Consider the following 576,716-nt stretch of genomic DNA (forward strand, 5'->3'; position numbering starts at 1 on the left):
TAATTAAATATAGAAGCATTTTTAATTAAATATAGTGTTTATAAGTAAATCTACAGATTTTATATTCTTTAATAATTTATTCCTTACAAAAGTTAGAATATGAGAAGTAGTAGGTAACTTCTCAGATTCTACTTTCAGCATAATTAGAATTTTAAAATTAAAATTACTATGATATCTTTCAACTAATAATAAAATTTATTTTACCAATTTATATATAGTAATAATATACGTATATCTATATATATAATAAAATAATTATTCATATTTATTTTAATCATTATATCTAACTAAAACAGTTAAGTAGGATTTTACCAAATGCTTAAATTATAATTTATAACTTTTAGCAATTTTAAAATATTAGTTTACTAAATACTAATCAGATTATCAGAAGAATTAATTGTTGTTTCGGTAGAACTTTTACTAATTCTTTCATAACCTTCACAACCCCAATCTAAGCCATCCTATTTTGAGGTAGTTTTTTATTCTACTTTTTTGAAAAGGCTTTTTGAAATGTAAATTTTGAGATAGTTTTTTATTCTACTTGTTTGAAAAGGCTTTTTAAAATTTACATTTCGTTGGTTTCGACTAAATAGTTTTCTGAAAATCTATACCTTTTCGCAAAACTATCCAAATTAAGCTATTATTGAACCCTAAAATAGAGATAATTGCATTTTGTATCTCTAGTTCATAATGACTATTTTAATTTGCCTTTCTAAAATCTTTCTAAAATATTACACGTTAGATCTTTAATTGACAACTTTCGTAATTCGGTCGTCCAATTGAATTTTTAGGCTTCTTGTAGTTAGTAGTTCATCCCACACAATTTGCTTAGTATTGAAATGATGTTAAACATATCAAGATATGTAAAATTTTAAAACTAGAACTTTTAAATTGCAGTAAATTGAAATAAATTGTGTTTTAGTACCGATCATATATTGCTTCAAAAATAAATAAATAAATAAATGGAAAAAAGTTGTTAACCATATTCGTTAAAAAATATTCTATGAGATCAGATTTTAACAAATTGTAAATCAAAACCACAATGCACCATGTAAGTTATAAAATTTCAAGACCAGTATTGAAAAGACATCCCTTTGTACAGAAATTTTGAGAAACTTTATGCATGCTTCCTCAAGTCTTTGCGTGACAACCTATCTCAAAATTAAAAATTTTGAATTTAAATTTTATTTGTCTTGATTGGAATTGATTAGTTAGATGGTAAATGCCCTCTAAATTTGATTTTTTATTGGTCAATAAATTTTGGATTGATTAGTACACCATGGCATAAAATTATCAATACAAATTTATAAATTAGCAATATACATAATTCTAAATTACGATTAAAAATTATCACTATTTCTCTGTGTCCAAATCAATCTTTGATTTTGTTATTCAGTGGACCTTAAGCCTACATTTATGCATTGGGGAGTGTGCCTAGCAGTAAACAAATTAGAAAATACCTAAAAAGTTCCAAAAATCCTCTAGACCCACGAACTTGACCCGACCCAATCCCAACTCACAACTTGTTTAGCAGCTAACCAGGTCAAGGCCGATTTGAGCCATCTCCGACCAACGGACAACAGCATGCATGGGCCACAGGGGTAGCCCAAATCTTGGCAAAGAAAACAACCAAATCCCATGGTCGATCACTACAATACGCACCAACATTGGTGGTCCAACGTCGGCGATGGTGCCAATGAGTTTCATTGAAGTTTAGCCATTTCCAATCATTCTAGGCTGCTACATATACCCCCTCATCTCCATTTTAGACCCTTTGAATTTAAATTCGACCTCCATTTGTCAAACCTTTTCATAGTTTGAGAGATCCATCAACATTAAATTTGGCCAAATCTTGAAGGAGGTTTTCCATATTCCTTGTCTCTTAGGCATTTTCTTGATACAAAGTTCGTAAATTTTGAACATCATTTGACAATTTTTCCATTTTTAGCTTGAATAATTCTAGAAAAATTCAGGCTATATTTGGACACAATGAGACAAAATTAAAGTTGGATTAGTATAATTAGGTGTTCATGGGACCCAATAAATGGTTTAATTTTATTAAATTTGCCTTCAAATGAAAATCCCAATTTTGTATATCAGGTTTTAGGGCTCACTTTAAAATTGAACTGTTTGGGATCCAATTTTAGAAATTTTAGAGTTATTAAATTACTTTGGGACATTGGTATGTGTCTGATGTCTTCATTTTAATTTTTGGAGCCTACAAAATATTTTATTATAATTTTGGGTACTTAGACTAATATTGGAGGTAATCCAGTGGGGGAACTAATTTGAGCTCTGATATGTAAGTGAACTTTATTTTTTAAAATGGTTTTGGGAATTATGTGTCTGATTATATGTGATAGATAAATTATCCTATTTATTATTATTTTTGAAGTTATTTGAATTATATGCTTTATCACATGCTATGAAATAATTATTTAATTTATCATATTCTGGTATATAAAAAAAATGGTTTGACATAAATAAATTATAGTTTATAGTTTTACAAGTATATATATATATATATACATGTTTTTGTTGGTATATGTGGAGATATTGTAAAATGATGATTATGGGCATTATCGAAATAGTTATATGAATAAAATGGGTTATGAGTTGGATGCTAGGTTGTGGATAATTGTCTACCATACTTTGTCATGGATATGGATTTGTTAGAATATGATTATTATTTAACTATCCTCTACTAGGTCACGTGATTTTTGTGGTTTGATGGGAGATCCTAGTCTGAAATGCCTATAAGAAGCCAAAGGTTTCATTGACAATTTTCCCCTCCCCTAATAGTCGATGACACAATGGGACACTAGTATGGTCATGCGACAAGTTATAGTAATGTATATGACACATAGAGTTGTTGTTACAATATTATTGCATTATATAGTTATTTACTTTTTTTAGTACCGATATTAATAAATCATGACTTGTAAAAGTATTATTTTTATAAGGTGGTAGATATTATTTGGTTTCAACTTTTTTATCCTATGACAGATGAAATTGTTATGTTGGGGATAATTATGGATTTTACAAAAACTGTAGGTCAAAACAAGGAAACTTTCAAAGAGTAAAAATGAATTATTTTAAAAAATAATGTTTATCTTCATAACATCATACTTGTTCATCCATTGAGCTCGTATCATAATTTTGTATTTTTAAATTGTTCTCCTAGACCTCAGCTGATAATTGATGCATACTACATCTGACCACCGTTTCATCCTCATCATCATATATTTCATCATTATCGCATCTTCACCTTCATCAAATTTTTGTTGTGGATGTATTATCTTTTTCCTGCTTCATATAATAGTACTATTTATTTTACTTTATTTATATTTAGATTCATTTACTTTCTTTTAGTATGCTTTGGTGGATTGACATGATACATATGCTTATTTTTAATTTTCTTTATCTTGAGTTGGAACACTTGATTGGCATGACTATGGTTTCAAAATTCCTATTAAAAGCATTTATTTTTCTCCTTCATACTATTGAGTTATATCCAATTTACGAGGAGGTCAACTCTTGGTATTGGTTCAATAGGGTTTTTCTAGGCTAGACCATCTTGGATGCCTAGAAATGGCCCTGTCAAAGCATTAGTTTTTTTTTTTTTTTTAATTCTTGTACATCCGCACAATTATGTGCATTGTAGCCTTTCAACATTATTTCTACCTCGTAGATATTGTCTCATTCACTTAGTTGATTTAATTAAATATCATATTAAACTGAATCCTTCGCTCATATCTAGATTTTAATATGCCTTCTAAACATGGTAGACCTAGATGTTAGTAGGAGCCAGTAGAGGGTATTGGTGAAGCCACATTAGGGGTTTGAGCATATAGAGAGATTGGCTAAAGTGTGGCAAAGGATATGTGTACTAATGTTTCAAGCCCCACAGGGAAGTAGGCTAAAGGGTCGGGTACACTAACATTTGAGGGCACCATTAATCCATTAATAGTATTGGCTTGGTTAGCTATAGTTGAGAAGATTTCGGAAGAGGACATGTAATGCCCAATGAGGATAAGGTTAGGATCATCAATTTCCTTTTGGGAGGTAATGCTCATACTTGGTGAGTTGATGAGAGAGCGGTATAGGATCACACATGGGAAGAGTTCAGGAGGCCTTTGATGTCGAGTTTTGTCCTCCAACTTACAAGCAGTCCAAGAGATTGGAGTTTGAGATATTGACTCAGTAAACCACTACTGCAGAGTATGAGAAAATGTTCAAGGAACTCTCATAGTTTAGCTTTTTCATAATTGTTAATAAAGATGTGAATAAGTAGGTTCTTGAATGGGTTGAGTGAGCATATTGCTATAAGCATCCTAAGAGCTCACCATCCTACTTATCAAGCTCTGCGGAAAGTATCCTTACAATCTAAGGCTCAGATGGAGATGCATAGGCCACGATGACAACTCTCGAAGGGTATATCCTTGGGTGATCCTAGTTAGGGGTGGTCCAAGAGAGGCAGTTTCAGCTCTAAGACATCTGATAGATAGGTAGTAGAAGACGAAGACACAATGCAAGTAATTGTAGATTTCATGGGGGTATTTCCAGTTAAAATACCAGTTAACAGTTTTTTGGTCGCAATGGTGGCTTTCATCATTTTAGACAGCTCAATAGTTATCAAGGATGCCATTTTGGTGCTTCATCTCACTCTCCATGTAGCTCTTATGGCAGGTTCCACTCAAAGATGTGCCAAAGTAGCAATAGAAGTTTTCACTATGGATAGCATGGTCAATTCAAGAGAGAATGCCCTCTTCTATTTGGTGGTATGGTAGCTCTTATGTCTAACGATCCTTATCAGTATATTGGATCCTATTAGCATACTAGCTCTAGCTACTTTCAACAGCAGTTTAGTGGTGTTGGCAAGCAAGTTTTCAGGTAGGATAGGTCGACATTACTTCATTTGGTAGTAAAGCACCAGCATCACCTAGAAGTTAAAAGAATGGTCAGCGGGGACAATCACTAGTCAGAGGTAGAGTCCTTTCGATGACATGGTAGAAGGCTTTAACAAAACCTAAAATGGTTACAGGTATGATATCGATTCTTATGGTTGAAGCCTACATTCTTATTGATCCTCATGCTATGCATTCCTTAATATCATGTAGTCTAGTAGCTTGGGTGGGTAGAAATCATATTCCTTTTGATTTGATCGAAGAGGTTTTCAAACCCATGGGAGATTCATTATAACTAACTAAGGTGTGGAAAAGATGTGTGATCACAATCGAGGGGGACCAAAAGATGAAGGCATATTTGATTTTATTGAAGCTTCAGGATTTAATATTATTTTGGAGATGGATTGGCTGGCAGCCAATCATATTTTTGTTGATTTTTTCAATAAGGAAGTCACCTTTAGGCTACCAGGTTTACTTATAGTTATATTTTGTGAAGAGCGTAGGATACCTTTTCAGGCTTGATTTTTGTATGTAAAGGACTTTTGGCACACATCATTAATACTCGAGCAAGTAAGGTGAGGCTTGAGGATATTTGGATAATGCAGGACTTCTCTGATGTGTTTCCTAAGAATCTTCCTAAGCTACCTCTGAAAAGAGAAATAAACTTTACTATTGGTCTTGTTTTTTATGCTAGTCCTATTTCATTACCACCATACCGGATGACCCTAGCAAAGTTGAAGGAGTTAAACACTCAATTGGACAAGTTAGTGATTAAGGGGCTTGTGAGACCAAGGATTTATCCTTAGGGTACATCGGTTTTGTTCGAGAAGAAAAAGGATGGAATTTTATGGTTGTATATTAATTATAAGCAGCTGAATAAGATTAGTGTGTAGAACCAGTATCCTTTGCCTCGTATTGATGATATTTTTTATCAGCTCCAAAATGCCAAGGTGTTTTCTAAGATTGACTTGAGGTTAGAGCATCACTAATTGAGGATTAAGAAATCTAATATTCTTAAAATTGTGTTCAAGACTCGATATTGACACTATGAGTACTTGGTAGTGTCCTTTGGTTTGAACAATTCTCCTTGGCTTTCATGAATCTTATGAACAAGTTTTTTTCATCCGTTCTTAGATTGATTTATCATAATCTTTATTGATGACATCTTAGTGTATTCTCAGAATAAGGAGGAGCATGAGGAGTATATAAGGTTGGTATTGCAAACCTTAAGAGAGTATCAATTGTATGCTAAGCTTTCAAGTGCAAGTTTTGATTCTATAAAGTGGGTGGGCATGTCATTTTTGTTGATTGCATTTATGTGGATACTTAAAAGGTTGAAGCGGTATTGAATTGGGAGCAGCCTGCTACATTGACGGAGGTATGGAGTTTCCTAGATTTAGCAAGATATTATCATAGATACATAGAGGGGTTCTTTAAGATAGCAAGATCACTTCATTATCTAACCAAAAAGGGAGTTAATTTTGTACTGATAGATGTGAGCAGAGTTTCCAAGAATTGAAGAAGAAGTTGACTTTGACACTTATTTTGACTTTACCAGAAGGTAACAAAGGGTTTAAGGTTTACGGTGATACTATTCACCAAGGTTTAGGATGTGTATTGATGCAGCATAAGGGGTTAGTGGCTTATGCTTTAAGGCAGTTAAAGATGTATAAATTAAACAATCCTACTCATGACTTAGATCTTGCAGCAATGATTTTTGCTTTGAAAACTTGAAGATGTTACTTGTATGGAGTTACGTGCCAAATTTATACCTACCATAAGAGCTTTAAGTATCTGTTTACACAAAATGAGTTGAACTTAAGGCAAAAGGAAATTAATGGAGCTATTTAAGGATTATAATTGCACCATTGACTACCATCCTAGTAAGGCAAATGATACGAACCTAGGACGACCTGGCCTAAACCCGTATTATATTAGCCCGGATCTCAATTAAGTTCAAGTTCTAATAGAATGGACCTCAACCCCTGACCAACCTGTGGTTAGAAACCTTGGTATAATGTAGACGCCACAATAAGGGATGGAAAACCTATTGATAAGTCAAGCTAAAACAACCAATTCTCTAATGGTGTTTTAGGTGTTCTCAAAGAACAAAGAGATAATTAATCTCACAAGTATTTTCTTAATCAAATCAAAGTTATGTTCTTATTGAAAAATAAGCCTTTAAATAGGCTTTGAAAGAAATAAAATAAACCCTAAAAACCCTAGGAAAAGCCAACCACACACATAAGGAAACCTAGTTGGCCGAAATTATACTTCCTTTCCTAATCTAAGTTTAATTAATTAATTCCTTTATATTAAATTAGGAATTAATTAGCTTACAATGGAAAGAATAAAATAAAAACCTTCCTAAAGTTATTTGTCCAGAAAATAAATAAATAAAAACCTAAAAAGAAAGAAAGTCAATTGCAAATTAGGTAACGAATTGACTTTGACATCTAGGCTGAATTATGTCTTCAACCGAGCTAACTTATGTCTGCCTGATGTCCGAGCTAACTTATGGCCTATCCGAGCTAACTGATGTCTATTCGAGCCAAGTTATGTCTGGCCGAGCTAACTGATGTCTGTCCGAGCTAAGTTACATCTGATGTCCATAGTCCGAGATCAGATGTCCGAGGCAAGGCTCCGATGTCCGAGACAAGGGTGTCCGATATAAAATGTCCGATGTATGGGTATCTTGACCTTGTGTGCCCAAATGATTCAATTAAAAGTTTCGCGATGTATCAGCCTCCACCACTTGGATACTTAAAACAAGTCTTTTATCTTCAGGTATGGACAAGCCCTTTTGAGAATGAATTACTCTCTGGATAAAGGTAGCAAGGTTATCTTTAAACCTCTTAGCTTGAGCCCTAGTGATCGGTCCAGTCTTCATCCGTATCGGATCAGTACCCTAATGAGTTGTCGGTGGTGCGAGCTCAGGCGGGTTCGTATCAGCAAACATAGTAGCCAATGCATTTTGAGACAATTAAGTTTGCTTTAGAATGGATGCACTATCATGCAATATACTCACAGAGTTGATCTGGCAATTTTAAAGTAAAACTGACCTTCTAAAATCATATGCAAATTATATTCAACGATTAAATTTCCAACTTCTAAAATGAATTTAATCATATATATATATATAAATACATACATACATGGCAATCAAAACAAACAAAACCAAAATTATTTCACATCAAATAAATTAAATGAATTGCATATGTATAAGATAGAGTCAGATAAGAAGACAAACTGGCTGTCCATTCATTAGTGATCAGAAAAGACTCTGACCGTTGGAGAAATATTATTATTGGAAAGTGGCAAACAACAAGAAACAGATTTTATCATATCAACCCATATTCAAGAAAGTGGCAAACAACGAGAAACAGAATTATCATATCAACCCATATTCATAATTTGGCGTATTTATATATTTATTTTTTTAAATTTTTTTTTTCTAATTTCTAGCTTCCCTTTTAAAAAATAAATTGATAAAATGATATGGAATTTGAACCACATAAAGGAGATTAACCGGGTAAATAAAGAAAATTAATAAGTAATACAACAAGTCAAGAAAAAAAAAAGGTGATATATTAAATAAATTAAAAGCAAGGATATTACATATTTAATTTTTATCCTTTTTTTGTGTAAATTTGTTTGCAACTTACTGCTTAGTAGGAAAGTCCCATATATTTACACACATTGTCATATCTATGTATTTTGTTTATAATCACCAAGTTAAGTTCATCTAAGGTTATTAGTCAAGTTCATTGTCATTTAGTTGGATTTCATAATTTCCTTTGTCAAAATATCACATTATGTCTCCTCGTGTGTTTTGATGTTTTGATGGCTAACTAAGCTCTTTAAGGAGGTGGCTAGTTCGTGAGGTAATAGGTTAGATTACTAGCATAGGTGAGAGCTCTTGTTGTGTACTTGTAGCCCCTTGTAGGCTCTTTCCATTGAGATTTTAATAAAGTGGATGCATTTCATTTAATTCCTTTGTTGCTCTATGTATTAGTAACTTTTATCATCAGTCATTATTATTTGCTTTGTACTTGCATTATACTAATATTGTATAGGTTATTTGTTTGTGAGGGACATTGATGGTTGATTTACTGCCTACATGGAGTTAGTAAGCATCGCATTGTCCACTTATATGTGCCTTAAAAATTGGACAATGATAGTTGGAATCAAAGTAAGGTTGTGAGATATACCACATGGATATCGAAGATAAGTGATCAATAGTGATTTAATGTCATTGATCAGCAACTCAAAGAGCTTGTTGGAATCGTGGATGCGCCCATCAAACACCATGATTGACAAGAGCTTTTTGAAAAGATGAAGATGATTGACAGAGTGAGAGCTCTCATGTAAGAAACAAAGTCTATAAACACCAATTGGTGCTTCGAGCTCTAATAGAGGGTAATTAGAAGAAACCATAGAAGCAACAATAGTGAGCTTGTCCGCTATTGTGAATGACTTGAGAGAAGATTTTCAAGCTATCATAGAGGCATTCAAATATGAGTTAGGGCAAATGAATATCAAGTTCTCTCTCACCAAGCATACAGTGGGGAACCAACCTACCACCTCAATAGGGATGGAGTATAGGAGGTTCAAACTGTCAAAACTCTAGGCATATAAAGGTGCACGAGATGCAAAAGAGCTTGTAAAATTTCCATTTGACTTGGAATAGCACTTTTAATACGAACCTAGGACAACCTACACCTAAACCCGTATTATATTAGCCTAGATTTAATTATGGTCAAATTCTAATGGTCACCTTAACCCCTAACCAACCTGTAATTAGAAACCTTGGTATATCGAAGATGCCACAATAAGTGATGGATTTCCTATTGATAAATCAAACTAAAACATTCATTCGCTAATGGTGTTTTAGGTATTCAAAAGAACAAAGAGAATTCAATCTCACAAATAATTTTCTGTATAAAATTCAAGCTTGATTTCTCATTGAAAAATAAGCCTTTAAATAGGCTAAAAAGTCACAAATAAAACCCTAAAAAAACTAAGCTAAAACCTACCATACTTGTTGTTTCCTAAAGGTGGCCGAAATTTGCATCATTTCCTAAACTAATTTGGATTAATTAATTCCTTTATTTTGAATTAGGAATTAATTAATTTACAATAAAAATAATAAAATAATAACTTTCCTAAACTTATTTGTCCAGAAAATAAATAAATAAAACCCAAAAAGTAATGATATTTTCCTAAAACAAAAAGTAGAATCAAATTAGGAAACTAAAAACTAGCTTTTTGACTAAGTTGACTTTGACCAATCTTTGACCAATTTGAGCTCCAAATCAGCTTCAATATGCTTTTTAGGATGCCAAATAATCTTATTATGGAGTCCCTCATGTTGCCCTTGCTTGGAGGAAAGAGAAAAAGACAACTCAGCAAAATACAGTAAAGTCAGCACAAAATACAGTAAAAACCGGCCAAATTTCATGCCATGCGCACAGCCCCTTTTTGTATACCTATGAATCTACCTCAAATTGATTCCATGACTGCTTATACATATGTATTGAATCCGTAAAGCATTGGAATCATTTCATGCTGCCCGGACTCCATAGATGCACCAAATCCGTTACCCGGGTCCGTACCAGCTTCCACCACTTGTATGCTCAAAATGGGTCTTGTTTCTTTGGGTATGGACAGGCCCTCTTGAAAATGAATTACTTCCTGGATAAAGGCATCAAGTTTGTCCATAAACCACTTAGCTTGGGCCCTAGTGATCGGCCCGGTCTGCATCTGTATCCGGTCTGCACTCCAGCGGGTTGTCGATTGTACAGGTTCGGGCCGATTCGCATCATTCCCCTCCTCCTGAAAAGGATTTGCCCTCAAATCAAAATCATCACCTACAGAAAAAGAAAACAAATCAAAAACATTAAAGGTAAAACTAACATTATACTCACCCGGCAAATCAAGTTTAGAAGCATTGTCATTTATCCGCTCCAAAACTTGAAAATGTCCATCTCCTCTCAGCATTAATTTTGATTTTCGCTGCTCGGAAAACCTCTCATTCCTTAAGTACAACCAAACCCAATCTCCAGGTTCAAAGATAACTTGTTTTCAGCCTTGGTAAGCATTCCTTGCATATTGCTCGGTCCTCCTCTCAATATTTGCCTTAGTCTTTTCATGAATCTGCTTCACAAAATCAGCTTTTTGTTTTCCATTTAGATTAGTACGGTCACTTAAAGGTAAATGTGTTAAATTTAATGGAGTCAAAGGATTAAAACCATAAACAATTTCAAAAGGAGTAATTTAGTTGCTGAATGCAAAGACCTATTATAAGCAAATTCAACATGTGGCAAACATTCCTCCCAAGTTCTCAAATTCCTACTAATTAATGCTCTCAACAATGCAGACAAAGTTCTATTCACTACTTTGGTTTGTCCATCAGTTTGTGGATGAAAAATAGTTGAAAATAATAGCTTAGTACCTAACTTAGCCCACAATGCTTTCCAAAAATAACTTAAGAACTTAGCATCCCTATCCGAAACAATAGTTCTAGGCATTCCATGCAATCTTATAATTTCTTTGAAAAATAAATTAGCAACATTGGATGCATCATCTGTTTTATTACATGTAATAAAATGTGCCATCTTAGAAAATCTATCCATAATAACAAATATTGAATCCTTACCTGTCCTTAACCTAGGCAAACCAAGAATAAAATCCATAGACAAATCTACCCAAGGATAGGAAGGAATCAGCAAACGTGGTTACAATCCGTGCGGCTTCAACATGGACTTGGTCTTTCGGCATTTCAAGCACCTTTCACATATTCTCTCAATATCTCTCTTCATGTTAGATAATAAAAATGTTCTTGCAGTAAGGATAAAGTTTTAAAAACACCAAAATGATCCATTAAACCACCCCCATGACCTTTCCGAACTAGTAATTCCCTAATGTTACAACTAGGCACACAAAGTTTGTTTTCCCTAAACAAATACCCCTCAAATATGTAAAATTTATAAAATCCATGTTTCAAACAGGTTCTACATATTTCTCCAAAGTCACTATCATGCTCATAAAGTTCCTTTAATTGTTTAAATCCAAGCAATCTAGCATCTAAGGTAGAAAGGAGTACATACCTTTGGATAATGCGTTGGCAACCACATTTTCCTTACCTTTCTTGTAGCGGATCACATATGGAAAGGTCTCAATGAATTCAATCCACTTGGCATGACTTCGGTTGAGTTTTCCTTGGCCTTTAATGTGCTTCAAAGATTCATGATCCGTATGAATTACAAATGCTTTTGGCATGAGATAATGCTACCATATTTCCAAAACCCTCACCAAAGCATACATCCCGTTGTCATATGTCGGGTAATTTAGTGCAGCTCCATTTAATTTCTTACTAAAGTAGGCTATGGGCCTTCCTTCTTGCATTAATACAGCTCCAATACCTACACCCGAAGCTTCACATTCAATTTCAAAAGTCTTAGAAAATTTTGGCAAAACTAGTAAAGGTGCATTACATAATTTTTCTTTCAACAAATTAAAATATTTTTCTTGTACTTCCCCCCATTAAAGGCCAACATTCTTCTTTACAACTTCATTCAAAGGTGCTGTGATGGTGCTAAAGTCTTTGACAAATCTTTGATAAAAACTAGCCAAACCATGAAAGCTCCTAACTTGAGTGATTGATGTTGGTGTCGGCCACTCCTTGATTGCTTGAACTTTAGATTGATCAACCTTGATTCTTGCAGAACTTACTACAAATTCTAGAAAAACAAGCTCATCTTTGCAAAAGTCACACTTTTTCAAGTTAGCAAACAACTTTTTTTTCCTTAGAATATTTAAAACTTGCCTAAGATGTCCTACATGCTCATCTAAGTTTCTGCTATACACAAAAATATCATCAAAATACAAAACCACAACTTTACCAATAAATGAACGCATAACATGGTTCATAAGCCTCATGAAAGTACTAGGTACATTAGTTAAACCAAAAGACATGATTAACCATTCATACAGCCCATATTTAATCTTAAATGCGGTCTTCCATTCATCACCTTCTTTCATCCTAATTTGATGGTATCCACTCCTAAGATCAATTTTAGTAACCATGCAAGCACCATGAAATTCATCAAGCATATCATCTAATCTAGGAATTGGATGTCTATATTTAATGGTGATATTATTTATAGCCTTACAATCAACACACATTCTCCAAGAACCATCTTTTTTAGGCACTAATAAAACAAGAACAATACATTGACTCAAACTCTCACGAATTTAACTTTTATCAAGTAACTCACTTACCTGCTTTTGTAGCTCTTTTGTTTCTTCGGGATTACTTCTATATGCAGGTCTATTTGGTATAGCAGCCCCTTGAACAAAATCTTGCAAAAGAGAAAGAACTTGAATTTGGCAATTCGAGTTCTTCAAAGTTAGCTTGATCATTAAAATAATTATCTTTATAAATCATAACCAGCAATGGTTTCTTACCCAAGATAGCCTTATTAACATCCCCAAAACTCAAATAATTTTTTTTATTTTTCCTCTCTATTCTTTCTTTTTCTTTCTTTCCCTCGGTTTGGCTCTCACTCTCGGCTTTTCTCACTTCTCTCACACTCTCGAGTTTCTCTCCCCTTCTCGCATCACTTTCAACTTTCCCATGATTTTTCCACTCAATTTGAGTCTTAGAGCAATTACCTAGTTGGTCTTGCACAGCTTGGACTCCTTGGTTGGGTGTTGTTGTCGTGGGGGCCATGCTCGTTCTCTCCTTGAGCTGTTCGACCACCCTCCTTTGTTGTATTTGTATTTGATCTTTATACAACTCTTTGGGACTTAATGCCTCCAGCTTGACCTTTTTACCTTTAAATCTAAAAACAATAATATTCTCTCTACCATAATGAATAGCATCTCTATCAAATTGCCAAGGCCTACCATGTAAAATATGTCCTTCATGCATACGCACAACATCACACAAAACCACATATTTATCAATACTGAATTTTACTTTGGCTTGTTTATTAACTTTCATCTCACCACTATCATTAAGATATTGTAACCTATAAGGTTCTGGATGTTTAATTGTTATCAAGCCTAATTTATTTAATTGTTGTCAAGCCTAATTTATCTACCACAAGATTACTAATTACATTGGTACAACTTCCACTATCAATAATCATACTACAAATGTTACCTTGGATTTCACATCGGGTGTGGAAGATGTTAGCACTCACCTAGAAACCAAGCTTAATTTAGCATGGGAAGCATTCAAAGGTTCGGCCTCACCTTCAAGCTCTTCCTCCTCCTCTTGCTTGGTTTCATCACCACTTTCCTCACTTTCTGATTCTAGCTCACCATCACCCTTCAACACAATGATCCTTCTATTTGGGTATTGGATAGTGATGTGTCCTCATACCTGGCACTTAAAACAAATAATTTCTCTTGACCTTGAAGGTTTAGGATCAGATTTTACCTTATTCTTTGGTGCTTTGACAAATTCGGTTTTGGACTCCCTTTTTGGTCGATTGGAACTTTTTTCACCAAGTTTTGGTTTTGACTTTGAATCATAGATGGGATTGCTTCTCCAAACACTTGGATTTGATATTCCATGGTTGGAAACACCCCGAAATCGTGAGCGTACACCCCTCCTCTTGAATTGATGCTCTAACTTAATAGCCACATCCAACATCTCCTTCAATTCCACATATTGTTGCAATTCTAGTTGATTGGCTATCTTACGATTCAAACCACCAAGTAATCTTTCCATGGTTGCTTCTCCATCCTCATTCATGCTTAACCTCATCATAAGCATCTCCATCTCCTTGTAATAATCCTCCACGGACCTATTTCCTTGAGATAAAGATTGAAGCCTTAGATGCAGCAACCTATGATAATGTGATGGTACGAATCACTTCCTCATGGCTCCTTTCATTTGTCGCCATGTAGTAATCAAGTCATCACCAACTCTCTTTCGGGTGCTTTGCTCATTGGTCCACTATTGGAGTGCATAATGACCAAATTCCATTGCTGCCAATTTCACCTTCTTAGCCTCCGAATAATTATGACAATCAAAAATCATCTCTATTCTCTCGTCCCATTCCAAATATGCCTCCGGATCACTTTTTCCCATAAAAGGTGGAATGTTTACCTTGATATTCCCTAGATCATCATCTTCATTCCTTGCTGGTCTTCCATGGATTGGCCTTTCTTGAGGTTCAAAAATTTCATCAAATCCCTCATCTAAGTCATCTCCAAAGTTACTTCCCCCAAATTCCTCTCTCGGTCGCCCTCGGCCTCCTCGACCTCGACCGCCATGAGCATCTAACCTTGTATTCGGCCCTCCTTGTGATGTTTCTATCATATCCATCCTTTTATCTATGTTATCAAATCGGGCAGTCATCCGCTGCAATTGCTCCAATATAGCCTTCATGTCCGTTTGCTCACTACTCCTCATAGCTCGGGAACCACCATGGAATCCTACGAACTCTTCTTCATTAATTCTTAAAGGTGGATCTCCTCTTATCACCCTGTAATCTGCCATGCTAGTATGAATAATACAAAAATAAAATAAGACCTCACCAAATTCACTCCCTCATGTGTTTCACTCAAACAATAACTCGACACTCGTGTTTGCACACTAGTTTTGAGCATACACTCTCTTCCCTTTTTCCTCTCAATGAATTTTCTCAAAGTTCTACTTAAAACATCCACAAAACAACAATTAGACCACAAGTATATTTTAATTAAACTTATCAACAAAACAGTAGCGAAAAGTAAGCAATACCGAATGAATTAACAAAACCTAGTTTTCAGCTTTCTTGGCAAAATAAAGCAAAATAATAAGAAAAATTTCAGAATTAGCAAGAACTGGACCAGATGGTAAGATTAAGGATTCAAGAATAAAATTTAGGAAAAAGAATTTCAAACACAAACAAGAATCAAATCGAAAAAAAAATATAGAATAGTGTTGGTTGTTGTCCTTGTAATTCAAGTTTTGTATAAAATCCTTTAACTAATTTTAATCCAAAAAATTTAAACACCCAAAATTCAAATATCCAGCAACAAAAATAATTCTCCACGAAGTCCAAATATCAAATAAATAATCAACAAAACAGTCACTCCAAGAAATTTTCAGCAACAAATTTCAATACCAATTCAACAAACCAATTTTTTTTTTTTTACTCGGCTTTTTTTTTCTTCTTTTTCTTCTTCTTTTTTTTTTTTTTAAACTCACATAAGACAACTGCAGTAGCAATAATCAACACCAAAATTGCAATTTCAACACCAAATAATCACCAAACCCGTGACCACCAACAAAATAAAAATGTGCAGTTTTTTTTTTTTTTTTTATGTTGCAGCAAACCCCTTTCTCTTTTTTTCTTTTTTTTTCTTTTTTTTGAATATATGAATTCAAATATTTAAGACTAAAACATCAAATAAAAATCAACAAAAACCCAAATTAACAAGAACAATAATGAAAGATTACCAACAAACTAGGAAATAAAAATACGGTAGAACAAGAAAAACCTAATTTGACTAGGAATGAAATATTATTATTATTATTATTATTATTATTATTATTTGAAATATACAGAATGTGTATGATGATAAAAGCAACCTTAACCTAATGCTCAAATTGTAGAATAACACAAAACCAAATAAAGCAAATAAAGATCGATCAAACCTGAACAAAATTTGGCTCTGATACCAAATGATACGAACCTAGGACCGCCTGTACCTAAACCTGTATTATATTAGCCCAGATCTAGTTATATTCAAGTTATAATGGTCACCTCAACCCCTAACCAACATGTGATCAGAAACCTTGGTATATCGAAGACGCCACAATAGGTGATGAATTTCCTATTGATAAGTCAAACTAAAACACTCATTCGCTAATGGTGTTTTAGGTGTTCCAAAGAATAAAGAGAATTCAATCTCACAACTAATTTTCTGTATAAAATTGAAGCTTGATTTCTCATTGAAAAATAAGCCTTTAAATAGGCTATAAAGTCACAAATAAAACCCTAAAAATCTAAGCTAAAATCAACCATACTTGTTGTTTCCTAAAGGTGGCCGAAATTTGCATCATTTCCTACACTAATTTGGATTAATTGACTCCTTTATTTTGAATTAGGAATTAATTAATTTACAATGAAAATAATAAAATAATAACTTTCCTAAACTTATTTGTCCAGAAAATAAATAAATAAAGCCCAAAAAGTAATGGTAATATCCTAAAACAAAAAGTAGAATCAAATTAAGAAACTAAAATACTAGCTTGTTGACTAAGTTGATTTTAACCAATGTTTGGACAATTTGAGCTCCAAATCAACTTCAGTATGCATTTTAGGATGCCACATAAGCTTATTATGGAGCCCCACACATTGCCCTTGCTTGGAGGAAAGAGAAAAAGCCAACTCAGCAAAATATAATAAAGTCAACATAAAATACAATAAAAACCGGCCAAACTTCATGCCATGCACATAGCCCCTTTTTGTATGCCTTTTAAGCTGCCTCGACTTGATTCCATGACCTCTTAGACATATGTATTGAATCCATGAAGCATTGGAATTATTTCATGCTGCCCGGACTCCATAGATGCACCAAAATCGTTACCCGGGTTCGTATCGGCTTCCACCACTTGTATGCTCAAAACGGATCTTGGTTCTTTGGGTATGGACAAGCCCTCTTGAGAATGAATTACTTCCTGGATAAAGGCAGCAAGGTTTTTCCTAAACCATCTAGTGATCGGCCCGATCTTCATCCGTATCGTGTCGGCACCCCAGCGGGTTGTCGGTTGTATGTGTTTGGGCGGATTCGCATCAACTTTTGAGCAACGAGACCCAATTGAAAAGATACGAAGGTGACAATGGCCATAATGAATTTAACAAATGATTCAAAATTATGATGGTGATCCAAATATAAGGACATCAAAGATAATATATGTGTAGTTGGTACATAGGAACAACTATAAAGAAAACTCAAGAACAAATTGCTACATAAAAATGTAGACTACATTGCTCACCATAATCTAAGTGAGCTAAGCAAACAAGCAATGTAAGAAAACAACAAATAAACTCTTTTAGTCCCTCAAAAGCCTAGAACCTTAGGCTAAGACGTAACATCAACGGCAAAGAATACAAGATGTAGCCACAGCGTTAGCAATAGCAGAGCGCCTAATGGATTATGTGTATAAAAATTCCAACAATAAGAAGCTTCAATATGATTCATCAAATACCATCAATGGAAGGTCTTTTAAGCTTGCTTAACTCTATGAAGAATGGGAAAGGCAATAACAGGAGGCCTCCAAATGCAAGAGATACTCAATCTCGAGCTTTTGATGCTATTGGCAAAAAGCCTAGACCAATATCTTGCTTCCTAGGTAATGGTCACACCAGGTTGCCAAATTTCCTCATATAACTATTATAAATGCTTTACATGCCTTTGTCCACTCGTATGAACCAGTAAAAGAATAAATCAAAATAGCAAGGAGAGGGATGACACTATCCACGTGAGTGCATGGAGATTTTTAAATGCCATAAGAAAGCAAGTTGTGTGGACAAAGATTAACAAGAAAGGTCTCATGTTCGTTGATGTGATGATCAATGAGAAGGTCGCCAAAAGCATAATAATGGACACTGGTGCCATTCACAACTTTGTTAGAAGCTAAGGAAAAAGATTAGGCCTAAAACTATAAGTAGGATTGTCGTGGGAAATATAAGATAAAAACATTGGCACAATCAAAGTTTTTCATCTTTAAGACCAATAAATATGGCGATGATGATAGTTATCTAGATGAAAGAGTGATCTCTTCTACTAACCAGTGATTGGTCTCGTCTACACAGCCAAATATTGGTCTTGTCTACTAACTAACGATTGGTCTTATTTACTTGACTAGGAACTGGTCTTACAATGATTGATTATAATTTTTACCATCAATATCACGGATGTAACGTAGTGAAGTCTACATATGCTTGAAATTCAAATGATAATGGATATAATCTATATTTAAATTAACTATTTCCTATTTTAATAATACAATATTTAAGGAAAATAGATAATATCCCATGATGCTCTCATGGTTTGATCTATGACTTGATGAATTCAAATTCAAATGGAATCGCCATATTAAAAGGTCCAGACACTCATTAAATAGTGTTCATTTCTCCTAAAATGGTACAATTTAAAAATACTCTCTACAATCTCTTTTACTAAACACCATAGTCAGTTTTTGTCTTGAGCGTTATAGTATGTGATGAGAACCTGCCTGTACCCGTACAATCAACAACTCGTTGGAGTGCTGATCCTATGCAACTGAAAATCGGGCCAATTACTAAGGCACAAGCTAAAAGGTTTAAGGACAATCTAGTTAACTTCATTCAAAAAGTAATTAAATCTCAAGAAGGCATATTAATATCAGAAGATTCAAAGCCCCTACTGAGCAACCAAGTTATGAAATCTAAAATGAACTCGGGAAGTTGTTTTAGTACATATGAGGACTCCAAGTAGCAAGAGATGAGTTTGAAAACTTATGAACATGATTGAGCTCATCAAGAGGCCATGGAATCATGCTAAGGCAGAAGCAAGGATTTCCAAATACATCATTTGTGCACACACTTCAACTTTGGTCGAATTGTGCATGACTGGCGCTGGGAAGGAGTTATCTTGTAATCCAATCAAGATTTGATCATTCCAATCAATGGAAACATGTGGGGATGAGTTCTAATCCTACTAGGCATCCTATATGGCATATCAGATCTAATTTGGAGCCTAAAGATTGGACAAAAATAACTTATTTGGAAAACTAATAAACTACTTTTCAAATCTAAAATTTGACTTTTAAATTAGGAAATAGTATTTTATTTTGGTTTTTGTTTAATTATTTGCTGGAAAAATTTATTTAGAAAGGTTGATATTTTAATATTTTGATTCTAAATAAATTAATTTCTTTTTCAAAATTAAGGAATTAATTGATACAAATTAGAATAGGAATGCAAGTAAAATTTGGCCAGACCATTGGTTTCACCTTACTGGCCAGTTTTTACCTAATTTTTTAGGATTTTATTTTTATTATTCAAACCTATTTAAAGACTTATTTTCTCAATAATATTCAGTTCATCATTCATACAAAAAATTACTTGTGAGAAAAATTTCTCTTTGTTATCTAAGAACTCCAATTGAGAACTAGCGTTCTAACTTGACTTATCAATAGAACATTCCATAATCTATTGTGGCATCTTTGACATATACCAAGATTTATAATCACAAGTTAATTAGGGGTCAAGGTGACCATTAGAGTCTGAACTTAATTTTGGTCAATGTTCATATCAGTACCTTTGGTCAGTATCACACTAGTATCCCAAGAGTTTAATTTTGTCTTTGGTTTCAAGTTAATAGTCTGATAGTGACGAAAAGCAATTGAATAGCAGTCAAATAGATATTGGAGGTTATATTTTTTGCATCAATGTTTACTGCTAAAAGGAGGGCTACACCACTCTAATCAGACACAATTCTAAATCAAGTTCACAATAGTATGTTGAGAATGTTGACGGTTATTGAAGACTCTTCTCCTCCTATTGCTCAACTAAGGGCAACGAGAAAAGGGCTCAAATCATCCATCAGCCAAAAGGAAAAAAAGTTGAAGTGTGGTTATATTACTTGGCTTGCAACACTAGATAACAAAATTGGAGACCTCGATCAGAACGTCAGGATTCTACTTGACAAATCCATCATAATCAAGAGGATAGAGATCCGAGTAGTAAAGGAGAAAATATTGATCCCTCATACTACCTAGAGTAATAATCAACTACCAACTAGTCAATGAAAACATATCGAAGGATAGTGCAACCCGACCTACATCATCAACTAAAGGCCAAACGTCATGATCGATGCGATAGATCTAGAGGATTTGTAGTTTTTTCTTCTACTGAAGTTAGTCAACAAAACAAGATGGAGGATGACCTGAAAATTTAAAGGAGCAGGTAAGAAACTTAAGACTCAATGTTGCTTCTAGATTAGCTTAACCATATGTTGACAAAATACAATTGCCATTCACGGAGTTGATTCTATGTACACCGCTATTGTGCAAGTTTCAATTGCCACCAATTACCATGTATTATAATGTTAGTGATTTAGTTGAACACATGAAGATATTCTGTGAGTTAATGGTTCTTCATTAAGTAAACCACTCTCCAAGCTCAACAAAAGGTGCTTGGAGTTACTCAAAAATAGATCTGCTCATATGATACCCAATTATATGGTATCTAAGCTAAGTAATTCTATGACACCAGTGTGAATTCAGGTCTCTCAAATTCAAGTAGGACCATAGTTCCTGAATTTCTATGCAAATCAAGATTGAAAAAAGGAATTTTTTCAATCATTGACTGGAAAGGCGGTTGACCAAGCATCAGATGCAAAGGCACATGTAAAGGTGGAAGGTTGGTGTGGCACGTAAGGCCTAGTCCCGCTTGAAGTATCACCCATAATTGTATTTGATTGAGTTTAGGTAGAAGAGTGTTTTCCATCACGTTGTCTGGAGTAGTAAGCAAATGGTTTCGAAAGTTGAGATTGAGATATATTAGCTCATTTTCTCAATTAAACTGACTATTCATCAATCAATTTGCTGGAGAAAATCATTAATGACATTTGCTACCCATATTTTCTCAGTTAAATGATGGACATGGAATTGTTGAAGGATTGTATTTCACGATTCAATGCTCAAATGGCACAAGGAGATAACTACAATGATGAGATAGTACTTGTTGCCACGATAAAAGGTACTAGTACTAAGACGAATCTTTTGTTCCAGGTGAGTATCCACCAGAAAATTTTTTTATTTGCCCAATAAAGCATAAAAATTCATTAATGCATAAAAATTCAAGGCCAAAAGTGCAAAGAAAGCAGAATCTGACAAGACTTGTGTTTGAAAGAAAGGAAGCAAAATCATAGTAACAATAAAGAGAAGACTGGTGATCAATTGTCTGGTAAGAAATCGCATGTGCACCAGAACCTCTTTCCAAAGGTATACTCTGCTAAATACAACTCATGATCAAGTACTAATGCAAGTTAAGAATTATAACATATTATGATGATCTAACAAAATGCCATCAGACCCTCATACTAGAGATTGTCGAAACTATTGTTACTTTCATAATTACCACCGTCATAGCATTTACAATTATTATAACTTGAAAAATGAAATTGAAGATATAATCTGAAGGGGTTGCTTACATGAGTTTGTGGTAAGAGATGAAAGAGATCAAAAACATGGTGGTGAAGGATGAACATATGCTGAAGAGCTACCACATGTGGGGAGGAACATAGACAAGTCATGTAGAAAGGAAATACATACCATCTTTAAAGGACCAATTGTTGGTGACTCAAATCGAGCACGATGAAACAATGCTCGTCAAGCCAGGTTTCTAAAGGATTGCTTTGTCTATTTGAACTGGAAGCCAATTAAGGAAAAGAAGAACGAACCATGCTCAGTCACATTCATTGAGGAAGACATCAAAAGCATCCATTATAATCATAACGATGCCCTTTGTTATCTCCATGACCACCATAGGTCATCCATTATAATCTTTGCATCGCTATAGGTCATCCTCAAAACCACCAATGCTCCATGTTGGAGGGATTTGATAGTTAAATATTTAACGATTGAGTACTCCCTAAGTATAAGCTAGAAGTCAAATGATTAAAGATATATAGCTTTTTTTTATACTTTAATTGATGGAGTCTTATACAAACAAGGGTTTTCTCTATCATACCTTCATTGCTTAAGACCAAAAGAAGCTAATTATGTTATGAGGGAAATCCATGAAAGAATATGTGGCAATCACTCTAGAGGAAGAGCTCTAGCTAACAAGTCTATCAGGCTAGGCTACTATTGGCCAACTATGTTCACTAATTCTAAGTTCTCTAGGAGTTATGATAAGTGTCAATGCCATGAGAATGTTCCAAGGTTACCACCTTAAAAGTTGACTGCAGTCAATGGAACATAGCCTTTTACTCAATAGAGGGGTTGACATCATTGGACCACCTTCCATAGGTAAAGGCTAGACAAAACTTACAATTATCACCATTGACTACTTCACCAAGTGTATCAAGGTGTAACCATTGGCAGCCATCTCTAAGGACAAGACAACCAGTTTCGTCAAGAAAAATTTGATCTGTCAATATACAGTACCTCATACCATTGTTACTAATAATGGTAAGCAGTTTGATAACCCTAGTTTCAGAGACTTCTATGACCAATTTGGCATCATTAATGCATTTTCTTCACCAGCTCACCCTCAAGCTAACTGCTAAGTAGAGGCTACAAATAAGATTATTAAGGATAACTTGAAATTGAAGTTGGAAAATTAAAGGGTGCTTAGGGAAATAAGACAATCCAATGTCCTCTGGGCTTATAGGATGACTGAGGATTTCCACTGGAGAAACACTATTTTCACTAGCTTTTGGTGCCGAAGCAGTCACTCCAATTAAAATAGGGATGACAAACTTAAAAAGGATCTCTTTTTCTCCTAGTGAAAATAATGATGAGTTGAGAATTAATATTGACTTACTGGAAAAGAGAAGGAAGACTGCACAGATCAAGATGGCGGTCTACCAATATAGGATGGCTTAGTTCTACAACTTAATGGTAAAACCACAAAGTTTTTTTGTATGAGATTTGGAAGGTGATGCCAAACACTAGGTGGTTAATTATGGTTATTTTGATCCTAACTGGGAAGGCCCCTACAAGGTGATTAGGATAGTGAAACCAGAAACTTATCAACTAAAGGATATGAACATAAGATAGTTACACGTCCTTGGAATGTAGAGTATTTGAGAAAGTATTATTAGTAACTTTGATTGATGTCATCTTGGTCAAAGACATTTTAATCAACAAGGTTATTTGTAAAATTTAGATTTAGTCAATAAAATCTTCATCTCCTAATTCATGTATGTAAGATCTTAATTATTCAACAAAGTTTATGTTTCTTTGACCACAGCTGATGTTGTTCACACAAATTTCGTTCGAATAATTTTGGTTGTGACTAGTTAGCTTAATGCAATGGGTGGCAAGATAGATTACCCTAGTAAATGACTATTAGTATGGACTAGTGGATAGTAAAAGACTACTAACACAGACTAGTAATTAGTGATCAGTACCATATACTACTACTTGACTACTCTTGTAGAAAAGTGGCTTCAAAGTTAGATCTACTATTTGGATACTCACAGGGTTGTTTCCACTAAATCATTGATACTACTACACGAGTAAAATTTCTACAACTACTTCATGGCTTTTACATGTAATGACCAACTATTAAAGCCCAATAATCGATTATCACTTTATGAATTTTTATTGTTTGAGTTGATAAGTCCTTGCATCAGTTAGCAAGCTCACTGAAGTAATTTTTCATTAAGTTGTAAGTCTACGTTGATGTTACATAGGCTTCACTATACAATCACAATTTAAGATCTCTATGGAGATTTAAAATATATATATATATATATTAAACAATGTCTATGAATGTTGTAATAAGTTATGGTCATTTACTACTGTAAACTATTTTGTTACCCATGATTGATAAAGTAAACTATTGTGGTATGGTATAGTAGCATTTTATAATATTTATTGTAGGAATCAAGGCTAAGCATATTGTTCACAACATCATAAAATTCTTATTGAAATTAAAAAGCGAATGAAGTTTGTCGTGGTTGATGAAGGCAATCATCCTTATTCCTACTAGGAAATAAAAGTTGTATGGTCAACGAAGATGACCATCCTAAGTTCTATTGGAAAAAAAAAAAAAAAAAAAAAAAAAAAAAAAAAAACAAGATTACTAGTTTGATCCCTTTGAAACAGTACTACCACTTCCAGTTCTTCATGATTGGATGAGCTGAGCGAGCTCGCAACTTCAATCGAAGAACTCTGATCTTCTTCTTCTTCTTACTCCTTATCCAAACACATCTTCGTTTCTTGGTACATCATATATCCTTTCGCCCGCTCCTCCTCCCTGATTTCTTTCATCTCATCAATAGCTTTGAACTCTTCCGACCTTTGGTTGATTAAAAGTCTCATCTCATTAAAGGCCTTAAAATCTTCCAATCGCTAATGGATTAAAAGCTGTAAAACGAGGATATTTTGGTACGGGTTGTTACATTAACGATGGGTGCCATCAGTAATTTTTTCAGCAACCTTGCTAACTAAATTTTAGAAGGATTACCAACGGCATCAATCGGGAATATTGCTGGTCCTTCTGTAATCAAGATGATTCGAAATTTTTTGCACTTTTTTAACCTATTTTTGTGTTTTTTTTTTCTTTATCATATTTTTTATACTTAAAGAAGGTTGCACTAAACATGTTTTATACACATTATAAAAGTAGTTATAATGAATTGTGATGATTTGTAATAAAAAAATTTAAACTTACCAAATGTCCACTGGTAAGTATGTTACTTCAAAATATATTTGTTGTTTGTTGATGCTTTGAGAAAGGTGGTGACATGCTTCCACCGCATCTCTTCGGTTGCAGCTTCTTACTTCCCTTCTTCGATAGAAATCATAGTTCTTCTTTGGTGTCATTCTAAAGTACAGCTTATAAATATAAATTAACAACACCAATCAATTTTTATCCACATCCAAGCACATAGTCAAATATGTATATATATATATATATATATAAATAACTATAACCCTAAATTACAAATAATATATATATATTTATATATAAATGAAACCAGTAAAAAATAAACCTATAAATACAAATTGCTAACACTAATCATTTTTCATCCACATTTTAAGTTCATAGATATATATATGTGCCTATATATATATATATATATATAACTATGTATGAATGATTTAAATAGCATAAAAGTTGATCAAACACATTTATTTATGTATATTCTTCTAAATTATTCCCATTTTTTTATCACATATATGAGTCTTACATGAATCTTATAAAATGAATGAAAAAATATTAGTACAATGCATATTGGTCTGCCATATTCATTAAGAGAGATCATAAGTTACCAATAAAAATAAATAAATATATAAGCAGTCCGTCTATGGTGCAGACGGTCCTCATGCGGACCACAGTATTGGTGATGATTTTCTAAGAAACCGTCGTTAATACTATGAAAAACCGTCACTAATACTGCGGTCCTCATGCGGACAATCCTCACTATAGAATTTCCGAATATATAAGTATTTAGCTTCCAAAAGAAACATGACCGACAACCAAATAAAGTTTGATGAGAATCAAAATTAAAAATCAGAGAATTATGTACGCAAAAAAATGGTAAGCCAATGGTGTCGTTTAATTGCATATTGATAGTTCATCTGGGGTGGTAGTTATCTGATAATAAATGTGGTTTGTTACTCATTTATATATACTGGATATGGGTGCAGAGCTAGGAAGGCACATTCATAACTCCATCAATGGATAATATTTGTTTTTTTCTTTTTTTGGGGTAAAAATGGATAATATTTCATTAATATTTCATCCGGGGTGGTAGTTGTCTGATAATAAGTGTGGTTTGTTACTCATTTACATATACTAGATATGGGTCCAGAGCTAGGCAGGCACATTCATAACTCCATCAATGGATAATATTTGGTTTTTTCTTTTTTCTTTTTTTTGGGGGGGGGGGTAAAAATGGATAATATTTCACTAATGGAAGAACTAGCTGGGAAAATATAAAAATATAGTTTCATAATCTATTTCTAACCACTCCCCATCTCTTACTCTTACTTTCCATTCTTCACATAAAAGCCATTTATGCATGCATGTTTTGTTTTGGATAAATTCTTATTCTTCTTTTGAAAAGCTTAATAAACTATATTGGCTTTGATTTTAAAGCTTTTCTGAAGGCCTAAAAAGTTCTTCCATGATAATAATTTCCATGGTTTAAAAGGGAAAAAAAAAATTACACTTACATATGTTTTGTTCATTTCTTTTAATTTCTATACAGTTATTTGTGTTTGGATTTGTACTTACAACTATTATATGATATGCGTATTTGATTACTTGTAAACCATGGAACTTCAATATTGTTTACCACCTTTGACCACCTTTTTCGACCAAACCGGTCTCTTTTTTTTTTTTTTTTTTTTGTCTTTTCATTTATGATTGATACCCAATATTAATTTATCTTGAAAGCTAGTTTATAATAACTTCCATTCAAAAAACTAAATTAACATAAATTTATAAAATTTTCAATTTTAAATCCATTTTCAACCCAAATAAATCGATTTAAAATCCTAAATGTATCACAAATTATTCAAAAAATGTTATGTACCAGCTAAATCCCAGCACACTATCTAAAAATCAATTCTACAATATACATAATATATACAACAATAATATCAATGATTTACAAATAATCTAGTTAAAAAAATAAAAATAAAAATAAAAATTATGCTTATCTAAGGGATACTTTTTGAGGGAAAATTAGAGATGGGCAAAAACCAAACTGGACCGACCAAACCGACATATTTGGTTTGGTTTAGGTTGGTTTTAACTTATTAATCGGTTTGGTTCAATTAAATATATAAAAAAAAATCGAAACTGTCAGTTCGGATTGTAGGTTAGATGAAATTTTACCCAACCCAAACCATACCAAACCGATCATCAATTTAACTAATATTTTAGTTTACTTTTATATATAAATATAGTATATAATTATAAAATAAAACTATTATTTTATTTATTGTGAGAATGGGATTGAAAAGTGTGGAAGAAGACTTTTGAAAATAATTTTAATTTTTATGGATTGTTAGTTTATTTAATTATAAGTTCATTTTGAAATTTAAGATTTCAAATATGGGTTGTATTCTATTTTATAATTAATAATGGTTGTAGATTTGTTGTAGAATTTATATGTTGGTGTATGATATATTTGCATAATTAAGTTGTAGTTGTAGATTTATATTGTAGTTGTATAGTTTTATGTTGTATTATTTTACTTATATTGTAGTTGTATGGTTTTATATTGTATTGTAGTTAATAGTTAGTTTCTTTGGTATTTTTGCTAGATGAATGTATGTTATAATTATTTAATTTAGATAATAGTTTGAAAAAGATATTTAATTCAAAATAAAATGCATGAATATGATTGAAGATTGATAATTAAAAAGGCCTAAAAAAACTTTATACAATTTTGAACCCAATGTATACGATTTCTATATCAAAATAGCATAACTAAAAAAATTTGGACCGAGGTTTAAACCGGCCCAAACCGTTAATCCAATCCAAACTGACCAATGATCATCGGTTTGGTTTGGTTTCGAATTGAATATGACGGTCGGTTTGATTTGGTTTCATACCCAATCCAAACCGAATTTATCAATTCGGTTTAAAAAAATTCATAAAACCAAACCGACCCATACCGATCCATCCCTAAGGAGAATGATGAAAACCATGAGTAAAAAACCAAGGAAAGAAAGAAAGAGTTTTTGCTCGTTTTGAATGGAAAGCTTTGCAAAAAACAAAATGATATACTGGACAAAGGAAAAAATAAAATAAAGAATATACACATCATTTGCAATTTTCACTAAGATTAAAATGGATATAATTGGATAAAAAAAAAAAAAAGATCATGAAAACAGATGGATAAATATCCTTAAAACCCTACAAACAATGGTATTGGATCAAATTTCCCCCAAAAGAACTCCTATCATCGAAAGCCGGTCAAAGCCCCAAAAAAAGTGATTTTCGAAAATAAATTCATTAATGAAGGAATTCTAGCCATCCAACAGAAATTTGTTTTTTATATGTGAATTTATGGACGAGTTTGAATTTATTAATCCTCATACAAAATAGTTGTTGGTTTGGAAAAATAATTGAACATGAACAACAATGTCGTTCGCATCCCAAAAGTGAAAAAGAAAAGAAATAAAAAAAGGAAAAACGTAATTTTGTAGCTTACATAGCGAAACACGTCGTCTTCTACATAAGAAAACTTGACTACTGTTTACCAGGAAAAAAAGAATTAAAGGAAAAAGAAAACTTGACCATTTTTGTAGAAGAAAACAAATAAAGTGACCACCATGTTCTTGAAACAAGTGAACCGTCGTCCTCCACGTCATCTTCTACATGAAGCTTTTAAACACTGTTCCCTTCCCTGTGCGCCATTATTATTCATTCATATATATATATATATATATATTTTTAATTATTCATTCATATATTTTGTCCATTAATAATATTATACAAAATATAGATTAGATAAATATATTAACAGAGAGAGGTGTTTAAATCCATAAGCAGAGAACTGAAACATCTATTATATTGCTAAGTTCTTTTCCTTCTTTCACTTTCAGACCAAGAACCCATTTGAGTTATCACCTTCAAAAATCGAATTCCAGCCATTTCTCTGAAAACAAAAAAAAAATATATATATATATATATATATATATAGTTTTGAGAGATGGGTTCTGATCATCACCACCATATAGTGATGCTTCCATTCATGACTCTTGGCCATCTCATACCATTTCTAGAACTCGCAAAGCAAATCAAGCAGAGAACAACCGGCTTCACCATCACCATTGCCAGCACCTCTCTCAACATCCAGTACCTCCAATCCACCATTTCTTCTTCTTCTTCAATTTCATCATCCTCCGGCGAGTCCACCATCGACTTTGCCGTCCTACCTTTCAACAGCTCCGACTATGGCCTCCCACCCAATACAGAGAACACCGAGAACGTCCCGCTCACCGAAATAGGAGAATTCGTCAGTGCATCTCTAAATCTCGAAGCTCCTGTCCGTAAACTCATCGCTGATATTACCGCAAGAGAAGGCACAGCACCTCTTTGTATAATATCGGACCCGTTCTTCGGTTGGGCGACCAATGTTGCTGAGAGTCTTAACACTGTCAATATCACTTTCACCACCGGTGGTGCTTATGGTACCTTGGCTTACATCTCGCTGTGGCTTCATCTCCCTCATTTTCACACCGATTCCGAGGAATTACAGTTCTTGGTTTCCCGGAAAGATGTAGATTTCATCGATCTCAGCTTCATCCATTTATGAGAGCAGCAAATGGGAAAGACTTGTGGTCCAGATTTTTTCAGCCACAGATTTCGCTCTCTTTGAAATCTTCTGGTTGGTTAACGAACACAGCTGAAGAAATTGAACCATTTGGGATGGAGATCCTCAGGAACTATATCAAGCTTCCATTGTGGTCCATTGGTCCTCTTCTTCCTCAATCAGCTCTCAAAAAATCATCATCAACTTCTGGTTCGAGTATTTCTACACAACGAACTGGGAAAAAATTAGGAATTCCTGCAGAAGAATGCTTCCAATGGCTGAATCTTCAGAGACCTAATTCTGTTTTATACGTTTCTTTTGGTTCTCAGAGCACAATCAGAGCAACCCAGATGATGGAATTAGCTAAAGGTTTGGAAAAGAGTGAGAAAAATTTCATCTGGGTAGTTAGACCCCCATTGGGTTTCGACATTAAAGGAGAGTTCAGATCAGAATGGTTACCAGAAGGGTTTGAAGGAAGAGTCAGAGGAAATAAACAGGGCTTGGTGGTGAGAAGCTGGGCACCCCAGTTGGAGATCTTGTCCCATGAATCTACTGGAGCTTTTCTTAGCCATTGTGGATGGAATTCAGTGGTGGAGAGCTTGAGCCAAGGAGTTCCAATCATGGGTTGGCCAATGGCTGCTGAGCAAGCATATAACTCGAAGATGTTAATGGAGGAAATGGGTGTGAGTGTGGAGCTGACAAGAGGTGTTCAGAATGAGATTGTGGGTGAGAAAGTGAAGGAATTGATTGAAATGGTGATGGATGAAAATGGGAAAGGAGGAGAGATGAGGAAGAAAGCTGGTGAGATTAGAGAGAAAATAAGAGCAGCAGTGAGATATGAAGGAAATGAGGTTGGATCTTCTGTTAAAGCCATGGATGATTTCTTGAATGTTTTGGAAAATAGACAGGAAAGAGAATCCAAAATTCAAGTAGTTTAATATGGAGAAGACATTGATGAAACTTTTGTTAATCTTTTATATGTCACACGCGTTATGAACTTTTATGCTTTTCTAGAAGTAAATTTAGACAAATGAAAGAAAGTGAATTTGTCATTCTTGTTTTGCTTATTTTACCGTTCAATTGTTACCGGTCTCTTGCTTTGGAAGAACACTCCTAATGGAATTCATTTTTATCAGAAAGTCTCTCTTTTATTGCTTGGAGAGAGAATATCATTTCATTGGAAAGGATGGATTTCTTTTTCTTTTTCATTTAATTATTTTTGGTTTGTAAAAGATTATGTATATGTATAGGTGTATAAATCGTTTATACTTTTTCAATTTTCTTCTAATTCACCTAGCATAATTCATAAAAATAAGCCCATGTATTACTTAGATCAAATTTAAGGCTTTTTTTAAAAAAAAAAAAATAATAATAATAATAATAAAGAAAATCAATGCTATGTAATTGAATAATTTTATAAAAATAGAATTTCAGTTTTTGATTGATAAAATTATCAAAAATGATAAATGAATCTATTTTGTTAACTTATTAAAAGTAAAGGGAGATCAATGATAATTTTAAAAAATATAGGGTTTAAATATAATTGAGGTAAAATTAAAATGGTGTAAAATGAAATTTGCCTTGTATAAAAATTGAGCATCTTCCCCTAAGTGTTTGATTACCTTTTCTAGGGCATTTCCCTAATGATTCCTAGCAACCATTTTAATTAAATATAGGAGCATTTTTAATTAAATATAGTGTTTAGTAAATCTACAGAGTTTATATTCTTTAATCATTTATTCCTTACAAAAGTTAGAATATGAGAAGTAGTAGGGTAACTTCTCAGATTCTACTTTCAGCATAATTAGAATTTTAAAATTAAAATTACTATGATATCTTTCAACTAATAATATAATTTGTTTTACCAATTTATAAATAGTAATAATATACATATATCTATATATATAATAAAATAATTATTCATATCTATTTTAATCATTATATCTAACTAAAACAGTTAAGTAGGATTTTACCAAATGCTTAAATTATAATTTATAACTTTTAGCAATTTTAAAATATTAGTTTACTAAATACTAATCAGATAATCAGATTATCAGAAGAATTAATTGTTGTTTCAGTAGAACTTTTACTAATTCTTTCATAACCTTCACAACCCCAATCTAAGCCATCCTATTTTGAGATAGTTTTTTATTCTACTTTCTTTTTTTGAAAAGGCTTTTTAAAATTTACATTTCATTGGTTTCGACTAAAAAGTTTTCTGAAAATCTATACCTTTTCGCAAAACTATCCAAATTAAGCTATTATTGAACCTTAAAATAGAGATCATTGCATTTTGTATCTCTAGTTCATAATGACTATTTTAATTTGCCTTTCTAAAATATTACACGTTAGATCTTTAATTGACAACTTTTGTAATTCGGTCGTCCAATTGAATCTTTAGGCTTCTTGTAGTTAGTAGTTCATCCCACACAATTTGCTCAGTATTAAAATGATGTTAAACATATCAGGATATGTAAAATTTTAAAACTAGAACTTTTAAATTGCAGTAAATTGAAATATATTGTGTTTTAGTACCGATCATGTATTGCTTCAAAAATAAATAAATAAATGGAAAAAAGTCGTTAACCATATTCGTTAAAAATTATTCTATGAGATCAGATTTTAACAAATTGTAAATCAAAACCACAATGCACCATGTAAATTATAAAATTTTGAGAAACTTTATGCATGCTTCCACAAGTCTTTGCGTGACAACCTATCTCAAAATTAAAAATTTTGAATTTAAATTTTATTTGTTTTGATTGGAATTGATTAGTTAGATGGTAAATAAGCTCTAAGTTTGATTTTTTATAGGTCAATAAATTTTGGATTGATTAGTACACCATGGCATAAAACTTGTCAATACAAATTAATAAACTAGCAGTATGGATAATTCTAAATTATGATTAAAAATTATCACTATTTATCTGTGTCGAAATCACTCTTTGATTTTGTTATTCAGTGGACCTTAAGCCTATATATATTCATTGGGGAGTGTGTCTAGCAGTAAACAAATTAGAAATATCTAAAAAGTTCCAAAAATCCTCTAGACCCACGACCCTGACCCGACCCAATCCCAACTCACAACTTGTTTAACAAGCTAACTAGGTCAATGCCGATTTAAGCCATCTCCGACCAATGAACGACAACACGCATGGGGTAGCCCAAATCTTGGCAAAGAAAACAACCAAATCCCATGGTCAACCACTACAGTACGCACCAACATTGGTGGTCCAACGTCGATGATGGTGGCCAATGAGTTTCGTTGAAGTTTAGCGATTTCCAGTCATTCTAGGCTGCCGCATATACCCCCTCATATCCATTTTAGACCCTTTGAGTTTAAATTCGACCTCCATTTGTCAAACTTTTTCATAGTTTAAGAATCCATCAACATCAAATTTGGCCAAATCTTGAAGGAGGTTTTCCAAGTAAGTACGCCATCATATTCCTCATCTCTTAGGCTTTTTGTTGATATAAAGTTTGTAAAATTTGAACATCATTTGACAATTTTTTCCATTTTTGGCTCGAATAATTCTAGAAAAATTCAAGCTATATTTGGACACAATGAGACAAAATTAAAGTTGGATTAGTATAATTTGGTGTTCATGGGACCCAATAAATGGTTTAATTTTATTAAATTTGCCTTCAAATGAAAATTCTAATTTTGGATATTGGGTTTTAGGGCTCACTTTATAATTGAACTGTTCAGGATCCAATTTTAGAAATTTTAGAGTTATTAAAATTACTTTGGGACATTGGTATGTATCCAATGTCTTCATTTTAATTTTTGGAGCCTACAAAATATTTTATTATAATTTTAGGTACTTGGACTAATATTGGAGGTAATCCAGTGGGGGAACCAATTTGAGCTCTGATATATAAGTGAACTTTATTTTTTAAAATGGTTTTGGGAATTATGTGTTTGATTATATGTGATAGATAAATTATCCTATTTATTATTATTTTTGAAGTTATTTGAATTATATGCTTTATCACATGCTATGAAATAATTATTTATATACCATATTATGGTATATAAAAAAAATGGTTTGACATAAATAAATTCTAGTTTATAGTTTTACAAGTATATATATATATATACATGTTTTTGTTGGTATATGTGGAGATCTTGTAAAATGATGATTATGGGTATTATTTAAATAGTTATATAAATAAAATGGGTTATAAGTTGGATGCTAGGTTGTGGATGTATTATCTTTTTCCTGCTTCATATAATAGTACTATTTATTTTACTTTATTTATATTTAGATTCATTTACTTTCTTTTAGTATGCTTTGGTGGATTGACATGATACATATGCTTATTTTTGATTTTCTTTATCTTGAGTTGGAACACTTGATTGGCATGACTATGGTTTCAAAATTTCTGTTAAAAGCATTTATTTTTCTCTTTCATACTATTGAGTTATATCCAATTAACGAGGAGGTCATTGAACTCTTGTATTGGTTCAACAGGGTTTTTCTAGGTGAGACCATCTTGGATGCCTAGAAATGGCCCTGTCAAAGCATTAGGTTTTTTTTTTTTTTTATAATTCTTGTAGATCTGCACAATTATGTGCATTGTAGCCTTTCAACATTATTTTTACCTCATAGACATTGTCTCATTCACTTAATTGATTTAATTAAATATCATATTAAGCCGAATCCTTCGCTCATATCTAGATTTTAAGATGCCTTCTAGGCATGGTAGACCTAGATGTCAGTAGAAGCCAGTAGAGGGTATTGGTGAAGCCACGTTAAGGGGTTGAGCATATAGAGAGATTGGCTAAAGTGTGGCAAGGGATATGTGTACTAATGTTAGAAGTCACATAAGGAAGTAGGCTAAAGGGTTAGGTGCACTAACATTTGGGGGCACCATTGATCCATTAATAGTATTGACCTAGTTAGTTGCAGTTGAAAAGATTTTGGAAGAGGGCATGTAATGCCCAATGAGGATAAGGTTAGGATCACCAATTTCCTTTTGGAAGGTGATGCTTGCACTTGGTGAGTTGGTGAGAGAGCGGTATAAGATCATACATAAGAGCAGTTCAGGAGGCCTTTAATGCCGAGTTTTGTCCTCCAATGTACAATCAGACCAAGAGATTCGAGTTTGAGATATTGACTCAGTAGACCACTATTGCAGAGTATGGGAAAAAGTTCAAGGAACTCTCATAATTCAGCTTTTTCATAATTGTTGATAAAGATGCAAATAAGCAGGTTCTTTTTCACCATCCTACTTATCAAGCTCTAAGGAAGGTAGCCTTATAATCTAAGGCTCAGATGCATGGGCCACGATGACAACTCTTGAAGGGTATATCCTTAGGTGATCCTAGTTAAGGGTGGTCTAAGAGAGGCAGTTTCAGCTTTAAGATGTCTAACAGAGATGGAGTAGAAAAGGAAGACACAATTCAAGTAATTGTATATTTCAAGGGGGTATTTGTAGTTATAATACCAGTTAACAGTTTTTTGGTCGCAACGGTGGCTTTCCTCATTCTGGATAGCTCAATAGTTATCAAGGAGGCCATTTTGGTGCTTCATCTCATTCTCCATGTAGCTCTTATGGTAGGTTCCACTCAAAGATGTCCCAAAGTAGCAATAGAAGTTTTGACTAAGGGTAGCATGGTCAGTTCAAAAGAGAATGCCCTCTTCTATTTGGTGGTAAGGCAGCTTTAGGTCTAACGATCCTTATTAGTAGATTGGATCCTATTAGCAGATTAGTTCTAGCTACTTTCAGCATTTAGTGGCACTGGCAAGCAAGTTTTCAAGTAGGATAGGTCGACATTACATCGTTTGGTAGCAAAGCACCAGCATCACCTAGAGGTTAAGAGAATGGTCAGCGGGCACAACCACTGGTCAGAGGTAGAGTCCTTTCGATGACACAGTAGAAGGCTTTAGCGAAACCTAATATGGTTACAAGTATGATATCGATTGTTATGGTTGAAGCTTGCATTCTTATTGATCCTCATGCTATGCATTCTTTAATATCACATAGTCTAGTAGCATGGATGGGTAGAAATCCTATTCCTTTTGATTTGACCAAAGAGGTTTTCAAACCCACGGGAGAGTCATTGTAGCTAACTAAGGTGTGGAAAAGGTGTGTGATCACAATCGAGGGGGACCAAAAGATGAAGGCATATTTGATCTTACTAGAGCTTCAGGATTAAATATTATTTTGGAGATGGATTGGCTTACAGCCAATCATATTTCTGTAGACTGTTTCAATAAGGAAGTCAAATTTAGGCTACCAGGCTTACTTGCAGTTATATTTTGTGAGGAGCGTAGGATAACTTTTCAAACTTGATTTTTATATGTAAAGGACTTTTGGCACACATCATTAATACTCAAGCAAGTGAGGTAAGGCTTAAGGATAATTGGATAATGTAGGACTTCTCTAATGTGTTTCCTAAGAATCTTCCTAAGCTGCCTCCGAACAGAGAAATAAAGTTTAGTATCGATCTTATTTCTGATGCTAGTCCTATCTCATTACCACCATACCGGATGACCCTAGAAAAGTTGAAGGAGTTAAAAACTCAGTTGGAGGAGTTAGTGACTAAAGGGCTTGTGAGACCAATGGTTTCTCTTTGGGGTACACCAGTTTTGTTCGAGAAGAAAAAGGATGGAATTATGTGGTTGTATATTAATTATAGGCAGCTGAATAGATTAATGTGTACAACCAATATCCTTTGCCACGTATTAACGATTTTTTTTATCAGCTCCAAAGTGCCAAGGTATTTTCTAAAATTGACTTGAGGTTAGGGCATCACTAATTGAGGATTAAGAAATCTAATATTCTTAAAATTATGTTCAGGACTCGATATAGACACTATGAATACTTGGTAATGCCCTTTGGTTTGAACAATGCTCCTTAGCTTTCATGAATCTTATGAACAAGGTTTTTCATCCATTATTGGATTGATTTATCATAATCTTTATTGATGACTCATAATCTTTATTGATGACATATTAGTGTATTCTCGGAATAAGGAGGTGCATGAGGACTGTATATTGTTGGTATTACAAACCTTAAGAGAGCATAAATTGTATGCTAAGCTTTCAAGTGCAAGTTTTGATTGGATAGAGTAGGTGAGCATGTCATTTTTGTTGATGGCATTTATGCGGATACTTAAAAGGTTAAAGTTGTATTGAATTGGGAGCAGCCTGCTACAGTGACAGAGGTATGGATTTTCCTAGGTTTAGTAAGATATTATCATAGATTCATAGAGGGGTTCTTTAAGATAGCAAGATCACTTCATTGTCTAACCGGACAAGGAGTTAATTTTGTACTAATAGATGTGAGCAGAATTTCCAAGAATTGAAGAAGAAGTTGACTTCGACACTTATTCTGACTTTACCAAAAGGCAACAAAGGGTTTGAGGTTTATAGTGATAGTATTCACCAAGGTTTAGGATGTGTATTGATGCAACATAAGAGAGTAGTGGCTTATGCTTTAAGGCAGTTAAAGAAGTATAAGTTGAACTATCCTACTCATGACTTAGATCTTGCAGCAATGATTTTTGCTTTGAAAACTTGAAGATATTACTTGTATGGAGTCATGTGCCAAATTTATATTAATCAGAAGAGCTTTAAGTATTTGTTTACGCAAAATGAGTTTAACTTAAGGCAAAAGGAAATTAATGGAGCTACTTAAGGATTATAATTGCACCATTAACTACCATCCTGGTAAGGCAAACATAGTAGCCAATGTAGTGAGTAGAAAGGCTATAGATTCTTTAACATACGTTCAGAAGTTGCAATTTCCTTTACTAGTAAAGTAGTGGAAGTTAGGAATTATGTTGAGAATGAACCCACAGGGAGCTCTTTTAGCTAGTTTTTTAGTTCTACCCATATTTATTGATTGTATTCTTGATGCCTAACATCATGATTCATTTTTGATGAAGTTGGAAGGCATGATGGTAGAGGCTTCAACTAAAACTTTCATAGTGAGACATGATGGAGCTTTGGTTATGGGTTGTAGACTTTGCATTCCTAAGTATGAGGAACTTAAGAGGGAAATTTTTAATGAGGCTTACAGCTCAGTTTATGCCATGCATCTTGGAGGCACCAAGAGGTATCACACTATATAGAGTATTACTGGTGGCAAAGGATGAAGAGGTTACTGATTATCTATCCAAGTATTTGGTATATCAACAGTGAAGATAGAGAGGCAAAAGCCTTCAAAACTTTTGTAACCTTTACTCTTCTAATATGTGGGACCATATCACCATAGACTTCTTGTTCATGCTGCTTCGCACTTAGTCAGGTCATGATGATATCTAGGTGATTGTTGACCAACTCACAAAGTCCATGCACTTTTTGCCAATTTACAAGACTTATACATAGAATATTATGAGTCTACATGAAGTCCCTATATCTATTATCTTAGATAGGGATATGTGGTTCACATCCAAGTTTATGGAGAGTCTGTAGGCATCTTTTGGTACTAAGCTATATTTTAGTATTTCTTTCCACCCACAGACAGATGACTAGTTAGAGAGGACTATACAAATGTTGGAGAATAGGTTAAGGTCTTGGGTGTTACAGTTCAAAGGGATTTAGAAGTCTCACATATTTTAGTAGAATTCACCTACAACAACAGCTATTATTCGAGCATTGGTATGATATCTTATGAGGCCTTATATGAAAGGCAGTATAGAGCTCCTATACGTTGGATTGAGGTTGGTGATTGGCAACACAAAAGTCCTAACTATATGTAGTAGACAGTCAATAAAGTCAAAATCATTCTTGAAAGGCTAAAGTTAGCTTAAAATAGATAGAAGAGTTATGCAGATATTAAAAGTAAGTACCATGAGTTTGAGGCTGAAGGTAGAGTGTTCTTGGTGCTGTTACCTTGGAAAAGAGTTCTGTGTTTTAGGAAGCAAAGAAAGTGGAGTCCAAGATATATTGAGCCATATGAGATCACTAAGAAAGTTAGACCTATTGCCTATTAACTCGCTTTACAGATGGAGCTCTAGATTCATGATATTTTTTATGTGTTTATATGTTAAAGTATAGACCAGACCCCTTACATATGTTGAAGACTTAGTGAATTCAGTTGAGGTTTGACATATGTTATCAAGAGTAGCCATTATAAATTATTGACTATAAAGATCATAAGCCTCATACCAAGACCAAACCCATGGTGAAAGTCTTGTGGATGAACCATGCAATAGTGGAAGCTACATGAAAGCTAAACGACTATATGCAAAATCAGCATCCTCAACTTTTCCAGAATTAAGATACAAATTTCATGGATTAAATATCTTTAAGGGGGTATGTTTTGACAACCCATCTTAAGATTAGGATTTTGAATTTAAATTTTATTGGATTTTGTTAGGATTGATTAATTAGACTGTAAATGAATCCTAAGGTTGACTTTTTATTAGTTAATAATATTGGTTTAACCGGTATATCGTAGCATAGAGCTCGTCAATACAAGTTCGTAGACTGGTGGCATGTCCAATTCTAAGTTATGGATAGAAAGTTATAGTTCTTGGAAGTTTTTAAATATTAGTGTTTATTTGTGTCTAAACTAGTCCTGGGTTTTATCACTTATTGGACCCTAGGATTGGGAGTGTGAACAATGGTAAACAAATCAGAAAATACCTAAAAAGGCCCAAAAACCCTGTAAACATGCGAACCCAACCTGACCTGACCTAAATCATGATCCATTTAATGGGGAACATGTAACACCCTGTCACGAAGTATGCTGGAATATTTTCGCGTTGATCAAGTTTGACCGCCATTGACCAAGTTGGTTATGTTTTAACTTTGTGATTCAGATGGAATTCTATGTTGAACAAGGCATGGTTGGGAAGTACAAATCTACCTTAGTTCGTAGACTAGTGGCACGTTAAAAATGAAGCTATGGTTTGAAAGTTATGAGCAAAATAGAATGCAGTCCAAATTGTCTAAGGATGTCAATTTGACTTTTTATTTTTGTAAAATTTATCTTTGACTCATGTATGATTGTAAAGTACTCATCGATACGAGTTTATAGACTAGCGGCATGCCTAATTTGGACATTTTGTTAGAAAGTTACAGACCTGCGAATTTTTTCCGGGATAGTGTTTAATGTGTATCAATCTATGTATGTGGACACTGGACACTGTGCCACACATTACATTTTGGGCTAACCTGTGAATACACAGTGGCACCCACGGGCATTTTTCATTGGGCGAGAAGGGAGAGAGAGGAGGAAGAGAAGGAAAAGAGAGGAGAAAGAGGATATAGACAAAGAACCGGCCAACCGCTATTGCCAATTCTTTGACCACCTTCCATCAACACACACCAAACCACCACCACCCTCCCTTCATTTTGGTCCAACCACCCAAAAATCAAGGCCAATCGACTGCCAATGCACCTGGATCGAGGCTTCCGTTGGTGGCGCCGTTTCCTTCTCCGGTCGATTTCTCTCAAACTAGCTGTCCATTTTTGACACCGCCAGTCCCATTGAGTCACCCATCCCTCGCTCTACCTTTTCATCAAAAATGATGATCATTAGCCATCAAATGCGCCACTGGCGATGACCTTTCGTGGTGGGCATGGTGGCTCGTCGTAAAATCTTGTTCCGATAAGTTCCCGATGGTTTCACCTACCCTTCCCACTAATTTTACCTCCTTTAGTCCAAATCCGAGGTCCTTTTCATTTCAATTATCCAGGATTTTGAGATTCAAGGACATTAAGTCTAGAACCTTTCAGGTGAGATTCTGGCCACCACAAGTCTGATCTCTGGAAGGAGCACGTATGAGTTGTGGAACCAATCCCTTTGAAGATCTTGATTGATATGCATGCTTGAGGTGAGTGATCCAGTTTCAAATTTATTTTCAATTTTAAATTATATATATATTGTGTTAATTAAATATTTGGATTTGATATTTTATCTGTTGAATAATTAATAAATTTCTATTTGAAATGTTTGAAGCCAAATTTAGGGTGAAACAAACAAATGTGCATAAAACTTGTATTTTGATTTTTTTAGAAATTATGAATTTATTTTTTATTGAATTTAATTGCGGATTATTTATGTTTGATAAAAATATATTTATATGAATTTATGCATTTGTAGATTTTTATGTGATTTTAATGAAATTTTATATACATTGAATTTTTAAGATTTGAGGGAATATTTGTTTTAAAATTTTATGCTCAAAGAATATATTTATGCATTTGATTATTTATGGATCTGATTTAGCTATGGTGGAATTGATGGATTTTCATTCATGGATTTTAAATGATGGATTTATGATGATGATTTAGAAGAAAGGTGGAATTTTACGGGTTTAAATGGATGAAATGAACCCAATGGTATTTACGCAAATATTGATTTTATGATTTTTAGATGTATCATGCAGTACTGGTGTATTCCATATACGTACTCATCCTTCCATTCCAAATTTTCTATAGGATTTTAGTTAAGGACTAGTTGGATGGCCAAATTTGGAAGTGAGTTTCCAAATGGACGGTTGAAGTTAAGTTGTATTGGAAACTAATTGGACTATCTCTTATGTATTTGGATTTTATATGTAATGGTTTTATAATTAGATTTGTCACATTTATGTTATTTTGGAGATTTTGAAATAGCGTTATATTATGTGGTAAAGTATGGATTTTAAGTCGTTACAATATACATGTCACATAAGTAATTTGAACTGTTTTTAACGAAATCACTTTCTAATGGTAATATCTAAATAAAAGTCAAACTAATTTGTCTTAAATATTGTCAAAGTGAATATCTCTAGATGCTTTATTAGACATTGTAAAGTTTCCTAATTAACAAAATTTTTTAAAATAAAAAGTTAATAAAATATATAATTAATAAATAGTCATAAATAATTTTTGTGCACATTATAATTGGATAAAAATTTTAAAATTGATTGTTTATTTATGGCACTTAAATTTAAACTTAGTTATTTTTATATCACATCGAGAACAATATATATTTACCATTGGAGTGTGTATTGCAAAAATTAACATGTCATATAAGTAATTTAGACATTATTTTAAAAATAATGCTATTAAATGAAAATATTTATAGTAAATGTGAAGCTGATATGGCCTAGACAGTATCAAAGTGAATGTCTATTTTTGAAACTACATCAAACATTATGTGTTTCTCTTAAAAGCAAAAAAGTTAATTTTTCAAAAAAGAAAAAAAGTTAATGAAATAACGAATACCCATTAATAGCATTTTTGGGCAATACCGTTAGTAGTTGTACATTTTTTATGCCAATAAATATTAATACCATAAATTTTTATACCATATAGACAACAGTCTATATTTACTATTAGAGATATTAGACTATCTCCAACAAAAATAGAGTATAGAAGTTTGAAGAACTTGCATTTTATGTGACACAAATATCTAGCTTAGAAAGCAAATTTTAAAAATTAATCTCAAATGGTTTTTTTTAATATTAATTTGACTATCTATTCTTTTTGTTAAAAAAAAAATTATATTGTTGATAAGGACAGATTTTATTATTGATAACGATTGTTTATAATTTTTATATTAAGTTGCACTATCTAGCAGACCTTTTAAAAATAATCAGTCAACTTCAAAATATCTTCTTCTTTTTTTTTTTTTTTTTTTGACCACATTAATTTGACACAGTTTTTAGATATTTCCATTCGAAAACACTTTGTTTAAATGGTTGTATTCATATTTCTAATATGGCAAATGAATTTTATTAATCTCAAGATACATTGCAAATGCTCTAATTTGTTTCAATATTAATTAGCACTACATATATATTATTTGCAGCCGGATTGATGATGAAACTCATAATTTTTTTTTTTTAATTTTGTGCTTTGTGCTTAAGTATGAAATTATATATAGCTATACAAAAACCAAAAACAATAAAAATAAAATAAGGCTATTTCATATATATATATAGATATAGATATAGATATAATTTTGATATGTTAGGAATTTAGCTCCTATTTTTGTTAAACATTTAGTAACAGTGTAAGTGTTAAAGGTTGTTACTTGCCTAAATAGAATTTTAATATTAATTTCGTTAATTGAGACAACATATCAGCATTTGATACATTATAATGTACCCACCTTATATTGAAACATGTTTCCAATAGAGGAGCTCTCTCTCTCTCTCTCTCTCTCTCTCTCTCTCTCTCTCTCTCTCTCTCTCTCTCTCTCTCTCTCTCTCTCTATGTGTATGTATATTAGATGGCAATTATGAAATATTTTAATTTTTGTAGTTTTTATTAGGCATGTGGTGTTAATATTTCTTAGTTGCTATCCAATTAATTGGTGTTGATTGTAAAAATTTGCTCTCTAAATTAATGGTTTAAAATGAATAGATATGGTTCTTAGATAATTTTACTTTTCTTGTTCTCCAATTAATTAATTTTACTTTTACATATTTATCCTTCATATTTATGGTTATAAAATGAATGTAGTATGGTTTTTAAATCTTTTTGTTTAATCTCATCTCTTATATACATATATAGAGGCTTATATATAGAGGCTTATGTTATGGTTGGTATATCAAGAAAGCATTTAATGCTTGAGTATTGTAGAGAACTAATGGCATTCTGAATAATATTTGTCCCTACAGCTTTTTCCTTTTATTTCTTTTTAGCATAACATGTAAAGTCCAACAATATTCTTTGTTTTATGTAGAATATCAGTATCATATTTAATTCATTCTTTCATTTCTTTATTTAAGGAGGATATAGAAAAAATTTAAGTCAAAAGATTTATGACTACAAAATGCTTTCCCACATCTTTTGTCATGTTTCAAATTTAAATGATAAAACATATTATCAATCACTTTTTAAATAAGCAACATTTGAGCTATTGCAGTAGCTACTATAATTTAAAACAATTGATTTAATTTTTGTAATTTTTATGCAAAATACTTAATTATTCTGTATTTCTTTATTGAGTTGGAAAGCAAGTAGATCATGTACTTTGCAAGAGTTCAAACTTTAGAACCTCAATTTTTCAATAATTTTAATTCACTTTTTTTCTTAGCAATAAAAATTCATAGATAGAATAAAAATGATTTGAAAATAATTGATTTGGTATTATTATTATTTTTTTTCCATGTAGAAGGGAAAATTTCATTCATTCGCTATTTTATATATATATATTATATGGAAAAGATTGTTATACCCTTTTTTTTTTCTTTACCCTTTTTTAAGAAAAAAAAGAAAAAAATTGTTGAGTTCTTTTCAAAATCTCAAATATATATTTTATGTTTTCAAAATATATTTTTAAATATTAAATACTGATATAAAAATAAAAAATATTAACCAAAATTTTGACAAGAGAAAACTATAGTAAAGGCAAATTAACTTATGTTGGATTTGCTTTAAAAGTATTAATGTTCTTTTGACACTATTATAACAAATATATATATCTATCTATATATATATATATATAACATCTTAGTAGGCTTAACCTATTAGAATATACTTTTATGTGTTGGATTAAACCACATATGGATGAAATCCCCTTCATTTTTAATTTAGACTATATAATCTTGTTCAAATATATATATATATATATAAATATATATATATGTACAGTCCGTCTATGGTACGGACGGTCCTCATGCGGACCACAGTATTGATTACGGTTTTTCATAGTATTGGTGACAATTTTCTAAGAAATCGTCGTTAATACTATAAAAAACCGTCACTAATACTGCGGTCCTCATGCGAACCGTCCTCACCATAGAATTTTCGTATATATGTATATAATTTTTCTTTTATCTGAGAATCATAAATGAATTTTCATACAGAATAACAAATATTCTAAATAAAATTCAAACATAAATAAAATACATGCATATCCTAAAGTGGATAAATGTTGTCCTAAATGACAATATGTCCAAGATTTCCATATCAGAGAGTTGTTATATATATATATATACTCCTTAATATCAGGATTGATGTTAAAAAAAAAAAAATTAACTCTTAATCATATCAAAGGTTGAGATTTAAAAATATTTTTATCAATTATTAGATTTGATAATTTTTTTTTTAAATAGAATTTTAATATATATCACTTAATTATATTTTATCATTTTTAAATTTTAAATTCTAACTTTAATGTAATTCAAAAGCTAATAAATAACTAATTAATATTAAAACTATCACATTGTACTAATGTAAAATTAACTGTATATATGTAATACTATTATATCTTTATTATATATGTGGAGCACAAAACCAAACACTAATATATATATATATATATATATATGACAAATAAAGGTGATTAAGTTTCCAATCCAAAAATAATAAAATAAAATAAAATAGAAAAAACTAAACATTAAAACAAACAAACTACTCAAACCCAAATTGTAAGTAACATTCAGAAGCCCAATACAAATGCAAAAGGGCATGAATCTAGGAATACCAATATTAGCAACCAGGTACTTTTACTATTGAAATTCCTCTCCTTTACCAACTAGCGGTCATTACATAATTTTTTTTTTTTAATTGATTTGCTTCATATGGAAACCGATATAAAATAGTATATCTCAAAATACCCAAAAGATTATGATATAATGCTATGGATATTAGAATTCATGGCTCTCTTGTCCAAGTATATATAGTATATATTTACTTTTCAAACAGTGAAATAATAATTATGATCTTATGATATCACATAACAATTAATTTGGAATCTGTAGCTATAAATATATATATATATATACATATATATGTATATGTATGAATATGTATATATGTATATATATATGTATATGTATGAATATGTATATATCCATTTATAGATAGGGATAGATTGGATTATTTAATAGATTGGATTATTTTAAATCTGATCCGATTAAATTTGGTTAAGTTTAAAATAGTTTTAACTTAATTGAACCAAATTAAATAGTCCAATTAAATCCAGGTCAATCTCACATTTCAAGCATACCCTCTTTTTTCTTTTCTTTTTTCCTTTGTTTTTTCTTTTTTCCTCCTTTCCATCTGTTTTCCTAACAAATATTATATACTCTCATTGTCATGGGGGACGTTTAATTCCCTTTATGTGATTCACTTCCTTTATTTTATTTATTTTCCACTCCATCTACAACTTCGGCAGTACGGATTAAAATATTGGTTCTTTAATTTGATCAAACAACCAAATGCCACACCAATAAAATCATTTTATGGATCACCTTCAATTGATGATAACTTAACCAGTTATTACCGAAAATAAAATAAAAAAATTATTTTAATAAAAAACAAACTATGTTTAGCCAAGTTAATGAGAGAAAATGTTAGGAAAATACAAATAAAATCTCACATCAATTAGGAACTCAATGAGAACCCATCATATAGCCCAAATGATTACTCCACTCATTGTCAATTAATTTTATGTTAGAATCTCACATGCACTTGAACAAGTCGAATGGTGACATTTTCTGCAAATTGGTATCAATGCCTTAGGATTTGAAAGTTAGGATTTCAACAGTTGTTGGGTATTGAATGCTTATAGTTTCCCAATTCTTGGACTTTGAGATAATGTCTTGAGGAAAGTGTTGTAGGAAACTATTGCTATGCCAAATCGAATCTATTTGAAGCAATGCTTCTTGGGTTCAATATAAGGCATGAAAGATGAAGAGAAGAAAGATTTGTCAGAGAAGGCTTATAGTTTCCTAATTTTTAGACTTGGAGACAGAGTCTTGAGGAAAGTGGGGAAGGAAACTAGAATGGCTAGAGTTTGGAAGAAGTTAAACGAATTCTATATGTCAAAAATTGTGCCAAATCTCATCTATTTGAAGCAACGCTTCTTTGCATTCAAGATGACTGAAGGAAAGCCTCCAAAGGGAAAATTTTGATGAGTTAAGAAAGTTGACTCAAGATTCAAAAATTTTTCAAGTTACTATTTTTGGATGAAGATCAGCCTGTGATCTTGTTAAATTCCTGTCCGAATGGTAATTAGCATTTTGTGGATATCTTGAATTATGGTAGGCATATCGTGGAATGAAAAGAATTGTTAGATGCTATCAATGCAAAAGATACCATAAAAAAGAATACGCGGCAACCCTGGTGAAAGTGAAGGTCTAATGATTAGAGGTAGACCTAAATGAGATCTAGTAGTTATGTTGGTAGTGTAGAAACAAATCGAGATCAAAGCATATGGTTACATGCTTTCGTTGTTAAAAAAAGGTCATATTAGGAGAGAGTGTTCCGAGAGGCTTTGAAAGAATAAAGTAAAGGAATTGTATGATGGGGATATAAGTGTTATGCCTGAGAGTTATGAAAGTGTGGATGTACTTCTTGTAGCAAACAACACAAATAGCAATGATTGTATGTCGAATTCCAAATGTTCATTTCATATATGTCCTAATAGTAGTTTGTTTGTATCTTTCACTAAGATAAAAAGTAAAAAAATAAAATTAAAAAAATGGAACATGTCAAGGTGAAGACTCCATGAGGACTCCACGATAATACAGTGGGTCCCATGTGAGGGTGCCGCAATGGAAATATGCAAATATCTCAACGAGATGAAGACGAAATGAGTCGTCAGTTTAAAAGGATGTCAAATGGAGAGAAGACATATGTTGTTATTGGTTCAAAGAGGGGATTGTTAGGAAAATACAAACAAATCTCACATCAATAGAGAACTCAAAAAAAATCCATCATATAACCCAAATAAACCACTTTTTACCTATTGTTAATTGGTTGGATATAAACAAATAGGGTTGGACAGAGTGGGCCATTGACAAGGCTATTTATCAGGATTTGCTGTTACGTAGAGATATGGGCTTTATGAATTGTATTGTTGTATCTGATTACCTGGGGAATTTGGCCCAATACCCCTGTAGGACCGAGCTTCATGAATTTTGCCCCCTCAATTCATTTCTTTTTTGATCTACCCCTCCAATCTTTTAAAATCCCAAAATACCCTTATGTGTTTTTTTTTATATGTTTTTTTCTTTCCTTTCTTCGACTTTTCCCCTCCATCTCTTTATCCATAACCAGACCTTAGGAGCCCTCTGTTTCCTTTCATGAATCGGCCGGATTGTAAGCGTGGAGACTGCACGTTTTGAAGGAGATGGTGAAGAGGCGACTCAGAGAGAAAACTGCAGGATTTTAGAGAGCCCTAGGAGCAGAAACAGAAGCAACAGGTAGGCAACAGCTCTAATTTTGATTTTCTTTTAGTGGTTTTGGGAATTTTTTTTTTTTTTTGGGAGAAATTGTGAAAGAGAAATTGTGAAAGTTGTGTTCTGTTTTTTTTTTTTTTTTAATAACGGTGGTGGTAGGCATTTCTTGCTGAGAGATATGTATGATGATATGATGCTGGATGGAGTACAGCCAACTAGGGATACATTCCATTCTGTCATCAGTTAGTGGAAAGGTGCTTTCATGTTTGTTATCATGGACTTTCATTCTTTCTGGAATTTTCCGTTTGGTTGATTTTGTTTTGTTGCAGGTGGATAAGCAAAATGCTCATTTCTTTGGTGTTACGATCAAGCAACAAGCCGAGTGTGGTATTGTAGTAAGAGTTACTTCAAATGCACAAAGCAAATTTAAGGTATGTATATTTCATATTTTTGCATTTAAATTGTTTATATACCATGTTTGATGACTATGAACTCTCCCTCTCTCTCTCTCTCTCTCTCTCTCTCTCTCTCTCTCTCTCTCTGCATCTGCATTTTCTTTTGTGTTGCTGATGTGACATTAAATTTATAATCTAATTGCTTTATTTTCCAGTTACTTTATTTCGAGCAAGATGTGAATGGTGGTTATGGTTTGGCCCTACAGGTACCATATCTTCTTTCCTATTGTGTCTCCAATCCATTTTCCATTTTATAGTGCATATGATTTTTGTATTCTGAAAGCTGTCATGGTTGTTTAAAAAATTTGAAGCATAGATAGAGTCAACAGTGCCAATGATCATATACAATTGGTAGAAATGTTTTGTAATACTCTTGTCATGTTAAACTTTCTGCTGTTATATCATTCAATTTCTAAGTACTATGTGTCTCTAATTTATTTTCAAAGCATAAAATTGTGGCTGTGAAATTGTGATTTTGAATATCACACATGGGTAGAACTTAAAATTAGTAACCTACCTGTGAATGTGACAATGATGCTCAACTTCTCTTTTCAAGTGAATGTCATTGCATTGTTTCAAGTGGTCAAGTGGTATTGGTGTGGCATTTCAATGTATTTCTGTTCAGTCCTCTGACCTCATTCCCAAGGGCTTTCTTACTTGCAATTTGACTACAATCCTTTAAACAATTGACTTATATAATTGTACTATGATTTTATGTAGCATGCTTCTTTTTATTTTACTTTGGTTCAGCAAATCTTTACCTTTAGTCAATAATTTTGTCATATGGAAATGCTTTTTTTCCCCCCACCCCTCATCAAGCCATCTAAATTTCAATATATATCATTGACACACAAAAATCATGACAGTCAATTGCCTATTTAATTAAAATTCATTTAGCAGAATCTCTTCCTATGCACATGCATTTGACATTAGTGTGGTCTCTTTACAGATGGATAATTGATCCTCCTCTGAAGGTCAATGTACCATCAAAACACACACCATGGCCTGATGCCCCTCTTGAACTCCCTACCAATGAAAATGTAGTGTTGGGCATCCAAGAGCATGCTGTAAAGCATCCTACAAAGACCCGCACATCTAGATCAAAGAGACGAAGCAAGAGAAAGCATGACACAAGAACGGTGGACACACAGGTTGCTTCAAAGCATTCTGAACAAATTTGAAAATCTTAGCACGAAGACGGCTAGAAATGCATGCTGCTGTGTGAATTTTAGGCATCATTCTTCAACATCATAAAAAAATTTGAATTGCAAAGGCTTATTAGCACAGAGGCAGATGGCCTAACCTGGTATATGTGAAAAGAATCCTTCACGCTGGGCCAGTTGATAACAGGCATTGGAGTTTGAATTTTCACTTATTTTTTCACAAATTTTTTCTTTCTTTTATATATTTTTGTTTGGGATATCAGGATTCTGGTTCAGCATGAGGTATGCCAGCAAAGTCTTGCCGTGTCTGCTACCTTGTAGGACTTTGTATCCAATATGTTTCGAATCTTATACATAATCTTAGAACATAGGAATTATAGAGTTGTGTTCAGCTGGATTTTCGTAGAAAAAAAGATACCAAAATGTAATAAACAAAAAAGAAAAAAAAAATGAAAACTTCCATATTTGTGAAAGGATCCAATTTCTTCCATATTCAGATTTTGTTTTTAGTTTTTGTACTTGATTCACGTGTCAATATGATGTGTAAGGATCCAATTTCATTATTAAATTATCCATATTATTTGATATGTGGAGAAGCAATAAATAAGAAGGATGATAATTTAAATGGATGGTATCAATCACTTTTACATGAATGGCTCCATGGTAGTATGTCCAAATGAGACTTGTTAGGAGGGAATTAATTGTCTGGCTTTTGTAAACTATTTAAATACATGGATACCTATGAAAGTGTCAAGTAAAAATAACAGCTTTCTCATTGACTGTCTCGAATACAGGTGATAATATTAAAACAACTTTTTTGACCATCCCTCATTTCTATCTACCCCATTAACTTCTGTCCTGCTACCACATTAAATGTATACTGTGTCTTCCTCTCTCTTTCTCTTTTGTTGGTTGGGTACCTTTCAGCCTTCTTTCTTTGCATTGACGAACATTGCAGAAAATCCCAAAATCTCTTTAGTTCAATTCACTCTCCCTGCATCATCTGAAAATATTCATTGTGGAGCCCATACACTTCAAAAGGATGTAATTAAATTGTACGTTTCTGCAGATCGGAGTTAACGATTACCTGGTATGTGGATATATATACATATATATATACATAATTTGGCTTTATGCTACTTCTTTACATAATTGTTTTTATCATTTATAATAAATTTTTTCCATCTTAATGTTTTGAAATCATGAACTCCCAATAGTAAACATAAATGGCTTAATAAGTAAGCCAAAAAATAAATACAATATACTTCATATTAATTTTGTTAATTGATTTTACGAAAAAAATTTCCTAAAATATATTTTACGTATAGGTTATAGATAAAGTCAAAATCAAATAATGACTTAGCCTTATCACAATACTAGTAGTGAGGAAAAAGTATGAATTGGTACGAACAAAGGAGGCGTTATAAACTATGAACAAAAAATTAAATATAATATTATAAAAATGAATCAAAAATGTTTTATTTGAATTCACAAAAAGATGATATCGAGGTCAAATTTAGAGCATTAGACCTTTCAATGGATTGATATAATTAATAAATATATATATATATATATATATATATATTAGCCTAAGAATAAGAATTTAATTAGTCAATATTGTATTAAAAAAATAACATTTACTAGAATTCATATCGAAATGGTCTCACCGATCATTATTTTCCTACCAATTTACATGTAAGGTCATTGTTGACAGCTCCACTTAATAATGAATAAAGAAAAGGAGCAAAGGTTTTTCGCCTGGACCATCTCCAAAAGACCACAAAACTTTCTTTTTTTTTTTTTTTCCCTAAAGCAACTGGGTTTCAAATTTCAAACCCATAATTTATTTATTTATTTATTTATTTCCAATTCAGTTCTGGTGAAAAATTGTTGTCCAGTTAACCAGATAAGTGAAAATTCGCCGAAGGAGCATGGATATGTACCTTCTGCATTGGAAAGGATCGAATAATAGGACTCCTTAAGTCAAAACTTTGTACCACAAAAAAAAATTACTTTGGTAATTTCCACAAAAAGGATTATTCACCGAAACCGTGTATTATTATTATTTTTTTTTTTTTTTTTGTTCTAGATGGGAGAATAAAGTTGCAGAGAGAAATTATTAGACAGAGAGTGTGATTTATGAGTTGACAAGTACTTTTGGCTTAAAGTGTAGCAAATTCACAATGAATTTGGGAGGAGTGAAGCGGGACAATTTACAAAGTGACAAGGAACACCTCAGGGTTATAGGAAAGATAAGATCATTGGTTTCCAGTCAAGATTTTGGATGACTCAATTGGACTTGGATTTTGGAACACAAAATTTCATTTAAATTTAATGAGTGTAATTTTCATTATTGTGGCTTGCAAACCATGACTTTTTTTCTTTTTCTTTTTTTTTGGCTTTCATATTTTTGTTTCAGGAAAGACTATTAACATATTTGTTTCCTTTCTTTTACAATTTTCATATCAGTCAATTTCATATACCTACATGAAAACGATATATTTATGTTAAATATTACAAATACTAAATTTAAAAAAGCCAGTCATCTTCAAGTAATTAGATCTCAGATTGTATAAGATTACGAAGCTAGGTAATAGGGTTCCTTTTTTAGTAGCACTTTAGTACCAAGAAACATGTTCTCATTGTAGGGTCCTCAAAACTCGTTTGTCTTCTCTATCCAGCATCTAGTACCTTCTATCAGATTTCACAGGGTGTGTTATAAATATAAATATGTGTACATATATGGCAACATTTTTCCCTTAATCAGCATTTGTACTCATTTACATAAAATGCATTCCTATTTTATCTTTACTCATTTACTGAAAATGCATTTGTATTTGTATTTAAAATGCTATTCCAGTAGGCGTTAATAACATAATTGTTTGGCTTATTTTATGTACTCATTTACTAAAAATGTATTTGTATTTTTTCATTACTTTTGCTTCAGGATTATAGTTAAACCTTCCAGCAAAGATTCTACGATTGCAGAAGTAGATACTTAGTATGTTTTGAATTGGTAAACTCTTTGTGCTCAATGTCACAAATTTCAGTTTTATTGTTCTACGATGGAACATGGAGTGTATGGTAAACAAAATTTGCCTTACATTGCTATTGGAGGAGAACCAATTATGGACAGCAAAATGGTTCGGTTGCCTTGGAGTATGCCATCCAAGGATCCTCGGACAACGGGTTTCCAACCGGTCGGCAAATTGGTTACCAAAATCAGGGATTGCTTCAAACCCCCACACCTACAAAATACAAATTATAGGTTATTAAATATAAATTTTAAGTAAACGCTACATGTATTAAATATATTACCATACCTGAAACACCAATGGAAAACCTTTTAGGTCATAATACTGTGATATATTCTTTACTGCACGTCCTCGTCCTCGTTGCTGGAATGCATTGTGGAATGAGTTGATCGTCTCCTTGTAGCTCAGAATGCCCCAAGGGTAGGAATTAAATACGTCGAGATCAGCAACCAAATCAATGAATTTTTTTTTTATTTGAACCTTCGGATCCATTCCGAGTACACCATGAACTAAGAAATATAGTAACGCAATTCTAACAGCATCCCAATCATCCACAAAAAGTGTATCCTTGAATAGTCATTCCAGTTCGGGCGGTTTCAAGTCACTCCTGTCATCTAGCAACCTCGTGCGCAGCTCATTTCCTTTGGAAATTTGCATATCATACATCGAAGGGTACCTACAAAACTTTAACCCACTAATGAGTGCGAATTTCCACTTCGTAAACCGCACTGCAGATCCGCCAAAGTTAAACTCCAGTACTTCTGGATTGTTGGACTCAACTTATCTGCAAAGCAGGTGATGCACTAACTGACCAGAGAACCGAAGGTTCTTCATGTCAAGTAAGTGTCCAAAACATGTTTGTCTATACTTTTCGAGCTGCTCACTTGTGAGGACACTTGTAATTACTTTGTTCGCCCCTATTGGATTCCCGAATGAATGTGCCCTACCTTTATTTATATCAGCATCCTGCAACATCCGTTCCTTTGGAGCATCGATGGGTTGCAATATGAATTACATAAATGGAACTGACATCAACGATTTAATCATACCCTATTTTTCCACCCTAACTTGATAATAATAATTTCCAACTAAATCTTAAGACATATGGGTTCACATTTTTGCACAAGTGGTAATTACCAATGAAACCATCGGTAATCAACCTACAATGAACTAAAAAAAAAGCCCGATGGCCTATCGGCAATTACCGATGGCCATCGGGTGAAGTTTTTCTTCAGTTTTCACATTCATGAATAAATACTGTCACATGTCTTATCATTTACCGCACAAAACAACCTCAATGAATATAAAACTTACCATATTAGATGGGGGAGAGGAAAGTGGAACGTGCCCTCGAAGTTTGGTGCTTTCCGTCTCAGATTTGGATTTCTGCCTAGTAGTACGTTGACGCTTAGAGTCGGGTGCTGCTGCTGTGCTACCACCGCGTCTCTTACTTTCCACCTTCTTAACTCCCTTCTTCGGTTGACGTCGCAAGTTCCTCTTTGGTGCCATTATAAAGTACAACCTACAAATGTACATTGACAACATTAATAAACTTTTATCTACCTTTAACAACATTGTCAACTATGTATACATACATGTATAAATATACGCAATCCTCAATTTCATACGCTCTCTTCCTAAGGATATTGTGCATGCCATAACATTTACTGAACATTTAATGTATAGCAGTGTGCATGCCATCTAAATCTTTCTATCTTCTTCTTCTTTAATTTTTTATTTTTTTCTTTTTTGGGGATAAAGTGTTTGTGTGTTTGCTTCTAGCTAACCATGTACCTAAAATTTTATGCATCGATCTTCTCTCTCTCTTTCTCTCTCTCTCTCTCTCTCTATATATATATATATCTATACCTTTAGAAAGTACTAACTCTGGAATTCTCAACTTCAATTCTAATTAATCATAAAGTATTTTTCTCTTTTCTCCTGGTCAAGGGCCACCACCAGGAAATCCAAATCCAAGTTGGGGTGCACCAACAGGGAACCAAGGGAAATGGGGAAGCGATCGGAATCATAATGCAGATAGATACTCAAATCAGAGGGATAGAGGATCTCACGGTGGGGATTCTGGTTATGGTGGGGGTAATAAACCTTGGAACAGGCAGTCATCGTTTGGTAATGGAGGGGGAGGGGGAGGGGGAGGTTCTTCAAGGCCTCCGTTTAAGGGACAGAGAGTTTGCAAGTATCATGAGAGTGGTCATTGCAAGAAGGGTGCTTCTTGTGATTATATGCACACTTGAGAGGTTTTAGTTTTAACATATCCATAGCAATAGCATCAGCCAGCAGAGGAAGAGCACTTTGATATTGTACAGTTTATTCCCCATTGGAGAGTTTTGACATGTATAAGCATTTTTTCTTTTCTATTTATTTGTAGAACAAAGTGCAGTCTTCTAGTAGTCGGCGACCTCACTTCTTTTTACTCTCTCTCTCTCTCTCTCTCTCTCTCTCTCTCTCTCTCTCTCTGTGATATATATATATTATGGTAATTTAAGGGTTTCAGCATGTGTTGGAATTTGTGGAAATGATGGGTATGTTGATGTTGCTGCTTGTAAGGGTCCTTTTGGTCTTAGTCAACAACCGTTAAAACATATTACCTTTATCTAGACAGGATGCTTTTATGCTTTTTGGATCAAATAAACGCCATCCTAGTTTTCATACATATTTGTGACACAAAATTCATAATATATTTCATTATTTTGTATATGAATACAAGGAAAAAAATCTAATAGGGAATTCTTGACGGTATTACATTCCTTTATGAATTACTATTAATTTCTCTCTCTCTCTCTCTCTCTCTCTCTCTCTTTCTCTCATTCTTTCCCAAAAAATACCCAAAAAAAAATAATCATAAAGTATTTCTCTCATTTTTTCTCTAATTAATTTCTCTCTCTCTCTCTCTCTCTCTCTCTCTCTCTTTCTCTCTTTCTCTTATCTTCAATTCTATATATATATCTATACCCAAAAAAAAACATTTTTTATAAAAATTTAAAAAAAAAAAAAATGACGTGTCGTCTGGGTGTCGTTCATCCCAGACGACATGTCGTTCAATCCATCTTCAACCCTTGTCCGGGTCGACCCGAACCCGCCTAAACCAGCACCGACCCGATTCTTGACCCGGTTATTTCTTCCACCTCCGGCCACCGATCAAGGCCAAACCGGTCCCATTTTTTTCCTCTCTTCATTTCCTACTAATGCCCAATATCAATCTATCCTAAATCTTCAAAAAATAAACCCGCCTAAACCACTACCGACCCGATTCTTCACCGGGTTATTTCTTCCACCTCCGGTCACTGATCAAGGCCAAACCGGTCCCATTTTTTTCCTCTCTTCATTTCCTACTAATGCCCAATATCAATCTATCCTAAATCTTCAAAAAATATAAACACAAAAATTATAAATAAAAACCCACTCCACAGCAACAAAAGAAATAAACATAAAGCCAAATCCACACAAAAACAACCCACACCGATCCCACGGCAACAAATAAAGAAAAAGATTCAACCAATTACCTTATTCCCTGTGCTGAGATGAGATCCTAATGTTTGGCTTTTCCACGACAGTTTCGGTTTGGTTGTTTGTATTTGTGTGTTCGTGTATAAAGCCCTTTGTTTGCTTTTTTTATATTTTTGTATTTGTATGAAAGTGTAAAGATGTTTAGAAAATGAATAGTTGATTTTTGTTTGGTTTTAAAAATAAGAGGATATGTAAGTAATTGTTTTTTGTTTGAAGGTTATAAGAGATATTAAGGGGTAAATCAAAAAAGAAATGAATTGAGGAGGCAAAATTCATGAAGCTCGGTCCTACAGGGATATTGGGCCAAATTCCCCTTACCTTAATGCTATTAATATGCAAAACCGAATAGATCAATACTGTGGATCAGAATTTCTTATTTTGGAGCTATCGGGCTCATTTTCTAATGTTCTGTTTATCTATTGTCCGAGAGATTGTAATTAGAGCAGCTCACATGCTGGCTCCTCATGGCTTTGACTTTACATATGTTGAGAAAATCTAGTATGGAGGCCACATGGGCTTTCCAAAGGTTGTACTTTGACAAATTTGGCTAATATGCCTAACAAAATCATCACCCTATTGTGTTTTAAAAATATATATATATATATATATATATATATATATATTATTACAAGAAATTAAAACTGGAAATTCATGGACTATGTAATATGACCGAGTCAATAAAACGTACGGAGGTCCAATTTTGTAACTTATTTTTAATTTATTTGTTTATACTATATATACACATTAAAAAAAAAAAAACTACTATGTATGTATATATATATATATATATACACATTATATTTTACATATTAGATTATTAAGAAACAAATTGTATGTCTCTTTTGTTCCCTTGAGAATAGGGGAACAGCCTACCCGCTTATAATAATAATAATAAATGGAAGTTCATCAAATTTGATCAAACTAGAAATTAAAGATTATTATCCGTGATTACTATAAACAGAATTGTATGAAAGGTTGGTTCATCAAAAATAATTTATATATTGATATTTAAATATAGCATATGTAAAAAAATTTTGGAGGAACTTTATAATACAGTAGATTTTAGGGTTGGACTCAATAAGGGTGGTATGTCTACATAGATAACAGATCCATACCAACCTTAAAATAAAATTACAAAGTTAAGAAACCTTAAAAAACAAAAAAATAAAAATTTCTTTTTTTTCTGCTTTTTAAAATTTTTTTTAAGACCTTTCTCCGTTGTACTTACTAGTAGCCACTACCAGAAAGAGAATTTTTTTTTTTTTTCTTTTTTTGATCATGTAACTATAAGACATAGAACTTGACAGCTGCTGTTATTTATTTTAATTTCTTTTTGACTAAGCTTTCAAGCACGAAACTTACATGGTCATGGAATTACAAACCTCCATATGAATAATATTATGATTTAACTCCATTCATTCTTTTAAAATAATAAAACGAAATATTTTAAAATAGCAAATCCTAATAGAAAAATATCTCACCCATGAAAAACTATATTTCAACCGAAAACCAATTAATTTGAAAACAATCCCCTCTTCTTGCAAGAGAATTTAATCTTTTATGATATATTAGCCACCTAAAATGAAAGAAAGCTAATTAAATTAACTATCCAATTAAACCCATACAGATAGGACTATATACATAGGAGATTTTTTAGGGCTTGTTTGATAAGCTAGATTATATTAACCTGTAATATATTGATTTATATTGTATTATAATTTTATAGTGTTTAGTGCATCAAACAAAACTAAATAAATTAATATTATTTTATTTATGTGGTCTTTTATCCATTATTTTTAATAAATAAAGGAATAAAAATAATAATACACAAAAAATAGCCATAAATAATATGTGCAAATGAAATATTTAATACATCAAATTACATTAATACAAATTACATTAATACTCAAGTAACTTATTTAAATAAAAAGATTATTTATAATATATTACAATTGAGTTTGTATTATTGGTCATGATTATGTTATCTGATATTATATAATATTATAAGAATTAAGAACAAGATTAATATTAAAAAATAAGAAAATAACTATATATATATTTTTAGTATATATATATATTATATATAGAGTGCTAGTTAAACCAACCATTTTTGGATGCATTATCTATTGAACTTTAATCATTATTCATAATAATCATAATTACATTATCTAAAATTATTAAGAAAAAGATAAGATTTTAAGAAAACAAAAATTAAAAAAGAAAGAATCAACATAAATGTGCAGTGCAGCGTTTACAAAGAAGAGTAGAGTTTTAAAATATAAAAATAAAAAAATAAAAATAAAAAGTGAATTTTTTTCCTTTAATATCAAAGTGCAGATTACACCCCAAAAAAAAAATTTAATTAATTTAAAAAAAAATTTAAAAAAAAATGAAAAAAAAGAAAGAAGCAGATGTGCAGAAGTTATTACAAAGAAAGCATCAGTTTAGTGAAAATCAAAACCAAAAAAAATTTAAATTTCACAATCAGGTGATAACCCAACCCCCCTTGGGTTTATCTTATACAATGTGGACTCAAGAAGTATTTAAGGAAGGGGCGACCAAGGAGAAGAAGATCAGACGAGAAGACGAAGACGAAGAAGCAGCTTCAAGATCTTATATGCCTAGATAAGATAAACACATATGCATTGCAACATTGTGATTATTTAATCCTGTCCCTCCCTTTTATCCCAGGTACCAAACGTAGCCTTGAGGCATTAATTCCTCCTCTAAAAATAGTGAAATATTATTGATGAAAATGACGACTACTTTAATAGGAAGGGAGTGTTAGCCGCTGTCTAGTCATAAATTCTCTCCTATCTACATATATTGATAGCTTAGGCTTGTTAATTTACTCCTCCACCTACTTGATTTATAACTTTGAAAAGAATGAAATTTACCAAAAAAACAAAAACTTTGAAAAGAATGATAGAGACTCGTATATCCTGGCTTTTTGTCCTCAAATGATTTCTCTTCCTACTTTCTTAATTATTAAGGCTTCCATTATATGTGTGTGACTACATAAATATATACCTATATACACATTCTGAAATTTTTTTTTTTTTTTTTATTGAAGTACAAATTCTGAGTTTAATCCTTAGACTCTAAGTGATTGTTTTTGTTTTTGTTTTTTTTTTTTTTTTTAAATAAAATACATGGATACATGTAAGCGGGCTAAATACTTAGTTACTAAGGCTTAATTTGGGGGTACGCTAAGATTGTAAAAAAAAATCTGCTGTAAATGTATTGATAAAAAAAAATAAAAATAAAAATAAAAAATCAGCTTTTATGGTATTAAAGGAAAAAATCACTGAAATATTTAGTAACTTGTATTATTGTATTATTGAAAGTGCTATAAAAACGTAAAAGTTACAAATACTTAAAAAATATATATTTTTTTTTAATATATTTTTTTAGTGTATTAGAAAAGTATTTTTTTATGTTACAAATACTTAAAAAAATATTTTAAGTTAAAATAAACTTCTTAAGAACTAAAAGTTTATTTGTTCCTATGTGTATTATATTTATTTATATATTAAAGTAATTAATTTATGTTGGACTTTCTATTTGGAAAGTTTTAATTTGTATATGATTTTTCTGTAGGATAAAGGTTTTATACAATTTGATATTATACTAATTAATTAAAGGTATTTTGAAAATTTAAATTTATCTATTATGATTATAAAGGGAATAGATTTTGAAAATCTAACTTAAACTTGATTTTAAAAACTGTGTGATTGTCAAACTTCTCAAATAATTAGCTTTACTAGAATTTTATCGAACACCAAAATGATCTAAAATCATTTTATAATTGATTTTAGAACTCCTAAAATCATTGGCAAATGAAGCCTAAATAGGTTAAGTAATTAGCATTTTAGTACCCTTTAACTTAGACCCTGTGATCAATACTATTTGTGAGAAATTGGATTGGACGAGAATATAAAAATGTGAAACTTAAAAAAATTTAAATTATGACATTTTAAACTTACCGGTTAAAAAATATACTGATCTCAAACTAGAGAATACTAAATGCAATTTCGTACCCTTAATGAAAATATTACTTCACCTATAAATTAACCAAGATGACCTCACTTTTCAAATCCATACTCGAGCTTATTCCTTATCTATTAGCCAAAAAACAAAATAATAATTATAATAATAATAATAATAATATAATATAATTAAAAGGTCTTCTCTCTGGACATGCCGTGTATGCATTAACTCAATGATTAAGAAAATGGTAGGAAGCTCTCCACACCACAACGACGTGTCTCGTGACACTACAGTACGGGCACTCATATGCATTTATAACCACCAAAATATTGGTTCACGGGCCATTAATCCTCTCTCTCTCTCTCTCTCTCTCTCTCTCTCTCTCTGGCTCTCTATATATATATATATATCATACAAACGGATTAAGCTATACAGATCAAAAGAGAAGAGAGAGACTTTACTCTGAAGATCATATATAAACATATATACTATATATCAAGAATGAAGGCTTCTTCTTCTTCTCCAAAGATAATGGTAGTAGCTTTGCTGCTAATTGCCATGGCTAGCCATGGAGTTTTTCAAGTCTCAAATGCCCAAACCATTTGCAAAGTGTCAGTTTCAGGTTTGATGACCTGCAAACCTGCAGTGACAGCACCAAACCCTAGCCCACCATCTGCCAACTGCTGCTCTGCACTTTCCCATGCAGATTTCCAGTGCCTCTGTTCTTACAGGAATTCCAACCTTCTTCCTTCCCTTGGGATTGACCCTAATTTGGCAATGCAGCTTCCTCGAAAGTGCAAGCTTCCTCATCCTGCTAGTTGTTAGACTAATAATATATACACAGTGATTCTCTTATTCAGAATCTTGGAAGTTAATGTGATGTGCTTTCAATGTCATTAACTTTGAAAATCCTGGATAAAAGAATTCTTAAATATATATATATATATATATATATATATATAGATATATGTGTGTGGCTATATAATAAGTATATGAAACTTGAAATGCTTTTCTCAGGCATTTTAAGTCATGTTGCTCCTTATAAATCATTATTACTTTGCTTGTTTATGGTATTGATTGCTAATATGTTGTTCTTGCTATCTAGCTTATGCTAGTAAGCTGGAGAGTTTCTTTCTATATCATGTGCTTCATCTATCAAATGTACTTACTGTTATTGGCTTTGGATCTGAGAGTTGATTGTGGTGATTTAATTAATAGATGTTACGGGTTCAATTTTTCATATCGATTTTTACTTTTTTGACAAAATTAATTAATAATTGTTGCATTATCAATAATAATGATCATTAGTGATAGTGATGATAAATAACAATATTTAAAAAAAATGTCTACTATACAAGGGTCATATACAGATGGTCATATATGCATCTGGGAGTCCGATCATATATGGGGATAGGGCTCAAAAGGATCCAAATTCTGAATAGAGGTATGGGAATACCTATAAAAAGAAATTGAAAAAATTAATAAAATTTAGGGTTTTTGGCATTGTTGTCCCGTGGACTTTCAGGAAATTTACAATTTGTACCGTGTATTTCATGTTTAACACCTATTTCCCCTAAATTTGCAATTTTGTTTTTTTACTACAATACCATTCCAGCTTGGTGGTGCCAAACCTGCGAAAAATACATGCTTCGGCGAATTGCTGTTAAAAAATTCTAAGTTCAGAAGGTATAGATGCTAAACATAAAATACAAAGTTCAGAAGATAACAATGTCAAAAATCCTAAAATTTAATATGTTGTAAATTTAAACATAAAATTTTAATAAGAGTTTGCGTAAACCTAAACTTTTAATAAAGAGAATAAAACTTTTAGTAAACCTAAAGTTCTAGTTTTCCAATACTCTAACTATACACGTCTTTTTAATTCTTTTCTTAACCAAGCCACAAAAAGTAGATCCTATTGCAAATTCAATATCCAATGTGTATCCCGTACACATAACCGTGTCACACCGTGTTGACACGAATATTTCACCATTTTTGCTGAGTCCGAGCAATATAGGTGTTTATCCATTTCCCAAAACAGATTATAATTGCATTAGAATTGTTTTGATGAATTAGTAATTGATTGTTTTCTACCCACCCGAAAAAAATATATATAGTTAACTGTAATTCATCAATAAATGAAATGTTGGGTTTTTTTTTTTTTTTTTTCTTGGAGAGAGTTAATAATAATTAACTCTATGGTTAATTAACTCGGTTGTACAACTATGAACATAGATATACACAGTAGACCTGGCAATTTGGATCATGACACGGCGACACGACTCGAAAACGACACGGAATAAATGGGTTTGGGTTTATTATAAATGGATTTGGGTCATAATCGGGTCAACCCGTTTAACACGATTATTAATCGTGTCATTTTCGGGTTGACCTGTTTAACTCGAAATTGACCAGTTACGACCCATTTATTAAACGTGTCAGTTTCAACCCGACACGATTATATACCTATTACAACCCATTTAAATTTAATTTTAAATTAATATTTTATCATTAATATAATATTTAATAACTAAAAAATATTATAAATTAAAAATTTTATAAAAATAATTTTCTATTACTAATTTTTTAAAAACAAAAAATACAACTTTAATAAAACAAAAACATAAAAATTTAAAAAAATTAAAAAAAAATTTCGGGTTAATAGGTTAATTTTCGGGTTAACGGGTTAATAGGTTAGTTTTCGGGTTAATAGGTCAATTTCAGGTTAACGGGTTAATAGGTCAACACGACCCGTTAAAATAATCGTGTTAAACGGGTCGTGTCGTGTTGACCTGTTTATAAACAGGTCGGGTTAGTGTTTTAGGTACCTGACACGATTAATAAATGGGTCGTGTTCGGGTTAGATATTTTTGACACGATTATTAAACGGGTTGACACGAACACGACCCACCAACCCGAATTGCCAGGTATAATACACAGATTGTCCAACCAACACAAATTTAATCCACCACTTGAAATTGCAAGGCTATGCCAACATCTATCCTTTCAATTTTTTTTTTTTTTCTACAAAAAGAAAAACTAACAACAGATAAAGTCTAAAGGAGTAGTTGTGTTGAACCAGATGGGTACTGTTACAAAAGGAAAAGAGGGTTATACACTCAATGGTTAATGATAGCCTCTAAGAATTGTGTATGCTGGGGGCAGACTAGCCCCTATAAGCTACTAGTCTTTTTGTCACATCCCTAACCACATTTTTGTCTATCCTCGAACTATTTTATTCTTGTATACTTGTTGAGGCATTTGCCATTGATCATCCAGCAATTGACATGACAATTTAATTAACAAAATATTGATTCATTTTTCACATATAATTTTCTAGTTTTCGAAAGTCAAAGAACTTAAACAATATTCATGAATATCGTTTCTATCAACTCTTCGTTTCCAATGGTAATGGTTACTACCTTACTTATGATTTGACTTAGAAAACCATAAAAGAGATCAACAATTACTTATGATTTGACTTAGAAAACCATAAAAGATATTTAAAAAAAAAAAAAAAAAGCTTTACAAGGATAAGAAAGAGATTTGAACTTAATACATACCGTCCGGAATTATAAAATTACATGAACCAATCAGGGTGAACTTTTTTGGATATTACAAGACTAATAAAATCATTTCAAACAGAGAATTTTTACAAGATAAACAACAAGGCAGTGGTAGAACTAACTCTGGGCCAAAGAGATACCAATTATGGTAAATACACATGAATAAAAACCCAAGAGTGAATATAGCCATGTATGGAATAACCCTGCCTATCCAATTACCACCGATTTCTTCATACATACTGTCATAAGATCCCTATTCAGAAGAAGAATTAACGAAGCAATTTCTTTAAACTGCAAATTTAATGGAAATCGGCATGATTTCTGAGAGTATGTGACCGTGGGGGACCTCGAAACATCTAAAGCTTCAAGCCTCACTAGAAGATTCATGAGATTCCTCTGTGCCATAATTCCAGAGTTCCCTCAACTCACCTCTTATCGAACCCAATATAACAGTAACACCTGATAACAAAGAAAACAGAGAGAATTTTGAAAATGGGAAGAACAATGCATGAGATCCAACAATTATATAGACAAAAAGAAAAAGAAAAGTGAAGCTAAGGCCGTAAAGAATACTCAGAAAACTGATTAGATGAGATCTATAAACCAAAAAAAACATCAGAGTGAAAATATTACCTAGTGTACATGGAACAAGATAGAGCAGTGCAGGTTGACCATGCCCATTCATTATATATAATCCCAGATATGTAAGGAAAAGGCCTGAAAACCAGCATCAACCCAATCAATATCAATGGCAAATAACAAAATAGAAATGCATGGATCAGTTAGTTTCAACCTACTTGGAAGTATTAAGAAAGTTATAGACTACACCATGGTTTCTAGCAAAATGTTTATCAAAGTATGAACATATACACTAGGAAAAAAAAAAGACTGCTATCTGAATTCTGCAAATAAATTAATTTGGATAAATGTGTCATAAAAGCACTCACCTAAGCCATAGCCTGACATCAACCAAGGAAAGTATGAAGTTGAAAAACTCTTCTTATTTGCTTTGTCAAATCTGAGACAACAACAGAAATTTGCAAATTTAGGGATGCATAGAAATAGTCTCGTATGAGAAAAATGTTGCATTTGGAAGCACCAAATACAAATATCAAGGAACACTGCATATATTCAACAAAGTAAATACTGGAAATAAATAAATAAATAAATAAAAATCTAACTCTTTGACTTAGCTAACATAATCATCAAGGAACACCGGAAAAAATTGACCAATATATATATATACAATATATATATATATATGGTTTTTTTGGGGGGGGGGGGGGGTGTGTGACAATATCCCACAGTCCAAAACACAATGAGATTTTTCTATCAAGGCATCTGGATAGGAAAATGATACTGTGCATTTGCATATATATGTAACTCGTGGAAAATGTACCTTATTCAACCAATATTTAGAACCTCAAAACATTGACAACTAGTAATTTCCGTTTCTTCTACCTAGTTAGCCTTTCCCTTGATAAACAAATGAAGATATTACAAAGAACAACAGAAAAAATGTATAAATGAGTTACAGAAAAACTCGTCTTACAAAAAAAAAAAAAAAAATGCAGGGACACCAGAAAACATTGCTCAACCCGACAATTTTAGAGGTGATATAACACAACCCTCTATTAGAGGACTCCATTTGATAAATTGGGCTCTTAGAGTTGAATGAAATGGGAAAACTGGTAGATATACCTAAGATCTGTAGACACAGTTGTTAGAAATGACATGACATGACATGGTCAAAATATACCCACTTGCTAAACATCTGTTGGTTGTAGGTATTCCATGGTTTTAACATCCATTGGGGTAGACAAAATTCCCCCATGTTTATTCTATTTCAGTGCCAAAACTATGCATCTTTCAAATATAATATAAATAAATAATAATTCCAAAACTAAAATTCAATTACCATAATGCCAACTTATTTAGGCAGTCTTAGAATATTATAACATGATTATACAACTAACAACTTGGATAGGATAAGTAGAATATGTAAACCTACTCAAAAGTAAAAATACAAAAATACAAAAGGAGGCTTAAACGTAAATCAAAACAATTACTTGAGCATTAACTGCTCCAACAATAACCTTTAGCCACGGATAGAAACTGGGAGAAAAAAAAATAAATAAAAATAAAAAAATTCTAAAATGCAAACCCCTACAAAACAACAGTTCTGTGAGCTGTTAAACCACAATTTTTAAACCACAAAACCCATCATGAATGCAAATATAGGCAGATCCTTAATCAGTAGGGGTGTCACCAACTAGGACGACATTTTTGTCAAAGAAAATGTGTCCATGGTGTTTATTGAGTCACTTAGTAGCAATAATTTTGTGATATATGCAATTTATTTTCCCAATATTTGTGGTTAAAATTGAACAGAAAAAAGTGACCTCCAGTAACAACTCTAGAATCATTCAATTCATATACTAGCCTTTTGCCCCATTGTAATTAAAATTGACAGAGTTTAAATATCAGAACAAATTTAAGATTATGCTAATTGCAAAAGCATTTTCACTCCATCTTTTTTATAGATGTCATATGTAAGAAACAAAGATGACTACTCTTACCATACAACAAATCATAAAAATTAACTTCCAAAGTGTGTGCTAAGTTTCTTTGCAACAGATTCTGATCCCTCCATTTTCATTTTTATTTTTATTTTTGCAAACAGCCTGGCAAAAAGGGAATTTTTGTTCCTCGTTGAGATGTTCCTCGGCCATCTGAGGTAAGTGGTTTAATGTGTCGTAACTATCCAACCTCAAACATTCTAAAACTATTTATGTATATACTCTAGAAAATGACCAAAGTGAAAGAGCCACTGAAAGGATGACATGCCTTAATCTATCACTTGGAAAACATAAAGATTAAGAAACTAGAATTTAAAAACTTCTAATATTCTAGCAAAGAATATGACCTTATATGACAGTAAAACACATCATCCAATCCACAAAAAGGCTATTTAAAAACAAAAAGTGAATCTTGAAATATTTATGTAGTATTTGAACTTGTAATTATTAATAGAAATTCAGTACAGAGTGAAAACACTACCTATGAGAAAATGAAACAAGCAAACCAGGAAAGAGAATATCCCCAAAGCCAACCATATCATAACCACCCCAAGGGTCAAAAGTACGAGGTACTCTTAAAAGCATGGGCATAGCTTCTCCACCACTATTGTCACCTCGAGCAACCTATGAGCAACAAAGAAATCCCATATAAGGAAACAGTCAAAATACAACATTTTACATGACTCCACATATTGCAACACTAAATTCTAGTCAACAAAACATCATCACCAAAGAACTATGAATCAATCTCACTGCTTAGCATAAAAGGATTGCAATTGGTAATTTAAAAACATAAGAAACAAAAATAGAAGCTAATATAGGAACTTACTGCAATCATGACACTCTCTTTGAACAACACTGGTGATATAAATACCCAAAAGATGTCATAAACAAACGCACAACATAGAAGTATAGTAGCAACCTGAAATATATGAAAAGAATTGTAAAGATAAGGTGCAGCATGCTATCAATTAGATAAGGAAACGAATTAATACCCTGATATTAGGTAATCGAGCAATTTGCAAGACTGTTATCATCAAGCAGATACCCTGTCATAACAAAGTTGCACGTAAAGGAGCAGACTGACATAAGTAGGTTCTCAAAGAATTAGCATGGCTACAAATACTGTGTAGAGAAACATTTAGTATAAAGCAGTCCACCAATTACAAATATTGGGGAGAACTTATAAATTGCAACAGTAGAAAATGCACAACAATATGAATATCTTTCTGCACTTCTATAAAATGCTTATTGGAATTATTGCAAGATACCCACATTATACTAGAGAAGATGTTTCAAAGGGAGATCAACTACTAACATCAACAATTTTAGGTCATCTTTATCATGAACATGCCTCTATCTTTTAGTTCACCTCTTGCATTAATTCAACTTCCACTTCTAGGATTTAGATTTTTTAAGAAATTTTAGGGACTGCACCAAATGGTCATCTCTTCTTCCATTGCTTGAAGGAGTTGTTTCTGATCCCAGTGTTCCAACTAAAAAGATTATGGACTATCAGACTCTCCTAAGTTCTTTTGTCATATATACTGTTGAAACTTTTTGATAGATGATCATTCTTAATGGGTTTCAAACCTTTACCAGAAAACTTGGAACTCGCTAACTGAAATTTTCTAATAGGGAACTGGACAATGATACCCCCAAGATGGCCAAGGGCGATTAGGAGTGGCTTGCTTGATAAGGGAAACATAAGATGCACCCCTCAAAGCCCTAGGGGTTTTCTCATCTTCTATTTCATTGAACAGAAGTCCCTCCACTTAATTTGTTTTTTTCTCCTTATCATTCAGAAAAGATAAGAAAATTTCAGGGTAATACAATCCATCCATAATTTAAAAACCAAATAAAAGGTGAATATTTAGGGTTCATTTTTGCATATGGACCATGACAGGTCCTTCTAAAAACCATTTGTCCCAACCACCTAATTAACAAGCTTCGCCAACTAATTGCAGAAAAGAACATTATCTTATTTGGAACAAAACTTGCCTGATACATTTTCTCAGAACTTCCTCAGCAAATTGGATGTTATTCCAAAAATCCTAAACACACTCATCATATCACCACAGCTATATTCAACATACCAAAAGTGCTAATTTGTTGGTTTTCTAGAAACTGAGCAATTTTGTTAGAGATGGAATGAAGAGTAATTAAATAAGCTAAAGATGAAGAAGTTCTCTGCAAAGAACTGATCAACTTGCATATCTTCCCCCAGGAATAATAACTTTAAAGCTTCTACCATAAACTAATAACTTAGAGGCCTCTAATAGGTCTTCTTTAAAATTATAGTATTCTTTCAATACATAGGAAGTAAAAACTTACTCAAAACTCTCTAACAAATCTCCTGCCTTTATGAAATTCTCTTCAGCTTCTTTTATCATCTAACACATCCAAAAAATCACCAAAAGTCCAACTTGAAAATACACGAGCAATGCACCCCATTCCAATCCTCACCAAAGCTCTCCCCTTGTTCAACTTCCAAAACAAAAAATCTTACTGCTAAGTTTTAACAAACTATGGCTAAATGCCAATAAGCATAAGAACCCTTTCTATTCTCAAACTCAATGTCTCAGCTCCAATTATTCAGCTAACCATTTTCACTTGATCCTCATTTGAGAAACTCTCACAAACTCTTATTTCGTTCCACTTATGGTTGAGTTCAGCAGTTAAGTAAGTTTTCTTTTTAAATAAAAAGTAAAAAAAATAAAAAAATAAAAAATAATCTTTCTTCTGTTCCCCTGCCCCTTTCCCAAAAGGAAAAGAAAATTTAAAAATAAGAAAACAAAGAGAAGAAGATAGCAGAAAATTATTCTGATCCGGAGATTGACTCTCATTCAACTAAGACTAATAGAACCATGTAGATGACAATTCTACCAAAACGACTAAAATAAAAATAGGTAACTAAGAAGAAAAGCATAAAACACAGAACTATACATTACGAATTTTGCAATATAAAGCAAAATTGACATCAACAATAATGGACCACTGGTATAATAGATTGAATGTTTAGAAAATATCTCATGTAATATCCAAGGACATAAACAAAACTATAGGATTTCCAAGGCAACAAGATATAAGCACTGAAAATATTCAGGAAAACAGGGACTAGACCCAATAATCTGCACACTTAACCACTCTTATCTCAAATGATTTTTTTAACCTTATCAATACCAAAAGCTTAAACATGTACAACACAACAATGTAACAAAAATGGCGTAAGAAAGATCAAACATATGACCAGATTAGTAAACTATGCTCTCACAAGTTACACCTAATGCAGGATGGAAACAAGGAATTGATGCAAGATGGAAACAATTTTCGAAAACTTATGAAAGGAGGGAAAACCATATTCTAAGGCCTAAACTTTGATTTGGAATGATATAGGATGAAGATGGGCCATTTGGGACCTTTAAGGATCCAAGTAGTTTTAGTTGAATTTAGCTTCTATATTTAATTAGATTTATTTTATTATTTTAGTTTTCTTATGTTTATTAGGTGGTTTTATTATTTAGTTTCCTTATTTAATTAGGGTTTCCTATTATTTTAGTTTCCTTATGTTGTTAGGTTGTTTTATTATATAGAGGTTATAACCCTATGAGACAGTTGATGAATAATACAAATATTTTTCTGAGATTATTTTCTCTGCTTTTGTGTAATGCAAACCAAAACTAGGTGTGATGCCTAGTGAAAACCAAAATTAGCTGTGATACCTAGGGATTTTAGGAATGATTCCTAAAATTGTTCTAGTGTGATACTAGAGCCCTATCTTTTAATTTTCCGTTTTCTTTTCTTCTCTACCTGTTCTACATCAATACCATGTTCCATCAAACCCAAAAGCTTAGAACCCGACTATGTACGAAGTACAATTAGGCTAGCACATAGAACCAAAGACACTGATACATGAAACTTACAAGAATATCTTGCCCAATCCAAGCATGTGAAGATTTTCTCTTGATAATCCAGACAATTGCAAATGCCATACAGAAAAGTAATACAATGAATGAGAGGATAGAAATCTCCCCCACAAGAGGCAAAGTCAACGTCTTCCTCCCACAGCTTCTGCATTTACTGCTCCACAAATAGTAAAAGAGTAAGATAAAAAATTAATAATAAACTATTATACATAATGCAGCTAGTAACAGGTTCAGCAGGAGGGGTGAAAAAATTTTGGATGTACCTTGAAATCAGGCTTACTATAACATTATGCATTCCCTGTATGCAAAAGCTATACCAATAAGCTGGAGACAGAAGTATAGTGATAGCATTGGTTTCCATAATGGAAATATGCCATTCAAGGTGACAAAGTATATATAAAAAGAAAAATATTAAAAAATAATAATAAAAGGAAAATGGAAAAAGTAATGTGTATGCGTTGTCCCCTCTAGTTAGGGTAACCACTGTATCTGACTTCTAATCTCATGTATGATCAAAACTTTGGTCTAAAGATCACATTTAAAAGGTTTAAGCACCTTTTTGTTGGAGCAAAGTCAAAATATAAAAAGATGCAGCACACTGCCACTTTGATGTACATAAAAAATAATAATAATAACAATAATAATGTTATGCCAACAGATTAAAAAAAAAAAGGGACATACATTGGTAACCAACTTGAGGTTAATGTAATTTCTATAAAATTGTAATTTAATATCATACCAAGAAACAGAAAAATGAAAATTGCATCTATTTCTTCGTATAAGATGCATTATTATGCATCCTATGGATGAAGGCACACATATATGAATTTTTCTTGTCCCAGCTCCCCAAATTTTCATGCATGGCAACCATCTTATCAATTATCATTCAGCCAAAAGTACCATTTCTTATTTCAGCAAGAAATAACATAGCAGACAGAACTGTCTTACCTCAATACCACCAATGGAGAAAAGTATAATCAGCACCCAGACAAACCAAGATGACATAAAAAAATATAGAAGCACCAGAAAAGTTGAAGCTGTTAAGACAAACACTACAGCACCCTTTGCATTAATATCAAGAATGTCACTCTCATCATCTTTACTTGTTTCATCTTTAGAAGATCTCTGCAGATGAAAGAAGAGGATATTCAAATGCCAATATTATCCATAATTACTGCACTCCAACAATAATCAAAAAATAAAATAGTTTAAAGATACAAGTAAAGAAGATACAAATATATATATATATATATATTGTTTTGGAAGCCTTTACCCTGGCTCCTAGATTTGATGCTCCATTCCCACCAAAAAATAGAAAAACAGACACAGTAATAAAGTAAACTGTATAATATACAGGGAGAAAATCAAAGTCACATCTGAGATACAGGCATTTAAAAATGACACCAAATTTGTTTACCAAGTAATATAGAAGTTTGTTTGGTTGACAAATTAATATAACCTAAAATCATGGAAAGTGAACCAAATAAGATAATGCCACATCATTTGGTATCAAGATTTGGTAAACAAATTTGGTGACTCTAATATTATTGTTTGAGAATAAGAGGCTTGTATTTAAAAACCTTTGGCGATAGCTCATTATAACGCTCATCGGTTTCCTCAACAGAAGTAAAATCTGACCAAAGTGTAGCAACTGCAAGTGTCCCAACAGCCATCATCCATAAGAATACCACTGAGAAGTCCACGACTGGGCGTTTTGGAGAATACATAGCAACTTCCACTGCATTAGAAAAATACAAATGAGAAATACATATAGCACACCTACCTTTATTAAAGGCTCCTTAAAACAGGCTGTCGGCTCCAAGTGCAAAGATGAAATATCAATCAATATTCATTGTCCGTCCAAAAATAAATAAATAAATAAATAAATAAAGAGAAGATTTCACCTTATACACCAGATAATCTTAGATTCTAGCCCTTTAAAGTTAGAAGAAATGAAATCAATCCTCCACCTAATGAAATAGCTTAGCAACAGTGTGCCATTAGCTCACAATCTCAAGATCAGTATTTGAAAAGGTGAAAACAGAAAAAGTCCGGTTTTCTACATGGTACAGGGCATGGCCTAAGTCACAAGACAAAGAGGCATGTGCCTTTTAGGTATTAAAATGATTTGAAAATCAAAAACATACATTTAAATTGCAAGACTGTTAAGACTGTCAAACGTACAAAAGTGATGCAAAAATTAGAGAACATAGTGGAGATATTCTTAAAAGTACAAGAGGGAATGCTGGAAAATGTAAACCAGTACCAGAAGTCATTGGAAACTCAGAGAATATGCTTTTGATAGCATGCAGCATGTAGCTATCTGGGCTGAGATCTCAAACTTGGGCCTTGTTGCTCATCTTAATTTATAGGAACTCTACTAAAGTTTGAACATGGTTAAGAAAAATAACTAGTGTTAAGTGTTACATATAAGGCCTACACCTCACTTATTGGAGATTATGCTATGCACCATTTGCACCTGAATTATAAATAAGGATTATTTTGAGTAGGCCTGTCGGATGTTTCACCCAAAAAATTGTGCCTCAAAACACTTTTGAGAACAGTGGTAATGCAACAATTGTTATACTAAAAGTGATATTGTGCTTAGATATGACCAGGTACAGAAAAACAATTCATATCGAGGACCAAAAGAAGCTTCGAAAGGACCTCTATAGCTACCCAAATTCTGTGTTTTGGATAAAGGATTTTAGCTGACTAAGTTGAATGGAGTCACAGACCCTAATATTCACCATTGTGACCATTATTAACAACTCATATAGCCATATAAAGAACAAGCTATCTCAAAAGTATAATTGGTCCATGTACAAGTATGTATGAAAATATTTATAAGGGCGTCCACAGTCCACAAAATGATACGGTTTTAGTCCAAATCACTGATTATTCTTCTGAAGTCTCTCCAAATAAGAACACGACTGTACTGTAGCATGAGATCTGCAGGTGGCATTCAATTTCCTATCTACAATCCACATTCAGAAAAAACAGAGTTTAAAAGTGTAAGAATTTAAACTGACCTTTTTTACCACTTGATAAAGAATCGTTTAGCTTTTCTCCTCCTGACTTTGGAATCATCACAGTAGGTATTGAAATATTTAAAGTAGTGGCATTTTCAGGACAAACCATCTTGTAAAGGTCTGAAACAAGAGAAAACAGTACAGAATTAAGTACTTGAAAAGTTGGTTGGACCTTACAAACTTACCATCATATTCATATCACCTGTCTGCTATTGCATTATTTTTTTCATCTTTTTTGACACATCAACTATAATGCATGTCGAGCTAAGACCCATTTCAACACCATATACAATTTCCTAAGAAATTTTTGGTAATACTGTGACTGCAGTTACCGAAGAATTAGAAAATCATTTTAAAAAAGGAAAATAAATAAATAAACAAAAAAATGAAAAAAAAAATACAAATAAGAATTACTGCATAAAACAAAACATAAATGCATGTCAAAGAAAAAGGGGAAAACATGAAGCAGAATTTCTTCTAGCAAGGTTAAAGATTCACAAACTAAACTGAAGACTAATCTTTCTCTAACATAATATGTGTCTGACTGGATCGGATAACATTAACAAAAAAATGTGCATGAGAATCAAAAAGTAGTTTTTCAAAATAAATTTTCATAAGCTAGAAAATGTAACAAATAATTTTAGACCCATTTAATTTATTGCTTGGATCCTTTTGTTAAAAAGGTCCCATTGATACTCAACTTAAGGAGGACACAGTTACAGGATATTCATTAGCGTGATTAAATACATAGATATTATAGTAACACAGTTTATTGAGTTTAATTCAACAAAGATATATAGATACATAAATATAAGCAAGGAATTTTTTTTTTTTTTTAAATTTCTGGAACAAAATTGGAAAAATGCAACCAAATGGTTCATCCCATACTTAAGATTCATCATGTACAAAAGAGCCAGCCTATTCAAGCTAAAGCCAAATGCAATTGAAAAAAAATATATCAGAAAAATAACAATAACAATAAAGCAAAAATCCCAACCCATTATTCCCTCTTACCCAAAATTCCAAAAGGCAAGGAATTTGATGTTTAATACTTAACAACTACCAGCAGCGATGAAAATAATATGTCAACATATAGAACATATGTTTTGGATTAAGTATTGAGGTTTAAGAGATAACAGATAACAATTTACCATTTCAGACTTTATGTCAAAATATTTCAGTATGGTTATACCAAACAACAGATAAAATATTTTAACCTTTCTTTTCGGTGGACAGTACTGGAAATAACACCTACTTAAAATGCAAAAATAAATGCAGGACGACCCAGTGGCAACCTGTTTAAAAAGAAATAAAGAAATAAAGAAAAAGGAAAAAAAGAAAATGCAACAAAACTTATGGATCCCCAAATTGAGGTTAGAAAGCCCCTTCAAGATGGAATAGTGATGCTTGGCACACTGGTTGTAATTGGATAAGTAGTAAAGGCACTAATATTTTAGTGTGAAAACATAAAGAAAGACAGATAGAGATAACAAATAGATAAAACAAAGGAGAAAGATAATCAAGGCATCACACCACATTTACAAGAATAAAAATGTTAGTACGATAGTACCTTTGACTTCCAAACCCTATACTACCTCTAGCCATCCCATTGAACAACCTTATTCCTTTCTTTTAGGGGCTATCTCAAATTACTTTTGACTGCTCTCTTCCATTAGTTATGCTACAACTTTCTACTCTGCAACAAAGCTCTACTATCCTACAATAAAAGTTCTAATTGCAAAACCTAACATAGCAATATTCCTTGCACCAAAACAGGAGAGCATAAACAGATTAAGCAATGCAGATGATATATGTAAGCGCATTGATGTTAACAACCTTCTTTGTCATTTATCACCATCAGTGCAAGGGCACCTCCTGACTCTGCATTCTGTGCCTTAACTGTGAAGTCACAATCACCACGTACTGACAATGCAACAGATCTAGATAACTGCAAAAGGGAAAACGTGACCATATCCACCCAAATGCTTTAGAAAAATAAATAGAACAGTCATTTTTTAAAATTAGTTCATCAAACATCAATGCTTTATACGATCACTTTCCAAAAAACTATAAAACAAAATGTCAAAGTTTTTCCAAACAATTTTAAAATTTTATAAGGCATATTTTGTTCCTGAACTTATAAAATTAACAAGGATTCTTTTTACAACCTACACAGAGGCATTTAAACGCCGCCTTGAGAGCTTAAAAATTCTTAAGCGTCAGAAAGCATAAAAGACAACTGCAATCAAAAGAAGATAATGTATAACCTGTGTTGTGGACTTAGAACAGCCATTTAAGGGATTTGTTAAGACAACAGGCCATTTGAGAGTAGAGTTATAACGAATAGGCAATAAAGACCCAAATCTTGCATTAACCCCTACAAAAGTATCCCGTTCTACACCATCAGCCCAATTCTTAACCTTGACCTGAAAAATGAAAATGCAGTGAATAAACAACAACAAAATTTCATGGATAACAAGAAAACCGAGCATTTTTACAATTTGACAAAACAAACACACAATCCAAACCGAATCGAAACAGAAAAACAACAAAATCAACAAATGGGTATGAGAAAAAATCACAAGAACATTAAATCAACAAAATGGGTATGAAAGTGATACCAATTTGAAAAGGTTGATAAAACAAGGAACAAATTTCATACAATCCAACACTAAGCCCAAAATAATTTCAAATTAAAAAAAAAAAAAAAAGAGACACCAAAATTAAGAAATGGGTATGAGGAAAAAAAAATTTGCAAAACTCAATCTAAGAAAATGGGTATGAATTAAAGTGTTACCAATTTATAAGGGTTGTTACAAGAGGGGGACTTAGGAGACCCATCGTCGTCAAGGGTGACATCGCTGGAAGCTGAAAAGGAGAGAGAAATGAGAGAGAAGAGAAGAATTAGGCGGAGGAGGCTGGTTGAGAAAGACGCCATTGGCCACCACCGCCAATTTCTCTTCCAAGGGAGAGAAAACGGAGAGAAGAGAGAGAGAGAGAGAGAGAGAGAGGAAGCAAAGAAGAAGAAAAAATAACCAAAAAAAAAAAACTTGGGAAACAAATTTTTTTTGGTTCGCGGAACAAAAATGCAAAGCCTTAATAAACTGTATTTCGGAGGATAATACCGTTAACGGTGATAACCAATATAGGAATAGGCTGAGAATGGCTTTTATTTCATAACAGGATGAGAATGTTTTTTTTCTTTTTCTTTTTCTTTTTCTTTTCTTTTTCTCAATTATTAGGTGTTTAATACTTAAAATTATATTATATATAGGTGTTTAATCTTTAATGGACCTTTATATTTATTTACTTATTTATTTATCTAAAATACAAGCTTCAATTTCCCTTGCTGTTTTCTTATATAATAAGTTCGAATCTTTCTATTACTTATAAAAAATAAAAATAAAAAACGTTTGAATATTTCATTTTCAATAAAATAGTGACACGTTAGTGTGTAATTAAACCTTGATAAACAAATTTAGTGACTGAAAAATTACTGCATATAAATGTGGTATTTTAGTGAGAAAAAAAAAAGGGTAATACAAATATTGTTTAGTAAAATCTTTATTATATATATTTGATAAATAATTTATATCTCAGTTGAAAATTTTGTAAACGAAAAAATTGATAAAAAATAAAACAAAATTGATCAATTTACAATGGATATTTTTTCATCAATTTTTTAATTAAAAAATTATAAGAAATAAGTCAACTTTAGATTGTTCATAGACCAAATATTTGTTCCAGCATTTAGAAGAAAAAGAAAACGCACATTGCTATTTTCTGAATTTAGTTGAGTTGAGGACTTCATAGGAAGAAAACAGTTGACTATTTATTTTAGGGTAAATTTCACTTTAACCCCTCAATTTTGCATTTTTTGACATAAGTACATTTTCGTTCCAAAAAAAAATTAATAACAGTCCCTCATATTTTATTTTGGTTTTAGTTTAGCCCACGTTATTTTTCATTTTTATTTCAGTTTGATCCCTTAGGTAGTCAAACTGTTTAACAACTTATATATATTTTACTCCAAATGATACAATTAACATTTTTATATATTCATATTTAAAATACTAATACAATTTTATTTATTTATTTATTAACTAATCCATTTCTTCATAAGATATCTATATCTAAGACAATTATATTATAAAAATCAAAATTGTCATTTGCCAAAAAGTGCTCGTATAAAATAATAAATTGGTTATCTATATATGAATTGGAAGAAAAATATTAAAGTGTCATTTTTAGGTAAGATATATTAGTTTGCTATCAGTTTGATTTACATAGGGTACCAAAATGAAATAAAAATAAACTGTGGAAGGGTGGGGAAATATTTCAAAATAAAAACTACTATAAAATCTACACTTTATTTTTATCAATATTTTCAATTCCGAAACATGGGATGACATAAATCAAACCAAATTCATGAATCATGATAATTAACTGTCTCAAACCAAACCAAGAAATACATATATAAATATATATATCATTAACAAAGACTATACCCTAAACATAGTAGGTGACTTGTCCTAGTTTAATAACTTCTTGCATATATTATAATAGCCTTCACGTAATATGATAAAAGCATGTGTATTTAATAAGATAATGAAAAAAAGAGAATACCAATTACAAAAAATAAAATAAAAACTAAGCATTGGTCAGCCCAACTGACAAATGACATCGTTACATGTATCCATCATAAATAAAATTTTAAAAAATTGTCATTTCCATATAATTAGGTCAAAGTATTCAATCATAATGATAAAAATCCACCTCTCCTCAATGTGTTGGCATATCTAAATACCCACCAAACGCAAACAACTCACCACCTTTGAAATTGCCACATAAAATATCATATATTTCCCTGCTTCCTACGGTTTGGCCAAAACAATAGACAGCTCAAAATGTAATTTTCATGCTACTAGGAAAACATAATTCCAATCCCGAAATCAAAACTTTTATTGAAGGTTTTTCCAAGTTGAGCAACAGCCTACGGGAAAAGACCTAATGGTACATTCTACATTTTGGTACAATCAATTTTGCCAAAATTGTCTTTTTCTCAGTTTCAATTTTTTGTCAGAGTACAATATTTGATCCACATGGCTTTTTATATAGACGAGTATGACCCAATTTGTACCCAAAGATCTCTAAACTAGGCTGAGTGAGAGAGTTTTATGTGTGGGGTACGTAAACTTCATCTGGTTGAGGTATTACTATAGCAGTAGTACTAACTTATGTATCTAAGCTACATTTCATTATTTTCTATCTAACTAATAAATTCCATAGCCACCAGGACTTTTTGTAGGGATGGAGAATTTCAGGAAAGGGAAATAGAAAGTGCTACGTCTCATCTAGTAGCTCTCTGCCTCATCCATTTTGTGGCTGACCACTTTTCTCCGCCCAGTACCTCACATCCTCCATGTAAGCTATTTGGATCTGATTCTCCATCAAGACCCTGAAACCAATAACAGAAATGGAAAAAAAATAATAATAATCTGAATTCAACGCCTAGAGATTAAGGAAAAACAACCAAAAAAATCGCACGAGATCATTAGCCAACAAGGCAAGGCACAAGCTTCTAACACACCTAATAACTAATACTTATTAGCATCTCAATTTTGAAGGCATCACTTTCTAATTTTTATTGTTCAATTTAATAAAATGTACATTTTACCTTGTGTTCTAAAAATGAAGGTTGACCCTATCACTCAAAACAAAACTCTGAGGCTTGGTCTGCCTTAATTAGATTTTCTTAAATATTTTATCTACTTAAGATGAGGTAACCACTAAAATTATTTGAAATGTCCTGCTTCTTACATGTAACTTTCCAGGCATAAATCTGTAAATCATTAACAGCATAATGAAATTTGAAAAGCTATCTACCTCTTAATAATTATAAATCTAATGATTCTTTTGGAAGAAATTGCACTTAAACTGGAGCAAGTGAAAGCAGAATCAGTACTTACCTAGTATTAGAACAATTACAAATATTTTTGAGCCATTTTAAAGTTGTCACTTCTTATAGAATTAAGGGCCCTACAAGCTTTGGAATTCAATGTTCAAAAGGACTCATTATGAGGATCAGCTAAAGTTTCAGTCAAAGATCAGGAAACTAACCATGCTCCAGAAAAGTATTGCATCTCCTTTAATTGGTTTCACAGATAAACCTTTGACAGTTTTTCCACCACAGCTACATTCACCAGTACCAGCCTGAGATTATTCACACATGACAAAACACAAAAGTAATGGTAAGTTTATCTCGCAAAACAATATACTAGTAGGAACATGACGAATTAGAAAATTATACACAAAAATCCCATGCCAAAATAAACAATTTACAAGTAGGAACGCAAAGATAACATGCAATTAGAAAATTATAAACGAAAATCCCGAGTTAAAATAAACTTCAAATGGGTTAATGATTAATTACCCACAAGTAGACTTAGGCTTTAAGTTCAGGGAGAATAAATGGGGATCGATGACTTGGGCTTCAATGTATATTTTAGGTATAGGTGCAAGCATGCAAAAGAAGGTTAAGGTTATTAATTATATTTCTCTTCACGTCATTTTAGGATTTTTTTATTGTCAAACTTTTGCCCTGGTGTACTTGAATTTCATAGCATTATGACAATAATAGAAACCCTAATTTTCTCCCTCATTTTTTATCATCTCTCTCTTCTCATTCTTCTTCTTTATCATCCTCCACATTATTTTCTATCCTTTCCAATTTTCTCTAACTTTTGCATCTGCAATTAAATAACAAAGCCATGTGGTAGCATGCAGACTTTCTCTAAATAAAATTCCTTCTTTCTTATTATAAATATCCCAGCATGCAAGAATCTACATATGCACATTATAGTTTCAGCAATCATATGAAGGCAGCATGCATCCACGATAACCATTAAATTACAACATCAAATTACAAAAATATATTACCATAGGGAAATATGTTTCTCCTCCCACAACATCTTCACTTAAATACATTAGTACTGTTGCTATTCGCTGGCCACCACGCTTCAAGTTAAACTGTCAAAAAAGAAGGAAATTAGCTAGTTTTTTCACATTAGAGTAGAGGATTCTATCATGACTGCTAGAAAAGCAAAGGGCTGTACCAAGTAACTAAAACGTGCAATGGAAGGGGGAAGTACTCACAGTGTCAGAGAAGTAGTCATGATGGGGTTTGTAAAACTGACTCTTTTCGTACCTGCGCTGCTACGTATGTTAGCCTTGATACTAAAAGATATTGGTGTTTCTGTTCTAACACTAGCATGTTGGTGAATATTATGCTCACCTTAGGACTTGAATCAGCTCCCCATTTTCTATTGGTATTTGCGCATAGACCGAAATGCGCTTTTCAATAGCCTTATGAAGGACAGATAGATACCATAAGCATCACTCATAACAGCTTAAGGGGAATAAATACAAACAAAAAAGAAGCATTTTGATATCATCTATTGGATACATGGATCAGGACAGAAGATACAATCATCAAATATTAGGAAAATGAAAACTCTGGCATAATAAACTGCAACATTGATTTTTCTTTTCTCCATTCAAGAGCATATGTAAAGTATGATATTAATGGAAAAACATTTTTGAGAGGACCGTGATTAAGAAACACTGCAATGACCAAAGTCACATTGAAATTGAATTAACTCAACAATGAACTAACCTGTATCATTGGATATGTTCTTTCATCAGGATTCAAAAACATCCCAGAGCTTGTCCTGACATTGCTTTTTATTCCCTAAAATTGGAACACAACAAGATGAAGCACAAATCTAACAGGAAAGTAATGAAACTAACTATTTCCATATGAACATACATGTAAAATAATATGAACATACATGCAAAATAATATAACTAGAAACCTTAACTGCCACAAATATTACAATTTATTTATTAGTGAAAAAAAGAAAAAGAAATAAATGCATAAACATTTCGTAGTTATTCCCTCAGGTTCCTCTGCTTTGTGAGAATCATTTGCAGAAGTTCCTTATACTGAGATCCTTATATACTTTGTATGGAAATTATTATATTTAAAATAGTAAGATAATTTGCAGACATTTTTTTATAATGAAGATATGTTATTTGCATAAAATTTAGAAAAAAAAAAGTTAAAAAACACAACTGAAATTAGAAAGTTCTGATTAATTTTATGATTTATATGATTATTCAGGGACATGGTTTACATGTACATTTAATAACCTATTTATGAAGATATTGAAAGAAAACAAATTGAGGAATTAATTTTAAACATTTCCTTTACTCATTATCTTTCATACATACCTTCCCCGTTTTGGTGTCCACAACAGTAGAAGTTGCAAGTCGAGGGAGGGCGATAGCTCTAAGATAGTTACATTCCTGAAAGGGCCATAAAACTTTTAATCCTAATAATAAACATCAGCTTCATATAAAAATAAGATATTCCACCAACACACAAATTAAGCAAAGAATTTTCACCTCCACACTTCCACCAAAGGTCAAAATACTTAATACATATGGCCAGGTAACACTAACAGACTCAGCATTTAGCCACTTCAGATTAATCACTCAATGTGGAAGATACAAAAAGAAAAGATGAAGAAAAAATTTGGAGAGAACAATGCTCCATTGGCTTTGATATATAATATGCATTACATATGATACAAGTGTGTATATACGTGCCCATGTAGAGAGAAAGAGAACCTCCATTGATTCCAGACTGATTTTTGAAATAAGCATGCTTTCAAAACCCAATAGCAATACCACGCAAAACAAATAAAGTAACTAAATGTATTGAAAGGTCAGTCAAACCCATGATTCAACACGAAATACTGAAGCTAATGTTCAAGATATACATAGCACCTAGAAGAATTTATAAACTTCATGCACCAATAGACATGCAACCAAAATTATTTTTAACTAGAAGAATTAACTCTGTTTAGCCATAATCTTTCATTAATTAGAACACAGCTAATTCAGTAAACCCTTAGCGATAAAAGCAAGTCTACATTCACAGTTTTCACATATCAACTACATCAAAGCCATTCACCCAAAAAAGGAAAAATCAACTTCATCATCGCTAGACAAGTTCAGGTGGTACCAATAATTTGTGCTCTCCTAAATTATATCTCTTTTCCTTTTGAAGGTACAGATTGGTTTGATGCCAACGTTCTATACTGCCACTTAAAACCATTTACAAGAACAAGGATATTTTCCTACCCATTTGTTTTTGGCAGAGGTGTAACCATGAAGATGATCTGGAAAATGGTTATTTTATCTTTCTGTCAAGTTCTATAGTGCCATTTAAACATAGAACCATTTACAAGAACAAGGATATAATCCTACCATTTGTTTATGGCAGAGGTGTAACCCTGATATTTTCCTACCCATTTGTTTTTAGCAGAGGTGTAACCCTGAAGATGATCTAGAAAATGGTCACTTTATCATTCTGTTGAGTTCTTGTTTATCATTTTCACAGTTTATCATTTCTAACAATCAAAAAAGGAACTTGAATTCCATTCTTAAACTTCAGAAGATAACAACTGCTTTTTCAACTCTACGCTTTCATTTTATTAAATATAGTAGGGCTTTAAAGAAAAAGTAGGCGGTTCGTATATGATTCAACCCTTTATATTAAGAGTGGATAAATTTCCATTTCATTAATTAGCAAATATGTACTCCTTAAAAAATAAAGCTCATGAATATTGATAAAAGATAACGTCCTAACATCAAGAAAAGACGACTACAATACATATATTAAAAATGCATACCTCCATACTCAGAAAGTTGTGAAGCACAATAATACGAGGTGACCAGCTAATTACTTCAGGCTTGACCTACATCGATATGATAAGAAGCAAAAATTACATTAAAGATACGAGAATCAAGGCACATAAAACATTTTCCACCCCTCTGCTAAAAAACACAACTTCTAGAACCATTTCATGGAGGGAAGAAAATGAAATGTGGCATTTTCCATATGAACACATACAAAAAGCAAGGAAGAATAACAATAAGGTCAAAATTTTATCATGTATTCATGTGTCTATGTAGGAGGCGTGAGGGGCAGGGAAGAAGAGGGGGAGGAGGGCCCCGCGTGGGGGGAGGGGGGGAAGAGAGAGAGTAACATAGTATCCCTATCTTTGGTAAGATAATTTTTACAAAGGGACTGTCAAGCACTAAAAATGATGACCATAAATCCACTCCCAGTGCTATTAATAAAAAATGTTCCACCTTCACCACCTATTAACTCTGAAGACTTTGAAGGACTACCAACCATCATATTGTCAGAAACTAGGAAACTTTCTTTTTAAGTGTTTTATCAAGATTTATTTGAACGCATGTCAACAGAACAGAAAATGTTGTATTCACAAAACATAACGTGTAATTTTTGCTGATATTTCAAGATTTAAGACAGTTTTTGTACCCAACATGCCATATCCGTATTAATATGCAACATGATGGCCATGTTCACATTTCGTAGAATGTTACTCTACCACACAACTGAAAGCATGCAGACCACAACTAGCAGGGTTCCACTATAACATACCATGCAACTAAAAGTTCCATAGATGTGGTATAAAGTAGTACCAAATTTAATTTACCAAGAATAAAGTAGTTATTAGACACAAACTGCGAGAATAAAATAAGAACAGGTCCTAATCATGTAGCATGGGCAAGAACACCTAAATGACTACAGATAGAAAGTGATGTTCTTATTATTTTAATATCTCTGCAGAAATATCAAATTAACTTTCTGTTTCAAGCTCAGTCAAAGATTTAAAGCATTGTCTTCATCCTTGGAAGGAATAAAACAAATCTTTGGGACATTAAAAATTAGACATAAATTGTTGAAAACTTAATTGCAAACATACATATCCAAGACGTAAAATTTCTGCATCTTTGTCATCACTCCACCGCTGAATACCTGAAAATTGAATATGCGAAAGAAATAAATCAGTCAAAATAAACTGAATATGCAAAAGTAAAGGAACAAATTAGATCCATTTGATATGCAATCCTTTTGACAAAGCTTGTGCTTATTCTATATGTCCTTAAGAGAAGCGTTGTTTCAAAAACTGAAATCCCATTGGCCAGGGATCATTTTGATAGAATGCTGTAATAACTGAAGACCATTTATATTGACTGTCCTTCAATCAACATGTTGCTACAGTTGAAACAATATGTCAAACATACCAATGGTCAAAACAAAACAAAATGTAAGTCCAAACACTTTACTAGGCATTGTCCAATGAAAACCTTAGAGCATCTTCAATGGAAACGTGGATTGCTATCTATGTAACATAGAAATTAAAAGTGAATCTTGTTTCCAATGGCGCTGTCCAAAAAGGCTATTAATTAATTACATTCTTTTAAAAAAAATTGACTTTTCAATGAAAATTTTGTTTCTAAGGAAAATTTACAACGTGAACCTCTAGAAGTAGACATTCACGTTGACAATATCTATGTCATATTAGATAGACATTCATTCTACACATTAACCCTGAAGGGCATGTTAGTTTTCACAGTCCGTATTTCAATTGGAGATGCTCTTTAGATCCTCAATAACATACCCATCATTTTAGCCACCCATACTACCTTTCAAAACAACCTAAAATTTACAAAATTAGTCGTAGCCCAGAGTTTTTGGATATTAGTTTTCCACAGAACAGGCCACCCTTTGACCTTAAAACCTAGTCATTCAAGTCCTAAATTTCTAATTCAAACTACAAACCATGCTTTTTCTACCACTAAAATCCCTGAAACGACAAGTTTTATGAAGGCTAAAGTGACAACAGTGTATAGTTGTTAAAATCAATCATAAAAGTTTAAGATGTTATGAATTTGGTCCAACTTGTACATCAAGCTTGAATGGAAAGAATATTAAAATCCTTATAGCAGTCCCATAAAGTTTATAGCATTGGATTATAGTCATTTTCTTTTTCTTGGAAGGAGCAGCTAATGCAAAATAAATATGTCAACAAAATAGCAACTACAATTTGAAACTTTATTGAAGTGCAAAACTATATCTTCTTAAGTAAAATCAAGTTTTGGAATAAGTGTAGTTCTTAATATATCTTCTATGTGAAACTACAAAAAGAATACAAACCTCTGGGAAACCCAATATAGCTGTCAATTTGACTTCTGTGTATTCTTTGCCAAGTTGGAAACTCAGAACCTATAAAGGAAAAAATTTGTAACCAAGACATGGAATATTTAACAATAAAACAGATATAACTTAATTTGACACATAACCAGAAGAACCAAGAAAAACTTATGGAATCAACATAATATAGTTGATGGGTTTCAATGCAAAAATTAAGCGAAGAGAAAATGACAACAAAGTTGCTGTAAACAGAGTAAAAGATAGGGAAAATTAAATGAGAACACAGGAAAAAGAAAAGCACACATTGAGGAGGTAAAGTGTACCACCACAACAAGATTATTAGCCCAACAACATATTCCTGGAACCCAAATAAGTAGATCAAAATGGAAAAGTAATTAAATATGAGAAAAGCAATAAGATACAGAGCATTCAGATTAAAAGCTGTTCAAAGCAACTATTACTAAAAACGTTTAATCAATCCTTTCATGAAAGCAAGAAAAGCATTAAAGTTTAACAAAGAGAAGCCTTCAAATTATGGAAAAATCAAGATAAGCTCAGATAATAAATGGACACAAGGTGCACAATCTCTTGAAAAAACATCGCAAATTACTCATGGATGACTACACCACTTTTCCAAAACAATGTTCAAGCTGTTTTCGGTCTATTTAATGGTAAAAGTTACGTTTCTGGATCAGTAACTGCTTTCACAATAAAAGATAAATGGTAATACATATTTCATTCAAAAGCTTGTAGCATAAGGTTTCCAAAAGTAGTGGTTCAGTATGATAAGTAATGAATTAAGTTTCAGGTGTTATATATATATATATATATATATATATAATTTTGCTGTAAAAAATGTATGGCCCCCTCCATGGTATGTCAAGCAATATGTTGCCCGATGAAGGTTTACCGCAACATGTCGTCTGACATTAGGTATGCACACTATGGAGGGGAGCAGGCTCTTTCTAAAGCATAACTGTAAATGTGTGTGTGTGTGTTTGTGTGTGTGTGTGTGTATATATATTTGGTAGAACAATTGAAATATATTTAAAGAAAGAGAAAGTATGACTATGATGCATATTGTATGGAAGCTACATGCATTATGGCTAAACTGTGCTCAATAACTCAACCAATATTCAATTTTGGTTGATCCTGACAACTTTATTTTACATCAATGATAAATAAATAAATAATCAAATGAATAGACAAAAAGAGTGGTTATCATTTTCACAAGAGTAAGCCAAAGAATTAGAGTTCATCTGCATGCTATGCTCACTCACTTAAAGTTAATTATTCTTGGACCCCCAGTATCCATTGACTGTCTTTGAAACTCACTTCTTTTTTTTTTTTTATCATAAAACCACTTAGCCTCATGCACAATTTTCTTTGCAAACTATTTATGAGAAAAGATACATACTGGAATAAGAGTACTCTAAAATTTCGTAAAAACCAACAGAATAGAAGCATAAGGCAAAAACGTACAACGACAAAATCACAACATGAGAATGACAAACAAGAATGAAGAGAATAGAGAACTACATAAAGTAAGAAAATTTATCAAATCGAAGATACCATATGAATCTTCCAGTCTATGTATAAACGCCAATTGAAACAATGCACCTGCAATTCCAGAAGAAAAACATAAACAACAAATAAATAAATACATTTTTTTTAAGTCCTTGAAGATTAGTACGGTTCATTAAAGATCTCACAAGAGTGTTGACTAAGCAATTTCATAATTCTACTAAAACCATAAACTTTAAATAGCTTAACAACTAAAATCAGTCCATGATTTACAAAGGAATTTAGTTTTTCTTGTATGGCTAGAAAAAAAAGAAAAAGAAAAAAAAAATTGAGAAGAAATCTATAAAAGATAGAAAGCACTAGAATTGCATAAACCTTTCATAAATTCTCAAACAAATGCATCAAAAAGTCCCAATCACAACTCTAAACTCTTTAAAAAAAAAAAAAAATTGCTGAGAATAAATCTATAAAGAAAGCACTATAATTGCATAAACCTTCCATATATACCTAAACAAATGCATAAAAAAAAATAAAAATAAAAAATCTCAATTACAACTCAAAACTAAAAACAAAATCAAAAACAAAAAATTCAGTCTACGCTTCACCTAATATAAATTATTCGCTCGGCTTATATGCAATTGTGATTGAGATGACAGAAAACGAAAATGATTCACAAAATAAAAAATCTAAAAGGAAAAAAAAAAAAAAAGGACAGAAAAGTTAGGAAGAATACCTATAATCATTCCTATAGTGACGAATGTAAGGAGTCCGAAAACAATCCTCATCGCGACAGCCATGGCTGACAAAAACCACGAAGAAGAAGAAGAGAAGTAGATCGCTTTGATATGAATGAAAACAGAAACAAAAACTAATACTGAAAGAGAAATTGTGTGAAAAAGAAAGCGTTAAGAGAGACCAAGATAGAGAGAGAGAGAGAGAGAGAGAGAGAGAGAGTCACTACGACTACTACTAATACACCTATACCTTTCTCTTTCTCTCTTAGTCTTTTATTAGTCTTTAACGCCCATGGTTTTTCACTTTCATTTCCATTTTTAGTTTCTATTATCATTCTTTTTCTATTTTCTTTTTTTCTTCATTCCGGTTTTCTTTTTTTCTTTTTTTCTTTTTTTCTTTTTTTTTTTTTTTTTTTTTTGTCTTTTCGGAATTCGTATGACTGGGTTCGTTGACTCTCGTTGTATTTCTATGAATGACGCGTCCTTCACATTAATCTCGGACCTTGTCTTTTCCGACTTCTTTTTTTTTTTTCGTTTTTTTTGGAATAATATTAAAATTTTCTTTTTTGGTTTTTCTTGTAAAATACCAAAGAAACTTTTATTTATTTTCCAAAAAAAAAAAGGGAAAATATATATTTTTTCATTTTTATAGGTAAAATATTAAAATGAGTTTTCTTAGAATTTAAAAAAAATTAAAATATTCTGCTTTTCTTTTTTTTGAAGAAAAATAGTATTACGTATTAGAAAAATTAATCAAATAGGTGAATCCCAACTTAACTACATTAATTATAGATTTTATTGAAAATATTGATTTATTGTTTGAGTGTTCGAGTGTTGTTAATGATTATTATTAATTTATATGGTAAATTTTTGTTAAAATATTTAATTTTATTATTTTTATATTAAAATTTTAAAAATAATTTTTTTAATGTAATCAATTAAATTGTTATTCGATATACAGGTTCATAATTATTGAACATAATTTAAATCTAATCCTGCATTTTTTTCCTTTAAAATATACATCTAGACTCGAGTTATACTGTTGTTTCACAAATTAAAAAAATGACCTTTTTTACAGTCAAAATTATAATCTTTTGCATATATCATTTTTTTAAATCAATTGCTATTGCTAATTCTACTGTAGGCTTTCAAATTTTAAATTTAAAATGTTACAATTTAGGACATTAGTTTTTGTCTTTTTTTATTTAATTACATTTGTCTTCTTCTTTTTTCTTCTTCTTTTTTTTTTATTATTTGCTTTGCCAACTTTTAGTAAACTTTTAAAACTATTCAAATATTGTTAATTTTTATTTTTCAATTTTAACTTTTTTATTGATTCTTTTAATAATATAAATTTAGTTAATTTAATCACTTAGAAAAGTAGGATTTTTTGGGCTTGAATATAATAATATGAATAAATATTTTTGAATAAATATAATTATTTATAAATAAATCTCTGAATAACAGTTGAAAAATAACTTTTCTACTTTGAATAATATAAATATGTCCAAAAAAAATAGACTCATATAATAAAAAAACAAATTTATATTTTGTTGTTAAAGTTAGTTTTTGTTTAAAAAATTTAAATACGTAAGTTTCCTAACCAAATCTTGTATAATACTAATACAATATAATTTATTATATAATTATACAATTCAATACGGTATGACATGATTAATACATCATAATCCTCCATACAAATGTATCACGAGTTAAATGTCATTTTTGAAAATATCTAACTGGACCAAAACACAATAATTAAAAAATTGAGAGCTTAAATTACATTGATATTTTAAATTTGAGAGTTTAAAACACAATTTTCCTGAAAAAAAAAAAAAAAGGGCCTCATTTAATTTTCACTTAATTTGTTCTCAAACCTTTTTTTGTCTTGAAACAATTTCCTACAGAAACCTTGCATAATAAGAAATCACTTTCTTTTTTTTTTTTATTCTTTTGCTAAAATTGGCCAGATTAAATCACTAAAGCTCAAATTGGTTGCTTATTTTAACCATATGTGTTTAAATCAAAACTATTTTTGGATCAAAATTGATAGAAAAATTAAAAATAACATTAACAATAAAATTATTTAATGTAACAAGTAAAATTAACCTAATGGTAAACCCTCTAAACCCACATTTTAAGGCTTTATGGATTTGAAGGGAGTTAAAAATTTTAAATGAATTTATTGATTTTCATAGAATTCCATAGAATCTATACAAAGTCTGTGGTAATTCTAAACAAATATATGAAATCTTTGTTATAGGGGATGAAGAGGATGCATTTGAAGCACAATGTTTTATTTCTACTTTTTCTTTTAAAATTTCACTAAATCCATTAAAATTCATAAGTTTTTAAAATACTTTAAAATCAATAATATTTTAAATAGCTCTAGATTTTTATGAAATTCTATAAAATTGTAATTGAACAACTTGATTCAATTCAGTTTTTTAGTATCATAACTAACATCAGAATTTTTTTTTTAGCTTTTAAATTACATTAAATGCTAAATTTAAAATTATATTTATCAATTATAGGGTTTAAACAAAAAATATTTTTTCTAAATAAAATTTTATTATCTCACTAAATCTATATTTTATTATTTTTGAATTTTAAACTTTAAATTTTAATGTTATCTAAAAGCTAATAAAGAAAAACTTTATAATGAAATTATCGAGTCATTCTAATATGAGTCTAACTTCTTAATTGAATGGCAATAAAGCATCTTCAACGACTTTGTTTATTATTAGATTTTTTTTGCCATATAAAAAAAAAATAGATAGCCACTTAAAAAAAAAAAAAAAAAAGCTGTAATGGATTTGTCTAAATATCATATTAAATCGATGTGATAAGACCCAAAAAAAAAAAAAGGGTTTATCAAACATTAAAATTTTTTTTTAAAAAAAAAAATTCCTTAAAAAGTTAATTTTATTTAAAAAAAAAGAATAAAACTTGTGTAATTAATTAACAACCATAAATACAATTTTGCATATTAATATTGAATAACAAATTTTAAAAAGATAGTCTATTAATGTTATTTAAATTTTAACAATGTCAATTTTTATATTACCCAACTAGTAATCTAAATTCATATTGAACATGCTTTTAAATTTTAATAGGCTTTCCAAAAGTCTATTGAAATTTAAATTAAATATTCCTAAACATATATGAATTTCATTAAAGTCTTAATTAAATACTCATAAACTTTTAAAATCTTTTGAAATTTATTAGATTCGGAATTAAATACATTGTTTCAAGTTATATTCCCTCATTTTTAAATTAAGAAAGTATTGCAATACTTACCAAAAAAAGTAAATATCAATATTTAATTCTATCAATTTTATTCCCAAAAAAATGTATAAATATATTGTTTATAAAAATACCCAATTTGGATTTTAATCAATTTCATCAAATTCTAACAAAGTTTTTGAGAAGGGATAATTTGATACCATACAATAGTTTTGAAAGGATTAACCAACCAAAAAGAAAAAAGAAAAAACAGTTTTGAAACTTTCAAAAAGGGTTAACGATAGAAATTGGAATATGGATATTAATAAAGGAATATTTTTATAATATTTTCAAAATTATTTCACATGATCAACCTAATCCATCCAAAAGCCAAATTGGATAGTGTTAAAAACCAAATCCAAATTAATCATTTTGGACTTTTTTTTTTTGCAAGATTGCTTGGATTATATCAAAATTGTAGTTTCCAACATGAAAGCATAACCTATAAAACGAAGGTTAAAAAAACAAACACATAAAACAAAAAACAAATTCAGAAATAATATAATATCAACACAACCGTCTTTGCTATTTTAAAAAATAAATATAATATAATAATAATAATAATAATAAAGCATAAGGACAATAACACTAAATGCCCGCAAACTATACTGTCAATAACATTTAAATCCTCAATTTATTATTATTATTATTATTATTTTTTGTATAAATTGATTTTTGAACTTGTTAATTTGTAGCTACTTAGTCCCTAACTAACTTTCTATCAAGAATTCCGTTATATGAGGGACCAAAATGATATTTTTATACAGCATAGGGACCACATGTGCAATAAACACTAAAAATACATAAATAATATTTTTAAACATATTTTTAAATAATATATTGAAAATTATTTAAAAATATTAAAAATGATTTTTTAATAAAATCATGAAAATAAAAATGGAAAATAACTTTATTGTTTGAAATGTTTTTTAAAAAGATAAAAATTTTAAAACCGTATAAATTATTAGTTAATAATTTTTTATTTTTAAAATCAAATGTCATTTAGTGAAGTTTCTTCTTGCTTCATTTATTTAATAATTTTTTTTTTATAACTTATGGTAATAATTTATAAACAATTTAAAATTTTATATTGTTTTCTATTTTATATTCTCTCAAATAATTTTAAAAATTTAGTACTCATACTTATGCTGAGAAGTCATTGATTCAAGGCATACTTAGGCTGAGACGTCATTGATAGGGATGTCAACGGGACGGGGCGGGGTCGGTTTTTAAAATCCCGTTCCCGTCCCCGCGAGGAATTTTACATCCCATCCCCGCGATTTTCTCCGTTTTTTTAGGTGCGGGGCGGGATCGGGAATTTTGCGGGGCAAGGACGGGGCGGGACGGTTTTCCCCATTTTGTTTTTTAATTGATATTTTTTTTAAAAATTTATATAAAAAAATTATTTTATGATTAAAATATAAAGAAAATGACTACAATGCAATAAAAATATAATAAAATACATTAAGGAACAAATTTACAATTATAATAAAATACATATTTAGAAAAATAAATTAAAAAAAAGAAGAAAATGATTTTACATAAATAAAATTTTATAAAAAAAATAATAAATAAATAATATATATATATATCGGGGCGGATTCGGGGCGGGGTTATTATTCCCCGTCCCCGGCCCGTTCCCGACTCGGTTTTTAGGTATTTGCCCCGAGCCCGCCCCGCATCTCCGAATTTTCGGACAAAAACCACCCCATTAGGGGCGGTGCACCACGGTTTCGGGGATGAGCGGGGTAAATTGACATTCCTAGTCATTGATTCAAGGCATTGAGCTGAAGGGAAATTATTATAAATGGTTAAAAAAATTCAATTTTTTCTTTTTTATTTTTTAATTCAAAAATATATTTTAATTACAATAAATAAATGAAGTATATTAAAAAAAATTAACTAAATGGCATTTGATTTTAAGAATAAATTTTGGAAAATAAGATATACATAGTTTTATATTTTTATCTTTTTATGATTTTCTAGGACGAAAAATATTTTTTGACATTTTTAAATAATTATTGATAAACAATTATTTTCTATTAAAAATATATATTTAAAAAATATTATTTAGTTTTTTCTTTTTTTTTTTTTTTGTGATCTCTAAATTATACAAAGTTTTACTTTGATCACTAATAATAATAATGGAATTATGGATGAAAAATTAGTTAACAACTAAAGATGTAATAAATTATCAAATTAGGAAGTAGTTTGTCCTTCAAATGATATTGACTTAAATTGATAAACCATTTATATCTATGACTAAAAGATTATAGATTTGAAAAACCAAAATACAAAAAAAAAAAAATAATAATAATAATAATAATTATTGTAAATGTTCCAAAAAAAAATAAAGAAGCAATTAGGGATGTTGGCGAAAATTATTGTAAATATTTCAAAAAAATAAAAAAAGGAAGCACTTTGTCACCCAAAAAACAAAATAAAAATAAAAATAAAAATTACAAGACCAAATGTTACTAATAATATAATTTAGAAACCTCTAGTAACATTATCTTTAAAACAGAATCACAAAAATATGTAATCTTTGTGAAAGCAGCTCCTTACCGAAATAAAGTTTTGTTCATGGTTGTGAAGGAATTTGGGAAGGAACTCTCTCCATACAGGAACAATTAGTGACAAAACTACTGTTTCCTCCACTTATTTTACAAAGATTTGAATGGTCACACCCCAATAACAATTAAAAATTAAAAAATTGCAAAGGCTATTCAATGCGGAGCTCCATCAGTTTTCATCAATGCTGGTGAATATGGCTGCCAAAACAATCCCCTTTTTTTTTTTTCTTTTTTTTTGGGTCATTATTCTAGAACCTCATTCTACAATGCTAAAGAAGAGAAGATCTTTTATATCTTAAATATCCATAAACAGTGCCTGCTAAAAAGCATTGCTGCAATTTGATGCTGCCCACAAAATGTTACCCGGAATAAGGTACAAATTTGATTTTCTACTCAACAGTTGGAAAAATCAAAGGCGGATAAGAGCTCTCTTAGTCACTAGAAATAATGGGTACCAAAAAAAAATAAAATAAAAGCAAAAAAGAAAGAACAGAACAGCATCAGGTCCTGATAATCTACTACTCTCCGACGGTCATTCCGAATCCAAATTTGTAATCTTTCCTCTTGTGATCCAACTGCGAGGGGAACAAAAAAAATATTTCAAAATGAGAAAATTAACAATACAGGAAGGACTACAAAAAGCAACAGTCTGAATAAGACAGGTTAACCACACAATCACAGCCAAGGATGATCAAAGAACCTCGATACGCATATTGGGTGTTTCCCTCCGTTCGTGCCAAGTTTTTCATATAAACAATATTAAAGGTATAGTTGAAGGTCTTAGTAAAAGAATGGTTGCCCTATTTGCTGTATATAGACATGAATAATCAAAAAGTTGATCCTTACCTCTGCAGAAAGAATAAAATGAAGACCCATACTTAATCGCTCTTCCAGATAAGCAGACGTCACACCATTGGAATCTATCTTTCCTCTAAGACGGCACTGTAACAACAATAACAAAAGTCAAGAAGACTGATGATTCATGAAATTTTAAAAAAAGACAACTGATGATTATCCATCCAAGCACAAAATTCTAGTCTAGTATCAATTTCTTATGGGAGTAAGAAATCATGACAAGCTCTTTGAGTTGATCCGGAAACAGCAATTTGTCCCACTTTTTCTATTGGTAGGACTAAATTAACCATTAAAAAAAAAAAAGAAAAAAGAAAAACAGAATGAACTGCAGCGAATGGCATGGTGGGGGGAATGAGCACTATTAACTAACCTAGACAATCTCATCAGCCAGACCAATCTATAACAATTACTTGCTGGTTACAATTTTTCTACATTCAATAAACTTTGTCAAATATTATCATCAAATCATAGCGTAACAATCATTCTTGTCCCATATGGGGAACCAATAACACACACACACACATGCACACACATACATAGAACATTAATTTTGACTATTTCTTGCTCACATGGGACCCCAAATATAAGACACTCTTTCTCATTGTTTCTTGTTCATATGGGAACCAATAATATGAGAGTATTTTGTAATTGTTACAAGTTCATATAGGAACCAATAATATAAGTTAATAAACACTGAACAAAAAAGGCAAGTTTTTAATATGCTTGAACAAGATAGCTTGTGGCAATTATCAAACATTAATGGTTTCTGGAGCATTCAGATGCTCAAGATCTATGGCTAAATACATTATTCAAATATTTACCAAAAAGAAATACACTTTTCAAAACCCATAAACAACTATGTGAATCATATTCGCAACAAAATAAATTATTAAGATCTCCAGAATATAACCTGCCGAAGAATATAATCATAACCAAAACTGGTTGTGGCCTCCCTCGTAATGTAGTTGTACATGAAGTCTGTTGCTAGAGAAACCTGTAAGGGAGACAAATATGTAAAAGATAAAGCTTCATTAGAGAAACCTGTAAGGGAGATAAATGTGTAAAAGATAGAGCTTCATAACCAAAATATTTGTTTTTGCCTATCAATTTACTTACCTTCTCGCATACTTTTTGAACATAGGTCAGAGCGACAAGTCCTGTACTAGCAACTTGCCCTGTGGCAACCTGTAAGAAGACATCACATAACCAGTTAAATCCTACTGCATGTCTCAGATATCCATCAAATATATGTGAGAGAGGGATAAAGGATATTTAAACACAATTAAGAGAGGACAAGCCAAGAATAATTCTTTAGTAATTTCTAGGTCTACTTATTTGAAAAGACTTATAAAAAAAATTCCATAATCAAGAATAATTACATAAAGCAACTGAATTTTAGGGTAACTTTTAGGTCTTCATGCACCACCTTCCTGATGGAAGATTTAGAACATGTAAGAAATATAGATTATTACATAGAATAACTACATAATTAGAATAAAAATAACAAAAATTGCGAAGGCAAAAAAATTTAGCCACAATGATCATATAGCATTTCATGTAACAAACCATCTTGTCTGTGTTGTATCTAGCAGCATATCCAACACCAGACCTTCGAGGCTGACCGGCCCAAAACACTTCGCCACCCAGAGACAGATGGGGAGTCAGACTCTGAAAAACAATAAGCAATTTTGTTTAGAGGGAGAAGCTGCTAATGCAATTGGCTAAACCACATAAAATTTTTGGCACTTCTAGAATGCCATCTACATTAAACTATACTGAAAAGAAAGGTGTGAATAAATGCCACCATGCCAAAAACCTTAGTAGGAGAATAATCAAATACTAGTATTCATGCATCTGGTTCATAAAAATGGAATTAACATACTTAGGTCTTATATCAGGGTTGAAATAAATTGTCTTGTTGCTACTATTAAAACAATCAATTGAAATTCTTGACAAATCAATGAGAAAAATTATAAAGACGAAAAGAGGACACCACTCTTTCACGTTAGACAGTGAAGAATTATGTGTTTCCTAAACCAAAAACACATTCCCAATTAAGCATGGGGACCTCTTCATCATAATCATATATTCATGAGAAGAAATTTTTTAACGCAAGATTCTAGACAATCCAAATTAAGATTAGATATGCAGACCTTCTTTTGTAATGCATTATATAAAGCCAACAGCTTACCTGAATGTAATTTGCCCCCAAATATGCACCATTCCCTATTTGAAACTGTGTTTTGTAGTCTCTGCCCTGTACCGATAAAAATGGGTTCATAAGTGGTTCATAAGTTTGGAAAAGCATTACATTTTATAAGTTAAAAAATATAGCTCAGAAAAATTACCAAGTATACACCAACTCAAATTAAATAACAATACTCATATATAAAAATAAATAAATAAATAACCAAAATGTGTATGCAAATAATTTGGCGGTGTCAGCGATGAAAGTGAAAATGATACTAAAGATAGCACAACCAATTAATCAACAACTTGAGGCTCTGATCAACTTAGTTCTTGAAAAGTATAAATGTATTAAAAGCAACGTGTAACTCTAAGTATCTATCTAATGGATGTACCAGATTCAAAGGTTGCTATCAATGTCATTATATCTGAGAGATCAGATAACAGAAACTTACCATATAGTAATTGTACATGTCCTAAAACAAGTAGAAGAACTAAAATGCTGCTATAAGTTCACTGGATGTGAAAAGAAAGATGCAGGAAATACCACTTTATGAACAAATCATTTTTTCTTTTGAGATCAATCATAGAAAGGTTGTTAGAGTAGTTGCACATAAAACACCAATTGACAAGTACAACTGCCCAATATAATTGAAGAGTCATTAAAATCTTCCCTTTAACAAAGTCAAAGGTGAAAAAAGACATCATGAGTGGCACATTTACATGCCAAATTTCCTGGCATGGCAACAAATACAGTTGAAGACAGTTAAAACTAAAGCCTATAAAGAAAGATTTTATACAAAGCTTCTTATGGCCAAGCACACTCAACCCTACGAAGTCATCTCTTCTCTAAACCTCTCATGGTTGCATCATAATGTTTTGATAAAGTCCAGAACCACCGTTAGCTCCTAATCGTTCATACTTCTCATAAACATCAGATTTTAATAAACAAGTTGGACAATACCTCTTACCAGCCTACTTGATACCAACAACAAATGCAACACAACCACAGACAATAATAACAATTAACAAAGCTATTAAAAACCACTTGTAAATGAGCACTGCAACACAAGCACACTAACAAATACTAAAGCAATTTAAACACTTGAAAATTAGCACATGTAGACATCTACTACAATAGGAATTTAGTGTCTCTCTCCCTCTACCCCTCCCCCTTCCTCTATACTCTCTCACTTTAATGTGTTTATTTATATTATTGAAATGGAAATGAGAATCTGAAACATAACCTTCCCAAAATTAGTGAAGTGTAATATATTTTCACAAAAACAGAACAGTACCTGGTAATCAAAATGGATCATGCCCTGTGACATATGTGGCTCCTTGACAAGCTGGAAAGGAACACGAGAAAAAGTTAATCAACTAGCTTACAGATGACACTTCACTGTCAACATTGCATCAATCTTTTTTCATATTACCTGTGCATTAGCCTTCAAAGCAAGATTTTCTGTCAAATCGCACTTCACTCTTGCAGTTACCCTCCCATCAGTCGCTACTCTCCCGAAAAGCATCAACTATAAGACACAAATCCATGCCACGCAGTTCACATGAAACTTGTTATGAACATAAAAAGGTCAAGAAAGGACAACTTAAATTAAGTGCTCAGTCACCTTTGGGTCAATAAAGTTGGCGCCAAACTCATAGTTAGAAATGGGGATTTTAACGACTTCAGAAGACTGGGAAGGTATCTCCGATGGTCCCATCGACAAACTGGTTTTGGGTTAACAAATCATAGTTATCAACTTATCATCAAGATTCATATTTCAAACAAGGAAAGAGTAACAACAAGTGAAAACAGAACCATATTGAGGAAAGGCCGATACAACCTGTGACTAAGTGAGAACTTCTGATTTAGTCCTTTAATAAAATCAAAGCGCATCCCCTCAAATAGTTCAGGCTTTAAAGACGCTGCACACACACACAAACACAAAACACTTTCAACATAAGTTTGCCAATACCAGAAATAAGAACCCACCAAAACCAAACGCTGATTTTCAGGAATTATACTTCCTTTCATCCCAAATTCTCAACAATGCAACTCCTAGTACAAGCTCTTCAAACACAAGATCGAAGTATAAGACTATACATCTTTTCTACAATGAGAAACAGAAAATCCAAAACCATCCCCAAGCAAAAATCATATTTTTTACAAAATAAAAGATACCCAATAAAGCAAGAAAGCAATCTTGAACTGAAAAACAATGAATTAAAAAAAAGACTCACTCAAAGCTTCACGATGGATTTCTTCATAGGGTATAGGACAAGGGAGATTCAAGTAATCAACTTTCTCATTCTTTTTCGCATCAGGAATTGCAGTGGCAGTAGCAGAAGCACTAGTATTAGAAGCAAGACCCGCCATTGCTGCTCTCTACTATGCTTTTTTTCTCAATTTACTTCCTTCGGAAAAAAGACGCTAAAGAGCTAATACAGAGAACGAAATCTGAGCTATCTCAAAGAAATATTCAATGAAAAATAATATTCCATATATATATATAGAGAGAGAGAGAGAGAGAGAAGAAGAAGAAGAAGAAGAAAAGGAAATCTCCCTCTAAACCCCAAAAAACGATTTCTTAAATAACAAAAAAATAAAAAATAAGGCTACCATCTAAAACCCTAGACAAGCCCCTTTTTTGGGTTGGTGGTAAGTGAGCAAGTCAATGAGATTGCAAACAAACACGACCCGTTTTATCTTACCCATTGACCCGATCCAGGTCCAGCCCTCTTTGATTTTTGTTTCCCCTAGCCTTGTAAAACACTTTTTTTTTTTTTTTTTTCCAAATTCTAATAAATTTTTTTACAGAATTAAGATATTAAATGCAAGTTCTAACCCGAAATTTGGTACGGTAATTATAGAGGTAGTGAGATCAAAAACATAATTTGTTTTTAATTTTTCTTATACAACATAAATAGAACAACTAGATGATAATATATCTTTACTTACACTTTATTAGAATAGTCTTTTATCTATTAAAAAATGAAGGATAAAAGGTTTTTTTTTTTTTTTTTTCTTTTTCTTAATATGAATTTGATGTTCCACCATCTTATATAAGTATTTATAAGTTACCAATAACCACTTTATAAAACCAGTTGAATCATGGCATGGTGTCCATCATCATTGAAAATCTATAGTTTCTATGCAAGAATTACTTTACATATCAATGGACTTAAATTGGTATGGTTTGCTTTGATGCTAAAGAATAATGTTACAAAAACCAAGATGTTTATCAACTGATATAATATTATCAAATTGGCTTATCTATTATTGAGTTTTAATTATTAATTCAAAAGTTTACTTGTTAATTGTTGCCCCAAAAAAAAAACAGTTTATTAATATTTAGTTTTCTAGTAATTTTTTCAAATAATGTAACTTAGTAATCAAGTTTGGTTTTGTAGTGTGTTAGATGTAATTGAGGTGTGTTTTTTCTATACTTTTCATATGACTATAATTTCTCGGAAAACAATTAACATGAAATAAGTTTAATTTATCTTGTTTTCGTTTTTATCACAAGCTAAAATTAACAATATTTATTTATACAAATGATAAATCTTAAAAGAAGAAGGAAAAAAAAGAAAAAGAAAAAAAAAGAAACCATAATTGAAAAAATAGATCTCCTCAGCAACATTGTTAAGTTTAGACCAAAATTAGGGCCAGCACCAGTCCTCAAATGCCATATGATATCATGTGGTGTTGCAATTGTTGATTGGTGTCAGCCCAGCCGTAGATTTTCTACTTTTATACTTTTAGTAACTTAATTTTTCAAAAAAATTTTCACCCACCACATATATTTGAGCTCTAATTGTTTGTTTATTTATTTATTTATTTTTTAAAACTCATCTGTTAATTTAGAAAATTTCATACATAAATATATTTGTTATTGTGAAGTGCCAAAAACAGTTCCACTAGATGGTCACTTGTATAAAGACATCTTTCTTTATGCCAAAACATGTATTATATCATATACATTGTTTTTTTTTTCATAATAAAACTTGTATTATAAGGAACATTACAGAATTCGACAGTAGTTTTCAAACCCAATAAAATAATACAAAGAAGGTTATACATCTAAATGAAAAAGAGTAAAAAATAAATAAATAATTTGTGAAAGAATGGACATCTCACACAAGGTTTAAAATAGGAGCATATTATTAGAAAAATTTGTTTTTGAACTAAATGAAATACTATATATTAAATTTTATTGAGAAGATTATCCTAATTTACAATAAACACACACACACACATATATATATATATATATATATATAATTAGACTCAAATTATACCTTTTTATATTACCTTAAAAGTTAAAATTTAAAGTTATATTTAAAAAAAAGGGGCATGAATGCAAAATAAACTATATAGTTCATTTTTTTTTTTCGATTATTTCAAACTTATGCAATTGCGAAGGAAAGAGTTCGGCTTGATCTTTCAGCTTCTAAGATCTGTAATAATGGCTGAAATCTTTCAATTTAGGGGACAGGAAATGCAAGTGTAATGAATTGAAAACTCAATATCTTCAAAATGCAAGAAAATCATGAGAATTTCAGAATATATAATTATAACTCTTTGTTGCTAATATTTCTCCGACAACTATCAAATTCAAGATTAAAATCTCTTTTTAATTGCTCTCATTTTTCATGTTGGAGATGTGAAGAATGCTATTTTCATCTACAGAATTTCCCAACACAAACCTCATGAAAACCAAAAGTCTCAATTTTAACAGCAAAACCCATGAAGACACAGAGTAAAGATCCAAATTTTTTTATTCCTCTGCACACACTTCCATTTGATAAACCCCCAAAATAAAGAAAGCATTTTCTAACACACACAAAATTGCAGAGAAGACAAATAAGAAGAGGCAGGTCAATGAGTGGTCTTGAGAATTCATGAAAACGGATTGCCAAACCTCGGCCATAGAGTAGTTTATCGGATGCGCAATTGATATGTGTACTAAAAATGAAGAAATTAAAAAGAAAAAGGAGAGGAATGTAGATCTTTTTTCCTCAGGCCAATATCTCTTATTTTTATTAATAGATTTTAATATATCATTATATCCATATTTTACCATTTGAATTTGAAATAATTAATATGGCTCCAAAGAAAGAAGACCTTACATTGAACCTAATTCTATAAACATATCTTTATATATATATATATATATATATATATATATATATTCGTTTGAAAACTCCATCTTAATCCCATGAATGCAAGAATTCTTTCTTTCTTTCTTTCTTTCTTTTTTTTATTTTTCTTTTTCTCTTTTTAAGCCATATGAACTATCTATGAAGGACTAAAATAAGTTAATGATAAAGTAGAGAAGAATAATAATAATAAAATTAAATAAAAAAGGCTAATGCACTTCTAATACACAAAAAAAAAAAGGGAAAATACATGCCTCATAAAACACTCAGGCTCGAATGCCAGCAAAACAGAAAAATACTCGGCTCAAAATTTTTATAATTTAAGCGAAAATACTAACTCATTCATCAGGCTTCCTCCTCTTTTTCCCCTTAAATTCAGTCCCATTTGGTAATTGACCGAAAAGGCAAAGACGCAGAGAACCTTGAAGAAGTCGCTGGTGAAAATAGTTCTTGTACAAATCCCAGAATTCATCTCTGCCAAGTAAAATGCATAAGCTATGTCTAGTGTAAAATCATAATTATAAAATGAAAAGAGAGAGAGAGAGAGAGAGAGAGAGAGAGAGAGAGAGATTCTGATGAATCAATGGACATGTAAAAACAATAAGGGTGAAGACATACTTGACTTGTGGAAGTGAAAACAAGGAATAGCCTTTAACATCAGGCTCTATGTCAAGCACGATAACAGCCAACCGCGAAAGCCCCAGTGCTTCAATATCAATTAACTTCTTTATCCTGGAATTGGGAGAAGCATGCAGCAAAAAATATATATTATCCAATTTGAACACAACTTAAAAAAATAATAATAATAATAAAACGTACAGAATAGATCGAAGACATGTCATTTGCAATATGACTCTACAAACTCAAAATTAAAACAAGAACAACCATTGAGTAAAGAGTGGGATTTAGTTCCTCCAACATTTTCCAACTTTTGAAATAAATTCTAAAACAATTTTCCCATTTGAAACAACTTGCTAGCTATACAGGTTCCAAGTCCTATATCAGGACTATACTAAAGACTTCTCTTGCTAATGGCCTCCCCATCCACTGAATATATTCCAAAATTACAGCCCCCCATTGGGTAGCTACTGTGGCTTTCCAGCGCATCCATGGTAGCTCACTACAAGATTTCGGACTTATCAACTACTTTCCCCAATCCAATCTTCTAGCTCACTTAAATAAACTTTACTTCATTCTTTTCGAGTTGAATGTGGTCTTCACTATAGTTCTCACATATGGTTGATTGTCTACAATTTGCTAACTTAGCACAGTCTATATGTACTCTGGGCAGTCATCTATACAATTAGGGGTTCACACAAGGCTTTTCTGGTCATTTTGATGTTGCTTAAGCTGAATTCAATTGAGGATGCCAAAAAACCTTCATATGTCAAAGATCACTAAAGTGGATGTCAGCAGCAATAAATACACAGGGGAGCAAAACCTTTTTCCGGCTTAGGAGTTCCCAACTGATGACATCAAACCATTGACTCGTTTCACAAACAATAATGACTTGTTTCACAAACAATAAAGTTGACCAAATATATCATCTGGTTAAAGTTGAACACATTATTAAAAGGAAAGAAAAGGCATCTAAGCACAAGTATCAGAAGTTGCTGGTGTTAAACTGATGCTAAACTGTAAGCGACTAAGTAGAAATAATGTCAAATTAGTGAATACTAATAATTAACCTGCTTGGTGTACCACTGGCAATGTTAACACGGTTCTTTAACAAGGATACCTGCATCAAGTGCAAAGGGAAAGTATTACAAACAATGAAACACAAAATTTTTTGCCAAACTCCACATTATGAATACATGAAATCCAACCATCTTTTATAAACTAAAACAAAATTTGTTAGTAAAATGATGGATTTTGGAAACAGAAAGGATGGTGTGCCTTCAAATAAAACTTCCAAGTAAAATTAATCCTTTATTCTGTGTCTACATGAGGGTTGCGATCAGACCGGCATGCAAGTAGACAATTCAGCATTGCTGATACATTTGATAATTATGTAGTCACATCATTTCCCAAATTCCAGAGTAAGCACCTAAATAGGGAAGCAAGATATGCTTCAAAGCTCAACATGCTGCACGATACCAGAAAGATGCTAGTAAACCTAGCTGTGAAAATTTTTAAAATATTACATGAATTCCAACCATCTTTTAAAACTCTAAAACGAAAAATGTTAGTGAAGTGATGGATTTTGGAAACAGGAAGAATGCACCACCTTCAATAAAAACTCCCAAGTCAAATTAATACTTTAACATGCCATTTTGGGAGTTGGGATCAGACTGACGTGCAAATAGCCAATTCAGCATTGCTGTCGCCTTTGATGATTATATAGTTGCATCATATCCCAAACTCCAGAGTAAGCAACTAGTCAAGGAAGCAAGATAAACTTCAAAGTTCAACATGCTGCATAATACCAGAAAGATGCTAGTAAGCCTAGCCTTGATATTTTAAATTATTACAACCATAACATGTTATGATCAAAATCACATACAAGAACATCAAAGATAAAGCCAACAATGTCAAAGTACAATCTTCTCAACCTTCAGAGATCAAATTTCAGTTTTTACCGCATAATTGGTTATGGGCCTAGAAGTTCAATTCAATCCCAATCCTCAAAAAAAGGTAGTTCTTAAGACCTTGGCCCATCATATAACTGAACGTGGTAAACTTTCCTAATTTTTCTATGTTTATAACGCATGTATGAAATTCATAAATGACTAATGAGTAGTATGAAATTCAAGCATTTGCCAAAACCATGCATTTCCAGTCTCATTAAGCAACCCTCATGTATTGGTTACTTATTCCTTCAAGCTTCATGAATCATGCAATTCCCACTAAAATATATGAACAAAAGTTTCATGGCAGAAATAGTTTAAAAAAAAAAATGGTAAGCATTAAAAATAAATTGAATCACGAAATAGAGGAAACTACCTGCTCTTCAACCTTCATATGCTTTGAGAATAGCTTTGCTGCATGACATTCCTTGGTCAAGGATCGCATGCCCCTAGAGGAACAAATATCATTAAATCATATTCGTTTTAAGAAAAATGGAAAAGTGTCACATAGACATTTTTGTACGGAAACGAATCCATATGAGACAGACCGTCCAGAAAAATTATAAAATTATATTGAAGAAGTGCTATCACACCTTAGTAACTCAATTGATCTCAAGGCAGATGAACTAATAACAAGGATCACTGGACTCCCCGGCTCAATTTTACCTTCTGAAAGCTTCTTTTCACAAAGTACTTCTTTCCATGATGAGCCAAAAGCCGCCTTCATATGTTTCCCCAAGGTATCCAAATCTTGGTATGTGCTTTGAGTTAGTTCCATCATACTTGTATCTGCATGATTAATAAATCAATATATTAATTACATAACTATTTGTTACTCATCTAACACATAATGACCACTAGACATTTTGTCTCCAAAGAACAAAAAAATCAGAGAAGAAAAGCCAACCAAATGCTTGAAATAGCATAGTAATGAACAAAAACAATTCCCACACTGCATATGGTCATGAACCCAAATAAGTAAATCAACAACAAACTGGTGTTGCCCTTAGAAATCAAAATAAACAGTGAAAGAAATAACTGCATGCTTTAACTATAATTCTGTGATATGATTATCTAACTAACCACCTTTTAAAGTCAAAATTACATGATTTTATATCAATGTAATAACGGGTTAACATAGCTTCAGCAGCGATCCCCAAACCACTACCACCAAAATGTCATTAAACTTTCTTCTTTCTTTCTACACCTTTCTACTCCTTTCTTCCCTTTTCCCACATTGGGTCCACTATAGGCGCATTGGATAGATGAGAATCACAAGGGAAGGTACTGTTCATCCATAAGACCCAATCTCCAAAATAATTTAGTATTCAAATTTAGACATTTTGTTCAAAACTCGTATGAACAAATAACACAGCTCGAGAACTCTGAAGGGAAAATGGGATATATACTGGCACGAATCCATATTCAAACTTATAAAATTTTTATCTCATTATTCATCAAAATGTCCATTTATCCAGCTTCATGAAAGCCTTTTTTTTTTTTTTTTTTTTTTTTTCATTTTTGTAGTTAATGTGCCAAATTTCTCAACTTTCTCAACAATTTCACAGCAACCAAACAGAAATACAATCACATAGCCACTAAACCCTAAAACCCAAAAAACAGTAGATACCTTTGATGGATTCTAATTCTATAGAAGAAAGTTGGAGGCCGTTAGCAGATTGAAACTGTTCCAGAAAGAACCTAAGCTGAGCTGACCCTGATATCGGTTGAAGCTTCTGGTTGTCGTCGTTTTGTGAATCATGGTGTCGCTGGATTTCATTGTTTTGAACTGGGTTTTCATTGTCGTTGGTCTTACCAAGGCGTTGCTTAATCTTCTTCTTCTTCTTAGACTGAACTGTTTTTGGACCAAGAAGCTTTCTTTTGTTAGGGTTAGGGTTTTTCTTCAAAGATGGTTTTGAGGGCTTCTCTGCTTTTTGGCTCCCCATTTTTTTTTTCCTTTTTCCTCTGCCTCCGGTTTTTCCCAAGTAATAGGGCTTGTAGATTGACAATGGTGACCAAAATTTCTCAAAATATATATATATATATATATAACTGTAATTATTTAAAAATGCTCTTGTATTTTCGATCAATAATGCATATTTTTTTTATTCACATCTTATGAAATTAAAGTAAAATTATGTTAAAGAAGATTAATATATTCCTTTTTACTAATGACTGGTTTTTTTCAAGGGTTATTGAACATATTTTAACATTTTAGTTTTAAACTTCAATTTTTGACATTTTAATTATTAAATTCAATTTTTGGTTACACAAATGTTGTGTAAATGTTTTTTAAAATGAATTTCACTTCTATAAATAGTCTTTAAGCTAATCATATTTATACATTTTAAAGAATATTTTTCAAATAAAATACGATTTCAGAGACCCAAATATCAAAAAAAAAAAAAAAAAAACATTTAGTGATTAACAAGTCAAAACATTTTCCACTCAAAAGTAAACAACATCAATCATCCTATTTTCCATTGAACTCCAACATTTATCCCAAAAAAATAACATCTAAAAAAAAAAAGTTTAATTCTTCCCAAAATAAAATAAAAGGAGTTCATTCTATTTATGATTTTTATTGGGTTCACTTTTTTGAGAAAGTAAAGCAAAAATATGTTAAAAAAAATAAATATTTTTCATAACAACAATTGCAATAGCTATATATATAAAAGCAAAGGCACAATGTTACTTGTGCCCTCATCCTAGGGAAAAAAAAAATCAACTGTGCTTCTGATAGCCAAATCATGGATGATTGATACATTGTCTATGTTCAACTTATATATTTTTGATGCTATATCTTTTTATATGTCTATCTATTAATTTTCTATAATGGATACTGATTTTTTTTTTTTTCTCAATGGACAAATATGTCTCAAACATTCAATGGGATTTGAAGATTAGAATAAATGTAGATAGATCTTTTTGCCGGTCATACAATGGAAGCAGGACCAAGTATCATCACTATAATTGTTTGGAAAAGAGGGGACAAATATTATTTTTGATGGTGACTCAAATGGGTTAATGAGGGGTGTTACTTTGGAGAATGCCAATTTATCCATTTTTATTTTGATGGAAGATAATATACAATATTGATTTATAAGTTTTTTTATCCTCAGGGAAATTATAAGGCTGTGATTTGGATGACTAAGTTAAAGTTTTTTTTAAGGAATGGGATATTGATCTCCTTATGATTTTATTATCATTTTGACCAGCAATGTAAGTTCATATACTGTTTATTATCATTTTTTATGCTATGATTCTAATAATGGAATAACAAGGTTGGATTTAGATTAGTAAGTCAATTAGATGGATAATTGCTTTTTCACTGAGAATATGTGAGAGTTATATTTGAATAATAATAATAAGAAGAAGAAGAAGAAGAAGAAGAAGACAAGCATCCAAGATAAAGAAAGAGCTAGAGGACATTTGGCACCTCCATCACCTTTCCCAAATCTAAGATAAATATTGTTAAAATAAAAAAAAATAATAATAATAATAGAATTATAAACATATAAAAGTACAACCAAAAGGTAGAGCTAGTGGAAGGTATCCACCGTCCCATAATCTTGCAAATCTAAAATTGTGGGTTTAAACATGATAAGCTTCATTTGTGATTAAAACCATTTGGATAAAAAACTTATGGAAAAAGTTATCATGTGGAAAAAGAGTATATATCATACCAAAAAAGGTCCAACCATTTAATAAAATTTATAATACTCTCATTTCTAAATACCCAAACAAATAACAAGGAAAAGAAGTATGCTGACCCAAAAGGCCATTTTTTTAGTTAAAAAAAAAAAAAAAAGAAATTAAACCAACAATGATCAAAACCAACCCAAAATCGATCTCACTAAAACCATTTGGATAAAAACCTTCAATGAGGAAAGTTATCATATGGAAAAAAAAGTATATATCATACAAAAGAAAGGCTAACCATCAAATAAAATCTATAATATTCCCATTCCTAAATATCCAAACAAACAATGAAAAGAATAATAGAAGTCATGAAGCTGAACCACTTATCTGACAAAAAAGAAACATCCAAATTAGAAAAAAAAAAAAAAATATATATATATATATATATATATATATATACACATATATATATCAGCAACACAATTATCTTTTCTGAAAAAGATATGTGAGACCTAAAAAGTCATTTTGCTAAGATAGCAGAGACAATTAAGCCACCTTACCCTCAACCACCAAGGAACATCAGTTGAACAAAATTGTAGTAAATGAACCACATAAATTAAATCACACTTAATCCAAAGACAATCCTAAGAAATTTTTTTTTTAGGAAAACCAACAATATTGATCACAGCTAGCAATTCACTTTCAAAAGCAAAACGCATACCAAAGGAATTGCAATAAGACCAACAACAATAATAAATCATTCAAAAGTGATGTATCCAAATGCTTGGGAGCCTCCTCTTGTGGAATAGGTCGAATAAAATAGGGCTAACAACAATTTAGCATCTTGAAGTTTAAAAAAAATTGCATTTTGAATCTTCAAATTTAAATGTTGTAGTGTAAGCTTTCAAATTTCAATTTGTTATATTTTGATGCAATTGAACTTTTTAATTACTAATGCTAGTTTGTAGTTTCTTCCCACGTTACAATTTTGTTTACTTTATTATAGTTTTGGCCATCTAATTTGAATTTGTTATAGTTTAGACCTTCTAGTTTTAAAAATTTGTATTTTAGTACTCTTTATTTAGACTCCATATTAGCTGTTGTTGGCCAAAAAGCAAATGATTTAACCAAAATACAACAAATCAAAATTTAAAGGATTGAAATTGCAATGTTTTAAAATTAAGAGTCTAAGACATAATTCTTGGATACTAAATTGCAATTAATTCAATAACATACTAATTATTGTTGCAAAATGGAAAATGGTATTGCATGATTTATTATAAATTTTTTACCCCCAAAAATGGAAAATATTATTAGTAAGAGAAATTGATGATTGTTTTATGGATTCAAGTTGGTGTTTTATCTTGGAAAAGTTGGCTGGGATCATAGATTCATTGCAACGTACTTGTTGGACAATGTTGAAAAAGCTATAATTTGACTTATTCTAGAGGTGACATTATTTTGTCTTTGAATGTCTCTTAAGCTATTTCACTTTTGTTGTTCTAAAAAAATTAAAAGAAAATTAAAAGGAAAAAAAAAAAGAAAGCTATTTCACTTTTGTCATCCAAACAAATCCTTAACAGATTTATTTGGAATAATTGCATTTATATTTTTTAATTTTATACTCACTCTAGTTTCTCTTCTTTCACACTTATTTCAACCTTAATTATATATTATTCTTTTCACAATTATTCTTAAACTATATCTCTTTCATTATATATTTGTCAAAAGAACAAAAAAAGAAATCTCTTTCCTTGTATATTATATAATTTTTCATATAACATAATTTTTTGTTCTGTTTTGTTTTTGAATCTTTTTTCCCCCCTAAAAAGACTATTCTTAAACCACAATAGCCGGCAAGAGTGGGCCACATGGTTATTCAATAACAAAGCCCATTCCAAAAATACAAAGTAGATTTTTTTTTTTTTTTCAACAAAGTGGAAAAAATGTTTGTTTAAAGAGAAAAAAGGCAAACGCAATGCTTATGTATGGTGGATGTCATTGACATTTTAGGTTTTATCTTGATCTTAAAAGATTGAGATCCTGTTCTGACTTCTGTTTTGGAATCTGGGTTAATTTCCAACTATCAAAATATAATTCTTGAGGTGGAAATTATTTATTTATTTTTCAAAGAGTAAAATAAAATATGAGATAACCAAAAGGTTATTTGCAATAAAAAAAATAGAAGTTTGGCATGCCTCATCACCCGTCATGATGACCAAATCACGCTTATTAATACTTTTCTGCTTTTCTCTTGCTTTGTTTCCAAGTGTGGAAATTGGAAAAATCTTTAAATATAATTTAAAATTTCAAGTCAAATAAAGCTTTTCGGGATAATTCCCATATGGGTCCATTTTGGGAACTTCCATGTTTGGGTCAAACAAAATTTTTTTGGGATCGCTTTGTTGGCTCTTTTCTTGAATGGGATTCCTTTTAGAAGTCAAAACATAGTTTTTGTATAAAAATAACATACAAAAATAACTTGATATTTTCAATGCATAAAAATGACATGATATTTTCAAATTTATACGTAAAAAATTCTTTATTATATTGAATTGACAAAAACCAATAATCTAGTAAAACTTATTTTTTATTAAAAAATGATATTAAATCTACCTATTTTATTTTTATACATGTTGTATGCAAAATTTAAAATATATTAACAGTTCAAAATATAAAAATATTTACAAAAATATAAAAAATTATTAAATATCGATAAAAACTCATTAAAAAAAATTATTAAAAATTTATTTAAAAATAATTTTTTTAATAAAAAATTAAAATTAACTTATTTAATTAATTAATTATCAAATTGACTATTAAAATTGTAAAAATATTTAATAAATATTATATTTTAATCAATTGATTTATAATAAACGTTAATAGTTAAAAAAATATTATTATTAATAAAAAAATATAAGATTTAATAAAATTATTTATTAATTAAGATATATAGAATAATTATTATAATTACATTATATTTTATAAATATTATTTCAATACTATAAAAAACTCTTAATTAGTTGTGAATTATTTGTATCTTTTTCATTTTTATTTAAAAATATGAAATTTAAAAAGTAATTACTAAAAAATATATCTCCTTGATAATTTTGTATATAATGGTTAATATACCATCGATATGAATATTTGAAAGTTAAATTTGTACGTCTCAAATATAATTAATACTGAAATTTTGAATTTTAGTTTACTGAAAATATATTTTCTACACATCTTTTAATTTTTGTTTATGTTTTATTATATTTATACAAATATTAAATTTATTATTGTAAAAAAATTAATAATAGGTAGGTAAACTTATAACTTGTGATACTAATTTTGTCGAAAAATATGATAGGTAGATTTAACTAATAAAATTTATAAAAAAATTTAACCAAAAAAAAATCATAAATATTTTTAACATTTTTATGGAAATTTATAAAAATTTTTAAAATTTCTATGGAAATTATGAATTTTTTAACCAAATTATGAAGGATTTGATGCAGATATTATAATAAAAATTTCTATAGAAATTATGAAGAAGTATTAAAAATTTCGATAAATATTATGGAAATTAAACCTGTTTCTGTCTTAAAAGTTGAATTTCCTTTCAACATATTTAAAAAATAGAAATTTTGCAAAAATATTTGATGTTTTAAACTATGATTATATGTAATGATTAATCATTATGAACGTCAAAATATATATATATATATATATATATATATATATATATATATAATATAATATAATTTTTCTCTTATGATAATTTGGGATGAATTTGATTTGCAAATCACCGTAAAATAAAGACGATTGTTTTTTCAGAGTTTTAATAGAAAAAAATAATAATTCAAATATAGAAACAAATTCCCATTCATCATAAATAATAAATAATTGTTCGTTGATCCTTAGCTGTCTTTAGACATTAATGAGAACTTGTATCTGTCTTTATGCATTAATGTGAACTTATATGTTAAAGTTCAACTTGTTTAGCTCCAATTCCTATTAGAAAAATGGGTTGGCTGTCACATGCATGGCATACTATGAATAATTTTATTAGGAACATGGTCAAAACAAAAAAAAAAAAAAAAAAAAAATCACCTATTCTTTTGTTTATCTAGTTTAGGCCAAAAGAAAATAAATTATAGATAGCATCACATGGATGTTGAATTTTGTTTTTTTTTTCGTCGTGTATATATCACATGGATGTTGATGTGAACAGATAATCCATGACTGTTTTATATTATTATAAAATTTGACCATTTCTTACTTCATTTATATTGATTATTGTGGGAAAAAAAATATCTTTATTAGTTATTTTATAAAATAATTAGGAAATCAAATAAAACATTTTTTAATCTTTACATGTATCATATATAGGATCAGTATTTGAGATAATGTATATTAATTAACATATATCTTATTTTTGTTAATCTTTACTCTTCTAGGTTTTTTCTTTGTAAAATCATTGGTTACATGCAATCTCTATTTTAGTTATACATGATTATAAAGTGATTGATTTAATGTAATTTATTTATGATATATTGATTTCTAAAATTGTTCCATAGCTTACAAAAATAAAAATTATAATGCCATGCAGTCTCACTATTGGCCAGTGTGAAATATATTGTTATTTTCTTTAAAGTTGAGCTTGTGTTGCATAATGATCAATTAAGGGATAGACGACCAACATGAATACCAAACACAAACTCTTTAAATAATCATATAAATAATACAATCAATCATATAAAAATATCTATATGAGAGGCCTTCTATCTTATAACGAGGGATATGATGATCTAACAAGTTATTATATTCGGCACCTTAATAAATGAATTTAAAAATTAAAAAATTCCATGTGGCAATTTTAAACGTTTATTTATTATGTTTTTCATTATAAACTGAAAATAATTATTCAAATTCAAATGTAGAGAGATTCTATGGTCAGGACCGACCAGATAAAGTTTCATGTGGATTAGGAGCAAAGCCGAGCAAAATCGGTGTTTTTTAGAAAAACTGACATTTTTTTTGTGTAGCGTTTGCTTTTTTCTTAAAAGAAAAGCCAACGTTTTTTTCTTGTGCAGCATCTACTTTTCGTGGATCCGTATGCAATTCCATCTTGACGATCCTGACTGTAGAAAGACTATATATATATATATATATATATGTATACCCTAATGCATTTTTGTTTAATATGCAACATGCAAAACTCTTGTATGTGAGTGCGTGTGTGTGTTTATAAATATTATAATTAGTTAAGCTAACATTTTAGACCTATGCATACGTCTTGATGACATGGTTGGCTGCGTAACGCACCTGCATATCAGACAAAATATTGGTTATTTAAAAGTGTTATATAGACAAAATATTGATTATGTAAAAGTGATATATATATATATATATAAATAATTCCATTTTAAAATTACCACAAACCATATCAAATAGTTCCTAAAAAGTGACCATGTCACAAATTCTAGTTTTACTTTTATAAATATGAGAAGATTCCAATTCAAAATATTTATCTAGAAAATAATGGTTTTGTTGTTAGGTTATCTTTAAAATGACGATTATATTACAGTTGAATGAGTTATCAATTATAAGATTAAACTATACAAAAGAATGAAGAGAGTCAATCTTGAAACTTTTATCCAAGAAAATAATCGCTTTATCATTAAGTTATTCTTAAGGCCTCATTTAGAAAGTGTTAAAGTTGAGAGGGAAAATTATTATCAGGATTTAGTTTTTTGAGAATTAATTTTTCTCTTGGTTTGTTTGATAAGTAATAGGAAAGTTGAGATTTATAAGTAATTAAATTTAACATTGTATAATAAATTAAGGGTAAGTATGTATTTTAAAAAAAATTCAAAACTATTTTTTCTGAATTCTCAAAATAACACCTATATATATAGGAACAACTTTTCCATATATTTTTCTACATTGGTGAGAATCTAATTCCCTAGACTCACACTTTTCCACCTTACAATAAATATCCAAAAAAAAAAAAAAAATTATCAGTTTTCTAAAGGATCCACTAACTTTACCTCTATCCAAATATATGTTAAAGGAATAACCTTGTCATAATTAAGTGAATTATCCAAATACATATTAAACAATAATAATAAATATTAAAATTTGAATTTAAAACCTTTGTCCGAAAAAGTAGTGCTTTGCTGCTAGGCTCTTAAAACCATGTCATAATTGAGTGAGTTATCAACATATAGATTAAACCATACTCAGAGTTTAATTTATGTAGGTTTCCATTTTAATATATGAAGAAAAAATATTAAAATTTAAAGCTTATTAGTGCATCTATCACTACTTACAATTTTCTTTTTTAGGAACAATTTCAAAACTATTTAATAATTACTTTATCACCTATCTATCACTAATATCGAGTAAGAAGCCTGCTTCAAATTGTTTTAAAACAAACGTAGGTATAGATATGAAACTTGCTTTGATATTTGAGATTCTTTATAACAATAAAAAAAAAAAAAAAAGAAAAGAAAAGATATTTAAGGTTCTGTGCATAAATCGTTTGCAAAAGTTTTTAAAAATTTGAGTTCTCTGATAAGTTGTTTTTTTCTTCAGCAAATACTTATTAACTACGGCTAATTTTAAAAGAGTTTTTGGTTTTTGTCTTTTTAAGTAGAGCTTTTTGATTTAAAAAAAAAAAAAAAACTACTATACCAAACATATTTATCCTAACTGGTTAATTTATTATAGGAAAAGTATGGGAATTCTAGAATTTGTCAATTCAATATTTGAATTAAAAATTGATAAAAAAAACATTTAAATTAAAAGTTGACCCGAAAAAATAAAAAATATTTGTATTTTTGTTAAAAAAAAAATGGTATTTGTTTTATTTTTTTTAAAAAGAAAAAACTATTTTTCTACAAACAAAAAATATATTTTTCTACAAATAAGTAATAGAAAGTATCATATTTGATTCCTTTTAGAATACTCGCTTACAAATTTCATATAAATTTGAATAAATATATTTTTCAATCTTTTAGAAAAGAAATATTTGATTAAAAGTTTTTTTTTTCTTTTTTTGGAAATATATATACTAGGAGTTTGGAATTTATTGAGGGATAAATTAGGAAATGAGATTTAAAAAAAAAAAATTGAGAATGTTAAGAGTATCTCCAATTGTACTTTCTATTGAAGCTTATATCGCAAAAGGTTTGGACTATATTGATGTTTGAATGGTATAATATCTATCAATAAATGATATTTTTTTTAAAATTCGTCTCCATTAAATTTTGTTTAGAATTTTAATGAAATGAATAGGCATGTTGAGAGAGGAGATAAGAGGCGAAAGGAGAAATACGGGACTATAAATTGATAAGGTGAGAGAAAAGAGAAACAGATTGAATTTGTGGCTTACACGGTGTAATAAGCCTTCTACAGGTAAAAGGTCTATTAGATATTTTCTATTTTTTTAACATCACCTCAGCTTTATAGAAGTATTGCACAATACTATTTAAAATATATATTTTTAAAAACTATCTGTTAGTATGATGTGATAAATAATAAATAGGTTTAATGGACAAGCTATCGGATATGCTCAAAGTAAATATGCTAAAATAGTACTAATTGTGTGAGATACAATATAGCCCAAGTAATTTCTTCTTTGAATGCCATGGATGAATCGAGCATGGATGATATGACCAAAGTAGAAACGTAAATGACCATGGAAGAATAAATAATAGATGAAACAACATTGGTAGTTAAGACGTATTAGATTCCATATAAAATAGTTAGAAGCATCCTTGGATGAACTAGTGGAATATCCATTATTAGAGACACCATTATTTGATGCGCCATGACTAAATATATCATGATAGGATACATCATGGTTAGAAACAATAGGGGAAGAAAACGAACATGTACTATACATTAATTATAGGTAGAAATAAATGGTGGCATGAAATGGTGTGGTTAGATAGAAAATGAGATGAAACAATAGGTTGGAATGAAACGAAATAATGGGTAAAACGGTGGAGAGTTGGGTTAAGATGAAGTAAGATAATATTGCGTGGCCATGATATAAAAGTATATGTAAAATATATATGTGGTATGAAACAAGTGTGTGTCACACATGAGATATGAAACACGTGTGGTATGATACAACTAATGGGTATAACGTGAGGTTTGATTCAATATGGGAAGAAACGGCATGGTTTGAATTAAATAGGTTGGCATATGAAATAACAAGCAACGTGGATGAAATAAATTACTATGATTAGGTAACACAGCTAAGCGTATAGAAATAAAGAGTTTGGTCCATAATGGATTCATTATTAAGAGGGATGAATATACGTCATGCTTAGATAATCATAACAAATGCAAAAGATAAGGATACAACCAAGCATAAGGATTCTTCTATAATCCAAGTATCAATCCTGAAACGATTCTATGGTCTAATCCTTCTTAGAATTAAGGGTATGAGTCTCAATAGGATACAAGAAGCTTAAAGACACTTTATATAAGAACAGTATCTCCATTAGAATAAAGTGCGTTATTCTAAGCTTGCACTGAACATTAAAATGCTTCAAACATAGTGTTGATTTGAATGTTAGAGTGCCTTTTAAGATGTATCATATTAGTGCCCCAAGATACATCACATTTTTTCATTCTTTTGCAGCTCTAGAAGAAAATATTCAAATATTCTAGAAATTTAGATTTGTACATAAACACTAATATAATTACTAAATTTGGTAAATTATTATTACTTTCCTTTTTTTTAAAAAAAAAAAATTATGATTGGATAAAGGTTAAGTTAATTTAGTTAGCTAATAAATCACTTTTACCTACATCTTGAGTGGTTTTTGGGTTCAAGACATCGAAAACATGAAAATTATTGTAAATAATAAAAAAATTGCACAATTTAAAAAAAAATAAAAAATTACTGGGACCTAAATACATAATAATTTAATCCAAGTGATATCACTTTTACTTTTATTTTTTATTATCATTCTTTTTTAACTAAGATGTCATTTGGTGTACTGGTAAGCTCCTCACCCACCTTATATGGTTATAAGTTCAAATCACAACTCCTCCTTTCTAACCATCAAGCTTGAAATTTAAAAATATGGTTTTTAAGCTGGTTATTATATCTTATGTAAATCGAACATTTCATAACCATGGACATTAAAATAAAATATGAAGATCTTAGAGTGGGTAAATCAAACATTTTATAGCCATGGGCATTAAAATAAAATAAAAACATCTTAGAGTGGAGCTTTCTATTTTAAAGGTTATAATCTTTAAAATAAAGAGCATATTGAAAAAATCGAACAAAATAAAGAATAAATTTCTTTATCAATTCCAACACCATTCTTTATCATTACTATTAATTTTTCATTTTTCAATAAATAATTGCTGTTTATCGTCAAACGTTCAATTGCATCAAAGTGTTTTTTTTCCCCATTCTTTTTTATATATACAATAGTAGTAAAGTTACGAAAATATTTACTAAATTTATTTATTAAATGATATGACAGATGATATGATAATATTTAATTAATTTATTTATTTTTATTGCTTTTCCATTTGATAATTCACTTTTTAATATTTAGATTAAATATACCAACTAATAATATTCTAACATGTATAATTTGGTAAATAAATTTAGTGAACATTTTGATACTTATAGCATATATATATACACACATTCATATAAAAAAAATGAAATTAAATAAAGGTATTAATTGTGCATTGAAAATTATAGATGTATTAAATAAATATATTAAAAGTTTTATATAAAAAAATTGTTTGAATCTCTAAATTTGGAAAGGCATCTTTAAATATACTCTTTGAAATATAAAGAGCAATCTTCATTATAAATAGTATATTTTTAGAGAAAAAATAGACATGACAAAATCTCATACGATAAGATAACATAATATGAATCTGGACAATAATTTGTGGGTAGGTAATATGAATTAGTATGATAATTTGCGGATTTGGATTGATGATATCATTTTGAGTCTGTATCAGTGTTATCCAATAAAACCTAATAAATTAAAGAATTTTAATAGGTGAAATATGAAAATACACAATAAACTCATTAAAAAGAAATATTTTTATAATTATACAAGTTTTCTAATATTAAAATTATTTAATTTATTGTTAAACATATATTGATTTGTTCTTTTTTAGTTTAATTTTTTAAAAATCTAAAAATAAACAAGTATTTTTGCAAGATTTTTTTTTAAAAATATTATGTTATTATTTGAAGGCTAGTTAAATTTTAATTTTCAAATTTATATATACTCTTAATGGGTTAATGAGTCCGATAACGGATTATATGATAATTTAACGAATGTGTTTGAATATATTTTTTACCAGAAAACTTAATTGGATAGTATTTGGATTAATTAAAATTTTACATGAACATGATATGACACGATACGATTCAAAATGATATAGTACCAGGTCTAATAAAAAATAAATTTTCAAAAGATTTTTTAAAAACACTTTTTATTTATGGTCTTTAATTTTATTTTTTCTTTAAACATTTATTATTTTATTTTTAATTTTTTTTATATGAATAATTTATTAAATATTATTAACTCTTTAAAATAAAATATATAATACATTTAAAAAGTTTCCTGAAAATATTCTAAATTTGCATTCTATTTTAACTTTTTAATTTAAAAAACATATTAAGGTTAAGAAAAATAAATGTGAACTTATTAAAAGCTTTCAATACTCTTATAAAATAAAAGTTGAACGCTGCGGTAGCACCAACATGAAAAAAAAAATAAAAAAATCATAATATCATTAATTAGTTATTAATAAAAAAATAGGAAGTCAAATCCCATATTGACATGGAAAAGAAGGCCCAAATGGCTTTCCATCCCTCCATCACGATGACAAGAGCTTGACATCATCAATCATGATTGGTCCATGGAAGGCAACTGGGTCCCATCTCCAAATTTCCCCACGCCTCCAACTTCTTTCTGTCAGACCCTACCAACCAACCCCCCTCTGACCTCTCTCGAGCCTTTTCTTCTTCTTCTTCTTCTAATATTCTTATAATCTTCTTCTTCTTCCATTTCTTTCTCAAAGCCATTTCGTTGTATATATAAATACCAATGTTTCATTCAAATCTTTTACATCCAAAAAATCAGATTTTGTTAACCGCTTTATGAGAGCTATAGCACATAGATTACTGTTCATTACAAAACCAATTACTTCTCCACCAAACAATTTCAAAGTCCCTTCTTTTATAAGAAACACCATGTCTCAATCAGATCAAGCTCCCAATTTTAGCAATCCCAGATTGGTTGTCAAGAAGGTTTTGGCCAAGCTTCAACATGAAGGTGATGGTGCTCTTGTTAGGAGAGGCATTGGAAGGTAATTATTTTTTTGTTTGCCAAATTTCTTGTTTCTTTTCTGGGTTTTGGTTTTTGCACGTGTATCTTTGTGATTATGACTTTTTTATTTTTATTTTTTTTGAGGGTTTGATTTAATTTCCCTGTTTTGATTCATGGGTTTCTTGCATTCTTGAGATTTGGCATCTGGGTATTGATTTGTTTCATGGGTTGCATGTAATTTCCAGGAGTGATTTGAGAAACCTGGATCCTTTTCTCATGCTGGATGATTTTTCAGGTATATATATTATAGATGATTAATTGTAATATTTGTCATTTTCCATGATTAAAGTTCTTCATTGAATGAAAATCTTAGTACTAAAATTTGCAACTCTTTTGACCACTTTTTGCAGTGAGTCCTCCTGCTGGATTTCCTGATCATCCCCACAGAGGTTGTTCACTCTTTTCCTTAATTCCATTGCTGTTGTTGTTGAATCATTAAGCCTCCATGACCATTTCTGGTAGTTGGGTATTCATATTTATATGTATTTTAAGTTCTTAATATTCTAATTCAAATACTGTTTTACAGGTTTTGAGACTGTCACATATATGCTACAGGTAATACTTGTTTTGTGCAAAACCTGTTAGAAGTTGTGACCGTGAAGAGGTTAAATTTTGTGCAGTAATTTATTTTATGTGTTTTTTTACTTATCTTTCGTCGGGGATTTTCAGGGAGGCATGACTCACCAAGACTTTGCAGGGCATAAGGGTACAATCAGAACTGGTGATGTGCAGGTAAGAAAGTAACTTCAACCACTTTTTTCTTGAATAAATTGTCTATTAAGACAAAAATTTTTGGTAGTAAAATTGTCTTTTTTTTTTGGACAGTGGATGACAGCAGGCAGAGGAATAATCCACTCTGAAATGCCTGCTGGAGAAGGAGCTCAAAAGGGTTTGCAGCTTTGGATCAATTTATCCTCTAAAGACAAAATGTATGATTTTTTTAATTCTCTGTGTTTTTTCTTTTCTGGGTGATAAATAACAGAAATCTTAAAAACAACTTTAGAAATACTGTTTCGAAAAAAACTACTCTCTTTCTGTATGCTTCTTGATTCACTTTTCACAAAATCTAATAATTTAATTATTATAATGACAATATTATTGTCAACCAAAACCATAAGTTTTGGGGTAAACTTTTATCATATTTGTCTATTCCTTCTATTTCCGGGTAGATGTTGGTGGAGGGTAAAGCTGTTTTATTTTTAACATAAATATTTGATTTCTTTTCCAAAACCATATCATCTTATCCAAACTATGTTTTCCTCATAAATTTTAATCAAATATCCTAATCTTGAATTGATTCTGGTGCTGAATAACAAGACCACGTTGAAATTTACCTCTTTTTGATCATGCAGGATTGAACCAAGGTATCAAGAACTTCTAAGTGAGGACATATCAAGGGCAGAAGAAGATGGTGTTGAAGTAAGAGTTATAGCAGGAGAGTCAATGGGAGTCCGGTCTCCGGTTTATACCCGAACACCAACAATGTACCTTGATTTCACTGTACAACCCAGAAGGCAAGTTCATCAAAGCATCCCAGAATCATGGAACTCCTTTGTGTACATAATTGAAGGGGAAGGCGTATTTGGCACCCCAAACTCCTCACCTGTATCAGCTCACCATATCCTTGTCTTGGGTCCTGGAGATGGTCTATGTGCTTGGAACAAATCTTCGAAGCCGTTGAGGTTCGTGCTGATCGCTGGACAGCCGTTAAACGAGCCTGTGGTGCAGCATGGTCCATTTGTGATGAACACACAAGCTGAAATTGATAGAGCAATTGAGGACTATCATTATTGCAAGAATGGATTTGAAATGGCAAAATATTGGAGATCTCAATGAGTCAGCAAAATTAAAAAAGGTACCCAAAAATCCATTATAGAACCTTCCAATCCTTGGAAAATAGTGTGAAAGAAAAAAAAAAAAGTAAATAAAGGAACCATCTTTGTCAGGTGTCACCATCTTCATCCATAAGTGCAATCAAGTAGGACGTGGAAAAAGAAAAAAAGAAGAAATTTTAGTCATTGGAGCAAAAGCTTCTAGAAGATATTCAAATTGGAGTTGGATCAAACTTTGGAAATTTATCACTAAAGTCATGATGGGGTTAGCTTATTGTTATTGTTCTTATTATTTTATTTTTCTTTTTCAACAAGTATATTTTGTTTGTTTTGGTTATCTTTATGTGGTAGTTGATGATTATAATTTGGATTTGTGTTTTATCTCCATTTGGTTTTGCACTGGGGATTCCTTTTCCATTGGGATTTGATGGTGGTATGATTTTCTTGTGAGTTGGATTCTTAATCATATCCAACACTTGGCCGAAGGGCAAGGCCGCTAAAGGTCTTTGCCTAAGGACCCACAAAAAGGAAAGGGCCCCAAATCATCATAATAAATATGGAATATATAGGGTTTTTTTTATATTTATGTCTTTAAAATTGTTAATTTTTCATATAAATTAATGATTCCAGCACATAAGACTTCTTCTGAATGAATCTTATCTTCCTAGTTAATTTTAGGAAAATTTCGAACATCCAAAAATTTCTATGGAAAATTGACTAAAAAATCCCAACCATCAATTCATGGGTCTGTTAGAGATAATGCATAAATCTGAACATTATACCATATTGTATCACATTAAGATTGATTCTTCAACTGGGTATCTGACAAATTCGTGTCTCCATGCTTAACAAAATGCGAGTCTAGCTGCTGCTGGGTATCCAAACATCAACAGTACACAGAAATCTTTGTTTTTGATGCTGTTACTGCAAACATAAAAAATAAAGATTTATATGGAACACTGATAATTATCAAATTTGTGATAGTTTCTTGAGGAAACAGTGGTTTATATGGAACCTAATCAATAAGCTAGACCCATCAAATAGCAAAGTGCGCATATTTTCAGACAAATCCTTCTTTTATTTATTTAATAGTAATAGCAGTTTTATACATAAAACTACACTACTTGTAAGATTTTAACAAAACATGATGAATGCAAGCAAAAATTAAGCAGAAATCATTCCCCAATGAAGCTGCTTTTCTTGGATGTGTTCATGTATGGTCTGATCACCCATTCAGTCTGTGCTCAACTTTTGTCCACTGTTCCCAACTTAATCTGCAACATAAAACACAAAAATATACACCCAGGTTTCTTTACAGTGGAAAACGAACTCAACTTTTGTCCACTGTTCCCAACTTAATCTGCAACATAAAACACAAAAATATACACCCAGGTTTCTTTACAGTGGAAAACGAACTAAATGGTGAATTAAGCAGCCAAGCTACCTGAAAAGCTGCAACTCAAACCGAAGGCCTATCTCCTTCAGCTCAATGGATTTCTCACCTCCATGTTTCTCATAAATATGATGTCTGTTATATGAAAATTGATAATGGATACAATTACAAACTGTTCTCCTTGTGACCTATTTGTACGCCACCGAACAACGATAAAGACAAGCATTAAACAAAGTGATACTTTACCAACCTGAATGAGATATAGTTGGACTGGCTAGCAGAAGTAATTGATCGTTTCATATCTGGCTTCAGTGCTGGGAAAAGATGCTATAGAATGGTCGATTTTCACCAAGCTATAGAAAATCAAAAGAATAAATAAAAAACTATAATGCTCAAGTAATTAGATGACAAGAATAAATAAATGTTCATAATATCGAAATTGTATGAAAGCAAATCCTGACCTACTGCCCATGAGAAAAGAGAAGCTATAGAGGAATAATGTCCATTCACTTATTGCTATTATTCTTATGATAACCTATGAATGCAAACAGTAGCATCAGCTGATTCAACCACGTTTAAAGATCATTATGTTTGTCTTTTCATACACTTCATAGTCATATTGGATAAGTTTGTAACTAATTTTGATGCTAATAATATATCTCAAAGAAATTCTCTTTAATTGCAGTTTAACATTCTCCATTTAGCAATGCTGGCAATAAAAAACATCTCCAATAAAGATGCAATACCTTGGCTGTGAAATTGCAATGTTAGGAACTAAATGTGGGTAAGCTTGATGCATTGTTCCAATGGTTTTCTTGTCCTAGATGTCATGTCTTGTAACCTGCAGGTAAAACACTAATAACATATCAATGCCACTAACAAGTAAGGAGAACCAACAATAAGCCAGCTTAAAACTGATTAAAATACTTACCGCATTAAGCAAGTGAAAACAAGCAGTTGGACCAAAAGGCAGATGGCTAACGATTAAACGAGCTGGTACACCACGGTGTTCATGAACCAGCACAACATCCGTAAAATCACAAGTACAACAAATTTCAATAATCTCCAGAAATAATCTAGAAAAAAAAAAAAAAAAGGTCCATTATTAAGTAAAGGACAAAAACATTACAATCATGTTTGCATACGTCCTTCACTACAATATCCTAGCCCAAAAGCCCCATTCTTATCAGAACGAAAGAATCTTCAAAAGCATTACTACTAATCTGGCAAGTCCTTCACTACAAAATGCTGTCCAAGACACTTAACTTTTTTCATTCATTCTTATCAGCACCCCACGTAGATGGGTCACCAAGCAGTTGAGTATAAAACTACAACCAAATGAAATAACTTACCCTTTACCACCACCAGCCTGATTCATTTGTTGTGCATTGGGAAAGTCAAATTTTAGTTCCTACAAGAACAGTATCATTCTGAATCAAAATTTAATGTAGGAAAAGTATCATTCTGAATCAAAATTTATTATCAAAGTTAACTACCAGACATAATCTAAACGAATAAGTAAGAAAATGACCAAAAAAAACCTTAGCAAATAGTATTAGTAAAGCACTTGGATTCCTGGATGTAGTTAACAAAATTTTATTATCTTTATCAATTGCATTTGCATTACTCATCATCTATATGTGTTCTTGGGGACTAAAGATATAGAAACAATGTCAAAAAGAATTTCCAATAACATAAACTTTTACATTTACAAATCAAAATTAGTATTATTACTATTATTTTATAAAAGACAAATAAATAAATAGTGTCTGGAAAAATGAAACTGGAGAAACCCACATAGTAGAAACGAATTTGCAACCAATTTTTCTCTCAATCAAGAAGAGAATAAAAAGAGAATGCTCAGAAACCCATTAATTGGTTTGGTCAATACAAGCCAAAAAAAAAAAAAAAAAATGTTGAAATTCACTGACAGAAAATTAACAAGAAATTATAAAAAAGTAAAAATGTAGATTACTATTATACAATAGGTATAGATAATAGAACCTTAAAGGGGTTTCTCTGATTTTGCTCTTCTTTGTCGAAGAGCAATGTTGCATTTTCCTTCCAAGCGTTTTTACTATACAAATATTTTCTTCTTAGCCAAATGTTTATTCGTAGCAACATGCTTGGTCGCCAATCGGAACCGAAGCAAATTAAGCAAATAAGCTCTCTATAGGTTTGTGGGTTCCCATTCCAAAGAAAATAAAAACCAGAAGCCTTTTGAGGCTCTGAGTTTAGGCGTGGGAGAAGGAGGGTTCAGATTGAAAAATTAAGTAACGGAAAGGGGTTTTAGTTGAAATAGCTAAAGTAGTTTATTTGCATCGTAGATCTTGAATTATACCACATTTTATATTTTGGTCCCTAAACTTTTCTTTTATTATTTTGATATTTGCCCTCTACGTTCTTTAATTTGTTGCACCGTACAACTTCCTGGCTAATCTTTCATCCAAATATCTTTTAATTTGTTTTATACGTATACATACACGTATATACATATATACACATTGTTTTTTTTTTCTCTCGTAAATTTGTTAGAGGGACTATATGCGTAATAAATTCAATTTTAAAAAAATGAAAATCTTTTTTTTTTTTTTAAAATAATAACAATTTTAAAATATTTTAACAAATAAAGTGAAGTAGGAAAAAAAAAAAAATCTGTGACAAAATTTACATGATTGGACAAAAATGATAGGAAAATTATAGCTTAGAGTGTAATGTAAACGTATACTTTAGAGGATAAAGTGCAAAAATTTACATAGTTGGAGGGAGTAAAATGTGGTTATTTGAAATAATATATATACATATATATATATATATATATTTTTTTTTTCTTTTTAAAAAGTTTATTTTTTTTCAAAAATATTTTAATTCTTATTCAATTGATATTTTTCGATGATTTTATATATAAAAGTTTATTTTTTTCAAAAATATTTTATTTCTTATTCAATTAATATTTTTCCATGATTTTATATATATATATATATATATATATATATATATATGTATATATAACAACAGGAGGCTATGTTGTTTTGTATTGAATGGGGGATCTATGGAGGTGATTTACAGATGCATTCACAGCTAGCAGTTCAACATGTTGAGATAACCTTAATCATTTAGGTGTCAATTGTCTTCTAGTTAATGATATTAAAAGTATTTTATCTTTTTTTCCTAGTTGGAATATATATCTATATATATATATATATATATTTTGTTCGCAAGGGTTTTAATTGTGTTGCACATGCTATTGCTCAGTGTGCACTTTCTTTGAGTCATGTAGAATCTTGGAGCATAAGGAGTTTTAGTGGTTGCTTTCCTTGCTTACAAGAGGATTTATGTAACTTTACTTCTTGATAAAGTTTGGCTACTTTATTTCCAAAAAGAAAAAAAAAAAAAAAAAAAGAAAAAGAAAAAGAAAAAAGCCTACTTTATTTCCAAAAAAAAAAAAAAAAAAAACTACAGTATGCCAAAAACTTCTAAATAGATCAAAACGCAATAAATTGAAACTTTGGTGTAAATTGTAATATTCTAAGAAAACGATTAACATGCAATTCCTTCATACTAAATTTACTAAATAGTAACTAATCTAAGCTTTTGTGATCTTGAATAGAGCATAGCTACTTTACTTATCTTCCTAAGATTTTATTTTTCATTTTAGCAGCGTTATAGTAATTTCCATAGCTTTCTTGGACAAAGCTTGATGCTCAAAAGCAGTTTGAAACAGTAATAATGTGTGATTGGACTATAATTATATTAGTAAAATTTGAAGTAGCTTAATTTGATTGAGTTGGACTTAAAGTAGTTAACTCTAATCTAGTTTAGTTGAGCATTTCAAAGGTGTCCAAAGAAGTAATAATGTATTTATCATTTTTATGTCTTCTGTTGACTCTCTTTTGCATCATTCATTTGGAGTTAGAATTCTCTATTTGGTGTTTTGAGCTTTTATTTATGCTTTTTAATCATAGTCATTCATTTTTAATTCATTCCATCTGATGGTTAAGACTAAAACACATCATTTAATATCACATTTTTTTTTTAATAAATAATAATTCATTGCGAAATGCACAAAAGTCTCCAAAAGGGGGATGATTATAGAAAAAGGCCATTTATGGGTAAATCAAGGCCATTACATCCAAAATGTCCTTTGGAAGAGAGTCTAAACAACAATTATTTAAATCAAAAAGCACAATTGCATGGAAAGCATTCTTGGCTACAAGATCTACCAGACCATTAGAAGCTCTAGAATTCCAAGAGATATTCCAAATATTCTTTGCCAACATGGTTCGTAGCTGAATGAAGTCATATCTGGTTGCCCAAACTGTAATGTCCTCCGGGATGTTGATGCCCCCAACCACCAATGTAGAATCCAAAGACCAGCTTAGCTTATCCCACTTTGGTTTAGAAGCCACGCTCACCACCCACACAACAGCTTTTAGCTCTGCTTCAAATGAAGCGTTACAGATAACATGTTTTGAAGCTAAAAGGAGAAGCTTCCCTTTCTAATCCCTGACAACAAAAGCAAGACTAGCTTGTCCATTACAGAAAGCAGTATCCGTGTTAATCTTCCACCATCCTTCCTAGGGCACCTTCCAGCACTCAGTCTTTTGAGTGAATTCCTCAGTGGCATCACCAGTTATCATAAACTCCTCAACCATGCGGTTAAAATGAAACACTTCATCTTGATTGAAACTAACACCAGAAAATAACTTTTTGTTTCTACAGTTCCATTCAAAGTACAGCATAATGGTGAAGAAGATTATTATCGTTCTTCCTTCCACGTTTTGGAAGCAGACTTCCGGCTTAGGATTAATACAGAATTTCACAAGTTCCCCAATATTATAAACCACCCAGCAATCGAGTTTACAGCTCCACTTGCTAGCAAAGGCTAGCCTTCTTATGTTATGGCACTCCTTGAAAATATGGAAAGCTATTTCCACCTTAGCATTGCACATCACATAGCTGCAATCACCTTTTCCGACTTTGTTGACCACTGACTCACGTGTGGGAATGACACTGGAGAGGAATCTCTGGAGGAAAATTTTAAGGCGTTCATGGATCTTAAGCCTCCAGGGCTTCCTTCATGTTCCATTGCAATCATTTGACCAATCATTTCTAAAAAGCAAACTATAACAACTTTTAACTGAAAACCTTCCCTCTTTGTTTCCCTACCAAATGAGTTTATCCTTGCAATGGATATGGGGCCACTCTATACGCAAGATAGCTTCAGTCATTTCAACCTTACAAAGGTGTCGAATCACACTTTCATTCCAAGAATGGCTCCTATCATCCCAAATTTCATATAGCCTCCTCCAGTTGGTTATATCTGCCTCTTCCTTAGCTATAGGACAATTATTGGGAAGCCTAGGTATCCAAGGGTCCTTCCAAAGATCTATAGAAGTGCCATCACCAATTCGAAAGCAAGATCCTTTACGAAGGAGTTTCCCTGATTTCACAATCCCTTGCCAAACCCATGAGGTCTCTCTTCAGTGTATAACCAAAGAATGTTTCATTCTGAAGATACTTTGCTTTTAACATCCTCGTTTATAGGCAGTTCTCACCACTGGCTAGTTTCCACTGAGTTTTTGAAGAGCCAAACTCATATCCTTAAATCTTCTAAACCCTAGACTGCCTAGCTCCTTTGGTTTGCAAATATCCTTTTAGGCCTTTAGAGCAAGGTAGCTTGACGTATTTGGTTTAGCCTCCCACCAGAATTTGTAGACTAAAGCATTAAGATCCTTGCACACCCTTAAAGGCAAATGATAAGTACCATTGTATAAACTAACATACCTCGCACAACCCTTGAATCATTTAATATCACATGATTTACACATGATCACTAAAACTTTATTCATGTGCAACTTACATGAGTTTTGAGTAGAAGAGCTTTTGGGCAAAGAAAGAAAAAAAAGCTATATCAAACTTGATCCAAAAGGGCTTTTGGGTAAAAAAAAAAAAAAAAAAAAAAAAAAGGATAAAAAGCTATATCAAACATACACTTGATCCAAAAGGCCAAATCAATAGTTGTGTTACATATTTATATTCAATCAGGCTAATATCATGTAGACCTGATAGTTTTACCCACAATTTTTCCTTTATTTTAAAATAACTCTGTACTAAATACTTAACTCATTCTTTGTATAGCTTGTCGACGATTTTCGTATGGATTTTTGAGGAAATGTCAAGGAAATTTCGGTTGTTTGTGGAAATTGAGTTGTCTTTTTGCATTGCCTATACTTCTGTTTCATTACTTTCCAACCACCATTATCAAAGCCTCTTCACATGATTACTTTGACCTCTCGACATTTACAGTATTCTATCATTTTGTTGCATTTTATCATTGTGTCATGTTTCATTGGTCATAATTATTTTTCTTTTTTCAGCTTAATAAGATAGCAATTGTGACAAAAATTGCTTTGATTTCAATTCCCACTTGCTCTAGATCAAGTCTAGGACCGTGATCCAATTTGGTACTACTCCACTAAAAAAATTAGATTTGAACTTCTCAACCATTGGATCACTTTAATGGATGAAATTTAAAAATGCTTATATGCATATAATATATATATAATCTTGATCACATTATAATATTTTGACTTTATACAGTCTTAATTAGGATATCTTATTGATAATTATTATAAATATATATATACACAGCTATGCATGATTTAACTATTAAAATTTTATTTATCAACCCTTAGATCAATTCAATGACTGAAATTTAAAAATACATTTATAGTTTACTAGATTCCAATGAAATTTACTTAAATAAGATTTTAACTATATTAATCAATCAAATTATTGATTTTTAAATTCCAACTCTGAAAGCAATCAAAAGGCTTATAAAGGAAGATTTGATGCTAAATCATGAAGCCAACAAATTTAAATTTGACTCATATAATTAGGGCTCAAATAAGTTGCAACACTTAATCATAATTAGGCTTAAATTGGATTTTTTTTTTTTTTTGGTTTTTGTTTTTGTTTTTGGTGAATTATAGTCATTAGATTTCATGTAATTATAAGGTCCGATTCAATTATGTGGAATTCAATAGTTATAATGTTAGGAACCACTCTTCAAAATGTAAGGTGCATTTTACTAGGCAGACTCTTGATATATATATATATATTTTTTTATGTTAGGGTTAATTATACTTTTGGACCTTGTTCTCGGTTTGAAGTTAGTGCCTTAATTTTCAATTTTTTCAATTGGGTTGATCGTGTGTAGCCGTTTAATTAATGTAAGTATATATTTTTTCTTTGGGATTCTATTTTTGCTTTGTTTGTTTGCTGCTTTTTATTTTTATTTTTATTTTTTTTTTTATCATTTTGAGGAACAACCACAATAGAAAGATTTTTGCTAGCATCAGTGGAACTGTTGGTTAAATGAGGACTTTTAACTCTATTTTAGTTTTTTAATACTTAAATTATAATATTGAAAAGTAAAACGTGAATATTTTAGTTGTAGTTAATTAGGTATTCCATCATCAATGATAATAAAGAACATATTTCTATGGCTGAGAGTTTTCAAAATCTTCATTAATTATCTTGACCTCAAGTTTTCATTATTATTATTACTATTTTATTTATCAAATTGATCTATTAAACTGATGAAGTCTCTTTAGAGGTCATTGGAATTGCTTTATTGGTTGAGCAGGGAAACTACTCTACTAAGGTGATGAAAAACTTCAGGGATCAAGCTCCTCAATCAATGTCCACAGAATGAGTGTAAAAACATAGACTTTTTTTTTGTTTTTGTTTTTTTCTTTTCAAATAATGCTTTCATACTATACAAAGAAAGGAAATCCAAGGAATTTAGCTGCTAAGCTAGGAAAAAAGTTCTCGATTATATGAAAAAAATAAATAAAAATAAAATAAAATAAAATTCCCTATATATAGATGAAACTTTCATGTGAAAAAACCTAAAAAGGGACCATCTCTATCTCTTTGGATAGTCTCAATCCAAAAGGCCGAATCAGTTTCCCAACAATTTCCTAATCCATAAGTGACACAAATTTGTTCTTTCAAGTCATATCTTCTCAAATAATTTTCATCATCAAAATAGTACACTGAATTTTCTTCTAGCTCTGGAAAATCACTGATCAATACCGATACCGCGGAGTTTCCACACACGAAAAATGCTAGTCCAGAAGGAAGTTTTTCAATTGGTATACAATTTTTCTCACTATAATAATTCAACTTATGCAATATGAATCTCATTGTGTTGGTGTAATTAACATCAGTGGTAATTCTATCCAAAATCAAAAGCTTTCCCAATGATTCAACCAAATAAGACTTTGTCAATATTCGTTCAGGAAAACTTGTAGGCATCCATGGCTCTAATCTTGCAGGAAAATTTCCAACATCCACAGCTCCCACGGGAAAAAGACTATGAAAATCCCATACATCAATTGGACCTGTTTGAGATAATGCATAAATCTGACCATTGTGCAATGCTATATCAGAATAACGATTCTCTAATTGGGCATGAGCCCATTTTTTGTCTCCATGTTTATAGAATGCAAGTCCTGGATATCTTCCAAACACCATTAAAACCACACGGAAAATATTGTTACCAGAAGAGACTATGATGGCCTTATAAATATCATAACTTTTTTCCATACATGGAAGTTTGATTATGGTTCTTGAAAAGGGATTGAGAACATGGAAATAATTATTTCTTTTTTTGTGATGGATAATCAACCAACCATGTGAAGATCCAATGCAAGTAGCTTTGCGAAACTCTTTGAACATGTTGCTCAATGTGTAAACTAGTAATTTCTCTGCAATGCTGAAGAAGCGGAGAGAAGAGGAATGTTTGTCTTTTTTGCTGTTGTTGTTTTCTCTCCGAGGAAGCGTCATCAGCCATGGAGTCTGATGAAACGGAGAGTGATTGGGCACCGGGGATGGTGAGAGAAGATATGTAGGTGCTTGCGGCCTTATCCCAGGAAGAACAAACGGATTTGAAGTGGACGAAGCCGATGAAAGAGAGGTTTTTCAGGATTATAAAGAGGAGTTCCTGTGGAAGCTCGGACCAATTTCTCTTTGCAGCCATTGTTGGTAACGTGTGGAAAGCTTGAAGGAGGCGTATATGTGCATACTTATATATGATAGGGTTAATTGCATTTTAGTAGCTACCAAAAAATTAATATATATATATATATATATATACACACATACAAATTTCATGTGTTATTATTTGATTAATCTTTAAGATTGGTTTGTCCATATATAAATTTTATTAGTATTTCAACCAATATAATAATAAGAAGTTCGCTAATAATGTGTAGATAATATTAATATTTTAACTAATATAATAATCACACATATACATCTAGTAAACAAGTGGTTAGGCTTCTCAATGGCAATTTTTACTTTTGGTAAATAAAGACATTTTTACTATCCCTTGATATTTCCCTTTTTGATGGAGAGCCTGTAAAATATTTCCTATTTTCCAATTTGTTGCATGTCAAAATCTTAAACTCACAGCAAAATTTTAAAGGAACCCAAAAGTAGAATTTCAAACTCACTGCGGTTTGATCACAAAGAAAATAAACTCACAATATGATACAAGTTATTTTGATGGTTTAGTTTTCTAAAACTGATTTCAGAATTGGTGACATGGTCACCGGAAAAAACCTTATCCACAAGCTCTGCCACTAGGGTTGTATTAAAAATTTGAAAATTTTTCGCTATGTTACGACAAATTGAAAAATTGAATAGAAAAAATTAGAGCAGTTATAATAGTATCCACAATGGGGAAAAATACAAATTAAAAAAAAAAAAAAAAAAAAAAAAGTACCACTCAAAGAAAAAGGCTGTCTGCCCTTTTTTTTTTTTTTTTTTAAGCAGTTAAACCAGTATCTGCAATACAAAAATTTGATCTGTTCAATGAAATTAACAATAATAACAAATTCTTTCTATAATATTGTCTTATTTGGTCATATAATTGAATACAAATCCAATAACAAACAAACAAACAAATTTAACCAACCAAATTGAATTGACAAACCCATTGAAAGCCCTCATCTTGTACACTTTTTTTTTATGAGACATGAAATAGTAGTTTAACTTGAACAGCAAGAATAGAAGCTTTGGTTTTTCTTTGATGCATCTGCCCCATTATTAACGAGGCTTACCCGGTTCACCGATAGTTCTGCCTTGTAAGTATCTGAGTTTAGGACCTTCCGGCTAACATTGTTATATATTTCTTTAATAACAATCTCGAAAGCCTTTTTAACATTTGTTGAGTCAAGGGCAGATGTCTCCATGAAAAACAAGCCTTCTGTTTCTGCAAGGCTTTTCCCTTCCTCGACACTCACATCCCTTATATTCTCCAAGTCGTATTTGTTCCCCACTAGCATCCTCGCAACTGTTGTATCTGAGTGAGCTGCATGATAGTTTCAATCAAATGCTCAGACATCTATATGATACATGCATGAAAAAGGGCATACGAGCATAAGAGAGAGGAGATGGTAATAAAGGGAACTAAAAGTTATTCTTGGACTATATTTTAAGAAAAGCATATGATGAAGGTGGCATCACACTATATGCTACACAGGCCACAAATAAGTTAACATTCTCTTACTCTTATGCAATAGATCTTATTGTTAAACTCATACTCAAATATAGAAAGAACAGCAGATCACAATTTTATTCAATAGGTAACTCAGTTTCCCAATTTAATCTGATTAAACAAAAGTGGTACAAGACACATATAAGCTTAATCAGAGGCTATTCTTCCATCCCTATATGGCATGAAAGCGAGCTCAAATTTAAGCCTAAGTTTATTTTCAATAAGACTCTACTTTATAAGATAGCATACAAATTGAATTCAATTAAAAACAATTAACAAGGCATGCTACTGGAACTGACTTTTATTTTTTTATATTTTCAAAAAGAAAGAAACTAAACACATAACTGCTATAATTGACCACTGGCACTGAAAATATCAGCAATTTTTTGTTTAATCTTATTTCTTGATTATATTAGGAAAATTACCATCAGAAAGGTCCTGAAGGGCTTTAAAGAGCCTTTTTCTTGTGGTAGGATATAAACTATTATTAGAAAAACGAGTAAAGATTATCATAGCTATAAACATGAAACTTCAATAAATTCTTTTGATTTCTTTGTTGTGAGACACATTAAGAAATACTGGAATATAGAGAAAGAGTTATGGAAGAGAGACTAAATACAAAGAGTTAATTCTAAGAAATTGTGCCTCAACCGTAGAAATTGTGCCTCAACCGTCAAGAGGCAGTCACCTCATTCTACATAGACACCATCTCAAAGAATATTGTAAGCCTACTAATAGACTAAACTGTAAATAGCCTGACATCCTAGCCGACTATATCAATCATGATCATCCACCAACTTCAAATACCTTTGATAGCAAACAGGTAACATGACAAGAATACTGCCACATGAACCAAAATACATTCACATGAAGAAAGCACGCCAAAAAAAAAACAAAAAAAAATCATCATCTGCCAAGTTAAATTTAAGATAAAAACTTTTTTCTAGTTGTCTATGTAGAATGAGATGACTGCCCCAATCCATTCAAAGAAATCTAAGTGAAAAATACCGGACACAAAAGTAGTAACTAAACTTAAGCATACTCTGTTGGATCAAAAAATACAACGCTTAGCCTTAGGATTGCATAATGATTAATTCTCCTCAATCCATTCAAAGAAATCTAAGTGTTGAATGTAGGTTGAGACATGCTGGCAATAACAGTGATTTCCTAATTTCAATCTGAAAACGAGGTAGAGAACTAGATAACCATTTGACGCTATATGAATCGAAAACAGACATTAGAACTGAAGATGTGTTATGCATAAACGGTTAGTCAACTATGCAGTCAGCACCATAACGTAGTTATGTGCTATTTTTATGTAGTTTGTGGTGTAGTTGATGAAGTAATCTAAGATTATATATTGGTTTGGGAAGGGGTGAAATGTCTTTGGGGCTATCTATTTCTTGTAGAGACCTAGATGCAAATCTGTAGAAGGTTAAAACCATTATTGGGTGAACTGCTCCTTCAAGGATTCATCACTATAAACTTTCATCAGTTAGCCACATTTGTCAGGCAATTTCTGCAAAAAATCATCAGAAATTTGTGAATAATTGTGGGACTGTAACAATAGGCATAAAACATTTGGCCCCTTTATTTGCATTAAGGCAGAAATAATTTGAAGAAAGCCTAAGAGAGTAAAGAAAGTGAAGGCTCCTGTTTTAAGATTGTGAAACTTCAAAAAAGTTTTGAAAGTGCATGAGACATATAATGAGCCAAGAAAGGAATCTATTGATCTATTACAGGAAGAAACCCAATGATACAAAGATATACTCTAGATACAACGTTACCAGAGCTTGTGTCTTAGTTCAAGCTGCTAAAAGATTTGTGGCATTGTCCTTATCTCAAAGAAATTTGCTCGATATTTTGACTCCTGACCTTGAAGCTTTGTGCTACCTTTGACTCCAAAAGTGACTTAATTTAACGCATACTGTTCACCTTGAATATGATACATGGAGAAGGAATAAAAAATAAAGTAGTTTGTACTCTATGAAACAAGGTTTGGCTTTGGTAAATATGATGCATTAAGTTCACCTTGAATATGACGCATGAAGATGGAATAAAAGATAAAGTAGTTTGTAGTCTATGAAACAAGTTTGGCTTTGGTAAATATGTCAGTATCAAGTTTAAGCTTTGAAGAGCTAAAGCATTGCTATGATAATACAACGCCAATTTTGGGAATATTTAACTTATTTCCGAAGTTATCTGCATGGAGTTTGTTTAAGAGGATAATTTTGGCCATGACAAACTAATGCTCTTTTGGAGGATCAATTCTATTTGCCTACTCTGAAGGATGAAGTTTGGCAAATTATAGAACAATGTAGTGCTAGGCAATTAGGAATTTAGGAATCAATGTTGTGCTCAACTTTAAAAACTTTCCTCCCGGGAAACAAGCATCCTCTAACTTTGTCACTATAACCATCGAATTATGGCTTAAATAAACACATCCTCAGTAGCATGAAGCTAGGTTCTAGCATCTCAGTACAGAGACTTGATGAAAAAACAAAGGGTCAAAACATACAAACTATAAAACAGTTTAGCAAAGTCAAAGTATTTGTTAGTTTTACTTCCTTACCATGATTATTTGGTAAAGCAGACGTGCTGATTTACATGGGACTCACCAGAGAGAGTGAAATTTGGATGTTCCTTGACATAAGATCTATTAATTCCGAAAAATTAGGATCAAGACAGGCAAGAAAGAATGATTTTTGAAATATCATCTATTTCTATACAAGTCTTATCAAAGAACAAAGACTACATCAAAGTACAATGTTGCCTTTACCACATGGGAATTTCACTCATATCACACTTCCATAAAATAGCAAACGCAGCATAAAGAAAGCATCCGAAATTTTTCACATAAACCAATTAACAAACTCATGCTGCTATGTCATCTAAATTTAGCCCCTTACTAAGATTTTGCCTGGGCTAATATTCACTTATAACACTAAAAAACATGCAAATTTTCACCAGAAGTTTGTTATCTCAAACCATTTTACGGGATTCAGATCATGCAGAACAGGGTGACCCTGTTTCCATTATTAACACCAACACATCCACAAAAAATGGATAAACATAGATTTTAACTAATTGACGTGCCTCATGATTAGGCATATACAATGACCATAGACTATGTCAAACAAAAGAGATAATGCTAACCACTGGGGCGTTACACACCTAGCATTAGTTTTCTTGTTACATTAATATCATTTACTTCTTCAATATGCTTCTTTACCACTCCACCCGAACCCAAAAATTAAAAAAGAAAAGGGTCAATCTTTCCTTTCTTCTAAATGAAGACTTCTAATAGAAGAAACACCATCATTGGCTCAGATCTAACCATCATAGGCATCAATATATATCCAAATCGAATAAGAAAAAACAAAGAATCTTAAACACACACACACACACACACACACACACAAAAAAAAGGGAAAAGAAAAACACATAAAACCACCAACAAAACCGAAAAGATCCACTAAACCCACAAACAAAAGAAATCAAAAAGCAAAACAAAAAAAGACCCACGAATCAAAACAATCACCATTTAAGCAAGTAGCATTACAGCTAGCCAAAGCTCAAACAAAAATGCTACACACACACAAAAAGCAAAAGCTAATTGCTTTGATCTCAATTAGCTTACTATTGAGCTCCTCAAGCCAACGGCCGACACTGTCAAAGGTTGTGCGGCGAGTAATGTCATAGACAATAAGAGCACCGACAGCTCCACGGTAGTAGGCCGACGTGACCGCCCTGAATCTTTCTTGTCCGGCGGTATCCCAAATCTGGGCTTTGACCTCTTTTCCATCAATATCCATACTCTGGGTCTGAAACTCCACCCCAATGGTGGCCTTGGAATGCATATTGAACTCATTCCTAGCATACCGAGAAAGCAAGTTCGATTTGCCCACCGCAGAGTCTCCGATTATCACGATCTTGAACAGGTACTCCTCTCCAGACCCTTCATCGTCTGAAGACGACATGCCGTTTTTCTTCTTATCCTTTTCTTTTTTCTTCGTCTGGGTGTTTGGCTTTTTTCTGCTTTTGGGTTTTGAATTGGGAGAGAAAGGGAGTTCAGAAATGTACAGAGTATTGCAGAAAGCAATTCCCCCTCCGCTTCAGAAGAAGAAGAGAGAGAGAGAAAGAGAGTGGAATTGATTTCTCTTCTGTTTTATGGATTTTGGGTGTGCAAATTATGAAGAGAGAAAGAGAAAGGGAAAGAGAGCAGGTAAGGCAAATCAATGATGAAGAGATTGAGCTGGCGCCTGGACATGCTTGCGCATGTTCTGCCACCATCATAGATTTTTGGGTATCCCTTTTTTTTTTTTTTTTTTTTTTTTTTTTTTTTTAAATTTTATTTTAAAGAATTATTTATAATAATTAATTCATTATAAAATATATTATTCTATTTGTTGTGTCCATTTCTATAATAAGTTTTTTCTTTTTTTTTTTAATGAGTTAATTATTGGGGAAAATAAAGTAAATAATTCTAAAAACAAGTAGATCTTCTTCGCTTTTTTTATTTTTTATTATTTTAAATCCAATATAAGAAGTTACAAATAAAATATAAATTTTTTCTTGGGAGAAGTAAGCATTAATGGATTTTTTTGGGGATATTCACAAAAATTATCCTTAATATTTTTGTGTTTCAGTTTTCCTTTTAGTTTATTATTATTGGTATTATCATTTTTCATTTAGGATAGACCATTAGATTTTTTTTGAAACAATTTATAAACAGTGAAGAAAACTACGACATCTCAACTATATTTATATATTTTAGAAATTCAAAACCAATTTAAGATAGACCATTTGATTTGATGAAGAACACGTTCACCAAAAAAAAAAAAAAAAAAAAAAAGATTGATCAAGAACGTGTCTAATTGAATTATATATTTTTTTGGTAAATTGTCTAATTGAATTATATTGTTTTCTAATTTGCTATTGTTAATGTGATCAAGGCCAATAATAATAATAACAATAATTGGAAAAAAGAGTAAAGCAGCAGAAAATAATAGAGGGTGACTTGGAATTTTGAAGATGGGTGGCTAGTTGAGTAAAATGATGTTTAAAGTATTAAGGGCATCTTTCATAGTACTTTTTCAAAGTATATATTTTTAAAAATAAAGTACTTTAAATTACCCTTTTTTTTTTTCTTTTTTTTATTATTTATTTATTTATTTATTTTTTTTATAGTGGAATTAACTTTTGAAAGTATAGACAGATTTTGTGAGCTGAACAAGTTAATAGACGTATACACATTCATTTTATTTTTATTTGGTCTGATGGTAAATCCACTTAAAATACCTCTAATCTAAAGTTCAAATTTTCATTTGAACGAAAATTCTCCTTCTCCATTTATAATAAAAAATTATTTACTTAAATGAATTATTTTTATCCAAAAATTTAGTTGATAAAAAATGTATTATTATTTCTTTTATATATTTGTTAGGGTTAACTTCAATTATAATCTCGAGATTTGCCATAAATTAAATTTAATCTTTCAATTTTCAAACGTTTCAATTGCAGTTTTTATTTTTAAACTTTGTTTAGGCACCTAATATTACATATAATATAAACCCATTTTGTCCATAAAATGAATTTGTTTAGGCCATTGATAATTGATTTAAAATTTAATTTATTGAATAATTACATGAATTATTAAAAAAATAAATAAGTTAAAAATATAAAATAATTTTGACAGAGTGATAATATGCAGCAAATAGGGAAAAGGATATAAAAATTTGTAATATATTTTTGTCAATATGATTTTGCATAGTTTCATTATGAAAAAAATTAGAAACGATTAATATAAAACTAAGAATACATTTTAATTTTACATTTAAAAAAGTAATGTATCCATCTCTGGTTTCTAAAGAAACCCAACCATTTAAAAAAAAAAAAAAAAAAAAAGAAAAATTTATTTTTTTTCTTCCCTAGCCTAACATCTTAAATAAAAAAATTATATAATATCATCAATCTGAATCTCTTCAATTTTCAGTTTAACAAATTAAATAGAGAGATTTATCTTTAATATTTAACCAAGAACAAATTCACAACAATCATTGCAAAATGTAATGAAATCAAATATTAAATCATTGAAAAAGATAAATCAGGAAATTATGAAATTTATACTTCTTGACAACTTCTAAAACTATAAATTAAACAAAGGAATTGAAAAAAAATAAACATGATAGAATTGGATTTGATTCTTCACCCAAGCAAATCTCTCTTATTTCTCTCTGTCTCTCCATCTCTGTGTTTCTTTATCAAAGGCGCCTTTAATTAAAATTCAGAATTCCATAATACCAAATTCAAACAAGACCAACAATTTCCTAAATCATTGAAAGAAAATAATCATAATAATCAATAATTTGTTACAGAGGTAACAATTAAAAAAAAAAATAGTATGGGTATTATTTATTTTTAATTTTTAACCCAACTAAAAAAATAAAAACAATTATTTTGTGAAATCACAAACTGTTTTATTGTCATTCTCAGCATTGATAAATCCATAGAACGGAATCGACATTATTTACTTGCTCAATTCCTTACTTGCTCTTCATGCTGGAAAAATTGACATTATGAAACTAAAATATATACATACACATAAGTATATATAACAACTTTATATATTTATCTTTTTTTAAACCAAAAAAAAAAAAAAAATTTACTTTGCAAATCCAAGTGTCATGGCCATTAGTTATGGAAAGGTCGATATGGGAGTGAAACAGGTGCCTTTGACAAAGTTGTAAGAAATCATCCTAACTTAGGGATTCCTATCTAGTTGTAATCGATGGGTTGAGGTTGAATAAATCAAAATAAAAGTTCATCTACCATACCCTAAGAAAGAAAGTTACAGGATAAAAAAGGAAAAGAACGGGCTGAGAAGGAAAGAGAATGGTGCTTTCTGATTCCTTCTTTTTTATTTTATTTTTTTATTATTAAAAGATTTTTGGAAAAAAGAGAGACGAGGACGAAGAGAGACATAAGATGGAGGAGAGCATATAATTTTTAGATTAAAATATTGTTTTTTGAAAGGGTATATGTATATATATATATTTCAATTTTATATTGCTTTTTAAAATATTTTATTATAGGATATATTTTCCAGTATATCAAAATATATTTAAATAGTATTAGTTTCATATAAAAAAGATGCATTTACATTTCAATTGTTAAATATAATGGTATGTTACTCATGGTAGGGGTTAAATATGAAATGTTTGAAAGTTGATGGATTAAAATTGAGTAATGATGATTTCAGAAATTGCAGTTGAAATTAATCCTATTATTTTCTGATATTCCCCTTTACTTATAATGTCAATCTTTTTAACTCTTTTTGGGTCTTCCAGAAGTGAAATATCATTTGTAACTATCAATTGTTTTAAAAGCTTATGATATAAAAATAACTTATTATTATTATTATATGTTAAATGGTTTGAGGCTAGGTGCTATATATATATTGAGTTTTATTATAGAGAGGAACAAGTTTATGGAATGAAAATCTAATATTGAATATTATTTTAGGAGGATCGATTTTACTCAAAAACTAGACAAGTTGAATCTGTAGATATGTTATATAACAAAATCTTCACTCTAAAACAAAATTTACCCTTTTAAAATAATATTCGATATTAGGTTGTTATCTTATAGACTGAATCTAATAATTTTCATAGTAAAACTATATATATATATATATATATATATATTTATATATGTGCTGATCACTTGCAATAATTTCTCCTTCATGGGTGTTTTGAGTCCATGTGTCTTGAGTCAATCTCATTTGATAGGTACAGTCTTGTTACATGACCCTTTTTTCTTCTCTACCCCACTGTATTTTATTTAAATTTTCAAAAATACTTTTTCTTTTTAATTGAAGACAAAATATTTAGTTTTATAATACCAAACATTCAGTTGAACAATATTAAAATATTCAATATATATCAATTGAACTTATAGGTATATCCAGCTATTTTTTACATTTAAAAGATAAGTTTTTATAGTAGAAATATAGAACTTTAATCAATTCTTATATAATACATTTTATCTATATACCTTTTTTTTATTGATATTTTATCTATATATTCTATTTAACTGTTTTAAGTATGATTATAATTGATAAAAGGAGAATTTAGATATCCTTCAATTTTCCAATGCTAATCATTATTTTTTCTGTAAAAATTTTTAAACATTTTCCATCAAATATAATTATATTTATTACAATTTTATGAAATTTATGAATATATTCTACTATACTTTGATAAATTAAAGATTTTTGTTTCTTTCATGATAAGATAACTTATTTTTTAATGTAAAAATATGTGGAGTTCTAGTTAGTTGAACTTATCTATATTATTACAAAACATGTTAATATTGTTTAGCTATAATTTACCAAACATCTAAAATAATGTTTGATACTATAAAACTAAATAGTCATCTTCAATAAAAATGGTATTTTTTTTTTTTTATTACAACTTATTGGCGATTTGCACCTAGAGGTTACCTTAGATCTAGAAATATGTTTTTAGTAGTTTGACCACTACAAAACCATATATATATATATATATATATATATATATATATATTTGTTTTTGTTTTTTGTTTTATATTTTTTTTTAGACCTTTTAATTTGTTTCCAATTTTAAAATGGTTCTTTTATTTTCATTGTTTCAACAAAGTAAAGTGAAGTTCGCTAAATTGATATGTTATTCTTATCTACACTAGAGAATTATTGATTTGACATGCCATGAAAAGGGAAAAAAATTATTGTAAATAATAAAAAAAATTGTTTCAATGAAGGTCCTCTATTATTATTATTTTTTTAAAATTTCAATATAAATAAGTTGGAAACAAACATTTGGCTGGTGTTTGAGAGCTATACAAAAAACACATTTCTTATTATTTAACCAATGTTTTAAAAATCAAAATTTCCATCAAAATTTTACTGACATTTTTATATTTTCAAAGGGTGAATAAGAAATTTTTATACCAAATGAAAGCCGATGAAATTTTCAAAATTTCTATTGGAATTTTTGATATTTCGACAAATTTGTTTATCAAAATTTCCATTACATATCTAAACAAATTCATTTAAAATATTGTCAAAAAATTCATAATTTCCATAAAAATTTTGGTGGAATTTTCCAAAGATATTTAAAAATTTCTATTAAATTTATTTTTTAAATTTTTATCAAAAAATTAATAAATATGAATAATGCTTAATTGTCTACTTATCCACTATTTGTTTTACCATAATAAATTTATTATTTCCATAAATATTATAAAGTAGATATAAATTATAATATAAAGAAAATTATAAATTTGCATGAAATAAATTATAAATTTATAGTGGATAAATGTTATAAAAATGTGTAGGGAATAATTCTTTATAAATATAGTTAAATGAATTGATGGAATGTTGTTAAATAGTAATTCGTGGGTGTTATCTCAAAATTAACCATTAGTGGATAATAATTTTGTATATGGTTAGCAATATTATATAATGATTATCACTAAGGACATCTTCATTTAATACATAATCCATATGATTGATATATTAACAATTATATGTAAAATTTTTAATAATTAATTTTCATATTTCATATTTTAAAATGAGGATGAAGAAGAGATTGACAATATTCAACCACCTAGAAATTCTATGTGGCATTGAGACAAAATGTTTGAAATATAATTTAATTATAATAATTATTTCATATATCTTAATTAATAAATATTATAATCAAATATATAATTTTTTGCATTTTTTATTTATAATATATATCTTTGTTCATTAACACTTATTATACATTGACTAACTAAGATAAATATAAAATTTAGCAAATATTTTTATAATTTTTATAATCAATTTGATAATTAATTTATTAAATAAGTTAATACTAATATTTGAATAAAAAATTTATTTTTAAAACAAATTTTAATCAATTTTTATTATTTTTATGAGTTTTTATCAATATTTTAATGGATATTTCCATATGTTAAAACCTTGATATTTTTGTCGCTATTGATTTTTTAAATTTTATTTCGTTTCCGATTCTTTTTTTCTTTATCTCACAAATTTTCTAATCATTTATTCCTTTTCTGTCCTCTCTCTATATCACTCAGTTTCAAAATGAATTGTGCATCTTGGAATATGAATACAAAAAGAAAAAGGTGAAGATGAATAACGAAAAATAAAACCATAAAAGGAGTTTTGGTACCATTCATTAGCAGTGAAGAAAAAAGAGGGGAGAAAAAAAAGAAAAATCAAGAAGAAGATAAAGGAGAATGGGAAGAAGATGAAAAGAGGGAGAAAAATAAACAACTTTAACAAGACAAGTAAATAGTAAAATTATATTGTAATTTTTTCTCTTAAAGGTATAACAACAATTTAAACAGTTATGTATGAGAGAGTGATACACTGTATATGGTGTTATAAAATAAGGGATGGAGATGATTTTTTACAAATTTGAGGGAGGTTTTGAAATTATCTTAAACTTCAAAAGTACAAATGAAATAATTCCTATGTTTAATTGTTTATGATATATGTCTTCATTTATTTATTTGCCTAGATATTTTTCTTTTTTGGTATTTTTATTGTATGTTATTTTTGTTAAAATACTACTGATCCCAAAAGCTTAAGCTTATAGAAAGTAGACTTTCATTTGATTTATATTTTTCTATAACATTTCCCTTTAAATATAGATATGTCTTTTTTAGACTTTTCTCTGGGTCCTTACATTTGTGTTTTTTTTTTTTTTTTTTTATTTTGGATGGAGTTGTTGAATTCAGGATTTTTTGGATTTTTGGCTCGATACCATGTTAAAGTATTAATGATCTCAAAAATTTAAGTTTATGAAAATGAACTTTCATTTTATTTATATTTTTCTCTTAACAATTTTTTATAGAACACAAAGTATATGAATGTATTTTTTGCTAAAAAAGAGTATAAGGTTTATGAAGATTATATGATATGTTTACATCAGTACAATGGATTACAGCAAATGATAACAAAATAATCTATAAAACAAAGGTAATTAAATTAGTAGAGACAAGCCAAGTGCCTACAAAAAGCTAAAGCCTGTCCATCAAGTACGTTGAGGAAGATATTAGTATTTATCTGCATCAGTTTTCTTAAATGTATACTACATACCATGCTTGCTGTTTCTTTCATTAATTAATAAAGTTGACTTTCTGTTATTTATAAATTGTTACCAAAAAGTTCACTTCAATTTTGATTAATACGAATATCAAAAAATACACACTATGTATATATTTGATTAGTACGTATATAGTATGTACATATGTGTATATATTATTATTATTATTTCACATTTATTTTGGCTCAAGTAAGGCATGTACAAAAAGAACTCTGCTTTAATGGAAAAAAAAAAAAAAAGAAAGAAAATATTTCCTTTATAGAGACAGACGCTATGGCACAGATTGGTTTGACATAAATCAAGAAATCAAAAACGAAGTGAGAAAGATCCATATATACCACCAAAATACTAATAAAAATGCAAAAAGAAAAAAAGTAATTAAATGTCTCTAATACAATATATATGTATATTTATAAATGAGAATTTTTCAATAAATATATTCATATTTTAATAAAATATGGATATTCTTTTTGACTATTATCTTCCAAAATACTATTATTAATAATTGTATCATTTAAAATCATATCCTCATTTTAATAAAATGCAAATGTCTACATTGAAAACTGTATTTTTTTTTTTTTTTGATAAAAACAAAACGAACTGTACTTATATATATTTTTCAAAAGAGAAAATTATATATATATATATATATATACATATATAGTTTTCAGCCATAATTTTGCTTTTGCTTCTTCTTTAGTAATCCGGCTTATTATACAAATAGGTTTTAAAATGGAAATTAATACTAGAGATTTCCTTTTTATAAACTTTCCATATAAAAGAACATTAGCCAAAGTAATACACAATCACACACACACACACACACACACACACACACACACACACACACATATATATATATATATATATAAATATGTACAAACAATATGTATTACCCAAAAAAAAAAAAAATGTACAAACAATACGGTTAATTAGTTTCCTTCGCTCCAAAATATCATGATCTAAAATGAAAAATCTAATATATACATATATATATATATATATATTTTACTGTTTTTGGGATTTTCTTTTACTTCTAATTATCATTTTTTATCCTAGCTCTGATGTTAATTAATTAACCTGCTCATACACATTTAATGCAAGATCCGCCTATGAAGATTCATACAGATCATGTGCACATATTCACCCAAAAAAACAAAAAATCATGTGCAGTTAAATTTCTTGAAAGGGTTCCATTATCCCATATATACTCCTTGTTTTACCTTCCATGGCTACCTTCTTCCTCTAAATGGCTTCCAGACCCATTTTTTCATCCATTAATTTCTAATCTTTCTTCCATTAATTCTCAACTTTCTTCTTTCAATCTCATCATCAATGGAATATATTTTCCTACCTTTTGAAGAGTTTTAGCATTTTCTCTGTTATTCACCGAAATAAAATTTTCTATTCCATGTCATTTTTTGCATGAACTATTTTTCTAGATTTTTGGAGATGGAAAAATCATCAATGGTGATGGGAAAATACTTCAATAACAATCCAATCTGGTTTGTCTTACTCTCTCCCTTTCTTTTATGCTTCATCTTGCTTCTACTGAATCTCTCAGTTTTTGATCCTGGAAAAGATGGAGTCACCACTTTAGTCCATGATTTTGCATTTCCAAACCCTCCAGATCAGAAACCAATTAGAGATTTTCTTGGTAACCAAGCAACCCCAAATCTTACCGCTAGGACTAAGAGCAATGATCACTCTGTTCAAACCAATCAAGGAAAAATCAACAACACAACCCAAAAAGGTATTAGCGCTGAAATTAACCAATTCGATTCATGCTTGGGCCGGTACATTTATGTTCATGATCTTCCAAGCCAATTCAATAAGGATTTGCTCAAGAATTGTCGCAGTCTTATGAAATGGTTTGACATGTGTGAATATTTATCAAACAAGGGGTTTGGTAAGAGGATTGAGGATAACAATTCCAAAAGGGTTTTGATGAAAAAGGGTTGGTTTTCAACCAACCAATTTTCATTAGAAATCATTTTCCATAACAGGATTAACATGTACAAATGCTTAACCAATGATTCATCCATGGCATCAGCAATCTATGTCCCCTTCTATGCAGGACTAGAAGTTGGACAACATCTTTGGGACCTAAACATATCAAAAAGAGATTCTTCAGCTCGAAAACTCGTCCATTGGCTATCGAAAAAAGCTGAATGGAATACAATGTGGGGAAGAGACCATTTCTTGATTGGAGGGAGGATTGGATGGGATTTCAGGAGACAAACAGAGGAAGAAACTGATTGGGGTTCAAAGCTCATGTTCTTGCCAGAATCAAACAACATGACACTTTTGTCAATCGAATCGAGCTCGTGGAATAACGACATTGCTATCCCATATCCAACATATTTCCATCCTTCAAAGGAAAGTGAGGTGCTTGTTTGGCAAGAAAGAATGAGAAAGAGAAACAGGAGGTATTTGTTTTCTTTTGCAGGAGCACCAAGGCCTAATTCCGATGATTCAATCCGGGACAACCTGATCAAACAGTGCAAATCTTCTTCCAAACATTGCAAGTTTATGCGATGTGATGTTTCAAATCAATGTGAAGAGCCTGCGAAAGTGATTGGATTGTTTCAAAACTCAATCTTCTGCTTACAACCAACAGGAGATTCATACACAAGAAGATCAACTTTTGATTCAATCTTGGCAGGGTGTATTCCAGTTTTCTTCCATCCGGGTTCTGCTTATGTGCAATATTTGTGGCATTTACCAAAGAATTATAGCAAATATTCAGTGTTCATATCACAAACTAATATAAAAGAGAACAGGGTCATCATCAGTGAAAGATTGCTTGGAATTTCCAAAAATGAGGTCAGGGCAATGAGAGAGGAGGTCATTAAGCTGATTCCAAGGATAATATATGGGAATTGGAGGTCTGACATGGAGAGGAAACTTGAAGATGCATTTGATATAGCTGTAAAAGGTTTGCTAGAAAGAGTGGAGAAAGTAAGGAAGAAGATCAAAGAAGGTAAAGATCCAAGTGAAGGTTTTGCAGAAGAAAGCAGTAGGAAGTTTGATTTGCTAGCTTTTGAAGGAGTAGTTAATCCCTAAAATGAAGGGCAAATGTTTAGAACATTTGAGATATCACTTTTTTATTGTCTTTTTTTTTTTTTTTTTTTTTTTCCTTTTTCTCTCTCTATTATGAAGATTTATTGTTTATTTGTTGTACAGCATATACTGAACACATGAACATGGTGATTATAAACTTTTTAACCAATTCTAATGATCAATTAACCATTCCCTTAGGATGATCAATGTTTTTTTAGATAATTATAAATCGGATTTTCAAATTTGGAAATAGAAAAAGTAAATTAGGGATCAATGACGAGCATTTCCTGTTTGCTCAAAGGATAGGCAACGTTCCTACATGTCAATGGCATTTTTTAAAAAAAAAATTAAAAATTTTTTTAAAACATTTTTGTTTTAAATTTTTTAATAACCTTAATGTAAAACTGAATTTTAAATTGAATATTAATTATAAATAATTAATCAATTTTCAACTATTTATTAACCTTGATGGAAAATTCTAGAGAACTTGGAAACTCCTGAACAGTGCATTTTGAAGAAAAAAATACGGAGCATCTTTGTTATATAAATGGCACCCGGATTGAACAATTTTTTTTTTTTTTAATAAAGTATGAAATTTATTTGTGAAATAAAGAAACTGATAAATATTGTTGAGATTGATTCAGTTGGTAAACTATCACAGCTATACAGCAATAGTGATTTTCATTGGTATCGACGGAAATGTCAGACGTATAATTTTATATAAATATTAATAGAAATATCGATAAAATTAAAAAAATTATAAATATTTAATTTAAAATAAATATTTTTGTGTATGAAAAAATTAATATAGTAAAATAATATAAAAAATACATTAACTAAAATACAATTATTATAAAATAGTTTATAAATATTAAAAATTATTATAAATAAAAAAATATAGTATTTGTTAGCATTAAAATATAGAAAATTTAATAAATAATATTAAAATATATATATATATATATATATATATTTTAGTGGAAAAAAACATGTTTCTCTTACTGTATGTATAACACATTTTTAAAAATTTATAAAATATCATAATACAAATCTTAACTTTAAAATCAATAAATCATAAATGATAGCAATACTGTTCCAAAAAATAAATATACTATTCATCTAAACAAAAAAGTAAATGCATGTCAATGATTTTTTTTTTAAATCAATAAAATTAAAATATAAATTTTGAAAATTAACATGCCATGTAAATTTCAAACTAATATGGCCTAACATTATTAAAGAATATTTACTTTTAATATGATAAGTTTTATTTAAAAGCAATTTAAAAAAATCAATAATTAATTTCTTAATTTAATAAAATATGCCTTTTTACTCAGGTTAAATTTTGAACTTACTATATATTTATATTACTTTAGGCAAAAAATTTGTAATATTAAAGTACCACACAGCCGGATACTCTTTACACTATTTAATCCCACGTGGATTATTTTTTCACATCAAATAACAAGTCACTTTCTTCATTATGAGATCTTTCTCTCCCAAATACAGTTCACTTACAGCTCACATTCTCTATATTCTACAACCAAACCCAAACTCTCTCTCTCTCTCTCTCTCTCTCCTCTGCAACCAAAGCTGATTTTCACTCTCTCTCTCTCTCTCTCTCTCTTTCTCTCTCTTCTACAACCAAAATTCCTTATCCTATTTCATTAAAAAAAAAAAATTCAAAATATCACACAAACTCTTTTTCATCAATATATTGCACAGTAATCAAAGATTCACATATGAGTTTTCCATTGTGAATGAGAATTGGGATTATCTTATGAGCTCTCTGCACAATATTGGGGACATTTTTCCCCCCCTCTATCGGTGTCGATGCTTATTGAAATTTAACATTATTGTCAACATTTTGCTAAAGTCGATGACTTTTTCTTCACTGCACAACAATCAAAGGGAAAAATTATTTTAAATTGTCAATAATTTATTTCGTTTTCTATAAATTTGTTAGGAGCTCTTGCTAGTATCATATACACAGCGGAAGCCTGATCGAGATTGAATAAAGTGTGCAATAAATTATGTCATTATCCATAAGTTTACTAACCTTTAGTGTAGAACCTTCCTAACTATTCTATAAGCGACAGATCTGCGTGTGGGTGCACTTGATCACAAAAGAAATAAGAAGATTAATCTTAAAAAACCTCTGAAACTCACAGTTTCTGTTTTTCTCAGTTTCAGTTTTTCTCTCAAGGTGTTTTATTTTCTACTGTGATTCTAAATCTCTAAAAAATAAAACGTTAAACTTATTAACTGGAGGCTAGTAAACAGTATATTTATAGACTGCTAACCCTAATTCCCCTAGGGTTTAATAACACCTTGGGCCCAATTAATGGACTCCTTCTTGTATCTTAATAATAAATTAAATTGGGCTCTGTCAATTAATGAGCTAGTTTGGGGATCTTACGGCTCATTATTAATTAAGGCTCCTAATCATGGATTAGCTTGCTTCAAGAGCATTAATCCAACAATCTCCCACTTGTTCTGAGCAAGCCTGGGACCGTGATCTTATATGGTGCTATTCCACTAAAAGCCCAGATGTGAACTCCAAGATTAATAATATTTATATTAAATGTATTTTTCCTTTGTAAAATATTAATAATTAATTGATAATAATTTCTGTCAATCAATTAATTATTTATTCTCTTAACTTATCAATTTCTCTAACGGATCCAATGCACTGGCCAGTGACTTTCAACATCCGAGTACCGAAACATGTCAAGAGGATATTTCATACAAATTTCTTTTTTCCCAAATCATCAAGATACTGGCCGTTCAAAATTAGACCTCATCTATTGATAATTTAAAGAACCATAGTCACTTAATTACCTATTTATAATATACTCAGGATTAAGAAAAATAACATATCTAATACCTCCTGCGAATTAATACATTTCACAGAAATTTATCCTTAATTAAATCTCTTTCGATCCTCTCAGAATGACCATAATTCATTCCAATATTTTATAATAACCAAGACAGATTATTTCATAAAATATTGCAGTCTAAATAAAGTGCCCAACTTTATTTAACAACTGTGAGATAATTCATTAATTATGAGAACTTATGACCATGTCTTTTATGGACATATCCATATGATCATATACTACATAATTAATCTGGACCTTATACGTAAAATAAAACGTGCATAAGAATTGAAAATCCATACATTAAATTAGAAAATGAAATTACAATTAATCTTGCTCCTAGAGTATAAATGTAACCAACTCCCACTTACTCTAAAGTAAGTCTGGAATCCTCTTAAGACCCATACAATTTACATGCTTCTCAAACACATGTTTAGGAAGAGTCTTAGTAAAAGGGTCTGCTAGATTCTCCTCAGATGCTATCTTGGTAACCACTATATCTCCTCTATCAATGAAATCACGGATCAAGTGGTACTTTCTTAATAGGTGTTTCTGCTTTTTGTGAAACCTGGGTTCTTTGGACTGTGCTACGGCTCCACTGTTATCACAGTAAAGGGTAATGGGCCAATCTGCACCTGGTATCACATGGAGATCCAAAAGCAATTTCTTAAGCCATACAGCTTCTTTTGTAGCTTCAGATGCAGTTACATATTCAGCTTCAGTTGTAGAGTCAGCAACACAAGTCTGTTTAATACTCCTCTAACAATGACTCCTCCATTTAGGGTAAACACATATCCTGATGTTGATTTGCTAGAATCAATATCCCCTTGAAAATCAGAGTTCGTATAACCAAGGGTTTCAAGACTCCCATTGGAATACACCAACATATAATTCCTCGTTCTCTTTAAATACTTAAGTATATGTTTCATGGCAGTCCAGTGTTCTACTCCGGAGTCTGATTGGTATCGGCTTACTACTCCCACCGCATGGCAGATATCTGACCTGGTACATAGCATGACATACATGAGACTACCAACAGCCGAAGCATAAGGTTTCTTACTCATGAGTTCTTTCTCTTCAGGAGTTTTTGGTGATTGCTCCTTAGAAAGATGAATTCTATATCTGAAGGGTAGAAGTCCCTTTTTGGAATTTTCCATGCCGAACCTGGTCACTATTTTATCAATATAGGAAGCTTGGGATAGAGTTAACATCTTCTTCTTCCAGTTTCGTAAAAATTTGATTCCTAGAATATAGTTAGCTTCACCCAAGTCCTTCATATCAAACTGCTCTTTCAGGTAACCCTTTACGTCTGACAACACTTTCACACTGTTTCCAATTAACAGAATGTCATCTACATAAAGAACCAGAAAAACAACCACTATTCCTTGAATCTTTTTATACACACATGGTTCATCAGGGCTTTTCTCAAAACCATATAATTTGATAACTTGATCAAACCTGATGTTCCATGATCTGGATGCTTGCTTAAGTCCATAAATAGACCTATGCAACTTGCAAACCATGTGCTCTTGACCTTTTGTTATAAACCCTTTTGGTTGCTGTATATAAATGTCCTCTTCCAGCTTCCCATTTAGAAAAGCTGTTTTGACATCCATTTGCCAGATCTCATAATCGAGAGCTGCTGCTACAGCTAAGAGAATCCGAATAGATTTAAGCATGGCTACTGGCGAAAAGGTTTCATCATAATCGATGCCCTCTTTCTGGGTGTAACCTTTTGCCACTAATCTAGCTTTGAAGGTTTCAACCTTCCCATCTGGTCCTCTTTTTCTCTTGTAGATCCACTTACATCCAATTGGTTTTACCCTTTAGGTGCTTCTATAAGAGACCAGACTGAGTTAGAATCCATAGATTCCATCTCACGGTCCATGGCTTTTCTCCATTCTTGCACATCAACATCCTCCAATGCCTCTCTGTATGTGGTAGGGTCGTTATCAGGATTATCCAAAACGACTTGATAAGTCTCTCCTAACAAGGCATACCTTGCAGGTTTACGTATCATTCGCCCACTACGAGTTTGCTGCACTAGTTGTTGTACATGTACAGGAGGATCCAAGTTTTGTGGTTCAAGTGGATTATCAATCTCTTCATTATATCCTTGTTCTTGAGTTTCTTGAATTTGGTCCTGAACTATTTCCTGTGTTTGTTCAACTTCGGGTACATTTTGTACATTTTCCCTCTTTGAACATTAACAGGAAACAGGGGTGGGAAAATAGGAGTTTTTGGTGGATCTCGAACTGAGTCAAGCTCTTCAAGAACCACTTTACTCTTAGGTTTAAAATTGTTCATATAATCCTCTTCTAAGAAAGGGGCATTAGTACTTACTATCACCTTCTTTTCCTTTGGATTATAAAATATTCCACCTCTCGTTCCCTTAGGGTAGCCAATAAATATACACATTTCTGTACGAGATTCCAATTTATGAGATTTCTGTGCCAAGACATGTGCTGGGGCACCTTAAATCTGAATATGGTTTAAGTTGGGCTTGCGCCCTTTCCATAATTCTGTGGGTGTCTTTGAAACAGATTTAGATGGAACCAAGTTTAGTATGTATACAGCTGTTTCTAAGGCATATCCCCAAAACGATTCAAGTAATGATAAATAACTAAGCATCGACCTCACCATATCTAAAAGGGTTCTATTTCTCCTTTTAGAGACTCCATTTTGCTGGGGCGTTCTAGGAGATGATAATTGAGAAATGATCCCCTCTTCAGCCAAGTAAGACTTGAACTCTCCAGACAAGTATTCACCGCCTTGGTCAGACTGAAGATGTTTGATATGGACACCTAATTGCTTTTTGGTCTTAGCCTTATACTCTCGAAATTTATCAAAAGCTTCAGACTTATGGCGCATTAGGTAAACATAACCATATCTTGAGTAGTCATCAGTAAATGTGATGAAATACTCATACCCGCCTCTTGCTTGAACGCTCATTGGTCCACATACATCAGTATGTACCAATTCCAATTGTATGGTGGCACGATTTCCTTTGGCCTTGAAAGGCCTCTTTGTCATTTTATCTTCTAAACATGATTTACATACTAGTATAGGTTCAAAGATCAAGGAATTTAAAATTTCACTTTTAACCAAACCATAAATCCTGCTAGAATTAATATGACCCAATCGCAAATGCCATAGATAGGTTTCATTTGAAGCCTTCCTTTTCTTAGATAAGGGAAGTTGCTCATCATCATTAATTTCAATGGCATTAATACTATAAGGTAAAGGAGTTAAAAAATATAGACCATTCATCAATAATCCAGAACAAATAAAAGTATTATTACTTTTTATTGAAACTGAGGAATTAAATTGTACTGTTAAACCATGTTCAACTAAACAACTAACAGAAACCAAATTCCTCTTAAAATCCGGAAAAAATAAACAGTCTAATAAACTTAAAATTTTATTATCAAAATATAACTCCACTAGTCCTAATGCCATTACGGATACATATTCTCTGTTTCCCAACTTCAAGCTTCTTTGTCCTTTATTGAGTGGGCTGCTTTGTTTGAACCACTGCAAAGAGTAACAAACATGGTTAGTGGATCCTGAATCAATGATCCATTTGTCATTGTAATTCTCCACTCAACATGCCTCAACAACATTTAGGTTACTCATACCTGATTTAGGACAGTCTTTCTTCTAGTGACCTTTCTGTTCGCACTTGAAGCACTTGCCTTTCGGCTTCTTCATTACAGCCGGTTTGACAGCTGGACCTGTTCCCTTCTGCTTCTTGTTCTTCTTTCCACCCTTAGGCTCCCCTTTAGGCTTTGAAGAACTTTCAGCATGATAAGCACTTTTTTACTTCCCGAGAGACCTTTCAGCACTCTCAAGCTCGTGCATCAGTTCAACAAGAGTAAGCTTTAGTTTGTTCATATTATAGTTCATTTTGAACTGACTAAAGCTATTCGGTAATGATTCCAAGATCATGTCTATCTTCATCTCTTGTTCCAGCTTAGCCCCCATCACTTCCGCAGTACTGATGTGCACCATCATCTTTAAACAATGGTCCCGCATACTTCCTCCAGTTATGCGAGTGTTCATTAATGCCCCTATAGCTGCTTGTCTAGCAGTACTGCTACTTTTAGCAAACATCCCATCTAGAGTTTGAATCATTTCTGACACACACTCTAGACTATCAAGTTGCTTCTGCAAATGTTCTACAACGTTGGCAAGAATATAACAGCGAGCTGTTATATTTGCCCGTTGCCAATCTGCAAATTGCTTCTTAGTTTCCTCTTTAGCAGCGGGCTCCTGGGGTTTCGGAGTTGTTGTAATGAATTTAATTCTCTCAAAATCAAGGACAATATAGAGATTGGTTTTTCATAAGTCGTAGTTATTTCCATCCAATGGTTTTTGATTCAAAAATGTAGCTAGAGGATTAAAGGATACCATTTTCTGAAAATTAAAATACACACATATTAACACGTAATCAACACAACAAACATACAAATATGTAGATCCCTTAAACTACTTATCATTAATGTTTATTGCAACAATAATTTAATTTCCATTACAAATACTTATGTTGGGTAAAACATTTGTAATAAATTAAATTTTGAACATGGTATATTTTAATGTCCTACTAAGTTAGCTCCCAGAAAAGGTGAGGTGGATCTCAGACTCCTTAATAACCTACCTCCTTAGACAGAGCCTTCTTAGATAACCCCAAAATATACCACTCAAAATTAATTAAAAAATTAAAACTTTTTGAACCCGATATGTATAGTGTCCTACCAATTCAGCTCCCAGGAAAGGTGAGGTTGGTCTCAGACTCCTTAAAAACCTACCTCCTTAGACAGAGCCTTCTCAGATAACACAAACACATATAATTCAAAATTAATTTTAAAATCAACCATTGTTTCAATAATCTTTGGGCTTTTAATAACACTAACAGAGCCTCGTTGGGAGGATTATTAATGTCACTAAAATTGAATGTAATAACCATTAATTTTAATTTCAAAATTATCTTCAGTATCTAAGTATTGTTGACGTTTGGCCGTACAACCTTATTAAAATTTTGAAATTATTTTAGATCCAATCCAATAAAATCTGGTCATGTTTATCTGTTGGGGCATCACATAACCATTTTCTTATTGGACCCTTAATGTAGCCCGCAGGTTTCAAATTAATTAAATTAATTCTTTAAAACCTTCACTCATTCAATATTTTACATTAATTAATTAGGGTTTTCCATAATAATATTATCTAGATAAAACAAATATTATTATGTACATGTATATATCAAATGATGCAATTATATGGCACCACCTATTCTAAATGACATGTTAAGCACATATCACATGTTATATCCATATAATTTAAACAATTATAAACATAGAATAATTAATAGGCCCTAATCCATGGTTTCCTAGAAAAGAAAAATTACAAGCCTAATAGGCCCAAAAAGCCCAACTTAATATCTGGCCTGTACTTCTTCTTTTCTTCAGATCTTGCAAGTCAATGGGGTGTGGGCCAAGTTAGAATTGGTTTCTAGGGTTTTTAGCCTAAAAAACACAAAACCCTAACAAGTCCCCTATTGATCCCGAGCACCAAAACCGCCGCCAGTCGCCACACAAAACTCGGATCACCATAAAATTTTACAGGAAGGTAGATAGCCAAATAATGAATCTACCCACAAAAACTCATCAAAATTTGATCATGCACGCACCTCCATGCGCCTGATGAATTCAGGCGCTTGAATCCCACTCTCATCCGCTTTGAGTGGAGCATGTGGGCGCATGCAGGTGTTTCCGGTGACCGTTCTCCTCCCATCGATCCTCCTTCGTGTCCTTCAACTTCTTATGATGTTGATCTATCAAGCCCCAGCTCCAATACACATGAAAAACGATGAACAGCAACGAGTATACAGTTTTTTTTTTGGGTACTTTTACATATTTTTCCAATAAATCTGAATTTACATAAAACAAAAATCAAATAAAATTGCAGGAAAAATAAATAAGTAAATCAATCAAGGAGGAAACCCTAGTCTTATAATTAGCCTCTTTGTTACATCCCAAAAAAAAAAATATGCAAGCAAAAATCTACCATGGATTAAGGTCAAAACCAAATCATTCATTCATAATAAAAAAATATAAATAACATGAATAATAGAATCCTAGGTGCCATATATCTAATATACATCATATATACATGAAAAATAAAAAATGGATTCGTTTTATCAGACACTGATTCAATCACGGTTCTGATACCAATTGCTAGTATCATATACACAGCGGAAGCCTGATCGAGATTGAATAAAGTGTGCAATAAATTATGTCATTATCCATAAGTTTACTAACCTTTAGCGTAGAACTTTCCAAACTATTCTCTAAGCGATAGATCTGCGTGTGGGCACACTTGATCACAAAAGAAACAAGAAGATAAATCTTAAAAAACCTTTGAAACTCACAGTTTCTGTTTTTCTCTCAAGGTGTTTTATTTTCTATTGAGATTCTAAATCTCTAGAAAATAATACGTTAAACTTATTAACTGGAGGCTAGTAAACAGTATATTTAAAGACTGCTAACCCTAATCCTCCTAGGGTTTAATAACACATTGGGCCCAATTAATGGGCTCCTTCTTGTATCTTAATAATAAATTAAAATGGGCTCTGTCAATTAATGACCTAGTTTAGGGATCCTACAGCTCATTATTAATCAAGGCTCCTAATCATGGATTAGCTTGCTCTAAGAGCATTAATCCAACAATGTCTCATTTCATCTTTTTTTTTTTTTTCTTTAGCAATAATCTTAGAAGTATCAAATAGAAAATTGAATATTTCTTGTTAAATAATAAAAAAATAATATTTCATTAGAGATTGGATTCAATTCTCTACATTATTTTGAGTTCAAACCCCACTCTTTTATTTTGATTTTTTTAAAGCAGTAACGTGAAAAAAGAAAAAAGTGCATTGAACTTGCTCATAAAACTTTGATTTTTTTGGCCAAAAAAAGTTATATAGTTTGAATAAAATAATACAAAAAGTTTCAAATCTAATATGAAATTCTTTTTGGGCCTTCATTTTCGTGAGGTTGCAGGCACAAACCCATCCCTTTTGATCTTGAAGCTATTAAATTAGGAAAATTTGACCCAATGCCCTCATGAGGATGAGCTTAACGATTGGTACCTTTTTATTTGCTATTTTTTTTCTACCCTTCAATATCCTTTTTAACCTTTAAACAATAAGAAATGACTTGGGTATTCTTATTTTACTTTCCCAGCATCACGTTATTTTCACCACACCACACCAGTATTCCAAAACATTCAAATTTTGCAGTCCCAAAACATACTCACCTCTAGCTTTCCCTTCTCTTGCTCTAATCCCCAACCACTTTCTCTTACCTACTGTTTCGTCCTCTCTCAGTTTTCTCCACAGACCCAATACTTTCTTCTCTTTCCACTCCAACCTTGACACAGAGCCCAAGTCGTCGAATCGACCACCTCTACGGAGACTAATGTGCAGGAAGAAGGTCCCATCGAACTCTTTCAATCTGATTCTCCTATTTTTGCCACCAATGATGAACCTTCTTCTATCCAAGTGGCCACTAGTGTTCTTCTCACCGGAGCCATATCTGTTTTCTCTTTCGCTCTCTCTGCTGCCGTGCAAAGTGTGCCAAAGAATTGGTATAAAATTAGGCTACCATTTTATTTGTTGTTCTCAATTTCAAATTTTAGGAATTGTTTTTTTGTTTTGTTTTATTTATTTATTTATTTATTTATTTGTTTTGGGTACATGATTTTGTTTACTTTAATTCTTGATTTTGTTAGTGATGTAATAATTCAGCCTTACATTGTGCACTGGGTGTTCTTTCTTCAGTTCAATGTTGCATTTTTATTTTTCGTTTTCCCAGATTTCATTTTTTTTTTCTTCTTCTTGTAGTGCTGTGTCTATTGCTATTCTATTTTGCGTTGATAGTCAAATCCCACATATTAGCATGTAAATGTGATTCTTCAAGTTTGGTTAATACAAGAAATTGGTTTTGATTTTGGTTAGTCACTTTGATTTTGTAGTTCTGCTGTATCTAATTGTCACAACATAATCTTGGGGAACTGGGTTTTATATTTTGTCAATTTATCCATTCACTTCTATATGCTTCTAGTAAGGACAATTTGATTACCGATGGTTTCATTGGTAATTACCGAAGGCTCAACGGTAATCAAATTTTTTGGGCAATTTCAGAACTTTTTCCGAACTTTATGGGGATTTTGCTGTTTAGGATCATTGATTAATGTATATTTTGCATGTTGTTGCATGAAACACACATTAAGGGACTTGTGGGACTCAAAAATTTGTCAACTGTAATTATCGAAAGGCCTTCAGTAATTACCGATGAAACATTTGGTAATTTTTCCAGCAAGGGCAATTTGATTACCGATGGTTTCATCAGTAATTACCGAAGGCCTACGGTAATCAATATTTTTTGGCAATTTTAGAACTTTTTTCGAACTTTATGGGGATTTGGCTGTTTAGCATCATTGATGAATGTATATTTTGCATGTTGTTGCACGAAAAATGCATTAGGGGACTTGTGGGAATCAAAAACTTTGTTAACTGTAATTACCGAAGGGCGTTCGATAATTACCGATAAAACCTTCGATAATTTTTCCAGCAAGGGCAATTTGATTATCAATGGTTTCATCAGTAATTATCGAAGACCCTACGGTAATCAATTTTTTTTGGCAATTTTAGGAATTTTTTTGAACTTTATGGGAAGTTTGCTATTTAGGATCATTGATGAATGTATATTTTGCATATTTTTGCACGAAACACACATTAAGGGAATTGTGGGAGTCAAAAAATTGGTCAACTGTAATTATCGATGGCGTTCGGTAATTACCGATAAAACCTTCGGTAATTTTTCCAGCAAGGGCAATTTGATTACCAATGGTTTTATCGGTAATTAAATTTTTTTGGCACTTTTAGAACTTTGTCCAAACTTTATGGGAATTTTGCTGTTTAGGATCATTGATGAATGCATATTTTGCATGTTGTTGCATGAAACACAAATTAGGGGACTTGTGGGAGTCAAAAAATTTATCAACTGTAATTACCAAAGGCCATTCGGTAATTACTGATGAAATCTTCGGTAGTATTTTCAGCAAGGACAATTTGATTACCGATGGTTTCATTGGTAATTACCGGAGGCCCTACATTAATCAAGTTTTTTTGGCAATTTTACAACTTTTTTCGAACTTTATGGGGATTTTACTGTTTAGGATTATTGATGAATGTATATTTTGCATGTTGTTGCACGAAACACATTAGGAGACTTGTGGGAGTCAAAAAATTTGTCAACTGTAATTACCGAAGGCCCTTTGGTAATTACTGATGAAACCTTCGGTAATTTTTCCAACAAGAGCAATTTGATTACCGATGGTTTCATTGGTAATTACCGAAGGGCCTATGGTAATCAAATTTTTTTGGCAATTTTAGAACTTTTTTCAAACTTTACGGGGATTTTGCTGTTTAGGATCATTGATGAATGTATATTTTGCATGTTGTTGCATGAAACACACATTAGGGGACTTGTGGGAGTCAAAAAATTTGTCAACTGTAATTACCAAAGGCCATTCGGTAACTACTGATGAAATCTTCGGTAGTATTTTCAGCAACGACAATTTGATTACCGATGGTTTCATTGGTAATTACCGGAGGCCCTACATTAATCAAATTTTTTTGGCATTTTTAGAACTTTTTTCGAACTTTATGGGAATTTTGCTGTTTAGGATTATTGATGAACGTATATTTTGCATGTTGTTGCACGAAACACACATTAGGGGACTTGTGGAAATCAAAAAATTTGTCAACTATAATTACTGAAGGACCTTCAGTAATTACCGATGAAACCATCGGCATCGGTAATTACCGATACACCATCCGTATTCATTTTTTTTTAAAATGTTTTCACTTCTTAAGGTCTGCTTCTCTCTTATTTGGTTTTGGATAAACACTATTTAAATGTTTTCACTTCTTAATGTTTTTTTTCTTTTATTTTGGCAATGGTTATCATTAATAAAGCTAGATTTAGCACGTTCTTGGTGGAAACACACACTATCGAAACTGTCGGATGAAATTGTGATGATTCTTTTGTGACGGTGGACAAATGTTAATTATCGACGATACATCGGTAATTACTATTGGGCATTAATAGCATCCTTGTCACAGTAAGAAACTTACAAAATACTGAACAGAAAATGACATTTTACCAACGTAGTACGATAGATGGCTTATAAAAAAGAGAAATACAAATTTAAAAGAGATTAGAAGAAGCTTTCAAGCTGGGAATAGTCTTCAATCTAAAACTAACTAAATTTCAATGCATACCATTCAAACAAGGTCAAATGGTCCCAAACTAGAGAGCCAATATTTGAGAACTCAATTACCATTTAAATTCTGATCCTTCTTATTTCTTGCTTTTCCATTTCTCAAAAAATTTGGAGAATTTAATAATGACATTGGGTGCTTAAACTCCCTCTTGAAATGAGAATCATGTAGAAAAACTAAAAACTAAATCTGATTAGTAAGACAAAAATGTACAAGTGTTTTATGAATAAAAACTAGAGAATATTACAAGATGATTTTTTCCACTTACTGTATATAAAGCTTTGACAAGAAGCAAAAATTCTCTGCCGCCAACTGAACATTCCTCTGCCAACAACTATAAAATTGCTAAAAACTATTTTCATTTTCTTGGTGAATCCACCATCAATATATAAACAATAAATGTTGCCCCGCCCGCCATTGAATAAGACAGTTTTCTAAGCATCCAATTCTGTGAACTGACCTTCATGATTTGAAGAATTAATTGATGAAGTAAAATGACTAAAAATTAGTTCCTTCTAAGCTGCACATTGCAATATCAAGGATTGAAAAGACTTAAACCACCTATATTTATCGCAATTAGCACTGATATGCTTGTAATCACAGCAAGCCAAAATAAGGCTGATCCTATAAATCACAAGTTTTTTCTTATCATGCATCAGGAAATTAAAAGTTTACAAACCAGCATTAAACTGAAAGTAATGTCAGAGAATTACCTTGGGAATGTTTTAAACTATTGTTTGAATGTTGGGGTGTGGATTCATCATTAAGACCAAGCGATATTGATATTCTTGATTCTACCCTTGAAACATTATTCAATATTTTGGTAGTTCCAGCTTCTAATGCTACTATTCCTCGAAATTCTTCGCTCACAATTCCCCAGGCTCTTTGCATCCACATATGCTTTTCTGGTTTCCCCAGCTAAAGTAGTATTTCTGGTTTCCTAGAAGCCAACTGACTCTCAAGCTGCAAAGAAAACATAATAATTAACATGTTGGTATGTACCTCGGGATACAAGCTTTAGGAAATTATAACTTAAATGAATAATTTAACAACAACGGTTACTTAAATGTATGTTACCTGTGGCGAGGGATAAAAAGTTGTAGCAATCAATGTCTAGATACCTTTGATCAGGCTTGAGCCTTAAATCTATAGGAGACAACTTTTCCTGCACCCAAAATCAGGATTGGGAAGTCCTCATCCACTCACACAATAGTAAAATTTAAAGCAGCTGAGTGATTTTATTTTGTTTGCATGTTCTAAAATCTCTTGTCATCAATTCATGTCCATGCTAAAAATGCAATTGGGAAAAAGAAAAAAAGAAAGAAAAAATGTTCCAGTGCAGTGTTTCAAACCAGGGCGTTAAGTCATAGTATTGAAGTCATCGAAACTACCTTTAATCCAGGGTAGTTCATTCATGGTGATGGCAAAGCGTGTCAAGTTATATCTTGTAGGAAACTGGGGTGGCTTGCTCCTCTTCCAAAGCAACTGGGCATCAGGTCAAGACTCCAGTCCTTTTCCCTTCCCAGAACAATTTCCATCCACATAATGATACGAACCTAGGACGACCTGCTCCTAAACCCGTATTATATTAGCCCGGATCTTTAATTAAGTTCAAGTTCTAATGGAATGGACCTCAACCCCTAACCAACCTGTGGTTAGAAACCTTGGTATAATGTAGACGCCACAATAGGGGATGGAAAACCTATTGATAAGTCAAGCTAAAACAACCAATCCTCTAATGGTGTTTTAGGTGTTCTCAAAGAACAAAGAGATAATTAATCTCACAAGTATTTTCTTAATCAAATCAAAGTTTCAAGTTATATTATTAATGAAAAATAAGCCTTTAAATAGGCTTTGAAAGAAACAAAATAAACCCTAAAAATCCTAGGAAAAACCGGCCACACAATGAAGAAGTCTACCATGGCCGAAACTTTCCTTTTCCTAATCTAATTTGGATTAATTAATTCCTTTATTTTGAATTAGGAATTAATTAATTTACAATGAAAATAATAAAATAATAACTTTCCTAATCTTATTTGTCCAGAAAATAAATAAATAGAAACTAAAAATAATGGTAGTTTCCTAAAACAAAAAGTAGAATAAAATTAGGAAACTAAAATACTAGCTTTTTTTGATCAAGTTGACTTTGATCAATCTTTGACCTCTTTGAGCTTCAAATCAGCTTCTAGATGCTTTGTAGGATGCCAAATAAGCTGAATATGAAGTCCCACACGTTGCCCATGCTTGGAAAAATAAGAAAAGGCTAAAACAGTAAAATACAGTAAAGCCAGCAAGCAATACAGCAAATTCGGCCAAATTGTTGAGGCTGTCCGTACAAGCCCTTTTTGATTGCATTTGAGGCTGCTTTAACTTGATTCCATGACCTCTTAGGCATATGTATTGAACCCATAAAGCATTGGAACCATTTCATGCTTCCCGGACTCCAAAAATGTATCAAAACCGTCACCCGGGTTTGTATCGGCTTCCACCACTTGGATGCTTCGAATAGGCTTTGTATCTTCAAGTATGAACAAGCTCTGTTGAGATTGATTAACCTCTGTATAAATACTCCCAGGTTGCCTTTAAATCTCTTAATTGGAGCTCTTTTGATTGGTCTAGTCTTCATCCGTGTCGAGTCAGCACCCTAGCGGGTTATCGGTTGAGCGGGCTCGGGCGGAATCACATCATTCCCCTCCTCTTGAAAAGGATTTGTCCTCAAATCAAGATCATCACCTGCAGCAAAAGGAGTTAAATCAGCAACATTAAATGCAGCACTCATGTTATACTCACCCGGTAAATCAAGCTTGTAGGCATTCTTGTTATTCTGCTCCAAAACTTGAAAAAGTCCATCCGTAGGCGGCATGAGCTTTGACTTTCTTTGTTTGGGAAACCTTTCCTTTCGTAAGTGAAACCAAACCAATTCTCCTGGGTCAAACACTATTACAACAAAATCTAGAAATACATGCTCATTATGGTAAACATTACACTTTTTAAAGTTAGCAAACAATATTTCCCAAATTTTCAAATTGCCACTAAGTAAAGCTCTCAACAATGCAGATAAAGTTCTATTCAATAAAGACATCTTTAAATAAGTATCCTTAAAATTCATGGTCAGCAATGATTTCTTATTCATAATTACTTTATTAACATCACCAAAGCTAAGATAAAAATTTATATTTTTCCTTTCTTGTCTTCCTTTTCCTTTCTCACTCACGGCCATCTCACCTTCCTCACTCTTGGCTTTTGCACCAAATTTCTCACTCTTGGTTTTATTAAAATTTTTCCACACAACCTGAGTATTAGAAGACTTACCTTGGACAGCAAGCTCACCTTTTCCCTCTTGAATGAATGGTAGTCCACTTGGAATTTCATTTAGGAAGACATCTCCAAATTCCTTCAAAAGATAAATCATTGAACTTGGCAATTCAAGTTCTTCAAAGTTAGTTTGATCATTAAAATAATTTTCTTTGTAAAGCATGACCAGCAAAGGTTTCTTACACTCAATAACCTTATTAATATCTCCTAAACTCAAATAAAAATTCTGGTTTTTCCTCTCTTTTCTTTCTTTCCTTTTTCTTTCCTCGGTTTGGCTCTCATTGGCGGAAATTTCCAGTTTTTTTATGCTCTCGGGTTTGCTCTCTTTTCTCACCTCTCTCTCGGCTTTCTCTTGGTCTTTCCACTCAATATGAACCTTAGAAACCTTACCTTGGTCAGCAACCTCTATCTTACCTTCTTGAATGGATGGTGAAGCCGTTGGTGCCATGCTTGCTTTTTCCTTGAGCTTTTCGGCTTCTCTCCTTTGTTGCATTTGTAATTCTTTCCTCGGTTTGGCTCTCATTGGCGGAAATTTCCAGTTTTTTTATGCTCTCGGGTTTGCTCTCTTTTCTCACCTCTCTCTCGGCTTTCTCTTGGTCTTTCCACTCAATATGAACCTTAGAAACCTTACCTTGGTCAGCAACCTCTATCTTACCTTCTTGAATGGATGGTGAAGCCGTTGGTGCCATGCTTGCTTTTTCCTTGAGCTTTTCGGCTTCTCTCCTTTGTTGCATTTGTAATTGGTCCTTGTAAACCTCTTTAGGAGATAATGGTTCCAGCTTGATCTTCTTCCCTTTAAACCTGAAAACAATACCATTTTCTCGACCAAAATGAGTAGCATCTTTATCAAATTGCCATGGTCTACCTAATAGTATATGTCCAGCAATCATAGGCACAATATCACATAAAACTACATCCTCATATCTACCTATATTAAATTTTACTTTGGCTTGTTTGTTTACTTTCATCTCACCACTATCATTAAGCCATTGTAATCTATAAGGTTCTGGATGTTTAATTGTTTTCAAACCTAATTTATCAACTACAAGATTACTTATCACATTAGTACAACTCCCACTATCTATAATCATGCTACAAATTTTACCTTGTATTTCGCAGCGAGTGTAGAAGATGTTTTCTCTTTGTATCTGTTCTTCATCTTTGTAGACAGCAAGTACTCTCCTTGAAACCAAGCTCAACTCGGCTTTAGATGTATCTACAGGTTCGGTCTCATCTTCATTACAATCCTCCTCTTGCTCGGTTTCAGCCCCACTTTCTTCACTTGCGGATTCCAGCTCACCATCACCCTTTAATACCATGATTCTTCTATTTGGGCATTGGCTGGATATGTGTCCTCTTCCTTGGCACTTAAAACAAATTATTTCTCTAGATTTTTGAGGTTTAGGATCAGATTTTATCTCACCTCTAAGTGCTTGGACAGATTTGGTCTTGACCTCCCTTCTTGGCCGGTTGGTAGATTCGTCTCCTAATTTCGGCCTCAACTTGTTTTCATAAGTGGAATTGTTTTTCCAGCCACTTGAACTTGTCCTTCCACTGCTAGAAACTCCTCCAAACCGTGTACTAACACCCCTCCTCTTGAATTGGTTCTCAAGTTTGATGGCTACATGCAACATCTCCTCCAATTCCAAGTATTGTTGTAATTCAAGTTGGTTGGCAATGTCACGGTTTAACCCTCCAAGAAATCTTGCCATTGTTGCCTCTCTATCCTCCCTCATGTTTAGCCTCATCATTAACATCTCCATCTCTTTGTAATAATCCTCCACGGACCTACTTCCTTGAGACAAAGATTGAAGCCTTTGATGCAGCAACCTTTGGTAATGGGATGGCACAAACCGCTTCCTCATGACTCCTTTCATTTGTCGCCATGTTGTAATTAAGTCTTCACCAACCCTCCTTCGGGTGCTTTGCTCATTTATCCACCATTGGAGTGCATAATGGCCAAACTCCATTGCTGCCATCTTCACCTTCTTACCTTCCGAATAGTTGTGGCAGTCAAAAATCATCTCCATTTTCTCTTCCCACTCCAAATAAGCTTCAGGATCACTTTTACCCATAAAAGGTGGGATATTAACCTTGATATTTCCCAAATCTTCATCTGTATCCTCCCTCCTATATCTCCCACGGCCAGCTCTATCTTGGACAGCAAAGGTTTCGTCCATACCTTCCTCAAAGTCACCGTCCAATGGCTCCTCATCAAATTCCTCTCTCGGCCTCTCGCGACCTCCTCGTCCTCGGCCTCGTCCTCCATGGAATTCTTGCCTATTTCTTGTATTCGGCCTTCCTTGTGAGGCTTCTAATCTTCCCACTCTTCGGTTTACATGCTCAAATTGAGCACTCATCCGCTGTATTGATTCCAAAATAGTTCTCAAGTCCACTTGGTCTCCACTTCCGGTAGCTCGGTCATCGCCATGGAATGCTACGGACTCTTCCTCATTGATCCTCAAGGGTGGATCCCCTCTTCTTATTCTAGAATCTGCCATGTTAGTAAAATATTGCAAAAATAAAATAAATCCTCACAATATTCACTCCCTCACGTGTTTCACTCAAACAAGGTCTCAACACTCGTGTTTGCACACTAGTTTCGGCTTTTACCCTCTTTTAAGCTCACACACTCTTGCCTTTTTCCACTCAATGAATTATCTCAAAGTTCTAATTAAAACACCCACAAAAACAGCAATTAGATCACTAGTATATTTTAATTAAACTTATCAACAAAACAGTAGCAAAAAGTAGGCAATACCGAAAGAATCCAACAAATCCTAATTTTTCGGCTTTCTAGACAAGAAAACGCAAAATAATGGGAAAACGTTGGAATTTTTGAAAACTGCACCAGATGGTAGTAGATTATGAGTTCAAGAATAAAATTCCAGGAAAAGAAATTCAAATACGATCAAGAATCAAAGAGAACAAAAATATAGAAAAGTGTTGGTTGTTGTTCTTGTAATTCAAGTTTTGTATCAATTCCTTTAACTAATTTTAATCCAAAAAAATTTAATCACCCAAAATCCAAATATCCAGCAGCAAGAATAATTTCCCAGCAACTCAAATATTGAATAAATAATCAAAAACCAGCAGCTCCAACAAATTTCCAGCAAACAAATCAAACTCCAACAAACTGAAATTTTTTTTTTTTTTTTTTATCCGACTTTACCTCTTCTTTCTCTTTTTTTTTTTCTTTTTTTTTTTTTTTCACTCACAGAACATAAACAACTGCAGTAGCAAGAATAATGACCAAAATTGCAATTCCAACTCCAAAACAAACACCAAACCGTGACCTCCAAATAAACAAAATGTGCAGTTTTTTTTTTTTTTAAATGTTGCCGCAAACTTCTTTTTTTTTTTTCTTGTTTTCTTTTTTTTTTTTTTGAATATATGAATGCAAATATTTAAGACTAAAACAGCAAAGAAAAATCAACAAAAACCAAATTAACAAGAACAATGATAAAAGACAACCAACAAACTAGGAAACAAAAATACGATAAAACTAGGAAATCCTAACTCAACTAGGAATGAATTTTTTTTTTTTTTTAAGATGCTGAACGTGTATAGGATGGATGCAACCTTAACCTAATGCTAAAATTGTAGAATAACACAAAAACAAATAAAGCAAATAAAGATAGATCAAACCTGAATAAAATTTAGCTCTGATACCAAATGATACGAACCTAGGACGACCTGCTCCTAAACCCGTATTATATTAGCCCGGATCTTTAATTAAGTTCAAGTTCTAATGGAATGGACCTCAACCCCTAACCAACCTGTGGTTAGAAACCTTGGTATAATGTAGACGCCACAATAGGGGATGGAAAACCTATTGATAAGTCAAGCTAAAACAACCAATCCTCTAATGGTGTTTTAGGTGTTCTCAAAGAACAAAGAGATAATTAATCTCACAAGTATTTTCTTAATCAAATCAAAGTTTCAAGTTATATTATTAATGAAAAATAAGCCTTTAAATAGGCTTTGAAAGAAACAAAATAAACCCTAAAAACCCTAGGAAAAACCGGCCACACAATGAAGAAGTCTACCTTGGCCGAAACTTTCCTTTTCCTAATCTAATTTGGATTAATTAATTCCTTTATTTTGAATTAGGAATTAATTAATTTACAATGAAAATAATAAAATAATAACTTTCCTAATCTTATTTTTCCAGAAAATAAATAAATAGAAACTAAAAATAATGGTAGTTTCCTAAAACAAAAAGTAGAATAAAATTAGGAAACTAAAATACTAGCTTTTTTTGATCAAGTTGACTTTGATCAATCTTTGACCTCTTTGAGCTTCAAATCAGCTTCTAGATGCTTTGTAGGATGCCAAATAAGCTGAATATGAAGTCCCACACGTTGCCCATGCTTGGAAAAATAAGAAAAGGCTAAAACAGTAAAATACAGTAAAGCCAGCAAGCAATACAGCAAATTCGGCCAAATTGTTGAGGCTGTCCGTAAAAGCCCTTTTTGATTGCATTTGAGGCTGCTTTAACTTGATTCCATGACCTCTTAGGCATATGTATTGAACCCATAAAGCATTGGAACCATTTCATGCTTCCCGGACTCCAAAAATGTATCAAAACCGTCACCCGGGTCTGTATCGGCTTCCACCACTTGGATGCTTCGAATAGGCTTTGTATCTTCAAGTATGAACAAGCTCTGTTGAGATTGATTAACCTCTGTATAAATACTCCCAGGTTGCCTTTAAATCTCTTAATTGGAGCTCTTTTGATTGGTCTAGTCTTCATCCGTGTCGAGTCAGCACCCCAGCGGGTTATCGGTTGAGCGGGCTCGGGCGGAATCACATCACATAATGCATGCTCTCATCCCATTTTCCAAATAGTATTGCTATCATTTTTCCATTTCTATCTTGAACTAAACCATGTACCTGACCGAAAAAGAAAACAACAATAATTTTAAAAGAACAATCCTTAAGCTTGTTAACAATATTATAGTACTTATTAATAGAATCTATACCCTCAATTCATTCTATTCACCCAAAAATAGAATCCGTTGGTTTGATGTATTTATCTATTTAAAAAAAAAAAACAGCTTTCTTCTAGAAGCAAAATAAAACCAAAGGGGTAAGAAAATGATCCATCTCCGCCTCTCATAATGCATACATATTGTTCTTGCAGATAACTTCAACTCCCATAAAGGATTAACTAATAAAAATTTCTGTTGCTATCAACTCCAACCCCTTTGGAGGATTCGAAGTTGGTATCATCATATTTAGAAACTAAAGGAATTATATATCCAATATAATGGGATTATAAGCTATCCAGACTTTATTATCTATTAGGCTTTCAAAAAAATAAAATAAAATAAAATAAATCCTTTGTCAACAAATATGGAGAGAGATTTCAATTATTTGATAGCCTCCACCTAGTATAATTTCAGTCAAATTAAATTAAAGTTATTAAACAACATAATTATATCTCATTCCACAAAGAAACAAACCAAACAATTGAAGAAGTTATGCCAAATTACGTTCCTAGAGAAAAAAAATTGCCATGCTTTTTTTCAGTCATCCAAGAAGACCTCCAAATATCCATATAAAACTATATGCAAGTAAAGCATTTGAAAATTAAAAGATAAAGAAAGAATACCTGGTGAGGATTTTGGTCAATGATAGATTGCTCCTTGAATTTCAGCTTGCAAGAATAGTTATGATTCCCTTGTATATGCATTGTACCACGGTGGTCACAATAGAGCTTTCCCAATATAAGGTTGTTAATTGATGTTGTAACCTGGCAGAAAAAAGAATAGAAACACAACAAAGAATAAATAATATAAAAAATATTTCTTTTTAACCAAAAAGAAAAGAAAAGGGAATATTAGTCGAATCATTAGTCATTACCTTACTCCATTGAAAGATTTCTCTGTCGTTAAATTCCACCGTTAAAAGAACAGCATGATCAAGCTGAATTGAGTGACCCTAAAATTTACTCTTCAAATTGCTATCACCCCAAAATTTCCATCCTTTACCCTCACAGTGGCAAGCAACAATCATAGGATGATGACTGACCTGACACCAAAAGATGAAGAATATTCAGTATGTATGCAGGTTTTGAATGTCCAGAGTCTGTTAAAGGAAGTATACAAGATAGATTAAACCTAGGTACCATTTGTTCTTCCTCCTTTCCTCCCTCACAATATAGTACTTATAGGGCTACTTTTTATAGAGGATTATGCTAAATTCAGCTATTGCTAGCTATATATTCTACACTGTTTTGGTTGAGATAGTCATCTTTAGGTGAAAATAATTATCGGTCTTAATATCATAAAAATAAGCATGAACTTCCTTTTCTCTCACAATAACTCCTATTGCTCTCTCCAAAATTTATAAAGCTATCCTTTTTATTGTCACTGCAGCACATACTTCCTATCCTCACAATCTTGCCATTGTTGCCTCTCTATCCTCCCTCATGTTTAGCCTCATCATTAACATCTCCATCTCTTTGTAATAATCCTCCACGGACCTACTTCCTTGAGACAAAGATTGAAGCCTTTGATGCAGCAACCTTTGGTAATGGGATGGCACAAACCGCTTCCTCATGACTCCTTTCATTTGTCGCCATGTTGTAATTAAGTCTTCACCAACCCTCCTTCGGGTGCTTTGCTCATTTATCCACCATTGGAGTGCATAATGGCCAAACTCCATTGCTGCCATCTTCACCTTCTTACCTTCCGAATAGTTGTGGCAGTCAAAAATCATCTCCATTTTCTCTTCCCACTCCAAATAAGCTTCAGGATCACTTTTACCCATAAAAGGTGGGATATTAACCTTGATATTTCCCAAATCTTCATCTGTATCCTCCCTCCTATATCTCCCACGGCCAGCTCTATCTTGGACAGCAAAGGTTTCGTCCATACCTTCCTCAAAGTCACCGTCCAATGGCTCCTCATCAAATTCCTCTCTCGGCCTCTCGCGACCTCCTCGTCCTCGGCCTCGTCCTCCATGGAATTCTTGCCTATTTCTTGTATTCGGCCTTCCTTGTGAGGCTTCTAATCTTCCCACTCTTCGGTTTACATGCTCAAATTGAGCACTCATCCGCTGTATTGATTCCAAAATAGTTCTCAAGTCCACTTGGTCTCCACTTCCGGTAGCTCGGTCATCGCCATGGAATGCTACGGACTCTTCCTCATTGATCCTCAAGGGTGGATCCCCTCTTCTTATTCTAGAATCTGCCATGTTAGTAAAATATTGCAAAAATAAAATAAATCCTCACAATATTCACTCCCTCACGTGTTTCACTCAAACAAGGTCTCAACACTCGTGTTTGCACACTAGTTTCGGCTTTTACCCTCTTTTAAGCTCACACACTCTTGCCTTTTTCCACTCAATGAATTATCTCAAAGTTCTAATTAAAACACCCACAAAAACAGCAATTAGATCACTAGTATATTTTAATTAAACTTATCAACAAAACAGTAGCAAAAAGTAGGCAATACCGAAAGAATCCAACAAATCCTAATTTTTCGGCTTTCTAGACAAGAAAACGCAAAATAATGGGAAAACGTTGGAATTTTTGAAAACTGCACCAGATGGTAGTAGATTATGAGTTCAAGAATAAAATTCCAGGAAAAGAAATTCAAATACGATCAAGAATCAAAGAGAACAAAAATATAGAAAGGTGTTGGTTGTTGTTCTTGTAATTCAAGTTTTGTATCAATTCCTTTAACTAATTTTAATCCAAAAAAATTTAATCACCCAAAATCCAAATATCCAGCAGCAAGAATAATTTCCCAGCAACTCAAATATTGAATAAATAATCAAAAACCAGCAGCTCCAACAAATTTCCAGCAAACAAATCAAACTCCAACAAACTGAAATTTTTTTTTTTTTTTTTATCCGACTTTACCTCTTCTTTCTCTTTTTTTTTTTCTTTTTTTTTTTTTTTTCACTCACAGAACATAAACAACTGCAGTAGCAAGAATAATGACCAAAATTGCAATTCCAACTCCAAAACAAACACCAAACCGTGACCTCCAAATAAACAAAATGTGCAGTTTTTTTTTTTTTTAAATGTTGCCGCAAACTTCTTTTTTTTTTTTCTTGTTTTCTTTTTTTTTTTTTTGAATATATGAATGCAAATATTTAAGACTAAAACAGCAAAGAAAAATCAACAAAAACCAAATTAACAAGAACAATGATAAAAGACAACCAACAAACTAGGAAACAAAAATACGATAAAACTAGGAAATCCTAACTCAACTAGGAATGAATTTTTTTTTTTTTTTAAGATGCTGAACGTGTATAGGATGGATGCAACCTTAACCTAATGCTAAAATTGTAGAATAACACAAAAACAAATAAAGCAAATAAAGATAGATCAAACCTGAATAAAATTTAGCTCTGATACCAAATGATACGAACCTAGGACGACCTGCTCCTAAACCCGTATTATATTAGCCCGGATCTTTAATTAAGTTCAAGTTCTAATGGAATGGACCTCAACCCCTAACCAACCTGTGGTTAGAAACCTTGGTATAATGTAGACGCCACAATAGGGGATGGAAAACCTATTGATAAGTCAAGCTAAAACAACCAATCCTCTAATGGTGTTTTAGGTGTTCTCAAAGAACAAAGAGATAATTAATCTCACAAGTATTTTCTTAATCAAATCAAAGTTTCAAGTTATATTATTAATGAAAAATAAGCCTTTAAATAGGCTTTGAAAGAAACAAAATAAACCCTAAAAACCCTAGGAAAAACCGGCCACACAATGAAGAAGTCTACCTTGGCCGAAACTTTCCTTTTCCTAATCTAATTTGGATTAATTAATTCCTTTATTTTGAATTAGGAATTAATTAATTTACAATGAAAATAATAAAATAATAACTTTCCTAATCTTATTTTTCCAGAAAATAAATAAATAGAAACTAAAAATAATGGTAGTTTCCTAAAACAAAAAGTAGAATAAAATTAGGAAACTAAAATACTAGCTTTTTTTGATCAAGTTGACTTTGATCAATCTTTGACCTCTTTGAGCTTCAAATCAGCTTCTAGATGCTTTGTAGGATGCCAAATAAGCTGAATATGAAGTCCCACACGTTGCCCATGCTTGGAAAAATAAGAAAAGGCTAAAACAGTAAAATACAGTAAAGCCAGCAAGCAATACAGCAAATTCGGCCAAATTGTTGAGGCTGTCCGTAAAAGCCCTTTTTGATTGCATTTGAGGCTGCTTTAACTTGATTCCATGACCTCTTAGGCATATGTATTGAACCCATAAAGCATTGGAACCATTTCATGCTTCCCGGACTCCAAAAATGTATCAAAACCGTCACCCGGGTCTGTATCGGCTTCCACCACTTGGATGCTTCGAATAGGCTTTGTATCTTCAAGTATGAACAAGCTCTGTTGAGATTGATTAACCTCTGTATAAATACTCCCAGGTTGCCTTTAAATCTCTTAATTGGAGCTCTTTTGATTGGTCTAGTCTTCATCCGTGTCGAGTCAGCACCCCAGCGGGTTATCGGTTGAGCGGGCTCGGGCGGAATCACATCACATAATGCATGCTCTCATCCCATTTTCCAAATAGTATTGCTATCATTTTTCCATTTCTATCTTGAACTAAACCATGTACCTGACCGAAAAAGAAAACAACAATAATTTTAAAAGAACAATCCTTAAGCTTGTTAACAATATTATAGTACTTATTAATAGAATCTATACCCTCAATTCATTCTATTCACCCAAAAATAGAATCCGTTGGTTTGATGTATTTATCTATTTAAAAAAAAAAAACAGCTTTCTTCTAGAAGCAAAATAAAACCAAAGGGGTAAGAAAATGATCCATCTCCGCCTCTCATAATGCATACATATTGTTCTTGCAGATAACTTCAACTCCCATAAAGGATTAACTAATAAAAATTTCTGTTGCTATCAACTCCAACCCCTTTGGAGGATTCGAAGTTGGTATCATCATATTTAGAAACTAAAGGAATTATATATCCAATATAATGGGATTATAAGCTATCCAGACTTTATTATCTATTAGGCTTTCAAAAAAATAAAATAAAATAAAATAAATCCTTTGTCAACAAATATGGAGAGAGATTTCAATTATTTGATAGCCTCCACCTAGTATAATTTCAGTCAAATTAAATTAAAGTTATTAAACAACATAATTATATCTCATTCCACAAAGAAACAAACCAAACAATTGAAGAAGTTATGCCAAATTACGTTCCTAGAGAAAAAAAATTGCCATGCTTTTTTTCAGTCATCCAAGAAGACCTCCAAATATCCATATAAAACTATATGCAAGTAAAGCATTTGAAAATTAAAAGATAAAGAAAGAATACCTGGTGAGGATTTTGGTCAATGATAGATTGCTCCTTGAATTTCAGCTTGCAAGAATAGTTATGATTCCCTTGTATATGCATTGTACCACGGTGGTCACAATAGAGCTTTCCCAATATAAGGTTGTTAATTGATGTTGTAACCTGGCAGAAAAAAGAATAGAAACACAACAAAGAATAAATAATATAAAAAATATTTCTTTTTAACCAAAAAGAAAAGAAAAGGGAATATTAGTCGAATCATTAGTCATTACCTTACTCCATTGAAAGATTTCTCTGTCGTTAAATTCCACCGTTAAAAGAACAGCATGATCAAGCTGAATTGAGTGACCCTAAAATTTACTCTTCAAATTGCTATCACCCCAAAATTTCCATCCTTTACCCTCACAGTGGCAAGCAACAATCATAGGATGATGACTGACCTGACACCAAAAGATGAAGAATATTCAGTATGTATGCAGGTTTTGAATGTCCAGAGTCTGTTAAAGGAAGTATACAAGATAGATTAAACCTAGGTACCATTTGTTCTTCCTCCTTTCCTCCCTCACAATATAGTACTTATAGGGCTACTTTTTATAGAGGATTATGCTAAATTCAGCTATTGCTAGCTATATATTCTACACTGTTTTGGTTGAGATAGTCATCTTTAGGTGAAAATAATTATCGGTCTTAATATCATAAAAATAAGCATGAACTTCCTTTTCTCTCACAATAACTCCTATTGCTCTCTCCAAAATTTATAAAGCTATCCTTTTTATTGTCACTGCAGCACATACCATAATAATGTCATCAATTTTCCTTTTCAAATTATGTATAGTAATGCTTGAGTGTGATATATGCATTTATATTTAAGATGAAATATGCATACCACATTGTGTCTAGCTTTTAAATACAAATGATTTATATAAAACTAGCCAAAGTGCTCCTAATATGAAATTTGTTTGAAGCAGAACTATAGGTTAGTGTTTGAAGGCTCACCAAACCTCCTTTTATAAGGAATCCCATTGGACTGAGCTTCAAATCATAGTTTCTCCTATTTCCATGCCCTAACAAAAAAAAAAAAAAAACATTGCATGGGTTTTGAAAATTTTTTGAAGCAATACCTGATTTAAGTGAGAAATTGATGAGAAATTATAGGAGATACCCGAGGACAATGTAGCTTGAAATTGCCATGGTTCAGACAAAATGTCAGAAACAAAAGAGAAAAGAAGAACAAGAAAGATAAAAAATGGGGAGGGAAACGAAAAGTTATAATGTGTATTTTTTTTTTCTTATGAAATGAAGACTAACTCGAAATGCTTCTTTTGTGTTGGAATTTTGATCGTGCCCTCACTTTGGTCTGTAAGCGAAAGCACAACAGTGTTCTCCACCAGGTTTTCGCCACACAACCACTGCCGATTTCCAAAAAGTGCGAACCTTCTCGAATCCTTAATCGGAGACTTGAGGTTGCTTCTCTCCATCTTCGATTCAAATGGTGCTAACCTTTCTTTGCCTCCGATTGCTAGCAACGACCTGATTCTCTCTCACTTTCTCTTCCTCTTTTCTTCGTGCTCCGTCCAGGTTAGAGAAAAACTCGAATACGTCTCATTAATTTTTTCTTTTTCTTTTTTATTTGAAAGGGTAATCTAGGAATATTGAAAAATTAAAGGGCAAAACAAAAACATTTGAGATGAGAAGGGCAAATATCCTTATAGTCTTTTAGATAAGGGTATTGGACCAAATTCCCCATTAAATTATGACCATGGAATTTAGGCCGAACATTTCCAATGTGTCCTAAAACGCAAAGACAAAATGTTTTGGAAATAGTAAAAATAAATCATTATGTCAAGGAACTCATAGGGTGTATTTGGTATGATGTATTAGGAGGTATCAGGATGGATTGTATTAGGTAATACCATATTTGGTATGGGAAGATATGCGAAGGGTATTGTATTATATAATAACCTTCCGTGTTTTTTAGGAACGCAATGGTGTATTACCTAATGCATTTCTTTTTGGCTATATAACCTAATACAACTCAGCTTATGCACTGATCCTGCTTTTCCTCCCCAAGTTTCTGTCTTTGGTAAGTCTTCACCAATTCTTTTTTCTTTTTTTTTGTTTGTTCTCATATCTCATCTATCTGCAATTTGTCTTCACCAATTTCACCCAATTTTTTTTTCTTGTCTTCAATAAACCATCAGGTTGATGGTTTTTATATTATTTTTTTCTTACTCTCATCTTAAATTTTTTTCCTTCTTTCTATTCGTTAATTACAAGGAAAAAGCAGAACTACACCTGATTTATCTTCTCCTAACCTCTATAATCAATTACAATAAGTCTTCTCAATTTTTTTTCCTTCTTCATGGTCGATTGCTGATATGCTTATCTGTGTGTTGTTTGCTTGTTTTTATTTTTATGCTTGTATGTTTCTTTTCCTTTCATGGCCGACTGGGTTGCAACCAAATTTTTTTTTCCCCTTTTCATAACCATGAAAATTAAGCTTTTTTTTCTCAAACAAACCATTTGATATCTGTGTGTGTGAGAGCCAATGTGTCCTAAAACACAAAGACAAAATGTTTTTGGAAATAGTAAAAATAATCATTATGTCGGAGGAACTTAAGGGTTTTCTTATGTCTGTGGTTTCCTAGGTCCTTGAGTTTCTTTTTATTATCCTTATACTCTAGCCATGTCCTTATTCTATCCGTCTATGTTTCTTGCTACTTTGTAGTTTGTACTCGGGATGTATTTATTTATTTATTTATTGTTATTATTTTATATAACAAAGATAACATTGATATGTAAAAACTTAAATTTCATAATGGGATTTATTGGAAAAAGTAATGGATCAGTTGATGTTATACTTATAAATTTATAATTTTTTTTACAAGTCAAAATCTGGAAATGAACATTAGGATGCGCATGGATATTCACGAAATTGGAAATTAAGATTCATATTTTGAGCATGCAACTCTATGTTGGGTATGGCATAGACAATATAGTAACTACCACGCAAAATAACTAAAATTCCTCTGCATTTGCTCTCTTTTTCAAAGATCCAGGCTTTAACCACCATAAATGCCTTTTCTTTAGTCAATTTGAATGCTATTAGAATTTGTCATGGTTTTTTTTCCCACCCTATTTTCTTTATTTAGAAGTTCTAATTTACTTATTGTCAAAATTACATATATTTGGTTATTTTTGTTATTGGATTATTGTGTCAGCTTTGGTTTGTTCTATTTGTAACTAGATACACCATAGAGATGATTCATATAACATTTTGGGTGTCCTAACTTAGCACCCATATAAAAAGAATCAATGGGAATAGCTAAGGTTGAGGAAGATCTATATTTGATACATTGAGTTCTTGCTTGATTAGCAAACCCAATTTCTTTTCAAAATTGTCCTCTAAAATTGGCATTTCTACTGGGGAATTGAGTAAATTATGTGACAATACTATTAAAATATTAAAATCTAAAAAGATACTTACAACCTTCTATATGTACTCTCTTTTCAAAACATTGGGGAGCTGTTTTTTTAGTTTCTAACACATCTTTCTTTAACATTTACCATTCAAAAAGTCATTTCTCTAATCAAGACACTTTGGTGCTGCTTCTTTTTTTTTTCTTTTTTTTTTTTAAAAAAAAAGTCTAACTCTCTTTAATGCTTAACGGTTGAATATTAATGTACAAAACAAATTTCCTTTTGCAAGAAGCTCCAAGAAGATTCAAAAGTTTTGAATATCTTCAACATATGGGGATTGGACCTCTTTCTATCATATACTGTAAGTATAAGTTGTACGTAAGTACATTTACTATAATGCATATGCCATAAACTTGATATGTTATTATTTTATTCTTGTTACTAGATATTCTTTTTCAATGAATGTTTCATTAAACTATGATTTTTTTTTTTTTTGCTTATTCTATATGTTCAAGTTGCATATGTATTTTACACATTTTTTTATAAAAAATTTACAATTTTTTTATATTTTGAAATGTTCTATATATTTTATTGGTTGTTAAGGTTTCTAATCACAAGTTGGTTAGGGGTTAAGGTTTTCATAAAAACTTGAACTTAATTGAAATCCGGACTAATATAATATGGGTTTAGGTGCGAGTCGTCCTAGGTTTGTATCATTTAGTATCAAAGCCGAATTTTGTTCAGATTTGATCTATATTTATTTGCTTTATTTGTTTTTGTGTTAATCTACAATTTTAGCATTAGGCTAAGATTGTTCTTAGTTCATACATGTTCTGCATTAAATTTTTTTTTTCTAGTCAAATTAGGTTTCCTTGTTTTACCGTATTTTTGCTTCCTAGTTCGTTGGTTGTTTTTCATCATTGTTCTTGTTAATTTGGTTTAGTATTGATTTTTCTTTGCTATCTTAATCTTAATTAGTTGTATTCATATATTCAAAAAAAAAAAAAAAAGAAAAAAAGAAAAAAAAAGAGAGTTTTGAAGGCATATTGCATTAAAAAAAAAAAAAAACCTAAAATTGTGCAATTTGTTATTATTGGAGTGAGGTCTCGGGTTTGGTGGAATTTTGGAGTTGGAATTGAAAGTTTTGCTGTTTATTCTTGCTACTAGATTTGTGTTTAAGTTCTGTGAGTGGGAAAAAAAAAGCCGAATAAAAATAAATATTGTTACAAAAGGGCGGTTGTTGTTGCAATTTGGAGTTTGAATTTGTTTGAGCTGGAAATTAGAATTGTGATAGTTGGAGTTGCTAGAAATTCAATTTTGCTATTGGATATTTGAATTTTGAGTGATAAAATTATTTGGATTAAAATTGGTAAAGGATTTGACATAAAACACTTAAATTACAAGAACAACAATCAACAACTATTCCCTATTTTGTTTGAATTGATTCTTGTTCGTTGTTTGAATCTCTTTTCTATATTTCATCCTTGAATTATTGGTTTATTAATATTTTGGTCAGTTTTTTATTCAATTCCAAAAATTTGCTTGTTGATTTACCTTGTTTTTCCTAGAAAAGCCAAGAACTAGGTATTATTAATTCATTCAGTATTGCTTGCTTTTGCTACTGTTTTGTTGATAAGTTTAATTAGAACATACTTGTGATCTAGTTGCTATTTTTTTTTTATGTGTTTTGATTAGAACTTTGAGCTGATTCTTTGAGTGGAAAAAGGCAAGAGAGTGTGAGCTTAAAAGAGGGTTAAAAGTCGAAACTAGTGTGCAAACATGAGTGTTGAAACCATGATTAAGTGAAACATGTAATGGAGTGAATGTAAGGATTTTTGCATTATTTATACTAACATGGTAGATTCAAGAATGAGAAGAGGAGGTAGATCATTTACAATTAATGAAGAGGAATCCGTAGGATTCAAAAGTGCTTCTCAAGCTACGGGAAGTGGAGGTGAACACACAGACATAATGAAGATCATGGAGCAATTACAGTAGATGAATGCTCTCTTTGATCATCTAGATCAAAGGATGGACGGCTAGAAACATCACAAGGTGGGCCGAATCCAGGGTTTGATGAACATGGTGGCTAAGGTCAAGGTCGAGGAAGTCGCGGTTGACCTAGAGAAGAATTCAGGGATGGTAACTTTGAAGATGATTTTGAAGAGGGAGTAGATGATATTTTTGCTTACTAAGGAAGGTCGATCCGTGGAAGACCAGCAAGAAATGAGGATGATGATCTTGGAAATATTAAGATCAACACACCACCGTTTATGGGAAAAAGTGATCCGGAGGCTTACCTAGAGTGGGAAGAGCGAATGGAGATAATATTCGATTGTCATAACTATTCGGAGACTAAGAAGGTGAAAGTGGCAGCTATGGAATTTGGAATTATGCACTCCAATGGAGGAAAAATGAGCAAAGTACCTAAAGAAAAGTTGGAGAGGTACCTATTACTATTTAGCGACAAATGAAACGAGCTGCATCAAAGACTCCAATCATCAACACAAGGTAGTAGTATCGTGGAGGATTATTAAAAGGAGATGGAGATGCTCATGATGAGATTGAGCATGAATCAAGATAAAGAAGCAACCATGGCACGGTTTCTAGGTGGGTTAAATCGAGAGATAGCCAATCAATTGGAATTACAACAATATGAGGAATTGGAAGAGATGTTGCATGTGGCTATCAAACTTGAGAATCAATTCAAGAGGAGGGGTACAAGCTCATGGTTTGGAGGAGTTACAAACAGCAGGAGGTCAAATCCTAGTACTAGGAGAAGCAATCCTGTCTATGATTCAAAGCCAAAGCTGAAGTAAGGTGAAAAGAGTACCAATCGGCCAAGGAGAGATGATAGGGCCGAACCTACTTAAGCACACAAATCTGAAGGTAAATCCAATAGTAAACCTTCAAGAACTAGAGATATTGTTTACTTTAAATGCCAGGGCTGAGGACATCTTGCCAACTAATGCCCAAATAGAAGAATCATGGTGTTGAAGGATAATGGCGAGTTGGAATCCGATAGTGATGAAGTTGAAAATTGAGATCGAGCATGAAGAGGAAGAACTTGAAGATGAAGCTAAGACCTTAAATGCTTCACATGCCGAGTTTGGTGTCTAGGAGAGTCTTGATCATGTACAAAGATGAGGTTCAAATTCAAAGAGAGAATATCTTCCACACTCGTTGTGAAATTCAAGATAAGATTTGTAGTATGATAATTGATAGTGGAAGTTATGCAAATGTAATTAGTAATGTTGTGGTGGAAAAATTAGGATCAGCAGCAATTAAACATCCCGAACTAGATAGGTTATAATGGCTTAATGATAGTGGTGAAATGAAAGTAAACAAACAGCCAAAGTAAAATTTAGCATTGATAAATATGTGGATGTTGTTTAATGTGATATTGTGCTTATGCATGCTGGATATGTTTTAGGTAAACCATGGCAATTTGATAAAGATACTATACATTATAGTCGAAAGAACACTATTGTTTTTAGATTTAAAGGTAAAAAGCTTAAGCTGGAACCATTAACTCCTAAGGAGGTATTTAGAGACCAACTTCAAATACAACAAAGGAGGGAGGTCGAAAGCTCAAAGAAAGAACAAGTATAGCACCTACGGCTTTAACAGCCATTCAAGGGGGCAAGGTCAAACATGATCAACCAGGTATGATTTCTAGAACTTAAATTGAGTGGAAAAACCAAGGCAAACCTGAGAGTGAGAAGAAACTTGAGAAAGCCGAGAGGAATAGTGAGAAATCCGAGAGTGAAGGAAACAAAGCAATGGCGATGAGAGAGAAAGAAAAAGAGGGGAAAGAGAAGAAAATAAAAAAAATTTATCTTAGCTTTGGAGATGTTAACAAAGCCACATTGAGTAGGAAACCATTGTTCATCATGATTTATAAAGATATATATTTAAATAATCAAGCTAATTCTGAAGAACTTGAATTGCCAAGTTTTATTTCTTTCCTTTTGTAGGAATTTGATAAACTTGATTTTTGCCAAAATAAACTTGTATTTCTAGGATTTGTTGTGATAGTTTTTGACCTAGGAGATTGGATTTAGTTGCACTCAAGAACGGAGAGGTTTCCCAAGCAAAGAAAGTCCAACCTTATGTCGCATGGGGATGGACCTTTTCAAGTTTTGGTGCGGATTAATGAGAATGCTTATAAATTTGATTTATCGGGTGAGTATAATGTTAGTGCTACATTTAATGTTGTTGACTTATCTCCTTTTGCTGCAGGTGATGATTTTGATTTGAGGATAAATTTTTTTCAAGAGGAAGGGAATGATGAGAATATGCCCCGTACCCGCACAACTGACTATCTGCTGGGGTGTTGACCCGTTACGGATGAAGACCGGGCCAATCACTAGGGCTCAAGTAAAGAGATTTAAGGAAAACCTAGCTGCCATTATACAGGGAGTTATCAATTCTCAAAGGGGCTTGTCCATACCCAAAGATATAAAATCTGTTTTTAGCATCCAAGTGGTGGAAGCCGTTATGGATCCGGGTAGCTATTTTAGTGCGAATATCGACTCCAGGTAGCATGGAATGGGTTCCACACTTCTTGAATTCAATTAATATCACTAATAGATTATGGAAACAAGTCAAGGCAAAAGCAAAACCAATCAAAGAAGGCATTTGCACATAGGAGGACTTTTTGGCCTAAATTGCTGGATTTGTTGCTAGCTTTACTGTATTTTATTGATTGACATTTTCTCTTTGTTCCAAGCAAGGGAAACGTATGGGACTCATAAATAATCCTATTTGACATTCTACATGGCATATGGGAGCTGATTTGGAGCCTTTACAAGCTGAAATTTGGTCAAAGTTAGCTTAGTGGTCAAACTAGTCAACTAGTTTCCTAATTTGAGTTTGACTTTTTGTTTCAGGAAATTAGTCTTTAGTCTTTTACTTGGTTTTTATTTATTTATTCGTTGGACATATCAACTTAGGAAAGTTATTATTTTATTATTTCCATTGTAAATTAATTAATTCTTAATTCAAACTAAAGGAATTAATTAATCAAAATTAGAATTAGGAAAGGAATGGAATTTTGACCACAATAGGAAATTGACAATGTATGGCCAGTTTTGTCTTAGTCTTCTAAGGTTTAGTGCTTTGTGACTTTAACCTATTTAAGGGTTATTTTTCAATGAAAATGCATCTTCCATATTATTTAGAAAATTAATTGTGAGATAGAATTCACTTTATTCTCTTTGAACACCTAAAACACAATTGGATAGTGAGTGTTTTAGTTTTGACTTATCAATAGGATATCCATCACCTATTGTTACATCTTCATTATACCAATTTTCTAATCATAGGTTGCTTAGGGGCTAAGGTTTCCATAAAAACTTGAATTTAATTGAGATATGGACTAATATAATACGAGTTTAGGTGCGAGTCGTCCTAGGTTTATATCAAAACTGGATTAGTTTCTATTGTGTTTAGGTGATTTGATGCCGTTTCAGGAGTTATATAAGGAGTACTGTAAGTTGAAGTTTGTTCTGATTCACTGTTTATGTGAGTTGCTTGAGTGGTACGACATTCGCTCTTTGATTGGATTGCTTGAGTTATATTGTATGACATGTATGGTTCTTTCCTTGATTCAATGTGTGTATGTATTGTATGTATGGGAGTTGAATTTCTTTGAGGAGAGGTTGATATGGGATTCCATGTTGTGGGAAGAGGATAAAGGAAATATGGGATAGTATTCCTTAGTTTGTCGTCTCTTATTTTGTTTCTGGAAAATGGACAAGCTCAAGATGTTTCTGCGAATCAATATTAGTAGTAGATAAATATGGAAAATATTGTCCATTAAAAACAACATGTGTGGAGATATAAACTTGATTTGTAGTTGGATGAAAGCAACTAAATCCTTTGTACCGGTGACTATACTTGATGAAGATGCAAGGAAGAGTTTTCTTTGAGAATTTGTTTGCTCATAATTTTGAAGATAAGAATAGCACCTCCAACAAAAAAACTCATAAACTTTGATAATCCAGATGTCTTTTGTACAAACAAAAATATGGAGTTTCAGTTTTGAAAACAAATGATGGCAATTAGTTAATAAGAGATATTGCAGTTAGGAAAGCTTCTACCCATAATTTCAAAGGTACATTGGCATGGAATATCATGGTTAAACCCATCTCTAACATATGCTGATGTTTCCTTTTAGCAATCCCATTATGTTATGGGATTCCTGGAGAAGACAACTAATGAACAATTCCATGCTTAACTAAATGCTCTTTGAAAGTTGATGATGTAAACCCATTTCCTCCATCACTTTGAAGAATTTTGGTATGTCTGTCAAACTGGTCTCTACCACTTTTTGAATTCAAAGCATCCTAATTTTTCCCATAAAAGGGAATAACAAAGTTTATATGGAATAGTCATCAATAAAACAACATAAAAATGATATTTTTGTGTAGATATTACTGGGCTGGCCCTTAAATGTCGCAATGGATCTTTTCCAAAGGAAAGTTTGAAATTTTATTAGATGAGTAAAAAGAAAGTTTGTAACTCTTCCTTAATTGACAACTAGTACAAATACTAAATTTATTTGTCCAACTAGAAACATCAATAACATTATTGGAATGTAAACTTTTCAAAGTATTTAATTTGGGATGTCCCATGAGTTAGTGCCACAAATCCGCAAAAGCCTTTTTTGCAATTAAGGCATGGTGTTTTCCTTCATCTAGTACATATAGTTTTCCTTTCTTATGTTTTGTTGTTATTATTCTTTGGTTGCAATCTTTTATCAAAAAACCATTGGATGAGAATTCAAAGATACAATCATTATCTATAGTTAATTAACTGATAGATAAAAGATTCTTTATCAATTTTGGTACTACTAAAACATTTTGAAAATTTAAACATCCATTTTCAGTTTTAATATTAGCATTGCCAATGTGAGATATTGCAAGATTATTTCTGTTCCCAATATATATACTATCACTACCTTTATAAGGATAAGTGTTGAAGATTTTACAAGTATCATTTATCATACGTATAGTGGCACCTAAATCTACATAGAAGTTAGGATCGAAGTCTTCTGCAATATTGAATGCTGCTAATGCTTTTGGGATATTATCCATAGTGTATGAATTATCAAACCTGTGCCAACAATCTATGGCACTATGGTTAAATTTATCACAGATTTGACAAATAAGCTTACCTTCAGTGTTTCATCCAGGATTGCCTTTAGTATGAAGTCTGAGTTCTGGTTTCTTATTATCCTTAGCTTCACTGAAATTTCTTGCTGGAGTGAGGCCTCTTCCTTTTGAATTGAAACGGCCACCATCATGACCTCCACGACCTTTTCCATGGCCACATTGTCCAAAATAAGCATGATTGTTATCATGTTCTTCATCCTCAATCTCCATCATGTGGCTGTAACTTTGTAATGCTAGGACATATTGGTTCAACGAGGGTAAAATGGCTTTACAAGTATTCCAACTCTGAAATCCCTATAATTATGATTGAGTCTTTGAGCTAATGAAAACACCTTATCTACATTTGAAGCCGGAGCATTAATGGCGGCAAGATTGTCACACATTTGTTTGAATTTTCTCAAGTGTTCATCAATTGAGAGACTTCCTTTCTTAAGTGAAGTAAGTCTGTCCTTAAGAATATGTTCCTATTCTTTTTTTGAAGGTAGCAATTGATCTTCTATGGATTTCCATAGCTAAAAGGCACTATTAATACATACATTCAAACTCAAGATTTCATTAATCATAATGCTAAGTAACCAGGTTGTTAATAGCCCATCACTATTAATCCATGCATTGTGGTTTGGTTTTATAACAAGAACTTCTTTCTCATCATGTAAAAATTCAAATGGTGGTTAACCTTTATTGAGATGATGATAGATTTCAAGACTTCTCACTAATGGAAGGATTTGTGAATGCCAAAGGAGGAAGTTTAAGGCATTTAGATTAATTGAAACCAAACTAGTGCATTGGTGAAATGATTGGATTGTCAAGATGGGTTTAAGTGATGAAAACTTTAGAGCTAATACTTTGTTGCAAAGAGAATTTAGTCTGAGAGTCCGTAGTAGTAGTGATATGTGAAGAATGACATGCTGATACCATGAAGAAGATGATCAATTATATATTGATTTTGGATTGATGAACATTCTTTACAAGATGGATTGAATAAATAGAGAAATAGTATTGAACTAAAATGGAACTAATAACATAATCTTGTATTATAAGGGATTCAAATAAATTCAAATAAGATCAATTAATGTCTTTAAGGACATCCTTTATTAGTGAGATTCTTACAAGATGGATTGAATATACAAAGAAATAGTATTGGACTAAAAAGGGAATTAATAACATAATCTTCTATTATATAGAATTCAAATAAGATCAACTAATGTCTTTTAAGGACATTCTCTATCAGTGGGATTCTTGCCACATAAGAATTTTCCTGCCTTAGTGTTTTATCTTCCCTTGTTTAATGATTGAGTAATCTCTAGTTTTCAATCTTAACAGTGAATGGCGTGTTTGTGTTTATGTTTGACTTCTCTTCTCCTTCATCACCCATATTGAAAGTTCACTAAATTAAGCATGTTTTTTTTTTTTTGTTTTTTTTTTCACCTCTGCGTACGTTTGAAGAATAACCTTTATCTACTTCCTGTTGGAAGAATAAGATAAATTGGAAGCAGATTTCATGTCCAAAATATATAAAGGCACAATTGTTAGATTAACATCAACATTGGGTGATGAATTATTGATTGAACCCAACTCATGCATATCATCATCATCTACCAAGTCTGATAATGGGATTGGAGATTTATGCTTGCATGTATAAAAAAAGAGATGCTTCATTAAAGGCTATGAGATTAGGTGCTTAAGCAATTGATGTCATTTAAGAAGATGGAATGCTAGATACAAACATATACAAGTAATGGGTGCTAGACCTGGATGCAGAATCCATGTAGAATTCATACACAAAATACATAGATATAAATACACATTGCTGAATAAGTATATATGGCATGTAATATTGGATACTGAAGTCTAGATACCTATATTTTATACAAAGTTTATTACTATTAAATACAAATACAGGATACAAGATACATGTGAAATTTATGAATGCATGATGTAATAATACAATGTGGAATGTGAATATAATTTACAAATACTAGATATAAATCCAAATACATGATACATAAAACTATATATTTTTTGTAAATGCTGAATATGAAATACATATTTGTTTATATATATATGCAAAGATAAACATAGAGCATCACAAAGTTTTATGTCAAGTCTATAATCTAGATCTTTGATACCATATGGCAAGAATTGAAATGAAATATTATATATATCAAAGACATAATAAGTGGAGCAGCTAAAGTGCATGCCATATATATATATCTAAGCAGTTGATAGTTAGAATACTCATTCCATGTACAAATGTAGGACACAAACAAAAATAATATGCTAATATGGTGATATACATGCTCAGTTAATTATTCCCTTTTGAAGCCACCATATATGTCTAACATCATTGCCTATAATTTCTGAATCTGAAAATTGTATTCATTACAAGCAAGTTTTATAGAGCCTAATAAAAGTCACATTTATTGGGATCAACAAGAGATGATTGATCCTGTGTAGAATGGAGTGGTTTGCTTCAAGGAAGAATTCATAGCATTCTAAAGGGTTCATTATTTTCTTGATCAAGCTTTTTAATTTACTTATTTGTTTCAAGTTCATTATTTTCTTGATCAAGCTTTTTAATTTACTTATTTGTTGCAAGTATGGATTGTTCAAACATATGCTTTGAAGAATATGAAGACTCCTAGATAGTCTACCCAATTGATCTTCAAATTTAACATCTGATAAAAATGATGCCTAGCATAGGAATCCATGCACTAAGTAAAGAGCTAGCAGAGTAAGCAATAATTAAAAAATCTATTACAAACATATATCATGTGTTAAGTCAGACCACTAAATTTTATCAAATTATACAAGTATAATATCCCTAAACTTAACACTTTTATCTTTTTATACTTGTATGCTTATAGTTTAGAAGTATGGAGATAACTTGTGAATATGCTTATGATTTCTTTTTGGAATTTGGCCATACATATAAGTTGACTTTTAAGCTTTGACTTATCTAGCAATATATATGACGACTAATGTGGGTGGGTGTAAAAGACATTGGCAAGCTACTTGATATCTAATCCAAAAGTGCCTTGTATGGATTGGGGAATGATTCAAATATAATAATAGTCAGTCTCATAATACCGAGGTCTTTGCAAATCAGTTGATTTCAGGGTTCGAAAGAACTCCCAAGTTAAGTATGCTCAAGCAAAAGTAGTCCAAGAACGAGTGACCTCCTAAGAATCTCTGAACAAAAAATTACATACCAAGTATGGTGACGGAGAGTGACTGGTTTGCCAATGGAGGCTTGGGATTACAAAGCCATCATTTTGGGGACTTTTCATTCCCTTGCTTTGTCGTATCAAGCATCCCCTAGCTCAAGGGGGACTAGAAAATGCCTTTTGCTTTCCCCCCTTTACTAGCCTGATAATAGAGGCAAGGTATGAATATATATATATATATATATACACACAAAGCAAGCATCCCCTAGCTTAACGGGGACCAGAAAATGCCTTTTGCTTTCCCCTTTTTACTAGCCTGACAATAGAGGCAAGGTATTAATATATATATATATATATACATATATATACAAATTCATGCTTGGTCTATTATGATTATCTAAAGATGCATACACATATGTGTATATATTGACATTCCTTGTTGGAGGCAAATCTTTTTTTGACATTTTTTTTAATCTCAAAGTCTAATATTTCAAATACATTGATATATCTCTATACACATATGTCTATACATATTCATGCATCTAAAATATGCTTGACAACATATTTTTGCAAAAATCTTCTATACATATTCATGCATCTAAAATATGCATGACAACATGTTTCAGCAAAAATCTTTTATTCATAAAAATTGAGTTATTAAAGCTTACGGTAGGTATGATGCATTATACTTCCTTTTGGAAAAAAAAAATAGTTGTTATGACATTGTTTTCAATTTACATATTTTCACATACTTAGAATGTATGATATACATATATGCATACACATACATTACCAACAAGAGGCATTTATTTGCTTATTTTAATAAAATAATAAGGAAATGAATTTTGTCTAAACTTATATTTTGGGTGCTCATGGGAGGTGAATAGTTATGCACAAAGGATTTGCATAGTACAGAAAGTAAGCATCAAAATATATACTCCAAGGCCTTTAAATACCTTGCAGATAACTAAAACCCAAGAGCATAAATCCAACAAAATGAGTTATTTTATATACCATAAATATTTTATCTGCTAAGGTGATGGTAATAGTAGAAGCTTATGTGATTCTAAGTACCTGGATTGGTGGTGGAAATATACTAAGCTAAAATGGTGAAAATCAGAGGTTTATAGGTTGTATTAGATAACACATGGATAAATTTTGCTTTATTGAGAAAGGACTTAATGATACAACACTAGGCTTAGTTAGTTTGTTTTTATGGACTTTAATTGTCCTTAGCCCATAATTAAAGAAGGCTAATTTTAGTATCCAATTTTGTAATGGAAGGCCCAATATGATACGAACCTAGGACGACCTGCTCCTAAACCCGTATTATATTAGCCCGGATCTTAATTAAGTTCAAGTTCTAATGGAATTGACCTCAACCCCTAACCAACCTGTGGTTAGAAACCTTGGTATAATGTAGACGCCACAATAAGGGATGAAAAACCTATTGATAAGTCAAGCTAAAACAACCAATTCTCTAATGGTGTTTTAGGTGTTCTCAAAGAACAAAGAGATAATTAATCTCACAAGTATTTTCTTAATCAAATCAAAGTTGTATTATTATTGAAAAATAAGCCTTTAAATAGGCTTGAAAGAAACAAAACAAACCCTAAAAAATTAATTCAAAACCGGACTCCTATAGGAATTAGGAAACTTGACCGAATTCTAATATGTCCTAAACTAAGTTTCCTAAACTAAAATTGATTAATTAATTCCTTTATTTTGAATTAGGAATTAATTAATTTACAATGAAAATAATAAAATAATAACTTTCCTAAACTTATTTGTCCAGAAAATAAATAAATAAAAACTAAAAAGTAATGGTAGTTTCCTAAAACAAAAAGTAGAATAAAATTAGGAAACTATAATACTAGCTTTTTGACTAATTTGACTTTGACCAATCTTTGACCTCTTTGAGCTTCAAATCAGCTTCTAGATGCTTTTTAGGATGCCAAATAAGCTGAATATGAAGTCCCACACGTTGCCCATGCTTGGAAAAATAAGAAAAGGCTAATACAGTAAAATACAGTAAAGCCAGCAAGCAATACAGCAAATTCGGCCAAATTGTTGATGCTGTCCGTACAAGCCCTTTTTGATTGCATTTGAGGCTGCTTTAACTTGATTCCATGACCTCTTAGGCATATGTATTGAACCCATAAATCATTGGAACCATTTCATGCTTCCCGGACTCCAAAAATGTACCAAAACCGGCACTCGGGTCCATATCGGCTTCTATTGCTTGTATGAATAAAACGGGCCTTGGTTCTTTAGATATGGCCAACCCCTCTTGACTATGACTTATTCCTTGTATGAAGACAGCAAGATTGTCCTTGAACTTCTTGGCTTGAGCCCTAGTGATCGGTCCCACCTTCATTTCTATTGGGTCAGCACCCCAGCAGGTTGTCGGTCGAGCAGTCTCGGGTCGATTCGCATCATTCCCCTCCTCTTGAAAAGGATTTGTCCTCAAATCGAAGTCATCACCTGCAGAAAAAGAAGATAAATCAGCAACATTAAAGGTGGCACTAACACTATACTCACCCGGTAGATCAAGTTTGTAGGCATTGTCGTTTATCCTCTCCAAAACTTGAAAAGGTCCATCACCCCTCAGCATGAGTTTTGATTTCCTTTGTTCGGGAAATCTTTCTTTCCTTAAATGCAGCCACACCCAATCTCCAGGTTCAAACACCATTGATTTTCGGCCTTGATTAGCCACCCTTGCATATTGCTCGGTCCTCCTCTCAATGTTTGCTCGTGTCTTCTCATGAATCTGCTTTACAAAATCAGCTTTTTGTTTTCCATCTAGATTAGCACGCTCACTTAAAGGCAAAGGTGTTAAATCTAATGGAGTCAAAGGATTAAAACCATAAACAATTTCAAATGGAGTAAATTTAGTTGCTGAATGTAAAGACCTATTATATGCAAATTAAACATGTGGCAAACATTCTTCCCAAGTCCTTAAATTTCTACTAATTAATGCTCTCAACAATGCAGACAAGGTTCTATTTACTACTTCGGTTTGTCCATCAGTTTGTGGATGACAAGTAGTTGAAAATAAAAGCTTAGTACCTAATTTAGCCCACAATGTTTTCCAAAAATAACTTAAGAACTTAGCATCCCTATCCGACACAATAGTTCTTGGCATTCCGTGCAATCTCACAATTTCCTTGAAAAATAAATTAGCAATATTGGATGCATCATCAGTTTTGTTAGATGAAATAAAATGTGCCATATTAGAAAACCTATCTACTACAACAAATATTGAATCCTTACCTGTCCTTGACCTAGGCAACCCAAGAATAAAATCCATAGACAAATCTACCCAAGGATAGGTAGGGATCGACAAAGGCTTATAAAATCCATGCGGTTTCAATGTTGATTTTGTTTTTCGGCACTTTAAACATCTTTCACAAATTCTCTCAACATCTCTCCTCATGTTAGGCCAATAAAAATGTTCTTGCAGCAAGGATAAAGTTTTTAAAACACCAAAATGACCCATTAAACCACCCCCATGTCCTTCCCGAACCAATAATTCCCTAATACTACAATTAGGCACACAAAGTTTGTTTTCCTTAAACAAATATCCCTCAAATATGTAAAATTTATTAAATCCATGTTTCAAACAGGTTTTAAAAATTTCTCCAAAGTCACTATCATGCTCATAAAGTTCTTTCAATTGTTCAAATCCAAGCAATCTAGCATCTAAGGTAGCAAAAAGTACATACCTTCGGGATAATGCATCGGCAACCACATTTTCCTTACCTTTTTTGTAGCGGATCACATATGGAAATGTTTCAATAAATTCAATCCACTTAGCATGCCTTCGGTTGAGCTTTCCTTGACCCTTGATATGCTTCAAAGACTCATGATCCGTATGAATCACAAACTCCTTTGGCATGAGATAATGCTGCCACGTCTCCAAAGCCCTTACCAAAGCATACATCTCCTTGTCATAAGTCGGGTAGTTTAGGGCAGCTCCATTCAATTTTTCACTAAAGTAGGCTATGGGCCTTCCTTCTTGCATTAAAATAGCTCCAATACCTACACCCGAAGCATCACACTCAATTTCAAAAGTCTTAGAAAAATTTGGCAAAACTAGCAAAGGTGCATTACACAATTTTTCTTTCAATAAATTAAAAGATTTTTCTTGTACTTCCCCCCATTTGAAACCAACATTCTTCTTGACAACTTCATTCAATGGTGCTGCTATGGTACTAAAATCCTTGACAAATCTTCAGTAAAAGCTTGCCAAGCCATGAAAGCTCCTCACTTGGGTGATAGAAGTAGGAACCGGCCACTCTTGAATTGCTTTCACCTTAGCTTGGTCAACTTTGATTCCTGCAGCACTTACTACAAAACCTAGAAACACAAGCTCTTCTTTGCAAAATTCACATTTTTTAATGTTAGCAAACAATCTTTCCTTTCTAAGAACTTGCAAAACTTGCTTAAGTTAATCCACATGGTCATCCAAATTTCGGCTATATATTAGAATGTCATCAAAATAAACAACCACAAATTTACCAATAAATGGACGCATTACATGATTCATAAGCCTCATGAAAGTACTAGGTGCATTGGATAATCCAAAAGGCATAACTAACCATTCATACAGCCCATATTTAGTTTTGAATGCGGTTTTCCATTCATCACCTTCTTTCATCCTAATTTGGTGATAACCACTCCTAAGATCAATTTTTGTAAACATGTAAGCACCATGCAACTCATCAAGCATATCATCTAATCTAGGAATGGGATGTCTATATTTGATGGTAATGTTGTTTATAGCCCTACAATCAACACACATTCTCCAAGAACCATCCTTTTTAGGTACCAACAAAACAGGAACAGCACATGGACTTAAACTCTCACGAATGTATCCTTTATCAAGCAAATCACTTACCTGTTTTTGCAGCTCCTTTGTTTCTTCGGGATTGCTCCTATAAGTTGGTCTATTTGGTATGGCAGCCCCTGTAACAAAGTCAATTTGATGTTCTATCCCTCGAATAGGTGGTAGTCCACTTGGAATCTCATTTGGGAAGACATCTCCAAATTCCTTCAAAAGAGAAATCATTGAACTTGGCAATTCAAGTTCTTCAAAGTTAGTTTGATCATTAAAATAATTTTCTTTGTAAAGCATGACTAGCAAAGGTTTCTTACACTCAATAACCTTATTAATATCCCCTAAACTCAAATAAAAATTGCTACTTAACCTTTCCTTTCTTTCTTTTTCTTTTTTTCCCTTGGATTGGCGCAAACCTTTGGATTCCCCTTCTTTCTCCAAGCACGCGGGTTTGCCACTTCCTTTACCCTCTCTTTCGGTTTTCCCTTGATCTTTCCACTCAATATGAACCTTAGAAACCTTACCTTGGTCAGCAACCTCAATCTTACCTTCTTGAAAGGACGGTGAAGCCGTTGGTGCCATACTTGCTTTTTCCTTGAGCTTTTCGGCTTCTCTCCTTTGTTGCATTTGTAATTGGTCTTCGTAAACCCCTTTAGGAGATAATGGTTCCAGCTTGACCTTCTTCCCTTTAAACCTGAAAACAATACTATTTTCTCAACCAAAATGAGTAGCATCTTTATCAAATTGCCATGGTCTACCTAATAGTATATGTCCAGCAATCATGGGTACAATATCACATAAAACTGCATCCTCATATCTACCTATATTAAATTTTACTTTGGCTTGTTTGTTTACTTTCATCTCACCACTATCATTAAGCCATTGTAATCTATAAGGTTCTGGATGTTTAATTGTTTTTAAGCCTAATTTATCAACTACAAGATTACTTATCACATTAGTACAACTCCCACTATCTATAATCATGCTACAAATTTTACCTTGTATTTCGCAGCGAGTGTGGAAGATGTTTTCTCTTTGTATCTGCTCTTCATCTTTGTAGACAGCAAGTACTCTCCTTGAAACCAAGCTCAACTCAGCATTAGATGTATCTACAGGTTCGGCTTCATCTTCATTGCAATCCTCCTCTTGCTCGGTTTCAGCCCCACTTTCTTCACTTGCAGATTCCAGCTCACCATCACTCTTTAATATCATGATTCTTCTATTTGGGCATTGGCTGGCTATGTGTCCTCTTCCTTGGCACTTAAAACAAATTATTTCTCTAGATTTTTGAGGTTTAGGATCAGATTTTATCTCACCTTTAAGTGCTTGGACAGATTCGGTCTTGACCTCCCTTCTTGGCCGGTTGGTAGTTTCTTCTCCTAATTTCGGCTTCAACTTGTTTTCATAAGTGGAATTGTTTTTCCAGCCACTTGAACTTGTCCTTCCACTGCTAGAAACTCCTCCAAACCATGCACTAAGACCCCTCCTCTTGAATTGGTTCTCAAGCTTAATTGCTACATGCAACATCTCCTCCAATTCCAAGTATTGTTGTGATTCAAGTTGGTTGGCAATGTCTCGGTTTAACCCTCCAAGAAATCTTGCCATGGTTGCCTCCCTATCCTCATTCATATTCAGCCTCATCATTAACATCTCCATCTCTTTGTAATAATCCTCCACAGACCTACTTCCTTGAGACAAAGATTGAAGCCTTTGATGCAGCAACCTATGGTAATGGGATGGCACAAACCGCTTCCTCATGGCTCCTTTCATTTGTCGCCATGTTGTAATTAAGTCATCACCAACTCTCCTTCGGGTGCTTTGCTCATTTGTCCACCATTGGAGTGCATAATGGCCAAACTCCATTGCTGCCAACTTCACCTTCTTATCTTCCGAATAGTTGTGGCAGTAAAAAATCATCTCCATTTTTTCTTCCCACTCCAAATAAGCTTCGGGATCACTTTTACCCATAAAAGGTGGGATGTTAACCTTGATATTTCCCAAATCATCATCTGTATCTTCCCTCCTATATCTCCCATGGCCAGCTCTATCTTGGACAGCAAAGGTTTCGTCCATACCTTCCTCAAAGTCGCCGTCGAATGGCTCCTCATCAAATTCCTCTCTCGGCCTCTCGGGACCTCCTCATCCTCGGCCTCGTCCTCCATGGAATTCTTGCCTATTTCTTGTATTCGGCCTTCCTTGTGTGGCTTCTAGTCTTCCCACTCTTTGATTTACATGCTCAGCTTGAGCACTAACCCGCTGTATTGATTCCAAAACAGCTCTCATGTCCACTTGGTCTCCACTCCCGGTAGCTCGGTCATCGCCATGGAATGCTACGGACTCTTCCTCATTGATCCTCAAGGGTGGATCCCCTCTTCTTATTCTAGAATCTGCCATGTTAGTAAAATACTGCAAAAATAAAATAAATCCTCACAATATTCACTCCCTCACGTGTTTCACTCAAACAAGGTCTCGACACTCGTGTTTGCACACTAGTTTCGGCTTTTACCCTCTTTTAAGCTCACACACTCTTGCCTTTTTCCACTCAATGAATTATCTCAAAGTTCTAATTAAAACACCCACAAAACAGCAATTAGATCAGTAGTATGTTTTAATTAAACTTATCAATAAACAGTAAGCAAAAAGTAGTTAATACCGAAAGAATCCAATAAATCCTAATTTTTCGGCTTTCTAGACAAGAAAACACAAAATAATGGGAAAACGTTTGAATTTTTGAAACCTGCACCAGATGGTAGTAGATTATGAGTTCAAGAATAAAATTCTAGAAAAAGAAATTCAAATACGAACAAAAATCAAAGAGAACAAAAATATAGAAAAGTGTTGGTTGTTGTTCTTGTAATTCAAGTTTTGTATCAATTCCTTTAACTAATTTTAATCCAAAAAATTTAAACACCCAAAATCCAAATATCCAGCAGCAAAAATAATTTCCCAGCAACTCAAATATTGAATAAATAATCAAAAACCAGCAGCTCCAACAAATTTCCAGCAAACAAATCAAACTCCAACAAACTGAAATATTTTTCTGTTTTTTTTTTTTTATTCGGCTTTACCTCTTTTTTTTTTTTTTTCACTCACAGAACATAAACAACTGCAGTAGCAAGAATAATTACCAAAATTGCAATTCCAACTCCAAAACAAACACCAAACCCGTGACCTCCAAATAAACACAAATGTGCAGTTTTTTTTTTTTTTTAATGTTGCCGCAAACTCTTTTTTTTTTTTTTTGAATATATGAATGCAAATTTCTAAGACTGAAACAGCAAAGGAAAATCAACAAAAACAAAAATTATCAAGAACAATGATAAAAGACAACCAACAAACTAGGAAACAAAAATACGATAAAACTAGGAAATCTAATTCAACTAGGAATGAAAATTTTTTTTTTTTTTTTTTTAGATGCTGAACGTGTATAGGATGGATGCAACCTTAACCTAATGCTAAGATTGCAGAATAACACAAAAAAAAATAAACCAAATAAAGATAGATCAAACCTGAACAAAATTTAGCTCTGATACCAAATGATACGAACCTAGGACGACCTGCTCCTAAACCCGTATTATATTTGCCCGGATCTTAATTAAGTTCAAGTTCTAATGGAATTGACCTCAACCCCTAACCAACCTGTGGTTAGAAACCTTGGTATAATGTAGACGTCACAATAGGGGATGGAAAACCTATTGATAAGTCAAGCTAAAACAACCAATTCTCTAATGGTGTTTTAGGTGTTCTCAAAGAACAAAGAGATAATTAATCTCACAAGTATTTTCTCAATCAAATCAAAGTTGTATTATTATTGAAAAATAAGCCTTTAAATAGACTTGAAAGAAACAAAACAAACCCTAAAAAATTAATTCAAAACTGGACTCCTATAGGAATTAGGAAACTTGACCGAATTCTAATATGTCCTAAACTAAGTTTCCTAAACTAAAATTGATTAATTAATTCCTTTATTTTGAATTAGAAATTAATTAATTTAAAATGAAAATAATAAAATAATAACTTTCCTAAACTTATTTTTCCAGAAAATAAATAAATAAAAACTAAAAAGTAATGGTAGTTTCCTAAAACAAAAAGTAGAATAAAATTAGGAAACTATAATACTAGTTTTTTGACTAATTTGACTTTGACCAATCTTTGACCTCTTTGAGCTTCAAATCAGCTTCTAGATGCTTTTTAGGATGCCAAATAAGCTGAATATGAAGTCCCACACGTTGCCCATGCTTGGAAAAATAAGAAAAGGCTAATGCAGTAAAATACAGTAAAGCCAGCAAGCAATACAGCAAATTCGGCCAAATTGTTGATGCTGTCCGTACAAGCCCTTTTTGATTGCATTTGAGGCTGCTTTAACTTGATTCCATGACCTCTTAGGCATATGTATTGAACCCATAAATCATTGGAACCATTTCATGCTTCCCGGACTCCAAAAATGTACCAAAACCGTCACTCGGGTCCATATCGGCTTCTATTGCTTGTATGAGTAAAACAGGCCTTGGTTCTTTAGATATGGCCAACCCCTCTTGACTATGACTTATTCCTTGTATGAAGACAGCAAGATTGTCCTTGAACTTCTTGGCTTGGGCCCTAGTGATCGGTCCCACCTTCATTTGTATTGGGTCAGCCCCCCAGCAGGTTGTCGGTCGAGCAGTCTCGGGTCGATTCGCATCACAATAAGGCCCTTTAATCAATTTGTGTTCTTCTAACTTAATTACAGTAGAGAGTAGACCTAAGCTATCTTATTAGGGTGGAAATATACTAAGCTAAAATGGTGAAAATCATAGGTTTATAGGTTGTGTTAGATAATCATGGATAAAGTTTGCTTTATTGAGAAAGGACTTAATGATACAACACTAGGCTTAATTAGTTTGTTTTTATGAACTTTAAATGTCCTTAACCTATAATTAAAGAAGGCTAATTTTAGTATCCAATTTTGTAATGGAAGGCCCAATAAGACCATTTAATCAATTTGTGTTCTTCTAACTTAATTACAGTAGAGAGTAGACGTAAGCTATCTTATTAGGGTGGAAATATACTAAGCTAAAATGGTGAAAATCAGAGGTTTATAGCTTGTGTTAGATAATACATGGATAAAGCTTGCTTTATTGAGAAAGGACTTAATGATACAACACTAGGCTTAATTAGTTTGTTTTTATGGACTTTAATTGTCTTTAACCCATAATTAAAGAAGGCTAATTTTATTTCCAATTTTGTAATGGAAGGCCCAACAAGGCCATTTAATCAATTTGTGTTCTTCTAACTTAATTACAGTAGAGAGTAGACCTAAGCTATCTTATTAGGGTTGTTAGATGGGAATGGATTGGTTGACAAAAAAAAAAAAAAAAAGAATAAGGATCTAGCTCATTTATTCTACATTAAGTATGTGTCTTCTTAAAAAACAGAATAATTACCCTTTTCAGAAGAATGTGTCTTCTTACTTTGTTAAGCCTTTTTGAATTACACAATGAAGAAAGTGTCTCTGAGCATTTTTGGAAAAGGGTGATGATAGGGCTTTAATAATAAATGGTAAATGGAACCCTCATTCTCCAAAAATGACCATGCAATCCTCCCTTCAGGTAATCTAGTGGTCAATTATGTTTTTGGTAAAATGGTATTTCAAGTTCAAGGGAGGCCATTTTGTTTAAAGGTTAATTGATGGCTTTTATTAAAAGAGAAAACTATGCCTAAGGACCAGAAGATATTCCATGTATGATTCCCAAATGAGAAAGAGCTAAGGAAAGTCCATGGAAAAGCTTTGTGTTTGTTTAATCAAGTAAGGGAAGAGGAAGAGAAATGAGCTAGAAGCTCTACCTACTTAAAGAGAAGCTATTCTTATTCAGGGGGGACTAGAATAGCCCCATTCATGCCCTCATAACTTCTCCTTCAATTTTCTGCATGTTATTAGCTACATTCATCATATTTTTATGCAAAATAACTGAAATTCCTCTACATTGGCTTTCTTTTCCAAACACCTAAGCAATAACTATCATAAATGTTCTTTTTGTAATCATCTAGAATGCTATCAGAACTTGTAATTGTATGTGCTTCCACTTTCATTTTCTTATTAATAAGTTCTAGTCTATTTATTGTTGAAATTATATATATTTCGTTATTTTTGCTACTAGATTTCTGTGTTGGCTTTGGTTTATTGTATTTGTGACCAAGTACACTATGGAGTGATTCATGTGATGTTTTGGGTGTCCTAATTTAGCTTCCATATAGAAAGAACCAAGGGGGATAGCTAAGGCTAAGAAAGATCTATATTTCATACTTTGGGCTCTTGTTCGATAATAAACCCAACATTTTCTCAAAATCGTCCCTTAACAATACTTAACATTAAAACTCAAAATATAAAAAATATAAAAAATATACATATAAGAAAAATATATTTATTTTTCTTTAATTAGCCCAAGCCCAAGCCTAAGGCAATCTATGACTATTAAATAAAGGAAAAAATTCAGATGCAGATTGTGCTGTTATATTTGATAAGAAAATACTAAAAAATGAGCAGGATTGTGTTGTCTAGTGATATACATGGCATTTTGATGATCCATTGTTGACATGAACACTAGTGATTGCTTTGCTAACTAAAAATCAATCGAATATTTTTTATTAAGTAAAAAAAAAGTTAGTTACAAATAAAAGATAATATTCTCTCAATGGGTAAGGACGATAGCCATATAATGTAATTTAAAAAGGCACAAAAAAAAATACAACTAATTAATGTCAGTTAATATATAATTGACTTCGATGTCATAAGGTCTTTGAGAATGGCTCTACTATCTAAGTCAGTCAATAGATGCAACCATATATGTGTACACATCAACTTCATCACTAATCTATAAATATTATTAGAATAACTAGAGATTTGTAATGTAGTGTTTCCAAAGTCGTAATGTAAAATTCATGGCAAAGTTGAGCCCCCTCCCCCCCAAATAAAGGGGGTACTATATAACAATAAGACTTTTGTATATGTATATATATATATGATAAGCTAAATTACTTTTTAACATGATGATCATTAAGTTGTATCATCCTGGTGTACTTGTTATACCAGCTATAGTGATTCTTTTCCTTATAATATTCCTTGCAAAATTTGCATTCATAATCAACTTGAGTTTTGGAAATAGCAGTTGATGATGTAGTATGTATGCATTGAAAGTGAGAAAAAAAAAGCATTGTTGAATATCAAGTAATATTTTGTTAATCCTTCTAAATTAGTTTCAAATAATAATTACTTTCCAACTTGATAACTTCCCAAGCTTAAGTCATCTTGGTATTGGAGGTTAAGACATAAGTAATGTCAATCTTAGCAGACCATTGGCTACAGGTAATTTAACATGTTGTCTTCTTTATCAGAATTACATTTGTTTTCTAATGAACTTTCTCATTTTCCCTATTTATTCTATGCTAATCTTAGACCATTTTCATTCCCAAATATTTCATGGAAAAATTTTCATTTTACTTAATCTAACTGTTTCACTTTTAAGAGTCTAGCATATCTTGAGCTAAGTGGTATTCATCATGAAGGTCAAATTATCTTGATTTGGATGACTACAATTTTAATTAAGCCTTCAGTTGCTTGTATAATTGGGACAAACTCATACCTCGACCTTCATTCAAACAATTTAGAAGGTGTTGTTGAAAGTTTAATTAAGAATATGACATCAATTTTTGAACTTGACTTGTCTATAATGCACATGAAGGGAAAGTACCTACATCTATGGGAAGTCTCTATAATTTGAAGTTTCTTCTTCTACAAGATAACAAATTTGATGAGAAGGTCTCAATAGCTTTTAACAACTTATTGTGAGGTTGCTTTTTAAATTGTTTGATGTTATTATGCTTGGGTTAAAATTACTTTTTTGGTCATTTGAGTGATCAAATTGTTATTTCAAAAAGCTAGTCATTGTTTCCCTCAGTCCTAATATGATTTCCAGTCCTATTCCTATGTCATTTAGAAAATTATGAACTTTACAAAGATTATCGATTGGTGGCAATAAATTGAATAGAACTCTTCCAAAAGGTTTTTGTGGTCTTTAACATTTATATTGTCAAATCTTTAAACCATTTAGAAGGTGTCGTTTCTAATGTTCTTTGCAAAGCTCGAAAATTTGATGATATTATATATATGCTTATGGAAATCCATTATTTAGTTTAAGAGTAAAGTAAGATTGGATTCATTCTTTTCAACTTGAAGTGATTATATTAATAAAAAAATTATGTAATTTAGGATGTTGTGCATAATCCGAGCTTGACAATTTATCAAATACCTTGTATGCATACTTGGAAGTAGATATTTAGGCACATTAGATAAAACAAGCCTCAAGCATATATATATATATATGAATAAGATAAAGGCAACATAAGTAGCAAGAATTAAGTATAATAAACCAAGCTTAAACAAGATTAACAATAGCAAGGAAGTATATGTGGTTCAATCGTCTATAATATGATCTATGTTCACAAGGCAACCAAGGAAGAATTCTTATATTAATCTAGAAATATTACAAGTTTTTTCACAATAATTTGCACGCCTTAGGAAAAGAGATATCCAAGAGCCTCCCTTTTCTTTCTCTTGAGGAAACAAGCTCTTAGGAAACAAGCTCTTTAACTCTCGATCTTACCCTTTTCTTTTTGTTTTTACATTCTATACAAAAACCCACACATTAAAGAGGGGTAAATAACACATTTCACTAAATTGGATATCCGAACACACTGCAGGGCTACAAAACCCTACATGACTAGAGTCGTGGCACTTGTCATATGGCCATGGTATCATAGAGGTAGCTTTGCATACTATGTTGCTGTGGTACTTGAGTTTCTTTCAAATCACCACTAAGACTCCTTACTATAGTGTTGCGACGCTTGAGTTCTTGTTGATGAGCAGTGATACTCCTCTACTGTTGTCTTTCTTCTTTTTCTCTTTTGTTTGCTTCATAGCTTGGCATAGGCTATACTAAAAGTTCTAACTCATAAATTAAAAGTCACACAGCCTTAACAATCTTCACCTTGACTCTAAATTTATCTCCTAATTTTTCGATCTTCCTTAGTTGCATTCCTCTTCATTAGTTATCAAGTACATTGTTAAGGCTCATATCTAGCCTAAGCACACCAGTTGTGAGACAAACACCAATGTTTTCTCCTATCACAATGCCAAATTCCATGTATCTTCCTAGAGCTCTTTTTGAGATCCATGCCAGTGCTTCCAAATATGGTTCTCTAGAATCATTCAAACACCTCCTAACCACACTAATTGACGTAGCAATCTTAGTACAAACCAAACAATATTTTAGGTGACCTCTAGCATATACACATGGAATTATTACTCTCTTCCATTGTCAAGCTGCATTTATAAACCACAAAGAGCCTTGTTGAGCAAAACTTTATTAGGTTTGATAACCAAAGAACTCATTTCTCCATCCATCTTATCTTTCAAACTCAAGGCCTCAACTGAACTTCTAGAATTGAGATCTTCCAGAGCTATAAATGCATAGGCAATCACTTTAGCCACTCCATGTCTCACAGGCGCTCTAGTATGCTTTCCTTTAACCATGGCCAACCATATTCAAACAAATCACCATTAATTTTTGGTGTCATAAAACTATCTTCATGTTCCTCACTGTAACTACAAGGTAACTAATGCGAATCCGCCCGAGCTCGTACAACCGACAACTCACTGGGTACTGATCCTATACGGATGAAGACTAGACCGATCACTAGGTCTCAAGCTAAGAGGTTTAAGGAGAACCGTGCTGCCTTTATCCAGAAAGTAATTCATTCTCAAAAGGGCTTGTCCATATCTGAAGATAAAAGATATGTTTTAAGCATCTAAGTGGTGGAAGCTGATACATCGAACATTTTATATCGGACACCCATACATCAGACATTTTGTATCGGACACCCATGCCTCGGACATCTGACCTCGGACTTCGGACATCAGACATAATTTAGTTCGGACATCAGGCAGACATAAGTTAGGTTGGACAGACATAAATTAGCTCGGACATCAGGCAGATATAAGTTAATTCGGACATCAGACATAAGTCAGCTTAGTTGTCCAACTAGTCAACTCGTTTTCTAATTTGCGTTTGACATTTTTTTTAGGTTTTTATTTATTTATTTGCTGGACAAATAAGTTTAGGAAAGTTATTATTTTATTATTTTCATTGTAAATTAATTAATTCCTACTTCAAAATAAGGGAATTAATTAATCCAAATTAGATTAGGAAAGGATATGAAATTAGGCAATTTCCTAATTGGATTCTATGTTGGCCGAAATTTCCTAATCCTTTTAGGGTTTTATATTGTTCATTCAAAGCCTGTTTAAAGGCTTATTTTCAATGGGAAAGGGAAAGCTTGAATTTTATATAGAAAATTATTTGTGAGATTGAATTCTCTTTGTTCTTTTGAACACCTAAAACACCATTAGTGAATGAGTGTTTTAGTTTGACTTATCAATAGGCCTTCCATCACCTATTATGGCGTCTTCATTATATACCAAGGTTTCTAATTACAAGTTGGTTAGGGGTCAAGGTGACCATTAGAACTTGAACATAATTAGATCCGGGCTAATATAATACGGGTTTAGGAGCAGGTCATCCTAGGTTCTTATCAGTAACTCAACCTCAAAGTCAAGCTCTCCTATGCTTCCTTCAACCTTCTCAAATGTTAACTACTTTAAGGAAACATTAGGTAAGTCACACTTATGGAAAGCCACATCTTTACAAACAATACACCTTTTGGTAATAGGATTTTAGAGTCTTAAGATTTCACCTTTATTTAAATACCCAAAAGAAATTACATTCAATTAAACTAGATTGGATTTTTCTTTCCTAACATGTGTAGTAGCAATACATCCAAAGGTTCTGAAATTACCTAAATCTAGAGCATGTCCCAACCACATCTCCACACAAGTCTGGAAACTAGTTGTAACAGAAGGATACATTGTTGACAAAATATACACAATGCTCACAGCTTCAGCTTAAACTGAAATGGTAGTTGCATCTAAAGTGTTTTAACATGCTTTACACTCTTTCCACAATGGTTTTTTTCATCATCTCAACCAAACAATTTCTTTGAGGAGTCTACATCATTGTCCTATGTCTAACAATCTTATGCTCATTGTAATATGCATTAAACAACTCATTGCAGTATTCAAAACCATTCCCAATTATCAACCTTTAGATCTTTTTGCCAGTTTGAGTTTCAACTGTAACCTTCCACTACTTGAATTTCATTAATGCTTAATCCTTGGTCTTCAAGAAAAAAATCCACATGTTCATTGAATAATCATCAATGGGCATCATAAAGTATCTACAAACCTTTAAAAGATGGTATTTCGTAGGTCCTCATGAGTCACAGTAGACAACTTTCAATGTCTTCTTGGTTTTATGTGCTGTAATATTGAACTTCACTCATGATTGCTTGCCAATAGAGCAATGACCATAAAAATCCAACTTTTCTAGCTTGTTTCCACCCAACAGGTCTTACTTGCTGAGATCTATTAGTCCTTTCCCCACTAATATGGCCAAGCCTCTTGTGCCAGAGTGTAGTTTTATTTAAGTTCTCAAAAGTAACTACTAAAACTTCACTTAAAAGTGCGGCCCTATCCAGCACATACAAGCCATTTGCTTTCCTAGCTTTTATCACCACCAAGGATCAATTCAAAGTTTTAAAGATTTCCCTTTTAGCTTTATATGCTTATCCACTCTTTTCCAACTTTCCCAATGAGATCAAATTTCTTTTATGCTCAAGAATATACCTCACACTAGTTAGAACCCTAGAGCTACCATCATTCAACTTGAATTTTATGGAACCAATACCACTAACTTTACATGTTGCACCACTACCCATGAGACCTCTTCCATCTTTTATCTTAGTGATAGATTTAAACAAACTACAAACTCCATTTATGATATATGTGAAAGAAACATTTGGAATCCAAGATCCAATCATGATTATTCGTGTTGTCTGATACAAATAGTGCATCTACATCCTCATAACTCTTAGATACAACATTTACATCTCCATTAATTCCTTTCCTTCCTTTTTTGCAAGTCTTTCAGGATACTCCCTCATAATGTGACCTCTCTTTCGACAGTGAAAGCATGTAAACCTTATTCTTTGATCTTGATTTACTTCATTCAAGGCCATTATCTCATTTGGATCTCCATTCAAATCTACCTCTAACCATTAGACCTTCACCGTCACCGAAGTAGCCACTCATTCTTCTCTTGACATCTTTTGCATTGATAGCACATTTCTTTTTAAATCCAAGGATTGCCTACCGTACTTCAAGGTATCTAAAATATACGCATTACAATTAGAAGATTATCGCCTAATCTTTATTTGACATGGTAAACCTGAACATTTTCCAAGTCTTTAATGATCAAGATTTTGCTTGAAGGTTTTCCTACAATCATCTTATCTTGAACCTAAAAAAGCATTACTTTAAATAGATACGATTAGCATAACATTTGATATATACAATTCTTTTAACACATCCTTCAAGACTTTGTCTCCAAGTTCAAGAATCAAGAAACTATGATACTTTTTTAACAAATTTTTCTTTTCTTTATCTTTCATGCCTTATGGAAGCTTGTCCTCACCTTCCAAAGTTGCTGCTAAACCATTTTTTACCAAGACCGCCTTTATCTTCGTCTTCTAAAGCCCAAAGTCATTCACACCGATGAACTTATCAACTTCAAAAACTTATATTTATTTGTTTTCAACTTCAAGATATGTACCAAGTTTCAACAAAGGAACACAATTCCACCATAGAAAACTTCAACACCCAAACAATTACTTAAGCTCTCAAATCCAAAACTTATGGTTTTGAAACTAATTTGTTATGCATAAACAAACTTAACAATTTATCAAACACTTTGTGTGTATACTTTATATTTAGGCACACAAGAAAATATATATGCACAAGATAAAAGTAACACAACTAGTAAGAATCAAGAACAATAAACTAAGCATAAAAAAATGTGAACAATAGTAAAAAAGAGAGCAAGGCATAAGGAAATTTACGTGGTTTGATCATCTATACTACTATTTACATCCATGGGGCAACCAAGGAAAAATTCTTGTATTAGTCTAGAAGAATTACAAGCTTTGTCAAGATAACAACCAAGTCTCAAAGCTTCTAAATGGATGAACAATATATGATATGCATGGGCATTGTCTGGTGTTTTTAAGGAACTTATCCTTTATATAATAGCTTGTACTATTAGGATAAATATCTTGTATGTTAACTGATAAGTAACCTACTAAAGCATCTAGGTGTAATCTCTAGTTTACATAGCTATATATATTCACTGCCAAGCTAATGAAATGATAACTCAACATTTCTTTACACAAGTCATATTACACGTTTCCCTTCTTTTCCTTTATGGTATCAAAGCCATATACAACTAAAGTCATGGCCATCATTCCTTCATCTTTTGCTATTCCATAGCCCAATCAGGTCAGCCTTCCCAGTTACATATTTCCCTACAAACTTGAGCCTGATAATTATACTACTTGGGTTACCCAAATTCAACCTGTCATTATTGGAGGAAATCTAGAAGTTTTTATAAATGGGGATATTCAACCACCACCAAAACAGATTCAAAAAGATGTAGACTCTATGACAGCAGGCTTTAGTGCTCCTCAATGGATTCTAAATCTTGAATATCAATTTTGGAGATGTTTAGACCAAGCCTTGCTGGGATGGTTGATGTCTGCAATTTCTCTAAATGTACACACAGCCATCTCCAAACCACAGACTTCGTATCAATAATGGACCTCTCTTACAAAGCTATTTGGCAACCAATCAAGAGCCAAAATAATGCAGCTGAAACTTCAACTCCAGTAAACTAAGAAGGATTCTTTGTCAATGACAAAATATTTTTTGAAAATGAAGGAAATAGCCAACAACATTTCTCTAGCCGGTCATCCAATCTCCAGTGAAGATTTCATCATGCACCTTTTTCAAGGTATTCCTCCTGAATACGATGTAGTTATTGCTAATATAAATTCTCAACCCATTCCTCTAGATATAGAAGAAGTGTAACACCCCATCCCGAATTACATTGGAATTTTTTCGAGTTGACCAGGTTTGATCATCGTTGATCGAGAAAGGTCAAACTTTGACTTTTTGACTCAACAAAAATTCTACGTTGATCAAGGCACCGTTGTGAAGTACGTTTGATCCGAGTTCGTAGACTAGTAGCACTCAAAAATGAAGCTATAATTTGAAAGTCATAAGCAAAATAAGTTGAGGTCCGAACTATCCTAGGGTGTCAGAGTTGACTTTTTATTCTAGTAAAATTGAGCTTTGACTTATGCATGGTTGTGAAGTACTTGTCGATATGAGTTCATAGACTAGCGCCATGCCAAATTTGGACATTTCGTTGAAAAGTTATGGTCCTGTAAAGTTTTCCGAATACCATATTATTTTAATATTATTTTTAAATGTGTGAACAGTGTTTGCCACGTGTCAAAAATCCAGCCAACTCGTGAGTGCACAGTAGCAAGCACGGGAGGCTTTTTGATTGGGCAAGAGGAAAAGAAAGAGAAGGGGGGAGAAGAAGAGAGAAAGAGGAGAGAGAGGATCAGCCTTACACCGTTGACTGCCTTCCGACCACTAGAACAGTACATGCGCTAGACCACCATGACCCACCCTTCAAAATCGGCCAGCCAGCCAAAAATCATGGCCAAATCACCGGCGATGCATCCAGATTGAGGTGTTTTTCGGTGAGCGGCCTATTTCCTTCTCCTGCCGATTTCTCCCAAACCAGACTTCTGTTTGACTCACCGCCTGTCCCATTGACTTACCCATCACAAGATCTACCTCCCTGTCAAATTTCATTGCCAGTGGCTGCCAAACGTGTCGTCGGCGGTGGAGGATTCTAGTGACCATGGCGGCTCACTAGAAAACCCAGTTCCAGTGAGTTTCTGATCACCCCACCTATCCTTCCCCACTAATTTAATCTCCCTAAACCCAAATTCAAGGTCAGTTTCCTCCAATTCAAGATGGTTTGAGAGAATCAAGGACTTGAATTTTGAAAGCTTTCTAGCGAGATTCCGGCCACCACGGGTCCAATCTTTGGAAGATGAGACTTGATTTTTGATCATTGCGTTGTAAGCTTCATTTCGATATATCATTTGTGAATTTTGGATACCGTTTGTGTTAGCTTGATTGATCTTATGTGATATTGATATTTTAGGAGCACGTGTGAACTGTGGAATCTATCCCGTGGAGGATCTTGAATGAATTGCGTGCTCAAGGTGAGTGACCCACCTTCAATATTATTTTCGGATGTTAAATTATATGTATTTTTTGATAAATAAATGTTTAGATTTAATATTTCATTTGTTAAATATTTAGTAAATTTGTAATTTGAGTTTTGATGCCAAAAGTGAGTGAAATTAAATATTTGTGCATTATAAAGTATTTTGGTTTTAAGGATTTTACGAAATTGGGATTTTGTTAATAACTATTAAATTTCATTGTTGGAATATTTCATAATTAAATATTTGAAAAATATGTCTTATGTATTGATATTAAGAGAATTTCTATCTAGAATTATATTGCCAATTTATGATAATTTTAATATATGTTTTGGTGCCAAACATATATTTGGAAATTTAAAGAAATTGTGGTTTTAATTCCTTTTAATTATTATTATGTTTATTATTAGACTTATTGTGCATAATTGTATGATTTTAATAATATATGAATTTTTGTGATTTAAGATTATTTTTGTTATGGATTGATTGTATGGATTTGAAGGAAATTATTTATTTTAAATTTATTATATGTTGATGAATTATGGGGTTTAATTATATATGAATTTTATGTGGTTTTAAGGATATGTTGATTTAAATTGATTTTGAGATTTGGAGAAAAATATTGTTTTAAAGTATTATGCTTCAAAAATATTTTTATGCATTTAAATATTATGGATTGATTTTATGCCACTGGAAACTTGGTATATTTGCATCAATGAGATTGTGAGAATGAATTTTAACGTGATGGATATACGATGATGGTTTAAAGGAATATGGATTTGAAAAGAGGTATTTAAATCCAGTGATATTATGAAATTTTGAGATTTGAAAAATATACTGACTTTATGATTTTTAGATGCATCATAAAGTACTGGTGTTCTGCACTGTATATGTGAACCTGATCAGCGTGCAGGTAGATACGGATGTGATTAGCGCACAGGTTGATTTATTGGGTTATCCTGTGGTTGCCATCAAACCGAGGATAGGCAGGGTATAATACACACAATGAGAATCAGCCGCTCCCCTCCATGGCAAGGACGCCTGTTACCAGCGGTGCTATGGGACACCACGTGACCGTATGGTTGTTTCTCTCTTTAACCTCCCTGTCTGGCGGTGCTTGGGTCGCTGAGTACCGTTGGCGCCACTGGTATATAGTTTGGTGCATCAAGTGATGTCCCAATACGATTTTCAAAATAATAATACTTTTAAAGAGTATTTAAAATTAAAATGTATTTAATTATGATTTCATCATTTATTCGGATTAATGTTTTAAAAATGCATTTTACCATGATTTTATTATTTTAATCAATATGATGATTTAAAATGGATTTTATTCATATTTAACCATTCATTTCAAATTAATGTTTTAAAGATCTTACTTATCTTTAAAATGTGCTTAATTGTGTTTCATTATTATTTCAATTGATGCTTTAAATTGTACTTTATCATATTTGAAAATATTATTCTAAATTGGATTTTATTATATTCTTACCATTTATTTTAAAATGAGGTTTAAGAATTAATTTAAATATTTCATAGATTATTTTTTATATAAGTTTTATTGTGATTTGTGTTATTCTATTTATGACAATGTGTTACAATTTAATAGTTGTTATTAAATTTATTTACAATTTAATATTTATTATTAACGGTATAAGGCGCGTGTCCTATTCTACTGGTGGGCTGATTTTGAGGGGTGGGTCACGGTGGTTAGGCGTGTGTACTGTTCTGCTAGCCAGAGGGTGGTTAACGGTGCAAGGTCGATCCTCTCTCTCTCCTTTTTCTCTCTCTTCCTCCCCCTTCTTTCTCTTCTCCTCTTGCCCAATCAAAAAGCCTCCCGTGCGTGCTACTGTGCACTGACGGGTTGGTTGAATTTTTGACACGTGGCACACACTGTTTACAGATTTAAAAATAATATTAAAACAATACGATATTCGAAAAATTTTGCAAGTCCATAACTTTTCAATGGAATGTCCAAATTAGACGTGCTGTTAGTCTATGAACTTGTATCGATGAGTACTTCACAACCATATATGAGTCAAAGCTCAATTTTACTAGAATAAAAAGTCAACTCCAGCACCTTGGGACAGTTCAGACCTCAACTTGTTTTGCTCATAACTTTCAAACCGTAGCTCCGTTTTCGACGTGCTATTAGTCCACGAACTCGGGTCAATGTGTACTTCGCAACAGTGCCTTGATCAACCTAGAATTCTTGCTGAGTCAAAAAGTCAAAGTTTGACCCTTCTCAATCAACGATGGTCAAACCCGGTCAACTCGAAAAAAATTTCGATGTACTTTGGGATAGGATGTTACAAGAAGTGGAGGCCCTTTTACTCAATCAAGAAATGAGGATACAAACAGCAACCTCGTTTCTCATGCCATCTGCTCACGTTGTGGGGAAAACTAATAAGCTAGCAAAGAAATATGAAAACCACCGTCTGGATGGCTATGGGAGAGGTGCAACACGTGGAGGTAGAGGCCGAAGATGTGATGGAGGATTTTCAAGACCTATTTACTCTTAACTCTGTAAGATGCAAGGAAATATTGTCATGCAGTGCTACCACAGGTTTGATCAAAATTATACAGGACCTCCAAATCATGACAACAATTCTACTGCTTATTATGCCTCTCCAGAGCTAGTTGCCAATCTAGAATGGCTCATGGATAGTGGAGCCACAAATCACATGACAAGTGATCAATCTAACATTCACAACAAATCCTGTTATAACGGAGAAGAGAAACTAGTGATTGGTATTGTTAAAGTTTGTCTATTAAAACCATTGGTTCTTCCTGTATACATTCACCTAATGGAAATATTATACTCAAAGAAATGCTACATGTACCATCTATTAAAAAGAATCTTTTGAGTATTGCAAGAATAACATCGGATAATAATGCTATAGTAGAATTTGACAAACATTTTGTGTATGTGAAGGACTAGGATACCCAGAAGCTGCTGTTCAAAGGGAGACTTAAAGATGGACTATACAAAGTTCACTTCCCTACCATTCAACCCATTGCCCATTTTTCTTCCCATGCCGTTTCCATTAAAGAAACAAATTCTAGTTTTGATTATCATATTTTTCATTTTGGTTTATCTTCAAATAAATTGTGGCACTTTAGATTAGGCCACCTTTCTTTACCTATTATGAAGTTTGTTGCTACTCAGTGTAATAAGGTTTCTTTGACAAATGGTTGTGATAATAATTTCTGTGATGCTTGTTAATTGGGTAAAGTGCATAGAAAATTTGCCTCTCCTTCAATGTCCAAAAGTAAATCACCTTTAGAATTAATTCATTCAGATGTCTAGGGTCCTACTCCAGTTTTGTCTAATGAAAGGTATATATATTACTTAATATTTGAATATGACTATTCAAGGTTCACTTGGATATATCTAATGAAACTTAAATTTGAGGTTACTCAAAATTTTCTCTACTTTAAAAAAATGGTTGAAAACCAACTTCAAACAAAAATCAAACGGTTTCAATCTAATTGGGGAGGAGAATTTAGGCCACTTTTAAATCTTTTTAATTAGATGGGTATTATTTTTCAACATCCATGTCCTCACATTCATCATCAAAATGATAAAATTAAGAGAAAACACTGACACATAGCAGAAACAACTTTGTCCTTGTTAGCTCATAGTTCTTTACCATTAAAATTTTAGTGGAATGCTTGCACCACAGCAGTTTAATAAATAGGCTACCCACAAAGGTTCTGAAATTAAAATCTCCTCTCCAAAAACTTTTCAAAAGTAATTTGATTTCTCTTTCTTAAAATTTTTTGGGTGTGAATGTTATCCATACCTCAGACCTTATAAAAATAAAAAATTTCTTTTCATTCAGAGAAAATGTGTATTTACTGGATACAGTTCTAAACATAAGAGATATCTATGCCTTAGTTTGACAACTGGAAGGACCTATGCTAGCTCAGAAGTTGTTTTTAATGAATTATCTTACCCAATTACCAATTTCCAGTCAAAAACTTCTTCTAATACTTATCCAAGCATGTTTAATTTAAGTGAACAGGTGGCAAGTGAACCAAGTACAGGAACTTTCAGTCTCCTTGCAGCAGAAGAATTTTGGACCAACTCCAACACCTCACAAAATAAGTATTCCTTCCTCTCCTATAGCATGTTCCTTACCTAGTCCCTCATCCTCTCCTCTTACAGATAAAAACCCCTCAGATTTGACTCCTACCTATTCACAATCACTTTTATCCTTACATTGTTCTCCACGGGCCCCATCAACCTCTCACCAAATAAATCAATTTGATCCAAGCAATCAAGTTGTCCAACCACATCTACCTGACACACATGTTGAATTGCCTTTGGCTCAGCCTAAATCATCTCATCCGATGGTAACAAGATCACGACATGGATTTTCAAGAAAAAAAAAATTTACGTGCATTGTTGATCCGTTACTTCATCATGAGCCTCTCGCTGTCACGGAAGCTCTCTCTTCTCCACATTGGATCTGTGTCATGCAAGAAGAGATTCATGCTTTACTCAAGAACAAAACTTAAGTCCTCACCCCACCCAATCCAACAAAAAATGTTATGCAAAATAAATGGGTCTTTAAAATTAAACGCAACTCAGATGGAAGCATTCAATGGTATATGGCCAGATTGGTTGCTAAAAGGGTTCATCAAAATCCTGGAATAGACTACAACGAAACCTTCAGCGCAGTTATAAAACCATCCATGGTACAGGTCATACGGTCTCTTGCTATCTCTCTTAATTGGCCAATTTGACAAGTTGATGTCAATAATGCTTTTTTGAATGGCATTCTTCGAGAAGAAGTTTATATGGTTTAACCTCCTAGTTTTGAAGACTCCAGTAATCCTTATTATCTGTGTAAACTCCAAAAATTTTTATATGGTCTCAAACAGGCACCACGAGCATGGTATGACCGGCTCTGCTCGACCTTTCACTGCTGGTGTTTCAATAGATCTAAAATGGACTCTTCTCTGTTTTTCATTCACACAGGTAAAAGTGTCTTATGGGCCTTAATATATGTTGATGATATTATCATCATAGGAAACACTACTGAGATAGTAACTACCTTTATCAAGCAACTGGACAAGCATTTTTCCCTGAAGGATCTTGGTCCTCTGCTTATTTTCTTAGCATTAAAGCAATTCGGACTCTTGCCGGTTTGTACCTTACTCAAACCAAGTATATAACCGACTTGCTTCACAAAACCAAGATGCTGACATCTAAAACCAGTCCAACTCCAGCTAGTACCAGTGTGCAACTTGGAAAGCAAATTGGTCTTCCTTTTAAAAATAAACTTTTTTATTGCCTCACCATTGGTTCTTTACAATATCTGACAATTACTTGTCCTAAATAGTCATTTATTGTCAACAAGCTTAGTCAATCTTTACAAGAACCAACAGATGTTCATTGGACTGCTTGCAAGAGAGTCCTACGTTATCTGAAAGGGACGATGCATTTAGGTATTCGCATACGTCCATCTCCTCACCAAACACTTCTTGGCTATACAGATGCTGATTGGGCTTCCTGCATTGATGATTGATTTTCTACTGGTGGATATTGTGTCTATTTTGGTGATAACTTAATTTCTTGGTCTGCCAAGAAACAACTTGTGGTAGCCAGGTGTAGCACGGAATATGAGTATCGGGCCTTGGCTAATGGTGCTGCAGAAATAATGTGGATTTAGGTGTTGCTTGATGAACTGTGACTTCACACACCTCAGGTTCCTCTACTACATCTTTCTTTTTTTTCTCCGTTGTTTGCTTCATAGCTTCCCACAAGCTATATTAAAGCTTCTAATTCATAAATTTAGAGTCACACAACCTAAACACTGAAATTTCAAACATAATTCGCAATTGGTTTTGGAACTTTTCTTCTAGAATGTCATACTTGAACTTTCTTATAACCAAATTTTTGGTAGAATTCTTGATCTGCCTATTGCCTATTGGTGGTAATTTTTTAATTATATACTTTGTTCCAAACAACTTCAATGGTTCATTGCCTTGAATCTCATCTAAAGTAACAGACTTAAATCTGTTTGAAGACTTTTTGAATGGAAGCATTCCATATGACATCAGCAACATGAACTCATTAGAATCTCTTGATTAGTTAAGAATCAACTTTGTGATGCAATTTCTCCAAGCATCTCAAGTTTAATTTTCTTACGTTCCTTGAACTTGTCTTTTAGAAAGTTGTTAGGAAAAATTCCATTGGGCACCTAACTCCAAAGTTTAGGTGCTTCTAGCTTTATTTGAAATTAGCTATCAAAAATCTTCTATTATATGGTTTATTGAACATTTTTCATGAATTTGTGGTTGAGACAACCTATAACAAAATTCTTTAAGCGCAAAAGGGGGGAAAAAAAAAAGGCTTAAGGTGAATGTTGGTGAACCATAATATTACGTAAACAAAAAAATGTAAAATTTACACGAAATTGCAAACCTCTATAGGTAGAGAGGTTAGAGCTTTGTAATGAAGAGATGGAAAATGGGCATACATGAGAGAATGAGAAGAAAGTGAAGGTCAGTTTAATTGAGGATATTATGTAAAGGTAGCCAAATTGAAAATAGGCACACATGGAGTGGTAAAATCTTAATTAGAAGCGTTACAAATATCAAATCATTAATCAAAAATATTTATCAAACTACGTGGTATAATCATATATTAAAATATTATTAGTTGATATATTCATATAACCTAAATATGAATGAATAAACCTTTAAATAGAATAGTGAATAAAGAATTAAGCCAATTAAATATTTACCACATCGTTATGTAAGAAAAATTTGTCATCCTAGTTTTAGTAAATTTTAATTTAAGTAAAAAGTAATGCTAGAATTACCAACTAATCCACTAAAATATTTACACAAATTAGTATATTTGCGAATAATACATATAAAAACATATTTTTGAAAAAAAAAAAACTCTCATTTTTCATGTTGATTTCAAATTTATAGGAAAAAAACATGTTTTTTTAAGGGAAAAGTTTAAAACATGTAGTAAACATGTTATCGTATTATATAAGTGGACAAAAAAAAAAAACATGTATTTTTGAAAGAATAAATATTTTCAAATATTTTTTCTCTTGTATGACAACATTAAAAAAAAAAAAAAACTTTTTTATTTTATTCTTTTAATTATTTGCTATTTTTGAATTTTTGAATATATTAGACTATTATCTTAGCAAAATTTATACTTTTATCATGTCTATTAAAAATAACTTATTTTAATATATATATATATATATATAATATCCCTATTTTTGGTTCTGTATTTTTTTAGTTTATAATTTATTATAACATATATAACGAATTTATGAACTCTTAGTTTACGTATCTTTAGACCAAAATTTTCTTTATATCTATAAATAAATAAAACTACAAGTAGTTACTATTTATGTATTTTTGCCATATTTTATTTTACTAACTGTGATATTTATTAAGATAGTATGACAAAGTGAGATGCACTTATTTTATTCAGTTTTTTTTTCTTTTTTATTGTTTAAAATTTTAATATACCCTTCATATGGACAAGCGACCATTTTAAACAAAATATGAAATTAAAATATGTTATTTGTCACTTGATAAATTTATACATTAAATATTGTATTATATATTTTTGATAAAATTGTACTTTCATATTTATATTTATTTTTAAGTTCTTTTTATATATAAAAAAAAAAGTCTCTTTTTTCGTAAACCTTTAAACCTTAATTTAAGAGTAACTTCAATGTGCATTGTAATTTTTTTTTTTTTTTTTACTTTAAAGTATTCAAAGTTTTTCTTTTATTTTTATTTTTTTTTCAATATTTGAATATTTTTGGTTGGTCCTAATAAAAAATAAATATAACCTTTTAACCAAAGTCCAAGGTATTTTTAATTCCTTTATTATTTTTATTATGGATCGGTTATGTATAAGTTATAGGTGATACTGAGATGACTACTCATTTTTCTTTTTACCAATTAAGGCAAAGAAGGACTATAAAGAGAGACCCTTTACAAGAAGGTATAAAATGCCAAAATTAATTTGTAGTTATATACAACTGCATTATATATTTTTATATAGTAAAATATTATGTAACTAAAATTTCCAATCTAATAAAAACAAATCTAATCAAATACTTATATGCCTTGAAAAACCGAATATTTATAACTAAAACATAAGTAGAATTAAACATTAAATGACAGAAAGATAATGGTATTTTATATTTATTATTACGTGTAATGGCAGACAATTTATAAATGATTTTTACTAAATATTTATGGTAGGTCTTAAAAAAATAATTATTTGATAAGTAATTATAGAAATACAAATATAATATAATTCTAACTTTTTTACAAATTCATATAATTCTATTATTACCAAATATATATATATATATATATATAGATAAAGTAGACTCTCCCATTATAAATATATATTGATAAAAAAAAAAATTGGAAACATGTTACAGTTAAATTATTGAAATATAAAATAAAATTCGATATTGTATTGTAAAAAATAATTAAAAAAACTTATAAGTTGAAGGCAAGACACTGTTTAATAGTTGTCTTTTACTTTTTTATTATACAATAGATATAAAATAATATCAAATGCTTGAATTAATTAGAGTGACTGTTAGATTAAGAAGAATATCAAATGATGTTGGTTCACATATAAAGTCACATTCATATATCTGAAACTGTGAGCTCAAAATACTAAAATAGAAAACCTAGTTGTAAATGATAAAAATAAATAATAATAATAATAATAAACAAGGAGGATAACTCCCAGCAGAAAAAGAAAATGCTTTTAATGTTGGGTTTCCCAGAATTGTAATGCTTATCCAGAGGGAATGTTTCGATGTGATTTGTTAATTTGATGGAGGAGGAATGCGTGTATACATGCCAATCAATGGAATCCACACAACTGTATTTGGATGTTGCAGCGGCTGTCCACCATATGCGTTCAAGGAAGTATTTTAAGACGCACTAATTTTGTGATAATTATGAATGAAAAATAAGTATTTTAAGACGCACTAATGTTGTGATAATTATGAATGAAAAATGGTATTTATCTTTAGAAATTATCAGTGGGATTTATAATTATGTATAAATTTTTAATCAATTTTTTATTTTTACAAATTTAGTCTCTTAAAAATCAAAACTGATTTTAATATAATCAATTGTTGATTAACATATACTCATTTTGTGCTAAATAGCAATATTTATTGCCAACATAACAAGTGTTAAATTTAATAATATATTATTTTTTATTTTAAAAAATTAATTTGAAAAATAAACCTTTCCGGATAACCATTTTATAAAATAAATTCTACTAATAATAGTCATTCATAATGACAAATAACATTTTTCATTTGGTAAATATGTTTTAAATTTGAATATAATTAGAGCATCCAACATGAACTATAAAAATAAACACGACACTTAAGTAAGACAAATATTATTTTTATTTTTGAAAAAAGTTATTTTTTAATAGTAATATTTATTTTGGATATTAAGGTAAAAGCATTTTCAATGTGAACGAGAAATATTGTTATATATGTGGTTTAGAAATTGATATTAATATTTGATAGGCAAAAATAAGAATTAAATAAAAATTTATTCTTATATTAATGACTTTTAATAGCTATTAATTGATACATATTTTATTAACTTTTTTTAGAAAAAATAATTTTTAAAATAAAATTTGATTTTTTTTGGAAAATATACAATGTCTCACAAAGCCTCAAATAAATACCACCTTGACAATATTTAGATAGAAACAGCTTAACATTCATTTTAAAAATAGTAATATTATAGTACCAAAATATTGATTAAATTTATTTACTAAATAATATATGTTAATATATTATTGATTAATATTTATATAATATAAATATAAATAAATAAACTCTTAAATGAATAAGTAAATCAAATAAATAAACTAATTAAATATTTTATATCATCTGCCATATTACATAAAATTTGGTATTATTTTATAAATTACCATTGAAGAGTAGCATTTTTTTTCTTCTTACGTTGCCTATATTATTTATAATGTAGGCTGTCTAAATGTCTATTTTAGAGGTTTTATCCAACATTCTCTATTTTCGAAAGAAAATAAAACTTTTTTTAAAAGTTATTTTTTAAAAAATTAATAAAATATATAATTAATTAATAACTATTAATAACTATCAATATTTTTCATATTTATTATAGAATAATTTTTTATTTAATAATATATTTATGTTATTTATATATAAATGTCATAATTTCTCTTGGCACAGTCCATATTTATTATTTGAAATGCTTTAATAATATGGCGGCTTCATCAATTTTTTAGATTAGATTTGATTTGTCAACTCTTTCTAATTGATGGACTTATTGCCATTGCCTTAAATGAAACTACTATTTTCTTTGGAAAAACAAAAAGTCTTCCATATTATTATTAAGGGCATACAATTACAATTTAGACATTTTTCAGTGGTCCAACAAATTATGGCTAATGACAGTAATTATCACTATTATTACTATCATTATTATTTACAACTTATTGGCCGGCGGCTAGGCTTGGTTAGGATAGTTTGGTTAGTGGGTTGGCCACTTGTTTTCGTTATTTTTTGGTTCTATATATTCTTTCTCAATCTTATTTAATTTTTTCTATTCATTCTTTAGTAATATTTGTCTAAGGGGATTTTAGTTTTCTAGGGGTGCCGCAGAGATGTCCTTATTGGCTTTTGCTATCTTAGTCATTATTTCAAAAATAAAAAATAAAAATAAAAAAAATCTTGAAACAAGTCAGCGTCAAAGGTTTATAAATTTTACTAATTCTTAAAAAAGTGTTAATTTATCATCTTTGTATATATAGAGGTTGCACCTGTAGCTTTTTAGGCAAATATATGTATAGTTTACTACTAATTAAACTAATCTATTTTGATCAATGTTTTGTAAATGATATAATGTTTTTAATGTACATTATTATAAAGTAAATTAACATTAAATAGAAATTTCATATATAAATTTGGTCAAAAGTCAACTCCTAAATGTGCGTGTTAACTTTCCAGACCTTTTTTTAGTGAGGATTTCCAAACTTCGAAAATTTAAATATATTTTCATCAAACATAGAAGGTGGATGGAATTTTACAAATTTTCACCTGAATTTAATTATGAAGATATGCACACCATTATTTGCAATTAGAATATTGTTCATGTATGCTTTGAGCGAAAAGTCTTTCCTTATTAAAGCAAAATGATTTTCAAAGAAAAATGCGATCCATAATTAAAGCTTTATTTTTTTTTTTTTGGTAAATGACCCATGATTAGAGTTAAATAAACGTTGATAGTTAATATGTTCACATGGTCAACATGTTGGACAACAAATTAGAATAAATCTTTTAAAAAACAATAAAAGTTCATGAATCCAATGTTCTAAACATTAAGGGCCGTTCGGTAAATTACTGTAAAATTATTTTTATTAATCAATTTTGAAACAAAAAAATGGTAAATTAAAGTTTTCAAAGAATTTTAAAACATATATGGTAATATATTTAATGAAATGAAAAATAGTGAAATCATATTTACAAAGATTAAATAAAAGATATGTTTATGTGAAAAAAAATCTTTATTATTTGAAATGGTAAACATCATCCACATTTTTATATGATATTCGTTAAATTTTGTATATATCTATATAAAATAAATATTTTTTAATTTAAAATGATAATTATTATTAATTTCCTTTAAAAGAAAATGAGATCCATAATTAAAGACGAATAAAAATTAAAAGTCAACACGTTTACATGTGTCAATAATATTTGTACAACAAATGAAAATAACAAAAAATCTTTTCTTTTACTTAAAAATAAAATAAAATTCATCAATCAATGTTCTAAAACAATTTAATTCAATTAATATTACAAGAAAGAGATTAATACTCTTTCATTAAGCAAAAAATCAAAATTTCCAACCATATTCTTCTGCATAATATTCACTAAGATCCTTACCTTCTTTCATCTTCTTCCTCACTTTCTCAACTCTTTCTAGCAAACCTTTAACAGCAATATCAAATGCATCATGAAATGTCCTCTCCATATTAGATCTCCAATCTCCATATATTACACTTGGAATCAACTTTATAACCTCCTCTCTCATTGTCATAACTTCATCTTTGGAAATTCCAAGCAATCTCTCACTCACTTTGACCCTTTTCTTTCTTATATCAGTTTCTGGTATGTACACTGAATATTTACTATAATTCTTTGGTAAATGCCACAAATATTGAGAATAAGCCGTACCTGGATGGAAAAAAACTGGAATACAACCTGCCAAGATTGAATCAAAAGTTGACCTTCTTGTGGCTGAATCACCAACTGGTTCTAAGCAGAAAATTGAGTCCTGATATAATCCAATAACATTAGCAGGCTCATCACATCTATTTGTTCCACCACATGGCATGAATTCACAAAGTTCCGACGAAGATTCACACTCTTTGATCAGTTCACTTCGGATTGAAACCTCGGATTTAGGCCTCGGTGCACCTGCAAAAGAAAACAAGTATTTTCTTTCTCTCTTTCTCATTCTTTCCTGCCAAACGAACACCTGGATTTCCTCTGAAGGATGGAAATGTGTTGGGAATGGGATGGCTATATCGTTATTCCACAAGCTGGCTTCCATTGTCAAAAGGGTCATGTTTCTTGATTCTGGCAAGAACATGAGCTTGGAACCCCAATCAGATTCATCATCTGTTTTCCTCCTAAAATCCCATGCAACTCTTCCTCCAATGAAGAAATGGTCTCTTCCCCACATTGTTTTCCATTCGGGTTTTCTTGATAGCCAATCGACGAGCTTTCGAGCCGATGAATCTCTTGTTGATATGTTGGAGCCCCATAGATGTTGAACAATATCTAGGCCTGCATAGAAAGGGACAAAGATTGCAGAAGCCATGGATGAATCATTGGTTAAGCATTTGTACTTCTTCATCCTCTCGTGGAAAATGACATCTGAGGAATATTGGTTGGTTAGAAACCATCCATTTTCCATCAAAACTCTTTTGGAATTTTCATCCTCAAGCTTCGTTCCAAATCCATTATTGGATAGATAACCGCACATGTCATTCCATTTTTCAAGATTATGACAATTCTTGAGCAAATCCTCATTGAATTGGCTTGGAAGATCGTGAACATAAATGTATTGACCCGAGCACGAATCGAAATGATGATTGATTTCGGTATTCTTATTCCTAATGATTTTTGGTGTTGCTTGGTTGCCAAGAAAATTTCTGACCAAAGAAATTGGTTTCTTATCATCCACAGCGTTTGGAAGTTCAAGGTTGTGGACTAAAAAGGTGACTGAAAAATTTTCATTGCTTAAAGCTGAGTAATAGAGTTCAAACGAGATGAGGCATAAAAGAAATGGAGAGAGTAAGACAAACCAGAATGGAATTTTGTAGCGGAATTTTCCGATGGCCATTGATTTTTCCGTCTCCATCAATTAAACAATGACATAAAATACTTGTTTCGATGAATAACAAAAAGGAAACTAAAGCTCTTTAAAAGGTGGGCACATGGGGGAGGGAGGGAGAGAGAGAAAGAGAGGTAAGATTGTCTTCGATGAATTGTGAAATTGAAAGTAGAAAGTTTAAGAATTAGTTTGAAGAAAGATAAGAATTTAATAGAGGAAGAAGAAAGCCGTACTAGGAATATATATAAAGCCATGCTATCAAGAACAAAAAAAAAAAAAATTAAATATACAAGATAATTCACCGGTCAAGACAATTTCAAGAAAGCCACTTGATCTCCTTTATTAGTCTTTTTGGATTTATTTCATAGGGTGAAATTTAAAGATTCATTTGGAAATATAAATTTATAGCATTTCATCACTCTAATATAATGCATTGAAATATTTTTAAATTTAACTCTTAAAACAATCCAAAATTAATAATAATAAATTATAATTGTAAAAGCTTGAGAATGTCATTAATGTATGGTTTTGGTTTTGAGTAAAATCCCATATAAAGCTTTGTTGATAAAATTTTTGATAACTAATTTGAGCCTTCAATTTATATGATCTAACATTTCAAAAACCCTTGGATTTTTTATATGGTATTCAAAGCCCACCATTACTTGATAAAAATAATAATAGTAATAATAAAACGCCCAGCTGTGCTACTTGTTGTTCAACTCTTATTGGCTTTGAGAAGGGCCCTCCATGGTTTTCCAGTGTGTTCAATAGGGATGTATTGTCCACTTCTACTAACAAATGATTCTCTTATCATCAAAAAAATAATAAAATATTAAAACGACCCTCTTATACTTTGGTCTCTCCTAATTAAATATCTCTCTCTCGTGAACCCTCACTTATTCTATTCTTAAATCTAAAATGTCGATAAAATACGCATAAAATTAAAAATCAGTCTAGACGATTCTTGTTCATAAAAGTTAAGCACTACAATGTGTAAACATCAATTCTAAGTGGTTTACATATAAATGCTTTAATATTTCACGTCTTTTTCTTTTTAAAGAAAAATCGGCCTACACATATCCTCCAGATGGTCCCTCATCCATCCAATCACCTTCAGTACAGAATATACCCCAATAAATGTCCATTTCAAGACATAAGATGATAATCTTTTTTATTTTCTGTTAATTTTTTTAACTGAAAAAAAGATGATACTCTTCCTTATAGCCATAAGGTCTTCCTTTCATCAAATTTTTGTTCTTATACCTTTAAAATCGGGGACTTAAATGGTAGAGAGAGCCAATAAATTATTTAAGAGATTACAGCGTTTTTAGACATATATAAAATATATAAAAGACACTCAAACGTTTTTTTAAAGAGTCAAATATTTGTCACCAAAACTTGTATTAAATGCATTTTACTAACCTCTAGAATGGACTAAGTTCATTTTGGTAACTCTACAATTTCATTTTTATTTTTATTTTTATTATTTTTTATTTCTGATTTGATGGCAAACCATTGAATATAACGATCTTAATTATTTATCCATTTTTACATTGAAAAATTATGGTCACATTTATTTAATTTTTAGTTGCTAATATCAAAAACCTAGTATGCAAAAGTGAATTTTGATTTAATTGCATTGTAATACCTTATACTTTGGTTAGATTTTATACTGAGTCTTCGAATTTAAAACATTCCACATCGAGGCCTTCAATTTACAATGTGTTTCACATAGTTAATATTTAAATTCATTTACAAAAAGTTTGAAAAATGAGAAAATTAACTACTCTCAATTTACAAACAATATAAGAAAAGAAATTGATTAATTGATTAATGAGAAAATATATTGTAAATTAAGGGCGTGGTATTGAATATTTTAAATTTGATGATCTAATATGCAATTTGACCAAAATACAGGATATTGAAATGAGATTAACCTTGAACCTTTAATGGTAGCCAATTAATTTACTACGTATTGTATAAATTCAATTGGATTTCTTAAAAAACAAAATTGAAAATTTTATATATATTTTTTCCATCCTTTGATATTGTTTCACATTAGTATCATATACCATGAATTAAACTACGTAACTAAGTATATCCAAAACCGTATAACTTTTAAAATGAATGCGAAAACTTTTATTTATTTGGCATAATATGGGCACGATATAGTTGTATATATAGACGATGATATTGTATAGTTAAATACAAAATAATAATATTTTCATTGAAAAAAATAATAATAATAATATTTTTGAATGAAAAAGAATGCATTAAATATATAGTGAATGATAATTAAAAGGGTTGTTGGCATCAATGTCCCATGTAATTTTAGTATGATTGCACTTTATTCTCTTTAATATCAAATTAGCATAAATGCTCCTTGAAGTTTATAAATGTTGAAGCTGTGATTACTAGTGTGGGTGGGTGTGGAGCACTGATAAGCTACCTAGTGTCCAATCCTACATTATCCTAGTATGGATTACGGAATGATTCAAATGTAATAATATTCACTTTGGTAACATCGAGGCATTTTCAAAGCAGCTGACTTTAGTATCCAAAAGAATTCTAAAGTTAAGTGTACTCAGACGAGAGTAGTCCAATGATGGATGATTTCTGAGAAGTTTTAAATAGAAAACCCTATACCGAGTGTGGTGGCTAAATTCGGGAGAATAGCGAAAAACATTGATAGGTCCGTCAGTGGTAGTGAGATATTATAAATGGTATCACAGATTGTACTAGGCTAGAAGTGTGTCATCGAGGAAACTAGGCCTCAAGAAGGGTGGATTATGATGATCAGTGTGGATAAGTACAGGGCACTAGTAGACTACCTGATATCCAGTCCTATGTCATTTGGATATAGATCGGGAGTTGATTCAAATGTAATGATAGTTATTTTCATAACACCGAGACCTTTTCAAAGCAGTTGGCTGCAAAGTAAAAAAGAACTTTTAAGTTAAGCGTACTTAGACGGGAATAGTCTAAAGATGGATGATATTCTGAGAAGCTTTGAACAAAAACCTTATACCAAGTGTGATAGCTAAATTTAAGATAATATCGATAGAGACTGACAAGTCCACAAACAAAGACAATGTGCTACAATGGCATTAGTCCAAAACATTCAATGTTCGACTTTTTAATTGTGAAAATGTATGTGCATGTTACATAAGGAGATTCTTTTTTCTTTTTTCTTTTTCTTTTTTTTTTTCCTTTTTTTGATAGGGTATAATGAGAATGAAAATTTTTGTTTTGGTTAGCATAATTTAGTAGTTAAAATGTCAAAGTACAAAAGTTTTAGATTGATATTGCCATTGTTTACAAATTTCATGGTAGTATCGATGCTAATTTGATAAAGAGAACATTGGTGTCAAATCTCTAATCAAAATGGTGAAACTATTCATACTACTCTAAAAATTTAATGATCTTTTTAAATATTACAACATATTTTTAATCGCTAAGTGGTTAGAGATATCTTTAAGCACTTAAAATAAAAATAAAAATCAAATGTTAGATAAGCTACACTAATTCTTTTCACAATTTAGGAAGGACATAAATCCTAATCATATTTTATATCTATACATACACCATGCTACTGAAGACTAATAAAACATAAGCCCAGCCATGTAGAGGACGAACTCACCTAAAGAATGAACGGATGAATGAACTCACCCAACCATGACCGAATGCCAGTTTGTAGAAGAATGTGGAGCTTTTGATCTACGTTTGTAGAAGAATGTAGAGTTTTTGATTTGTATTGTAGAATAATTAAAAGAATGCTAGTTTGTAGAAGAACGCTTTTCATTTTGATTTGTGGTTTTTCAGAAGAACACGGGATAAGAGTTTGTTTCATGGGAAGTCGGGGGTTTAGGGAAACATGAACGTTCAAATTCCCTTGGATTTCTTGGTTAATTCCCACTAAAGGCGAGGTAGGATAGGGAACTCCATCCCCTGGTCTAAAAACCTATTTATTTTTTTTAAATTTTTAATACATCATTGCACATTTTTTGAGAAACAAAAAAGATTAGGAAGTTGATCAATAAGAAGAAAGCAGCCACATAGATAAAATTGTTACCAATTTGAACAAATTTGAAAATTGAGAACTTAAGTCACAAAATTTTAAAAATCAAAGGTACCAAAGTGTAATTAATCGTAAATTTTATATGTTTTAAATAAACAAATCTAATAAACTTATATTTTCAAAATCCCTGATCCTTTATCTCTTTGGTTTTTTTTTTTTTTAACCTTTTCTTTTCTTTGTTATAATTTTCTTTCGATTTTTTCCATCCCAGTATTAAAAATAAATAAATAAATAAGAGTTGAGTTACAATTTAAGGCCTGTTTGGGATTGATTCTAAGACGGCTTCGAATCAATTCTATCACAATTTGAAAAGCAGGTTGAAAGCTGCTTTAGAAATCTAATTTCTTTTATAATTATGATAAGCAATTTTAAATTTCCAAAATGTCCTTCATTTATCATCAAAATTATAATTTCTTTATTAATATAATATATATGTATATAATATACTTATTTATTGTATAGCATATAATGCAATATCAAACATTTTTCTTATATTTTTTAATATATATTTAATTATGAATTTAGTATAGTTATTGATAATATTTATATGTTTTAAAAATTTTGAATTCAATTTTAATTAAAAAATACAACAATAGAAATTATTTTTTCAAAATGATATAAAGTTATACATTTCATATCAACTTTAGAAATTCAAAATTTACAGTAAGTTTACATTGAGGTTATCAAATACTTAAAATGTAATTTTTGGTTCTTGAAGCATTTTATGGATATAATTTATTAAATACTTAGCTGATTTTTCATTTAACACACTTAAAACGACTTCTTTTAGAAGCTATAATAATGCCAAATTAACTTTTATAGGGTGTTTGGTTAATGGTAAAGTTAGTGGAAATTTAAAATCTTCTAAAAAAGTAAAATTTTCACTTATTTGGATAGTTTTTAAAATGAGTAATTTGTGCACCCCAGCAGAAAATAAATTTCAGAATTGAGGAAAGTGAAAGAGAAAATGAATCCTGCTAAAGAGGTGTCATTTTAAAATTTCCTGATAAATTAGTTTTACATATTTTTTAAATATAATTTTACCCTTTAATTTTAATGTATAAATTTGTATAATTATTTATAAACCCTATATTCTTCTATAATTAACCAAACACTATTAAAAAAATATTAAAAAAACATATTATCTGGAAACTAAATTATAAGAAACTGATTTTCGGGAATCAATTTCCTTTAATATTTTTCCCTTTACCAAACACTCCATTAGAATGGGAGGAAAATTAAAAAAAAAAAAAAAGATTATATACTCTAAACAAGTAAAGGTTTATTTATATTTTAAAAATCCGATTCTAATGTCTCTTTGAGACAGTTCACTTGGAAATCATTGAGTATAACCTTCAGATTCAAAATGCAAGGGCCCTCTCCAATTTATAAATAAATATAAAAAAAGAAAATCCACTGCCATTTTTTTTTTTTTTTTTGGTTGGATTTATGTCAAAGCAATTTGTGTGGCAGCCCGCCGGTCCGCGTCTCTCTTTAAAGAAAACTTCTCTTTTCCATGTTATGCGGCCTAGTTTTATTTGTTATTTTCTTTTATAACTTACAACCAACGTAAATGTGAACATTCATACAATATTTTACAAAGAATTGTAAGTCAGCTTTTGTTTTTGTTTATGAAAGAAACAACATGCATGTGTTTATTATTATTATTATTATTATTTGTTTTAGTGGAATGTTGCACATTATTAAAATTGGGGAAATTGCCATGTGATCCAAAATATAAAAATAAAAATGCAACCACCACAAAAATCGGATCGGATAGTAAGAATTTACCAATAAGGTCAAGATAAAATAATAAGAAGATTTAATTTTATCTCATAGTTGATTGATAAAATAACCTTATTACTTGATCGTGGATCATGTCCACAATAAACAATTAGGTTCATACCTAGCATGATTTTTAACAAAAACACTGAAAATTTTATTTTTAAATATTAAAATTTATACCAAAAATTAGTTTTTAGATATAAGATTAGGTTTGAATCCCGATTGTTGCCTCCAATTGCTGCTTACAAGGCTTAATCTAAAACTATCTCCCAGTTTAATCTAAAAACATATTAATGTGTAAATTAAAATGTAACCTATATGATCCCTAAAAAAATTAAACTCTCATCCCTAGGATCACTTTCCATATCAAATTTTTTACATTAAAATGTATTTTAAAAAATATGTATATATAAAACCAAAAACGAACTAGAAAATTATCTTAGAGGGGCTTTCTAAATTGCAGATATCAAGTATATGGTATATAGTCATATAACTATGTCAAATATATATTTTTAACAATATAAAATATAAAGTCATCAAATATGAAAAGTATTATATATGCACAAAATTGTTAATAAAAAACCATCTTTATTATCAAATACTTAAATTAACCACGAAATTTTCCAATTAAGGTTCTCTAACCAACTTATTACGAATTGTAAACTACAAAATGTTAATGATTGAATTTTAAAAATTTCTTCTAGTTTCAAAAAACTACATAAGATATGAATTGTTTTAAGATTTATCATTAAAACAATTGAGTGTTTAGTTAACAAAATTGGAGACTCCCATAAAATAAATTTAGATAATTACTACAAATTAAATTAGAAAATTGGTAGTTAGAAAAATGCAACATTACACAATTAATTATTTTTTATAAATACTACGTAGAGAAAATATTGACCATAAAGGAAAAAAAATGAATACTTTCCAATACAGATTACATTACAAACTAAAATACTACCATAGTTTTTCATTAATATAAGAAAAATTATAATCTAGTAAAATTACACCATAATTTTTTATTTTTTTATTTTTTTGGGAGGGGGGAGGGAATTATTTTTTAACAAAATTTTCTACAATTATCATATATGCTACCGTATATTCTTAAGAAAAAATTTAAAAAAATTAGGGGGCAATGGCCCCTCCTAGCAATGGATACCTAGAAAAATTATCATAATATATAATAATGTGAACAATAAATAGAATCCAGATTATTTAAACCATTTGATTTTTTGGTACTAAAAATAAGCATTTAATTAAATTTCTATGGTATCACATAGTTTTTATTTTTAATATCCATATTAGCATATGCCTAACAAAATAAAATAAGAGATAGTTTATAAGAGAATATTTCTATACGTGTGTCTATAAATATATATATATATATATATATATAAACTTTAGTTTTTTGGGTGAATAAATATAAACCAAGCTGGCAGGTATACTGTAATATAACTTAGTTGACTTGCAAGTCCTTTTAAAATATCGTTATCTTTTTTCTTTTTTAATTTTTATTTATTTATTTCGAAAAAAGAGATCACTCAAGGATTGCGTCCACATGGTGACAGGTAACCCATGATGGTCCATCCCAACACAAATCACAATCCCGTTACAAGAACCACCCAAATCACGATCTCGTTAGAATGGAGGACAAAGTTAGATGCGTTGTATGATAAGGAGTTCCGACTTAAAAAGATCAAGTTGCTAAAGCTGGTTTCAGCACCACCCCCCAAAAAAAAAATAATAATAATAAATGTTTTTTGGTAAAAATAATAATAATAAATGTTGCTAAACCTAATTGCCACCTAAACCATTCAAATTGCCAGCTTAGAATTATTGACTAAATGGTAATCAATGACAATGCTAAGATAAATCAAATCAATTAATAATTTTAATAGAGGATACTTGTTCATTTTATCCTTAAACTATAGTGCAAGTTGCAATTTGGTTCCCAAGCTTTCTTTTTTTTTTTTTTTTTTTTGGCACTTTCATCCCCAAATTGATTGAAGTCTTTTTTGCATCCTTTCCCCTTTCCTCTCTCATTAGTAGGAGTGGACAAAATCTGACCCGGCCCGACCAAACCAATCGATCCAAAACATTTGGTTTGGTTTGAGTTGGGTTTAAGTTTTTAAACGGGTTGGTTCGGTTACGGATATAAAAAAACTCGTTATGTTCCGTTTGGGTTGCGGGTTTGAAGAAATTTTATCCAATCCAACCCGATCCATATTTCCTAATATGTTTTATGATTGAAGATTGATAATTAAAAAGGTTTAAAGAAACTTTATACAATTTTAGTCCAATGTATAAAATATATATATTTCAAAATAGCATAAATAAACTTGTTAAAAAAAAAAAAACATAAATAAAGAAGTTTGGGCCGAGATCCAACATGAGGTCCAAGCCGTGAACCCAATCCAAACCGACCAATGGCCATCGGTTCGGTTCGATTTTGGGTTGAATGTGATGGTCGGTTCATTTCGGTTTTGTATCCAACCCTAACTGAGTTGGTCGGTTCAGTTTAGAAAAGTCTATAAAACCGAACAAACCCATACCAAGCTCATCCCTACTCACTAGTAGTAGCATAAGAAGAGCTTGGAAACTCCATAAAATTGGTCTTTCTATTTCATTGAAAAAAATTGAAGGAGGTGGTTGGCAATGGAGCAGAAGATGTGCCACTGTAAGATGTCAGCCATGAAAACAACGTCATGGACAGACAAATGAGTGTTCAAAATTCAAGATTCGTTGTAATTGGGTGTTTAGTTGGGGTTATATAATTTCATAAGGGGAATATAAATTGATTAAAAATTGGATTTTCGGTTTTATAATTATCCTGTCATTGGTTATGATTGCAAGTACTTTGTAATTAAAGCCCATCAATATGTATCCAGGCAAAGAAGTGTAAAACTTCAATATTGCTGTATTAGGATTAGGACTGAAAAGTCTCATTCGGATTAGAATTGTGGTATTTTGGTTTATTTGGAGTATGAATTTTTACAAGAATCTGAGTTAAGAGAAGTAATCTGATATATTTACACACACACACACACACACACACACATATATATATATATATATATATAATTTTTTTTCTTTTTTTCTTTTTTTTTTCTTTTTTTTTTTTTTTTTTGGGTTTGTTTTGGATATTACTTCTTATCATGATTTTATTTATTATTTTTTTTCATAGGATTGTTTTATTTTTCTCATTGCCTTCATCCCTACCTAATCATTTGGCCAAAAACGGAGTTTTCAGGGTGAAAATTTACCATATGCCGATGGTGGTTATTAGATTTTCTCATCTTCAAGTGATTGCGGTATCAATTTTGCACTAATTTTCAAATCTCTGATAATTTACTTTTCAAATCTTTAAATCTTGAAAACCTTATGATGAAGGAGCAAATGCTCCACTTGAAGAGCTCAAATCCCTAATTTTCTACTCCCTGAATCCGTTTCTAAAGAGTCCATTCCCTTTGTGGAGGGTCAATGGATGTGAAAAGAATTCAACTGCCTTCAAGATAAGTCCATGTGAGACCCATGTGTTTGCTCTATCAAGTTTTTGGATGGAATTTCGCATTTGGCCTAACGGTGCAACATTTCAATCAGTTAGGGACTAAATTGCAACTAGTACTATAATTTAGGACCAAATATGCAAATATCCCTTTTAATCTGATAGATCAATAAACATGATAGCAATATGTTTTCAAGATTTACAAACAGTTATAATATTGTATTTGATGAGGTTACTAAGCTCTAAATATAACTGCTATTGATTTAGTGGTTCATTTCAATCATTTAACCTACAAAAACAAAAAATATAAGAGCAATGACTGATGGATATACTCATTTCTAGTATTTCTCTCTCAAATTTTCATCAAACAGACATTGTATATACATCAAGCTCTAGCCTAATATTAATACCATATGTATTGTACATTAGCAAAACCAAAGCCCTTCAGTCTATTCTAGACTGAAAACATGTGTAAGTCACATGGTTTATTTTTCAATTTTAGATACCAACAACAACAATAATAACAAAAATAATAAAATTGTGAAAAAGACAAATAGGCTTTTAAAGAGAATAGTTTCTTCTATTTAATGGGTCATATTATAGAAAGGTATAAACTTAAGGGCCTTACTGCATTTACTGGTATAAATAAGCTATAGGTGACTCATAGTCACTGGATTCAATCAAAAAGCTTTTCGATTAATTCAAGATACAACGAAGCGAGTTACATGATTATAAATAGTTTATATATAAAATATATAACAATTAAAAGATACTTAAATTTTGTGCATATATATTATCTATAATCTCAATCATATTATATTAATTTTTTATTAAAATAAATCATATCATATTTATCAATTTTAATTAAGTTATATAAGATATATATATATAACATTAAAATTAATTAATAAATACATAAAAGGGTATAATTGTGATACAATTTTATCATGGGCATTTTGTAAGTTACAAAATTGGCATTGAAGTTGACTATGTAACATCTGAGTATAATAATTAAAGTCAAGTAAGGTTGATTAAGTTGATATGCTTTTTACGCTTATAATTTTAAATTAGATAATGATGCAATGTTAAAAAAAAAAAAAAAGTATATGAAGTTTAGGAGTTTATTTGTTATTTAGGTTATGGTTGATGTATAGAGTGATTATTTATGATAAAATAATTATACCTATTCATAGGAATTAAAAAAGAGAAAAAGAATAGATATTTCTATTAATATGTTTGGTTATAATCTTGAATTAGGATCTGTTTGGTATAGCTGATAAAAATAAAATTTTAGTATGTAGAACTTTGTATAATATATCTTTTTCAAAAAGAGTTTTTATTAAAAAGTTAATAAATGTTTGGTTGTAAATAATAAGACTACATTAAATGCTCAATAGATTTCCATATAAGTTAAAAAAGCTACATTAAATGCCCAATGAATTTCCATATAAATTAAAAAGAAGAATTTTTTAAAAAAATCATAAAATTTGAACTTATTTAAAACAGCTTAAAAAAATTATTTTGTTGACTTTTGCCAAAAATATATATATTTTTTTTAACAAAAAAATTTTTAACCTTCAAATAGAGTTTTTGGCTTAAAAAAAAATTCTGCCAAACAGAGACTTAAGTTCAATGTTTAGTTTTTATAAAAAAAAAATTTCTTTCCAAAAATATCAAATTTAGTAAAAACTAATTAAATATGTATTTTTATTTTAAAATAATCAATCTCAATTTTAATATATTTTGAATACAGTACAAATATTTATCTTTCAAATAAAAGAATAGCAATTTTGAACTTTATAGCTATTCTATTTATTATAGAATAGATATTTTTCAAATTTAAAATATATTAAACATAATAATAGTCAATTCTATGAAATAATTATTTTATTTTTCCATCTATTCCCCATACTTTATATAGTTAAACGGTGTCTATTTATATTTATAAGATAGTTTAAGAGGTTTAATACAGTGGCCAAGTAAGGCACGGCACAGTGAGTTGATAAATCATTCACACTTACACTTAAAAAATTGTGAGTTCCAAATATTCAATTTAGAGAAATTATTGTAAATGATAAAAATAAATAAATAAATAAATTAAAAAAAAAAAAGACAGATTTAATACAATGCCGGAACCGTCCAATGGCAAGATGGGCTCAAGCCCACCCACTATAAATACGTTTTGTTTTTCCTCTATTTTTATTTTATTTTTTGCGCTAAAAGAGATTTTGAACGTCACTTGACAAAACTCTCAAGAAAAAATTAACTAGAACATCTCATGTATCGATCCATATGACCACAAATTACTGAACAAAAAATAGGTCGAATTCCAAAACCCAAATTTTTGTTTGTATAAAAAAGTTCAGACGTATGCTATTGATTTACTCAGAAACTAAAATGAATTTCTTAAACTTAATCAACCTTGGAATATAACACATATATGTATATATTAGGTTTTTAGTATCAAAAACTAAACAAATAAAAAATTAAAACATTAAAATGTGAAACCAAACAAATCAGTCAACGTGGATTACATTTTTATTACCCCTCATGTCTTCTAGAATAAACCGTGAGATATAGAAAAAACAGTGAGATATTTCTAGAAGATTAGTTATATATATATATATATAGATATTGTACCAAGTCAAACACAAATCCTATGATGTGGTGAGGAAAAAATGATCAATTCTCCATCATTCAGAAGAATTATTTCAAAACTAACATAACAAGACCCCAAAAGGCGAACTCCATCCCCAATTTGTAGGCTGCCTAGCAAATATTTTCCGAACTATAACATAAATCTCACTTGACATCTGCAGGAAAAAGACATTGAAAAGTTGCTTTAAAGTAATGCAATTAGTTGTAAAATAATGCGAGTAACTTTTAAAGATAGTGGGTAAACAGAACTAGGATAAACAGATAGTTCATACAGGTATGCACCATAATTTGTGTGTCTAACGTCAGGCAACATGTTACTAGATACCTAGCATGGACCATAGCAAGGCTGTATATATATATATATATATATATACATATATATTATAGAAACACATTGTAAAATTGCACACACCAAACTGCCAAAAGCAGCAAAATGGTAACAAAATCAATATCACCATTCAGAATATCAAAAGGAATTGAGGAAAAACAGCAGATCGGCTAAGACATGGATAAATTCACCTCATTTCCACAATGACTCAAATACATTGTGTTTTGAACAATGAGTAGAACTAGCAATTCAATCTACATTAAGATACTATTTGGTCTATATGCATGACATCTAATCAGTACTTAAAGACAACATCTACACTTTTCTGTACTCATTTACCTGACCTCTAAAATACTTACCTTATAGCATAGTTCCCCCAAACCCAATTCTTCTAGAAAGGAAAACAAAAAAATAAATAAATAATAATAATAATAATAATAATAATAAAGGGAGGATCCGATTTATAAAATGAGATTTACAGAAATGCATTTATGGCCAAAGAATCTTCAAAAGGATATTCACAAGATATATAATCTGCATTCTCAACATATCATCCACAAAATACACAAGCATCATCCATAAATACAGAACCAAGGGTCTAGTAGCCTATATCTTTATGACAAACCAAGTGATATCAATTCAATCTTTAAACTTAAAGTTGATTAAACTAGTTAATGAGAGCTAGCTTCAAGGCAGAGACAGTGACATGTTACATTTTTTTTAGAACCCATAGATCATAAACTTGTAACAATTGGTCAAAACAAGGCAATGGAATATCCACAAGCTATTGGCCTAGTAAAAAAGGCCAGAAATATGTCAAGGTTAATCTCAAAGACAACTTTTTTTTTTATAAACCCACAAATAAAATTAAAGGAAAATAAAATAATTAAGAAGAAGATTTGCAGGGTACCCCTCTAACACAGAGAATTTCAGATTTTAATTACCATGTCAAAAAAAGATTGATCTGTCTTTGATAATGATAGTGTATGGCTAAGTAAAAGGTTCATTAATGCTACCTAAAAGCACTGTCAGAGCAAAAAGCAGCCATATATGCCTCATAATTTGAGTATGTTTGCATTGTTTTTTTGAAACCTAATCAGAGGAAATTCAAACTTACTCTCGCCCCTATAGCAACATCCTTATATTCAATACCTTCCAATAAGCACCAATTTTTTTTTTTTTTTTTTTTTTAAATGACAAAAACTCACATTTTTATTTTCTTTTATTTAATTTTTTTTTTTCTTTTACTCTTTTTCACATTCCACTTTTCCACCTTAACCCAAATACCTTACAGCATGGATTTAGCAAGTTAAGCTCATAAACTCTAATAGCAAGAGGAAATTAAAGCTCAAATTATCTTTTGAAATATTTTCAGCCAAACGTTCACACCAAGCTCTGTAAAATTTCCAGTGAACCCACAACATCTAAATGGAAACTTTTCAAACTTATATCCTAATATTAATCTATCACAATTCACGTGTATACTGCCATTCTCTACCCTTGACGAAAAAACCAAAAATACTCTTTCTTCTAGCAATCGCAAATAAACTACAGGGGCATAGGAGCATCTACCTTCAGAACAAACATCCTTCTAAGAAAGACTAAATACCTTTTATCGCCCCAAAACAATTAGAAAAAAAGTGACTCAATCCAAAACCTTCTCAGCATCTAACACCTAAGACTCAGCTCTCTCGAATAAGAATAGAATGCATTTTATACACCCATTCAACATATATGAAACCCATATTGATATTTACACTTATTATCAAAAATAAAAAATAAAAAAAATAATTGATATTTACACTGTATGGACAGCAACCAAATGGCATTGGCAATGGCATACTTGTTATAAACTTACCCAAAAATCCAAACAAACATTGCTTTGAACACCAAAGACTTAGCCTCTCTTATCATGTCTCTGTTTTTGCATTCTTAACCTTATACAACAGTTTAAACTATCTTTTTCACTCTCAAATGCATAAACGTGTATGAGTCTACACTAAAATTTTCAAAAAATAAAAAAATAAAAAGAAGAAGAAACATTAGAACCCATGTTCTCAAATGCATGTAATATGCAATTATCAATTCGTTTCTTAAATTTCACAAAAAGTAATGTTACCGAAAAAGATTATCCTGAAATTCTAAGGTTTCCTTTTTTTTTTTTTTTTTTGGGGGTTCAATTTTCTTGCAAACCAAACCCATTACAAAAAGACAAAATGTCTCGGATTGGCAATCTAAAACCCCCAATATAACGATTCAAACATGATTCTTAGTACCCAATTTCATGAATTTTTTAGGACCCAATTAGCAAATTTCACAATTACAATTTCATTTCTTAAATTTCAAAATAGAAATTGAAAAAAAAAAAAAGAAAAAAAAATGGAAATGAAATACCTTGAGATTGTCATCAGCGCAAAGCGTTTCTACTTTCTACCAAGAAGCTTTCTTGACGCCCATCAACATGCCCTTGGAAGCCAGCTCTCGGAAAACAATACGGGACATGCGAAAGACCTCGTAAACGGCGCGTCCACGGCCGGTGAAGATGCAGCGGTTGCGGACGCGCGTGAAGGAGCTGTTCCTGGGCAACTTGGAGAGCTTGAAGCGACTCTCTTCTCGGAGCTCACCAGGAAGGCTGGCATCTTTGTACATGGACTTGTACAGCTTCCTTTGGAGTTCAAACCTCGCCGCCAGAACCCTCCGATGGTGGTCTCGTATGTTGGCGTTCTCTTCCGACACCGACATTTTCTGCTTTTTCTTTTTCTTCTTCTTCTTCTTCTTCAATATCTCTCTCACTCTCTGTTGCTGTTTCAGCGAGGCTCTAGGGTTCTCTTTTGGGGTTTATTCATTTTTCCATTTTTTAAAAAATAAAAATAGTAAAATGGGTGGAATTATAATAACACCTGTTTGATAGGTTTATTTTTATTGAAATATAAAATTTTGTAACAATAAACTTTTTTTTTTTTTTGTTAAATGTCGAAATTGAATTTGAAGATAAGTAAGTGTATAGTGTAATTTAATTAATTGCATTCTTATGAAATGTATATAAGGGTGATGTTGAAACAAAAGATAAAAATAAAATACACTAGCAAAAAAAATAATAAAATAAAATAAAATAAAAAATATAAAAATAAAATAAAAGTGCAATTTTTGAGAGGTAGATAACCAAATTGTGGCTTCTATTTTATTTCCAAAAAAAAAAAAAATTGTGGCTTCAAATTTTTCTCAAATGTTTAGTTTAAACCAAATCTCAAACATTGGCAGCAGATTAAAAAAAAAAAAAATGAAAGAAAGAAAGATAAATAAATAACCAGAATATAAAGAATATTATTATTATTATTATTATTATTATTTGCTGAGTAAAATAAGAAGAATATTAATTAATTGTCATGGTGGAGCCAGGGCTTCCAATTAGTGGGGGAAATTTTGTTTTTTTTTTTTTTTAATTTTTTTGTTTTTGTTTTTTTTTAACATACTAAGTAAGTAAAAATAGTAAATCATCATGAGATCATGGTTTGAAATAAGCTTTTTCTTTTCTTTTTTCTATTTTTTTTCCTCCTTTGAAGTAGAAATTATTTGTAAGTCAATTAAAAAATTAGTAACCAGCTACTCATTGCTTGCTAATTTTATTAAATATTAAAATTTAACCCTTTATATAAAATAAATTAAAAAAATTATGTTATTTGTTAACTATAATTAATTTGTAAATAGATTAAAAGTTGTATACTTAAAAAATATTTAATTTATTTATTTTTCTTAAAAAACAAATTTTAGATAAACTATATCATCCAATAAAATATTGAATTATATTGAGTTTCAAATAATTTACATCTTTTTTATCCGTAATTGTTGTTCCAAAGTAAATCACATTATTTATTATAATTTTATTTTTTGTGGCTTTGATTAACGTTTGAACAAAAAAAAATCACAAATAAGTGGCTTAATTGTAACATTTATCGAAAGATATTGTGATTTTGCTTAAATATATACATATATATATATATATATATATTTTAAATTGAAACTTCTGCAAAATTATGGGATATATTTTGTAATTATCCCTAATAATTTTGTTAAATATCCTAAATACTTGATATAAAGTAAAGAAAAATTAAATTCCAGTAGTGTTGAATTAATACCAAAAGAAAATAAATGCTCTAGTAATATATAAATATATATATATATATATTTGAAATAGTTATAGTAATATATATATATATATATTTTTTTTTTTACAGTTTATGGCAATATATCAATGCTTTAAAGGTATAGGAAGCTTAAAAAATTAAGAAACAATAATGAACAAGTTAGTAGAGGCAAATATTATATAAATCTATTAAAAAAATTAAAATTTTAAACCACAACTATCAGTCTCAAAAACCAGTATGGCCCCCCAGCCAGCGTCGATTGTATTTGATTTTGATTCTAACTAAAAAGGAAAGTGAAATCTTCCATTTTGAAAATACTACTTTTGGTACCAAATATAGCGCAAAGCATAAACATTGTCAAACTTTGAAAAATGTGCCCTCTGATGGTGATGATGAGGCTGGGATAACTTGGGGCGGTGCGATTATATTCATAGCATGCAGCTAAATTTTCTATCTTATTCTTTCAAAACTTTTCGAGGTGAGCTGTCTAATTTAAAAATCATAAGATTTACAGATTCGATTTAATATGATTTAATTTGATGCTAAAAACTGGTAGCAGATTAGTAAAATAATAATAATAAAATAAAAAATCACTAATTAGAATATGACAGATGTTAATTGATTGTATTTAATTTTCCTTTAACATTTTTAACCAAAAATAAACTTTATATATTTGACAATACTATTTTGGTACCAATTATGGCATAAAACATAACATTGTCAAACTTAATGTGCTCTCTACTAAGTGACAATTGGACACAAAGCTATTAGGTTTATTGCATATGGCTAAATTTACTATCTTAATTTAAAAAAAAAAAAAAAAACTTTTCAAGGTAAGTTGTCTAATTTAAAATCACAAGATTTAGACATTCAAATTTTTTTTTTTTTGTTTTGTGGGGGGGGGGGGGGGGGGGGGGGGGAAATTGTTGGTTCAAATTAGATATTTAATTTACATATATGATATCTGTTAAAAAAAAAATTCATATATGATATACTGAAAAAAAATAATAAATTACATCTATGCTAAAATTGAAGTCAGTTTAGAATGGGATTGGGAGCTAATGAGATTGGAAGAAAATAAGTTACAAATTGTCTCATGATCATCTTATAATTCGTATTGCTGATATATATTGTTTAAGTAATAATGCATAATGTTGATAACCTAATAGCATAATTTTCATTTGTTCTAATTAAAAATTGGATGAAAAGGCCGGAAAAAAAAAACGAAAAAAAAAAAAAAACAAAACTTGATACTAAAACAATAAAATAAAAATTCGTTTTCCCACCCATTTATATTTATTATCCTTTTTTCTTTCGTCAAGTCTTATATTGTTTTTATTACCAAAAAGTTTTATTTTGTTTTCTTTTTCAAATTTTTGTGGCTACTTGAAAAAGTTGTAATTTTGTACTTCTTACATGGTAGAAGTGGAGTTTTGCCCATAGATAATTTATTTACAAACTCAATAGAAAACAATTTATCTTTTTCTTATTTATCAGACAAAAAAACTTTACAAAAGATAATTAATTAGGCAAGGTCTAGAATCAAAACTACATATTTAAAGTCCATTTGGCAGAATTCTTTTTTTTTTTTTTGAACAAAAAACTTTATTCAATGGTTAAAAACTCATTTATCCAAAAATAAATATATAAGTTAAAGAAGTATTTTACAAAACAAATGAAAGTAACACAAGAGCAAAAACGTCTTGGCAGGTATATAAGGCCACATTTAAATCCTTTTAAAACCTATTAACAACTCCAACACCATCAACGATTTGGAACTACCTCCGAAATCTTTTTTTTTTTTCTTTTTTGGAAAACCTTTCTCTGTTTTTTCTTTTTTTCTTTTTTAATTTTTTTAAAGATGAGTTAATTGTCATAATTCCAGTGGATTCAAAAGCCATTGGTGACAAAATATCTTACTTCTTTCTAGATATACATATACAATATATGAAAAAATTGGCATACAAAGGGTTCTAAGCTTTTGTTGATGAAACATATAACGTTGCGATCCAAATCTGACAGAAAAATACTTAAATTCTCAACAAGTTCATGACTTGCTTAAGAGGCAAAACCAGACATAACCGGAGGCATGTCCTTAAGTGGCTTTCCATGAAGATAATGGTGGAGTGTCCAACTGCTTATAAGTAGGAATCCGAGTTGCATATCTGTCACCCTTAACAATATCCATTGAAGCAAAAGATTCAAGCTCTACCTTCTCTTCTAGAGTCAGTTTAACAGAAAGAGCTCCAATGTTCTTGTCAAAATTCTCAATCTTGTTAGTTCCCGAAGTAGGATAGACATCATTTCCTTGGTAGCGAACCCATGCCAGAGCTAACTGTGATGGTGTGCATCCTTTTCTTGCTGTCATTTCATTCACACTCTCAAATATTGTTTTGTTGTGCTCTAGATTTTCTGGTTGGAACCTAGGTAGATTCTGCAAACAAAACCGTTAGGAAATTAATAAACTTACAACCAAAATGTGTGTGTATATATATATAACGAGTAGAATAATTATAATGAGATAAAGAAAAGGAACTCAAAGGTAGTTGTTAGAATTAAAATTTCTAGAAAGTTAATATTTATACATTGATCGAGGTAAGAGTTGAACGCTCTTTCTTCAAGACAATATTTGCTCTGCTTCAGTAGTTTTACAGCGATTGTCTTTCAGGATACAACGATCACTTATTTGAATAGTAGCACTCTAAATTCAAAGAATAATGAACCAGACAAAGTTTTCAATTCTCTATATACACATTTGTTAATTGCTTTCAATGCCTTCAACAATAATCTCATATGGTATTTATAGACTTTAGAAGGATATCAAGAAGGGACATAATGATTTAGAAGAAGACATAATGCTTTCAGAAGAAGATATAACAGATAGACTCAGTGTTTTAGGAGAAGACATTGTTTTAAAGAAGACACATTATTTCAAACAGAAGATACATTGATTGGGAAAAGACATATTGATTGGAATATAAACAAACACATGGGAAACATTGCAGCTGTTAGTAACGAAATGATATTAGTTCTAACTTTCTATCAATAGTCATGATATTCCAAAAACAATTTTTTTATTCATTATAAATTTTTAACAATCCCCCACATGAATAAAAATTGATACAATTAGAGAAAATTCACTCAGAAAGTAATTGCTTTAGGAAAGATAGCTTTTGGCTTTGAATCTTCCTTAGTGACAAACTATTGGATTTACAAGCTAATAAGTGAACATGATGTCTTGAACTTTTAACCATTGTTGTAAACCAAGATAATCGAATTCACATAACCACTCTCCAAAACATTGGTGATTCTTTCAGCTGTGTTCAGTTTGGCCCTAAACATTCATCGTTTTTCATAAGTGCTCTAAAGAATTAAAGCTTATAAAAATTCTTATAGAAGCGGCCCCTGCAAACTCACTTAGGTAACTTCCTATTTAGAGTTTCCTGTGATATTGAATAACTCCACTAATAGTGATACGAACATAGGACGACCTGCTCCTAAACCTGTATTATATTAGCCCGGATCTTAATTAAGTTCAAGTTCTAATGGAATTGACCTCAACCCCTAACCAACCTGTTGTTAGAAACCTTGGTATAATGTAAACGCCACAATAGGGGATGGAAAACCTATTGATAAGTTAAGCTAAAACAACCAATTCTCTAATGGTGTTTTAGGTGTTCTCAAAGAACAAAGAGATAATTAATCTCACAAGTATTTTCTTTATCAAATCAAAGTTGTATTCTTATTGAAAAATAAGCCTTTAAATAGGCTTTGAAAGAAACAAAATAAACCTTAAAAACCTAGGAAAAACCGGCCACACACATAAAGAAACCTAGTTGGCCGCGACTATACTTCCTTTCCTAATCTGAGTTTAATTAATTAATTCCTTTATATTAAATTAGGAATTAATTAATTTACAATAAAATAAAAACCTTCCTAAAGTTATTTGTCCAGAAAATAAATAAATAAGAACCCAAAAAGAAATAAAGTCAATCGCAAATTAGGTAACGAGTTGACTTTGACATCTAGGCTGGATTATGTCTTCAACCGAGCTAACTTATGTCTGTCTGATGTCCGAGCTAACTTATGGCCTATCCGAACTAACTGATGTCTGTCCGAGCTAACTTGTGTCTGGCCGAGCTAATTGATGTTTGTCCAAGCTAAGTTATGTCTAGCCGAGCTAACCGATGTCTGTCCGAGCTAAGTTACATCCGATGTCCGAAGTCCGAGATCAGATGTCCGAGGCAAGGCTCCGATGTCCGAGGTAAGGGTGTCCGATATAAAATGTCCAATGTATGGGTATCCGATGTATTAACTTCCACTACTTGGATACTTAAAACAGGTCTTTTATCTTCAGGTATGGACAAGTCCTTTTGAGAATGAATTACTTTCTAGATAAAGGCAGCAAGATTGTCCTTAAACCTCTTAGCTTGAGCCCTAGTGATCGGTCCAGTCTTCATCTGTATCGAATCAGTACCCCAGTGAGTTGTCGGTGGTGCGAGCTCGGGCGGGTTCGCATCATTCCCCTCCTCTTGAAAAGGATTTGTCCTCAAATCGAAGTCATCACCTGCAGCAAAAGGAGATAAATAAGCAACATTAAAGGTGGCACTAACACTATACTCACCCGGTAAATCAAGTTTGTAGGCATTGTCCTTTATCCTCTCCAAAACTTGAAAAGGTCCATCGCCCCTCGGCATGAGTTTGGATTTCCTTTGTTCAGGAAACTTTTCTTTCCTTAAATGCAGCCACACCCAATCTCCAGGTTCAAACACCATTGATTTTCGGCCTTGATTAGCCACCTTTGCATATTGCTCGGTCCTCCTCTCAATATTTGCTCGTGCCTTCTCATGAATTTGCTTTACAAATTCAGCTTTTTGTTTTCCATCTAGATTAACACGCTCACTTAAAGGTAAAGGTGTTAAATCTAATGGAGTCAAAGGATTAAAACCATAAACAATTTCAAATGGAGTAAATTTAGTTGCTGAATGTAAAGACCTATTATATGCAAATTCAACATGTGGCAAACATTCTTCCCAAGTTCTTAAATTTCTACTAATTAATGCTCTCAACAATGCAGACAAGCTTGTATTTACTACTTCGGTTTGTCCATCAGTTTGTGGATGACAAGTAGTTGAAGATAAAAGCTTAGTACCTAATTTAGCCCACAAAGTTTTCCAAAAATAGCTTAAGAACTTAGCATCCCTATCCGAAACAATAGTTCTTGGCATTCCATGCAATCTCACAATTTCCTTGAAAAATAAATTAGCAATATTGGATGCATCATCAGTTTTGTTACATGCAATAAAATATGTCATCTTAGAAAACCTATCTACTACAACAAAAATTGAATCCTTACCTGTCCTTGACCTAGGCAACCCAAGAATAAAATCTATAGACAAATCTACCCAAGGATAGGTAGGAATCGTCAAAGGCTTATACAATCCATGCGGCTTCAATATTGATTTTGTTTTTCGGCACTTCAAACATCTTTCACAAATTCTCTCAACATCTCTCCTCATGTTAGGCCAATAAAAATGTTCTTGCAGCAAGGATAAAGTTTTTAAAACACCAAAATGACCCATCAAACCACCCCCATGTCCTTCCCGAACCAATAATTCCTTAATACTACAATTAGGCACACAAAGTTTGTTTTCCTTAAACAAATATCCCTCAAATATGTAAAATTTATTAAATCCATGTTTCAAACAGGTTCTAAAATTTTCTCCAAAGTCACTATCATGCTCATAAAGTTCTTTCAATTGTTCAAATCCAAGCAATCTAGCATCTCAAGTATAAAAGAGTACATACCTTCGGGATAATGCATCGGCAACCACATTTTCCTTACCTTTTTTGTAGTGGATTACATGGGGAAAGGTTTAAATAAATTCAATCCACTTGGCATGCCTTCGGATGAGCTTTCCTTGACCCTTGAGATGCTTCAAAGACTCATGATCCGTATGAATCACAAACTCTTTTGGCATGAGATAATGCTGCCACTTCTCCAAAGCCCTCACCAAAGCATACATCTCCTTGTCATAAGTCGGGTAGTTTAGGGCACCTCCATTTAATTTTTCACTAAAGTAGGCTATGGGTCTTCCTTCTTGCATTAAGATAGCTCCAATACCTACACCCGAAGCATCATACTCAATTTCAAATGTCTTAGAAAAATTTGGCAAAACTAACAAAGGTGCATTACACAATTTTTCTTTCAACAAATTAAAAGATTTTTCTTGTACTTCCCCCCATTTGAAGCCAACATTCTTCGTGACAACTTCATTCAATGGTGCTGCTATGGTACTAAAATCCTTGACAAATCTTCTATAAAAGCTTGCCAAGCCATGAAAGCTCCTCACTTGGGTGATAGAAGTAGGAACCGGCCACTCTTGAATTGCCTTCACCTTAGCTTGGTCAACTTTGATTCTTGCAGCACTTACTACAAATCCTAGAAACACAAGCTCATCTTTGCAAAATTCACATTTTTTAATGTTAGCAAACCATCTTTCTTTTCTAAGAACTTGCAAAACTTGCCTAAGTTGATCCACATGGTCATCCAAATTTCAGCTATATATTAGAATGTCATCAAAATAAACAACCACAAATTTACCAATAAATGGACGCATTACATGATTCATAAGCCTCATCAAAGTACTAGGTGCATTGGATAATCCAAAAGGCATAACTAACCACTCACACAGCCCATATTTAGTTTTGAATGCGGTTTTCCATTCATCACCTTCTTTCATTCTAATTTGACGATAACCACTCCTAAGATCAATTTTTGTAAACATGCAAGCACCATGCAACTCATCAAGCATATCATCTAATCTAGGAATGGGATGTCTATATTTGATGGTAATGTTATTTATAGCCCTACAATCAACACACATTCTCCAAGAACCATCCTTTTTAGGTACCAACAAAACAGGAATAGCACATGGACTTAAACTCTCACGAATGTATCCTTTATCAAGCAAATCACTTACCTATTTTTGCAGCTCCTTTGTTTCTTCGAGATTGCTCCTATAAGCTGGTCTATTTGGTATGGCAGCACCTGGAACAAAGTCAATTTGATGTTCTATCCCTCTAATAGGTGGTAGTCCACTTGGAATCTCATTTGGGAAGACATCTCCAAATTCCTTCAAAAGAGAAATCATTGAACTTGGCAATTCAAGTTCTTCAAAGTTAGTTTGATCATTAAAATAATTTTCTTTATAAATCATGACCAGCAAAGGTTTCTTACACTCAATAAGCTTATTAATATCCCCTAAACTCAAATAAAAATTGCTACTTAACCTTTCTTTTCTTTCTTTTTCTTTTTTTTCCTTGGATTGGCGCAAACCTTCGGATTTCTCTTCCTTCTCCAAGCTCTCAGGTTTGCCACTTCCTTTTCCCTCTCTTTCGGTTTTCCCTTGATCTTTCCACTCAATATGAACCTTAGAAACCTTACCTTGGTCAGCAACCTCAATCTTACCTTCTTGAAAGGATGGTGAAACCGTTGGTGCCATACTTGCTTTTTCCTTGAGCTTTTCGGCTTCTCTCCTTTGTTGCATTTGTAATTGGTCTTTGTAAACCTCTTTAGGAGATAATGGTTCCAGCTTGACCTTCTTCCCTTTAAACCTGAAAAAAATACTATTTTCTCGACCAAAATGAGTAGCATCTTTATCAAATTTCCATAGTCTACCTAGTAGTATATGTCAAGCAATCATGGGAACAATATCATATAAGACTACATCCTCATATCTACCTACACTAAATTTTACTTTGGCTTGTTTATTTACCCTCATCTCACCACTATCATTTAACCATTGTAACCTATAGGGTTCTGGATGTTTAATTGTTTTCAAACCTAATTTATCAACTACAAGATTACTTATCACATTGGTACGTTTATTTACCCTCATCTCACCACTATCATTTAACCATTGTAACCTATAAGGTTCTGGATGTTTAATTGTTTTCAAACCTAATTTATCAACTACAAGATTACTTATCACATTGGTACAACTCCCACTATCTATAATCATGCTACAGATTTTACCTTGTATTTCGCAGTGAGTGTGGAAGATGTTTTCTCTTTGTATCTGCTCTTCATCTTTGTAGACAGCAAGTACTCTCCTTGAAACCAAGCTCAACTCGGCATTAGATGTATCTACAGGTTCGGCTTCATCTTCATTGCAATCCTCCTCTTGCTCGGTTTCAGCCCCACTAGCCTCACTCTCAGATTCCACCTCTCCATTATCCTTAATTACCATTATCCTTCTATTCAGGCATTGGCTGGCTATATGTCCTCTTCCTTGGCACTTGAAACAAATAATTTCTCTTGAATTTTGAGGTTTAGATTCAGATTTTACCTCACCTTTAATGGCTTGGGCAGATTCGGCTTTAAATTCTCTTCTTGCCCGGTTGGTAGCTTCTTCACCAAGCTTCGGTTTCAGCTTGCTTTCATAAGTAGAATTGTTTTTCCAGCCACTTGAACTTGTCCTTCCACTGCTAGAAACTCCTCCAAATCGTGTACTAACACCCCTCCTCTTGAATTGGTTCTCAAGCTTAATTGCTACATGCAACATCTCTTCCAATTCCAAGTATTGTTGTAATTCAAGCTGGTTGGCAATGTCACGGTTTAACCTTCCAAGGAATCTTGCCATTGTTGCCTCCCTATCCTCATTCATATTCAGCCTCATCATTAACATTTCCATCTCTTTATAATAATCTTCCACGGACCTACTTCCTTGAGACAAAGATTGAAGCCTTTGATGCAACAACCTATGGTAATGGGATGGCACAAACTATTTCCTCATGGCTCCTTTCATTTGTCGCCATGTCGAGATTAAGTCATTACCAACTCTCCTTCGGGTATTTTGCTCATTGGTCCACCATTGGAGTGCATAATGTCCAAACTCCATTGCTGCCAACTTCACCTTCTTACCTTCCGAATAGTTATGGCAGTAAAAAATTATCTCCATTTTTTCTTCCCACTCCAAATAAGCTTCGGGATCACTTTTACCCATAAAAGGTGGGATGTTAATCTTGATATTTCCCAAATCATCATCTGTATCTTCCCTCCTATATCTTCCACAGCCAGCTCTATCTTGGACAGTAAAAGTTTCATCCATACCTTCTTCAAAGTCTCCACCGAATGGCTCCTCATCAAATTCCTTTCTTGGTCTCTTGCGACCTCCTCGTCCTCCATGGAATTCTTGCCTATTTCTTGTGTTCGGCATTCCTTGTGAGGCTTCTAGCCTTCCCATTCTTTGATTCATATGCTCAACTTGAGCACTAATCCGTTGTGTTAACTCCAAAACAGCTCTCATGTCCACTTGATCTCCACTCCCGGTAGCTCGGGCATCGCCATGGAATGCTACGGAGTCTTCCTCATTGATCCTCAAGGGTGGATCTCCTCTTCTTATTCTAGAATCTGCCATGTTAGTAAAATATTGCAAAAATAAAATAAATCCTCACAATATTCACTCCCTCACGTGTTTCACTCAAATAAGGTCTCGACACTTGTGTTTGCACATTAGTTTCGGCTTTTACCCTCTTTTAAGCTCACACACTCTTGCATTTTTCCACTCAATGAATTATCTCAAAGTTCTAATTAAAACACCCACAAAACAGTAATTAGATCACTAGTATGTTTTAATTAAACTTATCAACAAAACAGTAAGCAAAAAGTAGGCAATACTGAAAGAATCCAACAAATCCTAATTTTTCAGCTTTCTAGACAAGAAAACACAAAATAATGGGAAAACGTTGGAATTTTTGAAAACTGCACCAGATGGTAGTAGATTATGAGTTCAAGAATAAAATTCCAGAAAAAGAAATTCAAATACGAACAAGAATCAAAGAGAACAAAAATATAGAAAAGTTGTTGGTTGTTGTTCTTTGTAATTCAAGTTTTGTATCAATTCCTTTAACTAATTTTAATCCAAATAATTTAAGCACCCAAAATCCAAATATCCAGCAGCAAAGATAATTTCCTAGAAACTCAAATAAATAATAAAAAAAAAAAAACCAGCTGCTCCAATAAATTTCCAGCAAATAAATCACACTCCAACAAACCGAAATATATATATATATTTTTGTTCGGCTTTACCTCTTCCTTTATTTATTTATTTTTTTTCACTCACAGAACACAAACAACTGTAGTAGCAAGAATAATTACCAAAATTGCAATTTCAATTCCAAAACAAACACCAAACCCGTGACCTCCAAATAAACACAAATGTGCAGTTTTTTTTTTTTTTTAAATGTTGCCGCAAACTTCTTTTTTTTTTTTTTTTTTTGAATATATGAATGCAAATATTTAAGACTAAAACAGCAAAGAAAAATCAACAAAAACCAAAATCAACAAGAACAATGATGAAAAACAACCAACAAACTAGGAAACAAAAATACGATAAAACTAGGAAATCCTAATTCAACTAGGAAGGAATTTTTTTTTTTTTTTTTAAGATGCAGAACGTGTATAGAATGGATGCAACCTTAACCTAATGCTAAAATTGTAGAATAATACAAAAACAAATAAAGCAAATAAAGATAGATCAAACCTGAACAAAATTTAGCTTTGATACCAAATGATAAGAACCTAGGACGACCTGCTCCTAAATCCGTATTATATTAGCCCGGATCTTAATTAAGTTCAAGTTCTAATGGAATTGACCTCAACCCCTAACCAACCTGTGGTTAACAACTTTGGTATAATGTAGACACCACAATAAGGGATGGAAAACCTATTGATAAGTCAAGCTAAAACAACCAATTCTCTAATGGTGTTTTAGGTGTTCTCAAGAACAAAGAGATAATTAATCTCACAAGTATTTTATTTATCAAATCAAAGTTGCATTCTTATTGAAAAATAAGCCTTTAAATAAGCTTTGAAAGAAACAAAATAAACCCTAAAAACCCTAGGAAAAACCGGCCACACACATAAAGAAACCTAGTTGGCCGCGACTATACTTCCTTTCCTAATCTAAGTTTGATTAATTAATTCCTTTATATTAAATTAGGAATTAATTAATTTACAATAAAATAAAAACCTTCCTAAAGTTATTTGTCCAGAAAATAAATAAATAAGAATCCAAAAAGAAATAAAGTCAATTGTAAATTAGGTAACGAGTTGACTTTGACATCTAGGCTGAATTATGTCTTCAACCGAGCTAACTTATGTCTGCCTGATGTCCGAGCTAACTTATGGCCTATCTGAACTAACTGATGTCTGTCCGAGCTAACTTGTGTCTGGCCGAGCTAACTGATGTCTGTCCGAGCTAAGTTATGTCTGGTCGAGCTAACGGATGTCTGTCTGAGCTAAGTTACATTCGATGTTCGAAGTTCGAGATCAGATGTCCGAGGCAATGCTCCGATGTCCGAGGTAAGGGTGTCCGATGTATGGGTATCCGATGTATCAGCTTCCACCACTTGGATACTTAAAACAGGTCTTTTATCTTCAGGTATGGACAAGCCCTTTTGAGAATGAATTACTTTTTGGATAAAGGAAGCAAGATTGTCCTTAAATCTCTTAGCTTGAGCCCTGGTGATCGGTCCAGTCTTCATCAGTATCGGATCAGTACCCCAATGAGTTGTCGGTGATGCGAGCTTGGGCGGGTTCACATCAAATAGTAATGCAATTTTACTTCTTTCAAATATACACTTGATTTGTCAAGACATTTTATATTTGTTATTATCTAAGTTTCTAAAGCTCAAAAACATAATCCTAACATTGTGGATGGAATTATTTAGATTAATCAATACATGTACGCTTACCATCTCTTCAAAGCAAAGCACGGTAGTAAACTATGTCAATTGAAACTAGATAAATTGAAACAACCAAAATAAGCAAAAAATTCTGCCAACATGCTAAATTTCAAGCATCAAAGCTATCAATATTTCCAAGACACATGGGAAACCCTCACAGAGACAAATGAATAAAGTAGACCAACCTCACAAAGTTTGGTTTCACTATATAATTCCAACACATAGTTTTATCAAGCTGTAAGCTATTCTTCACAGGCTTTTTACTAGTAACTGGAATAAGCTATAGCTTTTTCATAACTTGATGTATTAAGAATTCTTACATTTTTATTGTTGTATGAAATTTCTTTATGGAAAATGCTCTTTGCCTAAAGCAATTGTAAAGCACGTAGACTTTCAGTATGTTGGTTACCAACTTTGGTTGAATGCCTAAATCTCTCTCTATTATAAAAAAAGAAATACAAAGGAAGAAGGTTTTGGTGGTACCTTTCTTGTCCAACATCTTTAGTATTATTACATTTATATATATAGTCTTGTCCAATCTTTTTAGTATGTCAGGCACACCTTGATAGTTACCAAGACCTCTTTCAAGGATTGAGATTTAAATGCATTTGAGATTTATATGAATTCTCATATTGTTTATTTTATTCACCTAAAATTTTAATATTTTACTAAATCGTGTAATCCCAAATAATAAAAAAGGTCATGATGGAAAACTGACAAATGAAAGACAAAATAGAAGAAGAATTCAAGCTTCAATCCCTATGTGGACACTCTAACTTTAAGCTTCAATCCCTAAGTGGACAATCTAACGTAAACACTCTCCCTAGCAATGCAAATACTGAGTCAAAATTTTTTGAAAACCAAGTCATATAAATATATACTAGTTTAGCAATTTGATATCCAATTTAGCTTTATCAAAAAAAAAAAAAAAAAAAGATAAAAACCCATTTAGGAATTAATAAAAAGAAACAAACAACAATCAATTTTAATAAAATGAAAGATGAGAAAGAAAGAAAAGGAGCAGACATTGTGACTCACATTGGGACTTTGGTGTCAAATTGATGCTGGTAACAGAGATCAACACTATCAACTCCAAGCCATTTCACACTGGCCTTATAAGCGGCTCTCACATACTGAGGATCACCTCAAATCTCTCTCTTGCCTTCCTTAACACATATACCAAATTTGGTAGCAACCTCAACTTTTTCTCTCACTCCATCTCTGAGTGCCTGTCCATTTTCAATTCACCAACTCAAAAATCCAAAACAAACTTACCCAAATTGAGAAAAAAGAAAATCCTAAAATGGGGTATGTTTGGAAGAATTAAAAAAAAAAAATTTGACCTTTCCTAGAAGGATTTTGTTGGTGTAAGGACTGTACGAGTTGGAGGTGTCGAGGAGGGTTATGCCAGAGTTGATGGTGTGGTGGATGAGAGATATCATTCCGAAATCAGGCTTCAGAGGGCCATAGAAATCTAACATGCCCATGCATCCAAGTCCCTGTGCCGATACCTTTAGACCTTGTGAACCAAGCTTGATTCTTCTCACTTATGTAATTCAAACATAGACTATACTTTCATATACATATATATAGATAAGATGGATTGGATGGATTGAGACTAAGGAGTTCAAATTGAAGATTGAAAAGGAGGAGTCGAAAAGGAATAGAAATAATGGAAGTTTGGATAAGAGAATTGTTAGAAAAAAATTTGACACCGGGCATGACTGATTGTGCGAGCGTGCCACCTTCTAGATTGAAGGAAATGGAGAAAACAATAATAATAACAATTGCAAAAATATGATAAAATCATATGATTGTATCTAATTGCAGAGAAGAAACAATTAAGAAGGTTCAAATGCCTTAATGATTAAGAAAAATAAATACGAACAATACTAATAATAATAAAATAGGTGATCTAAGGACCAGCACAAAATTAAATGGCTAAAACTAAATAATAAGTGGCCTAAGGGCCAATACTAAATAAAATCTAAATAATAAGCAGCCAAAAGATCTATTCTATATTGAAAACTAGAATTAAAAATGAGAGAATTATTCTAGTGTACAGAGATATAGTAGAAGTTAAGGTCCCTCCAATGAGCAAATGAGGCTTCATTATATAGTAAAAGAAGCCACCCATAAATCTTTTACTTTTCCGATGTGGGATAATTGAAAACTTATAATTCTAAAATCCAAATGGTTTTCCTTCTCCTAATCCATATGGGATATTTTTCCTTATGCTTCTTTATTATCTTAAACCGAAAATATTGGTACAAACATTGTCCCCCCCCCCCCCCAACATGTTTCATTAAATTAGAATAATTTGATTAAACATGTAATATTTCAATTTTTAAGTCTGAGCTCTCCATACTAGTACCCTACGATAGCCATCGATATGATCATGTTGGTCTTTGAATGTCTTTGCCTATGGTATTTGGTCTTCTGTTCGGACTAAAATTCCTTCGGATCATGCTTCATAGTCTCACAAACAGTCATATTTAAAATGAATTTTTAAATTCCTTCGGATCATGCTTCATAGTCTCACAACCAGTCATATTTAAAATGAATTTTTCAGTAGCTCCGAAATGCATGCTCAAACCTTTATTCATATTGTTCTTGATCTTTGACTGTCCAAAGTCTCAATTGGTTTGGAGGTTATAATGTTCATTCTTCCACCTAAGGTTGTTTAACCTGGCCTGATATGGTTGAGGGATGCCATATCGACAATACCTCTGGTTACGGCCCTAGTGCATAAGCGGTTACCCCTCGGCCCATATTCAATTTCTGGCAGGTGGAAAAACGTACAGTTGGCTCTTATGTCCCATGTCTTCAACGTGTTTCATTATTGTTGGTGCAACCATAAAGGCCTGCACTTTAGTAGATGCAATCACCATCATTCTTGATACAGCTTAAAAGGCTAGCACCGTGGTAGATGTGACTGAAGATATTATTAGGATGGATGCAGCCCTAAAGGCCCACATTTCAATAGGTGTTGATATGACTTGAACGGCCTGCATTGGAAAGGGTGTAACATGGGGAGCCAGCTTTGGGGCAAAGGCGGCCTTGGAGGCCAGCACTCCTGTAGGTGTAAATGCTGCTTGGAGTTCCTACAACTGGATAGATGTGGCTTGATTGGCCAGCATCGGGACGGAGGCGGCCGTGGAGGCTAGCACTCCTATATGTGTCGATGCGGCCTGTAGATCCTGCAACTAGATGGATGCAGCCTGGAGGGCCAGCATCGGGGCTGAGGCAGCCTTGGAGGCCAGCATTGTTATAGGTATCGATGAGATTTAGGATTCCTGTAACTGGATAGATGCGGCCTAATTGGTCAGCATCCTATAGGGTCAATGAAGCTTCCGCAACAGGATGAGCCGCTTAGAGGGCTAGCTTCAGGGTAGAGGTGGCCTGTGGAGCTAACATCGATAAGTATGCAGCCTGATTGGCTAGCATTGAGGCAAAGACGACCTTGGAGGCCTGCACTTGATACTCATTCTGATCATAAATTGGCCACATGCCTTCCAATGTGGCTTGGAGGGACTGTAACTGATGGTGCATGAATTCGAATGATGCTGCCATCTTTCTATTATGCTCTTTTACATCATGACTCATCTGACATAAATTATCTCGAATGACTTTATCATCATTTGAAGTCATCTCAACTTCTTAGTTGATGGGTCCCACTGGTGTGCCAAAAAATATGTTGAAAAAAAAATCCAACATCAGGCATCTCTGATTGTGCAAGCGTGCCACTTTTTAGATTGAAGGAAATAGAGGAAGTAATAATAACAATAATGGCAAAAATAAAATAAAATTAGACGATTGTATTTAATTGCAGAGAACAAACAATTAAGAAGGTTTTCATACCTTAATGATTAAAGAACTTTAATCAACCAAGAAAAATAAATAAGAACAATACTAATAATAATAAAAATTAAAGCCAATAAAATAGGCAGTCTAAGGACCAGCACAAAATTTAATGGCTAAAACTAAATAATAAATGGCCTAAGGGCCAACACTAAATAAAAATTAACTAATAAGCGGCCAAAACGCCTGCTCTATATTGAAAACTAGAACTAAAAATGAGATAATTATTCTAGTGTAAAGAGATGTAGTAGAAGTTGAGGTCCCTCCAATGAGTAAATGAGGCTTCAATATATAGTAAAAGAATCCATTCATAAATTTTTTACTTCTCTGATGTGGGATAATTGAAAACTTATAATTCTAAGACCCAAATGGTTTTTCTTCTCCTAATCCATGTGGTATATTTTTCCTTACGCTTCTTTATTATCTTAGACAAAAAATATTGGTACAAACAAGAATATTCGGTAGCCATTTTACTATCGCTACTGTAATGGATGTAGTATCTTAACTGAACCGATGAAAGAGCTTACATGGACGTAATATTTGAGAGAGTTTTCAATATGCTCTTTTTAAAATAAAACATGGGGTTTGATGCTCTAATTGTTGAAACCCAATTTTACTTTATATAAAGTTTTAAATAAACTCATTTATCGCTATAAAATTTTTAATGAACAATTTTAATTATTTCACTAATTATAATTTTATATTTCAACTAGCATTTATTTCTGTGTGATGCACGATATGTATAATTATAACAGATGTTGTAATCATAATAAATGATATTAAACATAATCCATAATTATTAATTATATTTGAAAATTTACTTAAAAATTTTATTACTAATAAGTATATTTGGATTTTTCTTTTTCAATCTATGCTATAAAAGTTTGTTAAAAACTATAAATTTGAAATTCAAATTCAAAAATTACCTAAATAATTGTTTTTATCTATGAAATTTTCCTATTTAATTTTTCCATCTATGAAATTTTGATTCAAATTCAAATGCATTTATATAATTTATTTAAATTCAAAAGTATTTAAATAATATTTTCCGTCTATGGAATTCAAATTTATTTATTTTAGTTCCTTACAAATAATTAATTTTCATATATTAAATACTCATAATGTAATTTTATTATTATTATTCTTATTTATTCTATAGATATACTTTTACTTTATAAGGTAAATTATTTATGGAATTCAATTAAAAAATATTTATCTATTTAATTTTTTTAATCTATAAAATTCAAATTCAAATTCAAATCTAAATGTTTTTATATGATTTAATTCAAATTCAAATGTATTTATATAATATCTTTCATCTATGAAATTAAAATTAAAATTTAAATATATTTTTTAATTCTTTGTTAATAATTAATTTTTAGTATGTTAAATCCTTATATTTAATTTAATTAGATAAACAATTCGATTTAAACGAAATAATATATTTTTTTTAATTTTAAGGGTCTTTTATTTTATATATATTTTAAAATGTTTTTGATAAAATAAATATTTTTATTAAATTTCATAACTCATTGTTTCTATTTACAAATATTTATACCATATATGGAATATTTTATTTTATAAATATTAGTTAAATCCTGTACAAATATGTATATTTATAATTAATGAAAATCATGCATTCACATATTTCTGAAAAATCTTCAACTTTGTTTTATATTAAATATCAGATATTGGATAATTTAATATTAAATATTAAATATTAAAATTATAGATAATTATTAATTTTCCAATTTAAATTTAAATTTAATAATTATAACTCCATATCAAATTTATCCATTTTGTATATTTAAGAATATAATAATATAATTATAAAAAATAATTAAATAGTATAACAATTATTTAATACTATTATCATTCTTGTTAATAAAATAAAATCATCATGGGATAGTAATTAAGATTCGAGATTGAATAAGATCATAAAAATCAACTCAGTCATAATCATAAATCAAATTAATGATCATTAGTGTTGTAAAATTTTCATTACATTGTAAGTTTTTAATTATACTTTTAAATACAAAATTCACGTTTTATATAAAATTGATTTTATACTGTTCCATATTAATTAAATCTTGTCATATGTGGACATATTTATATAAGTACATTTTGAGCACTTTTCGGAAAATATTGAAAAAATAGATTATCATTTTGAATTTCTGATATAAAGATCAATTTCATTAGTAATTACCATATATTAATCTTATTATTTTATAATAAAATTTTATTTATTGCATATCTATATATAAATATGCATTAGTATATGGAGTTTTTGTGTGAAATATCTTTAATAATAAAAATATCTTTTATTTTATATATATGTATATATATATATATATCTAATCTTTAAAAAATTCAAAAAGTAACCAAGGAGAGAAAAAAATTTCTCTTGCCAAGTTTTATTCCATCACCAAAAATAAAATCTTCATACCCACATATTATGGAAATTTTGAAAAATTAAGATCAAAGAGGTGATTTCATTGGTAAATTGATATTTATCCTCAAGTAAAATAATTAAAATTTAATTAGTTTTAGGGTTAATTAAATATATCAACATTTTCCTTATTAGTAGTTAATTTCTTTATTTTATTTTTATATTTTTTAAATAGACATTATTAAAATATATATTAGGCAACAATTAGGCCATAATTCCGTTATAATATATATATATATATATATGTATATGTTTAGGCCATAATTCTATTATAATACATATTAGGCCATCTAATATTATGCCATATATATGTATAATTCCGTTATAATATATATGTATACTAGTTAGGCCATAAATATATATTTGGTAAATAAGATAAAATCAAATATTTTATTTATTTTCAATTTATTTCCAAATTATTAGTTATCATATGTAATTTTATCAATTGTTTAATAGTTTAATAGTTATGAATATTTATATCAAAAATTAATTTTATATATATTTGGTTATATTTATAAAAGAAAAAATAATAAATAATAATAAATAAAATAAAATAAAAATAAAAATAGTGCTTTCGTAAAGAATTTAGAAAAATGGTATGCTGATACATGATGCATATGCTTTTTTTTTTAATATATTATATAGATTTTTTTAAAATACTAATATGATGTAAGTTGGAAAAGGAAAAAAAGAAAAAAAAGAATCATAATTGTTTATAGGAAATGCCAAATAAAAAAATAATTACAATACATACCATTGAAATTGAATAAAAAAACCTCACTCTTTATTTGTTTTTTTAAATTCTTTAAAAGGCTATTTATTTTGAAAACTAGCATAAAAGGGTTATTTATTCTTTGCATCTTTTAATTTTGGTGGTCATCTACTTTACATTTTCATACTTTACTGCTTGTGTATTTATAATATATTCTTTTATTTTTAATTTTTTTTAAAGTATATTAGCACTGCTATATTCCAAATTATATCCGATCTTATATATTACATCTTAAATAATTTCTTTTGATATTTTGCACCCCAACTGACCAAAAACTTGCATCATTTTTTTTTTTTTTTTTTGTAAGTATATTAGCATCATTGCTCATATTATGATATGTAGACATCAAAAAGTGTTCCGATAATCCATCAATATTTTTCCTTTTCTGCTGTTTTTGTCCCTGGAAAATTTACTTTTTCTGTCAAGAAATGGTTAGGGGAAAAACTCAGATGAAGCCTATGGGAAATGCAGCAAGCAGGCATGTAACCTTCTGAAAAGCGAAGACATGGACTGCTCAATAAAGCTTTCGAGCCATCGATTTTTTGTGATGCTGAAGTTTCACTTATAATTTTCTCTCCAAAAGGAAAGCTATGAGTTTTCAAGCTCTAGTTAAGTTTCAGAATTATACTAGTTACTTTTAAAAAAAAAAAAAAAAAAAGGGGAAAAAACCTGATTTTCTTATATTTTTGGAAACCCATTTAATGATTTCTATTATTGTTTGTGAAATTTTTTGATTTAAAAAGCTGGTTCCAGTTTCGTACAAGTTAGCTGGGCAAAGTCATTAGACATAAAAATATGTAAAGTCCATATTTAAAATCCACATAATGTTGTAATTTTTTAAATTTTTTTTAAATTTTTTTTATTTTATATATGTACTTTTCTACTTTGAAGTTTAGTATTGTATAATTTGGGCTTTAATTTTAATTTGAGTTAATCAGGCTTGAAGTTGCAAAATCGTTTTAAATTGGTTAATTGTTGACAGTGGTATTAAAATTAACAATGTTGACGTATGCATGATGTCATTTGATATTATAATTATTTTTTAAAAATAAAAAAATATATATTTTAAAAAATTTTGAAAAAATTTATTTGTTATTTTTCCATTTTATATTCATGGTTTTTAGTTTGGAAAATTGTATTCATTCCATTTTTATTTAAATTAATTATAATGCTTACCATTATAATTAAATATTTTTCGATCCACTATTAGATAAAAAAATAAAAATAAAAATAAATTGAAGTTTTTGGTAGAATAAAAATAATTTTAATAGATTTAAAATTTAAAAAAAAAACTTTTTATGCCCATAACCAAAAAGAAAAAAAAAAGACCAAAATAGCAAAATAGAAATTAGACCTAAAAATGTTTTTTGATCTAATTTTTACCATAATTCATTTTTTAGAAATAAAAATAATTTTTAAAAAAATATATTTATTATTTTTTTATTTTATAGACCAAAATGGTCTAATTTTTCCAATTAATTTTTTTTTTCCATTTGAGCAAAAAAAAAAAAATCACTCAAAATGGAAAAAAAAAATTAGACGAAAAAATTAAAATGGAGGCCATTTTTCAATTTTTCCATTTTGGTATGTTCTAATTAATTTCTCCCTTTTTCCATTTTTGCCTCCATTTTGGTTTATAAAGTGGTCTAATTTTTCCCCTTTTAAAAAAAAAAGATTATTTTAATTTTTGATCTAATTTTTATTTTGGTATTTTGATCTTATTATTTTTAATTTTTGGTCTAATAAAAAAATTCTATTTCTATTTTTATTTTTATTTTTCGTTCTAATTTTAGGCCAAAAATATTTAGTTATGATTGTGGATTCTTTAATTTAAATGAAACAAGAATGAATACAATTTTTCAAATAAAAATCCATATATATATACAATGGAAAATAACATATTTATTTTTTAAATGAACTTTAAAAATTTATTTTATTTTTTAATTTTTGATCTAATTTTTATTTTGGTATTTTTTGGTTTAGACATAAATTTTATTTTAAATTTTTATCTAATAAAATTATTTTTATTAGATCAAAAATTTAACATTTGTTTTAATTTTAATTATTTTGGTTTAATTTTAAATTCAAAAATAGTTAATTATGATTGTGAGTATTTTAATTTAAATAAAAAATAAATGGATACAAATTTTCAAATGGAAAACTATAAATATAAAATGCAAAAATAACAAATATATTTATTTCAATTTTTTTAAAAAAATATTTTTTATTTTTAAAAAGCAATTATAATTTTAGCATGATGTCATGCTGATATCAGCTCTGTTGTCAGCTTTAATACCACCGTTAGAAATAAGATAAACTTGTAAATATTTTCAAACTTCAAAACCTAATTTATCCAAATCAAAGATTCAAAGCTGAAAATACAATTTTGAAATTTTAGGAAGCAAAGTGAAATTTATCTAATTGTTTAAAATGCTATTTTATTTTAAAAGCTATACATTTTAAAATCAATAGAATCATTGAAAATACTTTTATGTTTTTAATCCACACGTTTTTTTTTTTTCTTTGCGTCTTTTAATTTTGATGGTCATCTACTTTCCATTTTCGTACTTTACTGCTTGTATATTTCTAATATGTTATTTTATGTTTTTTTTTAATTTTATTATTAGTATTTGTTCTCTCTTTCATTATAGAAGTCAAAAATATTATTTGTTAGGAATTGATGACGTGGCTCCAGAAATAATTTGAGTTAAAATGGTAAAAGGTCTTCCTGTGGGAAGACTTGCAAAATAAGGCCCGTTTGTTGATAGGTATTTTTTTTCTTTTTTCTTTTTTTAAATAAATTAAAACACAAACAGTTGTTTCATCCTATAATGTTTCTTATATATATATATATATATATATATATATATATATTTATATAAAGCTTTTGGTTAAAAAATTGAAAACCAACTTTTTTTACGCTTTCATTTGTTTTTTCTTTGGAGACAAGCGTTTGGAATTTGAGTGTAGTTGCTTGGCCACGTTATTTGTTTACTTTATTTTTCACCACGTATGTTTCGTAATTTTTTTTTATTTCGTCAAAATGCCACCTTTTATACTTAAAATATAATTTTTAGATTCTTAAAATGCTAAGAAAATTTCATTTATACAGTTTTATCATTATTTTATTTATACTTCATCGTTTGAAAAATCATTATATATCAAAAGTGACTCATTTTCCAATTTTACCTGTTAAAAGCCAAAACTGTATTTTTATAATTTTATTCAATTATAAGACACTGAATTTTAACTTCTCTTTACCTTTTAATTGTTAAAATCAACTAACAAAAACTTGTTAAAACTAACAAATGAGCTTGTTTGTGTAAATATAGAAAACTGAAAGAAGCTTAATCATGATCTTTCAAAAATGTGTGGTTTTAGTGTCATAAAACAAAAGTGAGGGGGTGTAAAATGAAATTTCTCCTAAAACTTTCATTGAAATGAAATCTGAGAGACTTTAAGGTTCTATTTGGGAAGTTATAAAGTTGAGAGGGAAACTGATTTTCAAAATTTAATTTTTTGAGAATTAATTTTTTTATGATATATTTGGTGAGTAATAGGAAAGTTGGGACTTGTAAGTAATTAAATTTAATATTATATAAAAAAATTAAGGGCAAATATTTATTTTTAAAAAAATTTAAAACTATTTTTTCTGGAATTATCAAAGTGACACTTTTATAGATGAGAACAACTTTCCCACATATTTTCCTTTATTACTGGGAATCTAATTCTTTGGGTCCATATTTTTTCATCTCATAATAAATATCCAAATAAAAGAAAGTTATTATTTTTTCAAAAAAATTATATTCCCACTAATTTTACCATTATCCAAACATGCCATAAGAGCATCTCTAATGGCTTTCTAGATTGCTATATTTTTGTTGCCACATCAAAAATATAAACAGAGATTAAAAAAAAAAAAACCTTCTTTAATAGCTTTGTTTATAGATTTTGTTAAATTGATGTATCAAAAAATAAATAGATATTGTCAAGAAAACTATTTATTTTAGATAGCTTGTTAAATAATGTGACTCATAAGAAAAATTCATGTCAAGATATAAATAAAACATTATTGATTATTACTATTATTATTTAAAGAAAAAATATATATACACATCATTAATTAATTGAGATTTAAATAAAATCGTTGAAAAATAATTTTTAAGTTCAATGTCTATAAAGTAAACATTTATAATACATAGGCTAGAAACCCTACCTCTGTGCCACATAATTAACAAATTAGAAATTCACACCAGCATTGGAGATACTCCAAGGATTAAAAATTTTCATCCAAATGTCCGTTTGTTATCCTTTTTTTTTTTTTTTTTTGATTGAGTTTCATTATTCTTTTGTTATTTTTTAATTTAATTCCTTTCTATTTACATATTATATATATATATATATAAACAATTATATAAGTTATTCTATTTTTAATATATTATTTTAGATATATATTTATAATTTTGATTATTCAAACTTTATTTTTAATTATCAAAAATATAGAATATTAAAAATATATATACCATTTGCGATCTAAGCTTCGACAATCTAAAATATGGATTTCAGTCCCAAATTTAGATTTTATATGTAAAATTTAAAGATGATGACAAAAATGGATATGTAAAATTCAAAGGAAACACAATTTTTTTAAAAAACCACAAAAAAATAAAAAGTAAAAAATGAAAAGGTTTACCAAACAGGTTTTTGTTGAAAGATGTGTATCTCTTTGTGGTTAGTAAATCGCTCACCTAAGGTTATTTTTATCTAAACGAAAGTAACTGCTTTTTCTTTAATCTTCATTTAATGAAGATTTGCCTTTCCTTTTTCTTGTTTGATAAACTTTCTGGATTATCATTTTCTTTGTTTGTCTCTCTGTTTCTCTAGTCATCTTCTTTTTTTTTTTTTTTATTCTTTTTTGGGTACTTCTCCTTTCCTCTATCATGGAGGAAATGCTTGGCGAGTTTAAAAGTTTGGGTCTTTGGGTGGATATTGATGATGGTGCTGCATTTGCTATGCCTAGTTTTCAATTTTGTCTTTGGGCTTCCTTCTAACTTATAAGATGATCAATGACAATGCTATGTTCTTAGCTTTCAATGGAAGGGATGAGAGAGAGGTATCTTCAAAGAGGAGATGTGATGATTTTCCAAAGCCAAGATGAAGAATGAATCATGGACAATCCGATTGCAAGGTGCAATGAGTGATTGATCTTTCTATATATTTTGAATATTTTTGGGTATGAAGTTTGACTTTTTTTTTTTTGGATGATTTTTGACAAAGTAAAATTAGCCATGGAAGAAAAAAGGAGGAGGCTAGTGTTTGTGTTTGGAGAATATCATGTCAAAAGTAAATTTTATCAAGATAAAGGGTGGAGGCTAGTGCTTGTGTTTGGAGAATATTTCCCTATTTCCTTCAACCTCCTCAAATGTGAATTGCTCCCATGACATACCAGGTTATTCACTCTTATGGAAACCTATATCTCTACAAACAATGCACCTTTTGGTAATAGAATTTCTAAGTCTTAACATTTCACCTCCATGAACACACCCCAAGGAAATACATTTAATTGAATTAGGTTGTAATTTTCTTTCCTTAACATGTGAAATAGCGTTACATCCAAAATTTCTGAAATCACCTAAATTTGTAGCATGTCCTGATCACATCTCTGCATAAGTTTTCCAGAATGCTCACAGCTTTAGGCCAAACCAAACCGGTTGCTTAGGATTTTAAAATGCTTCTCTCTTACTCCATAATGGTTTTGTTCATCATCTCAACCAAATCATTTCTTTGACGAATCTTCATCACTGTCCTATGCCTAACAGTCTCATGCTCATTGTAATATGCATCAACCAACTCATTGCACTATTCAAGACCATTCTAAGTTATCATCTTTTGATCTTTTTGCCAATTTGAGTTTCAACCATAATCTTCCACTCCTTGAATTTCCAGAATGCCTCATCATTGGTCTTTAAGAAACAAATCCACGCTTTCCTTGAATAATCACCAATGAGTGTCATAAAGTGTTTGCAGCCTCTAAAAGGTGGTAGTCCATAGGTCCCCATAAGTCATAATAGATTTCTTCCAAAGTCTCCTTGGTTCTTTGTGCTACAATGTTGAACTTTACTCGTGATAGCTTTCCAATAGTGCAATAATCATAAAAGTCCAACTTTTCTAGCTTGTCTCCACCAAATGGATCTTGCTTGTTAAGCTCTATTAGTCCTTTCGCAAAAATATGCCGAAGCCTTCTGTGCTAGAGGGTAATTTTACTCAGGTTCTTAGACACAACTACTTGAACTTCACCAAAAAATGCAACCCTATTCAAAGTTCAAAATTTCAATATCGATGGAAATATTGAACATTCAAAATATGAAAATTTCCATGAAAATATTGAAAAGTATCAAATATTGATAAAAATTCACAAAAAAATAATAGAAATTTATTTTAAAAAATAAAAATTGTTGTTGAAACTTTAGCATTAGCTTATTTAAACAATCAATTATCTAATTGATTATAAAAATTGCAAAAATATTGAATAGATATAATATTTTTCTTAATCAATTTAATTTATAATAAGCAGTAATAATAATAAATAAACTATTATTGATAAAAATACGCAAAAAAAAAAGTATGTATTTGATAAATTGTTTATTAATTAAGATAAAACAATTATTACAATTACATTAAATTTCATAAATATCATCTCAATACTTATATAACTCTTAGATAATTGAAAATTATTAGTATATTTCTCGTTCTCATTTTTAGATATGAATGTGAAAGTAATTATTAAAAGATATATCTCCTTAATACTTTTTTTATGTAATTATTAATATGTCAACCATAAGGATCTTATATTAAATATAGTTGTCCTTATGTTTAGTATAATGTATTCTATTTTTTTTTTATTTACTTAATGTTATTAATTTAAATACTATCAATATCAATTCTATATAATATTGTTTTTCCATATTATTATTTTATGTTATTATTTTTCATTTTCATATAATCAATTATTAATTTCTAATTATAGAATTCTAATGAATTCATCTTATACAAAATATATAGCAAGTATATGTATATATATATATATATATATATATTTATCAATGAGTAGAATTTATGAAAGTTACTGAATTCAATTTACTTCGTTTTATTTATTTTATTAACTGCTTAAAAAATAATTAAAAGGTTAAAGAAATCAATAAAGTTAATTTGATACAATAATTTACTAAACATCAATAATATTTTTGAATTTTTTATAAAAAAATTTTAAAAATTTCATAGTTATTTCCAAAATTTCCATGAAAATTTTTTAAATTTTCAAAATTTCGATGAATATTATGAATTTTTTAACTAAATTGTTAAGAATTTGATATAGATATTTTAAAAGAAACTTTCATGGAAATTTTGGTAAAATTTAGAAAATTTCAATACATACTATGAAAATTCTATCTGTTTTTATTTGAAATCTAAATTTTATTTCGATCCTTTAAAAAAATAAAAATTTCAAAAAAAATTTAGATATTTTAAACCTGGACCTGCAAGCACATGCAAGCCATTTTCTTAACTAGCTTTTATGACCACCAAAGATCATTTCAAAACTTTAAGGATTCCCTCTTAGCTTTATATGCATATGGATTCTTTTCCAACTTTCCCAATGAGATCAAATTTCTCTTATGCTCTAGAATATACTTCACAGTGGTTAGAACCTCGAAGCTACCATCATTCAACTTTAATTTTATGGAACCAATACCACCAACTTTACATGCTGCACTATTACCCATAAGAACTTTTCCATCTTCTATCTTCGTAAAAGATTCAAACAAACTCCTTTTATGATATATGTGAAAGAAACATTTGGAATCCAAGATCCAATCATGACTATTCGTGTTGTCCGCTACGGATAGTACATTTGCACCATCATAACTTTTAGACACAACATCTACATCTCCATTAATTTTTTTCCTTCCTTCTTTGCAGGCCTCTCAGGACACTCCCTCCTAATATGACATCTCTTCTAACAGTGCAAGCCTGTAACCTTATGCTTTGACCTCAATTTGCTTCTATCATGGCCATCTCTCTTCTGGATTTCCATTCAAGTCTATCTCCACTAGAGCTTCACCTTCACAGAGTTTGCCACTCAAACTCATTCTTCTTTTAGCATCCTTGATGTTGATAGCATCCAACACTTCCTTTAAATCCAAGGATTACTTACCATACTTCAAGGTAGTTAAAAAACACTCATTACCACTCGAAAGATCACCGCCTGATCCTCATCCAACAAGGTAACCTGAAAACTTTCCAAGTCCTGAATTATCAACATTTTCCCTTAAAGGCTTTTCTATAATCATCTTATCTTTGAACCTAAAGAAGTGTTGCTTCAAATAGATACGATTTTTCCATCTTTTGACATATACAACTCTTCTAATTTCTTCCAAACTCCAACTGTTATAGTTTCTTTTGAGATTTCCCTAAAGACTCTATCTCCAAGTTCAAGAATTAGGGAACTATGAGCCTTCTTTAACAAATCTTTCTTTTCCTTATCTTTCACGCCTTGCGGAGCTAGTCCTCACCTTCCAAAGTTGTTGCTAAGCCTTGTTTTACCAAGACTCCCTTTGTTCACACAGTGAACCTCTCAACTTCGAACTTTGAACCCATATTTATTTGTTTACAACTTCAAGATTCTTACCAACTTCCAATAAAAGAACACAGTTTCACCACAGCAAGCACACCCAACAACTACTTAAACTCCCAAATCCAAAACTTATGGTTCTAAAATGAATTTTTTGTGCATAATCCAAGCTTGACAAGTTATCAAACATCCTGTGTGCATAGCCACAGGTTATATTGGGCACTTTAGAAATTCTAAACAAGTCTCAAACAAACATATAAAAATATAAAAGATAAAAACAACACAACCAGTAAAAATCAAGTACAATAAACCAAGAATAAACAAAGATGAACAATAGAAAAAAGAAAAAAAAAAGAGAAAAAGAACAAGGCACAATGAAATTTACATGGTTCAATTATCTACACTACGATTTATGTCCATGAGGCAACTAAGGAAGAATTCTTGCATTAGTCTAGAAGAATTGCAAGCTTTATCTAAAAAATTTGCAAATCTTAGGAGAAGAGATACCTACAATCTTCCCTTTTACTTTCTCTCAAAAACTCAAGCTCAACTCTTAATCTCATCCCTCTCATTTTGTTTTTAAGTTTTATACAAAACCCATAACATTAAATAGGGGCAGAGAACACATTTCATGAAATTGGGCATTAGAACATGCCGCAGTGCCACAGCTTTACATGATCAAAGCTGTGCCATTTGTCATACCAGTGTGGTGCCATAGAGGCAATGCCATGATGATTAAGCTTTTATCAAAGAACCCTGAAGACTCCTTGCTACAGCGCCATGACACCCTAGGGCCAGCGTTACGATGCTCTAAGGGCAAAATTGTGGCACCTGAGTTCCTACCCACGAGCATTGATGCTCCTTTGCTGTATCTTTCTTCTTCTTTTCCTCTGTTTGCTTCATATCTTCCCATAAGCTTTACTAAAGCTTCTAAATCGTAAATTTAGAGTCATACAACCTCAAAGTAGGAACTTACTTTCCAAATTGGTTTCAAACAAAAAATAACTTACACTTCATAGACCTATCCAACATTGAAATTTCAAACATAATTCACAATTAGTTTTGGAACTTTTCTTCTATAATGTCACACTTGAACTTTCTCATAACTAAATTCTTGATAGAATTCCTTATTTGCCTATTGCCTATCGATGGTAGTTTCTTTATTATACACTTAGTTCCCAACAACTTCAGTGGTTCATTGCCTTGAATCTCTTCTAATGTAATAAGGTTAAATTTGTTTGAAAACTATTTGAAATGAAGCATTCCATATGACATTGGCAACATGAACTCATTAGAATCTCTTGATTTGTCAAGAAATCAACTTCGTGGTGTAATTCAACCAAGCATCTCGAGTTCAATTTTCTTAAGTTCCTTGAACTTGTCTTTTAAGAAATTGTGGAAAAATTCCACTTGGCACCCAACTCCAATGTTTAGGTGCTTCTAGCTTTGTTGGGAATCAACTACTAAAAATCTTCTGTTATATGGTTCATTGAAGATTTTTCATGATTTTGTGGTTGAGGCAAATTTATAAGAAATTCTTTAAGAGCAAAAATAATAATAATAGTAATAATAATAATGATAAAATAAAAAAAGAAAAAAATTTGTAAAATTTAAATAAAATTGCAAACCTCTATAGATAGAGGGGTCGAAGCTTTGTAATAAAGAGAGATGGAAAATGAGCACACAGGAGAGAGGATGAGAAGAGTGAAGGTCAGTTTAATCGTGGATATTTTGTAAAGGTAGCCAAATTGAGAATGGGCACACATGGAGTGGTAAAATATTAATTACTAGTGTTACAAATATCAAATTGCTTATAAAAATATTTATCAAGTTACATGTGTATAATAATATGTCAAAATATTATTAGTTGATATATTCATATAATTTAAATATGAACTAATAAACCTTTAAGTGGAATAGTAAAGAAAAATTAAGCCAATTAAATATCATTATGTAAAAAAAAATTATCATTCTACAATTAGTAAATTTCAATTTAACTAAAGAGTAATGTTAGAACTATCAACTATTCTACAAAAATATCTGCACTAGTTAGTAAATTTGCTAATAATGCATAGACGTACGTATTTTTGAAAAAAAAAAAAAAAAAAACCTCTAATTTTTTGTATTGAGGCAATAAATTTAAAACATGTATAAAACATATTGTCATATTATACAAGTGAAAAATAACATGTATTTCTAAAAAATAAATATCTTCAATTATTTTTCTCCTCTATGACGACATAAAAAAATGTGAATAATTTTTTTTATTTTATTCTTTTAATTATTTGCTATTGTTGATTTTTTAATATATTAAACTATTATTGTCTTACTAATAGGTATATTATTATCATGTAAACTAAAATAACTAATTTTAATATATAGTGAATATCCTTAGTTTTGGTCCCGTATTTTTTAATTTATAATGTATGTAACAAATTTATAAACTCTTTATTTGTGTGTTTTTAGATAAAAAATTTCTTTGCATTTGTAAATAAATAAAACTGTTTCTATATGTATTTGTGTTTATGTATTTTTGCCATATTGTATTTTACTAACTACCAACATTTATCTACATGCGATGCACAATATTTATAACTATAATAAATAAATTTTAAAAATAATTTATAATAATTAATTATATTTGAAAACCTATTTAAAAATTTTATTGTTAATAAGTATATTGGAAACGTTCTTTTCTTTTTTTCTTTTTTTCAATCTATACCATAAAAGCTTATTAGTAACTATAAATTTGATTTTTATATATAATACTATTCAATTATAAAATTTAAATTCAAAAATATTTACATATCTATTTTTTTCCATCTATGGAATTTTCCTATTCAATTTTTTTTATCTGTAAAATTTAAATTTAGATGCATTTATATAATTTAATTTAAAATAAAATATTTTCTATTTATAGAATTTAAATTTAAATTCAAATTCAAATATATTTTTTGATTCCTTGCAAATAATTAATTTTCATAGATTAAATACTCATAATGTAATTTAATTATTTAATTATTTATATATTTATTATTATTATTATTATTTATACTATAAATCATTTTTACTTTATAAGATAAATTATTTATGAAATTCAAATTATAAAATGTTTATCCATTTAATTTTTTCCATCTATAAAATTCAATATCAAATTCAAATGACTTAATAGTTTGTTTTAAATATAAACCTTATTTTATTATATTTTTTATGTCCAAATTAAAAGATATCTTTATTAATTTCCATATAACTATATTTATATATGAAAAAATATTTAAAATATGTTTAATTAATGAAACTATATATATGCAAATACATTTTACATATTTGACTTATTTTGTAGATAAAATATTTTGTTTATTTGAAAACAAAAATTGATTTTATATATAGTTGGGTACAACCATAAAATGTAAGATATTAAATAAATAAATAAATTAAATTAAATTAAAATAAAAAAGATGATTTTAAAGGGAATTTAGAAGAAGAATATGCTGACACATGGCATAAGCTCTTCTTCTTTTATATATTACTAGTATTCATTCTCATGCGATGTACACTATGTGTAACTATGGTAGATAAATTTTAAAAATAATCTATAATAATTAACTATATTTGAAAACATATTTAAAAATTTTATTGTTAATAAATATATTTGGATCATTCTTTTTTCTTTTTTCAATCTATACTATAAAAAGTTTGTTAATAACTATAAATTTGACCCCTATATAAAACTATTCAATTATAGAATTCAAATTTAAAATATTTACCTTTCTATTTTTTTCCATCTATGGAATTTTCTTATCCAGTTTTTTCCATATGTAGAATTTAAATTCAAATTTAAATGTGTTTATATAATTTAATTTAAATTCAAATATTTTACATCTATAGAATTCAAATTCAAATGTATTTTTTGATTCCATACAAATAATTAATTTTCATATATTAAATACTCATAATATAATTTTAGTATTATTATTATTATTATTATTATTATTATTATTATTATTATTATTTATCCTATAAACATTTTACCTTATACAATAAACTATTTAGAATATTTATCTTTTTATTTTTTCCATCTATAAAATTCAAATTCTAATTCAAATTCTAATGAATTGATAATTTTTTTTTAAAATATAAATCTTATTTTACTATGTTTAACAATTATTATTTATGATATTATATTTTTAATATCCAAATAAAAATAAACCAAATAAGGAGCTCAATCTCATTATTAATTTATTTATGGTTACATATATTTTAAAAATATCCAATAAGAATATCAATCTTATAATTGATATCTATATATTAAAATATTAAAATTTCATTTATTACATATATATACAAAAATATGTATTACTATATGGAATTTTTATGTAAAATATGTTTAATAAAAATAATATCTTTTATTATATAATAAAATAAAGAGATTAGTATTATTCTAAATTACTGTATATAAAATCTTGTTATTTTGCAATAAAATAAGCATAAAAACTAATAAAAATATTTATATATAAATTATAATTTTTTTAGTGTTTTCTTATAAATATATAAAATTTATGTACCACAATTTAAATATATCATTATTTTTGTATTTTGTATTTTTATTTTTTATTATTTACTAAGAATATGGTATGGATATATATATATATATACACAATATTATTTACTATATATATATATATATATATTATCATAATCTTGAGATTATCTTTTAAAAATAAATTCATATATATATATATATTTACATATACATAGGTAATTTTAAGCATTTGTTTCCTTTGTTAACATAAATATATATATGTGTGTGTGTGTGTGTGTGTGTATGTACAATTTAAACATTTTTTGGAAAATATTAAAAAAATGTATTATTTATTTTAAATTTTTTAGTAAAAAAATCAATATCATTATTAGTTACTCTATTTTAATTTTATTATTTTATAATGTAATTCCATTTATTAATATACATATATGAATATGCATAAGTATATGGAAATTTTAAGTAAAATATATTTAGTAATGATAAGAAAATCATTTATTTATACATGTTTTTTTTATAAAATAAGGAAATCAATCTCATTACTAATTTATTTATGTTTATATATATATATATATATATATATATTTAAGAAGATCAAATAAAGAGTTTAATTTTATAATTGAAATCTATTTGACTTATTTGGTAAATAAAATAAAATAAAATATTTTATTTATTTTAAATTTATTTCAAAATTATTACCATATGTAGTTAATGAATGCAATAAATGTTGAAATTTCATTATTATAATAATGTACTCTTTTAAAATTATATAATATAATATTATAATAATAATAATAATTTTTAAATATATATAATTTAAAAAGGGTAATAAATGCGTTCTTGAATAATGATCTCTAAGATCTTCTCTATTGGCCCAAATATACTTGATCAAAATCTAGTTTTCCTAAACCATCTATCTAATATAATAATAAAAATATATATATTAATTGGTAATAAAATAAGATCAAATAATTTGTAAATCTTATTTTGCTATATTTAAAAATTATTATTTATCATATTATATTTTTATATCCAAATAAAAATATATATATTTATTAATTTTATGTAATTATAATACATTTTACATATTTGACTTATTTGACTGATTTGGTAATAAAATAAAATCAAATATTTTGCTTATTTTAAATTTATTTCAAAATTCTTACCATATATAATTTTTTTAATTGTCTGATGGTTATTGATAGTTATATCAAAAATTGATTTTATACATATTTAGTCATAACCCTAAAAAGTAAGATAATAAATAAAATAAAAATAAAAATAAAATAAGTGTTTTTGAAGAGAATTTGGAAGAAAAGTATGTCGACACGTGGCACATACACTTTTTATTTTATATATTATATAGATATAGATGTTATCTACTAAGATAATATGACATGGTGAAATGTTTTTATTTCATTGTATTTTTTTTTCTTTGTTATTGTTTAAAATTTTAGTATATCTTCGAGGTGGATAAGAAAGCTTTCTTTTTTTCTTTTTTCTTTTTTAAATAAAATACATTACTTAATAAAAACAAAAAATACAATTATACATATCACCTGATAAATTAGTTGGTAGTTTATAAGTAAGATAAAAAAAAAAAATTATTATTAGTCCAAATTCCCTTCAAAAAGTGGTATTGGGCCATAATTGATGCCTTTGGAACTGGATCAACGGGAGGATGGGGCCTGTACACAGAGCTAACCCAAAGTGGTATTTAAAATTTATACAATAAATATTGTATTACATATAATTCAAGGTTTAAAATATCCGATATTTTTTTGAAATTTTCTTAATATTTTCATTTTTTGAAGGGGTCGAAATAAAATTTAGGTTCGAAATGAAAATGAATAAAACTTCTATAATATCCATTGAAATTTTCAAAATTTTGCCAAAATTTTTGTAAAATATCTACATCAAATATTTAACAATTTTGTTTAAAAATCTATAATTTCCATTAAAATTTCTAAAATTTCCATTGAAATTTCGAAAATATCCATGAAATTTTTTAATTTTTTAAAAAATTCATAAATATTATTGGTATTTTAGTAAAACAATTTATTATATTAAAGTCATTGATAATTTTTTTTTACCCTTTAATTGCTTTTTAGACATTTATTTATATAAACAAAATAGAATGAATTGAATTGAATAACATTAATAAGTTTTACTTATTGAATATTGATAAAGTAACAATACAGAGATTGTGAATGTAGGTAAATAGATGATGAAATATATACATGTGAAATAATAATGTTTGTTTGAAAAATTAAAAAAATTCCTAACAATTCACAAGTTTTTTTTTTTTTAACATTTTTGAAGAAGAAAATTGTTCAAAATATATTCCTTGTAACAGGTTTTATTTTTCATTTTCTTTTAAGAAGAAAACAATATATCATTTATTGGTGAACAATAATATACACATGTGACACAAGATGAAGATCATGAGAGTAGAGATGCATGTCAAGGATTCGGTGTTGTTGGAAAAGACTATATAAATAAAGATAAATCTATAATGGAGATGTCATAATAAGAAGAAGATTCGATTTCTATGAATTTTGAATCTATGAGAGTTGGAAGTCATTTTCATAACCTTTATTTGATGGATATTTATGGAATGTCATCAAGTAGCAACTCATGAATACCATCTCAAACTCAACCATCAGAGAGTAATAGTTATGCATATAGTCAATTAATAATGCAAGATTTATATAGTTAGTATATTAATAATTATATGCAAAATTATCAAGGATACATATTTTCATAATTACTTCTCACATTTCACATGTCAAAATCAAAATAAGAAAGAAACAGATAATTTTCAACCACCTAAAAGTTCTATGTGATATTAAGATGACATTTATGAACTACGATGTATTTGTAATAATCGTTTTATATATTTTAATTAATAAATAATTTTATTATATATGTATTTTTTGATATATTTTTATTCATAATAATTTATCTATGGTCATTAATGCTTATTATAAAGTAATTTACTAAGAATAATATAACATCCATTCAATATTTTAGCAAGTTTTATAATCAATTTGATAATTGATGGATTAAATAAGCTAATTCTCAAGTTTCAATAAAAAATTCCATTTTTTTAAAACATAATTTCATTATTTTTTATAATTTTTTATAGATATTCGATATTTTCCAATATTTATATGGAAATTTTCGTATTTAAAACTCTCGATGTTTCTATCAATATCAATTTTTTGAACCTTGACACATATATATATATATATATATATATATATATCTATATATTTGATAAAATTGTACTTTTATATATATATATATATATATATTTTAAATTCTTATTTATTATAAAAAATGTTTTCTTTTCGTAAACCTTTAAACCTTAATTTAAGAGTAACATCCATGTGCATTGTATTTATTTATTTATTTATTTTTTTGTACTTTAAAGTATTCAAAGTTTTTTTTTTTTTGAATATCTGAATATTTTTGGTTGGTTATTTTTAAAAATAAATATAAACTTTCAATGAAAGTGCAAAGTGTTTTTAATTGTTTTATTATTTTTATCATGGGTACAGTTATGTATAAGTTATAGATGATACTGATGACTACATTTTCTTTTTACAAATTAAGGCAAAGAAGGACCATCAAAGAGACAGTTTACAAGAAAAAGAATAAAATGCCAAAATTAATATATAGTTATATACAACTGCATTATATTCTTTATAGTGAAAATACTTTTTTGATATTTTTATAGTAAAATATTATGTAACTAAAATTTCTAATCTAATAAAAAAAATCTAATCAAATATCTATATGCCTTAAAAAAATCAAATACTTATAACTAAAACATAAGTAGAATTAAATATTAAATGACAAAACGACACTGGTATTTAATATTTTTTATTACTTATAATGGAAGACAATTTATAAGTGATTTTTACTAAATATTTTTGGTAGGTCTTAAAAAAATAATTATGAGATAAGAAATTTGAAATACAAAAATAATATAATGCTATTTTTTTAAGAAATTAATATAATTCTATTATTACTGAAAAAAACATATAAGGAACACTAAGAAATAGACCAACAAAAGTAGACTCACCTATTATAAATAGATATTGATTAAAAGAAAAAAAAAAGTTGGAATCATGTTACATTTAAATTATTGAAAAATAAAATAAAGTTCGATACTGTACTGTTAAAAAAAAATTATGAGTTGAAGGTAAAACACTATTTAATTGTTGTTTATACTGTTTATTATACAGTAGATATAAAATAATATCAAATATTTGAACTAATTAGATTGACTATCACATTAAGAAGAATATTAAATGATGTTGGCTCATATGATAAAGTGGGTGGCAATTTGTATTATCGTGTCATGTTCGTGTTAATTCGTTTATTAATCGTGTTGAAATAGCTCAATCTGAATCCGACTCATTTATTGATAAAAAATTTTCAACCTGAATACTATCCGTTTAATAAACAGGTAACCTGACACGATCCATGTAATCCGTTTATTAACAGGGTCAATTTGGGTTAATACAATCTATTTATACAAAATTGATCCGTTTACAAGAAATTGATCCATTTGTACGAAATTGATCCATTTACATGAAATTGACTTGTTTACATGAAATTTATCCCTATTTAAATTAATTATTTCATACAAAATAAAAATAATTTGGTGATTACTTGATCTAGAATTAAAATATATATGTAAAACCATATAATTATGGTTATAAATTTACAATAATATAACACTCTCATATAATAGTTAAATATAGATATATATATATATATATATATATAAAATAAACCTAATTCTACTTCTCTAAAAATAATATAATTTTTTTTATTAATAATTATGTTTTTAACTTTTTAATTCTCCAATATTCTTAGGAATATTAATTTTTATTTTTCAATGTCCATAAATTCATACATGTATTAAACATATTATATTTAAACAAATAAATATTATTTTAATATTTTTTATTTTTTATTTCTTTAATTAATAAAAAATATTAATAATATAATCTTAAATGTGTTTGATATTTCATAATAAGAAAGTATTAGTTAAGTTTTATTAATAGTGATTTAATATATTCAAGTTATAATTTAAATAGGTTATAATCATATCGGTTTGAATTGACATGTTTAATTAAATGAGTCAATTTTTCGAATTAAATGGGTCAACCAAAAATTGACACGTTTAATTAAATAGGTCAATTTGGATCAATTTCGTGTTAAGCAAATCAACCCAAAACTAATACGTTTATTAATCATGTTAAGCAGGTTGATCTGAATTTAATCTGAATCCATTTATAATAAATCCAAACCTGCTAATTTTGTGTCATTTTCGAATAGTTTATCATTTCATAATCTAAATTGCCGCTCCTAGTCACTCACACATACATCACAAATCATGCATTGAAACTACCAAAATAGAAAAAAATTGTCATAAATGATAAAAAATATATATATATATATATATATATATATATTATGGAGGATAACTCCCATAAGAAAAAGAAAATACACTTAGTGTTGGATTTTCTAAGATTTTAATGCTTATCCAAAGATGCTTATACATGGCGAATCAATGGAATGCGCACAACTGTATTTGGATGGTGTAGCAACAAACCATGACGCAATGATGTTGTGGCTAATCAATTGGGTAACAATTTTCCTATTTGTCAAAATTGTGATAATTATGAATGAGAAATGATATTTGTAGTAAATTTTGTTAATGGGATCCATGATTATATATTAGTTATTAATTAGTTTTTTTATTTTTTAAGTAGAATTTTAGTTTTTTTTTTTAATTTAAAACAGATTTAATATAACTTATTACTAATTAATACATAAATAAATATTCATCAATAGTGATAAATAGCAATACTCATTATAAATAGGGATATTGTCAACATAACAAGTATTAATTAATTGCATTTAATAATATTTTGATTTTTTATTTTAAAAATTTAATCTTAATAAATCTTTTTAAACAGCCATTTAAATTACAAAATAAATCCAATTGATAATGGTCATCAATAATAACAAAAACAATTTTATTTGACGAATATGCTTTAGGTTTTGATGTGATTCACACTTGTTTTGAGCCTCCCATGTGTATTGTGAAAATAGACATAACACCTAAAGTAAGATAGTCATGATTTTTAAAAAAGTACTCTTCAGTAGTAATATAGATTTTGAATGTCAAGGTAAAAGCATTTCTAGGGATGAATGTAAAATATTATTGTATACATAATATAGAAATTGACAATATTGATATTTAGATGCATAAATAGACAATTAATAAAAAATTATTCTCCAATGCTATGATGCAAAAAGGTTATTCAAGACTATTAATGGCTATTAATTGATTGCATATTATATTAATTTTTTCTTTTTTTTTTTAAAATTATTTTTTAAAGAAAATTGGCTTTTATGGTAAATAGAGAATTTCTAATAACAAATATCACTTTGATAATATTTAGGCTACAAGAGCTTAACATTTATTTTAGAAATATTAATCTTGGTAGTACCAAAATATTGACCAAATTCATTTATCAAAATGACATGTGTTAAGATATTATTGATTGAATTTATATAATCCAAATATAAATAAGTGAACTCTTAAACAGATGAGCGAATCATATAAATAAACCAATTAAATATTTTTCTATCATCTGTCATATCGCTTGGAATATAAATTTGATATTATTTTATAAATTACCATTAAGGAATTTTTTTTAAAAAAAAAATGTTATCTATATTCCTTATGTATTATGTTTATTTTTCACAATCCGCATCTTCAACACGCTGAAGATGCTCTAAATGTTTATTTTAGAGACTTTATCTAAAATTCTTTATTTTCCATAAAAACTAAATTTGTTTTAGAAATTCATTTATCAAAATAATACATGTTAAGATATTATTAATTGATATTCATATAATCTAAATATAGATAAATGAACTCTTATATGGATAAATGAATCATATAAATAAACCAAATAAATATTTTCCTATTATCTATTATATCACTTGGTATATAAATTTTGTATTATTTTATAAATTACCACTAAGGAATATATATATTTTTAAATGTTATCTATATTGCTTATGTATTATGTTTATTTTTCACAATCTACATCTTTAGCATGTGGAAGATGCTCCAAATGTTTATTTTAGAGACTTTATCTAAACTTCTTTACTTTCCATGAAAACTAAATTTGTTTTAGAAAGTTATTTTTAAAAAAGAAAATTGTTGATAGGGTAATTAATAACTATCAATACTTATTTTTCAATTTTTACTTATTGTTATTATTATTAGTAGAAAATAAAATTTTAAATTATATATTTATGCCTTTTATATATCAACATTATAATTTTTTTTTGGATGCATAATAATCCATTTTAATCATTAAATGCCGTAACAGTATGACCCTACGTGGCTCATACTTTTTAGATTTGATTTGTCAACTCTTTCTAATTAATGGAATTAGTATTGTCTTAAATAAAATTACTATTTTCTTCGGAAATTTTTTTTTTCCATATTATTAAGGGCATACAATTACATTTTAGACCTTTTTCAGTGATACAACAAATTATGGCTTATGACAGTAATTATCACTACCATTACTATATTATTATATTATTATTTACAACTTATTGGCTGGCGGCTAGGCTTGGGTAGGGTAGTATGGTTAGCCATTTGTTTTTGTTATTTTTTGGTTCTTGATTCTTTTTTACTGTTTTGTAATTTTTTCTATTTATTTTTTAATAGTAATTGTCCTTTTGATTTTCTAGAGTACCGGAAATATGTCCTTGTTGGCTTTCGCTGTCTTAGTCATTGTTTATTTAAAAAAAAAAAAAAAAAAAACTTGAAATAAGGCAACGTCAAAGGTTATAAATGTTAGTAATCGTAAAAACAAAAATATTATTTTATAGTCTTTAATTAAAGTTGTAAACAAGCTTGAGGAGTTTGTAATTAACTTGACTTCGATTCAATTTTAACTCATTCGAAACTAGATTTGTAAAGAAAACAAGTCAAGTTTCAGCAAGAAACAAAGCTCTCAAGCCAATTTTAAGCTAATCTTAAGCTTTTCATAAACGAGTCAAATCGAACTTAACCAAATAATTTTAAAATTTTGTAAATTTAAACCGGATTTAAATATTTTTAAAATCATTCAAGTTAAATTTAAAAATACTAATATTCAATTCGATTCGACTAATTTACTTTTTTATTTTCAATATAAAAAGTTCGAATCCATAATTTATTTAACATAGATGTAAACAGTTTACTATTTCATCTTATTAAAGTCTTGTAAATGAGATAGTGTTTTTAGTCTACATTTTTATAACGAAAATTGTAGATTGATAATATTTAATTTGATATTTAAACATTAAATGGAAATCTCATTTGTCAATTTGGTCAAAGGTCAACTCCTAGGTATGTGGGATAATTTTCTAAACCTTTTTAAGTTAGTGAGGATTTCCAAACCTCGAAAATTTAAATACATTTTCATCAAATATAGATGGTACATGGAATTTAAAAAGATCATTTATTTATTTTTTCACCTAAATTTAATTATGAAGATATATACACGATTATTTGCAATTAGCATGTTATTCACGTATGCTTTTAGCAGACAGTCTTTCCTTATTTGAAGCAAACTGATTTTCAAAGAAAAATGTGATCCATAGTTAAAGCTTTTATTTATTTATTTATTTTTTGGTAAATGATCAGTAGTTAGAGTTAATTAAACGTTAATAGTCAACACGTTCACATGGTCAACATGTTGGACAACAAACTAGAATAAAAATTTTAAAAAACAATAAAAAATTCATGAATCCAATGTTCTAAACATTAAGGGCCGTTCCGTAAAGTTTTCTAAAATTGTTTTTATAAATCAATTTTGAAAAATAAAAATGGTAAATTAAAATTTTCAATTTTTAAAATTTTAAAACATGTATGGTAATATATTTAAAAATATTTTATAAGAATGAAAAAAATGGAATCATATTTGGTAAAGAATAAATAAAATATATATTTATATGGAAACTAATCTTTATTCTTTAAAATGATAAATATTATCCACAGTTGTACATGATATGTATTAAAATTGGTACATATTTATATAAAATAAATATTTTTAATTTAAAATGATAATTATTATTAATTTCCTTTAATATCTATAAATAAATTAAATTTTAGAGATACATGTAAAATGTGTTTGGGTTGTTTCTTAAATTTATCCATATTTTAGAAAATGTTTCAATTTTTCCATATTTGGTACTTTTAAAATAGCGAACAAATTTTTTATTGTTTTTCAATTCGTAAAATCAAAAACCATTTTGCCCAATTATATTTTTTAATATTGCAAGAGATATTAATTACTCCTTTCTAAGCAAAATCATAATTTCCAAACCATATTCTTCTGCAAAAAATATTCACTAATTAAGATCCTCACCTTTTTCCTTACTTTCACCACTCTAGCAAAACTTTAACAGCTTTATCAAATGCATCTTCAAATGATATTTTTCCTAAAAACAAATGTCAATTTATAGCATTTTATGTGTACGATTTGACCCAAAAAAATTGCAATAACTAGTAAATAGTACTTTTTAAAGTGTACATTATTATAGCGAAAATGGTAGAATGATAAATATTTATTTTGGGAAGGGTTAACTAAACATATCACAAGTCAATTTAGTCAAAAATCAACAAGCATGTTTGGTATGTGGAATATATATGATAGATTTTAAATTTTAAAAAATATCTATTCATTTGAATATTTATTCCTCCATTTCAAAAAAATAGCTATTCCTTTAAAAAAAATTTAAGAATTGCTATTCGTTATACTTACCTATTTAAAATATATTCAAATTAAAATTGATTGTTCTAAACCAAAAATATATAAATAACTATAAATTATGATTTTTAATTAATTTTTATCAAATTTGATATTTTTGAAAAGAAATTTTTTTTTTACAAAGATTAAACATTCAACCTAATTCAAGATAATATAAACAAACATATTAATAAAAATAAAAATATCTATTCCTTTTCTCTTTTTTAATTCATATGAATAAACATTCCTATTTTCTTCGAAATAACCATTCTATATACCGAATATGAATGGAGTTTTCCAAACTTGTAAGATAAATGATGATTTTCAAATTTTGAAAATCTAAATATATTTTTATCAAACATCATGAAGTAGATGAGAATTTGCCATTTGGAAAAAAAGATAATTCTTTGTTTCACCTAGATTTAATTATGAATATATAGACACCATTGTTATTTACAGTTAGCATATTGTTCATGAACGTCCAAGACACTCGAATTAATCCATATTTAATAGATTAAAATTAGCTAAGGATTTGGGGAAAAAATAAAAAGGTCATTGAAAGAGCATGTATTGTTCATGTTCTGAGCAGTAAGTCTTTCCTTATTTTAAAGAAAGCGAGATCCATAATCCGAGATAATTAAAAACTAGAAGCCAACATATTCAAACATGGTCAATAATATGTTTGTACAACAATTGAGAATAATAAAAATCTTTTTCTTTTATTTTATTTAAAAAATTAAAATTCATCAATCCAATGTTCTAAAACATTTTAATTCAATTAATATTACAAGAGAAAGATTAATTACTCTTTCCTAAGCAAAAAATCAAAATTTCCAATCGTATTCTTCCGCATAATATTCACTAAGATCCATACCTTCTTTCATCATCTTCCTCACTTTTTCAACTCTTTCTAGCAATCCTTTAACAGCAATATCAAATGCATCATCAAATGTCCTCTCCATATTAGACCTCCAATCTCCATATATTACACTTGGAATCAACTTTATCACCTCCTCTCTCATTGCCATAGCTTCATCTTTGGAAATTCCAAGCAATCTCTCGCTCACTTTGACCCTTTTCCTTCTTATATCATTTTCTGGTATGTATACTGAGTATTTGAGATAATTCTTTGGTAAATGCCACAAATATTGAGAATAAGCCGTACCTGGATGGAAAAAAACTGGAATACAACCTGCCAAGATTGAATCAAAAGTTGACCTTCTTGTAGCTGAATCACCAACTGGTTCTAAGCAGAAAATTGATTCCTGATACAATCCGATAACATTGGCAGGCTCATCACATCTATTGGATCCACCACATGGCATGAATTTGCAAAGTTCCAACGAAGATTCACACTCTTTGATCAGCTCACTCCGGATTGAAAACCCGGATTTAGGCCTTGGTGCACCTGCAAAAGAAAATAAGTATTTTCTTTTTCTCTTTCTCATTCTCTTTTCCCAAACAAGCACCTGGTTTTCCTCTGAAGGATGGAAATGAGTGGGGAATGGGATGGCTTTATCATTGTTCCACAAGCTCGCTTCCATTGTCAAAAGGGTCATATTTCTTGATTCTGGCAAGAACATGAGCTTGGAACCCCAATCGGCTTCCTCATCTGTTTTTCTCCTCAGATCCCATGCAACTCTTCCTCCAACGAAGAAATGGTCTCTCCCCCACATTGTTTTCCATTCGGGTTTTCCCGACAGCCAATCGACGAGTTTTCGAGCAGATGAATCTCTTGTTGATATGTTGGAGCCCCATAGGTGTTGACCAATATCTAGGCCAGCATAGAAAGGGACAAAGATTGCTGAAGCCATGGATGAATCATTGGTTAAACATTTGTACCTCTTCATCCTCTCATGGAAAATGACATCTGAGGAATATTGGTGGGTTAGAAACCAACCATTTTCCATCAAAACCCTTTTGGAATTTTCATCCTCAAGCTTGGTTCCGAATCCATTGTTGGATAGATAGCCACACATGTCTTTCCATTTTTCAAGATTATGGCAATTCTTGAGCAAATCCTCATTGAATTGGCTTGGAAGGTCATGGACATAAATGTATTGACCGAAGCACGAACCAAAATGATGATCGATTTCCGTACTCTTGTTCCTAGTGATATTTGGTGTTGCTTGTTTGCCCAGAAAATTTCTAAGAAAAGAAATTGGTTTCTTATGATCCACAGAGTTTGGAAGTTCAAACTTGTGGACTAAAAAGGTGACTGTAAAATTTTCATTGCTTTTAGCTGAGTAATAGAGTTGAAACGAGATGAGGCATAAAAGAAAGGGAGAGAGTAAGACAAGCCAGAATGGAATTTTGTAGCGGAATTTTCCAACGGCCATTGATTTTTCCGTCTCCATCAATAAAACAATGACATAAAAAATTTGTTTCAATTAATAACAAAAAAGAAACTAAAACTCTTTAAAAGGTGGGCGAATAGGGAGGGAGGGGGGAGAGAAAGAGAGGTAAGATTGTCTTCCATGAATTGTGAGATTGAAAGAAGAGAGTTTAATAATTTGTTTGAAGAAAGATAAGAATTCAGGAAGAAGCAAGCCATTATATATTTATATATATCATAATTAACAGGTCAAGACTATTTGATAGAAAACCGTCCAATTTCCTTTATCAGCCCTTTGGGGAATTTACTTCACAGGTTAAAATTTAAATATTCATTTGGGTTTATAAGAGTTTAAACATGTTCATTTCGTTTTCTAAGGTTTTAGTATTTTACTGGACTTATATAGTCAATTGATATATTTTTAAATCTCATTTTTTAAAACAATTCAAAAGTTAATAATAAATTATAATTATAAAAGCATGAGAATGTCATGAATGTATATTTTTAGTTTTTTTGTAAATAATTAAGCAACTTGATAGTAACAGTGATATAATCATGAAACAAGTATTACTTACAAGTTTTTCGTACCGAGGGTTTGAATCCCTCCTTTTCCGTTTTCATTGATACCTTGCTATTTTCTTTCAAATTTCTCGTGAGTTCAATGTGGATAGAATTGGGACACGACACTCTATAATTTATATATAGAATTGATACCTATATATATGAAGAAATGGGCGAATGACGGGAATTGAACCCACGCATGGTGGATTGACAATCCACTGCCTTGATCCGAATGAATCATCCTTCCTACGGAGGGAAATCTTTCCCATTTGATCTAGGTCTCCTATTGGCTCTATGAAACAATTGAAGACATCCTATTACACGTTCTTGATAAGAGGAAAAAGTAAAAATATTAGAGATTAAAGTAAGAATTTCTTTTCGTAACTTATTAGATTACCACTGGTCTCCTGATCCTAAAAGCTTAAGCTAGTAGGATGTGGGTTTATTATGTATATCACGCTTTTTGTGTCTAATATTCTCTCTCACTAGTAGGCCATTTTTGGTCTTTACAGTAAATGGGTGATGGATCCTTTGTGTCTAACATTCCTCCTCACTTCTAGAATAAATGAGTGGTAATGTGACGGTCCTTCCAATAAATCAGTGGTGGATCCTTTGTGTCTAACATTCCCCCTCACTTCTAAGCCATTTTTGGTCTTTACAATAAATGAGTGGTAATGTCACGGAAGTGGGATTCAAACCTAGGTTTCTAGGATTTTGAGCTCTGATACCATGTTGAATTGCCACTAATCCCAAAAGCTTAAGCACATAGGATGTGGGTTTATTATGTGTATCAAGTTTTTTGTGTCTAACACATTTCCCATTTAAAGTTTTGTTGATAAATTTTTTTGACAAATAATTTAAGCCTTCAATTAATATGATCTAATGTGTAAAAAACCCTCAGTTTTTATATCATATTCAAACACCCACCACTACTTGATAAAAAAAAAAAAAAAAAATCTTCAACTCTTATTGGCTTTGAGAAGGGCCCTCCATGGTTTTCCAGTTTGTTGAATATGGATCTATTGCCCACTTCTATTAACAAATTATTCTCTTATTATCCAAAAAAAAAGGAAGAAAAGAAAAGAAAAGAAAAAAATATATCTCTTTTTCATCAACTCTCTATATTTTTCCTAGAAAAGCCGAAAACTAGGATTTGTTAATTCATTTGGCATTGCTTACTTTTTGCTACTATTTTGTTGATAAGTTTAATTAGAACATATTTGTGATCTAATTACTGTTTAGTGGGTGTTTTAATTAGAACTTGGAGATAATTCATTGAATGGAAAAAGGCAAGAGTGTGTGAGCGTAAAAGAGGGTAAAAATCGAAACTAGTGTGAAAACACGAGTGTCGAGACCTTGTTTGAGTAAAACACATGAGGGAGTGAATTTGGTGAGTTCTTATTTTATTATTTATACTAAAATTGCAGATTCAAGGTTGAGAAAAGGAGATCGACCTTTAAGAATTAATGAAGAATAGTCCGTAAGATTCCATGGCGGTTCTCGAGGTTCGGGGAGTGGTGAGCAAACGGACATGAGGGCTATCTTGGAGCAACTACAGTGGATGAATACTCAATTTTACCATTTAAATCAAAAGATAGACAGGTTAGAAACATCCCAAGGAGTGCCAAATATAAGGTTAGATGCTCATGGAGGTTGAGGTCGAGGTCGAGGTCGAGGAGGCTAAGGGTGACCAAGAGAGGAATTCGGGGGAAGTAACTTTGGAGATGACTTGGATGTGGGGTTTGATGAAATTTTTGAATCTCAAGAAAGGCCAATCCATAGGAGACCAGTAAGGAATGAAGATGGTGATCTAGGGAATATCTACGTAACCATTCCACATTTCATGGGAAAAAGTGATCCAGAAGCTTACTTGGAATGGGAGGAGAGAATGGAGATGATTTTTGATTGCCATAATTATTCGGAGGCCAAGAAGGTGAAGTTGGCAGCAATGGAGTTTGGTCATTATGCACTCCAATGGTGGACCAATGAGCAAAACACCCAAAGGAGAGTTGGTGATGATTTGATGGCTACATGGCGACAAATGAAGGGAGATATGAGAAAGCGGTTCGTACCATCATATTATCATAGGTTGTTGCATCAAAAGCTTCAATCCCTATCTCAAGGAAGTAGGTCTGTGGAGGATTATTACAAGGAGATGGAGATGCTTACGATAAGGTTAAACATGAATGAGGCTAGAGAAGTAACCATGGTAAGATTCCTTAGTGGTTTGAATCGTGAGATAGCCAACCAACTAGAATTGCAACAATATGTAGAATTGGAGGAGATATTGCATGTGGCTATTAAATTGGAGCATCAATTCAAGAGGATGGGTGTAGGCTCACGGTTTAGAGGAGTTTCCAATAGCAGAAGATCAAATCCAAGTGGCTGAAGAAACAATCCAAACTATGAAAGCAAGCCAAAGCCAAAGGTGGGAGAAGAAAGCACCAATTGACCAAGAAAGGAGCTTAAAGCCGAATCTATCCAAGCACATAAAAATAAGATAAAATCTGATCCTAAACCTTCAAGATCAAGAGAAATTATTTGTTTTAAGTGCCAGAGACGAGGACACATCGCTAGCCAATGCCCGAATAGAAGGATCATGGTGTTAAAAGGCAATGGTGAGCTAAAGTCAGAAAGTGAAGAAAGTGAGTGTGAAACCGAGCAAGAGGAGGAGAAAGAGCTTGAAGGTGAGGCCAAAACTTTGAATGCTTCCCATGTTGAATTAAGCTTGATTTCTAGGAGAATTCTGGCTGCATACAAAGATGAAGATGAAATTCAAAGAGAGAACATCTTCCACACCCGATGTGAAATCCAATGGAAGATTGGTAGTATGATTATTGATAGTGGAAGTTGTACCAATGTAATTAGTAATCTTGTGGTAGATGAATTAGGTTTAACAACTATTAAACATCCAGAACCATATAGATTACAATGGCTTAATGATTGTGGAGAGATGAAAGTTAAAAAACAAGCCAAATCAAAATTCAGCATTGATAAATATGTGGATGTGGTTTTGTGTGATGTTGTGCCTATGCATGCGGGACATATTTTACTTGGTAGGCCTTGGCAATTTGATAGAGATGCTATTCATTATGGTAGAGAGAATAGTATTTTTTTTAGATTTAAAGGTAAGAAGGTCAAGCTGGAGGCATTAACTCTTACAAAGGTGTACAAAAATCAAATACAAATACAACAAAGAAGGGTGGTTGAACAACTCAAGGAGAAAGCTAGCATGGCCCCCACGGCAACAACACCTATCCAAGGAGTCCAAGCCATGAAAGACCAACCAGGTAAGTGTTTAAAACCCAACTTAAATGGAAAAACCAAGAGAAGGCCGAAATTGGAGTGAAAAAAAATGAGAAACCCAAGGGTGAGAGAAAAGCCGAGAGTGAGGAAGGTAGTGTTGTGGCCGAGAGAGAGAAAGGGAAAGAAAGGGAAGAAAGAAAGAATAAAAAATTTTATTTAAGTTTTGGAGATGTAAATAAAGCTATCTTGAGTAAGAAACCATTGCTGGTCATGATTTATAAAGATAATTATTTTAATGATCAAGCTAACCTTGAAGAACTTGAATTGATAAGTTCAATTCTTTCTCTTTTGCAAGATTTTGAAGATGTTTTTTCGGATGAAATTCCAAAGGGCTTACCACCAATTAGAGAGATTGAACATCAAATTGACTTTGTTCTAGGGGCTGCCATACCTAATAGGCCTGCATATAGAAGTAATCCCAAAGAAACAAAGGAGCTACAAAAACAGGTAAGTGAGTTCCTTGATAAATGTTATATTCGTGAGAGTATGAGTCCATATGCTGTTCCTATTTTATTAGTGCCTAAAAAAGATGGTTCTTGGAGAATGTGTGTTGATTGTAGGGCTATAAATAATATCACCATTAAATATAGACATCCAATTCCTAGATTAGATGATATGCTTGTTGAATTGAATGGTGCTTGGATGTTTACTAAAATTGATCTTAGGAGTGTATACCATTAAATTATGATGAAAGAAGGTGATGAATGGAAGACCGCATTTAAGACTAAATATGGGCTGTATGAATGGTTAGTCATGCCTTTTGGTTTAACTAATGCACCTAGTACTTTTATGAGGCTTATGAATCATGTTATGTGTCCATTTATTGGTAAGTTTGTGGTTATGTACTTTGATGATATTTTAGTGTATAGCCGAAACTTGGATGACCATGTAGACCATCTTAGACAAGTTTTAAATATCCTTAGGAAAAAAGGTTGTTTGCTAACATGAAAAAGTGCGACTTTTGCAAAGATGAGCTTGTTTTTCTAGGATTTGTAGTAAGTGCTGCAGGAATCAAAGTTGATCAATCTAAAGTTCAAGCAATCAAAGAGTGGCTGACACCAACATCTATCACCCAAGTGAGGAGCTTTCATGGTTTGGCAAGTTTCGCAGTACCTTTGAATGAAGTTGTAAAGAAGAATGTTGGCTTTAAATGGGGGGAAGTACCAGAAAAATCTTTTAATTTGTTGAAAGAAAAATTATGTAATGCACCTTTACTAGTTTTACCAGATTTTTCTAAGACTTTTGAAATTGAATGTGATGCTTCAGATGTAGGTATTGGAGCTGTATTAATGCAATAAGGAAGGCCCATAGCCTACTTTAGTGAGAAATTAAATGGAGCTGCACTAAACTACCCGACATATGACAAGGAGATGTATGCTTTGGTGAGGGCTTTGAAAATGTGGCAGCATTATCACATGCCAAAAGAATTTTTGATTCATATGGATCATGAATCTTTGAAGCACATTAAAGGCCAAGGAAAGCTCAACTAAAGGCATGCCAAGTGGATTGAATTTATTGAGAATTTTCCATATGTGATCCGCTACAAAAAAGGTAAGGAAAATGTGGTTGCCGATGCATTATCCCGAAGGTATGTTCTATTTTCTACCTTAGATGCTAGATTACTTGGTTTTGAACAATTAAAGGAATTTTATAAGTATGATAGTGACTTTGGTAAAATATTTAAGACCTGTTTGAAACATGAATTTAATAAATTTTACATATTTGAGGAGTATTTGTTTAAGAAAAACAAAATTTGTGTACCTAATTGTAGCATTAGGGAGTTACTAGTTCGGGAAGGCCATGGGGGTGGTTTAATGGGACATTTTGGTATTTTTAAAACTTTATCCTTGCTACAAGAATATTTTTATTGGCTTAACATAAAGAGAGATGTTGAGAAAATATATGAAAGATGCTTGAAATGCCAAAAGACTAAGTCCACATTGAAGCTGCACGGATTGTACCAACCTTTGTCGATTCCTTCACATCCTTGGGTAGATTTATCTATGGATTTTATTCTTGGTTTGCCTAGGTCAAAGACAAGTAAGGATTCAATTTTTGTTGTTGTGGATATATTTTCTAAGATGGCACATTTTATTGCATGTAATAAAACTGATAATGCATCAAATGTTGCTAATTCATTTTTCAAAGAAATTGTGAGGTTACATGAAATGCCTAGGACTATTGTTTCGGATAGGGATGTTAAGTTTTTAAGTTATTTTTGGAAAAATTTATGGGCTAAGTTAGGTACTAAGCTTTTATTTTCAACTACTTATCATCCACAAACTGATGGACAAGCCGAAGTAGTGAATAGAACTTTGTTTGCATTGTTGAGAGCATTAATTAGTCGAAATTTAAAAACTTAGGAGGATTGTTTGCCACATGTTGAATTTGCTTACAATAGGTCTTTACATTCAGCAACTAAATTTACGCTTTTTGAAATTGTTTATGGTTTTTATCCTTTGATTCCATTAGATATAACATTTTTACCTTTAAGTGAACGTGCTAATTTAGATGGAAAACAAAAAGCTGATTTTGTGAAGCAGATTCATGAAAAAAACTAAGGCAAATATTGAAAGGAGGACCGAGCAATATGCAAGGAATGCTAATCAAGGCTGAAAACAAGTTGTGTTTGAACTGGAGATTGGGTTTGGTTGCACCTAAGAAAGGAGAGGTTTCCCGAATAGCGGAAATCAAAATTGATGCCGAGAAGAGATAGACCTTTTTAAGTTTTGGAGCGGATAAATGACAATGGTTACAAACTTGATTTGCCGGATGAGTATAATGTTAGTGCTACATTCAATGTTGCTGATTTGTCTCCTTTTACTGCAAGTGATGACTTTGATTTGAGGGAAAATCCTTTTCAAAAGGAGGGGAATGATGCGAATCCGCCCGAGCTCGCACAACCGACAACCTGCTGGGGTGCTAATCCGATACGAATGAAGACCGGGCCGATCACTTGGGCTCAAGCTAAGAGGTTTAAGGAAAACCTTGCTGCCTTTATCCAGGGAGTAATTCATTCTCAAAAGGGCTTGTCCATACCTGAAGATACAAGGACTGTTTTAAGCATCCAAGTGGTGGAGGTTGATATGGACCATGGTAGCTATCATTAGACATCATACATCGGACATCGGACATTTTACATCGGACACCCATACATCAGACATTTATCTTTGAACATCATACACCGGACATTTTACATCGGACATCTGACATCCGACTTCAGACTTTGGACATCAGACATAACTTAGTTCGGACATCAAGCAGACATAAGTTAGCTCGGACATCATAAATAAGTTAGCTTAGTTGTCAAACTAGTCAACTCGTTTCTTAATTTACGTTTGACTTTTTGGGTTTTTATTTATTTATTTGCTGGAAAATAAGTTTATGAAAGTTATTATTTTATTATTTTCATTGTAAATTAATTAATTTCTAATTCAAAATAAGAGAATTAATTAATCCAAATTAGATTAGGAAACGATGTGAAATTAGGCAATTTCCTAATTGGATTCTATGTTGGCCGAAATTTTCTAATCCTTTTAGGGTTTTACTTTGCCAATTCAAAGCCTATTTAAAGGCTTATTTTCAATGAGAAATCAAGGTTGAATTTTATACAGAAAATTATTTGTCAGATTGAATTCTCTTTGTTCTTTTGAACACCTAAAACACCATTAGTGAATGAGTGTTTTAGTTTGACTTATCAATAGGCCTTCCATCACCTACTGTGGCGTTTTCATTATATACCAAGGTTTCTAATCACAGGTTGGTTAGGGAACAAGGTGACCATTAGAACTTAAACATAATTAGATCCTGGCTAATATAATACAAGTTTAGGAGCAGGTTGTCTTAGGTTTGTATCAAGAATGTACGCTATGGAACCGCAAAACAAAGAATATAAAAGCAAAGTTACCTTGGCACCGGTGTGGTACTGGCCAAAGGCACTCTGACGCTCAAGTCAAATTACGAATTCACAGTTCTCTCCATAATTGTCCTTGATTGTAATTTTTTTTTTTAGTATATATCTTGAACGGAGGTCCCATTGGTACCTTTATAACGGTTTTAATATTTTATTGAACAAATTTGAAGCATATTCTCAGGAGGATTTTGAGGGTTCTGTTGACCGGATTTGAACTCCCTTTGAATTCAATTTGAAATGATTCTACGAGATTTTGACCCATCTTGATTGGATTGTTCTTTCTTCTAAGATTCTGAAATCCTGATATTTACTCATGTATTGTTTGTTTCTATGGTTCTTTCAGGTTTTAGGTAGTTCTGTTTTTATATCGGATCTTGCATTATCATGTCTTGCCTTCGGACAACTTGTCTTGACTAAGATATCCGAGGTTAATTATTTCAGATGTATCAGACTTTTGACTTGTGTTGTCCCGTTCTTAACTGAGGTATTGTAGCTATTAGGATATTATCGCTGATGTTGCTGCTTATTAGACAAACTTTGCTAACATGTCTTGTGATGTGTTCCTATCGAATTAATTTACCCGTACAGATAGCCTCCCCCCCCCCCCCCCTTCCCTTTTCGCGGCGAACTCTTGGCAGTGTGGAGTTATATCACTTGGAAGAGTTGTAATCCTATAAGCGTTTCATTTATCGGTGCCTTTTGAGTTTTCCATCTTTTCAATCTTCTCTGGAATGATGTTATCAATCCCAATTGTTGGATACATAGTGGATGGTCGTAAGCTTTCATGAAGGTTATGAAGAAATTTTTCTATCTAATTTGCAAGTTAATATTTTGTGGAGCCTAGTGGAGTCCTAACGAGTGTGAAGCCCAGTCAGAAATTTATTATTTCTTTCCAAAAACTATGCAAACCGAAGAAGACTTGGCGTGGGTCTTTGGACTTTTAACCTCCCTTTTTCATCGTGTTGCTTTCGCATTTGGTGCTCCTTCTAACTTTCTGGTTAGTTTTCTAGCCATAATCTTTAATTTTGATTTTCTTTTTTTTGTTGTGCATCTGCTTTCCTTCACTAGCTTAAGATGTCGACTCCAAGGGACAACGTTGAAACCTTTAGTGAACATAGGGATCCATTTGTTAATAGTAGTGATATGTCTTTTTCTAGTGATGATTCATACATTTCTTGGACCGAAACTAAGATGAAACATACTCACGATCTAAACCCTTCTGACAAAATCAGGGAAGGTAAGGAAGATGAGGAATTTGTTCCTTCGGCCAAGAATAAGAAGGCCAACCCAAATAGCTTTATTTCTGTTTATAAAACTGTAGATGCATTAAGCAATATCTGAACTATATATAGGATACCCAATTCAGTTAGGTTAACTCCTGTCGTAAAGGAAGAACGTGCGCCTTCGTGTCATCTTGGTTGTGTATGCCTATATGAATACTTTTTTGACTTAGGTCTTTGTCTTCCTCTTCCTCTTCCTCTTTTTATCCCCGAGTTCCTTTCCTACTTCAATTTTTCTCCTAGCCAGTTGATGCCTAACACGTGGAATATTCTCCTAGCCACCCAAATTCTGATTAACCTTCACAACATTAACTTGCAAGCAAATAATCTTCTATTTTGGTATGAAGTAAAAGAGCATTTTTGGAACTATTACTGATATATTTTGCATGACCGCCGAAACAAAAAATTATTCACCGATACTTCTTCTGGTGAAAAATATTGGAAGAGAAAATATTTCTTTGTTTCGAGTGAATGGGATTGTGAAGTCCCGGATTCGAAGCCAGTTAGAACAGACTAGAATTTATTTTTTGGTGAACGTCTCTGCCATTTTACACTTTGATGTGCAAGTTTCCCTCTTTTGGTTTCTGATTGTATACATTACTATTTGCAGACCCTAGCTTGAACGCGCTTCCGGAGTATTCCGAGGATCAAATTGCAGCTTCAATTCAACTTGCATCCGTAGAAGTTTTTTCTTTGTCTAAGATTCTTACTTCCGAGAACTTCGAAAAAGCTGGTCTTAATATGGCAAATGAGAGAATTTTCGATGACATTGACCCATTGAGCTTCAAAAGATTAGGGAAGCCAATAAAGCCAAGGCCTGGAAGAGAAAAGAAGGCCTTGAAACCCATACCGAAAAGGTTGCATGTGAGAAATGCCAGATTGTTCCCTTGGCTTTACAAACTATTGATGGAGCTCAGGTCATCATATCTAACCCTCCTGTTAGCTCTACAATTTTGGTCGGTTCTTTTATAAACCAAGGGTAGAGAAGTCAATCTTCAAAGAAGATGAGATCCGAGGGTGTATGCGACATCTGAAGGATCTTTTAGTCAGAATCATCTAATGGAAAAGAGGTGGTGGTTACTTTTCTTGAATATTTCTCGATTCGTAACTCAGAACAAGATTTGCTTAGTTTTAGCATGGCCATGCTTCCTTTTGAGGATGAGCAAAAGATGGTATCTTATCCCACTTTGTCTCTCATGAAGCAAGCTGCTACTCACATGCATTTGATGGCTCAGAAATGTATTGTAGCTGCTGAAAGGGTTAAGCCCTTGGAAGATAATGTGAAAAGGTTAACTATCTTAAATACTTCTTTAACTCGGAAGAACCGGGATGCCGAGACTTCGTTGCTCGCATTTAGGGAAAAACTTGCTAGGATGGAGGAGGAGAGGTACAAATTAATATCTTAGCTTGAGGTTACAAAGCGATATCTGATAAAGAAGACAGTAACAGCTGAAAATGCCACTAAAGCTCTTGAAGAAAGAACTGCGGAGGTCTTAAAGCTTTCTAAAGATTTAAAGAGGTCCATGGTCGTTGTGAGTATTATCAAAGCCAATTGTTTAGATAAAGGGTATCGTCGCGGCTGGAATGAGTGCAAGAAGAAGTATGTGATTGATAATCCACTTATCGTATCTCCTGCCGCCTCTTTGTCGAGTGATGCTGTTTTCAAACTCTCGGACATCAAAGATGAGGATGAAGTCTCGGGTCGGATCTCAGGCAATGTTATCGAAGGAAGATTCGAGGTTTTTGTTGATTCGAGCTCGGATACCATGCCCCGCAGCTCTGTTCCTCCTAACTCTGTAGGTCTAAAGTCCCTCGACACTACTGGTGAAGATGAGCTTCCTGATGCTGTTGCTGAAAATCCTAATCTTGATAAATGATATTCTTTTTTTTTTTTTGGATAAATTTTGTTAACACATCAAATTATGTTTGCGGATAAACATAATTTTGTTACTCTTGCTTATGGATAAACATCAAATTATGTTTGCGGATAAACATAATTTTGTTACTCTTGCTTATGGATAAACTTTTATGTTTGTAGATATACTTGATTTTATTGCTCTCCTTTATCGCTTATGGATAAACGTTGCTTGTTATCCTCGGATTTATATATATATATATATATATATGTATATATATAAACCTTGTTGCCATAACGCTGTTGTACAGAATTCATATGAAAGGTTGGTTTTCATTTTATTATTCAATCAAGCTTTTGATTTGGCAAAATGCAATAGAACTTAGAAAGTTCCACTTTTTGCTCTTGCGTTTATTTGGGTAATAAAACGATAACCAAATATTTTGATCTACATTATTATTTTTCCTTCCAAAGCTTGATTGGATAATAAAAATATCGTCGCAGTGTTCTGTTGAATATCAATTCTTCAGTTTCAGATGGTTCTTCTTTGAGTTTCATGAGCATCTTTTGGAGAAGGCTCCGAGGTTCTACGTGCTTAGGATTCTCGAAGAGAAAGGATCCAACCAATGAATGGATTTAATCATCCACTTTGGGATGAGGAACTTTGTCTTTTGATCTTCACAATTACCATTGGGCAGCTAGTGAAATTGTATGGCATCAAAATTTCTGCCACTTGTAGCCCTTCTGTGTGGAACTTGTTTTACACTACAGACTTTGTAGCTTTTAATAAGCACTTAAATTCGCTATTGTAATTATGTCATCCGATGTAGTCTTGTAATTTCATTTGTAAATTGAATAAAATTTCACTTTCGTCGTACATGACTTTGTTCTGATGTTGTTTGCATTATGTTGATCTTTGATTTTCTCTTTAAGTCAGAAAATTGACTTACTCGAAGGGAATTGTTCATTTTCCATTTACTAAGCTTTGTTAAACTCATCGATTTTATGTGCTCAAATTTGGAAAGTGATTTACATAATGTTATAACATTTTGTAGCGTTTTGATTTGGTTACTCATCCTTTCTGTGGGATATTGGATATAGCTCCTTTGTTGCTCATTTATGTCCGGCTAAACCTTTTGGGTTGAATACTAGACCGAGCATGATTTCTTATCATTTCCCTTCGACATAATCAAATTATAGTTCGTCCGATGTGCATTTGTCAAGTTATTTGTAATCGACCTAACGCCATGGCTAGTTTGTTGCCATTTTTTTTTTTATTTTGTTTTTCTTTACTTTTGTTGTGTCCGAATAAATTCTGTTGCAATTTTATTACTTTCAAAGACTGTAAATACATTGATTACATTTTGTAGCCTTTCAATTTAAGAAGAATGGTGTTGAATGATAAATTCTCAAATTATCTAATTGCCAATTCCTTGGGATAACTTTACCTTTGAGACTTTGAATTCTATATGTTCTTGGCCGAACAACCAAGGTAATTTTGTAGGGTCCTTCCCAGTTCACCCCTAACTTCCCAACATTAGGCTCTTCACTCCCATAAAAAACTTTTCTGAGGACTAAGTCCCCTTCTCGAAAGATCCAAGGTTTGACTACTGAATTATAATGTTTCACTACTATATGTTGATATTGTGAAAGTCTAATAGAAGCAGCCTCTCTCATTTCTTCAGTTTCATCAAGCACCTGACTCATTAACTAATCATTATGTTGTTCGAGGTTCCCACTTGTATGCAAATTCCTTTATGAAATCTCGGCAGGAATGACTGCTTCGGTTCCATAGATGAGAGAAAAATGGGATTTGATTTTTTGGGGTTCAGACTGTTGTTCTATAAGCCCATAGGACTCCTGGGAGTTCTTTAGCTCATAATCCTTTCGAATCCTACAATCGCTTTTTTAGAGTATTTAATATACTTTTGTTTGATGCTTCTGCCAGGCTATTTCATTGTGGATGTCTTGGTGAGGAGTATCGGAGCTCTATCTTCCATTCCTAAGATAAATTTCTAAACCCTTTGCTGATAAATTGGGACCCATTGTCAAAGATTAACACTCTCGGTAGACCGAAATTGCATATGATAAACTTCCTTATAAAATTTATTAAATGAGATTCTTTGATCTTTGGGTAGGCTTCCGCTTCGATCCATTTTAAGAAATAATTAGTTGCTACCACGATGAATTTCCATTGTCTCGTAGCCATAGGAAAGGGACCCATTATATCAAGTCCCCACTGGTTGAAAGGCCAGGGACTTGACACATGTGTGAGTTCATTTACTGGTACGTGGTGTAAAAGAGCAAACCTCTGGCATTTATCACATTCCTTCACGTACCTTCTGCAATCCTTCACCAAGGTTGGCTAGTGGAAACTGTGTAACCTTATTTTTCTAGCCAGTGCTCTTCCTCTAGAATGATTGCCATAATGGCCTTCATGTACTTCAACCGTAACTTTTAATGCTGCTGCTGGTCCCACACATTTCAGTAGCAGCCCTAGGTAGGATCTTCTATAAAGTTCTCCTATGAGGATACAGTATCTGGCCGATCTCATTCTCAATTTCCTTGCTTCGGATTTATCTGATGGTTGAACACCACTGTTAATATATACACAGATTGGCGTCATCCAACTTTTCTCTTCCACCTGATCAGTTACCGAGAGATTTTCTTCCTCGAAAATACTTTTGTTTGAAAGATACTCTATAAGGATGGTTCTCTTATGATTGGTTTTGATAGAGGAGGCTATATTCGCTAGAGCATCTGCATGATTATTTTCATCCCTGGGTAGTTGCTTTATCTCGATATCCTTGAACTTTTCGATCAGTTGTTTCACCTTTTGCAAGTATGCTACCATCACGGGGTTAGTAGCCAAAAAAATTTTCATTTACTTAGTTTACCACCAGTGTCGAGTCATTGTGTATCTTCAGTCTTCGTGCTCCAAACTTGTGAGCCAAATTCGATACTGCAATTAAAGCCTCATACTCTGCCTCTTTGTTTGAGGCTTTAAATCCAAAATGGAGCGAATGTTTAATAAGCTCTCCAGCTAGCATTTTCAGCAATATTTCTACTCCTGAACCCCGTTTCATTTGAAAATCCATCTACGAACAGGTTCCATAACTCAGAGTTTCTTTGCTCAGACCTATATTATGACTCTGCTTCGGATACTGCAAATTCAGCTATAAAATCGGCTAATATTTGAGATTTAATAGATGACTTTGGGACATACTCAATCTCATGATCTGCAAGTTCCACTATTGACATTGCCATTCGTCCTGCTAGATTGGGTTTATGCAGCAGAGATCATATAGGGTATGGTGATACAACATCCACTTTGTTGCTCTGGAAGTACATCTTGATCTTTCAGACCATCGTTACTAATGCTAGTACTAGTTTCTACATGTTCGTGTATCAGGTTTCAATATCTGACAAAATTTTATTGACGTAGAAAATTGGATATTGTTTTCTACCTTCAATTTTTGTTAATACCGAACTAACTGCTTTGTCCAATACTGCAAGGTACAACTGAAGCACGTCTCCGGGATTTGGCTTCACCAAAAAGTGAAGTGAACTTAGATATTCCTTCAATTCTTGAAACACTGCTTCACATTCGTCGGTTCAAACAAAATCTTTACACACTTTCAAGACATTGAAAAATTTATAACTTCTGTCTGAGGACCTTGATATGAATCGGCTTAGAGCTGCGATTCTACCGTTTAGTTTCATCATTCTTTTTTGGTCCTAGGTGAGGGTGTGTCAATCAAAACTTTAATTGTTTTGAATTTCCTTCGATCCCTCTTTGGATAACAATATGACCAAGAAACATTCCTCCTGGGACTCTGAAGGTGCACTTGAAACCCGAAACATTCCTTTAACTTCATCCTATATTTTTCTAATACATCTAAGGTTTGCCTCAAGTGATCTAAATGATCTTCAGCTTTGGCTGACTTCGTAAGCATATCATTTATGTACAACTCCATCGTTTTTCCAATTTGATCTTTGAATGTCTTATTCACCAGTCTCTGATAAGTTGCACCCCCATTTTTAAGTCAAAAGGCATTACCTTATAATAGTAAATTCCTCGGTCTGTCACGAATGAAGTTTTCTCCTGATCTTCTGATTTAGTTATACCCTGAATAAGCATCTAAAAACTTAACATCTCATGGCCAGCTGTTGCATCTACCAAGGTTTCGATCATTGGGAAAGGGAAACTGTCTTTCGGACAAGCCTTATTTAGGTTGGTAAAGTCAATGCAGACTCGTGGCTTTCCATTCTTTTTCATTACTAACACCATGTTTGCTAGCCATTCCAGATAATGGAGTTCCCGGATGAGTCCACTATCATTTTTTATAGCACTGTCTTTCCCTTAGTGAGAATGGGCACGGTCACTTTCCCCATAACTTAAATCGTCTCCCCATTGAATCCGACTAAGTTCATGGCATCGAGTTTTTCTATATTGTCATTTTTCCACTTTATTTTATTTATTGTTGATAAGAATATGATGTCAATCGAACTGCTTGCATCTACTAAGATTTTGGAGACCAAGTTGTTTGCCATGTCTATTTTAATTATCAGCACATCATCATGTGGCATGTGCAAACCTTTCATGCCATGATTTGAGAAAAAGATCAAGGGTGATGATTCCAGTTTGGGAGTTTTTTGGCTAGGTGAGCTCACCAATGCCATTTCTGCCAGCTTGATATGCTGCTTTCTTTCTTTCATGGAAGGTCCTCCACATGCAAAGCCGCCGTGGATGGTATTGATGATGTTATCATATTTTTTCTGAGGTTGTTCATCCTTTGTGTCCAGCTTCTTTCCTTTTGACATGAATTCTTTCAAGTATCCTCTCTTAATTAGGGCTTCAATCTCCCACTGCAGCTATCTGCACTCTGCAGTAAGATGACCGTAGTCATTGTGAAAAGCATATAACTTTCCTGTGTCTCGGAGTCGAAGATCTGTTGTCATTTTCTTTGGCCATTTCATGTACTTCTTCCCTTCTAATTGTTCAACCAGTCATTCAGGAGTGATTGTTAGAGAGTAGTATATGAAAGGATCGTTATTTGCGTCTTGCCTTCTTCTTTCGACCCTTGTTGCCTTTATTTGGAGTCGAGGGGGTCAAGTTGGTTTCTATTGAGATAAAGTCCAATTTACCTCCATCACGGGTTCTTCTTTCTAAAGATTACGAGTCCTGTCTCTTTTCTCCATTTTTCGATCTTCTTCCAGGTTAATGTACTTTGCTATTCGAGACATTGCTTTGATCATTATTTTGGGGATCCTTTTCGTGAGTGATTCATACAAACAATTCTCTCTCAAAAGGCCTTTCCTGAAAGCTTCTATCGCAATTGATTCATTACAGTCTAATATACTGACCTTTTCTTTGTTGAATCTTTGTGTGTAAGCCTTCAAGGACTCATTATTTCCTGGGTTATTGTGAAAAGATGGTTTGCTTCTTTTTTTACCTTCATGCTCCAAGCAAATTGTGCTCCGAAATGGTTGACGAGTTCTTCAAAAGAATGAATTGATTCAGGTTTAAGATTGTCAAACCAAGTCAGCGCAGCTCTCTTGAGACTTATAGCAAAAATTTTGCACATTATGGCTTCTCTTTTATCATGGGGTAACCTGAGTGGGAACACAGCATAACGATATTGTGTCAAATGTTCTGATGGATCAGACGTACCATCATAAAGATCGAACTTCGAGAGAACGAATCGAGATGCAGATTTGTCTCAGCTATCCATCTGACAAATGGAGTATGCATAAGATTTGAGACCCATCGTTGGTCAAATTGGGCCACACCTTTCTATCTCTTGACTTCTTCCTGTACTATTTCTCTCAAATCTTCTTTGTTTTCCTGAGTCGGTTTCTTCATTTTTGATGTCCCCTCATTCTAGTCATGTCTCCTTTTTCGTTCCTTGTCGTTACGACTCTTTTTGGGGATATTACGAAGTGGCTGAGATTTAGACAGCCTGTCTTCATGTGACTTATCTTAGCTTATGTCCCGCTGTTGTTCTCCTGGTGCTTTTTCTCTCCTTACTCCTGGAAGGGGAAGTAATTGTTGTAGTTGTTGCATCAACTCTTGGTTCACTTTCTGAGTTTGCTTGTACATAGTTTCCATTTCTTGGACTTTTGATTGAAGTGATTCCACTTCGGTCTCTAAAGCAAAAATTTGTTCGCCTTAGGTGGGATTATCTTGGGAAGCCATTGCCAAAATCCTCAATAGATCTTTTTGTTTGCTATTTTCTTACCTTATCTGGCATGCCAAACTCTTGATGCTGAAATTTTGACAGCTTCTAGCTAGGCAAAAATGCTAACCTGGCAACTGGAATGTACACTATGGAACTGCAAACAAAGGATAGAATAGCAAAGTTACCTTGGCATCAGTGTGGTACCCAAAGGCACTTCGACACTCAAGTCAGATTAGGAATTCACAATTCTCTCTATAATTGTCCTTGATTGTATTTTTGTTTAGTATATATCTTGAACGAGGTCCCATTGTTACCTTTATAACGGTTTTAATATTTTTTGGAACAAATTTGAAGCATATTCTCAAGAGGATTTTGAGGGTTTCGTTGACCCAATTTGAACTCCGTTTGAATTCTATTTGAAATGATTCTGCGAGATTTTGCCCCATCTTGATTGGATTGTTCTTTCTTTTAGGGTTCTGAAATCCCGATATTTACTCATGTATTGTTTTGTTTATGTGCTTCTTTCAGGTTTTAGGTAGTTCTGTTTTTATATCGGATTCTGCATTATCATGTCTTGCCTTTTATTTCAGATGTATCAGAATTTTGACTCGTGTCATCCCCTTCTTAACCGAGGTATTAGAGCTATTAGGATATTATCGCTGATGTTGCTGCTTATTAGACAAATTTTGCTTATGTGTCTTGCGACGTGTTCCTATCGAATTAATTTACCCGTACAGATCCAACTTAATAGGGCTTGAACTAGGCATCTCTATAACTGATATTTTTAATTTGGTATCAATTGTATGCCAATAGAACTTGCATCAACAATGTCTATAGTCTTTGGATAGCTTTTACTGGAGGTTGGATGCCACTATTGATGAAACCTTCGAGGTTACTACCAATGATTGCAATTTGTATCTGATAGACCCAAATGATGTAATTATCTAACTCAAGTCTGGAGGGAAACTTGTAGTTTGCTAAACTAACGCGATAACTTGTGGAATTGTGGTGTTGCAGGGCACAATTGACATGACTTTAGTTGTTTGGGGCTCTAATACCATGTAAAACTTAAAGGAAAAATACTCACGGAGGTTGAGAATACTCAATAGATTTATTCAAATATCTTTGAAGTATATATACACTTTCAAAGTATATCAGTTACATAGGAATAACAGAAGATAAGAAAGATAAAAGATACAAAATTGATTAGATTATTTTCTGGCTATTAATCGATATATATCCATATCATAATAGATTATTTATATCAATATGACAGTACATAACTACCTTAATATCATTTGAGTTAAATGTCATACCAAATGAATATTTGAGTTAATTGCATTTTAATACCTTATAATTTGGCTAGATTTCACATTGAGGTCCTCAATTTACAATGTATTTCACATCATTCAATACTTAAATTGATTAACAAAAAGTTTGAAAATTGAGAAAATTAACTACTTCTCTCAATTTAGACAAAGTACAAGACAAAAATTGATTAATTAATTAATGAAAAAATAAATTGTAAATTAGGGGTCTAATATGGAATGTTTTAAATTTGATGATCCAATGTACAATTTGACCAAAATATAGGGTATTAAAATGCAATTAATCTTGAACTTTTAATGGTAACCAATTAATTTTCTGCATGGTGTATAAATCCAACTGGATTTCTTAAAAAACAAAATTGAACATTTTATGCTTTACTTTTTTGCCATCATTTAATATTGTTTCACATTAATATCATATATCATAAAGTAAACTATGTAACTTGCTAGATCCAAAACCATATAAACTTAAAAATGAATGAGAAGACTTTCAATTATTTATATTAATATGGGCATGATATAGTTGTACATATAGATGATAATATTGAATAGTGAAAAAAAATAATAATATTTTCATTGAAAAAAAATATTACTTTGAATAAAAGAGAATGCAATAAATATACAGTGAATAATTAAAAGGGTTTTTAGCATCAACGTCCCATGTAATTTCAATATTTTTGCACTTCATTCTCTTTAGTATCAAATTAGCATAAATACTACCTAAAGTTTATAAATGGTGCGGCATTGCTCCAAAACCTTCAACCTGTGACTTTTTAATTGTTAAAAAGTGTTTGTGCTTGTTACATAAAGGGTACAATAAGAATGAAAATTTTTGCATTGCTTAGCATAATTTAATAGTTATTAAAATGTCACTGTACAAAAGTCTTAGATTGGTATTGCCATTGTTTACAAATTTCATGGTAATATTGATGTTAATTTGATAAAGACGGCACTGGTGTCAAATCTCTAATTAAAATGGATGGTTCTATTCACACTACACTACAATTTAAATGATTTTTTGATATTCCAACACATTGCCAATTGATAAAAGATTAGAAATATCTTTAAGCATTTAAAAAAATAAAATCTAATAATGTTTAAACATGCATAGTCCTATATAAATTTAATTTAACTTTAAAACATATTACAGTAAGTTTACATTTGAGATTACAAAATACTTACATGTAACTTTTGTTTTTCACAGCTTTTTTTATAAATATAGTTTATCAAACACTTGACTAATTTTTTATTTAGCATAGCTAAACCTACAACAATATTGAACTAGCCCTTTAAGGTAGGAGCATAATAATAAAGTTTATATAGTCTAGATAAATGAAGGTAATAAAATTATATTTCCAAAATCCAATTCTAATTAATGTCTCTTTTAGATAATTCAGTTGGTAATAACCATTGATTATAACCATCAAACTATGAATTCAAAGGCTAATACTATCTCCCCCTCTAATTTATCAAAAAAAAAAAAAATCCACTGCTGATTGTTTTTTTTTTTTTCCCCTTTCTTGTATTATGTCAAAGCAATTTGTGCCATAGTTTAAAACATTGAAATTTCCATGGAATTTTTGCAAAATTTTCATTTTTCAAACTCATCGAAAGGAAATTTAGCTTCGAAGTGGAAACATGTATAATTTCTATAATATGCATCGAAATTTTCAATATTTTTTCATAATTTCCATAGAAATTTCCATCATAATATCCATATCAAATCCTTCATAATCAAGTTGAAAAATCTATAATTTCTATGAAATTTTTATAAAAATTTCAATTAGTAATAACCATTGATTATAACCATCAAACTATGAATTCAAAGGCCGATACTATCTCCCTCTCTAATTTATCAGAAAAAAAAAATCCATTGCTGATTTTTTTTTTTCTTTCTTGTATTATGTCAAAGCAATTTGTGCCATAGTTTAAAACATTGAAACTTTCCATGGAATTTTTGCGAAAATTTCATTTTTCATACTAATCGAAAGGAAATTTAGCTCCTAAGTGGAAACATGTATAATTTCTATAATATGCACTGAAATTTTCGATATTTTTTCATAATTTACATGGAAATTTTCATCATAATATCTATATCAAATCCTTCATCATCTAGTTAAAAGATCTTTAATTTCCTTTAAATATTCGTCGAAAATTTTGGAAATATCTATGATTTTTTTTTTATCAAATTTTTTATAAATATTATTGATATCTAGTATAAGTTTTTGCTAAATTAATAATATTAATAGTTTTTTTTTTTATCTCTTAATTGTCTTCCAATAATTAGGCAAATAAAAATAAAAAATTTACGTTTAACAAACAATATCCAAAATTTTATTAGAGAAGTCTACTTATCATATTTTTAGAAAAAGTTAGTATCACAAATTATAAGTTTACCTACCTATTACTATTTTTTTAACAATAAATTTAATATTTATATAATTATTATAAAGTACATAAAAATTAAAATATAGACAAAACTTGAAAGATATGTAGGAAATATTTTTTATGCAAACTAAGATTCAAAATTTTCAGTATCGATAGTGTTTAATAATTATGTGCAAAATTATCAAGAAACTAACATTTCACATTTAAATGAGAATGAGGATTATAGAAATAATTCTTAACTATCTTAGAAGTTTTTGATATTATTAAAATAACATTTATAAAATATTATATAATGGTAATAATTGTTTTATATATTATAATTAATAAATAATTTTATTATATATGTATTTTTTTATTTTTTTATTAATAGTAATTTATTTTTGACTATTAATACTTGTTACAAATAAATTGATTAAGAAAATTATAATATTCATTTGATATTTTTATAATTTTAATAGTCAATTTGATAATTAATTAATTAAATTAATTAATTTTAAATTTTAAATAAATTTTTATCAATTTATATTATTTTTTATAAATTTTTATCAGTATTCAATAATTTTTAATATTTTTACTAAAATTTTTATATTTTAAATTTTTAATATTCCGAACATCAAAATTTTAAATTTTCTTCAAAACCAAACTTCTTTTTACGATGTTATGCGGTCTAGTCTTTTTATTCTTATTTTTACTTTTTAACTTGAGCGAGCATACATAAATGTGAACATCCACACAATATTATACAATTATATCCATACACACAAAGGCGGACCGACGTGGGGCTCGCGGGCCCATGCCCTTCTCAATTTTTCGGTCTTTGATCTTTATCAAAAAAAAAAAAAATCTTCGGTCTTTGATAATATTTTAATATTTTTTTGTAATATTATAATATTCTTATTTGATTTTTGATATTCTTAGAATAGAAATCGGAAATTGTGCTTCCTTTTTTGTTGTTTTTTTGGTCTCACACTATCACTTGACTACTGTCGTCCAAATTTTGAATTTTTATTTCTTTTTCATTTCTTTTCTTGACTTTAATACCTTTTTCTTCCACTTATATATATATATATATATATATATATATACACACTTGGTTTATCGACCACTTCTCCCATTAGAATTAGCTAATAACAAAAGAAAAAATATAATTTAAACAACAATACATTTAATATTTTTTTCTAATTTTAATTTATTATGGTTGATTAATTCCTGACTAAACCAATATATAATTTATTTATTTCTTTTGTGTCAAAGAGTGTTTTTTTAAAATAATTTATACTTAAGTTATTGTGAATATAAAAATCATATTTTTCCAATTTTATAGAAAAATTAAAAATATCTTCACTCTACTTGCTGGGTTTTGCTACTGCTCTATTTTTTTTTTCTTTATCTTTTTTTGTTTTTTGGAAGAACTTTGTGCCTGTTCTAATTAATTATCTATAATATAAGAAAATGTGTTGCATATATATATATATATATATATATATATATATATTTATATAGAAATTTTATGGTGAGGACGGTCCGTATGAGGACCGCAGTATTAGTGACGGTTTTTCATAGTATTAACGACGGTTTTTTAGAAAATCATCATTAATAATATAAAAAACCGTCACCAATACTGTAGTCCGCATGAGAACCGTTCATACCATAGACGAACTATATATTTATATACATATATATAGTTTTGTATCTCTAACATTATATAACAGTGTTCCCACTTAACATTTTTTCTAGATCTGCCACTACATACACAATATGTCAATATACTGTCCCTATCTTTTGATAACAATGTTTTACAAAGTATTGTAAGTCAACATTGATTTTTGTTTCTGTATTATTTTTTGTTTAGGAAAGAAACAACGTACATGTATTTATTATTATTATTATTTCGTTTAGAAAAATGTGTCACTTTATTAAAATTAGAGATATTGCCATGTGATCCAAAAAATAAAAATAAAAATGCGACCACCGCAAAAACCGGATCGGATGGTAGATCAAGATAAAACAATCTTACTACTTGATCGTGGATCGTGTCCTCAACAACCAATTAGATTCATACCTAGCACGATTTTCAACAAAAACAGTGAAAATTTTATTTTTATAGATTAAAGTTTATACCAAAAAATAGTTTTTAGATATAAAATTAGCTTTAAATCCCGATCATTGCCTCCAATTGTTGTTTACAGAGCTTAAAACACATATTCTGCTAATTAATGGTCGTCATTTGAGGGGAATATATATGTTATATTGAAAACTATCTTCCAACTTAATCTAGAAAATATATTGCTGTGTATATATTCAAATGGAATTTACATGATTTTATAAAATTTTAAACGTTGATTTTTAAGAATTTATTGAATTGTTTTTTAAAACAAAAAAAATTAACAAGTAAAACCAAATATATAAATTAGTATGCATTCCATTTTTATTATCCATTATCATTCTATGAATAAATCAGGAAATAATTTTCAAAAAATCAAATAACTATTTTCTTATTGATTTTTCAATTGTTTTCTAAGAAAATTAACATGTAACACTAAATGGATATATATACATGGATTCCATTTTATTGTCCACATTATTATGTCTTTAAAAATAAAACGGAAGATAATTTTAAAAAATTCATAGAACTATCTTCTAGTTTATTTATCATGCCAAACATGATTGTTCCCATGATTATGCGAACAATAAATAGAATCCAAGTTAATCAATTCATTTGATTTTATATGTTGGTTTTTAATTATTAAAATTCTATTATTAAAAAAGTAAACTTTTAAAAACAAACATTTAATTAAATTTCTTTAAAATGAAATCTTTAGTATCATATTTATTTTATTTTTAATATTCAAATCAATATGGCTTTCAAAATAAGATATAGGATATAATATAAATTTTAGTTTTTTTGGGTGAATAAATATAAACTTAGTAGATATGTATGCTTTAATATAACTTTGTTGACTTGCAAGTCTTTTAAAAATATCATATCATTTATTACCACAAAGTAAGTATATCGATATCATTTTTTTAAAAAAATTTATTTATTTATTTCGAAAAAAGAGATCAATCTGTAATTACGTCCACACGGTAACAGGCAACCATGGTGGTCCATCCCCCACACAAATCACATTCCAGTTACAAAAGCCACCAAAATTTTTATTTTTTTATTTATTTTTTTTCGAAAAAAGAGATCACTCCATAATTACATCCACATGGTAACAGTTAACCATGGTGTTCCATCCCCCGCTCAAATTACAATCCCGTTACAAGAGCCACCTAAATCACAATCCTGTTAGAATAAAGGACAAAACTTGTAAGTTATACACAATGACCTATATTTATGGATATACTTTATTTTATTATATTAGAGAGTGTATGCTTTATAAACGCAGTTATTAAATCTTAATTATCATCATTTTTAAAACATAAAATAATAAACACTAAAGCAGTATCTAATGTACATACATTGTTTAATTTTTCTCCTTTAGATTTTTTTATCAAACAAATACATAAATGTCTGAAGTTTTAATTTCAATATCGTCTATATCCTGCACTTTCATAGATGACTTATTCCCCTATTATATATATATATATAGATACAAAATTATTAATAAATAATAATAGTAATAGTAATAACAATAATCATAATAAGAATAATATATGTAATAATATATAGTAATATAATGATAATTAAAAAGGGAATAGGCCAACTAAACTTTTGAAAAAGAATAGATTTTTTAGCCTAATGAACTAACTGAAATATTATAGAATATATATGGCAAAGAGCACTACTGTAAAAGTCAGTATGCAAGTCAGTCCAATACTGTTAGAAATAACCCATGTAAATGAGTCACATAATTATGACTAGTTTGCATATAATATTTAACAATCTCCCATTTATACTGTATAATTATTACATAGAATAACAAAATCACTTACTATAGGATTTTCCAAAATGAAATACCATTTCATCTAAGCATATTGCATGCTAATATGACATAACAATGTGCCAATCTAGGAAGTGGAAGTTCTCTTGGTAAATCTTTAAAAAATAGATGCTTTTTCAATTGAGTACATTGCATGCTATAAACTTAGTCTAAGTAGTAAAAATTTATCTTACCACAGGTAATTACTCAACACATGATACCATTCCATTCGAAGATATTGTGTACCAACAGGATACAATAACATACTCAAATTATGTAGTAGGGACTCACCATGATATTTGTGAATCAACATACACATACAAGAAGATTAAAAGTCTCAAAGCAAGTCTGGTAGCACAAAAAGCAAAGATATGTGTAATAAATGTCTCGTATATAAATAATGATCTACATACATACACGTATTAGTCATAAGAATATCCAATCATATACAGCATACAACATGGATATTATTGAAGATTATTGTAACAACCCGTACCAAAATACATATGTTTTAACAAGTTTGACCAAGTGAACAATATGTGGGTCCTAGTTGACTTTTTCAATGATCAATATTTTTCATTTAACTAAGGTACCATTGTGTAGATCTCGTCGATACGAGTTCATAGACTGGCGGCACTCCAAATTCCGAGTTACGGATAAAAAGTTATGGTTCTGAGAAATTTTAAGCATAAGTTTTATATAAGTGTCCAAACCTGTCTCCCATTTTTGTCTGTTAATAACCTAAAGCTCTATATAAGGCTCGATAAGCATGCCAAATAGGAAAAAAATACCAAAATATCCATTTCATCCCCAAAACCTGAGAAATTATTCCCCCAAACCCATAGGTTCGAACTGAATCATTTCAACCCGTTTAACGTTGAAGTGGGTCACCGCCGTTTTGTCCATTCCGGCCACCAACATCTTACATGCGCTAGCTAGGGAGGAAGCTCACATGAAGTAGGGCTCGGCAATGAAATTTCATGATGAACGACTGTCGGACGTGCCGGATCTAGTTGGTGAAGTTGGTGGCTGCCGACGAGTTGGGTTGCCAGATTTTCATGTTTTTGGGCGTTTCAGGCCAATCCATGCACCAATCCCACTATTTTTTTATCCTCTGAACTCATTTTTGTGCTTTTTTTGCCCAGATTCTTCACTGTTTGAGAGATACGATAACAGGAAGTTCGGATGAGAATTCAAGCAAGTTTCCAGTCATCGGAGGAACTTTTGGACCGAGGTGAGCATACCACGGTATTCATTGTCTCTTGGACTTTCCGTAGATATAAAGTTTATGAATTTTGGAGGTCTTTTGATAATTTTTTCCATTTTTGGGCCAATTAGTTAATTACTGGATAAATTAGGACTGTGTTTGAACAAATTTGGTCAAATTGGTTAAAATTGGAGTTGGATTAGTGAAATTGGATATTATTAGGACCCATTAGGAGGTTCAATTTTGAAAGATTAATCTTCGATTGAAAATCCCCAATTTTGGGTATCGAGTTTTAAGGGTACGCAGTATAATACTATAATTGGACCGGTCAATGTTCATTTTGTGTAATTTTATAGTTGTACAAATTAATTTAAGACATTCACTGTTCAAAAATGTTTTTGGTTCGGTTATTGGAGCATGAGAAATATTTTTATGATATTACAAACACTCAAGTTGAGTCTGGAGGCGATCTTGCATGGAAGCAGGAGTGAGCATCTGTAGTACTGTGAGTGATTATAATTTTAAAATATTTTTGGTATATAGTATAAGATATATGTGGTTTAAGCATTTTACTTATACCTCTCGTTTGACTTAAATGTTCATTTTATGGATATATGAGGATATGCTTTTACATACATGTGCTATCAGTTTATGTGATGTTTGACAATATTTTAAATGGTTTTCAATTTTAATGAGTTCATAAATGAACTTGTGGTATTGAAATGTCTTAGTATTTGAACTGAGGTTTTAAATTATTTTGGAAATTAATTGATTTGAGAAAGCAGATTGAAAATTATATGATTTTAATCAGGTTCAAGCATTTTAAATGTTACGTGCTTAAAATTGGTTTATTGTGAATATATTTCACTGTGGTATTTCTGCTTTTAGCACGAAATTGTTATGGTTACCTCAACCTCTAATCAACCTGTGACTAGAAACTTTGGTATATTAAAAACACCACAATAGGTGATGGATGTCCTATTGATAAGTCAAACTAAAATACTTGATTTCTATTAAGTGTTTTAGGTGTTCAAAGAGAACAAAGATAATTCGTTTCGCACAAATAATTTTCTGAATAATATGAAAGGTGATTTCTTATTGAAAATAAGCCCTTAAATAGGCCAAAGTCACAAAATAATAAATCCTAAAACAACTAGATAAATTCGGCCAAAGATATTAGGAAACCAAGTGTTGGTCGAATTTCGCTAACTTTTCTAAACTAATTTGGATTAATTAATTACCTTATTTTGATATAGGAATCAATTAATTTACAATTGAAATACTAAAATATCAACTTTCTTAAGTTAATTTGACCAGTGAATAATTAAATGAAACCAAAGTAAAAGACTAGTTTTCTAAAACAAAAAGTGAAACTAAAATTAGGAAACTAGTTGACTAGTTTGACAACTAAGCTATCCTTAACTAATTTTTGGCTTGTAAAGGTTCCAAATCAGATCCAATGTGCCATGTAGGATTCTAAATAGGATTAATTATGGTTCCCATACATTTTCCTTGATTGGAACAAAGAGAAAATGCTTAATCATCAAAATATAGCAAAGTCAGCGGCAAATATAGCAAATTCGGCCAAAAATCTCTTCCATGTGCAAATGGCCTCCTTGATTGCTTTTGCTTCTACCTTGACTTGTTTCCATGATCTCTTAGTGATATCAATTGAGTTAAAGAAGTGTTGAATCCATTTCTTACTGTCCCGAGTCCACAAATGTACTAAAACAGCTACCCAAGTCTATATCGACCTCCACCGCTTGGATGTTTAAAATAGGCTTTGAATCTTTGGGTATTGATAAACCCTCTTGAGAATTGATAACTCCTTGAATAAATCCAGCTATATTATCCTTAAATCTCTTAGCTTAAGCTCTAGTGATTGGCCTAGTCTTCAACTATATAGGATTTGCACCCCAGCGGATTATCGATTGTATGAGTACGAACGGATTCTCATCATTTTTATGCGTACTCATAACAAAGATTCTTCAAAAGAAGGCTAATTGTATATTGCATGTAACACCCCGTCCCGAACCATGTCGGAATTTTTGCACGTTGACCGAGGTTGACTGTTGACCTTTGACTTTGACTTTGATCCAAGGGGTCAAAAGTTGACTTTTTAACCCGATTGGAATTCTAGGTTGACTGAGGTATCGTTACAAAGTACACGTTGGTACGAGTTCGTAGACCAGTAGCACGTTGAAAACGGAGCTACGGTTTGAAAGTTATGAACAAAACAAGTTGAGGTCCAAACTGTCCAAGGGGTGCCGGAGTTGACTTTTTATTCATGCAAAGTTGAGCTTTGACTCATGCATGGTTGTAAAGTGTTCATCGATACGAGTCCGTAGACTAGCGGCACGTCCGATTTGGACATGTGGTTTGAAAGTTATGGACTTGTAGAATTTTTCAAATAATGTATTATTTTAATATTATTTTTGAACGTGTAACGATGTGCCACGTGTGACTTAATGAAGGTGACCATGTGTCACCATGTTGAGAAGCCACATGTCAACCATGTGTAATATCATATTATTTTATTATTATTTTAAATAATAATATTATTTAATTAATTTTAATTTATTTCTTTTTTATTTTCCTTTTTCTTTTTCTTTTTCTTTTTCTTTTTTTTCTTTTCCCCACGTGGGAAAAAAGGGGACCCAGCCCCGTTTCTGTTCTTCTTCCTCTTCTTCTTCTTCTTCTTCTTTTCTTCTTCTTTTCATTTCCTTTCTTCCTCCCGGCCTCACCGTATTTTTCAAATTCCAGCCACCCATAAGCTACACGTGCCGGCCAGTGAAGAGTGGAGGGAGGAGGCGAGCTCGGCCGCAAAATTTCACAGTCACCGGCCTCCGGACGCGCCGCGATCGGGCCGGAGAAGCTGCTGGCTGGAAAAATTTCTCTCTCCTCTTTTCTTGTGTTCTTCGGCCAGCCCAGTCCAAATTGCCACCCCTCTCCCCCTATTTTGGGTCCTCTGAGTTCAAATATGGCCTCCAATCTCAAAAATTCGAAGCGGTTTGTGAGATACGAGGAATTGAAAACCGACCGAAGCTTTCTGGCCAAATTCCGGCCACCTCCGGTGGAATTGAGGTCGATGGAGACCAGTAATGCGATCCTTGTTCCACGAGCTTCGATTCGGTATATTATTCGACTATTTTGGATAACATTTGTGTTTGACCCCCCGGGTACCGGGTATTATTTACCCGAATAAAATATTAATTTATTTGACTATGTGTGAATTGTGTTCTAGGAGCACCGGTGAGTCGTGGAATTGATCCCATGGTGGATCATGGTTTAATTGCGTGCTCCAGGTGAGTGATCCACCTTTAATAAATATTTTGGGATAATTAATTATATTTAATTGCTGTTAAATTGGTATCTGAAATTATGCTCATGTGGTGGAATTTAAATATAGTCGGGAAAAAATATTATTTTATATATATATATATTTACCCATTGGTGCTAAATGGAATTTTTGGATTATTAAGAAATCCCCGATTTTTTGATTTTTTCTTTGGGCTTGCTTCTTATTGATAAGATGATCAATAACAATGCTATGTTCTTAGCTTCCAAGGGAAGGGATGACAAAGAGGTATCTTCAAAGAGGAGATGTGATGATTTTCCAAAGCCAAGATGAAGAATGAATCATGGAGAATCCAATTGCAAGGAGTAATTGATCTTCTATATATTTTGAATATTTTTGGGTAGGAAGGTTTTTTTTTTTTTTTTGGGTGATTTTTGATGAAGGAAAATTGGGCATGGAAGCTAAAGGGACAAGGCTAGTGTTTGTGTTTGGAGAATATTTCCCTATTTCCTTCAACCTCCTCAAATGTGAACTACTCCAATGACATATTAGGTTATTAACTCTTATGGAAAACTATATCCCTACAAATAATGCATCTTTTGGTAGCAGAATTTCAAAGTCTTTAACATTTCACCTCCATCTAAATACCCCAAGAAAATACATTTAATTTAATTAAGTTGTAATTTTCTTTCCTTAATATATGCAATAGCATTACATCCAAAGATTTAGAAACTATCTAATTTTGGAGCATGTCCTGACCATATCTCTACATAAGTCTTCCGGAATGCTCATAACTTTAGCCCAAACCATACTGGTTGCCTAGAAAGTGTTAACATGCTTCTCACTCACTCTATAATGATTTTGTTCATCATCTCAGCCAAATTATTTCTTTGAGGAGTCTCCATCACTGTCTTATGCCTAACAATCTTGTGCTCATTGTAACATGCATCAACCAACTCATTGCAATATTCAAGACCATTCTTAGTTATCAATCTTTTGATCGTTTTGCCAACTTGAGTTTCGACCATAAACTTCCACTACTTGAATTTCCAGAATGCCTCATCACTGGTCTTTAAGAAACAAATCCACATTCTTCTTGAATAATCACCAATAAGTTTGATATAGTATTTACAGCCTCCAAAAAATGGTAGTCCACAGGTCCCTTTAAGTCATAATAGATATCTTCCAAAATCTCCTCAATTCTATATGTTGTAATATTGAATTGTACTCGTGATTGCTTGCCAATAGTGCAATAATCATAAAAGTCCAACTTCTCTAGCTTGTCCCCATCTAATTGGTCTTGCTTGTTGTGCTCTATTAGTCTTTTTCTCACTAGTATGCCTAAGCCTCCTATGGCAAAGTGTAGTTTTACTCAAGTTCTTAGAAACAACTATTAAAAATTCACTTAAAACTGCATCCCCTTCAAGAACATACAAGCCATTTTCTTTCCTAGCTCTTATCACCACCAAATATCATTTCGAAACTTTGAGGATTTCTCTTTTAACTTTATATGCATATTCATTCTTTTCCAACTTTCTCAACGAGATCAAATTTGTCTTATGCTCAAAGAACATTCTTCAGATTGGTTAGAATCTTGAAGCTACCATCATTCAACTTCAATTTTGTGAAACCAATACCACCAATTTTACATGCTGCACTATTACCCATGAGAACTCTTCCATCTTCTATCTTAATGAAAGATTCAAATAAACTTCTTTTATGATATATGTGAAAGAAACATTTGGAATCCAAGATTCACTCATGAATATTCTTGTTGTTCGCTACAAATAGTATATCTGCATCATCATAACTTTTAGACAGAACACCTACATCTCCATTAAATATTTTCCTTCCTTCTTCGCAAGCCTCTTAGGACACTCCCTCCTAATATGACCTCTCTTCTGACAGTGCAAGCTTGTAACCTTCTGGTTTGATCTTAATTTGCTTCTATCATGGCCATTTCTCTTCTAGATTTCCTTTTAAGTCTATCTCTAACCATTAGACCTTCACCTTCACTAAGGTTGCCACTCATTCTTCTTTTAGTGTCCTTGGCTTTGATAGCATCCAACACTTCTTTTAAATCCAAGGATTACTTAACATACGTCAAGGTATTTAAAAAGCGCTCATTACCACTTGAAAGATCATCGCCTGATCCTCATTTAACATAGTAACCTGAAAAATTTCCAAGTCTTGAATCACAAGATTTTTCCTTACAGGCTTTCCTATAATCATCTTACCTTGAACCTAAAAAAGTGTTGTTTCAAATAGATATGATTTTACACATCTTTTGACATATACAACTCTTCTAATTTCTTCCAAACTTTAGCTATTGTAGTTTCTTTTGACATTTCCCTAAAGACCCTATCTCTAAGTTCAAAAATTAGGGAACTATGAGCCTCTTTTTAACAAATCTTTCTTTTCCTTATCTTTCATGCCTGGCGGATGCTAGTCCTTACCTTCCAAAGTTGTTGGTAAAACCTTCTTTTACCAAGAATGCCTTTATTCACACTGTGAACTTCTCAACTTCAAACTTTGAACTCATATTTATTTGTTTAGAACTTCAAGATTTTTACCAACTTTCAACAAAGGAACAAAGTTCCAGTGCAGGAAGCACACCCAAAAATTGCTTAAATTCCCAAATCCAAAACTTATGGTTGTAAAATGAATCTGTTGTGCATAATTCAAGCTTGACAATTTATCAAATACCTTTTGTGGATACCCACAAGTTTACATTTAGGCACTCTAAAATTTCAAAACAAGTCTTAAACATATATATATATATATATGTGCAAAAGAGAAAAGCAACACAACCAATAAAAATCAAGAACAGTAAACCAAACATAAACAAAAATGAACAATAGTAAGAAAGAAAAAAGATCAAAGCACAAGGAAATTTGCATGGTTTGATTATCTATGCTATGATCTATGTCCTTGAGGCAATCAAGGAAGAATTCTTGTATTACTCTAGAAGAATTACAAGCTTTATCTCAAGAGTTTGCAAATCTTAGGAGAAAAGATACCTACAAGCTTGCCTTTTCTTTCTCTCAAAAACATAAGCTCAACTCTTAATCTCACCCCTCTCCTTTTGTTTTTAAGTTTTATACAAAACCTAAAACATTAAATAGGGGCATAGAAGACATTTCGTGAAACTAGGCATCAGAACATGCCGTAGCACCACAACTTTACATGATCAAAGTTGTGACACTGGTCACAATACTGTGATGCCACAAAGGCAACGCCCCGATGATTAAGCTTCTGTCAAAGAACATGAAGACTCCTTGCTGTAACACCATAACACCTTAAAGCCAGTGTTACTATGCCCTAAGGGAAAATTATGGCGCCTGAGTTCCTGTCCACGAGCATTGATGCTCTTTTGCTACATCTTTCTTCTTCTTTTCCTCTGTTTGCTACATATCTTTGCATAAGCTATACTAAAGCTTCTAACTTGTAAATTTAGAGTGATAAAACCTCAAAGTGGGAACTTACCTCAAAGTGGGAACTTACTTTCCAAATTGGCTTCAAATACAACATAACTTACACTTCATAGACCTACATAACATTGAAATTTAAGATATAATTCACAATTGGTTTTGGAACTTTTCTTCTAGAAAGTCACATTTGAACTTTCTCATAACCAAATTTCTAATAGAATTCTTTATTTGCCTATTGCCTATTAATGGTAGTTTCTTAATCATATACTTGGTTTCCAACAACTTCAATGGTTCATTGCCTTGAATCTCTTCTAAGTAATAAAGTTAAATCTATTTGAAAACTTTTTGAAATGAAGCAATCCATATGACGTTGGCAACATGAACTCATTAGAATCTCTTGATGTTTCAAGAAATCAACTTCGTCATGCAATTTCTCCAAGCATCTCAAGTTTAATTTTCTTAAGGTCCTTGAGCTTGTCTTTTAAGAAATTGTTAGGAAAATTCCATTGGGCACCCAACTCTAAAGTTTAGGTGCTTCTAGATTTATTGAGAATCAACTACTGAAAATCTTCTATTATATGGTTCATCGAAGATTTTTCATGATTCTGTGGTTGAGATGACTTTATGAGAAAATTCTTTAAGAGCAAAAAAATAAAAATAAAAATAAAAAATGAAAAAATAACTAACAAAAGGCTTAAAGAGAAGGTTGGTGAACCATAATGTAAGCAAAAAAAATGTAAAATTTAACTAAAATTGCAAACCTCTATAGATAGAGAGGTTAGAGCTTTGTAAGGAAGAGAGAAGGAAAATGGGCATACATGAGAGAGGCTGAGAAGAGTGAAGGTCAGTTTAATGAGGATATTATGTAAAGGTAGCCAAACTGAAAACGGGCACACATGGAGGTGGTAAAATATTAATTACTAGTGTTACAAATATCAAATTATTTATCAAAAATATTTATCAAATTACGTGATTTAATAATATGTCAAGATATTATTGGTTGATTTATATAATCTAAATATAAATGAATAAACCTTTAAGAGGAATAATGAATAAAAAACTAAGCCAATTAAATATCACTATGTAAAAAAAATTTATCGTTCTAGTATTAGTAGATTTTAATTTAGGTAAAAAGTAATGTTAGAACTACCAACTAGTTTACAAAAATATCTACATTAGTTAGTAAATTTTACTTTTTGTATTGAAGAAAAAAAGTTTAAAATACAAAACATATTGTTGTATTATACAAGAAAAAAAAATATATATTTTTAAAAAAGTAAATATTTTAAATTATTTTTTTCTCCTCCATTACGACAAAAAAAGAAAAAAAAAGTGACTAAAAAAAGCTTTTTATTTTATTCTTTTAATTATTTGCTCTTTTTTGATTTTTTATATATATTAAACTGTTACTATCTTCCTCATAGGTATATTATTATCATGTATACTAAAGATAACTAATTTTAATATAAATTGAATATCCTTATTTTTGGTCTGTATATTTTAATTTATAATGTATTATACATATGTAACGAATTTATAAACTCTTTATTTGTGTATTTTTGGACAAAAAATTTGTCTGTATTTGTAAATAAATAAAACTATTTCTATACGTACTCGCTGTTTATGTATTTTTGCCATGTTGTATTTTACTAATTATGTTATCTGCTAAGATAATATGACAAGGTGAGATGTTTTTAGTTCATTGTGTTTTTTTCTTTATTATTGTTTAAAATTTTAATATACTTTCAATGTGGACGAGTGAACTTCTTTTAAACAAAATATATTACTAAATAAAAACCAATAATATAATAATGCATATCACTTGATAAATTAATTAGTATTTTTAACATTATTTTTAATTGAGATGGAAAAAAAATTATTATTGGTCCACATTCTCTTTAAAAAAGTAGTATTTGACCAAAATCAATGATAAAAATATCAACGGAAATGTCAATAAAATTACCTAACAGTTTGTTCATTATCTATTGAAGATGCTAAGAAGCCACTGGATTGGCACTTGTAGGGGACTTTCTTTGGGAAGAGCTCTCAAGTTTTTAAGTGTTTTTGTTTTTTCGAAATTGGGTATGCAAATTGAAAGAGAAATGAGTAAATATAGGTTTAGATAGAAAGTAATCGATGGTTAGGATTTAGATTTACATTTAAGATCCCTACGATTAGGAACTTGTGACTCGTAATGTGAAATGAGATGTAGCTGTAAAATTTTGATAAAGGCACCATTTCACCATGTGTCAGCAATGCCCTGTTTGGTGTATCATGCCTATTCAAAGCTAAAATGATGGGAGTCTTCAAAATTATCATGAAGTCTTATCTCATAATTATGCTTTAGCTATTATCTCAAGTGAATCTTTCACTTGACAAAGTTGGGGGGCTGATTATGAAGGTATATGATCCATTCCAACTGATGAATCATAGTTCCAAGATAAGCTCTAACTTGAGAATGTTGATCGACTGAGCAATAGTGGTTGAGCTACATATTGGTTCATAAGCTTAAGGTTCATATTGGTCAAGCCTCTGCCTCGGACTGAATGACCTTATCCTACGTGCTTATTGAGGAATCATTTTGTGGTTGCATAAATGGTATCTGAAATTTCCTATATTATAATGACCAAGCCATATGTTCGAGGCATATAATCAGCATTCCGTTAGAAGGATTCAAATGTAAGACCTATTCTTAGCTGCTACATGACATCGTATTGCTTTATTCTTCATGACAAACCCTACTTTCCAAAAATATCACTTTGTAGTCTAGCCCATTAAGGTGTGGTGACCTGATTTCCTTATGGAACAAGGAACTTAGCCCACTGTATAAATATCTTATTATGATCTACATGTTATGCTACTCATTCTGCAATCCTAATTACACTTTGTCATCCAAAACACTTTCACGAACTTAGGCGTTGGAGTGTCTTTGGCAGATACTACACTGGTACCCCAAGGATTTTCACGTTCTCTCTATTTTGCAAGACCCATACCAAAGAGTCCGCTAATGAGGTGGTGCGAAAAAAGTCCTTCGACAGAGACAAAAGTTAATAATGAGGGAAAGGAAAGGGTAAACTAATTGTATAGTTTTGCTTTAATAACAATTATAATGATATTAAATAAATATTAGGTTAATTTTAAAATTCATGGAAACTTGGCAAAGGAGCACTATGAGTATTGTATGTATGTGCGTGCCTATGTGAGTTTGGTTGGATTATCTTATTGTTCATGTGTTTTAATTATTCCCACATTTTAATGAAAATTTGGCAATTTTATATACTCTTATATCTTATAATTAATTTGCATTTCAAGTACAAGAATAATTATGAAGAGAATGAGTTACCATATAATCCTAAATACATGCATATCTTACTTTTTGACAAGTAGGTATCCAGGCATGAATCTACAGTGATTAATTTTTAACTATTTCAATTTTTGCAAGGAAGCAAAAAGACAGTGAAATTGTAAAGGAAACTAGCTAGCTTTTGATGTCATTGTAGGGTAGGGACATCGAGAATCGTTATTACCCCATAATGCAAATTATAAAATTTCTATCTTATTCTTCCACCCCTGTGAAGAATTTGGAAAATCAGTGAAATAATTGAATCTAAAATGTTTGAAAGTCTACTTCTAAGCTACCAAATTTCTACCCCTTGATGCAAGTTATAAATTTACATCTTTTTCTTCTACCAATGTGAAGATTTTAAGAATTAAATCTGTAAAATAATTGAATAGGAAACGTTTGAAGGTTGCTGTAAACTAAAATAAAAATATATTTAGTTTAAAAACTGTTATATTCCTTAAAGGTGCTCGTTGGTTAACGTTAAAAAAAAAATTTGTTTCATTCATCTCCAAACAAGGACAAAGTTTGTAGAATATATGTATGTATTTAAATAATAATAACAATAATAGATACGTATGTGCTGTATATCATCATTTGTATGTTATATTGAATTTCTAATAAGCAATTAATTAATGAAAACCTAAGACTTAATTATATTTTCATTTTCATTTTATCTTTCATAATTTCAATTTCTAAATTCGGCTTTAAAATAGATATTGCAACCCATGCTCCAATTTGTAGTCTTAAATTACTTTTTCCACCATTCTTGAGTCTCAATAATACTGCTTACCTTTATTCACAGATGTGGCATAACACCTGCCTCAGAGACCAAGAAGAAAATAAATTACAAAAGACTTGAAAAGAAAAAGAAAAACTTATATCATCCATTGCGAGTTTGTAGCATAGTTGTTGTATATATATTGTATGATCCAAGTTTTATGGTTGTGGTGGATCACTAACTTTTCATTATCCTTTTCTTATTCTTGAGTTTGGCCTTGAACTAGTTCTTATGCTTGTTCACCTTCTAATCCTTTTAGTTCAATTTCCTTTTTTTCAATATGCATAGGAAATAGGCGTGGTGATATGAACCTAAGACGACCTACTCCTAAACCTATATTATATTAGTCCAGATCTAATTAGGTTCAAGTTCTAATGGTCACCCTGATCCCTAATCAACCTGTGATTAGAAACCTTGGTATATAATAAAGAGGCCACAATAGGTGATGGAAGTCCTATTGATAAGTTAAGCTAAAATACTCATTCGCTAATGGTGTTTTAGGTGTTCAAAAGAATAAAAAGAAATTCAATCTCACAAGATAAATTCTCAATATTATTAATGGTGTGTTCTTCCTCAAAAAAAAGCCCTTTTATAGGCTGAGGAAAAAAAAAAAAAAACCCTAATTACAATAGGTAAATCTGGCCATGCAATGAAGATTCCTATTACGACCGAAAATCTCCTCCTTTCCTAATCTAATTTGGATTAATTAATTCTTTTATTTTCAATTAGAAATTAATTAATTTACAATAAAAATAATAAAATAATAACTTTCCGAAACTTATTTGTCCAGCAAATAAATAAATAAAAACCAAAAAGTAAAGGTAATTTCCTAAAACAAAAAGTAGAAACCAAATTAGGAAACTAAAATACTATCTTTTTGACTAAGTTGACTTTGATGAATATTTGACTAATTTAGGCTCCAAATCAGCTTCCATATGCTTTTTAGGATGCCAAATAGGATTTTCATTGACTCCCACATGTTTGTCTTGCTTGGAGGAAAGAGAAAAAGCCAACTCAGTAAAATACAATAAAGCCAGTAAGAAAAATAGCAAAACTGGCCAAATTTTGATGTTGTGCACACAGCCCCTTTTTGGATATCTTTGAAGCTATCTTGACTTGATTCCATGACCTCTTAGACATATGTATTGAATCCATGAAGCATTGGAAGCATTTCAAGCTGCCCAGACTCCATAAATGCACTAAAAACGTCTACCCGAGTACGTATCGGCTTCCATCACTTGTATGCTCAAAACAGGTCTTGGATCTTCGAGTATGGACATGCCCTCTTAAGAATGAATTACTCCCTAGATAAAGGCAGCAAGATTTTCCCTAAACCTATTAGTTTTAGCCCTAGTGATTGGCCCAGTCTTCATCAGTATTAGGTCAGCACCCTAATGGGTTGTTGGTTGTACGGGCCGGACGGATTCGCATCATTCCCCTCCTCTTGAAAAGGATTTGCCCTCAAATCAAAATCATCATCTGTAGAAAAAGAAGATAAATTAGCAACATTAAATGTAGCACTCATATTATACTCACCTGTTAAATCAGATTTGTAGGCATTCTCGTTAATCCGCTTCAAAACTTGAAAAGGTCCATCCACACGCAGCATAAGCTTTGACTTTCTTTGTTTTGGAAACCTCTCTTTTTGTAAGTCCAACCAAATCAAATCTTCTGGGTCAAACACTCTCACAACAAAATCTAGAAATACATACTAATTATGGTAAAAATTACACTTTTTAAAGTTAACAACTAATCTCTTTCAAATTTTCAAATTTCCACAATGCAGAAAAAGTTCTATACAAGAACAGCATCTTTAAATAAGCATCTTTATAAATCATAACTAGCAAAGGTTTATCATTAAAAATTCCTTTTTTAACCTCACCCAAGCTTAGATAAAAAATCTTTTTCTTCTTTTCTTTTTTCTCTCTTTCCTTCCCACTCACGGATTCAATGGGTTTTACATCACTCTCGGCTTTTGCACCAAATTTCTCACTCTCAGGTTTATTATAATTTTTCCACTTAACCTGGGTTCTATAGGACTTACCTTGGACAGCAAGCTCATCTTTTCTCTCTTGAATAGATGGTGAAACCGTTGGTGCCATACTAGTCTTCTCTTTGAGGCTCTTAGCTTCCCTCTTTTATTGCATTTGTAATTGGTCTCTAAAAACCTCTTTCGGGGTCAATGGCTCCAGCTTGACCTTCTTGCCTTTAAACTTAAAAACAATGGAGTTCTCTTTTCCATAATGTATGGCATCTTTATCAAATTGCCAAGGCCTCCCCAAAAAAATATGACCCGCATGCATTGGAACAACATCACACAATACAACATCCACATATTTATCTATACTGAATTTTACTTTGGATTGTTTATTTACTTTCATTTCTCCACTATCATTAAGCCATTGTAATCTATGTGGTTTTGGATGTTTAATAGTTGTTAAGCCTAATTTATCAACCACAATGTTACTAATTACATTTATACAACTTCCACTATCAATTATCATGCTACAAATCTTACCTTGGATTTCACATCGGGTGTAGAAGATGTTTTTCCTTTGAACTTGATCCTCATCCTTATATACAACCACAAATCTCCTAGAAACCAAGTTTAATTCGGCATTGGATGCATGCAAGGTTTCGGCTTCATCCTCAAAGTCTTCCTCTCCTTGCTCGGTTTCATCTCCATTTTCCTCACTTTCTGATTCTACCTCACCATCACCCTTTAACACCATGATTCTTCTATTCGGGCATTGGCTAGCAATGTGTCCTCGTCCCTAGCACTTAAAACAAACAATTTCTCTAGATCTTGAAGGTTTAAGATCAGATTTTACCTCATTATTTTGTGCTTGGAAAAATTCGGCTTTTACTCCTTCCTTGGCCGATCAAAGCTCTCTTCACCTAGCTTTGGTTTTTTTCTTGCTTTAAAGGTGGGATTGCTTCTCCAAGCACTTGGATTTGACCTTTCACTGTTGGAAACTCCTCCAAACCATAAAATTACACCCCTTCTCTTGAATTGTTGCTCTAATTTAATAGCCACATGCAACATCTCCTCTGATTCCACATATTGTTGCAATTCTAGTTGAATGGCTATCTCACGATTCAAACCACCAAGAAACCGTGCCATGGTTGCTTCTCTATCTTCGGTCATGCTCAACCTCATCATGAGCATCTCCATCTCCTTGTAATAATCCTCCACGGACCTACTTCTTTGAGATAAAGATTGAAGTCTTTAATGCAGTAACCTATGATAATGTGATAGTACAAATCACTTCCTCGTGGCTCGTTTCATTTGTCGCCATGTAGTGATCAATTCATCACCTAGTCTCCTTCAGGTGTTTTGCTTATTAGTCCACCATTGAAGTGCATAATGGCCAAATTCCATTGCTGCCAATTTAACTTTCTTAGCCTCCGAATAGTTGTGACAATAAAAAATTATCTCCATTTGCTCCTTCCGTTCCAAGTAAGCTTCCGAATCACTCTTTCCCATGAAAGGTGGAATGTTTACCTTGATATTCCCAAGATCATCATCTTCATTCCGTGCTGGTCTCCCATGGTTTGGCCTTCCTTGGAGTGCAAAATTTTCATCAAACTCCTCCTCCAAGTCATCTTCAAAGTTACCTTCCCAAAATTCTTCTCTAGGTTGGCCTCGACCTCCTCGACCTTGACCTTGACCTCCATGAGCATCAAGCCTGGTATTCGGCATTCCTTGGGATGTTTCTAATCTATGCATTCTTTGATTTATATGGTCAAATTGAGTATTCATCCACTGCAATTGCTCCAAAACAGCTCTCATGTCCTTTTGCTCACCATTCCCTGTAGCGTGGGAATCACCTTTGAATACTACGAACTCTTCTTCATTAATCCTTAGTGGTGGATCTCCCTTTCTCAATCTTGAATCTCATATTAGTATGAATAACACAAAAATAAAATGGAACCTCACCGAAATCACTCCCTTACGTTTTTTACTCAATCAAGGTCTTGACATTCGTGTTTCCACACTAATTTCGGTTTTTTCCCTCTTTAGAGCTCACACACTCTTGCCTTTTTCCTCTCAATGAATTATCTCAAAGCTCTAATTAAAACACCAACAAAACAGCAATAGCAATTAGATCACAAGTATGTTTTAATTAAACTTATCAATAAAACAATAGCAAAAGCAAGCAATACCGACTGAATTAACAAAACCTAGTCTTCGGCTTTTCTAGGCAAATAAAGCAAATTAGCAAGGAAAATTTCAAAATCAATAGGAACTGGACCGGATGGTAAGAAATAAAGGATTCAAGAATAAAAATTTGGAAAAAGAATTTCAAACACTAACGAGAATCAATGCTAACAAAATTAAGGAATAATGTTGGTTGTTATTCTTGTAATTCAAGTTTTGTATCAAATCCTTTAACTACTTTTAATCCAAATAATTTAAGCATCCAAAATTCTAATATCCAGCAACAAAAATAATTCTCTAGAAACTCCAAATATTGAATAAATAATCAACAAATTAGCAGTTTCAAGAAATTTCCATTAACAAATTTCAACACCAAATTCAACAAATCGATTTTTTTTTATTCGGATTTTTCTTCTTTTTTTCCTTTTTTTTTTTTTTTTTTTTTACTCACAGAACATAAAACAACTACAGTATCAAGAATCAACACCAAAATTGCAATTCCAACACCAAATAACCACCAAACCCATGACCTCCAAAACAAAATACAAATTTGTAATTTTTTTTGTAAATTTATATATGTTGCCTCAAACACTCTTTTTTTTTTTTTAATATATGAATGCAAATATTTAAGATAAAAAACAGCAAAGAAAAATAAAAAGTAAACTAAATTACTAAGAACAAAGATGAAAACAACCAACAAACTAGGAAACAAAAATACGGTAAAACAAGGAAATTCTAACTTAACTAGGGATGAATTTTTTCTTTTTTTTTTTTTTAAGATACAGAACGTGTATGATGATAGGTGCAACCTTAACCTAATGCTAAAATTGAAGATTAACACAAAACAAAATAAAGCAAATAAAGATAGATTAAACCTGAACAAAATATGGCTGTGATACTAAATGATACGAACCTAGGACGACCTACTCCTAAACCCATATTATATTAGCCCAAATCTAATTATGTTCAAGTTCTAATGGTCACCTTGACCCCTAATCAACCTGTGATTAGAAACCGTAGTATATAATGAAGACGCCACAATAGGTGATGGAAGTCATATTAATAAGTCAAGTTAACACACTCATTCACTAATGATGTTTTAGATGTTCAAAAGAACAAAGAGAAATTGAATCTAACAAAATAAATTCTCAATATTATTAATGGTTTGTTCTTCCTAAAAAACAAGCCATTTTATAGGCTAAGAGAAAACAAAATAAACCCTAATTACAATAGGTAAAATCGGCCATGCAATGAAGATTCCTATTATGGCTGAAAGTCTCCTCCTTTCCTAATCTAATTTGGTTTGAATTAGGAATTAATTAATTTACAATGAAATTAATAAAATAATAACTTTCCTAAACTTATTTTTCCAGTAGATAAATAAATAAAAACCAAAAAGTAAAGGTAATTTCCTAAAACAAAAAGTAGAAACCAAATTAGGAAACTAAAACGCTATCTTTTTGGTTAAGTTGACTTTGACCAATCTTGACCAATTTAGGCTCCAAATCAGCTTCCATATGCTTTGTAGGATGCCGAATAGGATTTTCATGGAGTCCCACATGTTTCCCTTGCTTGGAGGAAAGAGAAAAAGCCAACTCAGCAAAATACAGTAAAGCTAGCATGAAAAATAGCAAAACCGGTAAATTTTGATGTTGTGTGCACATCCCCTTTATGGATGCCTTTGAAGCTATCTTGACTTGATTCCATGACCTCTTATACATATGGATTGAATTCACGAAACATTGTAACCATCTCATGCTGCCCAGACTCCATAAATGCACCAAAACTGCTACCCCGATCTGTATCGACTTCCACCACTTGTATGCCCAAAACAGGTTTTGGATCTTTGGATATGGGCAAGCCCTCTTGAGACTGAATTAATCCCCAGATAAAGGAAGTAAGGTTGTCACTAAACCTCTTAGCTTGAGCTCTAGTGATCGGCCTGGTCTTTATCTGTATCAGGTTAGCACCGTAGTGGGTTGTCGGTTGTGCGGGCACAGGCAGATTCGCATCACATGGAGGCTAAGAATTAAGGGTAGGTCTCTAACTGAGTTAAGCTCTTTAAGAATCACTTTACTGTTAGGTTTAAAATTCATAATATAATCCTCTTTTAAGAAGATAGGATGACTACTTACAACCACTTTCGTTTCCTTTGGATTATAAAAAATTCCATCTTCTATTTTCCTTAGGGCGCATATAAACATACATGTTTCCCTAAAATATTCCTTTGATGTTTATACACTAAAACATGTGCTAGGGCACTCCAAAACCAAATTTTGTTTAAACTGGATTTGTTCCCTTTCTATAATTCTATGGTTGTGTTTGAAACAGATTTAGGTGAAACTAAGTTCAGTAGATATACAGCTATTTCTAAAGCATATCTTTAGAATGATTTAGATAAGGATGAACAACTAAGTATTGATCTTACAACATCCAAAAGGATTCTATTTTTTCTTTTAACAAATCGATCTTGATGGGATGTTCTAAAGGATGACAATTAAGAAATTATCCCTTCTTAAGCCAAGAAAGACTTGAACTCAATAAACAGTCATTCACTACCTTAGACAGAAGTTGTTTGATATGGACATATAATTACTTTTTTACTTCGATCTTAAACTTTCGATACTTATCAAAAGCTTTAAACTTATGGTGCATCAGGTAAAACTAACTATATCTCGAGTAGTCATCAGTAAAGGTAATCAACTATTCATGCCTCTAGCTTGAACACTCATTGGTCCACATATATCAGTATGCACCATTTTATTTGAACAGTAGCACGATTTACTTTGGCCTTGAAGGGCCTTTTTATCTTATTACCTTCCAAATAAGATTCACATGTTAGTATAGATGTAAGTATACAGGAATTTAAAATTTCACTTTTAACCAAACATTGATTAATATGACCGAACTGTAAGTATAGAGATAGGTTTCATTCAAAATTTTCCTTTTCTTTGGTAGGAAAAGTTGTTTATGATCTATATTTCCAATGACATTGACATTATAAGACAAAGGAGTTAAGGAATAAAAGCCATTTATCAATTCTCTAGAATAAATAAAAGTACCATTAATTTTAATTGAAACTTAGGAACTAAACTGTATTGCTAAATGATGTTTAAATAAACAACTAACATAAACCAAATTCCTTTTAAATTATGGAGAAAAAAATAGTCTAATAAACATTAAGTTTTCTTATTAAAAAATATCTTCACTAGTCTTATTGCTATCATGGAGACATGTTCCCCATTTCCCAACTCAAGCTTCTTTGTCCTTTACTAAGTGGCTGCTTTGTTTAAACCATTGTAAGGCTCCTCAATTGATGATTTATTTATCATTGTAATTCTTCACTAAACAAGCCTCAACTATATATAAATTATTCATGCCTAATTTAAGGTAATTATTTTTCTAGTGACCTTTTTTATTACACTTGAAGCATTTGCCTTTTGGCTTCTTTACTGCATTCTGACGTAGGAAGTCACAAAGGGAATCACCAAGGAGTAAATCTCAGGTCTTATACTTGTCTAGAATTCACTCTAGTCCAATTCCTTAACCATCCATTCTAACAGTAATGGAAGAAAGAAAACTCACTTTCAATATTAAAAATAGAAGGGTCTCTGCCTAGTTACAGCAAAATAAGCTGTTATGTATCAGCTTTGAAGAAATGCTATATCACCATGCAGGGTGTAATAAGAAGCCACATAAGCAGAAAAAAAAAAAAAAAAAAGACAAAACAAAAGAAAGTAAAACACATCGTTTTAGCACCACTACATAGAAAAAGAGTCATTCATGGTTGCTTAAGGAAAAATATGATATGTTGTAGCTACATCATTCCCTTCCACTGTGAGAGAACTCGACCACGAGTGAAGAGGAGGAAGAACAAGCAACAGCATCAGGGGGATAATACTCAAAGAGGTCAGCCACATTGAAACTATTAGAGATTTTTAGATGTGAAGGGAGCTTAACTTGATAGGCATTATTTCCCAACTTCTTCAAAATACGGCAAGGGCCAATCTTTTTAGCTTGCAGCTTGTTATAAGTGCCCACTGGAAATCGTTCCTTCTGAAGATGGACCATGACAAGATCACCAACAGCAAAAGATTTGAAACGGCAATGAAGGTCCGCAGCTGTTTTATAATGAGCATTGGACTTGTGCAAGTTTTATGTCACCTGGGCATGAATAGCTTGGATCCTCTGTGCCATTGTTTCAGTTGCTTTGTGAGGAGGGAAAGAAGTGAGAGCAAGGTCCACAATATGATTTAGGGGTTTAGTATAGACTATAGCAAAGGGACTAAATCCAATGGAGCGGTTTTGCATGTTGTTGTAAGCAAACTCGGCTTGAGGCAAATAAGTATCCCACTGTTTTGGAGAGTCTCCAGTAAGGCTACGAAGCATGGCTCCTAGTGTGCGGTTCACAACTTCCATTTGGCCATCTGTTTGGGGATGATAGGTGCTGCTGAATTGAAGAATTTAACATCCCTGTCAGAAGTAAGGGACTGAGGAATGCCATGTAATCGCACAATCTCTGGAAAGAACAAGTTGGCCATGTAGGAAGCATCAGCAGCTTTTTTTACAAGGAAGGAAGTGAGCCATCTTCGAATATCGATCGACAACAACCAGAATAGAGTCAACTCTGCACTGTGAAAAGGGAAGGGCGAGCACAAAGTCAAAGGAAACATCCTCCCAAATGTTAGCAGGGACAGGGAAAGGAGTGTAGAAGCCCGTATTTTACTGGTGTCCTTTGGCGTTTGACATATGGCACAATGCTGGACGAATTTGGTAACGTCCCATTTCAAGTGAGGCTAGAAATATCATTTCTCAAGCAAGGAAATAGTTTTGTCCCAGTCAGTGTGAGCAGCTAGGCCACCACCATGAAGTTCTTGAATAAGCTCAAGGCGAAGAGTGCTCCAAGGAATACAAAGCTGCAACCCTTTATAAAGATACCCGTCATGAATGTGGAAATCCCCTGCTGCTTCCTGCAAATGACATTTTTGCCAAATGTGATCGAGATCTGGATCGTTCAGATACTGGTCCCTTAGTGCCGAAAACCCCACAACCTCAAGTTGCAATTTATTCAGAAGACATGTCTTACGACTGAGAGCATCCGCCACTCTGTTGTATTTTCCAGCTTTATGGTGGAACGCATAAAGAAATTTCTGAAGGAATTGGGACCAGCGAATGTGCATTTTGTTGATATGCTTCTGTGAACTAAAATGTTGCAAGGCTTGGTGGTCACAGTGTAGGACAAATTCCTTTTGATTTAAATAATGTTCCCAATGTTTGAAAGCTTTCAAAATCGCATACAATTTTTGCTCATATGCGGACCATAGCTGACGGGCAAGGGATAATTTCTCACTGAAAAATTTGATGGCCCTTTGTTCTTGCATAAGAACAGCTCCAATTCCCGTGGAAGATGCGTTTGTTTCCATTTCGAAGACTTTGTCGAAATCTAGAAGTGCTAACATAGGGGTTTCGGTGAGATGTTTCTTTAAAGTGTCAAAGTTTTGTTGCTGGAGAGGTCCCCATTGGAACTTTCCTTTATTTGGGCAATCGGTTAGAGGTCTTGCGATAGAGCTGAAATTCTTGACAAAACGCCGGTAGAAGGTGACGAGTCCGTGAAATCTTCGAACTTTAGTTACTATTGTCGGTGTTCTCCAATCACGAATTGCAGCCACTTTGGATGAATTAGCTTTGATGCATGTTTTACCACGATAAATCCTAGGAAAAGGAGCTCCGAATTCATAAAAGAGCATTTCTTAAGATTAAGCCAAAGGTGGTTCTCTTGAAGAATTGTGAAGACCTATTTAACATACTCAATGAGGGCTTCATTGGAGTGGCTGTAAAGGATATCGTCGAAGTATACTACACAAATTCCAATGAGGGGCTACAAAATCTGTGTCATCAAGCGCATAAAAGTGCATGGTGCATTACACAAACCGAAAGGCATAACTCACCACTCATAGAGGCCTGAAGGAGTCTTGAATGCAGTCTTCCACTCATCTCTAGGTCAGATACGTATTTAATGATACCCGCTGCGGAGATCCAACTTGGAAAATACTTGAGCCCCACTCAACTTGTCTAAATGTCTTCTAAGCGGGGAATGGAAAACCGATACTTGCTAGTGATTTTGTTGATGGCCCGGCTATCAATACACATTCTCCATTCACCATTTTTCTTTGGACCAATAAGGGCAGGTACTGCACATGGACTAAGACTCTCTCGGATGAGATTCTTTTTTAGCAAGTCTTCAACCATGTGCTGTAAAATCTGAGCTTCTTTTGGTGGCGTACGATAGTGAGGAAGATTGGGAAGTCTTGCTCCTGGAAGCAAGTCAATGGCATGCAGAATATCCCTCATGGGTGGTAGGGAGTCGGGAAGCTCACTTGGACAGATTGTGGCAAAGTCATTGAGTAGTTGCTGAATCAGTGGAGGAATATGAGGATTGGCCATGGTTTGAATCAAAGCAATAATACCAAAAAATAATTGTGACTGTTTTGTTTGCAACTTAAAATGTTTTCCAGAGATGGCTAGAAGTATCGGTCCCTTATCTAAAGGTTGAGCTTGTGGAAGTCCATGTGCAGGTAGGGAGGTGTGGTCAAGTTGTGGTTTGGAGGGAAGTAGAAAAATCTTCTTTCCTTTCCATTGAAAAGAATGAGTATTTTGCCGGCCATCATGCATCACGGAATTATCAAACTGCCACGGTCGGCCTAACAGGATGTGGCAAGCGTCCATCTCCATGACATCACAAACAACCGTAATGTTTTCCTATGCTGAAAGGGACTTTACACAGCTCCAGAATCTTAGTTTCAACCTCCTTTTTAATCCAACCTACTTTGTAAGGGTTTGGGTGGTTCATGGTAGGAAGTTTCAGAACCTTAACCAAGGACTTAGACACTATATTCTCACTGCTTCTGCTATCTATAATCACCTCACACACCTTTTTGTTGATAGTGCATTTAGTTTTGAGGATAGCATGGCGTTGAGGCTCTGTGGGATGCTTGGAAGAAAGAAAAAGTTTCTGTATGATGCAAATTACTGGTTCTCCTTGGTCCTCATCTACCAATTCGGTTTCATCTCCCACTATAGCAAATTCTTCTCCCGAATCCTCTTGATTTTCCACTAGGTTGACTTGTTTCCACAGTGGATACTCATTAGATTTATGTCCTTATTGCCCACATTTGAAACATTTCGAAGGATAAGGTCGAGCATATGGGTTAGTGGTTCTGGTGGGTGGCTGTTATGGTTTGCTAACTAGTTTCTTTGAGTTTTCCACTGGTGTAGATTTATGTGGAGGCATTTGAGAAGATTGAGGTTTGAATTTGGAAGGGTAAAAGTCATTTGGTGGCTTCCATTTAACTAGGGGCTTGAAGGTTGCTCTCTCAATTTGTTTTTCAACTTTGAAAGCCAAATTAGCAGCTTCACTAGGGCTCCAAATAGGGCTAAGTTCTAATCTCTCCTGAATTGGAGTAACTAACCTAGCCACATATCTAGCAACAAGTTGCCCTTCATTCTCATTCAAATTCACCCGCGCACTCAGCCTATAGAATTCTTCAGTGTATTCTCCGATTATTCGATTACCTTGTTGGTAATGGTGGTATTGTTGATAGAGAATCTGTTCAAAATCAATAGGGAGGAATCGAGCCCGTAGCATACGACGCAAACGAGACCAAGTTTGAATTGAACCCTTCCTTTGCTTCCACTGATTGTTTTGCACTTGTTCCCACCAAGCTAAAGCACCTCTATGAAACTTATAAGCTACCAATCGGACTTGTTTTGCCTCAGGTATTGACATATATTCAAAGAATGATTCAACAGTTTGCAACCAATCAAGAAAATCCTCAATGTTCAGAGACCCCTCAAAATTTGGTATGTCTACCTTAATATTATAATTGGAAAGATTTTGATCTCGGGCATATCTGTCAGTTGTGGGTTGGGTACCGTGACCCATTGCCATGGCTTCCAATTCGTCTTCTTAATCCAAATCAAGCATAAGAGGAGCACGGGGCTGCACATTTTGAAAATGCCATCGTTGGACTCGTGGGAGCCGGGGTGGCGGGGAGTCTAGAAGGTCCGAATTTGGAATATTGACCAATTGGGCACGTGTTTATTGACCTTGGGTTGCTGTGGATCTATCTTCGGACTGGGTAGGAAGATGAGAATTAGCAGCCCCATTACTCACCCCAAAACTGGAGCTGTGACAGAACAGAGTTGTCGAATCTCAGTTGAAAGTGCATCAAATATTTAGTCTAATTTGGCAACAGTAGTTAGAAACATTTTCGAATTAGCTTCTTCATTGGAATTGCGATGAGAGCTTTCGTCGGAATTGGCCATGAACACCCGATAAGATAACCACGGACCTGTGGGTTGTGGGCTCTGATACCAATTTGACGTAGGAAGTCACAAAGGGAATCACCAAGGAGTAAATCTCAGGTCTTATACCTGTTTAGAATTCACTCTGGTCCAGTCCCTTAACCATCCATTCTAACAGTAATGGAAGAAAGAAAACTCATTTTCAATATTAAAAATAGAAAGGTCTCTACCCAGTTACAGCAAAATAAGCTGTTATATATAAGTTTTGAAGAAATGCTATATCACCACACAGGGTGTAATAAGAAGCCACATCAGCAAAAGAAAACAATATAAGCTAGCCACATAAGTAGATAAAAATAAAAAAATAAAAAAAAAAACAAAAGAAAGTAAAACACATTGTTTTAGCACCACTACATAGCAAAAGAGTCATTCACGGTTTGCTTAAGGAAAAAATGATATGTTGCAGCTACATCACACTCTTTCTGCTTTTGTTCTTCTTTCCACTTTTTGGTTGCTCCATTAGGTTTAGAAGAATTTTCAGCATGATATACACTTGTTGGATTTATGAGACTCTTTTTAGTACTTTTAAGTTGGTGCATGAAATTAATAGGAGAAAGCTTAATATTGTTCATATTATAGTTTAGTTTGAAATAACTGAAGCTATAAGGTAGGGATTCCAAAATCATGTTGATCTACACCTCTTCATCTAGCTTAACCCACATTACTTCCACATGACTAAAGTGCCCCAACATTATCAGACAATGTTCCTGGACACTTCCTCCAATCATACTATAGTACGTTGATGCACTTATTATTACTTGTCTAATAGTACTATTGTTTTTAGCAAACATCCAATCTAAAATTTTAATTAATTTTAATCCATCCTTTAGTTTAGATAATTGCTTCTGCAGATGACTAGCAACACCAGCAAAATATAATAGCGAACTATAGTATTTTCTATTGCTAATTTGCACATTTTGTTGTAGTTTCTACTGATGCATTTGCAGTAGGTTCTTGGGCCTTTAGGGTTGTTAAGATAAACTTAATTCTCTCATACTCTAGAATGATAAAAATGTTGGTTTTCCTTTGCTCATAGGTATTTCCATCTATAGGCTTTTGACTCAAAATCACAGCTCAGGGATTTAGGTTTGACTTTTTTTTAAATTGAAAAAAGATTAAAAAAAAACATAAATTAATTCGCAATCTTCACAACAAAAATATAAATATGTATATCCCTTAACTATTTATTACTAACGTTTATTATTTGAATTTTTTTTTTCAATCTATACTATAAAAGTTTGTTAAAAATTATAAATTTGACTTCTATGTATAATACTATTCAATTATAAAATTCAAATTTAAAAATTACCTATATAATTTTTTCCATCAATAAAATTTTCCTATTTAATTTTTTCATCTACAGAATATAAATTTAAATTCAAATGCATTTATATAATTTAATTTAAATTTTAAACATATTTAAATAATATTTTCCATTTATAGAATTCAAATTATAATTCAAATATATTTTTTCATTCTTTGCAAATAATTAATTTCCGTATATTAAATACTCATAATGTAATTTAATTATTTATCACTATTATTGTTATTATTTATCCTATAAATATAGTTTTACCTTATAAGATAAATTATTTAGGTGATTCACTTAAAAAATATTTGCCTATTTAATTTTTTTCATCTATAAATTTCAAATTCAAATTCAAATCCTAATGTATTTATATGATTTAATTCAAATTCAAATGTATTTATATAATATTTTTCATCTATGGGATTAAAATTCAAATTCAAATATATTTATATGATTTAATTCAAATTCAAATATATTTATATAATATTTTTCATCTATGGGATTAAAATTCAAATTCAAATATATTTTTCAATTCTTTGTAAATAATTACTTTTCCTATATTAAATCCTTATATTTAATTTGATTAGATAAAGAATTCAATTTAAATTAAATAATAACATCATTTATATCTCTTCCATTATCTAATATATATATATATATATATATTAATTTAAGGGATCTTTCCTTTTACATATATTTTAAAATGTTTTTGATAAAATAATTATTTCATTAAATTTTATAACTCATTGTTAATATTTATAATTATTTATACCATATATAGAATATTTTATCTTGTAAATATTAGTCAAACTCTGTACAACTATGCATATTTATGATTAATAAAAATCATATCTTAACATATTCCTGAAAAAATCTTTCAATTTTGTTTTATATTAAATATTAGATATTAGATAATTTAATATTGCATATTAAATATTAAAATTATATATAACTATTAATTTTTCAATTTAAATTTAAATTGAATAATTATCATTCTAGATCGAATTTATCCATTTTTTAGATTTAAGAATATAATAATGTAATTAAAAAATAATTAAATAGTAGAATAAATATTTAATATTAATAATTATTTAATAATATTATTATCCATGTTAATAAAATAAAATCAACACGGGATAGCAATTAAGATTCAAGATTGAATAAGATCATAAAAATCAATCCAGTCATAATCTCATATCAAATTAATGGTCCTTAGTCTTGTACAATTTTCATTACATTGTAAGTATTCAGTTATACTTTTAAATATGAAATTCACCTTTTATATAAAATTGATTTTACATTGATCCATATTAATTAAATCTTATCATATGTGTACATATATATAGATATATATATAAGTACAATTTGAGCATTTTTTGGAAAATATTGAAAAAAAATGCATTATCCATTTTAAATTTCTAATAAAGAGAACAATTTCATTAGTAATTACAATATATTAATCTCATTATTTTATAATAAAATTTCATTTATTGCATATCCATATATAAATATGTATTAATGTATAGAGTTTTAGTGTGAAATATCTTTAATAATAAAAATATTTTTTATTATATACATGTTTTTTTACCTAATCTTTAAAAAATTCAAAAAGTAACCAAAGGAGAAAAAAAAAATTTTCTTGCCAAGTTTTATTCCATCACCAAAAATAAAATCTTCATACCCACATATTATGGAAATTTTCAAAAATTAAGATCAAACTTTTTATTCCAAGTTTTATCAAGATTGTATAATTTTTATTTTTGTAAATATTATTTATATAAATTATACTAAAATCGTTGTACATGTTATTACAAAGGTTTATAGCCAAATCTTGATAATACCCATACATTATGGAATTTTCCAAAAAATTAAAATCAAATTATTCCTTTCTAGTTTATTAAGATTGTGGAATTTTTTAAACAGTTTCATTTATGGATTTTTATTATTAATAATGTCTTTGGAAGGAAATAAAATGAATATAAGGAAATATATGGCAATGATTTTAAGATTGTAAAATTTGTAAGGTAATTTTATTTTTGAATTTAATTTTTTTAATATTTTTGGAGGGAACATAATAAACATAAGAATGACAAGTGGCAAAATTTTTTTGCTAACTCTTTTACTTTTATATATTATATATATGTATATATTTATACCATAATTCCGTTATATATTAGGCCATCTAATATGAGGCAATATATATGTATAATTGCGTTATAATATATATGTATACTAATTAGGCCATAATTATGCCATAAATATATATTTGATAAATAAGATAAAATCAAATATTTTATTTATTTTCAATTTATTTCAAAATTATTATCATATGTAATTTTATCAATTGTTTGATAGTTATGGATATTTATATCAAAAATTAATTTATTATATATTTTGTTATATCCATAAAAAATAAGATAATGAATAATAAGTAATAAGTAATAATAAAAATAAAAAATATGCTTTTTGAGGTAATTTGGAAAAAGAATATACTGACACGTGATCCATATACTTTTTTTTTTTTATATATATTGTATAGATGTGTTCAATCCACTATAGAAAACAGTGCAACATAATAATTATAACAAGGTAAATTAGTGTGCATGGTTATGGTAAGTTCACATTTTATTTCCAACAATCGATGCGTTTTAATCGTAATCAATTAATGTGATTGAAAAAGCAGAGGACTGTTATATCATCTACAAACTCCAACTACAATTATGGGAAGGGAGAAAACTTTTAGCCAACCCTCACCTTTTGGCCTTAGACACCTCCATCTGTTAAGATAAGATAATACCAAATATTCAGTAGTAAGAGTTGATACAAAATTACTATTTCAAATCCAATATAGATGAGTAAGTGTAGTTGAAGCACTTTAGGGAGAGCTGTTACAACAAACAACCAAATAAAGCTAGCTCCTCGCAATGTATACCATGCAAGAACAAGCTAAATAGCTACCAATATTTTTATTTGGAACAATAAAATAACATAATAAACTCATGAATAATAATTAAACTGAGAAGAGAAGAAACCAAATCCCAAATCCACATGCATTAATTATTCAATGTTTAGGATGGCTTTACTGCAAAATAAGTCTGAACGGCAGTGAGTGTGATGAGTAGAAGGGAACCAAATAATGCAATAAGCGTCCAAGGGTTTTTGAAATGGATGTGGATAAATTCTGCCATCCATTTCTTGAGCTTGTTATTGCAATGCTTTTGAATCCCACGCTTAGCTTCAGCATAAGTATGAGGGTTTGGGACCAAATTGCTTGCTATGTCGTTAAAGAGATCTGCAACCTGTTGGTCGGTTCCCAAGCAATTGACGATGACGTTCTGGGTCCTTAGGATCATCACATCTTCAGCATTGTCAATGATTGAGTCCATGAAGCACATATAAGAGGTGACACCCTGCTCATCGGCCGAGTTGTTATGGCTCGATTCGAAAGCCAACAAGTTGAGCAGCACCGATTTAGTGGAGGCATCTATTAGTATTGGAGGAAGTGTGAGCACTCCCTTAATGAACAGTTGAGATTCAAACTTGACATCGCTAAAACTACCTGTCTTGTTGGGTTTGAACCAGATTCCCATAGAATTGAGCACCCTGGCTGAATAATAAGAGTACCACTCATTGGAGCAGCTTCTGATCTGATTGGTGTCTGATATTTGAGTTTTTCTGCACTGGATGGTAGCACTTTGGTTCACAAATCTTTCTCTCGTCATGTCCAGAAGATGGAGAATATATTTTTCTTCTGGTGATGACCTAAAAGGACTAAACCACCGTGGTTTGACTTCAGGATGAAGTCTTCGACAGATAGTGATGTATGTTTCAATCCTTTTCTTCCAACATTTTTCATCCTTTTCGTCCTTCATTAACGCCCTGAGGACAATGTAAGGGAGTTGGTTCTCTAATAAGAACATGTCTCGCTTGACATTAGCTATCACATTATTTTTCATCCCCATAGCGTGATACTCTCCTTTCACTAGCAACCACATGAACTGTAGAATGAAGCAACCGTCAAGAAACATCATTTTTGTAAATGCCTGATCGTCATTGACTCCTTTCGAGGGTTCAATGTCATAGAATCCCCTTGCTTCACCGGCCACGACTTTGACTTTCTCATATAAATCATAACCCCGGAATCCATCAAAACGGCCACAATACTGCCTTGCCAGTTCTGCCTTCAGTTTCTCAACTTCTTTAAGGTGATCTTTCCCATGGTGATAAGGACCTATGGAAACCACATGAGGATCAAAGCAACCTTTGTTCTTCTCAAGATTACGAAGCATCTTCGGAACTTTTGGTATGTTGGGCAGTTCTAGTTGTTGGTGGCTTAATCGAGTTGATAATCTATTCTCATTGAATATGTAAGCAAGATCCTCATCAATATTTTTGATGTTGATTGCTACTTCGTTTGCTGCTGCTGCTGTAGATTGCTCCTTCATTTTTTGATGTAGAATGGAGTTCCTCTCCTGGTAAGTCTTGATGTGACTCGCGTGCTCTTTTAATAGCCTTTTTACAATGCAGAAGCTAGTTTTGCTGAGCTGTATCAGCAATAACTGGTTTCACTATTATAAGTTTAGCGAACCAAAACTTTGGAGAGTTGTTGATTGTGGAAGAAGACCATATATTTGGACAAGTCAACCACCGAATTGCAATCATGAATATGGGAATAAAATTTCTCATATTTTTGTCTTTCTAGATACTTTTCTCGAACTGACCTCGTTTTTTAATTTTCTTTTTTCTTTTTTCTTTTTCTTTTATTAGTATAATTTTTTAAAATTTTGGGTAAACTCCTGAAATTGATAGTTGTCCTCGACCTACTTTTTCCCACATTAAATAAACGGAACTTATAATATTACCCAATTCTCCAGCTAACAGCAATAAATCTGCCATTAAAGAGATTTTCCAATTCAATCAATCAATTCACTGATTTTCCAAATTATTAACCAGGGGTGGAATAAAAAATGTAATATTTTAATATTTTAATATTCTATGTTATACTTATTTGCTTTTTGACATTGTTAGAATAGAAATCGGTAATTTGCTTCCTTTTTTTGTTTTTTCCCTCACACTATCACATGATAACTGTTGTCTAAATTTTGAATTTTTCTTTCCTTTTCATTTCTTTTCTTGATTTTAATACCTTTTTTTTTCCCACTTATATATATATATATATATATTTGGTTTATCTGCCACTTATCTCCAATTAAAATAATTTAATATAAATACAATACTTATCTTCATAGTAATGTAATAGTTAATTAATTGTTATTTTTTAACATATACTTATCTATTTTTATTATTTGTACAATAAGTTAATAACAAAAGAAAAAAATATAATTTAAACAACAATAAATTTAATATTCTTTTATAGTTTTAAATTTATTATGGTTTACTAATTCCTGACCAAACCAAAACATAATTTTTTTTTTTTTTGTGTCAAAGAGTTTTTTTAAAATAATTTATATTTAAGCTATTGTGAATATAAAAATCATATTTTTCCAATTTTATAGAAAAGTTAAAAAAATTTTCACCCTGCTTGCTGTGTTTTGGGACTACTCTAGTTTTTTTTCTTTTTCTTTTTTTTTTCTTTTTTGGAAAAACTTTGTGCCTATTCTAATTAACGATCTATAATATAACAAAATAGAGTTGCATTTCTCTCTCTCTTTCTCTCTCTCTCTCTCTCTATATATATATATATATATATATCTATATACATAGTTTTGTATCTCTAACGTTATATAATGGTGTCCCCTCTGAACATTTTTTCTGGATCTGCTACTGCATACACAATATACTGTTCGTATCTTTTGATAACAATATTTTACAAAGAATTGTAAGTCAATCTTAATTAAAATTAGTGAAATTGCCATGTGATCCATAAAATAAAAATAAAATTGCAACAACCACAAAAATGGGATTCGGAAGGTAGATCAAGATAAAATAATAAGTAGAATTAATTTTATCTCCTAGTTGATTGATAAAATAATCGTACTACTTGATCGTGGATCATGTCCACAACAAACAATTAGATTCATATCTAGCACATTTTTCAACAAAAACAGTGAAAAAATTATTTTTATAAATTAAAGTTCATACCAAAAAATAGTTTTTAGATATAAAATTAGCTTTAAATCCCAATCCTTGCCACCAATTGTTGTTTATAAGGCTTAAAACACATATTCTACTAATTAACCCTCCTCACTTGAAGGGAATACATATATATTATTTTGAAAACTAAACTTAATCCAGAAAATATATTAATGTGTATATTAAAATGCAACCTGCATGATTTCATAAAAATTTAAATATTGATCCCCAAACAATTCCCTTTTCCATATCAAATTTTTAACTTAAATTGTTTTTTTTTTTTTTTAAAGATTAACAAAACTAACTGTATAAATTAGTATGAGTTCTATCCTTATTGTCCGCAAAACTAAATGTATAAATTAGTATGAGTTCTATTCTTATTGTCCACATCATCATATCTCTAAGAATGAACAGGAAAATAATTTTCAAAATATTAAATAATTGTTTTCTAGCTTATTTTTCAATTTTTTTTTTAAAAAAAGATTAACATGTAACACCAAATGGATAAATTAGTATGGGTCCCATTTTATTATCAATATTGTCATGTCTATAAAAATAAAATGGAAGATAATTTTGTTAAGATTAGAAAACTATCTTATAGTTTATTTATCATGTCAAACATAATTATGTGAACAATAAATAGAATCCAAATTAACAAATCTATTTGATTTTACATGTTAGTTTTTTATTTTTTTAATTACTAAAAATCTATTAGTAAAAAATGAACCTTTAAAATAAATAAATTTCTTTAGTATCATATATGTTTTATTTTTTAAAATTCATGTCAATATGCTTTTCAAAATAAAATGGGATATAATATAAACTTTAGTTTTTTAGGTGAATAAATATAAAATTAGTTGGCATGTATGCTTTAATATAACTTAGTTGATTTGAATTCACCCAAAAAAAAAAAAAACTTAATTGACTTGTAAGTCTTTTTAAAGTATCTTTATCATTTATCAGCAAAAACGTATATGGTTATCAATTTTTTAAATATTTTTATTTATTTTTTTCGAAAAAAGAGATCACTCCATGATTTATGTCCACATGGTGACAGGTAACCACGGTGGTCCATCCCCACACAAATCACAATCCCGCTACAAGAGCCACCTAAATCACAATCCCGTTAGAATAAGGGACAAACTTAGATGTTTTGTACGATTAGTATGTAAGTGCTAATACACAATAAATATTATAATTCCTTGACCTATATATATGGATATAATTTATTTTAATCTCCATATCGTGCACTTTCATTGATGATTTATTTCCTTATTTTATATATATTGATACAAAATAATTTATAAATAATAATAATAATAGCAATAATAATAATAATATATAATAATAATTATAATAATATATAGTAATATAATAATGATAAAATAGAGAATAAGTTAACTGAATTTTTAAAAAGAATAAGTTCTTCAGTCTAATGATCCAACTTAAATATTACAGAATGTGTATGCCGAAGAGTCATAATACAAAAGTCAGTACACAAATCAATCCCCATGCTAACAAAAATAAATCCTATAAGTGAGTAACATAATCATGAGTAGTTTGCATAAAATATTTAACAATCTTCCACTTAAACTGTATAATCATTACATATAATAACAAAATCACTTACTATAAATCTTCCAAAATGAAATACCATTTCATCTAAGTATATTGCATGGCAACAGAGCATAACAATATATCAATCTAGGTAGTAAAAGTTTTTTGGGTAAAATTTTCAAAACTAGATACTTTTTCAATTGAGTGCATTGCATATTATAAACTCAGTTTAAGTAGTAAAAATTTATCTTACCACAGGCAATACTCAACACATGATATCATTTTATTCGAGCATATTGTATACCAACATGATATAATAACATACTTAAATTAGGTAGTAAGGACATACATGGTATTTGGAATCACCATACACATACATGAAGATTGGAAGTCTCAAAATAACTTTAGTAGCACTAGAAGCAATAATATGTGTAATAAATATCTTCTATATGGTTCATTGCCTCGAATCTGTTCTAAAGTAATAAAGTTAATTTGTTTGAAAGCTTTTTGAAATGAAGCATTCTATGACAATATGTCCAAAAATTAAAAATTTGAATTTAAATTTTATTTGGTTTGATTGGGTTTGATTAGTTAGACTATTAGTGGACCATAGGTTTGACTTTTTATTGTCAATTTTTTTTTGTTTTCACCAGAATACTATAATGTAGAGGTTGTCGATACGAGTTCATATACTGGCAGTATACCTAATTTTGAATTACGATTAGAAAGTTATGGTTATTAAAAGTTTTTAAATATCAAAATTTTATCTGTTTCCAAACCCATTTAGGTTTTTGTCTTTTAATGGATCCAAGGTCTATATATATTTGGGAACAGTGCCTTCATTAAACAACTGAGAAAATATTCATTTTGTCCCTAAAACACCTGAGATTAGTGTGAACACACCTAGACCCGCGAGAATAAGTTGGATCCTATGACCTGCCTCCACGGCCAACCGGATTAATGCCAATTTCATCTCTTTTTCAGCCAAACAAGTGAATATGTGTGATACCACCAGAACCTAAAATTTTCACGGCCTAACTCTGCCTTAGGCATTGGGATCAGATAAGAAAAGCCTTGGTTACACTGTCACAAGCCTCCCACTGGTTGGTCGGGTTTTTTGCCATTCCAGGACAATCCATATACCCGCCCCCCTATTTTAGATGTTGTAAATCTATTCGCACCCTCTACTTGTCAAAAATTCTTCACAGTTTGAGAGATTCATTAACATTGAGCTTGGCCAAGTTTTTTAATGTGTTTTCCGACCACCGGCAATGTTTTTAGACCAAGGTAAGCTTGGATTTTAGTTTTCCATTCCACAAGCTTTCCATTGATATAAAATTTGCAAATTTTGGATGTCATTTAATAATTTTTCTATTTTTGGATCAATTAGTTTAATATGGATAAATTTATACTGTGTTTGGATATAATTAGACAAATAAGACAAAACTGATGTTAGATTAGTGAAGTTAGGTGTTAGAGGGACCTAATAGAAGGTTTGATTTCGATAAATTAACCTTCAAATAAACAATCTCAGTTTTGGGTGTCGAGTATTTAATGCACACAGTATAATTAGATTGTTCGGTGTCAAATTTGTAGAAATTTTAAAGTTATTTTGGAACATTGATATGCATCCAATATCTTTGGTTTAATTTTTGGAGCCTAAGTAATATTTTATTATCATTTTAGGCACTCGGATTAATAGTGGAGGTGATCTAATGAAGGAGCTGGTGTGAGCTGTGATCTGTGAGTAAAATTTATTTTTTCTTAAATGGTTTAAAAATTATGTGCTTGATTATATATATTATGTATATTATTTTATTATTATTATTATTTCTGGAATTAGTTAAATTTATATGCTTTATTTTATGCTGTGAAAGAATTATTTTAATTTATTATATTATGGTATATTAAAAGGAATGGGTTGGCATAAATAAATTTAGATATATGACTATATTAATTTATATGTATATGTAAATATTTGAAAGAATATTTTCATATGATGAATATGAGTATTATTTGATAAATTATATAAATATATATATACCTACTGGGTCATGAGTTGCATATTGGATTGTGGATTATTGTATGCCATATTATACCATTATTATGCATTTGTTGAATTATGATTACGCATGCTTATTTAACCATCTTCTGCTTGATCATGTGTTTTTTTAAGGTTGAATAGAAGGTCCCAATCTGCAACATGTCTAGGACGCCGAGGGACAAATTGAAAGTTTCTTCCTTCCCTCGTTGTCGACGACACACTGCGATGCTAGTATGCTTTGGGCGATTGGTTATGGTAATAAATATAGTACATAGGTTTGTTATTGTTATACTATGTCATAGTATATGGTTCTTTATATTTTTTATTACTAATAGTTATAATTCATTACTTATAAAAATATTATTTTATTGTAAGGTGGAGGATCTTATCTGGTTTTAAAGTTCCTTATACTACGATTTATAAATTTGTTACGTTGGGGAAAATTAAGGATTTTGTTAAAACTATTTGACAAAACAAGAAAACTTTCAAAAAGAAAGGTCTCTAGAGAAATGACTTTTAATAATAATATTTATCTTCATAATACCTTATCCGTTCACTCACTAAACTTGTCTTATAGTTTTGTATTCTTTTTTAAACTGTTTCTCATAGGTCTCGGTTAATAGTTGATGCATACTACGTTTGGGCACTATTCCATCGTCATCACCTTCGTGTATTTCGCCATTGTCGCACTTCACAATCTACACTTTTTTGCTGCTGATGTATTGCCTCTTTCTTGCTTTCTTATTAGACTATTATATTTTGTCTTATTTATCTTTGCATTCATTTATTTTCATTTAGTATGCTATGGTGGATTAACTTAATATATATATTTATTTCTATTTTTTCCTTCTTTTGAATTGGAACCCTTGATGGGTATAACTGTAATTTTTAAAATTCCTATTAAAAGTGGTTATTTTTCTCTTTTATATTATTATATTATATCCAATTTATAGAAAGGTTCCATTGAATTTTCAATGCCTGTTCAGTAGGGTTTCCCCATAGCCTCGAGAGCGATCCTATCAACCTGATATTAGAATATTAGTTTTTCATGATTCCTATGGACTAATATTATTATGTGCATCATAGCCTAGCCTTTCGACATTATTCCTACTCTTCAAAGAGGAGATGTGATGACTTTCCAAAGCCAAGGTGAAACATTAATCATCGAGAATCCAATTGCAAAGAGCGATTGATCTTCTGTTTTAAATTTTTTTTTGGTATGAAGTTTAATTTTTATGATTATTTTTGACAAAGGAAAGTTGGCCATGGGAGATAAAAGGAGGAGGCTAGTGTTTGTGTTTGGAGAAGATCATGTAGAAAGTAAAAGAGATTTAAATATAAGGACTAGGATTTGTTTAATTTTTATTTTTATTTTTCCGTACAAAAGTAGCAATATTTAACCCATGAAAAATTGTTAGAAGAAAGAACATGTAGGAAAAACATTTGCAAAAAACAAGTTGGTAAAAATTATTATCAAATTGTTATAATCTTTATACACATGCATGCCACCAAATTAAAAAATAAAAAATAAAACAATATAAAACAAAAATCAAACTTCAATTAAATAATTATGTTTAAGAGCAAAGAACAAAAGAGTCTTAATGAATTCTCTTATTACATTATTAATAAAGCACTATAAAATAAAACAACTAAAATAATGATAGCTAGAAAACTGAATAGAAACTAGAACTTTATTTACGAAAGTTTGAGAGACATTTTGAAAGAGTTGTAACGTTGAGTGATTTATGAGTTGTCTATCTTCTGAATAACCCTTTATATATAAATCTCTACTTCAATCGTTATCAAAATAAAAACCCTAATAAATAAACTAGATAAGATAAAAGAATAATAAAACTACTTGATAGTTTTAATAATCTAGATAAACACAAAACTTAATTAATAAACTAGACAAGAACAACAATAAAATAAATAAAACTAAAATTCTATCAATATCTGGGGATTGCATTATTTTCAACCATATTTTTTATCTATTTTTTGAAAATAGTGGTATAAACATTCCATAGCTCTCTAGTTTCTATTTAGTTTTCTTAAAAACATTATTAAATTATAATAGTCTCCGTAGATGCTGGCATGCCACCTTCAATTTGAATGAAAGAAAATAAAATAAAATAAAAATGTATAAAATTCTAGCTTCAATTAGACAATTATACTTAAAAATTAAGAATAAAAGGATCTTAATGGATTTTTTTATTACCTTACGAATAAAGAATTATAAAATAAAATAACTAAAACAATAAAAGCTAGAATACTAAATAAAAATTAGAAGGCTATAGACTAAAGTTTGAGAGACGTAGAAAAGGTTGTAATATTGAGTGATTTGTGAGTTGTATACTTCTGTCTTCTGAAGGACCTTATATATAAATTTTCAAACTTCAATCCTTATTAAAATAAACTACTCTACTTGAACTAGATTATAACGAGACCCATCTAATAACTAGATCAAAGGAAAATTAAACCAAATAAATAGTCCTAGATAAAATTTAAAATAAAATAAATAAACAAACCTAAAATCTCTCTATTTCTTGAACTAAATTAATTTTATACTTAAACCTTTATTTTGGCGACAATTGTGGTTCAACCAGAATGTTAATTTTTTTAATGTGACTTGATGGAGCTTAAGAGGAATGCCAAATTATCTTGTATCCCTTTGTTATGGTTAATGTTATACAATGATATTTGCGTCAGTTTGATCATGTGGAATTTCTTTTTCTCGCACAAAAAAGAATAAGGTTGCATATTGATTGGCCAAATCTACAAGAAATAAGGCTTTATTTTCAAACGGCACATCAAGTTACTTTTTAATTCTCTTGATATTCTAAAAAAACATTCAAGCTGACCTAATAATCACCCGTCTATAATGATTTATTACCCAATCAATAATCAGAACTATTTAACAATCTTTTACAATATATTTATGAAATAAAATATTATATATATATATATATATATAATCCGGTTCCAACGAGGGCATTCTCAACTTAAAAAGTTGAGGATAATCACCAGCCTATAACGATTTGTCACCTAATCAATAATCAAAACTATTTTATAATCTTGTATAATATATTTATGAAATAAAATATTATATATATAGTCCGGTTCAAATGACAGTATCCTCAACTTTTTTGTCATGGATAAGCATATAGGATTATTTAAAATTGGATGATAAATCACATCAAATACATTTGATCCAATAAGTCTTAATATAATGGTTATATCACATCATCAATGTAACAGTCATGAATCTAACTTCTTATAACTTTGTGTAGTGTAAAAATAAAACATGTGGATTCTATGTTATTGTGGATATATTTTCACCTAGCTAACTTAAATAGGCTCAGATGAAGGACAACCTTGAAGAAAAAGAGACAATCCCAGGTTGTGAAAAGATCTTTGGTCATAAGATAATTTCAGGTCATGAAAACAGCTTACGTAAGACGGGACATCCTGATCATACAATACAACCTCGAAGAGTTCAATGACCTTATAAGCTTGTCCCTATAAAATTTAGGATCATAACCTCAGAGGAGTATGAGGCCAGTCGTTCTCACAAAAAGAAGCTCGTGTCTAAAGACCTGAAAGCTACTCATGTCAGAAACTCGTTACCAAGGCAAGTTCGTACTCATGCTAGATTCAATAAGAACCTAAAAAAGGATGAATAATGAAGACACTCGCTGAACAAACGGAGGTGTGAATATTGTTTTCACCGAGCTTGACCAATCCAAAAATGCTAATAGGCATATATGAGACCTCAAATGGGCCAGGATGGATCATGGTTCAGACTCAGACAACAACGTGCAAGATCCTGGTGTACAAAGCTTGTCACTACTTCTAATTGGCACCTCCAGAGAGGTCTAAAGATACTCCACATGGAAAGTACTTCCTTGAGCAGGAAGGAACTTCTTTGGGCAAGAAAGAAAGAGCTATATGGCGCCCACCCGGCGATGCAGAGTGCCAGATGTCGCAAATAAAACCTTCCATTCTCTCTTTATAAGAGCACAAGTTCAATCTAACTAAGGGATTGAGACCTAGACTCTCTTTCTGATTCTATCACCCCTATCTCTTCTTTTCTCTTACTCTCTCTCTGGTGCTCTAGTGGCACTCCACTAGTGTTCTCTACCTTAGATCGCAACTAAGTTAGAGTGTTTGAATCAACACCATCAGTTTCCCGTAACGAATTTCCTTTGGGTTTTAGGCTTCTGCCTCAACCTCACCTCGGGGTTTAGGAGGTCAATCATAGGCAGCTCAAATGCCATTGATGACAAGATAGCTTACTTCTTTGTAGATATAGATATACAACATACGAAAATTTTGCACACAAAGGTTCTATGCTTTTATTAGTGAGCCATATAACATTATGATCCAAATCTGACAGAAAAATACTTAGATTCTCAACAAGTTCATGACTTGCTCAAGAGGCATAATCAGACATGGCAGAAGGCCTATCCTTAAGTGGCCTTCCATGAAGACAATGGTGGAGTGTCTGATTGCTTATAAGTAGGAATCCCGGTCGCATATCTTTCACCCTTAACAACATCCTTTGAAGCAAAAGATTCAAGCTTTGCCTTCTCTTCTGGTGTCAGTTTAACAGAAAGTGCCCCAATGTTCTGGTTAAAATTCTCGATTTTCGTAGTTCCCGGGATAGGACAGACATCATTTCCTTGGTGATGAACCCAGGCAAGAGCTAACTGTGATGGTGTGCATCCTTTTCTTTCTGCCATTTCATTCACCCTCTCGAATATTGTTTTGTTGTGCTCTAGGTTTTCTGGTTGGAACCTAGGTTGATTCTACAAATGGAATACACATTTCACATCACAATTCAATTGGATTTATCAAAATCACATCATAAGTACATAAGAAGTACCATTCAATGGCAGTCATAAACAGGTCTAGCAGAATCTTGAATTGAAACAATTAAGTTTATTGGTATTCTCTGAACCAAGCTCTATGTTAGAGAGAACTAATGTTGTAATTCATAACTATATTAAGCAAAAATCTACTAACCTTTCGAAAGTCTTCCTTGGTCAGTTCGTCTAGTAATTTGGGTCCGGATGACAGGAATCCTCTACCTAAAGGACTGTATGCTACAATGCCAATGCCAAGTTCCCTAATAAAGTATGGAAATAGAGCGTTAGGATATGGACAGCTGTTTTATGAATAAAATCACTTATTTTTACACCAAGCCTCTCACCTGCAGGTAGGAATTATGTCTTCTTCAACATCTCTCGACCACAAGGACCATTCCAGCTGCACGGCTGTTATTGGATGAACAGCATGAGCTCTTCTTATTGTTGCAGCAGAGGCCTCAGATAAACCAATGTATTTTATTTTACCCTCTTCAACTAGTTTCTTGAGCTCCCCCACCTTGTTAAAATACAAATATTAATATCATGGAATTCCCAACAACATCCTTTATATTTCTCAAAAGATTTGAAATTTGATACATATTCAAGTTCCAAAACAATTAATAGCTAATCAGAAAAGTCGAATAGTAACAAAAGATAGTGATATTGCATTACTCCACTAATAGTAATGCAATTTTACTTCTTTCGAATATACACTTAATTTGTTAAGGCATTTTACATTTGTTATCCTCTAAAGCTAAAATAACATGATCCTAACATTGTGGATGGAATATGAAGATTTATCAACACATCTTTGCTAACCATCTCTTCCCCTCTCTCTCTCTCTCTCTCTCTCTCTATGTGTGTGTTTGTGTGGGCGTGTGTTCAGCAAATAGCCCGCTTATCACTAAACTAAATATATATTGACTGGAGCTAAACTGTCCTAAACATATAAGATAGACATAATTTTCTTCAGGAGCAGATCTCAGCCTTAGTTTAAAGTAAGATTCGAGTGGGTGATATGAAGAAAAACTGAAAAGGTATACCAGGCTAATTAATTACCCATCGATACATATTTCTCTTTGCCCACCGGTTATCCCAGTTCATGCATGTAGAGAGAAAAAGATCAGGAGAGAGACCTATGAATTTGAACTCTTCAACCAGTTTTTTTCTTCAGATTATTCTCTCATTTGGTTGAACTAGGATGAACAGGCTGGTTATTTATGGTTAGGAGGAGAAGCAATATCATATGAATGGCAAAGCAAAGCAGTAAACTATGGCAATGGAAATAACGGGATAACTTGAAATAACAAAACTAAGCAAAAAATTCTGCCAACATACTACATAATTCCAAGGAGTAAGGCTATCAATATTTCCATGACACACAGGAAAGCCCTCAGAGAGACAAAGAATAAAGCAGATCAGGCTCATGGAGTTTGGTTTCACTGTATAATTTCAACAAACTGTTTTATCCAGCTGTAAGCTATTCTTCACAGGCTTTCTACTAGCAATCGGAATAAGCTGTAGCTTTTTCATATTCTGACGTATTCGAAATTCTTACATTTTGAATGTTATATACAAAAATTCTTTATGGAAAATACACTCTTTGCTTAAAGCAATTGCAAACCAGGTAGACCTTCGGTATGTTGGATGCCAAGTTTGGTTGAATGTGGACAATCCCTACGTGGACAATCTAACATATCCATTCTCCTTAAGAATGCAGATATAGAATCAAAATTTTATGAATCACTACCAAGTTTGATACATATGTTCTAGTTTAGAAATTTGATAACCAATTTAGTTTTATCGAAAAAAGATAAAAGCCCATTTAGGACTTTGATAAAAAGAAACAGAAAACAATAAATAATTTGATAAAATGAAAGATAAGAAAAGAGAGAACAGGAGCAGACACCGTGACTTCAATTGGGACTTTGGTGTCGATGCGATGCTGGTAATAGAGATCAACACTATCAACTCCAAGCCGCTTCAAACTGGCCTCACAAGCGGCTCTCACATACTGAGGATCACCACGAATCTCCCTCTTGCCGTCCTTAACGCTTATACCAAATTTAGTAGCAACCTCAACTTTGTCCCTCAGTCCATCTCTGAGCGCCTGCCCATTTTCAATTCACCAAAAAAAAATCCAATACCAACCCAAATTGAGAAAAAATAAATAAAATGAAAACCGATACTGGAATGGGGTTTGTTTGGAAGCAGAGGGAAAAAAAATGACCTTCCCTAGAAGGATTTCGTTGGTGTAAGGACCGTAATAGTCGGAGGTGTCGAGGAGGGTGACGCCGGAGTTGATGGCATGGTGGATGAGAGATATCATATCGGAATCAGGCTTTGGAGGGCCATAGAAAGCTGACATGCCCATGCATCCAAGTCCCTGAGCCGATACCTCTAGACCTTGTGAACCAAGTTTGATTCTTCTCACTTGCGCCATTTCTCTCTGGATTTTCACACATAGATTATACTTTCATATATATATATATATATATATATATATATAGATCAGATGGATTGGATGGATTAAGAAAAAGCAGGCCAGAATGAAGTGTGAAAAGGAGTAAACAAGGAATTTAAAAAAATGGAAGTTTGGATAAAGATAATATTTCGGCAAACCGTTTTACTATACTATCACCCCTGCAACGGACGTAATATTTTAAGAGAACGGGCGTAAGAGCCTATATTAGAACATAAACGTGGATTGCTGTATATTTGGTATAAAATTTGATTTTTTTTTTTAATTTAGATAGTATAAGTAAAGTAATTAATTTTAAAATTAGTTTTTAATGGTAATGTATTGATTTCTATATTGTTCAAAAAAAATATATATATATATTGATTACTATTTATGGCTGTTAATTAATTATATATATTTTATTAATTCTTTTGACAAAATTAAATTTTAAAAAAAAAATTTGTTTGTAATACAATATTAACAGACCTTTTAAAAGTAAAGGGTTATTTCGAAACTGTTTTTTTTTTTTTTTATCCATTAAAAAAGTTTTTTTTTTAAATGGTTGTATTTTTTGTGATATAGCAAAAAAGAAATCTAATACTAAATAGAGCAATTGAAGATGCTTTTAGAGCTATTTCTTGACCCATTGAAGAAGTGTTTTTTTGCTTGGTTGGCTATTTCTCGTGATGTGCAAAAAAAAAGAAGAAAAAAAATCTAATACTAGACAAAACTATTGAAAATGCTCTTAGATCTTTCAATATGCTCTTTCTAAAATGAAAACAATAATTTTACACTTACTATTTTTGTAAACCAAAATTTTGATAAATAATGAAATGTCAATATATGATTGGCTTGTTACTTCCATGATTGTAGGGCATAAATAATCTATCAATCACTCATATATTGTAATCTCATTGTTTATCAAAATTTTGATAAACAAATTTAATGTGTAGCATTGCTCAAATGAAAAATGACATTTGACCCTTTTAAGTGTAGAAAGCAAGCTAAATCCACTTCTTATATAAACTTTAAAAAAACTCATTTATTGCTATAAAACTTTTAATAAACAATTTTAATTAATTTACTAATTATAATTTCATATTTGATTTTTTTTTTTATAAATAGGATTGTGGTGTGGGGAGAGAAAAAAAAAACAAAAGAAAAGAATTTAAATCATAATAGTTTATATGGAAATGCAATATAAAAGAGTAATTATGCAACTGAAATTGGATTATAAAAAGAATTTTTACTTTTTATTCTTTAAAATTTTTTTAAAATACTATTTATTTTAAAATTTTGGGAAAATTTTTGTTTACTTGTTTACTTTATTTTCCACCGTGTCTTTTTTAATTTCTTTTTCTCTTTTTATTTCTGTTATGCCAAAATGACACCTTTTGAAACTTTTTTTTTTTCTCCCTCTTTAAATATAATTTTTAGATTCTTAAAATTATGGAAAAATTCCATTTATATAGTTTTGTCATTATTTTATTTAGACCCTACACTTTTAAAAATTTATAATTTACTTCCTTTTAGTTTTAAAATCTATCAAAAGTGACTCATGTATTACTTTTTATCAATTTTTACCTATTAATTTTAACAATTAAATGTCAAAATTGTATTTTTCACAATTTCATTCAACCAAAAAACACTAATTTTTAACTTTTTGTTACCCTTTAACTATTAAAATCAACTAGCAAAAACTAATAAATAGGTTTATTTTGATAGATATAAAAAAAATTGAAAGTAGTTTAATGATAATTTTTCAAAACTATATAGTTTAAGTGAAATAATAACAAAATTGAAAAGGTATAATAAAATTTGCCTTAAAATTTTTCATTGAACTGAAGTACGAGAGATTCTAAAGGTTAAAATTTTTCGACCACATGTCCGTTTGGATTCCTTTTATTTTTCAGTTGCATTTTTATTATGTTATTTCTTAATTTAATTCCTTTCTATTCACATATAGTATATTTTCTTTTGAAATAAATATATAATTTATCTATATTTAGTATATTATTTTAGTTATTTATTTATAATTTTGATTATTCGAACTTTATTTTTTTACTTATAAAACATATAGAATACTAAAAATATATATACGTTTTGGGATTTAAGAGCATCTTTAATGGCTTTATAGATTGTTAAATTTTATTTGCCATATCAAAATATATATAAAAAAAAATCTATCCAATAGCTCTATCTAAATACCTATCAAGCTGATATGGCAAAAAAATAAACAAATACTGTGAAAAAAAAACTATTTATTTTAGACGGTCTATTAGATAATGTGATTCAGCAAAATAATATTTATTAAAAACATAATTTTTTAAAAGGAAAAATAAATAAACAAATAGATATTATCAACCATTATTATTTTATTTAAGGAAAAACGAAATATATATATATTATTAATTAAGTGAGATTTAAATACAACGATTGGCGATCAATTTTAGAATTTCATAGACATTTTCAATCTTTATGCCACATAAATGACAATCCACAAAGCTATTGGAGATGATCTAAAGTTTCAACAATCTAAAATATGGATTTTAAGTCCGAATATGGATGTTGTATGTAAAATTCAAAGATGCAAATATATATATATATATATATGTAAAATTTAAGGGAAACACAAAATTAAAAGAAAATAATAATAGCCACGAAAAAAATAAAAAAACAAAAAGGCTTACCAAACAAGTTTTTGTTGAAAGATGTGTATATCTTGATAGAATTTACGGATCTAATATACATAATAAATTTTATTAAAATATAAATTACTAACCTCCAAATGCAATCATTTATAAATTGAATCTTTTAATATTGCAAAATAGAAAACAACGTAAAGTAGCGCCTATGGACACTCTACTCTCGAATCACTCACAATGATCTTTGAAAACACTAATCACAAGATATGATCTGTATCTTTTTGCTTACCCTAGACCTTTTATAATTTCTGCAAGTCAAACTTACTCATTAATTTTTAACGCACACAAAATAATAATAAATTAATAATATAATAATAATAGAAAAATATGGGTAAGTCAATTGGCTTATAAATAAAATTGGTCCTCCAGTCCAATAGGCCAAGTGGAGTATTATAGAGAGTATGTGACTAAGGACCTTACCACAAATATTAATTTATCTAACATTCTCTCACTTAGACTGCATAATCGTCATAATATAATCCAAACTCACTTACTATAGAATCTCCCGAACCATAATACCATTTCATTTAAATATATAGCATACTGACAAGGCACAACAATATACTAGACTAGGTAGTAGAGATTCTCTCAGTAAATCTCCCAAAACATGATACGATTTCAACCGAGCACTTTGCATGCCATAAACTAAGTCTATCAAGTAGAGATTTACCTAACCAGGTACAATCCTCCAACACACACAATACCATTTCATTCGAGCACATTGTGTATCGACAGGATACAACAATACACCTAAACTAGGTAGTAGGGACTCACCATGGCACCTGTGGATCAACATACACATATATAAACTAAAAATCTCAACAAGCCTGTAAATATAAGGAGCAATAATATGTATAATAAATTATCTCATAAGTAAATAATGATCCATATATATTAATGTATCAAATAAATAAATAATACTCAACATGGTTATTACTGCATAATACACAATAAACTCCCACTGACCTACAGCAGTCTCAACTGCCTAATAATCCCATACGGGACACATGCTCCTTAAATATACCTACTAGTAAGGCCTTGGTCAATGAATCTGCTACCATGCTGTAAATAGGCATGTGAACAACAGTAATGATGCCCTTTTCAACTTTCTCCTTTACCACAAAATACTTTACATCAATGTACCTCGCAAAAGGGGTACCTTTTAAATTATTGGAGAAAGATACTAATGTAGTATTGTCATAATACATCATAATAGGCCTCTTAATGGAATTAACCACTCCCAAATCATGAATAAAATTCTAAAGCCAAACTGCATGACGAGTAGCCTCATAACACGCCACATATTCTGCCTCTATAGTTGAGGATGCTGTCACTGACTGCTTGGCACTCTGCCAAGACACAGCACCTCCTGCCATGATAAATATATATTCAATGGTAGATTTCTTATCATCCACATAGCCTTTATAATCTGCATCACTACAACCAACAACATCAAGAAAATTGGTCCGTCGATGCCTCAACATATGATCTTTAGTATCCTGAAGATACCTAAAGACCTTCTTAACTGCTTGGTAGTGAATAAGACCGTGATTGCTCAAAAATCTATAAAACACACGCACAGCAAAAACTATATCAGGCCGTGTACAAACTTGAGCATACATTAAACTACCTACTATTGAAGAATAGCAAACAGTTCTCATCGACATCCTCTCTTTATCATTCTTGGAACACTGATCCTTAAAAAACCTTTGGTACACTTCCAGGAGAACAATTATGCATATCAAATTTCTTAATGATTCTATCAATATAGGCTCTCTGAGACAACTGCAACACATAATTAGTCCCATCTCGAACAATCTTGATCCCCAAAATGAAAGATGCCTCACCAAGATTTTTCATGCCAAAATGGTTGCACAACATCTGTTTTGTCTCAGCCAACAGGTCATGTCATTGGTAGCCAAGAGTATGTCATCAGCATACAACACTAGAAATATAAAACTGCTTCCGCTGACCTTTATATATATGCACCTATCAATAACATTCTCCTTAAAGCCATTTTTTATGACAACCTCATCAAACTTAAGATACCATTGCGTCAAAGCCTGCTTAAGACCATAAATAGACTTCTTAAGCTTACAAACCAAATTACCATTCCCTGTTTACTGGAAGGCAACTGGTTGAACCATATACACATTCTCAAACAAATCACCATTTAGAAAAACCAGTTCTGATATCCATCTGGTGTAACTCCATGTCATAATGCTCCACAATAGCCATAATGATTCTAAAAGAATCCTTTATGGATACAGGAGAGAATGTCTCTGTATAATCAATTCCTTCCTTCTGGCTAAACCCTTTGGCTACAAGTCTAGCCTTATGCCTCTCCACTTGACCATTGGAGTCCTTTTTTGTCTTAAAAACCCATTCTCACCCTATAGGCTTGCTACCCTTTAGTAACTCAACCAAATCCCAAACATCATTTGATGCCATAGATTTCATTTCATCTTCCATTGCATCCAATCAAAAATTTGAGTGCGAACTACTTCTAGCCTCCTCCTAAATGATTGGATCTAAATCATCACTTATGTTAAACTCATGCTCCTGCAAGTAAACCCCATATTCATCAGAAATAGCCGACCTCCTAGCCCTTTGTGATCTTCTCAAAGGCACATCAGCATCTACAATATCTGGAATATCCTGCCCTTCAATAATGGGTTCATTCTAATCAAATACTGGTTCATCAACTACTGGATTAATAGCATCTCTATCAGGAACAACACCACTGGGAATGAGTACATTTTCTTCTCTAAATTGAGGCTCTTTTAGACCATTACTATCCTCAAAGCCAAAAATCATCTTCAAAATAAACAGTTTTGTTTGATTCCACAATTCTAGTAGTATGAGATAGAAAAAAAGAATCTTAAACCCCTAGTTCCAATACAATAATCAACAAAATATCCACTGATAGTTTTAGGATCCAACTTCTTAATTTGGGGATTATAAATCCTTACTTCAGCTTTGCAGCCCCATATTCGAAAATGGTGCAAACTAGGCTTTCTTCCTGACCACAACTCAAAAGGACTCTTAGGAATGGATTTACTTGGAACTTGATTCAAAATATAAGCCATCGTCCTTAAAGCCTCTCCCTATAAATAAACTGACAAACTAAAATTTGCCAACATAGATCGCACCATATCCAACAAAGTGCGATTCTTCCTCTCGATTATGCCATTCTACTGAGGTGTACTAGGCATTGTATATTACGCATCAATGCCACACTCACATAAATATATTGCAAAAGGCCCTGGATTCCGTCCAGTCTCATCATATCTGCCATAAAATTCACCACCTCTGTCAGACCTCACAGCCTTTATTTTCTTATTCTTTTGAAGCTCCATCTGAACCTTAAACTCCTTAAAGACAACCAAAGAATCCAACTTCTCACGAATAAGCTCAACATGTCCATAACGGGAGAAATCATCAATGAAGGTAATAAAATACCTATAACTACCCAAAGCAATTGGTGTGAAAGATCCACATATATCAATATGGATTAACTCCTAAACATCTTTGCACTTTGCTATCTTATCTTTTCTAACCTTAGAAGTTAATTTCCTTTTCACACATTCAACACAAGTCGATAGATTAGAGAAATCAAGATTAGGAAGTATTCGATCCTTCACTAATCTTTTCACTCTGTGCCTAGAGATATGTCCCAAACACTTATGCCATAACATTGAAAAATTATCATTAACTCTTAGACATTTAGAAGCAACAATAGAAGCAACAACAGAATTAATAGAACAATTGAGACCATTATTAAATAAATCAAATCAACAACTTTACCATCCTTATACATTTCAACTTTGTTATGTCCAAACAAGAAACTATAACCTTGACTATCCAAAAGAGAAATAGATAACAAATTTCTTTTAATTAAAGGTACATAGGAAACTTCTTGTAACTCTAAACATATCCAGTGGCAAGCTTCAACTTGATTGTTCTCATGACATCCACCTTCACTCTTGAGCTATCTCCCATATAAACATGCTTTTCAAGATTGGTTGGCCCCTTTTTGCCTTATCATCCCTTGCAATGAATTAGTAATATGAATTGTTACTCCAGTATCTAACCACCAAGAATTCACAGGTACATCAATAATATTGGTCTCAATTATTAAAATATTACCTTTCTTCTGTTTCTTTCCTTTTAAAATCCAGTAGTCTATCTTCTTGTGTCCAACTTTATTGCATTAGTCACACCTTCTATTGAAGTACTCTTTCCTTTCTCCAATGTCCATCTTAAGGTCCCTCAAGTTATTATAATAGGAAGAAAGTAACATAATATGGTTTCTTACTCATTTAATTCCATCATAATTAGTATTATTCAAAATGTCCAAATAATAATGCTTCTTATTCATATAAAACTTGATAAACTTCTTTTCTATCTCCTCAAGAAGTTCCTTTGCAATATCAACCTTAGGAATACTAACATAAATAGATTCGTCCATGTAATTCTCCATTATTATCATGCAGCATTTATTAGAATGCTTCCAATCCTCATAAAGTTTCCTAACTGCTATACTACTCTCATCAGTTGCTTACTCCGGTGGATCTATCTCCAAGCTAAATCCAATTTCATAGAGGTCAAATTCATAACTAAAGTTTTCTTTCACTTCTTATAGTTTGTCCCATCTAATTTCATCATGGCAATCATAGGTAGAACATTCGGGGTGCTACTAACTGTAAAAATAATAAACACAACAAAGCATTTAATATATATAAAACCATAACTATTTTCTAGCCTCTCAAAACAAAACATAAAATCAATATCACTAGGGTCTTTGTAGCACTAAATATACCCTTTCGTAGCCAGGAACAGTCAACCAAATAACTACAATCAAATGCAATGAACTGAATTACCAACAGGGTAACTTAGAACCTGTGATTCATGGTATTCAATCAACTTCCACTTCCATTCCAAGTGTCATACAAAGCAACTAAAACCACTGACAGGGTAGCCTAGTTACTCGTATAGACCCTGGTTAATAAGTGGAAGAAATATAACATATGAAATAGGCAAATATAAAACATCTCATCCACTATGCCAACATACATTACATTGTCCCTCAGATGGAGAAGATTCCGAAAAGGAAATCTCAATCCAATCGGTTGATCAACTGAATATTCAACTTTCTTAGAGGCTTGTCTAGGCAAGGAGTTGGATTTTACACATAATGCAGACAAAATAAGTCTCATAATAGGTGAGTACCTAAAATCCCACACTACTATGCCAACTAGGCACAAAGCCTCTTTAGGGAAAGCTAACATAATCCAATTCTCCAAACATAGATATTTTAATTTAATTCAAGTATATCTTGGAATAGAATAAATAAATAAATAACAATTTTTTTAATAATAATAAAATAAAACAATAGATAAATAAATTATTAATAAACAAATAAATAAATAAATAAGTAATAAAGATAAATAAGAAAAACAAGTTTTTTTTTTTTTAATAATCGTATGCTAACATTAGCAAGAAGGATGTTGACGTCAACATCTTCTTCCCTCAGCCGAGTTGCGGGTCAACCCAGTTTCCTTGTTAATGGGTCGCATGACCCACTTGACAAACCCATTTGTAAAACACGATTTCGGCCACCGTTTTCTATAAAATCAGCGCTGTTAGGTTCATCTATTCTTAGGCAACGCTTTCCCCAAATCAATTCGGCCCAAAGACCCAGAAAATTAAACACCCAAGCTCAAGAATTGTTTCGGCCAAAACTCAAACAAAATGATGTGATTCCACCCGAGCCCGTTCAACCGATAACCCGCTGGGGTGCTAACCCGACACAAATGAAGATCAGGCCAATCACAAGAGCTCAAATTAAGAGATTTAAGGACAACCTGGGAGCATTTATACAGGGGGTAATCAATTCTCAATAGAGGTTGTCCATACGTGAAGATACAAAGCCTATTCTAAGCATCCAAGTGGTGGAAGTCGATACGGACTTGGGTAGCAGTTTTGGTGCTAATATGGACAACGGACAGCATGAAATGGTTCCAACTCTTTATAGATTCAATACATATGTCTAAAAGGATATGGAATCAAGTCAAGGCATTCAAAAAGGGTTTGTACGGACAATTTCAAATTTGGCCTGTTTTTTACTGTATTTTGTGCTGACTTTACTATATTTTGCTGAGTTGGCTTTTTCTCTTTCTTCCAAGCAAGGGCAATGTGTGGGACTTTATGGTCAGCTTATTTGGCATCCTAAAAAACATATTGAAGCTGATTTGGAGCTCAAATTGGTGAAAGAATGGTCAAATTCAACTTAGTCAAAAAGCTAGTATTTTAGTTTCCTAATTTGATTCTACTTTTTGTTTTAGGAAATTACCATTACTTTTTGGATTCTATTTATTTATTTGCTGGAAAAATAAGTTTAGGAAAGTTATTATTTTATTATTTTCATTGTAAATTAATTAATTCCTATTTCAAAATAAATAAATAAATTAATCCAAATTAGATTAGGAACGGAGTGAGAATTTCGGCCACCATAGGAAACTACTTTGTATGGTCGGTTTTCCCTTTGTTTTTAGGGTTTTATTTCATGACTTTGTAGCCTATTTAAAGGCTTATTTTTCAATAAGAATGAAGCTTGAATTTTATACAGAAAATTATTTATGAGATTGAATTCTTTTTGTTCTTTTGAACACCTAAAACACCATTAGTGAATGAGTGTTTTAGTTTTGACTTATGAATAGGATTTCTATCACCTATTGTGGCGTCTTCATTATATACCAAGGTTTCTAATCACAGGTTGGTTAGGGATCAAGATGACCATTAGAACTTGAACATAATTAGATCCAGGCTAATATAATACGGGTTTAGGAGCAGGTCGTCCTAGGTTCGTATCATTTGGTATCAGAGCCAAATTTTGTTCAGGTTTGATCTATCTTTATTTGCTTTATTTGTTTTTTTTTTTTTTGTTAATCTGCAATTTTAGAATTAGGTTAAGGTTGCTTCTATCATCATACATGTTCTGCATCATTAAAAAAAATAATAATAATAATTCATTCCTAGTTGAATTAGGTTTCCTAGTTTGTTGGTTGTTTTTCATCATTGTTCTTGTTAATTTTGGTTTTTTGTTGATTTTTCCTTTCTGTTTTAGTCTTACATATTTGCATTCATATATTCAAAAAATAGAAAATTTGAAGAGTGGGGTTTGCGAAATTAAAAAAAAAAAAAAAAATCGCACAATTTGAATTTTTGATTGGGAGGTCACGGGTTTGGTGTTTGTTTTGGAGTTGGAATTGCAATTTTGGTAATTATTCTTGCTAATGCAGTTTTTTATGTCCTGTGAGTGAAAAAAAAAAAAAAAGAAGAGGTAAAGCCGAATAAAAAAAAAATTTCGGGTTTGTTGAATTTGGTGTTGAAATTTGAGTTTGGGAACTTGTTTGATTTGGAGATTTGATTTGTGATATTTTGAGTTTCTGGAGAATTATTTTGTTGGATATTTGAATTTTGGGTGCTTAAATTATTTGGATTAAAGCAGCAGGAGGACCAATCAAAGTGTGTGGAGAAGCAATCCCATCTTTGACAACAAGCCAAAATCGAAACTTGAAGAAGATAGTTCCAATAGGCCAAAGAGAGAAGCTAAAGCCGAAGCTGTCCAAGCACACAAATATGAAGATAAATCTGTTCATAAACCTTCAAGAACTCATGAAATTGTGTATTTTAAGTGCCAAGGAAGAGGACACATTGCCAATCAATGCCCGAATAGAAGAATCATGGTGCTGAAAGGTAATGGTGAACTAGAATCCAAAAGAGAGGAAAATGGGAGAGAGGCCGAATTGGATGATGAAGAATGTGGAAAGGATGAACATGAGGAAACCAAAACACCCCAACCTTCAAGGGTTGACTTGAGCTTAGTTGCAAGACGAGTCCTTGCTGTATACAAAGATGAGGAACAAATCCAAAGAGAGAACATCTTCCACACCCGATGTGAAATTCAAGGTAAGATTTGTAGTATGATTATTGATAGTGGAAGTTGTACAAATGTAATTAGTAACATTGTAGTTGATAAATTAGGCTTAGCAACTATTAAACATCCAGAACCTTATAGATTACAATGGCTTAATGATAGTGGTGAAATAAAAGTGAATAAACAACCCAAGGTAAAATTTAGTATAGATAAATATGTGGATGTTGTATTGTGTGATGTTATACCTATGCATGCTAGTCATATTTTATTGGGGAGGCCATGGGGATTTGATAAGAATGCCATACACTATGGGAGAGAGAATTCCATTGTATTTAAATGTAATGGGAAGAAAGTCAAGCTGGAGCCATTAACTCCAAAGGAGGTATTTAGAGACTAACTTCAAATGCAACAAAGGAGGGAAGCCGAGAAGCTCAAAGAGAAGTCTAGTACGGCACCAATGGTTACACCACCTACCCATGAGGTCAAGACCGAACTTGCTGTCCAAGGTAAGTATTCTAAACTCAATGGTGAGGGGAAAGACAGAGGCAAAACCGAAAGAGAGAAATTAAGAGAAAAAGCTGGAAGTGATGATAAAAAGAGTGTGTCCCAAAAAGAGAAAGGAAAAGAAAGAAAAAGTAAAAAAAAAAAAAATTGAGTTTTGGGGATGTTAATAAGGCTATCCTGGGCAAGAAACCATTGCTGGTTATGAATTATAAAGACATTAATTTGAAAATGCTTTTCTTGTATAGAACTTTATCTGCATTATTAAAAGCTTTACTTAGTGGAAATTTGAAAATTTGGAAGATATTATTTGCTAATATTAAAAAGTGTGATGAACTTGTATTTCTAGTATTTGTTGTGATAGTTTTTGACCCAAGAGATTTGGTTTGGCTGCACTCAAGAAATAAGAGGTTCCCCGAACAAAAAAAGTCCAAGCCTATGCCGCATGTGGATGGATCTTTTCAAGTTTTGGAGCCGAATAACAAGAATGCCAATAAGCTTGATTTACCGGGTGAGTATAACATGAGTGCTGCATTTAATGTTGTTGAGTTCACTCCTTTTTTCGCAGGTGATGATCTTGATTTGAGGACAAATCCTTTTCAAGAGAAGGGGAATGATGTGATTCCGCCTGAGCCCATTTAACTGATAACCCACAGGGGTGCTGACCCGACATGGATCAAGAACAGGCCAATCACAAGAGCTCAAACTAAGAGATTTAAGGAAAACCTGGGAGCATTTATACAGGGGGTAATCAATTCTCAATAGAGCTTGTCCATACTTGAAGATACAAAGCCTATTCTAAGCATCCAAGTGGTGGAAGCCGATAAGGACCCGGGTAGCAGTTTTTGTGCAAATATGGACAACGGGCAGCATGAAATGGTTCCAACTCTTTATGGATTCAATAAATATGTCTAAGAGGATATGGAATCAAGTCAAGGAAGCTTCAAAGGCATTCAAAAAGGGCTTGTATGGACAGTTTCAAATTTGGCATGTTTTTTATTGTATTTTATGCTGGCTTTACTGTATTTTGCTGAGTTGGCTTTTTCTCTTTCTTCCAAGCAAGGGCAACGTGTGGGACTTTATAGTCAGCTTATTTGGCATCCTAAAAAATATATTGAAGCTGATTTGGAGCTCAAATTGGTCAAAGAATGGTCAAAGTCAACTTAGTCAAGAAGCTAGTATTTTAGTTTCCTAATTTGATTCTACTTTTTGTTTTAGGAAATTACCATTACTTTTTGGATTCTATTTATTTATTTGCTGGAAAAATAAGTTTAGAAAAGTTATTATTTTATTATTTTCATTGTAAATTAATTAATTCCTAATTTAAAATAAAAGAATTAATTAATCCAAATTAGATTAGGAAATGAGTGAGAATTTCGGCCACCATAGGAAACTACTTTGTATGGTCGATTTTTCCTTTGTTTTTAGGGTTTTATTTTATGAATTTGTAGCCTATTTAAAAGGCTTATTTTTCAATAAGAATGAAGCTTGAATTTTATACAGCAAAATTATTTGTGAGATTGAATTCTCTTTGTTCTTTTGAACACCTAAAACACCACTAGTGAATGAGTGTTTTAGTTTTGACTTATCAATAGGATTTCCATCACCTATTGTGGCGTCTTCATCATATACCAAGGTTTCTAATCACAGGTTGGTTAGGGGTCAAGGTGACCATTCGAACTTGACTATAATTAGATCCAGACTAATATAATACGGGTTTAGGAGCAGGTCGTCCTAGGTTCGTATCACAAACACCCATGGAGTTCACAAGAAATTCCAGAAAATTTTGGGCAAAATTGGTCCCGTTTTCTTATCTCATCATGGGCATCAATATAGCCAAAAAGTTTGTTCAAATTATCCAAAAATAATAAAAACAATGCCCAATCAAAGTTTTATTCAGCCACGGGTTTCTCAATTTCAATTTTTATTTTATTTTATTTTATTTTATTTTTCTTTTATTTTTTATTTTTAATATATAAGGGTTTTCATAAAAGTGTATAATTCAGATCAAAATAGGGCTCATACATATTTGATTCAACATAGCTTACATTATTACATAAATACCCAGGCCAAGAACTAAGAGAAAGAAATTTTTTTTTAATTTTTTAAATAAACAACAATCGAATAACACACACAAACATATATATATATATATATATATATAATGTCCACAGACAACACGTAATCCAATAATCTTACAGATCCATGCTCGAAAGAAAATAAAATAAAGAACATATATTTGGATCGCACAGATCATTCAATGGCCACATTCAGCAATAATCCGATCATAGTCATAATCAATATAAAGAAGACTAATCACAAAGAAATTTATTATGCATATTATTAACCATGCTCTGATACCAATTGATAGAATTTACGAATCTAAATATACATAATAAATTCCATTAAAACATAAATTACTGACCTCCAAACACAGCCATTAATAAATTGACTCTTTTAATCCTACAAAATAGAAAACAACGTAAAGTAGCATCTATGTACACACTACTCTCGAATCACTCTCAATGATCTCTGAAAATGCTAATCACAAGATACAGTATGTATCTGTTTGCTTGTCCTAGACCTTTCATAGTCTCTGCAAGTCAGACTTACCCATTAATTTTTAATGCACACAAAATAATAATAATTTAATAATATAATAATAATAGAAAAATATGGATAAGTCAATGGGCTTATAAATAGAGTTGGTCCTCCAGTCCAATGGGCCAACCGGAATATTACAGAGAGTATGTGAACAAGCGTCCTACTACAAAATAATAAAATAAGTGAGTCCCATTAATGGTATAAATGGGCCCTGTAAGTGAGTAACTGATTATGCTAAGTTCACAAATATTAATTTATCTAACATATCTCTATGTGGTTACTACTTTTTGCTTTAATATTTTTCTATAATCTTTGTTTGCTTGAATATTGCCTTTCCTTTCTTTTCTTGCTTGATAAACTTTTTGAATTATTGTTTTCTTTCTTTGTCCCCCTATTTTTCTAGTCATCTTCTCTTTTTTTTGTCTCGTCCCCCCCCGGGGCGGCACCCCCCTTTTCATGTATCATGGAAGAAATCCTTTGTGAGTTTAATAGTTAGGGCTTTTAGGTGGATGTTGATGACGGTGATGCACTTGATATGCCTAGTTTTCGATTTTATATTATGGGCTCACTACTTAGTGATAAGATGATCAATAACAATATTATGATCTTAGTTTTCAAGAGAAAGAGAGAGAGAGAGAGAGAGAGAGAGAGAGAGAGAGATGTCTTTGAAGAAGACATGTGATGATTTTCCAAAGCCAGATGAAGAATGAATCATGGAGAATATGATTGCAAAAAATGATTGAAATTCTATTTTGAATATTTTTCAGTATGAAGTTTCATTTTTGTGATAATTTTTGACAAAGAAAATTTGGCCATGGGAGATCAAAAGAGGAGGGGCTAGTGTTTGTGTTTGTGTTTGGAGAAGATCATGTAAAAAGTAAACTCTATCAAGAGATTTATATCTAAGGGTTAAGATTTGTTCAATTTTTACTTTTTATTTTTCAATACAAAAGTAAAAATTAAAGGAGCAATATTTTACCCATGAAAAATTGTTGGGCTTAAGGACTAGTTTAGTATTGGTATAGCTTCTAAAATAATAAGTTTTAGTTGTGCTGAAAAAAGAATAGTTACGTGTCTTGTAAACTAGGCCCATAAATACTTAAATTTAAAAATTATTAAAATGGATATGATGTATACAAGTGTTTTTTTTTTTCAAAATAAGTAATTTATATACAGTTATCTTGTGTTTTTTTTTATTAAAATTGAATTAAAATTTCTTTAATATATAAATATTATCAATAACTATATTAAATTGATATATATTTAAAATGTAAGAAAATATTTATTATTACATCATAAGTAATATAAAATTATAGATAACAAACTAAATATTATTATTATTAATAAACTTGTTCAAATAAACTAAATATTATTATTAATTTTAGGAGAGTTTTATTTGAGTGAGTCTTCTATAGGATGAAAATAAATATAAATGTAGTTTTGATGATAAATGTAGGATGTTTTGAGAATTTAAAATTATTTAACCTAATTATTAAAGAATTAGAATTTCTAAGGTAGTTGTCAACATGATTCTCAAATCAACTTTGTAACTACTGAAATTATTTAATAATCAACTTAGAATCTATTGTACCAAACACTTACCTCTCCCAAAATTGTGGGAGAATTGATTTTAGAGGAGCATCAATCACAAACTAGCTCTACATAAGATTTTTGGCATTTAGAAAAAACATTTGGGAAAACAAGTTGGTAAAAAATAGTACCAAATTGTTGTGGTCTCTATAAATATGGGCATGCCACCTTTAATTTGAAGGAAATAAAATAAAATAATATAAAATTGTGCAAAATTCTAATTTCAATTAAACAATTGTACTTAAGAATAGAGAACAAGAGAATCTTAAGGCCTATTTGGTCATGTTTTTTGTTTCCTATTTAAAACGGTTTTCAATTGTTTGGAAAAATAATGGGTGTTTGGCAATTCATGATCTCATGTCCATTATGGTGTTCCTGGGTGCTCAGCTTGTTCAAGTGATTTCTGACCCTAGGTCCATTTAGGCAATCCCTAAACATCAAGGGCCATTTGGGCATTCTTGGTCCACAGCCCACTTGGACAGTCTTGGGTCTCAAATTCGTTTGGGCAATCCTTAATGTCAATCTCATTCAGTGACATCAAATTACTGGTTTGGATGAGTTTTTCTGTAACATCCTGACCCAAGAAAATGCCCCGAATTTGAATTTTTGACTAAGGTTGATCAAGGTTGTCCAAGTGGGGCCCACATTTGACTTCTGCTATAGGCGGAGTTTTCATGTTGACTGAGGTACCATGGCAAAGTACCCATCGGCTCGAGTTCGTAGACTGGTAGTATGCGAAAATCGGAGATAAGAATAGAAAGTTATGGTTGAAACAAGATGCGATCCGGAGTGATCGATAAGTTTGGAGTTGACTTTTTATTTACATAGATTTTGTTGTTGACCCATGTATTCTATGAAAGTGGTCATTGATACAAGTCCATAGACTGATGGCACGCTTAATTTGGACTTGCGATTGAAAAGTTACAGGTCTGTAAAATTGTGTCTGTGTTTTCCAAGGCTGATTTTTACTAGGTAGGTGTCATGTGTCATGATGAAAGAGGGCCACATATCACAATCAAAGAGTGCCATGTGTCACCTTGAATAAAAAATTACTATTTTTATTTCTTTTCTTTTCTTTCCTTTTTCTTTTTCTTTTTCTTTCTTGGGGAGAAAATAATCCCCCTCCTCTCTCTCACGTGCACCTCTCACACACTCTCTCTCTCTCTCTCTCTCTCTCTCTCTCTCTCTCTTTCTCTTCCTCTACCTCTCTCGGCTCCGATTGATTTGCCATTTTTCCAATGACCATGGGCCAACATGTGCTGGCCATGCGGAAAGCCCATCTCATGGTGGCATTGACCCCTAAATTTCTCGGCCAACCGTTGCTAGACACGCCCAAATCAAGCTGGCAAAGTTAGCAGTGATGGGGTTGCTTTTTCCAACGATTATGTAGTCCCCTGGTGGACCCAACTAGATTTCACACCTCACCCCCTTATTTTGGACCTCTTGATCTCAAATATGGCCTCCCTTTGCCCAAATTCTAGACTATTTAAGAGATACACTAAATTGAAATTTGGCCAATGTTTCCCAATCATTTTTTGATATTTCCTTGGGGTCTTTGAGCTAAGTATCTCAATCATTGTCTTGCAAGCTTTCATTTGATATATGAATTGCTAAGTATGGTTACATATTTAATATTTCATCATTTTTTAGCTAAACTAGGAACTACTGTAGAAATCAGACTATATTAGTAGTCCTTAAGAAAAATTATCACATATAGATTTACAATGGGTATTAGAGACTAGTGGATAGTAAAATTTATGAAGGAAATTATTTGTAAATAGGAAAAATCTAAATTTTGAATGATAGACTGATTCGAGATTTCTATATGGTTGGACCCTTCTAGAACCCAGCCTTGGAATTCCACATTAGCGAGAGTGAATTTTAAAATATTTAGGATATTCTAGTATCGTTGGAAGATATATATATTAATTTGGGTAATATTATTATTGTGTATGATGCTAGACATCGATTGGATTCATGGCAAAACCTGTAATAGAACAAGAACAAACAACATCATTAGGACATCGATCGGACTCATGGAAAAACCTATAATAGAGCAGGAACGGACAATATCATTAGGGTGAGTGATCCTCACTCAAAATTATTTTGGTTTGTTAATTTATGCATATTTTGTGTTCATCAAATATTTGAAAAATATGTTTTGTATGTTGGATATTTAATAAAATTTATATTTGAATTTATGATGCTAAATTGGGATAAATTAAAAATATATGTGCATCAAAAGTATATTTCGATTTTTTTAAGAAAGTATGACTTTAAATTTTTGTAAATAAATGTTAAATTTTGTTATTGTATTAATTATGGATGGCATGGAATTTACATCCTTGAAATTAAGGAAATTGCAGTTTTTAAATTGTTGTTAAAATAATTTTAATTTTATTATTGCGATGCAAATGGAATGTATTCTTATGAATTTATTTATAAATGGATTTTATGGGGTTTTTAATGATATTTTTGGAATCAATAAATTTTAAGGTTTTGAGGAAGATATTTGATTTAAATTATTTATGGTCAAAAATATATTTAAGAATTTAAATATTTGTAGGATTTGTATTAATGGTGTTGAAAAGAAAATTTGGTGTATTTATACTGATGGATTTATGTTGATGGATTAAAAGTAAAGGTGGGATTTTATGGGTTTTAAGTGATGTACTAAACCCGTTGTTTTTATTAAATTTTGGTATTTGTAATTAGATGGACCATATAGTACTGATGTTTTGTATTGTATTTGTTATATATTATTAAACGCGCAAGTTTGTATGGTCGTCATATGTGATGATATGGTCTGAGGGTTGGCAAATATTATACAGTGAGCATAAGTTGCCCCCCTCCATGGCTAGGATGATTGTTCCAAGCATCGGCACTGTTGGGATGTCAAGGAGATCGCTTGCAAGTTCCTCCATTTAACCTCCCATCATAATGGTACTTAAGGCGTTGGGTTCCATCTAGCACCACTGGTTTTAATGAGACATATTTCATATGTGATGGACATTCAAAAGGAAGTATTATAGATATTATAAATACCCATCAATATAAAGTGAAACTCCTATATTGATTATCATTCACCTATATAAGTCTGTAACTTTTATAATACATGTAACCACCATTGGGTCATTTATCAAGATCATTATTTCTTGTAACTTAAGTAAATGTATGAGCTTATAAATAGAGTCTCTGAGATGAATAAAAGATGAGCATAAGATAATTCTTTATTCCTCTATATTTGTCTTTATTATATTGCGTTGAATTTATATTTATCTTATATGTGGGTATATATCTTAGTTTAATAACAATTGTTTAGTTATATCCATATTTTAACTAGGTATATTTTTGCTTTTTAATTAATAAAACTATCTCACATATACAATTGAATTTTATTATTTATTTATTTATATTCATAAAAGCCCCTCTTAATTGAATCCTGCAAGTCCCCGGTTTAATGTATTTTATGGAAAAAAAAATTAATGTATTTGGCTTTTATTTTGATAATTGTTGAATGAATAAGATATCAGATTAATCGGTTACTAAAAGTATCTCCAATAAGAATGTAAATTGTGCTCTATGTGGCACAAAAGTTATTACGCCTTGTTGTTTATGTATTGTTTGTTATTATTTTCTAGGTCATTATGTAACAGTTGAAAGTAGACAGTCACTTTTACAGTATCCATACATACATATTTGCCACATTAGCTTAAAAAAGACATTAAAGATTTTTTTTTTTCTTTTAAGTTACTACCTATATTTCATATGTAGCAAGAAAATTTTAGCAATCCTTATAACCATTGTAGATGCTTTAATATATGATATGCTTGTGGTGCTTTCTTTTTCTTTTTATCATGCAATAGTTTCATTAACTCAACGAGTGACCGTTTTGTCTCTACAAGGATAACTGATAAAAATCGTTATTTTTGGGGTAATAATCCAAATTATATATATATATATAGATTCCATGGTCAGGTCTAACCTTACCAAAATGGCACGGTCTAAAAATGTGAAAAAATGACCAGCCACTAGATTTCAACTTATCCAATGAACGGCTCAAATACTTCTTTGTCACATGTGAGAAAATTGCAACTTCAAAAAAATTTCCTTCAACCTTCCCTCTTCAAAATATCATTTCCTTTCCTGCTCGCACCACTGTTTCACACAAACTTTACCATTTCAAAATTCCCAAATAAAATCCATCATCTCTCACCATTTCAAAATTTCCAAATAAAATTCACCATCTCCATCGTTCTAACCCCAGATATCCTTCTATTGCTTCCATTGTCCGGGCCTTCTCCTCGACAATCCAAAATCCATTTCGAGTTTGGATCAAAGATTAGTATTTTTGAGCCGTTGGCTTTTTTTTTTTTTTGTGAGCCTTTGTTTTTTTTTTTTTCTTTTTTTCCTTAAGTGTGAACAAAAAAAAAAAAAAAAACAATGACATCGATAACATGCAAAACGCCACCAGCTTATGTACCAAACAAGTGGGCATTTTCCTTCAGATTAAAAGCTGCTCTTTCTCGGTGGTCCAGAGTAGTCTCGAAGTGGCTGAGAGCGAAGTCCAGGTGGTGACTGTATTGCTGTCCAGAGTAGAAAGGGCGTCTATGGCCTTGATAATCGAGTCTCATTTGGCTGGGTTCTTTTGAGTCTTAAGGCCCCGATCTTGATCGAATATGAGGTTGAGGAGTTCCTACTTGGAGAGCTTCGATTGAGCTGTGAGGGACGAGCAAGTGATCATAGAGGAGTTAGAGTGGTGGGGTTTCAGAGAACAAGAATTGAAATGGTGGTGTTGTGGGTTAAATTGAATATTAGAAAGAATGAGGTTTGAGGACGTAGAGTTCTTGAAGCTTTAATGCTTTTGTAAATTTTTTTAATTTTTTTGTTATTTTTTTAATTCTTTTGTAATTTTTTTATATTTTAACAAGTACCATTCAAAATAATAAAATTCAAACTAAATAAAAAAAATTAAGCACCAATTGAAAATTACAAAATTGAAAAGATAATTAAAAAAAAATTAGAGGACCAAAGCCAACGCTTTTACATCCCAACAGCATTGGTTTTGGTCTCCTACTTTCTTAAAATTATTTATTATTATTTTTTTTAATTCTTTTGTAATTTTTTTTTTAAATTTTTGCAAGTATCATTCAAAATAATAAAATTCAAACTTTAAAAAAAAAAAATTGAAGACCAATTGAAAATTACAAAATTAAAAAGATAATAACAAAAATTGGGCGACCAAAGTCAACGCTGTTACATCCTAGCAGTGTTGGTTTTGGTCCTCCAATTTTTTAAAATTTTTAAATTTTTCTTTTTTATTTTCATTTTTTTTAAACTCCTTTGTAATTTTTTATATTTTTGTAAGTATCATTCAAAATAAAAAATTCAAACATAAAAAAAAAACTAAGGACCAATTAAAAATTACAAAATTGAAAAGATAATAAAAAAAAATTGGAAGACCAAAACCATCGCTATTACATCCCAGCAACATTGGTTTTGGTTCCCCAATATTTTAAATTTTATTATTATTATTATTTTTAATTTTTTAAATTTTTTTTTATATTTTTACAAGTATCATTCAAAATAATAAAATTCAAATTTAACAAAAACAATTGATGACCAATTGAAAATTACAAAATTAAAAAAATAGCATAAGAAAAAAATTTAGGGCCAAAGCCAACACTTCTACATCCCAACAGCGCTGGCTTTGGTCTCCCCAATTTTTTAAAATTTTTATTATTTTTTTTATTTTTTTAATTATTTTGTAATTTTTTTTATATTTTTACAAGTATCATTCAAAATAATAAAATTTAAACTTAACAAAAAAATTGGAGACCAATTCAAAATTATAAAATTAAAAACATAATAAAAATAAAATTAGGGGACCAAAGCCAATGCTTTTACGTCCTAAAAGCCTTGGCTTTGGTCCTCCAATTTTTTTAATTTTTTATTGTTATTATTTTTTTTTAATTTCTTTAATGAAAATATGATAGTGAACAAAAAAAAGGAGTTTGTGTTTGAAATTGGATAAAAAAAGAGAAAAAATACTTTTGATGAAAATAGGATAATGAACAAAAACAAAACAAAAAAAAAAAAAAAAAAAGAGGGATTGTCTTTAAAATTGGACCAAAAAAAAGAGAAAAATTTTTTTGATGAAAATATAGTAATGGACAAAAAAAAAAAGGGGTTTGTCGTTAAAGCCTATACAAATCTTACGCTTGTTTTGAAAATATCGTCAGTTTTGCTCATTTTTTCTTCATTATCATATTTTCATCAAAAAGAAATTTCCTCTTTTTCTTTTGTCCAATTTTAAAGACAAACCCTTTTTTTTTTTTTCTTTTTTGTTCATTATCATATTTTCTTCAAAAAAATTTTCCTTTTTTTTTTGTCCAATTTTCATCAAAGGAATTAAAAAAAGAAAATAAAAAAATAATTAAAAATTTTAAAAAATTAGGGGACCAAAGTCAAGGCTTTTAGGATGTAAAATCCTTGGCTTTGGTCTCCCATTTTTTTTTTTTTGTTATCTTTTCAATTTTGTAATTTTCAATTGGTTCTCAATTTTTTTTTTGTTAAGTTTGAGTTTTATTTTTTTGAATGATACTTGTAAAAATATAAAAAAATTACAAAGGAATTAAAAAATGAAAATAATTAAAGTTTTTAAAAAATTGGAGGAGCAAAACCAACGCTGTTGGGATGTAATAGCGTTGGCTTTGGTTCCCAAATTTTTGTTATTATCTTTTCAATTTTATAATTTTCAATTGATCCTCAATTGTTTTTTTTACATTTGAATTTTATTATTTTGAATGATATTTGTAAAAATAAAAAAAATTACAAAGAAATTAAAAAAAGGAAATAATAAAAAAATTTAAAACGCTGTTGGGATGTAATAGCGTTGGCTTTAGTCCTCCAATTTTTTTTTTTTTTTTTATTATCTTTTCAATTTTTAATTTTCAATTGGTCTTCAATTTTTTTGTTAAGTTTGAATTTTATTATTTTAAATGATACTTGTAAAACTATAAAAAAATTACAAAAGAATTAAAAAAAATAATAAAAAAATGTAAAAAATTGGGGGACCAAAGGTAACACTGTTGGGATGTAATAGTGTTGGCTTTGGTCCCCCAATTTTTTTTCTTTTTCAATTTTGTAATTTTCAATCGATTCTCAATTTTTTTTTTGTTAAGTTTGAATTTTATTATTTTGAATGATACTTGCGAAAATATAAAAAAAGTTATAAAATAATTAAAAAGTTAATAAAAAAATTTTTAAAAATTGAGGAACCAAAGCCAACGCTGCTGGGATGTAATAGCATTGGCTTTGGTCTCTCAATTTTTTTTTTTATTATCTTTTCAATTTTGTAATTTTCAATTGGTTCTCAATTTTTTTTGTTTAGTTTGAATTTTATTATTTTAAATGATAGTTGCAAAAATATAAAAAAATTACAAAGGAATTGAAAAAAAGAAAGTAAAAACGAAAATAATAAAAAATTTTAAAAAATTAGGAGACCAAAACCAATGCTGTTGGGATGTAAAAGCGTTGGCTTTGGTCCCCTAATGTTTTTTTTTTTTTTGTTATCTTTTTTAATTTTGTAATTTTCAATTGGTGCTTAATTTTTTTTTGTTAAGTTTGAATTTTATTATTTTAAATGATACTTGTAAAAATATAAAAAAAATTACAAAGAAATTTAAAAAAAGAAAATAACAAAAAAATTAAAAAAATTTACAAAAGCGTTAAAGCTTCCAAAACTCTACACCTCAAACTTTCTTCTTTCCAATATTCAATTTAACCCACAGTACTAGCATTTCAATTCTTGTTCGCTGAAACCCCACCACTCTAACTCCTCTATGATCGCCTGCTCGTCCCTCACAGCTCAATCGAAACTCTCCTAGTAGGAACTCCTTAACCTCATATCCGATCAAGATCGGGGCTTCAAGACTCAAAAGAATCCAACCAAACAAGACTCAATTATCGAGGCTATAGATGCCCTTTCTGCTTTGGGCAGTGATACGATCACCACCGGGACTTCGCTCTCGGCCATGTCAAGACTACCCTTTATCACCAAGAAAGAGCAACCCTTAATCTGGAGGAAAATACCCACTTGTTTGGTACCTAAGCCAGTGACATTTTGCAGGTCATCGATGTCATTTTTTTTTTTTTGGTTCACACTTATAAAAAAAAAATTACAAAAAAAAAAAAAAAACAAAGGCTAAAAAAAAAATGCAATGTCTCACAAGTACTAACCTCTAACCCAAGCTCTAAATAGATTTTGGATTTTGGAGGAGAAGGCTCAGGTGGTGGAAGCAATAGAAGAATATCTGAGGCTGGAATGGTAGAGATGGTGGATTTTATTTGGGAATTTTGAAATGGTAGAGATGGTGGATTTTATTTGGGAATTTTGAAATAGTGAGAAGTGGTGGATTTAATTTGGGAATTTTGAAATAGTAAAATCTGTGTGAAATAGTGGTGCTAGCGGGAAAGAAAATGATTTTTGAAGCGGAAAGGTTGAAGGAAATTTTTTTGAAGTTGCAATTTTCTCACATGTGATTGAGAAATATCTAAGCCGTTCATTGAATAAGTTGAAATCTAATAGCTGGTCATTTTTTCATGTTTTTGGACCACACCATTTTCGTCAGATCGCCCTGACCATAGAAGGACTATATATATGTCTACGTAGATAAGATCCAAGTGGAATCCTCACACCCTCAAATATTAAAAAATATATATATATTTTTTAAATGTGACCACTTCCCTCTCAATTTTTTTTTTTAAAAAAACAGATGAATAAATACTTGCATGCTGTTTCTTTCGTTAATCAAGTAATCAACTCAAAAGGCTTTAATTAAAACAAATGAAAATAGAAAAACCATTTTATACAATTACAGTTGTTATCTATGGTAGCTCTATATTATATTTTACTTCTTATAAAAGTGAATGGATATTTTTAGTATTAAAATGTAAACAAAAAAAATTAAAAGATTAACATGTAAAATCGAACAGATTACTAAACGTGGATTTCATTTTTATTGCGCATATTATCATGTTTTCTAAAATAAACTGTGAGATATTTCTAGTAGTTTAGTTTATATATATATATATATATATATATAGATAGATAAATATTGTACTAAGTCAAATACAAGCCCTATGATGTAGTGAGGAAAAACTGATCAATTCTTTACCATTCAAATAATTATTTAAAAACCAACATAACAAGACTCCAAAAGGTGAATTCCATCCCCAATTTGTAGGCTGCCAAGCAAATATTTTCCCTAACTATAACAAAAGTCTCACTTGACATCTTCAAGAAAACATTGAAAAGTTACTCTAAAGTAATGCAATGGGAGTGGGTAAATAGAACTTTGATAAACAATAAATATATATATATATAATTTTTCTATGGTGCATATCAAATATGTAACATAATTTGTGCATTTAACGTTAGACAATATATTATTTAGTATATGATATGCTTTATAACAGAGCTGTATATATATATATATATATACACTATGAAAACACATTGTAAAATTGCACACACCAAGCTCCCAAAAGCAGCAAAATCGTAACAAAATCAGTATCACCATTCAGAATATCAAAAGGAATTGAGGGGAAAAAAAAAAAAAAGTAGATCTGCTAAGACATAGCTAAATTCACCTCATTCCGAACAATGACTCAAAAACATTGTGTTTTGAACAATTAGTAGAACTTGTAATTCAATCTACCATAATATACTATTTGGTCTGTGTACATGACATCTTATCAGTACTTGAAAGGCAACAACCACATCTTTATACACTTTTCTGTACTTGTTTACCTGACCTCAAATACCTACCTTATGGCATGGTTCCCCTTGTCATAACCCCAAAGCCAACTTTTCTAGGAAGAAAAAAAATGATCCGATTTATAAAATGACATTTATGGAAATGCATTTATGGCCATAGAATCTTCAAAAAGGATATTCAGAAGATTTATGATCGCATTCTAAACATATCATCCCCAAAATACACAAGCATCATCCTTTAATACAGAACCAAGGTTCTAGTTGCCTGTATCTTTATGACAAACCAAGTGATATCAATTCAATTTTGGAACGTAAAGGCGATTAAACTAGTTAATGAGAGCTACTTTCATGGTAGAGACAGTGAAATGTCACAATTTTTAAGAACTACAAGCTATTGGCATAGGAGGAAGGCCAGAAATATGTCAAGGTTAAACTCAAAGACAACTTCTTAGAAACCCAAAAATGAAATTACAAGAAAATAAGACAAAATTATAATTAAGAAGAAGAAGATTATTTGTAGGGTACACTCCAGGACAGAGGATTTCAGATTTTAATTACCATATCCAAAAAAGACTGGTATGTCTTTGACAATGGTAGTATATGGCTAAGAAAAAGGTTTATAAATGCTACCTAAAAGCATTGCCTTAGCAAGCAGCAGCCATAATGCCTCATAACTTGAGAATGTTTGCGTTCTTTTTTCTGAACCTAATCAAAGGAAATTCCAACTTACTTTTGCCCCTATAGCAACAGCCTTATAGTCAATACCTTCCAATAAGCATCATTTTTTTTTTTTTTTTTATATGACTAAAACTCACAATTTAATTTTCTTTTATTTAATTTTTTTTTCTTTTACTCTTTTTCACATTCCACTCTTCCGCCTTGAACTCAAATACCTTACAACATGGATTTAACAAGTTAAGCTCATAAACTCCAATAGCAAGAGGAACTCAAAGCTCGACTTATCTTTTGAAATATATTGAACCAAATGTTCACGCCAAGGCCTGTAAATTTTCCAGTGAACCCACAAACATCTAAATGGAAACCTTTCAAACTTCTATCCTAGTATAGATCTATCACAATTCACATGCATCCTGTTTTTCTCTACCGTTGATGGAAAAACCAAAAATACTCATTCTTTTCTTCTAGCAATCACAAACAAACTACAGGGGAATAGGAGCATCTACCTTCAGGCTAAATACCTCTTATCGCCCCGGTGGACTAATTTATTATTAAAAAAAACAAAAAAAGTTCTCTTTCTTATTTATCAGAGAAAAAAGAAAAATTAGAAAAGAAAATTATTCAGCTACGTCTAGAATCAAAGTTATATATATTTAAACATACAAGTTAAGAAGTACTTTACAAACCAAATGAAAATCACACAAGAGCAAAAAGTCTTATCAGGTAAGGCCATTTTTGAATCCTTTAAAACCTATTAGCAACTCCAACACCTCCAACAATTTGGACATACCTTCAAAATCTTATTTTTCTTTTTTCTTTTTTTTTTTATTTTTTTTATGAACAACTTTTTTCTACCTTTTTGGAAGGTGAATTAATTATCATAATCCCAATGGACCCAAATGCCGTTGGTGACAAAATAGCTTACTACTTTCTACATATACATACACAATATATGAGAAAAATTGGCAGACAAAAGGTTTGAAGCTTTTATTAGTGAACCACATAACATTGTGATCCAAGTCTGACAGAAAAATACTTGAATTCTCAACAAGTTCATGACTTGCTTAAGAGGCAAAACCAGACATGGCAGAAGGCCTGTCCTTAAGTGGCTTTCCATGAAGACAATGGTGGAGTGTCAGATTGCTTATAAGTAGGAATACCGGTTACATATCTGTCGCCCTTACCTACATCCATTGAAGAAAAAGATTCAAGCTCTGCCTTCTCTTCTTGTGTCAGTTTCACAGACACAGCTCCAATGTTCTGTTAAAATTCTCAATTTTGGTAGTTCCCGGCATAGGACAGACATCATTTGCTTGGTGATGAACCCATGCCAGAGCTAATGTGATGGTGTGCATCCTTTTCTTGCTGCCATTTCATTCTCCCGATCGAATATTGTTTTATTGTGCTCTAGATTTTCTGCTTGGAACCTGGGTAGATGCTGCAAGCAAACATACACATTTCACATTGCAATTGAATTGGATTTATCAAAAAAATCAAATGATAACATAAGAAGTACTTTCCAAAGGTGGTTGATTAGCATAGTCAAGCAGAATCTTGTATTAAAATGATGAAGTTTATTGGCATTCTCTGAACCACAGCCCTAGGTTTGATTAAGCAAAAATTGAAAAACCTTTCGAAAGTCATCCTTAGACAGTTCATCTAAAAATTTGGGTCCTGATGAAAGGAATCCTCGGCCTAAAGGACTGTATGCTACAATGCCAATGCCAAGTTCCCTGAAGTATAGAAATAGAGCATCAGGATTTGAAAACCTACTTTATGAATAAAATTACTTACTTTTACACCAAGCCTCACACCTGCAGGTAGGAATTATGTCTTCTTCTACATCTCTCGACCACAAGGACCATTCCAACTGCACGGCTGTTCTTGGATGAACAGCGTGAGCTCTTCTTATTGCTGCAGCAGAGGCCTCAGATAAACCAATGTATTTTATTTTACCCTCTTTAACTAGTTTCTTGAGCTCCCCCACCTTGTTAAAATACAAATGTTAATATTAGGGAATTCCCAACAACATCCTTTATATTTATCAAAGGATTTGAAATTTGATACATATTCAAGTCCCAAACCAATTAACAGCTAATCAAAAAAGTCGAATAGTAGCAAGATAGTGATATTGCATAACTCCACTAATAGTAATGCTATTTTACTTCTTTCAAATATACACTTGATTTGTTAAGACATTTTGTATTTGTTATCCTCTAAGTTTCTAAAGCTAAAAAACATGATCCTAACATTGTGGATGGAATTATTGAGATTTATCAATACATCAATGCTTTCCATCTCTTCCAAGCAAAGCAAAGCTGTAAACTATATCAATTAAGACTAGATAAATTGAAATAACCAAAATAAGCAAAAAATTCTGCCAACATACTAAATTTTAAGCAACAAAGCTCTCAATATTTCCAAGACACATAGGAAGGCCTCAGGGAGACAAACGAATAAAGTAGATCATGCTCATAGAATTTGGTTTCACTACATAATTCCAACATATAGTTTTATCAAGCGTTAAGCTATTAATCAGAGGCTTCCTACTAGCAATTTGAATAAGCTGTAGCTTTTTCATATCCTGATGTATTAGGAATTCTTACATTTTGAATGTAATATGCAATTTCTTTATGGAAAATACTCTTTGCCTAAAGCAACCGCAGAGCAGGTAGACTTTCAGTATGTTGGTTATCAAGTTTGGTTGAATGCCTAAATCTAGCTCTCTCTATTATAACGAAGGAAATACAAAGGACGGTTTTGGTGGTACCTTTCTTGTTCAATCTCTTTAGTATTATTACATTTATATATATATATATATATATAGTCTTGTCCAATCTTTTTAGTATGTCAGGCACACCATGGTGATTATTAGGACCTCTTTGAAGGGTTGAAAAAAATGTGAGGTCTATATGAGTTCTAATTCTGTTCATTTTGCTCTTTTAAAGTTTTAAAGTTTTAGTATTTTAGTAAACTCATATAAATCCCAAATAATAAATGAGGTAACGTTGGAAAACTAACAAATTAAAAATTAAAATTAAAGACAAAACAAAAGAAGAATTCAAGCTTCAATTCCTATGTGGACAATCTAACTTCAAGCTTCAATCCTTAGGTGGACAATCTAACATAAACACTCTCCCTAGCAATGCAGATATAGAATCTAATTTTTTTGAAAACCAAGTTTTATAAAAATATACTAGTTTAGCAATATGGTCACCAATTTTTATTTTTTTTTTATCAAAAAAATAATAAAAACCCATCTAGGAATCTGATAAAAAGAAACAGAAAACAATCAGTTTTGGTAAAATGATTGATGAGAAAGAAAGAAAAGGAGCAGACGCTGTGATTTCAATTGGGACTTTGGTGTCAATGCGATGCGACTTCAATTGGGACTTTGGTGTCAATGCGATGCTGGTAATAGAGATCAACACCATCAACTCCAAGCCGTTTCAAACTGGCCTCACAAGCGGCTCTCACATACTGAGGATCACCTCGAATCTCTCTCTTGCCGTCCTTAACCCAAATAACAAATTTGGTAGCAACCTCAAATTTTTCCCTCACTCTATCTTTGAGCGCCTGCCCATTTTCCATTAACCAACTCAAAAATCCAAAACAAACTAACCCAAATTGAGAAAAAAGAAAATCCTGAAATGGGGTATGTATGGAAGCAGAGAAAAAAAATAATAATAATAAAAAATAATAATAATAATAATAATAAAAAAGGACTTTTCAGAGAAGGATTCTCTCGTGTAAGGACCGTAAGAGTCGGAGGTGTCGAGAAGGGTTATGCCAGAGTTGATGGCATGGTGGATGAGAGATATCTTTGGAGGGCCATAGAAAGCTAACATGCCCATGCATCCAAGTCCCTGAGCCGATACCTCTAGACCTCGTGAACCAAGCCTCATTCTTCTCACTTGAGCCATTTCTCTCTGTATTCTTTCCACGCATAAATTATACTTTCATATATATATATATATATATATAGAGAGAGAGAGAGAGAGAGAGAGAAATGAGATGGACTGCATGGATTGAGAATAAGGAGTTCAGATTGAAGAGTGAAAAGGAGGTGTCAAAAAGGAATTAAAAAAATGGAAGTTTGGATAGGAGAATATTTCGATAGCCACTTTATATCACCACTGCAACGGACGTAATATTTTAACATTAGAGAGCGTTTTCAATATGCTCTTTTCAAAACAAAACTTGGGGTTTGATGCTGTAATTGTAGAAACCCAATTTTACTTTGTATAAGGTTTTAAATACTCATTTATTGCTATAAACATTTTAATGAACAATTTTAATTATTCACTAATTATAATTTTAAAAAAAATACTATTTTGGTGTAGGTTGGAAAGGGGAAAATATATATATATATATATATATATATGAATCATAATTGTTTATAGGAAATACAAAATAAAAAAAATAATTACAAAGCATGCTATTGAAATTGAATAAAAAAACCCCACTCTTTATTTTTAAAAAGTCTTTAAAATGCTATTTATTTTGAAAACTATACTATTTAAAATAAAAACCATCGTTGAAGATGCTCTTGCGCTTTTATACACTTAAAAGTGTTAGTTATTCTTCGCATTTTTTAATTTTGATGGTCATCTACTTTACATTTTCTTACTTTACTTCTTGTGTTATAATATGCTCTTTTATTTTTTATTTTTTTAAAGAATATTAGCACTATTTTACTCCAAGTTATATTAGATCCTACAAGTTCCATCTTAAATAATTTTTTCTGATGTTTTGCACTTCAATTAACCGAAAACTTGGATCATTGATCCCTCTTGAATTTCCTGTGAACAAAAAAATAATAATAACAAACTAAGCATGTGCTGCTCGCATTATGATATGTAGATATCAAAAAATTTTCCAAGAATCCATCAATATTTTTCCTTTTCTGTTGTTTGTTTCCCTGGAAAATTTACTTTTTCTGTCAAGAAATGGTAGGGGAAAAACTCAGATGAAGAAAATGCAGCAAGCAGGCAAGTAACCTTCTGAAAAGCGTAGACATGGACTGCTCAATAAAGCTTTCGAGCCATCGATTTTTTGCGATGCTGAAGTCTCACTTATAATTTTTTCTCCAAGAGGAAAGCTATGAGCTTTCAAGCTCTAGTTAAGTTTCAGAATTATACTAGTTAAAAAAAACTGATTTTCTTTTTATTTTCTTATATTTTGGAAAAACCATTTAATGATTTCTATTTTTATTATTTGTGAAACTTTTATGATTTCAAAAGCTAGTTTCAGTTTCTTACAAGAAGTTAGCTGAGCAAAGTAACTAGCTTTAAATACTCAGGTGGTCAGCGGTGGCTCCAGTGCAGAGAGCAATAAAAGGGCATGAATTCGAATCTTGCGGACTCTAGATATAAAAATATATAAAACGCACGTATAAAATTCATATAATGTGATTTTTTTTTTTTTAATGTTCGTATTTTGGTAGTTTAAAGTTTAAATATTATATAATTTCTACTCTAACTTTTAATTTTTGTAATTAGATTTTAAAGTTTCAAAATCATTTTAAATTGATTCAATATTTAATAATGGTATTAAAATTAACCTTGCTAACATCTGTATAATGTCATGACATATCGATATCATAGATTTATTGTTTTTCCACTTTATAGTCGTGGTTTTTGGTTTGGAAAATTATATTCATTTCATTTTTATTTTAATTAATTAAAATTTCTACAATTATAATTAAATATTTTTCAATTTAAAATTAGACGAAAAATAAAAATTAAAATAACAATGAATTGAAAATTTTGATATAATAAAAATAATTTTATCAGACTTGAAAAAAAAAAAAAACTTTTTCTGCCCATGCAAAAAAAATGAAAAAATCAAAACAGCAAAATAGAAATAAAACCTAAAAAAAAATTTTGATCTAAATTTTACCATGATTCATTTTTTAGAAATAAAAATAATTTTAAAAACTATATTTATTCTTTTTTTCATTTTACAGAACAAAATGGTTTATTTTTCCATTTGACCAAAAAATAATCATTCAAAATGGAAAAATAAAAATTAATCCAAAAAAATAAAATGGATGCCATTTTTCAATTTTTCCATTTTGGTATATTCTGATTAATTTTTCCATTTTCCATTTTTTGCCTCATTTTTGGTTTATAAAATGGTCTAATTTATTTTCAATTTTTTAGAATTATTTTTTTAAAAATTATTTTTATTTTTAATTTTTGGTCTAATTTTTATTTTGGTATTTTGATCTAATTATTTTTAATTTTTTATCTACCAAAAAATTTCTAATTTTATTTTACTTTTTATTTTTTGTTCTAATTTTAGGATAAAAAATATTTAATTATGATTGTGGGTACTTTAATTTAAATGAAATAAAAATGAATACAATTTTTCAAATAAAAACCTGTAAATCTAAAATAGAAAAATAACATTTTTTAAAAAAAAAACTTTTTAAAAAATTATTTTATTTTTTTAATTTTTTGTTTAATTTTTATTGTGGTATTTTGTCCCTCTTTTTTTGGTTTGATTTGGACATTAATTATTCAAAATTTTTTATCTAATGATTATTATTATTATTAGATTAAAAAATTCCAAATTTATTTTTATTTTAATTTTTGATCCAAAAATATTTAATTATAATTGGGAGTATTTTAATTTAAAAAAATGGATACAATTTTTTAAATAAAAAAGCATAAATATAAAATAAAAAAAATAACAAATATATTTTTTTCAATTTCTAAAAAAGTATTTTTTTGAAAAATAATTATGATTTCAATATAATATCATGATGTCAGTTCTTCTGTTAATTCTAATACTACAATTAAAAATTGGGTAAAGTTATAAATAATTTTAAACTTTGTAGTCTAATTTAATCAAATCACAGGTTTAAAGCTGAAATTGTATAATTATAAAAATTTAGGAACCAAAGCGTAATTTATCTAATTTTTTAAAATACTATTTTATTTTGAAATCTATCCTTTTAAAGTTAATAGAATCATACATATTCCTATGCTCGTATCCACGCGTTATTTTTTCTTTGTATCTTTAGTTTTGATGGTCATCTAATTTTTATTTTCGTACTTTACTGCTTGTATATTTGTAATATGTTCTTTTGTCTTTCTTTTTTTTTCATTAGTATTTGTTCTTTAAGAGTTAAGATTTGAGTTTTGATAAGTTTTGTTATTGACTCAGATGGACCTATACTGCAATACTGCATAGCGCAGGGTTACGATCTGATTATTTTTAAAAAAATCAAAAATATTAATTGTTAAGAATTGATGATGTCGTTATGGAAATAATATGAGTTTTTATTTCGTGAGAAGTAAATAATGTAAGTTAAAAGATTTTTAAAGACAAACCGATTAATATCCAACCCATGACCAAGCATACATACAGAATGATAGATACCTTCTTGTGGGAGGACTTTAAAAAAAAAAAAAAAGGCCGGCCCATTTGTTACATGGCTGTTTATTTATTTATTTATTGATTATTTATTATTTCTTTTTTTTTAATAAATAAATTAAAACACAAGCGGTTTGTTTTATTCTATACTGTTTCTTTTATATATATATATATATATAAGTTTTTTTTTTTCGAATAAGTTCATTAAATAAGTTGAAATTTAATGATTGGATATTTTTTTATATTTTTAAACTATATCTATTTTGATTAAATCAGTTCTGATCATAGAATATATACATATATATATTACCAGATATTTATAAAAATAATGACAGTACGTTTTTATGAAAATATAAAAAAAATATCGATAAAATTATAAAAACTATAAATATTTAATTTAAAATATAAATTTTTACATATAAAATAATTAATATAATAAAATAATATAAAAATATAATAATTAAAATAAAATAATAATAAAATAATTTTTAAATTTTAAAAATTATTATAAATGAAATATAATATAATATTTATTAACACTATCTAAGACAATCATGAAATTATAGGTAACCATGAAACTAAGCTCTTAACTTTTTGCTATCATTATTCATTAAAATAAAAAATAAAAAAATTACTACCATTTACAACAGATAAAAACTACTATATTATTATTGGTCCATCTCAGTGCTCCAGCTGTTTAAACAAAGCTCTCTTGATCTTATCACCGTAAGCTCACCTTTCTAATTTACTTTTCTATTTATTGAAAAGGCAAATATTTTGAACCTTGTTTTTGGTTTTTGTGCTGCCGAAGATCTTTCTTCTTCTTCTTCTTCTTCTTCGATTGTGGCTTTTTCTTCTCCAGAGAAGTAAACGAAGTGAACAAAAGCTTAAAGCCACCTCCATATATTTATCCCCTTGTCTTCTACTACCTTTACCAAAGTCTGGAACCATAAACCAACTTGGTTCATCAACTAACACTGGACTCTTTCACAAATATCATCAAGCATAATCTATTATAATATTTCTTTTTGTTAAAATAAAAAATTGGTAGAATCACTGTTAACGCTAGACTCTTCCACAAATATCTAGATCTTGATCTGTTTGGAAAAATTGATTGAGAAAATTGTTCATTTCTTAATTGAATATAATTGATCGAGAAAATTGTTATCGGATAAGTCAATCCCCAGATCTTGATCTGTTTAGAAAAATTGCAACTTACCATATTTTTATGATTATGGGTTCATTAGATAATTCCATTAAGCCATTTCTCCTTCGTTTGGGAGAAAGTCTGGATGGGGAACTGGATTGATTCCATCGGATTTTCACTGAAAGAGATGAAAAAGAGAGGGCCGAAATTTCCATCGGATTTCCACCGACAACCACCGACATCTCCATCGTGTTTCCACCATTATCTGCTGGCAATCCGTTCACCGATTTAGGACGATATCGGTGATATTTTATGTCATCATCGACATTTCCTCGGCATCTATTACAGATATTTCTTGCCCCCCCCCCCCCCCCCCCCCGCCCTTCTGTCGGTGTCGCCGGTAGCCGAAATCCGATAATATCGCCGAAATATTGACGCTTTCGTCGACTTTTTCTTCCTACTAACAAACCGATTTGATTAATATTGCCATGTTTAACATATTCAAATTTTTTTTAATAATGAATACCCTTGTTTTAATTTGAATTTTTTAAAATAAACAATTATATTAAAAACAAAAGGATTTTTAAAGAAGTGAAATGTTAAAAACAACAATAAAATACTAAAAAAGATATTAACAAAAAAACATAATAAACATTTATTTTGCATAGCAGAAAATGGCATACATACGTATTTTGCATAATACCAACTGCTTATGCAAAATAAGATATTTGTTTTTTTGTGATTAAATTAAAGTTAATTAACTTCGGCATAAATATTACATATATTTGATATAGCACAACAAAATTTCAAATCTTGTACAAAAAGAACATATATTATACATAAGGTTCAAAATATCGATGTCGACGGAAATATCGAAAGTTCAAAATACGAAAATTTCCAAAAAAATATCGGAAAATATCGAATATCGATAAAAAATTATAAAAAACGATGTAAATTTGTTTTAAAAGATGGAAATTTTTATTGAAACTTTAGTATTAGCTTATTTAATCCATCAATTATCAAATTGATTATAAAACTTACTAAAATATTGAATGGATGTTATGTTCTTCTGAGTAAATTGATTTATAATGAGCAATTAAACATTAATAACCACAGATGAATTATTATTAATAAAAATATATCAAAAAATACATATATGATAAAATTATTTATTAACTAAAATATATAAAACGATTATTACAATTACATTGTAGTTCATAAATGTCATCTTAATACCACATAGAACTTCTGGGTGGTTGAAAATCATCGATTTCTTCCTCATTTTGATTATGAGATGTGAAATGTGAGAAGTAGTTATGAAAAGATGTATCTCCATAATAGTTTTGCATATAATTATTAATATGCCAACCATATAGATCTTGCATTATTGGTTGACTATGTACATAACTACTACTCTCTGATGGTTGAGTTTGAGATGGTACACATGAGTTGCTACTTGATGACATTCCATAATTATTCATTGAATAAGGGTTATGAAAATGACTTCCAACCCTCATAGATCCAAAATTCATAGAAATTGAATCTTTTTCTTGTTATGACATCTCCATCATAGATTTCTCTTTACATGTATAGTCTTTTCTAATGGCACCGAATCCTTGACCTGCATCTCTACTCTCATGATCTTCATCCTGTGCATGTGTGTAATATTGTTCACCAGTAAATGGCTTAATCCAACTTCTTGACTTGGTGATTCCCTTTGGCTCCTACCTCTTCTACCTTTTAATTCAGATAATTTATTGAAGTTATCTTCATCACCACTGGAGCTAGAGTGACTACTAAGAGTCTCAAATTGTGAATATGTACTACCTGATGGAGCTGAAGCACTAGTAGTTCTAGTTGGCTCTCTCATAAGCCTTTGAAATGAATCACCACTATTAGAATTTACTTCTTCAGTAATCACTTTTTGAACATTTATCCCTTCTTTTTCAGCTTGTTGAGCAATCTTTGGATCAGGATTCCCCTCATGATCATCTAAATGAACATCTCTAATCCATTGGTATATTTGGTTGCCCTCTTTATCATCATCTTCCATTATAGTTTCAAATATTATTGTTGGATTCAAGTCTTGATGATTTTCTTCTTCATCTTCCATATCCCTCAACTTGAGTTTCATATTATAATAACAATAGACTAGTTTTTCAATTCTACTATATGCTAGTCTTTTTCTTTGTTTTGTATGTATTAGTGCAAAAGTGCTCCAATTTCTTTCACAGGCAGAGGATGATGCTGTTTATGACAAAACTTTCAATGCTAATTTTCTTACTGTAGGTGCACTATCACCATACATGACCCACCATTCAACTGTTACAATATAATTATTATATGATTACATATTTGTACTATTACATCAATTGATATTCACATACTACAATATTTAAACTTACCAGGAGACATCTCTTTTCTAGAAGCAATTGTTGTTGGTCTTGCAAATCCTTTCCTTGCATCCTTGAAGTATGTAAGCTGTAAAATAAAATAAAATAAAGTTATAAACCCTTAAAATATATTATGTTAATAAATTATCATCGTTATACCTCCATTCCAAACTGGCTAATTGCAGCTGATTTAGGATCCAATATAGCATAGATATCGTGTACAGCCTTTACAAGATTAGAATCTTCTCCAACCCCAGGTCTATATTGATATTGAGGATTTAAATAATAAGCTATATAAAAGGGAAAAAATATATATATATTTTAGTTTAATTAGAGATAAATAATGAAAGATATAAAGTACTTTACATTAACAAAAAAATAAAAGTCTAACATATTTTATATAAATTGACTATGAGCTCATACTTGCTACATGTAATGGATGCTTTAAGGTTTTATCCCACCTATTATTGATAATCTTTAATATCCACTTTGCACCATGCATTTTGTCAAGTTCCTCTTTAACAATTCGCATCAACTCATACACTGTTCCCATTATTGGATAAACCTCAGTGTCAACAATACATAAAAACTTATATAAAGGCTCAAATAATTGACACACCTTATGTGCTTGATCCCAAAAAGTATGATTAAGTACTATATTTTCTACTGTTTGGCCTTCTTTTGAAGCACTATAATTATGATTAGTCTAATCAGTAGATGTGAATAGTTGCTTAAGTCCTGCTTTCTTTTTAACAAAGCTATGAAGTGCAAGATAGTTTGCGGCAAATCGTGTAAGTCCTGGATGAATGATGTCACCTTTGCAAGTTTCACGCATCTTTGCTAGCAACCAATTATGATTGTAGATGTAAGTTATGATTGCTCTAACCTGCTTGATCATAATAGCCACATTCTCATTCTTCCCAATATCTTCAAACACGAGATCAATGCAATGTGCTGCACATGGAGTCTAGTACAAATTGTAATCTTCCATCAATTTCTTCCCAGCTTTAACAAATGCAGAGCCATTATCTGTTACAATTTGTACCACATTTTTCTTCCCAACTTCCAGAATTATTTTCTTCAATTGCTCATATATGTATTTATGATCCTTTATTTGATTTGAAGCATCAATAGATTTTAGAAAACTGTGCTTCCTTTTGAGTAAACCATGAAATTAATAATAGACATCCTGGTGGGACCCGTCCATCCATCACACATGATTGTACAACCATAGGTTTCCCACTTCGCTTTCATTTTGTTTACATGGTCTTTTATCTCCTCATACTCCATATCCAAATATTTTGTGCTGATCTCATAAGGGGTTGGAGGTTCTATACCTGGCCCTGCTTGTTGGCATCCTACTACCAAATTCTTGAAATGATGGGATGATGCTTTATTTGCTGGTAATTTTTCATAAATAAAAATTTTACTTATTATTCTTCCCATACATTCTTTTATTTTTCCTCCAGAAAATTTTTTTTTTATATTTTTTTGCTTTGCTTGAGAGGACTTGTATAAGCTTGGTGCAACAAATCTTGATTGTGGATCTTTAAGACTCTGTGGTCGTTATACTGCAGGTTTAGCACGACTGCTAGATTCGCCTCCTTCAGCTTGATATCGAACTTTGTGGAGATGATTTCTTTTCCACTCTGATTGTTTAAAAGCACGAATTGCCTCTCAATAATCATTTTTCTCATATGGATCAATCCCAAGTGGATATGCTATGTCATCATCATCCTCATCATCCACATCATATGTTTCAGCATGCAGTTGTTCTCGTAAATCTGCACGAATCTCTTCCATTCTATTTGCTTTTTTGATCTTACGTTGTTGTTTTCTTTTTAACAAATCTATTATGAATTTTTTAACTTCAGGAGGCACTTGACCACAAGGTTGTACATTGTGTGAAGGATCAATACCACTAAGGTGGTATTTTAATCGTGTTACTCCACCACTCTTCATCACGCGATTACAATATTTGCATATTATTCCACTTTTATTACCTTCAATGGAAAACCATGTTCCCATGCAGGATCACGTTTGCTTCCTCCACTAGCCATTATCCTATAATAATAATAATAAGAGTAACAGTAATTGTAACAATAACAATTTTAATATTTGTTTATGAATATATATATATATATATATATTTGAATTTTTGATCGGAATTGGATAGAGATATTTGATTAAAATATTTTCTTATAACTATGAAAAATAATTTAGTATAACAAAAAAATCAAGATCTTTGAAATTAAATAATTCATTTTTAATGAATGTACCTGGTATGAAAATGATTCCTTACAGATCTCCAATGCCTTGTGTATAGATGTTTATAATTGGAAAAGGGACAAAACACTACATAAAGAAATAACCAATATTTTCAAAGCAAAAAAAGAAATAACCAATATATTTAGGCAAATTTAATATACTTTAACAATGTATATTCTAGCCGACATATATATATGTATAAGATTTATTTTCTAATCAAGTTTTTATTTATTGTTTATAAGTTTTAACATATTATATTATGAAGTTTTGCTTACGTAGAAGACAACATGAAAAAATTAAATGACAAAGTGGGTTTTTTAAGTTATGCTTTTTATCCAATAAGAAAAAACAATTATATTTTCAATCACACATCATACATTAAGTTTAAGGTATATATTAAATTTGGGTTTGTAAATCTAATGATTTATGATTACTACATATAAATATATATATATATATATATCTATACATATATACATGTTACATTTTCACCATATATATACAGAGATATATACATATGTTAATATATAATTAATTAGCTTACAATTAATAATTCAAATAACAATAATACAAGTGAATTAAAGAATTTAGATCTTAAAGTATAAAAGTAAATATAAACCTCTTTTTTTTTAAGATAAAGAAACTAACCTGTAAAAAGGATATCCAAAGAAGTTGTATGAAAGAACTTGAAATTTTGTGAGAACCGAAAATATGTATAAGAAAAAATGTTAAGAACAAAGCATCAAACTTGCTCTTTAAATAAAATAATAATGTGAATTTTTTTTTCCATGGAATATTTTATAATAAAAAGCACACTCATGAATCATGAAGAATATGTATTGGCTCTGGTAAAATATAAAAGACACGTGAAATTATGCAAAGACAAGAGAGTGGACAACCAAATGTAGTATAGAGATACAAGAAAGTGCCCAAGTAATGGTCAAACACACATTTATGAAGAATAAATTTTAATTTCAAAATTACACAATGATGTACTAATATAAAAGACACGTGAAATTATGCAAAGACAAGAGAGTGAACAAACAAGTGTAATATATAGAGACAAGAAAGTGTTCAAGCAATGGTCAAATACACATTTATGAAGAATATTTTTTTAGATTTCAAAACTATATAATGATGTACTAATATAAAAGATACGTGAAATTATGCCAAAACAAAAAAATGGACAAGCAAGTGTAATATATAGAGACAAGAAAGTACCCAAGCAATGGTCAAACACACATTTATGAAGAATATTTTTTAATTTCAAAACTCTATAATAATGTAATAAGATTCTCTAGCGTAAAAATATTTTTTCTCTAGCATAAAATTATTTTTTCAAAACTATATAATAATGTACTAATATTCTCTAATAAAAAAAATAATTTTTTTAATTTTAAAACTATATAATCCTATTGTAAGATACCCCATGGTATAAGAAATTCATGAAGAGTATTTGGTTGATTGATATAATTGAATGATATATTGTCTTCTTCTTAAAAGAAAATGAAAAATAAAATTTATGAATTTTTAAAAAAATTATGAATTGTCTTCTTCAATAATATTTATGAATTAAAAAAATAAAATTTCATAGATATTTTTGAAATTTCTATGGAAATTTTATGGAGATTTTGGAAATTTCCATAGAAATTATAGATTTTTTAACCAAATCATTAAGGAGTTTATGTAGATATTTTACCGAAATTTCCATGGAAATTTTCGTGAAATTTCGGAAATTTCCATGGATATTATGGAAGTTTTATCTATTTCCATGTTGAACCTAAATTTTATATCAACCCCTTCAAAAAATGAAAATATCGAGGAAATTTCGAGAAAATATCGGATATTTTAAACCTTGATTATACAATAGTTGATTTCTAAAACTATGTCTCAGTTTACTTGGCACACATTCTTTAATACTTGAGTTGGCCGTAGATTGGAAAATTAGCTTTCTTGGAAGCCCATTTAATTTATCGAATTTATTATTATTATTATAATGTTATTATTTATTATTTTGTGTATATTAAAATAATCAATAAGTCATGTACTTATACATGATTTCAATTTTTAAAAGGCTAAGGTATTAATTGGTGGTGCAAGTCTATGAGAATCAGTATTTTCTATTAGGTTTTGGGATCAATTTTTTGGTTTTTTTTGAAATCTAAGAGAGAGAGAGGGTCAGAGAGTGGTATGCTCATTAAGCATTGCTATTGTGATTATTATGTTTTTATTTTACTAGATCATAAATTAAGTTTTCAATAGCTGCTTTTAGAGGTTAGTGATTTTAATCAGTTTATTTATTTGATACAATGAAAATATTGTGTATGATCTATGGTTGAGACATAATGATGCAAAAAATAAAAATGTATCCATTTTATTTTACATTGTTAATCCTTTGAAAAAAAGTATTTTAATATTAAAAACTTAAAATGGGAATTTGAACCTCGAGGGTAAAGCATTTAAATTTTTCAATGGAATCATATGAATCCTATTTTTAATCTTCACATCAACATATATTCCAAGATTCAGGAGATAGTTATCAAGAAAACAAAACAATATTGAAAATTGTATAACCAAATAATAATTATTTAAACACATCAATTAAGAACAAAACGAAAAAATAGAAGAAGCAAAATATCAAAGTCGAAGCCTCATTTTACTTCCTTTAACCACAATAATTTAACCTTGCATTCAAATTTTTTTTTTTTGTGTGAATATGTTCAATTTTAATTGCTATAGAATTCCAAAAACAATATATTAATCTTCTTATACTAACGAAAAGGACTTTATTTTAATTTATCAAATTACTAAAACATCTATTTGGATCTAAAAATAGATTTCATCATTAGACTGGGCAATCATATTCATGTACATATATATATATATATATATTTGAATGATAAAATAAAATGTTTTATTTTTTACTGCACTGTCATCTAGCTCGAGTTCTATTTCTAGATCATGTTCATAAGAGCATAAACTCTTTGTCGTTGGTGAACCAGCTTTAGCTTTATATAAAAATTGGATAGGAAAACTAAAGAAAAACAGAAAGATAGCAAGAAAACCATATTACAACACTTCAACAATGTTTTCATAATTGTTGGAGTTATTTATATAAAAGTATTATCACTCAAGCTCAGTTGCATTTTTATTTTATTTTGTTTTTCTCTGTTACACATATTATAACAAAACTACCTTTAAACTAAAATTGCTCTGTACACTGCATTTAGCTCATTTTTAATTCTTTAAATGCGTGGATTGCCTTGAGCGTTACAAAACTACTTGCGAAGTTGCATTTTTATTTTATCTTACTTTTCTCTCTTACACATATTATAACAAAACTACCTTTAGACTAAGGTCCCTCTATACACTGCATTTAGCTCATTTTCTTTCTTCCAATCATGATAGCTGATACTCTATAGTAATAAAATAGTACTCTATCTTTATTGGCGGATGTGTCACTCTCTACTGATATTGTCTCCAATTTAGCCACTGCATTCAGTATGGGTTTTTTTTTTTTTTTTTTTTTTTGGTTGTTGTTGTTCAGAGCTTTCTAAGAGATCACCCATACTTGGATTACTTTTGACTCAGCATGCTTAACTTCAGAGTTCTTTTGAACTTGAAGCAACTGTTTTGAAAAGGCATCGGTATTATAAAAGTGACTATTATTATATTTTCATCATCCTTATATCTACACTTGGACGATGTAGGATTGGACATCAAGTAACCTCCCTGTGCTCTATAGTCATCCACATTGGTTGTCACAATCCACCCCTTTTGGGTCTAGCATCCTCGTTGGTGCATTTTTTCCATTGGCAAACCTATCATTCTCTACCGATATTGTCTCCAATTTAGACACCATACTCAGTATGGGATTTTTTTAAAAATTTTTTTTTTATTTTGTTCAAAGCTTCCTAGAAGTTCATCCATCCATCCTTGAAATACTCTCATCTAAGCATGCTTAACTTTGGAATTCTTTCGAATCTTGAAGTTAACCGTTCTGAAAAGACCTAGGCATTGTGAAAGTGACTATTATTACATTTGAATCATCCTCTGATCTACACCTGGATGATGTGGGATGGAATACCAGGTATCATGTTAGTGCCCTGAACAAGCATTAGCTCTCCCTGAAAAGGAGATGTTCCAGCCACACCTTCCAGTAAAATTTCCTTGTTACGACTTCACTCCAGTCATTAGCCCTGCCTTCAGAAGACAAAATTGTTTCAAGCATCGATAGAACCATAAGCGCCCCTTGTTTCAAAAAGAGGATGGGTTATTCACATTTCATTAGATTGCCACAACATGGCCATTCTTCTTCGCAAGAATTATTACAATAGCATAATGGCTAGGAGGATTTGAAAGGCACTATGGCATTAAGATTTCCAAGGTTTAGCTAAGTCTTATCTCAGGACCCTACAACTCATTAGCTCCATACTCGCCCACATTGGTTGTCACAATAAGTATATGAAAAAGTTCATTTGATGTCAATCATTAGCTTCTTTAGGATAAAATAATTCTTTGACCAATAAAATGATAGATTTCTAAAGGGTTGATTTCGTTGAAAATTAGTACCTTTTAAAAGGCACGTTTACAGTGTTCATTCGATATTGAAAAATTGACTAATATCCATTTAAAATTTTCCCATAAGAATACTTGTAGTATTCTAAGCTTGAGAATGTGAATATAGTCACAAAATCAAAACACAGTGGCTTTACTTTTAGAAGCATTAAAAGATTGATGATTGACTTTTATGTACCCGTTCAGGTAGAGTTCCAAGTGCAGCATCTTAGCAAGCCAACCTTCATGAATAGTTAATTTTCCTTTGGCATCTTTACAATGATTTAATATACAGTCCTTTTGGTCTCTAGGTCCTATTTAGCAGTTTGTTTTTAGAATAGTTTACTATTTTACTATCCCAAAGCTCACAGCTAAATCTATTATGAGCACAATAATGGTTGGATAATCAAACAAATCACAATATCACATTTCCAAAGATTTAAGAAAAAAAATTATAAAATTTGAAAATAGAGAATTGCTTGTCAAGCTAAGGTTTTTTTGGTATGCTAAAATGCTAGACTGTATGACCTTGTATAGGCTCTCACATTTGTAATCTACGCTCATACATAATTTGACAAAATTAAGACAAAATCAAAACTAACCAATTAACATGATAATTCATTTTTTGTTGTAAAATTTTAATTTTGATTTTAAAAATCTTTTACCGAAAGACTCAAAAATCAAAATATATTTATATAGTCCTCTCATGCAGATCCATACCTAAGCATATCCAACTAAGGATAAGTGTGTATTTTGAAATAACCATGTATATTTAATTGGATACACTTGTGTTTGTGTTAAAATTTTATCAGGACATCCTAATGAGAGAGTTTACATATAATTTTGGACAACTTTATATTATGCAATAGATTTATGTGCCTTTTGGGATTGAACCTTCACTTAATTATGATCGTCTCCATCTAGAGAACCTAAGTGAACTATATCATGAACTTAGTCCTTTTGATCAAACTTCTTACTATCTCACACACAGTAAAGATAAGACTAGGTTTAGCAGGTTAGCATAGTTAATGGTCATGTGCTTTTCTCTTTATTTTTTTATAAATGTTTTAGAGAAAGCCTTATTCTTACAGTCATGGCAGCCTTATTCTTACAATCATGGCCTAATGGTGACTGTCATATAGGTGAGTCCTCCAAAGGTATATACCCTGCAAGAGTTTCCTTGTCTTGGACTCATTTAAGATTGATACTTTCCTTAAATAATATTATCGAAACAATATTTTCCATAGGGAAGAGTAGTGTTTAACAAGTTATGTACTATGACTTGTTTATACCAATTGCACCTCATTTATGGGAACTCCATCATAGAGGTTGGGTGATAAGTGAGTGTTTGACTCACTTATTTGGCGCTTAATTATTGATTATTTTCTTGAACACTCAAGTTTTTTGTCATTTTTAATGCTTTTTATTTAGTTTATTTAGACAAGTGATCAAGCGTTGGGAGTTTTGGAAAGCATGAAGCTACTTCACAGCATGTTCTCATGTTCAAGACATCCTCCATTTACAAATTAAAGCCCTTCCACACTATTCAAAGAAGCTTCATGCCAAATTAAACATGGTCCTGCTCAACTTGGAGTATCCACCTTACTTCATGCCAATTCACCTCCATAAAGGTGCTTCATACCAAATGAAGCTGATGTACACTATTCTTAACACCATTCAGCTTCTCTATGCCAAGAATGTAGTCCTCACCATGATCCACACCAGACAAGCAGCTGTTTGCTCTCCTTTCATCAATCAAGCAAGAATTTAGAAGAACCTTTAGCATGATATACACTTGCAGGATTCACAAGATTTTTTTCAGCACTGTTAAGTTGGTGCATGAGATTAATAGGAGAAAGCTTAATATTGTTCATATTATAGTTTAGTTTGAAATGATTGAAGCTATAAGGCAGAGATTCCAATATCATGTTTATCTACATCTCTTCATCCATTTCAACTCCCATTACTTCCACATGACTAAAGTGTGCCATCATTATGAGACAATGTTCCCAGACACTTTCACCAGTCATACAATAGTATTTCGGTACACTTATTGCTGCTTTTCTAATTGTACTACTGGTTTTAGCAAACATCCGATCTAAAATTGTAAGCAATTTGTATCCATCCTTTAATTTAGATAACTGCTTTTGAAGATGACTGGCAACACCAGCAAGAATATAACAGCAAACTATAGTACTCTTCTATTGCCAATATGCATATTTCGTTGTAGTTTCCACAGATGCATTTACAAGAGGTTCTTTGGGCATTGGGTTTGTTAGGACAAATTTAACTCTCTCATACTCTAGGATGATAAAAATGTTGGTTTTCCATTGCTCATATGTGTTTCCATCCATAGGCTTTTGACTCAAAATCATAGCTAAAGAATTTAGGTTTGACATTTTTGAAATTGAGAAAAGAAAAAAGAAAAAAAGAAAAAAACACATATTACGTATTCTTCACTACAAACATATAAATATGCATATCCTTTAACTACTTATTGCTTATGTTTATTATAACAATAATTTAATTTTCATTACAAACACAAATGTTGGGCAAGATATTTGTAATTAACTAACTTTAGATGGAGCCTATTTCAATAAAATTTTAAAAGAAGCACTATGTCATTCTTCTTTTTTTCTAATTTTTTTTTTAATTTCTTTTGCAATTCCCTTGCCGTTCTTCTCTCTTTCAACCTATAACTTTTATATTTTTTTTAAATATTATCGTTTTTTCTACTGTGCGACAGCAACAACCATCAAAGCTTCTTTCTCTATTTTTCTTTCTACTGTACGGCACCGTAGCAACTTCTTTCTCTATTTTTCTTTCTACTGTACGGTGCTACAACAACCTTCTCCTATAGTGCAATCCTTTTAAGGTTTGATAAAAGTGGTGTAGTATATTATATATAATGAAACATTAATTTATAACTTCAACAAAACACATCTATCACCGAATGTAAAAAAGAATACTTTATTTGCCAAATATATATATATATATATAAAAGAATAGTTTTTTTTTTATCTCTAAATAAGAGTAATAAATGCTTCTAAAGTACACTAAATAGTAAAAACGAACAATATAAAACTTCTTCTCAATGTTTCTATACCCTATGTCAGACATCTATATATTCTTGTTATTATCAATGATATGATTTCCATTGAATCCAAATCCTTGATATTCTTGGGGGATTGCATGCACCTATGAAAAATACACAAATACATGTCATTTCCTATAAAAATAATGCAAACTTTAAAAGAAAAAATAAAAATATATATATACATATATATATTTAATAATCTTTTACAATACGTTTTCTAATAAATTCAACATACTTGTATTCTGAATCAAATTTGTTGAAGCAACATGACTATGAACCTAGCATATATATATATATATAATAAAAACGTATGGCAAGAAAATAAAATAATATTAATAATTTTTACCATTAAAGAAAAACAAAGTACGAATCACAAAGATGAAATGTAATTAAAAATATAGTATTATTTGATCACTATGGTATCTAGGCGCAATGTTGAATGGCAAGTTTAATAGATCTTGTCTATTAAAATTAGATCAAATCTATAAGTGAAAATATATGCGAATATATTAAATATTAATGTAATTAATGCAGACAAAAATTTTGGTCAATAATAATTATAGCTACATAGATTGGAATATTGAAATAACTAAGTTTGTTGAATTGAACTTAAATTCATACATTATTTTGTGCTATTTCACCTGCACATGACTGTTGTTGAGATGATTCTCCAAGTGCAACATTTTTTTTCTTTTGATCCCTTTCAAGAGCATTTCTTGGCCTTGAAGATTTTCCACATACTCTTTCCCAATTTTTAATTCCTTTAATTTTCTCACTAGTACTTGGTATGGTTGTAGCCTCTGTGATATTAGAAATGAATTTTTCAATATAATTGTCTTTTAAATATGCATCCACATCTTCTAAAATCTTACCAAGAGCAGTCCTTGCAATTTTATATGTTTATTCTCTTTCTACTTCCTTCGTTGCCACTTGAGTTAGCAATCTACGCAGATCTTTAAAACGTATTGCCAAACTTACTTTAGGGTCTTCATTTATTGTATTTGCAAATACAAATTCATAATTTCCTAACTTTACAGATTTTGTCCATCGTTTCAATATATAATTGTACATGAATTTTCTTTATATCCTTTGAAGAATCAACTTTAAGAGCATGGGAGCATAAAATTCCAGTAAACTCAAACTTTCTACAGTCACAAATATTGCGTTATCCAAAAAATCATACTTAACAGTATGCTGAAATTGTTTTTTATGATTTGTAAGTTTGTACTTCATCACTATCCCAATATTACCAATAATTTGTATAACACAATCATAAGCCTTACATAACTCATCTTGGAAGACCTTGAATATTGTTAAGGTGCAAAAACTTGCTGCATCTTTTAGAATTCAACTGGAAATGATAATGATGGAGTACTTTGATTAGCTTTGAAATCAACCTTTAGTTCTTCATAACGATGATCTTCAATTAACCTCTAAAAATGCTCAAAGAACCTCAATAAATTATGTTGATAGCTCACATAATTTTTAATCACATTATTCATACTCTCACTCCGTTGAGTAGTAGTCATATCTGCACAAAAAGTCTCTCTGCTATAAACCAATGCCCATTTCTTTCTCAAATCAAACATTCGTATAAGCCAATTGTTATCTTTAAGATCATATTTCTCAAGCATTGCATTCCAAACTAGAAAAAATTCTTCTTCTTCCACATAATCATATATGCAGCTACTAAAATCTTTGGCAAACTCTCAAAATTTTGCAAAAACTCCACTAAGATGTTTTGCTGCATTTTGATACAAGTGCCATATATACAACCGGTGACATGTTTCTAGCCATTAAGAAGTTAATGCTTTTGCCATTGCTGGATCTTGGTTAATAAGAATAGTTTTTGGTTTTTACCTGACATTGCTTTTGCAAAAGTATCAAACAACCAAATAAATATCTCAGCACTTTCATCATATAACAACGTAGCTCCAAATATAGTAGTTTGCTTATGGTGGTTCACCCCTAGAACATAGCAAACGGTCAACCACTTTGATTTTTCCTTTAAGTTGTATCTAAGATAACAACATCACCAAAATGAGAGTACGTAATCATCATTTTTGCATATGCCCAGAAAAAATTACTTACCAAATCATCTTGATCCACTTGTATTGCATAAAAGAATTTAGGATCCTCCAATTGCATAGATTGTAAATATTCCAAAACACCACCTGTCTCTCCTACCTTCATTTGAATTGTTCTTTTAGTTTTCAAGTAATTCTCGTAATCATCACGAATAAGTCTAAGATTTTCATATCCACCTACTCGCTTAGCCATTAACTCCAAACTTGCTTTAGGAACAATTCCTTGACTATCAGCTGTATCTATTTCAGCTGCTTAAACAAAAGTTATCTTCCTTTGGGACCTATGCAAATGACTTTTACTAGGAGTTGATGTCACATGTGTTTGCTAGGCAATGAAATTAGTAATACGATATTTACTAGTATGATCCAAATTTATTTTCATTCTAAAAACAACCAAATCTTATTTTAGCATGATGAGATTTAACATTAATATTTCGTTTATCTTTTTCCTGAAAGCCTTCATAACAACAACAAAAAGTTTTACATTTCATCTTTCCACTTTGATCTTTATGTCCCTTACTCCTTCGAATGCCAAAACCAACCTTGTAAGCATAAGCGTTATAAAAGTTATAAGCTTCATCTTCACTTTCAAATTCCATTCCAACTTTTGGTATCATTTCATCCAAATTTTTAGAATGAATCACTTCTATTTTTTCTTTACCAATTATGTTTCCTTCATCTTTTTTATCTTCATTTTCCAATGACATATTAATATTTTTACCCACATAACTATGGTTATCTATGATCTTCAACACTATAATTAAATATTATAAAGAGAAAATGAGAATCATAAAAATTAAAGATAACTGTATATATAAATATATTTTATATGACAAGCTTAATCATATTAAAAGAAAATATAATATCAAAGTAAAATAAAAAAAAGAATAATATTTTGAACCCTAGAATATTTTAACTTATTATGAAATATTAAAATATAGCAAGAATGCAATATCATATTCTAAACCCTCTGTTAACAGAAACAAAGCATATAAATGAAAAAGTATATAATTGAATTTTATATGTTTTTTCTACTACTGAGATTGAATATTATATAAATAAAATTGAAATCAATATTGAATATAATAATTACATAAATTTACTCACCACAGGTGGTCAAGAATGTTGACGAAGAGAGTAATAATCACTTGAAATCGAAAACTACCGATGAAGTATCCAAGTTATAATAAATATATATATATATATATAGATATTTTTTTTTCGGATAATAGGTAGGATGATAGAGACCTTAGCTAAACACAAGAGGACAAAGAGCTTTGATGGTTGCTGCAATGCCTCACAGTAGAAAGAGAAACAGAGAAAGAAGTTGCTGCAGTGCCGTACAGAAGAAATAAAAATGGAGAAAGAAGTTTTAATGGTTGATGTTGCCGCACATTAGAAAAAAAAAAAAATAATAATTAAAAAAAAATATAAAAGTTATGGGTCGAAGGAGAGAAGAACGGCAAGGGAATTGCACAAGAAAAAAAAACAAAAAAACATAAGAATTGCACAAGAAATAAAAACAAAAAAACATAAAAAAAGAAAAATGATATAAGACTTCTTTTAAAATTTTAATGAGATAGGGCCCGGTGTGTGTTTTGCATTCACATTCACATGGAAAGCTTGGCCTTTATGGCCAGGTAATGGAGAGTGACGTGACAACATGAGAAAATGTGTGAAAATATATTAGTTGGCATTTTAAATAAAGTGTTTATTTTTTATTGATGGAATAAGATTAAGAATAAAATTTTGGAGACAGAAAATCCTTAATCCAACACAATAATTATAACAAGGTGAATTAGTGTGTATGGTTGTGGTAAGTTCACATTTTATTTCCAGCAATCGATGCATTGTAATTGTAATAAAGTAATGTGATTGAAAAAGTAGAGGACTGTTATATCATCTACAAACTCCAACTACAATTATGGGAAGGGATAAAACTGTTAGCCAATCCTCACCTTTTAGCCTTAGACATCTCCATCTGTTAAGATAAGATAATACCAAATATTCAGTAGTAAGAGTTGATACAGTCACTGTTTCAAATCCAATAAAGATGGGTAAGTGTAGTTGAAGCACTTTAGGGAGAGTTGTTACAACAAACCACCAAATAAAACTAGCTCCTCCATGCAATGTATGCCATGCAAGAACAAGCTAAATAGCTACCAATAATTTTATTTGAAACAATATATATTCATAAAATAACATAATAAACTCATGAATAACAATTAAACTGAGAACAGAAGAAACTAAAACCCAAATCCACATACATTAATTATTCAATGTTTAGGATGGCTTTGCTGCAAAATAAGTCTGAACGGCAGTGAGCGTGATAAGTAAAAGGGAACCAAATAATGCAATAAGCGTCCAAGGGCTTTTGAAATGGATGTGGAGAAATTCTGCCATCCATTTCTTGAACCTGGTATTGCAATGCTTTTGAATTCCACGCTTAGCTTCAGCATAAGTATGAGGATTTGGGACCAAATTGCTCGCTATGTCGTTAAAGAGATCTGCAACCTGTTGGTCGGTTCCCAAGCAATTGACGATGACGTTCTGGGTCCTTAGGATCATCACATCTTCAGCATTGTCAATGATTGAGTCCATGAAGCACATATAAGAGGTGACACCCTGCTCATCGGCCGAGTTGTTATGGCTCGATTCGAAAGCCAACAAGTTGAGCAGCACCGATTTAGTGGAGGCATCTATTAGTATTGGAGGAAGTGTGAGCACTCCCCTAATGAACAGTTGAGATTCAAACTTGACATCGCTAAAACTACCTGTTTTGTTGGGTTTGAACCAGATTCCCATAGAATTGAGCACCCTGGCTGAATAATAAGAGTACCACTCATTGGAGCAGCTTCTGATCTGATTGGTGTCTGATATTTGAGTTTTTCTGCACTGGATGGTAGCACTTTGGTTCACAAATCTTTCTCTCGTCATGTCCAGAAGATGGAGAATATATTTTTCTTCTGGTGATGACCTAAAAGGACTAGTAAACCACCGTGGTTTGACTTCAGGATGAAGTCTTCGACAGATAGTGATGTATGTTTCAATCCTTTTCTTCCAACATTTTTCATCCTCTTCGTCCTTCATTAACGCCCTGAGGACAATGTAAGGGAGTTGGTTCTCTAATAAGAACATGTCTCGCTTGACATTAGCTATCACATTATTTTTCATCCCCATAGCGTGATACTCTCCTTTCACTAGCAGCCACATGAACTGTAGAATGAAGCAACCGTCAAGAAACATCATTTTTGTAAATGCCTGATCGTCATTGACTCCTTTCGAGGGTTCAATGTCATAGAATCTCCTTGCTTCACCGGCCACGACTTTGACTTTCTCATATAAATCACAACCCCGGAGTCCATCAAAACGGCCACAATACTGCCTTGCCAGTTCAGCCTTGAGTTTCTCAACTTCTTTAAGGTGATCTTTCCCATGGTGATAAGGACCTATGGAAACCACATGAGGATCAAAGCAACCTTTGTTCTTCTCAAGATTACGAAGCATCTTCGGAACTTTTGGTATGTTGGGCAGTTTTAGTTGTTGGTGGCTTAATCGAGTTGATAATCTATTCCCATTGAATATGTAAGCAAGATCCTCATCAATATTTTTGATGTTGATTGCTACTTCGTTTGCTGCTGCTGCTGCTGCTGTAGATTGCTCCTTCATTTTTTGATGTAGAATGGAGTTCCTCTCCTGGTAAGTCTTGATGTGACTCGCGTGCTCTTTTAATAGCCTTTTTACAATGCAGAAGCTAGTTTTGCTGAGCTGTATCAGCAATAACTGGTTTCACTATTAGCGAACCAAAACTTTGGAGAGTTGTTGATTGTGGAAGAAGACCATATTTTTGGACAAGTCAACCACCGAATTGCAATCATGAATATGGGAATAAAATTTCTCATATTTTTGTCTTTCTAGATACTTTTCTCGAACTGACCTCGTTTTTCAATTTTCTTTTTTCTTTTTTCTTTTTTCTTTTATTAGTATAATTTTTTAAAATTTTGGGTAAACTCCTGAAAATGATAGTTGTCCTCGACCTACTTTTTCCCACATTAAATAAACGGAATTTATAATATTACCCAATTCTCCAGCTAACAGCAATAAATCTGCCATTAAAAAGATTTTCCAATTCAATCAATCAATTCACTGATTTTCCAAATTATTAACCAGGGGTGGAATAAAAAATGTAATATTTTAATATTTTAATATTCTATGTTATACTTATTTGCTTTTTGACATTGTTAGAATAGAAATCGGTAATTTGCTTCCTTTTTTAGTTTTTTCCCTCACACTTTCACATGATAACTGTTGTCCAAATTTTGAATTTTTCCTTCCTTTTCATTTCTTTTCTTGATTTTAATACCTTTTTCTTCCCACTTATACATATATATATTTGGTTTATCTGCCACTTATCTCCAATTAAAATAATTTAATATAAATATAATACTTATCTTCATAGTAATATAATAGTTAATTAATTGTTATTTTTTAACATATACTTATCTATTTTTATTATTTGTACAATAAGTTAATAGCAAAAGAAAAAAATATAATTTAAACAACAATAAATTTAATATTCTTTTATAGTTTTTAATTTATTATGGTTGAATAATTCCTGACCAAACCAAAATATAATTTTTTCTTTTTTCTTTTTTTGTGTATCAAAGAGTTTTTTAAAATAATTTATATTTAAGCTATTGTGAATATAAAAATCAGAGTTTTCCAATTTTATAGAAAAGTTAAAAAAATTTTCACCCTGCCTGCTGTGTTTTGGGACTACTCTAGTTTTTTTTTTTTTTCTTTTTCTTTTTTTTCTTTTTTGGAACAACTTTGTGCCTATTCTAATTAACGAACTATAATATAACAAAATAGTGTTGCATTTCTCTCTCTCTCTCTCTCTCTATATATATATATATATATATACATAGTTTTGTATCTCTAACGTTATATAATGGTGTCCCCTCTGAACATTTTTTCTGGATCTGCTACTGCATACACAATATACTGTACGTATCTTTTGATAACAATATTTTACAAAGAATTGTAAGTCAATCTTAATTAAAATTAGTGAAACTGCCATGTGATCCATAAAATAAAAATAAAATTGCAACAACCACAAAAATGGGATTCGGAAGGTAGATCAAGATAAAATAATAAGTAGAATTAATTTTATCTCCTAGTTGATTGATAAAATAATCTTACTACTTGATTGTGGATCATGTCCACAACAAACAATTAGATTCATATCTAGCACATTTTTCAACAAAAACAGTGAATAAATTATTTTTATACATTAAAGTTCATACCAAAAAATAGTTTTTAGATATAAAATTAGCTTTAAATCCCGATCCTTGCCACCAATTGTTGTTTTTAAGGCTTAAAACACATATTCTACAAATTAACCCTCCTCACTTGCAGGACTATATATATATATATATATATATATTATTTTGAAAACTAAACTTAATCTAGAAAATATATTAATGTGTATATTAAAATGCAACCTGCATGATTTCATAAAAATTTAAATATTGATCCCCAACAATTCCCTTTTCCATATCAAATTTTTAACTTAAATTGTTTTTTTTTTTTTTAAAAAAAAGATTAACAAAACTAACTGTATAAATTAGTATGAGTTCTATCCTTATTGTCCGCAAAACTAAATGTATAAATTAGTATGAGTTCTATCCTTATTGTCCGCAAAACTAAATGTATAAATTAGTGTGAGTTCTGTTCTTATTGTCCACATCATCATATCTCTAAGAATGAACAGGAAAATAATTTTCAAAAGATTAAATAATTGTTTTCTAGTTTATTTTTCTTTTTCTTTTTTTCAAAAAAAGATTAACATGTAACACCAAATGGATAAATTAGTATGGGTCCCATTTTATTATCAATATTGTCATGTCTATAAAAATAAATTGGGAGATAATTTTGTTAAGATTAGAAAACTATCTTATAGTTTATTTATCATGTCAAACATAATTATGTGAACAATAAATAGAATCCAAATTAACCAATCTATTTGATTTTACATGTTAGGTTTTTATTTTTTTAATTACTAAAAATCTATGTTTAAAGAATGAACCTTTAAAATGAATAAATTTCTTTAGTATCATATATGTTTTATTTTTTAAAATTCATGTCAATATGCTTTTCAAAATAAAATGGGATATAATATAAACTTTAGGTTTTTAGGTGAATAAATATAAAATTAGTTGGCATGTATGCTTTAATATAACTTAGTTGACTCGAAGTCACCAAAACAAAAAAAACAAAAAAAACTTAGTTGACTTGTAAGTCTTTTTAAAATATCTATATCATTTATCACCAAAAACGTATATGGTTATCAATTTTTTAAATATTTTTATTTATTTTTTTCGAAAAAAGAGATCACTCCATGATTATGTCCACATGGTGACAGGTAACCACGGTGGTCCATCCCCCACACAAATCACAATCCCGTTACAAGAGCCACCTAAATCGCAATCCTGTTAGAATAAGGGACAAACTTAGATGTTTTGTACGATTAGTAAGTGCTAATACACAATAAATATTATGATTCCTTGACCTATATATATGGATATACTTTACTTTAATCTCCATATCGTGCACTTTCATTGATGATTTATTTCCTTATTTTATATGTATAGATACAAAATAATTTATAAATAATAATAATAATAGCAATAATAATAATAATATATAATAATAATAATAATAATAATAATAATATAGTAATATAATAATGATAAAATAGAGAATAAGTTAACTGAATTTTTGAAAAGAATAAATTCTTCAATCTAATAATCCAACTTAAATATTATAAAATGTGTATGCTGAAGAGTCATAATGCAAAAGTCAGTACACAAGTCAATCCCCATACTAACAAAAATAAATCCTATAAGTGAGTAACATAATCATGAGTAGTTTGCATAAAATATTTAACAATCTTCCACTTAGACTGTACAATCATTACATATAATAACAAAATCACTTACTATAAAATCTTTCAAAATGAAATACCATTTCATCTAAGTATATTGCATGCCAATAGAGCATAACAATATATCAATCTAGATAGTAAAGGTTTTTTGGGTAAAATTTTCAAAACTAGATACTTTTTCAATTGGGTGCATTGCATATTATAAACTCAGTTTAAGTAGTAAAAATTTATCTTACCACAGGCAATACTCAACATACGATACCATTTCATTCGAGCATATTGTATATCAACATGATATAATAACATACTTAAGTTAGGTAGTAAGGACTTACATGGTATTTGGAATCAACATACACATACATGAAAATTGGAGGTCTCAAAATAACTCTAGTAGCACTAGAAGTAACAATATGTGTAATAAATATCTTCTATATGGTTCATTGCCTCGAATCTCTTCTAAAGTAATAAAGTTAATTTGTTTGAAAGCTTTTTGAAATGAAGCATGCGATGACAATACGTCCCAAAATTAAAAATTTGAATTTAAATTTTATTTGGTTTGATTAGGTTTGGTTAGTTAGACTATTAGTGGACCATAGGTTTGACTTTTTATTGTCAATTTTTTTTTTTTTGTTTTCACCAGAATGTTATCACGTAGAGCTTGTCGATACGAGTTTGTATACTGATAGTATGCCTAATTTTGAGTTGCGATTAGAAAGTTATGGTTCTTAAAAGTTTTTAAATATCATTTTTTTATCTGTTTCCAAACCCATTTAGGTTTTTGTCCTTTAATGGATCCAAAATCTATATATATTTGGGAACAGTGCCTTCATTAAACAACTAAGAAAATATTCATTTTGTCCCTAAAACACCTGAGATTAGTGTGAACACACCTAGACCTGCCAGAATAAGTTGGATCCCATGACCTGTTTCCACGGCCAACCGGATTAATGCCAATTTCATCTCTTTTCCAACCAAACAAGTGAATATGTGCAATACCACCAGAACCTAAAATTTTCACGGCCTAACTCTACTCTAGGCATTGGGATCAGATAAGAAAAGCCTTGGCTACACTATCACAAGCCTCCCGCTGGTTGGTTGGGTTTTTTGCCATTCTAGGACAATCCATATACCCGCCCCCCTATTTTAGACGTTCTAAATCTATTCGCACCCTCTATTTGCCAAAAATTCTTCACAGTTTGAGAGATTCATTAATATTGAGCTTGGCCAAGTTTTTTAATGTGTTTTCCAACCACCAGCAATGTTTTTAGACCAAGGTGAGCTTGGATTCTAGTTTTCCATTCCACAAGCTTTCCATTGATATAAAATTTACAAATTTTGGATGTCATTTGATAATTTTTCTATTTTTGGATCAATTAGTTTAATATGAATAAATTTATATTGTGTTTGGATATAGTTAGACAAATAAGACAAAATTGATGTTAGATTAGTGAAGTTAGGTGTTAGAGGGACCTAATAGAAGGTTTGATTTCAATAAATTGACCTTCAAATGAACAATCTCAGCTTTGGGTGTCAAGTCTTTAAGGCACATAGTATAATTAGATTGTTTGGTGTCAAATTTGTAGAAATTTTAGAGTTATTAAAGTTATTTTGGAACATTAGTATGCATCCAATGTCTTTGGTTTAATTTTTGGAGCCTAAATAATATTTTATTATCATTTTAGGCACTCGGACTAATAGTGGAGGTGATCTAATGAAGGAGCTGGTGTGAGCTGTGATCTATGAGTAAACTTTATTTTCTTAAATGGTTTAAAAATTTATGTGCTTGATTATATATATTATGTATATTATTTTATTATTATTATTATTTCTAGAATTAGTTAAAGTTATATGCTTTATTTCATGCTGTGAAAGAATTATTTTGATTTATTATATTATGGTATATTAAAAGGAATGGGTTGGCATAAATAAATTTAGATATATGACTATATTAATTTATATGTATATATAAATATTTGAAAGAATATTTTCATATGATGAATATGAGTATTATTTGATAAATTATATAAATATATATATACATACTGGGTCATGAGTTGCATATTGGATTATGGATTATTGTATACCATATTCTACCATTATTATGCATTTGTTGAATTATGATTACGCATGCTTATTTGACCATCTTCTGCTTGATCATGTGTTTTTTTAAGGTTGAATAGAAGATCCCAATCTGCAACATGTCTAGGACGCCGAGGGACGCATTGAAAGTTTCTTCCTTCCCTCGAAGTCGAGGACACATTGGGATGCTAGTATGCTTTAGGCGATTGGTTATGGTAATAGATATAGTACAGAGGGTTATTATTGTTATACTATGTCATACTATATGGTTCTTTATATTTTTTATTACTAATAGTTATAATTCATTACTTATAAAAATATTATTTTATTGTAAGGTAGAGGATCTTATCTGGTTTTAAATTTCCTTATACTATGATTTATAAATTTGTTATGTTGGGGAAAATTAAGGATTTTGTTAAAACTATTTGACAAAACAAGAAAACTTTCAAAAAGAAATGTCTTTAGAGAAATGACTTTTAAGAATAACATTTATCTTCATAATACCTTATCCGTTCACTCACTAAACTTGTCTTATAGTTTTGTATTCTTTTTTAAACTGTTTCCCATAGATCTTGGTTAATAGTTGATGCATACTATGTTTGGGCATTATTCCATCGTCATCACCTTCGTGTATTTCGCCATTGTCGCATCTTCACAATCTACACTTTTTTGCTGCTGATGTATTGCCTCTTTCTTGCTTTCTTATTAGACTATTATATTTTGTCTTATTTATCTTTGCATTCATTTATTTTCATTTAGTATGCTCTGATGGATCAACTTAATATATATATTTATTTCTATTTTTTCTTTCTTTTGAATTAGAACCCTTGATGGGTATAACTGTAATTTTTAAAATTCCTATTAAAAGCGGTTATTTTTCTCTTTTATATTATTATATTATATTCAATTTATAGGAAGGTTCCATTGAATTCTCAATGCCTGTTCAGTAGGGTTTCCCCATGGCCTCGAGAGCGATCCTATCAACCTGATATTAGAATATTAGTTTTTCATGATTCCTATGGACTAATATTATTATGTGCATCATAGCCTTTCGACATTATTCCTACTCTTCAAAGAGGAAATGTGATGACTTTCCAAAGCCAAGGTGAAAAATTAATCATCGAGAATCCAATTGGAAAGAGTGATTGATCTTCTATTTTGAATTTCTTTTTGGTATGAAGTTTAATTTTTATGATTATTTTTGACAAAGGAAAATTGGCCATGGGAGATAAAAGGAGGAGGCTAGTGTTTGTGTTTGGAGAAGATCATGTAAAAAGTAAAAGAGATTTAAATATAAGAACTAGGTTTTGTTTAATTTTGATTTTTATTTTTCCGTACAAAAGTAGCAATATTTAACCCAAGAAAAATTGTTAGAAGAAAGAACATGTAGAAAAACATTTGCAAAAAACAAGTTGGTAAAAATTATTATCAAATTGTTATAATCTTTATACACATGCATGCCACCAAATTAAAAAATAAAAAATAAAACAATATAAAAACGTGCAAAAATCAAACTTCAATTAAATAATTATGTTTAAGACCAAAGAACAAAAGAGTCTTAATGAATTCTCTTATTACATTATTAATAAAGCACTTAAAATAAAACAACTAAAATAATGATAACTAGAAAACTGAATAGAAACTAGAACTTTATTTACGAAAGTTTGAGAGACATTTTGAAAGAGTTGTAACGTTGAGTGATTTATGAGTTGTCTATTCTTCTGAATAACCCTTTATATATAAATCTCTACTTCAATCGTTATCAAAATAAAAACCCTAATAAATAAACTAGATAAGATAAAAGAATAATAAAACTACTTGATAGTCTTAATAATCTAGATAAACACAAAACTTAATTAATAAACTAGACAAGAACAACAATAAAATAAATAAAACTAAAATTCTATCAATATCTGGGATTGCATTATTTTCAACCATATTTTTTATCTATTTTTTGAAGATAGTGGTATAAACATTCCATAGCTTTCTAGTTTCTATTTAGTTTTCTTAAAAACATTATTAAATTATTATAGTCTCCGTAGATGCTGGCATGCCACCTTCAATTTGAATGAAAGAAAATAAAATAAAATAAAAATGTATAAAATTCTAACTTCAATTGGACAATTATACTTAAAAATTAAGAATAAAAGGATCTTAATGGATTTTTTTATTACCTTTCGAATAAAGAATTATAAAATAAAATAACTAAAACAATAAAAGCTAGAATACTAAATAAAAATTAGAAGGCTATAGACTAAAGTTTGAGAGACGTTGAAAAGGTTGTAATATTGAGTGATTTGTGAGTTGTATACTTCTGTCTTCTGAAGGACCTTATATATAAATTTTCAAACTTCAATCCTTATTAAAATAAACTACTCTACTTGAACTAGATTATAACGAGACCCATCTAATAACTAGATCAAAGGAAAATTAAACCAAATAAATAGTCCTAGATAAAATTTAAAATAAAATAAATAAGCAAACCTAAAATCTCTCTATTTCTCGAACTAAATTAATTTTATACTTAAACCTTTATTTTGGCGACAATTGTGGTTCAACCAGAATGTTAATTTTTTTAATGTGACTTGATGGAGATTAAGAGGAATGCCAAATTATCTTGTATCCCTTTGTTATGATTAATTGTATACAATGATATTTGCGTCAGTTTGATCATGTGGAATTTCTTTTTCGCGCACAAAAAAGAATAAGGTTGTATATTGATTGGCCAAATCTACAAGAAATAAGGCTTTATTTTCAAACGGCACATCAAGTTACTTTTTAATTCTCTTGATATTCTGAAAAAACATTCAAGCTGACCTAATAATCACCCGTCTATAATGATTTATTGCCCAATCAATAATCAGAACTATTTAACAATCTTGTACAATATATTTATGAAATAAAATATTATATATATATATATATATATAATCGGGTTCCAAGGAGGGCATTCTCAACTTAAAAAGTTGAGGATAATCACCAGCCTATAACGATTTGTCACCTAATCAATAATCAAAACTATTTTATAATCTTGTATAATATATTTATGAAATAAAATATTATATGTATAGTCCGGTTCAAATGACAGCATCCTCAATTTTTTTGTCATGGATAAGCATATAGGATTATTTAAAATTGGATGATAAATCACATCAAATACATTTGATCCAATAAGTCTTAATATAATGGTCATATCACATCATCAATGTAACAGTCATGAATCTAACTTCTTATAACTTTGTGTAGTGTAAAAATAAAACATGTGGATTCTATGTTATTGTGGATATATTTTCACCTAGCTAACTTAAATAGGCTCAGATGAAGGACAACCTTGAAGAAAAAGAGACAATCCCAGGCTGTGAAAAGATCTTTGGTCATAAGATAATTTCAGGTCATGAAAACAGCTTACGTAAGACGGGACATCCTGATCATACAATACAGCCTCGAAGAGTTCAATGACCTTATAAGCTTGTCCCTATAAAATTTAGGATCATAACCTCAGAGGAGTATGAGGCCAATCGTACTCACAGAAAGAAGCTCGTGTCTAAAGACCTGAAAGCTACTCATGTCAGAAACTCGTTACCAAGGCAAGTTCTTACTCATGCTAAATTCAATAAGAACCTAAAAAAGGATGAATAATGAAGACACTCGCTGAACGAATGGAGGTGTGAATATTGTTTCCACCGAGCTTGACCAATCTAAAAATGCCAATAGGCATATATGAGACCTCAAATGGGCCAGGATGGATCATGGTTCAGACTCAGACAACAACGTGCAAGATCCTGGTGTAGAAAGCTTGTCACTACTTCTAGTTGGCACCTCCAGAGAGGTCTAAAGATACTCCACATGGAAAGTACTTCCTTGAGCAGGAAGGAACTTCTTTGAGCAAGAAGGAAAGAGCTATATGGCGCCCACCCGGCGATGCAGAGTGCCAGATGTCGCAAATAAAACCTTCCATACTAAGGGATTGGGGCCTAGACTCTCTTTCTGATTCTATAACCCCTATCTCTTATTTTCTCTTACTCTCGCTTTCTGATGCTCTAGTGGCACTCCACTAGTGTTCTCTACCTTAGATCGCAACTAAGTTAGAGTGTTTGAATCGACCACGCCGTCAGTTTCCCGTAACGAATTTCCTTTGGGTTTTAGGCTTCTGCCTCAACCTCACCTCGGGGTTTAGGAGGTCAATCATAGGCAGCTCAAATGCCATTGATGACAAGATAGCTTACTTCTTTGTAGATATAGATATACAACATACGAAAATTTTGCACACAAAGGTTCTATGCTTTTATTAGTGAGCCATATAACATTATGATCCAAATCTGACAGAAAAATACTTAGATTCTCAACAAGTTCATGACTTGCTCAAGAGGCATAATCAGACATGGCAGAAGGCCTATCCTTAAGTGGCCTTCCATGAAGACAATGGTGGAGTGTCTGATTGCTTATAAGTAGGAATCCCGGTCGCATATCTTTCACCCTTAACAACATCCTTTGAAGCAAAAGATTCAAGCTTTGCCTTCTCTTCTGGTGTCAGTTTAACAGAAAGTGCCCCAATGTTCTGGTTAAAATTCTCGATTTTCGTAGTTCCCGGGATAGGACAGACATCATTTCCTTGGTGATGAACCCAGGCAAGAGCTAACTGTGATGGTGTGCATCCTTTTCTTTCTGCCATTTCATTCACCCTCTCGAATATTGTTTTGTTGTGCTCTAGGTTTTCTGGTTGGAACCTAGGTTGATTCTACAAATGGAATACACATTTCACATCACAATTCAATTGGATTTATCAAAATCACATCATAAGTACATAAGAAGTACCATTCAATGGCAGTCATAAACAGGTCTAGCAGAATCTTGAATTGAAACAATTAAGTTTATTGGTATTCTCTGAACCAAGCTCTATGTTAGAGAGAACTAATGTTGTAATTCATAACTATATTAAGCAAAAATCTACTAACCTTTCGAAAGTCTTCCTTGGTCAGTTCGTCTAGTAATTTGGGTCCGGATGACAGGAATCCTCTACCTAAAGGACTGTATGCTACAATGCCAATGCCAAGTTCCCTAATAAAGTATGGAAATAGAGCGTTAGGATATGGACAGCTGTTTTATGAATAAAATCACTTATTTTTACACCAAGCCTCTCACCTGCAGGTAGGAATTATGTCTTCTTCAACATCTCTCGACCACAAGGACCATTCCAGCTGCACGGCTGTTATTGGATGAACAGCATGAGCTCTTCTTATTGTTGCAGCAGAGGCCTCAGATAAACCAATGTATTTTATTTTACCCTCTTCAACTAGTTTCTTCAGCTCCCCCACCTTGTTAAAATACAAATATTAATATCATGGAATTCCCAACAACATCCTTTATATTTCTCAAAAGATTTGAAATTTGATACATATTCAAGTTCCAAAACAATTAATAGCTAATCAGAAAAGTCGAATAGTAACAAAAGATAGTGAAATTGCATTACTCCACTAATAGTAATGCAATTTTACTTCTTTCGAATATACACTTAATTTGTTAAGGCATTTTACATTTGTTATCCTCTAAAGCTAAAATAACATGATCCTAACATTGTGGATGGAATATGAAGATTTATCAATACATCTTTGCTAACCATCTCTTCCCCCCTCCCCCCCCCCCCCTTCTCTCTCTCTCTCTCTCTCTCTCTCTCTCTATGTGTGTGTTTGTGTGGGTGTGTGTTCAGCAAATAGCCCGCTTATCACTAAACTAAATATATATTGACTGGAGCTAAACTGTCCTAAATATATAAGATAGACATAATTTTCTTCAGGAGCAGATCTCAGCCTTAGTTTAAAGTAAGATTCGAGTGGGTGATATGAAGAAAAACTGAAAAGGTATACCAGGCTAATTAATTACCCATCGATACATATTTCTCTTTGCCCACCGGTTATCCCAGTTCATGCATGTAGAGAGAAAAAGATCAGGAGAGAGACCTATATATTTGAACGCTTCAACCAGTTTTTTTCTTCAGATTATTCTCTCATTCGGTTGAACTAGGATGAACAGGCTGGTTACTTATGGTTAGGAGGAGAAGCAATATCATATGAATGGCAAAGCAAAGCAGTAAACTATGGCAATGGAAATAACGGGTTAACTTGAAATAACAAAACTAAGCAAAAAATTCTGCCAACATACTACATAATTCCAAGGAGTAAGGCTATCAATATTTCCATGACACACAGGAAAGCCCTCAGAGAGACAAAGAATAAAGCAGATCAGGCTCATGGAGTTTGGTTTCACTGTATAATTTCAACAAACTGTTTTATCCAGCTGTAAGCTATTCTTCACAGGCTTTCTACTAGCAATCGGAATAAGCTGTAGCTTTTTCATATTCTGATGTATTCGGAATTCTTACATTTTGAATGTTATATACAAAAATTCTTTATGGAAAATACACTCTTTGCTTAAAGCAATTGCAAACCAGGTAGACCTTCGGTATGTTGGATGCCAAGTTTGGTTGAATGTGGACAATCCCTACGTGGACAATCTAACATATCCATTCTCCTTAAGAATGCAGATATAGAATCAAATTTTTATGAATCACTACCAAGTTTGATACATATGTTATAGTTTAGAAATTTGATAACCAATTTAGTTTTATCGAAAAAAGATAAAAACCCATTTAGGACTTTGATAAAAAGAAACAGAAAACAATAAATAATTTGATAAAATGAAAGATAAGAAAAGAGAGAACAGGAGCAGACACCGTGACTTCAATTGGGACTTTGGTGTCGATGCGATGCTGGTAATAGAGATCAACACTGTCAACTCCAAGCCGCTTCAAACTGGCCTCACAAGCGGCTCTCACATACTGAGGATCACCACGAATCTCCCTCTTGCCGTCCTTAACGCTTATACCAAATTTAGTAGCAACCTCAACTTTGTCCCTCAGTCCATCTCTGAGCGCCTGCCCATTTTCAATTCACCAAAAAAAAAAAAATCCAATACCAACCCAAATTGAGAAAAAATAAATAAAATGAAAACCGATACTGGAATGGGGTTTGTTTGGAAGCAGAGGGAAAAAAAAATGACCTTCCCTAGAAGGATTTCGTTGGTGTAAGGACCGTAATAGTCGGAGGTGTCGAGGAGGGTGACGCCGGAGTTGATGGCATGGTGGATGAGAGATATCATATCGGAATCAGGCTTTGGAGGGCCGTAGAAAGCTGACATGCCCATGCATCCAAGTCCCTGAGCCGATACCTCTAGACCTTGTGAACCAAGTTTGATTCTTCTCACTTGCGCCATTTCTCTCTGGATTTTCACACATAGATTATACTTTCATATATATAGATCAGATGGATTGGATGGATTAAGAAAAAGCAGGCCAGATTGAAGTGTGAAAAGGAGTAAACAAGGAATTTAAAAAAATGGAAGTTTGGATAAAGATAATATTTCGGCAAACTGTTTTACTATACTATCACCCCTGCAACGGATGTCATATTTTAAGAGAACGGGCGTAAGAGCCTATATTAGAACATAAACGTGGATTGCTGTATATTTAGTATAAAATTTGATTTTTTTTTTAATTTAGATAGTATAAGTAAAGTAATTAATTTTAAAATTAGTTTTTAATGGTAATGTATTGATTTCTATATTGTTCAAATATATATATATATATATATTGATTTATATTTATGGCTGTTAATTAATTATATATATTTTATTAATTTTTTTGATAAAATTAAATTTTTTAAAAAAAATTTGTTTGTAATTCAATATTAACAGACCTTTTAAAAATAAAGGGTTATTTCGATAGTGTTTTTTTTTTTTTATCCATTAAAAAAGTTTTTTTTAAAATGGTTGTATTTTTTGTGATATAGCAAAAAAGAAATCTAATACTAAATAGAGCAATTGAAAATGCTTTTAGAGCTATTTCTTGACCCATTGAAGAAGTGTTTTTTTGCTTGGTTGGCTATTTCTCGTGATGTGCAAAAAAAAATAAGAAAAAAAAATCTAATACTAGACAAAACTATTGAAAATGCTCTTAGATCTTTCAATATGCTCTTTCTAAAATGAAAACAATAATTTTACACTTACTACTTTTGTAAACCAAAATTTTGATAAATAATGAAATGTCAATATATGATTGGCTTGTTACTTCCGTGATTGTAGGGCATAAATAATCTATCAATCACTCATATATTGTAATCTCATTGTTTATCAAAATTTTGATAAACAAATTTAATGTGTAGCATTGCTCAAATGAAAAATGAGATTTGACCCTTTTAAGTGTAGAAAGCAAGCTAAATCCACTTCTTATATAAACTTTAAAAAAACTCATTTATTGCTATAAAACTTTTAATAAACAATTTTAATTAATTTACTAATTATAATTTCATATTTGATTTTTTTTATAAATAGGATTGTGGTGTGGGGAGAGAAAAAAAAAGAAAAGAAAAGAATTTAAATCATAATAGTTTATATGGAAATGCAATATAAAAGAGTAATTATGCAACTGAAATTGGATTATAAAAAAAAATTTTACTTTTTATTCTTTAAAATTTTTTAAAAATGCTATTCATTTTAAAATTTTGGGAAAATTTTTGTTTACTTGTTTACTTTATTTTCCACCGTGTCTTTTTTAATTTCTTTTTCTCTTTTTATTTCTGTTATGCCAAAATGACACCTTTCGAAACTTTTGTTTTTTTTTTTTTCCCTCTTTAAATATAATTTTTAGATTCTTAAAATTATGCAAAAATTCCATTTATATAGTTTTGTGATTATTTTATTTAGACCCTGCACTTTTAAAAAATTATAATTTACTTCCTTTTAGTTTTAAAATCTATCAAAAGTGACTCATGTATTACTTTTTATCAATTTTTACCTATTAATTTTAACAATTAAATGTCAAAATTGTATTTTTCACAATTTCATTCAACCAAAAAACACTAATTTTTAACTTTTTGTTACCCTTTAACTATTAAAATCAACTAGCAAAAACTAATAAATAGGTTTATTTTGATAGATATAAAAAAAATTGAAAGTAGTTTAATGATAATTTTTCAAAACTATATAGTTTAAGTGAAATAATAACAAAATTGAAAAGGTATAATAAAATTTGCCTTAAAATTTTTCATTGAACTGAAGTACGAGGATTCTAAAGGTTAAAATTTTTCGACCACATGTCCGTTTGGATTCCTTTTATTTTTCAGTTGCATTTTTATTATGTTATTTCTTAATTTAAGTCCTTTCTATTCACATATAGTATATTTTCTTTTGAAATAAATATATAATTTATCTATATTTAGTATATTATTTTAGTTATTTATTTATAATTTTGATTATTCGAACTTTATTTTTTTACTTATAAAACATATAGAATACTAAAAATTTATATACGTTTTGGGATCTAAGAGCATCTTTAATGGCTTTATAGATTATTAAATTTTATTTGCCATATCAGAATATATATATAAAAAAAAAATCTATCCAATAGCTCTATCTAAATATCTATCAAGCTGATATGGCAAAAAAATAAACAAATACTGTGAAAAAAAAAACTATTTATTTTAGACTGTCTATTAGATAATGTGATTCAGCAAAATAATATTTATTAAAAACATAATTTTTTAAAAAGAAAAATAAATAAACAAATAGATATTATCAACCATTATTATTTTATTTAAGGAAAAACGAAATATATATATATTATTAATTAAGTGAGATTTAAATACAACGATTGGTGATCAATTTTAGAATTTCATAGACATTTTCAATCTTTATGCCACATAAATGACAATCCACAAAGCTATTGGAGATGATCTAAAGTTTCAACAATCTAAAATATGGATTTTAAGTCCGAATATGGATTTTGTACGTAAAATTCAAAGATGCAAATATATATATATATATATATATATATATATATGTAAAATTTAAGGGAAACACAAAATTAAAAGAAAATAATAATAGCCACGAAAAAAATAAAAAAACAAAAAGGCTTACCAAACAAGTTTTTGTTGAAAGATGTGTATATCTTGATAGAATTTACGGATCTAATACACATAATAAATTTTATTAAAATATAAATAACTAACCTCTAAATGCAGTCATTAATAAATTGAATTTTTTAATATTGCAAAATAGAAAACAACGTAAAGTAGCGCCTATGGACACTCTACTCTCGAATCACTCACAATGATCTCTGAAAACACTAATCACAAGATATGGTCTATATCTTTTTGCTTACCCTAGACCTTTTATAGTCTCTACAAGTCAAACTTACTAATTAATTTTTAACACACACAAAATAATAATAAATTAATAATATAATAATAATAGAAAAATATGGGTAAGTCAATTGGCTTATAAATAGAATTGGTCCTCCAGTCCAATAGGCCAAGCGGAGTATTACAGAGAGTATGTGACTAAGGACCCTACCACAAATATTAATTTATCTAACATTCTCTCATTTGGACTGCATAATCGTCGTAATATAATCCAAACTCACTTACTATAGAATCTCCCGAACCATAATACCATTTCATTTAAATATATAGCATACTGACAAGGCACAACAATATACTAAACTAGGTAGTAAAGATTCTCTCAGTAAATCTTCCAAAACATGATACGATTTCAACCGAGCACTTTGCATGCCATAAACTCAGTCTAGCAAGTAGAGATTTACCTAACCAGATGCAATCCTCCAACACACACAATACCATTTCATCCGAGCACATTGTGTATCGACAGGATACAACAATACACCTAAACTAGGTAGTAGGGACTCACCATGGCACCTGTGGATCAACATACACACATATAGACTAAAAATCTCAACAAGCCTGTAAATATAAGGAGCAATAATATGTATAATAAATTATCTCATAAGTAAATAATGATCCATATATATTAATGTATCAAATAAATAAATAATACTCAACATGGTTATTACTGCATAATACGTAATAAACTCCCACTGACCTACAGCAGTCTCAACTGCCTAATAATCCCATACGGGACACATGCTCCTTAAATATGCCTACTAGTAAGGCCTTGGTCAATAGATCTGCTACCATGCTGTAAATGGGCATGTGAATAACAATAATAATGCCCTTTTCAACTTTCTCCTTTACCACAAAATACTTTACATCAATGTACCTCGCATCAGGGGTACCTTTTAAATTATTAGAGAAAGACACTAATGCAGTATTGTCATAATACATCATAATAGGACTCTTAATGGAGTTAACCACTTCCAAATCACGAATAAAATTCCAAAGCCAAACTGCATGACGAGTAGCCTCATAACATGCCACATATTCTGCCTCATAGTTGAGGATGCTGTCACTAACTGCTTGGCATTCCGCCAAGACACAGCACCTCCTGCCATGATAAATATATATTCAATGGTAGATTTCTTATCATCCACACAGCCTTTATAATCTGCATCACTACAACCAACAACATCAAGAAAATTGGTCCGTCGATGCCTCAACATATGATCTTTAGTATCGTGAAGATACCTAAAGACCTTCTTAACTGCTTGGTAATGAATAAGACCGTGATTGCTCAAAAATCTACAAAACACACGCACAGCAAAAGCTATATCAGGCCGTGTACAAACTTGAGCATACATTAAACTACCCACTGTTGAAGAATAGCAAACAGTTCTCATCGACATCCTCTCTTTATCATTCTTGGAACACTGATCCTTAGAAAACCTTTGGTACACTTCCAGGAGAACAATTATGCATATCAAATTTCTTAATGATTCTATCAATATAGGCTCTCTGAGACAACTACAACACATAATTAGTCCCATCTCGAACAATCTTGATCCCCAAAATGAAAGATGCCTCACCAAGATCTTTCATGCCAAAATGGTTGCACAACATCTGTTTTGTCTCAGCCAACAGGTCATGTCATTGGTAGCCAAAAGTATGTCATCAGCATACAACACTAGAAATATAAAACTGCTTCCGCTGACCTTTATATATATGCACCTATCAATAAAATTCTCCTTAAAGCCATTTTTTATGACAACCTCATCAAACTTAAGATACCATTACGTCAAAGCCTGCTTAAGACCATAAATAGACTTCTTAAGCTTACAAACCAAATTACCATTCCCTGTTTACTGGAAGGCAACTGGTTGAACCATATACACATTCTCAAACAAATCACCATTTAGAAAAACCAGTTCTGATATCCATCTGATGTAACTCCATGTCATAATGCTCCACAATAGCCATAATGATTCTAAAAGAATCCTTTATGGATGCAGGAGAGAATGTCTCTGTATAATCAATTCCTTCCTTATGGCTAAACCCTTTGGCTACAAGTCTAGCCTTATCCCTCTCCACTTGACCATTGGAGTCCTTTTTTGTCTTAAAAACCCATTCTCACCCTATAGGCTTGCTACCCTCTAGTAACTCAACCAAATCCCAAACATCATTTGATGCCATGCATTTCATTTCATCTTCCATTGTATCCAATCAAAAATTTGAGTGCGAACTACTTCTATCCTCCTCCTAAATGATTGGATCTAAATCATCACTTATGTTAAACTCATGCTCCTGCAAGTAAACCCCATATTCATCATAAATAGCTGACCTCCTAGCCCTTTGTGATCTTCTCAAAGGCACATCAGCATCTACAATAGCTGGAATATCCTGCCCTTCAATAATGGGTTCATTCTAATCAAATACTGGTTCATCAACTACTGGATTAATAGCATCTCTATCAGGAACAACAACACTGGGAATGAGTACATTTTCTTCTCTAAATTGAGGCTCTTTTGGACCATTACTATCCTCAAAGCCAAAAATCATCTTCAAAATAAACAGCTTTGTTTGATTCCACAATTCTAGTAGTATGAGATAGAAAAAAAGAATCTTAAACCCCTAGTTCCAATATAATAATCAACAAAATATCCACTGATAGTTTTAGGATCCAACTTCTTAATTTGGGGATTATAAATCCTTACTTCAGCTTTGCAGCCCCATACTCGAAAATGGTGCAAACTAGGCTTTCTTCCTGACCACAACTCAAAAGGACTCTTAGGAATGGATTTACTTGGAACTTGATTCAAAATATAAGCCACCGTCCTTAAAGCCTCTCCCCATAAATAAACTGACAAACTAAAATTTGCCAACATAAATCGCACCATATCCAACAAAGTGCGATTTCTCCTCTCGATTATGCCATTCTACTGAGGTGTACTAGGCATTCTATATTACGCATCAATGGCACACTCACATAAATATATTGCAAAAGGCCCTGGGTTCCGTCCAGTCTCATCATATCTGCCATAAAATTCACCACCTCTGTCAGACCTCACAACCTTTATTTTCTTATTCTTTTGAAGCTCCATCTGAACCTTAAACTCCTTAAAGACAACCAAAGAATTCAACTTCTCACGAATAAGCTCAACATGTCCATAACGGGAGAAATCATCAATGAAGGTAATAAAATACCTATAACTACCCAAAGCAATTGATGTGAAAGGTCCACATATATCAATATGGATTAACTCCTAAACATCTTTGCACTTTGCTATCTTATCTTTTCTAACCTTAGAAGTTAATTTCCCTTTCACACATTCAACACAAGTCGATAGATCAGAGAAATCAAGATTAGAAAGTATTCGATCCTTCACTAATCTTTCCACTCTGTGCCTATAGATATGTCCCAAACACTTATGCCATAACATTGAAAAATTATCATTAACTCTTAGACATTTAGAAGCAACAATAGAAGCAACAATAAAATTAATAGAACAATTGAGACCATTATTAAATAAATCAAATCAACAACTTTACCATCCTTATACATTTCAACTTTGTTATGTCCAAACAAGAAACTATAACCTTGACTATCCAAAAGAGTAATAGATAACAAATTTCTTTTAATTAAAGGTACATAGGAAACTTCTTGTAACTCTAAATATATCCAGTGGCAAGCTTCAACTTGATTGTTCCCATGACATCCACCTTCACTCTTGAGCTATCTCCCATATAAACATGCTTTTCAAGATTGGTTGGCCCCTTTTTGCCTTATCATCCCTTGCAATGAATTAGTAATATGAATTGTTACTCCAGTATCTAACCACCAAGAATTCATAGGTACATCAATAATATTGGTCTCAATTATTAAAATATTACCTTTCTTCTCTTTCTTTCCTTTTAAAATCCAGTAGTCTATCTTCTTGTGTCCAACTTTATTGCAATAGTCATACCTTCTATTTAAGTACTTTTTCCTTTCTCCAATGTCCATCTTAAGGTCCCTCAGCTTATTATAATAGGAAGAAAGTAACATAATATGATCTCTTACTCATTTAATTCCATCATACTTAGTATTATTCAAAATGTCCAAATAATAATGCTTCTTATTCATATAAAACTTGATAAACTTCTTTTCTATCTCCTCAAGAAGTTCCTTTGCAGTATCAACCTTAGGAATACTAACATAAATAGATTCGTTCATGTAATTCTCCATTATTATCATGCAGCACTTATTAGAATGCTTCCAATCCTCATAAAGTTTCCTAACTGCTATACTACTCTCATCAATTGCTTACTCTGGTGGATCTATCTCCAAGCTAAATCCAATTTCATAGAGGTCAAATTCATAACTAAAGTTTTCTTTCACTTCTTATAGTTTGTCCCATCTAATTTCATCATGGCAATCATAGGTAGAATATTCGGGGTGCTACTAACTGTAAAAATAATAAATACAACAAAGCATTTAATATATATAAAACCATAACTATTTTCTAGCCTCTCAAAACAAAACATAAAATCAATATCACTAGGGTCTTTGTAGCACTAAATATACCCTTTCGTAGCTAGGAACAATCAACCAAATAACTACAATCAAATGCAATGAACTGAATTACCAACAGGGTAACTTAGAACCTGTGATTTATGGTATTCAATCAACTTCCACTTCCATTCCAAGTGTCATACAAAGCAACTAAAACCACTGACAGGGTAGCTTAGTTACTTGTATAGACCCTGGTTAATAAGTGGAAGAAATATAACATATTGGCAATTTTATGAAATAGGCAAATATAAAACATCTCATCCACTATGCCAACATACATTACATTGGTACACATAATGCAGACAAAATAAGTCTCATAATAGGTGAGTATCTAAAATCCCACACTACTATGCCAACTAGGCACAAAGCTTCTTTAGGGAAACCTAACACAATCCAATTCTCCAAACATAGATATTTTAATTTAATTCAAGTATATCTTGGAATAGAATAAATAAATAAATAAAATTTTTTTTAATAATAATAAAATAAAACAATTGATAAATAAATTATTAATAAACAAATAAATAAATAAATAAGTAATAAAGATAAATAAGAAAAACAAGTTTTTTTTTTTTTTAATAATCGTCTGCTAACGTCAGCAAGAGGGATGCTGACGTCAACATCTTCTTCCCTCAGTTCAGTTGCGGGTCAACCCGGTTTCCTTGTTAATGGGTCGCATGACCCGCTTGACAAACCCACTTGTAAAACACGATTTCGGCCACCGTTTTCTATAAAACCGGCACTGTTAGGTTCATCTATTCTTGGGCAACTCTTTCCCCAAATCAATTTGGCCCATAGACCCAGAAAATTAAACACCCAAGCTCAAGAATTGTTTCGGCCAAAACTCAAACAAAATGATGTGATTCCGCCTGAGCCCGCTCAACCGATAACCCATTGGGGTGCTAACCCGACACAAATGAAGATCAGGCCAATCACAAGAGCTCAAATTAAGAGATTTAAGGACAACCTGGGAGCATTTATATAGGGGGTAATCAATTCTCAATAGAGGTTGTCCATACTTGAAGATACAAAGCCTATTCTAAGCATCCAAGTGGTGGAAGCCGATACGGACCTGGGTAGCAGTTTTGGTGCTAATATGGACAACGGACAGCATGAAATGGTTCTAACTCTTTATAGATTCAATACATATGCCTAAAAGGATATGGAATCAAGTCAAGGTAGCCTCAAAGGCATTCAAAAAGGGGTTGTACGGACAGTTTCAAATTTGGCCTGTTTTTTACTGTATTTTGTGCTGACTTTACTATATTTTGCTGAGTTGGCTTTTTCTCTTTCTTCCAAGCAAGGGCAATGTGTGGGACTTTATGGTCAGCTTATTTGGCATCCTAAAAAACATATTGAAGCTGATTTGGAGCTCAAATTGGTCAAAGAATGGTCAAAGTCAACTTAGTCAAAAAGCTAGTATTTTAGTTTCCTAATTTGATTCTACTTTTTCTTTTAAGAAATTACCATTACTTTTTGGATTCTATTTATTTATTTGCTGGAAAAATAAGTTTAGGAAAGTTATTATTTTATTATTTTCATTGTAAATTAATTAATTCCTAATTTAAAATAAAGGAATTAATTAATCCAAAATAGATTAGGAAAGGAGTGAGAATTTCGGCCACCATAGGAAACTACTTTGTATGGTCGGTTTTCCCTTTGTTTTTAGGGTTTTATTTCGTGACTTTGTAGCCTATTTAAAGGCTTATTTTTCAATAAGAATGAAGCTTGAATTTTATACAGAAAATTATTTGTGAGATTGAATTCTTTTTGTTGTTTTGAACACCTAAAACACCATTAGTGAATACCAAGGTTTCTAATCATAGGTTGGTTAAGGATCAAGGTGACCATTAGAACTTGAACATAAATTAGATCCAGGCTAATATAATGCGGGTTTAGGAGCAGGTCGTCCTAGGTTCGTATCATTTGGTATCAGAGCCAAATTTTGTTCAGGTTTGATCTATCTTTATTTGCTTTATTTGTTTTTTTTTTTTTTGTTAATCTGCAATTTTAGCATTAGGTTAAGGTTGCTTCTATCATTATACACATTCTGCATCATTAAAAAAAATAGTAATAGTAATTCATTCCTAGTTGAATTAGGTTTCCTAGTTTTATCGTATTTTTGTTTCCTAGTTTGTTGGCTGTTTTTCATCATTGTTCTTGTTAATTTTGGTTTTTTGTTGATTTTTCTTTGCTATTTTAGTCTTAAATATTTGCATTCATATATTCAAAAAATAAAAAATTTGAAGAGTGGGGTTTGCGGAATTAAAAAAAAAAAATCACACAATTTGAATTTTTGATTGGGAGGTCACGGGTTTGGTGTTTGTTTTGGAGTTGGAATTGCAATTTTGGTAATTATTCTTGCTAATGCAGTTTTTTATGTTCTGTGAGTGAAAAAAAAAAAAAAAAAGAAAAGGTAAAGCCGAATAAAAAAAAAAATTTCGGGTTTGTTGAATTTGGTGTTGAAATTTGAGTTTGGGAACTTGTTTGATTTGGAGATTTGATTTGTGATATTTTAAGTTTCTGGAGAATTATTTTGTTGGATATTTGAATTTTGGGTGCTTAAATTATTTGGATTAAAATTAGTTAAAGGATTTGATACAAAACTTGAATTACAAGAACAACAACCAACACTTTTCTATATTTTTGTTCTCTTTGATTCTTGTTTGTATTTGAATTTCTTTTTCTAGAATTTTATTCTTGAACTCATAATCTATTGCCATCTGGTCTAGTTCTTCAAAATTCCAAAGTTTTCTCATTAAGTTGCTTTATTTTACCTAGAAAAGCCGAAAACTAGGTTTTGTTGAATTCCTTCGGTATTGCCTATTTTTTTGCTACTGTTTTGTTGATAAGTTTAATTAAAACATACTTGTGATCTAATTGCTATTTTTTGGGGTGTTTTAATTAGAACTTTGAGATAATTCATTGAGAGAAAAAAGGTAAGAGAGTGTGAGCACAAAAGAGGGTTAAAAGCCGAAACTAGTGTGCAAACACGAGTGTCGAGTTCTTAATTGAGTGAAACACGTGAGGGAGTGATATTTGGTGAGAATTTATTTTGTTTTGTATTATTTATACTAACATGGCAGATTCAAGGGTGAGAAGAGGAGATCCACCTTTGAGAATTAATGAAGAAGAGTCTGTAGGATTCCATGGTGGTTCCCGAGCTTCAGGGAGTGGTGAACAAACAGACATGAGGGCTGTCTTGGAGCAACTACAGCGGATGAATACTCAATTTGACCATTTAAATCAGAGGATGAACAGGTTAGAAACATCCCAAGGAGTGTTGAATATAAGGATAGATGCTTATGGAGGCCGAGGTTGAGGTTGAGGAGGCCGTGGGCTGCCAAGAGAGGAGTTTGAGGAGGAAAATGTCGGAGATGATTTTGAAGAAGGAATGGATGAAACATTTGCTGTCCAAGAGAGGCTAGGCCATGGGAGGCATAGGAGAGAGGATGTAGATGATGAACTTGGCAACATCAAGGTAAATATTCCATAATTCATGGGTAAAATTGATCCGGAAGCATATTTGGAATGGGAGGAGAGAATGGAGATGATCTTTTATTGCCACAACTATTCGGAGGCCAAGAAGGTGAAATTGGAAGCAATGGAATTTGGTCATTATGCACTCCAATGGTGGACCAATGAGCAAAACACCCAAATGAGAGTTGGTGATGACTTGATCACTACATGGCGACAACTGAAAAGAGCCATGAGGAAGCGATTTGTACCATCCCACTATCATAGGTTGCTGCATCAATGACTCCAATCATTATCACAAGGAAGTGGGACAGTGGAGGACTATTACAGGGAGATGAAGATGCTCATGATGAGGTTAAGCATGAATGAGGATCGAGAGGCAACCATGGCAAGGTTTTTGGGTGGTTTGAATCATGAGATAGCCAACCAATTGGAACTTCAACAATATGTAGAACTAGAGGAGATGCTTCATGTGGCCATCAAAATTGAAAATCAATTCAAGAGAAGGGGTACAAGCTCACGGTTTGGAGGAGATTCAAGCAGCAGGAGGACCAATCAAAGTGTGTGGAGAAGCAATCCCATCTTTGACAACAAGCCAAAATCGAAACTTGAAGAAGATAGTTCCAATAGGCCAAAGAGAGAAGCTAAAGCCAAAGCTGTCCAAGCACACAAATATGAAGAGAAATCTGTTCATAAACCTTCAAGAACTCATGAAATTGTGTGTTTTAAGTGCCAAAGAAGAGGACACATTGCCAATCAATGCCAGAATAGAAGAATCATGGTGCTGAAACATAATGGTGAACTAGAATCCAAAAGCGAGGAAAATGGGAGAGAGGCCGAATTGGATGATGAAGAATGTGGAAAGGATGAACATGAGGAAACCAAAACACTCCAACCTTCAAGGGTTGACTTGAGCTTAGTTGCAAGACGAGTCCTTGCTGTATACAAAGATGAGGAACAAATCCAAAGAGAGAACATCTTCCACACCTGATGTGAAATTCAAGGTAAGATTTGTAGTATGATTATTGATAGTGGAAGTTGTACAAATGTAATTAGTAACATTGTAGTTGATAAATTAGGCTTAGCAACTATTAAACATCCAGAACCTTATAGATTACAATGGCTTAATGATAGTGGTGAAACAAAAGTGAATAAACAACCCAAGGTAAAATTTAGTATAGATAAATATGTAGACGTTGTATTGTGTGATGTTATACCTATGCATGCTAGTCATATTTTATTGGGGAGGCCATGGGGATTTGATAAGAATGCCATACACTATGGGCGAGAGAATTCCATTGTATTTAAATGTAATGGGAAGAAAGTCAAGCTAGAGCCATTAACTCCAAAGGAGGTATTTAGAGACCAACTTCAAATGCAACAAAGGAGGGAAGCCGAGAAGCTCAAAGAGAAGGCTAGTACGGCACCAATGGTTACATCACCTACCCATGAGGTCAAGACCAAACTTGCTGTCCTAGGTAAGTATTCTAAACTCAATGGTGAGGGGAAAGACAGAGACAAAACCAAAAGAGAGAAATTAAGAGAAAAAGCCGGAAGTGATGATAAAAAGAGTGTGTGTGAAAAAGAGAAAGGAAAAGAAAGAAAAAGTAAAAAAAAAAAAAATTGAGTTTTGGGGATGTTAATAAGGCTATCCTGGGTAAGAAACCATTGCTGGTTATGAATTATAAAGACATTAATTTGAAAATGCTTTTCTTGTATAGAACTTTATCTGCATTATTAAAAGCTTTACTTAGTGGAAATTTGAAAATTTGGGAGATATTATTTGCTAATATTAAAAAGTGTGATGAACTTGTATTTTTAGTATTTGTTCTGATAGTTTTTGACCCAAGAGATTTGGTTTGTCTGCACTCAAGAAATAAGAGGTTCCCTGAACAAAACAAGTCCAAGCCTATGCCGCATGTGGATGGATCTTTTCAAGTTTTGGAGCCGAATAACAAGAATGCCTATAAGCTTGATTTACCGGGTGAGTATAACATGAGTGCTGCATTTAATGTTATTGATTTAACTCCTTTTTCTGCAGGTGATGATCTTGATTTGAGGACAAATCCTTTTCAAGAGAAGGGGAATGATGTGATTCCCCCTGAGCCCACTTAACCGATAACCCGCTGAGGTGCTGACCCGACATGGATGAAGAACAGGCCAATAACAAGAGCTCAAACTAAGACATTTAAGGACAACCTGGGAGCATTTATACAGGGGGTAATCAATTCTCAACAGAGCTTGTCCATACTTGAAGATACAAAGCCTATTCTAAGCATCCAAGTGGTGGAAGCCGATAAGGACCCAGTAGCAGTTTTTGTGCAAATATGGACAACGGGCAGCATGAAATGGTTCCAACTCTTTATGGATTCAATGCATATGTCTAAAAGGATATGGAATCAAGTCAAGGCAGCTTCAAAGGCATTCAAAAAGGGGTTGTACGGACAGTTTCAAATTTGGCCTGTTTTTTACTGTATTTTGTGCTAGCTTTACTATATTTTGCTGAGTTGGCTTTTTCTCTTTCTTCCAAGCAAGGGAAACGTGTGGGACTTTATGGTCAGCTTATTTGGCATCCTAAAAAATATATTGAAGCTGATTTGGAGCTCAAATTGGTCAAAGAATGGTCAAAGTCAACTTAGTCAAAAAGCTAGTATTTTAGTTTCCTAATTTGATTCTACTTTTTTCTTTTAGGAAATTACCATTACTTTTTGGATTCTATTTATTTATTTGCTGGAAAAATAAGTTTAGAAAAGTTATTATTTTATTATTTTCATTGTAAATTAATTAATTTCTAATTTAAAATAAAGAAATTAATTAATCCAAATTAGATTAGGAAAGGAGTGAGAATTTCGGCCACCATAGGAAACTACTTTGTATGGTCGATTTTCCCTTTGTTTTTAGGGTTTTATCTCATGAATTTGTAGCCTATTTAAAGGCTTATTTTTCAATAAGAATGAAGCTTGAATTTTATACAGAAAAATTATTTGTGAGATTGAATTCTCTTTGTTCTTTTGAACACCTAAAACACCACTAGTGAATGAGTGTTTTAGTTTTGACTTATCAATAGGATTTCCATCACCTATTGTGGCGTCTTCATCATATGCCAAGGTTTCTAATCACAGGTTGGTTAGGGGTCAAGGTGACCATTAGAACTTGACTATAATTAGATCCGGGCTAATATAATACGGGTTTAGGAGCAGGTCGTCCTAGGTTCGTATCACAAACACCCATGGAGTTCACAAGAAATTCCAGAAACTTTTGGGCAAAATTGGTCCCGTTGTTCTTATCTCATCATGGGCATCAATATAGCCAAAAAGTTTGTTCAAATTATCCAAAAATAATAAAAACAATGCCCAATCAAAGTTTTATTCAGCCACGGGTTTCTCAATTTCAATTTTTATTTTATTTTATTTTTCTTTTATTTTTTATTTTTAATATAAAAGGGTTTTCATAAAAGTGTATAATTCATATCAAAATAGGGCTCATACATATTTGATTCAACATAGCTTACATTATTACACAAATACCCAGGCCAAGAACTAAGAGAAAGAAATTTTTTTTTAATTTTTTAAATAAACAACAATCGAATAACACACACAAACATATATATATATATATATATATTGTCCACAGACAACATGTAATCCAATAATCTCACAGATCCATGCTCGAAAGAAAATAAAATATAGAACATCTATTTGGATCGCACAGATCATTCAATGGCCACATTCAGCGACAATCTGATCATAGTCATAATCAATATAAAGAAGACTAATCACAAAGAAATTTATTATGCATATTATTAACCATGCTCTGATACCAATTGATAGAATTTACGGATCTAAATATACATAATAAATTCCATTAAAACATAAATTACTGACCTCCAAACACAGCCATTAATAAATTGACTCTTTTAATCCTGCAAAATAGAAAACAACGTAAAGTAGCATCTATGTACACACTACTCTCGAATCACTCTCAATGATCTCTGAAAATGCTAATCACAAGATACGGTATGTATCTGTTTGCTTGTCCTAGACCTTTTATAGTCTCTGCAAGTCAGACTTACCCATTAATTTTTAACGCACACAAAATAATAATAATTTAATAATATAATAATAATAGAAAAATATGGGTAAGTCAATGGGCTTATAAATAGAGTTGATCCTCCAGTCCAATGGGCCAACCGGAATATTACAGAGAGTATGTGACCAAGCGTCCTACTACAAAATAATAAAATAAGTCAATCCCATTAATGGTATAAATGGGCCCTGTAAGTGAGTAACTGATTATGCTAAGTTCACAAATATTAATTTATCTAACATATCTCTGTGTGGTTACTACTTTTTGCTTTACTATTTTTCTATAATCTTTGTTTGCTTGAATATTGCCTTTCCTTTCTTTTCTTGCTTGATAAACTTTCTGAATTATTGTTTCCTTTCTTTGTCCCCCTATTTTTCTAGTCATCTTCTCTTTTTTTTGTCTCATCCCCACACCCCCCCCCCCCCCCCCCCGGGGCACCCCCCTTTTCATGTATCATGGAAGAAATCCTTTGTGAGTTTAATAGTTAGGGCTTTTAGGTGGATGTTGATGATGGTGATGCACTTGATATGCCTAGTTTTCGATTTTATATTATGAGCTCACTACTTAGTGATAACATGATCAATCACAATATTATGATCTTAGTTTTCAAGAGAAAGAGAGAGAGAGAGAGAGAGAGAGAGAGAGATGTCTTTGAAGAAGACATGTGATGATTTTCCAAAGCCACGATGAAGAATGAATCATGGAGAATATGATTGCAAAAAATGATTGAAATTCTATTTTGCATATTTTTCAGTATGAAGTTTCATTTTTGTGATAATTTTTTATAAAGAAAATTTGGCCATGGGAGATCAAAAGAGGAGGGGCTAGTGTTTGTGTTTGTGTTTGGAGAAGATCATGTAAAAAGTAAACTCTATCAAGAGATTTATATCTAAGGGTTAAGATTTGTTCAATTTTTACTTTTTATTTTTCAATACAAAAGTAAAAATTAAAGGAGCAATATTTTACCCACGAAAACTTGTTGGGCTTAAGGACTAGTTTAGTATTGGTATAGCTTCTAAAATAATAAGTTTTAGTTGTGCTGAAAAAAGAATAGTTACGTGTCTTGTAAACTAGGCCCATAAATACTTAAATTTAAAAATTATTAAAATGGATATGATGTATATAAGTGTTTTTTTTTTTTAAATATAAGTAATTTATATACAGTTATGTTGTGTTTTTTTATTAAAATTGAATTAAAATTTCTTTAATATATAAATATTATCAATAACTATATTAAATTGATATATATTTAAAATGTAAGAAAATAGTTATTATTACATCATAAGTATTATAAAATTATAGATAACAAACTAAATATTATTATTATTAATAAACTTGTTCAAATAAACTAAATATTATTATTAATTTTATGAGAGTTTTAATTGAGTGAGTCTTCTATAGGATGAAAATAAATATAAATGTAGTTTTGGTGATAAATGTAGGATGTTTTGAGAATTTAAAAGTATTTAACCTAATTATTAAAGAATTAGAATTTCTAAGGTAGTTGTCAACATGATTCTCAAATCAACTTTGTAACTACTGAAATTATTTAATAATCAACTTAGAATCTATTTTACCAAACACTTACCTCTCCCAAAATTGTGGGAGAATTGATTTTAGTGGAGCATCAATCACAAACTAGCTCTACATAAGATTTTGGCATTTAGAAAAAACATTTGGGAAAAACAAGTTGGTAAAAAATACTACCAAATTGTTGTGGTCTCTATAAATATGGGCATGCCACCTTTAATTTGAATGAAAGAAAATAAAGCAATATAAAATTGTGCAAAATTCTAATTTCAATTAAACAATTGTACTTAAGAATAGAGAACAAGAGAATCTTAAGGCCTATTTGGTCATGTTTTTTGTTTCCTATTTAAAACAGTTGATACGAACCTAGGACAACCTGCTCCTAAACCCGTATTATATTAGCCCGGATCTTAATTAAGTTCAAGTTCTAATGGAATTGACCTCAACCCCTAACCAACCTGTGGTTAGAAACCTTGGTATAATGTAGACGCCATAATAGGGGATGGAAAACCTATTGATAAGTCAAGCTAAAACAACCAATTCTCTAATGGTGTTTTAGGTGTTCTCAAAGAACAAAGAGATAATTAATCTCACAAGTATTTTCTTAATCAAATCAAAGTTTTATTCTTATTGAAAAATAAGCCTTTAAATAGGCTACAAAGCCACGAAATAAAACCCTAAAAATAAAGAAAAACCAGCCACCACACATAAAGAAACCTAGTTGGCTGAAACTATACTTCCTTTCCTAATCTAAGTTTGATTAATTAATTCATTTATATTAAATTAGGAATTAATTAATTTACAATGGAAAGAATAAAATAAAAACCTTCCTAAAGTTATTTTTCCAGAAAATAAATAAATAAAAACCAAAACGTAATGGTAGTTTCCTAAAACAAAAAGTAAAAACAAATTAGGAAACTAAAAATGCTAGCCTTTTTGATCAAGTTGACTTTGATCAATCTTTGACCTCTTTGAGCTTCAAATCAGCTTCTAGATTCTTTTTAGGATTCCAAATAAGCTGAATATGAAGTCCCACACGTTGCCCATGCTTGGAAAAATAAGAAAAGGCTAATACAGTAAAATACAGTAAAGCCAGCAAGCAATACAGCAAATTCGGCCAAATTGTTGATGCTGTCCGTACAAGCCCTTTTTGATTGCATTTGAGGCTGCTTTAACTTGATTCCATGACCTCTTAGGCATATGTATTGAACCCATAAAGCATTGGAACCATTTCATGCTTCCCGGACTCCAAAAATGTACCAAAACCGTCACCCGGGTCCGTATCGGCTTCCACCACTTGGATGCTTAGAATAGGCTTTGTATCTTCAAGTATGGACAAGCTCTGTTGAGATTGATTACCCCCTGTATAAATACTCCCAGGTTGTCCTTAAATCTCTTAATTTGAGCTCTTGTGATTGGCCTAGTCTTCATCCGTGTCGAGTCAGCACCCCAGCAGGTTATCGGTGGAGCGGGCTCGGGTGGAATCACATCATTCCCCTCCTCTTGAAAAGGATTTGTCCTCAAATCAAGATCATCACCTGCAGCAAAAGGAGTTAAATCAGCAACATTAAATGCGGCACTCATGTTATACTCACCCGGTAAATTAGGCTTGTAGGCATTCTTGTTATTCGGCTCCAAAACTTGAAAAGGTCCATCCATAGGCGGCATGAGCTTTGACTTTCTTTGATTAGGAAACCTTTCCTTTCGTAAGTGCAACCAAACCAATTCTCTTGGGTCAAACACTATTACAATAAAATCTAGAAATACATGCTCATTATGGTAAAAATTACACTTTTTAAAGTTAGCAAACAATATTTCCCAAATTTTCAAATTGCCACTAAGTAAAGCTCTCAACAATGCAGATAAAGTTCGATGAAATAAAGATATCTTTAAATAAGTATCTTTAAAATTCATGGTTAGCAATGATTTCTTATTCATAATTACTTTATTAACATCACCAAAGCTAAGAAAAAAATTTATATTTTTCCTTTCTTGTCTTCCTTTTCCTTTCTCACTCACGGCCATCTCACCTTCCTCACTCTCGGCTTTTGCACCAAATTTCTCACTCTTGGTTTTATTAAAATTTTTCCACACAACCTGAGTATTAGAAGACTTACCTTGGACAACAAGCTCACCTTTTCCCTCTTGATTGGATGGTATTCCACTTGGAATTTCATTTGGGAAGACATCTCCAAATTCCTTCAAAAGAGAAATCATTGAACTTGGCAATTCAAGTTCTTCAAAGTTAGTTTGATCATTAAAATAATTTTCTTTATAAATCATGACCAGCAAAGGTTTCTTACACTTAATAACCTTATTAATATCCCCTAAACTCAAATAAAAGTTGCTACTTGACCTTTCTTTTCTTTCTTTTTCTTTTTCCCCCTTGGATTGGCGCAAACCTTCGAATTTCCCTTCCTTCTCCAAGCTCTCGGGTTTGCCACTTTCTTTCCCCTCTCTTTCGATTTTTCCTTGATCTTTTCACTCAATATGAGTCTTAGAAACCTTACCTTGATCAGAAACCTCATTCTTACCTTCTTGAAAGGATAGTGAAGCCGTTGGTGCCATATTTGCTTTTTTCTTGAGTTTTTCAGCTTCTCTCCTTTGTTGCATTTGTAATTGGTCTTTGTAAACCTCTTTAGGAGATAATGGTTCCAGCTTGACCTTCTTCCCTTTAAACCTGAAAAAAATACTATTTTCTCGACCAAAATGAGTAGCATCTTTATCAAATTGCCATGGCCTACCTAATAGTATATGTCCAGCAATCATGGTACATCCTCATATCTACCTATATTAAATTTTACTTTGGCTTGTTTGTTTACTTTCATCTCACCACTATCATTAAGCCATTGTAATCTATATGGTTCAGGATGTTTTATTGTTTTTAAGCCCAATTTATCAACTACAAGGTTACTTATTACATTAGTACAACTTCTACTATCAATAATCATACTACAAATCTTACCTTGAATTTCACATCGGGTGTGGAAGATGTTCTTTCTTTGAATTTCATCCTCATCTTTGTATACAGTAAGTACTCTCCTAGAAAACAAGTTTAATTCAGCATTGGATGCTTGCAAGGTTTCGGGTTCATCCTCCAAGTCCTCCTCCTCTTGCTTGGCTTCATCCTCACTTTCTTCACTTTCCGATTCTAGCTCGTCATTGCCCTTTAACACCATGATTCTTCTATTCGGGCATTGGCTAGCAATGTGTCCTCCTCCCTGGCACTTAAAACACACAACATCATGAGTTCTAAAAGGTTTAGGATCTAATTTTACCTCATTCTTTGGTGCTTGGACAGATTTGATTCTAGTCTCCTTCCTTGGCCAGTTTGAACTTTCTTCTTTGACTTTCAGCTTTGGCTTGCTTTCATAGATGGGATTGTTCCTCCAGCCACTTGAATTGGACCTTCCACTGTTGGAAACACCTCCAAACCATGATCTTACACCCCTCCTCTTGAATTGATGCTCTAATTTAATAGCCACATGCAACAGCTCCTCCAATTCCACATATTGTTGCAATTCTAGTTCATTGGCTATTTCACGATTCAAACCACCAAGAAACCTTGCCATAGTTGCTTCCCTATCTTCATTCAAGTTCAATCTCATCATAAGCATCTCCATCTCCTTGTAATAATCCTCCACGGATCCATGTCCTTGAGATAAAGATTGAAGTCTTTAATGCAGCAACCTATGATAGTGTAATGGTACAAATCGCTTCCGCATGGCTCCTTTCATTTGTCGCCATGTAGTAATCAAGTCATCACCAACTCTCCTTCGGGTGTTTTGCTCATTGGTCCACCATTGGAGTGCATAATGGCCAAACTCCATTGCTGCCCTTAGCCTTCGAATAATTATGGTGGTCAAATATCATCTCCATCTTTTCTTCCCACTCCAAATATGCTTCGGGGTCACTTTTTCCCATGAATGGTGGGATGTTGATCTTGATATTGCTAAGATTGTCATATGTTCCTTCCCTCCTATACCTTCCATGGCCAGCTCTCTCTTGGACAGCAAAGGTTTCGTCCATGCCTTTCCCAAAGTCTCCACCGAAATTCTCCTCCTCAAATTCCTCTCTCGGTCTCTCACGACCTCCTCGTCCTCGACCTCGTCCTCCATGGAATTCTTGCCTATTTCTTGTGTTTGGCATTTCTTGTGAGGCTTCTAGCCTTCCCATTCTTTGATTCACATGCTCAACTTGAGCACTAACCCGCTGTATTGACTCCAAAACAGCTCTCATGTCCACTTGGTCTCCACTCCCGGTAGCTCGGGCATCGCCATGGAATGCTTTACGGACTCTTCCTCATTGATCCTCAAGGGTGGATCTCCTCTTCTTATTCTAGAATCTGCCATGTTAGTAAAATACTGCAAAAATAAAATAAATCCTCACAATATTCACTCCCTCACGTGTTTCACTCAAACAAGGTCTCGACACTCTTGTTTGCACACTAGTTTCGGCTTTTACCCTCTTTTAAGCTCACATACTCTTGCCTTTTTCCACTCAATGAATTATCTCAAAGTTCTAATTAAAACACCCACAAAATAGCAATTAGATCACTAGTATGTTTTAATTAAACTTATCAACAAAACAGAAGCAAAAAGTAGGCAATACCGAAAGAATCCAACAAATCCTAATTTTTCGGCTTTCTAGATAAGAAAACACATAAAATAATGGGAATACGTTGGAATTTTTGAAAACTGCACTAGATGGTAGTAGATTATGAGTTCAAGAATAAAATTCCAGAAAAAGAAATTCAAATACGAACAAAAATCAAAGAGAACAAAAATATAGAAAAGTTGTTGGTTGTTGTTCTTTGTAACTCAAGTTTTGTATCAATTCCTTAACTAATTTTAATCCAAATAATTTAAGCACCCAAAATCCAAATATCCAGCAGCAAAAATAATTCCCCAGCAACTCAAATATTGAATAAATAATCAAAAAACCAGCAGCTCCAACAAACCGAAATATTTTTCTTTTCTTTTTTTTTTTTTTTATATTCGGCTTTACCTCTTCTTCTTTTTTTTTCTTTTCACTCATAGAACATAAACAACTGCAGTAGCAAGAATAATTACCAAAATTGCAATTCCAACTCCAAAACAAACACCAAACCCGTGACCTCCAAATAAACACAAATGTGCAGTTTTTTTTTTTTTTTTAAATGTTGCGCAAACTCTTTTTTTTTTTTCTTGAATATATGAATGCCAATATTTAAGACTAAAACAGCAAAGAAAAATCAACAAAAACCAAAATTAACAAGAAAAATGATGAAAAAACAACCAACAAACTAGGAAACAAAACTAGGAAATCCTAATTCAACTAGGAATGAATTTTTTTTTGTTTTTTTTTTTTAAGATGCAGAACATGTAGGGGATGGATGCAACCTTAACCTAATGCTAAAATTGCAGAATAACATAAAAATGAATAAAACAAATAAAGATAGATCAAACCTGAACAAAATTTAGCTCTGATACCAAATGATACGAACCTAGGACGACCTGCTCCTAAACCCGTATTATATTAGCCATGATCTTAATTAAGTTCAAGTTCTAATGGAATTGACCTCAACCCCTAACCAACCTGTGGTTAGAAACCTTGGTATAATGTAGACGCCATAATAGGGGATGGAAAACCTATTGATAAGTCAAGCTAAAACAACCAATTCTCTAATGGTGTTTTAGGTGTTCTCAAAGAACAAAGAGATAATTAATCTCACAAGTATTTTCTTAATCAAATCAAAGTTTTATTCTTATTGAAAAATAAGCCTTTAAATAGGCTACAACGCCACAAAATAAAACCCTAAAAATAAAGAAAAACCAGCCACCACACATAAAGAAACCTAGTTGGCTGAAACTATACTTCCTTTCCTAATCTAAGTTTGATTAATTAATTCATTTATATTAAATTAGGAATTAATTAATTTACAATGGAAAGAATAAAATAAAAACCTTCCTAAAGTTATTTTTCCAGAAAATAAATAAATAAAAACCAAAACGTAATGGTAGTTTCCTAAAACAAAAAGTAAAAACAAATTAGGAAACTAAAAATGCTAGCCTTTTTGATCAAGTTGACTTTGATCAATCTTTGACCTCTTTGAGCTTCAAATCAGCTTCTAGACTCTTTTTAGGATTCCAAATAAGCTGAATATGAAGTCCCACACGTTGCCCATGCTTGGAAAAATAAGAAAAGGCTAATACAGTAAAATACAGTAAAGCCAGCAAGCAATACAGCAAATTCGGCCAAATTGTTGATGTTGTCCGTACAAGCCCTTTTGATTGCATTTGAGGCTTCTTTAACTTGATTCCATGACCTCTTAGGCATATGTATTGAACCCATAAAGCATTGGAACCATTTCATGCTTCCCGAACTCCAAAAATGTACCAAACCCGTCACCCGGGTCCGTATCGGCTTCCACCACTTGGATGCTTAGAATAGGCTTTGTATCTTCAAGTATGGACAAGCTCTGTTGAGATTGATTACCCCTGTATAAATACTCCCAGGTTGTCCTTAAATCTCTTAATTTGAGCTCTTGTGATTGGCCTAGTCTTCATCCGTGTCGAGTCAGCACCCCAGCAGGTTATCGGTGGAGCGGGCTCGGCCGGAATCACATCAACAGTTTTCAATTGTTTGGAAAAATAATGGGTGTTTGGCAATTCATGGTCTCATGTCCATTATGGTGTTCCTGGGTGCTCAGCTTGTTCAAGTGATTTCTGACCCTAGGTCCATTTAGGCAATCCCTAAACATCAAGGGCCATTTGGGCATTCTTGGTCCACAGCCCACTTGGACGGTCTTGGGTCTCAAATTCGTTTGGGTAATCCTTAATGTCAATCTCGTTCAGTGATATCAAATTACTGGTTTGGATGAGTTTTTCTGTAACACCCTGACCCAAGAAAATGCCCCGAATTTGAATTTTTGACTAAGGTTGATCAAGGTTGACCAAGTGGGTCCCACATTTGACTTCTGCTATAGGCGGAGTTTTCATGTTGACTGAGGCACCATGGCAAAGTACTCATCGGCTCGAGTTCGTAGACTGGTAGTATGCCAAAATCGGAGATAAGAATAGAAAGTTATGGTCGAAACAAGATGCGATCCGGAGTGATCGATAAGTTTGGAATTGACTTTTTATTTACATATATTTTGTTGTTAACCCATGTATTCTATGAAAGTGGTCATTGATACAAGTCCATGGACTGATGGCACGCTTAATTTGGACTTGCGGTTGAAAAGTTACAGGTCTGTAAAATTGTGTCTGTGTTTTCCAAGGCTGATTTTTACTAGGTAGGTGTCATGTGTTACCACTTGGAAGGTGTCATATGTCATGATGAAAGAGGGCCACATATCACAATCAAAGAGTGCCATGTGTCACCTTGAATAAAAAATTACTATTTTTATTTCTTTTCTTTTCTTTCCTTTTTCTTTTTCTTTTTCTTTCTCGGGGAGAAAATAATCCCCCTCCTCTCTCTCACGTGCACCTCTCACTCTCTCTCTCTCTCTCTCCCCCTCTCCCTCTCTTTCTCTTCCTCTCCCTCTCTCGGCTCCGATTGATTTGCCATTTTTCCAATGACCATGGGCCAACATGTGCTGGCCATGCGGAAAGCCCATCTCACGGTGGCATTGACCCCTAAATTTCTCGGCCAACCGTTGCTAGACACACCCAAATCAAGTTGGCAAAGTTAGCGGTGATGGGGTTGCTCTTTCCAACGATTATGTAGTCCCCTGGTGGACCCAACTGGATTTCACACCTCACCCCCTTATTTTGGACCTCCTGATCTCAAATATGGCCTCCCTTTGCCCAAATTCTAGACTGTTTAAGAGATACACTAAATTGAAATTTGGCCAATGTTTCCCAATCATTTTTTGATATTTCCTTGGGGTCTTTGAGCTAAGTATCTCGATCATTGTCTTGCAAGCTTTCATTTGATATATGAATTGCTAAGTATGGTTACATATTTAATATTTCATCATATTTTAGCTAAACTAGGAACTACTGTAGAAATCAGACTATATTAGTAGTCCTTAAGAAAAATTATCACATATAGATTTACAATGGGTATTAGAGACTAGTGGATAGTTAAATTTATGAAGGAAATTATTTGTAAATAGGAAAACTCTGAATTTTGAATGATAGACTGATTCGAGATTTCTATATGGTTGGACCCTTCTAGAACTCAGCCTTGGAATTCCACATTAGCGAGAGTGAATTTAAAATATTTAGGATATTCTAGTATCGTTGGAAGATATATATATTAATTTGGGTAATATTATTATTGTGTATGATGCTAGACATCGATCGGATTCATGGCAAAACCTGTAATAGAGCAAGAACAAACAACATCATTAGGACATCGATCGGACTCATGGAAAAACCTGTAATAGAGCAAGAACGGACAATATCATTAGGGTGAGTGATCCTCACTCAAAATTATTTTGGTTTGTTAATTTATGCATATTTTGTGTTCATCAAATATTTGAAAAATATGTTTTGTATGTTGGATATTTAATAAAATTTATATTTGAATTTATGATGCTAAATTGGGATAAATTAAAAATATATGTGCATCAAAAGTATATTTCGATTTTTTTAAGAAATTATGGATTTAAATTTTGGTAAATAAATGTTAAATTTTATTATTGTATTAATTATGGATGGCATGGAATTTACATCCTTGAAATTAAGGAAATTGCAGTTTTTTAATTGTTGTTAAAATAATTTTAATTTTATTATTGCGATGCAAATGGAATGTATTCTTATGAATTTATTTATAAATGGATTTTATGGGGTTTTTAATGATATTTTTGGAATCAATAAATTTTAAGGTTTTGAAGAAGATATTTGATTTAAATTATTTATGCTCAAAAATATATTTAAGAATTTAAATATTTGTAGGATTTGTATTAATGGTGTTGAAAAGAAAATTTGGTGTATTTATACTGATGGATTTATGTTGATGGATTAAAAGTAAAGGTGTGATTTTATGGGTTTTAAGTGATGTACTAAACCCGTTGTTTTTATTAAATTTTGGTATTTGTAATTAGATGGACCATATAGTACTAATGTTTTGTATTGTATTTGTTATATATTATTAAACGCGCAAGTTTGTATGGTCGTCATATGTGATGATATGGTCTGAGGGTTGGCAAGTATTATACAGTGAGCATAAGTTGCCCTCCTCCATGGCTAGGATGATTGTTCCAAGCATCGGCACTGTTGGGATGTTAAGGAGATTGCTTGCAAGTTCCTCTATTTAACCTCCCATCATAATGGTACTTAAGGCGTTGGGTTCCATCTAGCACCACTGGTATATATATCCTGATGTTCTATACTGTATCTATTATTAGCACAAAAGTATATAAGGTCGTCTTGTGTGAAGTCATGGATCTGAAGGTTGGCAAGTATTATACACTAAGCATAAGTTGTCCCTTTCCATGGCCAGAATGATTGTTATAAGCATCGATGCTATTGGGACACCAAGGGGACCATTTGAAAGTTTCTCTCTTTAACCTTCCCGTTAGGTAGTACTCGAGATGCTGGATACTGTCTGACACCACTGGTATATCGTATAGTGCATCAAGTATCGTTTCTCATATATACGTTTATATATAGATTTACTATGTTATGTTTGTTCCATGCTGTATGGAGGCAACAATCCGATACAGACCATGAATAGCTTCGCCTCGTCACTGCATTTACTATGAGTCTAGGGGGTCAGACGGCTATTATAGGCAACTACCTCGGGCTGTATTGGTAGCAGGGTACCAGCAATAGCTGATATCATGAATCACATAACCTGTTATATAGTATCGTATATACTTGCAATATGAGTGTGCATATTTCGTGGTATATTTACGAATTTTAAGATTTTATTTTGCTTTATGTTATCTTATCTATTCATAATTTGATTTTTTTAATATTACCTTTATTTGCCTTTATTATTATTATTATTATTATTATTATTATCATCATCATCATCATTATTAATGGCTATTATATTTATTGTTACGATTTTTATTACTGCTATTATTTACCATTGATATTATCATAGTTATTATTAATTATTATAATTATTATTATTATTGTTGTTGTTTTATTATTTATTTATTTATTCTTTATCTGTCGTTAATGACTCGTTAATATTGTTATTGTCATTATTATTATTATCACTATTTTTATCATTATCATCATCATCATCATTATTATTATTGTTATTATAATTATCATTATTGATTGTCGTTATTTTTCTAATAATTATTATTATTATCCCTATTGCTAATTATTATAAAATTTATTATTATTATTTATTATGATTATGATTATTGTTATTGTTGTTATTATTATTATAAGATAGCCTTCGAAGCAAGTATGTAAGCCTTTGGGTAAATATGGAAGTCTTTGGGCAAGTGTGTAAGCCTTCAGGCATGTATGGAAGCCTTCGGACAAGTATGGAAGCCTTCAGGCAAGTTGTGTTATTATTATTATTAATATTACTGCTATTATTATTGCTGTTTTATTACCCTCCTATCTGCATTATACATTGGTATGTTTACAAAATGATATGAGATGTAGTATGACATTAAGCGGGTGGTGTGGGCGAATGCAAAATGAAAAAGTATTTGTGTTTATTAAGTTATTCCTCCTATATATATATATATATATATCTGTATTTTTATTTATTATATATATATATATATAGAAGTCCTTAAAATTTGTGGAATCTATTGTAGTACAATGGTAGGGATTGATGGAATTTGGTGTAGGTTTATGTTGTTGTACCCTAGAGCACAATCATTCAAGGTGTTAGTCAAGAATGATTGTTGTTGGTTCTTGGTTCTTGATTTTGTTTTTTTTTTTTGTTTTTTTTTTTTTTGGGTTTGTTAAGGTTTTGTTTATGGTTTTACTGGAGGTTTAGGGTTCTTGAGAAGGTTGTTAGCTTTTGGGAAGAAGAAGAAACCAAAATGTAGTAGTTGAGAGAAAGAGAGCCAAAAATGTTGTTTTTCAAAATCTGTTTTTTGAATATTTTCTTTCTCAACGTTTTTCATTTCAATTTTCATACTTTTAAATACATCAAAAAGACAATAAGGCATGCTGCCATATTGAGCAATAAATACAAAAGCATTAAAAGTAACCAACCAATCAAAACTACCTCAACTAACTCTAATCAATGTGCTGTGCATGCAAGAAACCTTCTTTAATGGGCAGTTCAGCTTGTCTAAGGCATTTGAATTTGAAAACCAGCTCCATTTGACTTGAAAATTGGAGGGAAGCCTTTTTGAATATTAAACTATGTTCTAGCCAAAAATCAGATAAAACAAAGTCCATTTACCCATTCAAAAGTAATCAAACTCAAGGCAGTTTTACTCAGTTTTATGGGCAACAAAACTGCACAAGGGTCAGATTGTTTTGGGCTTAACTCAGCCTTCCCAGCTCCAAATTGGGCCATTCCTTTTGCTGCTTCTTCCTCTATATATCTAGTTTATCATATCCAAAATTCAGATCCAAATCCCAAAGGAAGTGGACTTATGTTGCTGGAAATACAATTCCAGCAACTAGACAAAAAAGGCCTTAAGCTAGATAATGAGCTTAGGGCATTACAAAAAGAATATTGTTCTTAAACATTACAAGATAAAATAAAATGCATAAACATAAATAATGTTTGGTCTTTGATGTTGCAAAACAAAGAGTGCAAGTGTAACCGAACTACCTTGCACATTGTGGCAAGATCATCACATTTCAACACTCCTCCTTGGTGTTCTTGGTTGAAATATTTAGAAGCTTCCTCAAGGTCTCAAATCTTGCTTTTGGAAGTGGCTTGGTGAAGAAATTTGCAAGGTTATCTTCGGTCTTGATATATTCCAAGCTTACTTCTCCATTTTCTTCAAACTCCCTCAAAGAATGATACTTCACCGGTATGTGTTTTGTCCTTCCATGTTGAACGAGGTTTTTGGCTATTAATATGGCTGAAGTGTTGTCACATTTGATGATGGTTGAACCCTCTTGAGGATAACCAAGGTCCTCCAATAATTTTCTAAGCCAAATGCATTGATTTGTACATGAAAAGCAAGCAATGTACTCGGCTTCGGTGGTGCTTTGAGCGGTTGTTGCTTGCTTCTTTGCATTCCATGAGAATGGTCCACTACCAAGTGAGAAAAGATACCCCAAAGTGCTCTTCGTATCATCCAAGCATCCAGCCCAATCACTATCCAAGTAGGCCATTAATCTCATCACATCTTGCCTATCATACCAAACTCCAAAGTCTTGTGTTCCTTTTAAGTATCTAAGAATTCTTTTGGCATCTACAAAATGGTTTTGGGATGGTGCTTGCATATATCTAGACAAAACACATGTAGCATGCATAATATCCGGTCTTGATGAACATACATAGACCAAACTTCCTATCATGCTTCTATATAGGGTCGGGTTTACCTTTGGTGTGCCATCCTCCTTCTTGTATTTGTCTCCTTGGCTCATTGGTGTTGACATTGGCTTGCATTCATCAAGGTTGAACTTTTTCAAAAGATCTTTGATGTATTTCTCTTAAGATATGAAAATACCCCTAGAGTATTGCATCACTTCCACTCCAAGGAAGTAATTCATTTCACCAAGGCTTGACATGTCAAATTCCTTTTCAAGTTCATTTTTCAAAACTTCCACATTCTTTTCATTTTCACCCGTGACCAACAAACCATCCACATAGAGTGAGATAACAATCATGCCTTCTTCATTCCTTATGTATAGTGTTGGCTCATTTGGACTCCTCCTAAAGCCTTGGTAGGTCAAGCAACCATCAATCTTGCCATACCAAGCCCTAGGTGCTTGCTTTAACCTGTAAAGTGCCTTATGTAGATGGTAGACTTTGTCCTCATGTCCTTGAACAATGAAGCCCTCGGGTTGCTTGACATAAACCTCCTCTTGAAGCACACCATTCAAGAAATCCGACTTTACATCAAGGTGGTACACCTTCCATGACATTGAGGCCGAGATGGATAGGATGAGCCTTATGGTCTCCATTCTTGCAACCGGTGCAAACGTCTCTCCATAATCTACACCCGCTTGTTGTGCATAGCCTTTTGCCACAAGCCTTGCCTTGTGCTTGCATATTGTTCCGTCCGAGTTAAACTTGGTCCTAAAGATCCACTTTACACCAATTGGTTTCTTGTTTTTAGGTTTAGAAACCAAAGACCAAGTTTCATTCTTTTCTATCATATCCATTTCGGTTTGCATGGCCTCCATCCACTCTTTCTTTTGCATAGCTTCTTGAGCATTGGTAGGATCACTCAAGATAACATTGCACCTTTCATATATTTCAGACAATGGCCTTTCTCCTCTAACACCATCTTCAATCTCCAATTCAGCTCCAATGGTCTCAAGTGCATCCTTCTCATCATCTTCATTTTCTTCATTGTCATTGTCATTGGTTTCTTCTTCTTCATCATCCAACCGAGCATTATCTTCATGGACAAGAAGCTCCTTCTTTGTCCAATTCCAAACAGCATTTTCATCAATCCTCACATCCCTTGTTACCACAAGTTTCTTGGTTTCCAAGTTGAAAACCCTAAAACCTTTGGTAACCTCACTAAAGCCGACCAAGATGCCCACATTTGCCCTTTTGTCAAGCTTGTCTCTCATGTGTGGATGAACATGAAGAAAACAAACACTTCCAAAGATTTTTATGTTGTCCAAAGATGGTTTTTCTCCATACCATATCTCATAGGGTGTCTTGGACTCATTAGCTTTGGTGTATGCTCGGTTTTGGATGTAGCTAGCCGTGTATATGGCTTCGGCCCAAAACTTCTTTGGCATGTTCTTCTCATGTATCATGCATCTTGCCATCTCCATCAAGGTTCTATTTTTCCTCTCATAAATACCATTTTGTTGTGGTGTGTATGGTGTTGTGAATTGATGCACCATTCCATTTTCTTTGCAAAAATCCTCCATAGCCAAGCTTGTATATTCTCCACCATTGTCGGTTCTCAAGCACTTCATCTTTGCATTGCTTTGGATTTCCACCATCTTCTTGAATTCCATGAACTTCTCAAGCACTTGTGACTTGGTTGTTAGAAAATATATCCGACACATCCTTGAGTAGTCATCAATGAAGGTTAGGAAGTACTTACATCCTCCAATTGATGACAAACTCATTGGTCCACACACATCCGAATGGACTAGCTCAAGCTTCTCCTTAGCTCTCCATGAACCGGCTTTAGGGAATGGAAGCCATGTGGATTTTCCTAGTTGGCATACATCACATAGGCTTTTCATCTCCTCAATCTTTGACATGTCCTTCACAATGGCATTGGTGTTTTTCATGGCACCATAGCTAGAATGCCCGAGCCTTTTATGACAAAGTTGAGAAATGGACTCCACTTTGGTTTTTAAGGCTTGTTCATTCTTAACTAGATCCAATCTATAGCTTTTGTCCTTCAATGGTACCTTAAACAGCTCATTACCACAAGCATCATATATGATACATCCATCTTTTGCAAAATTTAAAGCAAAGCCTCTTTATACCAATTGTGCTACACTAAGCAAGTTTTCACACAAACTAGGAACATATAGCACATCTTTTATAATTTTGGTACCTTCCTTGGTGTTCAAGCACACATCTCCTTTGCCTTCTACTTTCATGAACCGGCCATCACCAATCTTCACTTTGGTTTTGTAGTTTCGGTCAAGCTCCATAAAGCCATCCTTTTGGAAACTCATGTGGTGTGAGCAACCACTATCCACAAGCCAACCGAGACCACTACTTGTGGCTTTAAGGCATGTGGCCACAAATAAGTTCTTAGCTTCTTCATTAACCACATTGGCTTGTTGTCTCCTTTGCTTGCATACTTTGGCAATGTGGCATTTTCCTCCACATCTTTCACAAGATGCATCCGGCCTCCAAAAACACTTGGATGGTGGATATCCAAGCTTCTTGCAATGAGGGCAAGGTGGATGCCCTCCTCAGTTTTGATGGCTTTGTTGTTGTTGTTGTTGATTCCATCCACTTTTGTTGTTGTTTGTGTTGTTGTTGGTTGTAAAACCGGTTTGGTTGGTGTTGTTGCTCTTCCTTCCTTTATTCTTCTTTTTGTTGCTGTGGCCACCATAGAATGCACTCTCTATGGTCTCCTTCTTTCTAATGGCTCTCCTTTTTTCGGTTGCTTGAAGAGCATTGATGAGCTCACCCAAGGTTATTTCACTAAGATTTCTAGATTCTTCAAGGGAGGAAATCTTAGCTTCAAACTTTTTGGATAAGCTCACCAATACTTTCTCTACCACGCTTTGATCGGTCAATTGCTCACCAAATACCCAAATTTGATTTACCACTTTAAGCATCCTTTCCGTGAAATCCTTGACAAGCTCATTCTCCTTCATCTTCAAGGTCTCAAACTCTCTTCTTAGGTTTAAAACTTGCATTTTCCGAGTTCTAGTATTTCCATGAAACTCCTCTTGAAGCTTTATCCAAACCTCTCTAGCACTTGTGCATGACATTATCCTTGTAAAAATGGAATCACTCATGGAGGAGTGCAAGGCAGTGAGGGCCTTGAACCCCTGGGCAACTTCGTCCTCATGTGCATTTCTTTGTGCTTGAGTTGCATTAGCTCTCAAATCTTCCACTACATAACCTTCTTCTATAACTTCCCATAAACCAAAGGCTTGAAGGTAGGCTTTCATTTTTATACTCCAAATGGAATAGTTTTAGCCTTCAAACTTAGGTGGTGTTGGGGTTGCAAAGGATTGTGAGGCCATTTGAAAAAATGGTTTTTGAAAAGTTTTGAAAAATGGACACAAGAACAAGCTCTCGAGTGGTGGTGTTTTGGTAAGTTTCAACTAGTCTTTTTGGGAGGTTTTGGTTTCGGTTGGAAGGCTTTAGGTGGGGGATCCTCTCACAAATAAAATGGTCTAGGTTGAAAGCTCACAAGGTCCTAAGAAATTACACTATTCTCTGATACCATGATGGAATTTGGTGTAGGTTTATGTTGTTGTACCCTAGAGCACAATCATTCAAGGTGTTAGTCAAGAATGATTGTTGTTGGTTCTTGGTTCTTGATTTTGTTTTTTTTTTTTTTTTTTTTTTTTTTTTTTTAGGTTTGTTAAGGTTTTGTTTCTGGTTTTAATGGAGGTTTAGGGTTCTTGAGAAGGTTGTTAGCTTTTGGGAAGAAGAAGAAACCAAAATATAGTAGTTGAGAGAAAGAGAGCCAAAAATATTGTTTTTCAAAATCTGTTTTTTGAATATTTTCTTTCTCAACGTTTTTCATACTTTTAAATACATCAAAAAGACAATAAGACATGCTGCCATATTGAGCAATAAATACAAAAGCATTAAAAGTAACCAACCAAGCAAAACTACCTCAACTAACTCTAACCAATGTGCTGGGCATGCAAGAAACCTTCTTTAATGGGCAGTTCAGCTTGTCTAAGGCATTTGAATTTGAAAACCAGCTCCATTTGACTTGAAAATTGGAGGTAAGCCTTTTTGAATATTAAAATATGTTCTAGCAAAAAACCAGATAAAACAAAGTCCATTTACCCATTCAAAAGTAATCAAACCCGAGGCAGTTTTGCCCAGTTTTCTGGGCAACAAAACTGCACAAGGGTCAGATTGTTTTGGGCTTAACTCAGCCTTTCCAGCTCTAAATTGGGCCATTCTTTTTGCTGCTTCTTTCTCTGCATATCTAGTTTATCATATCCAGAATTCAGGTCCAAATCCCAAACCTACTTCAAACGGCATCCAAGGAAGTGGACTTATATTGCTGGAAATACAATTCTAGCAACTAGACAAAAAAGGCCTTAAGTTAGATAATGAGCTTAGGGCATTACAAAAAGGATATTGTTCTTAAAACATTACAAGATAAAATAAAATGCATAAATATAAATAATGTTTGGTCTTTGATGTTGCAAAACAAAGAGTGCAAGTGTAACCGAACTACCTTGCACATTGTGGCAAGATCACCACATTTCAACAGGGATAAAATGATACTGTATAGAAGTGTGTTTTTGTGCAAGTAAATTTTGCAGCATGTCCAACCCTTTAGGGGAGATGCTTTGGATTTTTCATAGGACGGCCCGATAGGATTTTCCTAGGGATCAGAGATTATCTAGAGTTCCAGGAAGAGATTCGAGATAGGTCCTGACATTTTCATTGTTTTTGTTTTAAAAAACTATTTTATAAAAGAACAGACAAACACTTTACAAATGTTTTAGAGAACAATTTTCTATTTTCAAAAAAAGACAAGTATTCTATAAATAGCTGGTCAAATATGCGCTTAATGTGTTCTTTTCTTACCTTATAAATAAAGCATTTTAAAATAAAACAGCTAAAACAATAAAAGTTAAGAAACTAACTAGAAACTAAAAAGCTATGGACTAAAGTTTGAGAGACATTCTAAAAGAGTTTAGTGTTGAGTGATTTGTGAGTTGTCTACCCTCTAAAGGGCCCTTTACATAAATCTCCAAGCTTCAATCCTTATTCAAATAATAACCCTAATAAATAAACTAGATAAAAAATAAATAAAACTACTTGATAATCCTAACAATCTTAATAAAAATAAAACCTAATTAATAAACTAGATAAAAACAATAATATAATAAATAAAACTAAAATTCTATCAATATCTCATAATACATTATCGTCAACTATATTCTTTATTTTTCCCAAAAAAAATGGTATAAGCATTCCATGGCATTCTAGTTTTTATTCAGTTTTTTTTTTTTTTCAAATACTATCAAATTGTTATAGTTTTTGTAGATGCAAGCATGCCACCTTCCATTTGAGGGAAAGAAAATAAAGCAAAATAAAAATGTAACAAAATCTAACTTCAATTAGATAAAATTGTACTTGAGAACACAGACCAAAATAATCTTAATGGATTATTTAATTGCCTTATGAAAAAACTACTTTAAAATAAAATAACTATAACAATAAAAATTAGAAAACTGAATAGAGCTAGAAAATAACTAAAACAATAAAAATTAGAAAACTGAATAGAACTAGAAAACTATAGACTAAAGTTTAAGAGATATAGTGAAATGTTTGTAATATTGAGTGATTTGTGAGTTATATATCTTCGATCTTCTTAAAGACCTTTTATATAAAATTTTACTTGATAAACTAGATAAAGGTAAAAATAAATCAAATAAATAATTCTAGATAAAAGGTAAAATGAGATAATTAAACAAAGCCTATATAAAAACTAAAATCTATCTATATCTTGAAATAAATTAATTTTCAACCTACATAAAAACTAAAATCTATCTATGTCCTGAACTAAATTAATTTTCACTCAAACCTTTATTTGGGCAAAACATGTGGTTCAAATAGAATGTTAATTTTTCTAAGGTGGCTTGATGGAGCTCAGGACGACTCCAATTTGCCCCTTTGTTATGGTTAATGTTATAGAGTGATATTTGCATCAGTTTGATTCCGTGGAATTTCTTTGTGTCCCACAAAAAAGAATAAGGTTGCAAATTGATTGGCCAAACCTACTATAAATGAGACTTTATTTTCAAAATAGCACATCAAGTTACTTTTTAGTTCTCTTCATATTCTGAAAAATCATTCAAGCTGACCTAATAATCACTTGCCTATAATGATTTGTCACCCCAATGATTTGTCACCCCGATCAACTAATCAGAACTATTTATAATTTTGTTGAATATGTTTTTGAAATAAAATATTATATACAATCTGCTTCAGAAAAGGATATTCTCAATTTAAAAAGTTAAGAATATCCTTATCTGACTTCTGTTGTGTATATATAATTTTACATGTAATGGTTATATCATGTTAACAGCGGTACAATCATAAATCTAACATCCTATAACTTTATGTGATGTAAAAGTAAAACACATAGATTCTATGTGAATCCGACAAAATAATTATTACGCTCCATTTTATGAGAATGGTATATAAGTGATTTTCAAAAGAAAAAATATATATAATTATGTATAAGTTTGTTAATTTATCTTAAACCCCATTTACATTAGGTTGTAACTGTTGAATCGTTGTTTATATCTATAAAATATAGCTATTAGAAACCAAATCCAATAATATATATCAAATATATTTTCCAATAGATCTCCTCACAAATAAGCCTAGTAATAGGGAGGAAAGAAATAGAGCCTTACACATGCCAAACAATGCTAACAATAATTAAACTCAACCCAAACAATAATATAATACAACTACAAATTCAAGTGGAGCACCACCAAGGATCCACCTTTTGAAGACTATGATATCATGTAGAAAAATAGTGCTGGAAAATAAACAACTCAGTTCAGTCAATGCTAGTAGCACCATACAAGATCTCACAAAGATTTACATGACTATATATGCATTTCAAATAAGGCTAGTGAATATATGAAAATAACTAAGATATTCTACGTAGTATTTTGAATATACGGATGCGAAATAACCCTATTATCTGTTAGTATAAAATGATACCCACACTACTGCATACAAAATTTTTAACAGTAATTCTATACTCATCAAATTTATTAATCAAAATTTTGATAAATACTGTCATGTATATTAAAATTTTGATTAACAAATTTGGTATGTATAGCATTGCTCAATTTATAAACATAGAAAGTCAATCATTACTTTATTATATTATTCTCAAAGACCGTTCACACATTTGACCTCTCATATCATGTTTTAATGTTTTTTCTTAAAATATTCCTATATGTAAGAATTATTACCAAAATATATATATATATATATATATATATATTTCTATAAGGAGGAAAAAAAAAAAAAAAGAAAGGTAGAAACAACCAGAAACAATTAGGAAAAAAGAAAGAAATTTAAATAATTTTTTTTATATATGAAAATGCTATTTGTTATTATTGATGAATGATCATGGTACCTACATGCCAACTAATAATTTAAGTGATTATAATTAACAATGTTACTTTAAAATTTTAGAATAAAAAACAATTGAAATAAATTTTGCAATTGAATTTTTTTATATGAGGTAATTATTTTCACCCATGATCAAAAATATTAAGACTCTTTTTATATAAGATTTTTACCAAAAATAACTTTACCTTTTAAAATTTTTTTAACATTTTCTTTTTTAACTTATTGCAGGGTTGGTGGCAAATAGCAATGTTTTGAGATTCTTCTTCGCATATAAACCAGAAAATCAACCACTTTTGGGCCAAGAAGAAGATCAAAAATCTTAACACATCAAAAACTCAAATCCACTGATTTCCTCAATGTGTAGTAAACAACATTTATGGCTTTTTGATTTCATTACAAAAAAAAAAAATTATGGCCTCTTGGTATGACTAATAGGAAGGAAAAATTTTCCCACTTTTCCATCAAACCCTTGCGCCGCTGGAGTTTCTAAGGGAATGCTGCCAGAGTTCCTTTTGTCAATGTTCCTCTCCCACAAGCGGTGACTATGAGTGATGAAAGGTAGGAAATGGGAAGACAACAAACCGTAGGGAAAAGAATTAAAAAATATATATACATATATGAAGAAAAAACGAAAAGTTAAAAGGGGTTCTTAGCAATTTTATATAAGAAAGCAGTGTAGGTAGAAATTTAGTTTGTGCACATAGCAACACTCTAATCTTTATTTAGCAAGGTTAACATTTTTTATTTGGCTTTCCATCCATGCCACAATTACATAGGGTCAAAGGTAGGGATGGATCCAGAATATTTAACTTGGGGGCCAAAGTGTAAAAGAACATAAAAATTAAAAAATATATATAATATATGTGATTTTCTTTTCTTATAAAATATGTAATACAAGATTATATATAGTAATTCAAAATAACCAACTTTTTTCTATGTTAATTAATATAAGAAAAAGGACAAAAATAATTCAAATTGATATAACTAGGTAGTAAAAATGAAATGGAAAGAAAATGGGTAAAAATATATAAAATGTTATACATGTCTATATATAGTGAATCAATTTTGCAAATCTATATATATAGTAACAACTGATTTCATGAATAAAATAAATAAATAATTAACTGAGCAATACTTCCTTTTTTTTCTTTATTTTAGAATTTTTTGAAGCATTGTAAAAGGGAAAAATATAAAGTTTTAGAAAGAGTTGGGGGGCATGACCTCTCAGGCCTATACTTAGTTCCGTCATTGGTAAGAGCGGTGCTTAAATTGGGATGCAAATTTTTTGCTTTTAGACGAATCAGGTATGTTTAAGAGTGATTTCTAGGAATCATTTCGAGTGATTTTCCAAAAATCACCTATTCGATGTATCAAAAATGATTTAATATTTTTCTGCCAAATATTATACGAATTGATTTTACCTCTTCAACAATGCTTTTAAACCTCCAAGAATCACTATCAAACTTGCTCTCAAGATCGAACCCAGAAACTTGACTGAATGACCAACATATTCAACCACTTTAATACTCTGTTTGATTACAAGCCCTTACTACAAGACTTGGCAGCAAATTTAACATTTTTATCTCTTAAGAGCATCTTCAATAGCTCTATATATTGATTCTATCTATTTAAAAATCCTTTGCAACATCAGATAAATAGATAGGGTTTTAAAAAAAAATCTTCTCTAATAATTCTGTACATTAGTTCTGTCAAACTGATATGACAACAAAAGAAATAGAAGTTGTGAAAAACATTGTCTATTTCTGGATACTTTGCTAGACAAGTTGAGTCAGCATTTTATTTATTTTTATTGACTTTTGTTAAAAGAAAAATAATACGCGGGTTTTTGGTTTTTTTAATTAGATATAAATTTAAAATAAAAAAATTACATATTAACATTCCATAACATTTTAAACAGAATCCATTGGAAAGAAATTGTCTAAAATATTATCTATTAAATAGAGATAATACCACATAAGTATGAATACTTTCCAAAATCAATGCTACATAAACTCCAATAAAAAGAACCATTGGAGATGCTCTAAGAAATTTCAATTTCACATTTTTTAGGCTTTATCTTGAACCATTAATGGAATTTGCTTAGATAGATTTTAAAATTTTTACATTTTTTTCTTTTTTTGCATAATTTCTTTTTGGAGCAAGTTTTTGCATAAATTAAAAATAATAAGTCATCTTTAAGTATAAGCTATTAAAATAAATTGACTTTTCTTATTTGTTTAAATATCTTCTATAATTTTTTTTTTCATATTATTTTGCAGGTGATGAAGAAAAATAGTTCTGTTGGGTTTATTTTTCCTTTAGAAAATATTTCTCTTATGTTGGAAATACTCTTTTATTTTTTTAATTTTGATATTTCCATATGCTCTAATTTTTTTTTTGCCCCTTTTTTCTCATATGTGATACTGTCTCCTTTAAATGTAGGAATGGGTTAGAGTTTTTGAATGAATTGAAGATTTTTTTTCCTATATTATCCATTAATATTTGTGATTAAATTGAATCAATTAATTTTTATCACTTAGTTTGGTACTATCCATTAATATTATTATTATTATTATTACCCATTAGTAGTTATTAAAATGGAGAAGAGTTTATTAATAGTGTTGTCTTGTCTATGCTTGGTAGGAATTAAAAACTTAAACATTAATAAAGTATTGAAGTAAGTTAATTATATATATATATATATATATATATATATATATATTTAAGAAAAATGAAATAAAAATAAAAACAAAAACAAAACTCGAACACGTTAACAACGGCATGAAGGACTTGTAATTTGATTTATATATATATATATATATACACACACTTACGATTGTGTTTTTATATTTATTTTTTTAGAACCTTCCTTTTGGGTTTCTATTTCTTTGTAATTTTTTTTTCTTTTTTGTTTTGGGTCGATTTGCAATTTTTTTCTTGAAAATATATAGTTGTTCACAGAAATAAGGAAAAAAAAATGAAATGAAAAATTGGGTTAAAATTTATAAGTTGATCTAGAAGACTAGGTACATAATAAATGTAAGTAACAAATTTTGTTATTTTGTTATTTTGTTTTTATTTTTATTTTATTTATTTATTTATTTATTTTTGACGAAAGTAAGTAATGAATTCACTGTCTCATTTTTTAAATATTATGTCTTCAAAATATTTTTATTAAAAACTGGCAGAAAAGGGAGAAAAAAAAAAAAGAATTCCAGAACTTATACAAAAACAACAAAATAAAAATTGATCAAACTACCATATATATTTCTTAACTTTTTATTTTATCAAATTTTTATTTTATTTTTTAACTTCTTTACGCTATTCCACACCTCCCCGCATGGTAGAAAAGTGGACTTTTGCCAATAAAGAAATTATTTACTAATTAACTTCTTTTTTATAAGATTTACTAATTAACTAAATATAAAACAATTTATTTTTCTAATTTATCAGAAAAAAAAAAACAAAAAAATAAAAAAAAAAACCCCATTGGAAAACGATAAATTAATTTGGCTGGAATCAAAGCTATATATTTAAACATAGAAAATATAGACATACAATTTCAGAAGTACTTCACAACCAAGTGAAAAACCCACAACACACAAGCAAAATGTCTATGTTTAAATAACAGGCCATATTTCATCCTGTTAACAACTCTCAACACATCCAAATCTTTTTGGGACAACTTTACACCTGTTTGGATGAATTAATTATCACAAATTTTAAATGGACCCAAATACCAAATACCATTGGAGACAGAATAGCTTACAGAGGTAGATACATATGCAATATATGGGAAGTTTGGCACACAGAAAGTTCTAAGCTTTTATTAGTGAACCATATAACAGTGTGTTCCAAATCTGACAAAAACACTCAAAATTCTCAACAAGTTTATGACTTACTAGGAGACAATATTAAACATAGCAAAGGGCCCTGTCCCTAAGTGGCTTTCCATGAAGAAAGCGGCGGGGTGTCCGAATACTCATAAGTTGTAGCAGCAAAGTCACTGGTATATCTATCACCCCTAACAGCATCTACTGACGCAAAAGCTTCAAGCTCTGCCTTCTCTTCTGGTGTCAGCTTAACAGAAAGAGCTCCAATGTTCTGGTTAAAATTCTCGATTTTGGTAGTTCCCGGGATAGGACAGACATCATTTCCTTGGTGATGAACCCATGCCAGAGCCAACTGTGATGGTGTGCATCCTTTTCTTGCTGCCATTTCATTCACCCGCTCGAATATTGTTTTGTTATGCTCTAGATTTTCTGGTTGGAACCTGGGTAGATGCTGCAAGCGAACATACATATTTCACATTACAATTAAATTAGATTTTATCAAAATCACATCATAACATAAGAAGTACCGTTCAATGACGGTTGATTAGCATAGTCTAGCAGAATCTTGCATTAAAATAAAGAAGTTTATTGGCATTCTCTGAACCAAAACTCTATGTTTGAAAGCTAGTATGTTATAATTAAGAACTGTATTTAGGTGAAAATTGACAAACCTTTCGATAGTCTTCCTTGGTCAGTTCGTCTAGTAATTTGGGTCCGGATGACAGGAACCCTCTACCTAAAGGACTGTATGCTACAATGCCAATGCCAAGTTCCCTAATAAAGTATGGAAATAGAGCATTAGGACATGAACAGCTACTTTGTGAATAAAATTACTTACTTTTCCGCTAAGCCTCACCTGCAGGTAGGAATTATGTCTTCCTCCACATCTCTCGACCACAAGGACCACTCCAACTGCACGGCTGTTATTGGATGAACAGCATGAGCTCTTCTTATTGTTGCAGCAGACGCCTCAGATAGACCAATGTATTTTATTTTACCCTCTTCAACTAGTTTCTTCAGCTCCCCCACCTTGTTAAACAGAATGTTAATAATATTAGAAAAAATTCCCAATAACATGCTTTATTTCTCAAAAAGTATCTGAAATTTTGAAGCATGCTCAAATCCCAAAACATTAACAACTAATCAGAAAAGTCATATCGCAGCAAAATAACGATACTGCATAGCTCCACTAAATATACAACTGAATTGAAAGCTGCTTCTTAAATGTTGGACAATAACAATACAAGGGCTCAAGGAGTATTCATCTTTTCCAGTAAACTTAATCCAAAGTCCACTAAAGAACTGGACTAAAGTAAGTAGTAGATAATCCAATGAAAGAAAAGTGTCCGTTTTATCTCTAAGTTTCAAAAGGTTAAAAAACAAGACATGCTCCTAAACACTGTGGATGGAATTATTAAGATTTACCGATACATCAATGCGAACCATTTCTTCCTCTCTCTATCTCTCTCTGTTTCTGTGAGTGAGATTCTTCAAAGGATAACTCGCTAATTACTAGTAAACTAAATATGTATCGCCTGGACATCAATCTAAATAGCTTGGTTGCAGTACATAATTCCAAAACACAGTTTTATTTGAGTGGTAGGCTATTCTTGACAAGCTTTCTACACCAAAAGATGGCAATTGGAATATAAGAGAGTTATGGGTTGTAGCTTTTTACCATATGTTGCTGTATTTGAAAGAGAAATTCTTATATTTTGAACGTTTCTAAGCAAATTGTTCATGGAAAATACAACATTTATCCTAAATATGAAAACCATGTTTATATATATATATATATATATAGAGTACCAAAATACAACATTACTACAGCTGTAGTATCTACAGGTTAGAAATTGAAATTAAGCACAAAATGGAAGAGGAATTCAAGCTTTTCAAACCTATCAATCTAATTACATATAAACAATGCAAATACCAAAAACAATTTCATCAATCACAATCAAGTTATACATTTTTATAGTTCAGAATTTGATAAAACCCATTTGAGAACTTGATGATCAAAAGAAACAGAAAAGGCAAATCATGAAATTTGATCAAAAGGAAAGAGGAGAAAATGAGCAGACCGTGACTTCGATTGGGACCCTGGTGTCAATCCGATGCTGGTAATAGAGATCGATGCTATCAACACCAAGCCTCTTCAAACTGCCCTCACAAGCTGCTCTCACATACTGAGGATCGCCACGAATCTCCACCTTCCCGTCGAAAAACCTTATACCAAATTTAGTTGCAAGCTCTACTTTTTTCCTCACTCCATCTTTCAGCGCCTGCCCAATTCCAATTCACCAATTCAATATCCAAAACTAACTCAAAATTTAAAAACAAAATATATATATATATATATATATATACTGAAGTTGTTATGTCTGTGTTAAAAATATATATAACTCAATTCCCGTTAACTTTTCGAAAACAGTGATAGCTAATTCTGTTAAAAGTATATCCGAATTCCATTTTCGAAAACAGTGGTATCCGAATTTTTTGAAAGTAGGAAACAAAAAGAACAGAGAATGACCAAAAAAAAAAAGAAAAAAAAAACAGAGAATGACAAAAAAAAAAAAAAGAAAAAAAAAATGGACCTTTCCGAGAAGGATTTCGTTGATGAAAGGACCATAGAGATCGGAGGTATCGAGGAAGGTGACGCCGGAGTTGATGGCATGGTGGATGAGAGATATCATATCGGATTCAGGCTTTGGAGGGCCATAGGCAGCCGACATGCCCATGCAACCAAGTCCTTGAGCCGATACCTCTAGACCCTGTGAACCAAGCTTGATTCTTCTCACTTGCGCCATTTTCTTACTCAAAATTTTTTTTTTTTTTTAATAACTTTTGCCTACACTAATCTCTCTGGATTTTCAGACACTGATTGAGATAGTGGTACTTCCACTTTCACTTTCACATATCCATATATACATTGTTTATATATGGATGGATTAGGGGATTAAGGATAAAAGGTGAGGCTGCGGAATAGTTGTAGGTGGAAAGTGGTCAAGGAGACAGAATATGGACATTTGGAATTTGGATGGCGTAAGAGCATACGTTTGTATGTGTTTTTGTGAATTTTACTTTACTAAAATTTTAATATTTTATTAGATTCACATTTTTAAATTTTAAAAGGGTGTGTATTTTGAAATTTTTTCCCATAGCTTCCAACTCAAAATTAATGCCTTTGGATGGTGTACATCTGGTGAACATTTTTAATATTGGCAATCAAGGTGATCAACGAAGAGTAACGTGTGAGGTTTCCAATTGTGTTAGAAGCACAATTAATCACCATCGCAAATGCAATTATTCGATACAACTGTGGAGGGATTTGTAAGATATAGAGTTTGTCATAAACTACGTTGTAGACAAAACTGAAACTGTTCAACATGCTGATGACATCGCAGTGGAGTGTTGCATTGCTTTCAATTCAGTGGATCGATTGACAATAGTTGGCTATGAAGTTTGCAATGGTGAGATGTTGAAGTGCGCTCCCGGTCATCAATCAGCCATGTATAATTTTGTGTACTATATATCGCAGCAAAATTTATTGATCCTATATGGAATCTAAAACTAAGAAATAAAAGTTTCTTAGACATAAAAGTTTCTTTCTCATAATACATATATATATATATATATATATATGAGGATACTATGATACAATTTGTCCGTATACAGACCTGGACCGAAGCCGATGTTTTTTAAAAGAAGTATGGACTTTACTTTGTATGTGTACATAGCTGTATATAAGAAAACTGATATTTCTTTTAAAAAGCATCGGCTTTAGTATAGATCTATATGCAAACGGATTGCATTGTAGCCTTTCTATATATATATATATATATATATATATATGTATGTAGAGTCCTATAATCAAGTCAGACCAAAAACATGTAAAAATGGTCAACCATTGGATTTCAAAGAATCACACGAACAATTCATAATCTTCTTTGTTATAAGTGAAAAAAAAAAAATTGATTGACAAAAAAGATTCCTTTCACCTTTCCGCTATTCATTTCCTTTCCGCTTTTTCATCTAGACAGCACCATTTCAAAATATATATATATATATATATATATATATATATATCTAAAAAAAAAAAAAAAAAAAAAAGAGACATAAATTCTCAATGGAGATAGGATGGAGCTTTAAATCCATTGTTCAAAAGCTCACCGGTGGAGATGATCTTGATTCCTATTCAGCCTCTCATCATCATCATCATCATCGTGACCGTAATCGTAATCCTGATCATCAAAAAATGAAGAGATCCACAAATTAGAGAATAGAGTCTATTGTAGGGAATAAAGGTGTTTTGGAAAGAGACATCTCCTTTAAGGACTTTGATAAGTTGCTTAGAAACATGCCTACCATGGATGACCTCTTGCTGAACTACTAATTATATATATATAAGTTTCTTTAATTTATTCTTATAGTTACTTAGAAAAATGATTTTTTTTTTTCTTTTAATATCGAAAGCATCAACGCGGATGCTTTTATGCTTAAAAGTGTTGGCTTTTCCTCATCAATTTTTTTTTTTTTGCCTTTTTCTTTGCAAGCAAAATAAAGAAAATAAAAACTTTTAAAATTTTGATGTATTTTAAAATTTCTTGTTTACAAAGTTAAATATGTTGTTTTTGTTTTTTCTTTTTTTTTTTTTTACTTGGTACTTATTTAAGTAAACTAATTTAGTAACTCAAAATAACACATCAAAATGAATTTTTTTAAAAAAAATATTAAAAGCATCAAAGTCAACGCTTTTATACTTAAAAGCATAAGCTTTTCCCCACCAATATTTTTCTTCTTTTTTTTTGAAATCAAAACAAAGAAAATAAAAAGCTTTTAAAATTTTGATGATTTTAAAATTTAAATTTTATTCCATCATGTAAAGACATTATTTAATCTATTCCATTATGGGTTTGAAAATTTAAAATTTTATTCCATTATGTAAAGACATTATTTAATCCATTCCATTGTGGATTTGATTTGTTCTTGACTTTTAAAATTTTGATGTATTTTAAAATTTAAAATTTTATTCCATTATGTAAAGACATTATTTAATTCATCACATTATGGATTTCATTTGTTCTTGACTTCTAAAATTTTGATGTATTTTAAAATTTAAAATTTTATTATGTTATATAAAGGCATTATTTAATACGTTCCATTATGGTTTTGATTTGTTCTTGACTGGCTTTTTTTTTTTTTTAATTTTTGGGTGGGGAAGATGGAGGGTGTTAAAAAAAGAAAAGGAAGAATGTTGTGATTTGAAAAGTAAAAAATAAAAAAATAAAAATAAAAAACAAATAATATAAATAAAAATAAAAAAAAGAGGGAAAAGACGACGGTTTTCAAAAAACCATCGTCAAAAGTAAGCAAAGCGAATGCTTTTAAAAAAATGCATCGGCTACTTCAAAAGCTTTTAGAGACAATTTTATAAAAAACCATCATTAAAAACGTTTACCATAGCCGATGCTTTTCTGTAAAAACATTGGCTTTTCTCACTTTTGGCAATGGTTTTCTAAAAACCGTCACCTTTTCCCTCCTTCTTTTTTGGTACCTTTTCCCTCCTTTTTTTTTTTTTTTTTGGTACTTTTCAAATCACAATGTTCTTCCTTTTCTTTTCTTAACACCTTCCATCTCCCCCACCCGAAAGAAAAGGGGAAAAAACAATGTCAGTCAAGAACAAATCAAAACCATAATGTAATGGATTAAATAATATCTTTACATGATTGAATAAAATTTTAAAATTTTAAAATATATCAAAATTTTAAATTTTTTATTTTCTTTGTTTTGCTTACAAAGAAAAAGGCCCAAAAAAAAAAATTGATGGAGAAAAGCTGACACTTTTATGCTTAAAAGCGTTAGCTTTGGTGCTTTCAATATTAAAACATAAAAAAATTTATTTTGATGTGTTATTTTGAATTGCTAAATTAGTATACTCGATGACTACCAAATAAAAAAAAGAAAAAAAAAAGCATATTTAAATTTGTAAATGAGAAATTTTAAAATACATCAAAATTTTAAAAGTTTTTATTTTTATTTATTTATTATTTTTTTTTTCTTACAAAGAAAAGGCCCCAAAAAGAAAATTGATGGGGAAATGCTGACACTTTTAAACATAAAAGTGTCAGCTTTGGTGCTTTTAATATTTAAAAAAAATTCATTTTTCTAAGCAACTATAAGAATAAATTAAAGAAATTTATATATATATATATATATATATATGTATATAATCAGTAGTCCAGCAACAGGTCATCCATGGTAGGCATGTCTCTAAGCAACTTGTCAAAGTCCTTAAAAAGAGATGTATCTTTCTACATTACCACTATTCCCTGCAATAGACTCTACCCTTTGATGTATTGATGATGAGAGGTTGAAGAGGAGTCAAGATCATCTTTACTGGTGAGCTTTGCACAACGGATTTAAAGCTCCATCCCATTTCCATCGAGAACTTATGTTTCTTTTTTTTTTTTTTTTTTTCTTAGATATGTATATATATATTGAAACGATGAGGTCTAGATGAAACAATGGTGTAAGCGGGAACGTTAAAGAAATTTTTTTTGTCAAACAATTTTTTTTCTCACGTGTGATAAAGAAGAATCTGAACCATTCGTGGGATTTCTTAAAATCCAATAGCTAGCAATTTTCCCATGTTTTTGGATTGCACTTTATCGGTCATATTCGACATGATCATAGAAAGACTCTATATATATGTATGGATTCTAAAAAATAATTATTAGCTAGGTAAGTGTCAGTTTAAGAGTAAGGTGAGTGAAACAATTGCTTATAATCCCAATGAGAGAAAGATCCTCAAAAGTCACCTAATATATGTATTTTTTTATTTTATAAAATAGAGTCATTATGCTTTTTTGAAAATATAGAATTTTTTTTTTTTTTAGAAATTTATTAGTTTCTCTAAACTTATATGTTAGAATGAATCAAGTATTTATATGCATAAAAATATCCAATCATTAATTAATTTTTCTTTTGATAAATAACCAAGCTAATTAAATTAGCATTATTCTCTCACATTCAATAACCAAGCTAATGTAGGCATTCCTACATTAATTTGTTATTTCTACACATGTGAGCAGGCTTTGAGCTAGTTGTATGGGACAAGAAATATCTCCTTATAAGAATACAATTAACTAAATATTTTTAAATATGATAATTAATTGTAATTTTCCAACTAAATGATTAGTTTAAAAATTTTGTTTATTTTTTTTATCATATTTTTCTTAATAAATATAAAATTATATACATATATTTTTAGTAGGCATGATAGAACAATAATATAATTTTCTTAATTACAATTAATTATAAAAAAAATGGAATTAAACTTTTGAATTAATTTCAACTATTGAGTTCTAGGAAGATCATTGTTATTTCTTACAGCCCATTGGTTTTATTACTGCCTATTCATCCACGACGCCTTAACACTATTCCCCATATAAGATGTGGCATTGTAGAAAATTCCTTTCTGCCATATATCCATTTTTTTCTTTCTTTCTGGTTTATTTTTATATAATAATATGTAAGTGTGAAAATCTAACAATATTTGGGCTAAGAGTTTGTTGTGATCGTTTTAAAATTTTGACTAAAATCATAATCCATTAAATATTATACTATGATCTATAGTAAATATTTATTCAAGAGATAGTTAAAATATTTGAATCATTTGTATTTTTACATGATTGAAGAATCTCAATTTGGATTAACTATTTCCTGCCATGAAAATATAATGAATTCAATGCTTAAAATTGTACCAAATCAAAATAGTCTTTAAACTAGAAAATATTCTAATAGTATTGAATTTGTGTAGAAATTAAATTAACCCAAGCTTTAAAAACAAAAAAAGAAAAATTAAGTCCATCTAAAATGGTTGTGATGGGTTAATTACAAAAAAAAAAAAAAAAAAAAAAAAAAAACAATAGTTGGGCCTGGATCTGGTCGCTCAAGCCCAGTATTGCCATTTCTACTGAGTCGCCCGCAGTACCATCAAACAACGTATTGAAATTCTTGTTGGTGAAAAACCAAAAACAATAATAATTATTATTATAATAAATAAAAGAGACTAAAAAATATATATGGAATTTTTAATTCAATATGATATTCAAATATAACATATATATATAGTGATTATCTAGTGTACTATCTAATTCACTTTTATTATTGATTATCTAAGGACAATAATAATTTGAAGTATTTGTTTTATTTTTGCTTTTCAATTTAGTAAAAAAGTGAATTTTTAATTGGAAGAAATTAAATTCTGACATATAACACTGGACTTTTTTTAGGAAAAAAAATTAAAAACTTTATGCATTTTCCTCTTTATTCCATTTAATTTCGTACCATATCATTTTTAATAGTCCACTATATGAGAATTATACATATGTACTTGTAAAAGTCAAAATATAATATCCAAAGTGACCATACCTCCATAATGTTTGAAGTAGACCATGTTGCTTTTGCTCTTGGACACAAAATGCATTTCTTGGGCAGCTTGAGGGAATTTTTTTTTTTTTTTTGGGGTAATTCCTTTTTAGCAATATTCATATTGACTATAAATTACGAATGTCAATGGGATGGGACAAGACCAGTTTTTAAAATCATGTCCCCATCCCTAGGGGAAATTTTTCATCGTGTCCTCACGATTTTTCCTATTTCTTTAGAGGCAGGGCGGAGATGGAAATTTTCCAATGAGGATGGGGTGGGACGATTTTCCCCGTTTATTTGTTTTTAATAATTGATATAATTTTTTTAAGAAATTTATATACATTTTTTTTATGAATAAAATGTAAATAAAGTGACTGAAATGTAATAAAAATACAATAAAACATATCATGGTCCAAATTTATAATTATAATAAAATGCATCCTTAAAAAATACAATAGTCTAAATATATAAAATATATAAAATAAAAAAAGTAAATATATACGGGCCGGGTTCGGGCCCGATTCTTTATTCTCCGATCCCGGTCCATCCCCGATTCGGGCTTTAAAGATTTATCCAAAGCCCGCTCCACAATCCCGATTTTTCAGGGAAAAACTGCCTCGTTAGGGGGCAGTGCACCACGGTTTTCGGGATGTGCGGGGTAAATTTACATTCCTACCATAAATGGTACACAATTAATGCTAAAAAAAATTAATAGCTTTTAATATCTTTTATTAGCTTTTCATTTGTTTAGTGTAATAAAAAAAAAAACTCATTTATTATTGACAAAAATGTTATTTGTCACTACAGGTAAATGATCATCAAAGAGATTTACATGTCAAATAATAATTTAAATAAAAAAATAATACAATTAAATGTCCTCATTAAAATTTACCATATAAATTAGTGATTATAATTAATAGTGGCAAATAGTATAACCATATTACTTAATATATAAAATCTTGCTGAATAAAAACAAATTTTTATAAGAATTATTTATATTTTATATATTTTTTTAAAACTAATATTGAAAAAATTACATTAGCACACTCTATCTCATTTCAACTACAAGTTACTTAATGGTTCAACGAAAAAGAAAGTGGAAAAATGAAAAAAATCCTTTCTCTCTTTGTCCTAAGTAGGAACTTATAGAATGAAAAAGTAAAATAAAGTCCACAATTAATATTATGTTAGATATTTTATGTGAATTAGCTATAATTATGTGACTCACTTACAGGGCTTATTTATAACAGTAATAGGACTAACTTGTTTATTGACCTTCTTCCGTAGAACCCTTGGACACACACTTTTTGTGATATTTCAGTTGGTCCATTGGACTGAAAAATCTGTTCTCTCTAAAAGCCCAGATGACTTATTTCCTGTTTTGTTATCATATTATTATTATTATTATTTATTAATATACATTAGATTATTACTCTTATTATTTTATTAATTATTTTGTGTATTTATATATATATATATATATATATATATATATATAAATTGGGAATAAATTATGAATAAAAATAATACAATACATACAATAGAGATTAGGGTTTTGAGGCATCGATGGTGCCTGTTTGGTAAAAAAATCTGAAAGAGAAAAATTAGAGAGTGGTGTGTCCATTAAGCACTGCTTTTGTAATGTTGTTATCTGTTTTACAAATCGAAATATTTTATGTTAATTTAATGACTGCATATAAAAGGTTAGTACATCAAATACATTATATGCATGCGTATATATCTTGAATTTACAGTGCTATAATTGATACATGTTTAATTGCTTATGTTATAGTAGCACTAACGTTTCGTATCATAGCCAGATTAAGCATGTTTTAAACTGTATTTTGTATTTTATGATCTACCTATTATAATGTGATTTTTCAAAGCCATCTTAGTATTTTATAATCTATGATATCAAGATATGTTAGTATTTTACTAATATTTGTATCAGTGATCGAAAATTTATGTGAAACTTGATTAACATTTGTTTTTGTTCTCCCATGCTGTGTAACATCACAGTAAAATCGATTTTGTGCAAAACTTTGTGAAATTTTTTTTTGACATAATTGAATTATGGGTTTTGTTTTAAACTTATTTTCAAATGGAATTAAGTGTTCTTGGACATTCAACTTCATCTGAAACACCTCTAAAATGGGGCAAAATCACAATCCATGAGCGCGCATATATATATATATATATATATATATATATATATATATATATATATATCTGGGTTTTGGTGGTTGTTTTCATGTAAATTTGGACCAAGTTGCTATATGGGTTTTGTTAATTAATACCAGATGAATTATCCACCACCAAAATGACTTGAAACGGCCATGGAATGCTGACAAAATCCTATCAAAATTGATGAGCATGGTGACCCTTGTTTGCAACCATGTGAAACTTGGAATTTCGACAAAATTGTAAATTGGGTTTTGTAGTAAAGTGGTCTTCCATTTGAATACAGTGTTTTTAAATCTCCAATTCGGTATGAGAACATAAGGTTTTTGTCCAAAATTGTGAATTCATGACTAGAAAAGAAGTTATGTGGGCATTGTCTTTCAGTTTGGTCTTGGCCAAACTGATGTAGGTTAATTGTTTCCCATAGAAAGACAAATCTAACAATTCAAAAATGGCCAGAAACAAACAATGGACATGCAAGAATATCTTTGATATTAGTATAAGTGGTTTGTAGAATATAATATTTGGAAGACTCTTCTGACCAAACAAATAATTGTTAGCAAAGTTGTTTTTTTTCTTTCTTCAAATCCAAAGAATTCTTTTTACTTTATACATAGGTCATTGATTCAACATTGGATAAAAAAAAATTAAAAGAGGGGGGGGGGGTGAAATGTCCATTTTCATTTTTTTGTTTTACACCATATAAATCTTCCTTAGCTAGTCTGAGGCAGAATAGCGAAGAAAGTAGAAGTATTAGTACCATAGAAAAAATGTCTTCCTCATCATTAATATGTTTGTCCCCGGTAATTATGGCCTCCTGGGTGAATAAAAAAAAAAGATTGCCTTGTAAAATAAAAGACCTTTCTATTTAAGAGTATAATATTGGATTGGAAAAATTTTATTAGAGACAACTCTCTCTAAGGAATTTGGCAAAATAGCCCGTAACTTTAGGAGAAGAGGTGCCTTCTCACAAAAAGGGTTGCAGTGACCAGATCCGGGCGATTGTTTACCAAAAACACAGGTCTCCGCAATTTCTAAGACCATGTATGGGGCCTGACTCCTGCCTAGTACCAAAAGGTCAAGGAAGTTGGTGATCCGATGACAGGGAAGCTGGCAACCGAAGCCCTAATGAATGTAAGTTTACTAACTAGAATAAAAAAATGAATTGGAATTCTATTTTAACTAGATATATAAGCCATTGGGTAACCTTTGAATCAACAGCGAATCCGAGGCCGAGTTGCCGACCCAGTAACATGTAAACCGAGTCGACCCGCGACCCAGCTGCTTATTGCAAAAAAGGAACATGCAACAGGTCATTTGTAGCTTTTCATTGACATCAACATGCTGATGTCATCATACAGTGTGTCGTCTGCTGACTTCAGCATGCTGATATCAGCAGCTGAATTTGAAAAAAAAAAATTATTTATTTAATTTGTTCTCAAACTTTATGGTTTTTATTTTATTTTGTTATTTTTTGGAAAATTTTCTCCATTCTCAATTTCCTAATTTATTTAATTAAAAGAAAAATGCCCAAGGTCCATAAATATTTTTCAGTTAAACTGCCCATTGAAAAGCTTTATGCTGAGGATTGGCTAAGTGCTTGCCTATCGCAAGATTGTTATGTCTAAACCAGAACTATCACAAGGCTTAGTGCCTAGTTGACATAGTGATTAGTGCCTAGTTGACATAGTGATATGGAATTTTAAGTACTCACCTGTCGTGAGACTTAATTTGTCCATATCATAAAATTGCCAATGTAATAGAAGTTAACATAGTAAATGTAATTTTATGTACTCACCTATAGTGAGGCTTAGTTTAATTTATGGGTATCAACTTAGAGTTGGCATAGTGGATAGGATGTTGCTTAGTTTAATTTATGGGTATCAACTTAGAGTTGGCATAGTGGATAGGATGTTGCTGAGTATATACCTGTCATAAACCTTAGCTTGCCTATTTCATGGAATTGCTAAATATAATTCTTTCTCTCCCACTTATGAACCAGGGTCCATACGGGTGATTAAGCCACCCTGTCGATGGTTTAATTATTTGGTAAGATGCTTAAAATAGCAGTGGAAGTTGATTAAATACCATGAATTGCAGGTTCTTAGTTAACGTAGTGGTGACTTAGTTTAATTCATTTGATTATGGTGATTTGGTTGACTATCCCTGGCCCATGTATGGGTATCCTTTGTAACATGAGGATCCTAGCGATATTATGTGTTTTGATATGATTGAGGGGCAAAGAAGATAGCATTTGCATAGTCTTCATGATGTAATGCCTTCTTGTTGTTTGCTATTTCATAGCTAGAAGCACCCCTAGTACTCTGCCTATAAATCCCATGATAAAAATGAATAAAATAATTATAAGAAGTGGCAAAAGATTTTGACAATATTTGACACTCACAAAGCTAGACATGGTTTTGGAAATTGGTCTACCAGAGATACCAAATAATTATACTACTATCACTGTTAAATGTTATATAAGGACTTCAAGCACTTGTATAAACGTTATGTGAAGGTCATGGAGAATCACATGTATGATTCTATATTTTATGTATGATGTTCTATGAATACTGTTCATAAGCTCTTTAAGATTAGTAGAAATTTTATTAATTTTGATAAATTGAGAAACATCACTATTTGGATTTATTAAACTATTGTGTATGATGGACTTAGTGGTGAGAATGAGCTTATTTTGAAACTTTTCTCTTATTATATCGATCTCATAGACCTTGATAAAGTTTTTAGTAAGAAGTATCTCTTTCCATAATGAGGAGCTTTTCATTTCTTTTAATAGTATAGGGTCAAGCCTCACTATATTAAGAAGTTTGGATGTATCTTAAAGGAGCTAACTACTATTCTTTTCAACGAGAATGGTGACATTAAGCTGAACAAGTTTTAGCCTTTTGTTATTGTGACCAATTAAAAGGATCAAAAAACAAGAAGGTTGTTGTAATAACGGAAAATATCTAAAGCCCAATAAGAATAAGGGCTTTGTTGCCATGTTTTTTATTGTTGGTGTTTTGTCATCAGTAGGTGGAATGGTAAATCGCTTGAGACTTTATGTAGTATTTTGTGGTAATTTGACTTATAAATTGCTGCTTGTATTAATTTCCTTGTTTCGTTGTTGTTGTTGCTATAGTTCCAATAGTATGTGTCAGAATTTGTAATAATTATTTATGTTACGATATTAATCTTTATGTATTTTGTACACCACTAACATTGAGAGACTATATATATTTTACTACCTACATTAGATTTCCTAGTTATCTTTAAGGAGTTTAAGATGAAAATGAAGCTTTAGAAAAATAAGAAGTTGAAGGCTATAGGGTTTGACAAGATGATGAATATTATAGCAGATATGATGAGATTGGACAGAATCCAATGTCATTCATAATTTATTTGTTTAAACATAACATTGATGTATAGTTTACAATACCTGGCACTCCTTAGCAAATGACATAATTAAAAGGATGAACCGCACTTTGATAAATATTGTGTGGTCTGTGTTAGCAAATTTTTATTTGGCAATTTTCTTTTGGGTAACAAGTTATACCTAATTTACACCTTTTCTTATGTATAAGGTTATAAAATTGAGGTTTTGAAGTATAATTCTAATATCAAGAAATTGAACCCTAAAACCTTTAATGGTGTTATTTTTTGTTGGTTCTTGTAAAAGATCTAGGGTTTCTGGATTTCATTGTTCATCTTTCACAATTAAGGTCATTCTTTTGGTGAGAACAAAGGTCTAAAGGTTCTTGTTTTTCAAAGAGGAAAGTGTATTGATTTCCATTGTTGATGTTCTTGCCAAAGATACTGTTGACGTGATAATTGTGCAACTAGTAATCAATCACCCATCAAGATGGAATGAGATATTTTAGATGCAGTTGGTGCTAACGTGTGCCTTTTTGAAGGTCACAAAGGATTTAAAAATCTATTATACCTTATGGTTATGGGTTTATTTGCAGGAATATGAGTTTAACATAAGTGATGAATTAGAGCTAGTCACTTATGAGGAAGCCAATAAGCAGTTTAGTGTTCTATTTTTGGTTTAGTTACCTGAGATAGAAAAACTAGTATGTGCAAATGGATCTATAAGATCAAAAGAGATTCCAATGGTTAAGTGAACAGGTATAAGCTAGACTTGTTAACGAAAGGTTTAGCTAGAAGGAGGAAATTAACTATAAAGGGACGTTCTTTAGTGTATCCATAAATGATTCTTTTATAATCATTAAGGTGATTATGGCTAATTTCAATTTGGACTTGTATTATATGGATGTTAGAACTGCTTTCTTAACTGGAATTTTGTATTTGAATGTGTATATATATGGTCCAACTAGTTGGCTTCCAAACAGTGGGGAATGAAAATTTGCTTTGTAAACTTAAAGATGTCTATTTATGATCTTAAATAAGCCTCGTGGCAATGATATCTCAATTTTTGATGGAGTTATCACCTAAAATGTTTTTAAAGAGAATGTTGTTGGTTTGTACATATGTTTAAGGGTCAGTGGAAGCAATTTAATATTTATAGTATTGTATGTTGAAGACATACTGTTAGCTTCTATTGATAGTGACATATTAACTAAGACAAAATTATTATTGTGTAGTCATTTTGATATGAAGGATTTTAAAAAGATTTTATTAGTACTAGAAATAAAGATTCTTGGAGACAAGGCTAATTATGTATTGTAATTATCTTAGTTGAAGCCTATGTTGATAATTGTTTTAAGTTTTAATATGCACAATATTCTCCTAATATGGTATTAGTGGTATCGATGATAAGTTCTCTAGGGATATGTGTCCCAAAATGAGAGAGTGATAAAGGGACAAATGATAATAGTCCAATATTCTTTTGCATTTGGCAGTTTGTTGTTCACTCAAGATTGTACACCATCGGTTGTTGTTTATGTTGTGGGTATGCTCTGGTAAATGCTTGAGTAGTCCTAGTTATGTGTACTATAAAACAACAATCTTTATTTTGAGATCAGTGCACTACTACTTTGATGTAGTTTGTGAGCTGATTATAATGGCTATATATATAGATGTTTAAACATTTAACATTGAGAATGTTATTTATCATGGTAGTAGAACCTATTTTATAAAATAATGTTGGACAAACACTTATAGCTTCATTGATTGTAAAGGCAGAGTATATGGAGTGGTTTGAGATTATGATACATGCTTTTGGGTGCACTTCTATTATATGGCCTATAATGTTGTTTTGCAGTGATTTTGCATTTGTATTATTTGGATAAGAGTCACACCTATTACAACATGGTGTCAAACTCATTAACAAAGGCTAGCTTATAGACTTACTTGAGAAGCATATGTCCCTGTATGGGATTGTAAAGCAGTTGAGACTGTTATAGATCAGTGGGAGTTTTGTAACCTGTAATAATGTCAATATTGTATATAGTATATAATTGAGTATTGCTTTATGAGCAGTACATGTATGTATGTGGATCATTATACTGTGATGTTTATTACACACATTATTGCTCCTTATGCCAACAAGCCTATTTGAGACTTTAATCTCTATGTATATGTGTATGTTGATCCACAAGTACCATGGTGAATCTCTACTACCTAATTTTAGTATGTTGTTGTACACTATTGGTACACAATATGCTTGAATGAAATGGTATCATGTGTTAGCGGATTGCACATGGTAAGGTAAATCTCTATTACTTAAATTGAGTTTATGGTATGCAAAGTGCTCAATTGAAATGGTATCTAGTCTTTTGGGAGATTTACTGAGAGAATCTCTACTATCTAGTCTGGTATATTGTTGTGCCTATGTCGGTATGCTATATGCTTAGATGAAATGATATTTTGATTTGAGAGATTCTGTAATAAGTGAGTTTATTGTTGGCTATGATGATTATAGAGTCCAAGTGGGAGACTGTTAGATATTTTGTGTAAATTAGTCATAATCATGTGACTCACTAACAGAGCTTGTTTATACCAGTAATGCGACTTGCTTACTTATTGACCTTCTTCAATAGAGCCTTTGGGCACATACTTTATATAATACTTCAATTGGTCCATTGGACTACAGGACCTGTTCTCTCTAAAAACCCAATTGACTTATTCACTGTTTTGTTATTATATTATTATTATTATTTATTATATATGTTATATTATTACTATTATTATTTTATTAATTATTTTGTATATATATATATATATATATAAATGGGGAATAAGTTATCAGTGAAAATAATACGATACATAAAATAGAGATTAGGGTTTTGAGGCATCTATAGTGCCTATTTGGTAAAAAATATGAAGGAGAAAAGTTAGAGAGTAGTGTGTCCATTAGGCACCGCTTTTGTAACATTGTTATCTGTTTTGCAGATCAAAAAATTTTATATTGATTCAATAGTTGCGTATAAAAAGTTTGTAAATCAATACAATATATGCATGTGTATAGATCCTGGATTTATAGTGTTACAATTCATACATGTTTAATTCTTTATGTTATACTAACACTAACATATTAACTCTCCATCACATTCTATACCCTTCAAAAATACACCCCTCCAAGTCGGGTAAACACCAAGTCACTAGCTTAAGTCAAAATTAAAACTATCTTAAAAAAGTAATAATAATAATAATAATAATAATCAAACATGCTTGATTTTTAAAATCCTTATTACAAAAAATATAACATTGAATTTAAATCATATACTTACTATTATATATAGTTTTTATAATTTTTTTTTTGCCCCTACTAATCTAAATTCCTAGCTCTATCCCTGTGAGTTGGTCAGTTTTGAAGTTAATTGGAAACTAGATCTTGGCTATACGTGAATAAACGCAAGCCGACATGTAAAATTAGGAAAAATGAAAATATTTTCCACATCACTAAATATACAATATAAGTATAGAAATTAATACCCTTATGATTAGCCTTTTGGTGGGTATAATGGTGCATGAAAATTCTTCCCTTCTTTTAGGAAACTAGAAAATAAGTTCTAGTGTTTGGATTATTTATTAATTATGGTTTGGCAAATATCTCTGCTGTCAATAATGAAGTAGCTTAGTAGAAAAAATAATATGGTTATGTTAATTTGAATAGATTAATATTTAACACACATAATGGTACAAAATTTTCAGTGTCTCACGGATATTTGATTATGAATCTTATACAAATAAATATAAACGGACAAAGTACACTTTGGTACCCTCTATGTTCATTAATTTTCATTTACAGGGGCGTAAAATATTTTTAATAAATGATACCATTTATTCTCAAAATCTATTAATTTTAATAGAATCCGTTATAAATGGGTCAAGTGCAAATCACGTGATCCAGAAATTTTTATTTTTATTTTTTTTACTAATTTAAGATTATTAATTAAAAAAATCCTAAAATCCGTTCTTTTTTTTTTTTTTGGGATAATAACTAAAACCCTTACCGTTTACTCCGATTAAACCTTACCCTTTTTTTGATGATTCTTTTTTTTTTTTTTTTTGATAATTAAGAATGTGTTAAGCGAAAAAGGAACCTAAAACTATGCTAAAGCAGAGCAGTTTTTTTCCTAAAAACATCAAACAGGGCCACAACAAGGCCTGCACTATTATAGCCATCAAAGAAAAAATAAATATTACAAATTTGATAGCCATCATTCTTAGATACAAAATCCTAAAAACATTTATCAAAACTCAGCAATTCACTAAAAACAAAAAAAAACAAAAAAATTAAAAAGCCTAAGAAAGCAAACTCACACACATTTCTCATTCCCACTAATTCATCAAACCCATCTCCAAAAACCAAAAAAAAAAAAAAAAAATTTCTCAAATTCAACAGAGGAAGATCTACCACTTCAAAACCATAGAGCTTTGCAGTCAGAACAATCAAGTTTTGGATTGACAAATGCTAGCAATCCAGATTCACCTACAATCTTATTCGGCAATCTTGTGATGAGAATCCGCCGGTACCCGTACAACCGATTTCCCGCTAGAGTGCTGATTATGTACAATTGAAGACGGGGCCAATCGCAATGGCACAAAGTAAAAGATTTAAAGACAATATGATTAGCTTCATTCAAGGTGTTATCAAATCCCAAAGAGGGCATGACAATACCCGAAGATTCAAAGTCCATTTTGTGCATCTAAGTTATGAAGGCGGACATGGATCCGGCCATTTTGATGTTTCTATAGACTTCGGGCAGTAAGGAATGAATTTGTTAACTTAATAACGTGATTGAGCACTCCAAGGGGCCATGAAATTATGCCAAGGTAAAAGCAAGGCTGGTCATTAATCACATTGGTCCACGAGCTTTCATTTTGGCTGAAAATCTCTTTTTTGCTATTGACTTTGGTCTTTCTTGTTGTACATGCAAGTTTTTCTTATTCCAATGAACAGCAACATATGGGAACCAAAATTAATCCTATTTGGCATCCTACATGGCATATTGGAGCTGATTAGCCTAAACTAGCCGGTGATTGGACAAAGACAGCTTAGTTTGAAAACTAGTTAACAAGTTTCCTAATTTGAAACTTGGACTTCTACTTTAGGAAATAGTCTGTCATTTTGATTGTTATTTATTTATTTGCTGGAAAAATTAATTTAGGAAGGTTGGTATTTCATTATTTTGATTATAAATTAACTAATTCCTATTTTAAAATTAAGGAATTAATTAATTCAAATTAGTTTAGGAAATATTAGGAAATTCGGCCACACTTTTGTTTCCTAATCCATATTGGCCGAATTTACCTTATTTCATTTAGGTTTTTTTTTGTTATGTTTTGTAACTTTAGCCTATTTAAAGGCTTATTTTTCAATGGAACAGCAGTTTAGATTATTATTCAAAAATTATTGTGAGAAAAAATTTTATTTGTTCTCTTTGAACACCTAAAATATTGAATAGAAATCAATTGTTTAAATTTGACTTATCAATAGGACATCCAGCATCTATTGTGGCATCTTTGTCATGGTGTTCTGAACTCTACCATTCATAGTCTGCCAATTAAGGACCTTTTATGCCTAAATGATGGGGGTAGATGTTCCCTTAGCTGTTACTTCCTTATATTGGATAAATGGTCTCGTATGTGCTTTATATGTTGAGTGAGTATGCCTTTTAAAAATGGGGAACTCCTTTTCATATGTAGGAGAGAACATCATATAGTCTTTGGCTTGCTCCTTTTTCTTTTCTTCTCTTTGAATAATTTTTAGCCCTTTATTATAAGCAGGCAAGGGTCTACTTGAGGATTCAGTTGTAGAAAAGCTTTGTACCTTGAAGGACTCTGCTTTAGAGCTGAGATTCTCAAGCCAATCTAAAAGTTCTTCAGCTAAGTAATCTTCAAGAAGTCTTGAAGGTTTGTGCAAACCTATCTAGGCTTTTCTTTTGTCTTTGTCATGATCATCATCATCTATGGGCGAATCAACATAGTAGTCAGTATTATGAACTGAGATCATCATTTAGAATGTTCCCTTTGGAGTTGTGGATGTCTTAGGTTGTGAGAAAATGGCTTCGATAGAACCATCTTCCTTTCGTCTGATAGTGAAGTCTATGGAGACTAAAGGATTAGCTTAGATAGCATATAGCTGGAGCTTCTCATATTCTGTAATCCATTTAAGTGATACTATCTTTTGCATTTATTCTCTTAATATTTTTCTGAAAAACTGGATGATAGATACGCCTTCTTTAGAGCCACAGACCAAGTTAATAAAGACTGGATCTATTGTAAGACCAGGGATGTATAAATTTAAGGCATGATTTTGAAGGCAATATGCCAACTGCTAATGTAGAGTAGCTACAAAGCTTCCTGCAATCTATTCAACTCTACGTAACTGTACCTAAATATTTAGGAGCTAAGATAGTTTAGGTTCTTTTACTAGAACGTTGAAATTCAACTAAAAGGTTTGGACAATAGTTCTAGCATTTAGTGTTCCTAGTACTGTACCTATGACAACGTGTTCTTATTGTACAAAGGTATGATTTAACAAAGCTAATGTTATAGTAACTAGAAGATCCATTCTTTCATGAAGAGTCAAAACTATTTTGATGGCTCCAAATTGATATGGGTATATCATTTCCGTAACCAATCTGATATTAAAGAGGAGAGAATTGTGAGACTTATATATTATTCCTCGGAAGAAACAAGAAGCAAACAACTATTTATTCTGGAAGACTGGACATATTGTGGTACTATTCATTAATATTATTATTATCCAATAGTACTTATGAAAATGGAGAGTTTATTAATAGGTGAATTTTATTAAAAAAAAGTGTTGTTGTTTTTTCAACTAAAAATGGTTTTTATGGTAAAAACAGAAGGTAAACCATAAGGTGACTGTGAGAAAAGTTAGGCAAAAGAGGAACATGAGAAATGGAAAGAATAACAATTTTTAATTGTTTATAAAAAAGTAAAATTGGTATTTACAAAAATAAATAATAAAAAAAAGTAGCATTTAATATCCTGGCACTATTGCTTGCCAAAATGAAATGTTGTTTGTTAGCAGTTGATGCGATGGCTACCTAAATGTAAAATGTTAAAAGATTTTTAAAACCACATAATCATGCAAGAATATATCGGCAAAATTACTGAAATATCACCAAAATTATTGGGTGTCGCCACCTATGGAATCCGATATAGGGGGAAGAAATTTTCATCGGCAGTGTTGTGGAAACATCGCCGGTGTCTTGTAATTTCTTATTGTCGGAATAAATCTGTGGAAATTTTGAAAAACTTGTGGAAATTCGATGGATGTCGGTGGAAACTTATGGAAATCTGATGAAATTCAATGGCTACCTCTGTTTCTCATCTCTTCCGATCTTTCCCACCCAGTGCACTCCTCTGCAAAATTAGCCCACAATACAGCAGCAAAATTGGCCCACATCAATAGCCATAGTAGCGGCGCCGGCGATTAACAATCTCGGGGTCTGAGTTTTCTCTTGCACAATTGAAACTATGGCCATAGTAGAACTAAGCCCAACAAAAACTAAAGCAAGAAGAACTGCTATAGCCGAACTGAGGCTCAATGATTCTGCAAAAATCAGCATAAATATAAGGTCAGAATGTAAATAAATCTGTATATATATAATAAGTATATATGTTGTGTTATATACACTTACCTACGCGGCAAAATAAGACCAATAGAAGCATGACAAATGCAACAGTGAATAAGATTGCTCCGACCTGGAAATCCCCTTCAGCCCTTCCATATTCCCTTTCAAATTTAGGCAAAAACCCATGTAAAATTTTCAATACCCAAGTAAGAAAATGATATTAATTTTCATACCTTTCTAATGTTTAGCTTAGAACCTTAGATGATTTACAGAGAGAGATAAGGAGAGGGAGAGAGAGCTGCTGCTGTGGGCCTGTGGCTATGGCGAGCGGTCTCATGAACAGCTGCTACTGTGGCTATGGCGATCGGTCCCCAATTTCCTCCTTTTTTTATTTAATTTTTTTAACAAAATTCTTTATTATTTCAATTATTTTGTTTTGAGAATAAATTTCTAAATAATACTTGGATTTTGTGAAAGATTAAAATTTGATTTGATGAAGTAGTGTAGAGGAGGTTACAGTGGAGCTCAAGCCAGTTAATTGTAGTAAGCATTGAGAATGAGATTGAAAAAATGAGAAAGTAGTCAGTCTGCCTGTTGGTTCAAAAAAACATTACTGGGAATCTTTGCAAACTTTTTTTTTTCATGATATATTCTGTGATTTTTAAAGCTCTATCATAATTCACATGTTAATAGTAATAATAATTTAAAACATTTTTCACGGATCTACAGTAATCAATATATAGATTTTTTCTTGATATAGACTGAAAAGAAAAAACCATGAGGGAATAGAGCTATGAAGGGGAGAAATGACATAGTACAATCATAACAAATTGAAAAAGAAAAAATTGCTTTGTTTTTTTAAAATATTTTATTATAACTTTGTACATTCAAAAATTCAAAACGTACATATATCAGGTGAGAAAAAAAAATATTTCTATTGATTTGTAAGACAAGGAAATATTTGTACTGTTGTTTTATTCTTTTATAAAAACGTGATATTCATTCTTTCATCACTTCTGCAAAATTTTATTTTTAAGTTTTGAATTCTCTCTCCTTAATATAAAATTTTGTAGAGAAAGTGACTTTGAAAGTGTCAAAAAATTAGAAAATAATGAAGTCTTTGCTTTCGGTGAAGATGATTAGTTTTCAACATCTTTTTATTTCTTTATTCCATATTTTATGTTCATGAAAGGAAGAAGTTTTGGAGGATTTAAGATAGAAAGAAAGTATCAATTCACAATTTCTGAACCTTCAAAAGTAAGTATTTTAATAACAAATATTGCAAAAATTTTATTTACTATTTAATATGGAACTAATTTTGTTTTACAAAATAATATATTATGTAATTATGAATTTTCATATTTATTAATATTTTAACATTTATTAATATGATTTTGTGTATTAGTTATTAATGGTAGAAATATGATGCTTAAATTGGATGTATAACGACGTATTAGGTATTATTATTATTGTTATTATTGTTATCATTGTTATTGTTATTGTTATTTTTATTCTTCTTATTATTGTTATTATTGTTATTATTATTAATTTTTTTCTATTCTTGTTATTATTATTATTATTGTTATTGTTATTATTGTTACTATTATTTTATTTATTATTATTCTTATTATTGTTAATTTTTTTCTTATTATTATTGTTATTGTCAATTTTTTCTTATTCTTGTTATTATTATTATTATTATTAGTATTATTATTATTATTGTTATTGATATTATTGTTACTATTTTTTTATTATTATTCTGATTATTATTATTATTATTATTATTATTATTATTATTATTATTATTATTATTATTATTATTATTATTATTATTATGCTAGTTATTATTGTTAATTTTTTCTTATTCTTGTTATTATTATTATTGTGACTATTATTTTTTTTTGTTATTATTATTATTATTATTATTATTTTCTTATTCTTGTTATTGTTATTATTATTGTTATTGTTATTATTGTTATTATTATTTTTTATTATTATTGTTGTTATTGTTATTATTATTTTTGTTTTTGTTACTATTATTGTTATTATTATTATTCTTATCATTATTGTTATTATTATTTATTTTTTCTTATCCTTGTTACTATGATTATTGTTCTTATTATTATTGTTAGTATTGTGATTATTATTATTATTATTATTATCATTTTTATTATTGTTATATTGTTATAATTATTATTATTTTTATTTTTTTATATTGTTATAATTATTATTGATTTTACTATTCTTATTGTTATTATTATTATGAGAAAGTAACTTAATAATTATTTATGATTATTAAAAAAAAATAGAAAGTGGCAGTGGAAGAGCAGATCTAGCTTGATTATTTGTATTCCAATTGAAGGTATCAAGTATGGTATAATTTGCAAATATTATAACCATAAATTGCAAAGTGGTGGAACAACAAGATTAAAGCATCAGTTATTGCATTCTAATAAAAAAATAATGTCAAAAAATATCCGAATATGCCTCTAGAAGTAAAGAAAGAGATTTATAATTCTTGAAGGAAGAAAGAACAAGCAAAATTGAAAAAAAAAAAAAAAAAAAAAAGGCAATCGAAAAAGATATTCGTCATGAGTTGCAGGGTAATTTAGCTTTATCTCGAAGTAATTATGATGATGATGATGATGATAATATATATATATATATATATCCAGCTGATATACATCCTGATGAATGAGACTCATATAGAGCTGCAGTATGTGCTTTTAGACAAGATAGATGGGAGAAAGAACAAAGGAGAAATGACAAAGATCAGAGAGGCCAAGGATCAGGATCTATTAGAGAAGGTGGTAGTCAATCATTTTTTCAGTTTCGTCATGCAACAAGTGTAAGGGAGTCCATTTATAGACAATAGTCTCAACAATTTCCTCCAGCTGCACCTTCATTATATAAGTTATTCGGAGAAAAACAAAAAAAAAATAAAAGATGTATTGACAAAATGTGCTGTCAAATATACATTGGGAAGACTTGTAGCAAAGTTATTTATTTATGATAATATTCCACCTATAAAGGCAAAATCACACCATTTCAAAAATATGATTGTTGGTGCTCAACAAACAGGTATGGGAGTTGAAATTCCATCTCCATATGAAATTAAAGAAAAGTATCTAGTTATGGAGTATAAAGATATGCAAAAACATATTGAAAAGTTCAAAGAAAAATGGAAGACATATGGTTGCACAATTATGTGTGAATCGCGACGGATGGACAGGACCAACTAAATTGTCCATATCGAATTTTATGGCTTATTGCAAAGGGTCATCAGTGTTTCTTAAGTCAATTGATGCCTCAGATAAAATCAAAGCCTATAAGTGCATATATAAGTTGTTGGAGGATGTTATCTATGAAGTGGGCAAGAGTAATGGTGTCCAAGTAGTCACGGATAATGGTTCTGCATTTGTAAAGGCTGGTAAAAATTTGATGCAAAATTACAACTTGCACTGGACACCATGTGCTATACATTGTATTGATCTTATATTTAAAGATATAGAAAAGCACGAGAGTATTGCAAGGACCATTCAACGTGCAAGAATAATAACCAATTATATTTATAATCATAATTTGTTACTTTCTTTAATACGAGATATATGTAAAAAAGACAAAGTGCGACTTGGAAAAACAAGATTTGCAACCAATTACATTGCTTTAAATAGTCTCCTTAAGAAGAAATCTTCTCTAAAACAAGTGTTTACCAGTGATGCTTGGGTTGCTCATCAATTGAGTCGAACAAAAGCAGGCAAAGAAATGGAAAAAGTTATCCTTGATAATTATTTTTGGGATTCTGTTACTCGCATTGTTAATATATATGAGCCATTATATACTATTTTGTGAATTGTTGTTGCTGAGATTACACCTACGATATGATTGTTTTCAAAAAAATGAGATATGCAATCAACAACCAAAGAAGAGGAACTTAATGGTATGAACATCATAAATCGTCGATGGGATAATACACTTTCTCATCCTCTCCATATGGCTGGTAATTTTATCTTAATTACTTACTCTTAATTGTTATTTTGTCAAATAATTTATATATTAGATTTAATTTTTTAAAATTTTTGCAGCATACTTTCTGAATCCATGATTACAGTATAAAGAAGGGATTGTATTGTTCCAGATCTTGTATGAGTTGTTCATGATTTTTTACAGTGTTAGATCCAAATTCAGATCGTATATCTCAATTTGGAAATGAAGTAAGATTTATTATTTTTTTTAGTCAAACTAACATATTAATAAAGTTTCTTATAAGTTTTTTGTAATTATATATAGATAATATGTTTTAGAGATGCACAAAAAGGATTTTGTAATAGTGCAGCAGTTGTGGCTCAAGCAAAAATAGTAACTGGTATGTGCATTTGAGTATAATATTAATTATACTAGGAAAATCATTTGTGGAATATTTGTTATTCTTATTAACATTTAATATATACAGCTGAATGGTGGACAATATACGGGAATAGCACTCCAACACTCAGAAAATTGACAATGCATATTTTGTCATAAATTGTATCGCCATCTGCAAACGAGTGTAATTGGAGCACATTTATTTTGATACACACAAAACAACGAAATAAGCTTGCATATGAAAAACTTTAAAAACTAGTTTTTTGCTACTATAAGATGAAATTATAGATTCGTGATATGGAATTAACAAATCAACTGCAATTATATTCGGATTATTTGGATCTTCTTGAAATTAGAGCTGACCCTGGTGAAGATAAAGATAATCCTATTATTCAATGGATTAAAAATTAACATTTAGATGATGATGAAGGTAATCTAGATCCTCGAGTTGCGATGCATGCTTTAAATGTTGATAATGTTATTGCTGAAGATGTTATGAGCAGTGATAGTGAAGGTAATAATTCATTTGAAGTGGTGACAAGGCCTACAACTAAGCGATTTACTCCTACTTTAGAAACATTTGATGGCGGTTATGCTCTATCAAATAAGCATAAGGATGAAGATGATGATGATGATGATGTTGTTGATCTTGATGATGACAACGACGATGATGATGGAGGTAATGGTTATGGTAGCGATGGAGGAGGAGGATATAATAAAGGTGGAGGTGGGAGTGAAACATATTATTGAAAACCAAATCAATAACCATTAAGTTCATTTACTGGTGAGGATCAATACACACATGCCACACAAGATTTTGATCATGAGGCTTGAACAGCACGCACTAGTTTAAGAAGGCACTATGGAATTTTCATAATAAATCATGCAGTGAGTTTAAGTACATAAGTTAGATCTTAATATGAAAATTCTGAGATTCCAATTGTGTATCCAAGTGGTGAAACGAGATCACATAATTCTCATAATGATTACGGGTGTTGGTATCTTTAATTATTCAATGTCTTAAAATGAATGCTATAATCCTCTTTGGGTAAATACTTATTACCTTCTACTTGTACAGTTGGTTGGAATTGATAGAGAGAGATATGCTTGGTATATTTACAATTACATGGAAAATTTCTCTAATATGATGAGTTAGAATGCCTATTGTTATACTTGTGAAACATCTGGATATGATTATCAATTTGAAGCACCAAGGAGTTCTTTTTGGTATTGATGATGTATTATGAATTATGTTTGATAATTTCATGTATCTTAATATTATTTGTTAAATTTTCTATATTTTGGTGATAACAAACATTGTATTTTCTCTACTTATAATAATTTTTAATATTTATGGAGTATGTTATTATCCTTGTATTCTAATTATTATATATTTTTTATATTGTTTTACTGTATTAATTATTTTATATGTAAAAATCTATATTCTAAATTAAATATTTATAGTTTCCGTAATTTTGTCGACATTTCCATACAATCTTACCTTCGACATTTCCATCGATACCGATATTTTCATCACTACACATAACCAAAGATACTGAAAACTGGAAAATAGTGTTGTCTTGTCTATGTTTGGTAGGAATTAACAAATTAAATATTAATGAAGTATTGAAGTAAATAAATTATATATATTTAAGGAAACTAAAAATAAAAATAAAACAAAAACAAAACAGAAATCTAACATGTTAACAATGGCATTAAGGACTTGTAATTTGATTTTTATGTATATATATACACGTATCATTGTGTTTTTATATTTATTTTTGTGGAACCTTCCTTTTGAGTTTCTATTTCTTCGTACTTTTTTTCTTTTTTTTGGTCGATTTGCAATGTTTTTTCTTGAAAATATATAATTGCTCACAGAAATAAGAAAAAGAAATGAAATAAAAAGTTGGGTTAGATTTTGTAAGTTGATCTAGACGACTAAAGACATAATAAATGAAAGTAATAAATTTTGTTTTTTTAACGAAAGCAAGTAATGAATTCACTGTGTCATTTTTTAAATATTATGACTTTAAAATATTTTTATTAAAAACTGGACGAAAAGGGAGAAAAAACAAAATTCCGGAACTTATACTACAACAACAAAATAAAAGTTGACCAACCTACCATTTGCATTTGTTATACTTTTTTTTTTTTTTATCAAATTTTTATTTTATTTTTTAACTTCTTTACGCTATTTGAATCCACACACCGCACATGGTAGAAAAGTGGACTTTTGCCACTAAAGAAATTATTTATTAATTAACTTCCTTTTGATAAAATTTACTAATTAACTAAATATAAAACAATTTATTTTTCTAGTTTATCAGGAGAGAGGAAAAAAAAAACATTGGAAAAGATAAATTAATTTGGCTGGAACCAAAACTATATTTTACAACAAACAACTAAAGAAGTACATCACAAACCAAGTGAAAAACCCACAACACACGAGCAAAATGTCTTGACAGGTAAGGCCATATTTCATCCTGTTAACTCCAACACATCCAAATCTTTTTGGGACAAGTTTCTATCTTTTTGGATATATTAATAATCATAAATTTTAAACGGACCCAAATACCATTGGAGACAGAATAGCTTACTTCTAGGTAGATACATATGCAATATATGAAAAGTTTGGCACACAGAAAGTTCTAAGCTTTTATTAGTGAACCATATAACATTGTGCTCCAAATCTGACAAAAACTACTCAAAATTCTCAACAAGTTTATGACTTACTAGGTGACAGTATTAAACATAGCAAAGGGCCTGTCCCTAAGTGGCTTTCCATGAAGAAAGCGGCGGGGTGTCCGCATTCTTATAAGTAGTATCAGCAAAGTCACTCGCATATCTATCACCCTTAACAGCATCAACTGATGCCAAAGCTTCAAGCTCTGCCTTCTCTTCTGGTGTCAGTTTAACAGAAAGAGCTCCAATGTTCTGGTTAAAATTTTCGATTTTGGTAGTTCCGGGAATAGGACAGACATCATTTCCTTGGTGATGGACCCAGGCCAGAGCCAACTGTGATGGTGTGCATCCTTTTCTTGCTGCCATTTCATTCACTCGCTCGAATATTGTTTTGTTGTGCTCTAGATTTTCTGGTTGGAACCTCGGTAGATGCTGCAAGCAAATATGCACATTTCACATTACAATTGAATTGGATTTTATAAAAAATCACATCATAACATAAGAATAACCATCCATGGCAGTTGATTAGCATAGTCTAGCAGAATCTTGCATTAGAATGATGATATTTATTGGCATTTTCTGAACCTAAGCTCAATGTTTGAAAGCATTGATGTTAGTAATTCAGAACTGTATCCAAGTTAAAATCAACAAACCTTTCGAAAGTCTTCCTTCGACAGTTCGTCTAAAAGTTTGGGTCCTGATGAAAGGAATCCTCGGCCTAAAGGACTGTATGCTACAATGCCAATGTCAAGTTCCCTAAAAAAGTATAAAAATAGGGCATTAGGATATGAATAGCTACTTTACGAACAAAATTACTTACTTTTCCGCAAAGCCTTACCTGCAGGTAGGAATTATGTCTTCCTCCACGTCTCTTGACCACAAGGACCACTCCAACTGCACGGCTGTTATTGGATGAACAGCATGAGCTCTTCTTATTGTCGCAGCGGAGGCCTCAGATAGACCAATGTATTTTATTTTACCCTCTTCAACTAGTTTCTTGAGCTCCCCCACCTTGTTAAACAGAATGTTAATAATATTAGGGGAAATTCCCAACAACATGCTTTATTTCTCAAAATATATCCGAAATTTTGAAGCATACTCAAATCCCAAAACATTTAACATCTAGTCAGAAAAGTCATATAGCAGCTAAATGGCGATACTGCATAGCTCCACTAAATATACCACTGAATTGAAAGCTGCTCTTTAAATGTTGGACAATAACAATACAAGGGCTCAAGGAGTATTCATCTTTTCTAGTAAATTTAATCCAAAGGCCACTAAAGAACTGGACCGAAGTAAGTAGTAGATAATCTAATGAAAGAAAAGTGTCCTATTTATCCTCTAAGTTTCAAAGGTTAAAAAACAATACATGCTCCTAAACACTGTGGATGGAATTATTAAGATTCACCGATACATCAATGCGAACCATTTCTTCCTCTCGCTGTCTCTCTCTGTTTCTGTGAGTGAGAGTCTTTAAAGGATAGCTCGCTTATTACTAGTAAACTAAATATGTAATACCTGGACGTCAATCTTCATTAACCACACATTCCTAAGCTTATAAGATAGACAAATTTTTTTTTCGGAAGCAGAGCTCAGCTTGAATTTGGAATAAAATTGGAGAGACGAAACCTCAGCAAGATAACTACTAATTTGAAAGCTTTGATCATTTTTTCCTTCAAATTATTCTCATTTGGTTCAACTAGGATAAACGGGCTGGGGATTGAAGATTAGGAGGGCTGTGGATATCAATTGAATTGCAAGGCAAAGCAGTAAACTATGGTAATTGAAATAATGAGACTGAGCAAAAGAGTCTGCAAACATAGTGTGCAAATATTCCAACCAAGCAGTAAAGACAAGTGCATAAAGTAGATCAGGCTCATATAGTGCGGTTTCAGCACATAATTCTGAAACACAGTTTTATTTGAGAGGTAGGCTATTCTTGACAAGCTTTCTACACCAAGGGATGGCATTTGGAATATAACAGAGTTATATTTTACCATATGTTGCTGTATTTGGAAGAGAAATTCTTATATTTTGAATGTTTCTAAGAAAATTATTCATGGAAAATACAACATGCATCCTAAATATGAAAACCGTGTGTGTGTGTGTGTGTGTGTGTGTGTGTGGGGTACCAACATACAATATTATACAGATGTAGTATCTACAGGTTAGAAATTCAAATTAAGCAAACTGGAAGAGGAATTCAAGCTTTTCAATCCCTATCTGATAATCTAGTTACATATACACTCTCCATAACAATGCAAACACCAAAATCAATTTCATCAATCACAACCAAGTTATACATTTATATATATATATATAGTTGAGAATTTGATAAAAGCCCATTTAAGAAGTTGATGATCAAAAGAAACAGAAAAGGCAAACCATGAAATTTGATCAAAAGGAAAGAGGAGAAAATGAGCAGACCGTGACTTCAATTGGGACCCTGGTGTCTATCCGATGCTGGTAATAGAGATCGATGGAATCAACACCAAGCCTCTTCAAACTGGCCTCACAAGCTGCTCTCACATACTGAGGATCGCCGCGAATCTCCTTCTTCCCGTCCGAATACCTTATACCAAATTTAGTAGCAAGCTCTACTTTTTTACTCACTCCATCTTTCAGTGCCTGCCCAATTTCAATTCACCAATTCAATATCCAAATCTAACCCAAAATTTAAAAAATAAATAAAAATAGATTCTGATACTGAAGTGGGTATGTCTGTGTTAGAAATATATATAACTCAATTCCGGTTAGCTTCTCGAAAACAGTGGTAGCTAATTCAGTTAAAAGTATACAATGCAATTCCATTTTCGAAAATAGTGGTATCCAAATTTTTTGAAAGTGGGGAACAAAAAGAACACAGAATGACAAAAAAGAAAATGGACCTTTCCGAGAAGGATTTCGTTGGTGAAAGGACCATAGATGTCGGAGGTATCTAGGAAGGTGACACCGGAGTTGATGGCATGGTGGATGAGAGATATCATATCGGATTCAGGCTTTGGAGGGCCATAGAAAGCCGACATGCCCATGCAGCCAAGTCCTAGAGCCGATACCTCTAGACCTTGTGAACCGAGCTTGATTCTTCTCACTTGCGCCATTTTCTTACCAATCTCTCTGGATTTTCAGACATACAGATTGAGAGCAGTCGCACTGACACTTTCACACGCACACATATATATGCAGGTGGATGGATGGGAGGGATTAATCATAAAAGGTGAGAGTGGTGGAAAGTGGTCAAAAAGAACAGAAAATGGACATTTGGAATTTGGATGGCGTAAGAGCATACGTTTGTTTTTTGTTTGGTGAATGTAAGAGCGTACGTTTGTGGGTTTAAGCAATAAAGATAATGCTTCCGTCACCGGCTACGATGTAAGTGTCTAATAAATTATATACGTAAATATACATGTAACTACTTCATTAAAAATAAATAAATAAATAAGCATACACATCATATCCGTAATTCAACATTCTATAGTGATACTTGAAAAAGAAGTAATAATAAAAAATTAAAAACATTCTGTAGTGATTATAAAAAACATTTACAAAGTCAATCCCAATGGGAACAATCAATGGTAATATTTTTTTTTCTTTAATGATGACCCAAGTGGGTGGATCCAACGACATATAATTTTGTGTAATATATTTCAAAGCAAAATATGTTGATCCTATATCGATTTTAAATAAAAAATGAAACTTGCTTCTTCATAAGTATGTATATATATGGATTTAAAAAATAATTATTAGCTAAATAAACAAAAGCTTCCAAAAATTATCTAATATATGTAATTTTCTTTAATTATTTTATTTTATGAAATATAATAATTTTACTTTTTTGGAAATATAGAGTTTTTTTTTTTAGAAATTTATTATTCTTTCTGAACTTATATATTAGAATCAATCAAGCATTTATATCTATAGATATTTTCAATCATTAATTAATTTTTCTTTTAATGAATAACCAAGCTAATTAAATTGGTATTATTCTCTCACATTCAATTTATATTTAGCACTCCTACGTTCATTCATTTTTCCTAAACATGTGATAGCAAACTTATATATAAATTGAATATTTATCTTTTTTTCAATAAAATAAAATAAAATTTATTTAAGTCCTTTTCAATTTTTGCCTTAGGCCTTCGAGCAAGTTGAGCTGGCCTGAGCTAGCTGTATGGGACAAGAAATATTTCCCGAATGGATGTTTGTTCCTGTTAAATATAAAATTATATAATTTTTTATAAGAATATAATTAACTATATATTTTTTAAATACTATAATTAATTGTAATTTTCCAACTATATAATTAATTTTAAAAAAAATTATTTTTTGTCATATTTTTTCTTAATAAATATAAAATTTTATACATATACTTTTAGTAGGCATAATAGAACAATAATATATTTTTTCTTAATTACAATTAATTATAAAAAATTGAATTAATTATAACTATTGAATTAATTTCAACTATTGAGTACTGGGACGAAAAAAAAGGAGCATCGTGATTTCTTACCGGCCATTGGGTTTTATTACCGCCTATTTATTCACGAACACCACAACACTACTTCCCAATTAAGAAGTTCCATTCTAGAAAATTATTTTCTATCAAATAACCATTTGTTTCTCTCTTTCTGGTTTGTTTTTATATTTTATATTTATTTTAATAATACGTAAATGCGAGAATCTAATAATATGTGGGCTAAAATTTTATTTTGATCGTTTTAAAATTTTGGCTAAAATCCCAATGTATAAACTATTATACTATGATCTATTTAACTAAGTTAAAATATTTGAAGAATCACAATTTAGATTAACTATTTCATGCCATGAAAATATAATGAATTCAATGGTTAAAATTGTATCAAATCAAAATAGTATTTAAACTAGAAATTATTATAGTACTATTAAATTTGTGTTGAAATTAAATCAAACCAAGTTTAAAAAAAACAAAACAAAAGAAAAATTAGGTCCCTCTAAAATGGTTTTGATGAGCTAGTTTCACCAAAAAAAAATAATAATAATAATAATTAAAAAAAGTGTGGCAATTTCGTGGTCAAAAACATTTGGTCCAAAGAGTTGGGCCTGGACCTGGTGGCGTAAGTCCAGTATTGCCATTCACGGCCCACAGTTACATCAAACCACATATTGAAATTCTTGTCAGCGAAGATATAAAAAGAGTGAAAAATATACACGGAATTTTTAATCCAATATAGAATCCAAATTTAATATATACATATATATATATATATATATATCAGTCCATCTATGGTGTGGACGGTCTTCATGCGGATCACAGTATTGGTAACAGTTTTTCATAGTATTGGTGACGATTTTCTAAAAAATCGTCGTTAATATTATAAAAAACCGTCACTAATACTACGGTTCTCATGCGGACCGTCCTCACCATAAAATTTCCATATATATATAGATAGATATAATAATAATAATAATTTAGTGGACGGACTAATTCGCTTTTATCATTGACTATCTAGAGAAAACATTAGTTTAAAATATTTGTTTTATTTTTATATTTTAATATTAAAAATCTAGTAAAGAAAAATGAATGTTTATTGGAAGCAATTAAATTTTAATATGGTGTTCAAATAACATTAGATTTTTAAAAAGAAATTAAAAATTTTATACATTTTTTTCTTTATCTCCAATTAATTTTGTGTCACATTAAATATCTCATACCATAAGGTAAGCTAGGCAATCCACTAGATCAAAACTATATATATATACATTGTCAAATATAGATAAGATGCAAAATTTTGATATTGATAAAAATATCGATAATTCAAAATATAAAAAGATCCACGGAAATATTGAAAATTATTGAATACCGATAAAAATTCATAAAAAAGTTATAAATTGATGGAAATTTACTTAAAAATAAATTTTTTTATTGAAACTTTAAAATTAACTTATTTAATTAATTAATTATCTAATTGACAATTAAAATTGAAAAATATTGAATGAATATTATATTTCTCTTAATCAATTTTATTTTTAATAAGCCTTAATAGTTACAAAAATACTATTATTAATAAAAAATACATATTTAATAAAATTATTTATTAATTAAAATATATAAAACAATAATTACAATCACATTATGTTTTATAAATGTTATTTCAATACTATAAAAAACTCTTGGGTAGTTGAAAATTGTTTGTATTTTCCTCATTCTCATTTTAAAATGTAAAAATATAATAAATAATTATTAAAAAAATGTATCCCCTCAATAAATTTGTATGTAATTATTAATATATCATAAATATGAATACTTGAAAGTTAAGTTTGCATGTACCAAATATCATCAATACTAAAATTTTGAACCTTAGTTTATAGAAAATATATTTTTTGTATATCTTTCAAATTTTGTCTATGTTCTAACTTCTATCTAAGTTATAACATTTATATAAATAATAAATTTATTATTGTAGATAAAATAATCATAGATAGGTAAGCTTAAAACTTGTGATACTATTTTCTCTAAGAATATGATAGGTAGACTTGTCTAGCATAATTTTGGACGTTATTTTTTAAATATAAATTTTTTTATTTTTATTTGTCTAATTATTAGAAGACAATTTAAAAGTTTAATATATATATATATATATATATCAATAATATTAATTTAGCAAAAAATTTTACTAAACATTAATAATATTTATAAAAATTATTGATAAAAAAAATTTAACAAAAAAAGAATCATAGGCATTTCCAAAATTTCTATGAAAATTATGTATTTTTTAACTAAATTATGAAAAATTTGATGTGAATATTATGATGAAAATTTCTACGAAAATTATGAAGAAATATCCAAAATTTTGGTAGATATTATTGAAATTATACATATTTCCATTTGGAAGTTAAATTTCCTTTCAATGTATTTAAAAAAAAACAATTTCACAGAAAGTTTTGATATTTTAAACTATAAATATAGTATCCAACGAACCATAGAATTATAACATTTCAAGCAAAGAGTAATGCTAAGGATACCAATAATTTGTACTAAAAATTATACCAAGATGAGGTAAAACCTGACATGACATTTAACTTAAATTCACATTATTGCCATGTCACCATTGGTTTATTAAAAAAATTAATTATAATGAATATTTTATTAGATTATTTTGAACAAATTTTAGGATTTCTCTTTACCTCATTCTCACAAACAGCCACTTTCAATCTTGGCTTTCCACACCATACCTACAAAGACAATATCTGGTTGATGGGATTTTCATCTTTTTGCTTATAACGTTTAAAAGTTTCTATTAGTTTAAAGATATTCCTAATGTTGAGAATCCATACAACAAAGTCCTAATCTCACAATGTGTTTGTTTTTCTAATGCCTTCATGTAGTACAGATGCCTCCTAAATTGTTAATAACAATCCAATAAATAAAAAAAAGGCAACAAATCAATCCACTACCTCTTTGTCAGAATTATAAGTGCTAACCAAACCCAATAGAACTTATGTCATACATATACTAATAGTATTTTCTCATGTTTTTGTAATTATTTTTTTATTTTCTTATGTTTAAGAAAATAAAAAAATAATTACAAAAAATATTGGGTTCAATACCGGCGCCGCACTCTTAATTTGGCTTTGGATCCCATATACTCGTCACTTTTTGTTTAAATTTGGAAAAAAAATAGATGAAAAATGGGGTGTATTATTCTTTTCCTTCTTTCTCCTTACAATTATGTGATGGATGGCGCATCTAATAGTCGATAGAGTTGAAATTTACCAGTGGAGGACACAACAATAGCTACTCATGAGATGAGAATAAAAGAACGTATAATGTCGTAAAATTTATTCAAAATAATCTAATAAAATATTAACAATGATTAAACTTGTCAATAAATTAATGATGGTAATGATATGGGAATTTAAGTTGGATGCCAACTCAGGTTGCATCTAATCTTGGTATGCTTTTAGTAGAAATTATTGGTACCTCTAGCATTACTCTTCAAATAAATCATATTTCTTTTGTTCTATTACACAAAATGTATTTTTTGGGTGGATTTAGGGATTTTTTTTTCGTAACTCCCTTTTAACAATGTTCATATTGAGCATAAATGATACACAATTAATGATAAAGAAAATTAATAGCTTTTAATATCTTTTATTAACTTTTCATTTGTTTAATGTTAAAAAAAAAAGAAAAAAAAAACTCATTGACATTAAAAAAAAATATTTATTATTTACAAAAATACTATTTGTCATCAATGATAAATTATTATCAATGGAACCTACATGTCAGATAACTTAAGTGAAACTATTAAAATGTTTATTTTTAAAGATTTTAATATAAAAAATAATATTGTTAAATGTCTCAATTAAAACTTAGCACATAAATTTATGACCATCACCAATAATAGTAATAAATACAATACTTTATTATTTAGTATATAAAATATTCTTAAATTAAAACAAATTTTTATAAAAATGATTTATATTTATTTTTATTTTTTTAAAACTAATATTGAAGAAATTCTATTAGCACACTCTTTCTCATTTCAACTACAAGTTATTTAATGATTCAACGAAAAAGAAAGTGGAAAAATGAAAAATCCTTTCTTTCTTGGGTCCTAAGTTGGCACTTACAGAATGAAAAAGACAAGTGAAGTCCACAATCAAATATTAATACTCCATCATATTCTATACGCTTCAAAAATACACCCCTCCAAGTCACTAACTTTTTTTTCTCTTTCATTTTTATTTATTTATTTTTTAAAATTTTTTTTGGTGGTAAACTCCAAATCACTAACTTAAGTCAAAACTAAAACTAAAAAAAAAAATTAATCGAACATACTTGATCTTAAAAATCCTTATAGCGAAAAATACAACATTGAATTTAAATCATGTTTATAATATTATGTGCTTAAAACTTAAGGGAAAAAAATATATGATTTAAAACAAATAGTAAGCTTTTCATATTTCTATTAAGCATTTGTTTATTATGCAAACGAAGTTAGTATTGTTTATTTTTTCTTTCTCATAATCCAAACTAATTTATGTAGGTACTATGTAATTTTTTTGAAAAACAATAATAATTTTTGGTGCACGGTTAGAATTGAATAACGATAATATATAGTTTTTATGATATTTTTTTTTGCCCCCACTAACCTAAATTCCTGGTTCCGTCTTGATCAGTCTTGATGTTAATTGGAAACTAGATCTTAGCCGTAAGAGAATAAATGCAAACAGACAAGAAAAATTAGGAAAGAAATGACACCTGAAAATATTTTCCACATGACTAAATATACAATATAAATACGTAAATTAATACCCTTATGATTAACCTTTTGGTAGGAATAATGGTGCATGAAAATCCTTCCCTTCTTTTAGGAAACTAGGGAATAAGTTCTAGTGTTTGGATTATTTAATTCTGGTGTGGGAAAATATCTCTATTTTCAATAATTCCTTTGGGTGGTGTACATTTGGTAAGTTTTTTTAATCTTGGCAATCATGGTGATCAAGGAAGAGTGACCACGGTTTCCAATTGTGTTAGAAGCACAATTGATCATCATTTCAAATGCAATTCTTTGATACAATTGTGGAAGGATTTGTAAAGCAGAAAGTTGTGTTAGATAAATAAATAATTTGTGGACTTAGCATAATCAATTACTCATTTACACGGTTTATTTATGCCATTAATGGAACTGGCTTATTTTATTATTTTGTAGTAGGGCCCTTGGTCACACACTTTCTATAAGACTCCAGTTAGCCCATTGGACTGGATGACCAACTCTCTTTACAAGCCCATTGACTTACCTATATTTTTCTAGTATTATTATATTATTAAATTATTAGTATTTTGTGTGTGTTAAAATTAATGGGTAAATGTGACTTGCAGAGACTATAAAAACTCTAGGACAAGCAAACAAATAGATGCCATATGGTATTTTGATATTAGGGTTTTCAGAGATCTGAGAGTGGTTTGAGAGTAGTGTGTCCATAGGCACTAATTTACATTGTTTTCTATTTTGTAGGATTAAAAATTTAATTTATCAATGACTGCATTTGGAAATTAATAATTTATGATTAATGGAATTTATTATGTATATTTAGATCCATAAAATCTAACAAGTTGGTCATAAACTACCAAACCGACACTGTTCAACATCCTAATCGTATCGCAATGGAGTGTTGCATTGCCTTTCAATTTAGTAGATCGATTGGCAAGGTTTGGATACGAAGTATGCAAGGGTAAGATGTTGAAATGCAAGGTGCTCCCACTTCGTAAACAAACTCCAACCGAGGTCCATCATCAACATCGTTTGCTACTTCGTTCACGGCTGCCTGATCTCCACTATACCATTTGTTAAATTATTTTTAAAAAAAATAAAAAAATAAAAAAATGAAAAAAACCAATGGCTCTTATAAATAATCCCTATGAGTACAAACAATTATAACTTAATATTACTCTTTCAAATAAAGCATCATATACAGTTTCTCATTTGTCATTTAAGTTTTTCATTTTATTTTTATGTAAATTTTTCGTACGCATAATCCCATGAATAAAGTTAACGTGCAAAGTAATTTAGAAGCCAAAAAGAGGGGCCAAAAAAAAAAACAAATGTAATAAGAAGTTTTGAATAAAGTACCACAGGGGAAGCATTCAGAAATAGAAAGTATGGCGTTAATTAATTTCTATAATTTCTATTCTATAATTTAAAAAATCAGTACTTTTATTTATTTTTTAATATATAAATTATATATATCTATATCTATGTATATACTCTTGCCAAATTTCGATTTTCTTCTTTCTCTTCTCCCTTCTCCATATTTACTTGTAATCAAATATTTGAGTGCTTAGTTTTAAGTACTTTGTAATCAACTGATATACCAATTTGTGTTACTCCACTATAATCAAGTAAACATTTATGTATTTATTTTAAATTATTTATTTTATATTTAAATATTGCTTGGCTGGTTCTATTGTTTTTAATATATTTATTTTATATAATCATTTATATAATTGTTCTTGGCTGACTTTGCCATCTTTTCTATTTACTTCCGTTCATATATTATCTGCTATTAAATTATTCTTCTTTAACACTCTTCTCCCCCTTGTTGGTATACATATATATATATATATATATATATAATTTATAATAACTTCATAATATTACATATAAAAAAAAGAAAAAAAAAACTTAGTAACCATAATCTTCTATTTACCTATTTCATATATATATTGTGTGTGTGTAATGCGTCTTTAACTAATATATATTGTAATTATCCCTAATAAATTTTGTTAAATATCTTAAACACTTGATATAAAGTAAAGAAAAATTAAATTCTAATAGTGTTAAATTAATACCCAAAAAAAGTAAACGTCATAGTGATATAAAAAAAATATATATATATATTTATATATATATGTATGTATAATGTATTCGAAATAATTATAGTTATATATATATATATACAGTTATAGTAATATATTAATGCTTTAAAGAGGTAGGAAGCTTAAAAAATTAAGAAAACAGTCATTAAGAAATTAGCAGAGGCTATATAAATCTATTAAAAAATTAAAATTTTAAACCATAACTATCGTTCTCAAAAGCCAGCTCCGCCAGTGTTGATTGTATTCGATTTTGATTTTAACTGAAAAGGAAAGTGAAATCTTGCATTTGAAAATACTACATTGGTACGAAATATAGCGCAAAACATACAACATTTTCAAACTTTGAAAAATGTGCTCTCTGATGGGGACGATGAGGTGGGGTAACTTATGGCAAAGCTATTATATTCATGGCATGTAATTAAATTTACTTTCTTTCAAAAAATTTCAAGGTGAGCCGTCTAATTTAAAAATCATAAGATTTACGCATTCAATTTAATATGACTCAATTTGATGCTAAACATGAGTTTTAGTTAAAAAATAATAATAATAATAATTAAAATATGACATATATTAACTGATCGTGTTTAATTTTCCTTTAACATTTTTAACTAAAAATAAATATTATATATTTGACAATACTATTTTAGTACCAAATTAGCATTTATCCTGTGCGATGAACGGTATATATAACTATAATAGATGATTTTAAAAATAATCTATAATAATTAAATACATTTGAAAATTTATTTAAAAGTTTAAAAGTTAATAAGTATATTTGATTTTTTTTAATCTATATTATAAATGTTTATTAAAAACTATAAATTTGACCTATATATATAATATTATTCAATCATAAAATTTAAATTAAAATGTTTTCCTTGAAAATAATTAATTTCCATATATCAAATACTTATAATGTAATTTATTTATTTATTATTATCATGATTTAAAATAAAATTTAGTTTCCAAATGAAAATAAATAGAATTTCCATAATATCAATTGAAATTTCTGAAATTTCACCAAAAGTTCTATGGAAATTTTCGTAAAAATATCCATATCAAATCCTTAATGTTTTAGTAAAGAAATATATAATTTCCATATAAATTTATGAAATTTCAAAAATATCCATGGAATTTTTTAATTTAAAAAAATTCATAAATATTATTGATATTTAATAAAATTTTATCAAATTAACTTTATTGATAATTTTTTTACCTTTTAATTGTCTTTTAAACATTTAGTCATATAAGTAAAATAGAATTAATTGAATTGAAAATATTAATAAGTTCTACTTATTGAATATCGATAAAACCAAAATATAAAAATTGTGAATTATATTTTTGAACCGGGAAAATTTTATTGTCGAGAATATTTGTTTTACAAATGTGAGTAAATAGATGATGAAATATATACATGGAGATGTCACAACAAGAAGAAATTTTGATTTCTATGAATTTTGGATAAATAGGAGTTGGAAGTCATTTTCATAACTCTTATTCAATGGTTATTTATGGAATGTCATCAAGTAGCAATTCATAGGTAGCATCTCAAATTCAACCATCAAAGAGTAGTAGTTATGCACATAATCAACCAATAATGCAAGATTTATACAGTTGGCATATTAATAATTATATGCAAAATTATCAAAAAGAATATATATTTTCATAATTACTTCTCACATTTCACATTTGAAAATCAAAATGAGGAAGAAACTAATAATTTTAAACCATCCAGAAGTTCTATATTGTATTAAAATAACATTTATGAACTACAATATAATTGTAATAATCGTTTTATATATTTTAGTTAATAAATAATTTTATCATATGTGTGTTTGGATATATTTTTATTATTACTAATTTATCTATGGTCATAAATGCTTATTATAAATCAATTCACTAAGAAAAATATAACATCCATTCAATATTTTAGCAAGTTTTATAATCAATTTGATAATTGATGGATTAAATAAGCTAATTTTAAAGTTCAATAAAAAATTTTATTTTTTAAAACAAATTTCTATCATTTTTAAAATTTTTTTTTATCAATATTCGATATTTTCCAATGTATCTATGAAAATTTTTGTATTTTAAACTCTCGATATTTCTATCGATACCAATTTTTTAAATATTGATTATTATTATTATTATTATTATTATTATTATTTATTTGTCTTATAAATACATTTTAATATTATAAGGTAAATTATTCATGAAATTCAAGTTAAAAAATATTTACATATTTAATTTTTTTTTCATCTATAAAATTTAAATTCAAATATATTTAAATAATTTAATTCTAATTCAAATGTATTTATATAATATTTTATATATATAAAATTCAAATTCAAATTCAAATGTATCTTTTTATTCTTTGCAAATAATTAATTTTTCTTTGTTAATTCCTTTTAATATAATTTAATTATATTTATTATTATTATTATTATAACCAAATTAACAATAATTTAGATTCAAAAGAGATATATATATACATACCATATATATATATATATATATACAGTTTCACTACCATATGTGTCTGCTTGTACATTATGATATAGATTAACATAAAATTATATATAATTTATGGTGTAATGTATATATTTTATTTTAATATTACATATAATTTGATTATGATCTACGTTTAATGTGTATGAAAATATTAATTATAGTAAAATTATATATATATATATATATATATATATATATATATATAATACTATATATATATATATAGGAGCCGAAAGCAGATCACTGTTCAATCAACTATTCATGCACTGTTCACCGACAGAGCATTGTTCAATCACTGTTCAATCAACTATTCATCAACAGGAACCAAGTCCTCCTTTGTCTATTTAAAGGAGCCTTATTCTCATTTGTAATAAAGGTTTTTTTTACAGTTTTTGTAGAATTAAAGAGAGTTTAGAGAGTTTCTGGCAGATTTCTCCTCTTTTCTTAATCTTCTTCTCTATAAAACTGTGTAATCAACCAGTTTGAGTGCTTGTAACATTTTGGTTCTTCGAATCAAGTAAGCATTCATCCATATCTTACATTTCTGCATTGTATTTTATTTTAATTTATATATATATTGCTTGACTGGTTATACCGCCAAAAGATTTAACAGATAAATCAAAAATTCAATGTTACAAATGTAAGAAGTTTGGTCACTTTGCTACTGATTGCAAAGTTAAACAAACCATTAATCAATTAGAAATATCGGAAAATAAAAAACAAAATCTAATCAATGTTTTAGGAATTCACAACACTGATAGTGAACATAGTGAAAACAACATTTACACTGAATCAAGTTCTGATGAATCAAGTCATCACCCTAAATCATCTAGCGACACAGATCACCCTAAAATCACTCTAGGATGTCTAGATGCCTGTTGTCTAGATACTTGTTGTAATCAATCACTTAGTGTCTTAACCACTTCTACAGATGATGAAGATATCATCTTAGAACTAGTTAACAAACTAGAAGACCCTGAGGAACTAATATGAACTTTAGAGCTAAACAGCATAACGCTAAAGGTTTTTCAGAATTTTCTCCACTCCAAATAGGAACTGAATGGCTGTTGATTATCATGTAGCCGCTGGGGCGAGACATGATGTAATGAAAATGATTAGAAAAAATATGATTTGAAAATATGCAGATATTTGAAAGATATGCAAAAAGATATATATATATTTTGCAAAATAAATTTTTAAATATTTGTAATATGTGGAGGTAAGATTGATTGAATGATTGGAACAAGATAAGATAAGAGGAATAGAAAGGAGAATAATTGATTTGGATTTGATTAATCTTTTTGGAAATGGATTGATCTTGAAGAGTTTGGATATTATTTGATTGTAGCAAGAAATCAAATTTGATTTTTTCACCTAAAGGGTGACTGGTGATTCCATCATGATTGACAAGAAATGGATATAGCAAAGAAAGGAAAGGGATTCCTAATATAACTTGATCTGTCATATTTTTGATTAGGACAAAAGAGGTTGTATAACAAATGTGATTATGACTGATTTGGACTTGATTAACTTCATATCTTAAATCCATTTTACTGCCATTGGCAGAACTTAATCTTTCTTTTGTTTTGGTGTAATATTGATTAGGGATAAGGCTCTCGTGGATACAATTTAGATCTGCACCAGAATCTAATAGTGCTATTGTAGTTAATTGAAAATCTTTAATTATTAAAGTGATTTTGATGTGCCATTTTCTAAGTTTGATTTTTTGAATTGAAGTTATACAATTATTATGGGAAGATCCTTCTTCCTGTTCATCAGGTTGATTAGGGCTAAGATTAGGAGGGGTATCCTGAATAAATTGTAAACGATGTTTGATGAAATGATTTTCCATTTTAATTCTTTGATTTCAGATTTAATTGTCGTAATTTCTGTTTGTAAATCTTGAATAGTTATATGTTTATTTTTGGATTTATTAAATGTTTGTAAGGCTTCTGTCAAACCTATTTTTTGATTACTTTTGTCGAAGGAAATGGTTTCTTTATGTTTATCTGTTATAATTGATTTATATTTTCGTACGTAATTGATCCCTTCCTCAGGATCTTCTAATTTGTTGATTAATTCTAAGATGATATCTTCATCATCTGTAGAAGTGGTTAAGACACTAAGTGATTGATTACAACAAGTATCTAGACAACAGGCATCTAGACATCCTAGAGTGATTTTTGGGTTATCTGTTTCACTAGATGATTTAAGGTGATGACTTGATTCGTCAGAGCTTGATTCAGTGTAAATATTATTTTCACTATGTTCACTATCTGTGTTATGTAATCCTAACACATTGATTAAATTTTGTTTTTGATTTTCTGGTATTTCTAATTGATTAATGGTTTGTTTAACTTTGCAATCAGTAGCAAAGTGACCAAACTTTTTACATTTGTAACATTGAATTTTTGATTTATCTATTGAATCTTTTTTGAATTTGTTTGATTTGTGAAATTTTTCAGGATTAGGTTTATTAATCCTATTGGGTTTAGAATAATATTGATTATTTGTTCTAGGGGTGTACCTATGTGATTTTTCTGATTTCTCTTTGATTTTGTTTCTCCTAGAAGGTGCTAGGGTAGATATGCCATACTGTTGGCAAAAGTTCCCTAATTCATATTTGGTTTTTTGTTTATCTTTATTAAATTGATTAGCTAATTTCATGTCAGTACACATTTTTAATCCTTCTTTTTTGATTATTGAGACTATGTCTTCATAAGTTAATGAATCGTAGTCTATGTGACCACTATCATTACTTAAGACATTTCTGATTTTTCTGGCAAACAACTGAGGTAAGCCATTGATGAATTTTTCTTTCCAAAAGGGTTGATTACTATCATCCCTCATCATGATTCCTGTGGTAAATGTTTGCACATACCATTCGAAATCGCTAAGAGTTGGACAATGTGGCTTCCCCCCTTTTGGTATCAGAGCCATAAGTGTTCCGATCTATGGTTGCTTCTTCTTTTAGCACCCGTAGAGTGTTATACTTATATAATTGTTTCATATTCTGATTTTTAATTCTTAAACCTTTATACCGTAGATTTATTCTGAGTCTTGTCTATCTTTTAGTTTGCTCTTGTGCTATCTCTGTTTGTTCGTAGTTAGCCAATTGCTTTACCCGCGTGCTACCTGAAACCGAAAGCTGAACAGTAAGTCCGTGGTGTCTGAACAGTAAGTCCCGCTGAGTGAAAGGGCATGAGAGGAGCGGCCTGAGAGGTCTAGGCAAAGGGAAAGAAGGGTAAAGTGAAAGGTTAGCGAAAGATAGATAGTAGAAAAGAAAAGGGTAAATTAAAAGTGTAGATTAGGGTAAGGAATATATTTATTTTATAAAGATTTAAATTTAAAAATTTGAAAATGGATAGATTATTTAGGTCTAATTCTTCTTCGAGTTCTAGATTAAGTACTAGCTCTAGGTTGTCATCACTTAGCGGTAATATACCAGACATAGTTAATGAAGAACATCTTAGTTATCCTTCTTCTAGTGAGTCTGTCCATTCCGATTGGAATATACCTTCAGTTTCCCCTAATAATATTTACCATCACAAATCATGGTCTTTATCCACATTTAAGTCTGAATCACATATTAAAACTGTCGAACAAGTTCATACAATTAACAAATCAAATGAAACCTACCAATTAATCAACAAATCAAACATTAATCAACATCTGAGAGATGGTCATAAGTTTCTGCATATAGGATTAGTCCAAATAGGGATAAAACCCCTTACCAAATTAGGAACTAATTCCTCTATCCTCTTGTGTCTCAGAGATGCAAGTTTTAAACAATTTAATCAAAGTGTTTTTGGAGTTATAGAAACCAGTTTATGTAATGGTCCTGTTCATTTTGACTGTTATCCTAATTTTGCAGTCAGTTTAACAGATCCATGCATACTAAAAGTCTTAACTCTAAATTTAAAAACTTCGGGTTATAACTTCGACGAAGGTCGTCAACCCTTAGCTTTAATTTACAGAATTCATTATAAAGTCTCAGGAACTAATATGAACTTTAGAGCTAAACAGCATAACGCTAAAGGTCATACTATGTTAATCCAGAGTCAAAATCAAGATTTAAACATTCAAATTCCTAGATTAATCAAATGGTCAGAAGTTGATCTACCCTCTGATTGGGTATTAACGGATGTCCAAAGTCCAACCCCAGTTCAAAATATTCTAACTAATACTGAATCTATCTCACAGTCTGATGATGGATCAGTTCGAATCACATTTGATAGAAATAGAACTAATCAATACTTAGGAGAAACCTCCTCAAGAAAATCCTTTAATCACCCAATCATAGAATCAATCTCTTCTGATAATACATCTCGAAGAGATAAAGAAATAGAAAAGGAATTACAAAGGATTAAAATTCAGGAATTAGAACAACAATTACACAAATTAAGAATAGATAATCTTAAATTAAAATCAATTCACCACACTGGACAGGTTAGTCAACCTCGTTACAGTGATGAAGAATCACAATCAATTCAATCACCCACAGCTTCAGATTTTTTAGATAATCAACTAAATACATTAGCTACACCTTTTAAACCACACTGGAAACAATTAGATCAAGAAATGATGTCTAATAAAAATCACGACAAACTAATCAAATATAGACAATCACACACTAGAGAAGAAAAGGAAAAAATCTGGGAAACATGGAAACAAACAATGTTGCAACTTAAATTTGATATTAATTTCTTCGATTTTCTTGAAAAATTTTATTATCCTTTGAATCAATTTAAAAACACCCCAGTTAAAAAATCAAGCCATAAATCAACAGTTGAGTCAAAACTAATCACATCTGAAAAATCACCCATTAATCATCTTAGTTTAAATACCTTAGATCAAACATCTCACGAAAATACAGAATCACCTTCTAGTCTCAATATCATAGATCCTAAAACATTAAAGACACATAAAACTAAGTGTCTCAAATGTAAACAATTTGGTCACCTTAAACATAAATGTCCTAATCAATATTTCAATAAAAATTTAAATGGTTTTGCTGAACTTCCTTTTTATAATCAACCTTTAGATCCAATCTCCAGTTCCAAACCTAAAAATCATAAAATCGTTACTCTCCAAGATTTACAATCGGAGTCTAAATCAATTAAAAATGAAATCAAAGAATTAAAAATACATAATCAACCACCATTACATCTTCAGCCAACACTTAGGAAATGGCATATCCAAATCACCATAATTATCCAAGATTTTCAATTAACCACACAAGCCCTTTTAGACTCAGGAGCAGATTTAAACTGTGTCCAAGAAGGTCTTATACCTAGTATATACTATACCAAATCAAAAGAAAAATTGAATTCTGCCAATGGCAGTAAAATGAATTTAAAATATCAAATTAATCAAGCCCATATTTGCCACAAAAATGTGTGTTTTATCACATCCTTTGTTCTAATCAAAAACTTAATAGATCCAGTTATTTTAGGAACTCCTTTCCTTTCTTTGCTGTATCCATTTACCATCCATCATGATAGCCTATCTAGTCAACTCTTAGGAGGAACTATCAAATTTAATTTCATACCTCATAATCACATCTTAGAAAAAACTTCTAATCAAATTAAAAACAAAACTAAACATTTACAATCCCTTCAGGAAGAAATTAAATAGAAACAAATAGAAAATCAATTGTCTCAGTATAGTCTTCAAAATCAAATCAATGAGTTTCAACAAACTATGATCAGCGAAATTTGTGCTGATAACCCTAATGCCTTCTGGCATTGGGCCAAATATATTGTTAAATTACCCTATATAAAGGATTTCGATGAAAAGAATATCCCTACTAGGGCCAGAGCTATTCAAATGAATCAAGAATTAATGGAATACTGCAAATCAGAAATCAATGATCTTTTAAATAAAAAATTAATTCGTCCTAGTGAATTCCCTTGGTCTTGTTCTGCTTTTTATGTCCAGAAAAATGCTGAATTAGAAAGAGGATCCCCTAGATTAGTAATCAACTACAAACCATTAAACAAATGTCTTCAATGGATTAGGTACCCTATTCCAAATAAACAAGACTTAATCAAAAGACTTAATCAAGCCATTATCTTCTCAAAATTTGATATGAAATCAGGATTTTGGCAGATAGAAATCAATGAATCAGATAGATACAAAACTGCTTTTGTCACTCCATTTGGTCATTACGAATGGAATGTAATGCCTTTTGGTTTGAAAAATGCACCTAGTGAATTCCAACATATGATGAATGATATATTTAATCAATATAATCACTTTACCATTGTCTATATAGATGATGTCTTAGTATTCTCCCAATCAATAGATCAACATTGGAAACATTTAAAATTATTTTTAAATATAATCAAAAAACATGGTCTAGTGGTCTCTGCCTCTAAGATCCAATTATTTCAAACCAAAATCAGATTTTTAGGATTCAACATATACCAATCTCAAATCACCCCAATCACTAGAGCCATAGAGTTCGCCAATCACTTTCCTGATGAAATATTAGATAAAAATCAATTACAAAGATTCTTAGGATCTTTAAATTACATTGCAGATTTTTATAGCCAATTAAGAATCAAATGCAAACCCTTGTTTGACAGATTAAAATCAAATCCTCCTCCTTGGTCTTCCCATCATACAAATCTTGTCAAACAAATCAAAACCCATGTTAAAACACTTCCTTGTTTGGGAATTCCTTCTCCAAACTCATTCAAAATTGTTCAAACTGATGCCTCTGAGCTTGGCTTTGGAGGAATCCTACTCCAACAAATCACTCCACAATCACCTGAACAAATTGTTCGCTTCCATTCTGGAACCTGGACCTCTTCTCAAATCAATTACAGCACAATCAAAAAAGAAATTTTATCATTAGTACTATGTATATCAAAATTTCAAAATGATTTATTAAATCAAAAATTTTTAGTTCGCATTGATTGCCAAAGTGCAAAATTTATCTTAGAAAAAGATGTTCAAAATCTTGCATCCAAACAGATATTTGTCCGATGGCAAGCTATCTTAAGTGTTTTTGATTTTGACATTGCATATATCAAAGGAAATCAAAATTGCATTCCAGATTTCTTAACCCGAGAATTTTTACAGGAAAAGAAATCTCTCTCCAGAATAATCATAATGCCTCCCAAGAAAAAAGGGTCATCAACCCACAAGGGATCATTCATCCCTCCACCTCTTCCTCAAAAGGGATCATCTATCCCTCCTTCTCAATCCCACACCCAATCATCCCAAAATCAATCACTCCCCGCTGAGGATCACATGACACTCAAAAATCAATCCAATCAATCCATAATTCCCATTGAATCAACTCATCTTTCTCATCCTATTCCAATAAGTCAAATCAATTACCAAACCACTTTGACCAAACCATATAATCCATATAACTTAATATCTAGCCAACCATTTACCCCTCTTACTCAATCACAAACCAAATCAACCCCTTACTTCGATATTGCTAAGAAACTTTTATTTTACATTGAGCCTCCCCTAATCAAATTACCTACCATTCCCCAAATCATTAATCAATTCTTACCACCCAATTTCCATTTCATACCTAAAATACCTAGCATGAACCTCAAATACTATACTGCCATTCTCCAACACACACAATCAGCAACCATCACTCCACTTTTTGACAAATCAGATAATCAAACCATCATTTCTAATAAACTCTGGATCCATAAATTACTCACCCTTGAAGAATGGAATCAACCAGCTCACAAATCAAAAAAGATCACTTACGCTGGTGATGTTCCCATGATTCCCTATACATATAATTATTATGATTATATTGATGCTTGGGAATATATTTTCTATCACCAAAATGAATCATTTAATCACTCCTGGTTTATCAGTTGGGATTCAAAATTTCAAAGAAATTTCCCTAGCTGGTTTTTCCAATGGTGGTGTGATCATGGTTCTCCCAAGGAACATCTTCCATCACAAATTCAAAATTTAATCAATCATTTTTCCAAAAAATATCAAATCAATTATAAAGAAAATGGCTTCCCCATTGAACTAATTTTTATGTCAAAATATAAAGTCTCCTGGATATTCAAATGGCAATATTCTCGAGAACAGGATATCATTCACCGAATTCATTCAGTAAAATGGTGGGATAAATGGAATTCAGACCGAACCCATAAAATGGTGATGGAAGAATTTCCCATTGTTCCTCCCAAAGGAATCAAATCATCATCCAGTCAAACTTCTAGCAAATCAACCAAATCAAAGAAAGAAATGCTCGCTCACATTCAAAAATTAATTGAAGAAGTTGATCAACTTTCAGACGACTCAAGGACATCTGATGAAGCTTCTAGTCAACCCATAGCTGAATCATCTAAATCAAAGGACCCTTTTGGAGCATCCACAAGATGGGCTGACTACCAAGACAGTCAAGATCCATATGACCTGGGATCTGACTAAATCATAATCAACAGAAGGAATCTCTGACCACACAAAGATGTTTTCAGAAATTTCAAATAAATCAGACAAATCACAAGACTTTACTGTTCAAACACTCTTCATAAACAGTAAAAGGAGCCGAAAGCAGATCACTGCTCAATCAACTATTCACCGACAGAGCGCTGTTCAATCAACCGACAGAGCACTGTTCAATCATTGTTCAAATCAACTATTCACAAGACCTCCTTTGCCTATTTAAAGGAGCCTCATTTTCATTTGTAAATCAAGGTTTTTTTACAGTTTTTGTAGAATTAGAGAGAGTTTAGAGAGTTTCTGGCAGATTTCTCCTCTTTTCTTAATCTTCTTCTCTATAAAACTGTGTAATCAACCAGTTTGAGTGCTTGTAACACTTTGGTTCTTCGAATCAAGTAAGCATTCATCCATATCTTACATTTCTGCATTGTATTTTATTTTAATTTATATATATATATTGCTTGGCTGGTTATACCGCCTTCAATATTATTTTGTTTTAATTATTTTGTTTTAATTATTTTATTTTCATTTCATTTCATTATCTTTGGCTGGCTTTGCCGCCTCTATCTTTTGTTTTGTCATTTTCATTTCCTTCCGCTTCCATCTTCATACTCTGTTTCATTTCCTTCCGCATCCATATTCATACTCTGTCTCTTCATCTTCTTGTTCTTCATACATAACACTCTGTGGCTCCCCCCCTTTTGGTATCAGAGCCATAAGTGTTCTGATCTATGGTTGCTTCTTCTTTTAGCACCCGTAGAGTGTTATACTTATATAATTGTTTCATATTCTGATTTTTAATTCTTAAACCTTTATACCGTAGATTTATTCTGAGTCTTGTCTATCTTTTAGTTTGCTCTTGTGCTATCTCTGTTTGTTTGTAGTTAGCCAATTGCTTTACCCGCGTGCTACCTGAAACCGAAAGCTGAACAGTAAGTCCGTGGTGTCTGAACAGTAAGTCCCGCTGAGTGAAAGGGCATGAGAGGAGCGGCCTGAGAGGTCTAGGCAGAGGGAAAGAAGGTTAAAGTGAAAGGTTAGTGAAAGATAGATAGTAGAAAAGAAAAGGGTAAATTAAAAGTGTAGATTAGGGTAAGGAATAGATTTATTTTATAAAGATTTAAATTTAAAAATTTGAAAATGGATAGATTATTTAGGTCTAATTCTTCTTCGAGTTCTAGATTAAGTATTAGCTCTAGGTTGTCATCACTTAGTGGTAACGATATATTAGGAGTAGTTAATGAAGAACATTTTAGTAATCCTTCCTGTAGTTCATCTTGTAGTGAATCTATCTTTAGTAAGTCTAATATTAATACTAGGTCTTTAGGTTCATCTAGTAATAACAAAAATTTTAAATTACCTAATCAAGATGAAAGCTGCCACCCAATCAACCAAAACACACCCTTTAAACCAAGTTGGAAAAAATTAAATCAAGAAATGATGTCTGATAAAAATCAAGATAAATTAATCAAATATAGACAATCACACACTAGAGAAGAAAAAGAAAAAATTTGGGAAACATGGAAACAAACGATGTTACAACTAAAATTTGATATTAAATTTTTCGATTTTCTTGAAAAATTTTATTATCCTTTAAACAATTTAAAAACATTAACAAAAGAAAAATGGATTAAATCAGATAAATCAACAGTCCTGTCTAGTCACCCTCCAGTTGAAAAATTAATCATTCCCCATTTAAATAATCAAGTCATAGCCTCACCATTTAAAACTTCCACAAATGAAAATAACGATTTAATTAATGAAACTAAGAAAGTCATTGAACAAAATAATTACACCAATCAAAGCCTTATTACCATAGGTAAACAATTAGATAAAATAGAAACCAAGATTGATAATTCCTCTAAAGAAGAAATTAAACCTCAACCACTAATCAAATTTCCAGATATTACAAAAGTTCCAACCCTTCCAAATAAAACTAATCAACTTAGTCAACTCTTAAAAGAATTACAATTAAAAACTTCCAACCCTAATCATGAAGCTTCTTCTTCAAACATTTTTACTATTAAAAATCACCAATCATCTGATACAGAATCCAATCAATCCACTTTAGATAATCAAATTACTAGGTTACAAACTAATAGCCCTAAACCAAAATTTACCACTCTTAGTAAACCTCTACCACCAGAGTTTCAAGAGTCAAATCCAAAAAATCAATTCTCTGTCAGTTCTGATAAACTATACGAATGGAATATCGATAGTTTAAAAGAACAAGAAATATTAACCAAATTGCACCATATGTCTATGGTTGCAAATAGTTATTTCACTAATCAAAACATTAATCAATCTGAAATAGTTGAATTACTAGTAATCAAACATTTTTGATGAATCAATAGGTCAAGGTGTCCCTGACGGAGTCAACACCTTATTAGCCACAATAATCAAACATTTCATAGGTACCCCTACAGCGGTTACCGAAAGAATTCATAATCAATTAACCAATTTACATTGTCCAACTCTTAGTGATTTCGAATGGTATGTGCAAACATTTACCACAGGAATCATGATGAGGGATGATAGTAATCAACCCTTTTGGAAAGAAAAATTTATTAATGGCTTACCTCAGTTGTTTGCCAGAAAAATCAGAAATGTCTTAAGTAATGATAGTGGTCACATCGACTACGATTCATTAACTTATGGAGACATAGTCTCAATAATCAAAAAAGAAGGATTAAAAATGTGTACTGATATGAAATTAGCTAATCAATTTAATAAAGATAAACAAAAAACTAAATACGAATTAGGGAATTTCTGCCAACAGTATGGTATATCTACCCTAGCTCCTTCTAGCAGAAACCAAATCAAAGAAAAATCAGAAAAACTACATAGGTACACTCCTAGAAATAATAATCAATATTATTCCAAACCCAATAGGATTACTAAACCTAATCCTGAAAAATTTCACAAATCAAATAAATTTAAAAAAGATTTAACAGATAAATAAAAAATTCAATGTTACAAATGTAAGAAGTTTGGTCACTTTGCTACTGATTGCAAAGTTAAACAAACCATTAATCAATTACAAATATCGGAAAATCAAAAACAAAATCTAATCAATGTTTTAGGAATTCACAACACTGATAGTGAACATAGTGAAAACAACATTTACACTGAATCAAGTTCTGATGAATCAAGTCATCACCCTAAATCATCTAGTGACACAGATCACCCTAAAATCACTCTAGGATGTCTAGATGCCTGTTGTCTAGATACTTGTTGTAATCAATCACTTAGTGTCTTAACCACTTCTACAGATGATGAAGATATCATCTTAGAACTAGTTAACAAACTAGCAGACCCTGAGGAACGAATCAAATACATAAGAAAATATAAAACAATCATAACTGACAAACATAAAGGAACTATTCCCTTAGATAAAAGTAATCAAAAAATAGGTTTAACAGAAGCTTTACAAACCTTTAGTAAATCAAAAATTAAACAAATCACCATCCAAGATTTACAATTAGACATTAAATCAATTAGGTCTGAAATTAAAGAATTAAAAATGGAAAATCATTTAATTAAACATAGATTACAATTCATTCAGGATAATCCCCATAATCTTAGTCCTAATCCACCTGACGAACAGGAAGAAGGATCTTCCCATGGTAACTGCATAGCTTCAATTCAAAAAATCAAACTTAGAAAATGGCATATCAAAATCACCATCAAAATTAAAGATTTTCAAATAACAACAATTGCCCTTTTAGACTCAGGTGCAGATCTAAATTGTATTCATGAAAGTCTTATCCCTAATCAATATTATACCAAAACCAAAGAAAGATTAAGATCTGCCAATGGCAGTAAAATGGATTTAAGATATGAAGTTAATCAAGTCCAAATCAGTCATAATCACATTTGTTATACAACCTCTTTTGTCCTAATCAAAAATATGACAGATCAAGTTATATTAGGAATCCCTTTCCTTTCTTTGCTATATCCATTTCTTGTCAATCATGATGGAATCACCAGTCACCCTTTAGGTGAAAAAATCAAATTTGATTTCTTGCTACAATCAAATAATATCCAAACTCTTCAAGATCAATCCATTTCCAAAAAGATTAATCAAATCCAAATCAATTATTCTCCTTTCTATTCCTCTTATCTTATCTTGTTCCAATCATTCAATCAATCTTACCTCCACATATTACAAATATTTAAAAATTTATTTTGCAAAAAATATATATATCTTTTTGCATATCTTTGAAATATCTGCATATTTTCAAATCATATTTTTTCTAATCATTTTCATTACAGCATGTCTCGCCCCAGCGGTTACATGATAATCAACAGCCATTCAGTTCCTATTTGGAGTGGAGAAAATTCTGAAAAGAATTTCCCAACCCAATTCGAACTTGATACCCCCCAAAGAGCCTTAATCAATTCCATTTGGAATAAAACCCATTTTGAATCACCAGAAGAAAAATCAGATTTTATTCAAACCTTAGATAACCTTTGCTTTTATTTACAATCAATCAAACAAAAGCCCGATAGTAAATACTATTCCCATTATATCTTATTCACAGGCCCAAACCCTGGCCTTTATAAAACATGGTCCCAAATAGTCCATGAAATAGCGGGCCAAATCAATACCCAATACCGAGGCTATTATAGTCTCCATGAAGCCCTTGAAATCACCCATAAAGAAATAGGCCCAAAAGCCTTTATTCACCCTTGGGTCAAAATGGATCCAGAGTTTTCCAAAACTCTCCGTTCCATCCAACAGATCATTTCTAATCAAACTTCTAGTTCCAAATCAACCCATAGGATGCAAAACAATCCTTTTAGACCAATCATTGGCTTTGTCCACCCACAATGCCCCACTAATCAATTTATTCAAAATCAAGACCCACTTGATATCCTCAATATAGAACATCCTTTAGAATTCCGAGTTCACGAACTCAAACACAAAAATCAATGTCTTGAAGACCAAGTTCAAACCCTCCTTCACAATAATGCCATTCACCAGCTTCATATCAATCACCTTCAATCAGATCTTGACCATTGGACCAAAAACCCAAATCACCATTTTAATCAAGCTTCAACCAGCCAATCTATCCTTTTTAATCAACCTTCAAGTTATCCTTTAATCAAAAATTCCACTTTATCTTGGAATCCTACCCGTATCTTCTTCTATCCTAATCAATGGTTACATCAAGCTGGTTTACCCAGTGATATCATTTCCCGAATTTGGACTATCAAAAAGACACAATTTTATGAAGAATTTGCCTTTCTTCAAAAAATGTTAAGATCATTTGTCCAAACACCCAATACCTGTCCTCGTGGTATATATGTATATTCGGAAGCTGCTTTGCATCCTTCCAATATCAAATGTACTACATGTGACCCTGAAAACATTCCTCTTAATCACATTGGCTGTCCACACCAAATCAGTTATTGTATTTACCGTGTTGGCATTTATGCCCCAACCTTTCACAATTTCATTTTTCAAAATAAAACAATCACTTGGGCCACCCTATTTGACTGGGGATTAGTTGGCACTCTCGTATTTACCCACACAAATCAAGCCCAAAACTGTACTGAACTAATCAAAATGGCCATCACCTGCCTCTTCATACCCCATCATGCTACACCTTTGAAAAATCAGGGATATATTGCTGTTCATATCACATCCACACCTCCGGAATGGATTCAAGGATGGGAACCAGCAAGACACCTAATCACTTTTGAAAAATCAAAATATGCTACTAATCACTTTCGACAAGACGAACAGGTACGAAGATGTTCCAGCCCAATCACCAGACAATTACGCCACTGGAGAGCTGCTGTGTATGGAGACAATTTCAATCTCCAACACATTAATCAAAAATATTTTTTAGCTAAAGAAAATCAATATACAAAATTATATATTCACAATGGATTCAGATATGTATGGAATGATGTATTTGCATCCTTTCACTACAAAACAATGTATCCAGACCTTGCTGCTATTTACCACAAGATGTTTAAAAAACACAAAAAAATCAACAGAGATATTGCAAGAATCACAAATCAAGAATCAGATGAAGACATCGACATCGATCCAGATGAAGATGATGACTACCAGTATGGTGATGAAGAAAATCACAACATCAACAACATGCTGGAAGCCTAAATCAACAGAAGGAATCCTTGACAGTACAAAGTTACTTTCAAAATTCCACTCACGAAAGCAGATCACGAGACTTTACTATTCAAACACTATTCATGAACAGTAAAAGGAGCCGAAAGCAGATCACTGTTCAATCAACCGACAGAGCACTGTTCAATCACTGTTCAAATTAACTATTCACAAGACCTCCTTTGCCTATATAAAGGAGCCTCATTTTCATTTGTAAAAAAGGTTTTTTTACAGTTTTTGTAGAATTAGAGAGAGTTTAGAGAGTTTCTGGCAGATTTCTCCTCTTTTCTTAATCTTCTTCTCTATAAAACTGTGTAATCAACCAGTTTGAGTGCTTGTAACACTTTGGTTCTTCGAATCAAGTAAGCATTCATCCATATCTTACATTTCTGCATTGTATTTTATTTTAATTTATATATATATATTGCTTGGCTGGTTATACCGCCTTCAATATTATTTTGTTTTAATTATTTTATTTTCATTTCATTTCATTATCTTTGGCTGGCTTTGCCGCCTCTATCTTTTGTTTTGTCATTTTCATTTCCTTCCGCTTCCATCCTCATACTCTGTTTCATTTCCTTCCGCATCCATATTCATACTCTGTCTCTTCATCTTCTTGTTCTTCATACATAACACTCTGTGGCTTCCCCCCTTTTGGTATCAGAGCCATAAGTGTTCCGATCTATGGTTGCTTCTTCTTTTAGCACCCGTAGAGTGTTATACTTATATAATTGTTTCATATTCTGATTTTTAATTCTTAAACCTTTATACCGTAGATTTATTCTGAGTCTTGTCTATCTTTTAGTTTGCTCTTGTGCTATCTCTGTTTGTTCGTAGTTAGCCAATTGCTTTACCCGCGTGCTACCTGAAACCGAAACCTGAAACCGAAAGCTGAACAGTAAGTCCGTGGAGGATTATTACAAGGAGATGGAGATGCTTATGAAGAGATTGAACTTGAATGAAGATAAGGAAGCAACCATGGCAAGGTTTCTTGGTGGTTTGAATCGTGAAATAGCCAATCGACTAGAATTGCAACAACATGTGGAATTGGAGGAGATGTTGCATGTGGCTATTAAATTAGAGCATCAATTCAAGAGGAGGGGTGTAAGATCATGGTTTGGAGGTGTTTCCAACAGTGGAAGGTCCAATTCTAGTGGCTGGAGGAACAATCCCATCTATGAAAGCAAGCCAAAGCCGAAAGTCAAAGAAGAAAGTTCAAACTGGCCAAGGAAGGAGACTAGAACCAAATCTGTCCAAGCACCAAAGAACGAGGTAAAATTAGATCCTAAACCTTCTAGAACTCATGATGTTGTGTGTTTTAAGTGCCAGGGAGGAGGACACATCGCTAGCCAATGCCCGAATAGAAGAATCATGGTGTTAAAGGGCAATGACGAGCTAGAATCGAAAAGTGAAGAAAGTGAGGATGAAGCCAAGCAAGAGGAGGAGGACCTGGAGGATAAACCCGAAACCTTGCAAGCATCCAATGCTGAATTAAACTTGCTTTCTAGGAGAGTACTTGCTGCATACAAAGATGAGGATGAAATTCAAAGAGAGAACATCTTCCACACCCGATGTGAAATTCAAGGTAAGATTTGTAGTATGATTATTGATAGTGGAAGTTGTACAAATGTAATTAGTAACATTGTAGTTGATAAATTAGGATTAATAACTATTAAACATCTAGAACCTTATAGATTACAATGGCTTAATGATGGTGGTGAAATAAAAGTGAATAAACAAGCCAAAGTAAAATTTAATGTAGGTAGATATGAGGATGTAGTTTTATGTGATATTGTACCCATGATTGCTGGACATATACTATTAGGTAGACCATGGCAATTTGATAAAGATGCTACTCATTTTGGTCGAGAAAATAGTATTGTTTTCAGGTTTAAAGGGAAGAAGGTCAAGCTGGAACCATTATCTCCTAAAGAGGTTTACAAAGACCAATTACAAATGCAACAAAGGAGAGAAGCCGAAAAGCTTAAGGAAAAAGCAAGTATGGCACCAACGGCTTCACCATCCTTTCAAGAAGGTAAGAATGAGGTTGCTGATCAAGGTAAGGTTTCTAAGACTCATATTGAGTGGAAAGATCAAGGAAAATTTGAAAGAGAGGGGAAAGAAAGTGGCAAACCCGAGAGCTTGGAGAAGGAAGAGAAATCTGAAGGTTTGCGCCAATCCAAGGGGAAAAAAGAAAAAGAAAGAAAAGAAAGGTTAAGTAGCAACTTTTATTTGAGTTTAGGGGATATTAATAAGGTTATTGAGTGTAAGAAACCTTTGCTGGTCATCATTTATAAAGAAAATTATTTTAATGATCAAACTAACTTTGAAGAACTTGAATTGCCAAGTTCAATGATTTCTTTTTTGAAGGAATTTGGAGATGTCTTCCCAAATAAAATTCCAATTGGACTACCATCCAATCAAGAGGGAAAAGGTGAGCTTGCTGTCCAAGGTAAGCCTTCTAATACTCAGGTTGTGTGGAAAAATTTTATTAAAACCAAGAGTGAGGAAGGTGAGATGGCCGTGAGTGGGAAAGGAAAAGGAAGACCAGAAAGGAAAAATATAAACTTTTATCTTAGCTTTGGTAATGTTAATGAAGTAATTATGAATAAGAAATCATTGCTGACCATGAATTTTAAAGATACTTATTTAAAGATGTCTTTATTGCATAGAACTTTATCTGCATTGTTGAGAGCTTTACTTAGTGGTAATTTGAAAATTTGGGAAATATTATTTTCTAACTTTAAAAAGTGTAATTTTTACCATAATGAGCATGTATTTCTAGATTTTGTTGTAATAGTGTCTGACCCAGGAGAATTGGTTTGGTTGCACTTACGAAAGGAAGGGTTTCCTAAACAAAGAAAGTCAAAGCTCATGCATTTACCGGGTGAGTATAACATGAGTGCTGCATTTAATGTTGCTGATTTAACTCCTTTTGCTGCAGGTGATGATCTTGATTTGAGGACAAATCCTTTTCAAGAGGAGGGGAATGATGTGATTCCGCCCGAGCCCGCTCAACCGATAACCCGCTGGGGTGCTGACTCGACACGGATGAAGACTAGGCCAATCACAAGAGCTCAAATTAAGAGATTTAAGGACAACCTGGAAGTATTTATACAGGGGGTAATCAATCTCAACAGAGCTTGTCCATACTTGAAGATACAAAGCCTATTCTAAGCATCCAAGTGGTGGAAGCCGATACGGACCCAAGTGGTAGAAGCATGAAATGGTTCCAATGCTTTATGGGTTCAATCCATATGCCTAAGAGGTCATGGAATCAAGTTAAAGCAGCCTCAAATGCAATCAAAAAGGGCTTGTACGGACAGCTTCAACAATTTGGCCGAATTTGCTGTATTGCTTGCCGGCTTTACTGTATTTTACTGTATTAGCCTTTTCTTATTTTTCCAAGCATGGGCAACGTGTGGGCCTTCATATTCAGTTTATTTGGCATCCTACAAAGCATCTAGAAGCTGATTTGGAGCTCAATTTGGTCAAAGATTGGTCAAAATCAACTTAGTCAAAAAGCTAGTATTATAGTTTCCTAATTTGATTCTACTTTTTGTTTTAGGAAATTACCATTACTTTTTAGTTTTTATTTATTTATTTTCTGGAAAAATAAGTTTAGGAAAGTTATTATTTTATTATTTTCATTGTAAATTAATTAATTCCTAATTCAAAATAAAGGAATTAATTAATCCAAATTAGATTAGGAAAGGAGTGAGAATTTCGGCCACCATAGAACTCTTTATTGTGTGGCCTGTTTTCCCTTTGATTTTAGGGTTTTATTTCGTGGCTTTGTAGCCTATTTAAAGGCTTATTTTTCAATAAGAAAAAAAACTTTGATTTGATAAAGAAAATACTTGTGAGATTAACTATCTCTTTGTTCTTTGAGAACACTTAAAACACCATTAGAGAATTGGTTGTTTTAGCTTGACTTATCAATAGGTTTTCCATCCCCTATTGTGGCGTCTACATTATACCAAGGTTTCTAACCACAGGTTGGTTAGGGGTTGAGGTCCATTCCATTAGAACTTGAACTTAATTAAGATCCGGGCTAATATAATACGGGTTTAGGAGCAGGTCGTCTTAGGTTCGTATCACTGAGGCCTTCCTCATCTCTTTTAATAGCATGAATAATTTCTGATTTAGATTGATCTGTTAAATGTTTTTCCCACCAATAGTGTAAAGTACCAGTAAAACCTGTTACTAGTAATTCAACTATTTCAGATTGATTAATGTTTTGATTAGTGAAATAACTATTTGCAACCATAGACATATGGTGCAATTTGGTTAATATTTCTTGTTCTTTTAAACTATCGATATTCCATTCGTATAGTTTATCAGAACTGACAGAGAATTGATTTTTTGGATTTGACTCTTGAAACTCTGGTGGTAGAGGTTTACTAAGAGTGGTAAATTTTGGTTTAGGGTTATTAGTTTGTAACCTAGTAATTTGATTATCTAAAGTGGATTGATTGGATTCTGTATCAGATGATTGGTGATTTTTAATAGTAAAAATGTTTGAAGAAGAGGCTTCATGATTAGGGTTGGAAGTTTTTAATTGTAATTCTTTTAAGAGTTGACTAAGTTGATTGGTTTTATTTGGAAGGGTTGGAACTTTTGTAATATCTGGAAATTTGATTAGTGGTTGAGGTTTAATTTCTTCTTTAGAGGAATTATCAATCTTGGTTTCTATTTTATCTAATTGTTTACCTATGGTAATAAGGCTTTGATTGGTGTAATTATTTTGTTCAATGACTTTCTTAGTTTCATTAATTAAATCGTTATTTTCATTTGTGGAAGTTTTAAATGGTGAAGCTATGACTTGATTATTTAAATGGGGAATGATTAATTTTTCAACTGGAGGGTGACTAGACAGGACTGTTGATTTATCTTATTTAATCCATTTTTCTTTTGTTAAAGTTTTTAAATTGTTTAAAGGATAATAGAATTTTTCAAGAAAATCGAAGAAATTAATATCAAATTTAAGTTCTAACATTGTTTGTTTCCATGTTTCCCAAATTTTTTCTTTTTGTTCTCTAGTGTGTGATTGTCTATATTTGATTAATTTATCTTGATTTTTATGGGACATCATTTCTTGATCTAATTGTTTCCAGTGTGGTTTAAAAGGGATGTTTTGATTGATTGGGTGGCAGCTTTCATCTTGATTTTTAAATAATTGGGGTAATTTTTGATTATTACTAGATGGACTACAAGAAGGATAATTAATATGTTCTTCTTTACCTACTCCTAATGTATTATTACTGCTAAGTGATGACAATCTAGAGCTAGTACTAAATCTAGAACTCGAAGAAGAATTAGACCTAAATAATCTATCCATTTTCAAATTTTTAAATTTAAATCTTTATAAAATAAATCTATTCCTTACCCCAATCTACATTTTTAATTTACCCTTTTCTTTTCTACTATCTATCTTTCACTAACCTTTCACTTTACCCTTCTTTCCCTCTGCCTAGACCTCTCAGGCCGCTCCTCTCATGCCCTTTCACTCAGCGGGACTTACTGTTCAGACACCACGGACTTACTGTTCAGCTTTCGGTTTCAGATAGCACGCGGGTAAAGCAATTGGCTAACTACGAACAAATAGAGATAGCACAAGAGCAAACTAAAAGATAGACAAGACTCAGAATAAATCTACGATATAAAGGTTTAAGAATTAAAAATCAGAATATGAAACAATTATATAAGTATAACACTCTACGGGTGCTAAAAGAAGAAGCAACCATAGATCGGAACACTTATGGCTCTGATACCAAAGCTAACTCGGCCCACGATACTGTCCTCTTTGGCCCAACAGCCCGTTAGGGTAATGGAACCTCAAGGCTTTGTCAAAACGCGTCGTGGCAGTTAAGGGGGAGCACACGCTTATAAGGCGTTCCTTCCAACCCTTTCCAATCGATGTGGGATAGCATATCTTTTCCCCACTCCCTCCCGGGGCATCTGATCCCCAGGGGGAGTGGGGATTGGAGTGATTGCTGATCCCACATCGGTTGTGAAAGGGGAAAGTAAGTGCCTTATAAGCGTGGCTCCCCCTTAACTGCCACGACGCGTTTTGACAAAGCCTTGAGGTTCCATTACCCTTGAGTGGGCTGTTGGGCCAAAGAGGACAGTATCGTGGGCCGAGTTAGCTTTGGTCCAAGAAGGTCTTATCCCAAGTATATACTATATCAAATCGAAAGAAAAATTAAACTCTGCCAATGGCAGTAAAATGAATTTAAAATACCAAATCAATCAAGCCATATTTGCCACAAAAATGTGTGTTTTATCACATCCTTTGTCCTAATCAAAAACTTAATAGATCCAGTTATTTTAGGAACTCCTTTCCTTTCTTTGCTGTATCCATTTACCATCCATCATGATAGCCTATCTAGTCAACTCTTAGGAGGAACTATCAAATTTAATTTCATACCTCATAATCACATCTTAGAAAAAACTTCTAATCAAATTCAAAACAAAACTAAACATTTACAATCCCTTCAGGAAGAAATTAAATACAAACAAATAGAAAATCAATTGTCTCAGTATAGTCTTCAAAATCAAATCAATGAGTTTCAACAAACTCTGATCAGCGAAATTTGTGCTGATAACCCTAATGCCTTCTGGCATCGGGCCAAATATATTGTTAAATTACCCTATATAAAGGATTTCGATGAAAAGAATATCCCTACTAGGGCCAGAACTATTCAAATGAATCAAGAATTAATGGAATACTGCAAATCAGAAATCAATGATCTTTTAAATAAAAAATTAATTCGTCCTAGTGAATCCCCTTGGTCTTGTTCTGCTTTTTATGTCCAGAAAAATGCTGAATTAGAAAGAGGATCCCTTAGATTAGTAATCAACTACAAACCATTAAACAAATGTCTTCAATGGATTAGGTACCCTATTCCAAATAAACAAGACTTAATCAAAAGACTTAATCAAGCCATTATCTTCTCAAAATTTGATATGAAATCAGGATTTTGGCAGATAGAAATCAATGAATCAGATAGATACAAAACTGCTTTTGTCACTCCATTTGGTCATTACGAATGGAATGTAATGCCTTTTGGTTTGAAAAATGCACCTAGTGAATTCCAACATATGATGAATGATATATTTAATCAATATAATCACTTTACCATTGTCTATATAGATGATGTCTTAGTATTCTCCCAATCAATAGATCAACATTGGAAACATTTAAAATTATTTTTAAATATAATCAAAAAACATGGTCTAGTGGTCTTTGCCTCTAAGATCCAATTATTTCAAACCAAAATCAGATTTTAGGATTCAACATATACCAATCTCAAATCACCCCAATCACTAGAGCCATAGAGTTCGCCAATCACTTTCCTGATGAAAATTAGATAAAAATCAATTACAAAGATTCTTAGGATCTTTAAATTACATTGCAGATTTTTATAGCCAATTAAGAATCAAATGCAAACCCTTGTTTGACAGATTAAAATCAAATCCTCCTTCTTGGTCTTCCCATCATACAAATCTTGTCAAACAAATCAAAACCCATGTTAAAACACTTCCTTGTTTGGGAATTCCTGATACGAACCTAGGACGACCTGCTCCTAAACCCGTATTATATTAGCCCGGATCTTTAATTAAGTTCAAGTTCTAATGGAATGGACCTCAACCCCTAACTAACCTGTGGTTAGAAACCTTGGTATAATGTAGACGCCACAATAGGGGATGGAAAACCTATTGATAAGTCAAGCTAAAACAACCAATTCTCTAATGGTGTTTTAGGTGTTCTCAAAGAACAAAGAGATAATTAATCTCACATGTATTTTCTTAATCAAATCAAAGTTTTAAAGTTTTAAAGTTTTTTTATTAATGAAAAATAAGCCTTTAAATAGGCTTTGAAAGAAACAACATAAACCCTAAAAACCCTAGGAAAAACCGGCCACACAATGGAGAATCCTACCTTGGCCGAAACTTTCCTAATCCTAAACTAATTTGGATTAATTAATTCCTTTATTTTGAATTTAGGAATTAATTAATTTACAATGAAAATAATAAAATAAAAACTTTCCTAAACTTATTTATCCAGAAAATAAATAAATAAAACTTAAAAAGTAAAGGTAGTTTCCTAAAACAAAAAGTAGAATAAAATTAGGAAACTAAAATACTAGCTTTTTGACTAATTTGACTTTGACTATTCTTTGACCAAATTGATCTCCAAATCAGCTTCAATATGCTTTGTAGGATGCCAAATAAGCTTATTGTGAAGTTCCCCACGTTGCCCTTGCTTGGAAGTATGAAAAAAGGTCAATACAGTAAAATACAGTAAAACCCGCGGAGAATACAACAAATCTGGCCCTTTCCTTCTCCTTGTGCGCAAACCACCTTGTTGGTCGGCTTTGAAGCTGCTTTGGCTGGTTTCTATGACTCATCCTCCATATGAATTGAACCCATAAAGATGGAACAATTTCATGCTTCCCGGACTCCAAAAATGTACCAAAACTATCACCCGGGTCCGTATCGGCTTCCACCACTTGGATGCTTAGAATAGGACAAGCTCTGTTGAGATTGATTATCCCCTATATAAATACTCCCAGGTTGTCCTTAAATCTCTTAATTTGAGCTCTTGTGATTGGCCTAGTCTTCATCCGTGTCGAGTCAGCACCCCAGCGGGTTATCGGTTGAGCGGCCTCGGGCGGAATCACATCAATTCCTTCTCCAAACTCATTCAAAATTGTTCAAACTGATGCCTCTGAGCTTGGCTTTGGAGGAATCCTACTCCAACAAATCACTCCACAATCACCTGAACAAATTGTTCGCTTCCATTCTGGAACCTGGACCTCTTCTCAAATCAATTACAGCACAATCAAAAAAGAAATTTTATCATTAGTACTATGTATATCAAAATTTCAAAATGATTTAGTAAATCAAAAATTTTTAGTTCGCATTGATTGCCAAAGTGCAAAATTTATCTTAGAAAAAGATGTTCAAAATCTTGCATCCAAACAGATATTTGCCCGATGGCAAGCTATCTTAAGTGTTTTTGATTTTGACATTGCATATATCAAAGGAAATCAAAATTGCATTCCAGATTTCTTAACCCGAGAATTTTTACAGGAAAAGAAATCTCTCTCCAGAATAATCACAATGCCTCCTAAGAAAAAAAGGTCATCAACCCTCAAGGGATCATTCATCCCTCCACCTCTTCCTCAAAAGGGATCATCTATCCCTCCTTCTCAATCCCACACCCAATCATCCCAAAATCAATCACTCCCCGCTGAGGATCACATGACACTCAAAAATCAATCCAATCAATCCATAATTCCCATTGAATCAACTCATCTTTCTCATCCTATTCCAATAAGTCAAATCAATTACCAAACCACTTTGACCAAACCATATAATCCATATAACTTAATATCTAGCCAACCATTTACCCCTCTTACTCAATCACAAACCAAATCAACCCCTTACTTCGATATTGCTAAGAAACTTTTATTTTACATTGAGCCTCCCCTAATCAAATTACCTACCATTCCCCAAATCATTAATCAATTCTTACCACCCAATTTCCATTTCATACCTAAAATACCTAGCATGAACCTCAAATACTATACTGCCATTCTCCAACACACACAATCAGCAACCATCACTCCACTTTTTGACAAATCAGATAATCAAACCATCATAAACTCTAGATCCATAAATTACTCACCCTTGAAGAATGGAATCAACCAGCTCACAAATCAAAAAAGATCACTTACCCTGGTGATGTTCCCATGATTCCCTATACATATAATTATTATGATTATATTGATGCTTGGGAATATATTTTCTATCACCAAAATGAATCATTTAATCACTCCTGGTTTATCAGTTGTGATTCAAAATTTCAAAGAAATTTCCCTAGCTGGTTTTTCCAATGGTGGTGTGATCATGGTCCTCCCAAGGAACATCTTCCATCACAAATTCAAAATTTAATCAATCATTTTTCCAAAAAATATCAAATCAATTATAAAGAAAATGGCTTCCCCATTGAACTAATTTTTATGTCAAAATATAAAGTCTCCTGGATATTCAAATGGCAATATTCTCGAGAACAGGATATCATTCACCGAATTCATTCAGTAAAATGGTGGGATAAATGGAATTCAGACCGAACCCATAAAATGGTGATGGAAGAATTTCCCATTGTTCCTCCCAAAGGAATCAAATCATCATCCAGTCAAACTTCTAGCAAATCAACCAAATCAAAGAAAGAAATGCTCGCTCACATTCAAAAATTAATTGAAGAAGTTGATCAACTTTCAGACGACTCAGGGACATCTGATGAAGCTTCTAGTCAACCCATAGCTGAATCATCTAAATCAAAGGACCCTTTTGAAGCATCCACAAGATGGGCTGACTACCAAGACAGTCAAGATCCATATGACCTGGGATCTGACTAAATCATAATCAACAGAAGAAATCTCTGACCACACAAAGATGTTTTCAGAAATTTCAAATAAATCAGACAAATCACAAGACTTTACTGTTCAAACACTCTTCATAAACAGTAAAAGGAGCCGAAAGCAGATCACAGTTCAATCAACTATTCACCGACAGAGCGCTGTTCAATCAACCGACAGAGCACTGTTCAATCATTGTTCAAATCAACTATTCACAAGACCTCCTTTGCCTATTTAAAGGAGCCTCATTTTCATTTGTAAATCAAGGTTTTTTACAGTTTTTGTAGAATTAGAGAGAGTTTAGAGAGTTTCTGGCAGATTTCTCCTCTTTTCTTAATCTTCTTCTCTATAAAACTGTGTAATCAACCAGTTTGAGTGCTTGTAACACTTTGGTTCTTCGAATCAAGTAAGCATTCATCCATATCTTACATTTCTACATTGTATTTTATTTTAATTTATATATATATATATATTGCTTGGCTGGTTATACCGCCTTCAATATTATTTTGTTTTAATTATTTTATTTTCATTTCATTTCATTATCTTTGGCTGGCTTTGCCGCCTCTATCTTTTGTTTTGTCATTTTCATTTCCTTCCGCATCCATATTCATACTCTGTCTCTTCATCTTCTTGTTCTTCATACATAACATTCTGTGGCTTCCCCCCTTTTGGTATCAGAGCCAAAAGTGTTCCGATCTATGGTTGCTTCTTCTTTTAGCACCCGTAGAGTGTTATACTTATATAATTGTTTCATATTCTGATTTTTAATTCTTAAACCTTTATACCGTAGATTTATTCTGAGTCTTGTCTATCTTTTAGTTTGCTCTTGTGCTATCTCTGTTTGTTCGTAGTTAGCCAATTGCTTTACCCGCGTGCTACCTGAAACCGAAAGCTGAACAGTAAGTCCGTGGTGTCTGAACAGTAAGTCCCGCTGAGTGAAAGGGCATGAGAGGAGCGGCCTGAGAGGTCTAGGCAGAGGGAAAGAAGGGTAAAGTGAAAGGTTAGTGAAAGATAGATAGTAGAAAAGAAAAGGGTAAATTAAAAGTGTAGATTAGGGTAAGGAATAGATTTATTTTATAAAGATTTAAATTTAAAAATTTGAAAATGGATAGATTATTTAGGTCTAATTCTTCTTCGAGTTCTAGATTAAGTACTAGCTCTAGGTTGTCATCACTTAGCGGTAATATACCAGACATAGTTAATTAAGAACATCTTAGTTATCCTTCTTCTAGTGAGTCTGTCCATTCCGATTGGAATATACCTTCAGTTTCCCCCAATAATATTTACCATCACAAATCATGGTCTTTATCCACATTTAAGTCTGAATCACATATTAAAACTGTCGAACAAGTTCATACAATTAACAAATCAAATGAAACCTGCCAATTAATCAACAAATCAAACATTAATCAACATCTGAGAGATGGTCATAAGTTTCTGCATATAGGATTAGTCCAAATAGGGATAAAACCCCTTACCAAATTAGGAACTAATTCCTCTATCCTCTTGTGTCTCAGAGATGCAAGTTTTAAACAATTTAATCAAAGTGTTTTTGGAGTTATAGAAACCAGTTTATGTAATGGTCCTATTCATTTTGACTGTTATCCTAATTTTGCAGTCAGTTTAACAGATCCATGCATACTAAAAGTCTTAACTCTAAATTTAAAAACTTCGGGTTATAACTTCGACGAAGGTCGTCAACCCTTAGCTTTAATTTACAGAATTCATTATAAAGTCTCAGGAACTAATATAACTTTAGAGCTAAACAGCATAACGCTAAAGGTCATACTATGTTAATCCAGAGTCAAAATCAAGATTTAAACATTCAAATTCCTAGATTAATCAAATGGTCAGAAGTTGATCTACCCTCTGATTGGGTATTAACGGATGTCCAAAGTCCAACCCCAGTTCAAAATATTCTAACTAATACTGAATCTATCTCACAGTCTGATGATGGATCAGTTCGAATCACATTTGATAGAAATAGAACTAATCAATACTTAGGAGAAACCTCCTCAAGAAAATCCTTTAATCACCCAATCATAGAATCAATCTCTTCTGATAATACATCTCGAAGAGATAAAGAAATAGAAAAGGAATTACAAAGGATTAAAATTCAAGAATTAGAACAACAATTACACAAATTAAGAATAGATAATCTTAAATTAAAATCAATTCACCACACTGGACAGGTTAGTCAACCTCGTTACAGTGATGAAGAATCACAATCAATTCAATCACCCACAGCTTCAGATTTTTTAGATAATCAACTAAATACATTAGCTACACCTTTTAAACCACATTGGAAACAATTAGATCAAGAAATGATGTCTAATAAAAATCACGACAAACTAATCAAATATAGACAATCACACACTAGAGAAGAAAAGGAAAAAATCTGGGAAACATGGAAACAAACAATGTTGCAACTTAAATTTGATATTAATTTCTTCGATTTTCTTGAAAAATTTTATTATCCTTTGAATCAATTTAAAAACACCCCAGTTAAAAAATCAAGCCATAAATCAACAGTTGAGTCAAAACTAATCACATCTGAAAAATCACCCATTAATCATCTTAGTTTAAATACCTTTGATCAAACATCTCACGAAAATACAGAATCACCTTCTAGTCTCAATATCATAGATCCTAAAACATTAAAGACACATAAAACTAAGTGTCTCAAATGTAAACAATTTGGTCACCTTAAACATAAATGTCCTAATCAATATTTCAATAAAAATTTAAATGGTTTTGCTGAACTTCCTTTTTATAATCAACCTTTAGATCCAATCTCCAGTTCCAAACCTAAAAATCATAAAATCGTTACTCTCCAAGATTTACAATCGGAGTCTAAGTTAATTAAAAATGAAATCAAAGAATTAAAAAAACATAATCAACCACCATTACATCTTCAGCCAACACTTAGGAAATGGCATATCCAAATCACCATAATTATCCAAGATTTTCAATTAACCACACAAGCCCTTTTAGACTCAGGAGCAGATTTAAACTGTGTCCAAGAAGGTCTTATACCTAGTATATACTATACCAAATCAAAAGCAAATTTGAATTCTGCCAATGGCAGTAAAATGAATTTAAAATATCAAATTAATCAAGCTCATATCTGTCACAAAAATGTTTGTTTTATAACATCTTTTGTTGTAATCAAAAATTTAATAGATCCAGTCATTTTAGGAACTCCTTTCCTTTCTTTACTGTATCCCTTTACCATACACCATGATGGACTATCTAGTCAACTCTTAGGAGGAACTATCAAATTTAATTTCATACCTCATAATCACATCTTAGAAAAAACTTCTAATCAAATTCAAAACAAAACTAAACATTTACAATCCCTTCAGGAAGAAATTAAATACAAACAAATAGAAAATCAATTGTCTCAGTATAGTCTTCAAAATCAAATCAATGAGTTTCAACAAACTCTGATCAGCGAAATTTGTGCTGATAACCCTAATGCCTTCTGGCATCGGGCCAAATATATTGTTAAATTACCCTATATAAAGGATTTCGATGAAAAGAATATCCCTACTAGGGCCAGAGCCATCCAAATGAATCAAGAATTAATGGAATACTGTAAATCAGATATCAATGATCTTTTAAATAAAAAATTGATTTGTCCTAGTGAATCCCCTTGGTCTTGTTCTGCTTTTTATGTCCAGAACAATGCTGAATTAGAAAGAGGATCTCCTAGATTAGTAATCAACTATAAACCATTAAACAAATGTCTTCAATGGATTAGGTACCCTATTCCAAATAAACAAGACTTAATCAAAAGACTAAATCAAGCTACTATCTTCTCCAAATTCGATATGAAATCAGGATTTTGGCAGATAGAAATCAATGAATCAGATAGATATAAAACTGCATTTGTTACTCCATTTGGACATTACGAATGGAATGTAATGCCTTTTGGTTTAAAAAATGCTCCTAGTGAATTCCAACATATGATGAATGACATATTTAATCCATATAGTCATTTCACCATCGTCTACATAGATGATGTCTTGGTTTTTTCCCAATCAATAGATCAACATTGGAAACACTTGAAAATATTCTTAGGCATAATTAAAAAACATGGTTTAATTGTTTCTGCCACTAAGATCAAGTTATTCCAAACCAAAATCAGATTTCTTGGTTTCAACATATATCAATCCCAACTCACCCCAATCACTCGAGCCATAGAATTTGCTAATCATTTCCCTGATGAAATATTAGATAAAAATCAATTACAAAGATTCTTAGGATCTTTAAATTACATTGCAGATTTTTATAGCCAATTAAGAATCAAATGCAAACCCTTGTTTGATAGGTTAAAGTCCAATCCTCCTCCTTGGTCTTCTCATCATACAAGTCTTGTCAAACAAATCAAAACCCATGTTAAATCACTTCCTTGTTTGGGAATTTCTTCTCCCAACTCATTTAAAATTGTTCAAACAGATGCCTCTGAACTTGGCTTTGGAGGAATCCTACTCCAACAAATTACTCCACAATCACCTGACCAAATTGTCCGCTTCCATTCTGGAACCTGGACCTCTTCTCAAATCAATTACAGCACAATCAAAAAAGAAATTTTATCATTAGTGCTATGTATATCAAAATTTCAAAATGATTTAGTAAATCAAAAATTTTTAGTTCGCATTGATTGCCAAAGTGCAAAATTTATCTTAGAAAAAGATGTTCAAAATCTTGCATCCAAACAGATATTTGCCCGATGGCAAGCTATCTTAAGTGTTTTTGATTTTGACATTGCATATATCAAAGGAAATCAAAATTGCATTCCAGATTTCTTAACCCGAGAATTTTTACAGGAAAAGAAATCTCTCTGCAGGATAATCATAATGCCTCCCAAGAAAAAAGGGTCATCAACCCACAAGGGATCATTCATCCCTCCACCTCCTCAAACGGGATCATCTATCCCTCCTTCTCAATCCCACACCCAATTATCCCAAAATCAAACACTCCCTGATGAGGATCACATGACACCCAAAAATCAATCCATAATTCCCATTGAATCAACTCATCTTTCTCATCCTATTCCAATAAGTCAAATCAATTACCAAACCACTTTGACCAAACCATATAATCCATATAACTTAATATCTAGCCAACCATTTACCCCTCTTACTCAATCACAAACCAAATCAACCCCTTACTTCGATATTGCTAAGAAACTTTTATTTTACATTGAGCCTCCCCTAATCAAATTACCTCCCATTCCCCAAATCATTAATCAATTCTTACCACCCAATTTCCATTTCATACCTAAAATACCTAGCATGAACCTCAAATACTATACTGCCATTCTCCAACACACACAATCAGCAACCATCACTCCACTTTTTGACAAATCAGATAATCAAACCATCATAAACTCTGGATCCATAAATTACTCACCCTTGAAGAATGGAATCAACCAGCTCACAAATCAAAAAAGATCACTTACCCTGGTGATGTTCCCATGATTCCCTATACATATAATTATTATGATTATATTGATGCTTGGGAATATATTTTCTATCACCAAAATGAATCATTTAATCACTCCTGGTTTATCAGTTGGGATTCAAAATTTCAAAGAAATTTCCCTAGCTGGTTTTTCCAATGGTGGTGTGATCATGGTCCTCCCAAGGAACATCTTCCATCACAAATTCAAAATTTAATCAATCATTTTTCCAAAAAATATCAAATCAATTATAAAGAAAATGGCTTCCCCATTGAACTAATTTTTATGTCAAAATATAAAGTCTCCTGGATATTCAAATGGCAATATTCTCGAGAACGGGATATCATTCACCGAATTCATTCAGTAAAATGGTGGGATAAATGGAATTCAGACCGAACCCATAAAATGGTGATGGAAGAATTTCCCATTGTTCCTCCCAAAGGAATCAAATCATCATCCAGTAAAACTTCTAGCAAATCAACCAAATCAAAGAAAGAAATGCTCGCTCACATTTAAAAATTAATTGAAGAAGTTGATCAACTTTCAGACGACTCAGGGACATCTGATGAAGCTTCTAGTCAACCCATAGCTGAATCATCTAAATCAAAGGACCCTTTTGGAGCATCCACAAGATGGACTGACTACCAAGACAGTCAAGATCCATATGACCTGGGATCTGACTAAATCATAATCAACAGAAGGAATCTCTGACCACACAAAGATGTTTTCAGAAATTTCAAATAAATCAGACAAATCACAAGACTTTACTGTTCAAACACTCTTCATAAACAGTAAAAGGAGCCGAAAGCAGATCACTGTTCAATCAACTATTCACCGACAGAGCGCTGTTCAATCAACCGACAGAGCACTGTTCAATCATTGTTCAAATCAACTATTCACAAGACCTCCTTTGCCTATTTAAAGGAGCTTCATTTTCATTTGTAAATCAAGGTTTTTTATAGTTTTTGTAGAATTAGAGAGAGTTTAGAGAGTTTCTGGCAGATTTCTCCTCTTTTCTTAATCTTCTTCTCTATAAAACTGTGTAATCAACCAGTTTGAGTGCTTGTAACACTTTGGTTCTTCGAATCAAGTAAGCATTCATCCATATCTTACATTTCTGCATTGTATTTTATTTTAATTTATATATATATATTGCTTGGCTGGTTATACCGCCTTCAATATTATTTTGTTTTAATTATTTTGTTTTAATTATTTTATTTTCATTTCATTTCATTATCTTTGGCTGGCTTTGCCGCCTCTATCTTTTGTTTTGTCATTTTCATTTCCTTCCGCTTCCATCCTCATACTCTGTTTCATTTCCTTCCGCATCCATATTCATACTCTATCTCTTCATCTTCTTGTTCTTCATACATAACACTCTGTGGCTTCCCCCCTTTTGGTATCAGAGCCATAAATGTTCCGATCTATGGTTTCTTCTTCTTTTAGCACCCGTAGAGTTTTATACTTATATAATTGTTTCATATTCTGATTTTTAATTCTTAAACCTTTATACCGTAGATTTATTCTGAGTCTTGTCTATCTTTTAGTTTGCTCTTGTGCTATCTCTGTTTGTTCGTAGTTAGCCAATTGCTTTACCCGCGTGCTACCTGAAACCGAAAGCTGAACAGTAAGTCCGTGGTGTCTGAACAGTAAGTCCCGCTGAGTGAAAGGGCATGAGAGGAGCGGCCTGAGAGGTCTAGGCAGAGGGAAAGAAGGGTAAAGTGAAAGGTTAGTGAAAGATAGATAGTAGAAAAGAAAAGGGTAAATTAAAAGTGTAGATTAGGGTAAGGAATAGATTTATTTTATAAAGATTTAAATTTAAAAATTTGAAAATGGATAGATTATTTAGGTCTAATTCTTCTTCGAGTTCTAGATTTTGTACTAGCTCTAGATTGTCATCACTTAGCGGTAATAATTCATTAGGAGTAGGTAAAGAAGAACATATTAATTATCCTTCTTGTAGTCCATCTAGTAATAATAAAAAATTACCCCAATTATTTAAAAATCAAGATGAAAGCTGCCACCCAATCAATCAAAACATCCCTTTTAAACCACACTGGAAACAATTAGATCAAGAAATGATGTCCCATAAAAATCAAGATAAATTAATCAAATATAGGCAATCACACACTAGAGAACAAAAAGAAAAAATTTGGGAAACATGGAAACAAACAATGTTAGAACTTAAATTTGATATTAATTTCTTCGATTTTCTTGAAAAATTCTATTATCCTTTAAACAATTTAAAAACTTTAACAAAAGAAAAATGGATTAAATCAGATAAATCAACAGTCCTGTCTAGTCACCCTCCAGTTGAAAAATTAATCATTCCCCATTTAAATAATCAAGTCATAGCTTCACCATTTAAAACTTCCACAAATGAAAATAACGATTTAATTAATGAAACTAGAAAAGTCATTGAACAAAATAATTACACCAATCAAAGCCTTATTACCATAGGTAAACAATTAGATAAAATAGAAACCAAGATTGATAATTCCTCTAAAGAAGAAATTAAACCTCAACCACTAATCAAATTTCCAGATATTACAAAAGTTCCAACCCTTCCAAATAAAACCAATCAACTTAGTCAACTCTTAAAAGAATTACAATTAAAAACTTCCAACCCTAATCATGAAGCCTCTTCTTCAAACATTTTTACTATTAAAAATCACCAATCATCTGATACAGAATCCAATCAATCCATTTTAGATAATCAAATTACTAGGTTACAAACTAATAACCCTAAACCAAAATTTACCACTCTTAGTAAACCTCTACCACCAGAGTTCCAAGAGTCAAACCCAAAAAATCAATTCTCTGTTAGTTCTGATAAACTATACGAATGGAATATCGATGGTTTAAAAGAACAAGAGATATTAAACAAATTGCACCATATGTCCATGGTTGCAAATAGTTATTTCACTAATCAAAACATTAATCAATCTGAAATAGTTGAATTACTAGTAACAGATCAATCTAAATCAGAAATTATTCATGCTATTAAAAGAGATGAGGAAGGCCTCCCCATCTTTGATGAATCAATAGGTCAAGGTGTCCCTAATGGAGTCAACACCTTATTAGCCACAATAATCAAACATTTCATAGGTACCCCTACAGCGGTTACCGAAAGAATTCATAATCAATTAACCAATTTACATTGTCCAACTTTTAGTGATTTCGAATGGTATGCACAAACATTTACCACAGGAATCATGATGAGGGATGATAGTAATCAACCCTTTTGGAAAGAAAAATTTATTAATGGCTTACCTCAGTTGTTTGCCAGAAAAATCAGAAATGTCTTAAGTAATGATAGTGGTCACATCGACTACGATTCATTAACTTATGGAGACATAGTCTCAATAATCAAAAAAGAAGGATTAAAAATGTGTACTGACATGAAATTAGCTAATCAATTTAATAAAGATAAACAAAAAACCAAATATGAATTAGGGAACTTTTGCCAACAGTATGGCATATCTACCCTAGCACCTTCTAGGAGAAACAAAATCAAAGAGAAATCAGAAAAATCACATAGGTACACCCCTAGAACAAATAATCAATATTATTCTAAACCCAATAGGATTAATAAACCTAATCCTGAAAAATTTCACAAATCAAACAAATTCAAAAAAGATTCAATAGATAAATCAAAAATTCAATGTTACAAATGTAAAAAGTTTGGTCACTTTGCTACTGATTGCAAAGTTAAACAAACCATTAATCAATTAGAAATACCAGAAAATCAAAAACAAAATTTAATCAATGTGTTAGGATTACATAACACAGATAGTGAACATAGTGAAAATAATATTTACACTGAATCAAGCTCTGACGAATCAAGTCATCACCTTAAATCATCTAGTGAAACAGATAACCCAAAAATCACTCTAGGATGTCTAGATGCCTGTTGTCTAGATACTTGTTGTAATCAATCACTTAGTGTCTTAACCACTTCTACAGATGATGAAGATATCATCTTAGAATTAATCAACAAATTAGAAGACCCTGAGGAACGAATCAAATACATAAGAAAATATAAAACAATCATAACTGACAAACATAAAGAAACTATTCCCTTAGATAAAAGTAATCAAAAAATAGGTTTAACAGAAGCTTTACAAACCTTTAGTAAATCAAAAATTAAACAAATCACCATCCAAGATTTACAATTAGACATTAAATCAATTAGGTCTGAAATTAAAGAATTAAAAATGGAAAATCATTTAATTAAACATAGATTACAATTCATTCAGGATAATCCCCATAATCTTAGTCCTAATCCACCTGACGAACAGGAAGAAGGATCTTCCCATGGTAACTGCATAGCTTCAATTCAAAAAATCAAACTTAGAAAATGGCATATCAAAATCACCATCAAAATTAAAGATTTTCAAATAACAACAATTGCCCTTTTAGACTCAGGTGCAGATCTAAATTGTATTCATGAAAGTCTTATCCCTAATCAATATTATACCAAAACCAAAGAAAGATTAAGATCTGCCAATGGCAGTAAAATGGATTTAAGATATGAAGTTAATCAAGTCCAAATCAGTCATAATCACATTTGTTATACAACCTCTTTTATCCTAATCAAAAATATGACAGATCAAGTTATATTAGGAATCCCTTTCCTTTCTTTGCTATATCCATTTCTTGTCAATCATGATGGAATCACCAGTCACCCTTTAGGTGAAAAAATCAAATTTGATTTCTTGCTACAATCAAATAATATCCAAACTCTTCAAGATCAATCCATTTCCAAAAAGATTAATCAAATCCAAATCAATTATTCTCCTTTCTATTCCTCTTATCTTATCTTGTTCCAATCATTCAATCAATCTTACCTCCACATATTACAAATATTTAAAAATTTATTTTGCAAAATATATATATATATCTTTTTGCATATCTTTCAAATATCTGCATATTTTCAAATCATATTTTTTCTAATCATTTTCATTACAGCATGTCTCGCCCCAGCGGCTACATGATAATCAACAGCCATTCAGTTCCTATTTGGAGTGGAGAAAATTCTGAAAAGAATTTCCCAACCCAATTTGAACTTGATACCCCCCAAAGAGCCTTAATCAATTCCATTTGGAATAAAACCCATTTTGAATCACCAGAAGAAAAATCAGATTTTATTCAAACCTTAGATAACCTTTGTTTTTATTTACAATCAATTAAACAAAAGCCCGATAGTAAATACTATTCCCATTATATCTTATTCACAGGCCCAAACCCTGGCCTTTATAAAACATGATCCCAAATAGCCCATGAAATAGCGGACCAAATCAATACCCAATACCGAGGCTATTACAGTCTCCATGAAGCCCTTGAAATCACCCATAAAGAAATAGGCCCAAAAGCCTTTATTCACCCTTAGGTCAGAATGGATCCAGAGTTTTCCAAAACTCTCCGTTCCATCCAACAGATCATTTCTAATCAAACTTCTAGTTCCAAATCAACCCATAGGATGCAAAACAATCCTTTTAGACCAATCACTGGCTTTGTCCACCCACAATGCCCCACTAATCAATTTATTCAAAATCAAGACCCACTTGATATCCTCAATATAGAACATCCTTTAGAATTCCGAGTTCACGAACTCAAACACAAAAATCAATGTCTTGAACACCAAGTTCAAACCCTCCTTCACAATAATGCCATTCACCAGCTTCATATCAATCACCTTCAATCAGATCTTGACCATTGGACCAAAAACCCAAATCACCATTTTAATCAAGCTTCAACCAGCCAATCTATCCTTTTTAATCCACCTTCAAGTTATCCTTTAATCAAAAATTCCACTTTACCTTGGAATCCTACCCGTATCTTCTTCTATCCTAATCAATGGTTACATCAAGCTGGTTTACCCAGTGATATCATTTCCCGAATTTGGACTATCAAAAAGACACAATTTTATGAAGAATTTGCCTTTCTTCAAAAAATGTTAAGATCATTTGTCCAAACACCCAATACCTGTCCTCGTGGTATATATGTATATTCGGAAGCTGCTTTGCATCCTTCCAATATCAAATGTACTACATGTGACCCTGAAAACATTCCTCTTAATCACATTGGCTGTCCACACCAAATCAGTTATTGTATTTACCGTGTTGGCATTTATGCCCCAACCTTTCACAATTTCATTTTTCAAAATAAAACAATCACTTGGGCCACCCTATTTGACTGGGGATTAGTTGGCACCCTCGTATTTACCCACACAAATCAAGCCCAAAACTGTACTGAACTAATCAAAATGGCCATCACCTGCCTCTTCATACCCCATCATGCTACACCTTTGAAAATTCAGGGATATATTGCTGTTCATATCACATCCACACCTCCGAAATGGATTCAAGGATGGGAACCAGCAAGACACCTAATCACTTTTGAAAAATCAAAATATGCTACTAATCACTTTCGACAAGACGAACAGGTACGAAGATGTTCCAGCCCAATCACCAGACAATTACGCCACTGGAGAGCTGCTGTGTATGGAGACAATTTCAATCTCCAACACATTAATCAAAAATATTTTTTAGCTAAAGAAAATCAATATACAAAATTATATATTCACAATGGATTCAGATATGTATGGAATGATGTATTTGCATCCTTTCACTACAAAACAATGTATCCAGACCTTGCTGCTATTTACCACAAAATGTTTAAAAAACAAAAAATAATCAACAGAGATATTGCAAGAATCACAAATCAAGAATCAGATGAAGACATCGACATCGATCCAGATGAAGATGATGACTACCAGTATGGTGATGAAGAAAATCACAACATCAACAACATGCTGGAAGCCTAAATCAACAGAAGGAATCCTTGACAGTACAAAGTTACTTTCAAAATTCCACTCACGAAAGCAGATCACGAGACTTTACTATTCAAATACTATTCATGAACAGTAAAAGGAGCCGAAAGCAGATCACTGTTCAATCAACCGACAGAGCACTGTTTAATCAACCGACAGAGCACGATTCAATCACTGTTCAAATCAACTATTCACAAGACCTCCTTTGCCTATATAAAGGAGCCTCATTTTCATTTGTAATGAAGGTTTTTTACAGTTTTTCTAGAATTAGAGAGAGTTTAGAGAGTTTCTGGCAGATTTCTCCTCTTTTCTTAATCTTCTTCTCTATAAAACTGTGTAATCAACCAGTTTGAGTGCTTGTAACACTTTGGTTCTTCGAATCAAGTAAGCATTCATCCATATCTTACATTTCTGCATTGTATTTTATTTTAATTTATATATATATATTGCTTGGCTGGTTATACCGCCTTCAATATTATTTTGTTTTAATTATTTTGTTTTAATTATTTTATTTTCATTTCATTTCATTATCTTTGGCTGGCTTTGCCGCCTCTATCTTTTGTTTTGTCATTTTCATTTCCTTCCGCTTCCATCCTCATACTCTGTTTCATTTCCTTCCGCATCCATATTCATACTCTGTCTCTTCATCTGTTTGTTCTTCATACATAACACTCTGTGGCTTCCCCCCTTTTGGTATCAGAGCCTTAAGTGTTCCGATCTATGGTTGCTTCTTCTTTTAGCACCCGTAGAGTGTTATACTTATATAATTGTTTCATATTCTGATTTTTAATTCTTAAACCTTTATACCGTAGATTTATTCTGAGTCTTGTCTATCTTTTAGTTTGCTCTTGTGCTATCTCTGTTTGTTCGTAGTTAGCCAATTGCTTTACCCGCGTGCTACCTGAAACCGAAAGCTGAACAGTAAGTCCGTGGTGTCTGAACAGTAAGTCCCGCTGAGTGAAAGGGCATGAGAGGAGCGGCCTGAGAGGTCTAGGCAGAGGGAAAGAAGGGTAAAGTGAAAGGTTAGTGAAAGATAGATAGTAGAAAAGAAAAGGGTAAATTAAAAGTGTAGATTAGGGTAAGGAATAGATTTATTTTATAAAGATTTAAATTTAAAAATTTGAAAATGGATAGATTATTTAGGTCTAATTCTTCTTCGAGTTCTAGATTAAGTACTAGCTCTAGGTTGTCATCACTTAGCGGTAATATACTAGACATAGTTAATGAAGAACATCTTAGTTATCCTTCTTCTAGTGAGTCTGTCCATTCCGATTGGAATATACCTTCAGTTTCCCCTAATAATATTTACCATCACAAATCATGGTCTTTATCCACATTTAAGTCTGAATCACATATTAAAACTGTCGAACAAGTTCATACAATTAACAAATCAAATGAAACCTGCCAATTAATCAACAAATCAAACATTAATCAACATCTGAGAGATGGTCATAAGTTTATGCATATAGGATTAGTCCAAATAGGGATAAAACCCCTTACCAAATTAGGAACTAATTCTTCCATTCTCTTGTGTCTCAGAGATGCAAGTTTTAAACAATTTAATCAAAGTGTTTTTGGAGTTATAGAAACCAGTTTATGTAATGGTCCTGTTCATTTTGACTGTTATCCTAATTTTGCAGTCAGTTTAACTGATCCATGCATACTAAAAGTCTTAACTCTAAATTTAAAAACTTCGGGTTATAACTTCGACGAAGGTCGTCAACCCTTAGCTTTAATTTACAGAATTCATTATAAAGTCTCAGGAACTAATATGAACTTTAGAGCTAAACAGCATAACGCTAAAGGTCATACTATGTTAATCCAGAGTCAAAATCAAGATTTAAACATTCAAATTCCTAGATTAATCAAATGGTCAGAAGTTGATCTACCCTCTGATTGGGTATTAACGGATGTCCAAAGTCCAACCCCAGTTCAAAATATTTTAACTAATACTGAATCTATCTCACAGTCTGATGATGGATCAGTTCGAATCACATTTGATAGAAATAAATCAAACCAATACTTAGGAGAAACCTCCTCAAGAAAATCCTTCAATAAACCAATCATCGAATCCATCTCTTCTGATAATACATCCCGAAGAGATAAAGAAATAGAAAAAGAATTACATAGAATCAAAATTCAGGAATTAGAACAACAATTACACAAATTAAAATTAGATAATCTTAAATTAAAATCACTTCACCACACTGGACAGGTTAGTCAACCTCGTTACAATGATGAAGAATCAATTCAATCACCCACAGCCTTAGATTTTATAGATAATCAATTAAATACGTTAGATACACCTTTTAAACCACACTGGAAACAATTAAATCAAGAAATGATGTCTATTAAAAATCTAGATAAATTAATCAATTATAGACAATCACACACTAGAGAAGAAAAGGAAAAAATCTGGGAAACATGGAAACAAACAATGTTGCAACTTAAATTTGATATTAATTTCTTCGATTTTCTTGAAAAATTTTATTATCCTTTGAATCAATTTAAAAACACCCAGTTAAAAAATCAAGCCATAAATCAACAGTTGATTCAAAACTAATCACATCTGAAAAATCACCCATTAATCATCTTAGTTTAAATACCTTAGATCAAACATCTCACGAAAATACAGAATCACCTTCTAGTCTCAATATCATAGATCCTAAAACATTAAAGACACATAAAACTAAGTGTCTCAAATGTAAACAATTTGGTCACCTTAAACATAAATGTCCTAATCAATATTTCAATAAAAATTTAAACGGTTTTGCTGAACTTCCTTTTTATAATCAACCTTTAGATCCAATCACCAATTCCAAACCTGAACCACATAAAATTACGTTTAGCAATATCGATGTCGAATTGCGTTCCTTCCAACCCTTTCCAATCGATGTGGGATAGCATATCTTTTCCCCACTCCCTCCCGGGGCATCTGATCCCCAGTTAGGCCCACCGATCCAAGTAGGCTCTGATACCAAAGCTAACTCGGCCCACGATACTGTCCTCTTTGGCCCAACAGCCCACTTAAGGGTAATGGAACCTCAAGGCTTTGTCAAAACGCGTCGTGGCAGTTAAGGGGGAGCACACGCTTATAAGGCGTTCCTTCCAACCCTTTCCAATCGATGTGGGATAGCATATCTTTTCCCCACTCCCTCCCGGGGCATCTGATCCCCAGTTAGGCCCACCGATCCAAGTAGGCTCTGATACCGAAAGGGGGGAAGCCACAGAGTGTTATGTATGAAGAACAAGAAGATGAAGAGACAGAGTATGAATATGGATGCGGAAGGAAATGAAACAGAGTATGAAGATGGAAGCGGAAGGAAATGAAAATGACAAAACAAAAGATAGAGGCGGCAAAGCCAGCCAAAGATAATGAAATGAAATGAAAATAAAATAATTAAAACAAAATAATTAAAACAAAATAACATTGAAGGCGGTATAACCAGCCAAGCAATATATATATATAAATTAAAATAAAATACAATGCAGAAATGTAAGATATGGATGAATGCTTACTTGATTCGAAGAACCAAAGTGTTACAAGCACTCAAACTGGTTGATTACACAGTTTTATAGAGAAGAAGATTAAGAAAAGAGGAGAAATCTGCCAGAAACTCTCTAAACTCTCTCTAATTCTACAAAAACTGTAAAAAAAACCTTGATTACAAATGAGAATAAGGCTCCTTTAAATAGACAAAGGAGGACTTGGTTCCTGTTGATGAATAGTTGATTGAACAGTGATTGAACAGTGCTCTGTCGGTGAACAGTGCATGAATAGTTGATTGAACAGTGATCTGCTTTCGGCTCCTTTTACTGTTCATGAATAGTGATTGAACAGTAAGTCTCATGATCTGCTTGATTTGTTTGAATTTCTGAAAAGCATTTCTGTGCTGTCAGAGATTCCGTTTGTTGATTTTTGACTTTAGGCCTCCAACATGTTGTTGATGTTGTGGTCTTCTTCGTCTCCATACTGGTAGGTATCGTCTTCATCTGGATCAATATCTACATCTTCTTCTGGTTCTTGATTATGTGGATTGATTCGTTGATTCTTAAACATTTTATGATAAATAGCAGCTAAATCTGGATACATTGTTTTGTAATGAAAAGATGTGAAAACATCATTCCATACATAACGAAATCCTTGATGTAAATATAATTTTGTATATTGATTTTCTTTTGCTAAAAAATATTTTTGATTAATGTGTTGGAGATTGAAATTGTCTCCATACACAGCAGCTCTCCAATGGCGAAGCTGTTGAGTGATTGGTCTGGAACATCTTTGTATCTGTTCGTCTTGGCGAAAATGATTAGTAGCATATTTTGATTTTTCAAAAGTGATTTGGTGGCGTGCTGGTTCCCATCCATGAATCCATTCTGGTGGAGTGGATGTGATGTGAATAGCAATATATCCCTGTTGTTTTAATGGGGCTGATTGGTGAGGTGAAAAGAGGCAATGGATGGCCATTTTGATTAGTTAGGTACAGTTTTGGGCTTGATCTGTATGGGTGAATACAATGGTACCAACTAATCCCCAGTCAAGGAGAGTGGTCCAAGTGATTGTTTGATTTTGGTAAATGAAATTGTGGAAGGTTGGGGCATATAGGCCAACACGGTAAATACAATAACTGATTTGGTGAGGACAACCAACATGATTAAGGGGGATATTTTCTGGGTCACATGTGGTACATTTGATATTGGAAGGATGCAAAGCAGCTTCCGAAAATACATATATACCACGGGGACATGTATTAGGTGATTGGATAAATGATCGTAACATGTTTTGAAGAAAATTGAATTTATCATAAAATTGTTTTCTTTTGATTTTCCAAATGCGAGAAATAATATCACTGGGTAAACCAGCTTGGTGTAACCATTGATTTGGATAGAAAAAGATTCGGACTGGATTCCATGGTAAAGTGGAATTTTTGATTAAGGGATAATTTGAAGGTTGATTTAAAAGGATAGATTGGCTGGTTGAAGCTTGATTAAAATGGAGATTTGGATTTTTGGTCTAGTGGTCAAGGTCTGATTGAAGGTGATTGATGTGGAGTTGGTGAATGGCATTGTTGTGAAGGAGGGTTTGAACTTGATGTTCAAGACATTGATTTTTGTGTTTGAGTTCATGGACTCGGAATTCTAAAGGATGTTCTATATTGAGGATATCAAGTGGGTCTTGGTTTTGAATAAATTGATTAATAGGGTATTGTGGATGGACAAAGCTAGTGATTGGTCTAGAATGATTATGTTGCATTTTTTGGGCTGATTGGGAAGTGGAAGCTTGATTAGAAATGAATTGTTGGAGAGTTTTGGAAAACTCTGGATCCATTCTGACCTAAGGGTGAATAAAGGCTTTTGGGCCTATTTCTTTATGGGTGATTTCAAGGGCTTCATGGAGACTGTAATAGCCTCGGTATTGGGTATTGATTTGGTCCGCTATTTCATGGGCTATTTGGGACCATGTTTTATAAAGGCCAGGGTTTGGGCCTGTGAATAAGATATAATGGGAATAGTATTTACTATCGGGCTTTTGTTTGATTGATTGTAAATAAAAGCAAAGGTTATCTAAGGTTTGAATAAAATCTGATTTTTCTTCTGGTGATTCAAAATGGGTTTTATTCCAAATGGAATTGATTAAGGCTCTTTGGGGGGTATCAAGTTCAAATTGGGTTGGGAAATTCTTTTCAGAATTTTCTCCACTCCAAATAGGAACTGAATGGCTGTTGATTATCATGTAGCCGCTGGGGCGAGACATGCTGTAATGAAAATGATTAGAAAAAATATGATTTGAAAATATGCAGATATTTGAAAGATATGCAAAAAGATATATATATATTTTGCAAAATAAATTTTTAAATATTTGTAATATGTGGAGGTAAGATTGATTGAATGATTGGAACAAGATAAGATAAGAGGAATAGAAAGGAGAATAATTGATTTGGATTTGATTAATCTTTTTAGAAATGGATTGATCTTGAAGAGTTTGGATATTATTTTATTGTAGCAAGAAATCAAATTTGATTTTTTCACCTAAAGGGTGACTGGTGATTCCATCATGATTGACAAGAAATGGATATAGCAAAGAAAGGAAAGGGATTCCTAATATAACTTGATCTGTCATATTTTTGATTAGGACAAAAGAGGTTGTATAACAAATGTGATTATGACTGATTTGGACTTGATTAACTTCATATCTTAAATCCATTTTACTGCCATTGGCAGATCTTAATCTTTCTTTGGTTTTGGTATAATATTGATTAGGGATAAGACTTTCATGAATACAATTTAGATCTGCACCTGAGTCTAAAAGGGCAATTGTTGTTATTTGAAAATCTTTAATTTTGATGGTGATTTTGATATGCCATTTTCTAAGTTTGATTTTTTGAATTGAAGCTATGCAGTTACCATGGGAAGATCCTTCTTCCTGTTCGTCAGGTGGATTAGGACTAAGATTATGGGGATTATCCTGAATGAATTGTAATCTATGTTTAATTAAATGATTTTCCATTTTTAATTCTTTAATTTCAGACCTAATTGATTTAATGTCTAATTGTAAATCTTGGATGGTGATTTGTTTAATTTTTGATTTACTAAAGGTTTGTAAAGCTTCTGTTAAACCTATTTTTTGATTACTTTTATCTAAGGGAATAGTTTCTTTATGTTTGTCAGTTATGATTGTTTTATATTTTCTTATGTATTTGATTCGTTCCTCAGGGTCTTCTAATTTGTTGATTAATTCTAAGATGATATCTTCATCATCTGTAGAAGTGGTTAAGACACTAAGTGATTGATTACAACAAGTATCTAGACAACAGGCATCTAGACATCCTAGAGTGATTTTTGGGTTATCTGTTTCACTAGATGATTTAAGGTGATGACTTGATTCGTCAGAGCTTGATTCAGTGTAAATATTATTTTCACTATGTTCACTATCTGTGTTATGTAATCCTAACACATTGATTAAATTTTGTTTTTGATTTTCTGGTATTTCTAATTGATTAATGGTTTGTTTAACTTTGCAATCAGTAGCAAAGTGACCAAACTTTTTACATTTGTAACATTGAATTTTTGATTTATCTATTGAATCTTTTTTGAATTTGTTTGATTTATGAAATTTTTCAGGATTAGGTTTATTAATCCTATTGGGTTTAGAATAATATTGATTATTTGTTCTAGGGGTGTACCTATGTGATTTTTCTGATTTCTCTTTGATTTTGTTTCTCCTAGAAGGTGCTAGGGTAGATATGCCATACTGTTGGCAAAAGTTCCCTAATTCATATTTGGTTTTTTGTTTATCTTTATTAAATTGATTAGCTAATTTCATGTCAGTACACATTTTTAATCCTTCTTTTTTGATTATTGAGACTATGTCTCCATAAGTTAATGAATCGTAGTCGATGTGACCACTATCATTACTTAAGACATTTCTGATTTTTCTGGCAAACAACTGAGGTAAGCCATTAATAAATTTTTCTTTCCAAAAGGGTTGATTACTATCATCCCTCATCATGATTCCTGTGGTAAATGTTTGTGCATACCATTCGAAATCACTAAAAGTTGGACAATGTAAATTGGTTAATTGATTATGAATTCTTTCGGTAACCGCTGTAGGGGTACCTATGAAATGTTTGATTATTGTGGCTAATAAGGTGTTGACTCCGTTAGGGACACCTTGACCTATTGATTCATCAAAGATGGGGAGGCCTTCCTCATCTCTTTTAATAGCATGAATAATTTCTGATTTAGATTGATCTGTTAAATGTTTTTCCCACCAATAGTGTAAAGTACCAGTAAAACCTGTTACTAGTAATTCAACTATTTCAGATTGATTAATGTTTTGATTAGTGAAATAACTATTTGCAACCATAGACATATGGTGCAATTTGGTTAATATTTCTTGTTCTTTTAAACTATCGATATTCCATTCGTATAGTTTATCAGAACTGACAGAGAATTGATTTTTTGGATTTGACTCTTGAAACTCTGGTGGTAGAGGTTTACTAAGAGTGGTAAATTTTGGTTTAGGGTTATTAGTTTGTAACCTAGTAATTTGATTATCTAAAGTGGATTGATTGGATTCTGTATCAGATGATTGGTGATTTTTAATAGTAAAAATGTTTGAAGAAGAGGCTTCATGATTAGGGTTGGAAGTTTTTAATTGTAATTCTTTTAAGAGTTGACTAAGTTGATTGGTTTTATTTGGAAGGGTTGGAACTTTTGTAATATCTGGAAATTTGATTAGTGGTTGAGGTTTAATTTCTTCTTTAGAGGAATTATCAATCTTGGTTTCTATTTTATCTAATTGTTTACCTATGGTAATAAGGCTTTGATTGGTGTAATTATTTTGTTCAATGACTTTCTTAGTTTCATTAATTAAATCGTTATTTTCATTTGTGGAAGTTTTAAATGGTGAGGCTATGACTTGATTATTTAAATGGGGAATGATTAATTTTTCAACTGGAGGGTGACTAGACATGTGATTAATTTTTCAACTGGAGGGTGACTAGACATGACTGTTGAGTTATCTGATTTAATCCATTTTTCTTTTGTTAATGTTTTTAAATTGTTTAAAGGATAATAAAATTTTTCAAGAAAATCGAAAAATTTAATATCAAATTTTAGTTGTAACATCGTTTGTTTCCATGTTTCCCAAATTTTTTCTTTTTCTTCTCTAGTGTGTGATTGTCTATATTTGATTAATTTATCTTGATTTTTATCAGACATCATTTCTTGATTTAATTTTTTCCAACTTGGTTTAAAGGGTGTGTTTTGGTTGATTGGGTGGCAGCTTTCATCTTGATTAGGTAATTTAAAATTTTTGTTATTACTAGATGAACCTAAAGACCTAGTATTAATATTAGACTTACTAAAGATAGATTCACTACAAGATGAACTACAGGAAGGATTACTAAAATGTTCTTCATTAACTACTCCTAATATATCGTTACCACTAAGTGATGACAACCTAGAGCTAATACTTAATCTAGAACTCGAAGAAGAATTAGACCTAAATAATCTATCCATTTTCAAATTTTTAAATTTAAATCTTTATAAAATAAATCTATTCCTTACCCTAATCTACACTTTTAATTTACCCTTTTCTTTTCTACTATCTATCTTTCACTAACCTTTCACTTTACCCTTCTTTCCCTCTGCCTAGACCTCTCAGGCCGCTCCTCTCATGCCCTTTCACTCAGCGGGACTTACTGTTCAGACACCACGGACTTACTGTTCAGTTTTCGGTTTCAGGTAGCACGCGGGTAAAGCAATTGGCTAACTACGAACAAACAGAGATAGCACAAGAGCAAACTAAAAGATAGACAAGACTCAGAATAAATCTACGGTATAAAGGTTTAAGAATTAAAAATCAGAATATGAAACAATTATATAAGTATAACACTCTACGGGTGCTAAAAGAAGAAGCAACCATAGATCGGAACACTTATGGCTTTGATACCAAAACTAACTCGGCCCACGATACTGTCCTCTTTGGCCCAACAGCCCGTTAGGGTAATGGAACCTCAAGGCTTTGTCAAAACGCGTCGTGGCAGTTAAGGGGGAGCACACGCTTATAAGGCGTTCCTTCCATTTTGACTGTTTCCACATCGGAGTCTCTGGGGCTCTGATACCAGGAGTGGGGAAAAGATATGCTATCCCACATCGATTGGAAAGGGTTGGAAGGAACGCCTTATAAGCGTGTGCTCCCCCTTAACTGCCACGACGCGTTTTGACAAAGCCTTGAGGTTCCATTACCCTAACGGGCTGTTGGGCCAAAGAGGACAGTATCGTGGGCCGAGTTAGCTTTGGTATCAGAGCCTACTTGGATCGGTGGGCCTAACTGGGGATCAGATGCCCCGGGAGGGAGTGGGGAAAAGGTATGCTATCCCACATCGATTGGAAAGGGTTGGAAGGAACGCCTTATAAGCGTGGCTCCCCCTTAACTGCCACGACGCGTTTTGACAAAGCCTTGAGGTTCCATTACCCTAACGGGCGGTTGGGCCAAAGAGGACAGTATCGTGGGCCGAGTTACCTTTGACAAAGCTAACTCGGCCCACGATACTGTCCTCTTTGGCCCAACCGCCCGTTAGGGTAATGGAACCTCAAGGCTTTGTCAAAACGCGTCGTGGCAGTTAAGGGGGAGCCACGCTTATAAGGCGCTTACTTTCCCCTTTCACAACCGATGTGGGATCAGCAATCACTCCAATCCCCACTCCCTTCCGGGGCATCTGATCCCCAGTTAGGCCCACCGATCCAAGTAGGCTCTGATACCAAAGCTAACTCGGCCCACGATACTGTCCTCTTTGGCCCAACAGCCCGTTAGGGTAATGGAACCTCAAGGCTTTGTCAAAACGCGTCGTGGCAGTTAAGGGGGAGCCACGCTTATAAGGCGCTTACTTTCCCCTTTCACAACCGATGTGGGATCAGCAATCACTCCAATCCCCACTCCAACCTTTAGCGTTATGCTGTTTAGCTCTAAAGTTCATATTAGTTCCTGAGACTTTATAATGAATTCTGTAAATTAAAGCTAAGGGTTGACGACCTTCGTCGAAGTTATAACCCGAAGTTTTTAAATTTAGAGTTATGACTTTTAGTATGCATGGATCTGTTAAACTGACTGTAAAATTAGGATAACAGTCAAAATGAACAGGACCAGTACATAAACTGGTTTCTATAACTCCAAAAACACTTTGATTAAATTGTTTAAAACTTGCATCTCTGAGACACAAGAGGATAGAGGAATTAGTTCCTAATTTGGTAAGGGGTTTTATCCCTATTTGGACTAATCCTATATGCAGAAACTTATGACCATCTCTTAGATGTTGATTAATGTTTGATTTGTTGATTAATTGGCAGGTTTCATTTGATTTGTTAATTGTATGAACTTGTTCGACAGTTTTAATATGTGATTCAGACTTAAATGTGGATAAAGACCATGATTTGTGATGGTAAATATTATTGGGGGAAACTGAAGGTATATTCCAATCGGAATGGACAGACTCACTAGAAGAAGGATAACTAAGATGTTCTTCATTAACTATGTCTGGTATATTACCGCTAAGTGATGACAACCTAGAGCTAGTACTTAATCTAGAACTCGAAGAAGAATTAGACCTAAATAATCTATCTATTTTCAAATTTTTAAATTTAAATCTTTATAAAATAAATCTATTCCTTACCCTAATCTACACTTTTAATTTACCCTTTTCTTTTCTACTATCTATCTTTCACTAACCTTTCACTTTACCCTTCTTTCCCTCTGCCTAGACCTCTCAGGCCGCTCCTCTCATGCCCTTTCACTCAGCGGGACTTACTGTTCAGACACCACGGACTTACTGTTCAGCTTTCAGTTTCAGGTAGCACGCGGGTAAAGCAATTGGCTAACTACGAACAAACAGAGATAGCACAAGAGCAAACTAAAAGATAGACAAGACTCAGAATAAATCTACGGTATAAAGGTTTAAGAATTAAAAATCAGAATATGAAACAATTATATAAGTATAACACTCTACGGGTGCTAAAAGAAGAAGCAACCATAGATCGGAACACTTATGGCTCTGATACCAAAAGGGGGGAACTTTTGTAATATCTGGAAATTTGATTAGTGGTTGAGGTTTAATTTCTTCTTTAGAGGAATTATCAATCTTGGTTTCTATTTTATCTAATTGTTTACCTATGGTAATAAGGCTTTGATTGGTGTAATTATTTTGTTCAATGACTTTCTTAGTTTCATTAATTAAATCGTTATTTTCATTTGTGGAAGTTTTAAATGGTGAGGCTATGACTTGATTATTTAAATGGGGAATGATTAATTTGATATTTTAAATTCATTTTACTGCCATTGGCAGAATTCAATTTTTCTTTTGATTTGGTATAGTATATACTAGGTATAAGACCTTCTTGGACACAGTTTAAATCTGCTCCTGAGTCTAAAAGGGCTTGTGTGGTTAATTGAAAATCTTGGATAATTATGGTGATTTGGATATGCCATTTCCTAAGTGTTGGCTGAAGATGTAATGGTGGTTGATTATGTATTTTTAATTCTTTGATTTCATTTTTAATTGATTTAGACTCCGATTGTAAATCTTGGAGAGTAACGATTTTATGATTTTTAGGTTTGGAACTGGAGATTGGATCTAAAGGTTGATTATAAAAAGGAAGTTCAGCAAAACCGTTTAAATTTTTATTGAAATATTGATTAGGACATTTATGTTTAAGGTGACCAAATTGTTTACATTTGAGACACTTAGTTTTATGTGTCTTTAATGTTTTAGGATCTATGATATTGAGACTAGAAGGTGATTCTGTATTTTCGTGAGATGTTTGATCTAAGGTATTTAAACTAAGATGATTAATGGGTGATTTTTCAGATGTGATTAGTTTTGATTAGTGAAATAACTATTTGCAACCATAGACATATGGTGCAATTTGGTTAATATTTCTTGTTCTTTTAAACTATCGATATTCCATTCGTATAGTTTATCAGAACTGACAGAGAATTGATTTTTTGGATTTCTAATTGATTAATGGTTTGTTTAACTTTGCAATCAGAAGCAAAGTGACCAAACTTTTTACATTTGTAACATTGAATTTTTGATTTATCTATTGAATCTTTTTTGAATTTGATTAGAAGTTTTTTCTAAGATGTGATTATGAGGTATGAAATTAAATTTGATAGTTCCTCCTAAGAGTTGACTAGATAGGCTATCATGATGGATGGTAATGGAATACTGCAAAACATTAATCAATCTGAAATAGTTGAATTACTAGTAACAGGTTTTACTGGTACTTTACACTATTGGTGGGAAAAACATTTAACAGATCAATCTAAATCAGAAATTATTCATGCTATTAAAAGAGATGAGGAAGGCCTCCCCATCTTTGATGAATCAATAGGTCAAGGTGTCCCTGACGGAGTCAACACCTTATTAGCCACAATAATCAAACATTTCATAGGTACCCCTGCAGCGGTTACCGAAAGAATTCATAATCAATTAACCAATTTACATTGTCCAACTCTTAGTGATTTCGAATGGTATGTGCAAACATTTACCACAGGAATCATGATGAGGGATGATAGTAATCAAGCGCATATTTGCCACAAAAATGTGTGTTTTATCACATCCTTTGTTCTAATCAAAAACTTAATAGATCCAGTTATATATATATATATATAATACTATATATATATATATATTGTTTATTTAAAATTTATTTCAAAAGAAAAGCTGATTTTATATATATTTAGATTCAACCATAAAAGCTAAAAAATTTATACTTTTCAATCAACTATCTAATATTATAATAATAAAAATATATGTTCTTAAATACAACCAATAAAGATAAAAAATTTCATGCTTTTAAATATCTGTTCCATTTGATACTGATTAATATTTTGATAGAATCATAAATAACAAAAAATAGATAATTTTTTTATTGATGATTTCTGAGAGAATTTAGAATGGTAATATGCTGCTATGTAGCACAAGACTTTTATACGTTTATGTATTATATAGATTTTTACCTATCTAATTTTTTCCTTCTATGGAATTTTTCTATCTAATTTTTTCTATTTATGGAAATTAAATTTCAAATTTAAATACATTTATATAATTTAATTCTAATTCAAATATATTTAAATAACATTTTCTATCTATAGAGTTCAAATTCAAATGTGTTTTTTGACTATTTACAAATAATTATTATTGTTGTTGTTATTTATCTTATAGATATATTTTTACCCTATAAGGCAAATTATTTATGGAATTGAAATTAAAAAATATTTACTGATTTAATTTTTTCTGTCTATAAAATTCAAATTCAAATTTAAATTTATGTGTATTTGTATAATTTAATTCAAATTCAAATGTACTTATATAATATTTTCTCTCTGTGAAATTCAAATTAAAATTCAAATATATTTAATGATTTATTGCAAATAATTAATTTTTTTATATTAAATTCTTATAATATAATTTAATTATATTTATTATTATTGTTATTATTATAACCTATAACAATAATATGGATTTAAATAGAGGCGTATACATATATATACTATATATATATATATATGTATATAATTTATTATATATATAGTTTCATTATTATATATGTTGGTTTGTACATTATGATACAGATGAATATCAAATTATATATAACTTATGATATGTTGTATATATTTTATTTAATATTATATATAATTTGATTATGACATATATTTAATGTGCATGAAAATATTAATTATAATAAAATTATACATATATATATATAATATTATTAATATATGTTTATTGTTTATTTAAAATTTATTTTAAAACAAAAATTGTTTTTATGTATATTTGGATACAACCATAAAGGGTAAACTATTTTATACTTTTTGAATTAATTATCTAATATTATAATAATAAAAATATATATTTTTCAATACAACCAATAAAGGTAAAAAAATTTATACTTTAAAATAGTTACTGTATTTGGTACTAATTAATATTTTGATATAATCATAAATAATTAAAAAAAAGATGATTTTTTATTGATAATTTTGGAGGGAATTTGAAATAATAATATGCTGACACATGGTATAAGATTCATCTACTTTTATATATTATAAAAATATGTAAAAATGTATTTTTATATATTTAAAATATATATATAATTTTATAAAAATATTTATAGGAATAAAAATTGTATAAAAATATATAATGTTTATATATTTATTATTCAAATATATTACATTCTTGGGGAATGTTTTCCAAGATCTTCCCCCATCGGCCCAAATATACTTGATCAAAATATGATCTTCCTAAACCGTTCCATCTAATACAATAATAAAAATATATATTAATTGATCGCAAAATAAGATAAAATAATTTGTTTTGAAAATAAATCTTATTTGCTATGTTTAACAATTATTATTTATGATATTGTATTTTTATATCCAAATATAAAAATACTTTTATTAATTTCCATATAACTATATTTAAAATATATTTAATTAAGGAAACTAGATATATGCAAATACATTTTACGTATTTGACTTATTTGATAAATAAAATAAAATCAAATATTTTGCTTATTTTAAATTTATTTTAAAATTATTACCATATGTCATTTTATTAATTGTTAGATAGTTATTGCTAGTTATATCATAAGCTGATTGTAAATATATTTGGTTATAACCATAAAAATATAAGATAATAAATAAATAAATAATAAATAAAATAAAAATAAAAACGTGCTTTTGGAGAGAATTTGAAAGAAGGGTATGCTGATATGTGGGACATACTCTTATTCTTTTATATATTATATAGATTATAAATATACATTTATGGTTTATTTAAAATTTATTTCAAAACAAAATTTGATTTTATATATATTTAGGTACAACCATAAAAGGTAAAATATTTTATATTTTTTTAGTCAATTATCTAATATTATAACAATAAAAATATATATATTTTTTAATACAACCAATGAAGATAAAAACAAATTTGTACTTTTAAATAGTTACTCTATTTGGTACTGATTAATATTTTAATAAAATCATAAATAATTAAAAAAAATGATTTTTTTTAGTAATGATTTTGAAGGAAATTTGAAACGATAATATGCTGACACGAGGCATAAAACCTTTTTACTTTTATATATTATAAAAGTATATAAAAATGTATTAAATATATTTTTATATATTTAAAATATACATATAATTTTAAAAAAATTCCTGTAAATGTGTCTAATGACGAGGCATAAAACTCTTCAACTTTTATATATTATAAAAATATATTAAAATATATTTTTATATATTTAAAATATACATATAATTTTATTAAAATTCCTATAAATGTGTTTATAGGAATAAAAATTGTATAAAAATATATAATTTTTATATATTTATTATTCAAATATCTAATACAAAAGGGTAATAACTGTGCTCTTTGAGAATGATCTCCAAGATCTTTGTCCATTGGCTTGAATATGCTTTATCAAAATCTGATCTTCCTAAACTGTCCATCTAATACAATAACAAAAATATATATTAGTTGGTAATAAAATAAGATCAAATAATTTATTTTGAAAATAAATCTTATTTTGCTATGTTTAACAATTATTATTTATGAAATTATATTTTTATATCCAAATAAAAAATATTTTTATTAATTTCCATATAACTATATTTGTATATGTAAAAATATTTAATTAAGAAAACTATATACATGCAAATACATTTTACATATTTGACTTATTTGGTAAATAAAATAAAATCAAATATTTTGTTTATTTTAAATTTATTTCAAAATTATTGTCATATGTCATTTTATCAATTGTTTGATAGTTATTAATAGTTATATCACAAATTGATTGTAAATATATTTGATTATAACCATAAAAGGTAAGATAATAAATAAATAAATAATATATGCTTTTGGAGGAAATTTGAAAGAAGGATATGCTGACATGTGACACATACGTTTTTTTCTTTTATATATTATATAAATATAGATATGACATAAAAATGGCATTGTCAAACGTAATGTACTCTTTACTAGTGAGGATATCTTGGTTGAAAGCTATTAGATTTATGGCATATGGCTAAATCATAAGATAATAAATCATAAGCTTTAGACATTCAAATTTTTTTCTATATTGGTCAAGTTAGACATTCAATTTGCATATGTGATATCTGTTAAAAAGAAAAAAAGAAAAAAGAATTCATATATGATATATTGCAAAAGAAAAAAAAAATAAGAAGAAAAATTAATGAAATTAAATCCATGCTAAAATTAAAGTCAATTTAGAATTGGATTGGGAGCTAACGAGATTGGGAGAAAATAAGTTACAAATTGTCTCATGATCATCTTATTGCCTATATATATATATATATATATATATATTGTTTAATTACACATATTTTTCCCATTTTCAGCAAAATAATCCATAATGTTGATAACCTACTAACATAATTGTCATTTATTTTAATTAAAAATTGGATGAAAAGGGAGGGGGAAAAAATCCAAAACTTGATACTAAAACAATAAAATAAAATTTCATTTTGCCGCCCATTTATATTTATTATCCTTTTTTCTGTCGTCAAGTCTTATACTGTTCTTATTTCCAAAAAGTTTTACTTTGCTTTCTCTTTTTCAAAATTTTGGGGCTACTTTAAAATGTTGTAATTTTGTGCCTCTTACTTGGTAGAAGTGGAGTTTTGCCAATGATAATTTATTTACAAGCGCAATAGAAAACAATTTACCCTTTTCCTATTTATCAGAGATGAAAAACATTACAAAAGATAGTTAATTAGGCTAGGTCTGGAATCAAAACCATATATTTAAACATGCAAGTTAAGAAGTACTTTACAAACCAAACGAAAATAACACAAGAGCAAAGCGTCTTGGAGGTTAAGGCCACATTTGAATCCTTCTAAAATCTATTAACAACTTCAACACTATCAACAATTTGGAACTACCTCCGAAATCCCCTTTTATTTTTTTATTTTATTTAGTTATTTTTTTTTTTGGGGGGAAATCTGTTTCTATATATATTTTTAAATTTTTTTAGATGAATCAATTGTCATAATCCCAATGGACTCAAATGCCATTGGTGACAAAATATCTTCTTTCTAGATATGCATATACAATATATGAAAAAATTGGCATACAAGAGCTTCTAAGCTTTCATTGGTGAACCGTATAACACTGCCATCCAAATCTGACAGAAAAATACTTGAATTCTCAACAACTATATGACTTGCTTAAGAGGCAAAACCAGACATAGCAGAAGGCATGTCCTTAAGTGGCTTTCCATGAAGACAATGGCGGAGTGTCCGACTGCTTATAAGTAGGAATCCCAGTTGCATATCTGTCACCTTAACAGTATCCATTGAAGCAAAAGCTTCAAGCTCTGCCATCTCTTCTTGTGTCAGTTTAACAGCAAGAGCGGCAATGTTCTGGTTAAAATTCTCGATTTTGGTAGTTCCCGGAATAGGACAGACATCGTTTCCTTGGTGATGAACCCATGCCAGAGCCAACTGTGATGGTGTGCATCCTTTTCTTGCTGCCATTTTATTCAGCCGCTTGAATATTGTTTTGTTGTGCTCTAGATTTTCTGGTTGGAACCTGGGTATATGCTGCAAGCAAACATACACATTTCACATTACAATTGAATTAGATTTTATCAAAAATCACATCACAACATAAGAAGTACCATTCAATGGTGAATGATTAGCGTAGTCTAGCAGAATCTTGCACTAAAATGATGAAGTTTATTGGTATTCTCTGAACCAAAGCTCTATGTTTGATAGCACTAATTTTATAATTAAGAACTGTATTTAGGTGAAAATTGACAAACCTTTCGACGGTCTTCCTTGGTCAGTTCATCTAGTAATTTGTTTAGTCCAAAAAAGTAACAACGGAGAGAACGTCTACTCCCATTACTCAGGCATGAGAGGTATTTAACTGACAGACTATGAATGCTAGAGTTCATAACACAGTTCTCAGGAAAACTGATATGAAGGTAGACAAAGTGGTAACCCCAATGACATTAACCGATGCCAGACTTGAGAACTTGTCTACAAAGATTAGAAAATTATGCGATAAACTAGTGACGTCAATATCTGCCTTAGACCAGCAGCTAAGACAAATGCTAGCACACAAAATATATGGCCTTAAAAATTCACAAAAAGGGAAGAACAGATCAGAAATCTAAAATCCAAAATAAAACAGATAGACGATGATCTCAATCGACCTCAAACCATACTTTTCTACTCAGCACCGATGACACCATCCACCTGTACTCTTATCACTGGTTACTCCATTGTGCTCAAATGACTTAAGTCCTCCCTTCAAAACCTTCCAAATCAGCCCTTGCTCATTCATATAAGCACCCACCTGTACTCTTATCACTGGTTACTCCATTGTGCTCAAATAACTTAAGTCCTCCCTTCAAAACTTTCCAAATCAGTCCTTGCTCAAATAAGCACTTCTTAACCGTCTGCTTCTAACTCTTTTGATTTACCAAAAGCCTTTATGATTACAAACCAAAAGCTAATGAAAGAGGAATCCTCATAAGATCAATTATATGTCTATAAATCCATATATGTATTAAACATATTAGATTTAAGTAAATAAATATTATTTTAGTAATTTTTAATCTCTATTTTTAATTAATATTACAATTTTAAATAAGTTTGTAATTTGATAATAAAAAAGTATAGTTAAAATTTTATTAATGGTAAATTTAGTATATTAATGTTATAATTTAAATGGATTATAACAATATTTGGTTGGATTGACATTTTATCAAACATATCAATTTGGATTAATTTTGAATTAAACTGGTCAATTGAAAATTGATATGTTTAGTTAAATGGATTAATTTGAATCAATTTTAAAGTTAATTAGATTTATCCAAAATTAATCATAATTGTCATATTTAATAATTATATTAAATAGAATTATCTAAATTTAATCTGAATCTATTTTTAATAAATATAAACTTATTAAATTTATATCGTTCCATTGGAACTCACTTTGTAAAATGTTTTTTGTTTTTTTAATCATCATAAATTTATTATTATTATTATTTGAAAAATCACTATAGAATATTGAATTACAGACGTGATGTAACACTTGCATTTTTTTTTTTTTTAATGAAATAGTTACATAAAATAGTCTTGTAGGGCATTAATTATTGACCTTCGCACGATTGACAGGTGGTGATTTGGCGTGGGTGATTATTATTGGGTTGGTTAAAGCGAGCGACCAAAGCATTCTCTTATTCCCTAAGCCCACAAACGTAGGCTCTTACATTCACAAAAACACAAACAAGCTATGCTGTTACACCATTGAATGGGATTGTTTATTTGGGAAGTATTGTTAAGGTCTCCATGGACGAATAGGTGGTAATAAAACCCAATGGCCGGTAAGAAATCACGATGGCATTTGTTCTTTCTTCCCCCGGGGGGGGGAGAGAATTTGGCCCTTTGCCTTTATTTTAAACAGCTTAATGAAAAAGACCCCTGCCCTTTAAAACTTTTTTCATCTACCCATCTTTTTTTCATTATTCCAACTTTATGCTTACTCTGTAAACCACGTGCAATTTTTTTCTCTCACTGATCAATATCTCACCTACCACATTCCACATCCAGACAGAGCTTTTACAGCTTTAGCAGCTCACCTCTTCTTCTCTGCTGCTTGTCTTCTGTTGATGTTCTTCCCCAACGTCCGTCCGTCTACAACCCCATCGCTTCCAATCAGCTCCCTCTGGCTGTAATCAGCGATATTTACCTTCTAGACTTCGTGGATCCGTCTGGGTTTGTTCAGGAAATCTCTTCCAAGGTCAGCAGAGTGGTGGTTTCAGATCACTACAAGACTGCAGCAGATTGCAGTGAGAGTTCTTGTTCAGTTGGTGAGAATGTGGAGAGGGTTATTGACATCCGGAGGAGTGGTGCTACTATTGTTTTTGATTATTTCAAGGAAAGAGCTGGTAGTGGTCTAAAAGATTTGAATTTTGTTTTGATGAGGGTTTGATCTTTGAATCCATCTTCTTTCAAGCGGGTAATTTGTTTTTATCGGTTTATTGAATTTTTATTTTATTTTATTTTATTTTTAAAGCTGTAAAGCTATAAAATTCTCTCTTTATTTGGGTGTATAAGGCTTTTGCATTTGCTTTTTTTGAATTTGGAGGATGTAATTAGTCAGGGATTAACCAGCTTATCCTAGAAGCAGGAATGATTCTCTCGGCCAATCATATGAGATTGCTCTTGTGGCTGGAGCATTTGGAGATTGCCTGGTATAGTCAATATATCCTTCTCTCTCTCCAAACATGGGTCATTTTTATATATGTTCTTGCACTTATTTGCTCCAGCGTATAGAGGTATTCTGTTAGGTAGAAGTGAATTGATGACTGAATTCTTAGTGTACAGTCATGTCAAGTTTATACATTTGTTTCTGTTAGATTTGTCCTTCTATACGTAGGCTATGAAAGCTGATTCTATATTGGAGTTGAGGAGTGAACTTGGACATAAATTAGCCAACAAAAGCTGTAATCTAAAGTTGAGGTGTTGAGGTATGCAGCTATCTACCTAAAAATATGATTGTCAATGTATTTGTAGCATATTTTTGTTTTTCTTTTTTAACATTCATTGATTAGACATTTTTTTTTATGTTATTAGTTGACTTCAATTTATCCATAGAAAATAAGTAGGCTTGGAGTGTACGTTAGTTTCAATCTGGTCTAAAGTTGTTATTTTGCTAGCTGCACTAATAGTTGTTGACATGTTGTGGGCCTGAGGCAACTTAAGGACTTAAATGACATAGATGATTACAATAGCTTCACATTTCATTGGAGAGATTTCTTTTCTTGAAGAATTTCTGTTCTTTTCTTCTTTGAATGCATTGATTATTGGCTCGCCACATTTAAGCATTTACATGCCAGTTTTCTCATAATTATAATTCCTATGGAAAAGCAATGTTGAGGACTAAAACTGGTAAGTATGGCGTTAATTGCTTAGGATATTCTTTCTAGAGTTATAATGTGGTAGATTATTCTTTTCTCCAGTAATATATATTCATGCGACAGAGAAATCATACCTTAGTTCTCTCTGATAAATTGGATAAGCCCCTTTGTTAGAGTAAATAATAGTCAGTCACTAGGCATTGGAAATCACTTCAACTCTATGATGATGTGGTTCAGATAATACACCTAATCTTTTCCTTGGTTAAGGATTGAATGCCAATACTTTTGTAGATTTGTGTTCCTACTTTCTTTTGATTATCTTTGAAGTGTCACAACTAAAGGACTATAGGGGGTTGCAGAATAATATAAGAATAGCTGCCAACCAAAGAAGTCTTTATGAACAAGCCACTAAAGAAGTGAATTTAATAGCTCTTATGAAAGCTCCAATTTTTAAGTATTACATTATCAGAACGTCCCATGTAGAAGAATTCAAGCATATTCTCACCGTTAAAGGGTATAGAAGAATTCTAGCATAGTCTCACCATTAAAGGATATAGAACACGCTTCCATCTTACAATACAGAGTTTAAAAGAACAGTGGCTGACCTGGTGAAGACACAGATGGTGATCATTGAGGATTTATTCATGAGGCCGTTGACCACTTTTGCTTGTTGATGGCTAATTCCACTTGTTTGGTATTGAATTGTAGGTAATTGACTAGAACAAATTGCTGGAGAAGCCTTGCAGTTTGTCTTAGTCATTTCCTGTTCTAAGTGTCTTTTTTTTTTTTTTTTTGGTTGATACTTAAGTGTCTTGTTTTGTATCTATTTAATTGGCTTTATATGCAGAGTTAGGTCCACTCTCTAATGCCTTAAAAGTTTGTCAAGTTAATGGCAAGGCTACCTTAGCCTAAAACCAGAATGGCCACTAACAACAATGTTAGACCAGAGAGTTGATAGAGAGAGGGATGAAAAAAAGATAATGCAAAGGCTAATTAATTATGGGATGGCTATGCTTTAATAACAATGATGATGAGTTTTAAATAATATGTGTGAAAATTTAATGGAAATTTGGCAGAGGAGCACTATGATATGTAATTTCCTTTGTTAATTTATTTCTCTTTATATGGTTTTGAGAATCAACCAACCAAAAAGTTGGCGGCCTAGGTGACTCATAGCTCCCCTCTTGCCGATACCAATACTCTTCAAATTCGATATCCTTTTGTAGTGACCCTTTGATAGGGTCTTTATAAGCCTTTGTTGACCACCCTTATCGCAATGACTGGAGTATATTTAATATAGACTTTTGAATATTTTTATGAACTTTTTTTAAGTGATTACTTTTGCGAACTTCATGAAATTCTATTTGGAAAAAGTACTTTTTTATTATAAATTTTTATGTTATTGCATAATTTTGATTTTAGCAATATATTTTGTTTAAATGTAATGACCTTGATTTATTTATTACTTATGGTTCTTAGGCTTTTATGAAGTTTTCTTATGAAGTTCTTATGCCACAATCTTATTTTTGCTACTGGAGCTACAGCTAGGTGGGTGTGTGTGTGTGTGTGTGTTTTTTTTTTTTTTTTTTTTTTTTTTCCCTTTGAAAGAAAAATGTAGAAACAGGCGTGTAAACTGTTTGAGGTCTAGGCCTTTTTATCCAAGCTTGAGATATCCTTTGATTTACTGGGTTTGTGAATGGGAAAGTTTTGTTGTTTAGTCTATTGGTGTGGTCCCTCTCCTTCCCTGCTCTATTATTATTATTATTTCTATAGGCTTATTAATTTCATACAAAAAAAAAAAACATATTTAGGGTAGGTTTGACATGGACTGATTATCTCCTCTAGAGTTGAAGGTGATGGTATGTGATATAAAAACCACATGAAAAAAATTACTGTTGTAGAGGTCCGAAGCCAAGTTGCTTTCATGAGTTGAGTTAATTAAACTTGTCAACGCCTTGCTGTAGAAATTGTTGCAAATATATGACAGGCTTGCTGCCTTGTTAATGATTTTCAAGTTGATATTTCTATAACTATATCAAAATGGTTTGTATAAGTCCTTATATTATTATTGGTTTTCGAGGATCATTTAAATCTTGTTAAAATGTTTAAGAAGCAACTAGTAATGTTTTTACATAGAAATCTTTTTCTAGGCTCAGCAGACAGAACTGTGAAATTCTGGGATTTGGAAACCTTCGAACTGATTGGATATACAAGCCTCGGAGTCACAGCATTCGACGTCTACTTGGTGAGTGAGCAAGTCTGCAGCCGAAGAGAGCTTGGGAGAGAGAAGAGAAAGAGAGAGAGAGCAGGTCTGCAGCTGGTGTTCTTTCTTATATTTTTTATCATTAAAGAATGTTGCACTCAACATGTTCTATGGTGCAATACATTGTTAAAAAATAATTGTAAATTTTGATGATTTGTGAAAGAAAAATTTAAACGCAATTTTGATGATAATTAAAAATATCCTCACCTTAAAAGCATATATGGTCCGGTATTCCCTTGTTCCCTATATTGTGTATGTTATTTATCTCTCATCTAGTGGAAACTAGTCGAGCTCCATTTGATCTCCCAGAAGCGGAATCTGAATCAGTTGTAGGCTATAATGTGAATGCAATTTTTCCTAAGTCTTTCTTATGCTTACAAGAGGAGAGGTGAGAGATGCTTTTTCATAGAGGAAAGGAAAACAAAGGTGGTATTACTTTGGTAACATAGTATTGTGTTTTAAGTATTTCGTATGTTATTTACCGTTATAAAGATGGCATTATCATGATAATACGATATTAATGTGTGTATGGAATTATGGTGGGAATAATCATTTATTCTTCGCATAAATACACATTATAAAAGTAGGTATATTGAATTGTAATGATTCGAAATGAAAAATAAAAGAATTGGCAACAACATGGTTATCACATTTTACCAATTTTTTGGCCCCCACAAGTCGCCTAATGTGTGTTAAATGCAACAACATGCAAAATATACATTTTTCAATGATCATAAGGAGAAAAAACTCCAAAAGTTCTGAAAAAGTTCTCAAATTGGCACAAAAATTTGATTATCATAGGACCTTCGGTAATTACCGATGAAACCTATGGTAATCAATTTGTCCTTGTTTGAAACATTACTGTAGGTTTCATTGGTAATTACTGAAACCTCTATGGTAATCACATTTTACCAAAATTTTGGCCCCCAAAAATCCCCTAATGTGTATTAAATGCAAGAACATGCAAAATATACATTCTTCAATGATCCTAAAGGGGAAAAAAAACCCAAAAGTTCTGAAAAAAGTTCTCAAATTGGCATAAAAATTTGATTACCGTAGAGCTTTCGGTAATTACCGATGAAACCTACGGTAATCAATTTGTAGTTGCTGGAAAAATTACCATATGTTTAATCGGTAATTACCAAAACCCCTATGGTAATCACATTTTACCAATTTTTTGGCCCCCCACAAGTCCCCTAATGTGTGTTAAATGCGACAACATGCAAAATATACATTTTTCAATGATCCTAAAGAGAAAAAACTCCAAAAGTTCTAAAAAGTTCTCAATTTGGCACAAAAATTTGATTACTGTAGAGCCTTCGGTAATTACCGATGAAACCTACGGTAATCAATCGGTAATTGACATTTGTCCACCGTCATAAGAGAATCACCATAATTCCATCCGACAACTTCAATCGTGTGTGTTTCCACTAAGAACATGCTAAATCTAGCTTTATTGATGATAAATGTTGACAAAGTAAGAGAAAAAACGACATTAATAAGTGAAAACATTCAATTTGTAATTGCTTGAAATATTACCGTAGATTTCATCGGTAATTACCGAAACCCTTATGGTAATCACATTTTACCAAATTTTTGGCCCCCACAAGTCCCTTAATGTATGTTAAATGCAACAACATACAAAGTATACATTTTTCAATGATCTTAAGGAGAAAAAACCCCCAAAGTTAGGAAAAAGTTATCAAATTGGCAAAAAAAACTTGATTACCGTAGGGCCTTCGGTAATTACCGATGAAACCTACTGTAACCAGTTTAAACTTGTTGGAACATTTACCGAAGCTTTCATCGGTAATTACCGAATGCCTTACGGTAATCACATTTGACAACTTTTTTGGCCCCTATAAGTCCCATAATGTGTGTTAAATGCAAAAACATGTAAAATATACTTTCTTCAATGAGCCTAAGGAGAAAAAACCCCAAAAATTCTGAAAAAGTTCTCAAATTGGCAAAAAAACTTGATTACCGTAGGCCTTCAATAATTACCGATGAAACTTATGGTAATTAGTTTAACTTGCTGGAAAAATTACCGAAGGTCGCATCGGTAATTACCGAAGGCCCTACAATAATCACATTTGACAACTTTTTTTGGCCCCCACAAGTCCCTTAATGTGTGTTAAATGCAACAACATGCAAAATATACATTTTTTAATGATACCAAGAAGAAAAAGCCCTAAACGTTATGAAAAAGTTCTCAAATTGACAAAAAAACTTGATTGTCGTAGGGCCTTCGGTAATTACCAATGAAACGTACGGTAATAGATTTATACTTTCTGGAAATATTACCAATGGTTTTATCAGTAATTATCGAAGGTCCTACGATAATCAAATTTTTGTGCCAATATGAGAATTTTTTCAGAACTTTTGGGATTTTTTCTCCTTAGGATCATTGAAGAAAGTATATTTTGCATGTTGTTGGATTTAATACACATTAGGGGACTTATGGGGGCCAAAAAAGTCGTCAAATGTGATTACCGTAGGGCCTTTGGTAATTACCGATAAAATTTTTGGTAATTTTTCCAGCAAGTTTAAATTGATTACCGTATGTTTCATCGGTAATTATCGAAGGCCCTACGGTAATCAAGTTTTTTTGCCAATTTGAAAACTTTTTCCTAACGTTTGGGGTTTTTTCTCCTTAGAATCATTGAAGAATATATATTTTGCATGTTTTTGCATTTAACACACATTAGGAGACTTGTGGGGGCCAAAAAAGTTGTCAAATGTACCGTAGAGCCTTCGGTAATTACCGATGAAATCTTTGGTAAATTTTCTAGCCAGTTTAAATGGATTACCGTAGGTTTCATCCGTAATTACTGAAGATCCTATGGTAATCAAGTATTTTTTGCCAATTTGAGAACTTTTTCTTAATGTTTGGGATTTTTTCTCCTTAGAATCATTGAAGAACATATATTTTGCATGTTGTTGCATTTGACACTCATTAGGGGACTTTTGGTGGCCAAAAAATTGATAAAATGCGATTACCACAGGGTTTCGGTAATTACCGATGAAACCTATGGTAATCAAATTTTTTTGCCAATTTGAGAACTTTTTCCAAACTTTTGGGGTTTTTTCTGTTTAGGATCAATGATGAATGTATATTTTGCATGATGTTACCGAAAGCGTATCGATAATCATCTTTGTTTGAATTTTTATCACTACCAAGAGTCTTCTTTTCTCTTGTTTTGTCAACGGTTATCATTACTAAAGCTAGATTCTGCATATTAGGATACCATTAATATAGGATGTCATAATATTAAACATACGATCTACATTGAAAATTTATTAAAGTACAAGTCAACAGCATATTTTTTTCTAAACAAGTTAATGTCTTCCGGGCCAAATAAAAGGTTCTCCTCACTGCTCTTGTATTCAATAAATTTCAAAGCGAAGACGCCACAATCACCCCTGCAGAATAGCATTAATGAAAACCAACCACGTGAATTTCCACACGTAAGCACAATTAAACAGCAGCAATAGAAGTGGTTGGAAATGACAACACATTCATACCCATTATCTTGGCAGGGTGCATCTTTGATCATGGTCATCGTGAATGGCTCTAAAGTGGGAAGCACTTTTGGATTTTTCTCGTAATATCCCTCATCCCTCAATAGGTAAGGCAGCATATGCTTAAGGCATTTCGCATTGTCCAACTCTTTATTCTGGACATATTTATTTCCCATATTTGGTTCGTATAAATCAATATGTCGAGCCTTCAAGTCCACACATGCTGCCAACCAATGGGCGCCTCCATTGTTGACAGGGATGTACACTTGAAAATTAGAACGTAACGTCATTATCCACAAATTGGGAAACTTAGTCAGAATTTTTTTAAATATATGTATAGACTTACATAATCACATCTCTACCAATGCACGCTAAGTTTGGGTGACTTCCCACATGTCGAATCACATGAATATGTGCTTCGAGATGCCTCCCATATGGGATAACGGCCTTTGATGGATGACTGCCAAATAATTAAATAGATACAATATAAAATGTCATCAATATAACATTAAGCAACGCAGTAACATCCCATCTTCTTACCCAAAATAACATGTCTAATATGGCACAGTTGTGGGTGAACATCTTCTCATTCTCAAACCGCCATTTTCGTATGAAATACAAAATAGTGTCAATATGCTGCAAAAAACATTAAAGGAAAAAAAAAAAAAAAAACAAGTGTGGGGTGATAAATAAAACATCATTCCAAATGTACGAACACAATGAATTTACATGGAAGTAAAGTATATAACTTACATCGAAACTCAACCATCCTGCAGGGGTAAGTAACTCAGCAAAAATTTCTTCCCCACCGTCATATAAGATGTACACACGGTCGCTTCATTCGGTGCCACCCTATACCACTCATCGAACGCCCTCTCCTTCGATGCATCAATATGTCGATTAAGATTAAATTTGACCTTCTTCTTACATGGGTCAGTGTAAGGAGAGATGACATGATGTGACTGGTGGTAAACTCTACCGAATCTGCTTTTATCACCAACTTTATGCGTCTAAGCCTCCACCTCACTCTCAGCTAATTGGTCATGATATGGACTGTCAGTTGAAGCACTGATATCCCACCCCAAATCCAAAGGCCGATATGGCACCAAAGCCCAGGAATCCTCCACATAGGCTCCTCCAGGTATGATAGGCTCGAACGGTTTTGTACAATCCTCATCCTCCTTCCGACCATTGGAACCGTCTATGGGTGCATAAAATTCTTCAGCTTGCTTTCCAAATGACGGTGCCAGAGGGGATGATGGTCGTACCGAAGATGATGGTGAATGGGTGTGCATATGATGTTCAGCCTGCAAAACACAGTGGTTATTTTGCAGTTCCTAAAAACTAACAACAAGTAATTATTGAATTACAATATATAATTTAATAATGCTGAAACGCTAAAGTATACTATGTTGTATAAATGATACCTGATGCTTCAGTTGGTCAATAACAGAACTAAGCATCTTCCTTAACGATGCCATCTCTTGCTTCACTTCGTGATGACAATCATCCACAAATTTCTTTAATTCATCAAATTTTGCCTCCAAGCAAGCAAGTTAATCAATATCAATATCCAAAACATAAGTCAATATATATTAGTACAACATATGAAATGCAAATTTGCATGCAAGTAACAATTGAAATTAGCATCTGGAGGGGCACTAGAATGCTCCTCATCTTTGGATGCATCTTTAGCACCAATGATGGCTATCGGTGCTACAAGTGGTGGTGTCGTATAGCAAACTTTATGTATGTTCACTGCTATTGTTCACCAGTAATCCATAGTCTTCTCCTCATCGGTAGCGTCTAACCTCCAATGCGCAACATACTACATGAAATAAAAAAAGAAAAAAAAAGTAAATTTGGAAACTGGACATTAGTAATGTAACTTGAATGTAGTCGTACCATGTAGTCTAAATAAATTTGCCTCACCTTGCTATTTGAGGTGAACCAATAATGGACAGCAAAATGGTTGACTTGTAGCATACCATCCAAGGATCCTCGGACAACAGGTTTCCTGCCGCTCGCCAAAATGGTTACCGAAATTAGGGATTGCTTCAAACCCCCACACCTACAAAATATAAATTATAGGTTATTAAATATAATTTTTAAGTAAACACTACATGTATTAAATATATTACCATACCTGAAACGCCAATAGAAAACCTTTTAGATCATACGACTGTGATTTATTCTTTACTGCATGTCCTTTATGGTGGAATGCATTGTGCAATGAGTCAATCGTCTCCTTGTAGCTCAAAAAGCCCCAAGGGTAGGAATTAAATACCTCCATATCAGTAACCAAATCAACGAATTTCCTATTTATTTGAACGCTCAGATCCATTCCGAGTATACCATGAACTAAGAAATATAGTAATGTAATTCTTATGGCATCCCAATCATCCACATAATGTGTACCCTTGAATATTCGAGCCAGTTCAGGCGGTTTCAAGTCAATCATGTCTTCTAGCAACCTCGTGCGCAGCTCATTACCTTTTGGATTTAGCATATCATATATGGAAGGGTACCTACAAAACTTCAAGCCACTAATTAGTGCAAATTCCCACTTCGTAAACCACACTCCAAATCCGCCGAAGTTAAACTCCAGTACTTCTGGATCATTGGACACAATTCGTCTGCAAAACAGGTGATGCACTAGATGACCAGAGAACTTGAGGTTCTTCATGTTAAGTAAGTGTCCAAAACATGTTTGTCTATACTTTTCCAGTTGCTTACTTGTGAGGACACTTGTAATTATTTCATTCGCTTCTATTGGATTCCCGAATGAATGTGAGCTAACTTTAAATATATCGGCATTCTGAAAGATCCGTTCCTTTGGAGCGTCGTTGGCCTGCAAAATGAATTACATAAATGGAACAAAAGTCAACCATTTAATCATACCCTATTTTTCCACCCTACCTTGATAATAATAATTTTCAACCAAATGTTAAGACATATGGGTTCACATTTTTACACTAGTGGTAATTATCGATGAAACCATCGGTAATCAACCTACAATGAACTAAAAAAAATTCTGATGGCCTATCGGCAATTACCGATGGCCATCGGGTGAAGTTTTTCTCAAGTATTCACATTCATAAATAAATACCGACAGATGTATTATCACTTACCGCACCAAACTACATAAATGAATATAAAACTTACCATCTCAAATGGGGAAGATGAGAGTGGAATGTGCCCTGGAAGTTTGGTGGTTTCTTTCTCAGCTTTGGATTGCTGCCTAGTAGTTCGTCGACGCTTAAAGTTGGGTGCTGATATGCTGCCACCACGTCTCTTAGTTTGCATCTTCTTAACTCCCTTCTTCGATTGAGATTGCAAATTCCTTTTTAGTGCCATTATAAAATACAACCTATAAATGTAACTTGACAACATTAATAACTTTTTAACTACCTTTAGCCACATAGTCAACTATGCATGCATATATAAATAACCATAATCCTAAATACGAATACATAATTTATATAATTCTAAACAATACAAAATAACCATTTCAATTTAAATTGTCAATGCTGCTCATTTACATCTACATTTAAAGTGTATATATATGTATATATATATATATAACTACACATAAACAACTTAAAATAACATAAAATTTGATCAAACACATTTATTTATCCAATCAATTCCACATTTTTTTATCACTTCCAAAATTAATTTATATCAGTTTTAATTTTTAAGCTTGTGCCAAACTATAAACCTTAATCAATTCCATATTTTTTTCTCCTTTTGAACCCCAAAACTCTTTAAAAAATTAAAAAAAAAAAAAAGGCTGACATCATCGATTACGTCAGCAAAACGGCAAGTGGTCCGTTACACACGCACAAAAATGACACGTTATTTCTAATTAACGACATGTCGTCTTAATAGGACGACGTGTCGTATGGGTTGGCCGACCGTACAACATGTCGTTAATAACAGACGACACGTCGTTCGATTCTCCTTCAACCTCCAGTCGGTCGACCCGAACCCGCCCGAATCGGGTCTCGTACCCGAATTCCGACCCGGAATTTTCTCCCATCTCCGGCCACCGTTTCAGGCCAAACCGGTCCCCTTTTTTTCGTCTCTTCATTTCCTACTGATATCCAGTGTTAATCTATCCTAAAACTTAGATTTTAATAACTTCCATATAAAAACCTTAATCTAACATAAATTTCAAATTTTTAACCGGTTTTAAACATTAATAAAGCGATTCACATTCCTAAACATATCACATTGTACTAAAAAAATGTTATATATTCTTAAAATTCCAAGTGTTTGATGTATATATGAAATCCACAATATATATACATCACACACGGCAATAAACAAAAAAAAAAAAAACAAATTACCTGATGATGCTTATAAGTGGATTAAAAAAAAAAAAATGAATTTTTATTTTTTTAGTTGAAAAGTTAAAAATGTTTTTTATGGTGTGGGATATGATGTGGGATGGGGTGAAGTAAAAGTTTTTCGTGGAAATAGATTGGAAATTAATGTAAAAGAATATGGATGTCTTTTGAAATTATTTTAAGGTTATAATTGATATTAGAGGGTAAAAAAAAAAAAAATAGAAAGAGGAGGGGTATATTTCGTTAATGCTCTGCCAAGGAGGGTAAAGGGCCAAATTCCCCTTCTCAGGGCTCGATAATTGAAATTAATTCAATGGTTATAATTAATTCAATTTTTTTTATAATTAATTGTAGTTAAGAAAAAATATATTATATTCTATCATGCCTAGTAAAAATATATGCATATAAGTTTATATTTATTAAGAAAAAAATACGACAAAAATAACTAAAAATTTTAGATTAATTATATAGTTGAAAAATTACAATTAATTATCATATTTAAAAAATATATAGTTAATTATATTCTTATAAAAAATTATATGATTTTATATTTAATAGGAACAAACATCCATTTGGGAAATATTTCCTGTCCCATACACCTAGCTCGGGCCTAAGAGTAAGAATTGAAAAGCTCCTAAATAATTTTTTTAAAAAAATGATAAATATTCAGTTTATATATTATGTTGTTATCACATGTTTATCAAAAACGAATTAATGTAGGAGTGCTGAATATAAATTGAATGTGCGATAATAATACCAATTTAATTAGCTTAGTTATTTATCAAAAGAAAAATTAATTAATGATTGAAAAAATTAATAAATATAAATGTTTGATTGATTCTAATATAGAAGTTTAGAAAAATCAATAAATTTTTAAATAGAGCCTCTATATTTCCAAAAAAATAAAATTACTATATTTCATAAAATAAAAAAATTAAAAAATACATATATTAAATCATTTTTGGGGGCTTTTATTTTAGTGTAGTGCTAAACAATTGCCTCGCTTACTTTATTCTTAGGTGGCACTTACCTAACTGATAATTATTTTAAAGAATCCACATATATATATATATATATATATATATATATATATATATATATATTGATAAAAAAGCAAGTTTTTCAAGTTATGTAGCTGGCTTCATCCACTTGGATCATTATTAAAAAAAAAAAAAAAATACTGTAGTTTATGTAAGCCTAGTAAAATTTTATACGATACGATAATACGATATGAATTCACATTATAATTTATGGATTTGAGTTAACAATATCATATCGGATTCGTATCGGTGTCATCCAATAAGATCAAATAAATTAATGGATTTTGACAGATTAAATATGACAATACTTGATAAATCCATTAAAAAAAATATTTTTGTAATCACACAAATTTTATAATATTAAAATTACTCAATTAATTGTTAAACTATTAATTTTGTTCATTTTTAGTTTAATTTTTAAAAACTCTAAACAAGAATCTTTGTAATTTTTTTTAAAAAAATATTATTTTATTATTTAAAAGTTACGTTAAATTTAAAATTTAAAATTTATATTTTTTTAATAGATTAATGGATCGGATAGCGAATTACACGATAATTTATCGAATAGATTCGAATTTATTTATTTTCACACGAAAACTTAATAAATTTTGTTTGAGTTAACTAAATTTTCTATGAATACGACATAATATAATATGAACATCATTCAATACGACATGTTAGCCTGACTATTCCATTGGGGTTGACTTTGTAAATTTTTTTTTTTTCCTTACATCACTATAGACATTACTATAGAATTGTTATTATTATTATTATTATTTTTCCCGAAGAATCACTATAGAATGTTGAATTACGGATGTGATGCAACACTTACTCTTTGTTTTTGGGCTTACCTATATAATTTATTTTGCACATACGTTATACTTTTTTTGTCTCCTGCTAAAAGGCACATACGTTACACTTGAGACCGCATAATTTAGACTTGTTGGGCACTAATTATGGACCTTCGCTCGATTGACAGGTAGTTAATGGGCGCGGTGATTATTATTGGGTTGGTTGACAGCGGGTGACGGAAGAATTCTCTACTATCCTAAACCCACAAACGTGGGCTCTTGCACTCTCAAAAACACAAACTCCAAATGTCCATTTTCTGTCTTTTTGACCCCTTTCCACTGACAACTCTTCTTCAGTCTCAGCTTTTATCCTTAGTTCCTCCCATCCATCTATGTGTGTGTGTGTGTGTGTGTGTGTGAAAGTGTATGTACCACTACTGTCAATCAGTTTCTGAAAATCCTGACAGATTATTATAGGCAAAAGAGAGAGAGGAAAAAAAAAAAAAAAAGGTAGAAGAAAAATTGTAAGTAAGAAAATGGCGCAAGTGAGAAGAATCAAGCTCGGTTCACAAGGTATAGAGATATCGGCTCAAGGACTTGGCTGCATGGGCATGTCGGCTTTCTATGGCCCTCCAAAGCCTGAATCCGATATGATATCTCTCACCCACCACGCCATCAACTCCGGAGTCACTTTCCTCGATACCTCCGACATCTATGGTCCTTTCACCAACGAAATCCTTCTTGGAAAGGTCAATGGGGTTTCAGATTTTATATATATACATACATATATATATATATATACATCCACTTCAGTATCAGATTATTATTATTATTATTTAAATTTTGGGTTAGTTTTGGATTTTGATTTGGTGAATTGAAATTGGCAGGCACTGAAAGATGGAGTGAGGGAAAAAGTAGAGCTTGCTACTAAATTTGGTATCAGGTTTTCTGACGGAAAGAATGAGATTCACGGCGATCCTCAGTATGTGAGAGCAGCTTGTGAGGGCAGTTTGAAGAGGCTTGGTGTTGATAGCATCGATCTCTATTACCAGCATCGGATCGACACCAGGGTCCCGATTGAAGTCACGGTCTGCTCATTTTCTCCTCTTTCCTTTTGATCAAATTTCATGATTTCCCTTTTCTGTTTCTTTTGATCATCAACTTCTTAAATGGGGTTTTTATCAAATTTCCAACTATATATGTATATATAAATGTTTAACCTTGTTATGATTGATGAATTTGCGTTTGGTATTTGCATTGTTATGGAGAGTGTATATGTAATTAGATTATCAGATAGGGATTGAAATGCTTGAATTTCTATTCCATTTTGTACTTAATTTGAATTTCTAACCTGTAGGTGCTATATGTATATACATGTTGTATTTTGGTAATATATTTATAAACATGGTTTTCATATTTAGGATACATGTTGTTGTATTTTCCATGAATAATTTGCATATAAACATTCAAAATATAAGAATTTCTCTTTCAAATACAGCAATGTATGGTAAAAAGCTGCAGCTATAGCTCTGTTGCAATTGTCATCCTCTGGTAGCAATCTTGTCAAGAATAGCTTACCACTAAAATAAAAGTGTGTTTTGGAATAATGTACTGGAACCAAATTCTATGGGCTTGATCTAATTTGTGCACTTGTTTTTATCAGGGCAAATTCATAGCTTACTGCTTGGTTGGAATTACACAGTATGTTTGTAGAATTATTTTTTGCTCAGTCTCATTATTTCGATTTATCTAGTTTCAATTACCATAGTTTACTGCTTTGCCTTGCTATTCATTTGATATTCCTACTCCTCCTACATCCTAATCTTCAATCATGAGCCTGTTTATCCTAGTTGAACCAAATGAGAGAATAATTTGAAGAACAAACCGATCAAAGCTTTCCAATTAGTAGTATCTTGTTGGAGTTTCCTCTCTCTCTCTCTCTCTCTCTCTCTCTCTCTCACATCATCATCTCCTTGTTTACACACATAGAAGAAATGTATTGTTGGGTAATTAATAAATTACCATAGTATACATTTTCAGTTTTTCCTTTATATGACCTACTCGTATTTTAGCTCTGTTTCTGAAAAAAATGTTAATCTAAGCCTAGGACTGTGTGGTTAATGAAGATTGATGTCCAGACAATACATATTTAGTTTAGTAGTAATAAGCGAGTTACTTTTCTAAGACACTCAACCACAGAAACAGAGAGACAGAGAAAGAGAAGAAATCGTCTCATATATGTATTGATAAATCTTAATAATTCCATAAGACAATGTTAGGATCATGTTTTGTTTTCATAACCTTTGGAAACTTAGAAAAAGGATACTTTTCTTTCATTAGTTTGTCGAGTATTTACTTTGGTCCAATTCTTAAAAACTTTGTTTTTAAGTTACTAGAAAAGATGATCAACTCCTTGAGCCCTTGCATTGTTTTTGTCCAACTTTTAAGAAGCAACTTTCAATCCAAGTGTATATTTAGAGCAGTTATGCAGGATCACTCGTTTGCTGCTATATGACTTTTTTTATTAGCTGTTAATGTTTTGGAATTTGAGTGTGCCTCAAATTTTCAGATATTTTGAGAAATAAAGCACGTTGTTGGGAATTTTCCTAATATTATTCACATTCTGTTTAACAAGGTGGGGGTGCTAAAGAAACTGGTTGAAGAGGGTAAAATAAAATACATTGGTCTATCTGAGGCCTCTGCTGCAACAATAAGAAGAGCTCATGCTATTCATCCAATAACAGCCGTGCAGTTGGAGTGGTCCTTGTGGTCGAGAGATGTGGAGGAAGACATAATTCCTAGCTGCAGGTGAGGCTTAGTAGAAAAGTAAGTAATTTTATTCATAAAGTAGCTACTCATGTCCTAATGCTTTATTTCTATACTTTGTTAGGGAACTTGGCATTGGCATTGTAGCATACAGTCCCTTAGGTAGAGGGTTCCTGTCATCTGGACCCAAACGGTCTCATCCATGCTTTGTATGTTGAGTGACTATGCCTTTCAAGAGTGAGGAACTCCTCTAAATATGTAAGAGAGAACATCATATAGTCTTTGGCTTGCTCCTTTTTCTTTTCTTCTTTCCAAATAATCCTCAATCCTTTTTTATAAGCAAGCAAGGGTCTGCTTGAGGATTCAATTGTAAAATAGCTTATTGCCTTGAAGAACTATACTTTAAAGCTGGGATTCTTAAGCCAATCTAGAAGCTCCTCAGCTGAGTAATCTTCAAGAGGTTTTGAAGGTTTGTGCAAACCTATGCAGGCTTTTCTTTTGCCTTTGTCCTGATCATTTTCCATCATCTCGCTTGCCTTTTTGACAATGACTTGCAACTTATTTCTTTTTTTCTCCAACAATGATGGGTGAATTCATCTTTATTAGACAAATAATCCATGTAACAGTCATAACCTGGTTCACACATAGAGGGATCACAATCCCAGATGAAGTGTCCATCTATGTGATTGATGTAGATTGCCTTTCCATCAAGTTTGAATTGGTGAATGGGAATCTGGTCTATGGGTGAATTAGCCTAATAGTCTGTATTATAAATTGAGATCATCATGGTTTGGAATGTTCCTTTTGGAGTTGTGGATGTCTCAGGCTGCGAGAAAGTGGCTTCGATAGAATTGTCTTCCTTTCTTCTGAAAGTTAGGTCCATGGAGACTAGAGGCTTAGCTTGGAGAGCTTGTAGCTGGAGCTTCTCGTAGTTCGTAATCATTTAAATGGGATTATCTTTTGCATTTCTTCTGTTGATATTTTTCAGGGAAACTGGATGATAGATACGCCTTCTTCAGAGCCACAGTCTAAGTTAATAAAGACTGGATCTGTTTTAAAACCACTAATATATAAATTTAAGGCATGGTTCTGAAGGCGATATGCCAGCTTGTAATGTAGAGTAGCAGCAAAGCTTTCAACAATCTATTCAGCTTTATGTAATCGTACCTAAATCTTTAGGAGTTCAAGTAGCTTAGGTTCTTTTACTGGAATGTTAAAATTTAGGTAAAATGTTAGGACAATACTTTCAGCATTTAGCGTTCTTAGTATTGTACCTATGGCAACATGTTCGTACTGTACAATAGTATGGTTTAACAGAGCTAATCTAGCAGTAACTGGGAGACCCGTTCTTCCATGAAGAGTCAAAAATATTTTAATGGCTCCAAAATGGATATAGGTATGTCTTTCCGTAACCAATCTGATATTAAATAGGAGTGAGCTGGGAGACTTCCTGTTTGGTCATTAGGTTTCAAAACAGTTTTCTGTTTTATAAAACAGAAAACTATTTCCAAAACAAAAGATTATCTGTTTGGCCATCAATTTTCAAAAACAGTTTTAGAAAACAAATTATAAAAAAAATAAAATTTAAAAAACATTAAAATAATATTTTCTGTTTTCTGTTTTTTAGTTTTGAAAACTGTTTTCAAACATTACTGGCCAAACATCATTGTTTTCAGAAAACAAATAAAAATAGTTTATTATTATTTTTTTTAAAATAATGTTTTGAAAACTGAAAACAGAAAACATGGTCACAACTATTCATTCTTGAATACTAGACAAGCTGTGGGATTATCCATTAATATTATTATTGTTCATTAATTCTTGTTAAATCGGAGAGTTTATTAATAGGTGAATTTTATTAAGAAAAAATGTTGTTTTTTAAATTAAAAATGGTTTTGATGGTGAAAACGAAAGGTAAACCATAAGTTGACTGTGAGAAAAGTTAGGCAAAGGAGGAATATGAGTAAATGGGAATAATAACATTTTTCAATTGTTTATAAAAGAGTAAAATTGGTATTTCGTAAAAATAAATAATTAATAACAAAACAACATTTAATGCCCTGGCAAAAAAAATGATATGTTGTTTGTTAGGAATTGATAAGATAGTCACCTAGGGATGTCAATTTGCCCCGCCCATTCCCAAAACCGCGGTGCACCGCCTCTAACGGGGCGGTTTTTCCCCGAAAATTTGGGGATGCGGGGCGGGCTCGGGGCAAATGCCTAAAAATCGAGTCGAGGACGGGCCGGGGACGAGGAATAATAACCCCGCCCCGAACCCGCCCCGATATATATATTTATTTATTTATTATTTTTTTTATAGAATTTTATTTATGTAAAATCATTTTCTTCTTTTTTTATTTATTTATTTTTCTAAATATGTATTTTATTATAATTGTAAATTTGTTCCTCGATGTATTTTATTATATTTTTATTGCATTATAGTCATTTTCTTTATATTTTAATCATAAAATAATTTTTTTATATAAAGTTTTTAAAAAAATATCAATTAAAAAACAAAATGGGAAAAACCGTCCCGTCCCGTCCCCGCCCCGCAAAATCCCCGATCCCGCCCCGCACCTAAAAAAACAGAGAAAATCGCGGGGATGGAATGTAAAATTCCCCGCAAGGATGGAGACGGGATTTTAAAAATCGGTCCCGCCCCGTCCCGTTGACATCCCTATAGTCACCTAAATAATGTAAAATGTTAAAAGATTTCCAAAGAAAGACCAATTAATAATTGACCGCATAGCCAAAGATACTTGGAAAACTGGAAAATAGTGTTGTATTGTCTATGTCTGCTAACAATTAAATATTATTAAAATACTAAAGTAAACAAATTATAAATATTTAAAAAATTAAATCAAAATTCGAACATATTATAACAACGTCATTAAGGAATTGGTATTTGAGCCTTTTTTTTTTTTTTAATATGTACTTATCATTTTGTTTTTATATTTATTTTTTTAGAACCTTCCTTTTGAGTTTCTATTTCTTTGTAATTTTTTTCTTTTTTCTTTTTTTCAGTCGATTTGCAATTTTTTTCTTGAAAATATATAATTGTTCACAGAAATAAGAAAAAAATGAATTAAAAAATTGCGTTAAAATTTATAGGTTGATCTAGACAACTTAGGACATAATAAATGTAAGTAATAAATTTTGTTTTTTTGACAAAAGTAAGTAATTAATTCACTATCTCATTTTTTAAATATTATGTCTTTAAAATATTTTTATTAAAAACTGGACGAAAAGAGAGGGGGGGGGGGGGGGGGATGGGGGAAATTCAAGAACTTATACTAAAACAACAAAATAAAAATTGATCAAGCTACCATTTATATTTATTATCTTTTTTTTTTTATCAAAATTTTTTTTTTTATTTTTTTAACTTCTTTACGCTATTTGATTCCACACCTCTTACATGGAAGAAAAATGGACTTTTACCAATAAAGAAATTATTTACTAATTAACTTCTTTTTGATAAAATTTACTAATTAACTAAATATAAAACGATTTATTTTTCTAATTTATCAGGGAAAAAAAAAAAAAACAAAATATTCGACAAACGATAAATTAATTTGGCTGGAATCAAAACTATATATTTAAGCATATTTAAACATGAAAGTTCAGAAGTACTTCACAAACCAAGTGACAAAACACACAACACAAAACAATTTATTTTTCTAATTTACCAGGGAAAAAAAAAATGGAAAACGATAAATTAATTTGGCTGGAATCAATTCTATATATTTAAACATACAAGTTCAGAAGTACTTCATAAACCAAGGGAGAAACACACCACACACAAGAGCAAAATGTCTTCGACAATTAAGGCCATATTTCATCCTGTTAACAACTCCAACACATCCAAATCTTTTTGGGGTAACTTTCTATCTTTTTGGGATGAAATAATTATCATAAATTTTAAATGGACCCAAATACCATTGGAGACAGAGTAGGTTACTTCTAGGTAGATACTTATGCGATATATGAAAAGCTTGGCACACAGAAAGTTCTAAGCTTTTATTAGTGAACCATATAACATTGTGCTCCAAATCTGACAAAAGATACTCAAAATTCTCAACAAGTTTATGAGTTACTAGGAGACAATATTAAACATAGCAAAGGGCCTGTGTCTAAGTGGCTTTCCATGAAGAAAGCGGCGGGGTGTCCGAATATTTATAAGTGTTACCAACAAAGTCACTCGCATATCTATCACCCTTAACAGCATCAACTGATGCCAAAGCTTCAAGCTCTGCCTTCTCTTCTGGTGTCAGTTTAACAGAAAGAGCTCCAATGTTCTGGTTAAAATTCTCGATTTTGGTAGTTCCGGGAATAGGACAGACATCATTTCCTTGGTGATGAACCCATGCCAGAGCCAACTGCGATGGTGTGCATCCTTTTCTAGCTGCCATTTCATTCACCCGCTCGAATATTGTTTTGTTGTGCTCTAGATTTCCTGGTTGGAACCTGGGTAGATGCTGCAAGCGAACGTACACATTTCACATTACAATTGAATTGGATTTTATCAAAAATCACATCATAACATAAGAAGTACCATTCAATGGCGGTTGATTAGCATAGTCTGGCAGAATCTTGCATTAAAATGATGAACTTTATTGGCATTCTCTTAGCAAAGCTTTATGTTTGAAAGCACTGATGTTATAATTAAGAACTGTATTTAGGTGAAAACTGAAAAACCTTTCGATAGTCTTCCTTGGTCATTTCGTCTACTAATTTGGGTCCGGATGACAGGAACCCTCTACCTAAAGGACTGTATGCTACAATGCCAATTCCAAGTTCCCTAATAAAGTATAGAAAAAGAGCATTAGTACATGAACAGCTACTTCATGAATAAAATTACTTACTTTTCCGCTAAGCCTCACCTGCAGATAGGAATTATGTCTTCCTCCACATCTCTCGACCACAAGGACCACTCCAACTGCACGGCTGTTATTGGATGAACAGCATGAGCTCTTCTTATTGTTGCACCAGACGCCTCAGATAGACCAATGTATTTTATTTTACCCTCTTCAACTAATTTCTTCAGCTCCCCCACCTTGTTAAACAGAATGTTAATAATATTAGGAAAAACTCCCAATAACATGCTTTATTTCTCAAAAAATATCTGAAATTTTGAAGCATACTCCGTCAAATCCCAAAACATTAACAGCTAATCAGAAAAGTATATAGCAATTGAAAGCTGCTTCTTAAATTTTGGACAAAAACCAATGCAAGGGTTCAAGGAGTTGATCATCTTTTCTAGTAAACTTAAAACAAAGTTTTTAAGAACTGGACCAAAGTAAATACTAGATAAACCAATGAAAGAAAAGTTCATCCTAGTCTCTGTCTCTCTCTGTTTCTGTGGGTGAGTGTCTTCGAAAAGTAACTCGCTTATTACTAGCACTAAACAAAATATGTATTGTCTGGACATTAATCTCCATTGACACACAGTCCTAAGCTTAGATAGACATTTTTCTCAGAAGAGAGCTCTGTCTGAGTTTGGAATAAAATTGGAGTTGGTCATATAAAGAAAAACTAAAAATGCATCCTACGTTAATT

The 576,716-nt window shown here is 31.2% G+C and overlaps 20 protein-coding genes, 3 long non-coding RNA genes, 1 other non-coding gene and 5 pseudogenes across 32 annotated transcripts in view; 6 read left to right on the forward strand and 23 right to left on the reverse strand.

Moving 5' to 3' along the window:
• Positions 1-29,089: 29,089 nt before the first annotated feature.
• On the forward strand, positions 29,090-31,096 carry LOC132803326 (UDP-glycosyltransferase 92A1-like; annotated as a pseudogene).
• Positions 31,097-60,551: 29,455 nt separating this feature from the next.
• Positions 60,552-385,373, forward strand: LOC107422148 (putative lipid-transfer protein DIR1). Its single transcript, XM_060815238.1, has 2 exons — positions 60,552-61,044; positions 385,364-385,373. Exon 1 carries the CDS (start codon positions 60,670-60,672, stop codon positions 60,991-60,993), a length of 324 nt encoding a protein of 107 aa, XP_060671221.1. The 5' UTR covers positions 60,552-60,669; the 3' UTR covers positions 60,994-61,044; positions 385,364-385,373.
• LOC107422166 (signal peptide peptidase-like 5) lies at positions 63,701-76,417 on the reverse strand. Its single transcript, XM_016031574.4, has 14 exons — positions 76,069-76,417; positions 75,539-75,697; positions 75,108-75,219; positions 73,272-73,391; positions 71,820-71,977; positions 71,188-71,364; positions 70,503-70,537; positions 70,237-70,393; positions 67,309-67,362; positions 67,143-67,235; positions 66,795-66,937; positions 64,682-64,752; positions 64,368-64,451; positions 63,701-64,193 (listed from the first exon to the last, which is right to left on the reverse strand). The coding sequence occupies exons 1-14, from the start codon at positions 76,207-76,209 to the stop codon at positions 64,099-64,101; spliced, it is 1,599 nt and encodes a 532-aa protein (XP_015887060.2). The 5' UTR covers positions 76,210-76,417; the 3' UTR covers positions 63,701-64,098.
• LOC107422165 (prolyl 4-hydroxylase 1) lies at positions 77,978-87,880 on the reverse strand. The gene is made up of 12 exons (XM_016031573.4): positions 87,623-87,880; positions 86,938-86,985; positions 85,369-85,437; positions 84,134-84,186; positions 83,030-83,095; positions 81,564-81,638; positions 80,947-81,021; positions 80,566-80,636; positions 80,427-80,478; positions 80,211-80,300; positions 79,392-79,484; positions 77,978-78,729 (listed from the first exon to the last, which is right to left on the reverse strand). The coding sequence occupies exons 1-12, from the start codon at positions 87,684-87,686 to the stop codon at positions 78,622-78,624; spliced, it is 864 nt and encodes a 287-aa protein (XP_015887059.3). The 5' UTR covers positions 87,687-87,880; the 3' UTR covers positions 77,978-78,621.
• LOC107422164 (mitochondrial import receptor subunit TOM40-1) lies at positions 93,741-99,146 on the reverse strand. Its single transcript, XM_016031572.4, has 11 exons — positions 98,765-99,146; positions 98,368-98,449; positions 98,152-98,251; positions 97,960-98,055; positions 97,822-97,872; positions 96,528-96,593; positions 95,903-96,004; positions 95,453-95,521; positions 95,247-95,330; positions 94,328-94,423; positions 93,741-94,056 (listed from the first exon to the last, which is right to left on the reverse strand). Exons 1-11 carry the CDS (start codon positions 98,898-98,900, stop codon positions 94,000-94,002), a joined length of 939 nt encoding a protein of 312 aa, XP_015887058.2. The 5' UTR covers positions 98,901-99,146; the 3' UTR covers positions 93,741-93,999.
• LOC107422155 (protein CMS1) lies at positions 101,857-106,259 on the reverse strand. Its single transcript, XM_016031563.4, has 6 exons — positions 105,881-106,259; positions 104,844-105,039; positions 104,627-104,699; positions 103,372-103,421; positions 102,302-102,415; positions 101,857-102,157 (listed from the first exon to the last, which is right to left on the reverse strand). The coding sequence occupies exons 1-6, from the start codon at positions 106,194-106,196 to the stop codon at positions 102,022-102,024; spliced, it is 885 nt and encodes a 294-aa protein (XP_015887049.3). The 5' UTR covers positions 106,197-106,259; the 3' UTR covers positions 101,857-102,021.
• LOC112492440 (small nucleolar RNA Z122) lies at positions 103,963-104,044 on the reverse strand. The gene has a single exon (XR_003056824.1). It is a non-coding gene; the product is annotated as a small nucleolar RNA Z122 (small nucleolar RNA).
• Positions 118,885-121,490, forward strand: LOC125423505 (pirin-like protein). The gene is made up of 8 exons (XM_048477956.2): positions 118,885-119,253; positions 119,459-119,508; positions 119,624-119,662; positions 119,800-119,828; positions 119,943-120,005; positions 120,099-120,202; positions 120,626-121,128; positions 121,220-121,490. The coding sequence occupies exons 1-7, from the start codon at positions 119,045-119,047 to the stop codon at positions 121,107-121,109; spliced, it is 978 nt and encodes a 325-aa protein (XP_048333913.2). The 5' UTR covers positions 118,885-119,044; the 3' UTR covers positions 121,110-121,128; positions 121,220-121,490.
• On the reverse strand, positions 121,260-124,781 carry LOC107422157 (uncharacterized; annotated as a pseudogene).
• LOC107422167 (ras-related protein RABA5e) lies at positions 132,390-137,372 on the reverse strand. The gene is made up of 2 exons (XM_048477723.1): positions 136,709-137,372; positions 132,390-132,882 (listed from the first exon to the last, which is right to left on the reverse strand). The coding sequence occupies exons 1-2, from the start codon at positions 137,046-137,048 to the stop codon at positions 132,560-132,562; spliced, it is 663 nt and encodes a 220-aa protein (XP_048333680.1). The 5' UTR covers positions 137,049-137,372; the 3' UTR covers positions 132,390-132,559.
• Positions 145,599-147,290, forward strand: LOC125423175 (probable xyloglucan galactosyltransferase GT14). The gene has a single exon (XM_048476795.2). The coding sequence runs from the start codon at positions 145,650-145,652 to the stop codon at positions 147,288-147,290; it is 1,641 nt and encodes a 546-aa protein (XP_048332752.2). The 5' UTR covers positions 145,599-145,649.
• Positions 160,667-161,471, reverse strand: LOC132803321 (uncharacterized). The gene is made up of 2 exons (XR_009638442.1): positions 161,225-161,471; positions 160,667-161,135 (listed from the first exon to the last, which is right to left on the reverse strand). It is a non-coding gene; the product is annotated as an uncharacterized LOC132803321 (long non-coding RNA).
• Positions 161,904-169,868, reverse strand: LOC107417215 (oxysterol-binding protein-related protein 1B-like; annotated as a pseudogene).
• LOC132803314 (uncharacterized) lies at positions 173,343-175,759 on the reverse strand. The gene is made up of 6 exons (XR_009638402.1): positions 175,433-175,759; positions 175,287-175,301; positions 175,121-175,188; positions 174,397-174,559; positions 174,146-174,286; positions 173,343-173,424 (listed from the first exon to the last, which is right to left on the reverse strand). It is a non-coding gene; the product is annotated as an uncharacterized LOC132803314 (long non-coding RNA).
• Positions 219,828-221,738, reverse strand: LOC125423270 (probable xyloglucan galactosyltransferase GT14). The gene has a single exon (XM_048476950.2). The coding sequence runs from the start codon at positions 221,479-221,481 to the stop codon at positions 219,949-219,951; it is 1,533 nt and encodes a 510-aa protein (XP_048332907.2). The 5' UTR covers positions 221,482-221,738; the 3' UTR covers positions 219,828-219,948.
• Positions 233,291-236,673, reverse strand: LOC107422156 (small ribosomal subunit protein uS14m). Its single transcript, XM_016031564.4, has 2 exons — positions 236,206-236,673; positions 233,291-233,638 (listed from the first exon to the last, which is right to left on the reverse strand). The coding sequence occupies exon 1, from the start codon at positions 236,551-236,553 to the stop codon at positions 236,242-236,244; it is 312 nt and encodes a 103-aa protein (XP_015887050.3). The 5' UTR covers positions 236,554-236,673; the 3' UTR covers positions 233,291-233,638; positions 236,206-236,241.
• Positions 240,052-252,095, reverse strand: LOC107422159 (probable aldo-keto reductase 4; annotated as a pseudogene).
• LOC107422152 (probable xyloglucan galactosyltransferase GT14) lies at positions 280,623-282,142 on the reverse strand. The gene has a single exon (XM_016031560.3). The coding sequence runs from the start codon at positions 282,140-282,142 to the stop codon at positions 280,628-280,630; it is 1,515 nt and encodes a 504-aa protein (XP_015887046.3). The 3' UTR covers positions 280,623-280,627.
• LOC125423436 (UPF0481 protein At3g47200-like) lies at positions 335,838-337,214 on the reverse strand. The gene has a single exon (XM_048477671.2). The coding sequence runs from the start codon at positions 337,212-337,214 to the stop codon at positions 335,838-335,840; it is 1,377 nt and encodes a 458-aa protein (XP_048333628.2).
• On the reverse strand, positions 346,791-349,921 carry LOC107422163 (probable aldo-keto reductase 2). The gene is made up of 5 exons (XM_060815951.1): positions 349,559-349,921; positions 349,238-349,438; positions 347,673-347,845; positions 347,486-347,588; positions 346,791-347,268 (listed from the first exon to the last, which is right to left on the reverse strand). The coding sequence occupies exons 1-5, from the start codon at positions 349,769-349,771 to the stop codon at positions 346,930-346,932; spliced, it is 1,029 nt and encodes a 342-aa protein (XP_060671934.1). The 5' UTR covers positions 349,772-349,921; the 3' UTR covers positions 346,791-346,929.
• Positions 376,692-379,513, reverse strand: LOC132803058 (probable aldo-keto reductase 2; annotated as a pseudogene).
• Positions 385,374-400,805: 15,432 nt separating the features above from the next.
• LOC107422153 (UPF0481 protein At3g47200-like) lies at positions 400,806-402,191 on the reverse strand. Its single transcript, XM_048476796.2, has one exon. The coding sequence runs from the start codon at positions 402,189-402,191 to the stop codon at positions 400,806-400,808; it is 1,386 nt and encodes a 461-aa protein (XP_048332753.2).
• Positions 402,192-411,807: 9,616 nt separating this feature from the next.
• On the reverse strand, positions 411,808-415,035 carry LOC132799145 (probable aldo-keto reductase 2). Its single transcript, XM_048477653.2, has 5 exons — positions 414,604-415,035; positions 414,278-414,478; positions 412,690-412,862; positions 412,503-412,605; positions 411,808-412,285 (listed from the first exon to the last, which is right to left on the reverse strand). The coding sequence occupies exons 1-5, from the start codon at positions 414,814-414,816 to the stop codon at positions 411,947-411,949; spliced, it is 1,029 nt and encodes a 342-aa protein (XP_048333610.1). The 5' UTR covers positions 414,817-415,035; the 3' UTR covers positions 411,808-411,946.
• Positions 415,036-455,012: 39,977 nt separating this feature from the next.
• LOC107422162 (probable aldo-keto reductase 2) lies at positions 455,013-458,025 on the reverse strand. The gene is made up of 5 exons (XM_016031570.4): positions 457,703-458,025; positions 457,190-457,390; positions 455,965-456,137; positions 455,780-455,882; positions 455,013-455,559 (listed from the first exon to the last, which is right to left on the reverse strand). The coding sequence occupies exons 1-5, from the start codon at positions 457,913-457,915 to the stop codon at positions 455,215-455,217; spliced, it is 1,035 nt and encodes a 344-aa protein (XP_015887056.3). The 5' UTR covers positions 457,916-458,025; the 3' UTR covers positions 455,013-455,214.
• A 25,713-nt stretch (positions 458,026-483,738) lies between these two features.
• On the reverse strand, positions 483,739-486,967 carry LOC107422161 (probable aldo-keto reductase 2). Its single transcript, XM_016031569.4, has 5 exons — positions 486,679-486,967; positions 486,218-486,418; positions 484,629-484,801; positions 484,444-484,546; positions 483,739-484,222 (listed from the first exon to the last, which is right to left on the reverse strand). The coding sequence occupies exons 1-5, from the start codon at positions 486,889-486,891 to the stop codon at positions 483,878-483,880; spliced, it is 1,035 nt and encodes a 344-aa protein (XP_015887055.3). The 5' UTR covers positions 486,892-486,967; the 3' UTR covers positions 483,739-483,877.
• A 65,527-nt stretch (positions 486,968-552,494) lies between these two features.
• LOC107422154 (probable aldo-keto reductase 2) lies at positions 552,495-553,845 on the reverse strand. The gene is made up of 3 exons (XM_060815325.1): positions 553,751-553,845; positions 553,319-553,472; positions 552,495-553,097 (listed from the first exon to the last, which is right to left on the reverse strand). The coding sequence occupies exons 1-3, from the start codon at positions 553,843-553,845 to the stop codon at positions 552,723-552,725; spliced, it is 624 nt and encodes a 207-aa protein (XP_060671308.1). The 3' UTR covers positions 552,495-552,722.
• Positions 553,846-554,861: 1,016 nt separating this feature from the next.
• On the forward strand, positions 554,862-558,906 carry LOC107414715 (uncharacterized). Of its 3 annotated transcripts, XR_009638497.1 has the most exons (4): positions 554,862-555,525; positions 555,655-555,760; positions 555,946-556,036; positions 558,577-558,906. It is a non-coding gene; the product is annotated as an uncharacterized LOC107414715 (long non-coding RNA). The 3 variants fall into 3 exon arrangements; XR_009638498.1 differs by lacking the exon at positions 554,862-555,525 and having other exon boundaries at positions 555,532-555,760; positions 558,563-558,906; XR_009638496.1 differs by lacking the exon at positions 554,862-555,525 and having other exon boundaries at positions 555,532-555,760.
• Positions 558,907-568,635: 9,729 nt separating this feature from the next.
• LOC132799156 (IN2-2 protein-like) lies at positions 568,636-572,483 on the forward strand. 5 transcript variants are annotated; one of them, XR_007242120.2, is made up of 5 exons: positions 568,649-569,143; positions 569,282-569,482; positions 571,030-571,202; positions 571,285-571,629; positions 571,767-572,483. XR_007242120.2 is itself a non-coding variant. In XM_048477657.2 (4 exons), the coding sequence occupies exons 1-4, from the start codon at positions 568,931-568,933 to the stop codon at positions 571,040-571,042; spliced, it is 465 nt and encodes a 154-aa protein (XP_048333614.2). In that variant the 5' UTR covers positions 568,636-568,930; the 3' UTR covers positions 571,043-571,181. The 5 variants fall into 5 exon arrangements, 4 of the variants coding, with proteins under 4 accessions (XP_048333614.2, XP_048333612.2, XP_048333613.2 ...); XM_048477657.2 differs by lacking the exons at positions 571,285-571,629; positions 571,767-572,483 and adding an exon at positions 570,058-570,095 and having other exon boundaries at positions 568,636-569,143; positions 571,030-571,181; XM_048477655.2 differs by lacking the exon at positions 571,285-571,629 and having other exon boundaries at positions 568,642-569,143; positions 572,149-572,483.
• A 2,669-nt stretch (positions 572,484-575,152) lies between these two features.
• The window catches only part of LOC132803232 (IN2-2 protein-like), a 2,453-nt gene continuing 889 nt past the window's right edge, over positions 575,153-576,716 (reverse strand). Inside the window, exons 3-6 of one of the 3 annotated variants that reach the window (XM_060815610.1) lie at positions 576,041-576,213; positions 575,856-575,958; positions 575,713-575,749; positions 575,434-575,635 (exon numbers count right to left, since the gene is read on the reverse strand). In XM_060815610.1, coding sequence (XP_060671593.1) covers positions 575,571-575,635; positions 575,713-575,749; positions 575,856-575,958; positions 576,041-576,213 — 378 coding nt within the window. In that variant the 3' untranslated portion in view covers positions 575,434-575,570. Of the gene's footprint in view, positions 575,636-575,712; positions 575,750-575,855; positions 575,959-576,040; positions 576,214-576,716 lie in introns of those variants that run through there. The other 2 variants (XM_060815609.1, XM_060815611.1) reach the window with 2 other exon arrangements.

This window comes from Ziziphus jujuba, chromosome 3 (genome assembly GCF_031755915.1).
Source record: "Ziziphus jujuba cultivar Dongzao chromosome 3, ASM3175591v1".
Lineage (NCBI taxonomy): Eukaryota > Viridiplantae > Streptophyta > Magnoliopsida > Rosales > Rhamnaceae > Ziziphus > Ziziphus jujuba.

Excerpts from the sequence above, each read along its gene's own strand:
- LOC107422155 (XM_016031563.4), bottom strand. The coding sequence starts at position 106,196 with ATGGGGAGCCAAAAAGCAGAGAAGCCCTCAAAACCATCTTTGAAGAAA. Across the intron at positions 105,040-105,880 it reads AGAATTAGAATCCATCAAAG|ATACAAGTATGATGGAACTA; the intron begins GTATCTACTGTT and ends TTAATCATGCAG. Across the intron at positions 103,422-104,626 it reads ATATGAAGGTTGAAGAGCAG|GTATCCTTGTTAAAGAACCG; the intron begins GTAGTTTCCTCT and ends CACTTGATGCAG.
- LOC107422165 (XM_016031573.4), bottom strand. The coding sequence starts at position 87,686 with ATGGCTGTCGCGATGAGGATTGTTTTCGGACTCCTTACATTCGTCACT. Across the intron at positions 84,187-85,368 it reads CTATATTGGGTTTCCCAGAG|GTATTCAGCGGTGGAGTGAT; the intron begins GTTTGTATTCTT and ends TTCAATTTTCAG. Across the intron at positions 80,301-80,426 it reads ATGACTACTTCTCTGACACT|TTTAACTTGAAGCGTGGTGG; the intron begins GTGAGTACTTCC and ends CTTTTTTGACAG.
- LOC125423505 (XM_048477956.2), top strand. The coding sequence starts at position 119,045 with ATGAGAGCTATAGCACATAGATTACTGTTCATTACAAAACCAATTACT. Across the intron at positions 119,254-119,458 it reads GTTAGGAGAGGCATTGGAAG|GAGTGATTTGAGAAACCTGG; the intron begins GTAATTATTTTT and ends TGTAATTTCCAG. Across the intron at positions 119,663-119,799 it reads TCCTGATCATCCCCACAGAG|GTTTTGAGACTGTCACATAT; the intron begins GTTGTTCACTCT and ends ACTGTTTTACAG.
- LOC107422154 (XM_060815325.1), bottom strand. The coding sequence starts at position 553,845 with ATGAATGAGCAAGGGCTGATTTGGAAGGTTTTGAAGGGAGGACTTAAG. Across the intron at positions 553,473-553,750 it reads GATAAGAGTACAGGTGGATG|TTTTCCTGAGAACTGTGTTA; the intron begins GTGTCATCGGTG and ends CCTTCATATCAG. Across the intron at positions 553,098-553,318 it reads CCAAGGAAGACCGTCGAAAG|CATATACCCAGGTTCCAACC; the intron begins GTTTGTCAATTT and ends GTTTGCTTGCAG.
- LOC107422167 (XM_048477723.1), bottom strand. The coding sequence starts at position 137,048 with ATGTCGTCTTCAGACGATGAAGGGTCTGGAGAGGAGTACCTGTTCAAG. Across the intron at positions 132,883-136,708 it reads TTGGCTTGAGGAGCTCAATA|CTCACTCAGATACAACAGTT; the intron begins GTAAGCTAATTG and ends ACTATCATGCAG.
- LOC132799145 (XM_048477653.2), bottom strand. The coding sequence starts at position 414,816 with ATGGCGCAAGTGAGAAGAATCAAACTTGGTTCACAAGGTCTAGAGGTA. Across the intron at positions 414,479-414,603 it reads ACGAAATCCTTCTAGGGAAG|GCGCTCAGAGATGGACTGAG; the intron begins GTCATTTTTTTT and ends GAAAATGGGCAG. Across the intron at positions 412,606-412,689 it reads GACATAATTCCTACCTGCAG|GGAACTTGGCATTGGCATTG; the intron begins GTGAGAGGCTTG and ends ATACTTTATTAG.
- LOC107422161 (XM_016031569.4), bottom strand. The coding sequence starts at position 486,891 with ATGGCGCAAGTGAGAAGAATCAAGCTCGGTTCACAAGGTCTAGAGGTA. Across the intron at positions 486,419-486,678 it reads ACGAAATCCTTCTCGGAAAG|GCACTGAAAGATGGAGTGAG; the intron begins GTCCATTTTCTT and ends GAAATTGGGCAG. Across the intron at positions 484,547-484,628 it reads GACATAATTCCTACCTGCAG|GGAACTTGACATTGGCATTG; the intron begins GTAAGGCTTTGC and ends ATACTTTTTTAG.
- LOC107422162 (XM_016031570.4), bottom strand. The coding sequence starts at position 457,915 with ATGGCGCAAGTGAGAAGAATCAAGCTTGGTTCACAGGGTCTAGAGGTA. Across the intron at positions 455,883-455,964 it reads GACATAATTCCTACCTGCAG|GGAACTTGGCATTGGCATTG; the intron begins GTGAGGCTTAGC and ends ATACTTTATTAG. Across the intron at positions 455,560-455,779 it reads CCAAGGAAGACTATCGAAAG|CATCTACCCAGGTTCCAACC; the intron begins GTTTGTCAATTT and ends GTTCGCTTGCAG.
- LOC107422152 (XM_016031560.3), bottom strand. The coding sequence starts at position 282,142 with ATGGCCGTTGGAAAATTCCGCTACAAAATTCCATTCTGGCTTGTCTTA.
- LOC107422148 (XM_060815238.1), top strand. The coding sequence starts at position 60,670 with ATGAAGGCTTCTTCTTCTTCTCCAAAGATAATGGTAGTAGCTTTGCTG.
- LOC107422153 (XM_048476796.2), bottom strand. The coding sequence starts at position 402,191 with ATGAAGGAGCAATCTACAGCAGCAGCAGCAGCAGCAAACGAAGTAGCA.
- LOC125423175 (XM_048476795.2), top strand. The coding sequence starts at position 145,650 with ATGAACTATTTTTCTAGATTTTTGGAGATGGAAAAATCATCAATGGTG.
- LOC107422166 (XM_016031574.4), bottom strand. The coding sequence starts at position 76,209 with ATGGCGTCTTTCTCAACCAGCCTCCTCCGCCTAATTCTTCTCTTCTCT. Across the intron at positions 75,220-75,538 it reads GTTCTAAGTCCACAACACAG|TTATCTAGATCTGTTGCATT; the intron begins GTTATACATTAT and ends TCCCTTTTGCAG. Across the intron at positions 70,394-70,502 it reads ATAGTAAGCCTGATTTCAAG|TAAATGCAGAAGCTGTGGGA; the intron begins GTACATCCAAAA and ends TTTGTGGAGCAG.
- LOC107422164 (XM_016031572.4), bottom strand. The coding sequence starts at position 98,900 with ATGGCGGGTCTTGCTTCTAATACTAGTGCTTCTGCTACTGCCACTGCA. Across the intron at positions 98,450-98,764 it reads AATCCATCGTGAAGCTTTGA|CGTCTTTAAAGCCTGAACTA; the intron begins GTGAGTCTTTTT and ends GTGTGTGTGCAG. Across the intron at positions 94,057-94,327 it reads ATTTTATTCTTTCTGCAGAG|TTGGATCACAAGAGGAAAGA; the intron begins GTAAGGATCAAC and ends TTCCCCTCGCAG.
- LOC125423270 (XM_048476950.2), bottom strand. The coding sequence starts at position 221,481 with ATGGAGACGGAAAAATCAATGGCCATCGGAAAATTCCGCTACAAAATT.
- LOC125423436 (XM_048477671.2), bottom strand. The coding sequence starts at position 337,214 with ATGAAGGAGCAATCTACAGCAGCAGCAGCAAACGAAGTAGCAATCAAC.
- LOC107422163 (XM_060815951.1), bottom strand. The coding sequence starts at position 349,771 with ATGGCGCAAGTGAGAAGAATCAAACTTGGTTCACAAGGTCTAGAGGTA. Across the intron at positions 349,439-349,558 it reads ACGAAATCCTTCTAGGGAAG|GCGCTCAGAGATGGACTGAG; the intron begins GTCATTTTTTTT and ends GAAAATGGGCAG. Across the intron at positions 347,846-349,237 it reads AAGTCCCAATTGAAGTCACG|GTGGGGGAGCTCAAGAAACT; the intron begins GTGTCTGCTCCT and ends TATTTTAACAAG.
- LOC107422156 (XM_016031564.4), bottom strand. The coding sequence starts at position 236,553 with ATGTCGGTGTCGGAAGAGAACGCCAACATACGAGACCACCATCGGAGG.
- LOC132799156 (XM_048477654.2), top strand. The coding sequence starts at position 568,931 with ATGGCGCAAGTGAGAAGAATCAAGCTCGGTTCACAAGGTATAGAGATA. Across the intron at positions 569,483-571,029 it reads GGGTCCCGATTGAAGTCACG|GTGGGGGTGCTAAAGAAACT; the intron begins GTCTGCTCATTT and ends CTGTTTAACAAG. Across the intron at positions 571,203-571,284 it reads GACATAATTCCTAGCTGCAG|GGAACTTGGCATTGGCATTG; the intron begins GTGAGGCTTAGT and ends ATACTTTGTTAG.